This window comes from Ochotona princeps, chromosome 11 (genome assembly GCF_030435755.1).
Source record: "Ochotona princeps isolate mOchPri1 chromosome 11, mOchPri1.hap1, whole genome shotgun sequence".
NCBI lineage: Eukaryota > Metazoa > Chordata > Mammalia > Lagomorpha > Ochotonidae > Ochotona > Ochotona princeps.
The window spans coordinates 49503840-50080555 of record NC_080842.1 but is presented as its reverse complement, the minus strand read 5'-3'; the positions used below and the strand labels follow the sequence as shown (position 1 = coordinate 50080555).

The 576716-nt window shown below is 44.5% G+C and overlaps 13 protein-coding genes and 2 non-coding genes across 38 annotated transcripts; 7 read left to right on the top strand and 8 right to left on the bottom strand.

The window, feature by feature from the left end:
• Positions 1-4805: 4805 nt before the first annotated feature.
• Positions 4806-5746, bottom strand: LOC131481406 (uncharacterized). The gene is made up of 2 exons (XM_058670214.1): positions 5525-5746; positions 4806-5261 (listed from the first exon to the last, which is right to left on the bottom strand). The coding sequence occupies exons 1-2, from the start codon at positions 5738-5740 to the stop codon at positions 4806-4808; spliced, it is 672 nt and encodes a 223-aa protein (XP_058526197.1). The 5' UTR covers positions 5741-5746.
• Positions 5068-33943, top strand: KLF3 (KLF transcription factor 3). 4 transcript variants are annotated; one of them, XM_004579158.4, is made up of 6 exons: positions 5068-5148; positions 18920-19015; positions 25111-25597; positions 26547-26697; positions 31276-31436; positions 32757-33943. In XM_004579158.4, the coding sequence occupies exons 2-6, from the start codon at positions 18959-18961 to the stop codon at positions 32936-32938; spliced, it is 1038 nt and encodes a 345-aa protein (XP_004579215.1). In that variant the 5' UTR covers positions 5068-5148; positions 18920-18958; the 3' UTR covers positions 32939-33943. The 4 variants fall into 4 exon arrangements, with proteins under 4 accessions (XP_004579215.1, XP_058526196.1, XP_058526194.1 ...); XM_058670213.1 differs by lacking the exon at positions 5068-5148 and adding an exon at positions 13225-13243; XM_058670211.1 differs by lacking the exon at positions 5068-5148 and adding an exon at positions 13399-13774.
• On the bottom strand, positions 23025-23131 carry LOC118760097 (U6 spliceosomal RNA). Its single transcript, XR_004996573.2, has one exon. It is a non-coding gene; the product is annotated as a U6 spliceosomal RNA (small nuclear RNA).
• A 52781-nt stretch (positions 33944-86724) lies between the features above and the next one.
• On the bottom strand, positions 86725-96047 carry TLR10 (toll like receptor 10). The gene is made up of 2 exons (XM_004579157.2): positions 95775-96047; positions 86725-89985 (listed from the first exon to the last, which is right to left on the bottom strand). The coding sequence occupies exon 2, from the start codon at positions 89935-89937 to the stop codon at positions 87508-87510; it is 2430 nt and encodes an 809-aa protein (XP_004579214.2). The 5' UTR covers positions 89938-89985; positions 95775-96047; the 3' UTR covers positions 86725-87507.
• An 8517-nt stretch (positions 96048-104564) lies between these two features.
• TLR1 (toll like receptor 1) lies at positions 104565-137340 on the bottom strand. 8 transcript variants are annotated; one of them, XM_058670202.1, is made up of 5 exons: positions 137267-137325; positions 122660-122778; positions 109811-109910; positions 109091-109197; positions 104565-108024 (listed from the first exon to the last, which is right to left on the bottom strand). In XM_058670202.1, the coding sequence occupies exon 5, from the start codon at positions 107961-107963 to the stop codon at positions 105588-105590; it is 2376 nt and encodes a 791-aa protein (XP_058526185.1). In that variant the 5' UTR covers positions 107964-108024; positions 109091-109197; positions 109811-109910; positions 122660-122778; positions 137267-137325; the 3' UTR covers positions 104565-105587. The 8 variants fall into 8 exon arrangements, with proteins under 8 accessions (XP_058526185.1, XP_058526186.1, XP_058526187.1 ...); XM_058670203.1 differs by lacking the exon at positions 122660-122778 and having other exon boundaries at positions 137267-137334; XM_058670204.1 differs by lacking the exon at positions 109091-109197.
• On the bottom strand, positions 125198-137337 carry TLR6 (toll like receptor 6). 2 transcript variants are annotated; one of them, XM_058670199.1, is made up of 2 exons: positions 137267-137337; positions 125198-131050 (listed from the first exon to the last, which is right to left on the bottom strand). In XM_058670199.1, the coding sequence occupies exon 2, from the start codon at positions 130984-130986 to the stop codon at positions 128593-128595; it is 2394 nt and encodes a 797-aa protein (XP_058526182.1). In that variant the 5' UTR covers positions 130987-131050; positions 137267-137337; the 3' UTR covers positions 125198-128592. The 2 variants fall into 2 exon arrangements, with proteins under 2 accessions (XP_058526182.1, XP_058526184.1); XM_058670201.1 differs by having other exon boundaries at positions 125198-131070; positions 137267-137295.
• A 4960-nt stretch (positions 137341-142300) lies between the features above and the next one.
• On the top strand, positions 142301-203234 carry FAM114A1 (family with sequence similarity 114 member A1). 3 transcript variants are annotated; one of them, XM_058670197.1, is made up of 14 exons: positions 142301-142405; positions 151715-152070; positions 167387-167474; positions 174628-174741; positions 174865-174971; positions 178277-178411; positions 179816-179968; positions 184048-184171; positions 190781-190872; positions 194920-195078; positions 195941-196080; positions 198215-198287; positions 200537-200590; positions 202561-203234. In XM_058670197.1, exons 2-14 carry the CDS (start codon positions 151723-151725, stop codon positions 202654-202656), a joined length of 1683 nt encoding a protein of 560 aa, XP_058526180.1. In that variant the 5' UTR covers positions 142301-142405; positions 151715-151722; the 3' UTR covers positions 202657-203234. The 3 variants fall into 3 exon arrangements, with proteins under 3 accessions (XP_058526180.1, XP_058526181.1, XP_036352761.2); XM_058670198.1 differs by lacking the exon at positions 151715-152070 and having other exon boundaries at positions 142355-142405; XM_036496868.2 differs by lacking the exons at positions 142301-142405; positions 151715-152070; positions 167387-167474; positions 174628-174741 and having other exon boundaries at positions 174871-174933.
• Positions 203235-221142: 17908 nt separating this feature from the next.
• Positions 221143-251953, bottom strand: TMEM156 (transmembrane protein 156). Of its 6 annotated transcripts, none has more exons than XM_012931416.3 (7): positions 251829-251953; positions 240274-240543; positions 238261-238521; positions 235066-235182; positions 232844-232927; positions 223987-224092; positions 221143-221712 (listed from the first exon to the last, which is right to left on the bottom strand). In XM_012931416.3, coding segments are annotated over exons 1-7 (927 nt in total). In that variant the 5' UTR covers positions 251917-251953; the 3' UTR covers positions 221143-221711. The 6 variants fall into 6 exon arrangements, with proteins under 6 accessions (XP_012786870.2, XP_058526176.1, XP_058526179.1 ...); XM_058670193.1 differs by having other exon boundaries at positions 223994-224092; XM_058670196.1 differs by lacking the exon at positions 221143-221712 and adding an exon at positions 222962-223094 and having other exon boundaries at positions 223935-224092; positions 238261-238434.
• A 9331-nt stretch (positions 251954-261284) lies between these two features.
• On the top strand, positions 261285-330037 carry KLHL5 (kelch like family member 5). 4 transcript variants are annotated; one of them, XM_058670191.1, is made up of 12 exons: positions 261285-261540; positions 274146-274205; positions 297555-297737; positions 301248-301384; positions 301885-302081; positions 307291-307503; positions 312116-312302; positions 315193-315417; positions 318360-318522; positions 323324-323536; positions 326922-327093; positions 328855-330037. In XM_058670191.1, exons 3-12 carry the CDS (start codon positions 297595-297597, stop codon positions 328909-328911), a joined length of 1707 nt encoding a protein of 568 aa, XP_058526174.1. In that variant the 5' UTR covers positions 261285-261540; positions 274146-274205; positions 297555-297594; the 3' UTR covers positions 328912-330037. The 4 variants fall into 4 exon arrangements, with proteins under 4 accessions (XP_058526174.1, XP_058526172.1, XP_058526173.1 ...); XM_058670189.1 differs by lacking the exon at positions 274146-274205 and having other exon boundaries at positions 261411-261540; XM_058670190.1 differs by lacking the exons at positions 261285-261540; positions 274146-274205 and adding an exon at positions 274370-274458.
• Positions 299544-299648, top strand: LOC118760047 (U6 spliceosomal RNA). The gene has a single exon (XR_004996543.2). It is a non-coding gene; the product is annotated as a U6 spliceosomal RNA (small nuclear RNA).
• Positions 330038-361309: 31272 nt separating the features above from the next.
• WDR19 (WD repeat domain 19) lies at positions 361310-422485 on the top strand. The gene is made up of 36 exons (XM_004579323.3): positions 361310-361445; positions 364310-364401; positions 364669-364734; positions 368298-368423; positions 370405-370520; positions 375420-375535; positions 376563-376643; positions 378642-378754; positions 379028-379201; positions 382968-383038; positions 383705-383877; positions 383971-384085; positions 385125-385231; positions 385864-385986; positions 387965-388114; positions 389823-389970; positions 390084-390288; positions 392546-392705; positions 393281-393391; positions 395833-395942; positions 398386-398443; positions 402307-402447; positions 402527-402609; positions 403095-403178; positions 404530-404676; positions 404963-405087; positions 405736-405848; positions 407422-407490; positions 414185-414262; positions 415041-415137; positions 416708-416832; positions 417782-417863; positions 419375-419525; positions 421031-421154; positions 421700-421776; positions 422333-422485. Exons 1-36 carry the CDS (start codon positions 361440-361442, stop codon positions 422442-422444), a joined length of 4029 nt encoding a protein of 1342 aa, XP_004579380.3. The 5' UTR covers positions 361310-361439; the 3' UTR covers positions 422445-422485.
• Positions 422486-430818: 8333 nt separating this feature from the next.
• Positions 430819-503944, bottom strand: RFC1 (replication factor C subunit 1). 2 transcript variants are annotated; one of them, XM_058670188.1, is made up of 25 exons: positions 503834-503944; positions 490851-490979; positions 488183-488258; positions 485252-485374; positions 469254-469486; positions 467965-468042; positions 464559-464636; positions 462062-462149; positions 460696-460973; positions 457552-457659; positions 454023-454202; positions 452447-452551; positions 448800-449208; positions 446456-446565; positions 444960-445074; positions 443042-443133; positions 442751-442888; positions 442546-442641; positions 442315-442413; positions 440078-440232; positions 439840-439957; positions 436670-436815; positions 433851-434064; positions 431898-432089; positions 430819-430986 (listed from the first exon to the last, which is right to left on the bottom strand). In XM_058670188.1, exons 1-25 carry the CDS (start codon positions 503834-503836, stop codon positions 430903-430905), a joined length of 3447 nt encoding a protein of 1148 aa, XP_058526171.1. In that variant the 5' UTR covers positions 503837-503944; the 3' UTR covers positions 430819-430902. The 2 variants fall into 2 exon arrangements, with proteins under 2 accessions (XP_058526171.1, XP_058526170.1); XM_058670187.1 differs by lacking the exon at positions 503834-503944 and adding an exon at positions 502609-502719.
• Positions 503945-517134: 13190 nt separating this feature from the next.
• On the top strand, positions 517135-552845 carry KLB (klotho beta). The gene is made up of 5 exons (XM_012931389.3): positions 517135-517993; positions 537798-538308; positions 540164-540432; positions 548199-549342; positions 552441-552845. The coding sequence occupies exons 1-5, from the start codon at positions 517256-517258 to the stop codon at positions 552827-552829; spliced, it is 3051 nt and encodes a 1016-aa protein (XP_012786843.3). The 5' UTR covers positions 517135-517255; the 3' UTR covers positions 552830-552845.
• A 4737-nt stretch (positions 552846-557582) lies between these two features.
• On the bottom strand, positions 557583-560423 carry RPL9 (ribosomal protein L9). The gene is made up of 6 exons (XM_004579152.3): positions 560228-560423; positions 559704-559799; positions 559126-559258; positions 558087-558167; positions 557868-557975; positions 557583-557662 (listed from the first exon to the last, which is right to left on the bottom strand). The coding sequence occupies exons 1-5, from the start codon at positions 560387-560389 to the stop codon at positions 557869-557871; spliced, it is 579 nt and encodes a 192-aa protein (XP_004579209.1). The 5' UTR covers positions 560390-560423; the 3' UTR covers positions 557583-557662; position 557868.
• A 535-nt stretch (positions 560424-560958) lies between these two features.
• LIAS (lipoic acid synthetase) lies at positions 560959-576350 on the top strand. Of its 2 annotated transcripts, XM_004579151.3 has the most exons (11): positions 560959-561030; positions 562252-562424; positions 563310-563403; positions 564491-564571; positions 566358-566514; positions 566600-566657; positions 568975-569103; positions 571212-571357; positions 574050-574120; positions 574845-574956; positions 576013-576350. In XM_004579151.3, the coding sequence occupies exons 1-11, from the start codon at positions 560986-560988 to the stop codon at positions 576069-576071; spliced, it is 1125 nt and encodes a 374-aa protein (XP_004579208.1). In that variant the 5' UTR covers positions 560959-560985; the 3' UTR covers positions 576072-576350. The 2 variants fall into 2 exon arrangements, with proteins under 2 accessions (XP_004579208.1, XP_036352755.1); XM_036496862.2 differs by lacking the exons at positions 563310-563403; positions 566358-566514; positions 566600-566657.
• Positions 576351-576716: the final 366 nt, after the last annotated feature.

The window sequence follows — 576716 nt, the reverse complement described above, 5'->3', positions numbered from 1 at the left end:
CTCCTGGCTACTGATTTCACATCAGGTCAGCTCCAGCCTGACCATTGTGGCCACTTGGGAAGTGAACCAACAGATGGAAGATCTTTCTCTCTGTACCTCCTTCTCTCTAGATTTCTGCTTTTCCAATTAGAAAAAAAAATCTTTTTTTTTTAAAGGTTACTTCAGTTTTACTATCCTACCTATATTTCAAAATCCAACAGTTCAACTATTTTGTGCTATGTTCTTCGATTGCAGGGTCCTGCCTAGCACCATCCAGAAGCAGTTCCTATACTAGCAATGCCCACGCTTCTAGGCCACGGGGCAGATCATACAGTCAATGATCTTTATCAGAACTATTGGCCAACTGGTTCAACCTCAGCATTTCCTGGAAATCCTAAAGGGATGGATGGATGAGTGGACAGATGGATCTCTGGAAGGATGGATGAATATTATAGATAGAAACATTTACAGACGCTGCAAAACCCAGATCCTTCATAATGATTTAGTGACAGAATAACCTTGGCCTAGCTAGCATCTCCAATTTTACTTTAAACCATGCAACTTTGCTTTCCTTTGAGGCAATGTTCAAATTTGACAAGCATCTGACATTTTTCTGACTTTGTAACTCTATCATCAAATGAAAGGGAGAGAATTTACTGTGGAAGAAATAAAAATGTTCTAAAATGGAGTTGTGAAGGAAGAAGAAATATCAAAGTCTGTATTTGTATATCAGAGATTGTCTAAACAGGAACTGACTGTAAAAGCCTATCACAAAAGAGAGTGGAGATTCATGATGGCTTGTGCCCGGCAGGCCCTGGGTCAACATCAGCACAATGTGATTGTCTTGCCATAGTGTCCTTGTCATCCTTTAGTCAGCAAATATCTGTAGAATAACTTCTAGCTACCAGCCGTTGTTCTGGGCAGCTTTGGAAGAAGGAATTAATGAGACAAAGTCCCTAGGCTCATGAAGCCCACTTTCCAGGGAGGGAAAAAAAGTTGACCAACAAATTGAATAAAGTGATCGCAGTTAATGACTTGTCAAAAGCAGAAGGTAAAAGAGAACAGTAAGGGGGAGGAGCTGCCCTTCCCGTTAAGGAAGTCATCTTGGGCTGAAAACAAAATCATGAAAAACAACTGTGTGTACAGAAACCTGCAACCTGGTCGTTCCCTCATGGTGAGGAGATGGCTGCCACCGCTTCACACACCACATCCTCACACAACAACTTCCAAAGCACCTCTGAGGGTTTCCTGTCACAAGGAAGAAAAATATTTCCCATAAGCTCCCACTCTCACACTTCCCTTCAGGTTCTGGCTGGCCAGAACTACATCCCAAATCCACTCTTCAATTGGTCACTGGTATAAGAACCTTGTAATGACTGGCTGGGGCAACAATGGTTCTGTGGGGACCACGGCAAGGAATCTGACACCAGCAAGGACATGGACCAAACATGAGTCAGGATGTACTGGACACAGTGCTGGGCACTGCGTTAGCTTTAGGGAGAAAAACAAGACCTGGGCACCACAGAGGCCATCTCACTCCACGGCTTAAGAACAGGAGGGGAGGGCCTAGCACGGTGGCCTAGCGGCTAAAGTCCTCACCTTGAATGTGCTGGGATCCCATATGGCCGCCGGTTCTAATCCTGGCAGCCCCGCTTCCCATCCAGCTCCCTGCTTGTCGCCTGGGAAAGCAGTCAAGGATGGCCCAAAGCCTTGAGAACCTGCACCCGCGTGGGAGACCTGGAGGAAGTTCCTGGCCCTGGCTTCGGATCGGCATAGCATCAGTCATTGTGGCCACTTGGGGAGTGAATCATCGGACGGAAGATCTTCCTCTATGTCTCGCCTTCTCTCTGTATATCTAACTTTGCAATAAAAGTAAATAAATCTTTTAAAGAAAGAAAGAAAGAAAGAAAGAAAGAAAGAAAGAAAGAACAGTGAGGGGAAATGCCTTTCCTGTCCTCACAAAATCCTTGGATTTCTTAATGTCCAATTCATGGTCACCTGCCCCTCTTCCCATTTCCTGAAGTTAAAATGACTTTTTTCTCCATTCACAAAGTATACTTATTCATTTGACCAACATTCACTGCACTTCTGGGTCCTGGAAAGATGGTTTTGCTGAACATGCAAGATCCTTAGCCTTGTGTGGGTTCTATTATGATGCAGAGAAATAATGATAAGAGGTGAAATACGGGTATGACCACAGCACCAAGAAGGAACACTTCAATTCATCTAAAGGTGGGAGACGTGCTGAGAGATCTGTCTTGGAGAAAATGTCATTTAAGTGAAGAGGCAAAGGATGACTAAGATTTAATGAAATGAGAGTGGAAGGCAGGAGCGGGGAGAGACAGAAAAGAGGCTTTTGCACCTCAAAAAAAATGAGTATGTGCAAAAGGCCAGGGGCACAGAGCAGGCACAAAGCAGAGCAAGGCAGCAGTTCCCCTTACTGGAGCACAGGGTAGGAAGGGCAGACAGGCAGAGTTCAGTCAATGGCACAGGCAGAAAGGGGTGCAGAACTGTTATTATTATCCTAAGGGACTTCTTGTTCAACGAACCAACACATCAGGTCTGTGTCTCGGAACAGGCATTCTTTGTGCCTTGCCCACATCCAGAAATGTCACGTGCAACATGACCAACAACACATGGTGGGAACAGGCTGGGCTCAAGCGGTGGGTAGTGCCCAAGGCGGGCTGTGACCTGCCAGGGGAGGGATCCAAGATCGCATCAGGGAGCCCTGGTTGGATACCTGGAGGGACGGAGGCTCCCTTCACCGGCTTCGGAACCACCACCCTCAGGGCAGGGACACAGTGTGTTCATTAATTAATCTTTTATGGCCTCTCTCCCTCCCCACCCCCTATCAAAGCCACTCCCTCGTTATCTTGGACCACACTTCTCTCCAACAAACCTGGGTCATGTTCCTTTGGGTGCACACTCACATGAACAACCGTGGAAAACGAAGTTCCCACATTTCTGTGTCCCTGGCGTGAAACTCCTAGTTTCTGAGTCCCTAATACGCACCAGGCACTAACACACCTGCAACTCCAGCAGTCATCACAGCAGTTTTTCAGCTACTACAAATATAAAGCATCTAACTGTCCACTCCATGATGTCAGCAGCAGTGGGCAGCGAATTGCAGAGTTAAACGACAGGAATCCAACTTTGGTTTTTGTTTTTTTGTTTTTTTTTTTTTTTTGCACCTTTCATTCCCTAACAATAAGAAATTAAAAAAATATAAAAGGAAGCAACTCTTATACACACTCTCTACATTTCAAAGTAAACCAGTGTCAGGGCTGGCATGTTCCCCGCGTGGCCTTGTAGAGTCCGAAATTTCAGTCCCTGAAGTTAGCACGGACTAACTTTACGATATCGTGTAGTTCCCACGAAAGGTCTCGGAAAGACAGACACTCCACGTTTCCAGTAGTCCAGGCCTGGACGGGGCATCAAAGTGACAGTGGTGAACTTACGGGGCCCTTAAAACATCTTGAAGCAATAAGAAGTCAGAGAGCACAGCAAGGGCTCAGTTTCTTTTTTTTTTTTCCAACACTAAGGCAGGGCTAAAACAATCGAACCAATTTGTCCTTTGTTCTTTTTATTGCAATCTTTATGGCATGAAAACTACTTAAAAAGAAACTCAGAAAGGCATTCGGCTGCTGCACCAAGCTGGACAAAGTCCTCCGAATGGCTTGGTCGCCTGGGAAAGTGCGTGTCCGCCTGTCTGCCTCGCCTCACCTCGCGGCAAAGGCCGCCCAGCTTGCGGGCACCGGGGCCCAGGGACGCGACTCGGAGGGAAAGGTCGCGGGGCTGAGCCCTCGGCCTGGGCGGGAGGACCAGGGCCAACTTTGCCAAGTTTGCAGGCAGGCTGGGCGGAGCAACGGGTGCGGCCCGTGGGAGGTTTGCCTTAGTGCCCCCAGGCCAGTGGGTGGGAGTGGAGAGGGGGCACCTCCCCGGGGCACAAAGGAAGAGCGCGCCAATCGGGAGTCTGCGGACCCTGGAAACCCGGGGCCATTTTAGGCCGAAGTCCGTTCCCCCCTCCACACGCCACCGGCCTCCCTTTCCCAGGCGGCCGCCCCGCGCTCTCCCCAATGCTTCCTGTCCACCCGCTGCTGCTGCTCCTCCTCCTCCTCCTCCTCCTCCTCCGCTGCCGCTGCCGCCTTTGCTGGGTTTTTTCCCCCCTCGGAGTTGGCCCGGGAGCGGCCGCGTTGGCCTCGGGGCCCAGCCCTTCCCGCCGCGCCCGGGGGGCCGCCCTTCCCGCCGGAGCCGGCTGATTGATGGCCGCGGCCGCCTGGGCTCCCCCGCCTCAGCTCGCCCGCGAGCCCGGCTGTGTGTTTTGGAAGCGGCGCAGCGGGCAGCAGCCGTGTGACGCCCCGGAGCGGGCAGCGCCGCCCTTCCTTCCCCCCGGGCTCGGGCGGCGGCGCGGCGGCCCAGCCCGGGTGGGGCGGCGCGCAGGGGGGACGCCGGGCCGGGGGGCCGGAGGGCTGGAGGGCGGAGGCTCCGGGGCGTGGGCCTCCCCCCCTCCGCGCACGCCCAGCCCCACGGCCGCGCCGCGCCGCGCCTTGCGGGACAGGTTCGGCCGGCGGGGCGGCGCCCGGCTCCGGGGAATAATGAGTGTCTGTCAGGCCGTCCCCGGGTGACTGGGCGGGGCGGGGCGGGGGCGGCGCGGGAGGCGGGGGCGGCGGGGGAAGGGCGCAGGGCGGGGTGCGTGTTTGCGCGAGTGACTCGGCCGACCCCTCCGGCGGCTGCCTCCACCCAAGTGGGTGGGGACCCGCCCAGCCCGGGCGGCCGCGGTGGCTCCCTCTCCCCTCCCTGACCCTCCCACCCCCGGGTCCCAGCCTCTACTTACCCCGCCAGCCCCGGGAGGCTCGCAGAGAGCGAGCGGCGCCGGCGTCATGTGACTGCCCGGAGTTGGTGCCAGGAGCCAGAGGGGAGCCAGGAGCGGAGCCGCGCGGAGCCGGGGCCGAGCCGGAGCGCAGCGCAGAGCCCAACCGCGCCGCGCCCGCCTCACGCGCGTCCGTCCTCGTCCCCCCCGTCCCCGACCCCGACCCCGTCCCCCTCGGGCCGCCGCCAGCGCCTCGCGGCCTTCGAGCCCTGACACAGCTGCGCTCGCGGGGCTCCCAGGCAGCCCGGATCCGGGCCTTTCTCTCCGCTCGGCAAGCGCTCTGCACCGCGCCTCGCAAAGTAAGTCCCCCGGCCCTCACCTTGCCTTCTCGCCCCGACTCCTGCCGCCCTGTCTGCAGCTCCTCTGCCTTCGTTTGTTTCTTACGGTTGGGTGGGTAGCTGGGCGTTGGGGGCTGGAGTGGGGTGGGAAAATGGTCCGCAGGGGATGCGTTGGGGTGCAGCGCGGGGGGCGCCTGTGGGCTTAAGGAAAGTGCACCAGCAGCTTCTGGCAGCCGGGAGTGGGGGGCGGAGAGGAAGGTGAGGGGAGGAGGCCGCCCCTTGGCTCGCGGTGCGAAGTGCGGGATTGGGGGAGACCCGGTGCGGAGCCCCGAGGTGAGGGGCGAGCGAGGCCGGTGGCGCGCTCCGCAGCCGCGGCAGGACGCGGGCGGGGGCTCACCTGTGTGGTCCCCCTTGGCCTGCTCTCACCCGCTCGCCCCCCGAATCCCGGTGCCCTCCGCGTGTGGCAATCGTGTGGCGAGAAAGGTAGCTCGGAGGCCGTGCGCCGCTGCTCCTCCCCCTCCGCCCCCGCTGCCCGGGCCCCGCGTCCTTCCCCTCCCCGCCCCCCCCTCTCCGGCCGGGGCGCGCGGCCGCTTGCCCGCGGCGGAGCAAACATGAGCAGCCTTTCCCAAGGCCCTGTGGGAAGAAACTTGGGACTGCAGGCAATAGCATCCCATTCTCGGGGATGGAGCCAGGTCGCTGCTGCCGGGGTGGGGGGTGTGTGGATGCTCCGTGGCTGGGTGGGGGCCTCACCGCTGCCAGGGTTGGAGAGTTCTCCTGGGGGCAAGGGGAGAACCTGCCGCAGTGCCTGGAGCGAGGATTGCGGTTTGGCTAGAGGCAGAGAGCGCCTTGGGCGAGCGCCTGCAGCCAGAAGGATCTGAGCGGTGGGCGACAGAGCGTCTGCTCCAAGGCTCAGGACCCTTGGGCCTCACCTGAGGTTCCCCAGTGGCTTTCTTGGAGATGCAGATAAGACCTCGTTTCTTTGGTACTTAGCCGGCCAAAACCCTTTTCAGTGTCTTACGGGGATGTGCAGTGATACTAGAGGAGGAACTTGAGTGCGGCTGAATTTATAATAGGCTGAGTGCGAATTGCTCACTCTCTTGTATTTGATTAAAACAAACATTTTGCTCAATTTCTGAATTTTTTTTTACTAGCTGAATTTATTTGCCCATTAGTATAACCCAGGACGCTTTAAATATACTGATCATGTGTTCAAAAGTCTACTGCATGGGGGAAAAGTGTGAAGTACTATTCTGACGACACTTAGCCGGAGTGGCTCTAATTATTAAGCAAAATCGAGTGGACCAGTTGTTCATTATAGGTAACCCCACCCTGCAGCAATTTTGTGCTTTTCTAAGTGTTTTTATGCCTGGATTTGAGAAGCATTTTTATGAGAAATCCTTCTGGGTGATAATCTGTCTCACCATCGGGAAGACTTGTTTTTAAGGAAAGGAGCAACCTGATAGCATCCAAGATTTTGCAAGTTTTTGAATGGGCCACCAAGTGATTTCTGTGCCTGCAAGTATGAGATCTGCTACCTGACCTTAGTCAGCTGTCTGAGAGACAGCTGAAATAAGATAGTTGATGGATTTCAACTCCCTGAAAAACTGATTTCTCAGCTTCTGTAGTCTGTGGGGCTTGCTGTAGAACTTGAGAGTGAGAGAAAGCCAGCGCACTTCCTATTGGTGAGTTCTGTGGAGGACGCCCTGAAAGAAACACTTGGCTTGCATGGGGAGAGTGCAGCTCGCAGCGTGAGAATAACAAAGAGAAGTAGCTGCTCAGACCACAAAACCTGGTCGGATATCTAAAACAGCATGCCTTGGGAAGAAAGCTACTGTTTTCTCACCCTGCAAAGTGTCTAGATGGCTACAGGCAGGCACTGTGCAGAGTGGTGACTGTTGTTACCTTTATTGATGGAAGCCTGAGTTCAACAGTGCAGGTTGACAGGAAAGACGAGGTGGGTGGACCTGGACTGCCTTAGGGGTGTTCTGGAGGGGCATGTAGAATAACGGCCCCTCCAACCCCGGGTGCAGGTTCAAGTCTGGGAAGGTGGGTTTTGGTGGACATGCGTAGGACAGACAGCTGTGTTAACTGTGCATGTGAGCCAAGCAGTGCCAACGCTGGGTGATGGCACTTGTGCATTGGAGATGTGGTTCCGTGTCAGCTGGGCTAGCTCAGGGGCAGGCTGGAGACCTAATTGTAACCTGAGGTCTCGCCCACAGTACTTCCCTTTAGGATGCTGGCTGGCTGCAGGGGCATCCTTAACTTCTGGAATCCGGGATGGGACAGAGGGACAAAAGGATGCGAGAAGTGTGCAAGGGCTCTGCTGCCTGGATATGGTACAATCACATGTTCACTGGCTAGGTTGGTTGGATGTGGCAGCCCCTGTTTGTAAACAGGGCAGGTCCCTGTATAAAGCTGGTGTTATTATTCACACCCATAGAACAAACACCTCCACCCCCCTGTTGTTGTCTTAAAAAACTCCAGCTGCTCATGAATATAGGGTCAGGGAGGGCTGGCTAAATGTTTCTCTGTGCTTTCTCTCCAGCACGGCCAGCAGAGCTGTTTCCTGTTCTTTGTTTCAAGGCTGGGGTTTGCGTCATACATTCCAAGTGGCATATGTGTGCTCTTTCCTGTTTCAGGCTGTTTTCTGGTAGATCAGTAGCCCAGACCAGGCCGTGGTCCCTGCCCCTCAACTCCCGGATCCCCACCCAGGGAGTTATCATGTCTCTACACTCGGGATTGCCCAAGATGCTCCGGTTATGTCATCATGAGCAGTCAGTTAGCCTTTTTACATTCACCCTTTGGTCCACTACGTGGATAGGTGAATAAATACTCGTACCTTCCTTTCTCTCTGTCAGGTTGTGATTTTAAGGCATTTCTGTGCATAGTGGCCAGGAGATGGTAAGGAGGTGGTTTGGCTGAATCTTTGAGGAGGGTTGGCGGGATGCTGGCGTTGAGAGGAGGCATTTTGCCCTGAAGCTGTTGGTTTGGGATGAGAATGAACACCCTACAGGTCAGAAGGCCTGGCGCTCTGGAAAAGGAGGTCCAGCCTGGTCCCCTGGCACAGAGGATCCACATAGGCTTGGGCGTGCAGCCTTGCGGCTACGGCCGTACTACAAGTTCTGTTTATGTTTTGCAGAAGAAATCTTGAGAAAAAATGGCCGGGGAGAAGCAGAAGATATTTTTAGAAAATCCCGGTATTGTTTCTTTGAAAGGACAAAGATTTAAACATTCCGCTCATTTTTTTTTTCTTTTAAGGATAGAGATTTTACTCTATTAAAGTGATTTCCAAGCCATCTTTAAGAAAAAGCTCCAAGGGACAACCAGCCATAAGAAATTCATTTCATGATACTTTGCAAAATGTTTAACTTTGCACTTTAAAAACAGAAGGCAAATGCTTTTTTTTCCCTTTTGTTTTTTGGGGAAAAAAAAAACTTTCGACAAGTGTCTTTTGAAAACTTCTTAGAGTAAGATTTCCTTATCTTAGGCTCTACAGGAATTAGCTATAGTGTTCCCTGGGAGAATTAGCTCAGAGTTGCTGAGGGAGCAAATCAGGCTCCTCAAAGCCAAGGATGAAAAGTTCCTATCTCACCTTATTCTTTATGTGTCAAACGGAAGCATCAAACTGATAATAACAAAATTACAACGATCAACTCATTGATCATCTTCCTTGACAAAAGATGGGTTCTTTGGGAAGATTTTTGTCCTTTCCACTTTGGAACCGGCCACCGGACATATTGAAGCTAACTTGGAGGATGGGAGACCTTGAAGGCTGAAGTTCCTAAGCCAGGCCACTGAAGTACTGGTGCTGCTTGGTTATTTGCAGAGTTCGTAACAGTCAGTGTCTGTCTTGACTGTTGCCACTCTTCTCTCTCCTTTCTGTGGCAGGAGAGAAGTGGTTAAAAGAGATTAGGGTCTGTTAACATTCTATCAGAAAAAAAAAATCTACAGGTTCTTCAGTACTTAACTAAAATAGTCAAAAATGATGCTATTCAGCAATTTCTATCATTAAAATAGGATGAAAATTTTCCTCTTGTAAATCACCAGCCCTCATTTAATCCCATTGTATCTCCATTCCTCCATTAAGACACTGGCCCTCTTAATATTAACAACAAAACTTTTTTTTTTCTACAAAATAACAGTTTTCTTACACAGCATTTCTTCTGCCCAGTTGTGTCTAAGAAGAGAATAATAAATAAGAATAACCAAACCGTTTCCTTAAAGTACTAGGAATTACACTGTTCTCATGGCTGGTTCCTGGGGTGCTTTATTTGTCATTGGTTCTAGCTTTTTTGGGGAGAAAAAACCAAATCCCCAGCCTCCTACAGCAGCGACACCTGGCCTGCTGCTTTGTGGTGGATATGCTAGTGGAAATTCTTTTTGGAGTGAGTGGGGTGGGACGGGTTCTGTTGGTCTTCAGCTTTCTCGTTTTCCACCCCGCTCTGTGCTTCTCTCAGACCCTGCTTCTCATCTTAAGCAGTCTGACTGGAGCTCGAGACAGGAAACCAGACAGCAGTCTGCCCTGATAAGGGACAGCATTGTCTAAAGGAGGTAGCCCCGCTCGCCCTCCCTACCCCCCACAACTCCTTCCTTGAAATGTAGTAGTTATCAAAGAGGCACAGTGCTTTAGACACAGTTTCTGAACCAAGACCAGGCCTGTTCCTGCTTCCCCCCAGTGCGCGCGCACGCGCGCACACACACACACATACACACACTGTGAGCTGGTCCGATGCTGATCCTAGCATGTTACCATCTTCAGTGCAACCTTTAAAAAAATCACCTGTGTGCTTTGCATGTCTCGGTCACAGTATTGGTTCCAACTTCAGTGTATGTGCTACCTAAGAGAACACGGGCAGAGGATTGGTAATAAAGTTCTTGCAGTAGCATAACAAACTCTTGGAGGTTTTTGAAACTTACTCCATTGTATCAGTAGGCTGAATATATTACCATTTTCTTCAGTTCGTTATTGGGGGGGGCAACAAGCTCCAAGGCCATCTAGCCTACGTACTTGAGAGATGCTGGTTCTAGCTTAGGCTTGGAGTGGCGGCGGGGAGCTGGATGAGTGCCTGAAGAGCTCAGCTTCCTTTGGGACACATTCAGCGTGGCTGCCAATCTCTGGAAGGCTTGCTTGGGGATGCTGCCAGGGCTAGTCCTGGGCTAGTCTCAACGCAGATCAGTGGAAACTGGCCAGATGTAGACGGGAGAGATCAAGTGGATGTTGAGGTCAGTGTGTTGTACCCTGGAGAGCGACCTGCTCTCAGGGCCAGGTGCAGCCTTGGGCTCCCCCAGCCCCTGGGCCCTGGTGCTAGTCTCCCTACTGCTGCTGCTTGTTGCATGTAATCACCACAGGCCACTTCTGTATCTCCTCTCCCCTTTATTCCGAGGGTGGGGTGGGAGGGGGAGGGGACTTCCAGAGCTTCCTGCTCCCGACAGTCTCCATAGTAAGACCAACTTCCTGTTTCATTGGGTCTCCAAACAAAAATCACCACCCCCAACCCCGCCAGAGTTTTCCCATGTAGGATGGCATTTTCATAGATGTTTTTTCAGGCTGTAACCTCACGGAGCCCCCAGACAGGTTGTCTGTGTGGTATAGCCAGTCTTCAGTCAGGCCTTAACCCCTTGGGTTTATCAGTGCGTGTGAGAAGTGTAGTTTGACATGCATTCATTTATTCATCTCGCAAGTATTTATGGAACACCTACTCATTAGAGCTAATCTGAAATAATGTGCAATCATCATGTTGGGTTATGCCACAGGATGCAGTAGGTAGGTCTGCAGTAATCCAACCTGCAAAGCCGTTTGGAGGTTGTAAATGCCCACTAGAGTGTCCGTGTGACCCTGCCCAAGCACATGCTCCTGGTCAGGACCAAGGGACCGACCCCAGGAGGAGGCACAGCTTAAGTCTCTTCCCCAGCAGGGCAGAGTGAGCTCTGGGCCTGCAGGCAGCCCCCTCTGTCCTTGGCTGTGGCTCCAGGCAGCTCTGCACATTTGGGCACGTCATTTCACCCCTGCACCTCCATTTCCTCATTTCTAAACTGGGATGAGGACCTGACCCTTCCACCTTTGTACAGTTATTATGAGGATTTCCGTATTTACTTGGGTAAAGCTGCCAGTTTTTCTCGGCAGTTTTATGGACAAGTTGCAGGTGCACTGGCTGGGAGGGATAACAGCTTCATGGGGGGGACCTTCGGAGTGTGTCTTTTGATCTTGCGTCCAAGCCTGCACACCACGTGCCCCGGTGGGAGGAATTAAGATTGCCTCTGTGCTCAGGAGCCTAACCCCATGTTCCGTGGACCAGTCTGTTTGCTGCCATTGCTCTCCCTCCCGGTACTGTTGGTGCTGTGGTATTGACTTCAGCAAGGGGACACGGCTGAGTGGAGTGCCCAGGCCAGCTGCCTTGAAGTCTGGCTAAGCAGTCAAGTTCAGATCTTGGCTCTGCAGCTTAGCAGCTGTGTGGTCTGCAGTAGGCTACTGAACCTCTCTGTTGCAGTGTTCTCCAGAAGGCACTAGCTACCTCATAGGTGTGAAATGACACAGACTAGGTGAATACAGCACCCAGTACTGTCAGTGCTTGCAAGTGTCCTTTTCAGAAAACTTAGTAATGGCCCTGCATGCATGTGCACGCACACACACACACCCTCCCCTCTCCTCCCTCCTTCCTCCCCCCCCCCTTTTTTCTTATATTCATTTTTTAAACAGAGGCGAGACCTTGGCACTTGTTTGGAAGACCACGCAGGCTGGGCTGGGGGCACTAGTTTCTGCAAGGTCGTCACAGATAAGGTCTGAAGGACCTATGTGTGCCTGGCAAGGTTGACACTGGAGCGAAAACTTGACGTTTTGTGCCCTAGGTTTCCTTCTGGTGCCCCCAGGTCTTGTGGAAGGGCGAGGGAGAGGATGGGGCAGGGCAGGGCTGCAGGGGGCTCAGCACCGGTGTTGGAAGGGGGCCCCTGCACAAGGGAAGGGTGGGGTTATCTTGGTGCCCTTCATGTGCCCCCAGTCCTGGCGATGGGAAAGGGGGAAGACCCGGTGTGGCTAGGTAAGCAGAGGCAGCTGCCCCAGACCGGGGAGGGGCCCGAGCCACTCTTTGAAGAATTAGGAGGATTTAGATAAGCCGGAAGGGGAGGGGGGCATTCCACGGCTGGTTGCCCAGCATCAGGGCCAAAAATGAACAAAGGCACGGGGTGGGGAGGGGGCACGAGGTCGCCTGCAGGAAGGGCACTTGTTGGAGCTGGGGGCAGCTGCCCATCCAGGGAAGTGGGGACAGCGGTGGTGCGGGGAGGGGGGAGTGTGGGGGGTGGGCTGGGGAACCTGAGCCGCCCTGCAGGCCTGGGCATCCCCAGGACCAAGAGGTGAGAGAAGGGTGGGGTTGCAGGTGACAAGGGATGAGGAGGCTAGGGAGGGCCAAGCCCCAAGAAATGGGGGAGAGGCGGGAGGCGCTGGAGGGCCTGGCCCCTGTGGCAGGGAAGAAAAGAAGGTGAGGAGGTCTGCTAAGATGACCTCTGGGTTTCCATGGTGAAGGGCCGAAGGGAGGTGGGGACAGGGCAGCCTTTGAGAGGCGCTGGAGCCGGCAGGGGCTGAGGCCAGTGGGAATAGCAGGGGCTCAAAACGCCTCTGTTTCTTTTTGTTTACTTTTGAAGGGAGCAGGCAGCCTGAGCTCAGGGGTTTGTGGCGCTCATAGACTGGCCCCCATGCAGAAGGCTGAGGAACCCACCACCAGCCCAAGCCCATTCTGTCTGGTTATTTTTAAGGTTCTTGCCACCCCTGTTCAGGCCGGAATTTCCAGGAACTGGCTGCTGCCAGGAGCCAGGCGGGCCCTCCCAGCCTCCCACTCCCTCCAGGGTGGGGCCCCATGGGTGGAGAACCCCGAGGGCGGGAGGGAGGGCGGGCAGGCTGGAGGACGGGTGGAGCTGGGTGGGTCTCCAGCGATAGGGAGGGCACCGAGCGAGCAGCCAGAGGCGGGTGAGAAGCCGGTGGCCTTTCTGGAATTGATTATATAACGTTGGGGCCCAGGCACAGCCGTGGTAGGCAGGGCGGGTGCCCTCCAGTTTCTACCCGGTTGCTTGCCCGCCCTTCACGCTGCAACGCCAGATTGTCCAGGCACCTCAAGACGGGAAACAGGTGTGCAGCCCCACACCACCTGGGGCCAATGCTGGGGGGTGCTGCTGGCTGAGCCCTGAACTTCTTCAGGGTGCGATGGGGCTCAGCAGGTAGCACTGGATTGAAAGTGGACCTCAGCCTGCCCCAGCCTGGTGGGGCGGAGAGATTTCGCTGGGTTGTTACCTTTGCACCTGTCCTTATTTACATGCAAAATCAATTGCTTCACTCGGTCTTTCCGAAGTACAGGGTGTGGGCAGAATCTTATCTGAAGCCATGTCCTGTTTGGACAAGTTGGACTTGCCTTGGCCGCACTCCATGGGGTGGAGCAGATGGGTGGAGGCCGGAAAGTAAAACGGGGTGGCTTGTTCGCAGGGAGGGCGGAGTGTTTGCTCGCCTGCTCGGTCCATTTCATCCCAGGCAGAGTAACTCCTTGCCTGCTCTGCCCCTCACAAAAAACACTGCCCATGCCAAACTAGCAACTCTATGAGGGGCAAAGACTTGGCGATAGTCAGTGGACTTTTTTCCTTTTCCAGTCGGCCACCAAGGATTGAGGTAGGTGGGACTCGGTGGCATAGAGACACAGCTTCTCTTAAAGGAACCGGCGACTTAAAAATGCCCACTCAAGATCCAAGGCCTGTTCCCCACTGGCCTGTGGGTGGGGGAGGCAAGGGCACCGCAGGGAATCTTCCTGCATGCCTCCAGGAGCTTGGGAAGAATTTGGAGACTGGAGTGAAGAGAGAGTGTGTGTGTGTGCGCGCGCGTGTGTGGAGAGAGGAAGCCAAGCAGCCTTTGGGGCTGGCCACACACACACACACTTTCCCTGATTTCCTGTGCAGTGTATGTGTGTGGGGGGGCAGTAAGTGGCATGCCGCCTCTTTGAAGGATCCCAGCCCTTGGGGAGTTGCAGGAGTACTTGCTGGTGGGTGCTGGGGCCAGCCGGCTGTGGTCAACCTGGAGACTGAGGCTGCAGCCAGACTGGGGCTAGGCAACGGACCTTCTGAGGATCTGAGGCGGGGTGAGGTGCGGTTGGGGGTATAAAGGGAGCTGCGCCCTGCCCTGCCCTCCTGTCCTGGGACCCTCCCTGCTGTGGCGTGAGGGGTAGCCCCGCCAGGCTCCCCCGCCAGGCCCTGCTGGCTTCCCAAGTGCGCAGTCAATGATTCACCGAACCTTTAATAGGTAAACGTGCTGTTCTGCATTCTGACAGAAATCTGACCCCAATTTTGATGTCTGAGAAAAGTCGGGGTCCACTCTGGAGTCGCGACTGGAAGCTCTGTCTTCCTTCTTGAAAATTCAGATTAGGTGTGTGTGTTGGGGGGTATCCTTCCCAGCTACGTCACGTCGCGGTGGGGTTGCTGCTTCCAGTTGTGGGACGTTTTTTTGGCAATGGTGATGGTCCTCCTCTTTATGCCTGAAGCTCTTTGAGAGTGGAAGGTTGTTGGGGTTTGTTTTCAACAGTTTTGCTCCCCTCTCTCTCCTTTACTTAGTAGGCTTGTTATGGGATAGCTTAGTTTAGCATTCCTGCTGCACGGGTTAACTATCACCAGGATGGGAATGTTTAGGATTGGAAGTAGGAAGAACGAATACATCAGTGAAAGACCCACCTTTGGTGGCTGCTGTCCCCCACGCTGCCCACCCGGGAGGGTTGACAGAATCCCTGAGTCCGGTAAAAATTGGGCTTCAAGACCCTGAGTCGATGGACCAGCTCCGTTTGTGGTCAGCACCCTGGCCGACCATTCCTGCTTTCTTTGCGCCACCTACTGGTGTCGCTGAGGATTGCCACCAGGCCCTTGGAACAGAAACAGATGGGCTACAGTGTCCGGGAGTTTAACCTTGTAGAACATGTTGTCTGCACACTGAGTGTAAGGACCCTCCTTGTTCTGGTGCCTGAGTCGCTTCCACAGTTATAAGGAAGGCACTCTGCGGAAGACATTGCAGTTGTTTTTAACCTGAGTTCATGAACAGAGCGTCCATGGCAAGCATAGGCCGGGTGGGAAGATTGTGAGGCAATGAGCAACAGCCTACTTTATGTTCATGTATTTACTTCTCCTTCTAAATCTACCTCTTTGCCGTCTCAGCTTCTCTCTCGTCCTGGTTCTTATTAAAGGCTGTAATCCTAGAATTAATAAAACTGAGACGGGAAGGCACAGGTGTGTATGGGGCTGAGGCTGGCACACCCTCCCACACCCACTTCAGCCACTCCCAGGGATCTGGGGTGGATCTTTCTAGGCCTTTTTTTTTTTATTGCTTGTGCTTTGTTTTCATATCCCAGGACTGCCAGTAAAAGTATCATCCCTTAAAAATCGACCTGGGGGCTTCCAAACTAGTACCCCAGTGCTGTTGGTCTTGGGGGTTTTTGCAAAGACTTCCTTTTGTCTGAGAGTGTGGTGTTCTAATTCTGTTATTCTTCATTTGTTAGCTGAAATGCTTATTTTTTTGTTTGTTTTTAAGATTCATTTGAAAGACAGGACAATGGAAATTGGGTAATGGAGGAGAGAGAGAAAGCCATCTTCCATCTTGTCGATTCCCAGATGACCACAAGTCAGGAGCGAGGAACTCCAGCCCAGGCTCCAGGGTGGAGGCAGGGGCCCGAGCACCCGGCCGCCTTCCACTGCCTTCCCAGGGGCATGGGCAAGGAGCCTGCAGCCCAAGCGGAGTGGCTTGGGCTAGAACCAGCCATCCAATATGGGGTGCACCATAACGCTGGTCCCTGAAACACTCCTGTAATGAGAAAAATCCTTTGTCAACATTTGAATGACTTTGCGGTGCAGTTCTGAACAAATAAACAGCTTCACTAGTCTTTCTAAATCAAAACTAAGATTTTATTAGGCCTGGTTTTGACTGCACTTTGTCAGAGTTACGTACCTTGCAAAGCACCTATTTCCTTAAACTTAAGTAAATCACAAGAAAGAGAGAGAAAACAAAGCAATCTCTATAATGTCTGAACACAGAAAAAACACGGGTTCATGATCATTCACTTCTAAATGGCTTCAGAAGCTCTTACTGGATGTCAGCCGGAGCCACTGACGGCTGCACGAGCCCAGAGGCGCAGTGAGAATTTGAATGCAGCAATGTCTGCCTCTCCTTCTGACCGGCTTTCTCTCAGGAGGTACTTTTGCCCTTCCCTCTTCCAGCTCTGCTCACCTGGTCTCTTCCCAAATAAGCTTCTCTGTCTGCAACCGGAGGGGGAAGGGAAAAATTTGAACCCAAACCAGATCTGGAACCCATTATTTTAGTTGTTTATGCTGTGCTGGGAAGGGTGCAGAGTAGCCCAGGGTGCAAGTTGCTAGCCCGGCACTGAGGCTGCACACAGTTAGGAATGGCCGACTCCATATGGGGTCTGGGCAGAATGCAGGCAGCTGTTAGGGTTACACCCTGCTTTCTTGGTCTCAGCTTCCTTGTAGGGGTGAGTGAGGGGGTTGGCAGTCAAGGCCTGGCAGAGAGGCAAAGAGCAGGCATTGCTCTGGGGGGTTGTGTTGTGTGTACAGAAATGTATAGCCATATGTGGTGTGCATGCCTGTCCAAAGTAACCATTGTTGTTTTGCTCCGTTTTTAAGTCTTGATTCTTGGTCATCCTAAAACCTTGCCAAGTGGTAGGGGTAGAAGGGAGGATGTTGAGTCTCTTCTGACAGGTCTGTGAAGCTGGTGCCTTTATGGGAAAGCCTTTGCCACAAACTACTGCCTAGTGCAATGGATGCATCCCTCCAAGTGAGTTCAGTTTATAGAGCTGCAGGTGGAAGTAGGGAAGCAGGGTGTTGTTAGGAGGTGCTGCCCGTGAGGTGGCCAACCTCGCTTGGGTTAGGGTTGCTGACTGGCTGGCCTCACTGAAGGAAGCAGGGCATCTCACGTTCATGTCTATGGTCCACTGGGGAGCCTGGCACAACCTCACATGGGCTATGCAGCTGCTAGCCTGGTACCCCAGGACACAGAGGTGTTTTCAAGCCTCATTAGGCGATCGTGGCTTTTCCCCTGGCTGCTGGTGTGTGTCCTGACCCCACAGGAGGCTGAGCTACCTTCTCTGCAGTCTGTATGTATGCAGGTTGTAGCACACCCTATGATGCCAGCAGGTGTCATGTTGGGATGCTGATGGGATTCGTGGGTTGCCATGAGAGCTGGAAGGGGCAGTCTTCCACATTCAGCGAAGCGCACCAGGCACAGAGCACTCCTGCCAAGCTCTTGTGCACTCCTGTGAAGAGCAGGTGGCCTGCACAGAACAGGATGGCCAGGGTGGAGATGCGGGTATGGAGTTGGTTTTTTTTTTGAATCTTAGGAGGTTTATTCCAGCGGGGCAAGAACGGAGTGGAGGTGGTGGAGAGGGGAAGGGGAAGGGAGACCGGAAGGAGAAGAGAGCGGGTACGGAGTTTTAATAGTGAGGCACAGGAAGTGATGCTGATCCTGGGGCTTGGGTCGCTTTTGCTAGGAGAACTCACTGTAGGATTTCTTCGTTTGACTTCCTAAACCAGGGTGGTCGGTAAAGACCTACCCGGAACCAAAGCGCCGGGTACCCAAAGGCTAGCGAGCGCCTGAAGAAGGTTTCAGTGGCTTGGCTGGCTCTGTGCAGTATGGGTGAGCAGGCGGAATATTTGTGTAGACTCCAAGAGAAAATGGTCTGATAAAACAGAGCACCAGTGCAGAAGGACAAGACAGTGCTGACCTGGGCCTGTCCTGGACCTGGGCTGAGTTCTGACACGGAGCAACTGCTTTGGAAACCCGCCAGGATTCCTCACATGTATGAAGTGCTTGCAAAACAGTAAGAGAGGGCATGAGTGGCTCAAGACCTCAATAGGCGTATCTCAGAAGAAGAAACATAAAAAATTAATGCACAATTAGAAACAATTTGCCCATTTGAGGATTACACACTTGACCAAGTGTACTTTATTTTCTAAGTGCTAAGGTCCATTGCTGGTAGACATGTTTGGGAAACATTCTATTTTATTAGTGAAAATCATGGGCTGTCTATATCGGAAGGTGCGTCAAATGCTTTGGGAAAGAGTATAGGCTGCTCACCTAAGGATTCCACTTCAGGAGAAGTTATCCTAAAAGTTGATGAAGGGCGTGCAGGGAGAAATGAGGAGCCTACTGCTGCTTGTCCCTGGGGAAGTTTATAAGCATTCGAAGTGCCCAGGAAAAGGGGATGGGGGAACTAGTTAAGTAAACTGATCCTATTTGCTACCATGGTGTGCTAAGGTGGGCCAGGCTTACTGCGAAAGACGGATTTTCACCCCAAACCAAGCGACAGGGTCGCTTCTCAATAGCGTGGATGCTGTACTGCTGTTTAGAAAAAAACAGGCCTGGTGGGATACAAAACTAGGCAGGGGTGACGCGTGGTGCTGGGTTTTCTTTGGGCTGGACTCTTCAGTCCAGACCCAAGATGTGGCTCTTAAGCAGAGGCCTCAAACAGTCGAGCGGTTGCACTGCCCAAGGCCTGGCAGTCCCCAGCCTGCACCGTGCTCCAGGGGAGCCCCAGGGTCTGTGTATGGGTTGGCACATTGCATTCCCGGGGACTGCTGGGCTCTAGTCAAGTCCAGTTGTAATGCTATAAAATGGAATCGTTCATAGGTAAAGGAGATGAATTCCAGCCATCCCGCGGCAGGGCAGGAGAGAAGGGGGCATGGAGGGAGGTGAGGTGTGTTTTAGTTAGTGTGGTTTACATTTAAAGGAAGCTTGGGATTTAGGCAGACACTTCGTTTTGTTTTTCAGACCAAGCACCAGAGCACCCTAGAAGGTCTCACAAAAAGAATGCTCATGTTTGACCCGGTCCCTGTCAAGCAAGAGGCCATGGACCCTGTCTCGGTGGTAAGTCTTCCACATGATGATAACATGAATGTGGGGTGTGTGTATGTGTGTGCTGTGTTTTTCCTTCACATGATTCATGATTTGCCAGGCGTTGGTGAGGCCAACGCTTCCCAGTGTCCCTCCTAAGGAAGTGAGGTAAACACTCCCTGTTGTCGGGCATCCCCTCGTAAGTGGCACCTGTGGCTTCCTTCAGCCCAGGACCCAGGCACGCCCTGCAAGAGCCAGCCTAGTCCTCAACCCCAGATAAGTCAGGTCATAACCCCTAGGGAGGCCTAGGAAAAACTCTTTGGTCCTGTCGTAGGGGAAATACATTCAGAAGCGCATGAGGAGCTAGGACCAGATGAGGGACGACAGGGGAATCCAGCGAGGGAAAGGACTTGGTGTGGGTGGAATCTTGGAGGCGTCTGTGACTGCGTGGAGATCGAGTGTGTTGTCCTGGTCAGCACGCGCCCTTGGTCTCAGCCAGCTCTTCTGCTTGTAGACCCCTCCCTTGGGGGTTCTGTGCAAACAGCAAAGCGCCATGGTCACCCCAACAGTGCCTGGCTTGAATGCAGCAGACAAGTGAGCAAACAGCTTGAACGTGAGGAGGCCTGGCCTACCGAAAACTGGCTATCAAAGCTCCGTTCCCGTTCCATCTTGTTCCTTGCTTGCACAACCTTGGAACAAATACTCTCAAGGGGAAGAAGCCCTTGGCCTGGGCTGTGTATCTGATGGCACGCTTGCAAGCTGAGATCAGCCTGCCACAAGGGTTGTGCGCGCGTATGCCTGCCTGCCAACAGTGCTCATGCAAGACCCAGGGTCATGGCAGAGGTCATGCCAGGGGCCCCAGAACCAACTTGCCAAGGGCACTCCTAAGCCAGTGCTGTGTGCATCATAGAGTCAGTAATGAAAAAAACCAAGTCGGAGTGGCTTGGAGGAAACAGCACTGCCCTTCCAGCGTTTAGCTGGGTAACCAAATGTCTGCAAGAGCATCACCAGGCAGCGGAAATTTTCTTCATCAGAAAAGTAAAGTTACCTCTACTGTTAATTCAGAGCTGTCATTCCTCCCAGCTACTGCCTGGTCACGTTGAGGGAAAATTAAGGTATAAACTTTCTCCATTAACTATATCCCTGAATTATGAATGGGTTTTTTGGTCCCAGAGAATGTGATTAATTCTCTAAATGATGCAGAACCCTCCGGGATGCATTTCAGCATGCGGTATACCCCGAGCGCTTTTCATCAAGCGTGAAAATAGGACTCTGGAGCCTCATTGAAGCCCAGATGAAGACCCGCACTGCTTGATAATAATGAGGTTGGCTTGATGATAATGAAGTGTGGAGGGGTGCACTTAACTGGAAAAACGGGAACTAAAATGAACTGGAAGTAACTGTTAAACTGGCCACATTGGAGCTCGCATGAATATACGAAGCTAAAACACATAGACTCTCGTTTTGATGCTTAGTCTGCTCTCCTTCGTGCCCTGGTCTCCCATCGACGCATGGAGAATTAAGTCAGCTTCCAGAAGGATCAGGGCTCTCTGTTAGCTGAGATATTGGGGTAGGGTGCTGTGCTGTTTTCACCTTTGAAAAGCTTTTGTGTCCTTTCTGTGATCCCTGCACTTCATCTTTCCTGTCTCCATGGCGAGCGGGTGGGAACCTGTTAGTTTTTTCCAACAGTCTTTGACCCGAAAGTCAAAGGTTACACCAAGGCAGTGTGGGTATTGGGCGTGAGCATGTGTTTCTTAAATACCACGTGGCAGTAACGATGACCGGGGTCTCCTCCCTTCCCAGCATGGCAGCAGGGAGGAGCCACCTGCTTATTCGGTTCTGATTAGGCTTTAAGCCTGTGGCACAGCATCATGCTCACCAGCAAATGAACCCTCCTCCTCTCTGAGAGACCCTGCATTTTGAGGTTCGGGCTCGCTGCTTCCTGTCTGCCCAGCTCTGGTGAATTCAGCCCAAGCTGTTCCCTGAGCCGCCTTTGCAAATCCTTTTTTGTCTTTTTCATTTTTTTTTTAATACAAAATGTGCAGAAAGTACACTTGTGAAGAAATCATTTTTAGCCATTTCAATAAAGGTTGAAAATTTAAAGATTCAAGTCACTAGGTAAGAAAGAAAAATTGTTTTTTAAAAAAAAGGCACTGGGCGCAGTGGTATAGAAGGCCAATCCTCCGCATGCAGGCACTGTCATCCTGCTTAGGGCTGAGGACAGGCAGTGGAAGATGGCCCAAGGCCTGGGGCCCCGGAGGCCAAGAAGAAGCTCCTGGTGTTCCACTTTGGATCTGCTCAGCTCTGGCCGGTGCGGCCATTTGGGGAGTGAGCCAGCAGCTAGATCTTTGTAAAAATCTGCCTCTCAAATTTAACAAATAAATAAATCCTTTAAAACACACACACACACAGGAGCACCACATTTTTAAAGACATGCTTACTTCTAACTCTGTAAGATTACATGTTCCTCTGCTTTCTCTGTGACTTTTTCCAGGGCAGGCAGAAAGAGAACTGTCCCCTTGTGTTTGTGTTGGGGTGTGCCTTTGATTCACACGTGCACACGCGTGCCTGTGTGTGTGTGTGTGCACGTATGCACCACGCCCTTGGGACTGGAGGCCCCACCCTGAGGATCAAGATTCCTTGTACTCACCCCGCCACATATGCTTGCTCTTCCCCATGTTGATGAAGAGTGAAATAACCTTCATCCACATTTCAGTCTACAACACCCACAGAAACTGTCTTGTGATGGGCAGCTCACTGCAACACTTTCCTAATTAAGTAAGAAGCTTAGGGAAGGGCCCACTTGGATTTGTTTGAAGCTGTATTTGTAGCTTTAGGGAGGTCTGCCCCGTGCCCCTGGCATGAGGAAAGACTTTTCAGGAGTCTAAGGAGCAGTGTGTTGCCCGTGGGCCCATGGGTGGTAAAAGCTTGCCTAGAGAGAGAGAGAGAACAAATTCCCTTCAGGCATTCATCAAGTATTTATCAAGCACCTGTGCCAGGCCCTTGGCTCACATTCCAGCAGATGCGAGCCGAGGCGTGCGTGTCCCAGACCCACGGAAAGAACTCACTGTGGCAACAGATGGTTTGGCAAAGTATACCCTTCTCCCCACCCCTGGTGGAGCACTCCAAAAGGGGCAGACCCACGCCCATGCCTTCTGTTTGGACAGCTCCAGCCCAGGACACAGGGTCAGGGACATGTACTGGGGAAACTGGATGTCCTTCCGGGCCAGAGGTAGGTACAGTGTTTGCTTCATGCACACTTGCCTTTGGTTTGCACCAGGCTCAGCCACACCTGCTCACTGGAAGATAAGGATGGCCTGGGCCAGAGGGGAAGCAGCTGTTACAGGGTGTACCCCCTCAGACACACCCCTATCGAACCCTGCCTGTATGGGTCCTTCCCTATGGAAAGCCATAGGGTTGCAGGCTGATTGCAATAGCTTTAGTGCTCCACCCAGATAAAGAATCCAGTCCTCTAGAAGGTACTGGAAAAGATTCCTGTGAAAGCAGCCGATGAGCCTGTTGGAGGGAGCACGGTTCATCACTCCTTCAGAAGGTGATCCGACTGGAAGTGGTTAATGACACCCTTGGGAATGGCGGGGGGGGGGGAGTGGGTGTCTGTGTCCCAGATCGGGTCCCCTGTTTGACAGCAGATCCCCCTTGACTCTGAACTGCTGTGGCAGACAGAGCGGAGACCGGGACTGAATTTGCAATCTCCCAGGTTCTAAAGCTCTGCCCTGCTTGCGCCTGCCCCACAGGGAGAGAAGTCCAGCAGGGGCAGCAGTGCAACCCCGCCCGCGTCCTGCTTTCTGTTCAGCTGCCAGTATGTACTGACTTGAAAATCTAGGTCACAGGGAGGTCTTGGAAGACTGGGCTGAAATTAAGGGCGAAGCCGCACTGGGTCGGAAGAAATATTCCTGCCTTGCATTCCTGACGTTTTCTTTTCTTTTTTTGCTCGTCCCAGAGCTTTCCACTATTTTAAAGAATGATGTAAAGCATAGTGAACTTTAACATCAGGAGGCAAATTCTTCTCCATCTTTTTTTTTTAAGTATGAAAAGCTTCACAAATTTGCGTGTCATCCTTGCGCAGGGGCCATGCTAATCTTCTCTGTATCGTTCCAGTGTTAGTGTATGTGCTGCCGAAGCGAGCACCTTCTCCGTCTGTTAATCACTTCCTGAAACTCTCATTGTCCTTCACTTAGAACTTTCTTGTTAATGAAATTTATACCTCTTTTAGCAATGACTGTCTCAATATCAGTATTTTGTTATTATCATTGGAAGTGCAGGGGTACAGAGCTCTAAGGAGAGACAAAGATTTTTCCCCCACTAATTCACTTCGCAAATGGCTGCAAATGGTGAGAGGTGAGCCAACCCTAAGCCACGAGCCGGGAACTACTTCTGGGTCTCCCGTGGGGGCAGGTCACGAGGTTTTGGGCCATCCTCCATTGCTTTCCTAGGCCACAAGCAGGGAGCTGGATAGGAAGTGGAGCAGCCAGGACACAAACTAGCACCCACATGGGATGCCAGTACTTGTAACTGGAGAATTAGCCAATTGAGCCATCACACCAGGCCCTCAGTATTGATATTTAAAAACACGCACTGTTAATGTTGAAACATGACTCGGACCTCTTCTCTTGCGTTGTACTCAATGTACCTGGTTCTGAAAGTACAAAACGTGGTTGTTCCTTAATTCCTTCCTTGATGCTTCACTCAGAAGATTTTAAAATAAATAAATAATTGATGTATTTGTTGATCTGAGTAGGGTCAGTGAACCCACCCCTCCGCTCCCCGCCCCCCACCAACCTTTGGTCTTTCTGTTCCATGCCATGTCACTTAGAGCCTGGCAGTCCATAAAGCGGGCTGTGGGCCACCTGCTCCAGCCCCAGAGGAGCAGTTGATGGGCAGAGCAGAACCCATGACAAGGTGTCTGTCCGGCAAGAAAGGACTGCTGGGACAGCATGTTTGGCCCTGCGTTAAGCCCATTACAGGGGTTATCTCATCAAATCCAATTTTAATTTTCACCTCACACTCTCCTGCGGGGAACACTCGGTGCCACCTTGACAGTCTTCGCTCCATCCTCATGAGCATCTGCACTGTTTACTGATTTTCTTATCATCTTTTGTAGAACTAGATTTGCTTTAGCATATTTATTTTAAAGGCAACTTGGTTGCCACTAAAAAAAAATGAGCCCTTTCCTTACACATTCAGCTAAGCACATAACTGTGGAAGCACAGGGTGTCTGTGGTGTCCCACCATTAAGCATCTGAGCTCTCTCCCAGGTCCAGGCCCAGCAGCACTGGCCTGGGAGGTCAGGTGGCCTTGTGATGATCCGGATAAAGAGAAGGAGCAGGGGAGAGCACAGAGCTGAAGGGACAGCAGACCACGACTTGAGATAAAGACGGCTACATGAGTCAGAGCTGGACTGCTGACTCTTCTGACCTCAGGAGTCCTGGCCTGGGGACCAGACCTGCAGGGTTGCCAGCATGGCTGGTTCTCCTGCACCTGGAGCATAGTGTGGGGTGTCATTGGTGTGCCAGCCACTGCCACCCTTCAGTTATTCACACCTCATAATAGTGGCCGCAGAGGGGTCAAGGAGAGTGTGTGGGGGGGGGGGGGGGGGGGCTCAGAAATTACTAGTACATTTTTGCTATTGAATTGTAATGCTCCCAGGGGCAGGTTTTCTTGGTTGCACCCTGAGTGAGTGTTGCCTCCAAATCCTGGATGTGAAGACCGGGGACGTACTGATGCTCCGGAGGTGGCCTTGGGTACTAAGGTGTATCTCTAGGGTGACCGACCATCCCAGGTTGCAGCTAAGGAGCTCCCTGGAGTGGGAGACGTAGAGGGCTAACCCAGTAACCCAGGATGGCTGGACCCCTAGAAGGGTATTCAGAGAGCTGGTGGGGAAAATGCATTACAACAAAATTTGTATGCACCACAAGAAAATGAAATGTTCATTCCATGTTACCATGAGCTTTTTGAAGTTCCCTTATCTACTTAAATCTGAACTGCTTTTGAAGGCCCGTTTGATTGAAAGAGCCTTGTTGTGTGGCTTTTTGTCTTCATTTTGTGTTTCCAGTAAATATCCTTATTTGGCTGTTGACAAGTGTTGTTTATTTCTTCCTTCCCACTAGTCCTACCCGTCTAATTACATGGAGTCGATGAAGCCCAACAAGTATGGGGTCATTTACTCTACACCATTGCCTGATAAGTTCTTTCAGCCCCCAGAAGGCCTGTCGCATGGGATCCAGATGGAGCCGGTGGACCTCACGGTGAACAAGCGGAGCTCACCGCCTGCACCTGGGAACTCTCCGTCCTCCCTCAAGTTCCCGTCCTCGCACCGCAGAGCCTCACCCGGACTGAGCATGCCCTCCTCCAGCCCTCCCATGAAAAAATACTCACCGCCCTCCCCCGGCGTGCAGCCCTTCGGCGTGCCGCTGTCCATGCCGCCAGTGATGGCGGCTGCCCTCTCCCGGCACGGGATCCGGAGCCCAGGAATCCTGCCCGTCATCCAGCCTGTCGTGGTGCAGCCCGTCCCCTTCATGTACACGAGTCACCTCCAGCAGCCGCTCATGGTCTCCTTGTCGGAGGAGATGGAAAACTCCAACAGTAGCATGCAAGGTAAATTCCGACCTGCCTTCCCCTGCGCGCTGAACCACGCACTGCACCTGCCAGTGTACTGTGAGGAAACGCAGGAGCAAAGCTGCTGAACTCCTAAAAGGAAAAACTCGTCTGCCTCAGGCATTTCCTTTTTATTCAGTTGAAGTGTTGATATTGGAAGAGCTCCCGAACATCGGGCAGTCTGTCTGGTACCGTGAGATAATTACTTTCCCTATGTAATTTTACATCGACTTTGGCAGAGTAACAATCTTTATGTTTTGTCTTATGCAATGCCAGTGGGGTTCTAGGTACAGAAGGCATTTAATAAATACTTTTTGATCGTGGTAATAATTAAAAGCAGCTTTGTATACCAGCTAGTCCTAGACGAAGCCAGGGAGGAGAATCACTTTGGAGATGTTGCTGCGTGCTGGCACAAAAGTGATTAGATGGAACAGACTTTTCCTACCCTGCACCCCTTTTTTGTTGCTGTTACAAGTTTGCTAACTGTAAATCAGTGCTCACATACATCAGTACTGAGACTAGGAGCTGGGTGCAGGCAACTCTTAAAAAAGCTGAAATGGGGGCTCAGTACAGTAGCCCAGTAGCTAACATCCTTGCCTTGAACAGGCTGGGATCCCATAGGGTGCCGGTTCTAATCCCAGTGGCCCCACTTCCCATCCATCTCCCTGCTTGTGGCCTGGGAAAGCAGTCGAGGATGGCCCAAAGCCTTGGCACCCTGCACCCACGTGGGAGACCTGTAAGAGGCTCCGGCTCTTGACTTTGGATCGGCTCAGCTCTGGCCAATGTAACTTCTTGGGGAATAAATCAGTGGACAGAAGATCTTCCTCTCTGTCTCTCCTCCTTTCTGTATATCTAACTTTGCAATAAAAATAAATAATTTCTTTTAAAAAAAAAAGCTAACATGGATAGATGGTGCACAGACTGACTTTCCATTCTTCTCTTGTTTCAGTACCTGTAATTGAATCATATGAGAAGCCCATATTACAGAAAAAAATAAAAATAGAACCCGGGATCGAACCACAGAGGACAGATTATTATCCTGAAGAAATGTCACCCCCTTTAATGAACTCAGTGTCCCCCCCGCAAGCCTTGTTGCAAGAGTAAGTATACCTAGGTCACCCGGCATTTCTGCCGTGGCTAGCATGCATTTAGGGACCCAGCGTGGACCGTAATTTCCCATATGTGCTGTGCTGTGCGGGATCACTGACCAGCATGGGAGAAGCCCTCCAAGGACACTGTGCTCTCTGTCACACAGCCAGTGTTTATCATCACAAGTTGCACAGGGTTTCCCATCAGTTATTCACCCGCGATGCTGCCGCATCTTACTGCAGAAATATTTTTTTTCCCTTCCAGGCTATGTATAAGTAGTTTTCCCATCCCTACTAGAATCCTGGCGTAGATTGAATTTCATGTTCTAGATATTCCTCTGAAACTTGGGCCTTAACCTTTTCATCTGGACACATCTCATGTTCACAGCTGGCACTTCTAGTCAAGTATATGATTTTTACCACAGAGAATGTCTTTAATCAGAATTCACAGACCGACCACAAGCCCGAGAAAGAAACTCCAAAACAAGTTGTGTCAATAGCGGTGGCAACAGAAGCTGACCCTGGAGACGGAGAAGCTTGGTGTCAATACAGCTGTTTATTTTCTGCTCTTTTTCATCTCATGTGCTCCTAGAGTGTTCTGTCTCCTGTGCAGGGGCCTGCCGGTAGGGCGCTGCCTCTGTGCGGTTCATTTTAGGATCACTGGCCTGGTAGCATGTTGCCACATTGGGGTCCAGTCACATTGTAGGGTTGACCACTGTGGCCATCCCTGCCGTCTCCCAGTGGTAACACTGCAGGCCATCTTTATCGATGGTCACTGTTGGTGGGGGAGTAATTTTGGCTGTCGTGGTGCTTCAGCAGGGGACTCAGCAGCTTCCTGTCGCCACAGGTGCCTTCCCACGTCACCTTTATTCCGTCTTGAACAGACGTGCTGCCTGCCTTTCCAGCTGATCTTGCTCACCTCTCTGCCGCTCTGTGAGCCAATCAGAGTGAATTCTCTGGCTTTTGAGCCCTGTGTCCACTAGTGCCTTCCAGTATGTTCTTCTGGTCACAGCACAGATAGGTGCCTCTATCATGCGAACATTTGCTTTTTGCTGTGCCAAATCCTAATCATGTTCTTTCTTGATCGTCTTATACTCCCTGGTGGATGAAGAGGGTGAATTCTGTTTCCTAGCCACGTCAGCCGAGAGAGAGGGTCTGGGATGAGTTGATACGTTGGCCTCCACCACGAGACATGGCTTCATCCCCTCTTTGCCAAGTGTTTTCATAGGAAATCTTTCTTGGTTCTGTAAGAGACGTGTGGGAAGTTGTGCAGATAGAGAACCAGCGAGCCCAACGTCGGGCAGCGGGTCTCGAACCACACTGGCCTTGCTGCAGACCGCAGCTCCTTCTGCTGTCTTGCTGTAGGCTCCCGAACTGTGTGCAGACGCGGGAACAGCAGAGTGACTAAGCACAAGTGAGTGGCACATCATGTAGGCCGGAAGTCCTTTTGATGATGGTATCTCTGACAAGGTACCTGGCCACATGAGATGCTCTGCTCGTTGCTCCCGTCCACATAAGGAGAAGGACGCTGTCAGTTACAGGCAGACCCCTGCACAGGGAAGGGGCCGTTGGTGAAACGGGGAGCGTTCCAAAGCTGAGGGCAAAGTCAGCTTGAAACAGGAGGGTGCTGGAAGGCACTGCGATCCCTGCTGGAAGAAAGCACTTCGCTTTCTTGCCTGTTCCACGTGCTAATGATCTCAGCTCATGGTCTTTTAGTGATGAATGAGTGACGTGCTTATTTTCATCTTACCCGAGAATTGAGAATGCAGTCTGTGCCTCAGCCACAACTGGGACGTGGACACTTTACTTCTCCCACAGATGTGATTAAGTCATGTCTTGGAGTGGGCCCAGTAGCAGCCCACAGAGGAAACCTTGTAGCCAGCAGTCACGACGCCAGGCGCCACTGCGGTGAGGCAGCCCCAGGAATGTGTGCCTTCGCAAACCCTTCCCTTCGAGAAGCCAACTTCACAATACCGCTATAAAAGCCACGAGCTTGACCGTAGTTACTGCTCTACGATCTACTACTGTTTAGGGACACTCGTGGGGGTATCTGACCCCCTTCATTGCATCTTTTCTTTGCATGTGTGAAATGTGTGTTTTGAACAAAAGGCCAGAGGATCCATTTTCCCTCTTGAGTAGTGAAATGACAAATGGAAAGCCCACATAGTGTTGAGGTCCTACAGGCCCTAACTGAGCCAGGCTGCAGCATCAGGCCCCCTCTGAACATGGTTGCTTCTTCAGTTGGGTCCTAGCTGGAGTAGATATTTCCTGATTGGATTTTGGGTTGTCACCCCAAAAGCTTCTTGTGACATCAACACCTGGGATGAATTGCTCCAGATGGGTAAAGTCACTTCTGAATCTGAAAGCATTCACAGCTATTATTATTGCTCTCAAGGGATTTGCATACATGTCCCCTGGGAACCTCGAAAGAACTTGGTAAAAATTTTATCAATATCTCCATTTTACAGAGCGTAGGTGGTACTTGCCCAGAGTTAACAGAGATGATCCAGGCAGAACTGGTTTTTTTTTTCAATATTTATTTTATTTTCATTTGAAAGGCAAAATTACAGGGGAGTGGGCAGAGAGAGATCTTCCATCCCCTGGTTCACTTCCTAAATGTCTGCAGCTGAGCCTGGCTGAAACCAGGAGCCAAGAGCTTCATCTGGGTCTCCCGTGTGGGTGCAGGGACTCAGGGACCCATTGTCCTCTGCTTTCCCAGGCTGTTAGCAGGGAGCTGGATTGAAAGTGGGTAGGCAGGACTTGAACTGGCATCCTAAGCATTGCACATGAGATGCCAGCATTGCAGGCAGCAACTTACAACATTGCCCCTGCTCCAGGGCTGGAGATTAAGGTTGGATACCACAGCTTTGCAGTGTATCTTTATATCTGAAGTTAAACAGCTGGCAAAAGCAGCGGTTGATTAATGGGAGCTTTGCAACCTCATTAAAGCCAGCCCTGGAAGTTTCTGACATTGTCTGAGGCAGACACTCAGCATCCCCAAGGCCCAAGAGGTAGAATGTCTTTCCCAGCACTTTGTAAAGTTCCCTCAGTGACAATGGAACTTCTCCATTGGATGACATTCTGTTACAAATAAGCTGGGAGCTCTTCTCATTTAGTTGCAGAATTGAAGTGAATAGTTCAGCCTCAGAGTTTTTATGTTTGTCTGTAAACCTCTCTTGTCTCTGCTTTATCTAGGTATGAACTGAAGTCTTTTTCTTTTGTCTTTTTCTTCACTCAAGTTCACATTTGCTTTCCATGGATCCTACCCCAGCTGTTTTTAGCCTGTGTACGCCCCATGGGACGTCAGGGTGGGAAGATCAGAACAGTGCAGCTAGCAGCTTTCTTTGCCAGCATGACAAATGCCAGAAATAAGGCCACCAAGGCACAGCTTACACTATTTCCCTAGTTGATTTCAGAGCCTGCCTAGAAAGGTTACTGTCAAGGGGTCTGTGCTCCTAGGTTTACTATGACAAAAAATGAGTCCTGTTCAGAACTCTCCTGATTTCTGGCATCTCACCAGCTTGAGTGTTTGCTCTCATCGCTTTTGTCACTGAACTTGTATTTCTTTCCATATACGCTTGTATAAAAACTTCACTTCCTGTTAGGGACATCTTAGGAGCTGCAGGTGCAAACTGAAAAGAAACTTTTTCCCTGGAGGCCGGCCACGTGTGATTGTAATGTACCAGGTCTCTAGGAGCATGGCTGAGCTTTCTGATGGCTAACATTAACCAGCAGTTCCACCACCTTCCTTTCTGAAAAATTTGCTAGTAGGATGCTGAAGCAGGATTTGATTTCACATCCATCTGGAAAGGACATGCAAACTCAGGGATGTGAGAGAAGTCAGGAAGCTTGGGAGAAAAGGCAGGCTCCTTGGGGGACAGCTGGACCGCTTTGCAGCCATTGTGGGTGCTGGCCTTCCTCACCTGGCCATTGATGCCACACTGAAATTCTCCCTCCTGCATAATGGCAGTGGCCCTAATGTTTGCATCTGTGACGGCAACAGAGCCAGGTTTTAATAGAACCTCTCCCTGGCCTTCCACCCTGGTTGAGCATCAGATGTGTGTTGGCTGTCTTGACAGGCAAAATACCAGTTGATGTAAAGGGGGAAACATTTCCTATCTCTCTCGTCACCCCTGGGGAACCACAGTGCCTGTCAGGGCCATCTGTGAGAAGCTGGGATCAGTGTTGCCTGGCTCCGCAGGGCTCTGTGGGCAGGCAGGAGTGCCTGGCAGGAAGGAGCCTGTTCCAATGCCAGATGCTTCCAGCCAGCATTGCTCCCCAACCCTTCTTGCTGTCATTACTCATTTCCCTGTCTGTCTCCCCCTAGAGTATGAGCTCCCCGAGGGCAGGAACCCTGTTTTTATTCATCTTTGTGTGCCGGTGCCAAGCCCAGTGCCTGGCTCATGGTAGGTGCTTACTCAATGTTTGTCAGACGGATATAGCAGTGCTTCTTGGGTCAGTCAGCCATTTCTTTTGGTTTATTGTGTTGGGTTTTGTTTGTTTGTTTCTGCACAATGTTGTGGATGCTTTTAATAGCTGCAAAGGAAGAGCCTTCTCTCAACCTTTCATGTTTATCCTTGGATTTCACAGGAATCACCCTTCGGTCATAGTGCAGCCTGGCAAGAGACCTTTACCTGTGGAATCTCCAGACACACAGAGGAAGCGGAGGATACACAGATGTGATTATGACGGGTGCAACAAAGTGTACACAAAGAGCTCCCACTTGAAAGCCCACAGAAGGACACACACAGGTGTGGAAAACACCCCACCACCCTCAAAACCTAAGGAGGGGTGGGGAGAGGGTTCTGGCTCACATTTGGAGGTGACTGCCAAAAGCTCTCCTGTCACCTTGAAAGCCACCACAGTCACCTGCTTGTAAAGAATGAGGTCTCAGATGATGATGACCACCTTTGTAAGAAGTCAGAATAGACCCCGTGTAATCCCTTACTGTATTTACAGAGGGAATGTAGGACATGGAAGGCAAAAACATGGGGAAATGACTGGCAGTGTGGAAGTGGAGAGCTTCAGGGAGCCTCGGCCAGCAGGCAGAGGGCACTTGCCCCATGGAACGTCCAGACCGCAGTGCCCATACCATCCGTGCCCCTTTCGCCAGGGGCTCAGGGAAACTTGGGAGGGGCTTGTTAACCAACTTGGTACCTAAAATCTAAACACCAAGAAATATTTGAATGGCAGTTCAGATGCAGGAAAAAATGTCTCTGCATACATGTTGTGTGCAGCAAAGCATGTATTAATCCTGAATAGCACATCAAAATGCCAAGGAGTCTCGCAAGGTTTCTAGAGAACAGTGTATTAAACAGGAATTAATTTGTGATATCCATTATCACTAATTTAATAATATAATAGCTGTGTGTAATGGCCGGGAACAGCTATTTAATTTGTAAGCTTCTTCTCACTGCTGAGACCTGTCATTTTCCCAAAGAGCCTTCCGCCCCTCACCCATTAGAGATGCTTATCCTAAGATCCTAAGGGAAGAAGCTATTGAAACCTGGCCTCTGGCCAGGGAGGGGGTGAGGGACTGGGGATTATGATGTTTTTAATTAATTGTACTGTTAGTACCTCTGAATTAAAGCGTTATGGTTCATCATAATTGCTGTTAAATAAACAAGAAAACAGGACATTGAACTCGTTAGCAGCTATTTTGGTTGATAGAAGCCTCAGATTTTTTTTAAGCAACATAAAAAAGATACTCTCACAAACTTAGGTGTGATTTTGGAGCTTTGCAGGTGATGAAGCTCCCAGGCTAACTTAGAACTTGGACATGTACAGCTGAAACCAGTCACCTGTGCTTGTGGAGTACTAGTGGCCAAATGGCTTTTGTTGCCTTTACGCTTTGGAGTCTTTAGAGTCATCTCCTTTTTTTAAAAATAGCAGAGAGCCAGTTAAAGGTCAGGAGAATTCCTTGTGTCGGGTTCTTTGCCTCTTACTTGTGTTGTAATGGTCTGTAAAATGCTTTGGCATTGAGGGGCAAACAGGTGAACTTGTCTGGGCAGTAACAAAGGTTGCGTGTCTGCTCATGAACCTTGACCTGTGTCCCCCTGTCTCTTCTACAGGAGAAAAGCCCTACAAATGTACATGGGAAGGGTGCACGTGGAAGTTTGCTCGGTCTGATGAACTGACGAGACATTTCCGCAAACACACTGGCATCAAACCATTCCAGTGTCCAGACTGTGACCGCAGCTTCTCCCGTTCTGACCACCTGGCCCTCCACAGGAAGCGCCACATGCTGGTCTGAAGGCCTCTGCCTCCCACCACAGCCCCACGCCCACTCTCCTGGTTCTCTTCTGTCCTCCCTCCCATCGTCTAACTCATTTTTTACGTGTACATTTTAATTTGGATTCAGCTGGCCTGAATCTTTGAATTTGTATCATTCAAAACTTCCGTACGGTCAGTCGTAGATCCTCTCTAATGCTCCCTTCTCCTTACCACGGGTCAGACCTAAAGAATGTGAACACTTTTTTTTTTCCTGGGGATGCTAAGCAAACCCTTCTTACAGACACGTTTAATGTCATGAGAACAAGGGAACATGTAAACTAGCACATGCAGTTGTCAGTCTGTCCATGTATGCCTCAAAAGAATATCAAAGTAAATGTGTTAGAAACACAGTATGCAGCCTGATAATCCTTGCCGGAGACATCGCAGTCCTGCGCCCCTGTGTTCACACTGGAGGCCCCGGCCACGCCAAGAGGGGCGAGCCCCTGCACCAAGCAGCTACAGTGCAGCACGGTGTCAGAGCCAGTGGCAGTCAGCACTTCTGCGTCCTTCCCACAAATCCTACTGGTCGGCCTGGACTGACTGCTGCATCCAATCGAGTTCTTGGCCTGACTGTGCCTACAGCTCACATGGAGTGCTCTGCTACCGTGGGGAGATGGGCCAGAGCTGCTGACTTAGGTGGCTGACACAGTAGCAGATCAGGGGATGGATGCTGTGCTTCTATAGTGTGGAGTGGCAGAGGGTGGGGCACGAAGGAGGCAGGCGACAGTTCCTCCCCAGCATCGGGGTTATCAACCAGGTTTCCGCTCTTGCTGTGTGCGCTGCAGTCTGCGGCTTAGGTCCTTGCAGCGTCAGGTCTGCAGAGGTGAGCAGCAAAGCCAGGCTCCAGAGGTGTTGTCCGTGAAGCTGTCTCTGTTCCTGCCGTGGCCTCATGAATCAGGCAGCATGGGTAACGAGGCCTCTGCAGAGGTACTTGTTCAGTAATAGTGAAAAAACTTGGGGCTAAGCACACGGGTGGTCTTTTCTCTCCCTCCGCTACCCCACAAGCCCATAGCTAGTTTTCTGGGTTTGTTTTTTGGTTTTTGTTTGTTTTGTTCTGTTTCGAACAGGGGAATGTTAAGTGGTACTTGTAGTCCCATATCAAATTAATCACCTAGTTTGGCTGCAGTAACTCTGCTCTGTGAGCTGTGAGGTGCCAAATCGGCTGTCAGCTGTGGTTATGACACACATCCTAAGTAAGCATCTGCTCATGCTGCAACGATCCACTCCCTAAAGACCTGAGTATCTGTTTGCAAGTAGAACTCATTGTGAAGCACACACATATCTTTATTTTTGAAAGATAGAGAAAACCACAGTTCATGGATTTATATCTGTAGCTCAGAAAACTCCAACAATTCCCTGGTGGAGCTAGCAATTTCCAATTATTATCTAGTACACTGTCCAAAGAATAAACTGAAAGAAAAAATTAATGACTCGTGTTTATGTTAAGTGTGAATAGCACCATGATTTTGGGAAATTTTTCAAAAGCAGGCTTTTGAGCACCACAGTCTAAATGCCAATAAAACTAATTCATACATCTAGATGCCAGTGGTCCTAAATTTGAAGGAAGTGGGCGATGGTGGTCATACGTGGGTGTGTATAATGGCATGCCCCTTCATCCTCCGTAAAGGATGGAGGAGAAGAGAGAAGAATGGAATCCTGAAGACCCATCCCAACCATTACTCAGGATCCAACGCAGCCCTACGTGGGAGGAATGCATTGCTTCGTTCCAGACATCCATGAACGAGTGATTGTGGAGGCATGTGGCTTAGGAGGAGAGCTTACTTTGGCGCCGAGTTCATGAACATTTAGTCCCCAAGAGGTCTTATTCATCCACCATGGGTACCAGCTGAAAGGAAACAGTCGAGGAAGGCATAGGGATTTGTTATCGTGGCACTTGGGTTTGCTATTCTTTTTCTTTTTTTTCAGCACTGCAAAATTTGTTTAGAATATGAAAATATTGTAATTGGACCTTTTTTCTCCTTTTCTGCAATTATGACGTGAATTGAGGAATAAAATGGCTCTGGGAAAAGCAGGTATTGTCTGTATTGTAAATGCTTAGTCACGTTCCTGCCAAAATGTTCATTTCCTGAAATGGCTTTTCCACCACATAGTGGAGAATCCAGCTGGAACGCGAAGAACTCTTGTCTGGATAGAGAAGTCTAGTCTGTGTTCTAACTTGTAAGGAAGGGGAGAGGGGAACAAGAAAGGTTGATCTTTGAGTCTGCTTTGAGGCCAGGTCCAGTGAGTAGAAAGCTTCATGCTTCTCATGAGATATGATGTGTCTGTTGTGTGTATGCTAAGTATAAAATTTTGACCTTAAGTTTTTGCAAAAGAGCAAGGAAGACCCTGCAAAGACACTCTCACAAGCTTGCATATGGTAACAGTTCATGAACACAGATTTGTTTTAACTGAAATGAATGCAGTCCAGAGAGGCAGTTCTCTGTCCCCATGCTGGTCAATGTTTTAGTGACCAATTGGCCCTTAACAAATTTTCCTTATATCTCTTTGTGTTTTTGCTGTAGTAGTGGAGAAATTTAGTTTCATAGTCACTTTTAGTTATTTTGGAAGACCTCAACTACAAGATGAGATGCCCTTGTACATGTGGTTTTAATGGTGTACCATGTTCCTATCAATGATTATTTCTGTTGCAATATTTTAAATGATGAGGATAGTGTAAACGAGTTGATGTCACATAAATTGTATTTGTTAAGAGTTTTTGCAATTAAGTATCATCTTGAAGTTGGAAACAAGTACGAATTCATCAGATTATAGTGTTTCAAAATGTGAAGCAACAGCATAAATGGGCATTAACATTCTAAGTCATTTGGTTTGCAGAATATGTTAGCAGCATAGCTACATTGAGCTAAGGAGATGTTAAATACACAAAAGTTTCGAGAGCCTAGGAACAGAATTAAAGGGGAACTATATATATGTGTGTATATTTTATTAAACACCCATCTGCACTATCAGTATTGCACTAATGTGGAATTGGAAAGACTATTACTGACACTGTATATCTGCACATCATTCCTGATGTAGATTGTTTGAAAGACAATCTCAAAGATCTAAGACTTTGAAAGGATTTGGTATGAAAATATACAGTTGTCTTGAAGGAATTGCTGTCATACATGAAGTTACTCAGTTTTTATTCTCTTCTTGGTCAAGGTTAACATTTTCTAAATGATTGCAAATCCACTTAATACATTTGCAAAGCCATTTTACATGCATTAAAAAAGGGCTACAAAGATATGATTTTACAGATACTAGCACTTTTTTTTCCTATGTTATGTACTTAGTGTTAGAGGGTCAAAATAATCTTTCTGCTTAGCATCTCTTAAACCATACCTGCAAGTGTAGCAGGACTATTACATTTATAGTACTTTAATACTTGTATAAACTATGCAGAAATTTTTAATAAAGTGTAATATATTTTATAAGCTAATAAGACTGAATGGGTAAAGGTTTTTAGCATGCATTAGTATACTTGCAGATACTGAAACATTTTGGTAATCTTTCTTACTAAAGATGTGAATGTTTAATGTACCTTCTCTGTTTCTACTCTGTAGTCCAATGGGAATTCAGTAATGACATTTTGTCATGTCAAACTGTGAACATAAATTTGTACTGTACAGTCCTCATATACGATATACAGTATGCAATATATGTATTATATACTTGTTAATAAAACCATCAGAATATTAAGTATGATCATGTGGTTACTACGTATTCAGTGATCGCCAGGACCAACCAATAGACAGCAGCAGTGAAAGCCACTGCCTGAAACGTCAAGCCACACAGTCATTGTTAGTGTGGGGAAAGAAAAAAGATATCACTGAAATTAGTACAAGAGAGCAGAACTCAAAGCTCTGTCTCTGATTTTCTAGTAACAGCCAATCGGAATTCTAACCACAAACTATAAAACTCCAGGAACCCAGCATTCTCTGAGTGCATTCTTGAATGGTCATTGTTTATGGTCTCTGCTGCTGGGGTTTGAACAGCACCTAGTTCAGCAAAGTCTTACAGGCATTTAACCTCAGACTTCATGTCCAATGGGTTAGTGGTTGCTGGATGATCCACTTGTGTGGGAAGGCAAGCTTTTGGGGAGGTAGGTGGTTGGGTTGGATTAGGTTGCCTGTGTCCAAAACTGTCTTTCCTGCCAGAATGAGAACTCCGTGGCCAGCCTGGGACGTCCTCATCTCCACATGCAGAAAAGGTGTCCTAAAAGAGCAGCTGAGTAGGTCCATGACTCTGAGCTCTGCTTCTAGTTCTGGCTGCAACCCCTCTCAATCTTGCTTCAGCTGACCACCTCTGGAGGTTCTGGGCCTGACCTCAGTCCGTTTTCACATGCCCAACTTAAAGCCAGCCTTCTGATACTCGGCTCTCATCACATGATCGCTCCCCTGTCAACTCCTTTCCCGAGGTCCTTGTTGAACTGAACCTGGTTTTTACTGATTCTATCCCTTTAAAGTCTCATCCATTGTCAGTCATTGGCATGTTGTTCTTTGTCTTACACCCAACCTCAAGAACGATCAAACAGTTGGTTTGACCAAGCACATTTGACGGGTGCACAGGGCATTCCGGGTGAAATGCCCCCAGCTCCTTCTCTTGCTTTGTGCTTACTTTGGGTGAACTCCACTCCCCGTCTCCACAAAGATGCTCTCTCATTCATTCCTTCCTGGGTTTCATAACCTGGTGATTCCCTCAACATGAACAATCTGCTTTGTCACATTATCATCTGCCTCCTTTCCTCATGACATCCTTTTGCAGGTGCCTAGGTGTCCAAGCACACAGGCTGTTACACCGACTGGTCTGCATAAACCAGGGATACTAGGCCACAGCATCAAAGGCACAGGCTGAGACAGGGGAGGGGCTAAGCCAACTGGGTCAGAGCAACCACTGGCATGTGCATAATCTAGGGCTGAGAACAGGCCCAGCAGGGGAGATATGAGAGTAGACCCTTGCTGGGTTGGGGTTCCCACTGGTGAGTGTGGGGTCTGGAGTGGGGGCTGTGTTCTGGTCTGGATATGGATGCAATCTCCCTTGGCACAGGTGTGAACTGGGGCTAGGTAGGTGCACCAAGCCGGACTGGACTTCAGCACAATCTGGTGCTCATAAAAACTAGGGAAGATGTAGGATGGACTAGGCTAGGTCTCTGCCCCTGTTGAGCCAGTTGTGAGCTGTGTCTAGGTGTGGGCTGAAACATCCAACAGTAAGAACCAGAATGGGTTGAAGGCCAGTCCGGAAAGGCCACTGTTTCTGCTAGGACAGGAGGTGGACTAAGTAGGGCTGGCCCATGAACTCACTGGTATGCGCAAGATCTGGTATGGGGAGAGGTTCAGACTGAGGAGCTTGGAAAACTCCTCTGTTGGGACACAGTCCCTGCAGGTGAGTGAAAGAACCATGATAGGGAGCAGCCCAGACTAGGCCAGGGAAAGGTATTCACCGGCATACATTTGGCATAGGTCAGGGGCAGACCAGGCTGAACCAGTTCACATCACCCACTGGAGAATCCAAGCACCAGAACAGAATGTGGGTCGGGTCACATTCGGTCGCAACACATACCAGTACACATTATGGCTGGGATTGGATGCCTGCTGGGTTAGACTAGGCTGTAACCCTCGCTAGCGGGAGCTGGAATTGGGGGTGGGCCAGGCTGGACCAGGCTACAACACCCACTGGCAAAGGCCAAGGTGAGGTGGGCCTTAACAGATGTAGCCGCAGTGCCCAACCAGCGCACGTGAGAACCAGGGAGGGAGGGCGCAAAACCAGCAGGAGGACTGTGGAGGGCTCCCCTGCTGAACAGCCACTCCCACTGGAGAGCCTGAGTTGGGATGGGGGCAGACCAGACCAGACAACACCTGTGGGCCTCCTGTGAACTAGATCAGGGAAAAGCCAAGCTGGGATGACTGTTCCTACTGGTGCAAGCACAAATTAGAGTGGGTGAGGGTTGGTTGGGCTTTGCGGCAGCATCAGTTGGCAGAAGCTGGCACTAGGATCTAATTCTGTCAAGTTAAACTGCAGAACCACCTGGAGAGTGCATAATCCGGGAGTCGGAGTGGCCTCCTCTGTTGGGTTACCACTCCCACTGGAGAGCATGAAAACCAGGACTGGGGCAGGGGTGGCTAGACAGAGAGTGGCACCTGCCAGCATGTGTATGAGCTGGATAGTAGGGCTGGTTGGGTTGAACTAGGCTTCAATGCCCACTGACATGTATGAGAGCTAAATGGGATGTGGGACAGACTGAACAAGTCTGCGGTACATACTGGCAAGCATGGGAACCAGGGTAGGGGTCAGGCCTGGTAGGGGTTATAGGAGTCGCCTTACTAGGCTGCAACTCCCACTGGTTTGCGGGAGTAAGAAGTGGGCAGGATCGGGCTGGACTGCAACAACCATTGGTTCACGTGGAAGACAGGGCTGGAAACAGAACTGACCCAGCAGTTGCAACCACCAGCATATGCATAAATTGATTGGGCCGGTGAACTGTGCCAGACCCTGTACTGGCAAGCACAAACAAAAATCAGGTCTAGGATCACTTCAGATAAAGTTTCTTTGGGGATCCCTCCAACTGAACTGCTGATCTCAGAACCCCAACCGTGAGGAGACTATGTCAGCCAGTGGATTCTGAAGAGATTTCATTGTGCTTGGAACGGCAAGATTGGCAGCAATTTAGAACTGTTGAACTATCAAAACTGCTTGAGCAGGTCCCTCGGAGCATGCCCCACACCGGGGACCTGGAATGGGTGGGAGACTGGGTGGGGCTTCTCCCTTTATCTCTCCCCTTACCGCAGATACAGAAAAAATACATATTAATGTGGAAACAATGGTCTTACCCACTTTCCTATAGCCCTTGACCCTTTGTGCCCTAATCAACTATGTAAAGATTATCAAAATAAAAATATATATTAAAAATAAATAAATAAATAATAAAGCAGAGTTACAGAGAGAGAGAGATTTACTCACTTACTGGTTCCCTTCCCAGATGGCCACAGATGGTTTCACCAGACCAAAGCCAGGAGGTCTCCCCCATGGCCAGCAGGTGCCCCACTGTTTTTCCAGGCACATTATCAGGGAGCCGCATCAAGAGTGGAGTAACCAGGCCCCACGCAATAGCCTGGTGGCTAAAATCCTTGCTGTGCATCCACCAGGATCCCATACTGGCAGTGGTTCATAACCCAGCTGCTCCATTTCCCATCCAGTTCCCTACTTTCCATCCTGGGAAGGCAGTTGAGGACAGCCAAAAGCCTTGGGACCCTGCACCCACATGGGAGACCTGGCTCTTGGCTTCAAATTGACTCAACTCAGCTCAGCTCTGGTCATTGAGGCTACTTGGGGAGTAAACTAGGGAACAATAGATCTTTCTGTTTCTCCTTTTCTCTGTAAATCTGACTTTCTAATAAAATAAGAAATCTAATAAATAAATCTTTAAAAGAGATACATAGAAACAAAAGTTTTAAATAAATAAATATTTTTTTAAAAGGGTAGAGCAACCAGGACTTGAACCAGCACCCATATGGGATACTGGCACTGCAGGCAGCAGCTTAATCTGTTACGCCACAAATCCCATCCCATACTTTATATTTGCTAAGAAATTTCTGCCTATCTAACCTAATATCACAACTCTTTTATTTTGTTTTCCCTTTTTAGAAGCGTTATAGTTTCTGAGATTACTTGGTCAGTTTGGGGAATGTGGTTTAATGGAGAAGTTAGGTTCAATTGTATGTTCAGCTACACCAGCACCATGTATTGAAAATACTGTTATTGTGACCAGTGTTGCATCTACATTGGGAAAATTAATATCTCAGTAATTTTGTCTTCCAGTCCAAGAACATGGCCTATTACATCATTTGTTTAGGTTTTCTTTGATTTCTTTCATTGGCATCTAGTACTTTCCATGTACAGGAGGTCTTACATTTATTTAATTAGGTTTATACTTTTTACACTTTAAGATTTTGCTATTTGCATTGAGTCTGTGCCAGGGATTCACTTTAGCAGGCACAGAGGACAAATGACAAACTGGGGCTTTGGGTGAGATGAAGAGTTGGAACTAGGACCTTCTCCATAAATCCCAGGACATAAGCAAACACAAAACTCTTGTAGAACATCCTTAACCCATGACACAGAGGGCTTTCCCAGAGAAAGCCCTGCTTTGATCAAGTTCACAGGCTAAGCTAACAAAACACATAAAGAAACATTATGTGTGAGAGTCAGCCAACACTGAAAGGGTGCAACACCAGAATTCAAACAGTGCGATTGTCAGGCAACTATAAATCAGGCAGCTTCTTGGCAAAATGGGATTCATCAATGGCTTCACAAAAGGGCATGTGGTTCTAGTCACAGTAGGAATAAATGCATCCCAGGCCATTCCTCCTGCTAATCCCCACAAAAACAAAAGCAAGCATACAAAAAGCTTCTGGAGTAAAACATGGAAAGCTGCCTACATCAGTTTCTGGAAGGTGACTGAAAGGCGGTAGACCGGTCAAGGAAGAAACCAAAACAACAGTTAAGTTCCCAGGAGTTAATTCCACTCGTGGGTTTCCTGATCTGGAAGCACAGAACCAAAACACACACAAGCACACAAGTCAAATCCCACTCCCTTTCAGTAAGAGCAGGAAGAGGATGGCTCCGCAGCCTGGATCTTTCTGGACAACAGCAGCTACACACACGCAAGACCCGCAGAGTCCGCTGTTGCTTCCCTTCTCATGATTGGGTGGAGACAGCAGGTGGGCCCGGCGGACAATGCCCACCCAGCACTGTATCCCAAGGAGGAGACTTCTCCTCCCTTTCCAGTGAGAGAGCTGGGAGAGGGCAACTGGCAGAAGGAAGACATTTGTTGAAAGACTACAGGACTGAGTGAGCCAAGCAGAGCAGAACCCGCCCAGCAAGCTCTGAGAACCGTCCGCTGCGGAGTAACCACCCAGGTTGCAGAGTGGCCGCTTGGCAGCAACAGACCAAAAAAATACTGCGAAGGTTCCGAAATCCAATTACCATGCACACCACAGCCCCCAGAACCGGCCAGGGTATATGTGTTCTAAATCTTAATGGGTTGACTGCCGGTTAAAATACAAGCTTTGAACAGGAACGGGTCTCGTAACACAATGCTCAAAATCGCTAAGACACAATCCAAAGCTACTTGGCACAGTAAGAACCAGGAAAATCTCATCGTGCAGTGCAAAAGAAATCAGCAGACTCTATCAAACCCAATTCACAGGAATACTAGGACTATCTGACTAAAGTCGGAATCACAAAAAAATTATCCCAGGAGCCGTCATGACCACTCTTGGAACAAAGGGAAAGGAAAAATCCTGGCAAGAAATAGAAATATTAAATTTCAAAAATCAAAAGGAAATCTAAGAACTGAAAATTACAAAATGAAAATTAAAAATTCACTAAATATGGGGATCCAGTGCCATGGCATAGTGGGCTAAGCCTCAGATTCTGGTGCCAGCATCCAATATGGACACCTGTTCATATCCCAGCTACCCCACTTCTGATCCAGTCCCCTTCTTATGGCCTGGAAAAGCTGTAGAGAATGACTTGTGTCTTTGGACCCTTGCACGCATGGAAAAAACTCCTGGATCCTGGCTTCAGATTGGCTTAGCTCTGACTGTTGCAACCATTTGGGGAGTGAATCAGTGGATGGAAAACCTTTGTCTCTGTCTCTCCTTTGCTGTAATTCTACCTTTCAGATAAACTTTAAAAAAATAAAAAATTCCCTGGATGGGGCTCAATATCAAATTGAAGATTACAGCTCAAAGACCCAGTATACTTGAAAACAGACCCGTGTGGATTACACAGCCTGAAAGACAATAGATGGGATACAAGAACCTGTGGCACAGTAACGCCACAATGAGGCCATCGGCGCAGTGGAGCCCCAGGAAAGAAAAGAAATTGCAGGGCTGAGAAAATATTTGAGAAATATACTTGTTGAAATATAAAGATCTCCTACAGGATCAAGGTGCTTGGGAGACCCCTGAAGAATTAGCCCAGTCAGATGCGCCATTACCAGGCTGCTGAAAGCCAGTCCAAGGGAAGACAGTATGAGGTCGGACGTACCAGGAGTGAAGGGAGACGCTGAGTGGTCACATTAACCAGTGGGTAGAGAGTGAATACTAGAATTTTGATGTTTTCCATTGATTAAGACAGACAAGAATATCTTATTTTGCCAAAAATTGAAATAAAGCCTCTCTTTGACCCTCTTTGCAGTCTAGTTTCCCTCAGTCCTGTGGGAGACTACAGGACTATTGGGGGGTGGTCCCTATTAAAGCAGGTGCATGCAAGCTCTGTCTGCAAATGCATTTTCAGGGAACCTTGATGCAAGCCAACTAGACTAGTAGTGGAAAGAAATAACCCTCTTCTCCTCTTTTTAAAAGTTTAATTCTTTTTTTAAAATTGTGTTTATTTATTTTATGAGGCAGTTCCATAGTCTCTAGGTTCTCCCCTCTCCCCTTCCTCAGGTCCCTCCCCACACTCATTTACCCTGTATTATTACAATAGCGTAGTCCTTCAAAAAAGTTGTAAGTCCATCTTTCTGTTATTAAAGTGTGTCCTGACATTATGGGTATAGATAATGGCAGAAAGTCCAGCATCCTAGTGTCAAGATATGTTGAAGTTTCATTGGGAGTTCATCTTTGATTTGGAAGTTGATATGCGTTCTGTGTTGTATCTGTACATATTGATATGATAGTTCTCTATTACACAGTTCCTTTAGATGACTAAAAGTACGTGCGTGTTTACCTATATATCTGTAGATCTTGTATTTTGCATGAAGACTGCCTTATATCAGGGAAAACATACGATATTTGTCCTTTTGGGATTGGCTTATTTCAATGAGCATAATGGTATCTAGTTGGGACCATTTTGTTGCAAATGGTAGAATTTCATTCTTTTTAATGGCTGAGTAGTATTTCATAGGGTAGAAGTACCGCAGTTTCTTTATCCACTCCACTTTCAATAGTCATCAGGGTTCTTTCCATGTTTTTTCTATTGTAGATTGTGTTTAATTCACTTTTAACAGTCAATATGACTTGTAGAGACAATTCTAGGAATATAATGATATTCCCCTCCTCACCCATTCCTCCTTCCTTCCCATTCTGTTTTCTGTTCCCTTTCTCTCTTGTTAGATATAAAATATAAAATATATATATTTTATTGGAAAGGTATTTTTACAGAGAGAAGGAGAGACAGAGAGAAAGATCGTCCCCAAATGGCTGCAATATCCAGAGCTGAGCCAATTCGAAGCCAGGATCCAGGAGCTTCTTCCAGCTCTCCCATGCAAGTACATGGACCCAAGGACCTGGGTCATCCTCTGCTGCTTTCCCAGGCCACGAGCAGGGAGCTGGATGGGAAATGGAGCAGCTGGGACATGAACTGGCACCCATATGGGATCCTGGTGCTTCAGGGTGAAGGATTAGCCAGGTGGGTTCACACACCAGTTCCACTATGTTTTAATATTTGAGATAGTGTATTTTAAATTTACATTACAGTAAGACTTACTATTTCACCAAATAAGAAGCAAAAAGACCTAAATTTAATGGGAATATAGCCAGAAGCTAAGAACAATAATTGACTTTGAAAAAGACCATTTCCTTCATATCCAGTAAAATTTGAAGTAATCATGCTTCATTTATCCCTTCTCTTTAAGGTGAGCTTGCTGGTAGATGGTAGCTTTAAATGTGCATGCTCACATTTTATACTTTATTTTTTACTAGCACTGATTTCCAATTTTAGATATTTAAAAAACAGGATTTTCATTCGTATTCTTGCCTCAGATCCCACACAATTTGGAGGTGATATGCTCTTCCCCTTTTGTTCATATTGTATTTTACAGTTTCTGCTATAGAGGACCACAATTCATTTTATAATATCATCTTTTATCTAGCAAAATGATTAAGCTATTCAATTAACTCTTGCTTTTTTGCTTTGTCTGGTATGTTACTGGTTTCTTGTCGCTAATGATTTATTTATTTATTTATTTAAGATTGATTTCTTTTATATCTTTTTAAAAGTTTTTTTTTTTTTAATTGGAAAGTCAGGTTTATAGAGAGAAGGAGATACAAAGATAGCAAGAGCTTCCTTCTGCTGGTTCACTTCCCAAGTGACTATAAAACGGCCAGGGTTGAGGTGATCTGAAGCCAGGAGCTTCTTCTGGTCTCCCACATGGATGCATGATCCCAAGACTTTGAGCCATCCTCTACCGCTTTCCCAGGCCACAAGCAGGAAGCTGGATGGGAAGTGGAGCTGCTGGGACATGAACCAGTGCCATATGGGATTCTGGTGCGTGCTAGGCGAGGATTTAGCCACACACCAAGCCCACTGCAGCTGTTTTAATACTTGCCTCAGTTGCAGTAATGGCTTATTGGACCTTGTCTTCAACTCTCATGTTTCTGATGTTTGTCTCCTATGATATTGGCTGACCTCACTGGCTAATACTATGTTAAGTTTAGTAGCATAATTCCAGGATCTTCAGCTTACTGTGATCTATTGTGTCCAAAGCACCTCCAAAAAGAATGATGCTGTTTAGGATATTTTTTGGTATGCAAATCTTAGCTGAGGTAAGAGGGCCTTTTATTTTTTTCTTAGTTTTCTTGGAGGATGGAAAAGTTGATATAGCTAAGCATGGAACTTTAACATTCTTTTTCATTTAGATACACTTATATTTTCTTTCGTTGAGACTATAAATAAGATGACTGTGGTAGACCTTTAAATGTAGACCCATCCTTGCATTTCCTGTATAAATCTTGCTTGAGCATGGGATATATACATGTATACATTTTAGTACATTGTAAATTTGACTGTCTGATGTTTTGTTCAAGATTGCGTGTCTGTGAATGGAGTTTATGTTGCCAGGTCGATGTCTCGCTGGCTTCCCGAACTGTAAGGAAACAAGCAAAGAGCAACAAGGTGAGAAGTGGCAAAGGGGATTCTTTCAGAGCTTGCTTATGAAAGGAACCATCACAGGCGTTTTTTTAGGGATTCGAGGCAGACAGAGGAGTGGGGGAAGCTGGAGTGGGGAAAAAGGAAGGCTTCGGGGCTGGGGGCAGGAGAGGGGGGCCTGTTGATTTCGTGCAGCCAGAGGTGTCCCAGGGTATCGTTAGCTAGGTGGCCTGTGTAGCTTTCTCCGATTGGTGCCACATTGGGAGCAGGGTGACAGGTATCAGTGAAGCTGTCAAGTATTAGCCAAATCCTGTCTCTTGAATGGATTGCTGCAGGAATGGTTGCTTGATTTCCTGGGCTGTTTGCTAGAGCTAGCAGCCTGACATCCTGTAAGTGGGATTCGAAGATAACAGGTTGGTTTATTTCTCTGTGTTTCTTCAGATATAATTTGCTGTTTTGCTTAGAATGCTTCCCATTTTATTTTGAATTTTTATTGATTTATTTTTACTTCATTTGAAAGGCCCAGTGACACTGAGAGAGATTGAAATAGAGCTCTTCCACTCACTGTCCCTCCCTAAATGCCCACACACAGCCAAGGCTGGGGCAGGCTGAAGCCAGAAGCCTGGAGCCCAATCTAGGACTCCCACAGGGATGGCAGGAACCTAATGGCTTGCTCCATTATCTCCCAGTGCGCATTAGCAGGAAGTGAGTTGGGAAGTAGAGTAGACTGGATTAAAGCTCAGGTACTCTCATGTAGGATGCAGCGAACCCAAGCCTGGTCCTCACTGCTGAGCTCAACTCCTGGTCTGGCAGGTTGGTTCTCTAAGATGTTTGCTGGAGATTATAGATTACTGGCATGGGCTGGTTGGTGTAGATTGTGGGTCAAAGTTTTATTTCTATATGTGATCTAGCCCTTATCTGTTTACATACTCAGTCTCAACTGATTTGGGCAGCTTTTACCCTTTCTCAATTTTTTGAAACAGCTTATAGAAAAATAGAGATTCTTCCTTAAAAGTTTGGTAAATGCCCTCTGAAAACCTTCTGGATCAAATGCTGGGCCAAGAAGGTCGTGAGTTACGATTTATGGTTTTAAAGTAACTATTATTCTATTTAAGCATTGTTCTTCTTGCACCAATTATTGCCCTTTGTATTTTTCCAAAAATGTAATTAGTTCATCTCAGCTACGTTTATTTTGAAATCAATCACAACCGCATTTTAGAACTTTCAACCTGTCTTATCTGTCTTCCTTTTATTGTATATTTTGCTTTTTCATTATTTTTCTCTGTTCTTGATCAGTCTTGACAGGATTTATCTTCCAAATTTTTTCAAATACTCAAGGGTATCTGTGTGTGTGTGTGTGTTTTAATTAATCCGCTGGACTGCTTTGTGCTAAGGAGTCAGTTTCTAATTGCTTTACTATTTCTTCCCTTCTGCTTTAGGTTTGCATTGTTGCTTAATTAGTGTTTTAACTTCTGCATATAATTGCCTAACTCATCTGCTTCCCATCTCCCATGTTTTTGCTTTTTTGTTTTTTTTCCTTCAGTTATGGTTTGCTCTGACCCTCTGACCACTGGCAGGACATGGCACAGGGCAGTGACATCTGTGAGTGGGGGAAGGGTAAGAAGATGGGACTTGGGAAGTGACGGGACCGGATCATTATTGAGGAACAGCAGCAAAGCTGGGCTTGTCGCCTCACCTCAAGATGAAAGATGCATGTCTGAAGTAAGAAACAACCCTAACATCTGTCTGAGAAAGGTCAAGTCCAGGAGTTCGTCACTAGGAGCTCATCCACAAGGCTAAAAATGTATAAGCCATGTGGCAAACTTGTGATGGATTGGGCTGTATCAGAATTCATCTCTGTCAGCAAGCTGGCACTTGTACATGGACTAGCTAGCATAATAGAAATATTGCCAGGGTGTCCATACAAGAAGTGTATCACGAACACACCTTAATCAGGATCAATAGATCTCAAAGCAGTATTGAGTAGGAAGCAATATATTTTTTAAAGGCAGAGTTACACAGAGAAGGAGAAACAGAAAGAGAGAGATCTTCTATCCACTGGTTCACACTCCCCAAATGACCACAATGGTTGGAGCTGAGTCGATATGAAGCCAAGAGCTTCTTTTGGGTCTCCCACATGGATGCAGGGGCCCAAGGATTTGGACCAAACTCCACTGCTCTCCCAGGCCATAAGCAGGGAGCTGAATAAAAATAGAGCAGCCAAGACTCAAACTGGTGCCCATGTGGGATGCTAGCACCATAGATGGAAGCTTAGCTTACTACACCACAGCATCAGTGTCAGGAAGTGATGTTAGTGTTGCAAACCACTCAGGTAGATGAGGTACATATCACACATCTATATATAAAGCAAAATGACCTGATTGACAAGAATGAATGCATATTTGTTGTTGCAACTCAAACATGCGAAAGTGGGTGTCAGTGAGGTGATAGAAAGGGAATGAGGACTGAATAAGAACAGAGAAAAGACAGTGACAGACCAACACTCCAGCTCAGAGTCTAGGGTCATCATCAGTTGTCTAGTGGCTCACTGTTCTATGCAGAAAATAAAACTAGAAAATGTTTCTAAAAATGTCTAGCTGGTGAGAAAATACTTAAAAACATTTTTGGAAAAAATGAAATTTAGAGATAAGCTTATTTTGGCGTAGATCATTTTTGAAATCCATTCAAGTTTCTCCATCATAGGCATATTCCATGAACTTTTAGGTGGTCTCTTCAAAACTTTTTTGAACTATTCATCTATTATTTGAAAGACAGAAAGAGATGGGAGATCTCCCATTCTCCAGTTCCCTCCTTAACTGGCCACAGCCATGAGGTTGGCAGATAGGAACTCAAGAGCTTCACCCTGGGGCTGGCATCTGGGACTGGCCCTTAGGAAACTGGAGACCTGCTCCCAGTGTTCTGAGGATGGGGGTCGCTAGGATTTGGTCCAAATGGGAGTGTTCAGGTGGTTAAACCCATGTCATCGGTCTAGAAGCTCCTTTCCTCCAAAGGCTGATTTTCCATCTAAGGAAACAGGTCCCTGAGGCAGGCTTCTGTTGCAGAGGTCAAGGTGCCCACATCTCATATTGAAGCCCCCAGGTTCAGGTCTCACTCCTCCCTCCCTCCTTTCCAGTTGGCACCCTGGGTGGTAGCAAGGTGATGGCTCAAGCTCCTGGGTCCCTGCCACCCATGGGAGCGATCTGGATGGAGTTTCTGATTTGGGCCCAGGCCATTAAAGACATTTGGGGAATACACCAGTGGATATGACCGTTCTCTCTCTCCTTCTGCCTCCCAAGGTAAGCAACTTAAAAAAGGTAACTGTGTTCATATAAGAAATCATTTCTGCAGCCTAGAAGATGAGAGAGTAGATATTTACAACTGTGATCTTGAGACACCACTTGGAGAGTGAAATACCCACTAAATCATTTTCTCAAGAACAAGTCTTGGCGTTAAGTCTGTCTCCCTTTTTGATGCCTCCATGCCTCAATCTGCAGAGCTTGCTCTCCCATTCTGTCGCCTTCCATCAAGCACCTCCAGGGAGCAATTTCACTTCTCTGAGCTTCAGCTGTCTGTTCTGTAAAATGGAGCAGTGCATCCCAACAGTGGGGCTCTAAAGAGCCCATGAAATAGTGATTGTCGAGTGCGTGCTAGTGTAACATAGAACTCTGCTCAAGAAATTACCATGACTAGTTCCACTCCACTACCACCTGTGCCTTCAAAGTGAGCAGAGAGGATACGCAACTGAACAGAAAGAACTCATAGTTATTGTGGCTGCAGGAAAAGGATGTTTCCAAACACTGGGAGGAGGAGGATTGATTAAAATCTTTTAAAAAGTAACTTGATAGTGTTTATCAAAATTCAATATGCATATATTTAATTTCTAAGAACTTGTTGCAAATGGATCTAAATTGGCCTGAAGTGGGCAACAATGCCCAAGTTCTTTTTTTTTTTTTCCAAGTTCTTTTGAAAAAACTCTGTTGATGCCAGAGAATAAAGATGGGTGGCACAACCTTGATACCAAAGCCACAAACGTCAGCTAGATGTTTCTAATGAGCAAATTTACAAAGCTGACCCACCTTCCCTAGGGAGCAGATGCCAAATAAGCCATAACACACAATTGTATTTCTGTTTGTGATGAGTTGGTCAGTTGGCCCTCTGGGTTTCCTGTTACCTCACTCTGTCAATACCTCTGGAGAGGAGCGAAAAAACCTTTTCCTTCTGCTTTAGATTCTTGTCTGGAGTTCCCTAAAAAAAGAGATGAGCAAGAGAGAAACAAGCCGAAGTAGCTTAACACAGCATCACAGATACTTGGATGCGTGAGGTCAGGCGTGAATCATCCAAATAAGTGGCTAGACTTCAGGCTTTCAGCATCTTACACGACACAGGTGAACACAGTACAATGCACAGAAGTAAGGAAAAAGGATTGTGAGATTCTAGGGTTGTAGATTGTGGGAGAGTCAGTATGAAGAAGAAGGATGAAGGGAAGGCGGATGAGGTTTAGTCAGCCAAGTTTTGCTCCGTGGCATCCTCTGGCACCTTCTCGGTGCTGCTAAGGACCTCATATTGTTGGTGATTTGCTTCTGCACACATTTATATTGTGCTCTTAGGTGAACAGAAGGAGGGTAGGGTGCTTGTCTTGTATCTACTTCTAAAAACAACCTGTGCTCCAGTGGCATCATTGGGGCTGGCAGGTTCTGCAGATCTCTCACTTTCTTGTACTGCAGAGTCTGGAAAACTAAAAATCCCATCACCTAGCCTCTCTCGCAGCTGAGCTCCGGGGCAGGAACCATGTTCTGCCCCAAGCATGAGGGATGTGCTAGCCCCTTTCTCACTGAGAGAGGTCCCCTGCAGCATATGTTCAGGGCAAGGTCCTAACTGAACCCCAGATGTGTCCAGCTTCCACACCCAGTCAGGGTGACCAGTCGGACGGTCAAGAGGGGATGACCTGGTAGCATGTAGGGCCTGGAGAAGCAGAAGGGAGTTTGTGTTTCTTGCAAACAGCTCACTGCCAAGAGGAGAAAGAAAATCTCAGAACTGAGCATGCCCAGTGTTGCTGACAAACCTGTCAGGTTCAGCCACCTCCACTCTCTCCCAACCTCAGTGCAAAGTGAGAGGGAGAAAGAGGCCTGAGACCTCACCAAGGGGCTGGGGAGGGTTCCCCCAGCAGCAGTCAGCCACTGGCAGGAAGCCAAGCTCACAGGGCAAGGAGAACCATCTCAATCTCATTTACGTTCCAGTCTATTGTTATAACTCGATTGTTATCAAGACACAGTGTTTGTGTGCAATTTGTGCAGCTCAGAAAAGAACCAGAAATACATGAAAATAAGAGTCGGGTGACTTCCTCTGATGTGTAGGATGGAATAGCTTACAATAGCCTCTGCCAAGAAAAACTGGAAAAACAAGATACAATTAGGAAAAAAAAGTCTCAGCAGCAGCAGCCTTGTAAAAGCCTGCAGTTAATGCTTAGAAGGGGTGGGGACGAGATCTCCACCTTCCCCTGGGAGCTGCACCTGCTGCAGGAAGGTGCCCAGTCCACAGCAGCTCCCTTGCCCTTCAGCACAGCTGTCTCTTGGCATGCCCGGCACATTGTCACTAAATGTCAGTTTCATTGTGTTGTCTCCCCCACCGCCATTTAAAAATCTATTAATATAAAGAGAACAGATTTCATGTATCTTATTGATAAAATTCTATGAATTTCATTGTGGTTTTTTTTTAAAAAGATTTCTTTATCTTTATTGCAAAGTCAGATATACAGAGAGGAAGAGACAGAGAGCAAGATCTTCCATCTGATGATTCACTCCCCAGGTGACCGCCACAGCCGGTGCTGCGCCAATCCAAAGCCAGGAGCCAGGGACTTCCGCCAGGTCTCCCAATGCAGGTGCAGGGTCCCAAGGCTTTGAGCTATCCTTGACTGGTTTCCCAGGTCACAAGCAGGAAGCTGGAGAATTTCATTGTGTTTACCACCTGATTCTCGGTCTAGACTGTGAACTTGGCGTGGGCAAGCCAAGCCTGTACACTGTTGAGCTACAGTGTGGGGGCTACTCCACAGCAGGTGCTTGCTCAGAATTTGCTGGATTGTCCCCAACTGCAACAGGGAACACCTTTGGGATCCTTCCGGTTTCCTTGATTCCACAGTGCACCCATCCCCATGGCCCCTGTTCAGTAGGGGTCACACCCAGTCCTTTTGGGGCTTGAATTGCAACCTCATGGCCTGGCTGGAAGGCTTCCAGGTCTTGGAAGTGGGTGAGAAACCTTATCAAAGCCCTGGCCAACCTGCTAAGCACCCTGGGTCCTACTCTAACCGAAAGCGATGAGACTTTCATGGAAAAAGCAAAAGCCTCAGGCAGTTCTTGCTGGCTTTTTCAGGCCACCTGCCCTCAAAGCCCCACTTCAAAGGGCTCAAGCTCAGGCACATCCAAGCCTCGACACCCTCCCCCTGTGAACACCTATTAGAGACCACCACCCCTGGCCAAGCAAGCCCAGGCCCTGTGGAAACAGATTTGACTAGGAAAAAAAAAAAAAACACCACACAGTGTACCCATCTAAGTCCTTGGTGGCTGAGTCCTAGAAAAGTCTCTTCCAAGGCCACGTGGCAGCATTCTCAGAAACTCTGTTCTTCCCTAAAACAAAATGCTTCAGCTCAGAACCAGTGACAGTGATCTGCTGTCCCGATTCCGCTGCAGGAGGACCTCAAGGCCACGACCTTGACTCATCTGCATTGGCTTTTGGTCCTTTGATGTCCCCAAGCGGGAACTTTGATGTTTATCTGAGCCCCCTGAGACGGGCAGGCTCAGGGTTCTCATATGTGCATGGGGTCCACATTTGCTTAAGGTATCTCTCTCTCTCTTCCCCAGACAGCTGCATGACCCCAAGCTCTTCCAGGACTCAGCCCCAGGAGGACCCAGGTCCCCATTGGGCCTGAGAAAACTCCATCAGCATCTGCCTAGCTTGTGGCAAATTCATTCCTTAGGAACTATACTTGCCCTGTGCCCAGGGCTGTTGTAAGCACTTTAAATCCTAGTGGCTTAAGTAATCCTCCCAACTAACACCCTGGGGTAGGTATTCTATTCCCGCCTCCCACTCCACCCCCCAAAAAACTTGTAAGAGGCCTAAGGACAATGGCCACTTGTCACTGGTACCTCCTACAGCCAGCCACCCAGCCAGGTAGATGGCGGAGTATGGACATCTGGCCCTGGGACCCCTGCTCTCCCCACAGCAATAGCCAGTATATATATTTTTTTTAATTTATTTTTATTTACAGAGAGAAGGATCATCCATCTGTTGGTTCACTCCCCAAGTGATGCCTGAGCTGAGCTGAGCTGAGCTGAAGCCAGGAGCTTCTTCTGGGTCACCCACATGGGTGCAGGGTCCCAAGGACTTGAGCCATCCTCTGTTGCTTTCCCAGAATGTAACTAGAAAACTGGATGGGAAGTGGAACAGTCGGGACACGAACCAGTACCCAGATGGGATGCTGGCACTTGCAGGTAGAGGATTAGCCAATTGAACCATTGCACCGGCTAGTCTTCAGCAGCCAGTCTTCCAAACAGGCTCCCAAACTTCCGGTGACTGGTTTAGGCTTCTGGTCACTTGGGTCAAGGAGGACAGCACTCAACTCGGACAGGCCCTGCATGGCCATTTGCTCACACAGCAGGCCACGGGCATGGGCTTCGACCCCACAGCCGATCCTCAGAAGAATCCTAACACAGCAGCTATCAGCTGATCTGTAAATCCTTGTTTCCTGGCTGCATCGATTTGCCTTTGGTTGTTTTGAATATCCCCATCTTGGGGCTGGATTACGCCTGGAACTAGTCTCCTCAACTGCTTTCTTCCTACTTTCACAGGAAGGAACACTTTTCTGGAGTGTTTTTCCAGAACGTGCAGGTGAGTTTCCCCAGCTGTCACCTTAGAGACCCATGCCCTGTGTGTGTGTCTCGGGGGGGAAGCATCCTGCTTTATTGCTCAGATCATTTTACTTGCCTTTCAAAGATGAGCTGGTGACTGCAAATGCCTCTCCTGGCTGGTTTCCTTGTATTTTTAACAGGCCACATTCAATCTCAGGCAAGAGATGGGAACTGCAAGATTTCAGGAAAGACCCTCAAAAGAAAAAGACGAAAATGTGGGGAGTTGCAAACGAAGAATCTCCAAACCTTGTAGATACTCAATCTCAAGCAGGGGCATGGGAGCTGCTGCTGGCAAGCCCTGCCTCCCACCTAGTGCTACTGTGGTAGGCCCAGAAGGCGGCCCACGGCCTGCTGGGAAGGGACTAAGCACAGGTGAGCTGAGTTCAGTTGTGAGGTTCAATCAATGAAACAAGGTCCCAACAGCCACACTCAGAGCAGATGCGCTGTAGATAGTCCTACGGATGAAGCTGGTACAGGCCGACCATAAATCAGGTAGTGTGATCTTGAGTCCAGAGTTGGGGATTCAGAGGCAGAGAATCCTGAGGTCCACACGTTAGCTTTGCCGGCTTCTTTCAGGGTGCCCCGGGCCTCTTCCCAGGATCACATGAACTCACACGTGTGAAAGCCGCAGCAGGAACCGCTCATTCGCAGTCCAAGATAGGTAATTCTCTGGCTTTCTCATTTAATCCTCCTCTGCCCAGTCAAGGCAAATAGATGCTCCTCACTGCCCTTCTTCTGACAAAAGGAGAGGAACAAGGGAGCTAAGTGACGGTGCCCCCGACCCAGGTCCCAGAGCTGCCACTGGGCCCTGGGACTGCAAAGCAGAGGACTTGAGTCCCCACAGCTAGTCCATAGCAAAGCAGGAAGCGCCGGTAGCCCCGGCATTCATACCTGGGGCACCTGGCCCCACACTTTGCTACTCTGTTACATTCTCCAAGGCCTATCCCAGCAGCCACACCCAGAGTTCTCGCCACACCCTGAGCACCCGCCACCCAGAAGTTTTCACACACCCTGCCAGCTCCCGGAAGGTAAGCAGGCCACTGATGAAGGACGGCATTGTTGTGCCTGTTGCCTTGTCCTTGGCCCTGGAGGCCAGGGGAGGGAATGGGGTTGGGGGGTGGACACAGGTACTTTGGCTTATAAATGCCACAAATCAATAAATGCTAAACGTCAGAATGGAGGCCCTCTTGAACTGCTGAGCCGGTAAGTCCCAAGGACAAGCGGCAGGAAGCGGATTATGGGAGACACACACATAGTGCATAGCATGTTGTGGCTACGTGGAAGGGCAGAGCGGCTGGGACCAGACGGCATGGTGGAGGAGAGCAGGGAGTTGGCCAGTGTCATCCAGAGCAGCCGAAACTGTCCGGGTCCAGGAAGTAATCAGAGCAGTGGGGTAGCAGTGTGAGGTGCCTGGCTAGGAGGCAGCATTGTCACAACAGCTCAGATACCCACAGCATTCCCTGCATGCCAGACACCCCCCTACACACACACCCATCCCCACCCCTCTGCACAGGTGCCTATGCTTTGAATGCTCTCAACACCCCTTCACCCCTGCCCCCAGGGTGGATTTCACTATCTTCCTTTTGCAGGTGAGAAACGCTATTGCAGTGAGGTTAATAGCCCGCCCAGGGCTGCTCAGCCTGCAGGGGAGGCACCAGGACCAGAACCCAGGCCATCTTCTGCTCTCCTCTGGAGGTTGGCAGGGAGGCTAGCCCTGTGTCCCCTAGATTTGGTTTTTCAGTCGCCTGTCTTATGCCTAAAGCATTTACAGAAAGAAGATGACTTTTTCCCAACCACGGCAACAAAACAAATTCCAAAAGAGATCTCCTAAGCAATGGACACTCCTTTGGGTCCTGGAGGTGTGGATGGAGGTGTGGTTAGATCTTGTGCCTGGTCAGGGAGGTCCCACTCCCTGGTTTTAGGTGGCATCTTCCACTTGTGTGCTCATATGGATGAAGGGGTGAAGGCTGGAACTGTTGGCGCTTTCTTTCTAAGGGCAGTGATCTCATTTCCGAGGCCACCGCCACCTCCTGACCTAATTGCCCCCAGATGTGGCCCGCTCCTGGCCCCATCCCCATGAGGCTTAGGTTGTTAGCCCACAGGGGTGCCCCATGAGGGACTCCTCCCAGCTGCGGGGAGAATGTGTGGGATCCTGGAGAAATTCTTGTATTCTTGGGATTCTCCCATCAACTTGTTCCTGCTCCTATCCTGAGAAGCCCCCTTTCAGATGTCAGGCCCCTGCACCCAGACTTTTCTGTAGAGCTTTGGAAGGTTGGGTGCATGCTCCTGGAAAGAGGGAGAGACCCCATCCCAGCACCCACCTGTGATAGTGCCTGCACCTGACCAGCAGGTGTCTGCCACTGGGGCAGGTTGAACTTCTGCCTTTCAGGGATGCTCAGCTGAGTTGATTTCCTGCAGCACAAGTGACCAAATGCTCCTTAGTTGCAGAGGAGTAGGGCAGCAAGAACAGCATGGACCCCATCACCTTGCCGACCCTTTGAGGTTGCTCTGTGTAGGGACTCAGCTTTAGCAGTATGCTTTCTTGAAGCTGTTTTAAAAAATCCGTGGCCCCGAGGTCTTCACGGTCCCTCTGAGCCTGGAGTCTTGGTACTTGGCTGGGTGCCTATCAGTTGCCAATCACAGGTCCTTCAAGAAGGCCCAGAGACTAGGGCACAATTCCCTAATGATTTCCATGTATGAATTCATTCCTTTGGTCCACACAGCAGCAGGAGGAGTAGGCTTCAAAAGGCACATCGAGAACGGAGTTGAATGAGAATTTATTTTGGTGCAAAAAAATGTTGCGATCCAGGCACAGCTTTTCCACAGTGCATTTTTCACAAACTTTCTGAAGATTTCCCTTGCATGGATGACTTTTAAAGTCAATTTTCCATGAACATGAGGAAATACCTATGTCTTTCCCAGAAGGGTGGAAAGAATTTTTTAAGATTAGGGCTTCTCCTGCCAAGAGTCTGGAGTTCCAGCTCTCTCTGTGGTTCTGTGGGACCCTGGAAAATGTGATCTATGTGCGCCCCCTGCTGGAGGGGAGGACTCAGACAGATACTTAGGGCTTGAGTCCCTTCTTTCCCTCTCCTACCTGTCCTTCCAGGTCAGCAATGCATGAGAGCAGCACAGGAAAGGCAGCGTAGCTTAGGAAAAAGTGGACTGTGGAGTCAGGGTGCCTGGGTTCAAATCCTGACTGTTACTGCTGTGTGACTGATCACTGTACTCCTCTGTGTCTCGCCTTCCACACTGGTGAAGTTGGGATGCTGAGTCATCTTACAGCATGTTTATGAGAATGAAGTGGGCTCTCATCAGACGTGAGTGAGAACATGTCAGACAGTGCCTGGAACCTTAGGAATATGTGTGCCAGTGTACTTCAAGAAGTTTGTGGGAAATGGAATCAAAGATAAACTTACCTTGGGACAAAAACTTGAAATCCATACATTTTTTTTCTCATAGTATGCATTTTCCATGGGCCTCTTGAAGTTCCCCCCATGCATAGATTTCAATTTTTGCACCATATGTAAACTTGGATTTTAATTCCATATTCATGAACTTTTAAAAAATATACATTGGTTTGTTTTGAGAAACAGATTGAAAGAGAATTTTCGTCCATTGGCTCACTGTTCAGATATTCACATTAGCTCTGGCTGGAGCAGGCTGAAGCTGGGAGTCAGGAAGACAACCCACGGTCCAAGGCCTTGAGTCCTCACCTGCTGCCCTCCAGGTGTGTGCCGACAGAGAGCTGGACCTGGGAGCGCAGCAGGATCCAAACACAGACACTCCAATTCAAGACATGGGCATCACAGCCAGTGTCTTTCAAGTTTATTCTTATTTGTTTGAATGGCGGAGTGACAGAGCTCTTTCCTCTTCTGGTTCACTTCCCAAATGCCAGCAGCAGCTAGGGTCAGGTCAGAATAAGCCAAGGGTCTGGAAATTCTTCCCAGTTTCCCACCACCCGAGTTCCTTAGCCTACATCTGCTGCCTCTCGTGTACGTTAAAAGAAGCAGGAACAGAAGTGGAGGCTTCATTCTAGGCCCTGCAAGATGGAGCAGTAGCCCACTGCACAGCATCTGCTCAGAACAGCTGTCTTGACTGCTGTGCCAAAAGCCTGCCCTTCGGGAACTTTCTGAAGTCCCCAGGTATTCCTTTGATGATAGCTATTATACATGTCATCGTTTTCATCATTAGTAATAAAATCTCAGAGAAAGCTTACCTCCTTTCTCACCCTTGCACATCACTTTTATGGCCATCAGAAATTCTAATGATTTGAAGTCATGAATCTGTCCATCGCAGGGAGCAGCACTGGGGAGAGGACCCATTCCATTTTTAATGAATATCCCACTATGATTAGCTGTTAGTCATCCACATATGGGTATGTCTCAATGACAATCATTGTTATAGATTCCCGAGGATGGGGACAACTCGAAATGCTGTCCAATAATAAATCTTCTGCAAAATGATGAGAGAGAACAATTTCCACGTCAGCCAGGCACATCCCAAGCTTGCAGGATCTATTACCTCGCTCTACCAAAGCAAACTGTTTCAGACTGCCTTTTCATTGCTGTTTTTAGAGAAAATAAAGTATAACATCTGAGGTGACAACCAAGAATTCCAGCTGAGCAGTTCATCTCCTGGAAGGTTTGGAGACTATGCTTAGTAAGTGTGTTCACAGAATGCGTGTGTGTAAGTATACACAGTGTGTGGCTGTGTTTGTGTGCAAACCTGAATAGGTCTATATCTGTGTCAAGGTGTTTGGCATATACACGTATACTGTGGACACTTTCATATACGTGCTTGCATCCTGGAGGCCTGATGGATATTGCCGCCCTTCGAGGAGAACACTGGTTCGCAGGAGGTGTTGTGACGGCTGACGTGACTGAGCAGGGCAGGGCAGAGCAGGGAAAGTACTGGTGAAGAAGGTGCCTCAGGAAGGTCCCAAAAGATGGCGTTCAGGGTAGCTGCTGGCAGTTGAGGTAAGAATAGTCTTGCCATCATCCTCTGCCTGGAAAGAGATGGGTGGAATCTTTACCCGTGGAAAGGCTCTCCTGGCCCCCAAGGTGCTCTCTCAGTCTTTATAGGGCCAAGGACCACCTTCCCCCACCCTCTCCTTAGCCCTTGTCGCCATCCTCGGTGACTTCTCACTAAAACAAAAGCTCTGGGATGGATGTCACAGCACAGCATTAGGCCCCAAGGGGCTGTGGGTTCTGTGCTTGCTTCCCCAGCGTGGGGAGGGAGTGAGGGACCTCAATGGGAGGGCATAGAACTGGCCCCGCCCCCTCAATCTAGCCTGGGATCTCTCTTCCTCTCTCAGTTCCTGCCATTTGCAATGCCATCCACCAGGAGGCGACATGACCACGGAAACCCTCATCTCCAAAACTGAGTTAAATACACCTTTACTTTGTATGCATTTAGCCCTGGCTACTTGTTACCATCACCAAGAATGAACCAAGGCACACATATTTGAAATTATGGAACTTAGAACACAGTGAAAGATGTCTTATGGTTTATGCTCAAAAAAGGGAGTTATGCAAGTCCCCCAAGTTAAAATCAGATCCAAAAAAAAAAAAAAAAAACCAGATCTAGATTCTCTCAGTGTCAAAGCTGCTGGGATAGGTGAGTCCTATGATGTGCCAATGCATGCTAACACAGGAATCCTGCCTTCCTTTGACCAGCATCTTGTGAGCATTGCTGCTATTCACAAAGCTTAGAATTCCAGGTGGCATTGGTGGCCACTGGGCCGTGGTCATTATGTTAAACACTTTTGTATATATCCAGGGTCGTGTCAAGTGGGCGTTCGTCATGTGGTAGCTCACAGGAACACTGAGGGTGATGAATACAGTACCGACTCCAGATGGCTGGAGACCTCCCAGCTGTCACCACGTGACATGCTTATTTAGATTGTTCCCTGAAGAGCATCGGAGAGTGTACTGAGGAAATGAGCATCATCATCAAGAGGCAGTTACATGCCTCTGGATGTCAACTGATGTGTTCTGCGTAACTCTAAAGTTGGGGAAAATTGCTTTGAAATCCATAACATTTGTATAATAATGCAATCTTCAGGAAGATACTCATTGCATAAAGTGAACTTATCCTAATGATATCATGGCTTAATTACATGGACTCAAATATCCGATATATTCAGGAGCTTCATTTCCCATCATGATTTATAAATGCAACATTGGGTGTATATATTGGTTTCACGAGTTTGCTTGGTCATCATCAGTTATCTTTGCCTGTTGTGTGAGCCTGGGGCCTGGCTATGTATGGTGGACATCTAGTTCTAGGACAGAACAACAATCAGTGCACTCAGGTGGACCTGTTGGACCTGTTTCACCTCCCCATATTTTTAATTGACTTATTGTTATTGGAAAGGGCAGATTTACAGAGAGAAGAAGGAACAGAAAGATCTTCCATCCACTGGTTCACTTCCCAAGTGGTCTCAATGGCCAGAGCTGAGCCAATCCAAAAAGTCAGGAACCAGGAGCTTCTTCTGGCTCTCCCATTTAGCTACAGGGTCCCAAGGCCTCGGGCCATCCTATGCTACTTTCCCAGGCCACAAGCAGGGAGCTAGATGAGAAGTGGAACAGCTGGGACACAAGCCAGTACCCATATGGGATTCCAGCGTATGCAAGGTGAGGATTTAGCCGCCAAGAAATTGCTCCAGGCCTTCACTTCCCCATCTTTACTCACTAAACTTGAACAGCTAAATGCAAGAAAATGACATCCAGTGATATATACTACAGTTCATAAGCATCTGCTTTTTTTTTTTGTGGCTGGCACAATTCTTTTTTTTTTTTTTAAGATTTTATTATTATTGGAAAGCCGGATATACAAAGAGGAGGAGAGACAGAGAGGAAGATCTTCCGTCCGATGTTTTACTCCCCAAGTGAGCAGCAATGGGCCGGTACGCGCCGATCCGATGCCGGGAACCAGGAACCTTTTCCGGGTCTCCCACGCGGGTGCGGGCTCCCAAAACCTTGGGCCGTCCTCGACTGCTTTCCCAGGCCACAAGCAGGGAGCTGGATGGGAAGTGGAGCTGTCGGGATTAGAACCGGCACCCATATGGGATCCCGGGGCTTTCAAGGCGAGGACTTTAGCAGCCAGGCCACGCCACTGGGCCCGGCTGGCACAATTCTATGTACTTTGTGTACATTAGGTTATTCTGTTGGCCTAACAACCCATACACACAGACAAGGAGGAAACTGAAACACAGAAATGTTGGTTAATGTGTCCAAGGCATTCATTGGCATGTGCCAGAGATGGAAGTTCCAAGGGCTCTAGCTTCCTCCTGAACTCTTCCATGTGTTGAGTGGGGCCAGTGCATGCTCCGCTTGGGTTGAGCCACAGCACAGGTGTGGGTTCTAAGCAGAATGTGGCCCTCAGCACCCAGGGCAGGATGACCATGCTCCAGGGACAGTTGCTGCACATGCTTCATGTCTTGATCACCAACCTAGTAGGCGATCTCCATAGCAAGTGTCAGAAGTGGGTTTTATTGCCGTCATGATGACCTGTAAATATTATGGTGAATTTTAGAAATGGCTGCTCTAATTGGAGCCATTCATAGTATTTAAAGATACTAAAATATTCACGGTTTGCACAAATGAAATACAAGGGGCAGAAACTCTGGACTAAGTCCCAGAGGATAGCCTGTACAGCCATGATTTAGAAAATCCTAACTTCCTCTCAATATTAGCTTTTCATTGCTAACACGAAATGCCCGATGTGGTACAGTATTACAAAGAAAGAGACTTGTTTTGGCTCACCATCCTGGAGGGTGAACTCCAAGATCGGATGCCGACCCTGGAGGCTACAACTTTACCCACCATACTGGCCGTCAGAAATCATCCAGTACTTGCTTGCTCCTGTTTGCTTAATAAACATCTGTCTGTGTGGCAGAACCAGGGTCTGGCAACGTGGGTGTGAGGAAGGGAGTTGCCACCCCTCACTAACCATAAATCCCTTCTGGAATCACAGAAGAAACCCAGAGTTGCATTCTGGATTGACAACTCCAATGGCCATTCTCCAGAAGCAGAGCTGTCAACCACTTGTCAAGAGCAAGACCTTTTCTGCCCAGAAAGTGCCGAGGGGTAAGCATTTGGGACAGGAACGAAGGCACTCCTTGGGACACGCACATCCCACATCAGAATGCCTGCTTCCAGTTCCAGCTGCTCAGCTGCTAACCGACTTTCCCGTAGGTTAGCAGCTACAGCAGGCAACAAGTGATGACCCGTGTCCTTGGGTACCTGCCGCCCATGTAGGAGACTCGCGCTGGATTCCTAACTCCTGGTTTCAGCCCAGCCTGACCCCGGCTATTGCAAGCATTTGTGGAGAGAACCAGTGGGTGGAAGATCTAACTGTGTCTCTTTGATTTTCAAACAAAATGAAAATGATCTTTTTGCAAGCATCCTGGCATCAACCTTGGGTACAATGAGTAGCTCAAGCCAAAGTAGAAAGTGCAAGATTCTGGGAAATAATGGGCCATTTGTCCCAGATAAGCATGACTGCCTGTCTCAGCTGCCCTCGCCGCTCAGGGTCATGGTGTCAGGGATGGCCAATACCTTGAACTCAGGATCCCAGGAAACTGGACCATATCCAGCTGAGATGTTCTCAACAGGAAATGGGACCAAGTAGTTCTGACTCACAGGCTAGTTCCTGGGAATTGTTGATCTGTTCTGGAAGTCCACAGGCTGGCCCCAGGAAGCCTTTTTGTCTATCGACAGGGAGGGGACCTGCAATGCCTACGCTCTCCTCCTTCTTTCAGCATCTGGGACAGGGCCCAGATTTCTCCTGATATTTCCTGGTCTGCCCTCTTCTCCAGCTGCTTCTGACAAACAGTTCTAGTTCTAAATAAAAAAGATTTATTTATTTTTATTGGAAAGTCAGATATACAGAGAGGAGAGACAGAGAGGAAAGAGATCTTCCATCCGTTAATTCACTTCCCAAGTAGCTGCAATGGCTGGAGCTGAGCCAATCCAAAGCCAGGAGCCAGGAGCTTCTTCCAGGTCTCCCATACAGGTGCAGGGGCCCAAGGCTTTGGGCTGTCCTCGACTGCTTTCCCAGGCCACAAGCAGGGAGCTGGATGGCAAGTGGAGCAGCTGAGATACAAACCAGCACCTGTATGGGATCCCAGTGGATGCAAGGCGAGGATTTAGCCACTAGGCTACTGTGCTGCTCCCTCTAATTGGATTTTGGACGACATTCCTGAATTCTGGTTTTATGAGCGAATTCTGGGTAGAAGGATAAAGTCACCCCAATCTGTGTGACAGCAAACCCCTTAAATGATCACCTATAAACAAATAACACTTTTCTTCTTTCTCCCCAGGTGGTAATTGATAGTGAGCTTTGAAAGGAAACACAATTTTCCATTTAATAAATGCACTTGGTCATGATGCTTTGTATTTTTCTGTGCCTGGATGGAGTCAGCTTACGATGCTTTCATTAGGATATTTCATCTCTGTGTGTAAGTAGTGGGTGACAATCCTGTCTGTGATTTTGGGACCAGGCTTTCCTGATCTTTGAGAACAGCCTGACGATTCTTCCAGCCTTAGCAGTGTCCCAGAGTTTCTATGGAGTGAGTTTTATTTCTTATTGCCTATTGCTGTTTCTCTTCTTTGGGTCTGATTGGCAGGTTTCATTTCTAAGACTTTGATTCATCTAAACACTTGACATTACTTTCTGCAGTCATCTTTGACCTACTTGGCAAGTAAGGCAGATCTCCCTTCCCATTTTAGCTTGGTCATGGAGCCCTTCTCTGTTGCTCATGGTCCTCACTTCATTTTTTGTTATTTCTATCTTTTTGTTTTCCTAGGGAATGATTTACTATTCTATTCCTAAATCCTGGAAAAGGCTTATTGGATTTTAGAAGTTTTTGTTTTTCTGCTCTAAACATTTAATCTAGCTAGGACATTCATTAAACCAAAAAACCCTGTCAACATAACCCAAGTTAGCACCCCAGGAGATGTTTAAAGTCAAGACTTTGTTGAGTCAGAACTAAATCAATGCAGCTGGGCTTGTAGCACATCAATACATTCATTCAAAAGTCCTACTCAAAGTGACACTTTGAGTATAGGGCCTGGTGCAATAGCCTAGTGGCTAAATCCTCACCTTGCATCCACCAGGATCCCATATGAGTGCTGGTTCGTGTCCCAGCTGCTCCACTTCCCATCCAGCTCCCTTCTTGTGGCCTGGAAAAGCAGTTGGAGATGGCCCAAAGCCTTAGGACCCTGCACCTGTGTAGGAGACTCAGAAGAATCTCCTGGCTCCTGATTTCAGATTGGCTCAGCTCTGGCTACTTGGGGAACCAGTGGACAGATCTTTCTGTCACGCCTTCTCTCTATAAAATTTGACTTTCCAATAAATAAATAAATAATCTTTAAAAACACCATGTATAGTTTTTAAATTAAATTTAATTTTTCATGTTATTTATGTAGTTACTAAGAATGTAGGCCCATGAAGACCATTGAATAGGGTGGGGAGGGTCACAGTATGGAAAAAGGTGGGTGGGGCAAATAAATGCTTCCAATTTTCCTTCTCTTTTTTCTCCTGTATGAGGTGGGGTGGGAGGGAGGGGGAGGGGTCTGCTCCCAGCTGCCAGACTAAACCAGTCCCTGGGAATGGGAATGTCTACTTGATGTTATCTTAGAAACCCAATGTATAGAAGAATGTTCCGAGGGTATTGCTTGAGTAGTTCTGAGCTGTTGTCGGTTTCATTGCTCCAAGATTGAGAAAATCCTGCCAAGTTCCATTGGCTGGCAGAGTCCACCCTAGTGCACCACTCATGCACCTGGAAGGGAGGACATACCATCCCCTACATGGTCATCAACACCCTAGGAGGCCCAGTCCTGACATGTGCATTCTAGGCCTGGACCACAAATTCTATGGTTCTTCCTGTGGTTGGAATTTTGAGTCCAGTGACCTAGTCAGATATTCCCCCAAGAAATTTCACCTGGGGTAACCCCAGACCTGACTCTTGCACGTGCCAGCCAGTATAGGGTTTGGCTCAGTCCAGCACCCATATCAGCCTACATAGATATTGGTGATTATAGTGGCCTGGTCAGTTCCATTCCTAGCCCACATCCCATGCAAACTGATGCGTGTTTGACCCAGTCTAGCCCAGCATGCCACAGACCTGGTTCTTGTACACACCAGTGGGAGCCTAGTTAGGGTGACCGCCAGTAACTCCCATGAAGCCCACCCTCAGTCCTGCTTCCTGCTCATGCCAGTATGTGCAGCAGTCTAGTTCAGTCAGTGCCACATCCTAGTTGGACTCTCATATACACCTATGGGTGTTGCGGCTTGGCTCAGCTCACCCTACCCCATCAACCAGACCACACAGATGCCAGTTGATGCTGCTGCCTTGTCTAGTCTGGCCCACTCCCAGCCCTGGCTCTCATTCACACCAGCTGGAGCTGCAACCCAGCAGAGGGGTGCCCACAGTTTCCCTACTAAACCTAGTCCCAGATTTTGCACTTTTCAGGGAGTACTGCAATCCAATCTAACACAACTTGCACCCTGTCCTGGCATTTGCTAGCCTGGCCAATTGGCACTTACCCTAGCCCTTGCATGCACCAGTGAATGAAGTGACCCGGACTAGCTCAGGCCTCTCCCAAACCCAGTTCACATGCAGGGCTATGGTTGTTGCAGCCTTACCCAGGATCTGTTTGTAGCCCAGTCTGCCCCTAGTTCCAGCTCATGCAGGGAAGTGCTTCAACCTAGCCCAGCCCAGCCAGTCCCCAGTCCTTGCTTTAATGTAGTCTGGTAGATGTTACATTCCCAACCTGGCCTGGGCTGCACCCCATCCTGACTCTTGCATCTGCCTGTGGGTGTTGTAGACTAGCCCAGCCTAACCTGTTCCCAGGCCTGACCTATACATATGCCAATGGGTACTGTAGCCCAACCTGGACTGGACTGGCCCCAGCTTTAGTTCTCATGCTCACCAGCCTGAGCTGCATCTTAACAGGGGTGTTCCCCAAGCTCCCCTATTAGATCAGCTTCCAGTCGTAGATCTTATGCACAAGAGTGGAAGTTTGGCTCAGGCTGACTTGGCCCACCTCCAGTCCTGACCTTCACCGGTGGGTAATGTGGCCCTGCCCAATGGGCCCACACCCACTCCGGTTGTTACCGTTGGGTGCTACAGTCCAGCCCAGCCTGTCCCACACCCACTCTGGCTCTTGTGAGTGCCAGTAGGTGCTGTAGCCTAGCCTAGTCTGGCACATCCTCAGACCCAATCCACACACATGCCATGGGATGCTGTAGCCATGTTCAGCCCATTCTGCCCCATTCCCGGCTCTTGTGCTCACCAGTGGGAACCACAACACAGCAGGACTGTCCCCCTTAGCTCCACTACCAAGCCCATTCCCAGCCATAGAGCTTGCACATACTGCTGGTTGCTCCAACCTAGCCTGGCATGACCTGTTGCAGAGCACGAGAGAGATTAAGCCAGACAAGTCTAGGATGTATTAAGGAGTCTATTAATCAAGCTTGGTGATAATAGGACCCATTAGAAATCAACAAATGACAAATTCATATGCAATCCAGTCTGAATCGAAACCTGGAGAGGAACAAACGATCATTATCCTGAAGTTCATCTGGTAAACTGAAGACCTATGTCCCAACTTCCCCAGCAATATAAGTTATCCTAAAAGACATGCAGCAAAAACCTGGACACAGTTAACAAAGCTGCAAACATTCACCTTCCCCTGGCTTCTCTCCACGTTTCATTGTTGCTAGGCCTCACCTCTCCTGGAACTTTTGAAAGTACACACATTAGAAACATTAAGAATCTTAGCATTAACAGCTTTATTGTCCCACCTAAGCTGCGAACAGAGGGTGAGGAATACAGACACACAGGGGCCATGCTCAGGGGATACCTGTTCTTGGAGTCTGTCTGCAGCAAGCCAGAGAGCAAGCACATACTGGAAAGGCCAAGTGTCAGAGTGCTAGAGAGATAGAAGCATGTGACCAAGAGAGAGCGCCACCCCCTATCGTGGGTCTTTATGGGGGCTTGGGAAGGGAGTGGTTATGCAACAATGCAATGCCGCCCCCTCTCAGACTCCAGGTGATGATAATGGGTGAGCATCACAGGTGGGGAAGAAGGGACCACATAGGTGGGGAGGGAAGTGGCTTCCAAGCTTGTGATTCTGAACTAGCTGCCTAGGACCACAACAGACCTAACTGCTGTCTTGGCCTTTGCCATTGGATATTGCAGCCTGGCCCATGCTGGTGGGTGCTGCAGCCTACCTTACCCCGCCTACCCTCCCCCCCCGCCTCAGTGGGTGTGATTGCCTAGCCTGGCATGGTCTGCACCCAGTATTGGCTCGTGTGCTATGACTTGGTCCAGCCTTGCCCATCCACCCTCCAAGCCAGCCCATACTCCTGCCACCGGTAGAACAGCCTTGCTGGTGTGACCCACACCCATCCCTGCCTCTCATGCTCACCAGTAGGAACTAGCCCAGTAAGAGAGTTTCCTCAAGTTCCCTCTCCAGGCCCACTCCCAGACCTGGGTCTCACAATTGTCAGCAGGTGCCAGATCCCTACCTGGCATAGTCCACCCCCAACTCTTTGCTTTTGTGTGTGCTGGTAGATGTTGTGGCCTGGCCCACCCACACCCAGTTCTTGGGTGTGTCTGCAGGTGCTGTATCCTGCACGAGCCCAGCCTGATCCCAACCCAGTTCCCGTAAGTATTGGTGAGTTTCATTGTGCCTAGCTCAGCCCACCACTACCTCCAGCTTTTGAGCAAACCAGCGGGTATTACAGTTCCACAGAAGCAAGCCCACAAGTACTCCACAGAATCTGCCCTGAGACCCAGTTCTATCATGTGTCTGTTAGTGTCATGACCCAGCCTAGGGTGGTCTACTCCCCACCTCAGCACTCCTTGGTGGGTACTGTGGTCTAGCTCTGCCAGGCATGCCCCCCCCCACCAGCCCTAGGTGGTTGATACTAATTTGCACAGCTCAGGTCTCCCACTTGGGAGGGTGCATTGGTCTAACCCAGAAAGGTCCTCCAGTTTCCCTCATCCAAACAAACCAGTTTCAGCAAGTGCAGCAGCCTGGTTGGTGGAAGTCCCCCAGAAGTCATTCCTTACCTCTGACCTACTCCCTCAGTGGTCCTTCTTCCCACAAGCCCCATACCCTTTCCTTGAACAATCCACAGCCTCCATGCCCACAAGCACAGGTTTCCAAGTCAAGTCTTCTGGCAGTGTGATGTGCCGGCCTGAGGCCCTCTCAGCCTTCCAGGGGGCTACACACACTTGTGCACAAGTCCCTAGACCCTGTCTGCCATCCTACTGATGTGCCAGCATCTGCCCCCACATATCTTAAAAAAAAAAAAAAAGAATAGAATAAGTAGCTATGCTAGCACACTGGTAAAGTTACACAAATTTGGCATTAATGAGCCCCAGGATGCCCACCAAATATTAGCTGCTTTTCTCCCAGCAGTTTAACACTTACCCAGGTGTAAGACAAGCTAGGCATTTGCCTACATCTGGGGACCATGAAGTTTTGCCTGCATTTCCATCAGTCCCACCAAATGCCAGGGTTTTTTTTTTTTAATAATCCACAAAGAAAATGGAAAATAGGAAATGAAATATTTTAGAAACCAAAGAGAATGTGGACAGGTGGTGACTGGCTCAGCAGATTAAAGGAACTTAAATGAAGGCTGCTGAAGGTGGGGCAGCCTGGAAGCAGGCTGGCTGGAGTAGTTAAACCTCAGGCAAGCAGGAGGGGATGACTTTAAGGTGCCAGTGAAGCTTCAGTCGGGGAACCAGCTCCCTGTCTGTACAGGAAACCTGTAGATCCCTCCTGCCTCCAAACTCAGAAGGCCAGGGACTGACCCTCTAAAGAAAGCCAAATGGGGAGACTTGGGCAAAACACCCCCCAGAAGGCGGAGGGTTCCCTGGGGTCTGCATTCTGAACAGTGGACATTCTCCCCCGTGGCTTCACTCTGGTCTCAGGATGCTGACAATCAGACTTGTCGCTGAAATTAGAGATTTGTGAAAATTTATGAAATTAAGGGAAAAGGCTAGTAATGGGGGTTTTCCAGTGAAACAGCTTAGCAAGATCACCCTGTAAGAAGGCCCATCTCTTGACAAGCCTCCAGAGCCAGCACTGTGGTTCAACAGGCTAATCTGTCTTCAAGCATTGGCATCCCATAGGGTGCTAGTCTGTGTCCTGGCTCCTCCACTTCTCATCCAGCTCCCTGCTGGAAGGCAATGGCCTTGGAAGGCAACGAAAGATTGCCCAAGTCCTAAAGACCCTGCACCCATGTGGGAGACCCAGAGAAAACTGGCTGCTGGCTTTAGATTAAATCAGCTCTGGCCATTGTGGCCATTTGGAGAATAAACCAGCAGATGGAAGACCTTTCCCTCTCTCTTTCCTTCTCTTGTGAATCTACCTTTCAAATAAGAATAAATAAATCATTGACAAGCTCCCTATAGCCTAATGCCTTTATACATGTGCACATGCATGCATACACACACGTGCATGCACACACCGATTTTAGGTCACAGCTTCCAGCCAACTTGTAAGTGCCTTTAAATATGAGATGGGAACCAAGGATGACCAAATCCTTGAAAATACTTTCCAAAGAAAACAAATAAGGGCCCGGCGTGGTGGCCTAGTGGCTTAGTCTTCACCTTGAACGCACTGGGATCCAATATCAGTGCCAATTCTAACCTTGGCAGCCCCGCTTCCCATCCAGCTGCCTGCTTGTGACCTGGGAAAGCAGTCGAGGATGGCCCACAGCTTTGGAACCCTGCACCTGTGTGGGAAACCTGGAAGAAGTTCCTGGTTCCCAGCTTTGGATTGGCGCAGCACCAGCCATTGCAGCTGCTTGGGGAGTGAATCATCGGATGGAAGATCTTCCTCTCTGTCTCTCCTTCTCTCTGTATATCTGACTTTCCAATAAAAATAAAATAAATCTATTAAAAAAGAAAACAAATAAGACCAAATATGATTTTTAAAATTTTATTTTCTTTCATTTGAAAGGCAAAGTGACTGAAAACATAGACATCTTCTATCCATTGATTCACTCACCCAAATGTTCACAATAACCAGGGCTGGGCCAGACCAGGCTAGAACCATGAATTCTACCAAGGGTTCCATACCAGTGGTGCCGAGGCCCAAGTTCCTGAGCCTTCACCCACCACCTCTTTGGGTGCACATTGGCAGGAAGTTGGATTGGAAGTGCAGGCGTGAGTCCAACACTGGCATTCCAACATGGATGCAGGCGTCCACAGTGGTGTCGTCCCCACTGCATCACAATGCTTGCTCAGAGATTTTTAAAAAAGATTTATTTATTTGAAAGGCAGATTTACACAAAGGAGAAACACAGATAGAGGATCTTCTATTTGCTGGTTCACTCCCCCAAATAACTGAACTGAGTCAATCTGAAGCCAGGAGCCGGGAGTTTCATCTGCGTCTCTGATGTGGGTGTAGGGGCTCAAGGATTTGAGCTATCCTCTGCTGTTTTCCCAGGGCATAAGCAGGGAGCTGGATGGGAAGTGGAGCAGTCGGGACATAAACAAGTGCCCATATGGGATGCTGATGCTGCAACGCCAAGGATTAATCTTGTTGAAACAAGATTCTCTGTCCCGCCTTCTCTCTGTAAAGCCAATAAAAAAAAATATTTTTTTTTTTTAATGATAGTTTGGGAAAACAGAAACATAATTCAGAATTGGAAAAAATAATAAAATTTGAAGACTTGGCCAAGAATTTTAATATTTAACAAAGTAGGAGTTGGGGAGGCAAGAAAATGAATGATTGGAAGTATTCCAAAAATTAATCAAGGGGCAGGCCTTTGGTCTGGTGGGTAAGATGCAGGCATTGCATGTCAGGATACTGGGGTTCAAGCCCTGGCTCTGCTCTTAATTCTAGCTTCCTGATGTGTACCCTAAAAGATGGCTGATTACAGCTCCAATATGTGGGTTCCTGCCACCCCCATGGAGACCCAGCTGAATTCCTGGCTTCCGGGTTTGGTCTGGTGCAGCCCCAGCTGTTACAGCTGCTTGGAAGCAGCCAATGGGAAATTTTCTTTCTTCTTCTTCTTTTTCTTCTTCTTCTTCTTCTTGTTTCTCTTTCTCTCCATCAACTTCGAAAATAATTCAAGAGGTTTTCTCAGAACTAAATGGCTTGAGCTTTCATATCAAATGATTTCTCAGAATCACTTGCTTAATGTGTTTAAAAAGTGCCACACCACAGCACATCACCAGAAAACCTTATAATTCCAGAGAAGACTCTCAGTGCATTCAGAAAGGACATTGTTCCTAAAAGAAAACATCAGGTCTCTCAGCAGCTGCCTTGGAAGCTGGGAGAACCAGCCCTGCCAGCGTCTACAGCAGAACAATTTTCCATCTGAAATTCTACACCTAGCCCAATATTGTCATAGAGGGGGCTGGCAATCACTGTCTAAACATCCATGCTCTGCAAATGATTGGAAAATGTGCACTTACTCCAAAGGAATGTATAAATCAAGACAGGATTTCCCAAGACACAGGAAGGGGGCTCCCGCATGGAGAACAGGAAGGAATTTCAAGGGTGATGAACAGGAGATGTTACGGTGACAGCTGGGCGGCAGGCTCCAAGAGCAGCTGCTCCCAGTGGTGTGGGAGGAGGGACGGCTCCAGGGAGGTCAGCTTCCAAAACCAAGTTCACACTGCTGGAGCACATGGAGAGATTTGTACTTGTGGTGCTGGGTTTGGGAATGAGTCCAGTACAGGTACGTAGAGAACTAAGCAAACATTCATGAAAACATGCAGTGAAGGCAAGTGGTTAGAAAAAAGAAGAAAATGGCATCATAATAGTCAATGCAGCTCAGCTATAAACACTCATAGTGTTTATAAACAGCCTAAATAATGATCTTAAAAGTCTATGCTAGGAATACATTGACAAATGGTAGGAAGTGTGTGTGTGGGGGGGAGAGGAAGTACTGCAACAGAGTCAAGTCATATGGTTTTTGTTTAAGATTTATTTATTTTTATTAGAAAGGCATATTTACAGAGAGGAGAGATTACACACAAAGAGAGGTCTTCCATCTGTTGGTTGACTCACCAAATGGCCACAATAGCCGGAACTGAGCCAATCTGAAGCCAGGAGCCAGGAGCCAGGAGATTCTTTCAGGTCTCCCATGTGGGTACAAGATGCCAAAGACTTAGGCCATCCTCCACTGCTTTCCCAGGTGATAAGCAGGAAGTTGGACTGGAAGTGGCACAGCTGGGCCATGAACCAGTGCCCGTATGCGATGCCACTGCCACAGGTGGAGGATTAGCTTACTGTGCCATGGCGCTGGCCCCAAGTTATAATGTTTTTATATCTGAAAGACAACAACTAAAACTAGAAAATCAATCTAACAACAATGGTTCCAGGCAATGTTAAAAGTGCTTCTTTTGAATTACTTTCTTTAAATGTTCATGCTTACGCATCTCACAGATGAGAGTGTAAAAGTAGTGTAAGCACATAACTTAGAAATATGGAAACAGACCACAGGAGTAACACTGTAAGAAAGGGGCGTAGGGCAGGTAAATCCTTCTCTCTGTAAATCTGCCTTTCCAATAAAAATAACTAAACCTTTTTTTTAAAGGATGACTATCCCACTGATATATATTTGAAAAGCAGTTGCTAATAAACACTAGAGAGAAGAAAAACTAAGGAAGGTGAATATTTTTTTTTCAGTTACTAATTTCTTTTTTTTTTAATTCATTAATTACATTGTATTATGTGACACAGTTTCATAGGTACTTGGGTTCTCCCCACCCCTCCCCAAACCCTCCCACCATGGTGGATTCCTCCACCTTGTTGCATAACCACAGCTCAAGTTCAGTTGAGATTCCCCCATTGCAAGCATATACCAAACATAGAGTCCAGCATCTTATTGTCCAGTCAAGTTCAACGGCTTCTTAGGTATACCCTCTCTGGTCTGAAGACAGAGCCAGCAGAGTATCATCCCGATCAATTAAAAGCTCCAACATACCATCAGAAAAAATTTACATCATTATGGAATTAATTGACATAGTAATGAGTAACCAATATGTTAAAAGTAAATGCGAGTTCTTAACCACCTTCTGTGACCACCTCATTGACATTTCAATTTTAGTTTATACACAACATATAACATACATAACATAACATGTTATACATAACATCTTATCATCTTAAATTAAGGCAAACATGTGGTATTTAACCTTTTGGGATTGGCTCATTTCCCTTAGCATTATGGTTTCCAGTTTGGCCCATTTGGCCACAAAGAACTGCATTTTGTTTTTATTAATAGCTGAGTAGTATTCCATGGAGTAGATGAACCATAGCTTTCTTATCCAATCCTCTGCTGATGGGCATTTTGGTTGCTTCCATGTTTTTGCAATTACTGATTGTGCTGCTATGAACATAGGAGTGCATGTTGGTTTCTCATAAAACAAGTGTTCTGGGTATATTCCTAGGAGTGCTATTGCTGGATCATATGGTATGTTGATTTTGAGTTGTTTGAATGTTCTCCATACTGATTTCCATAGAGGCTGTACCAGCCTGCAGCCCCACCAGCAGTGGAGTAGGGTTCCCTTTTCCCCACAACCTCACCAACAAGTGTTGTTGGTGCTTTTATTCATGTGGGCCAGTCTTACTGGCGCTAGGTGGTACCTCATTGATGTTTTAATTTGGATTTCCCTTATTGCCAGGGAACTTGAGCATTTTTTCATATGTTTATTTGCCATTTGGGTTTGTTCCTTTGTGAAGTGTCTGCCCATTTCCCGTGCCCATTTCTTGAGTGGCTTTGTTTTGACATTTTGGTTGTTTTGTAGCTCTTTGTATGTTCTGGAGATTAGCCCTCTATCACCTATGTAGTGTGCAAAGATCTTCTCCCATTCTGTGGGTTGCTTTTTTACTTTGTTGATTATGTCCCTTGCTGTGCAGAAGCTTCTTAGTTTGATGAGGTCCCATTTGTTTATTCTTGTCTTGATTTCTATTGCTTTTGGTGTCCTTCTTAGGAAGTGAGGGCCTACCCCTAGATCTTGCATAGTATTTCCAACATTTTCTTCCAAAAGTTTGAAGGTTTCTGCATGTAGGTTTAGATCTGTTATCCAGTTAGATTTGATCTTAGTGTATGGTGAGAGATGTGGGTCTATCTTTTTGTTTCTGCAGGCTATTAACCAGTTGTCCCAACAGCATTTATTGAACAGACCTACCCATTTGCCTGGATTGTCGTTTGTCTTTTTGTCAAAGATTATTTGCTGTATTTGTGTGGGTTTCCTTCTGGTGTTTCTATTCTGCTCCACTGATCTTCCTCTCTATCTTTGTGCCAGTACCAGGCTGTTTTGATAACCACTGCCCTATAGTATGTCTAGAGGTCCAGAACTGTGATTCCCCCTGCTAACTTCCTGTTCTTCAGGATGGTTCTAGCTATCCGTGGTTTTTGTGTTTCCAGATGAACCTTTGGATCATTGTTTCCAGTTCCATGAAGAATGTTTTGGGAAATTTGATTGGGATTGCGTTGAATGTATATATTGCTTTTGGCAGTATAGACATTTTAATGATATTGATTTTACCTATCCAGGAGCATGGGATGTTACTCCATCTTGTGAGGTCTTGTTCAATTTCTTTTTTAAGTAGTTTGTAGTTTTCTAATCAGTTATTCAATGGGTGCAAAAAGTGTTGCTGTAATCTCATCCTAAAGCCTTCTGTTTAGTTCTGTGCTTTTTAAGGCTTGGGGTTGTTTGACTGTCACTCAAGGTGGAAACAAAGGACCCTTAAGTTGAGCCAGAAGTAAATCAGTGCCCAGGTGACCTGCAGAAAGCAGTTCTCCCAAGGCAAATGAACTCCCAAGGTACGGTGAGCATCCAGCTACAACACGAGGAGGCAGACCCAGCGATTCTGTCATCGACATTGCCACCTGTGACGGGGTTGGCGAGAGGAGACAGAGGGTCCACATCCCACATGGATTCAGTGGCGCTTTGAAACCAAAAACTGATTGCATTTTTTAGAGCAGCTTTAGATGCATAGCAAAATGGAGAGTAGAGGAAAAAAGAATCTACCAGAAGCTACAGAATTCCCATGGAATCTCTCACCACCTCGCTTCCCCCACCATCAGCATCCCATAGCAGAGCAGGGCTACGCTGCCATCTGCCACCCAAATCCTCATCGTTGACATGAACATTGCTGCTTCCTGTTGTATAGCATGTGGGTTTTAACCTCGTGGATCCGCTTTGGAGTACCATATCGCTTCCCTGTGTCATCTGCACCTCCTTCCCATCTAACCTCCACTCTCCATCCAAGGACTTCCTGGAGACCCACCTCCCCAATGAGGACCCAGCCCACTGCCCAGGAACCCACAGGGGCATAGCCTGTTCAGCCGCTGTTGGCTGGCTAAAGCTTGCCCACAACGTGATGCATGCTTTCAGGGGTAACTGGGCCAAGGGGCAGAGTGCGAGAGACATGAGCTAGCTGCTTTCTGTGATCTGACCTGGGGCGCAGAACATTCTGCAGCATTTTCCTTTCTCAGGCAACTTTTCAGTCTGCCCTGTGCCCACACTGAACTGACCAAAGTGACAGATGCCGACAGAGACCACCTAACGTCCATATCCCCTCCACCCACCTGCTTAAACCTCACAGAGAAGTCGGGACTCCCTGTTTGGAAACCATTGATCCCTGGAGAGCCAGGGGGATTCAGGTGACTCGCCCAGGGAGACCTAAAGCCCGGGCTGGGTTTTGCAGTCCTCTTCGGGCACCAGGAAGGAATCCAGGTGGAATCGCAGTCAAGCCTGAGTGGAGTTGGGGAGGCTTTACTGTGCACTGAAGTCCTCAATTAGCTTTGGGGCCAATCCTGAGAGAAACAGCAGCAGGTGTGCTCACTCCCTCCTGGCTGTTCCACCTCACTGCACGGAGGGGCACAACTCTCCTGACTCCCATGCACTGCTGTGGTCTCTCTTCTCCTCGGGGCTGCGGGAAAGGGATTGAGGCTGGATGAAAGGTGGACCCTTTGAATGCATTTTTAATGATCGTGGCCTGGTCACCTTCCAAAGACCCTGTGTGGTGAAGACTTTTGTTTTTCCACTGATTAACCTCATTCACTAGATGGTGAAAGAATCCCTCTTCTCTCAAAGACTTTCCCTTTCATTCTTATAATTCTCTCTTTTTTTTGCAGCTTTTTAAAATTTTTTTTATTTTTTAGACAGAAAGAAATGTGTGTAAAACTAGGCCCAAGTATATTGCATATTGTGGTTGCAAACACAAGGGCTGCTTGGAGCCTGAGCCCCTGGGATTGCTGGGTACAGCCTGAGGGGATCGCCCCAGTGGCCTCTTCCTGGGAAAAGGGGGGACATGAGTGGCCCTTTCAGTCTGCCCAGATCTGGGGGAGGGGAGATGGGAGGGGACAGGCCTGTAACGGAGACACTGTTGGGATTGGCCCAAGGCCTTGGCGCTCTCTGGGGCCAGGCCTGACTTGGCAAATACCAAAATGCATGAAATTCCTTACTCCTTTGGAAGTAGACCAGCCATCCCAAGGGCTGGGTGAATTCCATTCTCTTTGAGAAGGCTTCCTCACAGACATACACCCGCTGGACCACAGCAGCTTTCCTCCACTATTAACTGTGTGTCTGCCAGCCGACTTTAAGAATGTGGATAGCAGACTGTCACTGGTGTGGCAAAGCCAAGAAGAGACAAATTATCAGCAGGAATGAAAGGGCCTCGCAAGAGGAAGAGGCAACCCGAAGTCTCGGATATTGGTTTATCATGAGCAAAAACTCAAGTGTGGGATGCCTGGTACAGCTGGCCTCCGGAGTGGAACGCAGCAGCGCTATGTCCTCCTGCTGGCCCCTGGACGCAGAGCTTGGCAGGCAAGAGCTGGAAGGCACGAAGGAGGGCTGACCAAGGAGACTGTGTTCACATCCACTCCAGTCCATGCTTTCTGGGTTCCTGCTTCACTAAGGGGGGCAGTGGGCCCACCTTTAGACTCGTTCCTCTCAATACAGTCATTAATCTGTGTGACTGTGCGCAGGTGACCATGCAGCTCCTGAGTCTGCGGGTGATGCAGCTCCAGTTGAGTTCAAGCTGAACTCTGTGACTTGCTGCATTCGATGGAATGCGGGCTGACATACGCGACTGCTTAGAAAGGTTGGGGTGGGGGAGGAGTAGCACTGGCGTCGTGGCATGGCATGGCATGGCGAGCTGTCACCTGTGACTGCACAGTCCTATATGGGCACTGGTTTGTGTCCCAGTGGCTCCACTTCCAATCCAGTTCCCTGTTAACAACATGGGAAAAGCAGCTTGGGCCCCTGCAGGCACATGGGAGGCCTGGATAAAGCTCTTGGTCCTGGCTTTGGCCTCACCCAGCTCTCGGCTTCGCAGTCATCTGGAGAGCAAAGCAGCAGATGGAAGATTCTCTCTCTCTCTCTCTCTGTCTTCCTCTTCCTCCCTTCCTTTCTCTCCTCTTTGCAACCTTCTCTCCCTCTCCCTTTTTCTCTCCTTCTTTCTATAACTCTGACTTTCAAATAAATACATACATATTTTAAAATGTATAAACACTGAATTAAAATATTGTTTTAGTATGAAAAAGGTTGAAATCCATGCAATTTTCTCATAACATGGATTTTCCAAGAACATTTTAAGACCTCTCCTACATGAATTTCAACCTGTTTTTGAATCAAAAACAATCATTATCTTTTAACTTCATTTTACACAAAATTCTTGAAGCACCCTCTGACGGTATCCAAACACGCTTGTGTGATTTCTTTTGCCTGATACCATTTATCATGCTACAACATGCACTGGTTAGCCGCTGCCTATACATTTAAGAGACAGACCTCAGGCTGACCGGAAGTTTGCAGAGGGGTACTCTGGCTGACCAATAGCTTGTGAATAATAAAAAGAACTGCTACTTGTTGTAACCTCTACCACTTGGAGGAGTGTTGTTAATTCACCACAATTTCAGCAATAACTGCCAGGGGTGGTGATTCATGTCATGGATTCTTTTTAGTGAAGGGAGCAGCACGGTGGAGGTTTATAGAAGCCCTAAGGAGGTAGAGGCTTGGAAAAGAAACCAGGGTATGGCAGGGGTTTGGAGGGACACCACCAAGCGAGCAGGTGGGCCAGTAAGACCAGGGCATCGTTGCGGAGGTGATGATCAGCACCCAGATGCCACGAAGGGAACATGCCGCTGTCCCAGCAGGGACCACTCCCACCCGCCAAGCTGAGAGCACAGAGATCTTGGTGACTGTTTTCCAGACTTCCACTGGTGGGGGGGCGGAGAGGCGAAGATCTCTAAAGGAAATGATGCACTTTGACAAAAAGGGCGTGAAACTGGGCAGGCGGGAGGAAACAGGACGGCCAAGGTCCATGCTGACCACGCAGCTTTCTGGTTGCACTGTTTCGTCCTCCAGGGCCTGGAGAAGGCAGTGTCACCGGCTGCTGTGCCTCCCGGCCGGCTCGATCAACACACTTCCCACAGCAAATGCCATCTCGGTGCTCGGATGGGACTGAACAGCCCCAGCTCTCTGCAGACCTGTCTTGCTGTATCTGTGCAGGCGGCACCTGTCACGGCTTTCCTGGTGACTTAACCAAGGCACTGCTCCCCCGGGGAGGCACTGCTCCCCAGGGGAGGCTCAGCCTCTATATGTCCTCACCAGAGGTGTCCCTGAGGCCACCACACTCAGGTGTGACAGAGAACAGGAAAATGGATCTGCACAGGGCTGCCCCAGGGACATGACAGCAGCAGCTGGCATGCAGGTTGGTGGCAGATTTCCACTTGGAACCTGAGAAACCGTGGGATCAGGTAGCAGCTGGCCGTCGCTGATGCCATGGTGGGTTGAGGAGTAACTGTCGCAGAACTGTGTGGTCTTAGGAGGCACAGCCTCCTGGGTGCGTGGGTCTTGAAGGGCATGGGTAAGGGCCTGGCCACGTGCTCTGCTTCCATACAGAACAGTTTTCCAGCCAGAATCATAGCCACCAGCACCTGCTCTACAGTGGGTTTCCACACTTGTTATTTCCTAAAAGTCTCAGAAGGAAGAACAAGTTCACAGAGACCACACCAGGTAAGGTGTGTTCAGAACCGGAAGAGAATCATCCGCAAAACTGTTGAGATGTGCAATCCGCACCAGGGCGTCTAGCTTTTGAAATCAGAATCCTTTAAAAAGTTCCTTCATTTCCTCATTCATCTGATAGGCAGAGAAACAGACAGAAATGGAGAAACAGGTGTTCTATCCACTGATTCACTCCCCAGATGGCTGGAACACGGGGGTCTGGATGAGGGTGAGGCCAGGAGCTAGGAATTCTGTCCTACTCTCCCACGTAGGTGGCCGAGGTCCAGCTACTCAGGCCATCTTTTATTTCATGGGCTGAACTGGAAGCAGAGCAGCCAGTTTCCAAGCCAGCACGGAAAGCAGTGGCTTAATCTACTGTGCCACAACAGCCTCTGAGAGTAAGAATCTTTTAAACAGCTGGCAACAGACGCAAATGATCCAAAACCTACCCAAGTGAGGTTAAGGCTGGGTAGAAAACCAATCTCACATGCTTCAGGACCCTTCCCCAATATGTGCAGAAGCTATTGGGTTTAGTTCAATGCAAATTGTCAATCTACTATATTTACACAAATGTGGGAATGTTCAGAGTGACAGGAAACAGATATTATGGAAACGCTATTTGTGGGTTTAAAAATTGGTTTTCACAGGGCTGACACCATGGCTCAACTGGCTAATCCTCCACCTTGTGGCACCAAGCATCCCATGTGGGCATTAGTTCAAGTCCCAGCAGCTCTGTTCCACTTCTGGTCTAGCTCCCTGCTAATGGCTTGGGGATGCAGTGGAGGATGGCCCATAGTTTTGGGACTCTGCACCCACATGGGAGACCAAGAATAAGCTCTTGGCTCCCAGCTTCGGATCACCTCATCTCTGGCCATTGCAGCCATTTGGGGAATGAACCAGTCAATGGAAGACCCTCTATGTCCCTACAAATTTGTAAAACTCAACCTCAGCAAAACTCACTCGCAATAACTAGAGAAACCACGAGGTGTCGCTGTGCCCTCAACATTGTCCACAAAAGCCTCAGTTCCTTTTCAAAACCCAACAGTGCCACCTCAGCAGTTAACTGCGCAAGCCAGGCAGGATTTCATGGAAATGCAGTAAATCCGGGGAGGCGCCTGTAGTTCTGCGTGTCTCACAAGGTCTGGTGCGACGTCAGAGCTGTTGCCAGTTCTTAGCCAGAACACAGCTTTTCTGGCTTGGGACACGAGAATTAATGAGACTTCATTGCAGAAAAAGTCTAAGCCTGGGGCGGGTAGTGAAGGGCAGGCGGAAAAGAGAAACAAGAAACATGCAAAGAATAACCCGGAGGCAGTTTCAGCAGGGACCCCTGGGCCAGGCAGATTTGGATAACGGGAACCGAAGACGGCAGGCTCTTTCTCGAACATGAACGCTCCGCAGCTTCCGGTGGGGTCAAGCCTGGCTTTCTACTGCTAGAGCCCACAGGAGTGGGTTGGAAAGGGTCAAGCTTAAGTTTGAAGAAGTGCAGCTAACAGAAAGACACGCTTGGCTGCGGGTGTGCCTCCTGAGGTCTATTTTAACGCTGTGAGCTTCCGCTTTTGCCAGCCAGCAGGGCTTCTTAGGGGAGCAACTTTGTGAAGTGAAACAACCTTTAAGCCTGTGGGGGGTGTTTGACTTCTGCCAACCATGACCGTCCGGGAGGCGCCTTGGGCAAAGTCAGAAATCGCATGCGAGCGCCTGCTTCATTTCTTTTACCCTCAGTATTTTTTGCTTTTTTTTTATTTCTCATTTTTGTGAAAGATGGAGTTGGACAGGGGTCCCCTGCGTACTGATTCATTTCCCCAGCTGCCCACAATGGCCAGGGCCAAGAGCCAGGAGCTCCGTCCTGATCCCCCACGGGGTGGCAGGTACCACCTGCTACCTCCCACGGTGTGCATGAGCAGGGAGTGTCTGCTCGCTGATGCGGCACGCGGGCATCCTGAGCAATCTCTTCGCTGTCATGCCCCATGTCTACCCTGGTACTTCACCCTGATGTTACATTTGGTTTTGCCCTTTTCGTGATCCTCTTATGTCATGTTCCCCCCTGTTTATTCTTGGGCATAAATCTGAGTTGTGTTTTGTAAAAATATTTATTTGTTTCTTTTTGGTGGAAAGTCAGACTTACAGAGAAAAGGAGAAACAGAGATTCTCCATCCACTGGTTCACTCCCTAAGTGGCCGCCAGGGCCAGAGCTGAGCTGATCCAAAGCCAGGAGCCAGGAGCTGCTCCTGTGTCTCCTACACAGGTGCAGGGTCCCAAGGCCTTGGGCTGTCCTCTACTGCTTACTCAGGCCACAAGCAGGGAGCTGGAAGGGAAGTGGAGCAGCCAACATACGAACTGGGATCCTGGCACATGCAAGGTGAGGACTTCAGCCACTAGGCCATCACAGTGGGCCCAACAAATCTGAGTTTTAAGTCAGAACTTACAATTAAAATTCTGTAAAGCTGTTTTTTAAAGATTTATTTATTTTATTACAAAGTCAGATATACAGAGAGGAGGAGAGACAGAGAGGAAGATCTTCCGTCCGATGATTCACTCCCCAAGTGACCGCAACGGGCCGGTGCGTGCCAATCCGAAGCCAGGAACCTGGAACCTCTTCCGGGTCTCCCACGCAGGGCAGGGTCTCAAAGCATTGGGCTGTCCTCGACTGCTTTCCCAGGCCACAAGCAGGGAGCTGGATGGGAAGTGGAACTGCCGGGATTAGAACCGGCTCCCATATGGGATCCCGGTGCGTTCAAGGCGAGGACTTTAGCCGCTAGGCCATGCTGCCAGGCCCAAATTCTGTAAAGTTTTTAACAATTCAGTCTAAAGTGTATCCAGCTTCTGCTTTTGAAGGCTATGGGAAAATTGTCTCCAATTGTTCTCTGGGTCTCTCTCTGAGAGTTCACCCTCCCAGCCAGTCTGTGGGACATACCCTCATTTCCAGTTAGGTTAAACTATTCAACATGGTATCCTCATAAGACCCATCTGGAAAAAAAGGTCACTTTTCCTTGGGTTCGTGCCTCTTCTTCCGTGTGCATGGATTGGTGTGCACAGGTAGGGGGAGGTGGGAGTGTTGGGAGGTTGGAGAGCAGAGGTAGGGAGGAGCAAGTCCAGTGGAAGGGACCGGTATGGGGTGCTATGTCATACTTCTGTCTCCTAGATGGGCTTGCAGGGTGCTGAACAAGTGGATCTCATGAGAGACTGGGTGACACCAGAAGCCAGCCCTGCCTGGGCCTCTGTGGAATGCTGGGGCACTGTTGCACAGTTTGAAGAGGAGAGACACTGTACCTATTCTACAGGACACCCAATGTGGCTCCTCATCTCAGGGTTCCTGTGTTGGGGGTTATTGGGAGGAAGTGCCCTTCACTTGGGCAATGTCTCTGGAAGGCACCTGTTCCAGGCGTGTCAAAGGTGAGAGACACACAGAGGCTGCACCTGTGAGTGGGTGTGCCTGCAGCTGACAGTGTAGTGTTGAGCACTTCAGTGGCTCCTTGGACTCTGACAGGGATGCAGGGGGACCTTGACTAGATGCCCAGCTGCCCTACTGTAGCAGAGGGCAGTGAGAACAAGACTTGGAGTCACCCGTGTAGCTATGTGTGCCTTCTCCACAGCCTTGGCCAGCAAGGACTGGTGGTGCTTGCTTTATGTGCTTTAGAAATGGTGAGAATTGCTCTTATGCAACAAGACACTTCTATCCAGCAACAAGTGCTCTGCAGGAACAGGTATTTCCAAGGTGATGATTAATACCAGGATACCTCAAAGGTTTGTGCAGAAGTAGAGTTAAAAATATATGTATCTATTTTGATGCAAAAAAAATTGTTAAAGAGATTTATTTATTTGAAAGGCAGACTTTCAGAGAGAGCGCATGCATGCACTTCCATCTACTGGTTCACTTCCCCAAATGGCCACAACAGCCCAGGCTGAGAAAGCCAAAGCCAAGATTCTGGAATTCCATCTAGGTCTCTCACATGGGTGGCAGGTGCCCATGTACTTGGGCCATCTTCTGCTGATTTCCCAGGCTCCTTAGCAGGTAGCTGGATGGGAAGTAGAGCAGCTGGGACTCTAACCAGCATCCACATGGGATGCCAGAGTGGCAGTGATAGCTCAACCTTTCATTACACTGAGTCCTGATGCAAAAGGAACTGGGAAATCTACATAGTTTTTCTCTTAATATGTATTATCTGTAAACTCTCTGAAGATCCTTCACATAAAAGAAACCAAGAGTGAAGTTACCAGGCACTTGGGAGGAGGCAGGACGGAGCAGCCACAGTCATTGTGTAGTCACATGCCTCAGATCTCTGTCTCTCAGGCAGGAAGCGTTAACTTTATAGTTGGGTATCCTCTCTATTCAATGAGAATAATGACCCAATTAAAGGTCTATGAGAGTTAGCAGGTACAGCTCGGCATGGCCTTGGAACCGTGGCTGGCACATGTAACATCCAAGGGATCTGGGCACCTGCCCTTGTTATGCCCCAGGCCAGGACAGCAGTAGAAGCATCATGGTAATTGGGTCAGCTCTTGCCCAGAGAGCAAAAAGTCAAAAATGAAGGTGGCGAGGACCTGGTGGATCGTGGAATTTCCCTGGAGGTGTGAGTCCAGGAAGCAAGTGAAGGTTGGACTCCTAGAGCAAATCTGACCTTTTTTGGGTTCTCTCATCATTATTCTCAAGCTTCATTTCCTCCTAAGACCAGTGGTGTTCTTTGCCCTGAGAGACATTGCAAGTTCTTAAACTTAGAAAATCCACAGGTACCACTAAGGATTCAACTTCTTCCATGGGATGAACAGATCCTAATCAAGTGATGCTTTATCTTTAAAATGGTAGTTAATTTCATTTTATTTGAAAGGTAGTAAAAGAGATCTTTCACCAGCTGGCTCACTTCCAGAATGCCTGTAACAGCTGGGGCTGGGCCGGGCTGATCCTAGGAGCCTGGACACCCATGGGTGTTAGGGACCCTGATACCTGAGCCATCATTGCTGCCTCTCAGGGTGAGCATTAATGGGAGGCTGGATTAGAAGCAGAGGAGCCAGGAGTTAAACCAGACACTCCAGTATGAGATGACAGCATCCCAAGGGGCAGCTTAACCACTAACAATCGTTGAAATTAAAGAAAAAATTCATCTCATTTCAATTTTTAATAAAAACTGTGGGAGAAATTTCCAATACCCTTGACCTTCTGGCATTAGAACTTGCCAAATCCCACGCGGTGCATCTCAGCACTGAGTTCATCGCATCACCCATTAACACTGGAGAGAGAAACTGAACTACCTTCAGTGACTCGCTCTGAAACTGGAACAAGTCATGTACAGCTGAGAAAAAGGAAGCATTACATGCGCTGGCTCAAGAAGGCGGTAAAAGAAGGGGTCCGTAAGTTTGCAGAAGAGCGGGATGAAAAGATGATGCGTACCTGCTGTGAACTCTTAGGGAGTCCCTCCCCTAGTCTCCTTCTCAAGGCTGCCCTTAGGGTGTGTCTGTGTAAATTTTTTACAATGTCTATGTAAATTACTTGGATTTTTTAAAAAAGATTTATTTATTTTTACTTGAAAGATATCTTTCATCTTAGAGAGAGGTATCTTCCATCTCCTGGTTCACTCCTCTAGTGGCCGCAATGGCCAGAGCTGAGCCAATCTGAAGTCAGGAGCCAGGAACTTCTTCTGGGTCTCCCACATGGGTGCAGGGTCCCAAGGTTTTGGGCTGTCATCGACTGCTTTCCCAGACCACAAGCAGGGAGCTGCATGGCATGGAGCAGCCAGAACTCTTGTGTTAAAAGTGAGAGTCATCCCCAAACTGACATATCCATACGGTTCTGACGCTCAATCTGGGGTGATTTCCACACTACTTGGATCAGCAGGGGTGGTCTGCTTGCCAAACAGCTACCTGCCTCAAAGGGGGACCCTACCACCAGTGTCAGAAAGGACTCCAAAGGTGTGAACTCCATAGCTCCTTGGAGAGCTATCTTGTTGAGGTCAGGTCCACGGTCAAAGATCAGAAAGCACCTTGAAGGACAGAACTGAAGATAGGTGCCTGGATGGATCTGAGTCTGCACCAGTTTCAGGTTTCAGGTTCTGGTTTCAGGTCCTAACAAGGACTCAGAGAGTTAACGGTTATTGGGGGGAGGGGGATCCAAAGTGATGAGTGTTGGCCCGTGGCCAAGGCTGTGTTGACTCTGTACTGCCATTCTCTTGTAGGAAGTCTGGTACAATGAGAAAAGGGGTGGGGTAAAGGTGGGGAAGCCATATGTCTCATCTGTGAGGAGGTCATGTGATCCGCAGACTCTAAGAGGTTGAGGGCTGCCCAAAGGAGGTTGAGGAAACTCCCAATAAAACAAGAAGTGGTGACTCTGTGTGTGTGTGTGTGTGTGTGTGTGTGTGTGTGTGTAGGGATGGGAGTTAGGGGACAATAGGGCAGTGATGGCAGGGTCCAGAAAGTGCCAGCAAAAAGAAGGTGAAGATTGTCTTCCGAGGAGTAGAATCTATACTCTGGAGTTGTAGCAACAGGAAATGACACCGACACAGCCAGCCAACTCTTTGGTTCCGAGAATACATGGGGAACGTCCCCGTGCTGGCCACTGCTACAGGCAGAGATGAAGACAACTTGTATGAGCCAAACGGGCCAAAGTTCTGGAAGTACTTGTGTCCTTATCAGAGGGGTCAAGAAGAGAATAAAGAACGGGAACGGAAGTGTGATAGAATTCATGAGGCAGCCAACGTTAAGGACAAATGAAAAGCCAGGAAAGTGGTAAGGAGTGCCGCTATGTTCCCTCAGCGAATGATGTCAGAGCAAAGATCCAGAAAGCAATGGGAAGATGGCAGTGTCCTGGGGAAGATTGCAATGGGTTTAGACACTTTTCAGACACTTGAATCATCAGAATGCGTGTGCTCTGTTATTTACTTGAGCAGCCTGGACATTGCTGCCATGACATAAACTGGAGACATTGTTTCTTGTTGTACACAGGCACGCATGAGACTGACGTGTGGCATGGCACTGCCTAGGAGCCCCCACTCTGCCGTATTAACCCTGACGCCGAACAGTGCCACCTTCAGCTGTGCCTCTCTCTAGACCCCTGGTAGGCAGAGTACCCCCCAGCAGCTTCATGCCCCCTTGTCTGTGAATGCGTCCCAGCAGCTGGCTGTTGATCTCCATGCACAAGCAGAAGACTCTTGGTAAAGCATAGTCAGGTGCTCACATCCCGTTCAGGATTCACTTTCAGGCCCTCCCCCTTGATGGGCTGCTCAAGGAGTGCTATACAGGGCCAAGGGGCCAGTAGCACTGCACGCCAGGTGGGCAGGTGCGCTCAAGCTGAGATGCTCACTCAGGATTTACAACACCCCACGCAGCATCTGGCTCACTCCAGCAAACACCCTGAGCCACACACACACACACACGGTGGTCCGGCCCAGGAAAGGGCCTCACTGCTACAACTTCCTTGGGTTTCTCTTTCTGCCACACAGAGTACAGGCTCAGCAGGGAGCGGAGGAGGTGTGTTCAGCTTCAAGCTTCAGAGCTCTTGCCTCACCTCCAGCTCCACCACTGAGAGCGCAGCCCGGCTTCTGGTCAGATGCTAGGCCATCTCCCTTCTCTGTGAAGCTGGCCTGCTTTGCAGAATTAATTTGTTACTTTTTAAAAATGTATTTATTTTTACTAAAAGATTTACAGATTTCATACAAATTCCATCATCCATGCTGAGAGCCGTTGAGTCCCTACTAAGTTCCTTTAGCTAAATCAACATCGTCCCAGAAGCATTCATGCACACAGAGGAAGGGATTGCTGGTACCAGGGCAGTATGTCCTCGGCCTTGAGGGTTTTATAGTCTAGGAGGAAATGGACATTTCAAAAATGTACATTGATCTGGAGACAGAAATATCTGCAACCTGTCTGGGAGAATTGAGGAGCACCGAACTTAGAGGAAGATTATTTCCAGTAAGAATTGACATCTGGACCATGAACAAACCAAGGATGGAAAGGTATTGCAGGCCAGCACAATGCCAAGTGTAAGGTCCAGGGGTCTAAAAGAAGAATGAACATTCTGGAAACAACCAAGAGCTTGATTACACTCAGTGGCAGGCTGCAAAGAACCCTGAAGAGATGGGTGTTAGAACTCAAGGGACATAACATTTTGTTCCTTTATCCTATGGGTAAACCACAGCCTTTCATCCCTAACCAGGAAAGTGAAATGATGTTTGTTTTAGAAATATAATGTGGAAGTACTATTTTTCTTCTCATGACTCCTGAGACAAGAAGGGAACAGTGAAGCAAAATGAGTAGGATCTGTAGGATTTAAAAATCTTTATTGTATTTTGTACTTACATAAGAAATACAGATTAATTCTACACAGTTCTAACGTTGTGAAAACATATATTCCCTACAGATTAAATGTTCCATGTAAATGCCCCAGACTTCAACCATTCTTAACTCCACCACTGTACTGGTGTAGATTATTTTAAATGCAGCAGTTTCTCCTCACCAGCTACCCCATTCTTTTTAGTGGTGTGCAATATTTTATTGTACTAGTATATTGTAACTTATTGCATTGTCTGTTTTATGGATATTTGGAATGGTCTCAGTTTTTCATGATTATAATCCAAACCAAGATGAGCATCTTTTGGCACAATCATTTGCAAACCTGTGCAAGTGTTTGTGTAGGGCACCTTTTCAGAAATCCTTCTAGGAACTGACATCAAAGGAATAATTGTTTTTCATTTTAACATATTGCCAGGCTGCCATTACAAGGTCATAACAATTTCCATCTCAGCAGTGAGAAAGCATGTGGTCCTCAATTTCCCCTGGAGAGTGAGGTCTTTACAGACAATCTGTTCTTATCAGAGATATGGCAGAGCCTCGAGACTGTTCGTTCAACCCTGTGAATGTCTGTAGTTCATGCGTTTTTCTGGTGTACGATAAATTCACATTAATAATAGCTCGAAGGTTTGCCAAAATAAGCCTACATTTGTGCCTGCTCTTGGGCCACTCCAGGAGTGCTTTCTTTTCCATGTAAGTTCTCAGCTTATGGTACCTGGTGGGAATGCAGTACAATGGGACAACTTCCAGCAAGATAAAAATGAGATGTTCAGAGTTTTCGTGGAAGAACTCATGATGGGCGATCTCCTCGTAATGGCACCATTCATGTTGGACAAAGTTGGGAGACAAGACAAAGATGGACTTATAGCTTTTCTCAATGCAGTTCATGATATTTTCAGTCCTGCTCTTGATAGGGTCAAAGTTTCTCTCATAAGTGCAAATCAAGACAGAACCATCTTCTTTCTCTAGACTTGGAATCAATGCATTCTTTACCCAGAGAGAATCATGTTCACTATACGCAATGAATGCATGAAACTTGACAGTTCTCTTGGGCTCTTGAGCTGCTTCTGCAGCCCTGAGACGTATATGCACCCATTGGCCCAGCATCCTGAGATACCAGGGCAGGTCTAAGCGGAGACAGCTAAAGGCCACAGCTATGCCCAGCATTAGCACAATAATCACCAAGGTGACAATGAACAGAACCGTGTTGCAAGAGAATTCGGGAAGGTAAACATCCTTTAACTGAGTCCCCTTTAGATTCAAAGGGTATTCACAGATGTACAAATCTGACCATCCAACCACCATGCCCTCCGAATACTTTCCAAACTGAATGAAATCTCTTAAGTCACAAGTACACCAGAATGGATTTTTCCCCACATTTAGAGTCTTCACTTCCTGGCAGCTCTGCAAAAAATTCAGAGAAGGGCTGAAAAGTAAGTTCATTTCAATGTTCAGAACTGAGAGCTTTCTGAAGTGGCTGCACCCAGGGAGATCTGTTAGGAAATTAAATGCAATGTTTAGCTCTCGCAATGATTGCAGATGGGTCATGGCTTTAGGGATAGTCTGAATTTTGTTATTATTCAGCTCAAGGACTTGAATAGTTCTGGGCAGACATCTGAAAACAGAGTCAGCAAACTTGTTGAATGACAAGTTCATAGTAAGCAAGGTATCTGGCCATGAGCAGTTAGCATCGTTTTGATGTTGTAGTAGATTTTGACTCAGATCCAAGTGCATCACTGGTGTGAGGTTAACGAAATGACTCACTAAGGAAAGTGTCTCCAGTCTGTTCCCCTTCAGAATGAGAGTTTTCAAGGAAGGCAATAGGGTAGGTTTTTTAAACAGCTCATCTGTTAGGATGTTATTGGCAAAATTTAAATACTGGAATTGTGTAGGATAATTAGGAAAAAGAATGTGAGGCATTTGGGCGTCTGATATTGTGAGATTTTCTATACCCATTTTGGTGAAAAACAAGTAGATTCTCTCCTGTGGGATCTGAAAAATTCTGAAATGAACATGCTCCAGTTTTATAGCTTTCATGGTAGTATTTGAATAGTTGAAGTAATTATACTCAAAATTAAATTTACCTCCAAATGTCACATTTTTGATCTGGAAGTATTCCACCAAGGTATGCCAAACAAAGTGCAAGATATAGAAGAGGTCATTCCAGAGCAAACTAACTTTATTAAACAACAGAATAGATGTCTTAGAATTCTCCAAAATGAGACTGTGTTGAGGTTCATAATTTAAAAATTGACTTAGGCCATCTATATTTGTCATTTCCAGTATTTTTGAAGTCTTAAGTCCATCATACAAGAGCACCCAAAAATTTACATTCATTGGCAGAAAAATATGAAGTTTTGTTGTATTTAAGATAGGCAGGCTGCCTTCTTCATAATGGGAAAGAGTTTTCAATCCTAAGAAGACAGTATTGAGATGCAAGTGAGAAATTTTCTGGAAATCTGATTTTTGTATTTTGGCTCCGCTCAGGCCTAGGGTTTCCAAGTGTGACATATTACCAGTCACTTCACACACGGGCATGGTGTCGAAGTCATTGAAGGAGAGATCTAAATGTCTGAGACTGGCCAGTGAGTACCAAGTTACGACCTTCAGTCTGTTGTAAGACACATCTAAATATCTTAATTCTTTATTGAAATCAAAGATCTTGAGATCCAGCCGCTGGATGCTGTTATGGCACAGAATCAAATCTCTGAGTTTGGAGACAGAATGAAAGTCCGAACTCTGGAGTTCAAACAGCAGGTTGTAGGATAAATCCAGCGTGGTGGAGGCTGGGCTTAGGTTTGCAGGAACCCTTCTTAGAGACATGTTGGACAAGTTGGTTGTCAATTCTCTTCCTTCTGGCAGGGTTGGAGCCCAGCCCTTTATTGCCATCACACTAATACAAAGCAGGCAAACGCTTCTGAGAAGTTTCATTGTATTTCCAATGGCTTTCTCAAGTGAATGATGAAGATGAATTCAAATCTTTAGGGGGAAAAAGCACATAATGTTACATTTTTCATTTGTTAAATTAAATCCTGTAGGATTTAAATTTTTTTTTCCCACGCCAACATCTAAGTGAAGATTCACCAAGAGACTGGAAAGCGGTCCCGACCTATGTCAGATCTTTGACTTGGTCTAAGAGGACAGAGCCCTGTTCCCATTTGCAGAGGGAGGACCAGGGGCCATGACAAAAGTATTATGAAGAAATTATCCACGGATTGCAAAATATCTTGAATCAGAATAAATCCTTCATTTCATTTTCACAAACTTCTTAAAGTAACTTCTTGAAATGGATGTGAGAAGAGCCTCACTCCAAAATCAGTTTAGAAACTATGCTTTCTGATCAGATTCAGCACTTTCTCTAACATCTCCTTTTGATCTAGCACAAAGCTGTGAAGAAAATGGAAGTAATTTTTGTTATCACCAAATGTTATGGGCCCCTGAATTACTGGCATGGAGCCGTTCCTCAAATTTTGTATTTATGAACATAATCATGCCCAGAGCTAATGTCTTTCAGCGGCAACACTTACCATAGATAGACACAGTAGGTCCAAAGCAAGTCCTGCCCCTGGCTTCAGGTTGGTGTCCAAAGCAAGCTGGATCACTTCCAATTAATAACAGCAATGATAAAAGCAATTTCCATTTTTGGGTGGCTTTCAATGTGCTAATATTTAGACTACATTTTTGATCACACTACTCTATGAAGAAGTACTCTGAACTAGTACTTTGCCAGTGAAGAAACTCGTGGCTGCAGGATTCTCATGTTCTGAGACCAGAGTCAGGTGTAGAGGGATTGAGAACTCCAGTTTTCAAATATTCCTGATTCAAGATCTGGAGGAAGGAAGGGACATGTAACAGGGCGCTGCCATTGATGGCACGCACCACTTGTCAGGTTGACAGCGGACAGGGCATGGAAATGGAGTTTCCTGCACCCTACCTCCTCTCGCACCATTCAAGTTAACTGAAGGCATGAAAAGTGCACCCTGTGCCTCCTGCCTTCTGCACCATTCACAACAACTGACAGTGTGGAAATTATTCTGGAGGTTCCACACACCTGGCCCCTCCTGCCTGCTGTTGTGCTACGGTAGGTTAGTGAACTATAGGAAAACTTTGGGTTCTGGTAACTCCCTGCCTGCCTGAAGGCTTGTTTGTACTGCATGGCTGTCAATCTGATTGGAGATGTGAGCTTAAAAACCCCTGACTTTGGTGGCTTGGTGCATTGGCTCCTGGAGTGACAGCGTGAGCTACTGTCACCAAGCTTGGGAAATCAAGACTCCTCCTAACATCCTACACTTGGATCCAGTGTGATCTCGCTCTTGCACTCTGCAACAGGGCCCTTCCGATACTTTTCTGGGTGCTGGAGACACAGTAGTGATCAGGAGAGAGTTTTTGTTCTTGCACAGCTCAGCTTTTAGAGCAAGGGTAAGAAAAAGGGCTATGAACAGAGCTATAAAAGTTAGAGAGCAAATGATGATTAAGAACTTGAGATAACTGGAGAAAGAGGAGCAGAGAGATCGTGGAGAGTGATTGGTTGGTTGGTGTGTATAGGATGGTTGAGAAAGACCTCTGTGATGTCATGACCTGCAAGAGGAGAGCTGCTACAGGGACCCTGGGAGCAAAGTGCTTGCTGAATGGAAGCATCTTTTGGGGGAGAGAACAGAATTACAAGTTCAAAGAGCCTACACTTGGACTACGGGAGAGTGATCACAGGCAAAGTCAGACCTTGGAAGAACTTGGTGAATTTCCTGTGAGTACAGGAAGAAAGCAGTGGCTGATGCAGCACACAGGAGAATTAAGTTCTAGGGCATATTTTATAGACGCCTCAGTTTCTTGGGAGGGAATGACTAGAAGGGCACAAGACCAACAGAGAAGACCCTTAGGAGACGCTAGGGCAACAGCGGCAAGGAAGAAGGTTGTCAGGAGGTAGTGGCATCCAGGATCAGTGGTTAGATCTGACATCAAATTAGTAAACTCCTCAGCTCTCTTCCCACACCTGAAACTTTGATAGAACCAAAGAAAGATGAGTGCTAAATTACTGCTTCAGTTTTTCTGTTTGTCTGTGGCAATACATAGACTCTTGATCCCCTTAGAGTCTCTGTCATGGACACATAGGGACAGCCTAAGACACACTGGGCAGTGCAGGGTTCTGAAAGGGTGTGTGTGTGTGTGTGTGTGTGTGTGTGTGTGTGTGTGTGTGTGAGAGAGAGAGAGAGAGAGAGAGAGAGAGAGAGAGAGAGAGAGAGAAAGAAGGTGGGAGAGAAAGAGAGAGACACACAGAGAGAGACAGGCATGCAGGTACCAGGGTCAGCCAAACTGGCAGACTTAAAACAAGGCCAATTAGAGAACCTTCCTCACTTGCACCTGGGTTCCTTTTCTCTAGAACCTACCAAATGTGTTCGATTCTTTTTTTTTTTTTTTCTTGAAGTGAAGAAATTTGAGAAAACACAGGGTCATTTCCCCCAAATACCTTGTCTCAGTTCACTTTGCTTAACAACCCATAATGGCCTGGGTTAGACCACAAGCATGTACTTTTCCCAGCATTGGGTGCTAGCAAGTCCAGCCTTGGGGAGCTGACTCAGTTCTGGTGAGGGCTCAGGTCTGGATTTGCAGACAGTAGCCTTCCTGTATTGTCACAGGAAGGGTGAGACTGAGAGAGGTGAGGGAGGTTGACAGACCCAGAAAGAGGGTGCCTAAGTTTTTACGTGGTCATTAATGCCAATCAAGTGTACATGGTCTCTTATTCCTGTCCTTGCAAACAAACGTCCTCATAGTGTGTTTTGTGTGAATTCCCTTACACTGTATGCTGGAGAGTCCCTATTTTTAAAAATAGTAAGTGTTAAATATTAAAGGATGATATAATCCTTATCTTCCATAAACCAATATTCTGATAAGTTCAGACATCTTAGAAGAAAGAGAAAATTAATTTTAGTGAAGTTTGCACAATTACGTGATTTCCTAAAAAGAAATCAACTTCGAAAAACATGACTTCCAACAATTTCAGATACTTTCAGTAATGTATTTTTGGCCCTGATTTTAGTGACTTCTTGGAGTGATGAATATACTAAAAATATTTGGTAAATGTAAAACCTATAAAAAAACTGAATGTTCTACTTAACTTAGTTCCCCATGGATTTCCAAATTGTTATATATTGATGAATAGCTTTTGACACTTACTTCTAAATATTCCTAGTAAAAAAATAGTTTACAGCTGTTGCCTTGAGGAATATTTATTGCTCATATTATTGTGTCATATTAGCTAATATGTAACTGTAAATATTTTCTTTCCATTTCCTTAAAGCTACACATTCAGTTTCAGAAGACCTCAACATTAGTACTATTAGTTATGGAAAGTAACTTCTCATGAGTTTACCACTTCTTCTGAATGACTTATTCATAGTTGATCTTCTGTTTATGGGCTTACTATCTCCTCCTCTCCTCATGCCATGAAAGCCATCTGTCTTGGTCCTATCCATATCCCCTGCCCGTGGACTAGTGGCTGACATAAGAAAGTATATTCCTCTTGAGTGTATATGGGAAGGAATGAATGATGTCAACATTTTATACTCTAGAACAAGATACTCTTAATATGCTCTCCAAAAATGTGCTGAGTGCCTGATGTGAGTGAATATATAATATGGTACAGGGCATGATACTTTAAAAGATGAGTTTGGTGTTGGTGATCAGTAGACTTAAGTTTAAGTCCAGTGTTAACCAGTCATGGACTATGCAACTTGAATAATTTATCCCATCTCTAAAAGGTCCCTTTTTCCCCATCTGTAAGAATTGCCTGTACAGAACCATACTATAGAACACGGGCATCAAACACACAGTGCCATGTCTAAGATGTCAGACTTGATAAAGGAGCAGTCTTAGGGTTTAGGCCAGTGGGAGGCAATGAAGACATGGATTTTTAGGGGACACCAAGGAACTTAGTCATCAAAATAAATAACTTGTCAATGAGGCATTTTTCAAAAATCAAGATTATTGCAAAATCTGTCTTGAACCAAGATATCATAGGTAAGATTGGCATTACTGTTTTTTTTTTTTTCTTGCCTCGGGCTTCCCTATGGCTTAGCAGGACTCCTGTGCTTACAGTCAATAGGTTGACAAGGCTGTTATCAGCCACAGAGCACTTTAATTTACAGCCATTTTATGCTTGAAAGTGCCACAGCATCTGAGGGCAGTCCCCTGGGTTGAGACATCAGAGTTTCCATCTCTAGCCCACCTGCCCAATACCACAACCTTAACTGAAACTAGTGAGAGAGGAACTAACTCTTTTTGAACTTCTCTTAATAAGTTTTTAAAAGTCCTGTATTTCAGGTGAGGAATAGACTTTACTGCATTTCATTAAAACATTTTAAACAGGACATCAACTGTTGATGAGTGATATAGTCATTAAATAGTGTATTTTATTTACATTTTTACTTCTATTACAAACACTCAGAGCAGATAAAACCCAGAGAATGGCTTTCCTGAATAGATCATGATTGAAAAATCCAAGTCAAAACACCATAAAATAGCAACTGGTGATTTGCCAAAGAATACATACTTCATCATCCAATTGCTCTTCTCCCTCTGACACAAAAAAGTCAACATCTCCCTGAATGCTGAGTGATCTTTACAACATCAGAGTAAGAGTGACATTTTTGAGTGTTTGCCACAAGTGCAACTTGGAACTAAGTGCATTCTATTCATTGTCTTATTCAATTCTCCCCCAAATCCAACAACATGATTGCTTTAATTATTCCTATTTTACAATGGGGGGAGCTAAAGCTCAGAGGTTAAGTAAGTTTTAGACCCAAATCTGTGTGCTGTCTGCTCCCTTCCGGCTAATAGCTAAATCTACTTTGAAGCCATGTCCAGGCCTGACATGCAGTGTGACGTGTGATGGCCACGTTGAGTCCATTGGCCTGGCCAGCTGCGCTGGGGCCTCTCTCCCTTCCCTCCCATGTTCCTGTCTCCAAAGGGTTGTGCACCTGCTACAGGGCATTCTGCAAGGTGCCACAGAGCTAGAGAGATGTTGCTAATGTGTAAACATAGTATGAAAAGCGTTATGAGTTCGTGGGAATTGAAACTAACTCAAAGTATGCACAACCCAAATCAGCAGTTCAGTGTGGGTCTGTGAGCAAGTTCTTGTAGAAATCCAGTACCTGGACGCCAAGAACCAATCTCTGCACATCAATTATTTGGCTGGTTTTGACCACTCTGGACTTCTGAGCAGAAAACTGAGCCACAATTGTATTGGACAGCATCCATCAGGGCTGTCTCTAGTCTTAGCTACACAGAGCAATGCTGAACTTCGAACTCAGTAAAACAGTCATCAAGCACCCTTCAGACAGCCAAGCATCTCACCCAGCAGTTGATATTACTACATAATTATTTATGCATTAATTGTGCACAAACATTTTTATATTCATATGTCATGGGCAACTATCTTTTCTACTCATGTTGTTAATAGATATAACAGGCAAACAAAAGCCAGAGAAAATTCACTGTGCCTGGGGCTACCCTCTCTGGATGCACTAGCCAGGTTTAATCTGCACCCAGTCAAAGGAAAGCCAAACTCTTGGGCACCTGTGAAACAATTTCTCAGATATATCATCCCAAGGTTGCCAATTGTTCATGTGCAGACAAAATAATCAACACTGCAGATCTGAATCTTTACTTTTCTTCCATCTGTATTACCCCAAGTTCTCTCCTCTTCAGAAAAGACCCAGGCCACCCTTAGATCTTCCTTGAGCATGACAACAAGCAAAGTCAACTCGTCTTACCCCAGGCCTTGCCGATTTCAGTAGAGCTGCAGGTGTGTGGAGGATTCGTCGGCAGGGTCAGAAGTGGCTGCAGGAGTGGATGGAATCAAGCTTTCGGCGACGCTTAAGTCTCTTCCCCCTCTACTGCATGCTAGTGGCATTGCATGTAACATAAAGTAAGTGTCATTTTAGAGCACCTCGTTTTCAACTGTGGCACACAGAACACAACACTCAGCATTAGAGTTCAATGTCATTATCTGAGTCCACATGGGGAGAGCGGCTTAGTGACCACAAACACATGCTCTCCTTGCCTGGAGACCAGCACATGTACATTCTTTATAATGTAGGTAAGTGACAGTGTTTTCTTTATTTTTTTTTAATTGATTTGCCAAAAGTAAGTTGAATGAAAGAAAGGAGTTGGGCTGTGTGTCACTGATGAGTCTCAACCAAGCTTGTGTTGTTTCCCACGTGCAGGCAGTGTTGCACACAAGGGCCCACGAGCTGGTGGCTGGACCTCAACACCATCCATGTAGAACATACATTCATTCTACTTAACAGATAAGCGAGAGCAACAAACTTTCCCCAGATCTCCATCCAGCAGGAGATAAAGCCAAACTCCAAAACTCAGGCTGCCTGGTCCCAAGGCCACAGTTGTCTTCTTTCGTCCTGATGTCACAGGGTTTTTGCATCTTCCCTTCGCCTTTGCCTGGGAGACCCTAAACCCTTACGGACACCTGCACAGTCAGACGCCAAGGATGGAGTGTTCAGAGTCACAGCTGCTGACTGCTTGCCGTCAGGAAGGCTTCATGCCTTACAGGAAGTTAGGGAGCCATTGGTGCTCCTGCCGGCCTCACAGTGCCCTGGGGCAGCGGTTCCTCTGGCTGCCCAGTAGTTGCCCTGTTGCTCAGACCACCTTGCTGTGCCCTCCAAAGTGGGCAGGGCCACTTGCCACTGTGGCTATGACTTGGCTCCTCTTTAATTCTTCCTCAATCTGTTTCTTTTTCTGTACCCAGCCTCTCCCTTGTTGTTCCTGTTTCTCTTTGGTCTGGCATCCCTGGCTCTGTGTTGTGGCTTCTAGTCAGGGCTGAAGCAGCACATCCCAACAATACTTGCCCCAAGAGAGGAAACTGAGTAGATCTCCACCTCCCAATGGGACATGGGATGGCCTGCAAGCCTGCAGTTCCTTGGCTTGCCTTGTAGAGGGTGGAGGGCTCTCAGGCAGGCAGTCAGGCAAGCAGGAAATTGACAGAGGGAGGAGGTAGGTCCCTGAGGCTGCTTTCACTCTCATAGTCAGGAGAAATCAAAAAGAAAGAGTGAGAACAAGCACTTGGAGAAAATGAGGCTGGAGGGCAAATAACAGGAAGAAAAATGGAGACTATCAAACACAAAAGGTAGTAACAGAGTTTCAGGTAGGTATTACTAACAGGTACAAACCTTGTCAAAGAGTGGTTTAGCACTGATCTTGAGAGCTTACAGAGCTTAGACCTTAACAAACATCCCACAAGACAACCCAGCAGGAGGAATTCCTCCAGATTCCCTGTTCACATCCATGCCACACCCCGTTGTTCTGAATAACTTAAAAATTGGCACCCTGAGTGATGCATGCCAAGACGTTTTTCAATATATCCTATCTTGCCAAAGCCAGCTGACTGGCCAATTGACAAGAATTTTTGCTAGCCTGTTGTTCAAAAGCAATCAGTATTAGCAATCAAATATATTTATGTGTGTGTATATATATATATATATATATACACACACACATATATTTAAAATAAAGGTTTTGGGTACTCAGAACTCATCACTTTCTAATTATTTTACTACTTACTACTATGAAGCTCTTGGTGTTATTGATGTCTGTTACAGCTGTGGTGGAAACATATACAAACTGTTACTGCACTTCTGATTCCAAGTTCACCTGCTGAGACATCACATTCGTACCCAGAAATTTACCGTGGTGGAAGTATTTACACCATGACATTTGCAAACACTCTAAACTGATATATTTTGGTAGTATTCTGGACAAATGCAAAGTGTCAGTTTGTGATTTTTGTTTTAAGGTTTTGTTGTTGTGGAGTTCGACCTTGGGGCTTGGGTGGAGGAAGCTCCCTGCATGGTGGCTGCTGGGTGTACCTGAGTTAGGTCGGACTCGATGCTTGGGGCCCTAGTCCCAGTCACTGCTACCAAGCAGTGAGTGAGTCCAGGGCTTGCCTAGGCCCAAGAGTTTTCTTCCTTTGTGGTAAGTGCACTGTGAAGGTATCTCTGGGGAGCTCAGGTTGGTCCCTAGCTCTGCCCACCACTGCCATCTGCCCACTGGCTGCCTGGAGGCGAGCTCTGGGGTTTTGGGGGTGAGGAATTACTACTTAGGGACAACCATGGATAAGGCCACTGTAAGTGTAGGTGAAGAATTAATCTTGAAGGACTCCCAACTACAAGGCCACTGTACTTGCAGGTAAGTGTGGGCACTGAGATCTGGTGGTTTGGAGGGGAGAGACCTGGAAGATCTGTATGGGTCAGACTGATGCTCCAGCCCACATTGGAGTTCTGAATAAGGCTTGTTAGCATGGAACATTACTGATCATCACATGCCAGCCGGTCCATGCAAAAGCTAGGGTTGGGGACCTGTCTAGCATGGCTAGATCCCAGTACCTGACTGAATGTCGGAACAGGGACAGGCCACATTAGGCAAGGTCATGACACTAACCAGCACATGAAAGAACCAGGTCCAGTGGGGGGAGATTCTGTGGGGAACATGTGGGCACACCCTGTGGAAATATAAATCCCACTGGTTAGCTCAAGAGTTGGGGTGGGGATGGGCTGAGCCAGGTGTGACCATGGAACCTGCCATCATTGAGATTAGTCTGGGCAGATCCAGGCTGCTGCACCCACATGTGCATCCTAAAACAGGGTGTGGGGCAAGCCAGGCCATAATATTCACCAGCTCATACAAGCCCAAGATGGAGGGGCAGGTTATGCTAGGCAAGGGCCTGACACTCATTGGCATGCATCAGTTCTGGGTTTGGGAGTGGTCCTAGTGGGAGAACCTGGGAAACGCCCCTACTGCTGGTGAGCACATTGTCCAGGCCTGGGAGTAAGGTAATCTGGACAAGGTAACTCTAACCGTTGGCTAATATGCGGACTGGTTTTGGAAGGGGGCAGACTGGGCAGGGCTGCCGGAGTCCAGCTCCAGCCGAGAGTTCGGAGCTCGGGAAGGGTGCGTGGCGTCGGCGATAAAGAAAGACACAGACACTGACACTTGGTGCGTTCTTGCTATATGCTTTTTTCTCCAAAAGAAGCTGTCCTTTTTATTTGCTTAGACACATCACTAGCCTCTGCACAAACGTTTGATTTTTTATCTTTAACTTTAGAACTAAGACAGCATACACAGATGTTCAATTAATTTTTACTTCATGGTCAACCAGGTGCTCTTAAAGATAATTCTGTAAGTTACTATAATCAGTTTCTTTAAAGCAAACCATTATTCATTCTTCAGAAGTAGCCATTAGGTGACAGCTAGAACTCCAAGGCCGAGGCACAGATGGTTACCTACTAATCAGTAAAACATTCCTACCTACTACATTTTATTTTCACAACTTATCTATCATATAATGGGAAAGATACATCAAAAGAAAAAGAACATAAGGATCTAAGGCAAAAAGTTCCAAACGTTAAATCCCCCTACAACTGCAAACCCTACAACCCCATAAACAATCAAACAATAATCAAAAGTATATCTCTGTGATGTTAGTAGAATTGCCCTATATTTCCTCTAGTTAAAAAATTATAAAAACGGCTAAAACAACTGCATTTTCTATGCTCTAAAAATTGCAAGGACAGGCTAACCTTTAAGGTCACAGTAACTATATTTTTTTGCCATAGCAGTTTCCACTCATATTCCCATCAATTCTGTTAGTTTGTAAAATTCTTATTAAGCCATTTCCCAGAAGGCATGCTGTATGTCTGGGCCAGATTTCAGGACAATGGGTAGGTACACAACAAGGTGTCCAGAAATGGCATGGGTTTAATTGTACTCCTGTGCGCAGTCAAAGGCCCACTCACCAAGACATTATCAGTAACATTAACTCTCAAGCTCATATTACTTGCCAAAGCCATCTCACAGGGGCAAACAATGCCTCAATAGATTTCAGGATTCTTAGCGGGGTGCTTGAGTTTCCATGCAAAAAGGTGGTGAGACTGAATCAAGGTGGTCAGAGAGAAACAGCTGGAAGCCCCCCAGGGCCCTGCCAAGCAGGGGAGCTGTTCTCTTCACACCTTCGTGCCATCTACACCTACTGCACGGTCCCCTGCACAGGGCTGAGCAAACCTTAGCTTGCCAGGAAGTGCAGAAACCAGGCATGAGTTCAGGTCATGCCAGGCTAGGCTGTCATACCCACTGGTTTGCATAAGCCAGGGATAGGAGCAGACTGAGCAGGGCCAGGTTGCAACACCAGCCAGCAGAATCGGGACTGGGTCAGGCCAGACTATAGCATCCAAAGGCAAAGGTCAAGACAAGTGAGGAACTATGCCAAGCTGGGTCAGAGCAGTCACTGGATACACAAGATCTATGTCTGGGTACAGTCCTGGTTGGGGAGCTAAGGGGACACCCTGGCTGGGTTGTGGTTTCTACTGGTGAGTGCAAAGGCCAGAGTGGGGGCTGTGTTCTGGTCTGGATATGGCTGCAGTCTCCCTTGGCATAAGTGTGGACTGGGTCTTGGGTGTGCTGAAATGGGCTAGACTCCAGCACTCACTGGTGCCCATGAGAACCAGGGTAGGTGTAGGACAGGCTAGGCTAGGTCTTTTCCCCCGCTGATCCAGTTGTGAGCTGTGTCTAGGTGTGGACCAGGTTTGGTTGGGCTGTAACACCCAATAATAAAAACCAAAATGGGTTGAAAGCTGGTCAGGTAAGGCCACTGTTCCTACTAGGACAGAAGGTGGACTAAGTAGGGTTGGCCCATGGACCCACTAATGGGCATGAGATCAGGCATTGCGAGAGATTCTGATGGAGGAGCTTGGGAAACTCCTCTGTCAGGACACAGCCCCTGCAAGTAAGTGCAAGAACCATGACAGGGAGCAGGGCCAGGTTGCAGCACCAGCCAGCAGAGTTGCGACTGGGTCAGGCCAGACTATAGCATCCAAAGGCAAAGGTCATGACAAGGAAATGGTACCCACTGGCACGCATTTTGTGCAGGTTGGGGGCAAACCAGGCTGGGCCAATTCACATTACCAGCTGGTGATTCCAAGCACCAGAATAGAGTGTGGGTTGGGCCGGGTTCGGTCTCAACACAAGCCAGTTCACATGAGGGCCAGAACTGGGGGCCAGCTGGGCTGTGCTAGGCTGTAGTCGCAGCCAGTATGAGCTGGAATTGAGAGTAGGCTGGGCCCAGCCAGGCTACAGCACCCACTGACAAATGCTGAGGTGAGACGGGCCATGCCAGGCCACATCACCCAACCAGCACATGTGGGACCCAGAGGAGGGAAAGGGCAAAGCCGGTAGGGAAACTCTGTGGGGCTCCCATGCTGGACTACCACTCCCCCGGAGAGTACAAGTTGGAATAGCGACAGACAAGAATGGGCATGGCTACAACACATGTTGGCCTCATATGGGCTGGATCAGGGAAAGTCAGGTTGGATTGACTGTTCTTACTGTTGCATGTGTAAGCCAGAGTAGGTGTGGGTTGGTTGGGCTTTGCCCCAGCATCAGCTAGCAGATGCTGGAACTGGGGGCTAATTCTGTCAAGTTAAACTGTAGAACAACCTGGAGAATAAAAGATCCAGGAGTGGGAGTGGGCACAGTAGAGAAATAGTGGGCACCTCCTTCTTGAGTTACCACTCCCACTGATGCACATGAGAACCAGGACTGGGGCAGGCATGGCTAGACACACAGTAGCACCAATCAGCACGTGTGTGGGGGCTGGATAGTGGGGCTAGTTGGATTGAACTAGGCTTCAATGCCCATTGACATGTATGAAAGCTAGATGGGATGTGGGGCAGACTGGACCAGTCTGCTATACATACGGGTAAGCACGGAAATCTGCAGGAAGTGGGATTGGTGGGGGTTATTGCAGGTCGCTCTGACTAGGTTGCAGCTCCCACTGGTTTGCCATTTTTAGTTGTTCCATTTGTTGGTTCCTTTGCTTGTTTGTTTTCACAAAATTTTATGTAGCTAACTTTTGTCTCTATTCTAAAAAAAAGGGCCTTCTTAAAAAGCTCAGAACAGTCTAGAGTGGACATGGTCAATGACTCAGCTGCAGTTCCACACCTGTTGGTGTAAGATGATCAGAGTAGGAGCAGGTGAAGCCACGGCTTGGAATGCTCACATTCCACAGGAGAGTCAGTCAAGTCCCAGCCACTCTGCTGCTGATCCATCTTCATGCCAGTCCACCTGGAAGGCAGCAGATCATGGTTCAAGTGCTTGATTCCTACCACTCACCAAAGAGACCAAGGTGCAGTTCCTGCCTCCTTACTTTGGCCTGACTAGGTCCTGCGGCTGTAGGTATTTGGAGAATGTACTAGCAGATGGAAGACCTCTCTTTATTGCTCCTCTCATGTGTCACTCTACCTTTCAAACAAATAACTAAATCTTAAAAATCAATCAATCAATCAATCCATAAGATATTGTGCATGGCTTTGTGCCAGCTCAGTTCTATGCATATTGCATCTATGACCTCATCCAATTCTGTTAGCAACAGGATGAGGCAGGTGTTATTATTCTGCCTTGACATCCTGAATAATACAGCAGGGAAGTACGGAGCTACAAAGGTCAAGAGGAGGAGGAAGAGGCAGAATGCAGGCTGAGAGGCACCATGGTTGTGGGTCACTCCTGAGCTAAGCTCACTATGCCCATTGTACCACAGGTTGCTTAAAACTTATGAAAGAAGTGCCACTGTGATGCCCATTTGACAGGTCAGGAAAAAAAGGTTGAGAAATATTCAGGCATTCATCCCAGGGCCCTGAGCTACAGAGAAATGGAGCTAGGGTTGAATCCCAAAGCCCTGCTTTACCACCTTTTTTCTCCACTGGTCCACCTCCAATATGTTGGTTGTAAATTTTTCAAGCACACAAAAGAATAAAAACCAAAGCAAGCAGCACCCTCAGGCAAGCAGTCGTAACGCTTTCTTTTGCTTACTTTATCTGGACTTTTCATACATATGTGTGTGTGTGTGTGTGTATATATATATATATATATATATATGTGCTGGGGTTCATGCAGTACGTGTGGATGGCACAAAGGTGTGAAGAGAACAGTTCCCCTGCTTGGCAGGGCCCGGGGGAGCTTCCAGCTGTTTGGCAGGGCCCGGCGGATTTCTCTCTGACCACCTTGATGCAGTCTCACCACCTTTTTGCATGGAAACTCAAGCACCCCACTAAGAATTCTGTAATCTATTGAGGCATTGTTTGCCCCTGTGAGATGGCTTTTGCCACCAACATGAGCTTGAGAGTTAATGTTATTGATAATGTCTTGGTGAGTGGGCCTTTAACTGCGCACAGGAGTACAATTAAACCCATGCCATTTCTAGACACCTTATTGTGTATCTATCCATTGCCCTGAAATCGGGTCCAGACATATAGCATGCCTTCTGGGAAATGGCTTAAAAAGAATTTTACAAAGAATGGAAGTGATGGGAGTGAGAGCTGAAACTGCTACGGCAATAAACATAGTTATTGTTATCTCAAAGGCTAGCCTGTCTTTGCAATTTTTTGAGCATAGAAAATGTAACTGTTTTAGCCCCTTTTATAATTTTTAGCTAGAGGAATTAAGGATGCTTTTATTAAAGAAAAATGCTTTTGATTATTGTTTCATTATTTATGGTTTGTAGAGTCTATAGTTGTAGGGGGATTTAACATTTGAAACTTTTGTTTTTAGATTTTACATTTTTTCCCTTGTAACCTATTTTCCCATTAAATAATGGACAAATTGTAGAAATAGAAATATGGTAGGAATGTACTACTGATTAGCAGGTAATCACATGTGCCTTGGCCTTGGAGTCCTGGCTATCGCTCCATGGCTACTGTTGAAAAATGAATAATGGCTTGCTTTGAAGAATATGAATACAGTATTTTGCAGAATTATCTTCAGAATTACCTCCATCCCCAGTCCTCCCACCCCTCCTCAGAGCCTCTTAGACAAAGGCCCTCTGGACCGAGTTTTTCAGGAATGCCCATGCCACCTGCCCCTCCAAGTACCTCTGGTGTCGGACTCCAGTCAGTCCTGCACCAGGAGCTGGGGTTGGGGTGGGGCTGGGGACATCTTGCCTTGTTGGACAAGCCTTTCCTAGGGGCTTGATGTCACAAAAATCACTGGGCAAAACTGCTCAGCCAGAGAACAGAGCTGTTCTGCACCACTATGTGGGATCCTGTGTACTCTGCACTCCGCTTCCCCCGCCCCTGTGGCCTGGGCCATCCCAGGAGGAGGCACCCAAGAGAGACACCCTGAGTTGAACTGACCTAACACCCTTCTCCAGGAAAGCCCTGGGAGACCTGAGCCCGAGGGCCAGTGCAAATTGCTTAGCCCTGCAGTACAGTCGGAATGACCGAATGTCTGTACATGCCCCCTTAGTCTTGAAGTAAAAATAGAACAATTAGTTGCTTGTGCAGAAGCTTGTGAGGTACCTGAGTAAATAAAAAGGACAGTTTTTTCTTGAACTGTTGTGAGAACGCACCAAGTGTCAGTGTCTGTGTCTTTCTTTATCACCGACTCCACACACCCTTCCCGAGTTCCGAACTTGGCTGGAGCTGGACTCCGGCATATAAGTGTGTATACATATATACATATATGTATACATGTGTATATATGTATATACATATACACATACATGCACATAGCTGAACCCATATCATACATATAATTTCATATTCTCAACTTTTCATTTTATTAATATTGACTTTTACTATAGAACATCCCAGCAAGAAGGGAACTTAATTGTGGGGGGGTGGATGTGACATGAAAGAGCTAAGATTCTTGTCATGTCCAGTCATACACCTGGAGTGTCGGCAAGTTCTCCAGCTATGGAAATTTGAACTCAGAATTTCCCCTTGAACTCAGGTGGAACACACACCTGGTCAGAATGCTCCACAGGCAGACCATGAGACAAGTTATCAAATGCAACTATTTTATTTTTAAAAAGATCCCAGATACACCTGAGAAAGAATGAGTGAAGGAGAAAAAAATAGGAAAGCAGAAAAGAAATAGTAATTTATCAAGGCATTTCTACTGTAGACAACCAAAACTGTGTCCTATTAGGGAACTCAGTAGCAATGAAAAAGTATACTCCAGATTTATCTTAAAAGTGAGTGACAACATTGGGGTGTTAATTCAGTTCTCTTTCTGACACAGCTTTGAAGGTCATTCCCAAGGGCAGCTGTCACTCTCTGGCCCCTATGGTCAGCAAGAAAACCCTTTGGACATTGAATCTTTCTAATGGTAGCAATGAGCAACCTTCAGCGTGTAGAGGCAAAAACCAAGCGTAACAAAACAGTACCAACTGCAATAGAAATATGCAACACACCAGCTACCAGCATGAAAGTCACGGAGTTTCTAAGATGGACCCCAGCATCCAGGGTTACATCACTGAAGACAGACACAGGAAATTCTTGATTTCATGGTAAGTCAAGTGAACTTTGTGATAGCAAAGAAACAGGTGGATGCTCCCTAAGTTGGAAATGAATTATTTAGGTTGCAATGATATCATGTCATGAACTTTTATCACCACGTTCTTATCTGCATTGTAAACTCCAAATCGTGCTTGCCTATGCCGTGATACAAAATGAAGGCATGGGTGGAAATCTCAGAAACAGCAATGCCGACGAGAGTAATTATTCTTAATTTTGTGTGTGAGTCTATTGATCTGTTTCTTTTGTTTGCTCAGTCAACTTAACATTAATAACTGCTCTCAGGTTTGCCCAGAAAAAAACATGTTTTGTCTTCTCCTTTGGCCATTCCAAGTAGGTCCTCCGTGCCATGAGACTTTTGAGCTTGTGATAGCTGTTAGGTATGGAGTACTGTGGGATGGGTTCCAGCAAGATCAGAATTAAGTTACTGGTTCCATCATGGAAGAGATTGTGGTGGGCAAAGTAGAGTTCGTAGTGGCACCACTCACTCTGGACAAAGTGGGGAGACAAAACAAAGATGGACTTGTAACTCTTCTCAATGCAGTTTACGATGTTCTCCACAATGCTCTTGCCAGGAACAAAGTTTCTTTCATGAAGACAAAGTCGGAGACCTGCTTTTTCTAGGTTGGGTACTAACTCATTCTTCACCCAGGCAGAATCATGCCCACTGTACGAAATAAAAGCATGGAACTCAAGAGCTCTTTGGAGCTCCTCTAATGGGAAGTGCCTTGCTCTGTACCGGGCCTGGGTCCATTGACACACCATCCTCAGATACCAGGGCACATCCAAACGAATGCAAAAGAAAGTTACAGAAGCAACCACCAATAGCAAGGTGGCCCCAATGGTCGCCATCAGAAGAGCTGGGCTGCAGGATAATTCAGACAAGTGGAAGTCCCTGAGTAGGATTCCTTTATAGCCTTCTGGATAGGCACACTTGTATGAATCAGGCCAGCCTTCTACCACCTCACTCGACAGCTGGCCTAGGCTTTTGATGAAGTCTCTGAGCTCGCATGTACAGAGGAATGGATTGCTTCCTGCTTTGATGGACGTAATCTGCTGGCAGCTCTGGAAGAACTGAGCGGATGGGTGGGACACTGAATTATGTTCAATGATCAGCACGGAGAGGCTGCTGAAGGTGCCACATCCAGGAAGATCCACCAAGGAGTTGAAAGCTACGTTGAGCTCTTGCAAAGATTCCAGGTGGGTGATATCTTTGGGAATGGTTGTTAATCGGTTATTGTGCAGATCAAGTACCTTGACCTTGAGGGGCAAACATCTGAAAACAGAGTCAGTAAGTGCATTTGAAGACAAATTTAAAGTTAATAAACTTTCAGTCCAAGAGCAATCTCCTTCATGTTCATTATTTCTTAGTAAATTTTGGCTAGCATCCAATTGTTGTAGAGACTTCATCTTTTTGGTCATATGAATTAAACTTGCAAAATCTTTTAATTGATTCTTCTGTAAGTTAAATGTCTTTAATTCAGTTAAGTTTCCACAGTCTTCAAAAACCTTGTCTGTCAAGAGATTGTTGGAAAAATCCAAGTGCAAAAATGGGCTAATTTGGAGTGGACAGAGCATGTGGATCATATGTGTACCCGACACTGAGAGATGTTGGATATTCATATTTGACAGTATTTTGTAGATGCAATCTTGTCGAAGACTGAACACATAACTAACAAGTTGGTGTATAGACAAGGTCTTTATGGAAGTGTTAGAATAATTAAATTCTTCACAACTCGGCTGACTCCATAGTTTCACATTTGAAATGGAGAAGTACTGTATGTTCGAAGGCCAAACCAACTGCAGGATCCTTATAAAAGATGTCCAAGTCATTTCAATGTTGTTTAAGGTGAAATTTGATAATCTTGGATTCTTGTGAAGTTTTGACAAAACATTTGAGAAATTGGAATATCCATTGTCATCTGGCCCACAGTTGATGTTAGACAATTCTAAACTCACTGCCATGTTGACTGACACATCCAAAGCAAAGCAGAATTCCATTCTGGGGGGGAAAATAATATGCAGACTCTCTGTGTGAACGTCTCGAAGCACCTCAGGCTCTTCTTCCATATACTGGTCTTCCAAGACCAGCAAAACCTTACTGATATTCAAATGAGCAATTGGCTGCACACTAGATTTTTGTAACCGTGTTGCACTTAAGCCCAGAAATTTTAGCTGAGACATGTTGCCAAATTCTTTGCATATGGGCAGAGCATCAAATGGGTTAAATGAGAGGTCTAAGTACTGGAAGTTCACAATTGGGTGGCAAGAAATCTTCCGCAGCTCGTTGTGGGACATATCCAAGTGTTCCAGCTCCTGGTTGTATTTGAAAACACTAAAATCAAGATACTGGATTCTGTTATGAGAGATGATCAAAATCCTCAGCTTCGTAAGTGGCAGGACATTTGATGTCTGAAGCTCAGATAGAGAGTTTTGTGATATATCTAATACTGTGGTTTTCAGGGATAGATCTTTGGGGAAATGGAACAGGCCTGTTTTTGACCTGTTAACAAAAAATTCACTTCCATCAGATAACTGAATTCTGACCTCAATTAGTATGACAATGATGGCAAAATGGAAGATGCTTGAAATATTTTCAGTCATTTTGTAACACTAGACATTCCTAAAGGTGGTTGCTGTTCTTCAGAATATCTTGATGCAGGTCCTGGAAGGAAGAGGGAATACACGTTAAATGATGACATTAACTTAGGCATGGCTGAAAGACTACAATTTTGGGGTTATAAAACCTAAAGTCAGGGGAACAGTAGATAGATAGATAGATAGATAGATAGATAGATAGGTAAATTACGTAAATTTTGTCAAATAGCTTAATATAGATGATATAATGGGTTGAATAGCAGTCCCCCATACGATACATCTGTCTCCTACCTATGACCCAATCTCCAGAAAATGTGAACCTTATTATATTTAGAGAAAGGATCTTTTCAAGGATAAAGTTAATGATTGTTAATTACTATTTGGAAGAAGTTCAGTGTTATTTATTTTTATGTATTTATTTTCCTTTATTTGAAACAGAAACAAACAGAGTCAGGGAGATTGATCTCCCATTCATTGGTTTACTTTCAAATGCTTACAACATCTAGATCTGGGATGGTCTTAAATTAGGGGCTTGGAACTCAATTCAAGTCTCCCATCTGGAGGTGGCTAGTGGCAGGAACCCAAATATTCAAGCCATGACCTGCCGCCTCCCAGGTTGCGCATCAGCAGGAAGCTGAAATTGGAAGCGGAGCCAGGACTCAAGTCCAGGATCCCATCCCAAGGGCATCTTGATTGCTTCACCCATTACCCACCCCAAGGCTAAGGATCTTAAGATCCAAGATCAGAAGGAAGCTGGCCCCTGAATCTAATGGCAGGTGGGCCTATGAGAAGAAGGCAGAGGGATGTTTAGCAGAACAGATGAGAATAGAACAGAATCACAAAGGAGAAGGCCATGGAAGACAGATGCAGAGGTTGGAGAGAGAGCCCCAAGCCCAGCAATGCCAGGAGCGGCAGAAGCTGGAGGAAGCCCTGGGGAGACTGCAGCCCCAAGGAGACTGAGCTGCCCTCCCCTCTACATCTTGCTTTGCTACTTCTGGCCCTCAGAACGGTGACAAATGAATTTCTGCTATTTTAGCTATTTTATTGAGATTTGTGACAGCGGCCACAGGAAACCAATACAGAGGGTTCATGGAAACTCCGCTCGGCCCAACTCTCCCAAGATCATTTAGAACCTGGGCTTGGGGCTGGTGCTGCGGCTCATCAGGTTAATCTGGTCTGGGAACACCTCAGACAAAGTTACTTTTGGGATCTCCCCAATCAAACTGCCGGACTCGGAACCCTAACCATGAAAAGACAGAGGGCAGAACAAATCAATCAACCACATCAGCCATATGTTGGCAAACGGAGACTCTAAGATGGACTATGTCATGTCAATCAGTGAATTCTTCAGTGACCTCATCGTGCTTGGAGTGGTGAGATGGGCAGCAATTCATAACCGTTGAACGATCAAAACTACTTGAGCAAGGCCCTCGGAGCATGGCCCACATCTGGACCTAGGGTGGGTGGGAGACTGGGTTGGGTTTCTCTCTTAAAACCCCCTTTACCTCAGATACCTGAAGGAAACAATGTGTAAATAATAGTCTTAACCACCTTCCTGTAGCCCTTGAACCTTTTTTTACCCTAATTAACTATGTAGATTGCCAAAAATACAATAAAAAATGGAAAAAGTTTAAAAAAAGGAACCTCAAGCCTTTCCCAGCAACCCAGCTCTTCGAAGGAACTTACTCAGCACCCCTGGAACTGCCTCTGGCAAGCCAGCAGCAGCAGCAGAGCCTGGGGTCCCTGTCCTCACCCCTGCTGCATCTCAATGGACTCATTGCACCCATTTTGCAGAAATTTCCCTGGTCAGATAGACAAATCAATCTGGTTTCCAGAGCTTTCCTGGAACTTACCCCGTAGTAGAGGTGTCCCACCATGCCTTAGCCATCCTGACTTCTTATTTCTTCTATTAGAGAAGAGATCTTGTAGCTTTTCATTGGCATTCATAAAGAGCTGAGCAAGCCAAATGACCAGAGCTGAAAGTTCATATGAAAAGTACAGGTGGCTTCCTTATAACATTTATGAAGCTTAACTAAAAGATCCAGAAATTTCCCAATTCTTTCTCTCTTGTTTCCTGAAAGATATACAACGACCATATTAAAAGATTGAAGGCTTGTGTACCAACCGAAATTCTTAGGCACTTGGGGTGGGTGTTGACATGGTGGCTAGGACGCTGCTTGGGATGCCCCATCCCATATCAGAGTCTGACTTCTAGTTCTCCCTCCACTCCTGAGTCCAGCTTCCTGCTAATGTGCACCGTGGGAGGCAGCAGGTTCAGGTTCAAGTACTTGGGGTCTGGCTGTCCATGTGGGAGATCCAGATTGAGTTCTTGGCTCCTGGACTTGGTCTATCCCAGATCTGGCTATCATGGGGATTTGAAGAGTAAATCAGTGCTTGATGGATCTCTCTCTCTCTCTCTCTCTCTCTCTCTCTCTCTCTCTCTCTCCCTCCCTTTCAAATAAGTAAATTAACTGACTTCCAAAAAATGTCAGATATTGAAATCCTAATTCCCAATGTGATAGTCTTAGGAAGTGGGGCCTTGGGTTGGTGAGCAGAGAATGAGTTTAGAACCCTTAAGAGTGGAGTTATAAAAGGGACCTCAGCGCACTTGCTAACCTTCTTTCTGTCATGTGAGGATCCAATGAGAAGGTGCCAATCTAAACACAAAAACCCAACTGTGCCAGTCCCTCCCTGCCCTCCTCAACCTCCCTACCTCCCTGTACTCTCCATCCCTGCCGAGCTCAGCCTTTTGGCCTCTAGAACTGTGGGAAGACGATGTGTGCCTATGACGCTGTGTCATGCACCCCTAACTGATTAAAACAGTTGAGTGAAAATAATGTCTGGTTACTGCCTAGGCCAGTTGCCAAATGTCTCAAACCAGAACTCTTACAAGCTGGGTCCTAGTAAAAGTGGTTTGGGCTTAAGGCTCAAGCAGGGCTCCTTACTAACTTGTCCCCTTGAATCTGAGTCAGGAGCACTTCCCACCTCTGGCCAACCCCACAGCTGAAGGCAACAGTGGTCAGTGTTCTCAGGCCTGGTGTGTAGATGGACCAAGAAACAAGGACTGGACAGGGCCCTCTGTGCAAGGACGTGACTGCTCAGCACACAGAATACCCACCACAAGCAAAGGGAACATTTCCTTATTCCTTTAACAGTTGATCAGAAACCACCATGGAAGATTTAAATTGACAAAATTTCCTGTTTCCATGCATTGAATGAAAGCACAGCTTTGGTTTTATATGGAGCTAAATGAATTGACTTACATATCTTTATAGCTAGCTAAATTAATTGACTCAAATACCCAACTGCCATTTTGCCACTTCATTTAGTCACTAAAGTACTCAGTTTATGAAGCTGTTTTATTTCTGTAATCAAGCAATCAAAGCATTGCAGCATCAGTGATTTCAAGGTATTTACATAGTCTTTAAATTGTATGTACCAAACATGCTAGATCAATGGAAGCCAGGGTCAGGATTCCTTAAGACAAACAAGATTTTTGTTGTTGTTTTTTAAAATTTAACTTTTAGATTTACTTTTATTGTATTTGGAGGTCAAGACAAAGAGAAAGATCTTTCGTCCACTAGCTCACTCACCAAATGCCTGCAAGAGCAAAGGTTGGGCTGGTCTTCAAAGCCGGGGACCCTGAACTCAACCAAATGGGTGGCAAGGACTCAGGTGCTTGAGCTGGCCTCTGCAGGAAGCAGACTTAGGAGTGAAGTAGCTGGGACTTGAACCAGGTGCTCTGATAAAGGACAGCAGGCATCTCAAGTGGCAGCTTATCCTCTGTGCCACAAAGCCACATTGAAACAAAATATTTTTTTTATCTCAGTCACCATCACTAAGTCTCATCTGTACTGGAAACCTCAAAATCAGTTTATTGCCAAACAGATCATTATTTGCTAAATTAATAAGTAAAGGGGTGCTTTAATTTGACAGCCTATCATACCCAGGGGGTATTTGCCGATTTTTATGATCATGGTAAGCTTAGATTTACATTATTGGATACAATGAATCAATACATTTGAATTGTCTCTGAAAGTTTAGGAATATCAAATCGGGACTTGGGTCCCAAGGAATACTACACAGACAATCTAACACATTAAGTTCTGTTCTGCAAATACTTCATTCTTCCATGTGCCAGTCCAGCTACAGCTAGCTATTAACCACCGGTTGAAAGAAAGGATTGGAGCTAGTTCAGGAGCTTTTGGTTTTTTTTTTTTTTTTTTTTTTTTTGCATGGTTCCCTTTGTGGTTTTGTAAACTTGAGCCTTTTGTTGTAAAGAAACATTCACTTTCAAATCTTTTGATCAAATGGGGTGTTGCCTAGGAAACATTCTCAAACCTACAATTCCACCTGACTTCTAGCTCCCAGGACACTGTCAGTGGTCTGAGAACACAGATAAGATTAGCAGGAACACTCCACTTGCCTATAAAACAGAAATTGTACCATTTTGGGGAGAAATTGACTAACATCCTATATTACATCAATTTTCTTACTATAAGGATACTTGAAATAGCTACTTGATAAAGATACAGGGTTTGTTTTAGCTTACCGTGCTGGCCCAAGATTATCAAGAGGCTGTGTCTAGCTGTGATCTGGCTGGATGAGTTCAAAGTGACAAAAGGTATGCGTGTGTGTCTCTTCTTACAAAGCCCACTGTGTTCAGTCACAGTGTCCCACACTGACGACCCTATCTGATCACAATCACATCACCTAAAGGCTCCTCCTCTGGTCACATAAGCAAATTAAGTTTCCACCTACTTAGTAGCCCACAATGGGAATTAAATGTGAACTCGCAAACCCTTGGGGGAAACTCAAATCCAAATGATAGCACATTGTGCCTTCCTTAACCTTCTGATTGTGATGGGAACATGAAAGGGATGGGGAGGCAGGGTGAAGTGCAATGATCTCTGAAACCAACAACCAGCAGTTCTGTAAAAAAATAAAACAAAACAACAAAACACACCAGGATATACCTGAGACCCAAATACTCATCTCTCAACCTGAAAACATCCCTTGAAAGCAAAATCAGGAGCGAGCATCATTCAAGAAAATGTGCTTTCTCTGACTTGGGACTAGGATCGAATAGACAAGTGCTAGCTCAACAGTAACTACATATGAGAGACACAGCCTGCTTAGGAACATGTCTAAGCACTCAGTCAGAGACTTGGGATCCCGCTCCTGAAGAACTGACCATTATTTTCTTTTCCAGAGTAAAGTAAAACTTTGCTTACCAAGACAACCCGCCGTGGCTTCTGTTTGCTAGTCTGCAGAAAATTCAAGCACTTCCTTGAACATTTTTTAAATTGGTAATCCTAGTAAGTACCAGAGGGGAAAAAAGGGCTCTTTTCTGCCATCTACTGAATGTTACTGGAATGACATTACAGAGTTCAAATGTTTTTCTTCCTAGTCATACATAAACTAGGATCAGCAGGCTCCCTGATACGTGTGTACCAACGTGCAAGTGTGTTTTCATGCTGTATTTCAGGACTACTGTCTATACCTGCGGGATGAAGCAAGTGGTGCTAATGATCTGTAGATCATCACTGACTAGATTCAGAACACTTCTCATAGTCGTGCTGGCGAGACCTGGAGTGAGACCTGGAGTGCGGGTTTGACTGCTTTGTTCTCTGCCTCACCTTTTGATTGGTCTACTATTACAAGTGACGGATGACTGACAGCAGACAGAGGGAGGGGTCAAGACCCAAGTTTTGCTAAATACCTTCACAGGGAAGGCAGGCATCACGTGTGCTGGAGAGTGAATGTCAGCCACGCCTTTTTTGACATATTGCTTTGCAGAAGCAAAATCTGAATTTCTTATCCACTGATATTTTTAAACTTTCTTCAAAATCATGATTTTTGAAACAGCATGGAAAACACTACAGAGTGTTTCTTTGCTAGCTAAGGTCTAAGCTACTTCTGGATTGGTGGTTGCTGCAGGTTCAAGGAAGTTGTTCTGATGACTCTGCCTTTACCTATAGAACAACAAGAACAATAACAAGAAGAACAGGTAGCACACAGGTGGGCTGGACATTTGGCATAGCGGTGAAGATGTCCCTTGAGATACCCAGACCCCCATATCAGAGTGTCTGCAGTCCAGCTTCTGCTCCTGGTTCTAGTTTCCTGTTCATTGATATCCTGGGAGGCAGCAGGTACTGGTTCAAGTACTTGGGTCTCTGCCATCCATGTGGGAGACATGGAGGCTTCTGGTTTTAGCCAGGCCCGGCCATGATTATTGCAGATATTTGGAGAGTGAGTCAGTAAGTGGCTAGCTCTTTATCTCATCTATTTATATATCTGCCTGCCTTTCAAATAAAAATAAATCTTTAAAATTCTAAATGAATAGCATATAATAGGCAAATAAAGCTAAGAAATGCCAACACTCTGCCTCTCAACCATCCCCAGCATCCCCGTGGCATCCAATCGAAAACCCGACGTGCAGACTCGACTCTCTCCTTCCATTATTTCCTCCTATAATCAGCATCTCTGCCACACAGCAGTAGAGCCCAACTTTACTACCTTAAGAACCCTGGGATTCTTTCAAACATGATATTCCCTCTGTCTCCTCAACCTCAGAGTTTGTTAAAAAGGGGAACTACATCTTTCAATCATTTTCTGAAACTGTAAGGGAAATACCACCTGCCATGTCTGCCCTCAAACCCACCTCTGGAGAGGAGGGAGATCTGGGTCTGAACATCAAGCTGTGTGATCTCAGGTCCGGAGCGTGAGGCCCAGGGAAGGGAACAGCAAGCAAGGTGACTTGAGCTCTGAACCCTGCTGGGCTTCCCTTCAAGTTCACTCCACCACTCACAGTTGCCTGCTGTTTTCTTTCTCCCCCTCACCCAGTGAAAAACCACCAAACCACACACTTGTCATTGTGTATGCCTGCTATGGTTTGAATGTGATCTGTCTCCTAAGAGTAGCATCCTGGAAGCTTCGTCCCCAGTGTGACAGTGTTGAGGCGATGGCACCTTCAGAAAGGTGAGGCCTAGCAGAAGGTGATTAGGGCATTGGGGTACAACCCTCAGGAGGCTGGCTCTCATAAGAGGGAGTTGATGTGAAGCAAGGCCACCACATACATTGGGCTCCCTCTGTGTGCAACTCTCTGCCTTTCCATTTTTGCACCATCTTGTGAGAACCAAAAGACCTGCATCAAAGCCTGCACCGATGGGGCTGCCCATTCTTGGGCTTTCAGCCTCCAAATCGAAGTCAACCACTTCTCTGCACATGACCCAACCCTCTCAGAGATCCTGTTAAACACAACACATAATGGAAAACTGCAGCACCCGTGCAGGCTACATCCGTATGCCCTAAGAAAAACTTCAGTTCTCAGACACTGTGGCAGTGGCTGCTTTTTCTCCCCTAAAGAAAATATTTGTTTCATTTTTATTTGAAAGGCAAAGTTATAGAGAGAAGGCGAGACAGAAAGACCTTTCATCTTCCGGTTCGCTCCCCAAATGGTTGCATCAGTTGAAGCTGAGCCAGTCTGGAGCCAGGAGTCAGGAGCTTCTCCCAAGTCTCCTACATGTTTGCAGGGTCTAAGAGCCTGATCCATTCTCTGCTACCTTCCCAGGCGACAAGCAGGGAGCTGGATGGGAAGCAGAGCAGCTGGGACATGAACTGCATCCATACAGAATACCAGCATCACAAGTAGATGCTTAGTCTACTATGTATCACTTCTTTAAAAAAAAACTTTAATATTTTATCTAACAAATATGTCTAAAATATTGTTTTAATAGTCTATCAATACATTTATATGAAATTGTTATTGAGATAGTGCATATATTTTTCCATTCTGAATTTTCAAAATGCAATGTATATTTTTCATTTACAGCCCATTTCCTTCGAGATGCCCGTACTGCAACTGCCCAGTGGTCACCTGTAGCGTAAAGCAGGTCTGCATGGAGTCATCACAGCCATACAAAGAAGTGCACAAGTACAAACTCAAGTCCATTAACAGAGGCCCAAAGAGCTCATTAGACGGGAAGATTTCATATCTCATACTCTAGGAAACTCCATACTTCTCTCCACAATAGCCCCTTATCCTGTATCTAGGCATTCTTCCCAGGACCCAAGGCAGTACGCTTTATTGAAATATAATTCACATACTTAAAATTTCATCATTGAAAGTATACAATCCAATTATTTTAGGTATATTCACAGGGTTGTGCAGCTAACACCACAGTCAAGTCAGATCATCTTCACACTTTTAAAAAAGCACTGGGTCCCTTGTCTATACCCTCCATGCCTTTATGTGCCCCAACCACAGGCAGCTGAGGATACACTCTGTAGGTTAGATTTATTTTATTTTATTATTTTTTTTATCGGAAAGGCAGATACACAGAGAGAAGGAGATACAGGGAGAAAGATCTTCCATCCACTGCTTCACTTCACTCCCAGTGGCTGCAACAGCAGGAACTGAGCCAATCCGAAGGCAGGAGCCAGAAGCTTCTTCCAGATCTCCCATATGGGTGCAGGGTCCCAAGGCCTTGGGGTATCCTCTACTGCTTTTCCAGGCCACAGGCAGGGAGCTGGATTGGAAGTGAAGCAGCCGGGACACAAACCGGTGTGCATATGGGATGCCAGTGCTTAAAGGAGGAGGATTAGCTCATTGAGCCATTGACCCGGCCCATTTTTCCATTCTTGATAGAAGCTTTTTAAGTACAAGAATTTTTGAAGGTATGCAATTTGTCTCCTTTTTGTTTGTAAATTTGGTCTCATAACTAAGAAACTATTTTAAAAATCCAAAAATATAAAGATTTACACAAATATTTTTTTCTTCTGGAAGCTTCATAGTTCTAACTCATATAGGTTGTTGATATATTTTGAATTTATTTTTGCATACAGTATGAGGTAAAAACCAAAGAGTTTTTTGCCTGTAGGTACCCAATGATCCCAGCCCCATTTATTGAAAAGACAATTCTTTTCCCCACCACCGTTATAAACAGCCAATTGACCACTGTTGTCTGAATTGATCTGTGGACCTGGTTCTCCTCCATTGATTGCCTTGTCAATCATAAACCAGAGTCCATTGTCTTGATTCCTGTAGCTTGACAGTAATTTTTGACATCAGAAACTGTGTGCCTTCTAACTTTGTTCTTCTTTTTCAAGATTATGAAGAGACTTCTGGACCCTGCCTTTTCGTATGAGTTTTAGAATAAGTTCATCCACTTAAGCCAAAAAGCCAGCTGGCATTTCAGGGATCATGTTTATTCTACAGATCATAATATTAAGTGTTCCAGTACATGGGCATGGGATGTACTTTATTGATTCTAGTTTTCTTTAGGTTCTTTCAATACTCTTGTGCTTTCTTGAGTTTAGGTTTCACACATTAAAAAAAAAAATAGTTTATTTACTTGAAAGAGTTTCAGAGAGAGGGAGAGATGCAGAGAGGGAAAGCTTCCATCTGCTAGTTTATTTCCCAGTAGCTGGACCGGGGTCAGGCCAAAGCCAGGAGCTAGAAGCTTCTTCCAGGTCTCCTACATGGTGAGTCAGAGTCCAGGCATTTAGGTCACCTTCTGCTGCTTTTCCCAAGCCTTTATCAAGGGGCTGGATTGGAAGTAGAACAGCTGGGACATGGACCAGTACCCATATGGGATGCCAGTATTGCAGGTGTTGGTTTTATCCACTACTCTAAATCACTGATCCTGCGCTCCTTTTGATAAATTTGTTTCTAAATAGTTTTGATGCTATAAATGATATTTTCTAATTTTCCGTATTTGGCTTGTTCATTGGTGCTATATATGAATAGCCCAGTTTTAAAAGTTATTACATATCTTTCAACTTTACTTTCACTTTTATTTTTTGTTTCTTTTGGAAAGAGAGTGAGAGTCTCTCACCACTGGTTTTACTCTGAGAGCTGGGCCAAGCTGAAGCCAGCAGCCAGGGACTCCTTCTGGGTTTCCCACATAGGTGATAGGGACTCAAATATTTGAACAATCACCTGCTGTCTCCCAGGGTGTTTGTCAGAAAACTGGAGCAGAGTGGAGAGTCTTAACTGCTGCAGCCAAAACCTGTCTCCCAGGTTTTTAAAGTGGTATTATGGGCTTAATTTATAGGTTCCGCCTATAATTTATTTGTTAACATCTTTGTAAAAGGTGTATTTAATTAGTGATAGAGTGACAGAGAAGAAAGATCTTCCATGCACTGGTTCACTCCCCAGAGGGTTACAACAGCCAGAGGCTGAGCCAGATCAAAGCCAGCAGTCAAGAACTTTACCCGGGTCTCCCCTGTGGGTGGTAGAGATCCACACATCTGGTCCATCACCTGCTGCCTCCTAGGTTGCACATTAGCAGGAAGCCAGAACAGAGAGCACAGCTGGGACTTGAACCTGGACACTCGCTCATGAGATGTGGGCATTCCATCCAGCAGCCGTGCTGTAATGCCTGCCCTGCTATGTTGAGATTACAGCCCGCACTGGGATAGGTGGTGCTTTGGTGAAGTGATTTAGCCAAGAGGTTAGAGCCCTTGCAAATAGGATTAGTATGTTTCTAAAGGCAACCCCAGAGAGCTATCTCACTAGGCTCCTTTCTGCTGTATAAGGGAGGCTACAGTGCAAAGAAGAAGCAAACCCACTGGCACCCCGATCTCTAATCACCATCCTTTGATTGTGAGAAACAATTTTCTGTCTTCTAAAACCACCTGGTCTATAGGACTCAGTTATGGAGGCCTGGGTGACTAAGACTGGAGAATTGCTATGTATTTCATCTAAATAAGGTCATCTCACCTTTAGACAGCAGTGCTTTTAGCTCTTCTTTTCCCATGAGATTCCTAACTGCATCATTGCCCTGACTAGCACTCTCAACAAAACGTTGTCTGGAAGTGATGGGAGCAGACATTCTTGTCTGGTTCTTACTGTCACGGGGAAGGCTTTGGTTGATTAGTCATGGAGGACGATATTAACCCAGAGTTGCACACGGGGCTATCAGCTAAGAGAAGGTTCTTTCCTATGCTGGTTTGCTGGGTGTTTTTAACACGGAAGTAGAGAGTATCGTTTCTTAATCACCAAGGGAGAAAATAGATGTGGTGAGCATGGTGCTGCGGTTTGCAAGGTAACTCTCTTCCCTGCTTTCCCTACACCAGTCCCAAACTGCCAAATCCTCCCCTCTGCTTGATCTGACAGCTCCACCTGGAGCCCTGGAGAGCTTGTCAGGAACGAGAACAGATGTCACTTACACACTGACCTCTTGGTGAATTCTGCCTTACCGACCTCGAGTTTTTCAGCCAAGTTTCTCAAGTTACCACTGATGATGGGTCAGTACCTGAGTAAGCCCTGTGTTGGCTAAGAGCAGGTGTCTACAGTCACCTGCCTGCGGAGATGTTGCTCCTTCAGTTTCATAAACAAGTCCGCCAGCATTTTTGTTCTGAATTTTCTGGGATTGCCTTAGGATAAATTCCTGGAAAGAACGTGGGCATTTTGATGTTCTTGATGCATTTGGCCAACATGCTTCTCATGGGTCTGCTTTTATTTGCCTGCTCTCCCAGGGTGTGCTGTGTGTATTTCACACATGTTCGGCAGGATGCTGTGCCGCCGATCTGACTGTGTGGTAGATACCTCATTATCATTGCTATCTTTATTTTCTTTTATTATCAACATTGTTGAATTTTTTATGGTTATCTAAAATCTTCATCCCTGAAGCAAATTATCTGTACATGTGGTTTTGCCTATTTTTATATTTGGATTACATTTCCACCATTCTTTAAAAGATTTATTCATTCAAAAAATGAGAGATGGGAAGAGAGAAAGAGTTTCATCTGATACACTTTTCAACAGCCAGGTTTGAGACCAGGTAGAAGCCAGAAGCCATGAATCCTACCTAGAGCTCCCATTTAGGTATCAGGGATCCAAATACTTGATGCTTTATCTGCTGCTGTCCCAGGTTCACTAGCAGGGAGCTAGATTGAAAAGAGAGCAACTGGGTCTTGAAGCAGTATTCCAGCATGGGTTGCTGGCATTGCAAGTGGCTGCTTAACTCTCTGCGCTACAATACTGGCCCTGCCATTTAACTGTACATTCTCTTTTGTGCTCTGATGTGAACTCTATCAAACTTTTTGCAAACATCTTTCCCCCATTGATCACCTTTTCCTTGCATGATCTTTTAAAAAATTGTTTATTTGAAAAGCAGATTTTGGAAGAAAGGGAGAAGGAGAGACAGAGATCTTCCATCTGCTAGTTCACTCTCCAGTGGCTGTCATGGCGGGGGCTAGTTCAGGTAAGGAGCCAGGCACTTCATCCGGGTCTTCCACGTGGATGTCAGGGGTCCAAAGTTGAGCCTTATTCTACTTCTTTCTCAGAAGCATTCGAAGAGGCTTGGATTAGAAGTATAACAGTCAGACTCCAACAGATGCCCCTAGGGGATGTTGGCACTGCAGGCAGCTGCTGAGCCACAGCATCAGCACTTGTACACTGCCTTCTCTTAATCTGTCTCTCTTAATTCATTGTATGTCATAAGTATGTTTACATGTCTGTAAATATCCCTCTACAACTTGGTTATTATTGGCTGAATAATGTTCCACTTTATTTGGAATGTATCTTTTAAATATTAAAATTTACAATATATTCAACCAATTTTCTTTTGTCGGGCATTTAAATTATTTCAAATTGTCACTATCAGTAACAATTCTGCAATAAGCAATATTTTTGGCATGTTATGAATAGTTGTTTTCCTAGGCTATATATTCCATGAAGCAGACATTCTGAACCCATAGACACAAATCTGCACCACTTTCTCTATCTTTTCTCCTTTTACTACAAATGCTGTGTCTTTTTCTTTGATTATTTAATTCAAATCTAAGATAGATCTTTTTAGATTGCTCATCTATGGTGGAATTTAATAGCCCACTGATAATTTTGTTTTCCTTTGTCATCTGTTGGTCTTGATGATTATGTAGTCCTATGTTAGTTGGAACTTTTCCTATGACTTGGGTCTATGAGAAAGAACAAGAAAGCACTGTATACCCACATTCTGTTGAAAGCTGCCAACAGTCAAGGCAAGCACTTCCTCCAGGGCATTCTCAGAAGCAGCCAAACCCAGGCAGAGCCATTGTTACCATCACCCTACTCTGTATTTTCTAGTGACCCTATGTATGCTGAGGAGGGCCAGGTCTGATGTAAGCCTGCACCCTCTGGTTCCCATGGGAGAGCTGACAGCTGTCATTCCTAAGGCAAGTGAAGGGGACACCTGCAGAATCATCAGAGAGTGGGGAACAGGAGATGAATCTGTTGCCTCAACCAGAGCAGGATGCTGCTCTGATGCACAAATGTGCAGGCTAACCCTCCGACTGGGGTCTCTCTCTGAACTCTCTCAGAGAACATCACACAGGCACCCAGGAGGTCTGGAGGGACTGGTGTCTACTCACCTGGAGACACTTGTTGGAGTAAACCCTGCCAGAGGGGCAATAGAGCCCACGGGCTCATGTACCTAAGGAAGCACTGCCTCTCCATGCCAGCTTCCCTTCACCAACACTCAGAGATGACACAAAAAGCATTGCTTTCATTTCCATGACCCCACATAAAGGAGAATGGAGATCAAAAATAATCCAGAGCTGTGGGAAACAGACCAGCCCGCTGACCTGCATGCATCAATGACTGTGTTGAGATCCTGTTCTCCTGGACTTCCTGGCTATATTTAATTTATTATTTGAATAAGAAACAAATTTTTATGTAGATCAAGCCATTGAGGATTCCTTGTCTGCAGCTTAGCCTATAATGTCATCATCACAATTATAGGAAGGATATCTGTCTTCCTACCCTTATCCAGACTCTCCACATTGGAAAAGCCAGATCCATTAGGGACAGAGAGTCTTTGGGACCCACATCTCAATTGATCTCTGAGCCTTCACTGTGATGTGGAGAGAGGAACCAGCCTTAGATGGTGGTGGAGACTGAAAATATTTTCGAAGATTTATTTTACTTGTTTGAAAGGCAGAATTACAGAGAGAAATGAAGACACAGAAGGACAGAGTCCCACTAGGGTTGGGCCAAGTTGAAGCCAGAATCCAGGAACTTCTTCTAGGTATCCCACAAGGGCCAGAGGAACCTAAAGACTAAGGCTATCCTCCACTGCTTTCCCAGACCATTGGCAGGAAGCTGATCAGAAGTGGAACAGTTGGGACTTGAACCTGTGATCACAGAGGATGCTGGCACTGAGGATAGTGACTTAATTTGGTACACGACAATGCCAGCCCCAAGACTGAACAGTTGAAATGTTTTTACAGCCTTAATACCTCCAAAGGCCTGGAGAGGTAGGCAATCTGCTCAAGAAATATCACGGGATGAGGAGAGAATTTCATACCCTAGTTGATTGAAGAGCTAAAGACAAATAAAAATGACTTCCCATTAACTTGGCTATGTTGCAATTCTTCATGAACTGACTATTACCAGAAGGCCTCAGAAAGTCCCTGTGATTTTAGAAATCCCCCTACCCCTCTGGCTGCCTGTAGCTCATTCTTCTTCCTTTCTAAACAAATCGAGCTGCAGAAATACTTCCTCCTTTCCCAGTGCTGTTTCTGTGGGTTACTAATTCTCTTTATGACATACACACCCTCTATTGGTATCCCAGGCCTTCATCCCCGCCCCCACCCCGTCTCTATCCTGTTCTCTCACAGCTACCTGCTCTATTCTCTTACCTCTTTATCAGTGTACCCCAGCTTCTTTCCAACTCCTCCCTCTCCCTTAAGAGAGCTTTATTTGGCTGCCTCACCCAGTTGAGTGTCCAGGCCATCAGAGGTATCACACCCATTCAGGCAGTGGTGTCAATAGGATCCTCTACCCACTCCTCCAAAAATCACTTCCACTTGACATTTTTGAGAATGGAGTCTCCTGCAAATAGAATAAGAAGACATGCCAAGAAAAGATCTGGCTGGATTAAGAAGACTCCTGAATCCAATAAGGACATCCTTAGAAGAGACAAAAAAGGAGCCCAGCATGATGGCTCAGTGGCTAAATCCTTGCCTTGCATGCACCAGGATCCCATATTGATACTGGTTTGTGTCCCAGCTGCTCCACCTCTCATCCAGCTCCCTGCTTGTAGCCTAGAAAAGCAATAGAGGATGGCCTAAAGCTTTGGGTTCCTGCACCTGTGTGGAAGACCCTGGCTTCAGATCAGACTAGCTCCAGCTGTTGCAGCCACTGACTATCCAATAAGAATAAATAAAATCTTAGAGAAGAAACAAGAGAAAACACAGAGAAACAGAACAGAATGTGAGCATGGAAGTATAAACGAGACATCTATAAGGCAAGTGAAGCCGATGAAGGCCAGCACCTGCCTGAGGCAGGACAGAGGCATGCGCAGATCCTTAGAGCTTCTGGAAGGAACGAACTCTGCAGACAGCTTGATTTTTGAAATCTAGGCTCTTTTTAAAAAAAAAAAAATATTTATTTTTATTGAAAGGCAGATATACAGAGAGGAGCAGAGACAGAGAGGAAGATCTTCCGTCTGATGGTTCACTCCCCAAGTGACCGCAACGGTTGGAGCTGAGCCAATCCGAAGCCAGGAGCCAGGAGCTCTTCCTGGTCTCCCACACAGGTGCAGGGTCCCACGGCTTTGGGCCATCCTCAACTGCTTTCCCAGGCCACAGGCAGGAAGCTGGATGGGAAGCCGGGCTGCAGGGATTAGAACCGGCGTCCATATTGGATTCCAGGGCAAGCAAGGCGAGGACCTTAACCACTATGCTATTGCACCGGGCCCGAGGTCTAGGCTCTTGAACAGTAACAAATCCATTTCTATTGCTGGAAGCCACTCAGACAATGGTGATTTGTTTTAACAGCCCTAAAAATTAATCAATCATTCCAGCAAAGGTGCCAGTCTGATGCCACTTTTTGCTCATGGTAAGCCTTTTACTCCTAACCTGGTCCTCACTGTGCCCTCTCCTTCGCAGGGTCTTCCCAGCTGCAAGGCAACTTTCATGCTGCCTGAGACTGCCCAAAGACTTTTCACCAGGTATGGTCCTAGCATCCTGCCCTGTGACCCACCCAAGTCTGGCACCTCTTTCATTGGGTCTCAAGGAGAACATGACCCACTCCTCACGTGCTGCATTCCTAACCGCTAGGGTGATGGTGTAAGAACTTGACTAGGTCATGAGCATGTTTATGAATAGAACCAGTGTCCTTTAAAAACAGTCCCCGGAAACCTCCCTCCATCCCTTCTATGTCGGGACATCCTACAAAGATAGACTTCCTGTGTCCTCGCTGCTCTTCGATCTTGAATTTCCAGAAGAGTCATACGTTTCTCTTGTTGGTAAGACACTCGATTCACATCACTTCCTTAGAGAAGCCCAAACAAGTTGACACCTGTTCTTCATCAAAGCTCATCTTGGAGGACAGGCATTTGGCAGAGCAGTGGACACGCCACTTGGGACACCTGTGTGTCATGTTTTATCCCTGCCCAGCTCAGCTCCCAATTCCAGCTTCCTGCTACCATGTACGCTGGGAGGCAGCAGGTGATGAGCCAGGAACTTGAGTCTGTGTCACCCATGTGGGGGACCAGGGCTTAATTTCTGACTGTTAGCTTTATACCACCAGCTGGTGCTGTTCATGTTGGGACATGAACCACAAGATAGGATCTCTCTCTCTCTCTCTCTCTCTCTCACACACACACACACACACTAATTTTCTTTGCCTTTCAAATAAATATGATAAAAATGTAAGCTTTTTAAAAAGATCTCCTCTTTGCCATGTCCTTCTAGCCTGTCATCTTATTAAAGAATCTAATCTGCATTCTCATCACTGTACCAGTGACTGGGGGAAGACTGCTTTAGATGAGTGAGTAAGGGAGGCCCTCTGAAGAGCTGATGCTGGAGTAGGGAGGTGAAAGGTTAGAACAATCTATGCATGTGTATCAGAAAGATGCAGCTCAGTGGAGGGAGTGACCTGTGCCTGGTGCAGAAGTGAGATTGCTGCGGAATGTTCAGGGGGACTACCAGAAGGCAATTACAGCTGGAGAGTGGAGTTCAGGAGACACAAAAAGGAGCCTGATTAGTTCCAACAGCAAAGGGAGGCCATCATGGAGTTTGAAGCAGGGTCATTGTCTAATACAATTTACAGTTGAAAGCCACTCTGCCTTTTGGAGATTGCATCAGCCAAGAATGAAAGATGCAGACCAGGTGGAAGATTCCCTCAGTGGTACAGATGGGACACACAGGAGACTGTCAGTGTATGAAATAATGCCACAGACTGGGTAATTGATAGAGACAACTAACTTCATTTTTTGCAGTCTCAGAGGCTAAGACACCCAAGTTCAAGGGGCCCTTCATCTGGCAGGGGCCTTCATGCCTCATCCTCCCATATGGCCAAGACTTATTACACTTCCACATGAAGCTGTACAGATGGCTAGGACACACGGTCTTTAGCCGAGTTATCAGGTGCCCTGATAAAATTCAAGCCTCCTACTCGTAAGTAAGGGAAGAATGGGTATTGACAACAGCTAATAACCTCAGTCACAACACTTCTCAATTTATCTGCATAGTCATCTGTGTGGACTCAGTTGTGATCCCTTCAGATTCACGTTTAAGCCCTAAGCCTTAGAATTCCAGATTGTGACCATAGTTGGAGAGAGGCACTCTAATGCCATACAGTTAGAATGTCATAGTGATGGAGTCCTAATCCCATGTAACTGGGATCAGGGATGTGTATGCCCAGAGGAAAGGCCATGCAGGGACACAGTGTGAACCATGTGTATAAGGTGGCCACCAGCAAGCCAAGGGGAAAACACCTTGAGACCTTGAGCATGGACTTCCAGCCCCCAGGCTTGTGAGGGAATAAATGTCTCGTGTTGAAGTAGTCCAGTGTGTGGCATTATGTTATGGCAAACCTGGTGGACCAGGACCATCTATCACCTATCTCAATGCTAGTCATGGGCAAGCAAACTCACTCCGTTGGGATTACTCTCATACCAGTGGGTTGGTCCAAGCTGGAGAGATCAGAGAGGGAGAGAACATCTGAGCTGTTTATCGTTGATGCTTTCAAACTTTATTGTAAATCAGCTGGATCCCTGCTTTTAGACTGTGCAAGAGAGATCCCTATATCCTGTGAATAAAAAAGTCCCCATACTCTAGCTGGTATTTGCTGCTCACAATCAGAAGAACTTGACCACAAAGAGAGAATCCCTGGAGAACCAATGCCTTTAGCTAAAACAACAGTGGAATCTCTAATGACCCAACTTGGATCTCTCTGAAATGTGTTCTTGCATGTGTGACCCAACTGTAGGCTTTGTTTAATTCTCTTTTAAAAATATTAAAGTTCTATCTTTTCAATTTGTGCAAGATTCTGTAGGCAATATTACGACACTGTTTTAAAGTTATGTGATCAATTTAAATTTATGTCACTATTTTTTGGGTGTTTATTTTTTGGGATAGTTATTGTTTTAGTTTAAGAAACCATTCAACAGAGGCTGTAGAACAATTTACTGTTTAGGAGAGGGCCTAGGAAAACACAGGTGCTCACTCTCATAGAGAAGAAGGAAGGGCTATCGTAGCCAGAAGTGACTGATAGTGAAAATTCAGGCGTGTTCCCGTACAATTAGCAATTACAAAACTGCCCTATTGAATAAACTAAGTCCAGGAAGAAAGGCCTTTATTTTGCCCCTCTCACCACTGCCTTCCAGCCAAGTTCCATTTCATCTCCTTCCTCACCCCAAGTCTTAGGTAGCACCCACAGATATCCATGTATATCTCATTTTAGCTATTGTATGGCTGTATCAGAATGAAAATTTAAGAACAATTTCACACCCTATTCAAAATTCCGGCTTGCTCCACCCAGTTCAGGCCTTTCCTGCAGGAAAGAGCAGGGAGGGAACAGGCTCCATTTCTTCACTTCCTCTGTCTTCTGTATCTGCTGGGTGACATCAGGCCTCCACGAAGTGAAGGAAGCAAATCTCCCTGTGGTTTTGACATTTAGGGAAGGCAGAAAGGCCCTCATGCTTTTGTGCCCTGTTAAGGCAGAACCCAAATCCTGGCTATTCCATAGTATGCATTTGTGGGTGACTGGGAGGCCTTGAGTGCACCTCCCTTTCTCCCCGCTACCCACCCCGCCATCGCACAGTTTCTTGATGCAAATGGCACATTACCTCCAGTTGCAATATCCTTCCAATAAGCTTCCTTGAACCACTCCCCTGAGCCTAGAGTCCTGACAGCCATGGTTCCCTTACACTAATGGCCGGCTCTCAGCTCAAACCCAGCTACCGTTCCCATGGCCAACACTGCCGCAGGAAATTCAGGTACTTTTGTCATGCCATGAATGGAAAGGCAGCTTGCAGCCACAGAATCTGCTTTCTCATTCAGCCATTGTGGACAGCTGTCCAACCAATCTCTCCCCTTTGAACTTTCCAGGTAGGAAGAACTGTCTGTTCATTCAAGAGACACTTATGAAGCACCTGTATTTGCCAAGCACTGTTTACTGGTGCTTATGCTACAATGGGCACCTACTCCCCAACTTCAGGGGACATTCATCAAAGTGTTCCAAGAGCTCTTACATCACCACCCACATCTGCTGGACCCTACCTGGGCATTCCCATTACTACACAGCTTCCAGTCTGGGAGTGGGGCACTAGAAGGAATCCAAAGCAACCTCCCCATGGTCTGAAGCTCCACTCACTGCATTTCTAAGCTGCCCTGAGGACATAGTTTTCCAGAGCTGAGTAATACTGATAGTGACTGGTTTCTTTCTTCTCTTCCACTGAGTCCAGTCCAGCTTGCCCAGTATCTCTGAAATGTTGGCAGCATTTATTGCTTTTTGTCAGCTTTGAGACTTTAACTAAAATTCTAAGACCACAAAAGTCACATTAAATATGCCATACCATATGTATGTGGCTCTGGGTTTCCTTGGCAAGCAGACACATCTATGTCTTTCACCTTATCATCAATTAAGGCTGTCCCTTTCTTTATATACGGTTGACCCTCCATGTCTGTAGTTTCCACATTCATGGATTTAACCCAACTACAGAGTGGAAATATTTGGGGAGAAAATTGTGTCTGTATTGCTTATGTATAGATTTTTCTCTCGTCATTATTCCCTGAGCAATACAGCATAACAATTATATATGTAGCATTTATTATAGGGCTACTAGGGTGTGATAAGTAATTTAGGGATGATTGATAGTTTACTGGGTGATGTGCATATGTTACATGCAAATATTATGCCATTTTACATAATGGACTTCAACCTTTCCAGAATTTGGCATTTTGGGGGTCTTGAAACAAGTTCGTCATGAGTATCTAGGGAATGGCTCTACATAAATCATTATACCGCGGGGCCTCACTGGTTAATTACGTATTTGTGTGGCAAGTCAAATATTAAATAAAGTACCTTACATATGTTTTTAAAATACCTTTTTATATTTAGTAACTGGTATAATTTATTTCACAAACCCTAGTAATGAACAGAATGACAAAGGTTACCCTGAGACTAAGGAGAACCCCCCATTGAGGATCCCAATAACTAATTTGAACTGTAATAATCAATGAGACTGGTTTCTCGGTGCCACCCTCACCCCAGCTCAGCTGATCAAGACTTTCACTAAAGATGTGCTGGAGGCATGGGGATAGTGGAAGACACCTCCAGGCAGCAGCAAAATCACAGTGGTCATCAGAGTCCCAAGTGAATGAGAGTTTCCAAAGTCAGACTACCTGGCTTTGTTTTTTAAGTTCTCACATCACTGCTTTGGTTGACAGTGACCAACATTAAGTTTGGATTGAAAGTAGCTCGAATGTTAGCCCAAAAAAGTCCACGCTTGCTCTTCTCTTCAGGCCACTCCAAATAAGTTCGCTGGGTCATGAGGGCCCTCAACTTATGAAACTTGCTGGGAAGGCTATTCTGTGGGATGGGTTCCAGCAAGATCAGAATTAAGTTATTGGCTCCTTCATGGAAGAGATTGTGGTGGGCAAAGTAGAGTTCGTAGTGGCACCACTCACTCTGGACAAAGTGGGGAGACAAAACAAAGATGGACTTGTAACTCTTCTCAATGCAGTTTACGATGTTCTCCACAATGCTCTTGCCAGGAACAAAGTTTCTCTCATGAAGACAAAGTCGGAGACCTGCATTTTCTAGGTTGGGTACTAACTCACTCTTCACCCAGGCAGAATCATGTTCACTGTACGAAATAAAAGCATGGAACTCGAGAGCTCTTTGGAGCTCCTCTAATGGAATGCTCCTGTTCCTACGCCGGGCCTGGGTCCATTGACACACCATCCTCAGATACCAGGGCACATCCAAGTGAATGCAGAAGAAGGTCAAGGAAACAGCCAACACTAGCAAGGTGGCCCCAATGGTCGCCATCAGAAGAGCTGGGCTGCAGGATAATTCAGACAAGTGGAAGTCCTTGAGTAGGATTCCTTTATAGCCTTCTGGGTAGGCACACTTGTATGAATCAGGCCAGCCCTCTACCACCTCACTCGACAGCTGGCCTAGGCTTTTGATGAAGTCTCTGAGCTCGCATGTACAGAGGAATGGATTGCTTCCTGCTTTGATGGACGTAATCTGCTGGCAGCTCTGGAAGAACTGAGCGGATGGGTGGGACACTGAATTATGTTCAATGATCAGCACGGAGAGGCTGCTGAAGGTGCCACATCCAGGAAGATCCACCAAGGAGTTGAAAGCCATGTTGAGCTCTTGCAAAGCTTCTAGCTTCATGATGTGTGCAGGAATGCTCTTTATCTTGTTATTGTGCAGATCAAGTACCTTGACCTTGAGGGGCAAACATCTAAAAACAGAGTCAGTAAGTGCATTTGAAGACAAATTTAACACCTGTATACTCCCAGCCCAAGTGCAATTGCCCTCATGTCTGTCAGAACCCAAAGAATTCCTGCTAACATCCAGTGTCTCCAGGGATGGCATATCCTTGGTCATGCGGCCTACTTTGGAAAGATCTTTCAGTCCATTCTTTTGTAAGATGAGTGTCTGCAATCTAACTAAAGTGGAACATTTTTGGAAAATGCTATCTGTAAAAACATTCTGGGTAAAGTTCAAAAACTGAAAAGTGCTTGGTGCCTGAGGACAAAGCATGTGTACAAAGGGGGTATCCGATATGGTCAACATCCTGATATTCATCTCTGAAAACACCATATATAATGCTGTCTGTGAAAAAATGAAAACTTGGTTGGTAACATGTTCTATTTTCAAAGCTTTCAATGCCGTCTCAGAATAAGTAAAGTGTTCTTTGCCAATTCTTTCAACTATTGTCAAGTTGTAAATATTGAGATATTCCACAGGTTTGGGCCAAAGGAATTGGAAAACTCTAACCAAGCATTTCCAGGTTGTTTCCATGTGGTGCAGGGTAAAATTCATTAAGGCTGGCCCTCTGGTGAGTTGTGATAAAAATATAATCAAAATTTGACAGTTCTTATCGTTTAATTTAATATTAGTGAGTTGTAAGCACTCTAAAGTATTAACTGATATTTTCATTTGGACAGAGAATGAACTATCTGGGCGAAAAACCAGGTGGAGCTTTTTCGTATTCAGAATTGGAAGGCTGTCTGTCTCATTTGCTTTCCCATAATAGCGTCTCAAATCCAGAAGGATGTGATTTAGGTACAAGTGAGCAATTGGCAGCAGAACTAATTGTGGTAGCTTCACAGCACTGAATCCCAAGAAATGCAGTTGTGTCAAGTTGCCAAATTCTTGACAGATGGGTGGGACATCGAAGTCATTGAAAGAGAGGTCCAGATGCTTGAAATTCACAACAGAATGACACGTCAGATTGCGTAACTGGTTGTAAGATAAATCCAGATATTCCAAGTCCTCGTTGAACTTGAAGACACTGAAATCCACTTGCTGGAGCCGGTTATGGGAAAGTGTCAACATCCTCAGTGCTGACAGAAAGCGGATGTCCGAGACCTGGAGCTCAGAGATGTTGTTCTGAGATACATCTAAGACTCTGGTTTTTAGTGGCAGGTCTTTGGGAACATGAGTCAGACCCTTTTTGGACATGTCTACTGCAAAGTCACTTTCATCAGAGAACCGAATTGTGCTTCCAACTATTAAGGTCATGATGTAAACAAAATGGAAGTTTCCAACAGGTTCGTTGTCTGGGGTCATGATGTAGTGGCTATCCTGAAGGGCTGCTGCTGTTCCTCAGAGGATCTTCATGGGGGAACAAATTCTGGAAATATAATACGCAGTCTTGAGAAGAATAAGAATTGTATGATTACTCTCTCAAACCTCCATTTACCAAACATAAATACCAATGGTTTCTTCATTCACTATTATAGTTGTAAATTGATAGATTTTTTTTTTTTTCTTTCCACAGTGAGGAAGCCTGCTACTGCCAGGAAAGGCCATCTAGATCCTACTCTGAAAGACTCGGGGTTGAGTGTTCTGCCTGCCAGGCCCTGAGGATCCCCTCTGGACTTGTTTTGTTTCACACACATCTCTGATCTTTCTCAGGGATGGAGCAGCCTCCTGGAGTTTGTGAAAAACAAGGAAATGCAAAAGTGCTAGCTGCAGCCACTTGGGGCCTGAATTAACAGATGTGTTGACCAGAAGACAAACCAAAAAGCCAGGGAAGGAAGAGGCAAAGAAAGGAGGTACACAGGAGAAAATGGGCTTTTGGAAAGTTCCAGGTATACCAGAGAATGGAGGTATCCGCTTCCATGCCCAGAATGGAAGAACATGCTTGGAGAAGACCTGAAAAAAATCCTAACCTTGCCTCTCTGCCCGACAGTGAGGCTCCATACAAGCAGAAAGTGAACAGTCTAGATAAGCAATGAAGAAATGCTCCAACACAGGGCCAACCTGCAAAGATTGCAGATGTTGTCTTTTTTTGAATGTTGTATTTGGTTTTGCTTTTGCTCCAGGTGTAAATGAAAACTCACATCACTAGCTGACTACTATACAAACAGAGAACTCAACGACTCCATATGAAAGAGCATAGTCTTTTTTAAAAAATACTTCAGAAAGTCACCACACTACAACCCACAATGCACTCTGGAGAGGAGCAAAATCTGATGTTTACAGTTACCTCAGTATAATGCTCAGAATGGATTTTTAAAAAGCTATTAGATATGCAATGAAACAATGTATTTTACTGGAAGTATAAGAAATGTAATAAAGTCTGACAACTGACACTCCCCAACATTAAGACTTAAAGCTACTGTTATTAGAGCAATGGGAATTTGGCAAAAGAATGAACAGATCAATGGATTAGAATAGAGAGCTCAAAAACAGATTGGTCTAAATATGGTCAACCAAGTTTTGACAAAGGAACAAAGGCAATTCATACTTTTAGGTATTTACCCAAATGAATTCAGGACTTACTGCCACCTAAAAACCCGCATGTGGATGTATACAGCAACTTCATTCATTACTGCCCCCAAACTAGAACCAACAGGATATCCTTGAACACATTTATACAATTAAATATGCAACAATAAAAAGAAATGAGCTTTCAAGCCATGAAGAGATATGGAAGAAATGTCGGTATGTATTTCCAAGAAAACAATCTGAAAATACCACCTTCTGTGCAAATGCAATTATAGACCAGTCTGAAAAGACAAAGCTTAGGAGCCAGTGAAATGCTGAGTGGTTGCCAAGGGAAGGATGGGGAGAGGGTGGAGTGTGAGGAGGACAGGGTATTTTTGTGGGCAGTGGAAGTTCAGTATAACACTTTGATGATGCAGATGTACCATTACACACTTGGCCAAATGCATAGATCCTACCCCAAAACCCTAACATAAAGCACGGCCTTAGTTAATAAAAGTCTTACATCAATGTGGTTCAACAACTACAACAAAAACAACAATGCCAGATATTACAATAGAACTATGCATGATAGAACAGCATGTATTCAAACTGTCTAGACCATTTGCTCAAGTTTTCCAGAAACTTCAGTGTACTCTGAAAAAAATTCCACTAATTCTTGAAAAAAAAATTTATCAACATGGCCTCAGCAAAAGCACATTTAACTTACTGGACCAAGATTTCAGATCAACTGTCTTAAAAGTTAACTATATGTGGAGCTTGGCGGCATGGCCTAGTGGCTAAGGTCCTTGCCTTGATCCCATATGGGTGCTAGTTCTAATCCCGGCAGCTCCACTTCCTCTCTGTCTCTCCTCCTCTCAGTGTATCTGACTTCGTAATAAGAATAAAATAAATCTTTTAAAAAAAAAGTTAACTATATGACCATGGTCCCTTTTAATTGTACTACTAAAGCTGGTGGGGCTGCAGATTGGTACAGCCTCTATGGAAATCAGTATGGAGAATATTCAAACAACTCAAAATCGACATACCGTATGACCCAGCTATAGCACTCCTAGGAATATATCCAAAAAACTTGTTTTACGAGAAACCAACATGCACCCCTATGTTCATAGCAGCACAATCAGTAATTGCAAAAACATGGAAACAACCAAAATGCCCATCAGCAGAGGATTGGATAAGAAAGCTATGGTTCATCTACTCTATGGAATACTACTCAGCTATTAAAAAAACAAAATGCAGTTCTTTGTGGCCAAATGGGCCAAACTGGAAACCATAATGCTAAGGGAAATGAACCAATCCCAAAAGGTTAGATACCACATGTTTGCCTTAATTTAAGATGATATGATGTTAAGCATAACATGTTATGTTATGGATATTATGTCATATGTAGTAAATAAACTAAAATTGAACTGTGAAGGGGGGGTCACAGAAAGTGGTTAAGAAATCGCATTTATTTTTAACATGTTGACTGCTCAATACTATGTCAATTAATTCCATAACGATGTTAATTGTTGCAGATGGTATATTAGTGCTTTTATTTGACTGGGATGATACTCTGCTGTCTCTGCCCTCAGACCAGAGAGGGCCTACCCAATAAGTAGTTGGACTTGACTGGACTATAAGATGTTGGACTCTATGCTTGGCATATACTTGCAAAGAGGGAATTTCAACTGAACTTGAACTATGGTTATGCAACAAGGTGGAGGAACCCACCATGGGGGGATGGTGGGGGGATAATCCCAGATTCTATGTAATTACAACACAATGTAATTAATGAATAAATTTAATAACAAAAAAAGACATTATCAATTCTCTTTTCAAGAGACAATTCTTCTATCCTACCTCTCAAACAACCCTCCTGTTAGACCAGCCAAATCGGTCATTTAAATTTGTACAAGGAGGAACATTTGGCCTAGTAGTTAAGACTTAGATTAAAACCAGCCAAGTATATGTGCCATTGCCATGGTCTGAAAGAATGTGGAGCCCCAGTTTGTGCATGGAAGTCTAATCACAAACGTGATGTTACTCTAGGTCATAGGGTCCCTGGAAGGTGACTTGGTCATAGGGCAGAAGGGGAGAATACATGGGCTCCAGCTTACATGTATGTAACTCTCCCGGTTACAGTTTCCTGCTGACGCATACCCAGAGAGGTGGAAGACGATGATTCAAGTAGTTAGGTAAAACTTGGGAGACTCAGGTTGTATTACAGGTTCCTGGCTTCGGCTTAGCCCAGCCGCAGCTGTTGTGGTCACTGAAGAATGAACCAGCAGATAAAGGTATTCTCTCTCCCTCTCTTCTTTTTTGACCCCACAACCAGTCCCCAGGATTCATGAAGCATTTACTTAAATTGGTCATTAGGTCAGACACATTTTCAAATAAATATCCCAAAACATAAATTGTAAAAGTCGTATTCCTAGTTGCAAAAGCAACTTTCTAAACCACTTTTTTTGAAATGTTCTAAAGGACTTCTGGGTCAAGAACATTGTATTTTCAAATACGAACATTAAAAATTATAAGAACAAAAAAATTATGAGAACCAAGAAGGGTGAGGTGATATGCTCAAAGCTATTTGTTCTGCTCTAAATCCCTAAGATGACCAAAAATATAAAAATGAAACACTAAAGATTTATGTACACAAACACACAGAAGAGGGGAGTTCTTCAAAAAGCTCAGACAATATACATGATGAAAACACTATTCATTGATTTCAAAAAAAATTGTTAAAATTTAATTTTTTTTATTGGAAAATCAGATACACAGAGAGGAGGAGAGGCAGAGGGACGATCCTCTGTCTGTTGGTCCACTCTCCAAGTGGCACAATGACCGGAGCTGAGCTGACTCGAAGCCTTGCACCCTCCATGTGGGTGCAGTGTCCCAAGTCTTTGGGCCGTTCTCGACTGCTTTCCCCGGGCCACAAGCAGGGAGCTGGATGGGAAGTGGGGCCACCAGGATTAGAACCGGTGCCCACATGGGATCCCAGTGCGTGCAAGGAGAGGACCCCAGCCACTAGGCTAACACACCGGGCCCGGATTTCAAAAATTTTTGCACCAAAAAACTGACCTCTTTTTCCATTTTTCCATGAACTTTTAGAAGTACCTTGCAAAAAAAAACTTGTGAATTGCTAGCAGATACAGACCAGGAAACTTTATTAGCATGTCACCAGGAGATGACGCACATAACTCCTTTAAAAAAAAAAGAAAAGAAAGTAACATGTGACAAGTGCTAAACCAGTGTTACAAATTCCCATACATTTAACTGAGAAAGAACGAGAAAAAGATGACAAAGAAAAAATGGAATACACCAAAGAGGAAGAAATGAATCCATGAGTTAGTTTTCTTTCCTATCACAAATACTAGCTGTTTTAGATCTTCCTGGAGGACATGACATTAGTTTCCACTTTCATGCAATTCCAAAGACATTCATAACTTTCAAGAAAAAAAACCACAAAATCATTTTGCAAAATTTTCAAAGAAACATTACCTCATTCTTATGTAATGGTTAGTGTTTCCTTGCCATCCTTTAAAGAAGTGCTTTACTCACGAAGACTTCTTAAGAAGGAAAAATAAGGTCTTCAAGCACGAAAAGTGGGTGCTTGACCAAAACAAGTCCCTGGTATGGCAATGCCTCAAAGACAGTGTGGTGCCATCTGCTGGCCCTTCCTGCAATTACTCCAGCATAGAAATTTCTCTTTTGCACCACATAAGCAAAGCAAAGCAGGAGGGTCAGCAGGTTTTTCTGGGTTAGAAACGAAACCAGGAATCAAATATGTCCATACCTGTGAGCAAATAGCTCAGGAAAATTTCAATGCCAAGAAAAACATTATTCTAAGGCAATATTTATTCAACTCTCCTTAAATCCTTTTTCTGTTATCACCAGGGTTTTTTTCAAAACATTTATTTATTTTACTGAAAAGACAGATTTGCAGAGAAGGCAAGACAAAAAGAAAGATCTTCCATCTGCCGGTTCACTCCCCAAATGGCTTCGACAGCTGGAGCTGAGCCAATCTGGAGCCAGGAGCCAGGAGCTCTATCCAGGTCTCCCGTGCAGGTACAGAGTCCAAAGGCCATCCATTACTGCTTTCCCAGGCCATAAGCAGGAAGCTGTATGGGAAGTGGAGCAGCTGGGACATGAACCAGCGCCCATATGGGATGCCACCACTTAGAGGTGGAGGATTAGCCAGTTGGGCCAATGTGCTGGCCTAACATCACCATATTTAATATCTCCAAAATAACTGCAGCTACCACCACCATCAAGTAATTGTTAAGCATTCCTTTAGTTGGATGAGATACTTTGAAAACAAGCTCAAGTCCATTTTTTTTTTCTTTTTGAGAGAGACAGATAGTATGAGAGCAGGATCCCATTCACTGTTTTACTCCCCCAATGCTCACAACAGCTGGGACTGGGCCAGGCAGAAGCCAGGAGCTGAGAATTTAATCTAGATCTACTAAGTGGATTCCAACTCCCTAAGCCATCATCACTACATTAGGAGGAAGCTAGAGACAGGAACCAGAGCTGGGAATCAAATGCAGAGAGCCTGATGTGGCACACAGCCATCTGAACCAGTGTCCCAGCAGGCAGACCAGAAGCCCGCCTCAATACAAGTGTTTTGTTGGTGGTGGTGGTGGTACTGATTTTGTTTCTAAATCCATTTTTCAAGGCAAGTTTAGCAGTTGATACCTGCTTTAGCAGTTGATACCTGTTTCCCCACAATCTGATCAATATTCAGTATTATCAGATGTTTTAATTTTTAATTCTGAAACACTAAACAACATTGAGATCCTGCAAGACTAATTCAAAAGTGACCTTCCCAAAGACCATTTCGAAGCATTTAGAATGATATCGACAGGGGTTGACCTAAAAAGATGTCAGGTTAACCAAGGTAGTTCTGTAACCAGAAGACCCTGTTCCCCAGGCTTGTCGCTTAACTGTGGTTCTAACGAAGAATTGCAACACGAACCATGCAATCATTCCCACACCCACTGTCTCCCACTGCCGCATCTTTACAGGAAATGAGTGAGAACCCTGTAAGTTGGCAAATGAGAAAGAAGCATCCACGTAAGAACCACTTCTGCTTTCAAGAGTGGGAAGGTCAGCTTTCATCCTCCTCATCCTTACTCACCAAACCCATGCGGAAGTCTTGGCGGGAGCATGTGGACACAAGAGACAGGTGGAGAGCAGAAGGTGTCCGTGCCTCTGGGAAACCAGCTGTGAGGATCAGGCAGAAGACAAAGGGGCTCCGTGGGGACCTCGAGCAGCACTGGGCTAAAGTCCTCGGAAGATATGCACACGCACACTTGCATCACTGAAGATATGGTCACGTGGCCTGTGTTTCATTAGGGTACTGCAGAATCCTCTTAGGGTATTGTGCAACCAAGGAGTCCATTTTTGAGGCCCCCACATGTCTGACAGACGACCTTAAGAGGAAAACAAAAACCACAGACATAGATCATATGACAGGAACCACGGCAGTGAAACAAAACAGTACTCAGCGGGGGAGGGAGGGAGGGAGGGAGGGCACAATGACTCAATTAGCCAATCGTTCCCCTGTAAGTGCCAGGATCCCCTATGGGTGCAGGTTCATGTCCCAGCTGTTCCACTTCCTATCCAGCTCCCTACTTGCGCAAAAGAGGATGGTCCAAAGCCTTGGGACAATACACTCATGTGGGAGACCTGGGAGAAACTCCTGACTCCTGGCTTCGGATTGGCTCAGCTCCAGCTGTTGTAGCTATTTGGGGAGTGAACCAGTGAATTTTAAGATTTTTCTCTCTGTTTCTCCTCTTTGTAGATCTGCCTTCCCAATACAAATAATAATAAGAAGAAAACAGTACTGGGTTGAACTCCTGGGGACACTCAGTAACTATGTGGTTTTGGGTAAGCTGTTAAACCTCCCTGAGACTCCATTTACCCATCCATAAATTAAGAATACTTGTGATTTTTAGGGAAGCTCATGAATATAACATACCTGAGACAGGGAGTGACACAGAAGTCCTAATAATAAGGAGGTGAGAATTCTAGGCAAGCTATGTATTTCTGTATGGTGAAGTGCAAAGATTTCAAGCAATTCTACTAAGTAGAGAAGAGCAAGGTGAAGGAGCAAGTATTTGACTTGGAATGGCTGCATTCCATATCAGATTACTGGGGTTTAAGTCCCAGCTCCACTTCCAATTCCAGCTCCCTGCTAGTGTACACCCTAGGAGGCAGCAGGTGGATGGCTCAGGAACTGGAGTCCCTGCCATCCACATGGAATTCTGGATTGGACTCTGGGCTCCTGGCTTCTGCCTTGCCCAGCCCCGGGTGGTGTAGTCATTTGAGGAGTGCACTAGCTAATGGGTAACATCAATTTTTTCTCTTTTTCTCTGCCTTTCAAATAAATGAAAATGAATTCTATATATATATATCACAGGTGGCAAGATGCAGAGCAGAACAGATGCCATCATTTGCATAAAATCTGCCACTATTTCACAGGGGTTACTTCTTATCAGGCATTGTTCTGAGTACTTGGCAAGTTTTAACTCAGGTAAACCCCCTGACAGGTGCTGCAAGATGAGTACTATCCTTGTCTGTGTATATCCCTGGACAGGAGCTATTCGGTAACTGCCCTGCTGGGCAGAGGTGGGGCTGGGACTGGAACCCAGCCAGTCTGGCTGTGGTGTCTGTGTGTGCAAATCTGATAGCACATTGCTTTATGAGACACACAGAGAGAAGCAGCCCTTTGAAAACAGGTGGCCATTGAGGTTTGGTGGTCACTGGGATCACCAGGAGCCAGAGACAGCACAGTTTTGCTTACATCGTGACTTGTACTTTCAGCCTCCAAAGCTGTGCTACTGGTTTCAGTCACACATACAAAGAACATATCTTCTCCTTAAACGATATCGAAGAGGGGCCAGCGCTGTGGTGCAGTACGCTAAGCCTCCACCTGTGGTGTCAGCATCCCATATGGGCACTTTTTCATGTCCCAGCTGCCCTGCTTCCAAGCTAGTTCCCTGCTTATGGCCTGGGAAAGAAGCAGAGAAGGATCCAAATTCTTGGACCCCTGCATCTGCGTAGGAAACCTAGAGTCTTGACTTTGGTCTGGCCAAGTTCCAGCCATTGTGACCATGTGGGGAGTGAATCAGTAGATGAAAGATCTCTCTGTGTGTCTCTCCTCTCTGTGTAACTTTGCCTTTCAAAGGAAAACAAGTAAGTAAAACAAACCTTTAACAAACTTACCTGTGAACAGAACTGAGATAGAGATTTTTGGTCTCCATTTTACATCTTTTTATCCTGTCTGCCTTTTGTACCAGGCACACGTGTAACCTTAATTTTTTTAAAATACTGCCACAAGTGCATAGGTAAAAACAGAATAGCAAATATGCTGCTCCAACGTAGACACCAACAAAACTTTTTTGTTGATTTTTACTCTTAAAACTGCCTTTACTTTCTCCCTCTAAAAATAAGCAAACATTAGTGCCTGCTGGCAACTTTGAAATGAGTTGTACAAAAGTTAATAATACCATAAAAAGATTGATGAATGTATATTTTCATCTCTTTGAAAGGCAAAGTGACAGAAAGAGATGCAGAGAGAATCTTGCATCTGCTGGTTCATTTCCCCAAATGGCCACATCAGCCAGGGCTGTGCCAGGCTGAAACCAGGAGCCAGGAATTCTATCTTGACCTCCCTCCTGGGTGGCAGGTGCAAGCATTCGAGCATCTCCCAATGACTTCCCTGGACTGTTAGTAGGGAACTGGAAAGGAAACAGAGGTTTCAGGACACAAATTTCATATTAAACATTGACATGAACACTAAAACATTCTTCTACATGAATTTAATAATAAAGACAGGACACTGACTGGGAGGAGGTTTTTGTAACATACATAACCCTGGAGGAATGTGAGATGGACAAAAATGGAAACTTCTGGTAGCACTGGCTATGGATCAGGATGTGAAAAAATAGCTCAAACACACTTCCATGGATTCAGCTTTACCTGGCCTGGGAGGGGCCAAGTGGGAGTACTCTGCAAAGTTCTTCAAAGGATTCTAGCCCAGCCCACGGAGGTTTAGGACCTGTACCCTCTCCTGCGCACAGTGCCCCCTAGTTAAACCTAGGTGTCATTATATTTTTCTCCTAAGAATAAGTTCATGCTTATTATTTTTTATCCTCCACTTTTCTATTTAAACACTCCATAATTATTTAAATAGATCTTTAAAAACTTAAATTGTATCAAAGTATATAAAGGTGAAGCCTGTTAGCCCTGCCTGGAGGCAGTTACATTTATTTCATAGGACATGATTTGTAGTTGGTAAACAAAACAAAGCAAAAGAGCCTTGTTATTAGGATTGCTTGGTTGATGTTGTTTATTGGCTAGGTGTGATTTAGGTCAAAGGATAAAGGAGAACAATCCATTCAAAGGGAGACTACCTTACTGGGCTGCTGCCACCTCCCGGGGCAGGGAAGGAGGTGTAACAGCAGTGCTTGCTGTGTGTCTGCAGACAGGTGCAAAAGTCCCCAGCAGGGCTGCCTCTGCTGATGGCATAGCAAAAGCACCTGTTACACCCGGACTATGACCCAATAGCACTCACACAACCAGAGGGCCTGGTACAGGCGCCTCTCTATTTTAGGGGTAAAAAAAAAAATCCAGGCACAGAAGCCGAATGTTAGGATTGTCCAATCTTGGCATGATACAACGAGGTCGATGGCCAGGGACAGCACTTTCCACTCTCCCTCACATTAAGTGACTTTTCCCCCCAGACTTTCTATCTGTATAAAAAGAACAAATATGGATTTGCTTAATTGTTTTTACATTTAATATGGAAAAGATGGGGGGGTAGAAATGATCTGTTTGTCCATCAGAAGGAAAATGCTTGAGAAAGTCTGATACGGAGTTCCCACAGGATATAACGCAGCTGTGGTACAAACAGGTTACGCTGACAACTGTGATACCAGCATCCCCTACGGGTGTCAGCTGGAGTCCCAGTTGCTCCACTTCCAACCCAGCTCTCTGCGAATACTCCTGGGAAGGCAGTGGGATATGAACCAAGTGCCTGAGCTGCAACCACCCATGAGGGAGACACAGATGGAGTTCCCAGCTCCTGGCCATTTGGGGAGTGAACTAGCAGGTGGAACATTTCTCTCTCTCTCTCTCCTCTCCTCTCCTCTCCCCTCTAACTCTGCCTTTCAAATAAATAAACACACACACATAATGCAAATCTTAGAAGTGTGACTTGGATTGAAACATGGTCACCAGGATGGATTACAAAAAATAGGAGAAAATGGACAAAATATGTCATTATCTTGTCAATTATATAAAAAGTTCTCCTGACACTGTTTAGGTATGTATGGGTTAATCTAAGTCAGGAAAACTACAACAGGATCCACATACTATTTTAAAATGGTAGTGAGACTGAGGGGCAGAAAACAAAGCTACCCTGTGTCTAAATTGTTTTAATTTATAGTTAGTAAAAGAAGAGTGTGTGAAAGATGAGACAGCCGACCTCGGAGATTTGGCTTAGAATCATAGTTTTTAAATAGTATTTTCCATGACTGTTTTATACACACGCACACACTCACATACAGGAATAGCACACCTCAGACAGCCACTTCAAGCTTCCCCTTTCCAGCTTCATACTTAGTCCTATGTTGAGGGACACACACAGCTTCCTTCCGGGCCAACACACACCGTCAGCGGCGCCGCAGGTTCCACCGGGCACTCCACCAACCCCTGCCTGCTGGACAACTCCGGCTGCTTCCGGCTGTCCCGGGCACCAACTACGGTAAACAGCCTGGTCCACACACACTGGCCCCACTGACTGTGGCCTCAGGCTCCCGCGGCAGACGTGGCGTTCCTAGCCAAGGCTAATGCCTCTGAGTTGTGAGCCACCATCCCCAGCCAGCCCCTCCACGAATTGTTCCATCGCTGCTGCTTTTTGGCATCCCCCTCACAAGCCCACCGACCGGCTGAGGATCAGACGCTCTGTAGACTGTCCTGGCTCTTGGAGAGGAAGGAAAGGCATCGACGAACCTCGAATCCTGCCGGGGGCCTGGCTGGCCCCGCTGGCCCCGCTGGCCCGGAGCCGGGAACCAGCAGTCATGGCCTAGGGCCCGTCCGGCTCCGGCCAGAGGGCTTGAGGCGTGGCCCCGCCCACCATCGGCCCCGCCCCTGCCGCCCTCGGCCCCGCCCCGCCCCGGCCGCCCTCGGGCCGCGTCCCCGCAGGCCCTGCCGACGTGGCGGGGCGGGACCCACCGGCCGCTCCCGCGCGCACTCGGCCGCCGGCGGAGCGGTAAGAGCCGGGCTTCCCTCTCCCCTTCCCCCGGGCTGGCTGGCGGGCGCTGCCGCAGCGGGGTGGTCGGGAGAGCCCTCGGCGGCCCCGGGTGCCGAGCCGCTGCCTTCCCCAACATACACCCCTCCGGAGTCCCGCTCCCTGCCCGGAGCCGGCAGCCCTCCTCAGGCGGCGCGCGCCGGGAGGAGCCGGCGTCGTCGGGGCGAAGGTCCGGGGCGGCGCGGCCGAGGGCCTGCGAGGGTGCGGGCGTGTGAGTGTGTGTGTGTGAGTGTGTGTCGCTCCGGGTCCACGCTCATGCACACACCCACACGCCCGCACGCCGGGGCTGCCTCCCTCGGTCGCCGGGGACCCCCACAAAGCATCCAGTCCAGACACCAGGCAAGTGTGGAAAAGTTTCAGCCGGCTCTTCCGCTCCTTAGCCCTCCTCCACCCCCGTGTCTCGGGGCCAGGTCCGAGGTGGGCTGTGGGCTCCCAGTGGCGAGACACCCCCATTCTAACAGCTCAGGCCTTAACCTCGCCTCCTCCCAGACTGGCACCCCCTCTCTCCCTGTCAGCCCCATGCGGGTCCCTCGCCCCGCCCCAGCCCCCTCCATCCCAATCCTCTGGTCTTCTCGCCTGGAATTTGGGAGTTATGTCTAGCCGTCCCCATAAGGCTGCCTTTCTCCTGTCAGAGACCCTCCGGTCCCGGCACTTGGTCCTCAGCACTGGGAAGGTTTCAGACAGGTGGCTTCTTAAACCGCTTTCCTGGGAAGTGGGAAGACCTCAGCCAGGCAGAGGGAACCGACTCACCTCAGAGACCCGCATGCCCCCCTTTCCTCCCAGGGGCCCCGTTTTGCTCCCGCACCCTCTGCCTTCCACCCACCCTCAGCCGAGCCACGGAACTGATGCGCTTGGAAGTTGTGAAGGAACCGGAGGGGCGGAATTTTGAGGCAAAAGTGAGCCAGTGCGACAGGAATGTGAGGATGGGAGGGGGCTTTCGGGCGTCTTGGGGATTCAGACCATATAACTAGACACTGATTTATCAGACCAGAGCATATAGCACCCGTTGTTTCTGTCTCATCCGTATAGCAAATACAGTCAGTCGCATTCGGTTCAGGCAAGACTCGGAGGTGAGAAACTGAGTTGGGAGCTTGTGGGAGGTTACTGGGGGTTGCAGGCCCGCAGGAAGCTGTGTCAAAGAAGCACTAACTTCTCAAGGCAGTAGTGGAAGACCAACAGGAGCAGTTACTGCTTGGGAAGACCTAGGGGCAGGTGAAGGAAAATTACAGAGTCGGAATTGACTGCACGGTTCATGGAAGGCATAGAAGTCGGACGACCGTGGGGCGTGGGGTTGTGGAACTTTCTGCATTGTGAGAGCAGGGCTGCTGAGCTGCTGAGGGATGTTGAGAACGGTGACAGAGAAGGGGTGAAGGATCTACGTGTGGGTGAAGGTGTTTGCGCCTAGAGGTGTTTAAACAAGAGAGTGAACAGGTGTGTGTTTCCTAAGGCGTCTGGCAGAGCTTGAGGTGGGAGTGTGTGGGGAGGCCGAGCTCAGCAACCCGACAGCTCCAGCACCGACAAAAAAAACTCTCCCTGGAGGCTGATCCCAGATCCTCCATTTGGCCAGCACGTTTTTTCAAACTGAAAGCTAGCTGGACTCACACAGCATATCCTGTTACCAAGTTTTTATTTTGCCAAGTGAGGCCATTAAGAAAAAAATCTGCTCTCACCACAGTTCTCATACAATGAAAAATGTTTTCATCCTGAGAAAAGCTGGAAGACTGCACTTGGGAGATGAAGGCAGTGCCGCCTGTTGAGTCGATTCAGATTTATGGAAAACTTGCAACCTTGTTCCGGTACTTCTCTGTCCTTTAAAGGATGGGTCCCAGGCCTGCCAGCGGGGCATGGAAACAAGGGTGGGATCCCCGTATTCACCCTTCCCTGATGGAGGAGGAGGTGAGAATGAGTGAGGTGTTGGCCCCTCAGGGGGCACCATGGGACCAGGGTCTTCCCACTTCAGGCTGCCATTCCTAGCCCACCTCATCACTGCTTCTTGTAGCCTCTTGTCCCAGCCACAGACACGTCCATCCTGAAGACCCAGGCTGCAGTCCTAATGCTGGGTGTTGACACCTGCTTTTTTCCCATCACACCTGCGTAGCTGTAGCAAAGCTACCTACACCAGTCCCCTGGCCTGAGGCCGGTCTGGTTCCACTCCCGTGTCCGTTTTGGATGTGGTATTTTGCATCCCTTTGTGTGATTTGTGTGATTCCTCAGATGGTTCCCTTCTCCACGGCAGAGCTTCTGTCTTCCGTTTTCCACCTACCGTGGGAGCTGGTTGATGTCGCTGCTCCAGTACCTTGCATAGCATTGCACACATTTTAGGTGGTAAATGAATTCACTCATGAAAAACTAACTTATCCCTAGCCTGCAAAGGCTGCCTTTGGTGCTGCCCTTCCTCTCGTCTGAGTTCCCTGTCAGTGTAGCCTTCTTACCGTCTTAGCCCCAGCATGTAACAGCAGTGCCCAGCATTCCATTGGTGAGGCTGTGCTGTTTCTGGCTGCTGGAGAACACCCAAGCAGAGATGGGGGGGCTGCCCAGGAATCCACTTGGGTTTCACAAGCCCATGCTGAAACAGCTGGGTGCTGACAACACACAGTTTCTGATGGTTTCAGGCCAAAGCTCACAGGCTTAACACCGTCACAACCGCCCCACCTGTAACAGCATCCAGAGTCGACAAATGTTCATAAGAACAGCAAACAGGAGTCTTGTTTTGTGTGTGTGTGTGTTTTTCATTTTGATTTAGAGAAGAATAAACCTTTGCCAGTCCACCCAATTGGATAATTAAATGCATTTGTAATTAGGTAATTCAATTAAATATTCCAAATACAGATTAGAGAGACAACTAGAAGTTGAAATAGGGCTGATCTTGTGACATTTATTATGTTTATTTTTTTAAGATGCATTTACTTATTTTGAAAGTTGAGTTAGAGAGAGAGGTCATCCATCTGCTGGTTCATTCCTCAGATAATCACAATGGCCAGTGCTAGGCCAGGTTGAAGACAGGAGCCAGGAGCTTCATCCGGGTCTCCCACACGAGTGGCAAGAAGCCCAAACACTTGGACCATCTACACCATTGTTACCAATGCTGTTAGCAAGGAGCAGGATTAGAAGTGGAGCAGCCAGGACACCAGCACTCATAAGGGATGCCAGAGTGGCTGGTGGCAACCCAACCCACTGCAGAATGCCACCATGCCGGCCCCATTTATTATCTAAACAGATGTTAAAATCTGGCCTTTCTGAAGTGTGCAAACTGTCTGTAAATGTATTGTTTTAGGAACATCAGCCTACATGACAGCCGATTTAGGAGTGTTTCAGATGCGGTGGTTCCTGTGCCCATAGAAGGCAGAACCATTGTAGAGAATTTCTGGTGCCCCCACATGTTGACCCTGGAGGTGAAGTCTGAGAGAACAGCCTGGCAGTCAGAGTCAGGGAGCCCTGAAGTTTCCCCCAACAACCTCCTGAGGTGGGCCATGCCCATGAAGCTGATGGAATGTTTTTTTTTTTTAAAGATTTATTCATTTTATTACAGCCAGATATACACAGAGGAGGAGAGACAGAGAGGAAGATCTTCCATCCGATGTTTCACTCCCCAAGTGAGCCGCAATGGGCCGATGCTGCACCAATCCGAAGCCGGGAACCTGGAACCTCTTCCGGGTCTCCCACGCGGGTGCAGTGTCCCAATGCATTGGGCCGTCCTCAACTGCTTTCCCAGGCCACAAGCAGGGAGCTGGATGGGAAGTGGAGCTGCCGGGATTAGAACCGGCGCCCATATGGGATCCCGGGGCTTTCAAGGCGAGGACTTTAACTGCTAGGCCACGCCGCCGGGCCCGAAGCTGATGGAATGTTGCCATGTGCCCACATGCATGTCTGCAACCAGGTTGAGGCTTAATTAGATAGCCTGTAATTGCAGGCAGGATGCGAGTTCCTCCCTTGCTACCTCTCGCTTCTCTCTTCTGGAGCCAGGACTCAGCTTCCCTCCTCATTTGGGCTTTGGGTTCTACACTTGGTTAAAGGTATAGCAGCACGGCTCAATGTCACATTCTGCCCAGGTCATAAAAGGGCATCTGGTGCCTGTGGGTTATTTCCCATTTGGCCGGTGAAAAATGACTTCTCATGTGCCTTATGCTAGTTAGCATTCCTGGACAGAAAGGACAGTCATCAAGCCCACTAAATAGGTGGAAGTTCCTGGAAAAGCAGGAAAGACTCCTGGAGCATATTTTTTCCCTAATAGGATACTTCAGATGTTAGTTAACCGCTGCTGATAGATGTAACTTGAAACTAGTATGTGGTCATGTAATGTATGTCACATTATGACTGTAACAGCACATTTAGGACAGAAACATTAGCATCAGAGTGTCTATAATGATTTTATTCGCCCATGAGTGCTTATTATATCCAAGTTTATTCCCACACTCTTGCTGATAGAAAAGTGAATAATTTGAACCCTCTTAATAATCCAAGTAAGGATTTTCTGATGCCATTACAAAGATGTAAGAGCTTCAACTATGTCTGTGATTAGCTACCAATGAAAACCAAATGAGAATGAAGATGATGCCAAAACATCATTTATTTATGGGGTTATTCCCCTTTTTGTCATGTTCCTAGGATGCGAGAGAGGATTAAGATTATATATATATGTGTGTGTGTGTGTGTGTGTCTTCCTGTTTTGAGAGCCAGATGGAGAACCATGCCCTGGTTCACTTCCCAAATGCCTGCCTGTAGGCTGGTGGCAGAGCCTGGGCCAGGGCCAGGGCCAAAACCAGGAACACAATCCAGTCCACCCAGGTACAAGGCAGGAACCTAAGTTCTTGAATCATCACCACTGCCTCCCAGGGTGTGAAAGTGCAGGAAGCTGGCATCTAAGCACCCCAGTATGGAACGTGGGCATCCTAACCACTAGGCTCAGCAGCTGCCCCAGGATAGGGTTGGCTAACACTGAGGTGTCCTCAGGCAGGGACATTCACACAATGTTCTAAGCCAGTAGTCAGCAGGCATATTCTGTAACAGGACACAGAGTATATGTTGTAGGTTTTGTGATCTCACGGGCTATATAGTTTCTGTAGCACTATCCATCTTTGCTGTTGTAGTGCTGGGGAAGCCACAAGGATGTGTCTTTTCCAAGCAAAGCTTGTTTTGTAAAACAGGAGATAAGATTTGGCCAACAGACTAGTTTGCTACCCGCTGTCCAGATTTTCACCAAACTTCATACACTCCAGACTGTTCAAGGACTCCCCTCCCTGTTTATTCCACTTTCCTCCTACAAAGCACAGCAAACCCTTTTGGTGTACAAGACCTTGGGTCTGTTTTTTTTTTAAGATTTGTTTATTTTTATGGGAAAGGCAGAGCAGATTTACAGAGAGGAGAGACAAAGATCTTCCATCCACTGGTTCACTCCCCAGGTGGTCATATGGCCAGAGCTGAACTGATCCAAAGCCAGGAGCCAGGAATTTCTTCCGGGTCTGGCACGCACGTGCAGGATCCCAAGGTTTTGGGCTATCCTCTACTGCTTTCCGAGGCCACAAACAGGGAGCTGGATAGGAAGTGGAGCAGCCGGGACATGAATCAGCACCCATATGGGATCCAGCTCTTGCAAGGTGAGGATTTAGTCATTGAGCCATGTGCCAGGTGTCTTGGGTCATTCTTGACTGTGTCCACCAGGCTTTGACAGCCTGTGGCCAGCCATGAATATCATAGACTGAATTCATCTGCCAGACAGAAGTATGCATTCTTGGCCTTTCCCCTTGTACATTTATTAGCAGAATGTCACTACTAACTCCATCTAATGGGTATTTTATGTAAGAAGAAGTCTTCAAAGTCCATTAACTAGAAACAACTGGAAGACATTATAGAAATGTACAGTCATGGGACCTGTTTTGATAGCCTAGTGGCTAAATCCTTGCCATGCATGAGCCAGGATCCCATATGGGCACTGGTTTGTGTCCTGGCTGCTCCATTTCCCACCCAGTTCCCTGCTTGTGGCCTGGAAGAGCAGTGGAGGGTAACCCAAAGCATTGGAACTCTACACCCACATGGGAGACCCAGAATAAGTTTCTGGCTCCAGATCAGCACAACTGTGGCTGTTGCGGCCTCTTGGGGAGTGAACCAGTAGATGAAAGATCTTCAGTTTCTCCTGTCTGTGTATCTCTGCCTTTCCAATAAAAATAAATTAATTTTTAAAAAAAGAAGAAAAGAAATGTAGAGTCATTTGGAACCAGTTGTAGAACTCAGTATTTCCACTCAAATTCTAGTATAACTCCTCAGGTAAATTTGTTGAACCATACACTCTGTATAAGAAACCAGGTTACATGCATGTAAGTATGAAAGCTGGAAAGACCCTCTTTTTCCTAGAATTTGCAGTTTGATAGGGAAAAAAGTTGGGCATCTGTGATGAAACGGGATTGCAGATGTTTGTGGTTACACACACAGAAAGGGGGTTCAAAAGAAAATTTACATACATCCTATCTCTCTTTGGGAAGAACAAAGAGGAGAGAAAATTTGTTTTCACTGGATCTTAAATATGTAAAGAAACAACATCCGGAGCCCACAGCCACCTAAAGCCTGACTGTGGCTGGGGCATTATACAGGCACACTTCGCAGGTGTCCCATTTCAGATCTTCAGAGGGGACAGTGGGAAATAAGCCTAGTGGATAAGAGCTCTGAGGTCACCAAGGCACGTGACACCACCTCAGTAGTCATGACCAGGAGAGCGATGCAGTGAGACCGACAGAGTGAAGGGCAGGACAAGGGCAAGAGCTATGGTGGGGAGCTGGACACTGAGCCTTACTGAGCACCTGGCAGAGAGGGTGGAAGTCAAGGAAAGGACATGGATTCCGAATACAAAGCCACTAGGATGTGGCAGTTGACAATGTAAAAAGAGCCAGGTGGCACTGCAGACAGGGCTTTCTTGTGGTTGGATCTCAAAGTTGGACACAGGTTCAAATGTCAGATCTTCCGTTGATTAAAGAATGACCTTTGACCCTCCCTTTGTCTGTAAAGTGGAACTCATCATCTCAAACTCTTGGGATGTGATAAATTTAGGATATTTTAAATGTTTTTGTTAATTTGAAAGGAGTGGAGAAAGAGAGCTCTCCATCTATTGGTTCACTTCCCCAAATGCCTGCAACAGCCAAACTAGGGCAGGCCAGATCCAGAAGCAGAGAACTCAGTCCAGACCTTCCATGGGAGTTAGAAGGACCCACGTGTCTGGACTGTCACCTGCCTCCTTCTCAGGTGCACACCAGCAGGAAGCTGAAATGGCAGAGCTGGGACTGCAGCCCAAGTGCTCTGATGAATGCAGCGATTTTCCACTGTACCAAATATGCATCCCTAATTTTTGTTTTTCATTGACACATAGTATTTGCATATAGTCATGGGGTGCAGTATGACTATTTGATGCTTGTAGACAACATGTAATGTTCAAGTCAGGGCAGTTGTTGGCATTCCTGGCTCCTCTTGTTTTTCAACTGTACGTCTTTGAAACCTTCAGATTCCTCTAGTTAATCTTAAATATATAAGATATTGTTGTAGACTACAAATACCTACATGTGCTATAGAATATTAGAATTAATACCTCTCATCTAACTGTTGATGGGTGAGTTTGGTCAGTAACAGATCTGAAGTTGTAAACCTGGATTGTTAGGAAATTGAGGTGCCATTAAAAGAAATGCAGAAGTCAAGAAAGGATCTGGTATTGAGATTAGGACAACAGGTTTCCTTGGAGACAAGACTCAGTGTCCAGCTGGCCATTGTAACTACTGGAGGGAAAAGTTACTTCATTCCAAGTGTTACTGAGGAATCCTTCAAATGCCATGAGGCTCACCTACTAAACACTCACTCTCCTCAAGTGTATAGGTCACAGTGGGTTTGGGTGTATTTCCAGACCTGTACAGCCATCACTTTCATCCTATCTTAGAACATTCCCATCACCTCCAAAAGAAACATCAGACCTATTAGCAGTCATCCCCAGGTCCCTAACTGCAGCCCCTGCACACACTGCTTTCTGTCACTGTGAATGGAGGCAGGTGTTTGAAAGCCACCGAAGGGCTTGGTGGCGTGGCCTGGTGGCTAAGGTTCTCGCCCTGATCCCATGTGGCCGCTGGTTCTAATCCCGGCAGCTCCACTTCCTCTCTGTCTCTCCTCCTCTCAGTATATCTGACTTTGTAATAAAAATAAAATAAATCTTTAAAAAAAAAAAAAAAAGAAAGCCACCGAAGTGGTGGGTGACGATTGAGATAGGAGTGAGACTCTCCAAGAAAGAGCAGATGGCCAGACAACCTTGGTCATGAATGCCTGCCCCACAGCATGGCTGTAAGTTACCTGCCCTGTCACATACTGTAACTAAGCAGCAGCCTGAGAGCTGGCCAGCTGGTACACACTGAGCTCAATAGACATGCCCACCAATGTGCCTGAGACCCTGTTCCCTGTGTGGTGAGGACATGGTGTCTGCAGTGAAGTCTGCGCGGGCTGTCATGTGGAGCCAGTCTTCTCAGTTCTGTGCTACCCAGTAAAGCCCCAGGTGCCTATGAACATTTAAATAGGACTAAAAATTTACTTTAGTTGCACTAGCCACAATCAAATGCTCAGTAGCCACAGGCAGATGAAGTAAATACTTTAGTAAATGCAGACAGTAGTTTTAGTTCCCACGTGTGTATCCCTTCCTGCCACAGAAGAGACCCGGCTCAGTTCAAGCATGCTGCTGCTGTGACAAGCATGACAACTGCAGTGGCTCCGTCATGGTCGTTCACTCACAGTCCCAGAGGCTGTGAGGTCATGGTTCCTTTCTAGGGGTTAAAAGTCAAGGTGTTGGCTGTGCTGCGTCCCTCTGGAGTCTCCAAGGGGAGTAGTTGCCTTGCCTTTCTCAATGTCCAGTCACCTGCTGAATCCCTTCTTCCTCCCGGGGGTGAACTGCTCCAGTCTCTGCTTTTGCCCATCTTCACTTCACACCTTTTCCTCTCTGTGGTCACCCTCTGTGATGACATTTAGGGTTCACCCGGAGACGCTAAATGACTGCCTCATCCCAAAGCTCTTAACTCAGTCACACCTGCAGAGTTCCTTTGCCATGTCAGGCAGTGTTCACAGGTGCTGGCAAGTAGGCCGCCACTCTTTCAAGGGCCTGTCTTTGCCACCCGCAGCCCAGGGTTCCATCTTACTAGCAGAACAGATCTGCCCCTACTCCCCTCCTGCCGGATGTAATTGAATTGTTCTTGTATTTGAGTGAAACGTGAGCAATTCAGATGAAAGCCTGAAGTGCATGTGTGATTGTATTGCCAGATACTAAGATGGCTGACATGGCCGGTGACAGCGGAGCCGCTGGAGACCCAAGAGAAATTCCCGAGCTGCCTGATGGCGATTCTTTCCCTGAGGATGGCAAAGTGCCCTGCGATTCAGCTACGGTTTTGCATGAGCCAATGCCAGCTGACCCTGGAGGGGCCACATGTGAGAATACAGCCATGCAGGATGCAGAGGCCACGACCGCTGGGCCCCTGGAGCAACTCGTGGACACCAAGACCAAGGAGCCCCCCATCCATGAAGATGGGACCGATAACACACTTGCTGAGTGCATCGATTCCGTCAGCCTGGAGGCCGACCCTGGATCTGAAATACCCCTGAAAGAACAGAGTGACTTGGTAGGAGCAGGTCATGTGACTCCTCTCATCCTAAACTCTTTCCAGTATCTGCTGTTTCCGTTTTCTGTGGCAAATAATGCAATTGTTAGTTTTATCTGAGCTCAGAGTTCTGGTCCTGTCCCAGGGGCTGAGTCTGGGGCTGCCCCTTCCTGCTGCAGAGTCCCTAGGGCAGCCTGGGACATCATTTGGTGAGAGACAGGGAAAGCCCCGCTTTTGTTTTTATTTCTTTACAAGATTTATTTATATTAAAAGGCAGCATTGCATAGAGAGAAGGAGAGACAGGGAAGGTGGAGAGAAACAAAAAGAGAAATCTTCGCTCTGCTGGTTCACCCCCTAAATGCCCACAACAGGTCAACACTGGGCTGGACAAAGTTAGAAGCCTGAAACTCAAGCCCCGTCTCCCACACAGGTGGGAGGAGCCCACATACTTGAGCCATCATCACTGCTTCTCCAGGTGTGTCTTAGCAGGATCAGAACCAGAGCTGGGGCTGGATTTGGGAACTCTGTTACAGGTGAGCAGCATCTTAGCACTGCAGCAGGCACTCACCCCCCAGGGCGCGCTAAGTGCTGCTCCCTCGCTGCCTGCACCTGTCTCTCTGGACATAGTGCAGTGTGTTTCCCCACTGGACCCTGGGGAGCCATCCGGGTGGGATGCTCCTGGTCCCTCTCTTCTCCATTAGGTAGACACAGTGGGGTAGGAACAGCATGGAAGGAGACACTGCTGTCCCTCCCATCCTGTCTGGGTTGGACTGTCTGCCCTCCAGAATGATGATGCAGAGGAGGAAGCAGGTCTGCCCTCAGCCAGGCCCTGCCCTGTTGACCCTACAATGGCTGCCACATGTTGTGGCCCCCAGGGTGACTCTGCCACACCCAGCACTAGGGAGAAGAATCAGGGAAGCCAGTCCAGGGAGCTCATCCTCCAGCCTGTCATTAGTGCTGCTGGTTTGTGAGCAAACTCTGCCTTCATATTGTCTACTACACCACATCCTCCTGCCTGGCACGCTCTGCTCATCACAGTCAGGTTCCCCTTCCCTTCCTGCAGGGGTCTATTCCAGGGTGACAGGGGCTCGAGATATGGGATGTTCCCTTCACTGGGGATGCTGTGGCAGAGGCAGGACAGTCGTTCAGAGGGTTCGATGGAGGACATCCAGGCTGCGGCTGGTCACTTGGATCAGGTGGGCACATGGCCACAGGATTTTGCCTGTGAGTTCCTAGAGCTCTTGACAGAAGCCATGGACTCCCTGAAGGATGAGCCCATCTAGACCACAGGGAATCAGCTCTTGCCCACACAGCCACCAGGGGACCTCATTTACCACCACATGGTGGTGTCTCCAGATGTGTATGTTGTGCAGTGCTCGGCTCAGAGTAAGCATAAATATCTCAAACCCTGATCATTCCTTGTTGTTGCATTGAAAATTCTCTTGTAGCTTAAAAAAAATAGATTTAGCATGTTATTGTTACCTAAATCATCCTACCATGTGCTAGGACACCAGAACTTCTTCCATCTACCTGTAACTTTGGACCTCTTCATCAACCTCTCCTCCCTCTCTCCTTCCCCCTGCTCTGTTCAGGTGCAGGACTTGTCTTTCTCCGTCTGAATCATTCCACTTACCATCACGACTTCCATGTTTCTGTGAATGACAAGATTTCGTCCCTCCTTAGGGCCATGTAGTGCTACACCATGTACATGTACCATCTGCTCATCGAAGGATGGATACGAAGGTGACTCCGTGCTCGGCCAGTGTGAATGGTGCTGCAGTAAGCATGGCAGTTCATATGTCCCTGAGAGATTGATTTCATTTCCTTTCGCTAGATGTTCATTAATGGAAATCTTGGATCATATGGCAGATCCATTTTTTTAAATTTTTTAAGAAACCTTCCTGCTGTTTTTTCACAACGGTTATACTAATTTACATTCACATCCTCACCCACAGTACCTAAAGGTTCCCTTTTCTCCACATCCTCACCAGCCTTTTTTTAAAAAATCTTTTGTCTTTTTGAAAGTAGCCATTCTAATGAAGGTAAAATAGATACTGTTGTTTTCACTTGCATTTCCCTGATTACTGTTGATGGTAAGCATTTTGTCGTGTCCCTGTTGGCCCTTTCTGTGTATGCCTTGGACACACTTCTAAGTTTGTCGTCCGTATTATCCTTAGCAGATTTGTTTCTTGCTGTTGAATTCCTTACCTATCTATTCAGTTACTTAACACCTTGGAAGATATTATCAAACATTTCCTCTCTTTGTTCTTTTGATCTTTGGTTATTTGTGTGTGTGTCATGTTGTGTGTGTAAGAGCGTTATCACTTGATGAAAGCCTATCTGTTTCCTGTGCCTCTGAGGCCTGGTCCATAAAATCATCATCCATTCCAGTTTCCTGAAGCATTTCTCTCTAAGTGTTCTTTTATTTATTTATTTATTTATTATTTTTATTGGAAAGTCAGATTTATATAGAGAAGGAGAGACAGGTCTTCCAATCACTGGTTCACTCCCCAAGTGGCTGCAACAGCCAGAGCTGAACCAGTCTGAAGCCAGAATCCTGGAGCTTCTTCCAGGTCTCCCACATGGGTGCAGGGTCCCAAGACTTGAGACCACGCCCAACTGCCTACCAGGCCACAAGCAAGGTGTTGGATGGAAAGTGGAGCAGCTGGGGCTAAGAACTGGCACCCATATGGGATCCCGGCGCATGCACGGCGAGGACCCTAGCCACTAGACTACCACACCAGGTCCCTAAGTGTTCTTTTAATAGCTTTGTAGTTCCTGGCTCATGTTTAGATCTTTATTCTGAGTTGATTTTTGTATATAGTGATAGAGCTGTAGTTTCATTCTTCTGTATGGGAATATCTAAATTTCTAACATGCTTATTAAAAACATTGCAGCTTTCTCCAATGTATATTCCCACCATCTTTGTCAAAGATCGAGTTGTAGATGTGTGGGTGAATTTCTAGGCTCTCTTTTCAGCAGATTCTCTGTATTCTGATACTTTCTTTGCATTTGTTGGCATGGCTGCCTGTGAATTTAAAACACTCCTGTTAGCATAGCCTGCAGAGCAAGTCTAGTGACAACAGGCTCCCACCTCCACCTGTGTGGGAATTTCTCCATCTGTCACCCATATTTACAGGACTGCTTTGCTGGGTACAGTATTCTCTGTTGTTTTGTTTTGTTTCCTTCAGTATTAGAAAGTCTGCTCCCACTCTCTCCTGGCCTGTAAGTCTGAAGTCAAGTGAAAGTGAATTGGGACACGCTTAGGTACCACTTGTTTAGTTTCTCTTGCATCTTTGCGAATGCTCTCCTTATCTTTAACCTTGGAGAAGTCAATAGTCTTGGGGCAGACTTGGTTGAGCCAAATCTGACTGGTGACATCTGATTTTCTTGTATCTGGATAATTGTGTCTTCCTTGAGGTTTGGGATGTTTTCTGTTATTTATCTCTTTGAACATGCTTGCCACCTCCTTGTTCCACTCTAGGACCTCTCCAGCCCCAGTAACTTGGATAATGTCCCACAGTTCCCCTAAGTTTTCTCCATCATCATCTTTTTTTTTTTCTGTGTATTTTCAAATAACCTATCTTCGAGTTGACTAATTGTTTGCGTTTGTTCTATTCTGCTATTGATGCCTTTGGTTACTTTTTTTAATTTGAGAGTCGGGTTGGAGTGGGAGGGGATGGGAGACAGGCAGAGTCTGTCTGGATCCATCCTCAGATACACATGAATGCAGTCACATGAGTCACTGCTGCTGTCTCCTGGGTCTGCGCTGGCAGGAGCCCTACAAGTAGTCACATCCAGACCTTCCAGGGTGGGACACAGGCCTCTCCACTGCCAGGTTCAATGCCTGCTGCCCTTTGGATTTTTGACTTCACTTGGTGTACTTTTCAGTTCAAGACTTTGATTTGTTTTAAATTGCTTTCTTCTGTATTCTGAGTGTCTCAGAGTCATTAATTGTGTCTCTTGGTTTTCATTTATCTGTTTTGTCTGAATCGGACATCTAAGCATCTGCATGTGTTAGTTACTGGCTGATCAGTTTCTTACACCTTATTTTGTTTGTTAGCTAAGGTCAGAGTGCACTGAAATTTTTGCCACTGTTGGCATTCGACATCTTCACACTGTTGTCTTTGTAAGCAGTCCATTTGAATTTTCTCTGAGCCTGTGGACACTTCCACTACATAAGCACTAGATGGGGCCCTAAGTCAAGTCAGCTGTTGTGGCATGGCTATTCCAACACCAGAGAGCGCCCCAGCCTGGAAGTGTCCCAGATCTGTAGTTGGTGTATTTGGAGTGAACTGCTAAAGGTTTGCTCTTTGAGCACTGGCCTGGACCTTTGGGCTGGATCTGGAGCTGATTTCACTGTGACTCCACAGGAAATGTCTGTACTGGCTCTCCCAACCTACTTCCTGGCAGCTGGAGTCTTGCTCTACTGTTAGCCGGAGGTAGGAGGGCAGCGTAATGGCAAAGGAGGATCTAGGATCAGTCTACAGGCACTGCCCTAGGGGCGGGAGTGGGGAGAGTGGCAGGTCTGTGCTAGGTTCTAAGACTGAGGTCTGGACTTCTGCCTTCCCCAGGTGGGCAACCAAGATACTGCTTGGATGTAGGGCAGGATGGCTTGACAGCTGTTTGCCCCTCACCATCTTTGTGTCTTTCCTTTGGTGTTTCACTCTGGCTTCTTCAGATTCTATGAAGGCGGCTCATGCAAAAGCAGCAATTCAAATATGTGTTGTGTGCAGAGATCACTAGAGTGTCTTACTCAGTCATCACCTTGCCCTGGCTCTGCCTCCTAAGGGGCTTTTGAAAATCATGATTGCCAGGGCCCAATGCCAAGGATTCTCATTTGGGCTTGAGCATCAGCAGCCTTTAGAAGTACCCCAAGGAGAGGACCCAGCAGGGTAGCATGGTGGCTAAAGTCCTAGCCTTGTACTCCAGGGATCCCACATGGGCGCCAGTTCTAATCCTGGCTGCTCCATTTCCCTTCCACTTCCCTGCTCGTGGCCTGGGAAAGCAATAAAGGATGGTCCAGAGCCTTGGGACCCTGCACCTGCACAGGAGACCTGGAAGATGTTCCTGGCTCCTAGCTTTGGATTGGCTCAGCTGCAACCATTGCAGCTACTTGGGGGTTGAACCATCAGATGGAAGATCTTTGTCTCTCCTACATTCTGTAAATCTGACTTTAAAAATTGGGAAAACAAATTCCTTGGTTCTGTGGCCATTATGGCACATTTACATACACATATTTAAAAAAAAGAAAGGAAAAGAAACTACAGCCACACCAACCCTAAAATATTCAGGCAGTAGCCTCAGGCCTGGCCATTGTCATGCTGTTGGCTTAGAGGTGCGTGGTGATATTATGTGATTAAGTGATCCACCTCAAATAGGGATGTGGCAGACTAAGACTCTGGGCAAGGTTTCCCAGCTCCAGAACTACTTTTAAGACTTTTAAAAAATTTTTTGCTGGAAAAGATGGATGTACTGAGGAGACAGAGTAGGGCTTCGAAATGGATGCAGGTCCCACGGCTTTGGTCCATCCTCTACTGCTGTCCCAGGCCACAGGCAGGGTGTTGAATGGGAAGTGGAATAGCCTTGACACAAACTGGTGCCCATATAGGATGCTGGTGCTTGAAAGCAGAGGATTAGCCAATTGAGCCATCATGCTGGCCCCTTGAAAAATCTGTTTTGCCTCCACATTGTCTTTGTACTGTAAGGAGCTTTGGCTCCCAATTTTTAAGATAAGTGCTCCTGTTGTAAAGTATCTCACTCCAGGAAAAAATATATATACATATACATATATAAAAATATATATGTGTATATATTGCTAAGGCATACCATTCCGACTTGAGATGACTTACATAAACTGTACAAGACCCACTGATTCAAAGCCATATGCTGTTGGTAGATTTTAGGATCCAATTTCAGACTTGTAATAATTAGGATGGTTAATAAAAACAGTACATTTTAAAAAATATGTTCTTAACACATCTGCCTTCTGAAGTTTTTGAGTAAATTAAATGAATCTTGTTTTGAAATCACCTTGTGAGCATTAATCCATCCACAACCCCTCTCAGATGTTGAGTGTTCTAGTGGGTAGTTAAAGTCCCTTTCTGTAATTCACTATGCTAATTATAGGAAAGCCTCAAGTGTTCATAGAACCACTGATAATAGCATCACTAACATAAAAATTGCCACCTGAGGCCAGCTTTTCTGATTTGAGGCCAGCTGACTACCCTGCGCTGTGCCTACCTTATTAGAATGCTGGCAGCCCTTGGATTGTGGCTGGAGCTAAGAAACACTCATAATAGCACCACATGCACCAAGAAACATTCTCCACAAATGCCACAGGCACACCGTGGGCATAGAATACTCTGCAGTTGTCTAGGTGGTTAAGCCCAATAATAAAGACTAAAATGAGAGAGCCTATGGCTTTGATGGTAGGAAGCTACCGTGACCTTGATGGCAAGGGTATCAAGGAGCTGTGGCCGCAAGTGTTTTGTTTTGCGGTGGTGGGTAGAGGGGTACAGAGGGGGCTGGGTGCAGGAGGTGGAGAAGAAAGGCAGGAAGCAGAAACCAAAAAAGTTGGAAGGAAAAGTTTTGTCTTTGACTTAGTCTATTTTCCATGGCTGTGACAAAACACCCAAGGATGGACAGCAACTTAAAAAAAAAAAAAAAAAAAAGGACATTTAAGTGAGCTCGTTGTTTGTGACGCCCAGAGCCCAGACAGCAGGGCGCAAGCTCTGGTGAGGGGTGCCCTCATTGTGGTTCATCGTGGTGTGTGTGAGAGGATGAGCTCACACAGCCTAACAGGAAGCCTAAGAGCTGCGTTTTGTTTTGTAGCCCTGGGAAGTGAAGGTCGGGTTCCTTCCAGGACAACACCTTCCACAAAGACCTCTTGCAGGTCCCTTACCTTCTTACATTGCCACACTGGCACCAAGCCTCTAACTTTCTAGGGATACATTAAATTCTATCCAAGCCATGGCACACCGTAGTTTGATCTTCATTTGTTGGTTTTAAGGTGGAGAGGTTGTGTGCCTAATCAAGTGCAGGATGTAGCCAACAGAGGGATAGCCAGCCTGCCCGTGCAGCTGGATGCAATTGGTGACAATGGTAATGGAGAGAAAGGCTTCGTTGCCATTCCAACAGAGAGATGGGAGTAACTGTGAGTCGGAGTGTCGTGAGGTTTGTGATTAGATGGGTTTTTGGGGTGGTCAGCATGTAAGCTGTGTTCCAAAGGGTCTGCTCAGACAATTAGTTTCAATAGTTAATGTTGGTTTTGTTAAGATCTCAAGTTAACAGTCAGCTCTTTCCTGGGCTTTATATCCCACTCACAAATCTTAATTTATTTCAAAGTTTAGCAGAACTCAGCAGTCACATGTTTGACTGATGTTTGATCCTTTGAATCAATTCAAGCATATTCAAATATTTTAAGCTGCCTTTAAACATGTAATATATCCCATTTCCTTTTTAAGTGTCTCATTTATCTGCTTTTATAAAATCTTTCTGATTCCTTAATGATTTTTATACAACTAGTTAACTGCCTTTATAGAGTGGTCTTAAAAAGCCTCTTAAATCATAACTTAGAATGATTCCAGCTTGAAATTAGTATTCTGATAGTTCAGTTACTCATCATTTTAAATTGGTTTTCAGAAATCATCATGCTCAGAGATCAAACTCCTTCACTATTAGTGTTAGGTTTGAAATGCAGATAAAGTTCTTTTGCGCAGCCAGTTTCCTGCAGCCAAGTCCTCTTTTTACCATTGGTTTACCATGAGTCAAAATATCAGGCACCATGAGGTATTAGGAGGTCCTTTATTCCAGCAGGGTAGGAACGGGAGCAGGGGTGAAGGGGGAGAAAACTGGAAGGGACACGTCTCCTGCCATGCTGGCAGGAAGGGTGGCTGCCAGAGCAGGGAATGGGGCAAGAAGCAGCATGGGGTGGGGGAGAGCCAGGTAAAAAGGGAAGAGGAAGGAGAAGGGAAGGGGGCACACGTGGAGGCTCATTTATACAACCAGGTGAGCCCAAGTTGTGGGGAGCCTGGGGAATTGATTGGGAGGAGGGGCTGTGGGTAGGCCCCAATGAACTGGTGATTGAGATTATCTGAGCTACAGGTAGGAGGGTGGGGACCAGGGGGAGGGACTGGAGAGATGGAGTGTGGGGTTCTCAGGTAAGACGCCTTGAGATTACATCTCATTAGTGGATAACCTCAAAGGTTCTGTTTTCACAAGCGGTGGGAAAGGGAAGCGGGAAGCTGCACCAGGTCCAAGATGGGATGTTCACATCACTCTTCACAATTAGTAGGACAGAAAAAATGCAAGTATACATTAAAATATTAATAACATGACTTTGATACTTTAAACTTTTCTATATTTAATTTTTTGAACTTCTCAGACTTGCATGATGCATCCTTACCAGCGAAGAAAACTACTTGATAATAACTGAGGCTATTTTCAACCAGATATTTTGACAGAGCTGTAGGCATCCAGAGCAGTTGACATCCTCCTGTCATGCCGAATCTGATTTTAGAGGTGCTGTTTCGTGAGTCGCACAACAAGGACTTGGTTTTATGGCTCCTGTCACCTACATTCCTAAGTGCAGTTCATACACAGGGCCTGATTCTCGGACTACACAAGGAGATCTTGGATCTTTAAGAGGTACATGTAGTTTCCATCTAAATGTTTAAAAACCTTTAAATTTGAGAGAGTTCTGAGATTTGCAGATATTTTTGTTTTTAGAACTTTGGTTTTTGTTTTTGTTTTTGTTTTTAAGGACAAATTTATTTGAGAAGTAGAGCGAGAGGGGAAGAGAAAACAGACAAAAATCATCCAATGGTTCGTTGCCCAGTTACCCACAATACCTGGGGTAGACCAGGCTGACGCCAGGAGCTCTGGACTTGATCTGGGATCACCTGGGAGTGGTGAAGATCCAATTCTTCAGCGACCATGTCCCAGAATACACATTATCAGAAAGCTCAAACTCAGATAGTCAGATATGGACTGTAAGTGTTCCAGTGACACAGCGATTGCTGTGCCAAAGGCCTGTACCTGTAGGATTTTTTCTAATAATACCTTTGAACTTGATAGCCCAAAAATAAAATGCATTATCTATTTAATGATAATGGCCTTTGACTGGGATACTAGATGAGGATGTGTTTTTTCTGAAGAACATTGAAGTTGATAGAATCAAGCATTCTTTCATGTACCTAGGACAACACAGTGGTTACAAATGTTTAAATGATCTCCAGTTGGGTTGGATCTCCTGGCCTTGAGCAAGCCAAGTCTGACTTGTCTCACAATATGCCTCATTCTTCTGAGAGTTTATGAAGAGGGGCAAGAAGTTGAGAGAGTTCTCATCTGATTACTTTTTCTGTGAATTAGGATATGAATTCTGTTAAGAGGCATGGAGGATATATGGAGAGAAGGTGAGAAAAGAGCTGTAAAATAGCTAAATTTTAAAATGAGTGATCTAGATTGATGTATGCTGCCTTTTTTGAAGTCTCCTAAGTATGTGACATTAAGGCCATTTAAAATGAAGATAATGTGCCTACTGAAGTGTGTTTGTAATTTTTACTTAACCTTTAGTTAATGTTTTTATATTAAATGTGTGCTTTAAGATATTTGAGTGTTTGCCTTCAATAACACATTCTTGGTAGCTGATCAAAAAGTCACAACTCAGTGTCAAATGATTTTATTAATAAAGCAATTGGAGGAGTCACTTATTATACATCAGAAGGCTCTAAACTCATTTAACATTTATTTCCATTTGCTAGTCAATTACCAGCTGTCAGAACACATTAAATATTGTAAATTCGAGTCAGGAGCTGTCACTCCTAAGTGTATTAACTCTTCCTAATCATAGATAGTGATTTGTCCTGTGAAAGGGTGATATTAATCACTTCTATCTGTCTTCCTGGTGTTACAAAATTGCCATTGGGTTCCATTGCTGAAGTGAAGAAAATCAATGTAGACACCAAAAATGAGAGCAGACAGTCAGGAGTCATGAATCTTTCCATAACAAGCTTGTCATCGTTTCCAGATGGAGGAAAAAAAATGACAATTTCCAGCATGTTTCATTTCTTAGTCTCGAAAATGAAATTTCTTATTATTAGTCAACACTTATTTAGTACCAGTATTTATTTTGTATCTTGTACCACAACTCCATGTGAATGATTTTTTTAATCTTTTTTTAAATTTTTTTTTACATTTTATTATTATTATTATCATTTTATGATACAGTTCCATAGGCTCCTGGCATTTCCCTTATCCCCTCCCCAATTCTCTTCCCCACCTAGTTCCTCTATATCATTATTAAAATACAGTTCTTCATACACAGTCATATGTCCATCATTGTGGGCATGGGCAATGACAGAGAGTCCAGCATCCTATTGTCAAGATATAGTGAACAGTTTCATTGTTAGTCCATCCTTGTCTGGAAGTAGAAATGCATACTACATTGTATCCTCACATCTGGATGTTAGTCTCCATTACACAGCTACTATAAATCCCCTTAAATGAAAAGTCATAATACAAAATCAACAATAGAAAGAAAAATAGAAATTTACAATGCCCTGAAGTTAAATGACATGTTACTAGATATGATAGTCTCTATTACACAGCTATATAAATCCCCTTAAGTGAAAAGCCACAAAACAAAACCAACATCAGGTAGAAAAAAGAAATTAACAACACCATGGAGTTAAATAACATGCTACTAAATGACTAACATGTAGCTGAAGAAATGAAAATCAAGAACCTGCTTTAAGAAAATGATGCTACTGTTATGATCTACAAGTCACTGAATGATTTACTCAGAAGAAAGTGTTTTAAAGAGATGAAACTAACAGAAAACAACAAAACCCATGTGATATAGTTTCCGCTGATTTTTGTTGGTGATGTGTGTCTCTTCTAGACAATAAATAGATGTTGTTTTGTTTTTTAATCCAATCTGCTAATCTATGATGTTTGATTGAGCTTAAGCCATTTACATTCAGAGTTTAATATGTATGGATGATATTTTGGTCCTGTCATTTTAGGAATGGGTTGTTCGTTGGTTTAGTCTTCTGTTGTCATTTTACTGGGATATTCTTCCCATTTGCCTTTGGTTTCGGTAGGTGCTATTCCTCTTCTCTGTCAAGAGAACATCTTGAAGTACCATTTGTAGGACAGGTTTGGAAGAGGCAAATTCTTTTAGCTTTTCTTTACTGTGGAAGAATTTTATTTCATTTTCAAACACAAAAGAAAACTTTGCTGGATGTGTTATCCTAGGCTGACAATTTTTTTCTTTTAGAATCTGGAATATGTCAGGTCCATTCTCTTCTTGCCTGTAGAGTTTCCTGTGAGAGATCTCCTGTGAGTTTAATTGGCATTCCTTTATATGTCAATTGATTTTTTTTCACGTGCACATTTAAAGATCTTTTTCTTATGTTCAGTTGAAGAGAGCTTGATAATCATGTGTCTTGGTGAAGATCGCTTTTGATCAAGCCTGTTGGGAGTTCTGTGCCTCTCCTGGATGTTGTTTCCCAATTCTTTCTCTAGATTAGGAAAAATTTCCTTTATTATTTCATTAAATATATTTGCAAACTCAGCTTCCCTTTCTGCACCTTCTGGGACTCCCATAACTCATATTTGGCCTCTTAATAGTGTCTTTCAATTCTTGAATACTTTTTTTGGCCTGATCCAGCTCTGCTTCCAGCTTTTGTTTGCTTCCCCCTGATGACAGGAAATATCTTCCAATTCTGAGATTCTTTCTTTTGCCTTCTTCATTCTATTTTGGAGACTCTCCATTGTACTTTTAATTTGCTCTACTATGTTCTTAATTTCTGATATATCAGCCTTGATTTGCTTTATTGCTTCCTTAAATTCTTTGAACTCTTGTATGTGCTTCTCATTGTTGATCAGAAGCTTTAAAATGAGTTTTACGGGGCCTGGCAGCGTGGCCTAGCGGCTAAAGTCCTCGCCTTGAAAGCCCCAGGATCCCATATGGGCGTCGGTTCTAATCCCGGCAGCTCCACTTCCCATCCAGCTCCCTGCTTGTGGCCTAGGAAAGCAGTTGAGGACAGCCCAATGCATTGGGACCCTGCACCCGCGTGGGAGACCTGGAAGAGGTTCCAGGTTCCCGGCTTCGGATTGGCGCATACCGGCCCGTTGTGGCTCACTTGGGGAGTGAATCATCGGACGGAAGATCTTCCTCTCTGTCTTTCCTCCTCTGTGTATATCTGGCTGTAATAAAATGAATAAATCTTTAAAAAAAAATGAGTTTTATGAATTCGCTGTGCCCCATTTTCTCAATGTCTTTCTCAGTTAGCTCTGAGTTTGGCATAAGTTTTTGCTCCTTTGCAGGGGAATTTTCGGTAATATTCATTATGCCTTTGTCTCTTCTTTTGCTCTTGGTCATTGCACTTCTGGTTAGCAGAGTCTTCTCCTTGGGGCAGGTTTCTAAGCTGTCTCACCCATAGCTCTACAATGCGATTTTACTTATTGCAGTTGGTACACAACTCTTTGCTTGCAGCCACTTGTGCCACAACCTCCAGCGAGTTCCAGGTCTGGGTTCTTATGTTAAATTTCCACCATGGTCTCCACAGCCCCAACTCCTGGCTCACCACTCTCCATCTCCTGTGATACCCTGCTGAGGCTGCACGGTTGTCTGTACAACCTTTCTCCCACTTCTGGTTGGAGCAGGTCCCAGGATTAGAGAGACATCAAGTGTCCTATATAGTTAGGTTGTTGGTGGTGCTGATCTTGCCGGAACCTGTTGGACGTTAGGTCTGGGTGCCACACGGACCTATTTTGACCCGTACGATGCCACAGTTGGTATTATTTTCCTGCAGGACCATTGCAATCCACTGAACTCAGTGAGTTCTCATGAGATCAGCACATGCGCAGTTCACTATTGTCCCCTGCAGTCCTAAAGAGTTTGCCACAGTGTACAAAATGGCGCCTGATGTACCACTACTAGAGTTCTTGATCTGCTGGTTGTCAGGTCTGAGGGCTACCCAGACCTGTCTTGGGTGGAACCTGTAGAATGCCACGTGGCTGCAGTTCACTGAGTCAGAAATGAGTTCACTCCCAGCTCAGCGTATGCTCAGTTCTTTCCCTTGCCTTTACCTCCTTACACAAAATGGCGCCCAGTTCGGCTCACTGCTACCCTGTTCTCGCACTGTCCATTTGGGATCTGCTGCTCTGTCTCTGCTCCTGGTCAAATCAAACGGACCAGCAGGACGGACAGTTCTTTGTCTGGCTTTACCTCCCAAGCTCCCAGTGAAAGTCCCTTCCCACCTGGTTGCTAGTGGAGTTCCAGCTGCTGGTGGAGTTGAGATCGCCACTGTTTGCTGAATGCTGCTGGAGTATCAGTCATTGCAACACCACACTGTTGTGTCCATTGTTTTCCTGTGTCTGTCAGTCTCCAGGTACCCCTCTGCCGTTGTTCTGTCCTCTTCTATTTCCTGGAATATGTCCTCTCTGCTTCATCCTGATTAAATGTTTTTCTGTCCGTTTAAACGTGTCCTTACCCTATCTTGATTCCCCTTATTTTTTAAATCTTTACAGTAACCCTGTGAAGTTATTCATTCTAAAATCCTTGCATTACAGTATCTCATATTTTATAATGAAGAAACAGACTTGAGTTGCTAGAAATGACAAAACAAAGTCAAACCCAGATGATTTACTTCTAGGCTTTGTCTCTTGACTGTGCACTAATGTTTGGTATTTGTTATTTAATTGGTGAATCAGGAGTGCATTTGGATGCAAGTGACTAGAATCCAATATATTGTAGTTTACAGAGTAGCTTTTTCCCCCTCTTACCGAATAAAAAGCATGAAGGGGGCAATCACTCATGCTGGTTTAATTGTTCAGGAATGCCAGGACAAGTGACCTTGATTCATTGGCCCAATGACAGCCAAAATGATTTCTTCAGTTTCAAGTGTCATGCTCACTTTCAAGTCAGAAAAAAGGGAGAATTGGCTCTAGCCATAGCTGCTTAATTTATCATGAAAGTGACAACTTTCCTGTTTATTCTTATATATCTCATTGATCAAAAAGTCTCGCATGGGCACCCTTATCTCCAGGGGTGGAAGGAAGTTAAGAGTGATTGTGGGCCATCCTTGAGTCAAAAATAATAGGATCTACAAGCTCTGTAGAAATTTTTCACTTCCTCTCTAACTTGCCTCCCCTCCTTCCTGTCTTCCCTCCCATCCTTCTCCCCCAGTTTTTGTTCAGTGAAAATGCTATGCTTCTTCAGAGTTGACGTCTAATGTATTTGTTCTTGCTTTGGTTTTAATTCCAGAGAGTCAGACAGGGCTGTGGTTCTGCTAACTGAGCCAGCAGGCTCATTGGTTGCAAGTAACGGAAACAAATGTACATGCAATTGAGAAAATGAATGATTATCTGTACTTTATGCAACAGGGGTTAAGCATTTTTTGCATTCCAGATACTCTTCTAGGGTCTGGGATAGATCAGTAAACAAAACACCTTTAAAAAAAGAGTGAGCCAGATTATATAGAAATCTTATAGGGCCTTTGTGGGAGGGGGGTGGAAACCAGGGGCTGGGAAGCTCTCTGGGATACAACACTTCTGGTGATCATGCCTTCTTCATTCTCTTCACTCTGGGCTGCTAAATTCTCAGAGGATTGGTGCTTGGAATATCTTTACTTCATGTAGCCTGACTTTTCTATTCAAGCCACAGCTTCTCAATTCTGATGTCAAAAACCCAGGCACAAGGATTGCCATCTACCAAGGCAAGGGACAGCCTACCACTTGGGAGAGAGATATAGTTTATGGGGGCCATTGCTAGTGGAATGGACACTCACATCAGTGGGGTCCCCACTGTGGAGCTTTCCCTGACTGCTCCTACTTTGCCTACCAGCCATGCCAAAGCATCACGTGCCATTGTTCAAATTTGACAGCTAACCCTATCTTGAAAGCTGCGTTTGTCTAGCACTGTGCAAGCTGCCCAGGTCAAGGTTGTATCCTGTATTTTCAGACTACTCTTGTGTGCTCTGTTGTCTGTATCTCCCAATTTACCCAGCTCTGTACATGTAGCTCCCATCCCTGTCATACGGAAAATGGAGAGCCTTCAGGCTCCAGTAGTGTTGAACTCCGCTTCTCAAGCCGTTCCATCAGAGGCCAAGAACACCACGCATCAATTTGGTTCCAAATATGCATTGCAGTGTGGGTCAAGATACACACCTAGGACTCTTGTAAACCCCAAGTCCTTGAGATGTGTTTGCTGGTGATTCCTTTTGCTTTTCTAGCCTTCTCTTTTTTTCAAACCCTTGGGGGAAGGAGATGGTTTCCCTTTTAGGGAGAAACTGGATTACTGACCTGTAGCCCCTATGTTTCTCCACAGGCCGTGGACTCCACTCCACAGGGAGGAGGCTGGGCAGGCTGGGGCTCCTGGGGAAAATCTCTGCTCTCGTCCGCCTCCGCCACAGTAGGTAAGCTATACATGTCACCCTGGAGATTTGACATCTACTGCACCAAACACTGAGTTTAATGTCAGCCCACAAGCAAACTGATTTTGGCGCTTGCTGTTCTAAGCACTTCTTGTATGCTAATACATGCAGTCTTCAAAATCATCCTTCAGGGAAATCTGTTATTTTCTCCATGCGACACATAAGCAACTAAACCGCAGAGGCTGAGACTTTGTATAAGTCAGCAGTGTCAGGGTTGGGATTTGGTGAACTCAAAGTCAACTGAGAGACCCCGTCACCTTGGCCAGCTAACAGAACCTAGTGACAGGAGTGAAGTCCCCATGACTTTACACTCCTGCTCAAAGGCCCTAGGGTCTCTTGGGGACAAGAATCTTTGGTCTGTCTCACTGCTACCTGCTTCTTTCTGAAATCCCCATCTGTCACACCACCAATTCCAGAAGCTTAGTATTTTCACAGCTTTGGCTGTAGGTTGGGATTTTGAAAGGGGAACTTGGAAGTCCTAGCTGCTCCACTTCATATCCAGTTCCCTACTCTGTGCCTTGGGAAAGCCATGGAGCATAGCCTAAGTGCTTGGGCTCCTGCCCTCTATATGGGAGACTCGGATAGAGTTCCTGGCTCCAGGCATTGCAGCCATTTGGGGAGTGAACCAGTAGATGGAAGAGGTCTCTCTCTCTCCTCCTCTCTCTCACTTTGCCTTTCTAGTACGTAAAAAAAAAAAAAAAGAAGTCATGCCTTATATAATACTGACTGAAATTGTAAACATGTATAACTGGAAATGAGATAGGCTTTTGATGAAACTGATACAATACTAAATCATGTGGCACGAGTGGAGTCAAAATAAGAGGCTGCCAGCTTGGGATCACAGGTACTGCAAACCTGGAGAGATGGCAGAGCTGAGCCCACAGCCCGAACTGGGCAGCAGCTTTAACCTGCTATGGTCAAGGGGTTGCCGAGGTTAGGACACTGCTGGGGACACTGACTTTCCAAGGCAGAGTGCCCAAATCTGTGTCCCAGCTCTGCTCCCAGTTCCAGCTTCTGGCTACTGTGCACCCTGGCAGACAGTGGTGATGGCACGAGTGTTTGGATCATAGCCACCCACGTGAGAGACCTGAGCTGAATTCCAGTTCAGCTTCAGCCTGGGCCAGTCCCAATCCCAGCTATTGAACACATTAGAAGGATGTGCCTACAGAAGGAAAAGCTTTCTAGCTCTCTCGCTTGCTGACTCTCCTTTCTTTTTTATTTTATTTTATTTTATTTTATTTTTTTTAATTATTTATTATTTTACTTCATTAATTACATTGTATTATGTGACACAGTTACATAGGTACTTGGGTTTTCCCCACCCCTCCCCAAACCCTCCCACCATGGTGGATTCCTCCACCTTGTTGCATAACCACAGCTCAAGTTCAGTTGAGATTCCCCCATTGCAAGCGTATACCAAACATAGAGTCCAGCATCTTATTGTCCAGTCAAGTTCAACGGCTTCTTAGGTATACCCTCTCTGGTCTGAAGACGGAGCCAGCAGAGTATCATCCCAGTCAATTGAAAGCTCCAACATACCATCAGCAAAAATTTACATCATTATGGAATTAATTGACATAGTAATGAGTAACCAATATGTTAAAAGTAAATGCGAGTTCCCAGCCACCTTCTGTGACCACCTCACCTACACTTCAATTTTAGTTTATACACAACATATAACATTCATAACATAATATGTTATACATAACATCATATCATCTTAAATTAAGGCAAACATGTGGTATTTAACCTTTTGGGATTGGCTCATTTCCCTTAGCATTATGGTTGACTCTCCTTTCAAATAAAACTCTTTTAAACTTTGTCCAAAGTGGTGGTGCCTTTATGGCCCGTGTCTCTTTGGGAGCTGCTGCTATCTCTTCAGGACTACCAGGTGAGCCAGGCATGCCTTCAGTCACGTGCAGACACTGTGACCGACCCTGGGGACTCAGCTGCAGTGACAGTCTGTTATTACCAGGCAAGGAGCCATGTTAGGAAGCAGCACTGATAGCAATAGATGCGTACTTGGAAGTGTACAAATTACCTGTGGAGACTAAAGAAAGAAAATAGCTCCATGGTCAGTTGTAATCGATTTCCACTCAGAAACCTGCTTACCCCCACCCCAGATAATTCAGTTTGCAGACAGGAGTGCAAAACATGTGGCCCCCAACAAACTGCTGAGCTGTTGCCAGTGGATTGGTAGAAATAGGAACGAGTGTTTCTCACAGTTGAGAAAAGTGCATCCACAACTGGGAGAAAACTGTTGGCATTTGGCAGGTGAGTGATTGGTGACAAGACACTTCTGGAAGGTGGTACTCTCTTGGAATGAGCACTGTAGCCTGAGTCCTAGGACTGGACCCAAGTCCTTTTACCTGGGATCAAAAGGGACTGCCCCCTGCTAGCTGAACCATGCACTTAAGTTCTCTGAGACTTGGGTTCTTCATTTGGAAAAGTGTGGGTAGGAAAGTTTAAGCAACTCTGGGGTCCCTTTCAACTTCATGAACGGGATAAGGCCCTGGGATAATTCCATACATTGTGACTATAACAAAGAACAAGAATATATGTAAGTACAGCCAGAGCTGAGCTGATCCAAAGCCAGGAGCCACGAGCTTCTTCTGGGTCTCCCTCACGAGTGCAGGGTCCCAAGACTTTGGGCCGTCCTGCACTGCTTTCTCATGCCACAAGCAGAGGGCTGGATGGGAAGCAAAGCAGCCAGGACTAGAACCAGCACCCAAATGGGATCCTGGCACATGCTATGATGTGATCATTCTCAAGGAACATTACTGTAAAAGGTAATAGGCTTGGGGTTTGTGAACAGCCCTTTAGTCTCTGAGTCAGGTGCATGGGTTAGTGAGTTTTGCTGGGCTACTAGACCAAGGACAGCTCTTGTCAATGTTAAACCTAACGAGAAAGTGAGTATCTGATTACAGAATGGACAGCAGCCATCCTGACGGAGGGAGGAGGCACTGCACCATCATTTGCTTTAGTTGAGTCTGACAGTATCAACAATCTACTGTTCTAAACCAGCACTATGCAATGCTGTGTGATGTCTTGCTAGAAGAATCTGAAATGTGCTCAGTATTTTTATTTTATCTGATTGCTCTAAAATGCACCCAAACAAGACTGCAAATTGGTAAAGTTTCCAGAAGAGTAATTATCTGTCAATAAAGAACTGAAAATGTGATCCGGCAACTCAGTAGGATACTGTGCAACCACAGACAAGAGTGAGGTGGAGGAGAGTCCTATTCTGACACTCAGGAGACAGACGAGGGCAGAGGTTTGTGTGCTGGAGTTTCGCTGGAATTTTCTTAGAGTAGAGCCTTGCAAGAGCTCAGATTGGGAAGTGGACCCAGGTCATAGCCCAAGTTCATACACAGTGTGGTTGCAGCAGAGGTTCCATCCTGTCCTGTGGGGGAGCTTTGGGGCTTCAGATGGCTCATTAAGATGCCCCCCATTAATGTACAGATCATAAGCTCCTGCCTTGACCAGCCACTGTAATACAATCTGGGAGGAGCCACCTCCCTTCTGCCACAAGCACTTCAGAGGAAGATGTTTAAGAGACAGTATCGGGCCCGGTGGCCTGGCCTAGTGGCTAAAGTCCTCACCTTGAAAGCCCCAGGATCCCATATGGGCGCCGGTTCTAATCCCGGCAGCTCCACTTCCCATCCAGCTCCCTGCTTGTGGCCTGGGAAAGCAGTTGAGGACGGCCCAATGCATTGGGACCCTGCACCCGCGTGGGAGACCCGGAAGAGGTTCCAGGTTCCCGGCTTCGGATTGGCGCTCATTGGCCCGTTGAGGCTCACTTGGGGAGTGAATCATCGGACGGAAGATCTTCCTCTCTGTCTCTCCTCCTCTGTGTATATCTGGCTGTAATAAAATGAATAAATCTTTTTAAAAAAAAAAAAAGAGACAGTATCACCAGCAGGAAAAATGAACAGTGTGATGCTGAGCAGTGCACACCATCCCTGCCTGTGCAGTCCAAGTGGGAAAAGTGACCCTTAACCAGCTTCAAATGGCACAAAACAACAACAACAACAACAAAAAAACACCTTAGTGTAGCAGGGAGGACACAGTGGATTGTAGAGACATGGGGACTGTTGGAATCCTACCACTGTCACTGTCTTTGGGACTTTGGCCAAGTGATTTTGTCCCACTGAATCTCAGTTTTCTTGGTTGTAAAATGGGTCTTAGAATATCCTCACCCACGGTGACTAAAACCATTGAGATGATTTCCTATGCTGAACATATTTTATCCAGTACCTGGGTTATAGTCAGTCCTGAGTAAATGTTGGCCGAAACAGAGGTTTCACATGTGGCTCCTTGGTGGTCACCCTGGGGGAGGGGCAGGTGTACCAAGTCCTCCTTTGAGAAAATATATAGCAGCAGAGAGTAGCTCTCCAGCGTTACATAGCTAATAGATAATGGAGCCAGAATTCCTCCACAAGACCCCTGACTCCTAAGCTTAGAGTATTATCTGCTAGAGTATAGTATAGGTAATAAATGAAATGCTGGACAATCAGTTAACATCTTTAAAAATTATATAGTGAGATTGCATTTATGCAATATTCATTATCATCTTTATTCACCTTCTTTTATTGCAGTAAGTCAAGGAGTACAGGATAATCCATTTTTTGAATCATGGGATTTAGAGGGGTTTCTGGTTTTTAGGGCACTTAAAATATAAATACACCAATCTGTGAACTATACCCTATGGTGTTATTTGGACATGTTTTTTTTTTAACCCAGTTGGTGTCTCTGGAAGTAAATCAATCCACTGAGAGGTTACAGCAATCTCATAGCATTATTTTCTTGTTCTGGGCACTAGATGTCACACTAAGTAAAATTTTTGGAAGTTAACTCTTCAAAGTAGGGTGTGGCACAATATCTAAACCTCAAGCAATGAAAAATCACAGCTTGTATGTAAATATGAAGCTTCACTTTATATTACTAGTAGCATGTAGTATAAAGACATACTTTTGCTTGCAAAAATTTCAGAAAAAAACTTGTTATCTAGAAAATCGAGTTGGAGTAGCAGCCTATTGTCATGCTGTTCAGCAAACACACTGCTTATCTGCACATGAAAATGGTATTTTCCTCCAGAAACAAAGTGATTTGTCTACAGGAAACTTGTATATGTATCTTTATGGTCATGTGTATTTTGACTTGGTGAGAGACAAAGAGAACCAGGCAGGGCCTTGTCCTGCAGTTCTGGTCAAGGTTAAAGAGATAGTGAAGACCAAGTTTATTCAGCCCTGATGTGGTCTGAGGGAGGGGTGTGGAGTTGTCATCTTTCTTGCTTGGCTTGAGCGAAGAACATGGAACAGATGGTGCCTCCCAGCCAAAATGAGCTGTGTAAGCTGAGATTTGGATGCTCATGATTTCCTTTTGGAATAACAAGTTTGTTTTCATGATGATAGGAAGAGGGACTCGGTGTGTAGAATTAGATAGTTATAACAAGCAGCTTAAATGCATCACTGAAACTTCAGTAAGTACTCGTTGAAATGCCTTAATTCACTGGAAGCCAGAGAGAATTAGCTCAATCTTAGTTTTAGCAGTTACAGTACATCCTTGTTTGGGGAGGAACTGAATCGTGAGTTTGAATGATGTCTGAGGATCTGTTCATGAATATAGACACATATTTTTATGTGTAATTAGAATTGTAAATCATATCTCTAAGTTTTAGGGTTTTTAAGACAGTGAATGACAGGTAGTTTCCATTGGATTATAATTAATCCTGTATTTAGTAATGTTTGTGCCTTGTTTGCTCTGATAAACAAAATTCCAACAGATAATGATGGGCTCTTTGGGTCTGGGATTCATTCATGACTTCCTCTGATTCAGGAGATGGGCCTTTGGTCATCCTAACAGTGCCCTCTAAGGGCAGGCAGCATGTGCAGCTCCCAGCCCCTGCTGGGACTCAGGATGGTCCTACCACTCGTGCACATTGTAGCGTCTCAGGTCCCTGAACATAAGGGACCTTGGGGTTGCTGTAATGACAGGAGTCAGTAGGCTATTGATTCCTTCATTGGATTTGGGAACTTGGAAGTGCTAGGGTTCATCATGAGGACCTGAAAGTGGGTGGGGGGTAGCTCTGCAGAATAAAATGTAGGGGAGGCCATTTCTCTATCAAGCCAAGAGTTTTCCATATGGGTCAGCAGTGCATTCAGCAACTGGTTTTGAACTCTCTCTGGGCCAGGCTCTGGGGACTGTAACTGCTGTTCCTGTGCGGGTGGAGCAAAGAAACCACTGCCCCATGGCTTGCTTTGGACCAAGACTGCTGAAGCCAGCTTATCAATGGCCTGGTTCTCTCCATGGACTTGTCTGTTGATTTAGGGACGTTAGCTCCAGGCTCTTTGGAGTGACTAACATTTGGAAGGGTCCTGTTGAAGCTCAGATGATTCCCATTCAGCAAATACTGAGAGAGTGACTGCAAGGTATGAGGCCATCCAGGAATCAAAACACAAAGGGCCCCAGCTCTGCAGGGGACAGGAGACAGGTACGCTGTGCAGAGATAGGCTGTCTATGGTGGGATCCCAGGCTGGGAGCCGGACAAGGCTAAGAAGCACCTGGGAAGGGCGGGTGTTTGGAGCAGCAGTTGTGATGTTCACATCCGTGTCAGAGAGCCTGAGTTCGAGCTCCTAGCTCTGCTCCTGATTCTAGGCTTTCCACGCATTTGTATCTTGGGAGGCAGCAGAGGATGGCTCCAGTCACTGGGTCTGTCACCCACACAGGAGACCTGGATGGAGTTCCCAGCTCCCAGCTTTAACCTGGCCCAGCCCACGCCTGGCCATTGAATGCATTTGGGCAATGATGCAACTGATGGGAACATTCTTGCTTGTATGCTCTCACTTGTAAATAGATTTTAAAAAATCTGGGAGCACTTATGTACACTGACAGATCTCATTTGCTCATCACAACCAGTGAGGAAAGTGAGTCACAAGTATCTTCTCCAAGGTCACTCAGCAGGCAGTGGTGGGTGACCACATCTGAGGGACTCCAGTACCTTGACTATGGACCCCTGGCTGTCCATCAGGGTGCGCACCTGCCACCTCAGACCGCTTTCCAAGAGGAGCCAGAGGACTTTGCAGAGCATGAGGATTCCAGCATGTGTCTGTAGCCTCTTTCTGTTCTCTGACAGGTCATGGATTGACAGCAGTCAAGGAGAAAGCAGGCGCCACCCTCCGGATTCATCCTGTCAACTCTGGATCTTCTGAAGGGGCCCAGTCCACTCCTGATAACGGGGTCCCTGAAAGTGAGTTATTCCTTTCCTTTGGTTGTCCTTGTCCTCGGGCTTGATGGTGCCATGTGCACATAGAGCATGCTTTCACATTCGGATCAGCAGCAGCAGGAAAGCTAACAATTGTGTTCTGTTTAGCTACAGATGCAGCCGCAGATCCAGGCCCCACAGGAAGCCCACCCACGACTCCTTCATCAGGGTCACGGGGCATGCTGTCAACCCTCACCAATGTGGTGCAAAACACAGTGAGTCGTAGCTGCTTCCTCTGTCGCCCCCCCCCCCAAGTCCCCAGCACTTGCTTCTGATGTTTCTATTTACAGTGACCTAGATACATCAGAGAGAAGAGGGCTTTGCTTGTAACACTGGATTATGGTTTTTGTTGTGTTTTCTGCTGCAGAACAGGTGTAACCTTGGAGCCTGAATAACAAGGGCAGCATGAGCTACATGTGATGTAGAAGAGAAGGAAGCTGCTTAAAAGGAATATTTTCCAGTCTGATTTAACCATGTCCTGCCCAAGCACTGTAGTGACAGCCTCTGGCCAGGCAGAGAGAAAACACTGGAGTCCGACTAGGAGAGCTGTGTTTTCTAGCTGCTCTAACCCTTACTCTGAATAATTACAATACCACTCACATAAAAGATGAGCAGTAATGGAATCAGGAATAGCAGCCCCTGATACATCTCTAGAGTGTGCCTTGGGACAGGCAATTAAAGTGCCTCTTGGGACACCCACATCCCAGATCAGGGTGTCTGGTTCAAGTCCCAGCTCCTCTGCTTCCTGTGAAAGTACACACTGGGGGCAGCAGGTGATGGCCCGAGGACTGCTAAGCACAGGGGAAATCCAGGTGAAGCCCCAGACTCCTACCTTCAGCTTCGCTCAGTCCTGGCTGTCATTGGCATTTGAGGAGAAAATGGGCAGTTGAACAGTGTCTGCCTTGCAAATAAAATGCAAAGAAATAGAAAGTAGTTCTAGATAATAAAGGTAACTAGATTGGGCTCAGTGCAGTAGCCTAGCGGCTAATGTCCACACCTTATAAGTGCCGGGATCACATATGGGCGCCAGTTCTAATCCCAGCAGCCCTACTTCCCATCCAACTCCCTGCTTGTGGCCTTGTAAAGCAGTCAAGGATGGCCCAAAGTCTTGGGACCCTGTGCCTGAAAGGGAGACCTGAAAGAAGCTCCTGGCTCCTGATTTCAGATAGACTCAGCTCTGGCAATTGCAGTTATGTGGGGAGTGAGTCAATGGATGGAAGATCTTTCTCTGTCTTTCCTCCTCTCTGTATATCTGACTTTCCAAAAAAAACAAATGATAACTAGATAGCGTTCTTCCCTTATCCTCACCTCATAATTCCCACTGTCCTCTTCTCCTTTCCTTGTAGAACTCCACGTGTATGCCTTCAGGCTCCTGCCTCCATCTTAAAGGAGTCTTATCATTGGCAGCAAGACACCAAGGGTGTTGTTTAGTGGGTAGACCCCAGTTGGCAGAAGGCAGCCACCTTGTTTTCGGGACCAGCAAGAAAATGGGGATTTTTCTATCCTGTAGAACCAACCTGCTGGTTGCTCGAAACTGTCTTGTTTACCTATTCATTGCAAAATTGGCCAGGAGCCAAGAACTCAGCCCAGGTCTCGCACACAGGCATGCACGTGGCAGGGACTCAAGGACTTGAACACTCCCAGCATGCACATTAGCAGGAAGCTGGACCTGGAAACGGAGCAGGGACTCCAGCCTGGTTGCTCTGATGGGGGATCGGGACATCCTAAGAAGAAGCTTAACTATCCAGCGCACCAAATGCCTGCCCCTTGCGTGATTGCTTTCTGAACTGCTCACCTAAGCATCTATTCTTAGGCATTGCAGGTTTTGCTTTGCCCCTTTCTGAACTTGCTGGTTCAGATTTCCACCCAACCCTTCATGATTTTTTTTTATCACTTTCGGTAATTAAGCCATTCAATCTAGAGTGTATCTCATAGCCTGGATTTTTGCTGATTCCATAATTTGGTACACCTCAGCAAGTAATTCACTTTTCTACGTATGACTCACACCTCACCAATGCTTTCATTCATTTAACAGAATAACGTTAATTCCTACCATGGCCCAGGAGCTGTGTGAGGGGTTGGCATGGGCTGGCAAGCAAGGGGCACATGGCTGTGGCAGGCAGGGGCAGCTCAGCACTTGGTGCTACAAGGAAAGGGGTTGTGGACAGAGGAGGCTGTTTTACACAGACTTACACATCTGGGCATGCCAGGAAGAGAAAATGTGCTTGTCTCCTTGCCGCTCAAGAATCTCTATCCAATCTCTATCCAAGGAGCAGTAAATGGGCTTTCGGGGCCCCATCTCAGTACCTGTCCAGCAGCCGTTGGGGCTGGAGGGCGCTCTTGCAACACCTGTGGCACAGGAGGCCAGTTGATGATCTCCAGAATACCCTGAGTCTGCCTGCAGCATCCTTGCCTTCCACTCTGAGCCTTTTAGACCTCCACCACCCCTCCCCAAAACCCCCAGGTCCTTCCTTCTCCCTTTTTTCCTCTTCTGGGTGACCCATGGCAACAAATCAAGTCCAGTGAAAGCACATCATATAGAGATCCCATGCTCCTCCCAGAGCGTTGCATCATGCAGTCTGTGTTATGATTATTGATCGGCCCCCAAATCTAAACACAAAGGCCGTGTCTGGGATGGAAATGACAGATGGAGCAAATACATTCCATGACACTGAATAGTTCTGTGAGTGTGATATTTATGAAGATTGGAAAGTGCAGGTAAAATGCACTGTAATTTATATTACCTCTATAAAATAGAGGGAAAGCATAAGGTGTGCATATTGTAATTACAGTTGTGTGGTCAGATTTGTACAGAAAACGTTGCAAAGAATTATACATGGTTTGGTTTGCCAGAGCAGCTGATGTAAGCCACAGTGGCTGTAAGTTTGGGTTTTTTTGTTGTTGACTCTTGACAAAGGGATTTTTTTTTAGGGGAATAAATGTAAAGCAGGGGAATGTTTAAAGCCAGAAGTACATGGCAGTCCCCCTGACCAAAATCATGAATATACTAATTATTGGCAATTTTTGCTGGTTTCTGAAAGGATTCAGGAGTCGTCTCAAATAGCCCCAGGGCTCTGTACTCCCAGGGCCTGAGATTAAAGAATCCCCTAAATTGCCAAGAGTATTTGACATTTTAATAGGTTGCTCTAAATAACTCTGTTACGTGAGTTAAATTTTTCCAGACCAGCAACTGGGTCACCTGCTCACTCAGCATCTTAAGTACATAGAAATGAAACCGGTAAAAGGCACCCCCCCTTTGCCATGGCTTTTATTCCCTAGACATTGCTTTTTTTAAAAATTACATTGTAATGCCCTATACATTACATAGCATATGCTTTTCCAAGGGAAAGAAAATAGGATTAAATAGATGATAAATCTGATGAGAGGAAAAGAAAAAAAACCCTGTACCTTTATATTGATTTTAATATTTAAAGAACATGCCAGTTATCTAGGAGTTGCTGTTGGCTGCCAAACAGAAAAAGGACAAAAATCTCATCTCTTGCAATCATTTCCCTGGCAGGGTAAGAGCGTCCTGACCGGTGGCCTTGATGCCTTAGAATTCATCGGCAAGAAGACCATGCATGTCCTCGCTGAGAGCGACCCTGGCTTTAAGAGGACCAAGACCCTCATGGAGAGAACCGTTTCCTTGTCTCAGGTTGGGTCATGTGCCTTGGCAAGGTTGTCTTTGGGTGTGGTAAAGGGTCCTGTAAAGCACAGGATTTATATTCACACTGCACCAGAGTGGAGAGTGACCATTGAGGAAGGAATGCCGCCAAAGGCCAGCTGCTTTGGGCTCCCTGGTCTTGTGTGTGCCAGGCATAGGAGGGAGATGTGCAGGCTCACTCTCGCTACCCCCATCCTAATAGGCAATAACCTTGAACCCAGACAAGCACGCCAACCCAGTGACTCAGAACAGTATGGGAGAGGGAGGACCTGTGCAGAGAGTGATGCAGGGCTGAGGCCAAGTCTGTTTGGGTTCCAGACTTCCTGCTGGAGTGAATGCGGGCCTTGCAATGAGAGGCGGCAGCTGGGAAAGCATCCAGGCCCAAGGCACCTGAAGGGTAAAACCAAAGTTCTGAAGATCAGACCAAGAGTGTGAGCTTAATTACTCTGAGGAACTGGTGCTAAACATATTCTGAGTTTGTATTTATTGATTTTGGGGAGGGGGAAATTATTGAAGTTCTCTATACATATGTGTATATGTAGACACATATACAATGCTTAAGTTAAGATTGCAGACAGGGGCCAGCACAGTGGCATGGCGAGTTAATCTTCTGCCTGTGGTTCTGGCATCCTCTGTGGATATCAGTTCGTGTCCTGGCAGCTCCACTTCTGATCCAGCTCCCTGCTAATTGCCTGAGAAGGCAGCAGAGGATGACTCAAGTCCTTGGGCTCCAGCACCCACATGGGAGACCCAGAAGAAATTTCTGGTTTCTACCTTCAGACCAGCTCAGCTCTGGTCATGGTAGCTGGCCACTGGAGAGTGAACTGGTGAATGGAAGATCTTGCTTCCTCTCTGTCCTCTGTAATTCTGTCAAGTAAAATAATGTAACAAGTAATATCAGGCCAGCTTACTTCTGTTTTGAATTCTGAGTAGATATAAAATTTGTGGTTAAGCCTATCACAAGAAATTGAATTTTCCAGTGTACTTGAAGCTTGCTCTCTATAGAACATGGGGACGTTGTAGAAAACAGGAATGTTAATCACATACATGGAAAACATTTTGCCGGAAGCCAGTGTTAGGCTTTTGTTGTATACTGCTTCACAGACTTAGTCCCATGTGTGACATTTTTACTTTGGTTCTGCATAGTATGTAGTGACATGCCAAGATCACATTAAAATGATCAGTAGCACCACTGGAAAACCATTTCTTAGAAATTCTGAGATCATTGAAGCATCCCCTTCCAAAGGACAAGCTTCAGTCCTGCTGCCTGCCCGGTAACCTAGACAGCAAGCGGGGCTCCTTGCATGTTGTGAGCAAATATGATACCTGCCCCAGGACATGGGCAGTAAGAGGGTCTCTTCGCGTGTCATGCACAGACATGGTTTGTTTCCACAGATGCTGAGGGAGGCCAAGGAGAAGGAAAAGCAGAGACTGGCACAGCAGCTCACGGTTGAGAGGACCGCCCACTACGGGATGCTGTTTGATGAGTATCAAGGTCTGTCACATCTGGAAGCCCTGGAGATCCTGTCCAATGAGAGTGAAAGCAAGGTGCGTCTGCAGCGGTCATGTGAAAAAGCACGTTGCATTATGCATCTGTCAAACAGGAAAGCAGTTGCAGGAAGCCATGAAAAGATCTCGTTGTTAGCATGCTGCGGGCCCCCTCCTCCTGTGTTTTGGTCCCACTTGTGATGCCTTTGTAATCCAGAAGAGATTATCTCTGACCAGGAAGCCCTCCGCCATGCCAGGTTATCACATCGTATGTTCCCATTTGTGTTTATGTCCTTTTTGATTGCTCTTGAGCCCTCAGTGAGAGCCATGTAGTCAAAACTGGTCAAGGATAATTTTCAAAACAAACCTAATCATGTCTCTCTTTCGGCTACAAAATGAGCACCTCTTAAAGGGTTTATTTCACTTCTTCACTGGGGAGGGAGCCGGGCAGATGCTAGAACCAGTGAGGAGGAAAAGCCAGAGAAGCAGCAGTGTACGTGGAGTAAAGGAGTGCTGATTGCACATGCAGCACACAGATCCACTTTCTCCATGGCAGGGGAGGGTGCCCCTCAGCTGAACACAAGGGGGCTACATCTATACACAAGAATGATCCAGGGACAGGTGTGAGCTTAAAGGTAAAGACACCAATTAAGATGCCCACATCCCACACCTGAATCCTTGGGCTGCAGTCGGGGCGCTCTCTGGCTTCTTCCCCTGATGTTCTGCTAACAGGGACCTTGTAGGCGGCAACAGTGCCTCCAGGAATGGAGTTCCTGCCTCCCACGGGGGAGGCCTGGAGAACATTCTCAGTTCCCAACTTTGGCCTCGCCCAACCTGTGATTATGGACATCTGAGAAGTGATGGAGTAGATGGGAACTCTCAGTCTCTGAAATTAATTAACTTTTTAATTAATTAAAATTCATGACCTACCAGCAGTCAGCAATTTTGTAAATACAAAATTGTTCTCCTAGACTGAGAATTAGGTAATCCAGTAAGAGTGAGCTCTACAAAGTGCAACTTCCCACCAAAACACATGTTTTCCCTTACTGGGGTTGGGTTTGACGTCAAACGCCACTTGATGGTAGCTGGATGGCACATTGTTGACTCTTCTGTCCCCATGCTGGGCAGTGGAAGGAACCACAGCTCCCAGACAGCCCCACATAGGCATTCACTTCAGAAACAACCCACATGGTGCAGTTTGCCCTTACTGCTCTGTGATGCCCGCTAGGCTGGATATAGTCAATGCATTTTTTATTTAGATGACTTGTAGCTTCCCGTGAGTCTATCAGGGGAACCCCACACCAAGGAACAGTCATACTGTCATAATCCCACACATCAGGTTTCCACTCAGAAGTTACACATCCATCTAATATCTACACCAGCCTCCAAGCTGTCCTCTTGCCTCCAGCTCTTTCACCTCAAGGTGAACCCGTGAAGTTGCACCCACACCCTCTGCAAACAGCCCCCTGGTAACTACCTGTTGGGCATGGGCACACAAGTGCAACTGGCTTGTTCCCACCCTAGGAAGTACACCCCAGTGAAGGGGACCACGCCAACTGTGGAAAGGAAGCTTCAGTAGCCTGAAAAGTTTTGTCAGAGGGCAAGTGTACTCTGATGGGTACTACTGTGGGATTCCTGTGGTGTTGCCTGTGTCCCAGACTAAAGGCACCATTGGGTTTTGCCATCCTCCAGGGCTTTACATCTTCTGAACCACATTTGCATAAGGATAGACATTATAGAGGGAGTACACCCATTTTCAGCACTCTTGTCCAGAAATGATACACAGTATCTCTACTGACATTCTGTCAGCTGAAGCTCAGGTCCAGGGATGGAAATAGAATTATTATTATTGGTATTGGCTTAGGTTGACTCTAAGATGTCACCAGCCATTCACCCTTTTAAAGAAAAACTCACCATTTTCATTGCCATGCTACTCAGCAGCTACAAATAATAAACAGAAACTTAAAAATGACACCACATGTTCCTATAAGGCAGACTGTGTGCCCTCAACTGCTGGCCAATACTTAGCACAGTGCCAAACATAGAACCAGTAGTATCTAACATCCCATGAATGGTTTTTGAGGGCCATGTAGTAGTTTATCATTGAAGTAATGATTCAGTGCCCATAGCCTTGGGGCAGTGAAATGAGCTAGGATGAAGAAACATAAGTGAGGGCTGAAATGAGGATTCTGGGAATACCAGGGTGAGGAGGAGAGGCCAGAAGCCATCAGGCAGGGTGCATTTGCTCCCAGCTGCTGAACTCTCCAGCTAATGGGTGGGTTAATGAGTTCTGTGATGACAATTTCCTGCCCGGCTTCCTTGCAGAGCCTCTGCACCCATTACATTATAAAGCAGTGGTATCCATTAACTACGATTTAAAAAATGATGGCCTGGCATCCTGAGTGCCCTCTCTCTCAGTTGTCCCAGCATGCTCATCTCTTGCCATCATGAATATATAAACATTCCCAAGATGCCTGGGACTCCTCTGCCCACTGCCCCTCCAGAGCTAAGACCTGTACAATGGAAATAAAACCCTCCTACTTCACAGCCATCTTCCCTTTCTGATGTGGTATGGTGCTCTGCCCTAGGCCATCTAGAAATCCAAATTGATCTCCAGAGGCTGCCTGCACAGCTCTACAGTTATTTCGTTGTAACTGTTACTTAGTTTTTGAGAGGGAAAGAGAAAGCAATATTGAGAGAGGGAAGAACTCCCTTCCACTGATTTATTTCTGCAAATGTCTGCAATATCCAGAGGTGAGCCAGGCCAAAGCCAGGAGTTGAGAACTTAATCCAGGTTTCCCATGTAGGTGTAGGGACTGCAGTACTTGGTTTTATCCCTGCTGGCCTCCCAGGGGGTGAATTAGCCAGGGTCAAGAGCTGGAGCTACTTTTGGGCATCTTAACTGCTAGGCAAAATGCCAGCCCCCAGCTTGTGAACACAGGACAGTTTTAAGGTAGAGTTCTGAAGACAGTAGGGATGATATCATCCAAGCATTGCCTCCTCTGTGAAGTCTCCCCTGCTTACCCTCTTGCCTCCTCCAGGCGGCAAAGCCCCTCCCTGGTGCCCTGTCTGTACCCTCCACCCACATCAGTCATGACCGTTACTGACTGACACTTCCTCAAGCCGTAAGAGAAGACACAGATATGACATTAGGTATTTCTGTTGGCTTACCTGTGGACACACCTGTTATGTATATTGATTATGTCATGCATTATTTATTGAGTACTGCTACAAGTATTTTCAACACATTATTTCATTTAATTCTTTAAGTGACCCTGTAAGATAGATACAATTAGTTTCCACTTTACAGATAAAGATGCTGAGCAGATATTAAATGTGTTACCCAAGGTCGCATAATTAATAGGTGAGGAGCCCAGTGTGTTTTAGCTGCAATGACAGAAGAGCTGCCACCGCCTTTTCCTTAGCATCCACTGTGTGCAGTGGGCTCCATATTCATGATCTCATTTACCATATAAAGGAATACAAGGAAGTGTGGGTCTTGCTATAAAAGAATGAGAAGACTGAGGCCCCGTGCAAGTTTACCTTGTGGGTTCCTGGGGAGGATATGCGACCTGAACAAATGGGGGGACAGTGCTCTTTTTGGCAGCTGACAAAGTTTATTTCCAGGGTCTCAGTTTTTATACATTTCATGAAACAATGGTTCAGACATAAATCAGAATTAGATCATATCTAAGAACACAGAGACAACAAAGAAGCTAACAAGGCGACTTAGTCAAAGAGTTATTGAAACAGGGATGAGATAACACTGTCCATCCTTGATTGACTAGACAGAGCACAGATGTCCACCTATCTTCAAGGGGAGCACGGAAGCACATCCAAGGACTCACTGGGGGCAAGAGGCCTTCCACCCTCTCTTTGCTGGAGCCTCTTCTCAACAGGGTCCCACAGGCCCCCACTGTCCCAGCTTTCCTACAGGCTGTATTCTGACACCACAGAGCTCTGGGAGATCACCCCAAGCTGCACAGTTGGTAAGCAGTAAAGCCAGCATCCAGCCCAGCATCCCCTGCCATGCTCTAAGTCACCTCAGTCAGTTCTGGGAAAATCATGCACAGCTGTATGTCAGTGTCATTCAGAAGAAGGAAAGATGACAGTTGTGTCTACCTATTTCTTTTTTTCAGGTTCAGTCATTTTTAGCATCACTGGATGGAGAGAAGCTGGAAGTACAAAAAAATGACCTCATTTGCATTAAAGACATTTTTGCAGCCAAAGACTTAGAGAACGAAGAGGCTCCAGAAGAACCAGGTAAAGGCCAATTACAACTTGGCAAAAAGCATCTGCTGGAGCTCCCCTCAGGGAGGACTGCTAGCAGGAGACATGGCTCTTTGGACAGGCTAGAGTTAACTGAATTCAGGTACTCCAGGCCTGCAGAACCCCTGTGTACCTGCTGTATGACAGGCAGCAATTCAGGCTGATTTATGACCCTCTCTCACTGGGCAGGCACTTTTATTGTTTCTCTGCCATCCAGGCACATCTCAGACATGCAATCCATGAGTGTGGTTGGATGAACAAGCACGCTGTACACAGTGTGTTCTTGTGACCACAATGTGCTGCAGCTTCCAGTTCTTATTCTATGTGGAGTTGTTTGAATTCATGGATATTGGTGGTGGGCAAGCCTTGCAAGGGATATCGTGGCATAATTTTCTCCTAGAGTCAGAGTCAGGGAATCTTGGAAAGTCATCCACACCCACCTAAACTGTGCTAACTGAAACAACCCCCATTTTCCATCCAGGCACCAGAACATGACTTTCCAGTGTTGGTTATCACTGAGGTGACCCAAGTGCACTTTCCCCTGATCCTCCAGCCCCGTAGTCTTAAAACAAAAGAGACTGCAGGACCTATTTTCTGAAAAGGAAGGCATCCTTAGCAGGGTCAGGGGAATTTCCTGATAATTGAATAGGCTCACTGATTCCTTCAAGTTATCTGTTCAGGAGTGGCCGTGGCCTCCCAGAGTGGTGTTACTGAGGTGGCAGTTCCTTTAAAAGGTGGGCCTCATGCCAAGTAATTAGATAATCAGGAGTCCTGCTCTCAGAAGGGATGAAAGCTGGGGCCCTCAGAGTGGCTGCAGCTCAGGAGAGTGGATGGTGGCCCCTTCTCTTTCTTTCCCATTTCTCTGCCATCCTGTGATGCAGCTATGAGGCCCTCACAGAGACTGAACTGAACTCAGTGGAGCTCTGTACTCTTGGACTTGCAGCCTCCAAATCTGTGAGCTCAGTAAACCGAATTTTGCCAAGTCTCCAGACTCATAGTATAGACGCAAAGCAGAGTGAAGCCCTCACTGTGCACAGGGAGAGTGGTTTCTCACCAACGTTGTAGCCAAGCACCATGTGGCAGTTGTTTAGTGGACTACACTACAGCCCGGGCAGCCAGATACAAGGCCAGGGCCATGGGAGAGGTCCCATTGCAAACTCTGGGGCTACTTTCGTGCTGAATGGCTTTTCTGAAACTCAGGATCTTCCCCCACAATCAACCCCAGGATGGCTATGGTGAGGTCAGGTTAGATGCTGTGCAGAATAGGGATTGCACTGCTTGGCCCGCAGAAGGACCAAGGAAGTGCCAGGAAGCCAGTGAAGTTGCAGTAGAATTGCAGCTGTTACGTGTGATTCTCCTTGTTGCTGTTATGTGTCAGCGTAGAGTGATAGTGCATTGCTGCCCTTCTATTAAAGCTCTGACACCACGCCCAGGGCAAAATCAGTGAGTACACTCAGCAGTTGTCAGCCTAAGGACATCTTATTTGCATCAAAATACAAGAATGATTACACCGAAGCATTGGAATGAAGGTAGATGGCTCACTTTTCCCAGGGCAGCACAGGGCATCATATGGCAAGAGATGGTGTGTGTCTGTGTGCACACACACGTGCTCTCATCTATCTGGTCTCACCCTCTTTCAGTCAAGCCACTAGGATTCCACCATTGGCATTATGTAAATATAATCACTATCCAAAGTAATTTCATTAGATTCCCACACTCTTAATTCTTCACAGTGGGGATTCAATTCCAATGCATGAAGCCCTAGGAAAGAAACACTCAGGCCATATCCGAAGCAGGGCGCATGTAGGCCAGGGTCCAACAGAGTCGCCAGGAGTGGAAGTAGTGTTTTTGAACATTTTGTGTGTTTCTACAACAGTCACACGGGTGACAACCTTGTCTCTTGATCTCTGATGAAGAAACAGCACTGGACTGCCAGCCAATGAGGCATCTGGCCTTGTAGACTCAGCCCAGGATGGACTGTCAGAGGCTCCTTTCCCAGACTGAGAGCCTAGGGGAGCAGGTTGTTCCTCTCTGTTTTGCATGTGGATCTGAAATGTGGAAGGTGGGGAGAAAGAAATGAATAGATAGAGATCCTCTGTTCACTGGTTTGGTCTCCAAATGGCTGTCATGGCCAGGGCCATGCTGTGCTGAAACCAGGAGCCTGGAACTCCATCCAGAGTCTCCTACGTAGGTGGTAGGAGCCATCTTCTGCTGCTTTCTTGCAGGTATCAGTAGGGAACTGCACCAAATTAAGAGCAGAGCAGCCAGGACTGGAACAGGCACTTGTGTGGGATGGCAGCTTAACCCAATTGGACTGCAGTGCTCAGGGCTCATGATGCCTCTGATGGAGCCTGGCCCTGCTGTCAGGGGGGTGTCACTCAGAAAGAATGAACAAACATCCTCATTGCTCCTAGCACCAGGGAGCATGCTGCTGTCAGTGCTTCTTTCAACAATGTTGTATCCTCAGGTGGTGCTGTTCCTTGGAGAAGAAATTTGCTGCCATTCTGTTAACAAGAAAATGTTACTCCTTTGATGTGGCCCAGCCTCAGTGTAGAGCTGCTATAAATTGAGATTTTGGAGTCTGACACACAGAAGTGCAAGTGCGGAACAGCGTGCTTGAAGAAACAATAGATTCATCTCTGCTTGAGTAGCAAAATCCTGTTATCTACCATCATACATTCATTTTCCCAAAGGGTATCTCTAGATCATCATAGCACTATTAATTCTTCATTAACTTAATTTAATAAATAGATGTTAATCAGACACCTAACGAAGAACTGGGAGGACAAAATAGAGGCATTGTCATTGGATCAGTCCAATTAGGATGCGTTGTTACCACTCCAGGCAGGCCGGGGGATTTCCCAACAAGCTCGCAGGACAAATCTTCCTAGTGGAGAACAGAATCCAGGAGAAAATTCTGGGAGAAACCACAACACTTTTTTCCAACTTCTTTCTTATAAGCACTTGTATTTCCAAAAGGCTCTTGAACAACTAAATAATTTATTAGGTAATCTCAGAAAATGTAATCAACTGCCATTTTTAGATAAGTCTAATATTGAGATCCTTCATGTTTTCTAATGATTTGCATGTTTGTCTTGCCAGCAGAGTGCAATTTTATCACACTGCCCAGTATCTCTAACTTGATTTATCACGATGGCGGAGAGATTTTTTTTTTTTTTTTAAAAAGCCATTTTCTCTTGTGATTGTCTTGGGGGAGAACAGACCAGGCATGGTAGTCACAGGTGTTCTTTTTTGCAACCTTCTGGCATCTGGGTTTTTTTTTTTAATCTACTTCCACTTTCCTTGGGATTTTGTTTCCTAAAAGTGGCTGCAGTGTGCTTCGTAGAATTTGTGCGTATTTCAAAGCCAGGGGTTCCCAAGGGCCTACTGTCCATGTCTGAAGGTGGTGTGAGCATGAATCATTCGTGTCCAAGGCACCTCTGTGTTTGAAGCCCTCCTTAGGCCATGCATAGGCAGGGCCTTGGTCCTTCCACTCACTCTGGAGAGGACATGGGCAGGGCTTGTTGTCCTCATTTGCAAAGGAGGAAGTGGAAGCTATGGGAGAATTGCATGTGTAGATGCCGTCCCCCTCCTGCACAGAGCCCTGGGTGCAGGAGCTGGGGCAGAACCCATACCTCCCAAGTGTGGCTCCAAGACTCTTTCTGACCAAACCACTGCCTCACTCAGAGTAAGAAGTGTCAGGGAGCTGGGGGATGAGGCCCATGGGTGCTGCTCAGCTATGTCCCACCTAGCAAGGTTGGGTCCAAGACCTCTGTGGTTGGATCCAAGACACTGTCTCTTGTGGCAAGTGCATTCTCTTTCATGAAGGCTGTATTCAGATATCACTTCCTTCAGAAAGCCCTCCTGACACACCGTTGAGAACTGAATTCGTTTCCAGAGAAGCCCCCTCAACTTCCTCGGATTAAAATGATCGGCTTCTTGCAAATTCATCATGGCCAAGACAGATGCACAACCCAGCTCGCGGGGCTCTGCAACAGCCTCAGTGGCTTCCTGGCTGTGACCAGCCATGCTGCCTGCTGCACTCGACTCTCACTGTGCTGCCACCCAAGGGCTCTTCCTGTGGCCTTGTGGCTCATTGCTGTCCTCCCCCAGGTCATCACTCCCATGTCACCTTCTCACCTTCCCTCGCATTTCAGTCCATTCGCCTGCCATAATGAACTTCCAGACACTGTCTGACTTAAAAACCACAGAAACTCATTCCTCACAGCTCTGGAGGCTGAGAAGTACTACATCAAAGTGCCAGCAGATACCGTGTCTTGTCTAGATGTTGCTGCTGTCTTATTCATGAACTTGACTCTGTGGCTATGTCCTCACAGGGTGAACACACTTTTTGATGAACACACAGATCCACCCTTATGCTCTACTGCCCCCAAATCCCTACCAACACTTAGAGGTTAAAGTTTTTATGTATTTATGTATTTATTTATTTATTTATTTATTTATTTATTTAAAAGGCATAACTACAGAGAGATGGGGAGAGAGACAAAGAGATCTTCTATTGCTGGTTTATTACAGATGACCACAACAGACAGGTCTGGGCCAGGCTAACACCAGAAGGTAGAACTCTAATCAGATCTCGCGTGTAGATGGCAGCAGCCCAAGCACTCCACCCTGCTCTCTCAGGTGCAGTAGCAGAGAGCTGTCAGAAGAGGAGGCACCAGGTCTCTAGCCAGTGTTCACATGGGATGCCCACATTGCAGGCAAAGACGCACTTTGGTTTCAGCACACAGCACCTTCAAGTGAAGATCCCTAAATCCAAGGTGCTTCATCTCTCCTCTTTGGTTTGTATTTCTCCATGAAATTTATCACGTGGCACAGATGTTTTATAAATCTGCTTTTTAAAAATTATTATTGATTGCCTTCCTAAGAATACATGACTCACAAGCTGGAATCAACTGATCTAAGCCACATGTTTTGAGCAGAGACCAACAGGCTGGCCTGGCTGTAGCAGCGGGAATGGCTGCTTGACCATTTGTCTGTTGTGTGAAAGCAGCGTGAATGAGCTGGTGTATTCCTCACTCAGCTTAGTCCCCTAGGAAGCTGCTGCCCTTACATCTGGCATAAGTGGAGGCTATTGTGAGTTTGTCATTGGGCAGACGCAAGATGCTTGCACCCTCTCCAAACCTGGCAGTATGCCCATTGTGGATTCTGTTCTCTAGCATTTACCTGTGTGAAACCTTAAAAATGGGACTGTGTCAGGGCCTGGCATGATGGCTCAATTGGCTAATCCTTCCTCAGCAAGCATCAGGATTCGGTATGGGTGCTAGTTTGTGTCCTGGCTGTTCTGTTTCCCAACCAGCTCTCTGCGCGTGACCTGGGAAAACAGTAGGGAATGGCCCAAAGAATTGGGACCCTGCACTTACGTAGGAGATCAGGAGGGAGCTCCTGGATCCTGGCTTCAGATTGGCTCAGATCTGGATCAGCTCCACTCCAGGCATTGCAGCCATTGGGGAGTGAACCAGTGGATGGATGATCTTTTCTTTCTGACTCTCTTTCTCTCTATGAGTATGTCTTTCCAATAAAAATAAATGAATAAATCAGCCTGGCACGGTAGCCTGGCAGCTAAAGTCCTCACCTTGCAAGTGCCAGTATCCCATATGGGTGCAGATTCTAATCCCGGCGCCCTGCTTCCCATTCAGCTCCCTGCTTGTGGCCTAGGAAAGCAGTTGAGGACGCCCCAAAGCCTTGAGACACTACCCATGTGGGAGACCAGGAAGAGGAGGCTCCTGGTTCCTGGCTTCAGATCAGCTCAACTCTGGCTGTTGTGGCCACTTGGCGAGTGAATCAGCTGACGGAAGGTCTTCCTCTCTGTCTTCTTCTCTGTATATCTGACTTTCCAATAAAAATAAATCTTTAAAAGAGATGAATAAATCTCAGGAAAAAAATTGAACTGCGTCACAGACATGAGAGAAACGTGATCAGAGATGCCCACCAAATAACACTAAGCTGATTTTTGTTTTATGCTAAACTGTGTTTGGGAGAATATTTCTCACACAATAAATTCATTATAGTTTGTTGGGTCCTTTATTCATTAGTAGATTTCCCACAAATATTCCTGTTAATGCCAGTGAGTGAGATTCCCACTGTTCTGTTCAAGAGCAACAGAGCCGGTGTATCACCTGGGACAGCTCCCATTGTGAAGGGAAGATGGTAGGGGGATGTATGTCTCAGAGATGCGTCCTGCTCATTCGCACTAGGGCTCCCCCAGAACATTGGGAGTTGTGCTGAACTGGTCCTCACCTGAAGGGTCTAGTACACCCCAGGCATCTCTTCATTCATTTGTTCATTCTGTCATTCTCTTAACAAATCATTGTTCTCTCTTAACAAATCATTGTCAACCACCTATTGCTTGGAACCAGTCAAAGAAAGGCATTTCCTGCCCTTCCCCCATCCCCTTGCACCTGTAACCTTTACCCTCCTCACCTGTAACCTTCTCTGGGGCTGACCCAACTGAGCTGCCAGCAGCCAGGCCTGCTGCCTCCCTGCCATGGTCACAGTCAGGACAGGAGCATCCCTGGTCTGCCCATGGCTGGAGAGTGAAAGTGGATCTCACTTCTGACGTCCCATATGCTCCATTTCTAGGTGCAGAAGAAAAGGGAGAAGAATTTGCCAGAATGCTCACAGAGCTCCTTTTTGAATTACACGTGGCAGCCACACCTGACAAACTCAATAAGGTGAGTACATGCAGTTCTGAGAGTGTGTGCGTGCACATGTGTGTACATGTGCCTGCATGCCATGTTCAAGGGTCCCATTGTAAAATCCCCCAGAGCCACCTGAAATAGAAAAGTTGAGCCCCGTGTGCACAGTGAAGGGGAAGAAGTTGGTCGTTAACATTCTGGGGGCTTTGTGATGTCATGAGATGGGAGAACATGCTCACCCGGGACCTGAGACACACATTTGTGTTGCTTTGCAGTTAATTACCTGGTGTACTTGAGCCCCTTACCCCCTGCAGGTCAGGCAGCAGAGTAGTGAGCAGCTTCAAGACAGGGAAGAGGAGGATGGGGAAACTGCAGGGTGTGTTCCTGTTGCAGCCCTGCCCCCACTAAGGAGCAGCTCCAGAGCCAGGCAGCATGAGGCCCACCAGCTAGCTGGCTGAACCCCATGACCTCTGCCACCTGCAGTGCCTCTGCTGCAGGTCTACTAGCGCCTGCTAATCACTCCACAGTGTTTCATTACTGTGAGGTGATGTGTCTTGAGAAGCCACCGACCATTAACTACTGAAAACCCTGTGGCATTTTCCCATTCCTCCCTCCCGCCCCCACTTCCATCTCCCTTTGCCCTCACTGCTTTCTAGAACACTGGTGTACCTAGACCCTCACTTATCAATGTGGACAAGGAAAGGGCAGAATGAGACAGTGAGGTGGTGGTATGAATAATTTCTTTATCTCTTACAAGGGTCACTGATTCTGGCATGTCAGTGACTTGAACACAGTGGGAAATTATCTCATTCATCTTCCTGCAGCACCTGCCACCACTGCTTATGGAGGGGGTGGGCAGTGGGACCCCAAGGTTGCATGGGCTTGTTTACCTGGTCAGGATAAATCTTTGTTCCTAAAGGGACTGTTATGTTGGTTTTTCTCTTCCCCAAATCTGTTTGCCAATAGCTTGGCATTCTGTACTCTGATGTGTTAAATTTTGATGCCCATACTTTAAGGGGAGAAAGCATGGCAGCATAACCACAGAAGACACCATTCCTTGGGCCAACAGCTTAAACTGTTGTGATAAAATTGGACAAACCTGCTTCTTCTACATTTAGGAAAAAAAAATAGCAGGAGATAGGCAAAATGGTTTCTGCTGCTTTAGCTTAGCCATGACTTGCAAGGCCATGGATTGCTTAAACAGCGCTCATATAGAGTTAAACTCAGTCACAGGGCAGGTGGCCAGCCAGTTGGTTAAGTTTGCCCTGTCCCACAGTGGGAAATGCCAGGATGCCACCTTCTTGCCAGCACAGACCCCCGGAGGCATCAATGATGGCACAAGTGATTGGGTTCCTGCCGGATGCAGCACCCAACTCTGGCCACTGCAGGCATTTGGGGACTAAACCAGTGAATGGGACTGTGCTCTTTCCCTGTCCCTTTGCCTCTCAAATACATACACTAATAAAATTGGTGTTTTAACCCCACCACAGAGCAGCTGCAAGTCTTTCCAGAACTTTCCTCTCACCTCTGTGATGTTAAAAGACTTCTGTGAGGCCAGAGATCAGAGCCATCTCATCTCCCCAGCTTACTGTGTGATTAGGCTTATGAAACAGTATGAGCTTCCAGGGGCCCATCAGACAAAATTGCTTTAGCCATGGCCCTGGCTAAATTTCCAACCTGTGTAGAAAAAAAGGGCTGTTATTCTTTGATAGTGGGTCATGAAAAGTGAGAAATATACTACAGAATTTCCAGTGTGACTATCGCTTTTGTTATCCCAATACCATTTTTAAGTGCTTCTTTAAAAGTGCTAGAGCAGGCATTTGGCTTAGCGGTTGAGACATCACTTGGGATACCCATGTTGCATAGCAGAGGAACCTAGATTCAAGCCCTTGCTGTGTTTCCAATTCCCGCTTCCTGCTAATGGGTACCCTGCGGGGAAGCCAGTGATGACTCAAGTAGTTGGGTCCCCTGGCACTCACCTGGGAGACCTGAATGCCCAGTGTTAGCCTGCCAGTCCTCTGTCGTTGACATTTCAGGGAATGAGGTAGCACCTGAGAGCTCTGTAAGAGGCTGTCTCTCTGCCACACAAGCAAATCAGATTTTTGAGTTGTGTTGTGTTTATTTATTTATTTATTTATTTATTTTTACTGAAAGGCAGATTTGGACCCGGCGCCGTGGTCTAGCGCCTAAAGTCCTTGCCTTGAACGCGCTGAAATCCCATATGGACACTGGTTCTAATCCTGGCAGCTCTACTTCCCATCCAGCTCTCTGCTTGTGGCCTGGAAAAACAGCCGAGGACGGCCCAAAGTCTTGGGACCCTGTACCTGTGTGGGAGACCTGGAGGAGGTTCCTGGTTCCTGGCTTCAGATCAGCGTAGCACTGGCCGTTGCGGTCACTTGGGGAGTGAATCATCGGATGGAAGATCTTCCTATCTGTATATCTGACTTTGTAATGAAAATAAAATAAATCTTAAAAAAAGAAAAAAAGAAAAAGGCAGATTTACACAGAGGAGGAGATACAGAAAGATCTTCCATCCGCTAGTTCACTCCCCAAGTGGCTACAACAGCTAGAGCTGAGCTGATCCAAAGCCAGGAACCAGCAGCTTCTTCTGGGTCTCCCACATGGATGCAGGGCCCCAAGGCTTTGGGCCATCCTCTACTGCTTTCCCAGGCCACAAACAGGGAGCTGGATGAGAAGTGGAACAGCCAGGACATGAACTGGCAGCCATATGGGATCCCAGCACATGCAAGGCAAGGATTTAGCCACTAGGCCATCGTACCAGGCCCTCAAGTAAATTAGATTGTTAAAGATTTATTTATTTATGTTGAAAGAGTTACACAGAGAGAGGGAGAAACAGACAGAGGGTGTGATTTGTTTTCCATTCACTAGTTTACTGCCCAGATCTCCACAGTGGCTGACATTGAACCAGGCCAAAGCCAGAGCCAGTATCCACTGGGTCTCCCATGTGAGTTTCAGGTGACCAAGTGCTTGGGCCACCTTCTGTTGCTTTTCCCAGGCCATTAGCAGGGAGCTGAATTGGAAATGGAGTAGCCAGGAAATGAACTGGCACCGTATGGGATGTCAGCATTGCAAGTGGAAGCTTTTCCCACTTCATCACACCACTAGTCCCAATAATGTTTTGGCGTCTGCAGCCTCTGCTGTGTTCTCACCAGACATTTTTTCTCTTCTGTCCCCTTTCATACTTTATTTGTTTACCAGAAAACAATGATATGGCTGTCTTTTAAGAAGATAAAGGAAGGCCCCATTACTTTTTAAAAATAATTATTTTCGGGGCCCTGCGCTGTGGCCTAGTGGCTAAAGTCCTCGCCTTGAAAGCGCCAGGATCCCATATGGGTGCCGGTTCTAATCCCGGCAGCTCCACTTCCCATCCAGCTCCCTGCTTGTGGCCTGGGAAAGCAGTCGAGGACGGCCCAATGCTTTGGGACTCTGCACCCGTGTGAGAGACCTGGAGGAGGTTCCTGGTTCCCGGCTTCAGGATCGGCGCAGCACCGGCCGTTGCGCTCACTTGGGGAGTGAATCATTGGATGGAAGATCTTCCTCTCTATCTCTCCTCCTCTCTGTATATCTGACTTTGTCATAAAAATAAATAAATCTTTTTAAAAAATAATTATTTTCATCTACTTGAAAGGCAGAACGAGAGGGAGAGAAAGAAGAAAATCTTGCACTTATTGTTTTACGCTCCAAATGCCTGTAACAGCCAGAGCTGGGCCAGGGTAGAGAAGCCAGGAGGCTGGAACTCCATCCCAGTCTCCAGCTTGAGTGGCAGGACCCAAATGCTTAGGTTACCATCTGCCACCTCCCAGGAAGTGTGAGCAGAAGGCTGGATTGGAAGCAGAGATGCAAAGAGTTGGGCAAGCACTCTCGTAGGGGATGTTGGTGTTCCACACAACAGCTTCATGTGTTGTGCCATAACCCCCACCCCCACCCTAACCCCCATTCCTTTTTGAACATACAGGGACCCATTCTAGACACAAAGAGCACCTTAAGTCTAGTTGTGGGGTGGGGATCCCTTGGGTTGCCTGTTTACATGGTAAGTACATTTTTGATTGGGCACCTCTGTAGGCCATGAAGAAAGCTCATGACTGGGTGGAGGAGGAACAGACCATGGTGTCAGTAGATGTGGCCCAGGAGTCAGAGCAGGAAATGAAGAAGGAAGACAAGGAGGAGAAGTCCGGAAGCTCTCAGGAGAAACAGAAAGAGAAGAGAACCAAAACCATAGAGGTGAGTCTGTTCTAGATTGTTCCGTTTATCTAAGTGAGAAGATAACGTTTTCCTTTCCATTTGTATCCTGTGCAACATTATAGAAATATACATAGGAATCAAATAAACATAAAATTTCTGTGTGCCAATATCATTCCTGGCTTTGCATAGGTTTTTTTGGTTTTGGTTTTGGGGTTTTTTTTTTTTTTTTTTTTTTTTTTTTTGCTTTCCTCCATAGCCTTACCATTATAATTTCAAGAGGAAAAGATCTTTAACACCTTTATCAACTGACCTTTTCAATAAAACTGTTATATGTAAATGTGTTCATATAAAATGTCTTTATGCCTCATAGCTGATGGAGTAAATGATGAAAACTTTCTTTTAAAAAAATTCATTGCTGTGCTAGTAGTTTATAGTTCAATAAATTTCTATGTGCATAATTTAAATCTTGTCAATGTTCAGAAAAGGAGTGTGAAGGGCGGGTATTTGACCTAGTAGTTTTCTAAAATATCTCTTAGATACCCAAGTCCTGAGTTGGAGTTTCTGGGTTTGAGTTCTGGATCTCATTCTCAATTCCAGCCTCCTGCTAATATGCACTCATATTAAGGTACATGGCTTAAGTACTTGGAAGTGATGGCTTAAGTACTTGGAAGTGGTCTTGCCCTATCCCTGTGAACCCAGCAGCACTTCATTTCATGGCAACATTCCACTTAGGGAAATCTGAAGTGTACCAGTCACCTCCAGGGAAACCTTGTCCTATCATGGTTGATGTCATGGTTGATGGTTGTTTAGGAGTCTTGTATCATTTTTTGTGTGTCACAAAGCTTTAAAAAAATAACGTTGGTTCAGCAAATGATTTCTTACTTGTACTTATTTATTCCAGGAAGTATACATGTTATCCATTGAAAGTCTGGCAGAAGTTACTGCACGCTGCATTGAGCAGCTTCATAAAGTAGCAGAATTAATTCTTCATGGACAAGAAGAAGAAAAATCAGCTCAGGAGCAAGCTAAAGTTCTGATAAAGTAACTCTTCCTTTATCATTTGAATTTCTATTTTTCCAATTCAGATGTGTGTGTGTGTGTGTGTGTGTGTGCCACTCAGCTATTACACATGCATATATACCCTCAACAAATAACAGTTCAGGTTTCCAGGTAACTCATTCATTTGTTCTTTAGTCACCTTAAGCAATGAAGACTCCCTTAAGAAATGCATTAAGTTAACAAGCAGTTAAGAAGACATCCTAGGAATTATTTATGAAGAAATTTAAGGGAAGAGACACTGAATCACTTAGAGCTAAGAAATGTTTATTTTAGTAGGTTGAAATCTTGGAAGCAGAGAACTTGGAGCATAATTATCATTTCAATACAAGGCTGTAACTTCTCCGCTAGCTTGGCAAGCGTGACCCAGCAGACTGCCCTGTACCTAAGGACTTTGAGCATGTAGACATACTCTGACCTCAGGGGTACATAGAAGGTCTCTAATGCAGGCCGGTTCACAGAGGACGGTGTGTGTGCTGTAGTAAGTTACCTATCATGTCTTCAATGAATGGTAGCTATTTTGTTAGCTTGTTGAATGAAATAAAAATGTGTGTGAACCAAAAAAAGCACCCTGAAAATAGGTGGGGACAAACGTGCTTCCTGGTACTATTATTCCCTTTGCCAGCTAACCGGTCTGCTTACTTCTGCATTGGCATTGTAGGCTGGGGAGCAGATTTTTAGTTGGAAGATCTTCCAAAAAAGTCAGTATCAGTATGTTTGGGGACATTTACTTCATTTTGTAACACTTTGTCTTGACTAGATTTTTTTTATCTAAACATGTAAAAATCGAAGAGGTTATAAGAAATACATACTTCCCACTATTCCTATAAGGAGTATGTGTTTACATCAGTGTAGAAAAGGAGAAAAAAAGGACAGAGTAGGAAAAACATAAAATTTTGAGAATAGCATTTCAGTACTGTTTTACCTTTGCAGTACTGATTTGGAAGGGAAGGGCTGAAGTTCAGAAGTTCCCCAGGACTGACAGGACCCTACCTTTAGCTCCTCTCTGGTTCCCAGCCCTGATGATGCCAGGATTACCAAGCTGCAGCAAGCCCTTGTGTTTCTGCATTGTAAATTCTGTTCCACTCACCTGCCCTAGGTGCAGAGTAACTCTGAGCTGTCTCCGGTCTGGCTGTTAATCCTTTCCGCAGACAAGTTGTGGGTGGTTGAGTGGATTTAGCTCATCAGATCTGTACAAAGGAGTTAGATAGGGCATATGTTTGGTAAAACTTACCTCTGCTGACCTCACTAGATCTTTTTACATATAATATTCTTAATGGGTTATTGTTTTATAAGAGCATTTTAATCACTATTTATAGAAGTCACATAAAATTACCATTATGAGAAAGCAGAATACTCACATTGTTAGGAAATTAGATTTTTAGATTTGCTCTTCATTTCTGTCATCATTGTAATTTAGGATGACATTGTTTTGGTTTAATATTCATGTTCATGTTGCATTATTTTCTTGGAGTAAAGTCCTAGATATGGGTTAACTAAAGTAAACTTGGAATTTTGAGATGTCTTAAAAAATATTCTCCAGGATCTTTGAGACATCTAATAAAAATATGATCAAAAAATTAAGAGATATCAGAGTTCTAATCCCACCTCTACTATTTATTGCTGCATGTCCAAAGCAGGCTAGTTAATAACTTCCTTAAAGTTTCTTTGTTTCTATAAAATGAGTGCAGTAATATAACCTGTAAGGTCTTTATGAGGATTAAATGTAACTAAGCACACAGAAGTATCTAACCTAGGGCCTTGGCAAATGTTTATTATTATTTTACAATGACCAAAAGACTGGGGACCAGCCACCTGTCAAGGATTTGCACCCTCTGTCAATGCTGAGCTCAAACCTCATATTTTTGCATGTAGTTCTGAAAAGATGTCAGGGGATTCTGCTTTCCTGAAGGCTGGAGAGAGGCCCAGGTTTAGATTGCGCTGACTGAATCCTGGAACATTGTTGAGGAGAGCCATGGGAGTGCACGTTTCTGTAGCATGCCTGCTCACTGCATCCTGTTCTTTGTCCTGTGCTTTGAAATGAAATACTGAATGCAGACAGTAAAATATTGTACATCACTGCAAACCTGCAAGCCTCTTTTTTTCCATCTCATTTCAGGTTAACTACTGCAATGTGCAAAGAAGTGACCTCTTTATCAAAGAAGTTTACCAATTCCTTAACCACTGTTGGGGTAAGATTACAGTCTTGGTTCCCTGTGTCACCTGGTTTAAGGAAGGTGGGGACAGCGGGGGTAGCATGGAAAAGTACAGGATGCAGCAGCCTTCCTGACAGCTCCAATACCATGATGAGTGCCAAGGTCAGGCCAGTCAGGCCAGGGCCCCCTCTCTCACGACCAGCAGTATGGGGCTGTCCTCTAATGGGTTCCAGCACGAGTCTGCCATCTCAGACGTATAGCATGGCATGTGAGTGTTTGAACCTCTATGAGTTCTGTTGTCTTTGTTTTTAAAAAGCAGTTGTCAAGCAAAAGTTCTCATCATTTAATGTCAGCAATGTATCTGACTCAGGCATCTCTATTGGGGCAGCTAGGGCTGGAAGGAAGATTGGGACTCTGTGGTTCTGATGAAGTCTCAGGTGGTGGCAGAAGGGTAACTCTCCTGATCCAGAGTCCACTTTTTATGGAGCAAGACTTCAGCAACTGGGTGCGCACTTGACAGGGAGACTTCAGAAGGTTCATGGAAAAAGGCGTGCTATAAAAAAAGCCATGCGTAGATTCCAAAATAATTTTTGCACCAAAAGAAACATGCCTTTTGAAATTCCTTTTCTCCATCAGACTTTTTGTTTCTTTTGTTTGAAAGGCAGAGAGACCTTCCCTCTATTGGTTCACTCCCCAGAATGCCTACAGAAGCCACATCGGGGCCACCAGGAGCCAAGAGCCCAGAACTCAGTCCAGGTCTCTTCATGTGTAGGTGACAAGGACCCTAGTCCCGCAGTATCAGGAAGCTGGATTAGAAGCAGTGCAAACCGGACTTACGTCCCCCCTGGTGTGGGATGCCGGCATCTCAGACCGAGATGTAACCACTACACCCAGTATTTACCCTGCACGGACTTGTTGAAGTCCTCTTGCATGCATAACATCAGGAACACACACATTACCTGGTAAAAGACAAAGCCTGCAATGCTATCTGCCAGCAGCGCTACACAGGAGATCTTGTGCTGATCTTGTCCTCTGGTAAAGTATTGACATCAAGGCCCCTTTTCTGTTCTCAGAAACAGTCATTACTCATAGCTTGAAGTTAATGAGTGTGTATCGCTCTCCAGACTCTGTTTAAATTGCTACACATCTCATTGATTCTGAAAACCAATGTCATTTTATTGCCTGCATTTTGATTATATTCTATAGGTTTATTGATAATCAAATAAACACGAAAGCAAATACCATAGTGGATTTTCCTGTTACTTATTAAAATGACTGTGTTTTTAAAAAAGTTTTTCCCAAGACTCCATTACGGTTTCACCAGTACAACAGCACTCCTCCCCCTCCTTCTTTCCCCTCCCCCCACCCCCAGCAGAGTCATGGCAATGAAAGTGGGCTGCTCTGGAATGATATGTCTAATGTAAATGCTTCTTTCTTTTTTTTTTCTTTTCTTTTTTTTTTTTTTTTAACCACAGACTCTTCTAGGTTTAACAGGGGAAACCAGCCTGTTAAAATTGCCCTCTTTTCCCCAGGCCCTTAAATGGGTCATTGTCCAAGAGTAGGGTCCACATTGTACGTAGAGAGATGGTTGATTGATAAACCAATAGCAGACACAAGGATAACGATACTGATACCAGCTCCCACTTCTTGACCAGCTACTTTATGCCACTGGGATTAGAACCAGCACCCATATGGGATCCCGCGCTTGCAAAGCAAGGTAGCTTCTAGGCTACCACACCGGGCACAGAGAGAATTTTTAACGTTACTAGTCCCTACCCAGACCAGGGTAGGGACTAGGGTAAGAGTGAAGGACTTAGCTCACTTGCAAAATTTGAAGGGGTCCAAAAAAAGAAAGAATAAAAAGCAGAAAGCTAGCGATGCTTTTAACACAATACTTTTAAAAATAAAATTGCAGAACTATCATGATAAAATATTAACATTTTAAGAATGTAAGAGTCCAACTGTATGTGCTTGGTAAAATTCAGCATCACTCACCTCCCTCTACTGTCAGGTCTGAGTCTGAGCTCCTAGCTGTGTGACCTTTCACAAGTCGCTTGGTGTTCCTCTTCACTGTGTTTTCATCTTCAAATTGGAGTTGTCACAGTCCCTACCTTTGTGAGGTGACGTGGGTGACACACCAGGTGGGACGCCTGGTTTCCAGTAAGCTTGCCACTTCTCTCCACCCTCTCTGAGAGACACCTCCTCACAGTCGATGCATTTACTCCAAAGTGGATGCCTTGGCAAATGTGCATCTAATCTGTCGATTTCCTCCTGTTGACCCACAGAGCGACAAGAAGGCCGAGGTCCTGAACCCCATGATCAATAGTGTCTTGTTGGAGGTAAGTGGTTCCCAGAGAGAGAGAGAGAGAAAAAAAGGGGGCCTGGAATCAAGACAGATGTTAGCACTACTTGTTTTCTGCCTTTCTCGCAGGCCGTCTGTGTTATTTCTATTCTAAAGCCCATCGCCAACATTCTATTTTCTTTGTAAGCACATTTGTGCAGCTCAACCAGCTGTAAACCTACCAGTGAGGCAACAGGGCCTAATTTTCAGGAATTCCTAAAAGGAAACACTAAGCTCGCACATTAGTTCTGTTGCCATTGCCTCCCCATGGAAGCAGATGTCCACCTCTGAGTCTGACCTTTAGCACTGCGAGGATCCACCATGATGAGGCAGTGCTGCTCAGTCGTGATTTTCGGAAAGCAGGGCATGGCATGGTGGGTAAGGGAACCCTTGGTTTGGCTGGGCCTATGCTTCAGGCTGGCAGCCAGGGCAAGTGGGAAGTGTCATGCTTGCTTGCTCAGTGATAGGGACTAGGGTCCTGTGACCATTCACCAAGGATGCAGCGGCATCCCTCACACAGGTAGGACACTGCCTCAGTACGATTGCAGCTGTGCCACAAAGAATGATATAAGACAGAAGAAAGAGGCTTGGGAAGATAGGCTTCTCATTCATTTGTCACACACTGGTATTTGAGCTGGAGTTAGCATCTCCCATGAGGGATCACACTAAGAAATTGGCATATCGACATCCCGCCCCAAGCACCCAGCTCCTGCCACAAGACGTCAATAAGCCAAGTTGACCATGAGAATGTAAATATAGCAGTTTCTTGCTTTTTGAAGTGGCTGTCAGGGACAGAGTCTAAACTTCAGGTGGGATACTGATATATTTATAGCGATGTTTTTGGGAATTGTGCCTTCCTGTTAAGAACAATTACCAAGCTACAGAAACAGCAAAGTGGTGACACCAAGGATGATTGTTTAGGATGGAACCACACTGGTGTGGAGTTGACCAGAGGACAGTAACTGTAGTAGCCGGTCCTGCAGGGACAGACCCAGCGGTTAGATTATACTGAGAAATTTGTCCCCAGCCACCCATGAGGCAAGAGCAGCTAAATTTACCTTGTTAGTCATAACAAAGATAAGCATATGTTTCTTTATTTTTCCTGTGGGAAGTGGTTTTCTGTTTTAGTTGAAAAGGCAGAGAGGTCTTCCATCCACTGGTTCACTCCCCAAATGGCCACAGTGGCCAGAGCTGAGCAGATCTGAAGCCAAGAACCAGAAGCTTTTTTCTGGGTCTCCCATGTGGGCACAGGGTCCCATGGGTTTGGGCCTTCCTTCACTGCCTTCCCACGCCATAAGCAGGGAACTGAATTGGTAGTAGAGCAGCCAGGGCACAAACCAGCATCCATATGGGATGGTGGTGCCTCAAGTGAAGGACTAGCTTGCTAATCCACAACAGCAGCCTCAGGTTGCCTAACATTTAAGTAGGTTCCCAATAGTGTTTGTGAGGCCACTGCAGAACCTGACTAGGAGCAAATATCTAAACCAAGAAACTAACAGGCAAGGAGGTGCGGGGGGAGGTGACCATGTTCAAGGAGTTTCCATGAATCATTGCACAAGAATCTCTCTGGTTAGCTTTGTGTGTATTATCGTCGTTCATTTGTCTGTAGGTGAGGATGATCTGCCTGCCTTCCTACTGTGCTTTTTGTGTCATTTCAGTGCAGTAGAGCTGATCTGGGGAAAGGAGAGGTAACACTGACATACTGGGTCACAAATATGCACACACGGATCTACCTCCAACTCCATGGGAATGGCTGGCCACTTTGGAGTGTGTTTCTCTATTAGTATAGATGGAGAGTTGGCCACATGCCATCCAAAAGGCTGGATTGGCATTCACTTGAAGTACCAACATTTCAAGCACAGGAGATCCGATACTGCAGGATTTGCGAGGGAGTATTGTCAGGTGGGAGAGCCTGGCAAGCCTAAACTTGGAAAATAACCCTGCGGTTTCTTGTCTCCCTACCCCCAGGGCTGCAACAGCACCACGTACATCCAGGATGCCTTCCAGCTGCTGCTGCCGGTCCTGCAAGTGTCCCACCTCCAGACCAGCTGTACGCAGGCATAGCTGGGACCTTGCCAGAGCCCAGCTGAGGAGAGGAAATGGTAGGCCACATTGCCTCCCTGTGTGTGCCATCTAAGGGAGAGATGCTCTGCATCCCAGCCACAGAAGGCCAAGTGAGGACACTACAAGCAGCTCTGCGCAGACGGGAGCGAGAGGACCAGGATAAGGAGCATCATCGTCTCTTAGTGCCTATGGTGGTTGACCAGTAATTGTGTTTTCTTGATGTTAATTTAAACCTATGTGGTTTACATGGACATTTTTTAAATCTGATATTCGTTCACAGACATTCCTATCCATTTTCCTAGTCAAGCATGCTCTATCTGGAAATTGATGGGCATACTTGAGATTTCTAGAATTCTTTAAATTTCTGCATTTCCATGTCCCATTCTTACGGTATGAGAAATTAAGTCTAATACTGAACTTTGTCTTGTTACCCAAATGCCATGGGCAAAAATAACACTACTTACAGATTTTATCTCTTATGGCGAAAGAGGAGCCAAAATATCTATAGTCATTTCTTGCTGTAAGAAGCATTTATTGAGTACCTACTGTATGCTCACAATAAAGAAACATGATTTTGAGGCAGGCGTCTTGGCATAACAGGCTAAGCAATTGCTTTATACAATTGCATCCCATATTAGAGTGCTTATTTGAGTCCTAGTGACTCAATTTCCTATCCAGTTCTCTATTAATTTGCCTGGAAAGCAGCAGAAGATGGTACTTGAGTCCCTGCCACCCTGATGGAGTGCCTGGCTCCTGACTTCAGTCTGGTGCAGCCATAGACGTTGTGGCCATTTGGGGAATGACCCAGTAGACGGAAGATCTTTCTGTCTGTCTCGTTCCCTGTAACTCTCAAATAAATACATCTTTTTATTAAAAAGAAAGATGGTTTCACCCCAGTAAAGACAGATTTCTGAAGAATGCTTTACAAAACCAATTGGTCCTTCCAATCCTTTAAATATACTTTATATAAAGTCTCACCTTCCACCTTTTTATGCCAGCTTTTAAATATGAGGTGAAGATATGCATGAATGGGGAGACTTAGTTTCAGATTGATCTCTCATGGTCGTAAGCACATGATGGCAAGTGACGAAGCTTGGAAGGATTCACCAAGAGCGCTCAGGGTGCTTCAGCGCGGGGACTGCAGGTATGTGATGACAAATCTGCACGGCTTGTGATCGCTGATGGCAGAGGCCATCGTTGCCTCTGCCATGTGGCTTGACCGGCTGGCACAGTGAGTCGCGGGAGGCTGTGCAGGTATTCCAGCCACTTTCAGGAGTGCCTCCTCCCCAGCTCCCACAGTCTTTGCAGGCTTCTGTGGATGCCCCACTGTTACAAGCCTACAGACACTGTGGCATGAAGGCTTGCCTGGTGTTCCATCTCAAGGGCAAATGATGTCTGTGGTTTTGCAAGGGTATATATTTCTCACTCACTTTGGTTTTATTCTCCTGCAAAGCCAACTTTCTTTGCTGCATTCAGGCATAAGTAGGGATATTTTAACACCAGGCACCTTCTTGTCAGCATGTCATTTGTGTGCCTCCTAGAACAAATAGGAAGCCTTGAAACAGTTTATAATCCGGAAAGAGAAGATGGTCAGAGGATTCAATTAATGATTTATGTGGGTCTCCTTTTTTAATTGTCTGAAATGTTTCTGTTGTTAAGACTGAAGAATGGTTAGCTGATAAGAATTTTATAAAAATTTTATTCACATATTTTAGACTTTTCATAGAGTAAAAAGGAAGAATGTACATTTTGGATTTAGTCATATCCTTTTTTTTTAGTATCAAGTGGATTTAAATGTAAACTTACAGAAGAGAAACAAATATTTTCAAAGGGACTAGGTCCCTGTGTTCCACATTAATTCCTACTGCATCCATCTCATGCATATGGCAGATTTTTAAACTGTGAAACAAGATGAGAGAAATAGTCCCCAAGAAAAGTAGTTGGCAGTATTCCTAACTGCGTTGACCTTTGAGTGAGAAAGAGAATGAAAATTGCCAGGAAGAGACCCAGGGCGGAAGGTGATGCTTGGGCCCTCCATCATGTGCGAGTGACTTTCTGTCTGAGAGAAGAATAATTTAAAATATGCCTGCCCTGCAGGGGTTTGGACTGCTGGAAGGATTTTCACCACTTTTAAATGCTTCTTTGCTTTGGAACGTGGCACAGCCAAGGACCAGATCTAGGCAGGTGTCAGTCAGGGACTGAGTGGTTTAGCAGGCTGACCTCAGAAGTTTTGTATTCCTTCAGTAAATCCTTTCCATAGATTGGGATCATTTCCCTTTCCGCAATTACCTTGAACAGGCAATCCAGCTTTTTCCTTACATCAAGTGCAAAGTAAGTTCAACCCTGAATAATGAATACAGTCCTGTGCTTGTGCCTTATTAAATAAAAAGCATCAAAAGCAGCTTTCAAATTCAAAGCAGATTGTATTCCAGAAAAATTGCTTTTGGGTGTTGATACATGCAGATCTAAAAGACAAAATGAAGTCCAACATCTTAAAGCACAGGCAGACCTAAGCTGAACTATTCTCTCCCACTGAGAACGGGCGTTCTCTATTTCCTCCCAATCTCACGCTGGGCTGCACACCCAACTCAGAGGTAAATGAATGGTGGGAGTCTAGAGTCCATCGCAGCAGAGAGCGAAGACACATAGCTATCCCAGCAGTACCTGCTGAGGAACTGTGGACCTCGGTTGCTGGACTCAGGGGTGATGAGGTAGCAGCAACCCTGGGCGGGCTGCAGGAGTATGCTAAATTTGCTGTGGGGCTGGACACACCGGAACCAGAGTGCTCCTTGGACTTTGTGGAGATGTGCTGTCTGGAGGTTCTCCCATGTCTGCAAAGTCACCTGCGCAAGCTGAATGTGCTGCTCTTACTAACAGAGGCAGGCAGAGTCCCCTCAGGGCCATGTTAGAAATCCACAACACCCCAGAGAAGTAGTTTAACAAAACTTGTAAGGAATGCTTCATGATTTTCCTTTCTTTAGGAGTGTGTGTGTGTGTGTGTGTGTGTGTGTGTGTGTGTGTACTGGGCACATGAAACTGATCCTAATACATGCCTTCAAATAAAAGCAGCTATTCTTGGGGTCAAGCCATTTTCTTTTGTCATGTCAAAAGCGCCCTTTGATCTGGCTGTTGTGTGTGTCCTACATTCTGATAGGCACAGGATTTCACTTGGAGTCAAAAAGCCCTGTGTTTGAAAGGCACATCAGAGGAGAGAGCCTGTGAAAAATCCCTCTGAGAGCTGCAGTTTTGCTGTGGCTTTTTTGTTGATTAGAATGTGTAATTCCCCAGGAGTGGATTCAGGGCGGCCATTCTGAACATATAAAGGAAAGCAATGATGTGGTTAACCCAGGGTCTTCTGTTTTCTACACTTGGCATCCCTGGGGCAGCTTCACGCTCCTGCATCTCCTGTATTCTCCGTCTGCCAGCCTGTCCACAGGGCTGTCTGCTCCCCAGCCAAGCTCTGGCAAGGCAAATTTCCATTGCTTTTTTCTTTTATTTTCTTTTGCTAGACCCTGACACTTACCTGAGTTACTCTAACCTCTGCACACTGTACCATTAGCAATGATTAGTGTTGGCACGCCTGCCAATTCTAGTGTGTTGGGCCCTCCTGGCCCGGGAGCAGAAGCTGATTAGGGAGGGCCAGAATTTTATGTGAGATTTCAACTATGTTTAGCTTAATCTGAATCAGCCAGGATTTTTTCCCCTCTGCATGAGCTGTCAGCCAAAAAGCAGTAGGATTATGGTAGCCTGTGGCCACTGTGAACTCACCTGGCTGGCCTGTCTCGCCCAGTCATTGCAGAGGCACTCTGTCATGCAGAAGAATAACATAGATGTTTTTTAAGTGCCTTCCCCAGCTCCAGTAAGGTGAAGTGATTCAGAGAGGTCTGTGTGCCTACCCTGGATTTCGTCACGGGCTCGGAAGCTGCCATTTGGAAGCAAAAGCCAGGATCAAAGCCAAGGCCAGATGGAGGAAACCTTGGCAGAAAACAGTCGAGTTTCTGCCCTTCGGTCCCTGCCCCCTCCATCTTTCTTCTTGGATTTTTTTTTTTTTTTGGATAGTCACTAAGGGCCTGTCTTCCAAAATCAGCTTTTAGCATCTTGACCCTCTTTTCCATATCTCTTGTTCCTCTCTCTTTCTGTATGCCTGTACTCTCCTTTCCCTACCCATCAGAAAACCATCCACTCCAAAGCCTACATTCCTAGTCTTTGGTATGCATTCACTCCATGCTGGATTTGAGGCTGAGAGTTTTATAAGCATTATCTCATTAAATCTCCAGAGCCACCAGATGAGGTAGAAACAGCCACCCCTGCACAGGTGAGAACTTGGAGACCCAGAGAAGTTGAGTAGCTTCTGTGGACCTCGCAGTGACACGGTGGGGAAACAGCCCAGATTCAAACCCAGACCAGGTTCACTTGCCAGCATTTTTGAACCTTGATGCAGAGCCTCCCAGCAAGAGAAATGATACTTGGCCTTTTGAGAGGCAGCTGAGTGCTCACATTTCTGCAGGTGGCTCTCTTGAAACAGCGAGGTTGATCTGTGGCTGAGAGCTGTGGTTATCAGTTGGGCTACTTCCCTAACAGGAAAACCTCAGGAACAAAGAGCCACACGAGACATACCCATGAGGTGTTTTGACCCCTCAGTTGTTCTCACCATAGGCCTCTGGCATCTCACAGACATCTACGTCAAGCAGCTCCCCATCAGCAGGACCACATCCTGACTCACAAGTATCTGATGTCACCAAAACGTCTCCTGTCCTCTTAACTTCCCGGCTTTCATGCCAAAAAAACCTGTCTGCCAATCACCAGTGTTGCTGAGGATCCTGTGCCATGTGCTCCCTCTGCCCACCCTGCCTTGAAGACAGCAGAGTAGTCTGGGTGGCCCAGAATCCCAGGGTGCAGTCCCAAGTTCCCGGAGAGACCACACTGACTCATGCTGATTGACCCTGAACGTGGTGCTGACCCCAGTTAACATCCAGGAAACGATGATGGCAGTGTGACAATGACAACATGCAGATTGATTTTGTATGCTTCAAACACCTGTACAAGCACCTATCTCTCCTTTAATCTGCCATCCCAACTTTGTGAGCTATCTTACTCTTGTTATTGAACCAATTGTACGGATGAGAATAAGAGCAAACATTGAACAGTGATTATACAACTCCTATTTAGAGGTGCCAGGAGCTCAACCCCAGCGCCACATAATGCTAGATGAACAAGATGATTCATTGGCCTGGACCTGAATTCTTTTCTTTGTCTAATCCCTGCGGCTTTGCTCCATGAATCTGCCTGTCCAAGGGCTTCCTGCACCTTTCCTGCCGGAGGGTTTGTGGAGCCTGCACACCTAGTTCTCTGTCACATGAGAAGCCTCCTGAGTGCATGGACCCATTTCTCTGCCAGACAAAAATCATTTGGTTCCACAGGGTCTCAGTCAGGGCTGCTTGCCTTCCCATGCCCCCGCCCCCTTCTCCCTCCCTCCTGCTCCTTTCTTTGTCAGCTGTTTTTCTCCCTGCATTTATTTATCTCTCTCTCTCTCTCTTTCTGACATATCATTCTTTGTATATCACCATCTTGCCCTGGGGTGCGAGTTTCTTGACAACAGGGATTTCTGGGTTGTGTTCATTACCATATTCCTAGCACCCAAAGCAGTGGTTGGCACCTGGGAGGCACACAGGGACTGGTAATCAAAGAAAGAAACACATCCAAGTCTTTTTGTTGTTGTTGTTTAAAGATTTATTCATTTTATTACAAAGTCAGATATACAGAGAGGAGGAGAGACAGAGAGGAAGATCTTCCGTCCAATGATTCACTCCCCAAGTGAGCCGCAACGGGCTGGTGCGCGCCGATCCGAAGCCGGGAACCAGGAACCTCTTCCGGGTCTCCCACACGGGTGCAGGGTCCCAATGCATTGGACCATCCTCGACTGCTTTCCCAGGCCACAAGCAGGGAGCTGGATGGGAAGTGGAGCTGCCAGGATTAGAACCGGCGCCCATATGGGATCCTGGCGCGTTCAAGGCGAGGACTTTAGCCGTTAGGCCACACCGCCTGGCCCAACACATCCAAGTCTTAAGTATACGGTTTGTAGATGTGGAGTGAGACACTGGAAGTAGCCGTGTTGCGGGGTAAGCAGTGTTGGGGAAATGTCTGCTCAAGGCATGAAGTAGTAACTGTGAAAGGAACTAGGCCCATTTTATGGGTTTTGGTGGTGTTTCATATATGTGACTTGACGGCTTAGAAATACATGAACACATTTTCCCCCTTCAAATGAATGGAATTTATTAATTTTTAAAAATTTATCCGTTTTGGGCCCAGCACCACTAATGCATTAGGATCCCATGTGGGTGCCAATTTGTAATCCAACTGCTCCATTTCCCTTCCAGCTCCCTGTTTGTGGCCTGGGGAAGCATTAGGGGATGGCCCAAAGCCTTGGGACCCTGCACCTGGGTGGGAGACCCAAAAGAAGCTCCTGGCTCCTGGCTTTGGATCAGCTCAGTTCTTGTTGCAGCCACTTGGGAATTAAATTAGTGGCTGACTTCATTTGTGTCTCCTCTCTGTCAATCTGGCTTTCCAGTAAAAATGAATAAATCCTTTTTAAAAACATACTTACCTGTTTTTATTGGAAAGCCAGATTGACAGAGAGGAGAGACAGAGATCTTCCATCTCCTGGTTCACTTCCCAAATGGCCACAATGGTTGGAGCTAAGCTGACCCAAAGCCAGGAGCTTCTTCCAGGTTTCTCACATGGGTTCAGGTCCCAAGGCTTTGGGCCATCCTCTACTGCTTTCCCAGGTCACAAGCAGGGAGCTGGATGGGAAGTGAAACAGTTGGGACAGGAACCAGCACCCATATGGGATCCCGGGCATGCAAGGTGAGGATTTAGTCACTAAGCTATTGCACCAGACCCAATATTTCAATTTTTATAATGAAAATGTTAATGGATGACTTAGATAACTTCCACTTGTAAAAAATCAAAATAAGAAGCAAAAGAAATTGTTCCTGATCAGGGAGGTCAGAGAGAGAGCCCTTCCTAAAACAGAAACAGATTTTTTTCCCTAAGAAGAATCCAAAGTGCCAGTGAGAACATCCAAATGGCATCCACATCCCTCCCAGTTGTCATGAGAACGTCGAGGACTCTACAGATCTCCCCTTCATTTTCTCAGATTAGCCCACACCCAGTAGTCTTTCTCATCACCTCATCTTCCTGTTAAACCTGGACAGCTCTAGGCTGCACAGTGACTGCAGAAGCCATTTTAGAAATTTCTGGAAGGAAATACCATGCAAATGAATGAGTCTGTGATTTGGAGTTATTAACTTGATGCCCAGATGCATTCATATTTGCAAGAGGCAGTTTGCAATCTGCTCGTCTTGACAAATGTAGCACATGAGGGTATTTTAATGCCTGCATCTGCAATTCCTGTCCCTCCCTCTCCAAATTTACAGTGAAACTGTAGACACAAAGAATGGGTCAGCCTTGAGTGCTTCGTGGTCTCTGCTCTGCTCTTACAGCTTCATTTCGCTGAGAGAAGTCTCTGGAGATAATGAACTTGAATCCTAATGACCTTCCTAAACTACAGAATAGATTTGCAATTTACTTGGCATGGCCCAAGCCATTGGGTGACTGTAGCGAGTTGTTCAAACAGGCTGGCCATTTGGGGCCACCCTGTGCCTTTGAAAGCATTTTCCTTGATGATTTTGTGACGGATCAGCTCTGTCTTTCCCTAACAGAGTGAACCCGTCCATCCATAACAGCAAAAGACGTGTTTCCAGCCTGGGCTGTTTTACTGCCTCGTCAAAGCTGTGATAGATGACTCAGGGCGCTTGGTTTACTCGGCAGCCCCCTGGGACCACTATATGGCCTTTTAGGAAAGATACAGGAGTTACAAGCCAAAGCCTGGATTCCATGTGCCAATCTTACTTTTACAATAACATGGTTTCCGGCAATAAACGCAGAGTAAAGACTCAGCCTTACTGCAGAGAAGTCATATGCAAAATAGCAAGTTGTCTTGCTGAACCATGGCCAGCCTGCCACTCAGCCAGGCTTCTCCATCTGGGTTCACTGCTAAGGCAGCAGTTGGCCAGTCACTACTGGGCCATCAATACCAAATGGGAATACTCTACATCAAAGGGTCTGAAATGAGTAGGCTGGGAACATGAAAGGCTCATTGATTTTTAAAAGCAGGCATAATGTCCACTGTGTATTGCATCCGAATGTTGCCTTTTTGTTTTTTCCAAGGCTATCAGATTTTTTTTCTCCATTCTGGAGCTGAAACTGGCGCAAACCACAAGATAAAATAAGAGGGAACATCTATTGATTTTCATGAACCTCTGCTCGTCATTCATTTAATCACTTCTCCATCCATATATCCATTCAGTCAATGCACAGACATTTATTACAACCATGGTGCACACGCCTACATTCACTTTCCACTTTTTTCATCCAAAATCATCTATCAGTCTGAATACATCCTCTGCTGGATATATTTTTTACTTCTTCACTTACCCACCCATGTGCGGAGAGTGTCCAGGTTGCTGCTTGGAGCCCGTATGTCACTCCTGAATTCAGCTTTAGTGTCAACTTCCAGCTTCTCTGCATCAGCATTTGGTGTTGCACTTCACTTAGTTGAAACGTGCAGTTTGAGTTCATCACCATTCCCCTTCCTCCTGTGTTCTCTTAGTTGGATGCTTAGTGTCCCCACTGCCTTCAGAAATCCAGCTGTCACCTAGCCTAGTGGGTGCTTTCCTTCAGCCTCAGCAACACCTGCTCATTCCCCAAGGGTATTGACTCCTCCTGTTTTGAATGTCTTCCCTGTATACTTACTCCATTTTGACTACTTTCATCACATACTTTCTGTGAACCAGTGTTGTAGACCCCCTACCTGGTCCCAGAGCAGGTGTCATTTCCCCTTTAATCTATCTCTGACGGTAGTATCAGCATAGGCTCTCTGAGAGTGCAAATCTGGTGATTCCCTTTACCAAAGCCTTCCTGGTGTGCAGATGTGATAAAGTTGTAGGTTACCTGCATCTCCTAGCAAAGTGTCCAGGCTCCTCCACTTCCAGTCCAGCTTCCTGCTTATACACATCCTGGGAGGTAACAGGGGAAGGCACAAGTACTTCAGTCTCTGCTAGCCACATAAGAGATAGATGAAGTTCCTGCTTCCTGGCTTCAGCCTGGCCCAACCCAGCTGTTGCAGGCATTCAGGAGTAAGCAAATAGTTGAGAGAAACTCTCTGCGGTCATTTTCCCCCACCTGCATTTCAAATAAATAAAAACAAAAACCCTTCTGGCTCACCCCAGCATTTAAGAGGAGAAGGTGCTAGCAAACAAAGCCTCTTAGACTCTGGTTCCTGCCTTGCCTTTCCAGGCATCCACCTCAACTCCTCCCACAAGACTTAAGTCCGAAGCCCTCAGAAACCCTTGCAGGTTACCTGCTGCTCTTGTTCCCTCTCACCTCCATGGGCCACGGGACGGCAGTTTGATCAGAGCCCGTGAGGGACCATTGGATTGGAAGAGTCAGCAGAATAGATGCCATTGACCAGCACATTCCTGAGATTGTGATAGCATCATTGGCACAAATGAAATTGTGCTTTCCTGGCATTTGTCTTGGGCTGAAGGCTTTAAATCATCCTCTACCTCAGAAGAGTAAATACAATTCACTATGTCCTCTAGTATCTCCATAGTCTACCTTGATGTTGGAAGAATGGGTATTTAGGAAAAATAAGAAAACAGGAAGGCATTTTCTGGAAGGTATATTTGCTTAACCATTAACAAACCTATTTTTCCTTAACTCTAAGGACTTCCAAAGACCTTTCGCTTCCAATTATGCACTGGAGGAGCTCTCAAGAAGGTGGATTTCAGGGAGAGCTTGGGTCCAGGCTGAGCCTGGGATCTCTGGTTGTGGAGCTCGGATTCACAGCTGCTTCTCATGTGTCCTCGGACTGAATCTGGCTTTTCTGTGTTCTCCACAAGTGTGGTGTCTTAATTTGTCTTTCAGCTGTGCAGTAACAGTTAAGCCTGCCTGCTTCATCTTTATTGGTTAAGCAGTCACAAGCTCAAATTACGCCGTATAAAATATATTGCAATAGAGCACAGTGTTGTCCATTTTCCCCTGCCGAATTCTGACACTCCAAATCTTAACAAAGCCCCACCCCTCTATTAATTACCTTTTTTACTTCTTTTTTAAATTATTATTATTATTTTATGATACAGTTTCATAGCCCCTGGGATTTCCCTTATTCCCTCCCCAAGTCTCCTCTCTGCTCACTGAGTTCCCTTATATTATTACAATAATATAGTTCTTCATACATAGTCATATGTCCATCATTGTGGGCATGGACAATGGCAGAATCCAGCATCCTATTGTCAAGTTATACTTAACAGTTTCATTGGGAGTCTATTTTTGATCTGGAAAGAAATGTGAGGATACAGTGCAGTATGCATCTTTCTTTCCAGATCAAAAATAGTCTCCTGGCTTCAGATTGGCTCAGCTCCAGCCGTTGCAGCCACTTGGGGAGTGAACCATTGGACAGAAGATCTTCCTCTCTGTCTCTCCTCTCTGTATATCCACCTTTCCAATTAAAAATGAATAAATAAATAAATAATGATGCTATTGTATAATCTAAGAGTCAGTGAAGAATTTAATGGAAAAGAAAGTATTTTGAAGAGATAAAACTAAAAAAAATCAAAATCCATGAGATATAGTTTCTGCTGATGTTTGTTGGTGAGATATGTCTCCTGTAGGTAACAAATAGATGGGTTTTGGTTTTTTTTTTAATCCAGTCTATAAATCTATGACATTTGATCGGTGAGTTTAAGCCATTTACATTCAGGGTTAATATAAAAAGGTGGTAATTTGATCCTGTTGTTTAGCAATGGGTTGTTATTTGATTTAGTCTTCTGTTGTTATTTTACTGGGATGTTTTTCATATTTGCCTTTGGTTTTAGTGGGTGCTATTCTTCTCTGTCAAAAGAACATCTTTATCATTTGTAGGGCAGATTTAGAAAAGACATACTCTTTTTATTGTTTTAATTTGTCTTTACTGCAAAAGAATTATATTTCATTTTCAAACACAAAGGAAAGCGTTGCTGGATACATTATCCTGGGCCAACAAGTTTTTTCTTTTAGAATCTGGAATATGTCACTCCATTCTCTTCTGGCCTGTAGAGTTTCCTGTGAGAGGTATTATATGCTTCTCATTGCTGATAAAAATATAAAGAAGCTTTATAACAAGTGTTTTGAATTCCGTATCCCCCATTTTCTCAATGTCTTCCTCAGTTAACTCTGAGGTTGGCAAAGACTTTTGCTCCTTTGCAGAGGCACCTTCAGTAATATTCATTGTGCCTTTGTCTCTTCTTTTGCTCTTGGTCACTGTACTTCTGGTTAGCAGAGTCTTCTCCTTGGGGCAGGTTTCTAAGCTGTGTCACCCACAGGTCTACAGTTTGATTTTACTTATTGCAGTTGGTACATGGCTCTTTGTTTGCAGTCACTTGTGCCACTCTCTCCAGCGAGTTCCAGGTCTGGGTTCTTATGTTAGACTTCCACCATGGTCTCTGTAGCTACAGCTCCTGACTTACCAGTCTCCACCTCCTGTAATTCCATCCTGAGGCTGCACTGTTGTCTGTACGACCTTTCTCACACTTCTGGTTGGAGCAGGTCCCAGGATTAGGGAGACACCAAGTGTCCTAGATCGCTAGGTTGTTGGTGGTACTGATCTTGCTGGAACCCGTTGGCCGTTAGGTCTGAGGGCCGCATGGACCTATTTTGACCTGTACAGTGCCAAAGTCGGCATTATTTTCTCTGTGGGACTAGTGCAATCCACGGAACTCAGTGAATTCTCGCCAAACTCAGGGCATGTGCAGCTCACTGTTATCTCTGCAGTCTTAAAGCCTTTGTGCCACACTGTATAAAATGGCACCTGATGTGCCACTTCTAGAGTTCTTAATCTAGCTGTCAGGTCTGAGAGCTACCCGGACCTATCTTGGGTGGAATCTGTAGGTTGCCACATAGTTGCATCCAGAAATTAGTTCACTCCCAGCTCAATACATGTGCAGTACTGTCCATAACCCTTGCCTCCTTAAACAAAATGGTGCCTAATTTGGCTCTAAGAAGTGGACTGGGTTGTGAAATCCACCCTGTTCCCACACCACCCTCTCTGGGATCTGCTACTCTGTCTCTGTTCTTGTTCAAATAAAATAGACCAGCAGGATGGGCAGCTCTTTGTCTGGGTTCACCTCCTCAGCTGATGAATGCCCCTTCCCACTTTGTTGCTGGTGGAGTACCAGGTTGCCAGTGCAGTTCAGATCACTGCTTGCTGAATGCCCTAGGGCATGGGTCACTGCAACACCACACCATTGTGTCCGCTGCTTTCCCATATCTGTCAGTCTTCAGGTACCCCTTTGCTGTCGTCTGTCCTCTCCTATTTCCTGGAATGTGTCCTCTCTGCTTCACACTGGCTAATATTTCTCCGTTTGTTTAAATGTGTCTTTACCCTATTCTGTTGTCTTGATTCTCCCTCACCATTAATTACTGCAGTGACCTGGGAACGGAGAACATAGTTATTGTATTTGCAAAGAATATATTCCTGTGCTCTGTCAGAAAGCCTACATGTAAAGAACATGCAGACCTTGACTGAGGGCCCCCTTTTCTATTCATCACTGCCCAAACACGTTTGTATTTATTCCTTTCACCCTAACTAACTTACCTCACATTTCATGCTGCTCAGAATATGTCTCCTCCTCCAGAAAGTCTTTCTCACCTCTGTCTTCTGACCTGTTTTAGGTTCCCCTGAGTTCCCTCCATTCATTCGATGGACACATATTGGGTAATTTCTAAATCAGGAGACTAATTTAGTGTTGAGCTTCAGAGCTAGACACAACTAGTTGATTGACGAGTTCAGCCCTGGCCTCCCCTTCTGCAGACCACACTGTGATCATCTGAGTTGCTTTGTCTGGTATCAGAACAAGCATGGCATATGGTGGGAGTCATACTGCCAAAGATGAATCAATAAAAGACCTGCACAGCAGCAATATGCTAGCAATCAGTAGCAAACCCATCTATTACATTCGTCTGTAATGAACTTCAATTGCATTTCACTGGAAAAACTGCTAATGAACTACATCTGGGTGCTGGGATGGAGGGGGCTCCACACAGTTACTCTAACACGTCAGCCTGGATCAGGACAGAAAGAAAAACTCATGGCACTCGTCTGCTTGGGATGCAAATGGTTGGGATGTCAACCCAGGTCCCCAGGGCCGAGCAACCCTCTCTTACCTCGCATTCTGTTGCATCCCAGCAGGAGAGTGTCTGGAATACAGTCTGTGTTTTCTAACTCTGATAAACTTTCAGGCTCTAAAAGACAGTGTTGAAAGAGATCTCCTCTCTCAGTCTAGGTAGAAAAGTCCCTACTAAGAACTGTGTTGGTGTGAGCCCAGCATTGGGTTAGCTGCAATAGTGTAAACCTTTGGTAATGGACGTTTTCCTACTGACTTTCTCACCCTGAAGACTGAGATGAGGAACTCAATCCTGGCGTGGAATGCAATTGCTAAGCACTGTTGTGTTGTTTTGCTATGGGGCAGCTTCCTCATGAGAAATTAACTCAGAAAACTCAATGTTGCTGCTTTGCAAAAAGGAGAGGGCAAACAAATAGACATCCTGCCTCTCTGGGGCATATTTCAGGCAGAAAAAATGTGTTTGGAACTCAGTGAGAGGAAATGGGGCTCGTTTCTAAGCTAGTCTTGTCGTCATTCTGTGGCTTTGCATTGTAATTCATGCTTCTCACCACTGGACATCTTGAGATGTGTTAAAACAATTTTTTGCAAACTAAGTTAACCCTTGATTTGTTGGCCCTGTTGATGATCCTGCAGAGCAAAAGGCCTTATTCTGTGTAGTTCTCCTCCCGATCACCAAATTGAAGTTCTGTGGGATGGCTTGTGACACAGGTAGCGACCGAAGCGTTTGTTGTGCATGGCAGCTTGTAACAGGGCATTGTCTATAAGCAGAGTGAACACACTGCTGGACTCAGCTCAGGCCCTGCAAGGCTGTGTGACCCTCAGCCTGTTCCTGTAGTCTGTCTTTGCCTTCATTTCTCTAACAGGAGGTCGTGATTACAAATAATGACCTCTTAGGCTGGGGAAGAGGAAATGAATGAATGAAGTCTTCAGAGAGCTGGGCAGACAGACCATCAAGTCCACAGTTGTCTTTCTGTGGTATGTAGAGACAGGGCCTGGCCTTGGAGCTCCCACCTAGCAGGGTGCACTTGGACATTGTAAAAACGAAATCACTTTTAGAACTCTAGCCCGGATGTCTCCCTAAAACAAACCACTTCCTTTGCCATCATGAATTTCATGGGAAAGAGTAAATATTTACAGAAAGCTGGAAAGTAGCAAGGCTCCATATAAGGGTAAGAATGGAGGCCTCTTGTGCCAGAGGCCACATTCCCGGAAGATCTGTCTCTGACAGCAAATGTTTCAGTGATACCAAAGCAGATTGTCGGGTTTGGGGTCATGAGAAATGAGTATTTTTAAGTCCCTTCCCTCTAGTAAATATTGTGGCTCCACCTTCAGAAAATGAAAGGCTGTGCCTTTACACTAAAAAAGGGTTGAAAGAAAGAGAGAAAAAAGAAAGAAAAGCAGCCTGCAGTACCCCATGGGAGTGACAGCCTGTCTTTCCTCTGAGTTCTGTGGCTCATGAACCCTGGGATGTTACTGGATGCCACCCTTGACCTCTGAGTTGAATGGGATAATTCATAAGAGTTCTTACAGCTCAGACATCAAATGGCTTCAAAAGATAAAACAGAAGTACTGCATCAGCAGGCAGCAGAACTACAAAAAAACCTAGGCAAGGAAGGAACTTTCTGCAGAAAGATCCCTGAGGAGGAAAGGGCGGGTCACAAAATCAAAGCAAAAGCTGGAGAACCTGGCTCAGGCCCCCGGATGCTTGGGAGGTCTGGGGGCTTCTAGAGCCGGGTGGGAAGAGGAGCTATAAACAGAATCAAATCCACTCCACTACTAGAGTGAATCAACTCCCTTTTGGCTTCCTTCCACCTTCACTGCACCAGAGTTGGAGGGAGAGCAGAACTGGTCTAGCCCTTCTTACCTTGCTACCATTTGTGTGGTAGGCAAGAAAGGTTAGTTTACAGTCCACCAAGATGTTGTTCAACAGGTAATGGAGCATTCCCTAAAAGGCCAACAGAAGGGGTCATGAAAGAAAGACTTCGACGCTGCACAGCTCTTCACTGCGAAGACAGGGGTGGAATTGCCTGGTTACAGGAGCAATGCAAGGCTGCGGCCACCTCAGCAACTCCCCTCGGACCTGTGCATCAGGGTCATCAGTCACACAGCTACCTCACACTCCCCAAACAGAGCCTTGGTGGTGCCCTGCTCAGGCATGCCCTCCATGTGCCCTGTTCTCGGGCCTGCCCTCCTTGTGCCCTGTTCTCAGGCGTGCCCTCTGTGTGCCCTGCTGTATGGTGTGCCTTCCATGTGCTCTGTTCTCAGGCATGCCCTCTGTGTGCCCTGCTGTCTGGTGTGCCCTCCGTGAGCTTTGCTCTCGGGTTTGTCCTCCATATGCCCTGCTCTCGGGCATGCCTTCCATGTGCCCTGCTCTCAGGCATGCCTTCCATGTGCCCTGCTCTTGGGCATGCCTTCCATGTGCCCTGCTCTTGGGCATGCCCATAGGGTGCCCTGTTCTCAGGACATGGACTGGCACCCATATTGGATGCTGACACTTTAAGGGGAATGATTAGCCAATTAAGCTGGGCCCAACCTGCATTTTAATTAGATATTTCTATGAACCTTTTTTAGTGAGCTATGTTAGTCCTGAGATCTTAGGCAAAGTAATGAGTTTCTCTTGGGTTCTGCTTTCCCATAGAGGGTGACACCTGTGTCACAGAATTGTTGTGAGGAGGACACATGGGACGAGTGCCTGGTGTGTGGTGCAGATTCAGTAACTAGTTCTTCATTCAAGAAGAACCTGCTGTGAGGCTCAGTATGGTGGCTCAGTGGCTAAAATCTTCTCCTGGCATGTGCCAGAATCTCATATAAGCGCTGGTTCATGTCCTGGGTGCTCCACTTCCCATCCAGCTCCCTGCTTGTGACCTGGGAAAACAGTTGAGGACGGCCCAAAGGCTTGGGACCTTGCACCTGCGTAGGAGACCTGGGAGAGACTCCTGACTCCTTGCTTTGGATCAGGTCAGCTCTGACTGACCGTTGTGGCCACTTGGGGAGTGAACCAGCAGTGAGATCTTTCTCTCTGTATCTCCTTCTCTCTGCAAATCTGCCTTTCCAACAAAAGTAAAACAGAAATCTTAAAAAAAAAACCCGTCTATGAACCAAACATCAAATTACCACAGGGAGCACAACAAGGCAGATTCCTACTCTCCTGCAGGTGCCAAGGTGGAGATGGGAGCCAGTCATTGATTAACAACCATGAAGTAATTGTAAATGATACGTGGGGATAAGGCCATGAGGTGGAGAAAACATGTGTGAGAGGTTTGATGATTCTGAGAGATAAGAGAAATTTCCTTCAAGACCCTGCCCAAAAGCTGTTGTCTCCAGAATCTTCTCTGGTCCCCAGCCCCACCCCAATTAGAAATGATTCCGTTGGTTTAGGGATTCTCAGCAGAAAGTGCGCATCCTGTGAATGACACTTCTCTTGGCCTATGGCATCCAGTATTTTAGTGAGTGCCACATATATCTTGCCTTATGAGCAGAGTGGACCATCTTACCTCTTCATGTGCTTCACAGTGTCTGTCAAACTCTGTTGTTTTAATAAATAAGTGAAATTAACTCCCTGAAAGCTGTCACAACTTACCAGAACTTGCAGCTTAATTTATGCTTGTTGTAAGTCAAGTTCCCATTGATTTCCAAGTCATTTGTCAGAATACAGTAGGTGATGTGTAGGAAAACAATAATTTGGCTTCCCAGAGATTGTATAATATCCGTACTTCATGAGTGTAACAGCCCTAAACTGCTAAAAACCCTAAGACCTCAGGCTGACTCAGCTGTTCATTAGGGATACCCAGACAAGAAAAAGTGACACTATTAGAATTCCATTTGCCAAATCCTCAGTCCCCTGCATTTTGCAATTAAAATCTCAGTCTCTGATCTGGAAAGAAAAAAAATGGAGAAAGAAAATCCTGTGTACTGGAGCATTTGTTCCTCCATTTCTATCAATTTTGTTATGTGGGGAAAGAAGAATGTCTTCTTTCTTTCCTTATTTATTTATTTATTTATTTATTTTCATCTTGACAGAGAGAGAGAGGATCTGCCACGTGCTGTTTCACCCCCCAAATCCAGGAGCTCAGAACTCAGCTTCAGTCTCTCACATGGGCAGTTAGGACCCGAGTACCCGGAGCACTACTTGCTGCTTCCCAGGATGAGTAGCAGCAGGAAGCAGAAATCGAAAGCAAAGCCAGGACTCAAAACCAGGCTCTCCACAAGTGGATGTGAGAGCCCCAGGCAACATCTTCATGGTGGCACTGCATGCCTGCTCACTCTGCCACTCTTCTAAATTCATGGCTGAAGCCTCCACAGCAAAAGATTTGCCAGAGAATTGCATACTCCCTTATTTACATAGTCTACGCCCTCTCTAAGGAAATGGAGACCTGAAGAAACAAACCTGGGTGTTTGTGGCAGGTGGGAGAAAGAAAGGAGAAATGCGATTAGGCAACAAGGGTATGTTGTCTCGGTAGACGGGAAAACCAAGTAAGTCCTGCTTGTTCAGATTCTTCCCAGGGTCCCCAAGTCTTTGGTAATAAGGACACTCCTCTCCTCCAGGTTTAGGGAAGGCACCTGCCACCCAAGGGTTCCCTAAGCTGCCTCGCAGGAAGATCAAAAAAAGGTTGTGTCACCTGCTTCAGGGGAGAAATATGGCAGGGAGGAGCTGAGTGACCCCCTCCTTCTGCCACCTCTTCACATTGCTTCGGCTCACAGTGTTGCAAATGGGCCTGGCACTGGGGCTGGCCGTTAAGAAGCCCACGTCCCCTATTAGAGTGTCTCAATTTGACAGCAGGTTCTAGCTTCTGACTCCAGCTTCCGGCTAATGCACACCCTGGGAGGCAGCCAGGATGGCTCAAGTAGTTGGACCCCTTCCCCAGCTCCCCACCCCCAGTTGGAGAGACCTGGATTGAGTTCCTGGCTTCTGGTTTTGGCCAATTTCAGCCCCAATTTTTGCAAACATTAAGGGAATGAACTAATAGATGAAAGATGCCTCTTTTTCTCTCAAGTAAGTAAACAAAAATGTTAAAGATCTTTTCAAATGGGTTATATTTTGAGGGAGCATCTTCTGAACTTTGCCCCTTGACAAAGCCTCATCCTGCAGGTAAACTCTGGAGATCTACTTGGTAACAACGTTAGTGAAGTTCCACCTTAACTCTGGGAAGGTATTTTCATATTTTTTCACATTAACATCTACGCTGTTATCCAGATGTGCTTGTAATTAATAGCCATAATTATTTTTGGCATCAGTGATGGTGATAACAAATACAAAAACCAATTGACTTTGAAGAAGTCTTTTGCTGTTAGACTTAAATATTTTAATTCTTTTTATTTCGGCTTGTTTGATTTTTTAAAAACATCCTGGTACCCAGAAAAGGAGAGATTTACACAAGCAAACAAAAAACCAACACACAACACAGGCCTTCATCCATAATTTATGAAAATAGAAACAATCCATCTGTATAGAAAAAAATAAGTCAGCACATGATCCAATGAGGCAACAAGTTTCCACGCTTGACTCTGTGGTTGGCTGAAAACCAGGGGTCTTTTCTAAGCTGTTCGGTGATGGGTCAAGACCAGAGGATGCGTCCCTTGCTGTTTCCCTGTGTTTCATCAGCTTGTTTTCCATGACTCACAGCAGCTTCTTGAAAAAAAAAAAAAAATGCTCCTTCCCTCAATCTCCTGGGGCAAATAAAGGCTCTGCACTTGCTGTCATCCGCCAACCAGCGTTCCTACTGCCTGCCTTGTGCCTCCTCGGCTGGACTGGGACATTTACCTGTCTGCTTAGCCCAAAGGAAAACTATGACTCTTCTCCGCCAGGGTTTAGTCCAGAACGTCTGAGAGGATTCTGAAGATTTAGAAAACAAATACAATTCACACAAAAATTTTGCAAAAGATTACCTGAACTAGAATTGGCATAAAGCAACTTTAGAACTGACTTTAGAATGTTAAAACTATGTCATGGGGCTAATACTGTGGTGTGGTAGGTTAAACCACTGTCTTAACCTACTATAATACTGGCATCCCATATGGGTGCTGGTTCAAGTCATGGCTGCTTACTTTTTTTAACGCTTATTTATTTTTATTTGACCGGAAGATTTACAGAGAGAAGGAGAGACAGAAAGATCTTCCATTGGCTGATTCACTCCCTAAATGGCTACAACAGCTTAGGGCTGAGCCAATCTGAAGCCAGGAGCTAGGAGGGAGCTTCCTCTGGGTCTCCCCCATGGGTACGGGAGCCCAAGCTTTCAGGCCATGCTCCACTGCTTTCCTAGGCCACAGGCAGAGAGCTAGATCAGAACTGAAGCAGCTGGAAAATGAACTGGCACCCATATGGGATGCCAGTGCTTGCCTGTGGAGGATTAGCCTGAAGAGCTGCCATGCCAGCCCCAGCTGCTTTACTTTCAATCCGACCCCCTGCTGATAGGCCTAGGAAAGCAGCAGAGGATGACCCAAGTGTGTGGGCCCCTGCATGTACAATATGGGAGATCCAAAAGAAGCTCTTGGCTTCAATCTGGCCCTGTTTATTATGGCCATTTGGAGAGTGAACTAGCAGATGGAAGATACAGATATTTCTCTTTCTCCCTTTCTTTCTGTAAATCTGCCTCTCAACAACAACAACAAATAATAATAAATAAATAAATCTTTTTTTTTTTAAAAAATCCTCTATGCCATATAAAATAAGCTGTTATATGGAAACACTAAGAACCTGCCCCTCGCCCGAGTCACTGGCACAGGGCCCTTTGCCATGCTACGTCATGCCTTGGCATTCCCAGCAGAGCCCTAAGAAGACAGTGTGGTTAGAGAGAAACTGCCCTGCCTGGAAGCTAGGAAACCACAGGAGGCCTGGCTCATGTTCTGCATCTGCTCAATGAAAGCATGGTTGTTCATGCAAATTTCTCTCAGCTGTCACGTTTCATGATCCTATAAAAGAGACACAGAAGTCTACATTCTAGCTCCCTCAACAGATACTTAACAATTCTAAATGTGAGGCATCATGCCTTCCAACGAGGGGTCCCTCTCTTTATGCCCATCTGGCCCCCCAGGAACACCTTTAACTTGTTATTTGTCCTTCTTTATTGGTCTTGGGGTTCTGCTGCTCTGATTCCTCTATGGAGCACACTGCTGCTATTTGTATCAGTGCGTAAAATAATGTACACTAACCTAGGTGATTGAATGTTTAAAAAATTAGGGAAGTTGTTTATTTCAGTAATTTGGAGTGACTCAGTTCTGTTTACAGATCTGATTCTCCATTTGTCATGTTCTGACTAAATTATACTTCAGTCCCAGTGTAACAACTGAAGAGGTTAGAAGACAATGATTATATTTCCTTTTTAAAGACTTATTTATTTCTATTTGAAAAGCAGAGTTACAGAGAGGAAAGAGAGAGAGAGAGAGAGAGACAGACAGACAGAATCTTTCATCCATTGGTCTACTCCCCAAGTGGCTGCAAAGGCCGGAGCTGAGCCTATGTGGAGCCAGGAGCTTCCTCCAGGTCTCCCATGTGGGTGCAGGGGTCCAAGAACTTGAGTCATCCTCTGCTGCATATCCAGGCCAAAAGCAGAAAGCTGGATTGGAAGTGTAGTAGCCGAGATTCGAACCTGCAGCCTTGTAGGATGCTAAAGCTTTGGCTTACTATGCCATGGCACCTGCACCAAGAATGATTACATTTCATCTCATCTGATTCATACATCAAGCTCCTCACATTCTTCTCCCTTATGCGGAAAGAAGTGTAGTTTTTTGAGGGGTTTGGGTCATATAGCCCAGACATAAAGTTGCCCAGGAGCCCGTGGATCTGACTCCCAGCTTTAGCTCCTGATTGCAGCTTCCCGTCCTTCTAGAACCTGGCAACTAGTGGTGCCGGTGCCAGTCACTGGGTTCCTGCCACCTGCATGGGAGATCTGGATTGGCATCTCAGCTCCTGGCTCCCAGGGAGTGGAACAGTTGGTGAGAGCTTTCAGTTACTGTATCTCTCTCTCTCTCTCAATCCATCTAATAAGGTATTATCAACACTAAAGAGAAATACAGTTTGGTATAAACTGTACCTCCTTAAATCTATACATGTTACACGTGTTTGCAAGGAGTGAAGTCAGATAGTCAGAAAAGTTGAATCGCCACTCACCACGGACAGTTAAGGTCTTCCCGATGCGCTGTGGTAGCAACTTCCAGCTCTGGTATTGAGGGAAGTGTTTCCCTGACCTGAACCGAGCACCGGCCCTGCGTGGTCTCTGTGGTAGAAGGAGAGCTGTGTTAGTGTTTACTCAACAGCAATGCAGACAGAAACACAGGACAGCCTAATGTAATCAGCCTGGTATGAACCATGCCCATACTGAAATGATTTGAACAATTGCATTTTTTTATTCCTAAAAATTTGTTATTTTTATTTTGAAATGCAGATTTTACACAGTGAGATGGAGAGACAAAAAGAGAGGTCTTCTGTCCACTGGTTCACTCCCTAAATGGCAGCAAAAGCCAGAGCTGAGCTGATCCAAAGCCAGGAGCCAGGAGCTTCTTCTGGGTATCCCACATGAGTGTAGGGCCCCAAGGCTTTGGGCCATCTCCTACTGCTTTCCCAGGCCACAGGCAGGGAGCTGGATGGGAAGTGGAGCAGCTGGGATACACACTGGTGCCCATATGGGATCCTGGTGCTTGCAAGGCGATGATTAGTCAGTTAAGCCATTGCACCGGGACCACCTTCATCCAAAGTGGCTAAATCTTCGTTTTGCATCTTCCAAGATCCCATATGGGCACTGTTCTTATTCCAGCTGCTCCGGTTTCCATCCAGCTCCCTGCTTGTGGCCTGGGAAGGCACTGAAGGATAACCCAAAGCTTTGGGACCCACCACCCACGTTGGAGACCCAGAAGAAGGTCCTGGCTCCTGGCTTCAGATTGGCTCAGCTCTTGCCTTTGTGGCCATTTGACAAGTGAACTAGCAGATGGAAGGTCTTTCTGTCTCTTTTTCTGTCTGTAAATATGCCTTTCCAATAAAAAGAAATAAATCTTTTAAAAAATACCAAAAGAATCTATACATGAGACTATACAATTATCAAAGGTATTGAATGATCCATTGAATTGGGAAGTCAAATGGCTCATCATTTGCTTACTCATTCAGCTGGAGGATGTTTTATAGCATAATCCAACCATAATTTATGGTAGGAAGCGATTGATTACCTGTCAGGATGATGGTTGGGCTGCCACAACTCTCCAGTGGCACATTGTCTTCCATTTCTCCTGCTACCCAAAGTCATGTAACTTACATGCTGATAGCAAAACCTCTAAAATATTGATAAAATGGTAAAAGGTAGGATATATGTCATTTTAATGCCCTCAGAATAGCTACAACAAGTGGAATTTTTTTTATAGTTCTTCTTCGGGAAATAGAGTTTCTTTCAAATGCTATTAATTCAACAACATCTGTGAAGGCCACAGCAGCCATCAGAAATATTTGAAAACATCACAGAAGTCTTCTCATGAATTTGTCAAATTCCTGAACCCAATATTTCTTTGACATTTTTTTTTTCAGGGATCTCAGAAGCATCTTAAAAATTTAAAAGACTTTTGGTGTGAATTTTGACCTGATTGATTCTAGTGAACAAAATGGATTTTCAGCAGTAGAAACTTTGATTAAAAAATAAAACTTCATGCCTCGTGTTCCCAAAGTCCCATCGTACTGACCCTGACAACATCCTAGCTGCCCTTCACGCGTCCTTTTTTTTTCATTTTGTGAAAGATTGCTGCCACTTTTCAAAGGCACTTTGTATCTGTGGCGTCTGGCATCTAGCCTTGATTCATTTTTCCAAGATAGCTTTTGATTCCCACCGAGCCACAGAAACTGGCAGGTGTTTGCGTTGCTTCCTTCTTGATGATTCTCCTGTCACATGTGAGGTGTGGTTTCTATCACAAGGGCATCTGGGAACCTTTCTTACCCTTGCCAGCCTTTTTCAGCTGCGAAGGGAATATGCTGCATCAATTTTTTTAATATTCTTATCTCTCAAACTATTTGTTCAGCTCTGTTTGACTTGGTTATTAAATTGGAAAGTCAAAAACAGCTGAAATCAAAACCAGGAAGAATAGGCAGTATTAGGCAATCATGTAATAAGTATCCCCCAGGGCCTTCCACTTCGCCAATAGTGCAGTTATCCAATTTTGCTGGATATAAGAAATATAATACTGTCCTCTCAGACTTATGATCAGAACACAGTCATTTTCCAAAAACGATTCCCAGGGTCAGTGTTGTAGCATAGTAAGTAAAGCTGCTGCCTGGAACACTGGCATTCCATATGGGCGTGAGTTTGTGTCCTGACTGCTCCACTTTTTTTTTTTTTAAGATACATTTTATTTGACCTAGATCCCTGTTAATGGCCTGGGAAGAGCAGTGGAAAATGGTCCAAGTCCTTGGACACCTGCTACCTAAGTAGGAAACCCAGAGAAAGCTTCTGGCCCAGTCCTGGCTACTAGGGCCGTGTTCTGAATGACCCAGTAGATGCTAGATCTCTGTCTCTGTGTTCAGTCACGCTCTTTCTGTAACTCCAACTTCCAAAGAAATCAATAAATCTTCAAAGAGAAAAACAATTATTCCCATGCCAAAATCCTGATAAATGTTGAAAATGTCGCATGAAACGAGCCAACTACTCCTAAAGTCCCAAGCTCTGTGGCGAACGAATGAATTTTCAAATCAAGCAACACGGGGACTGCTGTGATTTCCCACATGGTTCTAAGAAAAGAGAGAGTGTGTGTTTGCTGTCAGGATTGTTTTGACAAGGAAACAGGTTAAGAGAGGGTAAGTGATCAAGCCACGTCTTGAAGTTCATCAGGCTTCCTCTTGTATAATACAAACCTTGTGGTAGAGGATGTGCAGCAATCTGCAAGCACTCAAAACCAGCAATGAACAAACTGCGAATCAATGACTCACATTCTGATTACACTGCTGCAATTAAGGCTAAATGTTCTCAGAGATCTTGGGGGCTTGGATTTGGCCAATAATCAACACAGGGCCCATGCTATGAAAGAACTGTCAGAGTCTGTATTGCTCTCTATTATCTCACTCCTGGTAAACTAGGACATTGATTGGCTGGCCTTCAGGGTTTATGCACCTGCTGTGAGTTGCATTACACAATGCATTATTTCTGATTTCTGATGTGCTGTCCCTGTGGGAGGCACAGTCCACTGGACAGGGTTATGTGAGTCACCTGTGGATCCAAGTGACCCATCCTGGTTGGCCCCTGGCCTCACCCACACGTTCCCTTCAAAGATTCCACAGTGAGTGCCGGCCAGCCCCTGCACTCCTGCAATCACAACCTTGTGGCTTTGGCAAAGCTGGCGTGGCTGCCCTGAGGCTAAACAGAGAGAGAGGAGCAATTGGGATAAAGGTGTGTTTGATTCCCCTTAAAGGAAGAGGCAGCACCACCAAAGGCAAATGGAATATTTTTCCCAGGGCCTTTGGTTGTTGGGGGGAAGGGGACTGTGGGGCTCATCTGGGTGCCCAGCAGGGCAAGGCTCGGTGGAATGATGCCCCCTCTGTTCTTCCCTCTTCTTTAAATGTTGGGAGCTTTAGCCATCGTGGCTGATCATGCTGACAATGGCAATGAACCTCTACTCTGTAACCCACAAAGGACTCGGTTTCCTTGCAAGAGCTTCTCCAAACCTGAGAGCACTCAGATTAATCTGCAGGGCTCCAGGGCCACAAGAGCTGCTGACATGTTCAGCTGGCCCGTTGAGTCTTACTCGTTTCTGTCTAACCTGGCTTTAGAAGCAAATTTCTGTCCTGGCTGTCTCTTCTCATTGCTGCGGGAATGCGGAAAGCAAACATCACTAGCACATCTCCTAGATACGTGAGAACCTTGGCACTTCTCTGCAGGCCCGAGATAGCTGGTAGCCTTTAAGGGCTCACGGAACACAGGTTGGCAGCTTAAAATAGATTTCTGTTATTCACGGCGCCAGCTCCCCTGCACGTACCCAGTTCCATCTGTTCATATTCACGGAGGTCCACAGGCAACTCTGCAGCTCCAGATCTGGCCAATGTGAAAATCAAATGAGGATAGGAGACAAGTGACTGCAAGATTATCTAGCATTAATGACTAAGAAAAGGGAAAAAAAAAAAAGCATGCATGACCGGCACTTAGTGACATGGTGAGCCATGAGTTCGTGCCAATCACACTGCAGGAAATAAACCAAAAATGAGCCAGATGACTGGATAATCATTTTCCTTTTGTTGATTTGCATAGGCATTATCCAAAGCTAGAGGGCAGGGAAGTTTACCAGGCATTATTTGAACACAGTCACTCCAGAGTCCTGTTTCCTTGGCCAGCACTTACTGCGTACCTTACCCTATACTCAGGTGTGAGGGCAGGTACTGCAAAATATTCATGAAATATGAAGTCAAAAGATGAGCTTGTTTTGTTGCAAAAAAAAAAAAATTGAAGTTGATGCCTGTGAAGGGCCTTGAAGCAGTTCGTGGAAATTGTGTATTATGAAAAAATTCACTAAAATACTCTTTAATGGCACTTTTCCATGAGTGTTTTGAAGTGCTCTCAAATATACACTAGGCTCTGATCTGGGGGTAGAGGGGCAAGTATTGTCAGATAATGTCCTTGACCTCAAGCTTACTGGCTGGTGGCCAAGACAGCAATCAAATCATAATTCAAAAATATCAGAAGTCCTTTATCTAAAGCTGATATTTCATCATGTTTATAATTTTCTAATAGCCATGATAGCTGCTGCTGCTGCCGAGAGAGACTGTTGGTGTTTCAAGGATGTGTACTAAGGCGGATGGCCCCGGTCCTGGAGGGAGTGTTAGTTCAGCCAAGTTCAGAAGGCCAGGGTGCAGCTATCTAGCCCAAGTCAGTGTGAGAGGAGGGCCTGTGAAGGGATAGCAAGGGAACAGGGCAGTTCTGGGAAGGACGAAAAAGCTCACTGTGCTTGTCTCTCATCTCCACTTCTTCCAGACCTGGTACAGACGGCTGTCACGTAAAGGAGGTCCACGAATGGGCAGAGTGCATCATCCTATCCCACCCAAATCTGCTTTGCATACGGGCAAATTTTCCTGCAAGTCCACTTCTGCATTTTGATCTCCTCTGTAGCCAAGCAGATGGCTGTAACCTTTCCTGCTTTAGGAACCAAATCTGTGTTTGGAGAGTCATAAACATCACAATTAAGCAAGTAAAAAATTTTCATGTTATCTTGCTTGGTTGCAAAACATCTGGCACCAGTAATGTGTCTTTCCTTCAGCAGGAAATTGAAACCTGCCTGGTCTTTATTATGCTGATGATAAATATGTTACACATTGTAATTTTATACTGCCATTACTTTTATTTGGGGGGGGTAATAGAAATGACTGAGTCAGCCACTTATTTTTTTGACATTCAGTAATTTTCTTTCACAATAAAATCACACCTCCTTTGCTTTACGCTCCCTCAGAATCTGCCTACCTTCACTGCGAACATTTCAACATAGGTGGAAATGTTTCTTTGCAGCAACACATGTTGTCTCATGTAAACAGCTACAGTTTTATGTAGAGAACATATTTCAGCTTCTAGCATCTGATGTGAAAGAGCAAGGAGACATGATTTTTGACTTGAGCCAGTGGAACCCCAGTCCATTTTTTCCTGTAAGTGATATGCTACATTAGACAGAACCGAATTTGAGTCTGCTGGGAGCCAGCTGTGGACCTGTTACTTAAACTCTGTGACTTCAGTTCTCCCATGAGGAAAAATAATTATAATAATAATAATAAAGTGTTTATGAAACAAGAAAGATGCATGCATACAGAAGATGCTTAAGGAGACACTAGCTTCCTTGGTGCTGAGGCAACCATGGGCAGAATCTCCTAAGGAAGAGTGCCAGGATGACAGGGCTGTGCCATGGTGTGTGCTGCTGAATCACCAATGCTTGGCATAAGGGGAGGCCCACAATCAGGGCTTAATAATTGGATATGTAAAGATTAAGAATGACAAGGTCTTGGAGAATTTACTACTTTTCATGGACACAGAAGGGAGCCACAAAATGACCTTTCACCAACCCATGCATCAGAAGTGAATGGAAGCTTCAATACTGCAAACCTGATTTATAGGTATTGATTCATTGGCTGTATCTAGTCTGTGACATCTCAGAGCTAATCTCAAGTATGTAATAAGTCAGAGGGGCAGACATTTCCTCTCTCGGCTCCCTGGTATAGCAGACCAACCTTATGGCTTATACTTGGTCTGTTACATGTTCTTGCCTGGGGTGCTCCATCCTGCCCAAAATGGCAACTTTGGTTGTAGGAGCCCAGTGGTAGCCTGCATAGATGAGAGAGAGGAGTGGCTCTGGCAGGGACATTCTTACCAGACTATTTCCACAGTGCGACTTGGACTGTGCTCTTGGCTCCCTAACTCTTGTAGCTTGTCCTCTCTTCAGAATCCCTAAGGTGCCCATTACTTCTATGGGTGTCTACTGGCTTCCCATTAAATTTTCTTTCTGCAGTCAGCCAAGTTGGTTTCAATTTCAAGTCCTATTCCACTCGTGCCATTTGCCACCATAGTCAACCCATGAAACATTGTCTATAGGGATACAATTAAAGGTTACTTTTGAAAGTTCTCAAAATCGGTTCTTCAAAATGGCCAACAGTTTTCTTGGTTCTTTAATCCTTAGCAGATTCATAAAGTGTGTTCTCTGTCCTTCAATGAAGGGAAATTCTGTTCTCTCTAACCACTCTGTTTCCTCATTTGTTTTTACCTTTTCTAGTCCCTAGAATTCATTTCTTGTTAGTCCACTGTTTTTACTCTTACACCCTTTCTGGTTTAGGGTTGGTGAAGTTCAATAACCTTTGATCAGGTAGGAACTGAATACCAGATGTCACATCGGGGACAAAGATATAAAATGAACAAGACACAGTCATCCCCTGTGTGAGTAGTTTCACAGTTCAGTAGGATGTAAAATAGTTACTGCCAAGATAGGTAACACAAACCATCATGTTTATCAAAGCGAAGATGGAAACAATAGGGGCATAGAATATATTGGGATTTGATTCTGTATGACACCTCTCTTGCAGAATGAATAAACATCTTTTGCAGGGCAGCAGCTTAGCTGTGCGTGTGTGTGTGTGTGTGTGTGTGTGTGAGAGAGAGAGAGAGAGAGAGAGTGAAAGAGAGAGAGAGAACGTATTTTAGAATACATGAGCAAGTGGAGAGACTCAGGAATGCTCAGCTAGTGTCAGTGACAAGCTGGATGTTGAATGTAACACAGACTCACAGCTTCTTTGAACAGCATTTCTTCTCACTCATGTTCCTGCATTTCTAGGGAACCACGGTGGCACATTTTTTAAATTCTCACCACTGCCTATAATCCATCATTACAAAGAGCAGCCTTCCAAACAGCACTCAGGGGAAACATTATTTCCTCTCCGTTTCTCTCCCATAAAGAGCAACTAAGAATGGAGAGAGAAAGAATTGCATTTCGATTAAAGGAATACAAGGAAGGGAGAATCTGCTTCTTTCCTTTTTGAGATAATAAGCCTCACAAGAATCTTGGATTTTTTTAAAAGGCCATCACCCTAAGCTTTACATTAGTGTGAATACCTGGCAATAAAGCCAGAGGATTTTCAGTGAGTACTATTAAAGAGAAAGATGGCTGAGACAGGTTTCCTAGGGGAGGTTGGACTTGTGGTTAGCTAGCACTTAAAATTTGTGATTCCTCCAATTTATGGTTGACAGGGGAACCATTAACTTCTCAGACAAGACTGCAATGCTCAAAATTACAACTCAAAAACAAATGACCAAGAAGCCTAAGGCAACCAAAAAACCCAGCAGAACTGGTTTAAAATAATTCTGTCCTATACACAAGCAGGGGTAAAGATAGAGAAAAAAAAAACTATGTTCTCCAATTAAGGTAGTTTTTTCATTTGAAAAAAAATGCCTCTTTTGTTATTTAAACAAAATTTTTATTGATCATATATTTCCATCAGCTCACCCCGTGTGTAATTGCTATCTAATGATTATTTAGCCAATGCTTATTAGGATCCCTGGCTTAATTTGTAATGTGACTGCCAAGATCAAGTGGAAAGCTTGAATTTTTTATCATATTTAAGCTCTTTAGGTTAGTCTAATTCTTCTCCTAGCTAGGGATCTGAGTAGCTGCTAATTTAAGGAGTTCACAACACCCTCAGTCACACAGTGTCTAATAAACACTGGGCTAAGGTCCCTGCAGCTGCAGGTGCAGCTGTTGTGGGGGGTCTGAGTGCTTGTGTGGTTTCCTTTTATTTTTGCAAACTTTATGTGCCAGATTTGGAGCTTCCTTACACACCTCTCACCAAAGAAGGGGCCTCTTCCCCAGCTGCAGACACAGGACTTCACTAATTTTTCCCCTAATTTTGTGACTTTCATCAAGTCAAGGACAGTTTTTCCCTTTGAGGGAGATGAGGGCTTTGCCGCATCACATTTTCCCTCTCTTCCTTTTCCAATGTGACTTGACAGCTTGAATACAAAAGGAGGCTAGGCCATTAGAAAGAGAGGAGACCACAGCCTGTGAGGCTGCTCTAATTAGAATCCCCCTGTTCCATGCCTGCTTCCAACAGCGGACAGGGGGCTTTTTAATTGGGGCTATTAGAAGTTCTTTTTTGCACAATGACACCCTCCCTGAAGTGAAGGCTCCCAGGAAAGAGCCCTGCCCACTCTGCAATTACTCCTTGCAGTTCTGAGGAATAATGGTATCTTGTCTCATTTTAAAATAAATCTGAGGCTTCTTCCCCCTCTTCTTCTCTCCCCTGCCTACTCAGATGAACTGCTTCTTGCCAATTAAGCAAACTTTCCATTATTTGAAGAAGCAGTTTTGATCACAACTGTCCTCTGATAATAAGACATATAAAGCAGGGGTGCATTTGCCTGTGGCTCTTTTATTCCACAGACAAGGCTCATTTGCATGAGCTTGGATTCTGAAGCAGGAGTTTCCTCTGTGGTGGGATGGCACGGTTTTGGCATTCCCTGCTAGCATGCCCCAGGACTCACCTGAAATAACCCGTACATTCAGTACTCTCAGTTTCTCAGAATCTCTTTCCCTTAAGAGAGCAGATGCAGGCTTGTACTTATGACCTGTTCCAAGAAAAGAAACTAAATATTTAGATGATAAATAAGCACATGCTTGACATATATTCCCCAAGTTGATTCCGAGGACGACCAAGGAGAATGGGCCTCTCATTCACAATGGGACCCGGGCCAGCAGGACACAGAGAGCTCTCGGTGGGAAGTTATTTTTCACTCTATAGGTCCATCTCCAAACAAAGGCTTCTCCACTGTCCAAATGCCATCAAGCCATCTCTGCTAATAAATGGCACCAGCTCTAACATGCATTATAAATACAGACATGGTACATGGGATATTTAATGTGTACTTAATATTTAATCTCCAAAGTGATGTGACATTTCTTATTACTTTATATGCTTAGATTTGCAAGATCTGAAGGCCACTAAATCTGTCACTTGGGTAGATACTCATAAGAATGTAATGTGACTCCTTGCTACTGCCCTTGTTCTAGACATTTTCCCCATCTTGTACCTACCTGTCTTTCCAAATACATATTCGTAGAAATGGACAAGAGAGCACATAATTATGTTCTATTTGAAAATAGCATTTATTTAAAATGAAACCATTTTTAAAGTTACATGAAAGGCTTAGTTCTGATATCTTCCATGCTATATAGCTGTGGAAAACACTCTGAGTCACGAGTTTTTGTTTTGTTTTTTCATCTCTAAAATGACAATATATTTGTGCACTCTGAGTACCTAATAGAAACAGTTATTCTACAAATACACAGCATGGTTGAGATTACTAAGCCCTGCTCTAGTGTCGTGATTACTAAAGTGCCAGTGGCAATTTTGGTATAAAACGACTCCCAAAAATATCAGCCACAAATAGTGAAAAGAATGACTGGCACCTTTTCTCAGAATGAGAGGCATTCACAGTTGTACCTACCGACATGATGGGCACATCCTTGCCTCTTGAAGAACAGAAGAGCTTTGGGACCTAATACAAACACCATAGTGCTACTAGTCCTTCTTGAAAACTAGCTATACATGCGGGACTACATTGAACTTCTTAAGTAATCCCTTTCATTCACTCCTTCTCTCAATTTTGCATCATGATGGAGGAAATTTCCTTGCTCTACAGAGAACAACTGGGTTCAGCTAAAATCAATAACTGCTCAGTACGTGATAACTAGTAAGTGATAGTACAAGAACTCTAAGTACAGCTGACTTCAAAGTCTATTCTTTTACACACATTTTATACCATCTCTAAGGGACTATTTATAAACTGCCCACCAGGCCTACTATCCAGCCAGTGTGTATATGGGCACTCATCCATACAGTCAATATATGAATGGCTAGAGAGCAGTAGCACCATGCCAGTAGTCACAACCCATCCTGAAAGGCAGGTTACTTATCTTATGAGTTGCTAAATTTTTAAAAATATTTATTTTATTTTTATTGGAAAGTCAGATTCACAAAGAGAAAGAGAGACAGACAGAAAGATCTTGAATCCTCTGGTTCATTCCCTAAATAGCCTCAATAGCTGGAGCTGAGCTGATCCAAAGCCAGGAGCCAGGAGGAGCCTCTTCTGAGTCTCCCATATGGGTGCAGGGTCCCAAGGCTTTGGGCCGTCCTCCACCACTTTCCCAGGCCACAAGCAGGAAACTGGAAGAGAAGTGGAACAGCCGGGACATGAACCAGCACCCATATGGGATCCAGCACGTACAAAGCAACAATATCGCAGTGTCCTAACTTCCAACTAAACCTTTGACACTGGCCCATCCAGAATTTACTGATACCTCCACACTTATTCATGAAGGGCTCAGCTTGCTTTCCCTACCTGAGCCACGCTGTTCAAGGTCGCTGACTCTGACATGCTCTGTCTCCAACACTGGCTCTCCTGCTCTCTGCCTTCACTTTCACTAAGCCCTGGTTCAGCCTCGAGCCCCCTGACCCCTTCCTAGTTACTCAGTCTTTCTCCCTCTCATATTCACTTGTCCCAGGAGGAAAGTATTTCATAACATTCCTTGAATGCTGGTGTTGTGTCTTAAAAAAGTTTTTACTCTTTGGATTACCTAAAATTGCCTCTGAAAGACAATAGGTGCATAATAATGAAAAAAAAGAAATTCAGTCCATATGCAAAATTAAGAGTTCCTCGGCACTGAATGGATTATCCAAATTATAGACTTAGTACTCACTACTTACTCTGCCACTTCTGTACTCGGTGGCCTTCCCGTATTTTGTTTGTAAGAAGGATGATCAAAGCCACAAAAACTAGCAGGACTAAAGCATACCAAATAATCTTCATGGAGCAAATGGTATCTGTAAAAAACAAATTATGAAAGAGATAAAGTGAAACACGATGGTATAGCTGAGTTCCACATATCCTGCCTTGAACTGAAAAACTGCATGTAAACTCATTACTGTCATGGTTACTAACTCTCCTGGCTTCTTTCTTGTTGTATTAATCAGGAGAGCCAAAGAAACAAGCAGAACCAAGTGACTTCCAGGGATCCATATAGTTCCAAAATTCTGAATTCTCTAGGTTATATGTACTTGTTTTATCATCATTGCTGTCACTAGGTTAAGAGACCACAACAGCAGAATTCTAGAAACAGAGCCATTTGCTGTTGACACGTTTGGTCGTCAGTCAAGCAACCCAAAAATATGTCCTCAGATGCACAAAGATGCAGTGAGCACAAAGAGAATGGGGTAGAGCGGGACAGGCAAGCATTGACAAAGGACTATACCGAGGAAAACAAATGGCCAGGGCAGGTGACTGCTCAGACTCTCTTTCCACAGAGTGATGGTCCAGTGGCTTTCATGCGAACAAGGAAAACATGCAGTTGCCCTGGCCTATGCTTAACAAGGATTCAAGGGTGAGTTGCTATGTTCAGATGACAGTGAGACAGTCAGATGACAGATAGAAAGGAAGGTCACCATTCAGCATTAGCAAAGCATGGTCTCCCATGGCCTCATGAAGACCTGGTAGCCAGTAGCAGACCTGGGAACGGCGGACTTCAACAAGGGAGACTTCAGCATTTTCAAGACACAGTGTTGTCTGATTTTCTAAGCTACCCTGCAAACCCTTTTCTTTGCGTATAAAACATAGCTAGTACTTCCTCAGCTTAGCAGGGTGAATGAATAGTTTATTTTTATGATCATCCTTGGATGACTACCTGAGCCTTGTAGTCCAGGCATTCCTTTCACAGGGCTCCTGATGCATGTTACTTAGATATTCAACACTGACTTAAACTGGAGGCTTTTTCCATGATCAAACCATGGAAAAAGATCCATGTATTCATCAAACTTTAGTTGCAACAGCAGAGTGCACCTGCCTGGGATTAACAGCCAATGCATCCAACAAAACCCATCATAACATCCATGACACTATGTCCACTTGCAGGAAGCAGAGGAAAAAAAAAAAACCAGACAGAAATCTGAAAAAATATATATATCTAAAGGAACTGTTTACATTGTTGTTTCAGAATAAATGTATCAGATTGTACTAAATTTAGTCCCTCCCCACCACCCATGGAGTAGAGCTCCTAAGGAAATCAGGGCCCAGTGAGATGACTCAATTGGCTAATCCTACCCTTGCAAGAAACAGAATCCTATATGGACACCAGTTTGTGTTCTGGCTGCTCCTCTTCCCATCATGCTCTCTGCTTGTGGCCTGAGAAACCAGTAGAGGATGGCCCAAAGCCTTGGGATCCTGCCCCTGTGTGGGAGACCTGGAAGAAGTTCTGGGTTCCTAGCTTCAGTTTGGCTCAACTCCAGCCATTGCAGCCACTTAGGGAGTTAACCAGCAGATGGAAGATCTTTCTGTCCCTCCTTTTCTCTGTAAATCTGCCTTCCCAATAAAAATAAATAAAATCATTTTAAAAAGAGAAAGATTAAAATGATCTTTGCACAGCAGAGCAAAATATGAATAAATCTTTCATTTTCTACACATTGGGAAAATGAAAAGTACTTTTGCTCCAGAATACAAGAGTATATATTTATTACTGTCAGCATTCTCATTGTTGACTCCCCAGAAAGCTGTTAGCTATCACTTCACTGTAAATCTGTATGGATACTTTCCATGAACACAAAAATAAATTCTTTTAAAATCAAAATCATAGAATCATTTTTACTTTGCATTTTAGAAAAACATAAAAAGCAATGGATTCACCAACAGATACTGGAATAAAGAGAAGCATTTTAATATCTAGAATCCAAACCTTTTGATCTTCCAGACCTCACTCTCCTCTAGGCCATCTTTCCAGAATCCACGGTCCCACGCTACTCCTGACCTGGACAGAACTGATTCCGTTGATCAGATCTGTCCAGCTTTTCTTCTCATTTCTTCCCCAAACACATAAACCTTGAAAAATTCTGAAGCCACAGAGTCCATGGAGCCCTCAGCAAACTCACTCAAAAAGGAATTTTTTTGAAGTCTTATTTTAGCCTTGAAGACTGCAAAGACTTATTTGTGTTTGCTTTAAGGTAAACTTATCATTTCAAATGTAATTCTTCATAAACTAATGAAATCTTTAGGAATGTACTCTAAAGCCATCTGAAAGGCTTCTGTGTCGATACCCACAGGCAGAGCATCTAACTCTCCCTCTGCACCTGTAGCACAGAACGTACTTACGTGTTTACATGTGGTATCTCCATGTTCTGTACAGTTTTATGGTCATCTAACTCTTCTTCCCCTGTGCCTGGAACACTGCCTGGCATATATAACAAGCACTCATTCAATGAAGTATTATAAAATGTTCCCCAGAGATGCTAATGGGCCTACTAGGGACAGGTTATTTAGTAGAAACAAGTGACTAGGAGGCCTAATCAGCCGTAATGGAAATTATGATTTTTGTAAGGTTAATCTTTCAGTCCCTACTTGTTCCTCCGAGTTATTCAATGACCCTAAATGCCCACTGGGTACTTCCCGCCATCTTTGTGGCATTAAATAAAAAATCCCATTTCATCCAAGCCTGGTTCTCAATTCTGAGAGGGCAGGTTAAACTCATGCAAGCCAACACTGCAATAGCACAGTATGCACAGCATGCACAGGATATCCACATTTTAAAAGAAACCCATTCCTTGGTACACCCAGATGACATGATATGACTTCAAGCAACAACTATGGACCTGACTAGAAGTTATTGAACCCAGAGGGTTTTCTAGTGCCCTTCCAGTCATAATCCACACTGGCCTTCTCTGTCTCAAATTTTGGCTTAGCCCTGTCAAATCATGTTTTGTGAGAAAAATGAACAGTTGAAAAAGCTAACACTCTTTTAGATCATATTATTTCATCAATACATTCTCAACTACTTTCAGCTAAAGTACAGCTCTTACGTCATTTTGTGGATCTATAGTTGATTTGTCCTATTCCCTCCAATTTCCGTGAAAACTCACAATTTGTGTCCATTTCTAGGTACAAGGAAAGGTGTGTGCAGTTATTCATAGATTCCGTAATTCCGCAAGTGTGATGTACAGGCTTCTGCTTGGCTGGGTCTTGCTTCGCGGCTGTTGACCTTCTAGTGCGCATTTTCAGATTGCAGGTAGTGTTCTTTTGCTCCCAGTAGTCAACTGTAGGAGCCGCAGTAAAATTGAAATGTTGACAAGGGGAATGAAAATCAGCGTCTTTCGTTTCCACTGATCCTGTCATGGTAAGAACTGAAAAGAAATTGTGGTATTTATGAATGGTGACACATAATTAGAAACTATATGCAATTTTAACTATACTTCCTCCTTCATTTGCATGAAAGTAGAAACAAGTGGGCTGCACTAAGAATAATTACTCAAATGACTGGCTATATTTTTTACAGTTTATGTAAACCAGCCCTCATTCTTGACCTGACGTTAACTATTCGGAATAGCCCAAATAAGGTAGCAACCTGAGTACCCATTAGCAGTTAAATGGATAAAGAAAATGCGAACTGTACACACACACAGAAGAATATTCTTTACAGCAATTGTGACAACGCAGTGGAACCTGGAGGACATTAGGGTGAGTGAAATAAGTCAGTCACAGAAAGACAAATACCCCAGGGTCCCACTTATCTGAGATATGTAAAGTAGTCAAAAGTAAGACTGTCAGAAACAGAGAGTAGAAGGTTGAGGGCCGGCTCTGGGGAGTGGGAAATGGAAAGTTGCCTTGAATGGATGTAGTTTCAGTTACATGAAATGAGTAAGTGGAAAGTTCAGCCAGACAACTTTGCGCCTGTAGGGTACTATTGTAGTGTACAGTTGCAATATGGAAGAGGGTGGATCTCATGTAACATGTTCTTACGTGTAATCATAACAACAAGAGGGCTCATAGAAAACTCCAGAGACTACATAGATGCTCACCTGCCTCTTGCAGCCCCAGCTCCGTCGCTGTCTAACTCCAACAGCGCAAACCCCCAGAGCCAGAAGTGCCCCGCTACGCCCTTTGTGAATTTCTGACTCACAAAGAAAAGAACCAGTAAAAATCAGCTTGTGGCTGGGACAACTTGAAAATGCAGTTTGCACTTTTCAAGCAGGCTGAGGAGACCATTTGTTAGTCACCATTCCTTCAATCATTTCTTAGTTCTCTACCAACATAAAGACAAAAGCCCCTTTTGCTTGTTAATGAATTCAATTCAGAATCCTTGGAATCATCACAGCATTGCTGGAGGAAAAACTTCATCTGAGTTGATACTAGGGAACCTTGTTCCTTACAGTTAAAGAATGGGAAAAACTACCAATGGCTCCCGACTAGGAGACAATCCAATCTTGCTGAACACAAGCAATAATGTTAATGTCTGGGCTTCAGGCCACCAGCAGATATTGTAACAGTGAATGAATTATTTCATTTCTCAATGACACAATTTGATTCAATTAAACGAAGTAATATAAATGGATCTCATAATACATGCAATTCCAGTTAAGCACTGTGGATACTATGTAGTGATCCTTTCATTTGCTCACCCAGCCAAGAAATACTCATTGAGTGCCTACTGAGTAATATGTGAGGTATCATGTGCTAAAAGCTGGGAATGCAGGAGTGAACCAAGACAAAGATCCAGCCCTCAGGATGCTCACTGGTAAGACGACATACGTCAGGTAGGAATAAGGATAAAGGCACTAACGGTTCAATGACTCCACAGTAAACCCAGGTTTGGTATTACTATGAAAGACTGGGGGTTGACTTCGCAGTTCTTAAATTAATTTTTTAATTGACTCCTTTAATGAAGACATGCTAAAGAGCCTTTTAATGATCCAATATGTGTGAATCTCCATGCAATTCTGATGGTTTAATAGTCTGTTTTCATTAAATCAAAATAAACCAAAATAACCAATAAATTTCCTGTCCAAAGAAATGCCACAGAGTGTTCCAGAGACTATATCGTTACTTTAACAGAGCAAGCTAATCTATATTATGCTTTATTTTCATTTGTTGTTTACCTTTTGATGTTTCTTCCTGAGAAATAGAACCCACATTTCCTTTAGGTTCACAAACCAAACACAAAGAGCACATTTGGAATTGGCTTGTGATATCTTGGCAAGTCCTGGTGACGTTTTCAAAATCGGAGTGGTTTAGAAAGATTTCCAAAATAATCTGAGCTTCTTTTACTGGTTTCAAAAAAGTCATGAAAGACAAATTGAAGGAGGGGAGTGAATGGGTCAAATTGGGTTTTAAACAAAGTTTCAGACAGGATAGCTCCAAAATTCTTCCTGTAAAAATGAAAGAAAGAAATTCTTTACTGCAAAATGTTGAATATTGGGCATTCCAATAAATACATGATAAGCTCCCAGCTTTCCTTAGGTAGAACAGTCCATTGTAGCTTATCAGTGAGAAGCATTTCTTTGAATATAAATGAACAAAATCTCTCCAAGTAAGTGTTTCAACATTCCCTGTTAATCTTCAGAGAGCAGATGTGCTTATAAAAGCAGTGTTGGAACCCTAGAACTTCACTGTTCTGTATTCTGGGAAAACTCTAACAAAGGAACTTCTTGAAAATTCATCTGTTCCAAAAGAGAAACTGAAGGCAATTTCCTGGAGTTGAACAGGAGCTGGAAAACACAGGAGGTTTCTCTGTATTATTTTCCTAGAGCCTACATAACAAAGTATCACAATATCAGTGGCTTGAAATGAGAGAAGCGCATCCCCTTCCCAACCCCTCCCGCTCCTGGTCCTGGAGGGCTGAAGACTAACCTCAGTGTCAAAAGATCTAAAGTCAGGCTGTTCCTGCTCTCCTGCTGCCTCTGAAGGCTCTTGGGAAGAGTCCATTTCTGGCCCTTCGTCCACCCTCTGGAGGCTGGGGACAGTCCCATGTCAGTGGCTGAGTCACTACAATCCTAGTCTCCAGGTTGCACTTTCTCCTCTGTCGCTGTTTTCTACTCTTCTGTCTGGGTCAAGTCTTCTCGTTTGCTTTCTTTCTCAACTTTTTATTAATTTAAAGAAAACAGATTGCATGTGTTACATAGATACAATTCTAAGATGATAACCACACTTCCCTCCCTCCTCTCTCCATACCCCTTTCCTTCCATTCTTTCGTTCTTCCCCTTTTATTATTGCAATAATTTAATTTCAGTTTTCTTTATACTGTCAGGCTTAATTTCCAGTAACTGTAAAGTTAATCAAATAAACAGTAGAAAGACTACTATTCCACAGAATTCTAGGCAAGGGCTAAAAATAATAAAAGCTATCAGTTTCATTCTTATGCCCTGGGTTTTTTTTTTTTTTTTTTTTTTTTTTATATTCTGTATTAACTACTCCATATCAGAAAAAAAAATTCTTGTCTTTTGGGCACTGGCTTGTTTTACTATACATAATGGTCTCCAACTGCATCCAGTTTGTTGCAAAAGACAGAATTTCATTCATTTTTTTTATCTCCTTTCTCTCTCTTACAAGCACATTTGTGTTGGAATTTTGGGCCCATCAGGATAATCCCCCCCCCCTTCAATCTATCAAAACAGGTTTCCTTATAGATGACACTTATGGCTTCCAAGTACCAGCACCTATCATCTTTGATGGCAATTATTTAGCCTACCAAAATCTTTAAAGATGAAATTGAACAAGATGATACCATAATTTAAATTTTTGTCTGAAGGTAAACATCTGATTGGGAAATGTAATAGAAGGACACTGAATTCAGAAATGAAAGACCAAGACTATATGTTGTGAGCCAAACGATTGCAAAATATATTTAATTGCCATAAGCTGTGTTTGCCAACAGCAAAATAGAGGTAACTTTGGATTGTGCAAAGTTCATGGAGTTACAGCAACGTTAAGTGGCATTTCATCACCTATAAAAATAATTTGGACTTTGGGATAAATATATGTATATTACTTAAAATGCAAACCCATTTCTCAAAAACAATTTTTAAATCCCTCATTTAGGACAGGATTAGCTGTGATTTAGTTCATATTAATAATCTAACTCAATGTGTAACACCGGGAATCCCCTTTTAGCTATCATAACCCAATAAGGTCTTTCTGAAATTCTCAGTCTCCAAGTCACTTGTTTGCGTGAGGAAATGATGACAGCATCAAAGTCATCTTTAAAAGCTTCTTTACCATCTCTCAGATAACCAGAGGGGTTACAAAACATTCTTAAGATTTCTAAATAATACAGAAGTCAATGAAAAAAAATTACTTCATTTTGTGTGGAATGATTATTTCTTTCAATTTTTTAAAGATTTATTTATTTTTATTGCAAAGTTAGATATATATAGAGAGAGGAGGAGAGACAGAGAGGAAGATCTTCCATCTGATAATTCACTCCCTAAGTGACCGCAGCAGCCAGAACTGTGCCAATCGAAAGCCAGGAGCCAGGAGCTCTTCCAGGTCTCCCATGCATGTACAGGGTCCCAAGGCTTTGGGCCATCCTCGACTGCTTTCCCAGGCCACAGGCAGGGAGCTGGATGGGAAGTGGAGCTGCCGGAATTAAAGTCAGTGCCCATATGGGATCCCAGTGCATGCAAGGTGAGGACTTAGCTGCTAGGCTACTGCACTGGGCCCAGAATGATTATTTCGAGTCCTACATCTGGTTCAAACTTAAAAGAAAATCAGGCTAGTAATTTAGATCAATGCAATTGTTAAAATTTGTGGAGTCTGTTTAAGTAGTCATTTCATAAATGTTTGATTACCCATGTTTTTTATTATTTAATAAATGAAAGTGCCACTTACTATCCCATTACATTTTAAATTATTTCTATAATAATTCATGCTTAATTTCCAACCCTAAAAGATGTCATACTGTAGTTAGTACAAAGATATTTTGCGGGGCAGAGGAGGAACTTTTACTCAAATATATTTATTATTTGTTAATATGTTTGTAAGGAAAGTTGTAATCAAATGATAACTGTAATAGAAAATAGTGTCTTCCATAATAATGGCAAAGTAAGGAAATGAAACACCATTGATGGATCTCTAGAAACTATAGCTTTCCTAATATTACTAAAATACATGAAAAACTTATTTCTTGCCACCTTTCCATTTTCTTCCCTGGGACTTTCTATGTTATAAAATTTTCAACTTCTTGAATTTCTATTACTCTGATATCACCTAGAAGGGAGATGGAGAAATTTTACTGTCAATATTGCAACCTTCTTATGCAAGCAGAGAGCAAGAGGGCTTTCTAAAATGGATGATACCGTCTTGATATTTGGGGACTAGGTCATTTTTTGTTGGCTTTTAAGCCTTAGTTTTAAGTAATTCAAATGGAAAGGAAATGGAGGACATATCCTTCCCTGGTACAATTTCAAAAAATAAATAATTCTACTCAATCATTTTTTTTATAATCAGGTAGGCTATATCCTCATCTCCACAAACAAGAATTGGTGAATTTGACTACAGTTATTAATATTGCCAGGAGTTAGACATCTGCCTTGTCACTCAGAGAGATGAAAATGTATTTCAGAATTAACTCCAGGGCTCTTGACTGCAGCCTCTCAGAGGAAACATGCAGGATACTAACTAGTGTTAGGGAAAATAGATGACAGTACAGGAAAGCTGCATCCAGTCTATTTTCCTTCTTAACTCTTTAATAACACTGTATCCCACATAAGTGATACAGAAGGTATAATGGCAATGAAATCAAGCGAAGTCAACAAATTCCCACGCACCTAGCAGCCAGATAAGAAACAAGATATGACCAACATCTTTGGATGGGGATCCCTTCCTACTCCTAAACCATCGCATGTCTTCTTTTGCAAAATGCCTATTTAATTCTTTTGTTCATTTTTTAAGCAATATGAGTCCCTACTTATTAAGGTGAGTTCCTGAACATATTTAGGATAGCATCCCCCTTATGAGATAGATGATTTGGAAATGTCTTCCGCCCTTTCTTAGGTTGTCTCTTTGCTGATTATTACCTCCACTATATAGAAGCTTTTGGGTTTCATAAATCTATCTGTCTGTTTTGCTTTTGCTGCCTGTGCTTTTGGGGTCACATCTGAAAAAATCGTTGCCAGAACTGTCAAGAATATTTTTTCCTATGTTTTGTTCTAGTGGCTTCACATTTTCAGGTCTTACCATTCAAGTCTTAATCCATTTATACTTGATAAGGCTCTCATTTCATTCTTCCATGTTTACTCACACTTTTTGATGCCACTTTGTATTCATCAAAACAAACTAAAGATTTATTTTATACTTTGTATTTTGTAATTTCAACATCTGAATTCTCGAAAGATTTTCTTCTACCTTTTTGTTTGTTTTTGCAGGGTCTACTTTATTGAATGTACAATTGTTTTGTGGTATCTCTATTAGCAAGTGTTCTTGGAATCATTTGGAATTATGGCAAGTGCAGCTTGAAGGCATTTGTCTTTGCTGGGAGTTGTATGGCATTATTAATCCAAAGCCACTTCAATTAATTTACTGGATTGGGCTTTTCACATCTCACAAGTAATGACCTTCCATATTTCAATTATGGCCATCTGAATCTGCAGCTCAGCGATGACTCACTCTCTCATTATAGACACAAGTGCGGAGACACATGTTTGCTCCTAGCCAGACAGGTTTTTTTTTTTTTTTCCTGGAGAACTGTTTTCTGCAAGATGTTATTCCTTAGTAACTCCGCTTCAGGCTCCGCCCTCTGTCCTCTCACAATGCAGCTGAAATTCCAGGCCACCAGAGACTGATAGGCGCTTCCCAAGAGAGCCATTGTGTTCTTCCTTTCTTATCCATCAGGATTTACAGCTTCTAGTCAATTCCAATCTCAAGTAAATTTTCTTATTTCCTTAACAGCTCAACAATGTATTTTTAGAGTCCTTAAGATGTTTCTATCTCACATTTTTAAGATATTTTGGGCCAGGGAGCACTTTTCTGATTGTAGTCACCGAACACTTGAGAAATTATTGACCTTTAAAAGTAAGGGAGGACTGGGTTCGGTAGTGTGGCCTAGTGGCTAAGGTCCTCGCCTTGATCCCATATGGCCGCTGGTTCTAATCCCGGCAGCTCCACTTTCTCTCTATCTCTCCTCCTCTCAGTATATCTGACTTTGTAATAAAAATAAAATAAATCTTTAAAAAAAAAAAAAAAAGTAAGGGAGGACTTTTAAGAAGACCTTACTTGTTGGACAGAAAATCAAAGCCAATCTAGGTCAGGTCATAGTTCCAAAAACCCAAGGTTATTCCTCTGCTAATGAGCTTTTGAGGAACTTTGTAAGACACATGGATTATTTAATCTAAGTTTAATTGTTTCAGTGTATTAAGTATAAACTGGAGAAAAATAAGAAATATCTTGATACTCAAAACATTGCTACAATGACTTCGGAGGAGCATTTGGCAGTGAATTATAAAATTAACATACCCAGGGCCCAACACAGGAACCTAGTGGCTACAGTCTTTGCCTTACACGCACTGGGATCCAATATGGGCGCCAGTTCTAATCCCAACAGTCCCACTTCCCATCCAGCTCCCTTCCTGTAGCCTGAAAAAGTAGTTGAGGATGGCCCAAAACCTTGGAACCCTGAACCTGCTTGGGAGACCAGGAAGAAGTTCCTGGCTCCTGGCCTCAGATTGAAGAACCTAGGTGTTTTCTGCCTTTTGTAATTCCTGCCCTAATGGCTTGGCTGGGGCCTGTGTGAACTCCAGGCCTGATAGTCTACATGACACCCGGCAGGACACCTGGCAGGTCACATAGGCAGACCACTCCTCAGGAAGGAGGTACCTGGTGTTAGATAAGATCCACCACCCTATAGCTCATCGATTTGTACTTTTTGAAAGTTGCTTGCTTCAAACCCACCAATAGAAGCCTGCTAAATCATGACTGTATAATTAATAGCCTGAAATGTATAAGAACTAGGGGGCACGGGCTCTCTCTCTCTCTCTCTCTCTCTCTCTCTCTCTCTCTCTCTCTGGCTCGCGCTTCCTTCTCTTTTTGTCCTCCCTGAGCAGCCTCGGCTGTGGCTGCCCCTCCCCCAGCCCAGCCATGCTGGGAGACCTAGGCTAACCTGAATAAACCACCTTTATGCCTTAGCACCGACTTCAGACTTGATGATTATCTGGGGATTTCAAAATCCGGCACAACAGGATCAGCACAGCTCCGGCTGTGGCGGCTGCTTGGCGAGTGACTCAACAGAGGGAAGATCTTCCTCTCCGTATATCTGACTTTCCAATGAAAATAAATTTTTCTATTTAAATAGAAAAGTTGACATACCCAGTATAATGTGCTGAATGTTTATGTTTCCCTAATGTTCACATGTTGAAACCTAATTGTGGGGCGAGTCTGGTTGGATGGTTGATCGGCCACCTGGGATGCTCGCATCCTGTATCGGAGTGTCTGGGTGTGAGTTCTGGCTCCACTTTCACTTTTGTTTTCTGCTAATGCACATCCTGGTAGCAGTAAATGGTGACTCGGTTACTTGAGTTCTTGCCACTCTTGGGGAATACCTAGACTGAGTTCTGGGCTTCTGGCTTTGGTCTAGTTGTGGCAAACATTTTGGGAGTGAACCATCAGATGCAAAATCAATCTCTGTGTGTGTTTATGCAGGTGTTTATGTGTGCACACGCACATGTGTGGATGTGTGTGTCTCCATCTCTGTCTTTCAAATAACATATAAAACTAGAAACTTTAATCCTGAGTATTTCAAGAATATTCTACCTTGAGAAACATGATTCACAATGAATAAGTTGTTTAATACATTGAAGTAGGTAATCTGGTTTAAAAAAAATTTAGTATAGTGTCTGACATCTGGTACATGTAAATAGGAGTGATTTTTAAAAACTTTTTTAAGGTTCTTTTTTTTAACTGGAGAGTCAAGATTTATAGAGAGAGGGCAGACATAGAGAAAGATCCTCTGTCCAATGGCTCACTCCCCAAATGGCTGCATTGGCCGGAGCTGAGCCAATCCAAAGCCCGGAGTCAGGAGCTTCTTCTGGGTCTCCCACATGGGTACAGGGTCCCAAGGCTTTGGATTATCCTTTACTGCTTTCCCAGGCCACAAGCAGGGAGCAGGATTGGATTTGGAGTAGCCAGATACAAACCAGCACACTTATGGGATCCTGACGCTCAGTAGGTGAGGATTTAGCTAATGAGCCATTGCACTGTTCCCATTAGAAGTATTTCGTTGAAAAAATTAAAAAAAAAATCAAGACTATATCCCAAAGCCTATTACTGATTATGTTTTTATGAAGAACAAATAAGAAGAATATAAGGAGTTCATTTTTGAGAGCCCAGGAACACTTTTAGGAAATTAGCTGCAGTAGTCTTAGGTATGTTAGTCTTTCTGATAAATACACAAACAAATTTCAGAGTTTGTCCCATAAGATATAAAGTTCCTCTGTCCTTTCAATTTTGTGATGTAAGGTAATACCATTCCCACCAGAAAGTGTGAACTGACGGGAGAAATGTAAACCAGGAAACAAACACAGGGAGCAGGAGTTGGGTTCTTAAAAGCGATAAGTAGCAAGTAGCAACAGCCAGATAAGGTGTTTTCCTCCATTCTGTTCCTGGCCCAAGTCACCACAAAACATTGCAGATACATTACAGTGAGTTATGTAAGTCACTGCTTACAGGAGTTTTTGAGATATTGACATGGGAACATTTTCATTGAAAATCAGTATCATTTTCATTGAAAATCAGTTATCATTTGCTTTTCTTAGAAAAGCTGCTTGGGCAGTGGTTGCAGCTCAGGCAGTTAGGAGTTTCAAAACAGAGAAGGATGCTTCCCCCGTAACAGCTCTGAAAACTGTGGGTATGTGCACAACAAATTCTCTTCCATCCTTACTTCAGTAAATGCAGGAGGCACTGAGGTGTTTGTCAGTCAATCCTCCCCTTGACTGAAAACTCCTGCAGTCTGCCCCTAGCATGGTTTTAATAAGGAAATAAAAGTTCGTTGGGGTTACATGAGGGTCAACCACATCTCTCTTGGAAATGCTCTAAGTCCAACCAAAGCAGGTTGTTTGGCAGCAAACTTGTGCCTTAATTACAGAATTACTGTAGCCATTCCATTCCCCATTGCATTCCCATTTACTAACATGTAATATGAGTACATCCAACCACAGTGTGAACAGCTTTCAAATAAACTGGAAGGTTCTAAAACACTGCTGCAGAATAGGCTGACCCCGCCACCACCACTGCTCCACCCTCCTCACGGCATGCCTGAGGCAAATCTACTAAGGCTCAAACAATGGCTTGCCCGGAGTCATGGTAATCACAGAACTTTCCTGCTCGGATTATTCACAGACTCAGATACACTCCTGATGAAAGAGGCTCCAACATGGGCTCTATTTTTAATTGAGGAACTTTCGAGAGTTGTTTATTTTGATATTGAATCTACTAACACTTGCAAAAACATTATTCCTCAAGAGTCTTTTAAAATGCATTTGATGTGTTAGTGAGGCTGTCAGTGAATAATTTATAACTAAAAATTGTTTATAATGTTTCTCCTAGAAATTAAAATACAGAGCTGACACCTAGGAATAGTGGGCTAAGCTTCCACCTGCAGCACCAGTATCCCATATGGGAGCTGACTGGTGTCCCAACTGCTCTACTTTCAGTCTAGCTTTCTCGTTATGGCCTGGGAAGGCAGAAAAGGATCACTAAGTCTTTGGACCCTTGTATCCATGTGGAAGTCCTAGAAGAAGCTCCTGGCTCTGGGCTTTGGATCAGTTCTGTTCCAGTCACTGAGCTCATTTGGGGAGTGAACGAGCAGACGAAAGCTCTCTCTAGATAAATCTGCCTTTCCAATAAATCTTGGTAAGATTTGTTTTATTTTTATTGGAAAGGCAGATTTACAGAGAGGAAAAACCTTCTGTCTGCTGGTTCCCTCCCTGTGAGGCTGCTACGGCTGGAGTTAAGCTAATCCCAAACCAGCAGCCCAGAGCTTCCTCCAGGTCTCCCACATGGGTGCAGGGTCCGAAGGCTTTGGGCCGTCCTCCATTGCTTTCCCAGGCTGTAAGCAGGCAGCTAGAAAAGAAGCAGAGCAGTGGGGCACGAACCGGCACCCAGATTTAGCCACTGAGTCATTGTGCAAGGCCCCAGAATAAATTGTTTTTAAAAAAGAATTTAAAGGGCTTGGCAGTGTGGCCTAGTGGCTAAGGTCCTCGCCTTGATCCTATATGGCCGCTGGTTCTAATCCCAGCAGCTCCACTTCCTCTCTATCTCTCCTCCTCTCAGTATATCTGACTTTGTAATAAAAATAAAATAAATCTTTAAAAAAAAAAAAGGAATTTAAAGTGCATAAAACATTGAAAAAATGTTTTGGGAAAACCCCACAGTAGCTGATAGGTAAGACTAGACAGGGACTTTCAAGGATAATATTTTCACCTCTAGAACACTCATAGCTTATTCTAAATAATTTCACCAGGTACTTTATTTTATGAAGTACACCATTTGACAATTCAGTACATTTTATAGGCCAAGCAGAAGTATGATTATAAAGTAATAAAAAGTTGGAACAGTAATATTCAATTCTCTTTTGTCTCACTACGAAGGGCTACATTATATAAGGCTATCCGAATATATTCTGGGTGTCCCATAAATTACTTTAAAATATAAAGCATTACATCATGTGTGTATTAAACATTTTGCCCAATGTTTGACCTTTTGCTTTCTGCAGAGTTCCTCCTACCACTAAATGACATCACAAAAAGGCAGTGATTTTTTTTTTTTTAATTTGAAAAGCAAAAAGAAATATAGGGAGAGAACTTCCATGCTCAGGCTGCTTCAGTGGCCACAGCCTGGGCAGCAGCCAAACCAGGTCTCCTACTTAGGCAGCAGGAACCCAATTCTTGATCATCATTTGCTGCCTCTCCTGTTACAAACCACAGCTAGGGTCAAACTCAGCATTCTCATACAAAATGCAGCCATTTTAACTCCCCATATTAAACACCTGCTCCAACACAGTTGGCATAGAGTAGCATTGCTCTGAGACAAAATTTCCCAGTAAACACCTCTCCAAGAAGAGCTGAAAGGGCTCTCTGCTGATTATAGATGAAGGATGAAAAAACAGCTGCTTTAAGTTTGAGGTGGCAAAAGTGGTACTTAGAAACTGATTTAATTAGCTATGCAACCAAGAGAACAAATATCAGTGGAGATGATGGTCGATTATTGTCAAGACAAAGAAAAACCCGAATTACTGTTAGGCCAATGGAGTTTGCCCACAGTGGATCTTACAGCAGCTCTTTCATCTACTCATAAATTCAAGCAGCCTCAAAGGGGCTTTGTGCTTACCACTGACCCGAAGACTGTGCTGTAGCTTAGACAAAAGACTAAGAGAACAAATTCATCTGCCCAAAAAAGGAACCCACACTCTTGTTGCCAACAATTCTGAAAAAATACTACCAATAATTAGTAAATGCTTTCTTACCTCATGCATGGGCTGAGTCCTGGTTTTTATTATAGTCAACCTGATTTTTTTATAGGTACTTGGTAAATATCTAGGGCCTTGGAAAACTATAAAATAAGCTTGTTCTCAGTCCATAAGGGTAAAAATTGGATTATCTTTATTATAACTCCTCTCTTTAAAGTACATTTTGACTCAGTGAAATCATGCATGAGAAATATATGCATGGCCATTTAATCTAAGCAATGTAATACCAGAAAACCAAAAGAAATTTGAAGCTTTTAATTATTTACAAAGTTGTAGTCAGAGGGCTTATTAACAAAAACATTTTTATCTGGTTGCCTTCCATTATGTACCAGTATATGCAGCATTCAATAATAATTGCAACAGGTCATCAGATATAATTCACCAATATGTTTTTGCCTGGCTACTTACCATTACATATGTGCAATAATAAATAATCATTGCAGCAAATTGCTAAATGTAAATTTTTCTGTGATTCTAATTAATTCATATAAAAGCTATTTAATGTCAGGAAGCATTTAAGAAATAAACATTTTCTTCTCATTAAATGCTAAGGAGTACAACTATCATTCAAGCATTCACTTTAACACATTTTTAAATCTTTGGTTAACGTATAAGAATAGTTTAATCTCTAGCACATCATCCAATCTAAGTTTCAATGATCATGTAACAATTCTGTGAAATGTTCACACAATTGATTTTGTTGCAATTCTCTCTAGTTCCAAATGCTCGCCGTGTCTGCTTAAATTTGTACCCATACTAGTTATCTTTTGAAAATCTCTAAATATTCTTATTTTTCAAAGAGCAACACTTGTTTGCATGAAATTGTTACAGTGGAGAGAATACAGGCATTTCAACTTAACTGTCACTTTCTTTATTAAATAATTTCAGAATATAAAAGCATACTTAAACCTGTTTTGAAAGAAAGTGTTTCAAAGAGTAAAATCATGTGATGGGATTTTAGAGTCCTCGGCTCCGCGGATTTTAAATTTTTCTTCTCATACTTATGTGGGCCACGTAACTTAAGTACTAGGAATAAAGCATTTGTGCCAAGTAACTGCTAAAATTAAATCTCATTTTATTAGCTTTTCAAACATAGGATGTCGCCCTATTCAACACTTATCAGGAAGATCTTTTTTTTCAAACACTAGCTGTAATTAAAAATTGAAAAAAAGGAGGGTTACTCTGCAATTATACACTCACCTTTTGGGGTCTTGAAATGTTCCGGCAAGGTTAAAATGAATGTGATCACAATTGCCACACATAATTTAAGGAAGGCTGTTTTTGTCATGTCTCCTCACATGACTCCCGTGTGGCTCCATCCAGCACATTATGGTAGGTCACTTCCTGCTTTGAGTTTCATCTCTGCGGCACTTGAAGTTAATACAATTCACCTCATACTCACTTCCTTTTGAGTAAGACTTTAAAAAAAAAAAAAGAGGTCTTGAATTGAGACTTCTCCATTTTCAGCGACTTTGCATTCAGAAAATGACCCTTTAGCAAACACTTTCACACTGTCCTCTACACAGGAACGCTACCTGACAATGTCAAGAAGTTACTAAAAAAGGGTCCTGTCTTCTCAGAGGGGGTGAAGCCCTGACACCATATTTACCATATTTACCAGAGTGTGAGAGTCAACACAAAGCCACAGTACCCTCAGCAGAAGTACGACAGAGCAGGCCAGTCATGCCCAGGTTGCATGGGTATTATTTATCCCTTTACTTATTGAATGAGGGCTGATGCCTTCTGAGGGCCATGGCTGGGCTGTTTTGGGAGCTCACAATAACACTAGCTCTGAAAGACAGGAAACACCACAAAATGAAAGGACAAGCTGAGGACTCATGCAGAACTTTGGTTGTGTTTGCTCGTGTACAAGCAAGAGAATGCAGTTCATTCATTTGACACGATATACACTGAGATTATTGCTACGTGGTTGTGTGAGTAGGTGCCGAACAAGCTCATTTATAAGTAAACTCATGCCGATTTCTTGGTATTTATACTGTATTGTAGTAAAATGTTTGAAAAAAAATCTACTAGGCCCAGTGCAATGGCTCAATGGCTAAATCCTCACCTTGCCTGCACCAAGATCCCATACGGGCGCTGTTGTGTCCCAGCTGCTCCACTTCCCATCCAGCTCCCTGCTTGTGGCCTGGGAAAGCAATCAAGGATGGCCCAAAGCCTTGGGACCCTGCACCTGCGTGGGAGACATAGAAGTTGCTGGCTCCTGGTTTCAGATTGGCTTAGCTCCTGCCATTGTGGACATTGAGGAAATGAACCAGCGAATGGAAGATCTTTCTTTTCTCTCTGTTGATCCTTCTTCTCGTAAACGTGATCTGCCTTTCCAATAAAAATAAATAAATCTTTTAAAAACAAAAGATATTTATTATGATAATCTCAGTGAAATAGAATACTTTTTAATGTAAATAGTAGAGGAAATTCATTATGGTAGGGGAAAGCATATTTACAATCAAATGTTTTTGCTTAGACAATCCAGCTATCTAGAGTTACCATTGTTCTTGTTTTTTAATGTACTGACAACCTCCTATAGCTTTCTTCCTGGTCCCTCCTTCCTGTCTCCTTACATCCCATCTGGTTCCAACTGCCCCAGTTCCTGTTCCCACTCGCCCAACCCTGGACTTGATGGAACAGTGGGGTGGAGGGGAGAGGGAGAGAATGTTTTGTGAGTATGATTTAGCTGGCTTTCCTTCTGATTGGATGCAGCCCTTTGTTATGCAGATGAGAATCATGGGTTAGGAAATCTTGGGTCCTGAGTTTAAGGACATTAAAGTGGGAGTAGGACTCCAAACCAGTGTTTTCTGCTAAGAATGACACCCAGGATCATTGAAGGGAGGGTGGACATGGAAGCTGCGCCTGCCCTGAGAATGGAAAGACAAGTCAAGTGGAGATGAGGGAGAGAGGGGTTACCCCTTCATTTTCCCTCATCTGGCAGGATTCACAAAGTGGTTACAGTTGACTATGATTGTGTTCTCCAGATGTTCTGACTCTTTGTTATGAATACTAACATTTCAACCCTAATTTTTCCAATGGGCACAATATTTAACAATACAGTATTTACTTGATAGAACAGCATTCTGTCAATTTAATTTTTGGATCGGTTTTCTTTTAAGCTTTGTGTATTTTAAATTTCTTTAAAGAACAATTCAATTAATTCTACTTTTTTCCAATTTGGTTTTGATTTTTATTGGATTTTATTTTTTTGCGCCCGTTCATGTCTATGTGAACTATTTAACAATACAGTGATTCATTTATTCTTGTGTCCACATCAAATTTTGTTGATTTGTATTTTCTCTGTGGTAGTATTTCTTCCAGAACTCTGCATGTGTTTCCACACAGGTGTGTGTATGCACACACACACACACACACACACACACACACTGCACCTTGCAACTCTAACATATTCTTGCCCATTGGAAGAGCAAACATGTCTTTCAGCTTCTTGATTCTTGGGCCATCCGTCTTTGATGGCCTCCTGTGCTGTGTCCCCAGTTTCTCTGGGGAGTTCCAGATGGTAGACATCAGGAGAGCAATCCAAGCATCCACATCCCAGGCCCCAGCCTGGCCGCTCTTTGGACTTAAGGAATCAGGATCTCATAAGCAGCTGGTCACCCACTTGCTGGGCATCATCTGTCATCTCTGATTAGCAAATCATGAAACAATTAGGATGTGCTCCTGGAGATATGGTGGGATGAAAATGCCTCTGAGATAAACAAAAGGTATGCTGGCCCTTGATTTAATTAACGTTTAATTTTGAAGATAAAATGGAAGCAACAGAAAAGCTGGAAGCAAGCCTGGGGTCAGCAAGCACCAAGTAGGATGTTAGAAACTTTATCTGACAATGTTGTTTGTTGCAGTTGTAGCAAATGTTGCTATAGCAAATGTGAGTGTGTAGCTCTCTCAGAATGTGCCTATTTCCTTGAGGAATTGTGGGAAGCCATTGGGGCTTCTAGAACTCGAGAAGTGGGTGAGGTCTCCTTGTGCTGGGCCTCCTCTATTGATGCACTGCTTCTTCCACAACTTCTGGTACCTGTCCCTTTACCTTCAAGTCACCCAAACTTGGAAATGACACAGGTCTTTCCTGAGTGCCTGCCATGTTCAGTGGCCAACTGTTGTATGGCTGACAATCCCTTTTAACCTTATTCCCACAATGTCATTTTAAATGTCTTATATAACACCACCATGCAAACATGCAACTGTGTGAGTCTGATTATAGAATAGATGTACTGAGATGAGGAGCATATACAGACCCTGGAAGTTCTTTATTCATGTAGCCAATTGTTTCCAGACCATGTGTGTCTGCATACACTCTCCCAAACACACGTTGAGGGCCTCCATGTATCACCAAACTCCAACACTGAACATTGCAGTTTTTCAATCTTTGCCTGTTTGAAAGGGAAAATTTTTAAATTTATTTTGTATTTCTTGGATTGCTACTAGGTGCAAACATTTTTCATATTTTTGTAGCAATTTTAACTTCTTTGAATTATTCATGTCTGTTATTAGTGGCATTCATATCTTTCTGTGAACTGCATTGTACATGGTGCAATCACTTTTCCTGAGGGGTCATTTGCTTTGGCATTTTGCTGGGGTGTGGTTTTTCATCCTCTGACTATTTCATAACAGATAAAATATGGTGGACTATGAGCCTAGAAGCTTTCTGCTGAGAAACAGTTCTTCCTCATTGTACTTATAATATTATATATCTTGTTGAGTAGAAGTTCTTTTACTCTTAAATTCAAATGTTCCTTGCAGCTCAATTTTGGCTGCCTGGGATACACACTCACAAACATCACAAAACTCACTTTCTCCCAAAGGATGGGGCATCCAACCCTCTAATGAATTGTTAAAGTGGGTAACAATGATAACTGCCTGCATTTCAAGAATTATGCTTTACAACTTTCAAAGCACCTTTATAAAAACTAGATTATAAAAGTGGAATTCATAAATAGCCAGTATATAGTAGGTATATTTACCTACTATATGCTTCTTCCTCCTACCTAAATGAAGGAGTAAATGATTAATAAATCAAAACACTAGAGGCTGTTTCTGTTGCGTTGGTGTTCACTTTCCCAAATCTTCTATTTCATGTTTGAGACCTAGTTTCTCAAAATACTTTAATGTAGTTATACTTCCCATCAAAACTGAAAGCCTTAAATAATTGTACAGTGTGTGCCAGATACATATTTATTTTAGATTTCTTTGAACATATTTATTTAAGGGGCAGAAACAGAGAATTTTCATTTGCTGTTTTATTTCACAAACAGCTGCAGCAGCTGGGACAGGGCCAAGGAATTCAATCCAGGTCTCCCACACGAGTGGCAGGAACTCAACTACAGAATCACCACAGCTACTTAAGCTCAGCGGGAACAGCAAGTTGGTATCCAGAGCTAGAGCTGGAAATTGATCCCAGGTAAATCAATATAGGACTCATGACTCCCAGCGAGCATCTTAACTCCACACGCTAGACACATATCCTTTAAAATAAACAAAGGTGTTATCCCAAGGAGCTGCTCTACCATAAAAACAAGAGCACTTGACTTGTAAAAGACAATAAGTAACAACTTTAAAAGCTTGACTTAAGAAGGCAACTTCTATGGGCCAGCTTTGGCCCAGCAGGTTAGGACAGCTGCCTGGATTGGCGTCCCAGCTCTGCTTTGAGTTTCAGCTTCCTGCTAGTGCACGCTTTGGAATGCTACAGGTGATGGCTCAAGTACATAATCTCCTGAGGGAGACCTGGACTGAGTTCTCAAGCCCTGGCATGGGCCTGGCCCAGCCCTGTTTATTGCAAGCACTTGGAAGAGTGAACCAGTGGATGTTTTTTCCAATCCAGCTCCCTGCATATGCACCTGGGAAAATAATAGAAGTTCTTGGACCCCTGTCACTCTTGTGGGTGACCCAGAAGAAGCTCCTGGCTCCCAACTGGCCTAACTTGAACTGTTGTGGCCATTTAGGGAATAGACCAGTGGATGGAAGATGTGTGTGTGTGTGTGTGTGTGTGTGTGTGACTCTGTAACTCTGCATTTCAAGTAAATAAGTAGACCTTTGGGGAAAAAAAAAAGCCTGCATTCTGTACTGTGTTACAACGCCATTCAGGCTAGAGAAAAGGCACTTACAAAATAGTGATGATAATGTTGTGGGGTACACATCCTTGGCTGGATTTATTCAAAGTTCTTGTTTCAGCGTGAAAGAAGAATTCAAGACAGAGATACACACGGAGGTTCCGGGAGAGCAGGGTTTGTCTGAAGTGGTGATGCACGCTCAGGCATGAAATCAGTAGCCACTCTGCACATTCTAGTGGGAGCACATTAGAATGAGAGACAACAATCAAGTAAACAATGAAAATAAATTTGTTTTCAGTTAATGGTGAATGTTCTGGAAAAAATATGCACCAGGAGCTGGTGTTGCAGTACAACAAGTTAAGCCTCTGCTTGGGATGCCCACCTGCGGACACCCCTGCCTCAGATCAAGCTGCCTGCTGATGCACCCAAGAGGCAGCAGGTGATGACTCACACACTTTGGGTCCCTGACACCCACCTGGGGAACCCACACAGAGCTCCTGGACCCTGGTTTCAGCCTGGCACAGTCCTAACTATTGTGGGCATCTGGGGAGTGAATCAAGCATTTGGAGGATCTCTTTATTTCTCTTTCTCACTCTGTCTTCGCAAATAAATAAATCTTTAAAAAAAGATATCAAACAGAGTGGGTATCAGTGAGCTGTGCTAACATATACTGGTTTAAATAAACATGTTAATGAAGGCCTTGTTTGATTCTGTTTATAGATCTTTTGGGAAAACAGACAATCCTACAGGGACAGGAAACAGATAATTGGTTGCCCAAGGCAGGAGCTAAGGGGGAAGGGACTGATGATGAAGATGCCCAGGGCAGTCTTCAGCCGTGATGGGCATGCCCTGTATCTTGAATGTAGTGGGGATGATATGTGTTGGTCAAAATTGGTCAAAATTCTAGAGCTCTCCACAGAGAGTCTGGCTTTTTTCATTCTCTGTAAACCGCAGCTCACCCTCCTCCTCTTCCTCTCCACCCACAGATTCTTTCCTGTTTTGGAAAGGCAGATTCTTAAGAAAGGGATTACAGTGTTGCTTCTGAGGCTGGCCGCTTGAACTTAACAGAAGAGAAAGTCAGAGGGAACCTTGAGAGAAGACAGGCAGAAGATGACAGACAGGCCCCAGGTGGGGCACCCAGTAGGTCAGCCTTCCTGCAGCCAGGTGGAGACAGCCAGGCTTCCCTGGGGAACCATCCATCAGACAACCAGAGGGGCTCAGCATGGTTCATCAGTTCGCTGAACCGAGCGACTGTCTGCGCATTGCTAAATCTGGGCTTGACCTGCCAGTGCTGTGTTTGGCAGTGCTCAGGAGCCAGCAGAGTTCACCCAGGCATGCACGCTGGGTCTCCTGAGATGTGGTCAGCTCTCCCAGGTGCTTAGCTCACACATGACTGTGTTGATAACACCTGCCTGCCCCCCAATCTCCTGAGGCTGCCCCGAGACAGCAGACTGTGCAGGAAGGAATCTACTGAGGCCACACTTGGCTACATGTCTCTCTTGACCTAAAACTCTCCTTCCAGAAGCATGATCCAACCATCCTTATAGAACTCAATTCTAATGAGGCTATTTTTACATGAGGCTGTTCATGTCAACATATGGATATCAGAAATACTGCCCAAAGAATTCCTAAATCCTCTAAGTGAAGATACAGATTTTGAACACATACACATAGACCATGCATAAACACAGCTTATCTTATAATCCTTTCTACTCATACACTCAGGAATCAGAGTAGAAAATGAAGGTCAAATCATGTCCTTATTAAAGACATCTACACACAAGGTTCTGCTTACTCGCTATGAGGACTACACTGTAGCCATTCATTGAATAGGGGCAGAAAAGAGAGCAATTCAGGTATGACGAGAGAAGTTGACAATTTAAAACTTCACACAGTTCTTGATCCTGGTTGGACGCGACACAGGAACCTTCGGCATGAAGATGTGGATACAGGGGAAGCAAGATCCAGCGTTATGCTTCGGTTCCATGAAGCATGCGTGGCTGAGTGGCAATGGAATTGGATAAAAAGAATCTGAACTCACAGAAACAGGCTGACGTGGAAAACCCAGCAAGGCCTGCATGTCACTTCAGATTCTTCTTGGCTTGTCTTTCTCCTGGGTCTAAGAAGGAATCCAGCTAATTGAGCCATCGCCACTGTCTCCCAGGACATGCATTAATAGGGAGCTGGAATCAAGAGGGAAGCTAATCCAGGCTCTCCACTAAAATACCTAAAATAGCATTTTTTTAAAAAGACTTATTTTATTTTTGTTGGAAAGGTGGTTTACAGAGAGAAGGAGACAAAGATCATCCATCTACTGGTTCACTCTGCAAGTGGCCACAAGGGCCGATCCAAAAGCCAGGAGTCAAGTGCTTCTTCGTGATATGCCGTGGGGATGTAGGGTCCCAAGGCTTTGGACCATCCTCTACTAACTTCCCAGACCACAAGCAGGGTGCTGGATGGGAAGTGGGGCCACCGGGACATGAACCAGCATCCATATGGGATCCTGGTGTTTGTAAGGTGAGGATTTAGCCACTGAGCCATTGTGCTAGGCCTTCAAATAGCATCTTAACTGTTATTGCAAACACCTGCCCATCAAATTCAAATTTTAAATAGAATAAATTGAGGTTGTTTCTTTTTTAAGATTTATTTAACTTTTATTTGAAAGAGTTACAAATAGGAGAGACAATGAAAAAAGATCTCACTTCCAGTGGTTCACCAGCTAAGTCAATCAAAAGCCAGGAGTCAGGAGCTTGTTTCAGGTCTCCCATGTGAGTGCAGCAGTCCAAGTACTTGAACCGTCTTTCGCTGCTTTCCCAGGCCTTTAGCAGAGAGCTGGAGTGGAAGTGGAGCAGCCAGGACACAAACAGGTGTCCATATGGGAATACCAGCACCTCAGACAGAGGCAAAGCCTACTGTACCATGGCAGCAGCCCCATTAGGCTTTATTGCTATGTCTAAGTCACACATCTCATATACTGTATGAAAGGCCTTTGGCCATTACAAAAAGAGGATTACAAGGTACATCTCTTGTGGGTAGCCATCCACTGACTTGAAAAATACTTATCTGCTATGTGACAGTCATGGTATATGAATAGACACTGAACTAAATTAAACAAAGATCTGTTACTGTGCATCTTACATTCCAGTAGGAGAGAGGCCAACAAACAGATATGAGTTAAAAAAGACTTGTGGAGAGAAGGGGTGGATGTTTGCCCTAAAGGTTCAGCCACCACTTGGGATGCACACATCCTGTATCCGAGTGCCTGGGTTCAAATCCTGGCTGCGCTCCCAATTCCTGCTTCCTGCTAACATACATCCTGGGAGGCAGTGGTAATGGTTCAGAGGTTGGGTCCCTGTCACCCCTGCGGAAGACCTGGACTGACATGCTGGTTCCCACCTCAGCCTGGCTGTTGTAGTCATCCTGGAGACCTCTCCTGGATGATTCTCTGCCTCTCACAGGAAAAAAAGTTGTGAAACATTTGTGGACAATGGAATGAAAAAAGTAAGTGTATTTTGGTTCCAGTGTTTGGAAAGCTATGTAACTGCTGGCTTCAAAAAGCTCACGGATTATGAACACGCTGCATGGATGTCAACATTTTGATACCAAAATAAATTTAATTCTAGTCATCTAGGAACGTTTAGCACTGCCTCTGCACATGTTCTCAGTGGTGCTAAGGGGTGAGAGGTGAGGAGATGGTGAGCATGGCAGGTCGAGACAGGAAAGAGGAAAAGTGGCACCCACAAGAGGAGAGAGCCAGCTGTGTGAATCGCTGAGGACCTGGCAGACAGCAGGCCATGGGCAAGTCTCACAAACAAGTGCTTTGAGATCCATGTGTTGGCAGAAGGTGCCAGGTGTAGGGGAACCGTGTGAACATCAATGGTGGGAGCTGAGGCTGGCAGCCAGGGCCCAGGTCACAAAGGGTGCTTGCCAGAGAAACTGAATAAATATTCTGCATTTTGAGATTTAGTGTCCCACCAAGGGACAGCAGTAAGCATGGTCGCAATGTCGAGGATCTTAACTGCGGGTGGCAGTTACCAGATCCTTGCAAGGACAGACAACTGCCGGTGAGTTGACCCAAACCGCTCTTAGCGCAACGCAGGCCGGCTGTCCGCATCATCCTCCAGCCCTGCAGAGGGAACTTCTCCCTCAACTTCCACCACCAGGAAGTCAAGTCCCCTTGTCCTAGCCGCCAGGAGCCAAAGGAACCTTTGGAATTCTGTCGGGGCCAACCTCGCCCCGCCTCCTCTAGGCCAGATCCCGTCCCGACTGACGTCCTGCTCCCTTCCCCCAACGCGCTCCCCTCGGCCCGACTGCCCCCGTTCCCCTCCCCATCCCACGGCTCCTGCCGACGGCGCGCGCCGAACTGAGGGGAAAAGAAATCGCCAACCAGGAGACTGCGGCGGCGGCGAGGCGGGGGCGGGGCCTGGGGATCGGGGGCGGAGTCCCGGAGGCTTGGGGCGGGGCCTGGAGGTAGGGGCGGAATCCAGGCGACCTGGGGCGGGGCCTGGAGATCGGGGGCGGGGTTCCTCCGGCCGTGGGAGGGGCTTGCAGCCGGTCGCACCGCGCCGGGACTGACTGACAGGCGAGGCGGCCCCCTCTCGCCCCCTCTGGCCCGTCGGCCGGTTCGCCCGCCGAGTTGGATACCTCGGCCTGGCGCAGCCTGACGGAAGGGAAGAGGTTCTCTCCGGGCCGGCCGGCGCCGGGGCTGAGGCCGCCGGGAAGGGGTTGGGGGCGCGCGGGGGGCCGCGCATCCCTCCCCGCGGCCCGCCGGCCCCCGCCCGCCGGGCCGCCCCGCCCCGCCCCACCGTGAGCCGCGGCTGCTGGCCCAGCCCGACGCGGTAAGTGCGACCGGCTCCCCCGGCGTCGGGGCGCGCCGAGGCCCGCGCTCCGCCCTCACACGCCCCGAGCGCGCCGGCGCCGACTCCCGGCCCTCGGGGCGGAGGCCACCTGGTCCCGGCCCGGCGGGTCCCGGGTTCGAACTCCGAGCCCCCGCGGCCCGCGCCGCTGGCGAGTTGCTGGAAGTTGTGGAGGCGGATGGCGCTGCTGTCCTGGACACACCATTTCGGGCTGACCCCTTCCCCCCCACCCTTCGTAGCCTGCAGGCTGTGAGACCCCTCAAGTTATTAACTTCCTAGGCTGACGTTTAGCCTCGTACGCCCGAGTGTGGGGGACAAGGAAGGGTCCCAGGGTGAGAGCCGGCGGCGTGCCCGGTGGAACTTGGCATTGTAGGCGTGCATTTCCAGAATGCTAACTCAGAAGAAGCCGGCCGGAAGTGGCTTCTGTCCGAATGTAGAGCGGGACTGGAGTCTTTGTTTCAATCGTTTCATTTGATGTTTTTAAAAATATATTCCCGAGTAGCCGATACATCCACAGACTTCAAAAGGGCCCTCTCCCCACCCTGTCCAGCACCCCATCGTGTTTTTTATCTCCCTTTTCCAGGGCGATGTGTATACCAGAGCTGCTCTTTTTGAAAGATCTGGTTGTTGAGTGATCAGCTGTTCCTGGTACCCGGCATCTTCTAATGTCTTTCCTGGGAGACAGCTTAATTGGTGTTTCTGGTTACTGGACCGCTAATGATGACTTTCTGTTGCATTTTCAGAGCTTAATAGGTTTGACTGTTAGGAATTTCACCGGCTCTGCTGGGTTACCGTTGACTTAATGTGAATGTTTCCGCCAACAAGCAGATACACGGACTTTTTTAGAGGAGGGAGTGGGGGGGGAGAAATCGGTGTGAACTTGTGGAAAAGGATTTTGAATATTCAGCAGATAGTTCCACAGATATCTAGAAGCAAGTTAGTTTCCGTGTGTTGTCATGGGATTTAGACAAACTGCATTTTTTAAAATGTGATAAATGGATTATGAAGTCCAGGGGAGAAGCCTGTGGTGTCCTGTGCATGCTCTAGGGCTCTGGATCAGAGATGAGTCACAGTTTTGAGTTTGGGCTTCCTAGGAACCAAGAGGGGAAAAAAGAGAGGAACAAAGCAAGTTTCAGTATGTTTATAATTCCAAGATTCCAAATCAGGTCTGCCTAAGCCAGGTGTTTGCTAGTAATGAGGTCTGGCAGGATCGTTTTCTCATAGGCCCTAATAAAAAGGGAGATGGTAGGGAATAGTTGAAAACATTATTTTTAATCCTGCAGAAAATAGGGACTTTTGTACCATGCATTTCGATAAAGACAGTAATAAAACTCTTCAGTTCTTTCAGGACTTCACTGGATCAATTGAGAACATTTAGAATGATCTAGAACAACATTTTCCAGATCGTGTCCCAAGGAATGAGATGGAAACAGTCTCTTGAAATAGCATGCTGAGCCCAAAGCTGGTAGCTGAGTGAGAAAAGTTTGAATAATTTTTTTAAAAAACTACAGATTGAGGTTTATAATGGTAGGGTTCGGTTTGTCCTACTGAGGGACATAGTTGGTGAACTTTCCCAAATTTGTTGGACTGTGGAACACAGTTTAACAACTACTGAACCTCCAGAAATGACTGCCTTTCTTGCAGGCAGTTCTTTGTATTACTTACAATGGATGTTTACTAGGAATTACAGAATGAAAAAAAAAAAGAATTCTACACTAATTAGTAAAGAGGAAACTGAAAATCATCTAAAAAGTCCTGGTTTTCATATGTTGTATAACAAAAAGAAGTAGTTAGTTCCCCCTTGAATTCTGTCTTCATGGTTCTTCTGCCAGTTACCATTGGATAAAAAGACCTCTATGTCATTTCCCCCTTCTGTGCTTCCAAAGGGTGGCTATGGAACAGACAAGGTTGAGGCAAGAAGCATTTCAACGGTGACTATAATGATTTATCCGTGAGTGTAAATATAGGATTGACATTTTCTTTGATCATAAGCTATTGTTACTAATAAGTTGAGTAATTATGTTTACTAATAATTTACTACTAAATCCTAAATTCCGTAGTCATAGGAGACTAGAACACAGAGTCCACAGTAGGAACCACGAAGGATCTGAAGGCTGGAAATGTGGGATTGTGCTGCTCCTGTGCAGGTTGTTTCCAGAGATTTAATGAGCCCCTCTGAACCTGTTTCCTTGTTTGTACAGACTAATGGCAATGCATAGTTCTTTCGTGGAATAAATATTGAGACTTTGTTAGGTCCTGGGAAGTTAAGAGTGCAAATGAAGTCGTATATCAAGAATCGTTTACTGGCTACACCTGCGGCTACACGTGTCCTATGCCTGGGTACAGAGGGCAAGAGTTTGAAGGGCAAGGAATAAATAATACCTTATCCAAGTGCATTTAGTTGCCGAGTTTCAGGGCGCAAGTGTTGAGAGCTGAGAAATTAGTCCCCAGTTTATTTGAATCCATTCAGTTCCTGTGTTTGGGTGATACAAAAGCATCTCCAAATGATGCCTTACCACATACAAGGTTGCCATTTTGAGAGTAACAGGAGGGTCCAAGCGATTCAAGGGTTTGCTGAGTATGTGAGGTGGGACAGGCTACATTCTGGCAACAGGAGACTCTCATATACCAGTGGTTTAAAACAGGAAAGGTTTCTTTCTGGCTGCCCACGCAGGGTCACCCTTGGAGTCCTGTCCTAGTGGTCATTGGAAGGCTGACTTGTCAGAGTCTCCATCTTGGCACACGCAGGGAAAGGATGCAGTGAGCTGTGCACTGGTTCTTCAGGGCTGTCCTGGGGCAGTCGCAATGGTGACTTCCATGCTACCTCACAAACAACTCGGGACTGCAGCCAACTTGAAGGAGAGGGGAAGTGAAGCTCCCTCATGTGCCCGAAGAAGAAAACTGGCAGTCTGTGCAGTGAGCCCCCCAAATGGGCTTCATAGTGTTGTGGTCTGCATGAATTGCATCCAAGTTCTTCTTCCCAGTGTTCCCCTCAGCAAAAAGAAAACAGCCTTTCTTTGTGTATGTGTGTGTTTAAACAGAATTATGCTAATGAGAATTGTAAAGATCCTTTGCTAATTTCAAATGGAATGTTTTCTAAAACCCCACAGTAAGATGAACTATTTTGGCCCAGTGAATTTCATCGTTTTAGAATTGTCCATTCAGGAAACACTTATTAAGTGTGTAAAAGGCATAATGTGTGTCTGGTGAGAATAGAAAGATGGTTGGGAGGTTTACAATTCCAAAAGAAAATAGCTTGAATTGAATTTTCTCTTTTTTAAAAAAGATTGATTTAGTTTTATTTGAAAGGCAGATTTTACAGAGGAGAGGCAAAGAGAGAGGTCTTCCATCCTCAAGTTTACTCTTCAGATGGCCACAGCAGCTGGAGCTGAGCCGATCTAAAGCCAGGAACCTCACTTGGGTCTTGCACATGGGTGCCAAGGCCCAAGGAATTGAGCCATCCTTCATTGCTTTCCTAGGCCATAAGCAGGGATCTGGATTGGAAATGGAGCAGCCAGGGCTCAAACCAGGGCCCATATGGGTTGCCAGCACCAGAGGTGGAGGGTAGGCTTGTCATGCCACTGTGCTGGACCCAAGTTCTCTCTCTCTTTATCTTTATGGCAACATTAGCAGGGTTTTTAAAAAGGGATTTACATATTTATTTGAAAGGCAAAGAGAAAGGGAGACAGCAACAACAAGCAAATCAGAGAGAGAGGTTGAGAGAAAGAGAGCTTCCATCCACCTGTTTACTCCCCAAATGATCACAACTGCCAGAGCTGATACAGGCTGAAGCCAGGAGCCTAGAACTCTGTCTGGGCTTCTGATGTGTGCTAGGAGCCCAAGTCATTGATCTGTATTCTTTCTTTCCCAGGCACATTAGCAGGGAACTGGATAAGCCTGGACTGGATATGGGATGCCGGTGTTGCCAACTGTAGTATAACCCACTGTGCTACAATCTTGGCCCCTAGTAGGATTTTTTTACTGTGATTAAAACCTGATTCATTCGCTATGTGTGTCTCTCTTAACACACATACACACACAGATACTTCAAAAGGTTAGTAAAAAAATTAAAATATAATGTTCATTTTGGTGCAGAAAAAATTCAGAACTCATGCACAATTTAAAAGATAAAATTTTAAAAGATAAAAATTGCATTTCCATGCGCTTTAAAAAAGATTTATTCATCTATTTGAAAGGCAGAGTGGTAAAGATTGGGGGGAAGGACAGAGAGATACTCCACCTGCTGACACACTCCCCAAAAGCCCACAGCATCTGGGATTGGGCCCAGCAGAAGCCAGGAGCCTGTAACACTGTCTGGGCCTCCTGAGGCGGGTGGCAAGGACCCAAGCACTTGGGTCATCACTTGCCGTCTTACAGGGTGCATTGGCAGAGCGGCAGGAACTGAAGCCCACGCTCTGACAAGGGGTTGCAAGTATCCCAAGCAGCTGCTTACCGTGCTGCACCACACTGTCTATCCCTTCCATAAACTTCTTGAAGACTTCTGATGTATATGTAGTGCTCCACTGTCCTCCTACCCCACCCCAACCCTCTGCTTTGTTTAGCCTTAAGGATTTTTTTTTTCATGACAAGTTACTCAGAATTGCTTCAGCTAGTGTAAGCCAAAAGAATGTTTTATTAGACAAGGAATAAAGCTTTTTGCCGCAGTTCAAAGAAGTTTAGCTGTGCCGTGGAGACAGCTGGCATCAGTAACAGCAAGTTGGGAGCTATGGTTACTTTCTCTCACGGTCTATATAATTTCTTGCCAGTTTCTCTCTTTGTACATATACTTCATCTGTTTTTCTCCCTGCTGAGTAAATTTGCTGTATTTAGCTTTGACATAGGCTTTCAAGTTCATGACACTTGAAAACAACCAGGAGCTTTCAGCAGTATAAGAGCAGACATGAAATTTCTGTTAACCACATTTGGCTAACCACTGTCGGAATGTGAAAATAATGGAATTGGCCAAAGTGTAAGAAGTTAGAGTAATTGGCAGCCTTACGGTGAGAAGGAGGCTGTTCTAATAGTTTGCAATGAAAGAAACCTGAAGTTAAAGAAACCTGAGATGCCTTCAGAGGGAAGGAAGTTTTACACAATTAACACCAGCTTGCAAGTTCTAGTAGTTCCAACTGCTAAGATCATCAGGATAGTAAAAGAGCACTGGAGCTGACTTGTATTTGCTGTATTTCCTCTCCCTGCATGTTTGCAAGTGCCATCTCCATTGGAATCCCTTAGTCTGTCCCTTCCTTTTCACCCAAGTTTACAGATCACTGCTGAATTGTCTTCGAACCAACCTCTCCCTCTGCTTCTCCTCCAGACTGATTATGTAGGAAAAAGGGTACACTGAATAGACTCCCTTGCTCCGCCCTTTTATACCAGCCAAGCTAAATATTTTGTATCTGTTTTTACTGTTTATTTGAAAGAGAGAGAAAGAGGGAGAGACAAAGGAATCTTCCAACTTCTGGTTAGCTCCCCAGATGACCACAGTGACCAAAGCTGGGTCAGGCTGAAGCCAGAAGCTTCATCTGGGTCCCCCACATGGGTGGCATGGGTGGCAGGAGACCAATCACTGAGGCCATCTTGTGCCACTTTTCCCAGCCATTGGCAGGGAGGAGAGCAGTGCTCTGGTGGGGAGCCCGCGTCACAGGCGGCTGTTTTACCTGTTCTCCCACAGTGCTTTAATATGCTGTTGTCATATCTTTCCAATATCTTGATCTGTGCTTATTCTCAATACTTTTCCCCCCATTTTCTATGTGTACTTAGCTTCTTTAGCAAAGATCCTGCTCTGGTTTGAATAGGATATGGCTCTTGGATTTATGCATGGGTTTAATCCCTGAAGGTTCAAATTAGTGGTACGAGGAGGGTAAAATTTAATCCTATGATGGTGCTCAGGAGGTGGATCTGGTGAGAGGTCCTTTGGTTATTGGAAGCCCTTGTAGGCAGTTCTCTCCAGCTAGGTTATAAGATAAACCTGAATGGAGTGCATCTGTCCTGTTGCTTCTTGGCCTGTCCCATGATTCTCTCCTTCCTAAAAACTGCTCAGCCCATCATCCTGCCTCACCAAGCTTCCACGCCACTGGGGCCTGCATGAAGCTGGACTGTGGGCCTCTGAAACAGTGAACCAAAGTAGACCTGGTTGCTCTGAAAGGCTAATTCAGTTCCCTTGCATTCTCCCCCCGCCTTAAGGTTTATATACTTGAAAACAAGAGTTACAGAAAAAGGAAGAGACAGAGATCTTCCATTCACTGGTTCACTCCTCAAATAGCTGAAACAGCTAGGGCTGGGCCAGGTGGAAGCCAGGAGCCTGAGTTCCATCCAGCTCTCCCATGTGGTGCTGTGGTGTGAGGGGGAAGCTCCTACCTGTGATGCCAGCATCTCATGCACACTGGTTCCAGTCACACTGGAACCTCTTCTGATCCCACTGCTCTATGCTCCATTTCTGATCCAACTCCCTGCTAATCTGCCTGGGAAAGCGGTAGGGACAGTGCAAGTGCTTGGGCCTTTGCATCCACGTGCGAGACCTGGAAGAAGCTCCTAGTTTCAGATCAGCGCAGCTCTGGCCATTGTAGCCACTGGGGAGTGAACTAGTGCATGGAAGCGCTCTCTCTCTCTCCTGTAACTTTGCCTTTGAAATAATAATAATAATAAACCCAAAAAGCAAAAAACGCTCACACTGTTATTATCCACAATGGCTTTCATTTGGAAAGTATTTAGTAATAATTGTTTTGCTTAGTTTTAAGTCTAATGCTAAATTATGACGCAGTTCGGGAGGAGAGGTAAGCTGAAAATGTAGGTAGTAACCACTAGATCAGTAAAAATCCTGGATTTTATACTTAAAATCATAATTTTGATCATCTTGAAGATAAAAACAAGAAATAAAAGTTTAAAATAGAACAACGTAGTCAAGAATTGCATTTCAGAAGGTTGTTTTGATGGTAGTGTGGACAGTAGATAAGAGGATTTAGGCTCACAGTTGACACCTTCATTTCAGCTTAATATATGCCAGTCTTTGTGGGAAATATTTCTCTGACAAGTGGAAAGAAGGAATACTCGGTTTGAGGCTCTCCGATGCTCACAGGTTCAGCAAGGTCCCTTAACAGTTGTTCCCCTAACCCTGTTTGCCATCGCCTCCCCCAGTGAAGGCTGGGAGGACTGTGCTGAAGGACCTTCTAAGGAAAATGGGTGTGATCAAATGTATGATTAGCACTAAAATTCTTGATTTGACTAGTTTCCACTGAGCTGCAGATGAATTAACATGCCCCATTTTGCCTTTACCTGGAATTCAGTTACGGAACAGTTTATTGATGGCTTTCTTTTTAAAGCCTGGTTTTAGGGCAATGCCAAGTTTTTTTAATAACTGGTTTAATTACCATTTGTAGTGATTAACCATTTCCAGTTATAAGCAGCCTAGGGTGATCCGCATTTTCTCTTCCCTTAGCTTTCTCTGTCCTTCAGGATGTTTCTCTTCCCAACTTAACACTGCTCTAGTTTAAGTGTATAATTTACAAACTGGTCCTGCAACAGAGTCAGGCTTCTCTGAGATTGGCTTATTGCAAGAACCCAGGCTGCTCTGTGTCCACAGAGCGCTGATGACTTCCCACCCCAACCCTGTCAAGCTACGTGGAAGACAGAAGCACTTTTGGATTTGGTTCAGGTCCATAAAAGACCAAATTATGGTTATCCAGATTGTTACTTTTTATGACCCATAATTCAGTTGGGTGTCTCACCAAATATAATGGACCAGCCAAGATTTCACAGTGCTTTCCCATCATCTGGGTGGTATTTCAGTTTTCATACTGGCGCTGCAGCAGATACATATTCTAAGGTGCACGTAGCATTGAAACTGTGTGTGCGTGTGTGTGACCAGTCATCCAGCCAGAGACTGTTTCAAAAGCCAATCGTTGGTTATAATCATGTGCTAGTCATTATGATATCAACTATAACTTTTACAGATGAGCTTGTACAATCTGTTTAACTCATTTTTAGAATGTTCATTGCTTGAGTACCAGATATTGGTATACATCTTTTAGAAATGGAAATATACTTTTAATAAGTAACTTTGGGTCAGTACTTGCTCTGTAAGGAAGAGTGGCAGAAGCTGAAAGGAAACTGAGTAGGGAGACGTCTTGTGAAGCCCTTGTGTTTGAATAAGGATCGTTTTGGCAGTTGATTGCATTTATCATATTCTGTTGTAAAAGGAAGTTTTCTCCAAGTATACTGTATTTATGTCAGGATCTTAATGGCTTTACTTTGGTCACATCTTAGTGGCAACAAATGTGTCTGTGCTGTGCTGCTCTCCTAGGCCTCTCACCTTGCACAAGTCAGCTGTCCTGAGTTGATGTCCTCATTTGTGCAGTATAAATAACAGCTACTCACCTGCCTCTCAGACAGGTTGTGAGTAGCACGTAGAAGTATTTTGAAAGCAAGGGGCAGTGAGGTATACTGTAAGTATATAGTCTTTAGCATTGGTCCTGGATTCAAATTAAACGCTGGTACTCATCAAATGTAGGTGCCGGGCCCGGTGGCTTGGCCTAGTGGCTAAAGTCCTCGCCTTGAAAGCCCCGGGATCCCATATGGGCACCGGTTCTAATCCCGGCAGCTCCACTTCCCATCCAGCTCCCTGCTTGTGGCCTGGGAAAGCAGTTGAGGACGGCCCAATGCATTGGGACCCTGCACCCGCGTGGGAGACCTGGAAGAGGTTCCTGGTTCCTGGCTCCTGGCTTCGGATCGGCGCACCAGCCCGTTGCGCCTCACTTGGGGAGTGAAACATTGGATGGAAGATCTTCCTCTCTGTCTCTCCTCCTCTCTGTATATCCGGCTTTCCAAAAATAATAAAATCTTAAAAAAAAAAAAAAAATGTAGGTGCCGAGGCAAGTCACTTAACCTCATTTCACACCAGCATTCTCATCCACAGGTGGGGAGAATAATCTCTTCTCCAGGCTTTTCTCCCGACCACTCAAATTGTAACTCAATGTTAAAGTATTTACATGTTATCCTGTGCACTTAGGCATTTAAGAAGCTGCTGTTAGAAATCCAGACCCTTACTCAAGACTTAGACATGCTGTTTATACAATCCCTATCCTGGTGAAAACGGAAGATCCAGGAGCTGAAATGACTTGCCCAGATTCCACAGCTGCTGATGAGTGGCTTAGCTATTGATTGCTTCTTCCTGATCCCATCATTTAGGAGTCCTTTAATAGGTGACGAGGTGGGATGCTGACAACAGAGGACCTCTCAGCCAGCTTCCTCTGAACTCTCGTGTAGCTTTAGCCTGATGTACAATATTTCCTCCATGAATTGTACTTAATGGTCCCCAAGGCCAGCTGCATGCTCATGGTTAAGTAGGTTGCTCCGTGGCTGCTCATGTTGGTGCTTGCCTGATGAGTACTTTCCAAAAGTTGGCTGTGTTTATTCATAAACCTGTCTTAACAGTTTTATCTTGCAATAATTATAAAACATTAGTGGGGCCAGTGTTGTGTTGTCATGGTCTTAGCTTCTGTTTATGATGCCTATTCTCCCACGTCAGAGTGACATTTGAAGCCCAGCTGCTCAGCTTCTGATCCAGGTCCTGGTAATGTGCCTGAGATAGCAATTGGTAATGCCGAGGTATTTGTGTCCCTGCCACCCATCTGGGAGAATCGGATGGAATTCCTGCCTCCTGATCTCCTCCTGGCCCGGCCCTGGCCATTGCAGACATTTGAGGAGTGAGCCAGCAGGCAGAAGAACATTTCTGTCTCTCTCCCTCTCTGTCATGCTGCTTTCAAATAAATTTTTAAAATTAATGCACATGTAAATTGCTTGTAAAAAGAATTCTTTCTATGAAACGTCAGATGCTTTGGGATATTAGTATGAGTTTCTAAAAAATTGATGTGGAATCAGAAAGGCTAGTTGACTGTGAAAGTCTAGTGGGGGAAGGGAGAGGGTCCCACACTGTAGTGTGTGAGTAAAGCCACCACCAACAGTGCCAGCATCCCATATGGTCACTGGTTTGAGTCCTGGATGCTCCACTTCCAGTCCAGCCCTGCTGATGTGCCTAGCAAAGCAACAGAAGAGAGCTCCAAAGCTTGGGCCTCTGCACACACATGGGAGACCCAGATGAAGCTCCTGGCTTTGCTCTGGCCTAGCTCCAGCTGTGGTAGCCATTTGGAGAGTGAACCAGCATATGGAAATTTGTTTCTCTTTCTCTGTGTAAATAATCCTGCCTTTGAAATCAGTCTGTTTTTGGAAATGATTGTGGAAGACTCATCAAAGCCTAAAACAATGGCTGCCAGGAACTAGTAACAGCTCTGTACTCCTCAGGCCATTTGTAGTAAGGAATAGAGGAGTTGTACCACAGTGTGAGTGAACCACCCCACTGAGCACAGCAGCTCAGCTGGTTTGTGTTGCCTTTATAAGACGTTATCCTAGAAGAAAGCAGTGCTTCACTGACAGCCTGGCACCACTTTTCCCAGTAGTGGACAGACCAGTGGTCTAATGGATTCTGTGTGCTTTTTCTCATTCTCATTCTATTAATAGAAACTCTAAGTGGAAATCATACATGATGAATCATTATGAGCATGGCTTCGGCAAGATAGAGGACCCAAACTCAGTCAGAGACTTACATCAAATTCATGACATTAACCTCATGGGAAGGATTTATGAATAAGTGTGCATTTATGTGTTCCAGTTAAAATAACATTGTTCAGGGTATATAAGTATCATTATAGGGGCTGTGCACTGTTCCCAGGCCTCCAGATTGGCTGGAAGTATATCTTTGATTTCAGGAGCTATTGAAGCTCCCCCTGCTATCTTAGGTTATCATTCACATAACTAGTATGTCCTTGTGATGCTCCATTGCAATTTTTTAAATGTCAATAATGTAAGTGCCTTAAAAGCTGTAGTCCTTGCCATAATTTGACATTGCCAATCCAAAGGAGATAGTGATAATAAATAAGTAGTTTTGATAAAATTTATTGAGCTATTTGAGCAAGTAGTTTAGATTTTGTAGGATCATGTGGGTAAATGGACATAACGTACTTTTTTATTCTTTGTTATTTATTTTTATTGGAAAGGTAGATTTATAGAGAGGAGAAACAGAAAGATCTTTCTCCTGCTGGTTCACTCACCAGATGGCTGCAACAGCCAGAGCTGAGTTGATCCAAAGCCAGGAGCCTCTTCTGAGTCTCCCATACAGATACAGGGTCCCAAGGATTTGGGCCATCCTCCACTGCTTTCCCAGGCCACAAGCAGGGAATTTGATGGGAAGTAGAGCATCTACTGGCATCTATACGGGATCCCACCATAAGCAGGTGGGAGATTAGCCAATTGAACCACTGCACTGGACCCCAAGATTCATTTATTTTACATGAAAAAGTAAGAGAGAGAGATCTTTTATCCACTGGTTCACTCCCTAAATGGCCGTAATGGCTGGAGCTGAACCAATTTAAAGGCAAGAGCTTCTTCTGGAACTTCCATATGGGCTCAGGTGTTTGAGCCATCTTCCACCATTTTCTCAAGCCATAAGCAAGAAGCTGTATGGGAAGTGGAGAAGCTGGTATATGAACCAGCATTCATATGGGATGTGGTGCTATAGACGGAGGATTTACTTGCTATGCTACCACGTTGGCCCTAACATAATGTACTTTAAAGATTAAAACATACTCATGGTTTTTTTTGCCTTCATTTATGGATATATATCAGTGTTTTTAATTGGGGAAAACAAAGCAATAGAATCTATTAGATGGCTTTTATTCTAGAATCATACTTCAGTTTTCAGTATAGTGTCTGTCCATTTTTGGTAGCTTGTGATCAACTATTATATTTACAAAGGTAATCTTTGAGCTTGTTGGAGCTGAATTTAAATTTGTTACTTAGAATATGTTTACTGATTAAGTCAGATTATTTCCCAATTTTTTTGGTAAGATTTATTTTATTCTTATTGGAAAGGCAGATCCAAGAGAGAAGGAGATATATAGAGAAAGATCTTCCATCCACTGGTTCACTCACTAAGTGACCACAATGGCCAGAACTGAGCCAGTCTGAAGCTAGGAACTTCTTCTGGGTCCCCTAAGCAGATGCAGGGTCCCAGGGCCGTGGGTGATCTTCCACTGCCCTCCTATTCCAAGTAGGGAGCTGCATGGGAAGTGGAACAACTGGGACATAAACTGTTGTCTGCATGGGATCCTGGCATGTGCAAGACAAGGATTTTAGCCACTAAGTCATTGCCACAGCCCTATTCCCCAGTTTTTAACAACATGAAAGATTTAACACTGCTGGAGGCCTTAATTTCAAAGTGTATTCTTAGTCTTTTTAATTACAAAAGAAATTTTGATGTGTTTGTTGTAACTAGTGACAAGAATGCAAAGATAACCAGTGCTAACAACCTGGAGTTCGTCTGTCAATACTGTTCTGATTTCTGAAGTCGAATTTTTGATATCATAGATTACTTTGAAATGTAAACTACATAACAATTATTGGCCAGCATTCCTAAGCCATTCGATTGTTAAATATGATTAAAACCAAACTTGGCCAAAATAGAATCAACCTGTCTGAAACTATGTACTTCCTTCCTTAGTTGTGTTAACCCTGCCATTTTTCTTCCCGTCACCTAGGTTGGAAAATGCTGTTCTCTGTGATGTCTTCCTGTCTACTTGCCACAGTTTTCCTCTGAGGTTTGTGTCCAATATTTTTAACATCAGTTTTCCTTTCAGATCTCCTTATAACCCAATTTAAATTGTACCTTTTCCACACAGTTTTCCCCCAATACTGTCTTGCCTCACAAAATCCTTTTTCATCACTGCCCTGTTCATACCACTGAATCCTTAGGAACCTCCTCTTCACCCACCTGAAGGATACACTTGTTGATCATTCAGTAAGAGTTTCCCTCAAGACCTTCTGCTGGATTTTAAGGTGGCTGAAGTCAAGGTCTGTGCCATTACTTTCTTTGGTTGTGTTGTGATTTAAATTCAGTAAGCCTTTGAATACCATGCATTGTATAAGTTGTTAAGGACATGGCATTCCCTTTCCTGATGGATACGTTCAACATGTACTGAATTTACATAAATACAAATTTTTATTGCATTAATAGTGTTTGCCTTCTGTGAAGTGGAAGAAGAGGTGCAGAAAATCTGGTATATCTCTGACATTAAAGTTAAGGTGAAGTAAAAGCAAATCTCTTTTCTAGCGTAGGTAAATAACCCATATGCTCTTCTATCATATGTTTTTAAATGTTAAGAGGAGCTTATATGTTAGTGGAATTATACTAGTGTTCAGATTTTTAAAATAAGCCAAATTATGAATGTTTGATATGCAGTATATCCTATACACTTAAAACTGTAGGAGTGGACCCATAATGATCACTCGTATAAACTAGATGTCAGATAGCTGTGCTTTAAATTGTCACGAGGGCCAAGTGTTTAGTTTGGCAGGCCAGCCAAGTCCCATGTTGGAATACCTGGGTTAGATTTCACTTCTGCTCCTGATTCCAGCTTCCAGCTTCCTCTAGTGGGGACCTTGAGAAGCAGTGTGAAGAGTCAGTTGGATTGCTGCTACCCATGTGGGATACATGGATTGAGTTTACTGTTGCCTGCTTGACATCCTCGTCCCGCAGGCCCTTTCTTGGCTTTTGGGGAATAAACCAGCAGATGGACGGCTTCTTTGTCCTCTCTTAGTTACATTAAGTGAACTCATCTACACTCTGTCCTAAATCATTCCTGTGTTGCTATCTCAATACTGCATAATATCAATTTTAAAATCATAGACTAAAACTTGAATAGACTTGAAGTAGAAATGGCAGGTAGGTTCCTTAATTATTCTTGAAAAAATATATTCATAATTGACTTAGATTATACTATCTTAAATAATGCATGAATTTTGTATCTCAAGTTTAAAGTTGAGCAAGGTTATTCAAATAAAAGAAGTAAAAAATGCAAATTTATAATCAGTTTGAAGACATTTTGTCAGTTTGTGCAGACATCTGCTTTGTAGATATTGGGCTTCAAAGTGATAGAATTTTATACCTTAAGAATTAGTTAGGGGTCCGGCACAGTAGCCTGGTGGCTGAAGTCTTCACCTTCCGCATGCCAGGATCCTATATGGGTATCGATTCTGGTCCCGCAGCCCCACTTCCCATTCAGCTCCCTGCTTGTGGTCTGGGAAAGCAATGGAGGATGCCCAAAGCCTTGGGACTCTGTACCCGTGTGGGAGACCCGGAGGAAGCTCTTGGCTCCTGCCTTCGAAACAGCTCAGCTCCAGTCACTGAGGCCACTTGGGGAGTGAATTATCGGGTGGAAGATCATCTTCTCTGTCTCTCCTTCTATGTATATCTGACTTTCCAATAAAAATAAATAACTCTTTTTTTAAAAAAAGAATGAGTGAGAAAAAAATCAGAGCAAAATACTGAAAAGATTTTATCATCAGAGGTAAATGTTTCTCTAATTTTTTTAAAAAAATCACATTCTTTATTACTGTATGCACTGTAAGTGTATATTCTTTGTATTGTTCTTATAATTGTTGGATTCATTCAGTCATTGGAGAAATGTTTGAGCACCTGCGGTATGCAAAGAGCTGAGGCTCCAGTGATGAACGCCAGCGAAGCTCTGGTCAAGCTTACTCTACAGTGAGGACAAAGACAGGGACAGTGGAGCTGTGATGGTGGTACCTGCTCTGAAAGAAGTGAAGAAGGCCAGGAGAAGAGGAAATGATGAGCAGTCTCACCTGCATAGTCAGGGAGGAGCATTTTGATAATTGAACAATGTAGTTTGTGTTAAATGAGAGGCAGGCAGAAATCTCTCATCCACTGGTTCACGTCCCAGATGCCCACAGCTGCTGGAACACAGTCCAGGTCTTGCACGTGGTGGCAAGCAAACAATCCCGTGAGCCATTGCTGCCTCCCAGGGTTTGCACTGGTGAAAAGCCAGTGTCAGAGGCAGAAGCTGGTACTGAACCCAGGCACTCCATTTGGGACACAGGTATCTTATTTTTTTTTTCAAGATTTATTTATTTTTATTGGAAAGGCAAATACACAGAAAGAAGGAGAGACAGAGAGGAAGATCTTCCATCTGCTGATTCACTTCCCAAGTTGCCGCAATGGCCGGAACTGAGCTGATCTGAAGCCAGAAGCCAAAAGCCAGAAGCCAGGAGCTTCTTCCGGGTCTCCCATGCCAGTGCAGGGTCCCAAGGCTTTGGGCCATCCTCAACTGCTTTCCCAGGCCACAAGCAGGGAGCTGGATGGGAAGCCGGGGTGCCAGGATTAGAACCGGTGCCCATATGGGACCCCAGTGTGTGCAAGGTGAGGACTTTTGTCACTAGGTCACCGCACCAGGCCCAGGACACAGGTGTCTTAACCACTAGTCTAAACACTCATTTCCTGTTGTTGTAATTTTTAGTATGTGTTGATCTTTTATAATAAGTACTTCCTAGGCAATTATTTATACCTGTATAAATTTTTAAGTACAACAGTTTGTTGTTGGGCCAAAGTTGATGGAACATGAGAAAGAGTGGTTGAATTAATGGGGGAATTCTGGGACATAAGACACTTCAACACTTAGATTTACTATATATTTTTCATAAAGAAAATATAAATATTAAAAACTCCTATAAATCAGATGATAGACAATAGGAAAAATATTTCATAGAGGAGAGCCAAGTGACTAGTAAATACAAAAAACTACTCAACTGCATTGGTAATCAATGAACTCTGAGGGAAAACCAAGTGGGATACAGCTGCACTGCCAGCAGAATGACTAATACTAAAGATGCCAGTGTTCGTTAGTTGTGGGGTGACTAGAATTCTCATGTTCTGCCCGTAGGACTGTAAATTGTTAGCAACCACGGAGGAACATATGACCTGGTGGTTTTATTTCTATTCCATGTCCAAGCAGACACACACACTCACACACACATACCACAAACACATGTCCAAGATTGTAGTCACATTTTTTTTGTAAGTGTCAAATAGAAACAACCTAAATGTCATTCAGTAGAATGGTTTTGGTCATTAGATAGTTATAAGTGGAATACTGTATGTCTGTGAAGTCCCTATCAGTTGCCATAGAAAATAAGAGGTTCATTTCAAAACAGTGATTAACAGAATACATCAGGAAGTTTTGAAGCAGATAAAACTAATCACTGCTGAGGGCAGTGGTTGCCTTTGGGCAAGCACGGGAGGCTGACTCTTTGAATGCTTTCTATAATCGCCCAGGTTCTGAACCTGGATGGAGAGTGGATGGTTCAGTTCATATTCTGGCAATTCATTGAGACCACCACACTTTACTGTTGTATGTTAAATTCTAATTTTGAAATGTTTTTTAGAGGAATAGGTACTAGTTCTTATCAGTCTGAAAAAATATTCAGGCAACAACAAGAGAGTTAGTGTCTCCAATAAACAAACCATCTTGGTGATAAGGAACAGACAAATGCTCAAGAGAGAAATCTGCAAAGGGCCTAGCACAATGGCCGAGTGACTAAATCCTTGTCTTGCAAGCACTAGGATCCCATATGGGTGCCTGTTGCTATCCCGGATGCTCCACTTCCCATCCAGCTCCCTGCTTGTGGCCTAGGAAAGCAGGAGTGGGTGGTCCTTCAAAGCCTTGGGACCCTGCACCCATACAGGAGACCCAGAGGAAGCTCCTGGCTCCTAGCTTCGGATCAACGTAGCTCCGGCCGTTGCAGCCACTAGGAGAGTGAACCAGCAGATTGAAGATATTTCTGTCTCTATTCCTCTGTAAATCTGCTTTCCTAAATAAATAAACAAGTCTTTAAAAAATAAAGGAAAAGAAGAGATTGGCAAAGAATATAGGTAGCTCAGAAAGCAAGAAGTCAAAATGGCCCGTAAACCGATAAAAATAGGTTCAAGGCCAGTAGTTAAAAATCATTATTATTATGTTTAGAAGAAGAATTATACTAATTGCCAGTTGTAGGATCTATGAAAATAGAAGGGAAAGGTCACTCATTTTACTTGTGAAAATGTGTCTGATGAATGTTAAACCATTGACTGAAAACACAAACCTTAAAAAAGGAACTCCATTTTTGGGAATAAATCCAAGATAAAGCCTCAAAGGGTGTTTATTTCAGCATTATTTTAATAGCAAAAAACTCAAGCTAGACATTAGCCCAATATTCCTATTACCAGGGAAATAGGTTATTTTACAATTTATAATAATAGGTTATTTTACAATTATGAAATAGATTTATATATATATATAATTAAGTGACAAAAGCAAAATGTCAAAAAGATGTGCAGTGTGATCTCTTAATAGTAAAACTCCTGTGAATGTGTGTACACAAGTTTGTATCTAATGCAAGTGGGATAAGGCATGAAATGATATACCCAGAGCCTTCCGCTTTGATTACTGAAGATAGCAAGTGGATGAGGGCTGACAAGATGATCGCATTGAGAAGTCCTTTCAGGGTAAAAGGGTGTGTGTGTGTGTGTGTGACCAAACCCATGACCATGATACTGATGGTTAAAATGCTTCTATTTGGGACTTTGCCTAACAAAAATCCTGGTTTCCCTTTAAAATCAGAGCCTGTTGCAGTGACTGAATTACCTGTATGGTTAGTTTACTCAGAAGAGCTATTCCATTAGAGATTTGTGTTCAACATGTTTCTTACAATGGTGAAAATGGTCTTTGTTCTCATGGCAATATGGTATGGTTTTTGGTTTTTTTTTTGAAAGATTTATTATTATTGGAAAGCCGGATATACAGAGAGGAGGAGAGACAGAGAGGAAGATCTTCCATCCGATGATTCACTCCCCAAGTGAGCTCGATGCCCGCCGATCCGAAGCCGGGAACCAGGAACCTCTTCTGGGTCTCTCACGCGGGTGCAGGGTCCCAAAGCCTTGGGCCGTCCTCGACTGCTTTCCCAGGCCACAAGCAGAGAGCTGGATGGGAAGTGGAGCTGCCGGGATTAGAACCGGTGCCCATATGGGATCCCGGGGCGTTCAAGGCGAGGACTTTAGCCACTAGGCCACAGCGCAGGGCCCAATATGGTATGGTTTAACACTTTAACATTCACTTCTCCTTAAGTCTTTGAGCTTCTTGTGGAGAATTATGTTGACGTCTGTCTCAGTGGCAATTACCAAAGGCCAGTGTTAGGTTCAGTTCCAATCAGTCAAACAGCAAAAACAATTACAATCTCTCCTAGCTGTTTGAGTTGGCACTTGATGTAATTAGAATCCCTGGTAAGTGCTCTCACATTGATTGTGTGAATCCAATTTCAAGTTTTATTTATATAAAATTATATTGCAATTTTTCTTCTGTGAAATATTTATCCTTTCTTTAAGACTGTAAATTTAAGATGATATAAAAGCAAGCCCTGTTAGTGCTTAGCTGACTGTGTGATGCCTAGTACTTATAAAAACTTGGTGAACACATGATTCAAGAGGATGATGGTAAGATCATTATGGACTAGTACAGTGATGTGATTTTCATCCTGTGACCACAGCCTGCAGATAACAAGATGTTTACCATGACTTGGTCCTGCCTCCTCGTTGCCTAAAGCGAGCTCTTGTTGTCCCAAGTACTAGAAGTGTACCCCCTGGGGAGAGGACAGTTGCTGCTGCTACCCTGGATGAGAACAACAAGGCAGGAGTGGTGGTTGAGTGGTTTTAGGGGTGATAATAGCTGACTTAAACCTTAAAGGAGGAGTCTCATTTTAAAGCAAGGGAAAACAGGTGTCAGAAAGCATTACAAAAGAGGCAGCAGCATATTGTAGACCACTCTGACAGATGAGCCTGTATGTCTGTGCTGGAAAAACCCTGGAGAGATAGAGTTGGTAGAGTGGAGCTGGACGGGTGTTTGGTCATGGGAGGAGGTCTGACCAGGGAGAGAGAGAGAGGTGTCATTTCATTCTCTAATGCACCCTGCATACCACTGCCAAATGAATTTGCTAGAACATTGCCCTGTTCAGCAGTCCTCTTAATAACACCTGTAGTTAGTGCTTGAGACATTTTATTTCAGCGTATTCACCTAACTTTCTCTCAAGTTGACTGACTCCTTAAAATTGATTAGATATGGTTGACTTGCTGATCACACTGCGATTTTTATCCATCCTCAGAGGTATACTGCATGTTTTTGTTAATATCTTATAGAAATCTGTTGTCAGTCTACCTAAGCAACTTCTTTTCCACATTCTGGTATCTTTTTTCTTTATGGTATTTGCCACAGTATTTGGCATGGAATTGCACATGGTTTTTCTTGTTTCTCTTTCTTGTTCTCAGGATTAATTTTTTTCTCCCAAAGAGCTCTGTGAAGTTAAAATATAAATAGCTTTGGTGGGTTCTTTTTTTTTTTTTTTTTTGATCCACCAATATAAGCACTGCCTTTTGTGTGAAATTATTTGCCAGATTCTGCATTTGTAGATAACATTTTAATGTTGTAGCATTATAATATTTATTTTAATTCACCCCAATATTTTTTATTTTAGCATCAGCATTTTGAGTTTTAGAGGCCAAAAACTATATAAATGAAGCCCTCACAATGCCTTGCTCACAGTAACTGCCTTGCATATTAAAATATGATTTGTATTTGCCTTATCCTGTCATCACCTTACCGTGATCAGATCATTTGTTTCGCTAACAACTGGGGCACCATTAGGGTGCTCGTGTACTCCAAAGATGGTGCTGTCCCAGCCTTTGTGGCCTTCTTAAGTCCTACTTTTCATTTTCCAGGAAGTGTCCTGGAAATTTGGATATTGTATGTAGCCCAGTCCCAATTATAAAATAAAACTGGCTTCATTCAGGTTATTTATTCATAAAGAGCAAAGTACTGTCATGTGTTTATCCTTTGTAGTTTTTAAACTTTTTCTTTTCTATCCAAATGCAGCCTTTCCTCGGGCCGCCCTCTCCAGTAGCTGCGTGCTTCTCTGGGGAGGGCGGAGGCTGAAGGCAGCGGTCTGCAGCCACACCTCTGCACTTCCTTCTCCTTCCCCCGCCCAGAAATCACAGCTGAAAAATCACTCTGTCACATCTAGCTAAGAAAAAAAAATGATTTTTGAAAACTTATTTTGTGCTAGTTCATTTAGGAACTTAGTTTAAAAATGGAAATATTTCAGTTGAAAACTGATTTTTAAGTACAAAGGAAAATGCTCCAAAATACATTTCCAGCTTCAGCAATAAAAGAGTTAACGCACTCAGCTGTGGAGACTGTGCTACGGCACGGGGACGTAGTGCTTTAGTGCTTTCTGTCTCCTTGGTGGTTTAAGAAGGGGGTGGTGTTCTGCATTTGAAAGGCCTTTAATGAATGCTGTCAGTGTTTGGGAGAGCTACTGGTCCGAGTGGGAAAGGAGAGCAGGCGAAGTGGTCTGGCTGCTTCAGGATAGGTGGACGAGAGTTTGCTCCGATTGAACGGAATGTTCCACCGTGTTTCATCTTGACTCATCGTCCTTTGTTCTTTATAATGTGATACACTGGCATAAAAGTGAATGTAGATATATATGTACGCATTTGAATGTGATATATTTTCCTTTAAATCTGTTTGTGTACAGCAGGGCATATACTTCTCTTGTCTTGATTGGATGCACAGATCTGTGTGCAGTGCTTTTTGCCCGTTGCCTAGACGATCACTTGGTTTCTCTGAGGATGTCTGGTTCTCGTAAAGAGTTTGATGTGAAACAGATTTTGAAAATCAGATGGAGGTGGTTTGGCCATCAAGCATCATCTCCTCATTCTACAGTTGACAGCCAGCAGGGCGAATTTTGGAATCGAGGCCAGACTGGAGCAAGCGGTGGGAGAAAGTTTTTAGATCCGTGTAGCCTGCAATTGCCTTTGGCTTCAATTGGTTACCGAAGGTCCAGCCAACTGGATTTTCAGAATTCACCTTCTTGGCCAATGGCATCCACCTCTGAAGTCCCTGCAATTGAGTTTACAACAGAAGATTGTGGCGGTGCACACTGGCTGGATAGACCAGAAGTGGATGATGGCACTAGTGAAGAAGAAAATGAATCTGATTCCAGTTCATGCAGGTTGATTATTTTCTTATTGTTAGAATGGGCTGTGGGTGTAGGTGTATATTGTCTATAATGTTTTACAATAATTCAGTATTTAAAATTCATTTCTATATATGTATATGTGCAATCTATATACATACACATATATACCACCTTGATATGAACAGGTGATGCTTTTGCTAGGATTTTTTTTAGAAGAAGCTCTAGTATTTTGTAATGTTGTACAGATAACAAATAGCATTCATTTTGAGATATGTTGTGTTCCAAATATAGATTGGCTCTGTTTTGAAAATACATAGTGGCAATGTTATGTGTCATTGCTTAATTGTTTGCTTCATTCATGTACCTTCTGTGTTCACAGCAGAACTATAGAAGACATTCCCATAGTATAAATTTTTACATGGCATTTAGTGTAAACAGTATCACCTTTTTTTAAATTGAATGAAAAGGAAAGGTTTTACAAAAAGATGTACCTTGTAGTTGCCAGCATTTTGGACACCATTGTAGTTATCAGTAATATATTATTTTATGGTCACTTCTTTGTCCTGTCCATGTTTCAGCTCCCCCAGACTAACAGAGAAAACTAAGTGACTTGTCTCAAGATGACAGCTGCTAATTCCTGTTACCTTCACATTCACTAAAATTTGTGGTATTTGAGTAATGAAGGACTTTCTTTCAGGGGACTTTTAGTGAACATAGAGGGGCTAAATGTGGTCAGCTGATGAAAGGGGGCAAGAAGGGGAAGTGAGTTGAAAATGATTTTTCAAATAGTAATTTAAAAAGAATGTATCCACGTCATTGGAATTTGGTTTTGTTTTTGAAATAGGTTCTTTAATTAATCGGTTTAAGGTACTGTAACATGATACAACAAAGTACAGCGAGAAAGTCACCTTACTCATTTTCTCTCAGAAATGTTTCTAAATATTCTTAGCACAAATATCATTTGTCTAGTTGGATTATTTATTGAAATTTCCTTCAAGTTCTGATAAGATTTGTAATTTACAAGTTTGTTATCACTGATGTAGGTATCATAAGAGATTGAGGCAAAATAAATTCACATGTTCAACTCTCTTTGACTTGGGGATATTTTTCACCTTTTCTTCTAATCTCTAGAACATGGAATTCTGAGCTGTTGTGGTGTTGGAATGAGAAAAAATATAGACCAGCCATCTGTAATCATTTGTGTAATGAAGAGAGGGAAATATCTTTACATAGGTAAATTATGTATCTGATTAAAAAATGTTAAGTGGTTCATGCTGTGGCATTGTCTTAAGGGAATAAAAGGCACTAATATTTTAATATAGAGATAAGCAGAATTAATATACTTTGATTGTTTTGTGGGTTTTCTTGAGACTTGTTGCCATGAAAAAAATACTTCAATATTAATTCAATTTTAATTTTTTGATTACTTTTAAAAGAGCTGTCTATATGGTAAATGGTTTATCATTTTTGTGGGAAATGGAAGAATAATCATTATTCCATTTGAAAATCAATATAATTCAGAATACTTTAAAAAGATTGAAGAAGCAGAACATTCCTTTATTACCCAGAACAGGCTATAATACTCTTCACTTGTTCTTAGCCAAAGGCCGAGAAGCAATAAGCTATAATACTCTTAGAATGTGTTTAATGCCAGAGGAGAATATAAAGTGAGTATAAACTGTATATGTGAGTATATGATCTTAGAAAGACTACATATACATTGGTCACTGTGCTTCCTTAGAACAAAAGTAGTTTGCATACTTAATGATTACTGAATGTATGCATACTGGAATATCTTAGTGGAGCACTCATTAGGAAGGAAAGCAGTTTTCTTTTCCTGATGCAAAGATTTTTAATGTGCGTTATTATATAATATAAAATTGAAAGTTTCATTGGTAGGAGATACAAAGCATTTTGAAAATCTAGGGATAATTGTTTCAAAAATGTTAAATAGGAAAATTAGAGGTTGATCAAAGAAGAAAGTTCAGAAAGCTAATATATTGAAAGACCAAGTTTTCTTTCAGAAATAAAACATACTGGAGAAAATGTGTTCTGTGTTTTTTTTTTTTTTTTTTTGCATGAGAATTGATGTCAAAGCAAAAAAAATTCTAGATTTTAGAAATACCCTTTTACTATTTCATTTTTGAGAATACTTATTTTTTTCTTTTCTTTTCTTTTTTTTTTTAAAGATTTATTATTATTGGAAAGCCGGATATACAGAGAGGAGGAGAGACAGAGAGGAAGATCTTCTGTCCGATGATTCACTCCCCAAGTGAGCCGCAACGGGCCGGTGCGCGCCAATCTGATGCCGGGAACCAGGAACCTCTTCCAGGTCTCCCACACGGGTGCAGGGTCCCAAAGCCTTGGGCCGTCCTCGACTGCTTTCCCAGGCCACAAGCAGGGAGCTGGATGGGAAGTGGAGCTGCCAGGATTAGAACCGGTGCCCATATGGGATCCCGGGGCGTTCAAGGCGAGGACTTAAGCCGCTAGGCTACGCCGCCAGGCCTGAATACTTATTTTTTTCAATATTAAAGACATTTAATTCTGATCTCTCCTTTCAGACTCGTTTGACCTCTGACTTGTGGATACTCTCTGCCCTTGGCCTTGTGACTAAGTGAGCAGTCCAGCTTCTGTAGTGGATGGCCATACTTTTGTGAACAAATCAAAGCTTTTTGCTCGTAATGCAAGAGAAGTTATACTGACATTTATCACACTTTTGCATACAGTTCGGAAGCCGTTTTTGTCTTGAATAATATTGCCAAATAATTATACATAGTAAACATTTAGGATAAATGTGAAATTAAATATGGGCTAAAACATAGACCAATTTCTGTTTAAACAGTCATAGTGACAGAGATCATGGAATGTAAATTTTTGAGTTACTAGGAAAAGAAAAGACAGCTAGGTGTTTCTGCATATTCAGAATCACAACAGCTACAGTTCTGAACTATCCAGAGCAAGAGTTAAGACGTTGACAGTTGTGCTCACTTCTGTACACATACATTAAATTGAAGAGAGGTTGGTAATTGACTATCAGTTCTGTTCTATCCAGGAGAAATGTCTGCCTGTACTTTAGAATTCTAGATAGTTATGCTGTTATTGCTCTAAAAAATTCACAAGTTCATTGCCTTTCAACTTTGATCTTAGGTCTGTAATCTTTCACCCTTGCTCCACAGGAGTTTTCTAAGTTACTACTTTGCTGTTAGAATGTAAGTCTTTGTTTTCTACCCATGAGGAATTTGGGGTCCTAAGTAACAGTTGTCACCTTGGATTTGAGCATTAGATTTGTAAGACTCTAATTCGTGATAAAATTTTAACAAGACAAGCAGGGTTTCGTATGGTAGACTACCGTAAGACAATGGTATAAACTCAATGGATTCTTCATGTTATTTAATCCACCATGAAATTATGCAGTTTTTAAAAGATTTATTTGAAAGGCATAGTTACAAAGAAAGAGTCAGAGGTCTCTTCCATCTGCTGGTTCACTCCTCAGGAGCTTCATCTTGATCTCCTATGTGGATGCAGGAGCCTGAATTCTTGGGCCACACACTGCTGCTTTCCAAGGTACATTAGCAGGGAGCTAGACTAGAAGTGGAGCAGCCAGGACTCCAGCAGGTGCTTTTGTGGGATGCCAGCACTGGAAAGCAGTGACTTAACTCACTGTGACAGAGTGCTGGCCCTGGAATTTTTGACATTTTTAATTGGAAGAAATTCATTATTTAAAAAAATGTTTTACAGAGTTGAATATTTGATTTTTTTTTTTAGCCAGTTTGCCTGGAATGTTACTATTGTACTTTACATCTCCCCAAAGACTTACTTTCTGGGGGCTTCCTAAGGCACTATTCCAAGGACTTTAACATATTAACTCATTTATTCCTCACTAATTTTTGAGTGAAATTGGCTGCTATTGTCAAGCTCAGCCCAGTTCTAGTTTTACAGATGAGGCACAGAAAATCTAAGTAACTTGCTTAGGGTAATTAAAATGCTTGCAATTTAAAAAATAAACTTTTTATGGTATTAATGTATGGAAAAATTGCAAACATAGTAGAGTGAATTCCTCTATACTTCACACCCATTTTTTTCTGTTTATATCTTATGTTAATGTGGTACATTGGTTATTGCTAACCAACAAGTTGAAGACCATACTTCATTTCTTTCCTAATGTTCTGTCTCTATCCAGGTCCTGTCTAGGATATCCTAGCATATTAAGTCATCATGTCACCTCTAGGGTCCTCTAGGTTAGACTAGTTTGTAAGATTTCCTTTGTTTGTGATTTTGGCAATGAGAGGAGTACTGGTCAGATGTTTTGTAAAAATTTCTCATTCATTTGGGATCTTTATGACTTTTTTCTTATGAGTAGATTGGGGTTATGGGTTTGGGCAGAGAAATATCACAAATAAATTAGTTTGCATCACATCATATCAAGGGCACATCCGACTTGTCACTGTTGATACTGACTTTGATTGCTTGAATGTAGCAGCATTTTGAACGCAAGCATCTCAGGTATAATTTCATAGTCGTTAATCATGCCTGTATATGTAGTAGGCAGTTCTGTGACTAATTTAATCAGATTCAAGCTTGGATTAACATGTAGGAATTACTAATTTTAACTAGTTTGACCTTCTCTCCCCAATTAATTCTCTTCTCCTGGGACTTGACAGTGCCAATGATAGATACAGGTGTAAGCTGTGACCAGCCATAGTCTTTATCCATGACGTTGGTTTGCTTGCTCCTCTACATTTCAGCTGCAGTTATTTTCAGCTCTTCTAGTTCATGGTCAGTGGATTTGCTGCTCTTGGTCTCATCCTGAAGGCATTTAGGTCTTATCAACCCAAAAGGAATTAGCCCTGAGAAAGATAATAGAAAGAAGCTATCTTTGTCTTGTCTCCTCTGCTTCTCATTATTTAGTTCAGTCTACTTGTTGTCATTCCATTTTAAATTGAAATCCTCTATTTCCACATTAAAATTTTTGTTTAAAGTTCAACTCAAAGGTGCTTTTTTCTGGAAGTATCTGTTGCACTTCTGAGTATGTGCCCATGTCAGATCCTGCACTCTGGAGAGTCTGCTATGAGCTCTGCATCCTTGCCTCAGAAAATGCAGCTGGGACTCAAGCTGGTGCCCATATAGGATGCCAGTGCTGCAGGCAGAGGCTTAGTGTGCTACACCATGGTGCCAGCACCAATTGTGCATTCTTTAGGGAATTTGATTTGTATTTGTATTCTCCAAGTCATTTTATGAGTATTTTTATTATTTTGATTTTCATCAGTATTAAATGAACTTGCTTATTGATCCTTTCCTTTCATACAGGTTGTTAGTTAAGCTGGTTTTTCATTTCTCTTTTTTTTAAGATTTATTTATTTTTGTTGAAAAGTCAGATTTACAGATATGAGAGACCAAGATCTTCCATCCACTGGTTCACTCCCCAAGTGGCCACAACGGCCAGAGCTGAGCCAATCCAAAGCCAGGAGCCAGAAGCTTCTTCCGGGTCTCCCATGCGGGTGCAGGGTCCCAAGGCTTTAAAGAACCATGCTCTACTGCATTCCCAGACCACAAGCAGAGAGCTGGAGGGAAGTGGAGCAGCTGGGACATGAACTGATATCCATATGGGATCCCTGTGCATACAGGGCAAGGACTTTTAGCCTCTGGGGTATCATGTCAGACCCAGCTAATTTGGTTCTTATGAGCAGCATTTATGCCTGTTTATTATAGATATTCTGATAACCTCAGCTCCTCCTTACCTGTCTCAGTCTAAGACACAGGGAAGTGAAGCAATGGAAGAACATCTTTCTCTCTCCTTTTCTCTTGTTTTTGTAACTCTGCCTTTCAAATAAATAAATCTTTTTTAAAAATGGCAGAGATGGCTTCTGTTGTCCCAAGAAAGAATCCTGGATAGGTAAAAAGAGTTACATCTGCAAAAACAGCTTTTGTGTCATTAAACATTCTGTATCTTTTAAAATTCTGTATGCTTCCTATCTCATCCTAATTTTTTGTTAGCTTTTCAAAGACTAGTCCACATTGATCACTACCTTCTTTGTATTCCAGCAGCAATTTACATTTCAACTGGAGATGCCCAAGATGATTGGAGTAACGGTTGTAGATAGAAGTGTGTGTGTACACATATTCTGTAAGTGTACAGTGATATCTGTGTATCCTTTATAACCCAGTAATTATCTGGGAACATGCTTAAAAAGATATGTAGGGCCTGGCACGATAGTGTAGTGGTTAAAGTCCTTGCCTTGAACATGCTGGGGGTCCCATTTGAGCACCAGTTCTAATCCGGCAGCTCCACTTCCCATCCAGCTCCCTGCTTGTGGCCTGGGAAAGCAGTTGAGGATGGCCCAAAGCCTTGGGACCTTGCACCCGCGTGGGAGACCTGGAAGAGCTCCTGGTTCCCGGCTTCAGATCGGCGCAGCACCGGCCATTGGGGTCACTTGGGGAGTGAATCATCAGATGGAGGATCTTCCTCTGTGTCTCTGCTCCTCTCTGTACATTTGCCTTTCCAATAAAATGAATAAATCTTTTTAAGAAAGGGTATGTAGTAAAAGTTTTAGAGACTGATAACATTTAGTAAGTGATTGACTTTTTCATTTTGTTTGTGGTGTTGAGTTTTTATCCAGGATTCAGGCAGAGTCATGATGCAATAATTGTGCATTGCAAAGGCATGAGTTCTGATTGCCACCAGCAGCAATTCCTTGGAAGTGAGCTCAATAGGTGCTTTAGAATTTTCAAGAATTTTTTTTCCCTCTAATCAAAGTCACCAACAGTATATTTCCAGTGAAGTAATTTCTTTGGATTTTTATTTACTTGAGAGGCAGAGAGTGTGCAAGTGAGCATGCTCCTATTCACTTCCCAAATGCCTACAGGAGCTGAGGAAATGCGTTCCAGGTCCCCCACATGGGTAGCCGGACCCCCTCACCATCCCTGTCTTCCAGGGTCCTGTTAGTAAGAATGTAGACTCTGGAGCTGGAGCCAGGAGTTGAGCCCAGGTATGCTAAGGTGAAGTGTGGGCATCTTAATTGACATCTTTATCACCAGGTCAAATGCCCACCTCTGGTTCCTAAATCCTCTTTTGAATACTACTCCGTTGAAAAATTCTTGTGCAAATTCTGGTGCTAAAAGTAGAAGAAATCCAAGGAGTTGAAAATCAAAAAGTATGTTGGTCATGGTGCATATTGCATGCATGTGTAAGCACATGTGTGGAATCTGGGGGATTAAAAGCATGAGTTATGGCTATCCAGGTTTTTTCCAACTTGGGGTACCTGACTCTGAATTCCAAGAGTCTTTACTATAGAGATGTAGCTCTCTTAACAGCCCTGCAGTTTCCAACTGGTGCAGTGCTGCCTATTAGGAAATACTTTGTAAATAGTGAATTGATTCTGTTTGACACTTGCCTCCTTCCTAGGTTCAGGCACTTTTCCAATTTATAAATTCATTGCTTTCTGCAGAAAGAGGCACCTGCTCAGAATTAAACATTTCCCTCTATCCTAGGAAGATTCAGCAGTGTACCGTTCATTACAGTGATAGTCTGCTGTGAAAAACTAGTGTAACCTCATATAATTATTTGAAATAGGATTTATCATCTTTATAGTATCAGATGAGCAAAACTAAGCTTAGATGTTAAGTGTATTTCCTCTGTTACCACGTTGAAACAATAGAAATGAGGAAATTGATTTTAAATGTTCCAGAAATGGCCTATTCCCAGGTGTTTGTATTGTGAGCTTGGGATATCTGTTGAGTTTGCTAAAATCCATTTTTAATAAGAGGAGTGAAATTCAGCTGTCAAAATTAACAATGCTAGATTTTTTTTCAGACAACCAATCAAGCTGGCATTGTGGAATACAGTACTGGCATTCCACATAAGTAGTTTCATGTTCTGGCTACTCCACTTCCAATCCAGCTCCCTGCAAATGGCTTTGGAAAAGCAGCAAAAGATGGCCCAAATACTTGGGCCCCTGCTGCTCCCTGAACAGAGCTCCTGGATCTTGGCAATTGTAGCCATCCAGGGATGAAAAGGGGGGTGCATGAACCAGTGGATAGAAGGTCTCTCTCTTGGTCCTGTCTCCCTGTTTCTCTGTAACTGTTGACTGTCAAGTAAATAATTTTTTTAAAAGACGGCTAAACATTATGTAAAGAAAAAAGGCAACTAAGATCACAGACTGACCACTGAGGAGTGGAGCTCTACTGATGTTAACCTCGATTGCACACACTCTGTGCTGGGGCTGTGCATGCATTATTTCAGTTCCTAATCCTACCACAAGGAATCTCTAAAAGTAGAATACTACATGTTCCTTATTCTAATTTTGTTGTTGAGGAAGATAATTCTTAAAGAAACTCAGCAACTAGATGCATAACAGAACTGTAGACCTCTGGACCAGTACTGTGTAGTATGACTTTGTGCACTGAGGGGAATGCTCTGCTGCTCCATACAGTTGGGTAGTCAGTAGGCCCAGAAGCCTGCCAGACATTTGAAATACAACCAGTCCAACTGAAAAACTGAAATTTTAACTCCACTTAAAATAACCCACAAGGCTTGTGTCTACTAAATGGGATCCACAGCTCTAGAACCTTCCTAAAATACTTTTTTTTTTTAAAGATTTATTCATTTTATTACAAAGTCAGATATACAGAGAGGAGGAGAGACAGAGAGGAAGATCTTCCGTCCGATGATTCACTCCCCAAGTGAGCCACAACGGGCCGATGTGCGGATCCGAAGCCAGGAACCAGGAACCTCTTCCAGGTCTCCCACACGGGTGCTGGGTCCCAAAGCCTTGGGCCGTCCTCGACTGCTTTCCCAGGCCACAAGCAGGGAGCTGGATGGGAAGTGGAGCTGCCGGGATTAGAACCGGTGCCCATATGGGATTCCGGGGCGTTCAAGGCGAGGACTTAAGCTGCTAGGCCACACCGCCGGGCCCCCCTAAAATACTCTTAATCACTGACCAAAAACCCTCTAAACTGAAGCACGGAAAAGGAATACAAGCAGTATGAAGGATTAGCAAAACCACACAGGTCCTACCATGTGGTATGTCTTCTGCTTTCCCAGGCCTTTAGCAGGGAGCTGAGTCAGATGTGGAGCATACTGGATACTGCATTGCAGGCTGTGGATCCGAACTCTTCTTCTCAACGCCTAACTAAGGGAAGTCACACAAAAGCGGACTTTGGTATAAGATCCTTAATTCAAATGCCTCTTTTTTTCTTATTGACTTATATTATCATTCTCCATTTCATACCTTTAGGAGAGAGGAACCATATTTTTTTTCTGCCTAGGGTCATTTGGAAATTTATCCTATTATTCATAGGCCATGCAAAATTATCAACTCAAATAGCCTGGTGTAGATTTACTGAATTTCCAGTCCTGCCTGTGGTTGCATTAGTACAGCCAGACCTAATGATTTCATGGGTCTATGTGGCCTGCAGGCTGGACATTGCCCACTCCTGTTGTACTCACTGCTTTAGTGGAAAAGTAAACAGAAACCCCCATTCTATAGTGGATTACTTGACCATCTCTGAATGCCTGCTAATTCCACTGTGTACCTAGCTCCTTCAGTGTCCTGGGTTGGTAACTTCTGCTGTATTGGGCCTGTAAAATTTTTTATTCTGTAAAATAAGGGAGTTAACTATATTAAATGATTGAATAGGTTCCTCCTGATGTAAAAATCCCATATATAATTATATAAATGCCTAAAGTCTTACAACTGTATGGCTGTAGCATAACTTATTTTGTTAAAATTGCATGTGTGGAGTCACAGATGTCTTAAAGGCAAGAGAATGGACATTTGGCCTAGTGGTTAAGATGTGGGTTAAGGTCTGTGTCTAACATCAGAGAACCTGCATTCAAGGTCTTACTCCAGCTTCCAATTTCAGCTTTCCATTAATGTGAATCCCAGGAGGCAGCAAGTACTGGTTTCCATAATTGGATTCCTGCTACCCACATGAGAAACCTGGATTGAATTCTGTGTTTCTAGCTTTAGCCCCAACATAGGCTTGGCAACTGTGTTTATTTAGGGAGTAAACAGTAGATGGGAGCTCTGTGTCTGTAAAATTAAGAAGTGTTAAAAAGATGTGCAGTACTCATCTTTTCCATGGGATCCAAATCCAAGCCTACACTTACATTGTTATTATTCATTTAGCGCAGTGGAAGTTGTTGCTATAAGCAAAAGTCTCAGCGAAGTTTTGTTTTGAAATACTATGTTCACGTAATTTGTGAGAGCTTGAAATACTATGTTCACGTAATTTGTGAGAGCCTTTGAATACTTGAAAGCAAATGAATTTTTTTCTTTTTTGATGTCGAAATGTTCTGTCATGTACACATAACATGTTTTCTGTATACAGTCATCAGTTGATGGATGTTGAAGTTGATGCTGTGTCTTTGCTACTGCGTAGGGTGCAGTAAACAAGATAGTACAGATTGCTTTTTTTTTTTATTATTTAACTTCATTAATTACATTGTATTATGTGACACAGTTACATAGATACTTGGGTTGTCCCACCCCTCCCCAAACCCTCCCACCATGGTGGATTCCTCCACCTTGTTGCCTAACCACAGCTCAAGTTCAGTTGAGATTCCCCCATTGCAAGCATATACCAAACATAGAGTCCAGCATCTTATTGTCCAGTCAAGTTCAACGGCTTCTTAGGTATACCCTCTCTGGTCTGAAGACAGAGCTAGCAGAGTATTATCCCAGTCAATTGAAAGCTCCAACATACCATCAGCAAAAATTTACATCATTATGGAATTAATTGACATAATAATGAGTAACCAATATGTTAAAAGTAAATGCGAGTTCCTAGCCACCTTCTGTGACCACCTCACCTATACTTCAATTTAGTTTATACACAACATATAACATTCAAAACATAACATGTTATACATAACATCATATCATCTTAAATTAAGGCAAACATGTGGTATTTAACCTTTTGGGATTGGCTCATTTCCCTTAGCATTACTTTTTAAAGTGTTGTTTCTGTATTTGAAGGGCAGAGTGGGGGCATAGAGAAATCTACCATCTGCTGGCTCACTCTCCAAATAGTCACAACAGCCAGAGCTGGGCTAGGCTGAAGCCAGGAGTAAGGAGCTCTATCTCAGTCTTCCACATGAATACAGGGACCCAAGCACATGTATGGTCTTCTGGCTTTTCTGGCAGGGAGCTCAATTGGAAGTGAAACACCTGAGACGTGAAACAGCACCTATATAGAATGCCTGTATCTCAGGAAGTGGCATAACCCATTATGCCACAACTCTAGCCCAGGTATCTATTGAATTTGCTGATTTCATTTCCTTTGGATTTATTCCAAAAAGTAGGATAGTTGAGTCATGTGGTAGAATCATTATGTTTGAAAGACAGAGTGAGAGGGAGAGACAGAAAGAGGATGAGAGACCCTGTTGGTAGGTTCACTTGCCAAATGGCCATGCCTAGGTCTGGACCAAGCTAAGGTCAGCAGCCTGCTATCCCTCATGGGTGGCAAGGACTCTATCACTTGGACTGTTTGCTGCTGCTTTTCTAAGTACATTATAGGGAGCTGGATTGCAAATGGAGCAGTTGAGACTTGAACTGGTGTACTCCACTGTCAGATGCCCGTGCTGCATGTGGCAGCTTAAACCTCTGTGTCAGTACCTGCCCCAGCAAATCTGTTATTGGTTTGTTGTTTGAGGAGTCTCCATACTGTTTTTCATATTGTACTAGTATTTAGGGTTCTCTTTTCTCCCACAACCTTGCAAGCATTTATTATTTTTTGACTTTTAAGTAAAAGTCATCCTAACTAGTGCAAAAAATCATTGTGAGTTTTAGTTACATTCTCTGATGGCTAGTGATCTTGACCATTTTTTAATATATATTTGCCATTTGTATCTCTTTTGAAAAAAAAGTCTGTTCATGTTGTTTGCACATTTCTTACTTGAATTTTTTGTTGAATTTCTTGAGCTCCTTACGTATAATTTGAAAATATTTTCTCCCATTCTGTCAGTTGTCTCTTCACTTTGTTAATTGCTTCCCTTGCTGTGCAGAAGCTTCTTAGTTTTATATCATCCCAGTTGTCTATTTTTTCTTTTATTGCCTGTGTTTCGGGGTTTTATCTAGAAAGTCACTGACTAGACCAATGTTTCAGAGTTTTTCTCCTATGTTCCCCTTTAACAATTGACAGTTCAGGTCCTGCATTTAGATCTTTGATCCATTTTGACTTGATTTCGGTGTAAAATATAAGGGTATTTCTGATTTTTGTATATGGAAATCCATTTTCCCAACAGCATTTATTGAAGATACTATTGTTTCTGCAAGGAATTTTTTAGCACATTTGTCAAAGATTAGTTAGTTGTAGATGAGTACATTTATTTCTGGGGTTTCTATTCTATTCCACTGGCCCTCGTGTCTATTTTTATGCCAGTACCATGCTCTTCTGATTATAATAACCCTGTGGTTTATCTTAAAATTTGGCGTTGTGATGCCTCTGACTTTGTTCTAATTGTTCACAAGTGCTTTGGCTATTCAGACTCTTCTGTGGTTCTGTATGAATTTTAACATTGTTTTGTCTAATTCTGTGAAGACATTTGCAATAAAAATCTATGTAGCTGAGTATCGGCATGCTAAATGAAATAAGCCGGACACCAATCCTGTGTTTTCTCTCATTGTGGAGATTGGTATATAAAAAGAGTATTAAAAATGTGTTGATGTCATATTATTTGGTATACTGGGGAATGTGTTGTCTTCAGTGAATTATGCCCTCTACATAATGCCATTTTTTCTTTATGATCCTTGTCAGGAATCTCACATTGTATCATATTAATACTCCTATTCTCAAGAAAAATAGTATGTATGTGTATGTATATAGTACTTGCAAATGAAGAGAATCTGAGAAATCTAGAAAATGTTATAAAAAAGTGGATGAAGGAACTTGAAATGTTATTTTAGAAGTATAAATTTTTTGATAATTTTTATAAAGGTAAAAAGCTATTTTACGTTTATGCTGATTTTGAAAACAAATTTTCCATGAAGTTTTGTAAGCTCCTGTTCACTTAGCATATTTTAAGGAAATGCAGTTTACATAGATTTGAAACAAAGTATCCACAGTATTTTGAACTGTTTTTCATGTGCTGATTTTTATGTGTTTCTTGACTGTCCTGTACACCAGTGGTTTCAGATTGTGAAACCTGATAGGATCACTGCAATGTCTTTTTTTATTATTATTAATTATTTTGCATTATGTGACAGTTTCATAGGCTCTGGGAATCCCCCCACCCCTCCCCACGCTCCTCCCCCTGGTAGATTCCTCCACCTTGATGCAGTATTACAGTTCAAATTCAATTAAGATTCTTTCCTTGCAAACGTATACCAAGCATAGAGTCCAGCTACTTATTGTCCAGATGGGTTGAACAGTTTCTTGGGGAGACCATTTCTGGTCCGAAGTTAGAGCTGGTAGAATATCATCCCAGTCAATTAAGACTCCCAATGTCTTTTGAAGACTGGTACAGTGTGTAGGGGTTGGTTTTTGGTGCAGCACATTAAACTGCTGTTTGAATGCTAATTGCTCTGCAGTTTTAAAAAATTCTTTATTTGAAAGAGTTACACAGAAAGAGGGAGAGAGATCTTACATCTGCTGGTTCACTCTCCAAATGGCTGCAATGGCTGGGGCTGGGCCACACTGAAGCCAGGAGCTTCATCCCAGTTTCCCACATGGGTCCAGGAGCATTTTATATAGTGGTCAGGATACCACTTGGGATGCCTGCATGCTATACCTGCTGTACCAGAGTGCCTGAATTTGAGCCCAGCTGTGCTTCTCATTCCATCTTCCTCCTGCTTCCATGTACCCTGAGAGACAGCAGGTGACACACCCACATGGGAGTCAGATCTTCATCTGTTGGTTGGCTGTCCAAATGCCTGCAGCAGCCAGGCCTGGGCCAGACTAACACCAGGAGCCCAAAACTAAAGCCCTATCTCCTACATGAGTGACAACCCAGTTACTTGAACCATCACTTGCTACCACCCATTAGCAGGAAGCTGGGATCAGAAGCAGAGCTGGGGCTCAGACCCAGGTGCTCTGATGAGGAAGGCGTGCATTTCAAGTGGTGTCGGAACCACTGCACCAAAAAAGGCCTGCTTTGTGACTCACAAGGCACTAGTCTCCTTGGCTTCGGTTCTGGTTACTTCTTTTGATAAGATTATTAAGGAGTTATTTTAAAAGATTCTCTTAAGATGTGATAAGATTTGATTCAGCAAAGCATTTGTCAGAATCATAATAGTCTTAAAAGAAGATCAGATAAAAAATGAGAATAAATTATGTCACATTCATTGGTTTTTGCAGTTAAATTTCTCAGTTGGTGGATGTTGATTCCTTGGTTTGGGTGTTTTGGAGAGAACAGGTGTGGGACAGGGCGGAATGTGGACTCAGAACATTACTACTAATTCCAACCGTAGGTCTTCTTCACCATTTCTATTGGAAAACCAGATGAAAACAGAAAGGCCCATCCTCGTCAGATTATGATTTGGAAAGTTCAGATAATGTCTCCAGACACTTAGATTAGGTCATCAGTTTGCTTTAACCTGTAACAAATTATAGTTTACTTAGAGTTTTGAGCGCTGGCCAGAGAACCACAAGATGGCTTCTAATACTGCTTTTATGATAGTATCTTCTGTAAATGAACTATGGAGCCTAGCTTGTTTTTAAGTAAAGGATGATTTGAATTTGTACTTCCAAAATATTTTAATTGCGTGTCTGTCTTCAAAAATGAAAAATAACTGTCTTTTATACTCTTCAAGCTATTAGCGCAGGCCATGGCCATTAATATGTAGGCAGAGTGGCTCTTTCTCAGCAGAGACCTTGGGTTTAACTAGAGATGAGACTTACCATGCAGGCGCTACGAAGAATACATGTAGCTATTAACTAGCAGATGTCACATTTACTCCCAATGTCTCTAAGACACCCATGACTGGAGCTCTTCTTGATTTTAAAGACAAATGATACGTGATGGTACGGTAATACTGGTATAATAGCACTGATTTCTTTTTTATTGCACTGGAAGGTTTTAGAAGAACTTACAGGAATGATATTTGTACTGTGATCATGATAATTAAAGTGTATGCTTGCTTGCTTTTTAGGACTTCCAATAGCAGTCAGACATTGTCATCCTGTCATACTATGGAGCCATGCTCATCAGATGAATTTTTCCAAGCCCTTAATCATGCTGAGCAAACATTTAAAAAAATGGAAAACTATTTGAGACATAAACAGTTGTGTGATGTCATTTTAGTTGCTGGCGATCGCAGAATTCCAGCTCACAGGTAACTCTTTTCCAATTTTCTCTCTGTATGAGTTTGTTTTGAAGTAACCTACTCCAGTTAACCAACACGCCTTGGGGAAGGATCTGTGTCATGGAACCTGCACAGACTCTGCCTAAGAAACGGTTATACTGCAGATGATCCTAAAAGACATTGTTCCTGTGAAGAGCAAAACCAAAGCTCACTAACGACAACTGTTGCTTGATAAAGATTCAGCTACTGTCAGCAGCTTTGGGCAGCATTCTTCCTAATAATACTTTCAATCAGTTCAAAGGAAATTAGACTTTATTGGCATTTAGAAGTTAGTAAGCTGTAGAGTGCAGTAACAGAAAGTCTTCAGAGTTTTCAAACAGCCACAGCTATCCTAGCTTCTGTTTGCTGGTCCCCAAGAGATATGAAAAACAGTGCTAGGGGAAAAAAGCCTTTAGTGCAAATGATGTACTTCTTAAGAAAAGGGAACGAGCTGTTCAATAAAGAGTCATTCATTTTTCTTTTGACAATTCTATATTCAGTTATTTTTGTTAGTTACAATGACCCCAAATATATTTTTATATATAAATTTATATTTCTGTATTATATATTAACATATAATAATGCATAATATATTAATATATAATATGTATTATATATCTATATAAATACTCTTCAAAACAAAAATTCTCCAAATTAAAAAAAATCATTAGGAAGAGTGGACTTGGTATTCTAGTTTTCAATAACTCAGCATTTATTTACTGAACTACTGCTGTATTCTGTGACAAAGAGCCCATGTTCTGAGCATGGGTTTTTTGGAAAAGATCATATGATTAGCAGCATCTCAAATTCTGTAGTTTCAAAACTAAATTCGTGACCTTATCTGCCATGCTTGGGTGAACCTTCTCATTTACATTTTCATGCAAGGCGTTCCTGGCCCATCTTCCAGTATCCCAGCATCCCTTGCTTCCCACACAGCTGCCCAGAAAGATCCTTTAAAATGGAACTCAGAGCCAGTCATTCCTCTGGGTGCAGTTGTGATCGACTCCTGTCCCCGAGGAAGGCCACAGCACAGGCAGTGTTTTATACAGCACAACCATCTCCGCTGTCAGTACTGCCTCCTGTCCTGGCTCATTCTGTAGGAACCGCATCAACTGCCTTGCAGCTCTTGTGTGTGGCAGGCATGCTGGTCCTGTCTTGGAACTTCAGCATTGGCTCTTCCCAAACACATGCATGGCTAAATCCTGCCCTTGGTGTCACCTTCCAGAGACCAGCTTTTTACATTTACCATCCTTTCCCTATTTACCTTTAGTCCACTTTTCCCCCATAGCCATCATCATCATCACCTCTTAATATATAGAGAAGTTATTTCTACATCTCCTTGTCTGTCTCCCTTGCCTTGAAAATGCAAGACCCCATGGGAGAATGGATCTGTTGTCTGTATTGTACACTGATGTATGCAAGTGTTTAAAACAGTATCTAGTACATACAAGTGTTAGCCACATTACCAGTACTTGTTTTTGTTTAATACGAATAAATGTCAGTTTCTTTGAAGACCTACAGCTTCAGTAGGTGAATAAAAATGGAAACAAAGATTCATTTAATACTTTACAGGTAGTGAGAAATGTTGCAGTCTGACCATGCATCGAGGAACTGTTAGCACATAGATAGTGCTGGCAGGGGTCTGCATTGCCACAGCACTGTGGAGAGCAATTTGGCAAACCTTAGAACTCAGTAATGCACTCCTGGGGAGGGAAGAGAATGGGATGAAGGTGGGCTGCAGAGGAAGCTTCAACCATTAACTATGTCATGGTTTTGATTCTAAGAAATGAGTAAAATGTGCTCACTTCGGCAGCACATACACTAACACTGGAACGATAGCGAAAAGGTTAGCATGGTTCCTGCGCAAGGATGACATGCAAATTTGAAACACTCCATATTTTTAAGTATCAGTGTGTGACTAAATCTGTACTGTGAAATACATGAAATTTGTTCATCCTATATAAATAAAATAATGTAATGAATAAGTTCTGATAGGACAGTTTGCACATAGGTCTTACTTCTCTGATATTAAAATGTAAAATGCACCGTGTAAGATGACTTAAAGAATACATTGTGTTAAACACAAAATGCAAAGGTGAAATGGCCTGTGCCAGTAGGGAATGCAGCACCCAACCAGCACACCTCCCACTGGTTTAGGTGAGGGACGAGTGTGTGATGGGCAGAGCCGGGAAGGGCTGCAATACTCATTGGTTCCAATGGAGGTCGGGGCTCAGAACAGAACCAACTCAGGGGTTACAACCACCAGCTGATCGGAGTGATGGACGGTGGCGGGCACTGTGCTTACTAGTACATGTAGGAGCCTGGACTGGGAACACCTCAAAGTTTCTTTGGGGATTCCCCTGAACAAAATGGAGGAATCAAAACATTAACCAAGAAAAGATGGAAGATGGAAGATCAATCAACCACCTCGGCTATATGTTGGCAGCGAAATACTGGACAAGGGGAAACTCTAAGATGGACTATGTCAATCAGTGGACTCTGCACCAGCCTCATCGTACCTGGATTGTTGCTGATGATATGTTGGAGCTTCTAATTGATCGGGGTGATGCTCTGCTGGCTCTGCCTTCAAACCTGAGAGGGCGTCCCTAAGAGGCCGTTGAACTTGACTTGACAGTGGGATGCTGGACTCTATGTATGGTGTGTGCTTGTAATGAGGGAATCCCAACAGAACTTGAGCTGTGGTTATGCATCAAGGTGAAGGAATCCACCATGGGGGAAGGGTTTGGGGTGAAGGGGGGAGAATCCCAGTACCTATGAAATTGTGTCATGTAATACAATGTAATTAATGAATAAATGAGTAGAGAGAAAAACAAAGAATACATCGTGTTTAGCACAGATAAAATTGATTAAATATTCTAATTTCCTTTCAATGTTTTAAATAAGTTTCTCTTGGGAAAAAAAAAGAAATGAGTAAAGTAAGTGGGCTTATGAGAATACCCTGAAGTCATTATCAAGTGAAATAATACATATTTCAGAGAAAAAAGTTTATTTGTTTAAGACTGTCAAATCTTGATGGACATGGCTAATAACAAAATAGTTTTAGTGTTATATAAGCAACATAAAATTGTAAAAATTGAAAATAGCATGCTAAAATAATTTTCAAAGTCACCCATAATTTCATTGCTTCTACAATTATTTTTAAAATATAATTTATTATTATAAAACTGATAAATGAAAAATAACCTTTACAGTCCCCCCTTCTATTTTTTGTAGTCATTTTAACACTTGTTTTCTGGATATTATACAGCAGTAGTTGAGTAGTGAACAGGCAAAATCACTTACCTCAGCAAAAAGGCTTCAGATGATCATTTATTATTCAAAGGAAAGAAGTAGAGCATAAAGCAATTTGTCAAATGTAAAATGCATTTCTCAGTACCATGCAGTTTCTTTGAGTAACAAATAAAAACAGAAAAGGCACTTATTAATGAAGATGAACTTTCATATGGTTGTTGATTGTTTTCCCCTCTCATGTGTTCTCAGATTGGTGCTGTCCTCTGTCTCAGATTATTTTGCTGCCATGTTTACTAATGATGTCAGAGAAGCAAGACAGGAAGAAATAAAAATGGAAGGTGTAGAACCGAATTCATTATGGTCCTTGATTCAGTATGCATACACAGGTAAAAAGTCTGAAAATGAAGAAGAACCCCTCAGATTTAAGTCCCACAATTAGATTTCAGATTTCTGCTTTTTATAAAGTATGCCACAGGTAACAGTTAACTATGTTGTTATTATCACTGCTGGTGATAGCCATAATGGTTAAAATCTCTGTTTTAGAATCTTCAGACAGTTAATCCAGTTATAAATTCTGTTATAAATGTTAATAAGTATATGTATCATGTAATGTCAAATTTGTACATTTGAAATCTAAGGGTTATAAGTAATAAGTGTAAGTTATTTAACGTATTTATGTAAAAATGTTATAAAGAAGCCATTAGTGTTTAAGAGCAGTTACAAAAAGCTTATTTATTTAGTACTTTTTTTCCCTCTAAAATGTCTTAAGGCAAGGTCTGTAAAACATGTAATGAGCCCATAATTAGAAATGTTACTAATATAAAATATTTTATAGAATAAGGCTAATGCAGTTCCATAGCTAATGGAATTTCCTTTTCTCATTAAGGCCGCCTTGAATTAAAAGAAGATAATATCGAGTGCCTGTTATCTACAGCTTGCCTTCTGCAGCTGTCACAGGTAGTGGAAGCATGCTGTAAGTTTTTAATGAAGCAGCTTCACCCATCCAACTGTCTTGGAATCCGTTCTTTTGCTGATGCCCAGGGTTGTACAGACTTGCATAAAGTGGCTCACAATTACACTATGGTAAGTATTTTATGAAGAGCCTCTCTACCTTGTTCTTTTATGTTTGAAGACTTTTCTACACGTGGCTGTTTTCATATGTTTCTTCCTTGTGTCTTTAGCTTCAACTTCATAGTCTAGTGTGTCATATTTGTTTGTTTTTTTGAAAACAAGATTTTTTTTTGAAAGCCAAATTTACAGAGATAAGGAGAGACAGAGAGATCTCCCATCCACTGCTCCACTTCCGGAATGACTACAATGGCCAGAACTGAGCTGATGCAAAGCCAGGAACCAGGAGCATCTTTCAGGTCTCCCACCTTTCAAGCTTCCAAGGCCTCAGGCCGTCCTCTACTGCTTTCCCAGGCCACAAGTAGGGAGCTGAATGAGAAGTGGAGCAGCCGGGACACGAACCAGCAATCCTGGCATATGAAGGGCAAGGATTTAGCCACTGAGCCTTTGTGCTGGACCCATGTCCAGCTGGGTCCCTTTTCTCTCTCTTTAATTAATTTATTTGAAAGGCAGAGTTACAGAGACACTCTGTAACTTCCCAGTTGGGCACAGCCTGCAAGGGCTGGGCTAGGCTGAAGGCAGGTGCTTTATCCAGGTCTCCTTACCTGCATGCATGGGCCCGAATATTTCCTCTGCTTTCCCAGATGCATTAGCAGGCAGCCAGATCCTAAGTGAATCAGTTAGGACACAACTGGCACCCATCTGGGATGCCAGCCCTGCAGGTACTGGCCTTACCCACTCTAGTCCCACTGAGCAGTGTTTGAAGACTGTTTCTGTACATGTCATAATGAAGCCAATCCAACTTCCAAGAGAAGAATGAACATTTACCTACATGCATACAGTTATCTATAATACTTATTTTATCTACATTTAGAAGGAGTTTCCTCCTCCATCTTCCATGCATCTGCAGCTTTAGAAAAAAGTGCTTTGGAAATCCTTCATCAGATAAAGAGATCTGGAGAGAAAAAAAAAAGTATAGTAATAGGCATTTGCCGGCTATTGGGAAGGTTAAGGGTTAACACCACCCACTTCAGAAACTTGATGTGAGGATTAAATTAGTTAATAGAAGGTCAACAGTCAAAACAGTGACTGGCACATCACATATCTGACCCAGTCAACAAATGACATCACATCTTCAACACAGCAAGGTGTGAGGAAACAAAATGATTCACATAAAATTGCAACCTGTATCATTGTTTTCTTCCTTGTGGTGTACTATTAGCAGAATATTTCCTTTTTTATGCTCATCTCAGGACTTCAAGTGGAAAAAAAAATAAAGAGTTTTTGCATTAGGAAAATAGTATATAGGCCTAGCAAGGTATCAAGGTAACATTTTTTTTTTAAAGATTTATTTTATTTTTATTACAAAGTCAGATACACTGAGAGGAGGAGAGATAGAGAGGAAGTGGAGCTGCTGGGATTAGAACGGCCATATGGGATCAAGGTGAGGACCTTAGCCACTAGGCCACACTGCTGAGCCCATCAAGGTAACATTTGATAAGTCAAGTCCTTTGAAGAAAATGTATCCCTCACTCTATCTTGGTAGATTTCTCATTTTAAGTTTACTCTGCAGTTTTGGAGTAGTATGAACATGAATAAACCAAAGCCAGACTGTTTTTCATAAGATAATTTAAGTAGTAGTGGTTTCCTAGGAAGGAGTTTGATTCATGTGAAAACATTTGTATGCATTTAGGTCACTCCTGTTGTTTACAGCAGAGACATGATTGCTGCTTTAAAGCTTATATATAAATTAAATTTAAATTAGCTGAATGTTTTTTAAAGCTATTTTCATAGGCAATTAGTTTTGGTAGATTTTTTTTTCTCTCAAGGTCATTATTTAACATTGCTTAGTTTCAACAGAGACATGAAATTGGATTCTAATAACAATAAGTAATTTGGAGGCAGATTGTCTGATTTGAATTGTTGCCATGGAAACCAAATGAAAATTTATAGAAAAATGCAATCTTCAATTTAAATCAAGTCTTTAGTAATTTTATTTGCTTAAAAGCTATTCCAAAGAGAGAAAGGGCACTTTGCGAGCAGGTTGGGTAGCATGCTAGTCACTTGTATCAGAAAATGCGTTTAAAAGAGCAAGGAAGCTTCATACCTGGCCAGTGCATCCTTGCAGTAAATGATGCATGTGTTGGACATGGTCCCCAGTCCTTCGCAAGTAAAGGACTATGAGGCAAGCATAAGGAGTTGCTTCTTAGGCCCTGGAATCTAGAAACTTTGGTTCTCCTTCTAACAGCCACCAAGAACCTGGAGCAAATCACTTGAAAATTGCTGTTATAGTGATTAAATGTCACTAAAGATTTTTGAAACACACATAGGCATTGAATTTCAAAATGTAAAAAAAAAAAAGTTAAGGAAAAACATTGAAAACATTGAAAAAACATTGCTGAAATAGCTGCTTCAACCCAAGTTAAAACTTTTCAGAAGCCCTTTGTGCTGAAGTCAGTATTGTGAATTATTAAAAACTTGATTTTTAAGCTATATAAATTATACTAGAATGGCATGAACACTGTTTTAAAATAGATACACCAGGAAATAATTCATCACACAAATGTTTATATAATGGACCTTTCCTCACTAATGTAATTCAATGAATACCACTTGAAAGTATGGCACCAAATAAGTGATATATAATTATGCTGAGTCTACTGTCAATACCTTTTACATTTTCTTCAGAATCTCACTTAACACTCTGTAACATGTCTTGTCCCTGAAATTTGTAACACTTCTTAATAATCCATTGAATTACGGTTGGTTTGCAGGTAAAGCTACTGCCTGCAATCCTAGCATCCCATCTGCTTGCTACTTCTACTCTCAGCTGCTTCACTTATCATCCAGCTACCTGCTAATGTGCCTGGGAAAACAGCAGAGAAAATCTACGTACTTAGTCTCTGTACCCACTTCTTCAGGAGACCTGGAAGAAGCTCCTGGATCTAGTCACCCAGCTCTGACCATTGCTGCCATTTAGGGAGTGAACCAACAGATCTAAAATTGATCTCTCTCTCTCTCTCTCTCTCTCTCTCTCTCCATGTGTGTGTAACTCTTTCAAGTAAATTATTACAAAATAATAATAATAATCCAGGGGCTGGCATCATTGTATGGCAGTCTAATGCTTCCTGCAGTGCCGGCATCCCATAAGTGCATTGGTTCAAGTCCAGGCTGTTCCGTTTCTGATCCAGCTCCCTGTTTGTGGCCTGGGAAAGCAGCAAAGAAAGGCCTAAGTGCTTGGGCCCCTGCACCCACATGGGAGACCTAGGAGAAGCTCCTGGCTCCTGGCTTTGGATTGACACAGCTCTGGCCATTGCAGCCGCTTAGAGAGTGAACCAACGAATGGAGAATCTCTGTCTCTCCTTTCTCTGCCTTCCTAATGAAAATAAATAAATCTTTTTAAAAAAATTAATCGAGTTACAAGGCCCTCTAATTTGACTTTTAGGCTATTTCCTATTTGTTTATGATTATATATAATAATGTAAGGAAGCACTTTAAGGTATTCAGCTTTGTCTTCTGCTTACAGATTTTTTTTTAAGGATTAAGCTTCAAATGCAATAACTAAGCTGAGAATTCAGCATTTTTATAGCTCTTGCTTATTATTCATTACCAAGCCACTTTATAACATCATTGTACAATCAAGTAGAACAGTTTGCTTGAAGCTGTTTCAACATTGAGGGTTATTAAAATATGTTTCTGAAAATGACAGTCATCTAATATGGACTCATTTGGGCATCCTTTAACAAATTGTGAATTGAAGTAATTGGATTTAGTTAATTATTGATGAATGGTTTTCCTGTTAATATTTCTGTGGAAAAGAGTGTCAACCCAAGATGTATTTTAGATCAGTATTTCACTTGGGTTACCACAGGTTATGCAGGAAATAAAACCTCATTTTACTATACAGAAGAGAGTTATTGATGATCTTCATCTGTTGCTCTCATTTGTGTGTGTGTGTGTGTGTGTGTGTGTACTCATGTAGCTCTAATTTAAATTGCCTTGCCATTTTACTAAAACTGTGTGTAACAGATTAGGAAGTATATAAAAAACATTAAGAGATAATAGCCTAGCATTTGCATTTATGCTTACAATTATGATTAAGACTTGGTAAGTTTCCCTTCTCTCTAGATTACTTTGCATAATACCCTATAAAGATCATTCCCATTTACAGAGGGCTTGATTGGAGAGTGAGGCTGGCCCCAGTCATCCTCAGTCTACTGTTGTCCTCCAATACCTTCTGGGTCAGCACTTTTGTTTTGGTTCTTTTTCCTATCTTCATAGGAAAGACCAACAGAGCTTTGTGTGTAAAGCAGATGAGAAGCAGTAAGCATCTTCAAAACAGCCCTAAAATCCTGAGTTGTTTTAATAGCGCAAAAATAGTCTCGCAGGCCAGTGTGGTTTCAGGATGACCCTGAGAGTCAGTCTTCTTCTGGCAAACTGAGACAGCAGGGAGTCCCTTTCTGGGTAAGAGAAGTAACTTCAGGCTGCTAGGCATTTGGCTCCACTGTTGGCCAAATTCTCCAGCAACCACAAGTCCACACTGACTTTTGGTGTTACTGGTTATATATTTCAGTGTCTGGTTCATTTTTTCTTTCTTCAAAATATTTGCTAAAACTATAATATTCCAATTTAGACAAAGCAATACCCTGGGGTGTGTGTGTGTGTGTGTGTGTGTGTGTGTTGTCCTGGTCTTTGTGTGTGTGTTTTAGGATTGGTTGATTTGAAAGGCAGAGCAGAGTCAGACTGAGAGGGGTTCTTCCATCTGTGTTACTTTATTCCTCCTAGAGCCCTAATAGCCAAGCCTGGGCCAGGCTGAAGCTAGAAGCCAGGAACTCCCTCCTTGTGCCCCACAAGAGTGATACGGATCCAAGCAGTTGAACCATCTTCCACTGTCCTTCCAGGCAAATTAGGGAGCTAGATCAGAAACTGAGCAGCCGCAAGCTGAATTGGCACTCATAGGAAAGATCAGCTCGGGGAACAGTGGCACAACCATTGCACCTCAATCCTGACCCCATCCAGGTCCATTTTAATAATACAGCACCTTAATTCTACTTATATATATTTAACAACTTAATTGCTCTTAAATGTTTGTTTTCTCTGTTATTTTTTCACAGTAAGCGGTAATATACTAGCAGATAAATGTTGGTTTTGCGTCTAACACAAAAACATTTTTTTTTAATTAAGCCGTAATGGAACAATGTGGTTTGCCATTTTTGCCCCATAGGAGCATTTCATGGAAGTAATCAGAAACCAGGAATTTGTGTTATTGCCAGCCAGTGAAATTGCCAAGCTCCTGGCCAGTGATGACATGAACATTCCTAACGAAGAGACCATCCTAAACGCACTTCTTACCTGGGTCCGCCACGACTTGGAGCAGAGACGAAAAGATCTCAGTAAACTTCTGGCTTATATTAGGCTACCTCTTCTTGCACCACAGGTAATTAATAAGGATTGTTTATAGATTTTTTTTTTCCATCTGGAGTAGCCAATAAAGAAGTTTTATGTAAATGAAAGGCACATTGGACTTTAGGAATCTGAAAATGTAGAGTACTTGTCCCATGTTTATTACATATTCTCTAAATACTGGATTCTGGTGATACATGAATTATTAAGACATGATAATAGCTCCAGCTGTGACATTTAAGACTGTGACCTGGCATAGTCACATGCCTCAGTTTGTCCAGTAGAGATAAAATCCTTTCTGAATATTTACAGGTTTTTTATGAGGATCAGAACATGCTCTGTGAAACAGAATGTGCAATACACAATAACACCGTCCACATTCTGTAAGAATTAGGAGGTGTCTGTAAGTGCATTCAAGGCAGTCAGTTCTAACATGTTCACATGCATGACTTCCCCTTTTTACAATTTTCATTGCAATATTCAAAAACTCATCTTGAAAAATTCTTGGCTGACTACCTTAGGCCTTGAATGGAGAATATGAGGCCTTGAAAGCAGAGAGAGATTGAATTGTTACTGTTCAAGGTCAGACTTTGTTTCCCTTTTTTTTCCTTTATAACCTAAAGTGCCATAAATATTATTTGTGCTTGTCCAGAGGATAATGTATTATTTCCTGCCATTGTAAGTGAAAGTTACAGTTTGCTGTCTGCCTTGCAGAGACAAAAATCAATATTGATGCTTTGTAAGACTTGAATACTGTAGGAATATCTAGGAATGAAACTGAATGAATTATACTTAGGTAAAATAATACAATAAAATGTTTATCTTAAAATTATGGAGGCTAGTTTTTAGCTGGTTAGCAGAATTTTTTCTTTTCTAGATGAAAATAAAAGATCATATTTTAAAAAGAATCTGTGCAGTTAAATATGCTGACAAGTTACCTGAATTCTTCAGTTTTCAGTATTTATACCACATTTGCACGACTATTGTAGATTTCAAAAAAAAAAATTCCTGTTGTCCAGGACACTAGTGAGAATGCTAGCTGTGAGTTCCTCTAGTTAAAAGACATATTGGAGATCATTTAGCCCAACACCTGTTGTACAAATGAAATAACAGACCAAAAAAACAAAACCATATGTTCAGAATTACAAAGTGATTGCATAAATTCCTGTTCTTCTGCCTCATGCTTTTAATTGTCTTTGGTACTTAGCTAACATCATGGAGCTAATGAGAGGCAGAGGGAACACTTGAACCCTTTTCTGTGCCTTTCCACTAACCCAGTCTGCCTCTTGAATGGACATCCTGTGTGTAACATCAGTGGGTAATGGGAGGGATTCAGGTGGAGGGAGAAACAGGTTTAAAACAGTGATTACAGTATAATTCAGTGAAAGCTGTGATAGATGAACAGGACCTAAATGAAAATAATAGCAGTAGTGCATCCAAATTCGTGGTGGAAAAGCAGAGAGAACTTGCTGAGGTGTTTCCTGATCTGCATTTTGTGTTGGCTACCCAAAAGAGAGAGCATGCTATTCAGGAAGGAGAGTAGATTGTACCTTGTTAGGGAACCAGGAGAAACTTCGATATGTTCTGGAATCTGAAGATGTTTTCTGTGGCTAGAGTGCAGAAATGAAAGGGAACAATGTCAACAGGTGAGGTTTGAGGTAATGGACCAGGTCATCAGCAGCATGTGCTCAGGCCTAGGAGTTTAGGCTTGATCCCAAAAGTAAGAAGGAAACATGGAAATAAATTTTAACAAGAAAAAGGCATAATTAAAAGTCCATTTTGGAAATATCACTTTATGTACCTTGCAGAAAATAGATCACAGAGGTCAAAAGTAGAAACCCGTTAGAGGAAAAAAAAAAAAAAAAAGAAAGAAACCCATTACAAACACTATTGGGGGCTTGGCAGCGTGGCCTAGTGGCTAAGGTCCTCGCTTTGATCCCATATGGCTGCTGGTTCTAATCCCGGCAGTTCCACTTCCTCTCTATCTCTCCTCCTCTCAGTATATCTGACTTTGTAATAAAAATAAAATAAATCTTAAAAAAAAAAAAAACCACTATTGGAATTCAAACAAATGGAACTCCATCCCAAATGACAACTTTCCTAAGGTGCCAAACTTCCTGATTTAATCAAATTTAAACCTGAACAGAAATATGAGGATATTTCTATATAAATAACTTAAAAGATTTTGAGACCTAAGGGCTAGCGTGATGGCCTTCTGGCTAAGTCCTTGCCTTGCAACCGCCAGGATCCCATATGGGCACCAGTTTGTGTCCCAGCTGCTCCACTTCCCATCCAACCCCCTGTTTGTGGCCTGGAAAAGCAGTGGAGGACGGCCCAGGTCCTTATGCCCTTTCCCTTGTAGGAGATCTGGAAGAAGCTCTTGGCTCCTAGCTGCATATTAACACAGCTCGTCATTAGTTTGCTAGGAAATCTATTTTATTGTAAATTGTACTTTCAATTAAATCTCCTGAAACTTAATTTTCTATAGTTTTTTTGTATTTGTTTTTATTTAAAAGAACTAAGGCAGTTATATATAATAGAATATAAACATCAACATTAATATAAATGAGTCCACTCAGTGCATAACCACTGATTTATTTCTTAGGTATAACTATACTTTGTGAATATAGAAAAATATGGAATAATTAATACCGGAATCTATACTCTGGCATATGTTATGAAACTTATGTTTTAATTGACTTTTTTGCCTTTGGTATGGATTGCTTGATTTCTAGCACTAACACTTGTTTAAATATTCATTTGTTTTCATGTACTTGAAAAGCAGAGACAGAAACGTAGAAGTGGGTGGAGAGAGGGAGATCACCTGTCTGCTGGGTCACAACTCATATCCACCAGAGCCTCAGGGCTGGGCCAGGCCAAAGCCAGACCCCAGAATTCCATCTGAGTCTTTCATATAGGTGGCAGAGCTTAGGCACTAGAGTTATCTGCTACCTCTCAAAGACTATGGGGAAGGTGTCTAGCGCCCTAGTTAAGACACTGCTTGGAATGCCTACATTCCCTATCAGGCACTTGGGCTGGAGTCCCAGCTCCACTCCCCTTTCTGCTTCCTGCTATTGGGCACTGTGAGAAGTAGTAGGTGATGGGTCAAGTGGTTGATGAGAGTTTTTAGCTGTTTGGCATTTAAGGAGTACACCAATGGATGGAAGATTTCTTTCTCTACCTGCAAATAAAAAATCAAGTAACTAATTTAATAAAAGAAAAAGCTAGAACATACCTTTACAGGAAAACTTGGAGAAATTTTTTCAAGATACTGATGAGTTAAAAATGCAGTGAAGCATATAGCTAAACAAATAGTAAAGGGAGAAAACATATACATGGATCAATGTTGTGACAGCAGGTTCTGGCATCCCGTATATGCACTGGTTAAAACCCTAGCTGCTGCACTTCCAATCCAGCATTTTGCTAATGCACCTGGAAGAGTAATGGAAGATAGCCCAAGTATTTGGATCCCTGACACCCATGTGAGACACCAGATGGACTTCTGGGCTCCTAGCCATAGCCTGCCCCAGCCCTGGCTATTGTAGCAGTATTGAGAGTGAACCAGCAGATGGATGATTTTTCTGTCTCTTACTCTCTAATTCTGCCTTTCAAATAAATAAGATAAATCTTTAGAGTGAAGCCATTTTATATTAAATGCATATATAAGTACTAGAAATATATCAACAGAAGATTACATAAGGATAAAGAAAGTCTGTAAGAATCACATTAAGTTGTTTATAAGGCACGAAAGGATTACAGGATGATGGTAAACCAAACATAAAAGGCAAAAAAGGCTTTCACTTTTCTTTTTTTAAATATTTATTTTTATGTGAAAGGCAGATTTTACAGAGAAAGAAGGAGAGAGAGAAAATGTCATCTATCTACTGGTTCACTGCACAAATGGTCACAACAGCTAATGCTGAGCTAATTTGAAAGCAGGAGCCAGATGTCCCCTCCACCGCAGGTGTCCCGTACAGGTGCAGGATCCCAGGGACTTGGGTCTTCTCTGCTGCCTTCCCATGCCACAGAGAGTTGGGTCAGAAGTGGAGCAGCCAGGGCTTCATCTGGTGTCCAAATGGGATCCCAGCGCCACCATGCCAGCCCCAAAGATTTCATTTTAACGAGGTTGGGTATAATCATACATGTGCGCTTAATGTAAAATTATATAGGGCTCAGGGACATATTTGAAATTTTAATTTTTTTAGATTAATCTTCCTTCCTAGTTTTTTTGCCCCTTAAGGAATTGCTAAGTTTTGCTTTTACTGTTTATGCATTCCTTTGTGAAGTCAAATAAATACAGTCTGGTTATTTGTACTAACATTTATAACTATTTTCCAATCAAAATGATTTCCAGTTCAAAAAGTGAAATGATCTAGACAATCCTAGAAAAGGAGTAAAGAGCTAATAAGCACAATATTTCAATCACTCAGAGATAAACACTACTAAGATTATAGAGTATACCAGCTATATTCCCCAGCTTTTGTTTTTCCAAAGAAATTTAACTGATAAATTTTGAAAAAAAAATGAATATTTTAATTTTGTCCAAACATGAATGTTCTTAAAATGAGAAACTGCTTTTGATAACCTTTTTTCTTTTAGCCTATTTCCTCAGTTATTCATTGTACAAACTCAGTTTCCTTTTCTAGTTTCTGGCAGATATGGAAAATAATGCACTTTTTCGTGATGACATAGAATGTCAGAAACTCATTATGGAAGCAATGAAGTATCATTTACTGCCAGAGAGACGGCCCATGTTACAAAGCCCTCGGACAAAACCCAGAAAGTCGACTGTTGGTACTTTATTTGCACTTGGAGGAATGGATTCAACAAAAGGTAATGAAAAATCTTTTCTTTTTGGAGGCTAATAAAAAAGACATTTTATAAGTAACATATACAGCTCTTTGGAGAAATGACTGATTGCAAGAAAAGTATGAGAATTCTAGAACATTCCCTGATTCCAGAAAATACGGAAGTGCTCCAAAACTAACAGATTCGGGTGAAGAGGCTCAAAAATCACCTTGTAAGGGTTACCAAAGTCCACACCTGCCTGGGGTCACCTGAGCCTCAAAATAAAAAAACACTAGTGGGAGAGTACAACCTCGTAAATCGGTAAGTGTCCATGTGGGAGAAGGGAATTCCTGGAATGTCAACTAATGATGGTGGAAAGAGAGATGGAACTGTGAAAATGACCATTTGGCAACCACTATAATGCTTCCGGATCCCGTTGAGAATCACTAGTGGATGTTGAGGCTAAGGGAGAACATGATATTTTGTCTGAGCACGTTCCAGTCACCTTCTTCTCAGTTACAAAGGATAAAACAATCTTCTCAGGGGAGAAACCTGGCACGCAGCACCCTAACCAAATCAGAGGTGACACTGCCAGGCATGAGGCTAAGCAGCACGCAGTGCCTCTGATAAAGTAAGTCGAGAGGCGGTTGGCTGCACTTCTGCCCTATTCTTGCCAAAGGGGTGTAACCTGGATTAAATCATGAGGGAAAAAACAAATCTAAGTTGAAAGACGTACCAAATACCTTGTCTGTCTGTAGCATTCAAAATTCCAGTGTCATGAAATACAAGAAGATTCAGGAATTGTTCCAGCTTACAAGAGATTGAAGAGACATGACAGCTGTTGTAAGGCATCAAGTGGATTTTCTTTTCTTTAAAGGACAAAATTAAGACAATGAAAAATTCAAATAAGGTCTGTAGATTATAGTTTTTGCTAATAGTAAAAATAGTAACAGTGAACACCACACAATAGTCATATAAATATTAGTTTCCAGGTTTTAGTTGTTGTTTCATGGTTTCACAATAGAATTTCTTATTTTGGAAAGACACACTGAAGTATGAGTATGTATGTTAGTGTTGGGGGAATTTGGTTATCATTTCTGTAACAGTTACATAACACATAATGTATGCAAATGTGTACATATACACATAGAAAGCAAATATGATACATAAGTACTTGACAGTTCTTTGTACTATCCTTTTCACAGTTCTTAACACTAGTAGAAATAGTAGCAATGAACAATGAATACCATACATAACACCCTCTGGGTACTACTAATTCCTGAGTGTTAACCTCTCAGCCTAGGTCCGTCTCCCCTCCCTCTGAATTTGTATTACTTCCCCTCTTCCGTCCTCTGACTACACTTCTAACTGGCCACCTCTCTCTGATCTTGGCTCATGCTGCCTGTTCACTCAGTCTTTTTGTTCCACTTGCTTTGGCCTGCTTATTCATCTAATGTACCAAACACTTTATCCCACATCAGTCATAATGTATTGAGTGTTTCCTCTTACTGTGAGGCCTTGCAGGAATAATTCACTCAGCTCTCCCATCAATGTCAGTTCACCAAAAACCCTTCTGTGGCCATTGAACAACATCTTGTTCACCACTTTCAAACCTGTTTCCACCTTTTCTGTTGTCTTACTCTGTTACATTTCTCCATTGTACCCTGTATTTGTTGATGGTCTTTTTATCTCTTACCCTTAAGTAGGCATCAGGAAGCATGCAGTTTGTTTAGCACAGCAATGTATTCCCAAAGCCTAGAACAGTGCCTTGCATCATGCTGGCATCAGAAAGCATTTGTTAAATGAATGAAGGCTGTCTTCTGACATCTCTGAAGGTACTTTTGTGACTAAGGCTGTTGGTACATTAATCACATCTAAAGGTTTCTCCTGTGTGGCAACTTTAAGGCATATAAAATTCTGAGTCTAATTAAAAGTGTCATATCATTACTTCACTTTTAGGTTCGTGGAAGCAAAGACTATAAGATCAATCTATGTTTTATCTCATGTAACAGTGCTGCCTTGTTGTGCTTACATTCTGGTATTTGAGGGGATCTCCACAAATTTTATGGGAAAACTATACATAGATTTTAGGGTTTTTTCTTTTTTTGGCACCAAAATAAGCTTGGTTCACTTTCCCATGAACTTTTTGAAGTATCCTTCTAGGCTTCCTTACTGGTAAGTATATAAATATATATCATAACTGGTTATAGAGATGGTACATGTATATGAATGTTTTTAGAAAACTTTCCATAGTCTAGTTAATCTGCAAATACTAATTCTTTACTATGTGTCTGGAACTGACATTCATCTCTGTAGTCATCACTAGCTATTGTTCTTCCCCTATACGTTTCATCTCTTTCGAGGCTGTAACTATTATCTCAGTCTGTATACTGTCTCAATTTTATTCTCATACCCATATTTCCAACTTGCATAAAGCATCTGATGTTCAGCTGTCACTTGAAACTTTGTACAGCCAAAGCTCTTCTGACCATGTCTCTAGGCGTGAGAGTTTGAAGTCCTAATTCAGTGTTTTTCAGTGAGTATCAACTGTGACTCATTTAGGCAAGTGAGTATTGGAAGGTTTTTGAGAAATGGGCACGGGTTATACACGCAGCTCCTGCTTCTTAATACATGATTTAATTCTAAGTGGAAAAATCCAATTGAGTAGCATTAGGCCAGTTCTGGGCCCCAAACTTCCTGCTAGAAAGAGGACTAACACCTGTCTTCCAGTTTTCTGAGCAATGATAATCTGCCTGCCTTCCATAGTCACACACACAGAGGAAAACTCCCTGTGCATGGAATTCTGGTGTTAAGTGCCCACAGTAGATAATACTGAAGTGTTTCTCAGTACTCAGACAATCATACTTTTATAACCATAATTTCCTAAAATAGTCAATCATGGGATGTTTATTTACTTTATTTCTCTATTATTAAGGAGCAACAAGCATTGAAAAGTATGATCTCAGAACAAACATGTGGACTCCTGTGGCGAACATGAATGGGAGGAGGCTACAGTTTGGTGTTGCAGTGTTGGAGGACAAACTGTATGTGGTTGGAGGGAGAGACGGACTGAAGACCCTGAATACCGTAGAGTGCTACAACCCCAAGACCAAAACCTGGAGCGTGATGCCACCTATGTCCACACACAGACATGGCCTGGGTAAGTAGAACCACGCAGATCCATTCTTACTAGCCTGTCTTACTAGGATCCATGGCGTTTTTCCATTCTGTACCAGGAAGACAACAGCTGAGCCAGCAATGCTTAGTCACCAAGCATTCCATCACTACTTACCATCTGGGAAGTACATGAAGGGAAAGCAAGCATAGCCAAAACTGGCATCAACCAGTGCAGGCAAAAATATGCTCCTTAGATAGGAGTTCAGTGTAGCACAATGTAGCACAATGATGTGTTCTATGTTGATAGTTAATACTAACTCTAATTAAGATGGTTATTATTCCATCTTCAGAATTGCTGTTTTTCATAAATACCCCCTGTTTTTTAAGCAGAAATGAGTAAAAGAAAAAGAGATAGCACAGAGAAGGCAAATGTAGACTTTGCATACTTTGATTTAATCATTCGCTGAGCAGGCACTGCCCAGCAGGCACTGTTGCCATTCTCTGTTCTGTGGGTAGATAAGGATGAGGAATGCACTGTCTTTGCCCTCAAGGAACTGATGGCTTATTCTGAGATGCAGGGAAAGGAATTTGGGGACTTTTCTCAGTGAAACAGGACAAAGTACTGTGTGAGGAGTGAAGGAAGTAGAAGTAAAATCAGAGTTTGAAACACATTTGTATCACCCAGTTTTTGCTGCATGACAAACCACTCCAAAGCTTGGAGGTTATCATAACTCTTAGCTCATGGACTTCTGCATTAGATAAGAGGCTTTTCTGAGCTGCTGTGGATGCCCATTGCTGCTTTCTTGAGTCTGGGGTGTGCTGGCCTGATCCATGCTGGCTTCATTTGTCTAAGTGAGAGCAGGTTGTCCTGAGTTATAGAGGCGTTAGGCCACTTGCCTCTAATCAGTCAGCAGGCTCGCCAGGTTTGCTTTACTCAGTCACGTGGCTTCAGAAGCAACGAGATGCCTGGCCTAAAGCACAGACTTTCAAGCTTCTGTTTGTAGGACATTCACTGATATCTGGCCAAAACAAATAACATGAGCATGCCCAGACACAGATTGAAGAAACCTTGCCAAAAGGCATGAATTTAAACAGGGAAGAAACTGTGGTCATATGATCAGTTTATCAGTTTGAAAAAGGTTTACGATATTAGCTATAAAGAATTGAATATGTCATCATAAAAAATGACTTAAAGGTAGGTGAGCAGCAGTAAATGCACAGGTGAATTTAGCAGTTTGCATTATACTGTGTACGACTACTGAGCACCGATGTAGAGACTGACCAAAAAGCCAGGAACCAGTAATGAAGCTGTCTAAGCATGAACACTGACATAGCAGTAGGTACAGCAGGAGAGCAGAGATTCTGCTAATTGTAATCAGGTTTCAATGAAAGAGGATATTAAGTGGGTTTTTATTATTTTTATTTCTTGTTTGTTTTTGTTGTGTGTGTGTGTGTTTTCTTACAAAAAAAGTAGGGATAGGGTTAAGATGGCAAATTTACATGATAGAAAATAAACTTATAAAATCAGCTGTTACTTAAGAAACTCATACATAGGATCTGTACAAAGGGTTTAAAAAAGGCTTCTGATAAAATTTCTTATCAAAGCCATTGTATAAGGGGTTAGATTAGATGGAACCTTTAAGTTTTCCTCCAGCCTTTTAATTACATATTATGAATATAAATACAGTATATACTATGAAGCTAGCAATGTATGTTGATATATGTGTACAGACATAAAATCTCCAACAGCCAAAAGGGGTGGAGCTTGATGTATACTCTAACGAATGGGTAGAATTATGTTGTCTTGGATCATGCATGAGTGGCGCACATTTTTAATTTTGCCACAATTTTGAAAATTAAATTTCATATTACAAAGGTTTTCTTCCCAAGTAATATATTTTAAATTAAAAATAAGTACAGTAACTTTTGGTTTAAAATGCAAAGTTAACCAAGCAATAATATACATATTTGGTTTTCTCATGGCCGTTCTTAATGGATAGGAAGTGGGATTGAAATAGCACCGTAGGGCCCAGCTCAATAGCCTCATGACTAAAGTCCTTGCCTTGCATGCACCAAGATCCTGTGTGGGTGCCGTTTGTGTGCCAGTGACTCCGCTTCCTGTCCAGCTCCCTGCTTGTGGCCTTGAAAAGCAGTTGAGGGTGACCCCAAGGTCTTGGGACTCTGTGCCCATATGGGAGACCCGGAGAAGACTGCTGGCTCCTGGCTTTGGATTAGCGCAGCTCTGGCCATTACAGCCACTTGGAGAATGAACCAGTGGACAGAAGATTTTTCTCTTTATATCTCCTCTTGTAGATCTGACTTTCCAATCAAAATAAGTATTTTTTTAAAAAAAGTAATAGCACTATAGTCTGATCTTATAAGTTTTAGAAGGATGTATTGATATACAACAGTAGAAAGTTCTTTTTAAGATTGTGCCAGATGCATGCACTGCCACTGTTTAAAACATTTTTGAATCATTTGGATATATTATATTTGAAAAAGTATTTTTATTCATTTCTCTTAATTCAAGTATGTGAGATTTTACTGTTTTGATTTCATGCCTAAATCTATCAGTATGATTCATCACCAGGGAACTGAGCCAAATTCATTTGTTATTCAACAAGTATCTGTTGAGTTTCTGCAAATTGCCACCTACTCAAAGAGAACATTACAGATAGGGCTGTACCTTCATAGTCAAGAAATCAGCATAAAATCTGCTTTAGGTGTTGATGAATGTGAATAACAAAAACAGTGGCTCAGGATGAGTAGGTGGAGTGCATTAGATACGCTTTCTGCTAGGGCCTTGGAGCATGAACTCCGTAGTTAGGAAGTGAGACGTGGAGCTATGTGGGGAAGTGAGGGTGCAGGAGAGGGGGCAGCATGCCCTGGGGGTCTGTGCTACACTTGGTGCATTTGAGCTTTGGCAGAGTGTGACTGGACTGAGCAGCAGCTCTTGAGTCATTCCTTCTTTCCCGTTTTCTGCAGGTGTGGCTGTGTTGGAAGGTCCCATGTATGCAGTAGGAGGGCATGATGGCTGGAGCTATTTGAATACAGTGGAAAGATGGGACCCTCAGGCTCGCCAGTGGAATTTTGTTGCCACTATGTCTACCCCCAGGAGCACAGTAGGAGTGGCAGTGCTGAGTGGAAAGTAAGAAAGCATTTTTTTTTTAATTCCTTTTGAAAAGCAATGCATCAAATTGTATTAAGTTATATGTGTTCTGGCTTAATTGTACACATACAAAAATGGTTGAAGAATGGATCAAAGAAACTTTTACAAAAGTAGTCTATTCATAATAGTTCTAAATATAAATAGCATTAAGTTAGGCTATTGTTCCAGTGTGCAGATATCATTATCATTTTGAGTGAAGAAATTTTATTTACTGAGTATCAGATTAACAGTAAAAGTATGGTGATTTTATGGCTTTAAAAGTATCCGGGGAAGGGGGAGGGTGGTACAGCCATTACCATGCCTGCTAGGATGCCTGTGTTCCATGTCAAAGTACCTGGGTTTGAGTCCCTGGCTTTACTCACCGAGCTTCCTACTTAAGCATTCCCCGGGAAGCAACAGGTGATGGCTCCCACGTGGCGGGCCTGGATTAAGTTCCTGGCTCATGTGAGCAATTGGAGTCAACCAGTGGATGGGAATTGGTTTTTTTTCTTTTAGAAGTAGTATTTCATCTCTCTCAATGTTTTCCTAAAGTTTTCTATATTTTCTGAGTTATCTTTACTTCCCTTTCTTTTCTTGGCAAACTGGTAAAAGGTAGAAAGGATTTGGAACGCGGTGTCTTCTAGCCTCTTTGTGGTTCTAAGTCTGTAGATTCAGAACCACTACAGCAAGCCCAGGTTACTCTGGGACTTAAAGAATGTACCTCTTCAGCACTTTGTTCTTCCATAAAGTGAAGTCTTTTGTAGCTGTTGCTTGTTGCATACCTTTTGCTCACATAAAATGCATTATCATTTCCAGAATAAGGAAGGAATCATCATAGATTAAAACAGACTCCTGATTGCTGAAATTATTACTGATTGTGAGAAAAACATTAATTTGAAATAATATTTTATGACCCAAGATCTTAATTTATCAGTGCCTATTCATTAGGCTGTCATTTCTGTTATTTTCTCAGCACTGTTGCAAGTGATGAGACAGAAGAAAACCATTCCAGATATGGTTCTGCTGTCTGCATCCCTCTTGTTATTTGTTTCAGCTGAAGAAGTAAAACCCATATTCATTACCAGGCAACTTTCCTGATAGAAGGGTCAGCCACTGAAAAACCCAAATACGATCATCCAAGTTTGGGCCCTTTGGTTTACACTTCGGAATTGATTCCTAGCACTGTTTGCTGGGTCTGTTTCTGAGCGCTGACACCCAGGAGATGACAAACAGTAGCTCCCGCACTCAAACAGGTTTCCAGACCTGCTCCAGCAGCTCACAGCCAGGCCTGACTGCTGGGCCTGGAAGAGCCTGCTGTAAGCCAAAGCATCAGAGTTGTTCCGTCTTGTCCTCTAATGAGAAGTATATGTCTTTCACTTCCCTGAAGAATAATTAATTGAATGTAATTTTGAGACAGCCTGATGAGATTAGAAGCTAAGGATCGATAATCTAGTAAGAAATTTATGAAAAGAGAATAGAAGTTACAGAATCCAGAAAAGATATAAATTATCTTGTTAGTTAAGAACAACTTGCAGCTATTTGGGAAAAAAATTATGCTTCTACTTGCTACTGTTTTATGATTTAGAAAAAGGTCACTTCCCTGTGCCTTAAGGTTAGTTTTTGTTTTCGCCTATAAACTGAAAAACCAAGATGAACTACTGTTTTTTTTTTATTTTGACTTACTGTACGATGTTTCCTGGAGCAAAATATGTTTTATAGGAATGAATATTTTCTGTTTTATGAGTTACATTCTCTGTCTCAAAATGTTCAAAGTATTAAACATTTTCATTCTACCGTATTTCATAAAAAGCATTTTTATTTAGACTTGTAGTTGCTTCATCTAGCTTAAAGCCAGTGCCTGAAAAATATTGCTTATAGTAGAATTTCTCTTTTAAAAAAAAATCTTAATAAAAGCCTCAATGCTTAAGGCAAATGGAAATTCAGTTTTATTCCAAACCTGTTTTAAATTTGTTGTAAATGCAAGTTGATAATACTACTTGTTAAAATCGGTGTAGAAGCAGCAGCCCATTTTAAAGAATACCCAGCTTTTTCCAGCAATGCCTCAATGGTCCAGTATGAAGATGACCCCAATTCACAGAGCAGACACTGACACTGTAATAGCTGCTTTAGCTATGAGAGCAATCTCATTGGACTCCCAGAAGACTTCACTTAAATGCTGAAATAGCTTGAGTAGCAGCTTTTTTTTCTCTAAGCTGAATCTCAAACACCATCAGCCAAGTACTGCCATTCTTGATCATAATTTGAAAAGTCAGGCAGAACCTAAATTCGTATTTTATATAGTTCAGTCCTATCACAAGTTGACATGATATTTCTGGTTTTACTGTCATAAATACTGACATGGGGAAGAGAAAGGAGCCCTGAGTTTTAGCATTTAATTGAGCCAGGTAGTATTTTTGGAAAACTAAAAATATTTTTAAACTTTGAATTTTAAGTGAAGAAGTCAAGAGCTTCTTCTAGGTCTCCCACATGGGTGCAGGGTCCCAAGGCTTTAGGCCATCCTCTACTGCTTTCCCAGACTATAAGCAGGGAACTGAATGGGAAGTGGAGCATCTGGGATTTGAACTGGTGCCATTATGGGATCCCAGCACATGCAAGATAAGGCCGTTAGCCACTTAGGCCACCACGCCGGGACCCTTTTTCCTTATTAATAATCTTGTGTAGTAGGGCTTACATAGGATAAGATTCAGTTAGAGGCTTAATGATTGATTGCGTTCAAAGCTAGAAAGTGGTGGAACCACAGTTCAAACCCAAGCAGTTTGGTTTCAGAATTCATGCTACGGGTCACTGTGTTGTACCCTTTTCCACAGTGAGGATCTGTGGATCTACATGTGTATGTGCCTGTGTACTGGAGTGGATTATTTCAGATTATTAATACTGCTAATTGTTGAAGCCTTCTCATGCTCTGTAATCCATACTCAGGAGATTAGTATTAGCTTCCGATGAAAATAGTCGAACAGAAAAAAATTGTAACATCAGTTTCAAATAAACTTCTATTTCTAAATGATGGATATAGTCTAAGTTTAGAATAAGATATTGCCACAACTATATAATGCTATTAAAGATATGGCCATCATAGTCTGGGTGACACAGTGGCATACTATAATTGTGAAACATATTGTTATAGTATGTATACTTACCCAAATATAAATTTGAGTTTAAATAGTCAAATATTAAATAGTTCAAATATTATTTCTTGAGAAAGATTAAAAATCTTTAAATATTGACAGATTTGTAACTTCAAAATATGTGACCTTTTATAAGCAATTGGTTTACTCTTTAAAAAACAGTATACGGGCCCGGTGGCCTGGCCTAGCGGCTAAAGTCCTCGTCTTGAAAGCTCCGGGATCCCATATGGGCGCCGGTTCTAATCCCGGCAGCTCCACTTCCCATCCAGCTCCCTGCTTGTGGCCTGAGAAAGCAGTTGAGGATGGCCCAAGGCTTTGGGACCCTGCACCCGCGTGGGAGACCCGGAAGAGGTTCCTGGTTCCCGGCATCGGATTGGCGCGCACCAGCCCATTGCGGCTCACTTGGGGAGTGAATCATCGGACGGAAGATCTTCCTCTCTGTCTCTCCTCCTCTCTGTATATCTGACTTTGTAATAAAATAAATAAATCTTTAAAAAAAACAGTATACATAAAAGCTTTCTAATTAAAAAGATTTTGTACTTAGATTATGTTCAAATATTTACATTTGCAAATATTAAGTTCAGACTAGAATATGACTTTAAATTGGTGCAATTCATTGATTTTTAATTAAACTGATCTAGACATTTAAATCATTCATGTATTTATTTTAGACAACATGCTTTCTGCAGAAATTTTCATTAACAAAGGATCATTGTATACCTGTCGTAAACATTTATATGCCATAGTTTCATGCCCTGCCTCCATTTCTCTGTGTCAGTTACCTCCCTGATGCCTGTTGACTATAGAGCTGTGTGTCTTTGCTTTTCCTTGGACCACCCCGATCAAGTCTAAATTTCCACAAGCCCATTTCTTGTAGCTGACTTCTCATTGCATGATGGTGATGACAATGAAGTGAATACATGTAAAGTGACTCACCTGGGAAACTGTTTAGAGAAGATCAGCTTTTTTTCCTTTAAAATATAACCAAATGATATATTAGTTCTTTAAGAACAAAAGAAGAGCTTGGTCTATTTATACCTAATGTTTTAGCTATTCTAAGATCCACATTTTAACGTCTCTGAAACTGCATCTCACACTCAGTGGTGATGTGTGAACCAGATGGCAGCTGTGAGGTGGTTGCCATTGTGTTTGTGTGCCATTATCTTCTTTTTCAGTCAAACTCAGAGTAATACGGGATCTATATATGTGCCATTAATCGTTAACATATCTCCTTATTTATTTATTTGAAAGGTGGGGGGGGGAGGAACAGAGAAAGAGAAAGAGAGAGTCTCCCATCCCTGGTTCACTCCCCATTTGGGTCAGGCTGAACGAGGAAGCCAGTCTGGGTCTTCCAAGTGGACGGCAGAGACCAAGCTACTTGAGCATGGCCTGCTGCCTTCCAGGGTGTGCATAAGCAGGAAGCTGGAACTGGCAGTGCAGTCAGGACAACCCAGGCACTCCTACGTGGCAGTGGGCATCCAGTCAGCGCCTTAATCTATTGCAAGCTATGTGCCCCTTTTATTTTTTGATGGCATATAAATTGGCAGTGCATCTTCTAATTGATGGCAAGTTCAATTCATTGAATCCCCACAGAATAGCCTTTGTCTGAAGCAAAACACTCTTATTTAGCATTTCATTTGGGTTTTTTTTTTCAGACTTTACGCAGTTGGTGGTCGTGATGGAAGTTCTTGTCTCAAATCGGTAGAATGTTTTGATCCTCACACTAATAAATGGACACCGTGTGCACAAATGTCCAAAAGGAGAGGGGGTGTAGGAGTGACCACCTGGAACGGACTACTGTATGCCATCGGAGGACACGACGCTCCCGCATCCAACTTGACTTCCAGGCTCTCAGACTGTGTGGAGAGGTAATTTCCTGTGAAGGAAAACTAGGAACAAATGAAATGTTTACGATTCTGATTCTTCCAGGCAAGCACGTAACATCCACCACACACGAGACCCTTGTCTGGGGCTCTGGATGGCTTTGCTTGGCTGCCGGTTCTTTATTTTCAAGACTGTGAATGTTTCCTTACACTCTTGCCTGGCCTTGAGGGTTCAACCAGTACATCTGTCAGTGGTTCACAGAGAGGGACTCCCTCATAACTGACCTTCTCTTGCTGGTTTGGGAAATCTTCAGCCTCTGTTTTTGACCATTTAACCATAGTTAGCTCAGCAAGGATTTAGTTGAGGTCCTTTGAGCTCCCTGAAGCTAGATAACCACATTTTCCCCCAAATTTGCAAAATTTCCAGCTGTTATTTCATTGACTAGATTTTCTTTGCCTTTTCATTTCTTCTAGAAAGTGCATGAATGTTTGCATGCTTAATGGCATCCCAAGTCTTGAAGCCTCCTTCATATTCATGAATTCTTTAATCTAGGTTATTTCATATGTCCTTTTTTTACATGCTCAATAGGCTGTCGGATGTTACTTTTTAAATTTCAAGTATTTTAGCACCAAGATTTCTAGTTAGTTATTTTTGATGATCTGTATCTATCTCTGCTGAATTTCTCATTCATATCATGAATATCCCTGCCAATATCATTGAATTGTCTGTATTAAATTGTATTTCATTGTTTTCTTAAAATTATTCTTTCAAATTCTCTGTTGGCAGTTTGTTGAGCTCCGTTTCTTGGGGGCCTGTTGCTAGAGTTCTTATGTCCCTTTGGGGCCATCACAGTGACTTGTTTTATTTTTTTAAAGATTTCTTTTTATTGGAAAGGCATATATACTGAGAGAAGGAGACAGAAACATCTTCCACCTGCTGGTTCACTCCCCAAGTGGCCGCAGTGGCCAGAGCTGAGCTGATCCAAAACCAGGAACCAGGAGCTGCTTCTTGGTCTCCCAAGGCTTTGGGGCATCCTTGACTCCTTTCCCAGGCCACAAGCAGGGAACTGGATGGGAAGTGGAGCAGCCAGGAAATGAATCAGCGCTCGTGTGGGATCAATCCCCATCCTGGCACGTGCAAGGAGAGGACTTTAACCACTAGGTTATCATCTAAGCCAGTGGCTTTTTTTCATACTACTTGTGCCTTTCTGCTTGTGTTTGTGCATCTGCTGGGTCAGTTAATTCTAATTTTACCCAGTGGTTTTTGTAGTACAGACGATCTGCTGGTGATATGTCTAGGATGCTGATTGGATGTGCTGTGCTGGCTGTGGCCATGGGTAGGTCCGTTAGTGTAGTGCTGTGTAGCTTCTTTAGCTGTCGTTAGCACAGCTCATGTCTGCAGGTGTCCTCATGACCTATCAGGCCCCAGACTTGAGGGACTGCACCATCAGGCAGGCAGCAGCTCTCTCAGAGCTGGGGCAGGTTCACTGGCATCCACTGGTGGTGAATGGTGCTTTGCTGCAGGTAGGGGGCTCCTAGAGTTGTTGCAGATTGGTTGAGTGTGGAGCCACCAGTGTAGGCCTAGGTAGATGCAGTACAGTATACCTGGAGGCAAGTGGGGTGCTTGTCAGTAATGTGAAAAACATCCAGGTAACTTTACAGGGCCTCCAGGGGCCAACCTGCACTGCAAATTCTGACATGTTGCTTCCTGGAGGCAACAACAATGCAAGCACCTGCTGGTTACACCCTAAGTGGGCTGAGCTTCTCCGAGAACAGGCTCCCCACTGCTCCTTAGGGCCACAGGAGAATGGGCATGGCTGCCCTGATGCTTCCCAGGAACTCAGCAGGTGAGCCACTCTGTTAAAGCAGCTCTGCCCACCTGCTTCCTGGGCTTTGAGACCAATGCACTCAAGGCTGATTGGCTGCTCTCCAAAGCCAGAAGTGCACAGGTGGGGTCACACAGCTACTTCTGGAGCAGCAGGAGGGCAAGAGGGGATGCCCAGCTGGTTTCCGGGGCCTCTGCTAGCCAGGCATGTGCCATGCTGCCGTGCTCTTCCTACAGCTGTAGGTGGGTTACTTCTGGATGGGAACATCAGCTTTGCAGGACCCTAAGCAGGCACAGTCCCCAGATTGCTCTGTGTACCAAGAGTCTAGGGGAGGGTACACCCAGGGTGGCCTGGCTCCTTTCTCCTAGGCAGTGAAGTAGTGTGGTAGCCCAGCGGCTCCCTAAAGTAAGCACAGAGCCTGAGATGTTCCCAGCCTTCTGTAGTAGTAAATGCCCCGGTGTCTGCAGTGTGAGTGGGGACTGCCTGGAATCTCCTATTTATCCAAATTCTGCTAAAGTCTCTCTTGGGTCAGGGTTAAGCTTCAGAGAGAGCACAGGTGTGCTCAGTTTCTTTCTTGAGAAGACCATCCTGTACCTCCTGGCATGGCAGTGTCCAGTCCTGTGTTCACCGCCCTGCAGGGCTTTCGGCTGGCCTGTACTATGAGCTGGGAACAGGGGTGCTGGAGGCAGTGCCATGGCCATCTGGCTCCTGCAGCCCCAGAGGCTCAGTGTAGGGGCCCTGGAGCTCTGTCCAGGACCGGGGTGCAAGGCCTGCACTTCCTTTACTCTCCTGCTCCCAAGTGGGAGACATCTCTCTCCACACTGTTGTGGCTGAGTTGGGCAAGGAGATGCGCCCAACTGTTTCCTCAGGGCCTCTTCAGTGCATTTTATTGTACTAAAACCAAGCACTCTGGGCTCTGGCTTCCTAGCTCTTGTAAAAGCAGATTGGCACATGAATAGTTTTATCCAGATAAGCCTGTCTGGGCTCTGTGGGGGAGATGGTAAGAGATTCTTACTCACCTGCCTTCTTCATACTGTTGTAGGATTTTGAATTTTAAACAGGATTGGGAAGTTCATGGGTAATCATACAGCAGATAAGATTTTTTTCATTTGTCTACCTATATATTTTTTGTACTTTAGTATTAGCACTGGGGAAACTTTTGGGGACTGGCTTACTTGACTAATCATGGTGCTTTCCATTTGCATCCATTTAGTTGAAAGGGGTAAGATTTCATTCTTTTTGGGGGCTGAGTAGTATTCCACGGTGTATGTGTACCACTTTTTTTTTTTTACCCAGCCATCTGTTGATGGGCATCTGGGTTGCTTCCATTTCTTAGCTATATATTGAGCTGCATAGGGAATCTAAAGCCTTCAAGTAGTTCTCAGCAGTCACATGAATGCTTTTTAAGTGATAAACGTCACCAAATGAACCTCTCATACCAGAGGTTAAAATCTTTTAGGAAGATACTAATGTTTCTCTAAAGTTCGCTTTAACATTATATACATAGCAGATAATGGAAGGGTAGATGAGAAGAACAAAACTTATTTACATAAAACATCTGGTGACTAATGTCATCTCTAGTCAGTGCTGACCTTTTCTTTCAGATATGACCCCAAAACGGACATGTGGACTGCGGTGGCCTCGATGAGCATCAGTAGAGACGCGGTGGGGGTCTGCCTCCTCGGCGACAAGCTCTATGCTGTCGGAGGGTACGACGGACAGAGCTACCTGAACACGGTAGAGGCCTACGATCCCCAGACAAATGAGTGGACCCAGGTAGGGCATTTCATTTCTCATCATTACACTCATTCTCTTCGTGTTAAAACAATTTGTCTGATAAAACAAACCCTGTCCACTATCAAATCATCATAAATATGGCAGTCACTTTCTCATTAAATCTGAGAAAACAAGAGGCACCATTAATTTTATAATAGCATTAAAATCCATGGCCCAGCTGGTACCCTAGTGACTAAAGTCCTTGCCTTGCATGCACAGGAATCCCATATGGACGCTGGTTTGTATCCCAGCTGCTCCACTTTCCATCAAGCTCCCTGCTTGAGGCCTAGAAAGGCAGTCAAGGACAGCCCAAATCCTCAGGTCCCTGCAGCCACGTGGGAAATCTGGAGGAGGCTCCTGGCTCCTGGCTTCAGATCAGCTCAGTTCCAGCCATTGTGGCACTTGGGTAGTAAATCAATAGATGGAAGATCTCTGTGTATTTCCTTCTCTCTGTAAATGACTTTCCAATTAAATTAAAATTTTAAATATATATATGTGTGTGTGTGTGTGTGTGTGTGTATAACTAAAATCCAAAATTACCTTTGAGTTGTAGGTTAATATTCCGAACAATCCACTGATTTGCTACCATTTGATAACGAAATGTTCTAGCATCGGAACGGGTCACAGGAGGGGTATAGCAAAGAGGGGAGATTGAGGTAGATACTGAAATCATCATAGAAATCTTCAACAACTAAGCTGTGCATGCGCAGTTAATGCTGGATACTCTAGCCACTGACATTTTGTAGATGATTAGATTTCTGGTCCTAAGCTGATCAAGACAGCAGCCCTGAGCCATATTAAAAAGTGAAAGTGATGACCTAGCCAGCTTATCAAAAACAACTCTATGTCTACTTACGGGAGGATCTAGCTCTTACATGAATGGTCATGTGAGATCTTTGCTTCTATTATCGACAAGAATAGAATCAGGACTTTTGAACTTATACTCTCCAACCCAATATGTGGACATAGAGACATTCAATAGCTGTTTCATTAACACAAGGGTTTATACACACACACGTGCACAAAAATGGTAATTATTGTGAAGGAAACAGCTTTTGAGAATTCCCACTATCATAGAACTTAACTTCTTAAGTAGGTAAGATCTATAAGTAACTAAAATATAAGGCAGTGGTATTAAGTGTCCTATTATACAGGCATTGAGTGATATTGGAAATCAGTGATAAAGCAAAATGGTTGTAGGGAAAGCTTTGGGGAGAAAAAAGTAGCATTCAGATTCAGCCTTAGTGAATTGATCTAATTGAATACCATAATATCCAAAATGTTTCCTTGTTCTGGCTAATGGACAAGGGGACATGTTTGCAGCTCCCACCATAGGGAAAGCTGAGATGGTACCTAGCATTTACTTACTCTGCTGAGAAGTGGGAGGAGGAGGTTTTCAGCCATGCACTCAGCAAAGTGAAGTCACCAGTTGCTGTGCAGTTTGTTGTTGTGAGGGATCTGAGGCAACACAGCTGTTCCAGAGGATGCTTGATCACACTGGATGCTCTCTCCATCTTGGCCACAAACTGCTGTAAGTGTGCATCATTTTGGCCAGAATATGTAGTCTAATTCCTGAGGTATTAAAGAAAGAAAGACAAGTATGCTACATACACCACAGTACTCAGACTTGAAACTTTGATGTGGGGCAGGCACCAGCCTGCATCTCTGCCAACAAGTGGAGACCATTTCTAACTCTCACCAGCTGCTGGAGTAGGAATGGCGTTTTTACTATGATCTGACACATAACTCTTTGTCTTTTAGGTTGCTCCCCTGTGCCTAGGAAGAGCTGGGGCTTGCGTGGTGACCGTAAAATTATGATTCAATGCTCCATTTTCTAAGTGAGGAGATCTTCTTCCTTTGTTAACTTAGTACCTTTTTAGTAAACATGCAGTGCCACATTCCTGGGCACCAAGTGCCTGCTGTCCAAGTGAAGATGTTAAGACAAGGTTGGAAGGAGTGCACGGACCACAACTAAATGTCTTCCTTTCTCAGTAAATCAAAGCCACAGCTGGTGGATCTTGAACATATGTTCCTGATATAAAATATGAGGACCATTCTTCTGCTCCAGAACTTAACCCTGTGCTAACTGGGAGTTGTTTGTTCATAATCAAGTGCATTTTACTCACATAGCCAGATTCTTTTTATTATAGTGCAGATATACCAGGTAAAACTTCTAAGAGATCACTTTGTAAGTTTATCATCCATGAATCACAGCAATTGGTTTGTTTAACCCACAACCACCATTTTAATGACACACTAAAGATTAAACTGTTTTTGTTTTGGAAAGGTACATTGTATATGCTTTGGTTATGGAATGCATTTATAAAATTCTTAGTCCAGTGAATCAGGTATAACGTAAAAAGTAAAAAAGCATGACCAAAAACATCACATGGTGTTTGGGATCAATCTAAATATTCATTCCTTTACATACGGATGCACCAAGAACTATTTATTCTTAAATTAAAAAATGATATTTCACATTAAATATATGCAAACTTATGTAGAGAAAATGTTAGGTACCTTTTAATGTTCTTTTACCTAATTACTATTTAATTATATGAATTTGTTTTCTGTCATAAAGAAAGTTTTGATTTTGTCTTTTGATATTGAAAAAATTATCGGGCTATTCTTACGTTCTTTATTCTGTCATCGCCTACTGTGCCTCATTTAGGTGTGGCCATGGTCAGTAATCCATTGTGCTTCCTTGTAATCAAACTGTTTTGAGGGGAATGGACTAACAATGTTTAAAAAAAATCAGTTGAAAATGTTTGTTATCCATAATTTTGTACATTTGTAAACTCTTAATTGCTTATGTGAATGTTAATACTCTTTGTGAGTTGTGTACAAAAAATGCACTGGGCAGTAACATTTTGTGATAAATCCTGTAAGGTATGAGTCACTAACTTATATCTTAAAGAATACAATCTAAATTCCCATCTTTTAATGTTGTGGTAGTGTGGTTTATATATTATAGAGACAGGATAGTCTTTATTTTACATACTTCAAAACTGAAAATTCTAAAAAGTTGATTTTTGAATGTACATGAGATGTTTCTGCATTAGTTAGTGGTTTCTAACTAAAAAGACAAATCCTGCTGCCATTTTACTGATGTGCTCCCTAAGAAAAGAATGGTGACAGTGATTTGTCATATTCCATATATTCCTCATTAGGCATTCAGTTATTTTCCTAACAAGAGAGCAGGAGTAGAATGTATGTATTTGTGAGAAAACAAAGATAAAGAAGTGTGTAAGAAAGCAAGTTTCCTTAGTGGAAACTGCAGTGTGTCATCCCCTCCTTGAAGGCCCACAGTGGAGATGTACTCCTGTGAAAATCTAGAACGGCTTTTCTTTTTCAACAACCTTGCTTTCCTCTGCAGGATTTTCTACTCGGATAAGGGCCTGTGTCGGGCCACAGCTGGACCTGCTTTCCTGGAATCTTGTAAGCTTCCTTCACCGTAACAGATCCCTGAGAGGAGCTCCCAGCTGGGAAGGGCCGTAGTCCAAGAGCAGGTGTCCCAGGGGTCTGGCATCTAATGAGGGTGGGGGCAGTCCGTATGAACTGCAGGGAGAGTAGCAGCACAGTCAGGCAAGAACCACGGTAGTGTGGTTTCCTAGAGCTGGCTTGGTTTGCCCATGGGGCTCAACTGTGGCAACCTGATACAATCCAGTCACTTCCCAAGAAGCCTGACTTCAGACATCACAACTGCATTCAGTTTCTCTGCCTTCCACACATTAGCCTAGGACTTTGGGTTTCAACATCTGCAGGAGTTAGGGAGGCATTATTAAAAAGACCCACTTATGTTTTAAGTGATGGGCATTCGCCAAGACTTTGATTCCTTTCCTAGTCCAGGTTGCTGTAAATCTGAAGAAAAATGTGGTGCTTCTCTTTGCCATCTGCATTCCTGCCTTCACTTTACTATTGGATTGTCCACCAAGATGTCCAGATGATATGTTAACCCCAGCTAATGGCCGCTTATAAGAAAGAATATTTGTTCATTACTCAATGCTTATTATGAACCAGGAACCAAGGTAGGAGTTTTTTTTTTTCTTGGATGCATCATTGCACTGAATTCTCACAACCACCTTATAGGATGTGTTCTGTTCATGGTTGCTCATTTGTGGTACAAACTCTGGCATATAGAGGGGTGGAGTGCAAGGTTCTATCCAGCAAGGTGGTGGTGGGGCAGGGAAGCACGTGCAGGCAGGCTGACTCAGGCTCTACACTCAATACTGCCAACTCTTGTTAGGCAAGAAAAAGGCAGCATTTTATGTGAGGAATCATAGTTTTGTAAAAAGAAGATGAGACGGTTGATGTGTTAAATGCAACAATTGCTAGCAGTCATGCCATCAAAAGTTTGGTTCCTTAGTATTTGGAGGAAAATCGTTTAAGTCTCTTATGGAATTTTATACACATTTCACTTTAGAAAACTAAATGCAATAAAATATGCCATGCAGTTCCAGTTTTATAAATATTAAATTGCCTAGTGTTTGATAGCTAAATAAATTTATTCATCAAAACTAAGACATTGGTTAATATAGGTGTACAAAACACAAATAACAAAACCAACTTGAGAAGAAATGAAATGTGAACAAGCCTATAATAAGAGATTGGATTAGTAATCAAAAACATCATAACAAGGAAATCTAGGACAAGATGGATCAACTAAATTCTGTCACATAGAGAACTGATACCAACCCTTCTCATATGCTTCCAGAATAGAAGACAACTTTATAACTCATTCTTAAGGTCAGAATTATCTTGATAGCAAAGCCAGAAAGAAAACTATAGGCCAATATCCATTATAAATTCAGCTGTAGAAAACACAACAAAATACCAGCAGGAAAAATCCAACAGCATATTAAAATAATCATTACTATACAGCATGAATAAGTTAAATGTATCACAGGAATACAGATGGTTCAACATACAAAATCAATGCAATAAATAACATCAGCAGAATGAATGAAAGAAACAACATGATCATCTCACTTGATAAGAAAAATTGTCACAAAATCCAACCAAAAAGTTCTAGCCAAACCAGTCAGGCTAAGGGGTGGGAGGAGAATGAGAAAGAATCCCGATTAGAAATAAAGGAGACATCTCCATCTGCATACAACATGAACCTATTAAGAATTCTAAATAATCCTGAGGCTGGCACAACGATGTACTGAACTAAGCCTCCACCTGCAGCACCAGCATCCCATATGGACACCTGTTTGTGTCCCAACTGCTCCACTTCTGATCCAGTTCCCTGCTATTCTGCCCAGGAAGGCAGCAGAGGATGGCCCAAGTCCTTGTGCCCCTGCACCCATGTGGGATATGCAGACAAAGTTCCAGGCTCCTGGCTTTGGATTGGCCCAGCTCTGGCTATTGTGGCCATTTAGGTAATGATGGAAAATCTCTCTGCTATAAACAAATACATAAACCTTTAAAAAAAATTCAGCCACATTTCAGAATGTAAAATCAGCACACAAAGCTTTATTTCTACATACCAGCAATGAAAAATGTGAGAAACAAATTAAGAAAATCTGTGCCTGGCTCAGTAGCCTAGTGGATAAGGTGCTCACCTTGCATGCTCTGGGATCCCATATGGGCACTGGTTCTAATCCCAGCAGCCCCACTTCCCTTCCAGCTCCCTGCTTGTGGCCTGGAAAAGCAGTAGAGGACAGCCCAAAGCTTTGGGACCCTGTACCCGTGCGGGAGATCCAGAAGAGGCTCCTGCTACAGGCTTCAGATTGGCTCAGCTCTGGCTGTTGCAGAGCTCTGAATCTGCCTTTCCAATAAAAATAATCTTTTAAAAAAATTTTAAAAAGAAATTAAGAAAATTCAATTTACATGAAAAAATTCTTAGGAATACATTTAACCAAGGAGATACTTAAAAATACAAAAATTGTTGGGAGAAATTCAAGAACACCTAAAGAAATGGATGATCATATGTTCAAATGCTGGCATATTTACGGTTAAGATGACATTAATCAACCCAACAGCTTTTATTTGAAAAATTGGAAAGTTTTAATTCTTAAATTCACATGGAATCGCAAAGAACCCCAAAGTGCCAAAACAGTCTTGAACATGAACAAAGTTGGAACCCTAACACTTTCCAGTTTCAACAAAAACTACACTAAGTAAGGTGTAAAAGTAAGCATGTTGACAAAATATCATAAAGAATAGAAATAAGCCATGGCCAACTAATTTTCAACAAGGAAACCAAGACCATTTAATGAAGCAAGAATTGTGTCTTCAACCAGTGGCACTAAGACAACTGGATAAGAATGGAACTGGACCCTGACTTTATTCCATATACACAAAGCAGTTCGGAGGAAACCACAGATAATTGAAAGAGCTAAAACCATGAAACTAAGGATAAAATAGCCATGCATCTTCATGACCTTAAAACTGGCAACTATCTCTTAGATATGACACCAAAAACACGAGCAACAAAAGGAAAAGTAGAGAAATCAGACTTCACCAAAATTAAAGGCATTAGGTCATTAAAAAGACATGATGAACAAAGCAAAAATGCAGCTGTAAGCTCTTCATCACTGTAATGAAATGCCTGAGAATATAACTTAGGGAAGGAAAAATGTTTAGCTAGTTTTGGAGGGTGAAGTTCAAGACTGGGCAGCTCCATTGGTCTGGCATCCAATGAGGGTAATGGATCGCAATGGTAGATCTCGCATAAAGGAAAAAGCACATGGCAAGCTAGGAAGCAAAGAGGCTGGTCCCAACTCCAGGACTGGTAACAGTTCTCTTTAGAGAATTACTTTCTGAACAAACACCCCCAATGACCTAAAGAGCTCCCATTAGACCCATCTCCAAACATCAGGTTTGGACTCAGCCTGTACCATGAACTACAAGAATTAAGTTCCTCCATGATTTCAAAAGCCAAGTCATATCACAGCAAAACTACAAAATGAAAAAAACATAAATCTTATATTTGCTAAGGGCTGGTATGCAGCATACATAAGAACCTACTGTCTTCTGAGCTGGTGCAGTAGCCTAGTGGCTACAGTGCTTGCCTTGCATGGACAGGGATCCCATATGAGTGCTGGTTTGTGTCCTGGCTGCCCCACTTCCCTTCCGGCTCCATGCTTGTGACCTGGAAGAGCAATCAAGGACAGCCCAAAGCCTTGGGGCCCTGCACCCATGTGGGAGACCTGGAAGAAGCTCTTGGCTTTGGAACAGCTCAGCTCTGGCCAGGCCATTGTGGTCATTTGCGGAGTGAACCAGCAGACAGAAGATCTTTCTCTCTGTCCTTATCTCTGTAAAATCTGACTTTCTAATAAAAATAGATAAATCTTTTTTTAAGATTTATTTATTTTTTTATTACAAAGTCAGATATAACAGAGAGGAAGATCTTCCATCCGATGATTCACTCCGAAATGAGCGCAGCAGCTGGTACTGCGCCGATCCAAAGCCAGGAGCCAGGAACCTCTTCCGGGTCTCCCATGTGGGTGCAGGGTCCAAAGCTTTGGGCTGTCCTCAACTGCTTTCCCAGGCCACAAGCAGGGAGCTGGATGGGAAGTGGAGTTGCTGGGATTAGAACCGGTGCCCATATGGGATCCCAGTGCGTTCAAGGCCAGGACTTTAGCTGCTAGGCCACGCCGCCGGGTCCGATAAATCTTTTTTTTTCAAAATAACTCTATCTTCAATAATGAAGTCAGCTGTATTTCAAAGTGGGTAAAAAACTTACAGAGCTGTGTCTCCAGTGCAGAGATGCAAATGACCCAGAGTGCACGGAAAGATGACATCAGTCATGCAAAACAGGGGTAACCAATGTGAAACACCACATCACACCCACCAGAATGAGGATAGTTTAACGCAAAGTCTAGGTCAGAGAGGATGTAAAGAAACTGGTGCCTTCATTTCTTGGTCTGGGAATGTAAAATGGTGCACCTGCTATATAAAACCATTTGGCAATACCTCAGTAACTGAAACACAGAATGCCATATGGCCAGCAATTCTACTGATTATACATTGAAGCTGAAAATCCGTATTACATTAAAAAAATTCACATGAATATTCAGAGCAGCATTCGTCACAATAGCCAAAAGCAAAACCCACACAAATGTCCATCAGCTGATGAACAAGATAACCAGAGTACAGTATAGAATAAAAGGGGACTTATTAGGCCATCAAGAGAATGACGCACCGGCACATTCTATGGCATCCATGAGCCTTGAACACTACACGTTGAGAGAAACCAAACACAATTATTGTGTGACCTCACTTATATGAAATATAAAAGATCGGCAAATGCACAGAGACCAGAAGCAGATAAAAGGTTGTTCAAGGCCGAGAGGAAGGGGGGATAGGAAGTGAGTGTCCCTCCTTTGAGTGATAATGGTGTTCTGGAACTAGGTATTAGTGATGACTGCACCACGTGACAAAGCCACTCAGTGTCACTAACAATGAATTCTAGATATATTTTATCACGATTTTTAAAAAGTTGTGTTATATACATTATAAATAATCTAAAAGTTGTAACACAAAGGCATGATTCACTTAATGGTTAGGATGACTGGCTGTATCCTGTATTACAGTACCTAGGTTTGATTCCAGCTTCCTGCCAGTTTCAAACCCTAGGGACAGCAGTGGTGTCTCCTGCAGTCGCAGTCGGGCCCGTCACCCGTGTGGGAGACCTGCCGTGAGGACTCCCTGCTCCCAGCTTTGCTGCAGCCCCGCCCCAGCTCTTGGTGGGCACCTGGGGAATGAACCCGTGAGTGGGAGCTCGCTCACCTGTGTGTCACTGCTTCTCAATAAATAAATAAATGTCCTGTGTCACAAGGATAAAAACTGGATTTCTGTGCATCCCAAGAGAATTCTGCAGTGTCATTTGCTAATGCATGGATTTGTTTAGAATCTCACTGCAAGGCTCTGCAGAATCCAAGTGTAAGAGTGAGAGACAAGCAACAAACATCAGGGGGCAGCTGGATTGGGAGTAGCCCACCCCACCCCCAGTGCCTGGCACAGGACAGGCATTCCACAAGTGTTTGCCCCAAGGTGAGATAGATAGCTCTTCATAAACTCTACATAAAAAATATTTGGAATTGTTAATAGTACCTTAACTGACTCAGAAACAAACATTCAAGAAAATGACATGTCCAGATGATGCATTCTCATGGATAGTTTTATAATACCTCACTTTTTTTAACTAGAGGAGAAAAAGTCAAATAACAAAAAATGAATGCCCTGCTTCAATATCACCATCCTCCTGGGTCTCGGGAGCCATCTGTCAATGCATGAGAATACGGTAAGTCCTCCCTCACTGCCTCTGTCCTCACCCCAGGGGGATAGGAGAGGATGTGTATGTATTTTATGATTTCTGGGTCTGGACAACCCAGTGATACCTTGTGATGGTCTTAAGTCCTCCTTGGCAGAGGTCCTAACATCATGGCTACATTTTATAGCCACCCTGTTTCCCCCTGAGGCCAGGCTGATCATCTCTTTGGGGCTAATAAAGGGAATCAGAGAAAGCCAAGCCAGGGAAAGGTGACAAAGGGGTGCCCTGGACTCTTGCCCAGCCTATTGCTGGTTCCATCTGATTATGCTTTCTGAACAAGAAATACTTGTGTCTATTGAGGGATTTGTAGATAGTTTTATAATAGGATTATGCAGTTAAAAACTACTAACAGGTTGAGCAGGCATGTGACATCTCTAACCACTGATTACAGCTGCAAGAGTTTAAACACACATGATTGCTTAATAATTATTTTTAAAGCTGAATTCTCAAAAAAGGTCTACAGTCATTTTTGAAGACAGTAAAAAACAAATCTACTTGACATTAAGAATGCAACTAAATCTGCAAAGTAGTTTTCTTTAGAGTTGCTCATTTGTATAGATCTGTCTGTTTTGCATGCCAAACCGGCAGTGCAAAAAAGACACGGTGGCAGCAGGTAGGCGATTTTGCAGGGAGAATGCGGTCCTTACTTCATGGCTGCTAGAGCAGCAAGGTTAGACAGAAGCTGTCCGTCAAAGAGCTGCCTGGGCAGCGACAAGAATAGCTGTGCCACGGGAGCACTTCAGAGACTGCACAGGATAACAAAGTTGGGCAAAAGCTGACCTACTTACTGTCTGAGTCAGTGTGAGCGACTCCGAAGCCAGGCTGCTGAGAAGGACCGGTGGGGGGTGCAGTGGGGAGGCACACCACAAAGACAAAAAGGATCCCTTCAGCCACAGCAGAACAGGAGGGAGATGAGCTTGTACACCGCCGGGCCCATGGGCCGGGGAGATGAGGAGGTAGTGGCAGTTCCCTAGGGCACACCCTGGGGCGTAGTGCACAGTCCCAGCAGTGCCTGGCACTTTATCTACTGTGACACTTTGACGCAGTAAGCCGCCACTAATTACACGTGAATTAGTCTTGGCATCTGAGGGGGAAGCACCATGGGTGAGGAGGGTGTGGTGTCTGAAGCAGAACAAAACTCACTCCTGGGCCTAGCGCCGTGGCCTAGCACCTGAAGTCCTCGCCTTGAAAGCCCCGGGATCCCATGTGGGTACCGGTTCTAATCCTGGTAGCTCCGCTTCCCATCCAGCTCCCTGCTTGAGGCCTGGGAAAGCAGTTGAGGATGGCCCAAAGCCTTGGGACTCTGCACCCTTTGTGGGAGACCTGGAAGAAGTTCCTGGCTCCTGGCTTCGGATCGGCACAGCACTGGCCCGTTGCGGCTCACTTGGGGAGTGAATCATCGGACGGAAGATCTTCCTCTCTGTCTCTCCTCTCTGTATATCTGCCTTTCCAATAAAAATCAAATGAATATTTTAAAAAAAAATACTCACTCCTGAGGTTTCCAGGGTCACTGGTAAAGGTGGGGGTGCAGGAAGAATGTTGACATGCAATGTGTCAGGAAGGATGTGAGAGTTGCCAATCACATGTCATATAACTTACTTTCATTGTTAAGTAAATGTGTCATTTCTTGTTTCAAATTAAGGATGCCAATCATCTCTTCTACTGAACATGACTCCAAAAATATGGAGACACTGCAGGTGGGCTTAACCATCGCCTCCCAGCAACGCCACCTGCAGGCAAGTCTGTGTTATTGGCCCAGTTCACTGGCACTGACTTTCACATCTTAGCTAAATGGATCAATTGTGGTAAAATACACTAAGTAGCTTATTTCCTCTGCTCCCAGGAATAAGAGGGGCCTCATAAGGTTCTTGGGGGGGAAACAATTTAAAAAACAACATGAAGGATCTGACACAGTAGCCTATCAGCTAAAGTCCTCGCCTTGCACATGCCAGGATCCCATATGGGCACTAACTCTAATCCTGGCAGCCCCGCTTTCCATCCAGCTCCCTGCTTGTGGCCTGGGAAAGCAGTTGAGGACGGCCCAAAGCCAGACCCTGTTACACAACTTCTAGAAAGTCACTGCACCCGCTTCCACAACCTGATTGCTGGGGTCCTTTCTTACTATGAGCTCAGTTCATCAATGATGACACTTTATCAGCCCCAGTGGGAACCCAGCCCACTGCCTGACCAGTTTGTGCACTAACTTTCATCATGGTGTCATGACAGAGTCTCCCCATTCCAGCTGGGAATGTCAATACTGCACTGAGCCCAGGTGATTCCTGTGCACTGTAAATAAGCAGCCACAATGTGGCCTCCTCCCACATGCTGGCTTCTGCCCCCCTCTGACCTGACTTCGCAGCTCCTGCAAATCAAAGCCCTGAGGTTACTCCAGCAGCTAACTTCAAGCACTCTGAAGCACTTTTAGAAGAGCCACTTACTCAATTGTGAGGTTACAAATCAGTCTGACCTGCTCAAGTTCCCTGAGGACTACAACTAGCTACTCTCTTAGTTTCACGAAGCATAAGCAAGATGTGCAATTGTCTTGAAACAATATACCCTTTAGGTAATGTTTCCAGTTATGTGGAATTTTTCCCAAACTACATCCAATCAGTGAGGCTGAAAAATAATAAAATAATAATGAATGAAATAATTTTTAAAATGGCTGTGGGGACCCAGCGCAATACCCTAGTGGCTAAAGTTCTCGCCTTGAACGCACCGGGATCCCATATGGGCGCTGGTTCTAATCCTGGCGGCCCTGCTTCCCATCCAGCTCCCTGCTTGTGGCCTGGGAAAGCAGTCGAAGACAACCCAAAGCCTTGGGACCCTGCACCTGTGTGGGAGACCTGGATGAAGAAACCTGGCTCCTGGCTTCAGATCAGCTCGGCTCTGGCCATTGAGGCTGCTTAGGGAATGAATCAATGGACAGAAGATCTTCCTCTCTGTATATCTGACTTTGCAATAAAAATAAATTTAAAAAATTTAAAAAATGGCTGTGGAAGAAATGGAATGTTTTTCTCCCATGTTGCCATAGTCTAAAATGCAGAGTAACTTTTAAAGAACATGCAAGTTTCTGTTGCTGAAGGGTATGACACAGATTAGTCATTAAGGCATCCTACTTAAAGCAACCGGTGATTCCCAACAGAAGAAAAATGCTTTCTTTAAAGCATTGAAGAATGCACAAAATATCAGGAGGCCGAGGCCTAAAACTGAAAGGAAAGGAGAAACATAGGATGAAGAGCAAAGCACTACCACTTTCTTGGTCAGAAGACACCTTGTTAATCTTTCATGGCGTACAGCCGAGATGTGACATCCTAGGACAAACCCCAGATGGAGAGGGCCTGACTCTCTACAGCTGGGACTCTCAGTGCTGCACTTGCCAGGGTAAGCACGGGTGTGGGCCTCTGGTGCATGGCTGAAGATGCCACGGACGTGGGATGCCCATTATCCCATATCAAAAAGCTGGGTTCAAGTTCCAGTTCCACTTCTTATTTGGTTTCCTGCCAAAGCATAACCAAGAAGAATCGATTAGTGTGCTGGGCTCCTGCTCTCAGCTCGTCCCAGCCCTGGCTGTTGTAGGTGCTTGAGCAGTGAGTCAGCAATGGAAGAGCCTCTGTCTTTCAACCAAGTAAAAATAAACAAATTTAAATATTTTTCAAATGGGTTGAGAAGAAGCCAAAAGAGCACCTTCCTTATTCCCCACGATGAAACTAAAAACTAATAAAAATAACATAAAATAAAAGTCTCAGGATGCCAAAGAGGTGACCACATGGTACAAGGAAGATCTCTATAAAGTTGTCCCCCAAGGGTTGGCATTGTGGCACAGATTAAGTCCTGTTTAGGATGCTGGCATCTCACTCCAGAGCATCGGCTTCTCATCCAGCTCCCCAGGGCTGCCAAAACAGGAACTGATGGTCCAGCTGCTTGAGACCATCTGCCACCCATATAGAGTTCCTGAGTTTGGGGTTTGGTCTGGCCCAGCCCTGGCTATGTGCACTTTGGAAATGAACCAGCAGATGGGAATTTCTGTCTACTTAAAACAATAAGCACATAAGTAAATAATTTTTAAAAGTGTATCTCATAAGATAGTGGAATGGTGATTACTGGGGTCAGGGAAGGGGAAGAGATATTGATCAAAAGATATAGGCTATGTCATTGCAGTTAGATAGGAGAATGATTTTCTTTAAATCTAGAATTGACTGGGGCATGTGGGTAGGGAAAGATGCCAGGTTAGCAGGGAGGGAAACTGGGAATGACTACTAATGGTTATGGAGTTTCCAGATCGGCTGTGGCGATGGAGGCACACACCTATAAATGTACTAAAAACCACCGGATTGTACACTTTGAATGTGTAAATTGTGGGTTATGTGAATTATACTTTAAAAAAACCCTGTTTTTTTTTTTTTTAAAAAAAACAGCATATTGCAAAAAAGACAGTTAATAAACATGAGTAGAACTTCTAATAGCAAGAAGGTAACTGAACACAGAGAGCCTGGGAGTACATGACTGAGAAGTAAAGCTTTGAACTCCAGGGATCAGGGGCCACCCCATCTCTGAGGAAGTCTTCCTTGGGCCTCAGGGCAATCAGGAGACTCTTAACTGCTGAGGCATCTCCATGAAATTTAATTCAAAGTTTGTGTTCCATGAAACTCGGTCATTTTTAAACTTCAGTGTGGGGAGGCTGACCCAGCCTGATCTTGTGGCAGACACCGTGCTAAGCATTTCACACCCAGGCTAATTCACTTCATCTTTACAACTGCCCTATAAGGCAGACACAACCATGGCCACTCAATGATGTAGAATCTAGCTGGGATCTCTACAATCCAAGATACTTCAAAAAAAATTTTTGTATGATTGTAGCATGGAGGTGCACCCTGACTGCCCAGAGTGGCACAGTGACAGATGTCCTTGTCACATCTGTGCTATATATGCAGGTCCTACTTTCAGTGGGTAAAACCAGGCTTGGGAATTCTGCTGATTACATGCAATAATAGCCATCCACACAGAGATCCTTAGCAAGTGCCTGAGGGAGGCCATGCGAGCAAGGAAGGCAGATTTAATGATGTGAGTGCAAAGAAGGACCACTGCTGTCAGTAGTGCAGAGCAGAGATGCTGAACTGATATTGGAGGAGGCAGCATTAGTTGGAAGTCATAAATCCATTACTAGAAGTTGCATATAACTTAAGAGCGGCCAAAGCTTCAAAATTCTAGGAAGAATGAATAGATGAGGAAGACGATTCTGATGCTAAGATGCATCGTTGAGGGACCAATCGGGAGACAGAGCCACCAAGCAATCTGAACAGGGAAAATTTAATGTAATCATCTGTGGGGCCAGGACGGGGTCCAACAGGCTGACTGATCCTTCGCCTGCAGCACTGGCATCCCATAGGGTGCCGGTTTGTGTCCTGGCTGCTCCACTGTCCATCTAGCTCCCTGTATATGGCCTGGGAAAGCAGCAGAGGATGGCTCAAGTCCTTGGACCCCTGTTTGCATGTGGGAAACCTAGAAGCAACTCCTCACTTATGGCTTCAGTTCAGCTCGGCTCTGGCAACTAGCCATCTGGGGAATGAGTCAGCAGATGGAAGATCTCTCTGTGTCTCTCCTTATCTCACTGTAAAATCTGCCTCTTCAGTAAAATAAATAAATAGGTTGGTTTTTTTTAAATCACTTGCTATGACTCATAAGTGCTGGTTAACCAGGGTTTAACTGTTGACTCTGCCATGCTTGAGCCACTAAGCAGAGTGGGTACTGTTTAGGGGATGCTGACAGAGATCACCAATGAGATAGAGATCAAGATTTTACGAAGCACGGAAAGCAGTGTGAGTGGCCCATGTGGGTCAACTCCTCTAAGTTCTTGATTCCCACAAGAACAACGCAGAGAATTCCAGGCAGGGAGTTCACTGGGCGTAGGGAGTTTACTGGGTGTAGGGAATCCACTGCATTAATATACTAAATGCAAAATAATTCTGCTCTTTGTCCTCATGACCTCCCCCTGCAATCACAGCCCAGAGAGGCCGGCCAGGGGCCAGCAGTGGCCAGGAATGAGGAAAAATGGGGTAGTCTGCTTCTGCTCTTCCTCCCGCCATGTCTCCAGCACCCTCTACTGATGAAACTGTGCATGATGCCAATTGACCACGGAGTAAAGAGACCATATCCATGTCCACAGAGCAGGAAACGAAGATTGGATGTAGGGGTAAGATGCAATAAATTGAAAAGTACATACGCAGGACACGTCAAAAAATTTGTGGAAAATGTAAATTATTATTTGAACTCTTTGAGATTGTATTTGGAAAACAGAAATGAAGATAAAGACAATATTTTTTTTTAAGATTTTATTATTATTGGAAAGCCGGATATACAGAGAGGAGGAGAGACAGAGAGAAAGATCTTCCATCCGATGTTTCACTCCCCAAGTGAGCCACAACGGGCCGATACGCGCCAATCCGATGCCGGGACCAGGAACCTCTTCCGGGTCTCCCACGCGGGTGCAGGGTCCCAAAGCTTTGGGCCGTCCTCAACTGCTTTCCCAGGCCATAAGCAGGGAGCTGGATGGGAAGTGGAGCTGCCGGGATTAGAACCGGCGCCCATATGGGATCCCGGGGCTTTCAAGGCGAGGACTTTAGCCGCTAGGCCACACCACCGGGCCCGATGAAGACAATATTCTATTGCCACGTTCATTCCCCCAAATGTTTCCAACTGCCGTCACTGAAGCAGGTCAAAGCCAAGGGACCAGAACTCATCCTGGGTCTCGCAGGAGGATGGTAAGGACCCGTGCACCTGAGCCATCACCTTCTGTTTCCCAAGGTGCACATGAGCAGGACGCTGGAAGCAACAGCAGAGCCAGGACTCAAACCCAGGCACCCCCATGTGGATGCCTGTGTCCCCAGGAGCCCTTTAACTGCTGCCCAAATGCCTGCCCCAACATGATCTTTTAATTTACTTTTCTATGCACTTTTTGAAGTACCCTTTTAATGATCAACAGTAGCAGGCATAGGTGAATGAAAAAAGGATCTGAAAATAGAAGCAGGGAAACTTAATCCCCAGCTTAATGTGTGTGTGTGTGTGTGTGTGTGTGTGTGTGTGTGTGTTTCCCAGCATGTCCTGGGAACTAAATTACAAAACTAAACAAAGCGGCTCCTACCTGTCCTGGGGTCTTTAAGGAGCTCACAGCAGGCAGGACACAGACACTAACTGCAAAGACCCGTCTAAAGCAGTCCCCTGCAACCATGAACTCCCTTACTACAAAATGGGGGAAAGAACAGTAACATAGAAACAGGGAATGCCTTAGAAGAAAATAAGTTCTAAATGAACTAGGTTCTGAGGCATCAGGAGAATTCAAAGGAAGAAGTATGATACATAAAATAAGAAAAATTAGATTTCCTTCAGTCAGCACATCCCAAATAGTATGTTAAAATTTATATGCGGCCAGCATCATGGAATAGGGAGTAAAGCTATCACGATGCTGGCATCACGTATGGGTACCAGGTCATGTCTCAGCTGCTCCACTTCCAATCCAATGCCCTGCCAATGGCTGGGAAAGCAGCGGAAGATGGCTGTGGCACTTGAACTCATGCCAGACATGTGGGAGACTTGGGTGGAACTCCTGGCTCTTGGCTGGGCAGCCAAGGGGCTACCTTATAACCCTTCCCAACATCTCAGCAGAATCCAAAAATCTCTGAACTGTACTCTGGCTCCTGGGGCCAGGCTGGTGAAGTCCAATGCTGGAAAAATCTAGGAGTCCCCTTCCATTGGCCAGTTTCTGCAGGGTCTTGGGACCTGCCCTGGTGCAAAGTGGAGGCCTGTGGCTGCAGGTGCCTGCATCCCAGCTCGCATCACCTGTGGCTGGTAGCGACAACCTTCATCTGTGAGTCCACCTCAGCAGCAGAGAGCCATAGCCGTGTGGACTCTGGTCCCTGTACTACAGTGGTCTTGGCAGGCTGTGGGTTAGCACTGCAAAAGTGCCGGCGACAAAACTAGGCCTTCTGCAGCCACATGAAGTTTGTAGGAATGTAATTTTTGTTGGAAAGTCAGATATACAGAGAGGAGAAAAGACAGAGAAAATCGTCCACCCATTGATTCACTCCCCAAACAGCCATACTGGCTGGAGCTGCTCTGATCTGAAGCCAAGAGCCAGGAGCCTCTCCCTGGTCTGCCTGCAGGTGCAGGGTCCCAAGGCTTTGGGTCATCCTTGATTGCTTTTCCAGACAACAATCAGGGAGCTGGATGGGAAGCGAGGCCACCGGGATTAGAACCAGCACCCACATGGGACCCCAGTGCCTGCAAGGTGAGGACTTTAGCCACTAGGCTGGCTACCACACTGGGACTGGAAATGTGCTCTTTTAGACACTTGCCCAATTCATTTTGAACAATGCACCAATAACAGATTTAGGTTACACAGGAGCTAGGAGAATGTTGTAACACTGCACCAGCAAATACTCCACCAGCGGACCCACAGCAAACCCCAACTTGGGGTGTCCTCTAGGGCTGAAATAGTACAGGTTCCACACATTGCACAGGCTCAAAGAAGCAGACAGCTTAGAGTTTCTGGAAGAACGACTATAAGGCCAGATCATATAATTAATCCCTTAATGCACAGATGTCACATGCCAAGAAGTGTCCAGGACTTTCAGCAAATCACGACTTCATCTAGTGCCAAAAACCACCAGGTACTAAATTTTTTCAATACTCGAAGAAGAATCAAGAGAACCTATTTTTAAAAATGCAGTGAACTTGAAGAGAGCACAGAGAAACAATTTAATAATCGCAGGGACTTGACAGAGATGAAAGCAATTTTTAACAATCAAACAGAAGCATTTCAGCTCAAAAGTCACACTAAGCAAAAATTAAAATGCAACACAAGACATCAATGACTAGACTGAACAAAAGTTTCAGTGGGCTCAGAGACCAGGTATCTGAAAGTATACTGAGGAGAAAGGGAGCCAGAGTACTGAAGGAAAATGACAGGAACTTTAGGACAGCAAGGAAATAGCGACTATCTGAATACTGGGGACCCTTGAGAATGCTAAAGGCATGGAAAGCATATTTGAAGAGATGACAAGAGGAGACTCCCCAAACCTAAAGAAAGACACAACTATGCAGGAACGGGGGGTCAGAGGTCATCAATCAGATTCATCTCAGCCAAGTCCACCCCAAGGTGTTCTATGCTCAAGCTCTCCAAGACTGAAGGTAAAGGGAGGACCCTGGAGGCTGCAAAGAAAAAAAAAAAAACAACACATCCCAGTTGCTCCAGGTGCCCTGACCACCCTTCCACACCCGGAGAGGGGAGGATGGGCTTTCACAGTCCGGAAGGAAAGAACAGAAACCAACCGGACAAAAATCAGAAAACAAAGTTAAACAAAAGAACCCTACTATCCAGGAACACTGCTATATCCAGCAAAATTATCCATTAGATCTGAAAAAGAAAGAGACATTCCCAAATAAAAGCTGACCTATCTTATAAGAAATGGTACATGAAGAATTCTTCACACTGAAAAGAGGAGACACTTAGATAAAATATCAGAAGGTAGAAAATTTGTTGGTAAGAGTAAGTATACAAATTCGGAATGCTCTAATATTCCAAACACAGCACATGAACCATTCATATATTTAGCACGCAGACTGAAAATCAAAATCACTAAATATGATAACCACAGTAAGAGGCAGGCAATATGGGAAAAGGCAAAATAGACATCAAATACGTGAAATGTAGAGAAGAATGGAACATCAAAGGAGTAATGAAGTCTTATTAGTATTCCTTTACTCTTAAGATTTTCAAAATTATATATATGTTAAAATATTTATTTAATTACTTATTTGAAAGGCAGAGAAACAGAGGGAGGAAGGTTTTTTTTTATTCCACTGGTTCATTCCCCAAATGATTGCAACAGCCAACCCAGAGCTAAACTCAACTCAGGCACCAGAACTCTTTCTTGGTCTTCCCTTAGGTGGGCCCCTACCTTCACAGGCACCTTAGCAGGAAGCTGGGCCCAAAGCAGAGTGCTTGGGACTTGAAATGGCACTCTGCTATGTGATGCCTCCTACATGGGAGACCTGGATGGAGGCCTTGGCTGCTGGCTTTGACCTAGCCCAGCCCTGGCTATGGTAGACCTTTTAGGAATGAAACAGATAATGAAAGATCTCTCTCTCTGTGTCTTCTGTCATTTTTTCCATTAAAATAAAATAAATATTTCAAAAATATCATTTTTTACAGAACAAGAAAAAATGCTAGTAAAATTTGTAAGGAGCCACAAAATACCTCCTTCAGCCAAAGGAATATTCAGCAAAAAGAACAAGGTAGGTGGCATTATACCATCTGACTTTAAAAGTACAAAGCTTCAGTAATTAACACAGCGTGGTGTTGGCCTAAACACAGACACAGACCAACGGAACAGAACAGAGAAGCTAGGAGCAAACAGGCATCTGCAGCCAACTGATCTTTGACTAAGAACATGTACTGCAAAAGGGACAGCTCCTTCAGTAGATGATGATGGGAGAAGTGGGCACCCACGTCAGAAGAATGAAGACTGTGTCTCACTGCACACAAAAATCAACTCAAAATGCACTCAAGATCTAAATTTTTTAAATTGAAAGTAGGATAAGTGCCTAAGACACGGAAACAGGCGAAGATTTTTTTTGGATCTGACCCCAAAAGAATAAGAAAGAAAAGGAGAAATAGAAAAATTGAATTTTATAGAAACTGTAAAGAGCTTCTTCCCAGCAGAGAAACCAATCCACAGCATGAAAAGACAGCCCACAGAATGGGAAAACATATTTACAAATCATATACTTCAAAAGGGTTTAATAACAAGCAAATACGGTATTATGTATGGTTTTATATATATAACCATACATATACATATTATATATATACATACATATATGTATATATGTATTATATGTATATGTATATATACATATATGTATATATGTATATATACATATATGTATATATGTTTTATATATATAACCATACATATACATATTATATATATACATACATATATGTATATATATGTATTATATGTATATGTATGGTTATATACAGATGATGGGAGAAGTGGACACCCACGTGCAGAAGAATGAAGACTGTAACTGAAAAATTCAACAGCAAAAAGTATTCAATTAAAAAATGGACTATTGGGCCCAGCGCAATAACTCGGTGGCTAAATCCTCAGCTTGCTCTCATCAGGATCCCATATGGGCGCCAGTTTGTGTCCCAACTGCTCCACTTCCCATCCAGTTCCCTGCCTGTGGCCTGGGAAGGCAGTTGAGGATGGCCCAAAGCCTTAGGACCCTGCACCCATGTGGGAGAGGGACCCAGAAGAAGCTCCTGACTCCTGGCTTCAGATCGGCTCAGCTCTGGCCACTGCAGCCACTTAGGGAGTGAACCAGCAGACAAGAGATCTGTCTCTCTGTAGCTCCTTCCCTCTGTAAATCTGCCTTTCCAATAAAATAAATAAATCCTTGGGAAAAAATTAAGCAGATCTAAACAGAAATTTCTCAAAACAGACATACACAAGGTCAACAGGTACAACTAAAGAATGTTCAGCCTTACGAATCATCAGGAAACAGCCAACAAAATTGCAAGGAGACTGTCACCTCGCTGCAGTTACACTGTAAGAAAATACAAATGCTGCCAAAGATACACATAAAGGGGATTTCTTATACACTGTTAATAACGATGCAGATGAGTAACAGTATGAAGAGACATCTGCATTCCTGCTTTTGCTGCAGCAGTGTTCCCAGTAACTAAGGAATAGAAACAATCTAAGTGTCCACCAAATAATGAAGAAAGTGAGGCATGTGCAGGCAACTGAATTACTCCTCCGCCATCTGCAACCGTGAGGATGGATCTGGAGGTCACTGTGCTAAGTGAAATAGGCCAAGCACAGAAGGCAAGCACCCCACGATCTCACACTGCTGTCACACAAGTCAACAGAACAATGACAGCGATCAGAGGCTTGGAGAATAGGGGGGTGGGGAAGGGTGTTAAATGACAATAAGAGTTAGAAGCAAGAAGTTCCTGTGCTTTACTGCACAGTAGGGTGAGTATCAGTAATGTTAACATACTATATATTTATCTATTTAAAAAACTAGAAGAGGGGCTGGTGTCATGCCATAGGGGGATTAAACTATAGATGCAGTGCTGGTTCAAGTCTCAGATACTCCACTGGCAATCCAGCTCTCTGCTAATGTGCTGGGACAGCAACAGAAGATGGCCCAAGTCGTGTGGGTTATGTGGGAGTCCCAGTTGGAGTTCCAGGCTCCTGGCTTCAGCCTGGCCCAGCCCAGGTTGTTGAGACCATTTGAGGAATCAACCAATGAAAAAAAAAGGGCTCTGTCTATTGCAAATAAATACATAAGTATATATTTTTTAAATGACAGGAGGATTTTGGATGTTTTCACCATAAAGAAATACGAAATGTCTGAAGACAGACACATATCCTGAATGGATATCATGTAATGTACACATGCATCCAAACATCACATGGTATCTCATGAAGTATACAGTTTCTATGCCAATTACAATTTTTTTAAAATTATTTATTATTTAACTTCAGTAATTACATTGTATTGCATTTTAAATTTTTTAAAGATTTTTTTTTTTTGGAAAGTCAGATTTACACAGAGAAGGAGAAACAGAGAAAGATCTTCCATCCACTGCAACAGCCACAGATAAGTCTATCCAAATCCAACATCCAGAAGTTTTCTCCAGGTCTCCCATGCGGGTACAGGGTCCAAAGGCTTTGGGGCTATCGTCCACCACTTTCCCAGGCCACCAGGAGGAAGTTGGACAGCAAGTAGAGCAGCCGGAATATGAACTGGCACCCATATGGGCTCCTGGCACATGCAAAGCGAGGACTCTAGTCAGTAGGCTATTTCACCAGGCTCTAGTTAAAATTTTTTAGAATAATGATGTGTAAAAGATTTGAAGGTAGTTCACAAAAAGGATTATCAAAATAGCCAACAAAAATACACAGAGGTGCTGTGAGGAGTTAGTCTAGTAACCAAGAAGGTTAACATACCCACATCCCCCACTGCCTGCCTTTCACACCCAGCTCTGACTCCCGACTCCAGCTTCCTGGTAACACCCATTCTAGGAGTGTGTCTAGGAGTGTGCTGTCCAGGAGCCAGCACTGATGGCTCAAGTGGTTACATTCCTGGCCTCCATGTGGCATGTGTTTTTGCCGCTTGAATTGAGTTCTCAGCTACTGGCTTTGGTTCAGCCCTGCCCAGGTTGCTGTATGCGTTTTGGGTGTAAAGCGGTGGGTGGAGCTCTCTCTGTTGGTCTCAGAAATAAATAACTTTAAATATGTAAAAGTGTCCCACACCATTAGTCATCAGATAAACCCAAGGTGAACCTGTAACATGGCACTGAAAATCACGCTAAAGCAGATAGAATTTTAAACAACTGACAACACTAACTGTAAGGATAAAGCAGGTAGCAGATATTAATTTTTTAAAAAGCAGTTCAGTAGGCTGAATTAATATGAGCACTTAATAAAAGATGGGGCCTAATGTGGTGGCTCAGTGGCTAAATTCTCGCCTTGCACACACCAGGATCCCAAATGGGCACCAGTTCATGTCCCAGCTGCTCCACTCCCCATCCAACTCCCTGCTTGTAGCCTGGGAAGGCAGTCGAGGATGTCCCAAAGCCTTGGGACCCTGCACCCATGTGGGAGACCCACGGCAGGCTCCTGGCTTCGAATCAGCTCAGCTCTGGCCATGGCAGCCGCTTGGGGAGTGTGCCAGCAGATGGAAGATCTGCCTCAGCTTCTCTCTGCAAATCTGATATTCTAATAAAAATAAATAAATCTTAAAAAAAATCTGCAAATGAGTTATCTATATCCCCATGCTTATTGCAACTCAATTAACAATAGTTAAGGTATGATACCAATCCAGATGTCCATCAACGGATGACTGGATAAAAATAAATGTGGGGGCCTGGCGTCATAGCGTTGAAGCTAAAGTCCTCACCTTGAACATGCTGGGATCCCTTATGGGCGCTGGTTCTAATCCTGGCAGCCCCACTTCCTATCCAGCTCCCTGCCTGTGGCCTGGGAAAGCAGTTGAGGATGGCCCAAAGCCTTGGGACTCTCTCTGTCTCACCTCCTCTCTGTATATCTGCCTTTTCAATAGAAATAAATAAATATTATGTGGCATATATACACCATGAAATACTACTCAGCCATAAAAAGAATGAAATTCTATCTTTTGCAACAAAATGATTCAGCTGGAAGCCATTATGTTTAGTGAAATAATCCAGTCTAGAGAGACAAATACATTTTCTCAATAAATAGCAATTAATATGCAATATGTTTAAACATAGGAATTAAATAGCCATCTTGTGATATGATTGACATTTTTAGCCTTTGTTTATACTCCTGTGGAACTGTGATCATCATACTTTTTATTTGTTCAATATTATAGTTAGTGGTGCCAGCAGTAGAAATCTTGGTGTCACTCGATGTCAGAAAATTGAAGATCTCTTTCTTCAGATATGAATTTGTACATGAATGTTTGCAGCAGCTTTACTCATAATATCCCAACATTGGAAATCCACCAAATGGCCTGCAATTTGTGAATGGTTAAACAAGCCTTGGTATACCCATACCATGGAATACTACACAGCAATGAAAAAGGAACAAACTCATGACACACACAATAACCTGAATGAATCTGATGGAAATTTTAAGAAAAAAAGGGCAATCCAATCGAGACACATATGGTGTATTCTGCTAAACATCCAAAAAATGTCACAATCACAGAGCCAAGAACACATGAGTGGTAGCAGAAGGGTAAGGACAGTTGGAGAGGCAGATGAATGTGGTTGGCTTTAAAAGAATCAGCGCAGTCCGGCAATGAGCAGACCCTGACTGTGGTGATAGATACCCAAGGCTATGAAAGGGGCACAACAGCATGAAGACACACACACACGAGATACAAGGACACCAGTGGAGTCTAGCAGAGTCAATTTCTTACTTTTGCTGTGATCCTCCAGTTGTCTATGATGTTAACATTGTATGAAACTAGATCAGGATACGCAGGAACTTCAGCACATTTCTTTGCAACCTCCTATAAATAGAACTTTAAAAAATTTAAAGTTCTATGCACAAACATTAAATCTTCACATTGAATGGATAAATTTAAAAAAAAATACCCCACCCAGCAGAGAAACAGATGAGGGGGTGACAGCTGTTCAGTATGCGTGGCAGTGTGCCATGGCCACAGGGCAGCATTTCCTCAGCAGAGTGCATTTTGGGCATAGTACCCAGAAAGATAAATATGTGTTCTGTTGACAGGGCCAGTCTAAGGTTGGAGGGACCTAGTACAACGGGAGTGGGCTATGGCCAGGCTCAGCTCTGTTGCAGGTCCAGCATCCTTCTAAGGGTAAGAGTATGAGCTACAAGGCATCTCAGAGCAGGTGCAGGAGCCTCGGAGTGCTCAACTCTGTGAAGTCTGACTCTGTCTCTGTCACGGAGCGTGGCAGCACGCCAGTCTCATTATTCACTCACTGTGTTTCTTTCAGAAGATGCCTGCTTGCCAACAGCTTCTTCCTGAGTGCCCAACACATCCTGATGCCTGGCATTTTACATACCTTAACAGTTTCTTTATATAGTCTCTGATTTTTTTTTTAGGAAAAATACATGCTTCACCTTCTGTATGTCTCCTTCTCTCTGTAAAATCTGCCTTTCGAATAAAAAATAAGTATTTTAAAAAAGAATACACATTTCTGATACGTGTTCAAAAACTTGAAGTCTGTAGTGCTTGTGGCAACTACACATCTCTCAGCTGGTACAATGAATTTTTCTATTCTATCCTCTTATTTCTTTAATTTCTTCAATTTCTTCCCCTCCCACTTGCACACTTTCCCCACTGTGCCTTTAGAGAGGGTAGACCTTCCATTTAGTGGTCCTGGAGGACAGGCCCAGAAAGTTCAAAGTCACTGATGTGAGTTACTGAGAGGGAGAGCACCTCTGGCACCTGCAGGTTCTCCACTGAGACTGAACACAAACAACACTACAGTGGACTCCTAGGTGAGTCACAGCTTCCTCCTAAGGCTTTTTATTATTATTGTTATTATTATTAATTAGTATTATTGTTTAAAAAGTTACTTGAAGGAGAGAGAATAAGGGACAAAGATAGGTCTTCCACTCCCTGGTTCACTCCCCAGATGACTGCAGTGGCCCAGGCCAAAGCCGGGAGCCTCCTCCAGGTCTCTCACCTGGGTAGTAGGGCATCAAGCACCTGGGTCATGTTCCATTGCTTTTCCCAGGCACATCAGCATGGAGCTGGAAGGGTAGTGGAGAAGCTAAGACCTGAACCAGGGTCACAATACCGGGCCCCACTATTTGTAAGACCAAGAAAAAACTTGGATCACATAATTAGGTAGATTCTAATGGTTTTCTTACATACTTTAATTTTCAGAAAACTAGTTTTTTTGTCAAGAAAATTACAGAAAATAAAGATTTGATGTTTGCACATAAATTAAAATATTAAAAATACCATTCATCTTTAATATTGATATGAAAAGGAAAGTTATCATAGAGAGAGAGACCTTCCATCTGCTGGTTCACTGCCCAAATGCCTGCAACAGCCAGGGCTAGGCCAGGCTGCAGCCAGGAACCAGAACTCCAGCCTGGTCTCCCATGTGGGTAGCGGGGACCTAAGTGATCATCTGCGACCTCCCAGGTGCATTAGCAGGGAGCTGGATCAGAAGCAGAGGTGGAGGCAGGACTCACCCCAAACACTAGGTGGGGTTTGTGGGTATATCTCGGGCAGTGGTTTAACCCTTGGTACTACAATGCCCACCGTGTAACACAAAATGAAATTTAAAGTGACTGACTCACTAGCACTTAGTACTTTCATAATGTGTGACCAACTTGATCAAGTTCCAAAATACTTCCATCACCCTAGTCATCAAGCAGTTACGCTGCACTCTCTTCCCATCCTCGACAGCCCTTGAAAGTCACCCGTCTGCAAGGCATTTCAACAGGCCCATCTATTCTGAATACGTCACACAAAAACATCATACGACAGGAGACTATATGTGTTGGGCTTCCTTCATTTAGCATGTTGTCAAGACATGCTATAACATGGATCACTACTTCTCTCACTTTAATGGCTGAACAATACTCCATTATGTATTTAAACTGTAATTTCCCCCCTCATGCTCATCTGGGTCATTTCCATCATTTGACTGCTGTGAATAGTACTGCATGTACCTGTTGGGTAGGGTTTTTTTGTTTTGTGTTTTGAATGTCTGTATTCAGTCCTTTGGGGCATATATTTATGAACAGAATTACTGGGTCATATGGTAATTTTCTGCTTAACTTTTTGAGGAGGTGCCAAACTGGTTTCCATAGCAACAGAGCCTTTTTTTTTTTTGCATTACTGTGCATAGGTGGTATTTCATTTTGTTTTGTTTAAAAATATATGAAATTTCAGAAATGGAACAGGGTTTCTAGCTGATTTCTTCCATTTGACACATTCTAGAATGAATCAGTGGTTCTTCACTCTGGCTGTACAATACAGGAAAGAAAAAAAGGAGGAGGAAATAGGCTTCAACTAGACAAATTGTATTCACTCCTAACAGGTGCATGTGGAGCCCAAACCTTGTCAAGTGACCCCCAGGTCATTGTGACACCAGCCAGACTGAGAGCTAGGACTGTAAAAGAACTCAGAGAAGTAATGCAAACATTTTCTTCTCCTAGGATTAGCAAGCAATTAACTGCTGTATATTCAGAACTAATTTTAATTTTAAATCTCCTTGGTTATTTGATTTATATACTTGCATCTGCACTTAGAATCATGCCTGACACAAAAGTGGAGAAAATCAGTGGCTTCATAATGAATATCCAAGTCCTTGGGCCCCTGAACCCACGTGGGAGACATGAAGGAATCTCCTGGATCTTGGCTTTCCTCTGGCCATTTGGGGAGCGAACCAGCAGATGGAAGATACCTCTCTCTTTTTATAGCTCTCTCTTTGTAACTCTTTCGAAAATTCTTAAGAAAAAAATTTTATTTTAACATATTTGAAAGACAGATGGCAGAGAAAGACAAAACTGAGATTTCCTATTCACTGAGAGATACTCCCTAAGTGCTTGCAGTAGCCACGGTGGGGCACAGAGGAAGCTAAAACCCCATCACTCAATCTGGGTCCCCCACAAGGGTGACAGGAGTCCACCCGTCTGAGCCTTCATGGCTGCCTCGCAGCGCACAAGCTAGGCAGAACCTGGAAATAGGAGAACAGAGACTTTGGCCTGGCTCTGCGATCCTGGACGTGAGGATCCCATGTGGCATTTTAACTGACTCTCCAAACACCCAACTCCAGGTTTGCTTATTTTAAGTCAAACAAACTCCAACCGTATTTTTACAGTTAAGGGTGAAAAAACAAAACTATATTCTGACTTGTGGACACATCCAGGATGCGTGCAGCAGCACAGCCACTTCCCAGCTGCCATGCTGACTTGTTGGTCCTACGGCGGGGAGAACGTGAGAGGAAAATGGAAGGCATGATGCTTCATTCAGATGAATCTGATCTTTAGCTTAATTTCCACATTTATGGAAGGAAGGATTCTGTGTCCTTGCATGAACCCTCCCCACTCCCATACATGATAAACAAGGAACACACCTATAGAGCAGAAAGACCACAACATATTTGCATTCAGGTTGAGTGTGGAAACAGCCATCTCCCAGGACATCCAAAGACTTCATTAGAAGAAGGTTCTTGTGTTGTTCAGACACATTGCTGGATAAAGACCAAGGAAAGAAATTATTTAAAAGAATGCAACTGTCCAAAAATATTTAACATATGTGCTTGCAATATTTTACTGGAAATAAAAGCATCTTTTTAGAAAGTGGTAATATCCATGAAATAGCTTTTTTAAAAAAAGGACAAATAATGACCTTTTCCCAAATCAAACTTTTTTCCTGACCTTTGGGGAAGAATCTCACTCAGGGCCGTGACTGCCAACGACTACAGGCCAACAACTCACCTTGTCAGAATCTGGTTGTCCCTGAAATGTAATTTCCAACTTACCCCATGGCTCCCCCTTGATACAGCCAACTCCAGACTTAACTGACATCTCAGACTCTCCGTTTTACATCCCCTAAGAACTCACCCACACAACCACGTGTGGCTTCCCTGCTCACTAACCATGCAGGGATAGCTGCCTGAAGAATAAGACCTCTGATCTCTATGTATGGCATGATGCAGGGTCTGACATGCAAAAGTTGAAAAGCTATTTATTGACTGAAAACCATTCTACCTCCTATTCAAATCGATCTGTCATACACTAAAACTGTTGGTCAGCTGCAGGAATCCACAGCCCTCCCAAACTCAGAAATACTCACTACAGTAGATGCTTGGCATGACTAACCCCAGGGTCTTTTGTGAACCCTCACACTCAAGAACCCGTCAACATTTGTGCAATTTTCTAGCTGGTGATACTGAGTCATAATTCCATTCCAACATAGATGTGGTTTTTTTTCCACTTGAGAACTATTCATGACAGAGAACCACTTAACTCACTTCATAGGACCTGCTAGAGGCTCAACAGGCTGATCCTCCACCTGCAGTGCCAGCATCCCATTTGGACACCAGTTTGTGTCCCTGCTACACCACTTCCAGTCCAGCTCCCTGCTTATAGATTGGGGGAACAAGAAAGAATGGTCCAAGTCCTTGGGCCCTGCATCCATCCAGGAAACCTGGATAAAGTTCCTAGCTGCTGCCTTTGGATGGGCTTAGCTCTGGCCATTGTGGCCATGTGGGAAGTTGATTCAGCAGATGAAAGGTTTCTCTCTGTTCTCTGTAAATCGATCATTCAAATGAAAAAAAATTTTTAAATCACTTACAAAAGCATATGGTAACAGGTGCAATAAAGCAAACTTCAAGGAGTTGTAAAACAGAAAACTAAGCTCACTCACTAGTTAAGAGATTTGACCACACACATAACTGACAAAGTTTATGATGCAAATGCTAAGCTCAGCAAAATCACAAACTGTCTATTCCACAGCTGCAAACAGCTGAAACTGCAAATGTTAGAGCTATAATTGCTAGAGGAATTGATTTTCTTACATGTTAAAAAAAAATGCACTATGCACAATGTTTTCAAAATTCTTTGTTAAAAGTAAACCTGCACTTTTTACTCTTTATGTTCAAAATGAATCTTCAGGGCCAGTGCAGTGGCTCAAAAGACTAATACTCTACCAGCAAGGGCCAGCATCCCATATGGGCATCAGTTCACAACCCGGCTGCTCCAATTCCCTGGCTCCTGGCTTCAGAACAATTCAGCTCTGGCCATTGTTGTCACCAGGGGAGTGAATTAACAGCTGGAAGATATTTCTCTGTAAATTTGCCTTTCCAATAAAAATAAATCTTTTAAAAAATTATTTTAGAGAGAGAAGAAGAGACAGAAAAGATCTTCTAGCTGCTGCTTCACTCCCTAAATTGCCACAAAGGCCGGAGCTGAGCCAATCCGAAGCCAGGAACCAAGAGTTTCTTCTGGGTCTCCCACACAGGTGCAGGGCCCCAAGGCTTTGGGCCATCCTCTACTTCTTTCCCAGGACACAAGTAGGAAGCTGGATGAGAGTACAGCAGCCAGGACACAAACCAGCACACGTATGAGACCCCAGCAGTTTCAAGGTGACAATTTAGCCTCTGAGCTATCTCACCAGGTGCAAAAATAAATAAATATTTAGGAAAACAAACAAACCTGATTCTTCTCAAGTCTTTCTATGTGGTAACTTTATGATTGGTTTTTAAGAAATTTTCAAGGAAAAACTTTGGTTTCAATATTTCAGAATGAATGCTTTGGCACATCTTGAGTGTGCAGCTTAAGACAAATTATTGATACTGATTGGCTTAAGAATTAAAACTGCATAATGCAGATGGTGATTTCCTTAACATTAGCACTAGTTACATTGTGCTCTGCTTCTGATCTCTGTGGGCATTTATGATGGATCAAAAACAACAACAACAAAAAACTATGAGAGGCAAAATATACTCCCTCTCTTCTCGAATTTGAGGTTGGCCCGTGAATGAAGCAAGAGCATGTCAGAAGCAGCATCACACCAGTGGACACTTTCTAATGTTCCCTCTCGTAACAAACTCTTGAAAGGCTCTCTCTTTCAAGTTGCAGCTGCCTCGTTCTAAGCAGTCCACAGAGTCGATGTCTCCTCTAAACGAAAGCTTCTCCGCGATTCTCCTTCCCAAGCATCCGACAGAAGCACCTTTGATGTCCACATCTCCATCAGTCATGCTTCCCAAGCACTTTGACTGTTAAGTGCCTCCGAGTTATCCCAGCCTTTATCTAGTCCCCAGTTCCAAAGCCATTTCCAATTTTTTTAGGCATCTGTTATGGCAGCACCCCACTACCTGGTATCAAAATCTCAATTAATTAGGGCTCCTATAACAAATCACAGACACTTCTTGATGTACAACAGTATTAACATTCTGACAAACCTAAGTTGAATTCTTTTTTATGATTTATCTATTTTTACTTAAAAAAGCTATGGACAAAGAGAGGTTTTCCATCTAGTAGTTCACTCCCCAAATGGCCAAAATGGTCAGAGCTGGCCAGTTCCAAAGCCAGAAGCCTCTTCCAGGACTTCCACGTGGGTGCAGAGGCCCAGGGACCGGGGCTATCTCCTTCTGCCTTCCCAGGCCAGTAACAGGGAGCTGAATTAACAGGGAGTGAAGTAGCCAGGACTCAAACTAGTGCCCATATAGGATTGGTGCTGCAGGCAGAGGTATAGCCTGCAACATCATGACACCAAATCCCACTAAAAGCATTTTTGGGCCAGTGAAGTGGAATGGCAAGCTAATTCTCTGCCTGTAGTATCAGCATTCCACATGGGCACCACAGATCAAGTCCCAGCTACTCCTCTTCCAATTCAGCTCCCTGTTAATGGCCTGGGAAGGCAGCAAAGAATGGCCCAAATACTTGGGTCCCTGCACCCACGTGGGAGACCAGAAGAAGCTCCTGGCCCCTGGCTTCAGATCAGTCCAGTGACAGCCACTGAGGCCATCTGGGGGAGGGGGTGAACCAGCAGATGGAAGATCTCTATCTCTCCTCCTCTCTCTGTAACTCTGCCTTTCAAACAAAAATAAAATAAACCTTAAAAAAGAAAATGTTTGGGCCTGGCATGATAGTTGAATGCACTGGGATCCCATATGGGCGCCGATTCTTATCCCAGCAGCCCTGCTTCCCATCCAGCTCCCTGCTTGTGGCTTGACAAGGCAGTCGAGGACAGCCCAAAGCCTTGGGATCCTGCACCCACGTGTGGGAGACCTAGAATAGGCTCCTGGCTCCTGGCTTCAGATTGGCTCAGTTCCAGCCGTTGCAGCCACTTGGGGAGTGAATCATCGGACGGAAGATCTTCCTCTCTCTCCTCCTCTCTGTATATCCGCCTTTCCAATAAAAATAAGTAAATCTTAAAAAAAAAAAAAAGAAAATGCTTTTAATGTACTGCACATTATAGTTCAACCTAGCCTACCTTAGATCTGTTTGGAACACTTACATTTCCCTACGGTTGGACAAAATCATCAAAGTCTAATTTATGATAAAGTCTTGGATATCTCATATAATTTATTGAATACCTGTGTCCAAAGATGCTAGCAACTGCGGGGTATCTGTGGTGTAGACTTGTGATCTCATGGCCGGCCAAGAGCTGCCTCTCACAGCCACCACCCCACATCGCAAGGAGCATCACTGCACACAGCAGTAGTCCTGGAACAGCTGAACACCACGGACACCTCGGTCCATTCACCTCACCATCAACACAGAATGTCATAGGACAAGCCGTCATCAACTGGGCACTGACCACAGCTTGCAACAGCCAATGTAGGAACAGAAACTGTTTACACAGTTCTAGAGGCCCCAAGTCTAGCTTGAAAGCCTTGGCAAGTCATGGGCCCTTCTGAAACACACAGGGAGACCGTTTCCTGGCCTCACAAGCTCCTGCTGTGGTCATCGGTTGGCAGTGTCCCTTGCATTACAGCCTCAGCACCCCATCCCTGCCTCTGTGGATACCTAACACGCTCCTTGTCGCCTGTGCCACCTTCCCAAGGAGAATCAGCCACAGTGGATTAAAGCCCCCCATCTCGTTTCGATTTAATTGCATCTTTTTTTAAAAAGGTTGATTTATTTTTATTGGAAAGTCAGATCTACAGAGAGAAGCAGAGACAGAGAGGAAGATCTTCCATCCGATGGTTCACTACCCAAGCGGCTGCAACAGCTGGAGCTGCACTGATCCGAAGCCAGGAACCTGGAACCTCCTCTGGGTCTCCCATGCAGGTGCAGGGTCCCAAGGCTTTGGGCCGTCCTCTTCTGCTCTCCCAGGTCACAGGCAGGGAGCTGGAAGGGAAGTGGGGCTGCCGAGATTAGAACTGGCACCCATATGGGATCCTGGTACTTGCAAGGCAAAGACTTTCACCACTAGGCTACCGCAACGGGCCCTAACTCTATCTTTAAAGATCCTATTTCCAAATAAGGCAACACCCCAAAACATCAGGAGTTAAGAGTTTCACTTTTTTTTTAAATACAAGGAACCAAATGTTATACCTAACATTCACAAAATCAAAATTCAGTCTTTGAAAAGATATCAAATGTGACAAGTATTCAGTTACACTGATCAGGGAAACCAAGAAAAACTTTTTCGAAAGACTAAAATAGGGAACAAAATAGAGGATCTCACCATCAATCTCATAAACTGTTTTTTAAAATGTAAGGGTACAATCAGATACCAACAAACCAGATCAGTGAAACAAAGTGGGTACGTGATTAAGGCACAGAGTTACCAACTGGCTAAGGAAGAAATACAAAATTGGAATAGGTCTAAGAAAAAGGGAATTGCTAACTGAAGTATCTTCCCATGGGAGAAAAAAAAAAGCTCTAAATGCCTAAATATTTCCAAATAAGATGATTGTATTCAATTTCTCGCTCTAACTGTAACTTCTTGTTCTGAAACATTGTAATAGTTTTTTTTTTTCTAACATTTTGGACCTCAGGAATGTCTCCCCATCCATGGCTTTTAAAACTCCACATCTCCCTGATTTTCACTTTTCTGCCCTAATTTTCTCTATATGAGTTTCTCTCTAAACCTAAAAATCTTTTTGTTTCCAATATTACCTAAGTGGACAATCTACTTTTCTTTTTTCCTTTCACCCTAGTAAAGTCATTTCCATCTCATTGAACAGGCCTCACACCTGAAGTTCAGCATCTGAAGCTACAAAGCCACCTCCAGCAGAGAGGAGTCTTCAATTACAGTGCCTTTGCAGTAAAAATTGAGGAACCCAACCCACCCTTAAACCGCAGTGCAAAGGCACAGCCCCTACTGAAGCCTCAGTCAACAGCCACACTAACCGCTTTAAATCACGGCTTAACCTCCTCTAGGCTTGTCAGATTCCACCTGTTAGCAACACAAACACAAGCAAAAGGTGGATTGTTTCAACAGTTGCAGACACTTGGGGCAAAGGGGAACTTCGATTGTAAAACAATGGAGCAAAACAACACACCACGGTATTTGGGGATCTGCCAGAGTCCAACGCTAACGGGGAATGACTTTTGACCGGCCAGTTCAGCTGAAATTGAGAAACGCACACTTTGAAAGAAACTACTTGTCACACCTCTTGTCTGGCTCAAAAACACGCAGGATCTGTACGAACAGCATTTGGCGCAAGGGCCCATTCCTGCTTCCCGTGAACACTCCGTATCTTTTCATAAACTTCATGCCACCCCTTCGGGTCCCGAACCCTTTTCAGCTACTCTCAAGTCAAAATGCACGCAGACGCCTGTCAAGCCTGAGAGCCCGCCTCCGCGCAGGGCTTCAGCCAATCAGGGTCCGGCAGATACGGTCACGCCCACAAGACCTCGTGACACACGGCAGCGCTCCGTCGACGTCACGTGACTAAAGTCCCCGCCTCCCGCCCGCCTTGGCTCGGCCCTCGGTGATTGGTCGCTGCTCGCGCGGTCTCCTGGGTGACGGGAACGCGGTAGCTGTATAGGAGGAGCCGGGGTGCGCCTGCGCACTAAGGAGACCGCGCGGCCGCTAGAGCTCTGAGATGAAGGTAAATAACTTACACAACCTTGGAGGGTGGGGAGTCGCGACCGCTGACCCGTTCGCGCCGTTCGGAAGACAGGGTCTGGGCCGCCTTCCCTCCTCCAGAGTGCGAGAGGAGCAGGGAAAGAACGGGGTCACCAGGAGAGGAGAAGGCGGGTGGCGGGTGGCGAAGTTGAAGGAAGGAGAGGAACAGAGGAAACGAGAGGGAGGCCTCCCAGAAGAGGAGAAGCCGGGAGGCGGGAGACCCGCTGCCCGGGGCTCCCGGCGGGAGGGACGGGTTGTGTGGGCGCGTGTGGAGGCTGGCGGTGGAGCTGACCCCATCCCGGGGCGCGAGCTGCCTCAGGTGTGGAGGGTGACAGCGGAAGAATGGACGGGTCTGCTGTGACTGGTGCAGCCTACAGGTCGCCTGGCAGCCAGTGTACCTCCTTATTCACAGCAGTCGGCCCCCTCAGGTGTGAGTTCCCGGCCATGACCCGCCCCCCTCGGTCACTGGCTACCGCTTGTTCGCCTTTCCTTTTCTGGCAAACAAAGGTCGTGGATTATTGTAGGCATCCTAATGCGTCCCCCTGGTTGTCCGTGTGGAAATTGGAAATGATAAACGAGAAATCGTCGCTTGCTCTTCCAGTGCTTTTCATGGATGTAGGGAATCTTGGAAGGGAGGAGGTATTTTCACTCTCGTTTTTCCAGGCGGAGACTCCTGTGCTTGAGGCAATTGAAGCAAGTCGCTTGTAAACCCCGTAGTTAACGCACGAAGCGTGGTTCACCAGCCAGGCGCAGGTGTGCCCTGGAGGTCATGAAATCAACATCTCCTTTAAATTGGAAGGGGTTCTTAAGCATTGTTGTCAGAAAGCTGCAAAAGAAAGATACCTTAAAATATTCTCTTTGGGGGGCACGGTAGCCTAGTGGCTCAAGTCCTCGCCTTGCATGCGCGGGGATCTTAAATGGGCGCAGGTTCCCATCCCTGCTGCTTCACTTCCCATCCATCTTTCTGATTGTGGCCTGGGAAAGTAGTCAAGGACAGCCCAAAGCCTTGGGACCCTGCACCCACATGGGAGACCCGGAAGAAGCTCCTGGCTTCGGATCAACTCAGCTCTGGCCCTTGTGGCCACTTGGGGAGTGAACCAGTGGGTGGAAGATCTTTGTCTCTCCTCTGTAAATCTGACTTGCCAATAGAAATAAAATCCTTTTTTTCCCGCCTGGCTTTTTTCCCCTCCTGGCTTCATGCTCTACACACCTGTTCCCACTTGTGACCTCAGCTGCCTCTGCTTCCAATATTGTTACAGCATGCTTGTTTTCAAAAGGTGCAAATTTGATGTTAGCGTATTAGGCTGCTTGACCTATGCTTAATTTTGAGCATTGAAGGGCTCTTCAATGCATCACATGGTTGGGCCTTCTGTAATTATAGCTAAATTTCATATGCCTAGCTGTGAGCATGGTTATCTGTGATTTAATGCTAGGACTGGCTTCCATGTGAACTCCATTTAGAGTCCCAACTGTTCTGCTTCCAATTCAGCCTCCTAATCTCCCGAGAAAGCAGAAGTTGGTTCAGTGCTGGGCCCCACTTGCTTTCTCACAGCCCCCAAATCCTCAGGATTCCAGGTTCTAGACACTTGGGGTGTGAACTGGGAATGGAGGAACTCGTTCTCTGTCAATACTGCCTTTCTAATAAAAATAACCTAATATTAAAATTAAATTTTTATTTAATAATTTTTTCATTTGAGTTCATGTTCCTACATATTCTATTTAGCAGTATCTGATATGCTGTGAAGCAATGTAGTTTCGTATTCTTAGTCGCCTGTTTTGAAATAAACAGGTATATATTTCCTTATCCAGAATATTTAATGTTACTATTTCAACATAGTAACACATGTAGTGACATGTCCATATAGAATGACATAGTTGGGATTTTTCTCATAGCTTTGCAGATCTGGTTATGTTGTGTGTTTTCAGCACATCTATATTTGGATTACCCATGTAGTAAGTCCTCAGTAGCCACATGTGGCTTGTGGCTCCCATATTGATCATGACAGCTCTAGACTATAAATGAAGAAAGATTTTCTTAAAAAAAGAAAATGCTTGCGACTCACGTTGAATGCTTCGTGGTGATGTAAGGGGGAGATCATTTTGAAGGAATATAGATCTTTGGTATTTCTAACACGGTTAATATTTTTTCGATTTAATCCCCAACAACCATGCCATGAGTAACTATATTTACTTTAATCATGAATGTATTAATAAAATATATATTTTAGTATGTATTTTTAGAAATTGTATATATTTTGTACATTATATATAGTATATATTAAAGCGTGTATATTTTAGTGTACACTAATGGCGTTAAAAAGCCAAGTTTTATTTAAAGGATTTATTTCTGTTGGAAAGGCAGATTTACAGAGAAGGACATACAGAGAGAAAACTCTTATGTCTGCTGATTCATTCCAAAATTGGCTGCAACAGCCAGAGCTGAGCTGATCCAAAGCCAGGAGCTTCCTCCAAGTCTCCCACTCAGGTACAGGATCCCAAGTCTTTAAGCCATCCTGTACTGCTTTCCCAGGCCACAAGCAGGGAGCTGGATGGGAAGTGGAGCAGCTGGGACATGAACCGGTGTCCATACAGAATCCTGGTGGCAGTGCATGCAAGGCAAGAATTTAGCCACTGGACCGAAAAGCCAAGTTTTATGACCAAGGGTTCCCTGTATCTTGAACTCTGTCTGTACAATACTCACCAGTCTGTTGGTTAGTTCTGTTTTATTGTGGATGTCTTTAGGGTAAACTTTGACTTTAGTCTTTGTCATTCTGATTCATGGTCATTTTCTGACCAACCCTTGTTTGTATGTGTTTTGAAAATATGAAAATTGTGCTTATTTTATAGCGTGTTTTCTCACTACAAGAAAAGGCTTGGCTTGGCACACCAATACAATTTACCTGGCAAAAAGCATCAGGGAACTACCTTGCAGTATCTGGGTAAGAAGCCATTGAGCATTTGTGGTGAAAGTTGGATGCTCTCTTCCCTTCAGCAGTTCTTGGGTGATGCTTGTGTGATGAAAAAGCAATTGTCTTCATTTCCATGAACAGTTCATAGAATTTACCCACATAACTCTTTGGATAGAAATAATGAAATGATCATGACAGAACATGTGTGAGAACATGGAGATAATTTGGCACCTTTGTGATTCATATATGTAGATTAAATAAAAAATATTTACATGCTTCTATTGTAATTGCTTTTAGAGCTGATCATATTGTGAAAATCTTCGATCGCCATGGTCAAAAAAGAAGTGAAATTAACTTACCCGGGTGAGTACAGAAGTTAAAACTATCATCAGGTACAAGTTTATCATTCTCAAAGTGGTGTTTAATGCCACGAGTGGTTAATGAAATATGGAGACATAGCATATGAGTTAGAGTTTATATACATCCATCCATATAGTCATGGGAAAACGTTAAGGCAGGATTGTAAACCACTCCACACGGAAGAGTTCTTACATAATTGTGAGCAGTGTCCAGTGTGGGAAAAGGCAGAGGTGGGGAAAGCCTGTGTAGGTTGAGTATCCCTTTATCTAAAATTTATCCTTTATCTAAAGGATCACTAGTGCTTCAGATTTGGGAATGTTTGAACTTCACCAATTCATCCTGCTCCAAATATTCAGAATTGAAAACTTGGGAGTATTTCTTGTTTTTGGAGCAGGGATCCAAAATATATGTCCACTATGTTTTTCCTGTCTAAAGACACACTTGGAAAATAGATTCTTGCCATGTACTTCTTAAAGGATTAACTCATTACCCATTTTTACGAATCATTTTTCTGCAATCAGAACATGCAGAAAACAGGATAAGGTATTGAAAAAAATTTTTAATTATTTTTATTGGATAACCAGATATACAGAGAGGAGGAGAGACAGAAAGGAAGATCTTGCATCTGATGATTCACTCACCAAGTGACCACAACCACCAGAGCTGAGCTGATCCGAAGCCAGGAGCTTCCAGGTCTCCCACGCGGATGCAGGATCCCAAGGCCTTGGGCTGTCCTCTGCTGCTTTTCCAGGCCACAGGCAGGGAGCTGGATGGGAAGTGGAGCAGCAGGGATTAGAACCGGCACCCATATGGGATCCTGGTGTGTGCAAGGCAAGGACTATAGCCACTAGGCTACTGCACTGGGCCCATAATTACTTCTGTAATAAGAGCACTCAGTAAAGAACTTCCCTGAGTACATTGGGTTTCCTTTTTGCATGCTCTCACTGACATCGATTTTGGCTGCATAATGACCTCATTTCCTCTGAATTCTTTTGCTGCAATCATATAGTTGAATTTACTTACACAGGGTCTCTAAATAAGATTCTATATTTGACAGATGATTGCGTCAGTGATCTGGAAGCTTTCCTCTCCCGTGCTCCTCACATGTCTGTGTACATCAAAGACAACTAAGCCCAAAACACAGGGCTGGCGTTGTGGCGTGGTGGGTTTAGCCACTGCCTACGATGCTGACATCCTCTGTGGGCACTTGTTCCCATCCCAGCTGTACCTGTTTGGGCCCAGTTCCCTACTAACAGCCTGCTAAAGGAAGTGGTGGAAGATGGCCCAAATGTTTGGTCCCCTGCCGCTCAGGTGGGAGACCCCGGTGAAGCTCCTGGCGCCCTCATGGTCATTAGAGCCATCTGGGTAGTTAAACAGCTGATGGAAGATCTCTTTTCTCCTCTCCCCTTCTCCTCTCCCACTCTCTTCTCTGTAACTCTTTCAAATAAATAAGTAAATTTAAAACAAATCCCAAAACCTTGTTAACAGTTTGAGGAGTGAAACAGCTGATGGAAGATCTCTCGCTTGCTCGCTCGCTCACTATCTCTCCCGACTCTCTTCCTCTCTCCTCCCTCTCACTTTCTCTCCTTCTCCCCCTCTGCCTCTCCCAACTCTTTCCCTCTCCCCACCTCTCCCTCCCTCTCTCCTCTCTCTCCTTTGCCCGCCTTTCTTTATATCCTCCATCCCTCGCTCCTCTCCCATACCCTCTCTGTAACACTAAATTTCAAATAAGTAAATAAATCTCTCTCTCTTTTTAAAATGTTTGTTTTATTTTCCTTGGAAAGTTGAGTTACGGAGGGAGAGGAAGAGATCTTCCATCTGCTGTTCCAGTGCACAAAGGGCTGCAACAGTCAGAGCCGGAGCAGGCCCAAGCCGGGAGCCAGGAGCTGCTTCTAGTGCTCCCACGTGGGTGCAGGGACCCAAGATGTTGAACCATCCTCTGCTGCCTTCCCAGGCCATAAATGGGGAACTGGATTGGGAATTAGAGCAACCTGGTCATAAACCTGTGCCAGCCAATACAGAATTAACTTGTTTACGACACCAGCCCCAATAAGTAAATTTGTTTATTAAAAAAATCCAAAACATATTATAACAGTTTGAAGAATAAAATAATTTTCACCTGTCTTAAGTATAAATCAGGATAGCTTGGCCAGTGTTCCCAAGATCAGTGTCAAAATGAAGAATACCATTAGGGAAGAAAATATATATTTTTAAGAATTTGGGAATTTTTTAAATTTATAAATTCTGTTCGTTTTGGGATAGTCTTAAATGGCTCAGTTCATATTAAGTAGAGAATTTCCTGTTTCTATGTGTAATGTAACCTTAAGTTATTCTTCTTTATGACAATTTAAAATGAAGATAACGTCATAGCATTTCAGGATTCAGGCTTTCTATTGTTGGCAATTCTCCAGCTAGCCATTCCAAATCTATGTAATACCAGTTTAACTAGATTTAAGTTCATTTCTTTTCAATACCTTATTTTTTTTCCTATGAATCTGAAATAAGCTTTAAAAATGAATTATAAAAACAACTGTTAATTTTAGGTCATTTTGATTACATTTTAAGTCATTTGTAGTTGTGCTTGGTGAGTTTGTCTTGCCAAAATGTTAGGTTCCTTATAGGATTCAAGAAAGCTTGATAACTTACTAGATATGATGAAATTTAAAACAATAAATGAAAATGAAACTTAAAATGTAACTTAATTTTTTTTCAAAGATTGGGGTTTTTTTTTTTTTAGTTAGACATTCAGAGAGAAGGAGAGACAGAAGATCTTCCATCTGATGAGTCATTCCCCGAGTGAGTGCAACGGCCGGTGCTGCGCCAATCCGAAGCCAGGAGCCAGGAGCTTCCTCCAGGTCGTCCACGTGGGTGCAGGGTCCCAAGACTTCCTTGACTGCTTTCCCAGGCCACTAGCAGGGAGCTGGATGGGAAGTGGAGCTGCCAGGATTAGAACCGGCGCCCATATGGGATCCTGGCGCTCACAAGGCAAGGACTTTAGCCACTAGGCTGCTGTGCTGGGCCCAAGTTAATTTTTAAATTCCCTTTATAACAACTTGCAGTTGAAGTTAGCATATCTAAGAGTAATAGTGGGTTAGATTTCTCATTGGGAAGAATTTAGAGCCTACTCAAAATAGATCAAATTGTCCTTTCATAGACAGAAGTCACAAATATATAAGTGTTTTAAGTTTCTTCACCCTACATTACAAAAATGGGTAGTGGGCCTGGCCCAATAGCCTAGTGTCTAAATCCTTACCTTGCATCCACTGGGATCCTGTATGGGTGCTGGTTTATATCCCAGTTGCAACTCTTCCCTTCCAGCTCCCTGCTTGTGGCCTGTGAAAGCAGTAGAAGATGGCCCAGAGCCTTGGGGCCGTGTATCCATGTGGGAGACCTAGAGCTCCTGGCTCTAGATCAGCTCAGCTCTAGCTGTTGCAGCCAGTAGGGGAGTGAACCAGTGGCCGGAAGATCTTTCTGTCTCTCCTTTTCTGTTAAATCTGAATTTCCAATTAAAAAAGAAATGTTTTTTTTACAACGGGTAGTGATACTTTGCCTTCTTTTTTAAAAAGGAATTGTGTTGCTATGGATTGGGATAAAGAGGGAGATGTCTTAGCCGTGATTGCAGAGAAATCTAGCTGCATTTACCTATGGGACGCCAACACAGAGAAAACCAGCCAGCTGGACAGTGCCATGAGGTGAGCAGAACTGTTTTATTTTCAAAATCTTCTCTTAGAAGCATGGTTACTTGTAGGTTTGATACTAAGAATAATTACTGCTTTCATTGTAATGAGGTACTGATGAGTTGTTATCAAAGAAAAAAACTCATTTCTAGTATTATATATAATGCTTCCTCAATCAATTACAATAAACTTGTTATAATTGCAATATAGAGATACCTTCTAAGAAAGTTGTTTTTAGTGGAATATACTAAGAAGGACAAAGATGAGACACAGTCTGGGAGAATCTGGTAATGAAATTGACTGCAGGGATGGCTGGATCTGGGAGTTTTGATGTTGTGGTCTAAGCTGGGTTTCAGATCTCCTTTTTGCTGTGTGGCGTCATGTTATGTTTGATTCTCATGTTAGCTGCTGGCTTCAGTCATTCTCTATAGCCTGTCATGCCAGAGAAGAAAATAAAAGCATGGCCCTTCACAGAGTTCCTTCAGTTCTTACATGGCCTCTGAGTGAAGGGGGCAGGGCCATGGAGCTGACAGCCCTACGAGTGAAGGACAGGGCAGCTTTCAAGCGAAAAGAATCCTGGGTCCAGACCTGGCGTGGTATTCTAATGGCTAGAGTCCTCACCTTGTGCACACGGGAATCCCATGTGGGCACTGGTTCTAATCCCAGCAGCCCTGCTTCCCATCCAGCTCCTTGCCTGTGGCCTGGGAAAGCAGTCGAGGATGGCCCAAAACCTTGAGAACCTGCACCAACATGGTAGACCTGGGAGAAGCTCCTGGCTCCTGGCTTCGGATCGGCTCAGCTCTGGCTATTGTGGTCACTTGGGGAGTGAATCATCAGATGGAAGATCTCCCTCTCTGTCTTTCCTTTCTGTATATCTGACTTTGCAATAAAAATAAATAAATCTTTAAAAATTAGGGGCCAACCAAATTAACCATAGGTGTCTACCAAAATGGAAACCATACTAGCTTATGGAAGAGAAAAAAATGGGTCCCATTTTAAACTAAAACTTTGCATGTGACCTTGGCCAAGCCTCAACTCCTCCATCTCTCAAAAATGAAAATACCATCAATACCTGCCTCATGACTTCAGGTGGTCTGCAGGCAGGCAGGGAAACAGCACCCCCTAAGAGATCAGACCACGTGTCTCCTGCTTATTTCCTGAGAAATGACTAAACCCAGAGGAAGCAAGGGGGCCGAGCAGAAGGAGAGCAGGCATAAGCTCCGTGAGGAGTCCTTGCCCCTCCAGGGCCACTCTGGAGGGATGTGGAGTTAAAGATGCCTTTTCTTATTTGGCAGGCAGAGTTAGGGTGACAGAGACACAGCTCTGCATCTGCTGGTTCACTCTACTATGAACTATGAAATGGTTGCAGCAGTTGTTACTGGTACAGTGGAAGCCGTGAGCCTGGAACTCCATCCAAGTCTCCCACGTGGGTGCAGGGGCACAAGGACTCAGGCCACCTACCGCTGCCTTCCCAGGTGCATTAGCCAGGAGCTGGTTGAGAAGCAGAGGAGCTGGGACTCGAATCCATGCTCTTACGGGATGCTGACATTGTGGAGAGCAGTTTAACCCACTGTACCACAACGCTGCCTGCCTGAACTTGGCCTTTTTAATAGAATTGGGAGTAGACATCTGGCTGACACCTTCATTTCATACTCGGGTGTCTAGAGTCCTGGTTCCACTTCTGATCCCACCTCTTGCTGGTGTGCACCCCAGGAGGCAGCAGTGGTAGTTCTAGTAGTCGGGTCGCTGTCACCCACATAGGAGACCCAAGTGAGTTCTAGGTCCTGGCTCAGCCTGGTCCAGCCTGACCGTTGCCGGCGTTTGAGGAGTGAACAAGTAGATGCAAGATCTATCTATCTATCCCTCCTTCACTCTAAGAAATATAAATAAAAATGTAAAAATGTAAGTAGTAATTGAATTTATTGATGAAGTACTTTTTAACATGACTGTAATTCTGACTGTGAAATGTCCAGTAATTTCTATCTTAATGTTACAGGGATCAAATGTCTTCCCTTCTTTGGTCAAAAATTGGAAGTTTCCTGGCTGTTGGAACTCATAAAGGAAATTTGCTTATTTATAATCGTCAGACATCTCGAAAGATTCCTGTCCTTGGTAGGTTATAGTTGAAAACACCACTGAGTATGTGAGATGTTTTGTCTCAGTGTAGATTCTGCTGCCTCAGATTTTCCTGACATTGTGAGGGGAGTTTTGGGTCCTTAAGTTCCCCTGGTCCAGTCTTACATCTCACTAAGCAAGATGACTGTCACTGCTCCCTGTAAATTTCTCAGGATGCATGGTGGAGATTGGATTAAGGCCAGCCTGTTTCAGAGTATCAGAACATCACCGGCCTGATGGTATTCTGCTTTCTCACCCAGATTTGACTTTGAAAGCTTGTTTTAACTACTTCCTTGGTTCATTTCAGTCCACGTAATAGGTGGAGTAAAACATTGGATGGCTGCTTGAGCAAGAGTGTCCAGATTCTTAATTCTGAGAGTTCCAGGCCATTGAGGTCTGGCTGTGGACTGGACTCCGTTGGCCTCGGGCTGTGTAGCTAGAGGAGAGCTGGGTTGATTCCTGATTTGGCCTTCTTGGTTTTGTACTCTTAGAGTCCCCCAGGATCTAGTCACTTGGTATGTTCTCTGAATACTCAATTTAAAATTCAGTTAGTGTGACATTGTGCTAATGAATGTTGCAACTGATAGGCTTAATTACATCCAGGTGGCCAGAAAAAAGAACACTACATGAATTTCAAAAATGTGTTGCAGAATAAACTTCTCTTTTAATTCTGTTTCCCCACAAGCTTTTGGAAGTACTCTCACATAACTTACTGCTAACAAAGGAATTTGACTCTGGAAATGGTGATGGTAGAGAATGTTTGAGAAAGTGCCTTTCTGTTAAGGGCACATCACTATTTCAGATTATTTTCACATATATATACCCCTTTAATATTAACTTATAGTGTTACTTCTAAGCAATAATGTCATTAATGTATCTGGAAAATTAAGCAAACATTTTCAAGTTGCTGGTAATCCAGTATTAGCAATGAAGACCGTCTGACTTTGGGAGGCATATTCTGTTCCCCTTTGGTCTACCAGGGATCCCTTTTGGAAGCCTCAGAATTTTGGCATTTGAGGTGTAAGACGTCATTTGAAAGAACATGATTATTTCTCTATTGGACATTTGTCATATATCTGTGATTTTATATGTGAGTTTTGTATTTAATGGGAACGTTGTATCCGCTTACATCCTTATTAACTGTCAAATGGATCTGAACAGATTCAGATTAATTACATACCTGAGGTCCTTTAGTTAAAGATATCAGATTTGGTTGTATTTGAGGCTCTGCTTTATTAGGTTTTAGCTTTCCTAAAATCAGGGCATCGCACTTCTGATCAAATCTGATAATTGCATGATATTCACTAATGTAGCTATAATTATATAATTAATGACCATACTAATATATTTATTTTGTAATTCAGTTGTATCAACTGTTAATATTAGTTAAAGGAATACATGTAAAATGCTTAGAACACTGTTGTATGTAAGTAGACATACAGTTTGTGTTAACCATTACTACTGATGTTAAAAATTAACCGGAATTCTGAGCATGGAAAGTATGAAATCTATGGAAAAAGAAACTATTTGACTTTTAGCTATAGCAAGAGGTTTGTCTTAGCATATTTCTCTGTCTCTGCATGGTTCCTTACCCCTTCCTAGCGCCCACGTCTGTAGATACCCAGGTACAGTGTGTCCCCTTAGTCCCTTTTCTGCTAGTTGACCAAATCTTTCCCAGAAATGAGTCAGAGGCAGACATCTGGCGGACTGTCCCATACTGCCACACATGGAAGAGGGAGCAGCCCCGACCAGCCATATTCATGGGTTTTTAAGTAACAGTTATCCAATCAACTAAGAGAACAATGGTATATGATAGGAATCATTCAGCCAACCAAGCTTATATCAGTGCACAATACAAGTTTATCCAATCAACTGTAGTGGCATGGAACACAGATACCCAATCAGTCCATTCAATCAACCAGGCTTACATCAGTGCACAATACAAATTATCCAGTCAAATGTAGTAGCGTGGAACACAGTTACCTAATTGGTTTATGCATTGTGCATTCTAAACTATCCCATTAGTAAGAGCCACTTCCTACCAAGTAGCGAATAACAGAACCAGGCACAGGTCTTTCCATGTACAGAAACCAAAGCCAGATCTCATCCCAAAATGAGATACTGCCTAGTGATACACATTCTTATTTCCCTCACTCCAACCATTTAGGACTTTCCAAGAACCCAAGGTTATGGCAAAGGTCAGATTATGGGCACTTCCAAGAAATGTTTCAGAAGACACAGCCTTACCATTAGCACTTTTTGTTGTCTGACTGTCATCTGTGATCTATAATCCTCTGTACCTTCAGTCTCTTTTCTAAATGTTCCCTTTACTTTTGTGTTCTGCTTTCCTGATTGGAAATACTGTCTATCTATATCCTACAAGTCCCCAGCTTTGGGCCCAGTACAGTAGCCTAGTGGCTGAATCCTTGCCTTGCATCTACTGGGATCCCATGTGGATGCCAGTTCATATCTGGCTGCTCTACTTCCCATCCAGCTCCCTGCTTGTGGCCTGGAAAGGAGTAAAGGACAGGCCAAAGCCTTGGGACCCTGCACCCACATGGGAGACACAAAAAAACTCCTGGCTTTTAAGTGGCTCAGCTCCAGCTATTGCAGCCACTTGGGGAGTCAAGCAGCCAACAGAAGATCTTTGTCTCTCCTTCCTTCTGCACATCTGCCAATCTAATAAAAAAAAAATCAAATAAATATTAAAAAGAGACTGAAAAGAACTTCCAAATCTATAAGCCTTCCTAATCATTGGCTTCTATATCCAGTAACTCAGCATCATCGGTGGACTGATTCATATTTGAAATCTTTTAAGCCATCTTGACCCACAACTTTGCTCACCATTAGTGACATTCTATCATTCAAAACCTTAAGGCCAAACTTTAGTATCGTCCTTGACTCCACACGTCGTCCATGTCTGATTTGTCTGAGTATTTTGTAGGTTGTACCTCCAAATATGTCCAGAGTCCATCCTGTGACACCACCTCTGCCACCATCGTGGTGTGAGTAGCTTTCCAACTGCTTTCTGGTTTGTCCTTTAACTGGTCTCCTTGCTTCAGATCTTGCCTGCCTGTAGAATACAGTTGGTTCTCTGTAACCTTAGCTTCTCCATCCTTGAGTTCAATCAACTGTAGATTGAAAAATTTCTGGAAAAAGGTTGCATCTGTACTGAACATTTTTGGCCTTTTTTTCCTTATTCCATAAGCAGTACAGTATAAAAACTGTTTACTTAGCACATGCATTTCACTAGGTTTATAAGAAACCTAGAGATGATTTCATGTTTGCCAGGAGGATTTCATTGGTTACCTGCAAATATGCCATTTGGTATGGTGGACTTGGGCGTTTGAGAGCATCCCCAATGGACACAAGGGATATCTATTCTCAGCCGTGTGCTCAGAACGCCTCATAGGATTCTTTTTGTTTTGTTTTTAAAATTTTATTTTATTTGTTTGAAAGGCAGAGTTACAAAGAGGGAGGCATAGGTCTCCCATCTGCTGGTTCACTCCCCAAAAGGCTACAACAGCTGGAGCTAGTCCAGGCCAAAGCTAGACACTTCTTCCAGGTCTCTCACATGAATAAAGGGGCCCCGCACTTGGATCATCTTCCGCTGCTTTCCCAGATACTCTAGCAGGGAGCTGGATGGGAAGTGGAGCAGCCAAGACTCAAACCAGAGTAAATATGGGATGCCAGTACAGCAGGTGATCTCTTAACCCGCCACCCCATAGTGCTGGTTCAGGCTCTTCTCAGCCAGGATGAAAGCTGGCGTCCTTACACAGGCTAGCCTGACCCTCCCGGGTGTGGCCCTGCAGCCTCTCAGCTTCAGCCCATCTTTGGTCCTTACTCTGCACAGATTCTCAGCTATCCTGTCCTCATTGTTGAACCGCTCACACTCCCCGCAAACTCAGCATCAAGGTGTTCTCACTGAGCTTCTACACATCTGCTCTCTGCACAGATACTATCTAAGGTTCTTTAGGGAGTATGAACAATAAAAAGAACAGAGCCTCTGCTCTCAGGAACAGCTAAAATAACCAACATGTAGCACTTCCAGTGTGTGGCCTGGCACTATTTTTAAGTACTGTAATCCATTCGATCCTCAGCCCTATGAGATAAATTGTATATTAAACCTGATTTCTGGATGAGGTGATTAAGGAATAGAAAGGCTAGGTATTACATAGTTTTGCAGGTAGTAGTAGAGCAGCCAAGGATCACAGCTGGGGGATCTGATATCAGATTCTCCTTCATAGACTTAAACTGGGGTCCTCACAGACACCCACAGTGTCAAGCATGAGATTTCTCCCCAAAGAAGAAGTTGTTGCACTGACTGGAATGTGCCATGAAAAGCTTTCCTGCTACTTGGTAGTTCTGTAGTAGTACTCCTTACTTGAGTACTTGGTTTCTTAACACAGGTCTCACTAGGGTACATTCCTAGTTGCACTTCAGTGTTATCATGACTAATTATGTCTTTTATTTATATATGAGTAATCAAGGCTGTGAATGGTACATCTGCTTTTGTGAAAGGTTTTCCACAGCCTGAAGCTGAATGTAAGATCATTTCACTGCTTTGGAGTTTATTCTGTTAAGATGGTATCATTACAGGATTAGGCAAATGATAAACAAAACACGTTGAGGAACAGAATATCTCTGTCACATCCTGTGTCTATGTGAGATATAAAAAATGGCAAGTGATACTGCCCTCCCATCTCATTGTTGTGCTATGCAACTTGGTGATAGTGTTTTAAATAAGTTGCTTAGGCAATAACTGCTTAGACTGCCTGAGATCCTTATCTCTCTAATCCCATCGTCTATTGCCTAAATTGTCACATTAGTTTCAGAGATTTTTTTCCCCTTGTTTTTGAGAAGTACATATTATCTATTCATACATCTCTCTTTCAGGAAAACACATGAAGAAGATAACCTGTGGCTGTTGGAATGAGGATAATCTGCTTGCTTTAGGTGGCGAAGATAGAGTGATTACAATTAGTAATCAGGAAGGTGACACAATAAGACAGGTAATGCAGTGACATCTGTTAAGGTATTCAGATTTCCCCCCAGTAGTTTGCCTATAACTAATCGAAGTTTTTTTTAATGTCTTGTTTTTATACAATAACTTCATATTTTCAATGTCAGGTCCTTTTTCTTTATATACTGTATTAAAAAATTTTTAAGATGAATGTGTTATCCAAATATATATCCTCCTTGGTTTGTTTCTCTTGCTGTTAACACAGATTATCACTTCTGTGATTATGATCAGGCAATGTATTTATGAAGTAAGTTATTTTACATAAAGTTGTGCCTGCGTATCGGATGAAGGACAGAACAGTATGGCTGTCTACATGGACTGGAACCTGTTTTTACATAATGCCCCGTACAGTTGTATGTCCAAGTCTTACATGTCTGTTAACATTTTTAAAAATTGTTCACGTCCTTTTTATATTCATGAAAGTCATTTAAGAATGTTTTGTGATGTCTGATTATATTTCGATTTGCTGATTTCTGCTCTTGATGCACAGAACAAAGTGTTGGACTGGGAGCTCATTCTCGGCGGTGTTTATCAGGGCCGGTCGTTTGCAGCCTTGAAAGAGGCCACAGCCAATCCACTTCAAGGATGAATCCTTTCATTTCCTATATTAATCTCTCCCTTACTGCATAAATTTGAACACCAGACTATGATGAATCTAGGAGAGCAGATCTTTGATAGCAAAATATTGAAATGGAATATTTTTTCTTTTGTCTGAACCAACCTCAGGCCAGAAAAAATGGATTCCCTCCCTGTCTGGTTTGCCATCTGCCCCAGATAGCCACACCATCCGTGCTTGCTGCTGGTTCCTTGGGAGTCTCCCTTTCCTTCTTTCGTACTTATCTGTCCATTATAATAGGATATTTTGTTTAATCAAGAATTTCTAGGTATCTGTGGTTGTAGAATTTTCAGGTGTTTTAGTCCAATGTTAGTCGTAACTGAAAACAAGTTACCTGTCTTAATATTCCCCACGAATTTGTCTGTTGGATCTGTTCATGGTGGTATTTTTGCCCCTGTAGACAACAGTGAGATTTGAGCCTAGTGATATGAAGTTTTCCACGGTGAAGACTGGTGAGCGAGCCCCTGCTGCTGGCAACATGGTAAGAATTCTAAATCACTTCCAAAGCACTTGAATCGTCTTGCAGAATAGGCCTTAGCTGTCCCTTGATGGCAGTGCAGCAACTGAGTCAGGACTCCCTGTGGACCCTAAGATCTGTGGGTACTCGAATCGCTTACACAGGTCAGTGAAATATTTGCATATAACCTGTGCAGGTCCTCTTGTACACTTAAATCACCTCTTAAAGTACTCCAAACACCCAGTACAATATAATTTCTGTAGAAATAATTGCTATACCATATTTTTTTGGAATAATGACAAGGGAAAAAGATATGTTCAGTTCACTCTTATATATTTTCTCAGCAGTTGGTTGAATCCAAAGGTGTCGACCCCACAGTATAGAGACCTGAGTATATTTCCTTTTTCTTGGATGGTTAAAATAGTGCAAAATAAATTATGTCTGTCGCTTGTTAGATCAAAATAGGACTCAGGATCTGCAGCCTAAAAGTTGTGCTGACCACTGCTGACTCCCTGATATCCCAGCAAGTGAGGACAAAATGCTGGTAGTCGGGATTGTTCTTTTCATTCCTGTGGTGGCAAAAACCGTGGGCTATCTTTCAAGATAGAAGTATTGATTTCTGTGTGACTTCTTAATTTTCACTCCATCAGGTACAATGAACAGATCTGAAAGTTTTTTCTTTCTTTAAATATTTGTTTATGTGTTCATTCAAGAAGCAAAGTTAACAGAGTTAGACATAGAATAAAGAGATCTCCTGTGCACTGATTCACTCCCCAAATGACCACAGGAGCCAGACACCAGGAACTGCATCTGGGTCTCCCACAGGAGTGGCAGGATGCCAGACCCTCAGCCATTTTCCACTGCTGCTTAGCAGAAAGCTGGATGGGAAGCAGAGCGGCCAGCTGTCGACCCAGTGCTTCAGCGTGGGATGCTCAGGTCCCTAGCAGCAGCTTAACCTCCTGAACCACAACCCCAGTCCCAGGTTTAGTTCTCTTAATACTTGGGCGCATTGTCTATGCCCCGTTTTAGCATCCTGAAATGCAGAGGCTTTCAGAATCAGTATGAACTTAATAGGATAGCATTTTTTTAAAGCCACTATTGAATAAATACTGACTTTAGTAACATCTTAGCATCAAAGAAATATATCCAAATATGATTGTTAATGAGCCCAGATGAGTAACTTTTTTCCACCGTTTACTGGGAATGACAGTTCAACACTGACTTGCATAGATAGCACAGCATCTCTGGGTTAGCCATATTGAACCATGTGTGAGGGAAACAGTGACAATATAAAAAGCCAAGTTGGGGGCTGGCAGGGTTATCCTCCGCCCTGTGGCGCCAGTGTCCCATATAGGCTCTGGTTCTTGTTCTGGCTGCTCCACTTCTGATCCAGCTCTCTGCTTCTGTCCTGGGAAAGCAGTGGGGAATGGCTCAAGTCCTCAAGCCTCTGCACCCATATAAGAGATGTGGAAGAAGCTCCTGGCTCCCAACTTTAGATTGGCTTAGCTCTAGTTGTTGCAGCCATTTGGGAAATGAACCAGCGAATGAAAGACTTTCTTTATCTCTCCTTCTCTCTGTAAAAATATGCCTTTCAAATAAAAATAAGTATGTATTTATATATATTTTTAAAGCCAGGTTGGACTGGCCTCAGGGGTGTGTTCCTTTAGTCCCACTTGGCTCAACAGCAGAATGGCTGAAGACTTCATTCTGAACGTGAATGCAGTTACAGGGGCACCGTGTCAGACTTCATGTGCAAACCTGAATTGCGCAAAACTATAGTGAAAGGAATAGAGTTTAAAAGATTATTCCAAAAAGATATTTTCGTCTGTTTCCAAGGGCATATTGACGACTATCAGAATATATAATTGTGTGTTTGTCACATTAGCATATCTATTATAGTATTTAGCATACCTAAATTTGGCTTGTTGTTATAAATTAGATTCAGCTGTTTGAATTTGCTTATTGGTCTTTTCCTGAAGTACTGAGTAACTCATTTCACAATTCCCTAATCTTTTCTGGCAGATAAGTGTGGTTGTTGGCAAGAAAGCTTTGTTTCTTTATAATCTGAATGAACCAGATGGCTCAGTAGATCTGGAATTTCAGCAGCGCTATGGCAACATTGTCTGCTATAGCTGGTAGGTACAAAAGCTGGCTGTAGAAAGCCATCCACATATTCTTCTTTACTCACTTCTTTTTGCCCATAATAATGCAATGAAATGTATGATGCTTCCTGGATTACAATCCATGATTTAGGCATTAAACTACCTAACATGGTCCAATGCTTAATAGACCCTTGAGAAATAAATTTAATTCTGTAATTCCTTAATGTTTAAGCTGCTTGTTAGTTACCATACTGCCGATGACAGTTCATTTACTTCTTCACTGTAGTATTGTCTCTTTTGCTGTAGGTATGGTGATGGTTACATCATGATTGGCTTTTCACTTGGCGTGTTATTGGTTGTGTCTGCTCATATTCAGGAGATGGGTCAGGAGATATTTCAGATTTGTGACCATAAAGATAATCTAACTAGCATTGCAATATCACCAACTCTTAACAAAGCTGCTACCTGTGGTGACAACTGGTAAGTTATATTGACATATGTTTAGAAAAATGTACAGAGAAAAGAAAATGAATAAGATTTTGGCATTTTATATGATAATACTCTCTCGTCCACATGTTTCAAATTGAAACATTTCTAAGACTCCTCTACACTTCAGTGCCTTTAGGAAAAACATGAAATGGAATGTGCTTGAAGATCATTCTTAAAAATCAAATAGTTCTAAGTTACATGGTCTTGCTTATTTAGGAGTGTGGGTGGCCTTAAATCTGCAAGTATGGACACCAGAGCACAGAGAGAGCCCTCAAAGAAGCCCTTAAGTTCTGGTTCAAGTTGTAGAAAAAGAACACCGAATGCTCTGAAGCAGTTGGGGACATACTCTGATTTTCTTTTTTCTTCTTTCATGGTTCTTTCATGCCTCAGCCACCATGCAGTCTCACCAGGTCAGTGGCAGCAAAGGCAATGGAAGCAAAGACCCATGGGTGTCTAAACTCAGGTGGTGGGTATCCCTACTCTCCGATTAGAGAAGCTGAGGTCTCAAGAAAGAGGCAGAACCCCTGTTGGCTATTTTTCTCTCTGTTTTCTTCCACTGCATAGCCACCTGGGCCTGTGAAGTATAGGGAGTACAAGGTAACTGGAGCCCCAGCATTCCTGGAGGAGCAGGGAGGGCAAACTATGGAGAATCATCAGTGCCAGGTTGAGCACAGAAAGGAATAAACTCAGGAAAGTGAGTTAGTAAAGATAGTATGAGCTTGTGAGTGTGGATCTTATCCTAGACATATCCCAAAGACTTTGAGAATGGAATTAATGGTTTGTAGACTGAGTCCTGTTAACCACTGAGTGGGCCAAACAAACCACATATGGAGACCACTCCAAAGTCTTTGAAAAGGGAACTGACAGCGAAGCCAAAACCCATGGAAGTCTGCTTGAAACTTATGAGCTGACCCCAACCAAGTTGATTGCCTCCTAAAGCAAAAATACTAACCTTATCCATGGGAATCAAATTAGGCACAGAGTCTCATGACAACAATATTCAAAAGCTCGAAGATATAATCCAACATTGCTTGGCATATGAAGGATCAGGAAAATTTCAACCAGGAAAGGGTGATCGATAGTCACCAATATCAAAATAATACAGAGAGCAGTAATGCTTGAAATTGTCTCAAGAGGTGAGGGCTAATACTGCTGAAACAAATGGAAAAATAGCTCAGAAAAGAAAAAACCATGACAAAATGTGAATTTTAGAACTGAACAATAAAGTAACTATAGAAGTCTTACTAGCAAATGAAGAGCTCAGTGGAGCCTTGAAGGTAGACCTTGAAGCTAGATCAATAGAAAATATCTGTTAGTAATAAAGATAAAATAAACTCATTCTCAGATGGAGAATGAAGAGATTTTTTTTTTTTACCCAAAGACATGATCTAAAAGAATTGCTGAAGGAAATCTTTAGATGGAAGAGAACCGAGGTCAGAAAAAAATTGGAAATGTTGTTAATAAAGGAGGAGCTCCCACGCAATGGCCTAGTGGCTAAATCTTCGTCTTGCATCCACTGGGATCCCAACTGGATACTAGTTCATGTCCCGGCTACTCTGCTTCCCATCCAGCTCCCTACTTGTGGCCTGGAGAAGCAGTAGAGGGTGGCCTAAAGCCTTGAGACCCTGCACCGGCATAGGAGACCCAGAAGAGGCTCCTGGTTCCTGGTTTCAGATGGGCTCAGCTCCGGCTGTTGTGGCCACTTGGGTAGTGACCAGTGGATGGAAGATCTTTCTTTTTCCTCCTTTCTGTAAATTTGCCTCTCCAATAAAAATAAATATATCTTTACAAAAGTAAAAATAAAGAAGGAACAATAGAATACCTGGGTAAATATAAGAGGCTGCTTTTTCATTTTTGTAATCTTTGGTGATTAAAAGCAAAAATGTACATAAAATGTACAATGACGTACAGAAGGCCTTCAGTGATAGACTTTCTAAGGTCACTGTAATTAAAAGGAGATGGTAAAGGTCTTATACTTGACAGATTTCTACACTCTAAGATGATAAAATACTGATTTTATGTAGACTGAGAAAAATTAAATATATTGAAATTTAAAGCATTAAAAATGCTACATATACATTTATATGTGTACATATTTACCCAATAAATAAATTAAGGTAAAATACTAAAAAATGTTCAAATAATCCAAACAAAGGGGAAATCAGGAGCAAAAGACAGGAATCAACCAGAAAAAATATACCAGTGGGCCTCAACTCAAACATGCCAGTAACCGCATTAAATGCAGATGTGATGTTGAGAACAGTCGCAACACAGTGAGCGTTTCAAAGATTGCTTCTGGCTATTTTAGGACCTGTGTCTTTCCATGCACATTTTAGAATAAGTTTGGCTGTGTTCACAGAGTCATCCTGCTGTGATTTTTGATAGGAATTTTGGTCAATCCAGGGAGAACTGAGATTTCTGCTGTGTTGAACCCTCCAATCAGTAAATGATGTCTTTACATTTGGGTCTGACTCAATTTCTTTCGTCATTAGCTTTCTGTAATTTTCAGTGCAAATTTTGTACACATTTGGACATAAAACTGAGCATTTTATTTTGAGTGACGAAGTGACACTGTTTTATGTTTATGTTCATTGTTAGTATATGGAAATGTGAACTGCATTGGGTTCTGTAACTGTCTCTAAATAAAAAGCTAAAAACAGTGAAGGAAGAAATGTAAAGGGACAACACTGGAAGGGAAGAGGAGGACTGCCATTAGGTCCGCGTCCTGGATTAGGCCACCTCGCTGTATTCATCTACTCATTCTTCTAATAACCTTGGGTGGTTTTATGGCCCCACTTAATCATAACTTTCCACCTAAGGCATCTGATGGCGAATGAATGCCCTTTCTATCATACCTTGTTTCCTTTCCTGAGAAAAGACTGAGGACCAGGGAGAGGGGAACACATGGTAATGAGCAGCCTGTCATTTTACAATACGATGAAAACCACTCCAGAGCAGGCTCTCCTATTCAACACTTCAGGACAGTGGTAACCCTCTTGTTTCTGAAAGTATTGATCAGAGGACTAAGCTTGGCACAACTTTCCCTCCCATACCACCCTCAAATGTAAAAAATAGGTATAATTCCACATGTTTGCCTTAATTTAAGATGATATGATGTTATGTATAACATGTTATGTATGTTATATGTTGTGTATAAACTAAAATTGAAATGTCAGTGAGGTGGTCACAGAAGGTGGTTAAGAACTTGCATTTACTTTTAACTTATTGGTTACTCATTACTATGTCAATTAATTCCATAATGATGTAAATTTTTGCTGATGGTATGTTGGAGCTTTTAATTGATCGGGATGATACTCTGCTGGCTCTGTCTTCAGACCAGAGAGGGTATACCTAAGAAGCCGTTGAACTTGACTGGACAATAAGATGCTGGACTCTATGTTTGGTATATGCTTGCAATGGGGGAATCTCAACTGAACTTGAACTGTGGTTATGCAACAAGGTGGAGGAATCCACCATGGTGGGAGGGTTTGGGGATGGGTGGGGAGAATCCAAGTACCTATGAAACTGTGTCACATAATACAATGTAATTAATTAATTTAAAATAATAAATAAATAAATAAATAAATAGGTATAATTAAATGGGTACAATCATGTATTTTCTTTCTAACCCAGAGAATCCGAAGCAGGAGACCACCAACCTGTTCCATAGCTTTTAATATTATTAATATTAAGTATTAAAAGAATTTTATATAAAGCTTGTATCTTATCTCAAATGGACTTTTTAAATGTTTTTCAGCATTAAAATCCATGACTTGGCAGAACTGAAGGACATGTATGCTATAATCAACCTGGATGATGAAAATAAAGGTATTGGTTTTTCTGAAGCAGTTCAGCATTTTTTTATTCAATTCCAGAGATAATATTGTGCTTCTCATTGTATGGTTTGCATTTATTGTAGGAAGAATAAAATGAGCACTTTTTGTCTTTTGCTAATCATATTAAATTGACCACAAGAATCTAAGTTCACTCTGTTTTTGTTCTGTTTTTAACTAATTTGAAAGGTAGTAACTTAAAACTCCATCTGGGTCTCCCACATGGGATGGGGGGCAGGTGCCCAAATTTGGGCCATCTGCTGCCTTCCCAGGTGCTTTAGTATGAAGCTGGGTCAGAAGTGGGGTAGCCCAAACTCAATCCAGGCATTCTGTTCATGGGATGTAGATCCTAAAAGCTTAACCACCACATTACAAGGCCAGTCCTGTCCACTTTTATCCAGAGACTTACAGTGAGTTTTACCCAAACTCAAGTTGTAAAATATAAATCCTTATATTCCTTCCCTTTGAGCAATATCACATAAGTCCATGCTGATACTCCTATACCGATGCATGATCCTTTTCCTAGTCTTAACTACTTAAACTAGTAAAGAAAGCATTTGATGGCTTATATTCTTCTGGTAACTTAAATGAAAATGCTTGCTTGATTGCCTGCAACGGTGTCATGTGCTTGAATAACCATTTGTTCTGTCACTCTTTGCAGGGTTGGGTACCTTGTCTTGGACAGACGACGGCCAGTTGTTGGCCTTGTCTACCCAGAGGGGCTCCCTCCATGTTTTCCTGACCAAGCTTCCCATCCTTGGGGATGCCTGCAGCACAAGGATCGCCTATCTCACCTCCCTCCTGGAGGTCACCATCGCCAACCCTGTGGAAGGAGTATGACAAATGGTGTTGTTTTTCTTTTATTAATTGATGAAGTTAGAACAGTTTCAGCAGGGGACTTACTGTTGTTGCTCTTCCATGTCACAGGAGCCTGCAGTCACAGTTTCTGTCGATGTGGAACCCAACTTTATAGCTGTGGGTCTTTATCATCTCGCGGTAGGAATGAATAACCGTGCCTGGTTTTATGTCCTCGGAGAGAACGGCAAGTTCAAATCCCATGGTTGTGCTCTTAACTTTCATATAGTTTCTGCTGTTATTTAGAGAGCGTTGAAAGTTTTCTTTTCAGGCCCAGCAGTTAACTCATTGCTGCTCAGATTCTCCTTTATAGCACAAATGGTTTTACTAATCCGCTAAGAATGTGTGCAGTTTTTAAGGAAAGTTCTATTCCTTAAGAATGTGTTTGTCCACTTGAAAGAACAACAGAGAAACTAGTCCTGTGGGTCAGTCCCCAAACTCCTCCAACAGGCAGGACTGAGCCAGACCAAAGCCAGTAGCCGGAGTGTCAGGGACATAAGCTCCTGAGGCATCCTCATCTGCCACCTCTGGGGATGCGTTAGTGAAGAGCTGGGTCACAAGGGCAGTTGTTGGGCCCAGGGCGGTACCCTGGTGGCTGAAGTCCTCACCTTGGCATGCACCAGGATCCCATGGGGGTGCTGGTTCGTATCCCAGCTGCTCCACTTCCCGCCCAGCTCCCTGTTTGTGGCCTGGGAAACTAGCAGTGCAGCTGCCAGCACTCTTCCTGTCCCTGCGTTACATGTGGACCATCATGGAATTCCTAAAGGCAGATTTACATGCCAACTCAAGTTTTCTTGAAAATGGCTAAAATAAGATGTTAAGTTCAGGATAGGAATAGGATTGCCAAGGTGCAACACCTAAAATTATTCATGGGGCAGTCATTTGGTGCCACAGGAGTGCCTGGCCTTGAGTCCTGGGCTTGCTTCTGGCCAGCCTCCTGTTAGTGCACACCCGGGAGGGAGCAGTGAAGATTCAAACTGGGTTACGGTCCCTTGGCTTTGGCCTGGCCCAGCCCCACTAGCTCAGGCATTTGAGGAGTGAACTAGCAAAGAAAAAATCTGCTTCTGCCGCCCCCGCCGCGCCCACCAAATCCCCCTCTTCCTTTGCCTCTCTGCATGTGTGTTTCCCTTTGCCTTCCAAATAAACAATAAAAATTCTTAAAATTATTTGTAAATATTTCTGTTTTACCTATATTTTAACATGTGATTTTTAAAAACTTATTGCAGCTGTTAAAAAATTAAAGGACATGGAATATCTAGGAACAGTAGCCAGCATTTGCCTTCATTCTGACTACGCTGCTGCACTTTTTGAAGGCAAAGTCCAGTTGCATTTGGTATGTAGCATTTTGAACACAGTCTACTATCTTAGTATTCAGAGCTTTGCCAGGGAAGCCAAGCGTATACAGATTAGCAAGAAAGCCCGTGGGTGAGGGCTAAACAAAAACGACTCCCCTTTTGCATGAGACATTCCACTGACTTCCTAGATCTCTTCCCCAGAAACATGATGAATATCACAGTCCTACTCACAACAATGCTTAGTAAAAACAACCCGGTTGGTACATGGCATCTGGGAAGACCACCATTGCTCTGGACATCCTGGGATGCACTGACTCATGTTTGGGCATGGCATTCTTTGGGATCCCTCACTATACCTATTGAATTGGGGGCAAAAGATACTGGCACCTGTGAAGAGGGGGCTACTAAACCAGGGTATCTCGCACAGTGACTTCTTGGCTCTTGGCCTGTGGAGAGCCAACCAGAGTGCTGCGGGGCCAGCCGCACACTGTTCCCACAGAGGTGGCACACGCAGTGCTGCCTGCTGGCAGGCCAGGGCCTCTGTCTGGTGTCTTGGCCTGTGCTAGTCTTGTGAATACCGAACTTCAGGAAAAGATCCCTTTTCCCAGAGGTTTTCCACCAGGTTGACTCAGCTGAATCCATGACCCACTCGTAACTCTCTCCATTTTAGATAGAAAGTGAAATTGCGGATGCCCAAGAGGAGCGGGAGACTCGGCTGTTCCCCGCGGTGGATGACAAGTGCCGGATTTTATGTCATGCCTTAACTGGTGACTTCCTCATCTATGGCACCGATGTATGTATTATCTTCTGTTATACAGGATGAGAGAAATTTCTAGTTCTTGGCTTTATGGTCCTTTTTCTGCTTCTTTTTTTTTTTTTCTTTCGCTATACTGAATCCAATGTGGCATAGTTCAGTTATCTGTGATTAATGGCAGTATATTCTTAGGTAAAAAACATAGGTGATGTGATTGTTAGTGTCAGTGCCTTTGTGGTGTTCAGCATAGCTGATGGCAGAGGGAAAAAGACAGGTGTGAGATCTGGCAAATCTGGGCTCTGATACTAGTTCTGTTCCCTGTGAGTTGTGTCTTAAGTCGCACTGAGCCTCACATTTTCCTCTGAGTGCTTTGTAGATTGTCCTTGATGCTGGACGTAGTCACCTCATTCAACTACAGCTCTCCAGACCCTGCATTTAGTAGACATTCAGTAAATATTAAATGAGTATCTAAGGTCTTACTTCATTCTGTTGGTCCTGTGAACATTCAGTATCCATGTCTTTGAATCCTACATTAGTCATGTGGACACCAAACATAATTGCAGTCATAGTATTTTGATTCTCTAAGCAGTTCCTACAATTTTTTCCAAGGATCTCATTTAAGAAGGCATGGCCTGGGCCCGACGTAATAGAGTAGTGACTAAATCCTTGCCTTGCAAACGCTAAGGTCCCGTGTGGGATCCTGACCCGGCTGCTCCACTTCACATCCAGCTCCCTACTTGCAGCCTGGGAGGAGTGGAAGATGGCCCAAAGCCTTGGGACCCTGCATCCGTGTGGGAGACCTGGAAGAAGCTCCTGGCTCCTGGCTTTGGATCAGTTCAGCTCTAGCTGTTGCGATCATTAAGGGAGTGAATTAGTGGACGAAAGATGTTTATCTTTGTCTCTCCTTTTTCTGTAAGTCTACCTTTCCAGCTGAAAATAAATAGATCTTAAAGAAAATTACCACAATTGGAAAATATTTACCATTTCAAAGTTTTCTATTTATTCACATAAAAGCAATTTTTTTCCCAATTTCATAAATGGATTGAAAAGGAATATACAATAAATGAGTATGCAGTACACAACCTTGTGGGATGACCTCATTTTCTACTTAGCATACTTCTCTGGAGATTCATCCAGGTTCTGTGTATCAGTTTTTGTTTGATCTGTTGAAGGATGTCTGGGTTGACTGCTCATTGGAGTTTCTTCTGAGGTGACACGGTATTTTTAAATCAGTGTGATCCATTGTCATACAACCCTGTGGATATACTAAAACCATGATTTGAAGAGTGGGTTACATGGTGTATATAGCAGTTAAACTGTTCATTAAAAGCTAAAGAGGTGCAGGGAGTTAGAATCAGAACATGCGTCCATTTGGTATGGCCATGACTATTTCTATCTTCTCTGTTTTGTTCCGTTGATTGATTTGTCTGTACTCCTCCCCCCACCAGTGTGGCTGAGTTTTGATTCCTGTACCTATTTGTAGACGCCTTCAAATTGGATAGATTAATTTTTACTTTGTGGTCAAAACTGCTTCCCCTCCTCCAAGTCTTTCACCATTCTATATAAAGTGTCACGTGATCTTCTCTATATCTACCAGAAATGTTCCTGGGATTTTTATTGGGATGATGATGAATGTGTATGTCAGATGGAGAGCATTAACTTGTTTGTTGTCCTGAGGCTTCCAATCCATGAACACAGTATGCCTCTCCAATTAATTAATTGAATTAATTTGATTTCTTTTATTAATGTAGTTTTCAGCATACCAATTTTGGTAAATTTATACCCAAATATCTCTCTTTTTTGGTGATTGTAAATGCTATTGTATTTTTAATTTTGGTGTCTAAATGTTCATTGCTGTTATTTAAGTCTTTATAAATATATGTATATCAGATATTATTCCTTCATAAGAAGGAATTTTCTCTTAAAATTAGGATATATGCTTAAATTCTGAAAAATTCAGTATTTTCTTGGCCATCTCTTATATTTCTGTGGCTGAATTTTGTTTTGTTTTCTTTAGACTGGTGTCATTCAGTATTTCTACATTGAAGACTGGCAGTTTGTTAATGATTATCGGCATCCTGTGGGTGTGAAAAAGATTTTTCCTGACCCAAATGGGACCAGATTAGTTTTCATTGATGAAAATAGTGATGGATTTGTCTACTGTCCAGTAAGTCTAGAAAAATTTTCCAGTGAGTTTTGAAAAACTATCTCATATAACATTTTGTCTTAAATGGTGTCAAACATTTATAATACTTCGCCATCATCTTTACAATATGCTTGTGCTTTATTTTTCATGACTGTATCAAGAAAAATTTCTATTAATTTGCAGTTTCCATAGTGTCAGTCCCAGAGGGGTTTTTATTTTATTTTATTTTAAATTTATTTGTTTATTTGGAAATCAGAGTTACACAGAAAGAGGAAGAGCCAGAGAAACCTATCCGGTGGCTTCCGCCCCAAGTGGCCACAGTGGCTGGGGCTGGGTCAGCCCAAAGCTAGGAATCTGGAACTTTGCCCATTCTTCCCACGTGGGTGCTGGAGCCCAGGCACTGGGCCAGTCCTCTGCTGCTGCTGCAGGCGTATTAGTGTAAAAGGGGAAAACATCCCTAAACCAGTTGATACTATTTGTCTTCCTCCTTCTACAGTCTTTTTTCTTGATGATTTCTGTTAAAGAAGCTTTCACTGTATTTGATGTCCAGTTTTTCTATCTTAAAGGGAGACAGTTTGAGTACTTACTTTACAGAGATATTGATGAACATTAAATGGGATGTTATGTGGAAGCTTTTTGCACAGTGTTTGCTACAAAATAAGTGCTCAATAAGATGGTTGCCTTTTTAAAGAAATTCTGAGCCAGTCCAGTGGTGCTGGACCATTCATCTCAGCAAACCAGGAGTCAGTAAAACACAGTAGCTGAAACCCAGACTCCAGAGCAGGGCTCCCGGGCTGCTTGGCTATGGAGATAGTTCTCTGGGAGAAATTTCTCTGTGCCTTGGTTTTTTCTTCTCTAAAATGGAAATAATAATATAGTGCCTGTCTTGTAGAGGCTGAGGTCAAATAAGTGAGGGAATATCCATAGATTAAGCACATTATACTGCTTAGTGTCTATGTGTGGATGTTACAGTAGTGACTACTGTATTAGTACAGCTTGATAGTGTTATCTGCTATTTTCAGGAATTTTTCATTATTTTCATAACAAAACACAATAGAAAGGCGGCCAGTATTTCTCAGTTCTCTACTTGGGATGGATATATATATATGTCCATATATATATGTATGAACTTAGGCAGATAGATATATTATATATATATATGTAGAAATTTTTATATATGTATAGATATATGTATATATAAAATATCTATACATATATATAATCTATCTGCCTAAGTTCATAGGAATTACAAGAATTGATTTTTAAATTACTTTACTATAATAGTACAGTCGTAATCGTTGGAACGTAGAGAGAAGTTTGTTGAAATAAAACATCCCAGTGTGGTTTACTTTGATTAAAAATCAAGATAAACTACTTTCTGTTTCTTAATACTAAGTATTAAAACTTCTTTACACGTGTGTTCATAGTTTGTGTCATTTTGAGTAGCTTCAACATTTGCTTTTCATTTGAAACTATTTTTGTGTAGACTTGTAGCTGTTCCCTATAAAGCTGTTGCATTTTTAGATCAGCTGTTTGATTTGGGATTTTGTTCAGCCAGTCCTAGTCGAAGGGGAAAGGAACTTCCCTTCTCATAGGAGTGACTTTAGGCTGAAGATGGGTTGGTGAAGTAGGCCCGTGGTACCTGCCAAGCAGCTCTTCTAAGACAAAAAAAAAATAATAATAATTCCAGTTCAGACACAGGAGCAAATCTATAAATCCTGTTTTATAGGTTAATGATGCTACCTATGAGATTCCAGATTTTTCACCAACCATTAAAGGTGTTCTTTGGGAAAACTGGCCAATGGATAAGGGTGTATTTATTGCTTACGATGATGATAAGGTGTACACTTACGTCTTTCACAAGGATACCATACAAGGTACTTGCTTGTTCTTTTGTCCATTTGTTGGTAAATGAAATTAAAGCATTCCTTCCTGTTGTTTGTGTTAAGTGATTAGCTTTCAGCATTAAGATGTGTGCTTTGTAATCCAGGATCCAAGGTTATTTTGGCTGGTGGCACCAAAGTCCCCTTCTCTCATAAACCTTTGCTGTTGTATAATGGAGAGCTGACCTGCCAGACACAAAGTGGAAAAATAAACAACATCTACCTTAGCACCCACAGCTTCCTTGAAGGTTTAAAAGATGTGGGGCCTAATGAACTGAGACAAATGCTGGCACAGGCTCTAATGCTCAAAAGGTAGGGCTTTAAACATTGCTGCTAGAACTTCTCCTAGTCCTTAGCCTGCTGATTTCTCAGGGCTTGTAAGAGCTGAGTGTATATCAATTCCATAGGAACTACTGCTGTCAATCATCATCAAGGGCACTTGGTCTAGGTGAAGTTGCTCAGAACCGACACCCGGGTGATTGTGAAACCCTAGCCTAATTATTCCAGCAGTATTAAGTGTGGTTTTTGCCTTCCTCAACACATCCTGTTCTGCTTTTCTTCTCTGGCCTCTTAGAGCCCTGAGAATTCTTCTGAGTTCTCTCTTAAATGCTGTATTTATTCTTCCTCCGTGAATTCCCTCAGCCCAACATGCCTTTTATACCATCCATAGGGGGACTGATTCCAAAATCTGTGTTTTTTCATCTTGTTTGTTGTTTTTAAAGATTATATTTATTTGAAAGTCAGATTTTTATAGAAAGAGAAAGAAAGAGGTTTTCCATCTGCCAGTTCAGCTCCCAAATGGCCACAATGGTCAGAGCTGAGCTGAGGCAGGGAGCCAGGAGCTTCCTCCCCATCTCCCTCGTGGATGTGCAGGGGCTCAACTTGAGCCATCCTCTGTTTTTTCCTCAGGCCATAAACAGGGAGCTGGATCAGAAGTGGAACAGCCGGGTCATGAACAAGTGCCCGAATGGGGTACTGGAGGATTAGCCTGATAAACCTACCATTCCAGTCCTCAAAATCTGTGCTTTTAACTTAAGTCTGTGTTTCCAACTGCGCCCCAGAAGCCTGTGACACCTCAGATTTGCCCTCTGTAAAGATGGACTTGCTGATGTCTGCAGTTCCTATTTCTGACCAGTCAGCCATGCATACACACTCACACAGTCCTCTTCCTCTCTTCCCCGCCTTAACTCAGGCCCTCCCTGGAAATAACATCTGCATAACCACTTCCTCCTATCCTAACTGCTTGCTTTGGCTGAATCTCCTGTACACAGATGGAAGCTGGATTCTCCTCCTACTCTCCTGAGGATCCTTCCCATCGCCTCCAGCAAGAAACACCAACCCCAGCTCTCCCTACTGCCCTTCTCCGCCCTGCTCCACTGTCTGCTGCTGTATTTTCCCATAACTGTTTGGCTGGCACGTTCCCCTTCCTCTTCGTGGAAGGACCTTTCCTGTCCCCAAAGACTCATGGCTCCTCATCCTGTGACCTTCCACCACAGTCTGTCCTGCCCCGGAAGGTCTCCCTCACTTCCCCAGCACCTTAGGCCTTCCCTGTCGGGGGTTCTTCTGATGTGTGACGTGGGGCTGGGGAGCAGTGTAGAGTGAGCACTTGCTGCCATGTGACTTGGGTAGTCTGTTACAGTCTCTAACCGTCATTTTCCTCATCAGTAAAGGAAGAAGTAACAGTAACACCCAATGCATAGGGTTATTAGGTCATCCAGTTAAAGAATTTATGCACAACACCTGGGACAAAGCTAGCCAGTAGTCAGTTCCCTCTGTCACGCTGTGTCACAGTCATTTGTTTACTTGCCTGTATCTTCCACCTTCTCCAATTATGACTGTCTTAAGGATACTGTTTGGTGTTTGCGTCTCAGTTCTAAGCGTAGTTCCTGGTACATCCTAAGTGTTCAGCAAATGTGTGTGGGGTAGAGGAATGGAAGAGTGAATAGACGGTGGGTAGATGAAAGGACTGATGTCATCAATGCACAAATCTAGAATTACCATCAAAAATTTAATTAGCATGGATGTCCACGTGTTAGAGACTGACAATCAATTATAGACCAAAGGTCACTGCTTCAGGCATCACAGGCTGCAGGGTTTGTCACAGCCACTGAAGCTGGCTATGGTAATGGAAAAGCAGCTACTGCCCGCGGTGTATTCACTTCGCATCCTGTTTACAAGGCAGCTGACTGGATTAGGCTGATCTCCTTTGTAAACTTCTGAGTTTATGGGAATAGAGTAGTATTTTTATTAGACCAAAAACAAGAACAAAAGTAATGTTCATGTATTTGTGAAATAAGTAAATAGAGTTAGCTGTTTGTTAACTGGGGATTACTAGTTAAAGAGAATGAATTCAAATTAATAAAAGAAATTCAAGAAGAAGGCATTCAACTACACAACAAAGTAAGAGAGCTTATATGTAACTTTTTACTACTTGTAAATGACAATTTATGTAGGTTAAGGAATGTCTTGCAAACTTTCCCCGAGAGATGTTAAAGTTGTATGTAATCTGAAATTTGCCTAGTAGGTGACAGGTACGATGTCTTAGTAAGTCTGTGTCCTCAAACCCCAGGTTTTCTGATGCCTGGGACATTTGCAAGATTCTGAATAATCGTGACGCCTGGAGTGAGTTGGCCAGTGCCTGTCTACTTCACATGGAAGTGGAGTTTGCAATTCGTGTTTATCGAACCATAGGAAATGTCGGCTTAGTCATGTCCTTGGAACAAATTAAGGTAAACTGAAGTTTATGAAAATGATCAGAGTAAAATTTCAATCCTATTTATTCAAATATGTTAAATTTCCACAGTTAATCTCACCTAAGCCATAGCAAACAGCTGAATGGATAGGACATTACCACTTCTACTAAGTAATGTCTTAAAAATAAATTTAAGGGCCCGGCGGCGTGGCCTAGCGGTTAAGGTCCTCACCTTGAATGCACCGGGATCCCATATGGGCGCCGGTTCTAATCCCGGCAGCTCCACTTCCCATCCAGCTACCTGCTTGTGGCCTGGGAAAGCAGTTGAGGACGGCCCAGTGCATTGGGACCCTGCACCCACATCGGAGACCTGGAGGAGTTTCCCGGTTCCCGGCATCGGATCGGCACAGCACCGGCCCGTTGCGGCTCACTTGGGGAGTGAATCATCGGACGGAGGATCTTCCTCTCTGTCTCTCCTCCTCTCTGTATATCTGACTTTGTAATAAAAATAATAAATCTTTACAAAAATAAATAAAATAAATTAAAAAATATATATACAAAGTGAAGGAAGCGCCCTTGCATTCTCCTCATCAAAGCTGCTTTATTTTGTAGGGAATAGAGGATCACAACCTTCTGGCAGGACACCTCTGCATGTTCACTAATGATTTCAACCAGGCCCAGGACCTGTATCTGGCATCCAGCTGTCCCATCGCTGCCTTGGAGGTATGGCAGCAAATCGCCTGATAGGCCAGACGTGCCCTGGAGGGTCTGGCCCGTGGTGGGTTCATGCCTCTCCCCCAAAGCTCAGATGTCTCTGGTTCACCTCTGAAAACTCCTGAATACTGGATCTCTTCCAAAATGTTTTCCTTCTCCATTCTGGAGAGAGAGATGTGACAGGGTGTTACCACATTACCAAATTATTTAACTTTATTTTTAAAGATTTATTATTATTTTTTTTTTATCTTGAAAGCCAGATCCTTGCAGAGAGATCTTCCATCTGCTGGTTCATTCCCCAAATGACCACAACGGCCAGAGCTGAGCTGTTCCAAAGCTGGGAGCCAGGAGCTTCACCCAGGCCTCCCGTGTGGGTGCCAGGCCCCCCATATGGGTGCCAGGCCCAAAGCCTTGAACCATGCTGCACTGCTTTTCCAGGGCCTAAGCAGAGAATTGGATAGGAAATGGAGCAGCTGGGACATGAACCAGCACCCATATGATATGCCAGCACTTGCAGGTGAAGGAGTAGCTGGCTATACCGCCATGCTAGGCTCTGACATTGCCAAAACATTTAAAGTCCAGAAATATCCAAAAAAGCTAGATAGTAAAGCCCACAAAAATGTGAAGTAAAATCCCTAACATTGTTGAGTATTCACATATTCCGACAATTTTCTAAGTATTTGACATTCATTGACTCATTAAACTCTCAACTATGTCTTAAGGAATAATACTACGATTTTTTTTCTACTTCCCAAATAGGTAAACTGAAGCACTTTTACTCGTTACATGAAATTCTGTTGTGTGTGTTAAGAGGTAGCCTAAGAAATAGTTCTGCAGGGAGAACATGTAGGATGAGGACCAGAACCTCCTTCATGGCCAGGCGAGAAGATGTAGCCAGATAGGCCAACAGTTGAGAGCATCCCCTTCAGAGTTGGATGCATCTGGGTTCACACCAGCTCTCCATAACCTTGGATAAGCCTGTGAGCCTCACCCTAGAGCCCACTTCTTCAGAGTAGAAGAGATAACAGTGTCTAACTCCAAGGCAATTGTAAAGATTAAAAAGTGAGGCACAGGGACAGACATCCAGCGTAGCAGGTAAGATGCATGTCAAATGTCCATGTCCCATGACAGAGTGCCCAGGTTCGAGTCCAGGCTCCGGCTCCTGACTCCAGCTTCCTGTTCATGCAAAGCCTGGGAGTCAGTGGTGAAGGCTCAAGGGCTGGGGTTCCTGCTGCTGACCCATGTGGGAGGAACGGATGGGGTGATAGCATCATCACTGATGCTTGCCCCATGGCTATTGCGGGCATTTAGCAAGTAAATCAGAAGGTGGGAGATCGCAGTCTGTCTGTCAAAACTAAAAAAGTAAGTCAAACAAAAGTGGGAGTTAGATCTTCTTAGCAAAGCATCTGACCAAAAGTAAAGTAATAAAAGTAGCAACTATCACTAATTCCACCTCAAATCAACATTTCTGCAACTATAAAGAAGAGACTGCTTTGAGAACATTCGGTGTAAGTCTCACAACTTGGGTTTTACAACTTGTACAGCAGATTTTCACTTTAAATGGTTAAAGTAACATTTAAGAATAATTGAGGTCATTTTTTAATGTTATCTGAGCTCCTGAGGGTGCTGTGGGAAAGTTTCTAGGACTTGCAGTGTACTACTAGCTGAAGCAGGAATGACATGTTGAGTGAGGGCAAAAACATGTTCTAGCTCCTCTGGGTTGACCTGCGGACTCTTGCTAACCAAGGATGTGCACTAACAGCCCTGGGGCCCAGGAGACTAGCCATGTAATGGTGTCCAGAACTAGCCCCTCTGCCTCAGTTTGTGGCTCTTGGACATGGGTACTAGAATATCTCATTGCAAAAGAATACTCATGAAAAGTAAATAACGCTTTAGGACTTACTTGGCAGAGGACAAGCACTTAAAAACATGAACTGTTATTAATCCCTTACAAACCACAAATAAAGGGAGAAGTGAAGTTTATGGGCTAATCTTTCTCGGCTAAATTTTTCTTGAGATCAGTGCCAGGCACTGATAGCAGTCCCCAGGAGTGAAGGAGAAAAAGACTTTGCATTTTCCGTCTTCTGCCATCTGTGCTGTAGTGCAGCCTCCAATTTTCTCATGCAGGGACATCAATGCCTAAAGTGAAATGTCTCCAAGCTTTGTAAATTGATCATAACCCGCACCCCCCCAAAAGGAGTTGTTGGGATTCATTTTGGTTTAGCGTCTTCCTGCTCATTAGAGTAAGAATTTGCTTGACAGAATGGAGTTCTGGAGGAGTGTGAACTAAGCATAGTAGCCAGAATTAAGCCCCTTCGAGCTCTGTCCCTCCTGTAGTAACAGGGCATCCTTGTAAATATCAAGTTTCATTATTTCAATCAAAAGCTTTTGTAAAATATGGTAACTTTGGGGAAAAAACAAAATTTCAAAGACTGCTTTCTTCTTAACAGATGAGAAGAGATTTACAGCATTGGGACAGTGCCTTGCAACTGGCAAAGCGTCTGGCCCCAGACCAAATTCCATTTATATCGAAAGAATATGCTATTCAGCTGGAATTCACGTGAGTCCTGGTCTCCATCAGCAGCTACTTACTGCCCAATCTCAGTTCCAAATTGCAGTTAATTACAAGGTCTTTAAGAATCACTTTTTAGGGAGAAAGAAAAATGTGTTAATTATACATCAGAGAGTGTTTTATGTGCCATCTAATGATGTTACTATCACACATTTATCCGTTTTCATTTTTGAGGCTCAAAATCTGAGTTTCGGTTTCAGGCTTTTTCTACATTGAGAGTCGGATTGTGGTTTTGGATCAGTCAGCCACAGGGGCCACCCTGCCGTCCGTAACCCATTTTCATGATGCACCCCTTTTAATACTGAGGATTTGTAATGTGGTGTCAAGGCAGGCTACAAAATATTGAAGCTTGGACTATGTGTTCTCCCATTTGTATTGCTAAAATGGACAACTTGAAACTAAGTCATTTATAAAGAGAAGAGGTTTCTCATGGTTCTAGAGACAGACCTGAGATGCAGGCATCACCTCTAGGTCAAGGCCTTCCTGGCCATGGCCACGTGGTGGGAAGCTGAGGGACGAGGGCTGCCAAGTGCTGCCTTCGAGTCACCTCCGTCAGGCTCCACCTCATAATGCTGGTCTGTTGGTGACCGAGTTTCAACCTGTGTATTTAAGGGGAGCACAAATGTCCAAAAAATAGCAGTCTTCTTTGGTTTGCTTAAAATCACAGGGTTGGTGTTTTTTGGGTTTTGGTTTTCCTTTTTAAATGGAATCACAATGATACAGGAGCACATTGAGCGGCCAGCCAGGAAGTTCTAGGAGGAGCTCGGTGTGGTAACTGTGATGCCTGGGTAAGCCTCACAGGTCTCACCTGCCCTTAACATTCCATCATCTAGACTGAGAAACCAAGACGTCTTCTGTTGCTCTCAATTAGTAGGCCATCTTGCTTATCCTGTCTTAATTGAAAGACTATATGCTTGTATTTCAGTGCTATATAAATGTATAATTTTACAAGCGTTCAGCATCCAGTTTTAAGTTCGCACTCACCTGTGGTTACTGCTGCCAGTGCAAATACGGGCAGAGACCAAAAGGAAATAATCTACTTGCAAATGTCAGTTGACACATGTGTATACAATAACTGTATCACAACTGGATGACTTAGCTCCTGCTGCGTCTGGCTTCCTGTCCAGACCACTCTGCAATCCCTCCCTCGGGCCTGCACTCCCACCAGGATGCTGTAGCACAGCCCAGAATGCCCTTGGCAGCAGCCAAATCAATGGGGCTGCCCAGTCTTGGCCTCTTAGGCTCCCAGACTTCAGATTTTTCACTATCACGACAGAAGAGACTAATACAGCAAACAAATTAAGAGTTGTTGATCACCTGAACAACTTTGCTTCCCCCAAATTCCTTGTCCCCTCAGTAGATGGCTGAGTAACTGACGGTTTTAGTCAGCCTTGCTTTACTGCAACAAACACCTGAGAGGAGCTTCTTAGGAAGGGAGATGTGTGCCAGCTCACTGTTCAGGAAGCCCTTCCCTGAAGGTTGGGCAAAGATCTCCATTAGCCTGGGATCTACTGGGGCTGACGGAGCCAGGAAAACAGAGAAGGAGCAGCTAGGCCCAGGTTGGCCCTTAGAACCAACCCCAATGTGAGCATGGCTTTCTGAAGACCCCCCCAGTTACCCACTGATCTACTTCCTACACGCCTTGTTTCCGATAAGTCTCCACCTTTATGCTGCCACCCACCACTGTCCAGCCATTAACTGCTAACATCCACCCAAGGCTTAAATGTCTGCATGTATTGCAGGCACCAAATCCCATTCAACACTCACCTCAACTAATAAAGTAAAGCCACAGTCAGTCTTAAAAGATGCCATCTTCAGAGCTGATGAACTATTGAGGAGACAGTTTCTCAGAGGAAGATGAACCACAAACAACTCATTCTGTCTTAAATAACAAAAAGAAATTGAGATAATAAAAATGTCTTCTAGCTGGGTAGTTCTGTATTGGCTGGGGTCATGGCAATGGAGAGTTACTTGTATGGGTTATGACACTTTCTGTTGGTAAAACCAGCAAGACCAGGGGCCCTTCTTACTGTAATCCTCAGATATGGATAATAACCCAGATTATCTCAATACCAGCACACATACTTGTTATAAATTTGGGGCCATGGGGAAAAAGTACTGGTTGACATGGTCACTTGATTGTTACTTAGTGCCCCAAAGGAAATAATTAATGAAAGTAACCCATACATTTAAGACAGCTTCCCCACCAAATGCCTAGTGCATCACACAGTAAATACCTTAGCATAATCCTTAGCATTATCTGTTTGGATGTTTTCAAACTCATTAAATAATGAGGGGCCCTATTGTGAAAAAAATTATATTGCTTATGTGTTGTATGTCATCTTTTTGAGCTTAAACCCAGCATCTCTTAAATTGATTATCTTAAATCTTACATATGTAAAGTACTTAAATATTAACATTCTTCTTCCAGGGGTGATTATGTAAATGCTTTGGCACATTATGAGAAAGGAATAACAGGCGATAACAAGGTAACCTTGAATCAGACATGCATCATTATCTCTGCGTCTGTTTTCAGCTTCATTTTAACAATCCTGGTCTTGTTTGCTCATACAAGAATTGATTCATTATCTAGCAGGTGGGCCCTTTTTGCAGTTTATTAGCAACTTTATACAAAGTACAAGCAGAATCTTAATGTTTGATTTCCATTTGTGGAAACATGAGACTAAATGTAAGTTTATTTTAATACAAAAAATTTTGAAATCAGACCTTTTTTTTTTTAAGATTTATTATTATTGGAAAGCTGGATATACAGAGAGGAGGAGAGACAGAGAGCAAGATCTTCCATCTGAGGTTTCACTCCCCAAGTGAGCCGCAACGGGCCGGTGCACACTGATCCGATGCCGGGAACCTGGAACCTCTTCCAGGTCTCTCACGTGGGTGCAGTGTCCCAATGCATTGGGCCGTCCTCAACTGCTTTCCCAGGCCACAAGCAGGGAGCTGGATGGGAAGTGAAGCAGCCGGGATTAGAACCGGCGCCCATATGGGATCCTGGCCATTCAAGGCGAGGACTTTAGCCGCTAGGCCACACCACCAGGCCCAATCATACCTTTTTTAATAAGCATTTTCCATGAACTCTTTGGAGATACCTATGGCTAAATCATTTTAATACTGTATTTTAAAAAAGATTTATTTATTTTAAAATAATTTAAACTCTTAAAATTGAAGATGATAGTGCTTTTACTCATCTGAAAAAGATTTTCCCTTTCATCCTAAATGTGAACTTCTAAGATCGGAAGTGAAATTTGTAACACTTCCCATTTATATATGTACAAGTCCCTAAGGGAGTGGATGAAAATAATATGGTTCATCTAAGCAGTGGAGTGCTCGACGCTGTTACAGACTAAAACAGATCCACACGTATTAACGTGGGAAGCCCAGGGCTGCCCTGCACACTTGTAGGTGCTTTGCTGATCCTTGCTCATTGAGTAGAAATGGAGTTTTGTTACATGCGTATGTTATATGCCAACTGTGATTGCCCAAGATCTTTTGATTTTTTTTAAAGATTGGTTTATCTGAAAGAGTTAGCCTTCTCTCTCTCTCTCTCTCTTTCTCTCTCTCTCACACACACACACACACTCACACACACCCTCCCATCCACCCAGCTTCATCTGCTCTTCACTTCCCAGAGTTAGGCCAGAGCCAGGAGCTGCCTCTGGGTCTCTCACTTCAGTGCAGGGTCCCAAGTACTTGAGACTTTTTTTCTGCTTTTGCCAGGCCATTTGCAGGGAGCTGCACTGGGAACAGAGCCGCTGGAACTTGACCCAGACTTCATGTGGAATGCTGGCATTCCAGGTGGCAGCTTAACCCATTTTACCACTACTCCAGCCCCAATCATTTGATCTGTTAAAACGTTTCAGTAACCACTTTGAAAATGAATTATCAGTTGTCAAAGTTCATTTTTACCATTTTATTTCTTGTACTATTGCCTCTTTTTCACATTTTTAAAGTTTCTTTGAAAGGCAGAGGAAACAAGGAGAGGCAGATAGGCAGAGATCTTCCACCTGCTGGTTCATGTCCGCCTCTCAACAGCCTGGATCTCAGAGAGGAGCTTGAGCCTGGGAAGTGTGTCCCACTGGGCTGCCCGTTCCCTCAGCCCAGGGGTTCAGCTCAAAAAGTTCAGTTCTATAGTACATGGAGGTTTTTAAGTTATTCAATGTCTTATGAAGGTTGAAAATCTTTATTTTCTGTCTAAATCTAGATTCCTTGTTAAGGAAGTAACATAAATGCATTATATGCAGTGTTTTTTTTTTTAATCACCAGAATATGTTAACCTGAAAGGTGAGGGTCTGGCACTCTTTCACCCAGCCCACTTGTTGGTAACCACTTCTTGGATTTCACACGTTTTCATCCAGAACCTGTAGTCAGCATACAGCCATGTCTGTGCTGTTCGGGCTGTGAATTCCCGTTCAATGTGAAGTCATTAATTCCCAGTCACTCAGGACATTTCACCTGCATATCCAGTGTGTACAAAGCAATATCTTGTTCTCTTTGTGACCTTTCCAAATTAATACGTATGAGCCTCTTTATATTGTTTAACATCTTCTAATTGTGTCTGCATAGACTGTAACTTTTTATTCATTTTCTTATTAAAATTGTGAAGGTTTTTTTTTTTTTTCCAGTATCAAAAATATTGCAAGGGCCGGGTGTTTGGCACAGCCATTAGGATAATACCTCACCCGTTGCCTAAATTTGAGTCCTGTCTATCCCACTTCCATTCTGGGTCCCTGCTGCCACACCTGGAAGATAGCAAATGATGACTCATGTACGGGGGTCGGACTACCCATGTGGGTGACCCGGCTAGAGGTCCTGGCTGCTGGCTGTAGTCTGGCCCAGCCCCAGCTGTGACAGGCATTTGAGGAAAGACAGTCTCTCTCTCTCTCTCTGCCTATTAAATAAATAAAACATTAAGATTATTGCAAACACTGCCTAGAATATACCTACCCTAGCTCTAGCTACCCAAGATACATTTTTGAAAGAAATATCTTTTTAAAGGAAGTTCACAAAGAGAAGAAGGCACAGAGGGGGAAAGATCCATTCACTGGTTCACTCCCCAAGTGGCTGGAGCTGGGCTGATGCAAAACCAGGAGCCCAGAGCTGCTCCCACGTGGACACAGGGGCCCGAGGAACGAAGCCACCCTCATGCTTTCTCAGGCCATCAGCAGAGACTTGGCTTGGAAACCAAGCAGCTGTGACACCATATAGGATGCTGGTGCTTAAGGTGGAGGATTAACCTGTTGCGCTGCCGTGCCAGCTCCAGAAGTGAGATTCCTAGACATCATGTGCACTAGTGCCCCTGTATTTTCAACAATACTGAATGTTAATCATTTTATCCTGCTAATATGATTAGGAAAAAATTACATTTTACATTTGATTTTTAGTGAAGTTCAGCATCTTTTTATTTACTCATTGGCCTCATGTATTTTGCTCTGCATTTTCTTTGGCTATGTGTGTGTCAGTTCATCCTCTGTATGTGCTGTCGAACACAGCAGCCACCTGCCACATGTGGGTCTACTTGAATAAGGGGTGAGCATTTAGCATGGCAGTTAAGATGCCATTTGGAATGCACATTTCCAGTCGGGGGACCTGGGTTCCTTATCCAGTTCCTGTTCCCTGCCTGGGAACAGCGGACAGTAGCTGAAATGGCTGGATCCCAGCACCCATGAGGGAGGCCTAGATTGTGTTCTGGCTCTTGCTTACTACTGCAGCTATTAGGGAATCATCCAGAAAATAAGAGATTTCTTTCGGTCTCAAATAAATAAATTTTTAAATGAAACGTCAACCCCTCAGTTTCACTGTGGTTTCAAATGCCCGAGTAGCCCCACTGATGACAGCCACCATGCCAGACAAGGCATGCATATGGCTTTAGATAGCATGAATTCTGACCCTCTTTTCCACTGGAATAGATAAGTGATTTGAAAAAAAAATTTTGGTTGCTTTCATTATCTTTAATGATTTATTTCTAAATGAAGTTTTTATATTTAATCAAGCTTGGAAGAAAACTCTTCAGTTTGACAAATAATTTTCCTCCTATTTTTTGTAGTATTTATGTAGTATTTATAACCAGTATATCCCTTCTTACATAAAATTTTATTTGAGGGATAATAAAAATGTGATCTAAAGCAGAAAAGGATATCGATCTTTTCAAAGGGATAGACTCACTTTGCAATAGCTGCTTTGTATTATAAGGAAATGATTGAATGTTAGTTCAAACTCACGTGACTTACCTGGAAATATAAATGAAAGGAAGCTTCAGCTCATTTTAGATGTAAGTTCATGATTCCGGCAGAAATGTGACATGTTCCGTGAGAGTCTGGTTTGCTGATGTCGGCAGGAGCATGATGCAGTGTGCCTGGCTGGGGTGGCCCAGATGTCCATCCGCATGGGAGACATCCGTCGCGGGGTCAACCAAGCCCTCACGCATCCCAGTCGTATCCTGAAGAGAGACTGCGGCGCCATATTGGAGAGTATGAAGGTATTTTCACCCTCTAAGAATATGCCTGCGGTCCTAAACATTACCAGAGTGTTATTCTAACAATCCTGCATTGTGTTAGCAATTTTCAGAAGCAGCCCAACTGTATGAGAAAGGTCTCTACTATGACAAAGCTGCATCTGTTTACATCCGCTGTAAGAACTGGTAAGAGCTGGCCCCAGTGTGTTTAGGAGTCGATTTGGAAATGGTGGTCCCCAGGGTCCCCCTATCATTTCCTTGCCTTTCTTCCTGCCCAGGCATTCTGTCTCCTCATCTCGGTCTGCCCTTCATGTCTTTTTATTTTTCTTCTTAACCTACATGACTTTATATCAACAGTTCTTCTTCCCAAAGAACAACACATCCTTCTGTAGGTTTGGTTTGGGAAAATCTCTAACCAGGAAAGTGACTGGTGGGGAAGGGGAGAAAATCCAAAAATCTTATCCCAAAAGAGTGAAGGGACCCGCTTCAGTCCTTGTCCCCTGAAGAGGTGGCGGTAGAGGATGAGCAGTTCCATCCACTTTCACCTGTGGGGTGGAAGCTTCGGGAAGCTCGCCGTAGCTCCTGGGTGAGGCCTGAGCCCCGCCATGTGGCTATGGGAGGTTTTCCTTGGCGTGAACGCAGGCTGAGCACATTCTGACTCTCCTTGCCAGGGTCAAAGTCGGCGAGCTTCTGCCTCACGTCTCCTCTCCCAAGATCCACCTGCAGTACGCCAAGGCCAAGGAAGCCGATGGAAGGTTCGTGCAACTTGTCCAGTGCATACACATAGAAAGCCATGTCAGTTTTGTAAATTAACTCCTGGTGCTTTCAATGCTCTACGAAAGGCAAAAGAGAAACACAAAACATGTTTAGATACAACAATGAAGTGGAATAGTCATTTGGTTAAGAAGGACAACTGAAGGATGCAGAGGGAAAGAGGAGGCAGGAAGTGTGAGTTCTGCCCCGTTGCTGCATGGTTAAGTCCCAAAGCAGCATTAAACACGGCCGGGGATAGCTGCTTACCTGCAGTGTAGCTGTCTCCTTCAACTTTATAGGAGAAACTCAGACACTAAACAGAAAGTGGACTTAAAGACAAGAAGACAAGTCCCACAGGAAGAAATACAAAATTGTGTTTTGTATAAACCTGTAGAAGTTTTACTTAATGATATCACATCAAAATGATCTGTCTTATTTGGAAAGATTTATTTTGAACTAATATTGTCACATCCTTATTAGGGGTAGCTGACTAAAGTATAACTTTCTGTGTCAGAACTTGGAAATATCTACTGTGGAACTTTTAAAAGTTAGTACTCTAGCTTTTTAGGAAAGGCATGTTTGATAACAGTTAAATTCTGAAAGGTCTTATTGGAGCTCTCACAGCTGGAGAGTCAGTTGTTTGCAAACACAAATCCTGAGCCCCACCTAGTGGTCAATCTAGGGATTTTGTTGGTCGCCATCAACCTGTATCTGTAATTATGAAAAGTCTGTATTTTCTGTTTTCTGGGATAATTGTATTTGACTACTAGAATATTCTCATTCAGGTAGAAAATAAAATGTAGAGAATTATGTATCCTTGGTTGGGATAAGAAAATACTGTACAATATTGATGTTGTAATGTTGACTGACAAACCCCACCTCCACCCCAAAAAAAACGTTTTAGTGGGATGGTGCTTCTTATTTTTTTCTGTTGAAGAAACATAAACAACTACCGTTAATAAAACAGAACGTTCACTGATGTTTCTTACCCCAAAGTGACAGTGTTCTGAAAGCTATGGGGTGGGGATTTGGCACGGTGATTGTTTAGACCCTCAACCTTTTGTGCATTTCATATTGAAGTGCCAGGTTCAAGTCCTGGCCCCTCTCCTCCTCCCAGCTCTCTGCCGACACATCCTGGGAGGAGCAGTGATGGGCTGAAGTCGTTGGCTTCTCGCCACCCATGTGGAAAACCTGGATTGCATTCCCAGCTCCTGGTTTTGACCAAGCCCAGCGCAGCTCTGGGCAGTGAGAACTAGTGAGAATGAAACAGCTCTCTCTGTGGCTCTGTCCCTCCATCTCTCTCTAATAAAATAAGGTATATTTTAAAGCATCACAAGGCAGTGTTTCTTGCAGATACAAAGAAGCTGTTGTGGCTTATGAAAACGCCAAGCAGTGGGACAGCGTGATTCGCATCTACCTGGATCACCTCAACAACCCCGAAAAGGCCGTCAGTGTGGTCAGAGACACACAGTCTCTGGATGGAGCCAAAATGGTTGCCAGGTAACGGGGGCCGCCGTCCTTTCCTAGTTCCAGAAACTAAGCCTGAATCCCTTACCTCTGCACATCACGCAGGTAAATCCAAAAGCAATATTTGTCCTTCTGAATTGTTTGACTAGATTTGGGTGTCTGAGATCAGAGGCTGGCTGGTGTGGTCGGCCTGAGCGGATGCCTTTCAAGAATAAACATTATCTAGCGGAGATGCACTCTGTCTGGTTTTGAACAGCATGTTTAACTCTGCAGCTCACGGGCGTGTTTTGCATGAGTCACTTGAAGTTCTCTGTTTCAGGTTTTTTCTCCGGCTAGGTGACTACGGGTCTGCCATCCAGTTCCTTGTCATGTCCAAGTGCAGCAGTGAGGCCTTCACCCTGGCTCAGCAACACAACAAGATGGAAATCTACGCAGACATCATTGGTAAATGTCACTGTTTCCCCTGCTTCTTCTTAGGGGACCTTCATCTCATCTCTACATGGTAGGGGCCCTGAAATCTAACAAGGAACCTCCATGTAGCTGTGTGGGTGTGTGTCTCACCAGGAGCATGTCAGAAAAAGGACTGTTTGTAAGCCTGACCCCAAGAGCAGCACAGTGCAGAGCTGAAGCAGTGTTGGCTGGCCGCCTGAGCACCATCTGCCCGGCCTGACAGAGGTCCCCGGGCTGTGGGTGAGGAGGGAGATGGGGTGCCACGTGGTGTCGGGGTTCACTTTGCTGCTGAATGTTCCCAGCTCAAGACAAACCCCAACCGAGGGAAGAAGCCACAGTGGTTCCTGTCGTTTCAGGAAATGAGGTTGAGACCCTTTCATGATCAGAGCCCCAAAATGGTAATGGGAACCCCTGGGTCCTCCCCAAGGCAGGCCTTAGGGTTTCCTCTCCTGCTTCCCATTTAGAAGGAAAAGAAGCCAGGACATTAGGATAAATCGTCGCTAGTAAGAACTTCAGTGCTTCCCACTAAGAGTTTTGAATCACCTATTTTCAGACTACCTGTTTTGAGGTCTTGTTTTTAGGTTATCCATGAAAGATAAACAAGTTTTTGCTGAAGCGTCTGACTCTGCACTTGCCCTGCAGGTTCTGAAAGCACCACAAACGAAGACTATCAAAGCATCGCCTTGTACTTCGAAGGGGAGAAAAAGCATTTGCAGGCTGGAAAATTCTTCTTGCTGTGTGGCCAATATTCACGAGTGAGTGCTTGCTAAGAACGCATGCCCCGCCCCACGGGAAGGAGGAACTGAAGTGTCAGGGCGCTCCCGACCCGAGCTGGGCAGAGCTGGGCGACCTCAGAGCCGACCTTGGGTCTTGCTCCCCCATGTGCCATCAGGCTTCCTCTGTTCCTGCTTCGTGACCGCCACAACTCGGCCCAGGCCCAGGCCGCCGTCCTTCCAGTCAGCACCGCAATCTCCCATTTTCTGTTTCTTTCTGGATTTCTCTGTAATTCACCCACCATTTCGTTCCCCAAAGAGGAGCAGCTCTCCTTGTGGGCGAGCCCCTGTGCCTAAGGCAGGGCGAATGGTGTCCAGACATCATGAGTGAAGCTGTGAGGCAGAACGCTACCCTTGTTGATCACGTGACAGGACAGGGACTTCCGGATGGCACCCTCCTGGTGTGAAGTGCCATCTGCTGCTCACCTCTGTCAGAACTGCTGCCAGTCCAGAGTGTGGGCATCAGAGAAATGGGCTTTAGGATGTTGGCCCGGGTGTCTCACTGGTCGAGGAAGGCATTCCTGGATGTGAATTCAGCCTGCAGGCCACTGAGTCGTTGTTTCTGACCTCTTAGATACCCGCAGGCTCCTTAGCTGGCATGCAGGATTATTTGACCAGCCAACCAGAACGTCCCAATCTGGCATCCAGGGGGATTTACATGGGAAAACCCGCTGCTACCCTCTCACTGGCAGGTCTTTATCCAGCCTTATTCTCCATCCAGGGTCCTCTTGGCTCCCGTCACCACCTGCCCCACACCTACCCATCCTCAAGGCCTCTGTTGTCTCTGATATCTCCATAGTCAGCCTCACGCATAGGTTTCTCGGAGCACCTATAAACCAGCCGGCCACACTGCCCGTTATCTTTTGGGGCCCCCTGGGCCACAGGCCATAGGAGGCCCATGAAATCATCTGGTCTGGCCTTGCTAAGGTAACTTCAGGCAGGACTCCAAATGCAGCAAATGTATAAGCAGGCTAATTTTTCAAGTTGATGATTTTGGATATTATAAATATCCAGGTGGCCCTCGTGAGACAGAAGGCTCCTTACCATTGCTTTCTGACTGTGTGTGACTTCACAGGCGTGATGATGTGGTAGCCTGGCTTGGGTACTTCATGCTGTCACATCTCACAGATTCCCCCATTAGGGCATGCACTGAACAAGCAGAAGGACCACACCGCCCCCTCCTGGATGCACAGGGTCTTGCACAGTCTAACCCACACTGGAGCAAGTTGTCAGTGTGTATTTCTGAAAGAACGAATGCAAAGAATTAAATCTCCCTACTTTCGAAATCAGAACTGGACTTCTTCAGAGGGTTAACTGGGGTTATGCCGGTTTTTTTTTTAACTGTACCCAGATTTTAAAGTACAGATGGAAAAAACAGATTAAAAATAAAGAAAAATAAAAACTACAGATAGAAAACCCAGCACTGTATACGCCCCTGGTTGAGATGAAGATATTTTAATAAAGTCTAATGACTGTGTGTGTATGCAAGTTTTATTCTTCCCAGTGTGGAAGGAGCTTGGAAATTTTTCAATGCTGTATAATTCTCATTTTTCAGGCGCTTAAACACTTCCTGAAATGTCCGAGCTCAGAAGATAATGTGGCTATAGAAATGGCCATTGAAACTGTAAGTAACCCCCATAACGTTTTTTCAAGAATGTCAGTATGTTTTAATTTTAAGAAATTTCCAAATTTATGTAGAAGTCAACCGAACAGTATAACCAATCCCTTAATACTGCCTTCAGCAGCTGTCATCATGTCCTGTCCTGCCCACATTCCTCCCAGCCTCTCTCCCTGAGTTCATTTAAAGCCCATCTTGACCGTGACATTGTCTTGCTTGTGGCTGTGGTAGCTGTGTCCGGAGCTTTGGGTTTCCTTCTGGGCGTACCTTGCCTGCTGTGAAGTTCACAAATTACAGGTATACAACTTCATGAAGTTTCTCATATTTGAGGATACTTCTGAAAGCATGTGGGAGATAAGAATTAAAGATAAATTCATTTTAGTACAAAAAGACTTTGGAAATCCATCCATATTTTTTTCATAGAATGCAAGTTCTGTGATCTTTCGGACTAACCCTCACGTGTCTGCTTGTGTAGTCCCTGCCCAGATCAAGACGCAGGACGTTGCTAGCTCTCCACAAGGCTCCCTCATGTCGCCTCCCGGTCACTGTCCCCTGCCAGGGTAACCAGGATTCTGGCTTCTATCCTTGTCGAGGGGTTCTGTCTCTCCCTCGTGTGGACGGAACCGTGCTTATGTACTCGGTGTGTCCAGTTCCTTTCAGTCAGCATGTGCCTGGGAGGCCATCTGTGTTGTTTTCTGTAGCAGTAATCCACTCTTACTCATCACCGTGTTCTGTGATGCAACTGTGCCGCAATTTATTTGCCCCTGACAGTTAATGAATTTCTCCAGTTTGAATATATTGTGACTAAAGCTGCCTTAAGACTGTTAATGTCAGCCTATATAAGCACCTGTTTTTTACCAAATTATGTGTCAATTCTAATCCTACACATATTTTTAGCGTTAGTAGATACTATCATTTTTCTCATGTTGGCATACCAGTTTACACTCTACTATCCATAAAACATACTTTTAGTCACTTCCTGTCTTTGCCAATACTTAGTCTACCGCATTGTATGTATCCGGATAGATGGGTAGTGGTATCTCCTGATTTTCACTCACTTTTATTTCCTAATGGTTGATGATTCTTTGTACCTTTTCATATGTTTATTAACCATGTGAGCATCCTCTTTTTAGGAAGTTCTCTTCAGTTTTGTTGTTGTTGTTATTTTGTATTCTGCATTGTACTGTCTCGTCTTAAATTCTTGCTGGGTTGCTGAATTTGATGATATGTCCTGGCTACTAGCCTTTCCATTGCATACTGTATTGTGAAACCCTCAAGGTGCGGCTTGCTGTTTTTTTCTCTGGTGGTGCTTTAATGAGCAGAAGTTCTGAAGTATTGCACCAGAACCAATTCACTTATCTTTCACATGGGGCCTTTTCATCTCACTGCTTTCCCTCTTTATCATATTTTCAAAGTCCACTTAAGCTGTAGTACAGATCAGGACTTGTTAGCATCTGATGGCACTCCGCCAGGGTCCCGTCCTCGATGCCTAGTTAACCCTGATCACCTCCCAAAGGTCTCATCTCCAAACACCATTACAGAAGCATCGTGGCTTCAACATGTAGATGCAGGGCAGTAGGCAGCCACCACTGTTCGCGTCACAGCTGTCCAAATGTTGTCCAAATGTTGTCCAAATGTTGCCTCTCATCTTCTGGCATTAAGATTGGTCACGTGGGGTGTCGTCAGCCGAATCATGAGATTTCCTGCCATCTTTCACCTACCGATTTCAGCACCCTTCCATAACAGTTTCCTAGATCCATTAGTTCATTAAAATTTGGGCAATGGTTGTCATCTATATTTCTTCTATATAGCTAGGATTCTTTTTCTTAAATATTTATCTATTTGGGGTCCAGCACGGTAGCCTAGTGGTTAAAGTCCTCGCCTTGCATGCATCGGGATCCCATATGGGCACTGGTTTTAATCCCGGCAGCACCACTTCCCATCCAGCTCCCTGCTTGTGCCTGGGAAAGCAGTCGAAAACGGCCCAAAGCCATGGGACCCTGCACCCACGTGGGAGACCCGGAAGAGGCTCCAGGCTCCAGGCTCCTGGCTTTGGATCGGCTCAGCTCCAGCTGTTGCAGCTACTTGGGGAGTGATTCAACAGAAGATCTTCCTCTGTCTCTCTTCCTCTTGCATATATCTGCCTTTCCAATAAAAATAAATAAATCTCTAAAAGCATATCGGTCTACTTGAAAGGCAGAAGGACAGGAAGAGAGAGTGAGAGAGACAGACGTTCTGTCCCCGCTGACTCCCCAGATGCCCGCTACAGCCAGGGCTGGGCTAGAACTCCATCAGCTCTCCCGTGTGGGTGGCAGCAACTCAAGCACTTGGGCCTCATCCTCTGCCTTCCCAGCCTCATTAACAGGAAACTGGATGAGAAGTAGAATAGCTGGGATACAGAGCAGGCTTCTGATAGATGGTGTACGCGACTAAAGCAGCAGCCCAGCCCCTTGCAGTACCTGCCTCATCGTTACACTACCCAGACCAACTGCTTGCCCCGTCAGCTCTGGTTATCCTAAGATAATGGAAAGGTCAGCTAAATGCTTGGTTTGTTCCTTGTGTTTCTAATTTTTTTTTTTTTTTTTAAAGATTTATTTTATTTTTATTACAAAGTCAGATATACTGAGAGGAGGAGAGACAGAGAGGAAGTGGAGCTGCCGGGATTAGAACCAGCAGCCATATGGGATCAAGGCGAGGACCTTAGCCACTAGGCCACGCTGCCAAGCCCCTGTGTTTCTAATTTTTAAAAGAATGATTTGGATTCTAGTGTCTTCCAAAGGTTGCTAACAAGGCACTTTTCTTTTAAATATGGTGCAAACGCATGGATTCTTAGCAAGTGGGATGTGCAGTGAAGCACCGTGTGACTTTCGTGCCCTGGCTCGGGCCTGACGTCCTACAGATTCCATTGCTTGCCCCAGATCCGGCATCAGCCACCGCCTGAGGAGTTCTCCATTTTTGGAGAAAATGTTACTTAGACACGACAGTTTGTGTGTGAGCAATGTTCACTGTTACTGGAATGATCACTGTTTCTGAGCCTTTCCAAAAAGAATGTTGACATTTTTATTGTGACTTAGAAATTAACCTTGATTTTCCAATTTTAATTCCACAATCTTAATTCCACAATGGAATTAACTAATGATAGGTATTTTTCACAGTCCACAAAGACTGTTATAAAAATTGTCTTATTCTCCATGTTTTGTTTCTTTAAGATTTATGTATTTTACTTGGAAAGTCAGAGTTATGGTTCTCTCCTTCTGAGCAAAAAGGGACTGAATTGTATCTGGTCCCAAATTCACAGATCTAGACGGGCTCTCATTCCCGAACGGTTGTTCCTGGTGACATTTCCTCCCCTTAGAGTGCTGTCAGAACCCAAAGCCCATTGACTGCTGGAGCTAAGCTCTTCACATGTAGAGCTGTCAGAACCCAAAGCCCACTGACTGCTGGAGCTAAGCTCTTCACATGTAGAGCTGTCAGAACCCAAAGCCCATTGACTGCTGGAGCTAAGCTCTTCACATGTAGAGCTGTCAGAACCAGAAGCCCACTGACTGCTGGAGCTAAGCTCTTCACATGTAGAGCTGTCAGAACCCAAAGCCCACTGACTGCTGGAGCTAAGCTCTTCACATGTAGAGCTGTCAGAACCCAAAGCCCACTGACTGCTGGAGCTAAGCTCTTCACATGTAGAGCTGTCAGAACCCAAAGCCCACTGACTGCTGGAGCTAAGCTCTTCACATGTAGAGCTGTCAGAACCCAAAGCCCACTGACTGCTGGAGCTAAGCTCTTCACATGTAGAGCTGTCAGAACCCAAAGCCCACTGACTGCTGGAGCTAACCTCTTCACATGTAGAGCTGTCAGAACCCGAAGCCCACTGACTGCTGGAGCTAACCTCTTCACATGTAGAGCTGTCAGAACCCAAAGCCCATTGACTGCTGGAGCTAACCTCTTCACATGTAGAGCTGTCAGAACCCAAAGCCCATTGACTGCTGGAGCTAACCTCTTCACATGTAGAGCTGTCAGAACCAGAAGCCCACTGACTGCTGGAGCTAAGCTCTTCACATGTAGAGCTGTCAGAACCCTGAAGCCCACTGACTGCTGGAGCTAAGCTCTTCACATGTAGAGCTGTCAGAACCCGAAGCCCACTGACTGCTGGAGCTAACCTCTTCACATGTAGAGCTGTCAGAACCCGAAGCCCACTGACTGCTGGAGCTAACCTCTTCACATGTAGAGCTGTCAGAACCCTGAAGCCCACTGACTGCTGGAGCTAAGCTCTTCACATGTAGAGCTGTCAGAACCCGAAGCCCACTGACTGCTGGAGCTAACCTCTTCACATGTAGAGCTGTCAGAACCCTGAAGCCCACTGACTGCTGGAGCTAAGCTCTTCACATGTAGAGCTGTCAGAACCCGAAGCCCACTGACTGCTGGAGCTAACCTCTTCACATGTAGAGCTGCTCTAGGTCAAGGACCTAACCTTTTTATACAAGGAGCACCAAGTGCGCTGCAGGCACCCAGTGGTTTTGTTTGTTTATTTTAAAGAGCTATTTTTATTGCAAAGTCAGATATATAGAGAAGGAGAGACAGAGGAAGATCTTCCGACCAATGGTTCACTCCCCAAGCGGCCACAATAGCCTGTGTTGCACCAATCCAAAGCCAGAAGCCAGGAACTTCCTCCAGAGCTCTCACGCAGGTGCAGGGTCCCAAGGCTTTGGGCCGTCCTCGACTGCCTTTCCAGGCCACAAGCAGGGAGCTGGATGGGAAGCGGGGCTGCTGGGATTAGAACCAGCGCCCATATGGGATCCCGGTGCGTTCAAGGCAAGGACCTTAGCCAGTAGGCCATGGCGCCGGGCCCCATCCATGCCTTTCTATCATGGGATTTCTCTCTTTAAAAAGTCTCCTTGTTTATAACTTGTATTTTCTCAACGTCTGTGCGCTCTTTCACCTGCTGATTCTCCACCCTTAATTACTTGAGAACATCTTCAAAACAGACATTCTCCCCCTCCTTCACCCTGAAGTGTCTTCCTGGTGAGCATAGGGGCAGCAAGTCCTACACTTGATCTTAGCCAAAAGGCCAAGCAGCGATGGGGCAGCAAGTCCTAAGCCAGAGTGACCTTTGGGACATTGTGGGTGCAGGTCACAAAGATGTGTTGAGGTCATCTTTAGCATCCCTCCACCTGCTCTGCCTTTCCCACCCCATCAACTTCCTCTAAAAGCTCCCTGCAGATTCCTTGCCCAGTAAAGAAGTCCCTTCTCGGTCTCCAAGCTACTCCATGTTATAGGGACAATTGACACTGTTGTATTGCATCTCTCTTGAAGCCGGGACACTTGGGAACACGGCTCAGGTCTCCTGCTACTTCTCAAGGGCCTCAGTCCCCCTTCAATGGCTCCTCTGCCCTTGGGGTCACTGTTCCCTGACATTCTTGCTAAGCACATCTATTACGTGCTAGCTCAGCTCACCCTAGTGGCAGCGGCTATTGTTGCTGGTAATAAAAATCATAATGACTTGCTGAGTGCTGACTCCACTGGTAGCTGTGCCAGATTTTCCATGGAACTTCCTTAGACTGAACAGTTCTCATTGCTTCTCTGAAAAGTCAGACTTCACCAGGCATCCCATTTTTTTTTATTTGCTATGTCTGGCCACACTACCTACTTAGCCTCCCAGCTAAACCCCTCAGTTAACCTTACCTAGTCTTCACAACAGTGCATGAGTTAGCTGTGGTTGATAACCTTGTCAAGTCCCAGGAGTGACCTTCCCAAGGTCACATGGGGAGCAGATGGTAGCACTGACATCTGCCCTCTAGCCCTTGCTTTCAACCATCGCTCTAACAAGCTCTGTCTGCTGTGTCAGTCCTGGGTCCCTTCCTGACCACAGTGGCGAGAGTGGGAACAACACAGACTGGTGAAAGCTTAGCATTCCTACAGCAGCGGCACCCACAGGCCACACACTATGCTTAAATCCCTGCAGCCAAGCGCCTCCCCACCCTGCAGGGTCAGTCATCGCCACTGCCCTGGTGTCTGCTGATCTGTTCCCTGCTCTGCTGCACATGTAACTTGTAGACCTTACTGATTTTTCTTTAAAGGCTTGTTTGTTTATTTAAAAGACAGAGTGACAGGGAGAAGGCAGAGAGAAAGAGGTCTTTCATCCACTGGTTCATTCCCCAGAGGGATGTGACAGCCAGGGCCAGGCCAGGCCAAGGCCAGGAAGTCCATCCAGATTTCTCATGTGGTGCTTTTCTAGGTGCATCAGCAGGGTGCTGGGTCAGAAGTGGAGCAGCTGAGACCAGCATAGTGACGCAGCAAGCTAACCCAGTGCCTTATGATGCCAGCATCCCTCATGGGTGTCGGTTCCTGTCCCAGCTGCTCCACTTCTGATACAGCTCTCAGCTTGTGGCCTGGGAAAGAGTGCCTTTCCCCAGGGAACTCTGCCGGGGAGGGCGTGAGACAGGAAGTGGCTTGAGGCCCTCATCTTTGGAAAGTTCTGACTGAAACAAGGCTGAGATGTGTACTGCATGTGTGTGTGTGCTATGGGTTTTGACTGACGGAGACTACAAATGAAGATGCTGAGCCTGTAGCATATTCCTAGTGTGTTACATAAATACTTAGATTTCTTTTTTACTGTTTGCTTAACAGACCTCCGTTGGGCTTCTCCCCGTCTCCCTGCAAGGTACAATATGGCTGAATTTTCTGGTGCTTTCCTCCTATTAAACAGGTCAGCCGGGCCAAGGAGGAGCTGCTGACGCGGCAGCTGATAGACCACCTGATGGGGGAGAGCGACGGCATGCCGAAGGTACGGCAGGGGCTGCTCCCCCAGGCCGCAGGGCACAGCCAGGGTTCCAGCTGCCCGCCATCACGGCCGCCTCTCTCAAAGGAGCCACAGCGCTCCAGACAGACCCTGCTTCCTGGAGAAGCTCGCATAGCCTGTCTCTAAGCAGAGGCCACCCCCTGTGAAACAGCCAGGCGCGTGCAGATGCCGGTCTTCCCCAGCCACCATTTGTTTCTCCAGCGGGAGCATTTTGCTTTAGGAAGTAAGGAAACGCTGACTGAGGAGTGACTTAGTACTTGTTTGAAGGAAAGTAGCGGCAGACCATCACAGCCAGAGAGGACTGGCTGGAGTTAGCTAGGTCCACTTGCCTTGACCTTGGCCTGGCGCAGTCCTCCTCCTATCGGTGCTCATTGATTCTGATCGTCTGGGAAACCAGAATCAAATGTATGACACTACGGAGTTGGGACAGGGGGAAAAACTGAGGCCTCAGAAAACAATGTGCAGAGGTATGAATGCTTTGCAACTTTGCTAAGTTGGCAGGTGGTTTGTAGTGTCTGTGCATGTGAGGGAGACTCTGGGAACCCAGACGTCAAAGCCAGATCTCAGAGGTCCAAATCCTGGCTCGGCCCGCCTGCAACTGTGCTCGTTTCTCTGAAATGAGAAAAGTAATGGTGCCTTCTCCCTGGGGTGGGTGTGAGGCTTCCAGTCAGTATCAATGTCCAGTGGCTGCGGAAGGCCAGCTTTGTGGGTGACACCATCCTTGCCACCAACAGTGATGTTTCTCTCATGCCGTGTGTGCCAGGATGCCAAGTACCTGTTCCGCTTGTACATGGCCATGAAGCAGTACCAGGAAGCCGCCCGCACCGCCATCATCATCGCCCGGGAGGAGCAGTCCGCAGGTGGGCCTGCATGTTTGCCTTCCTCCCCCGGGAGAGGCAGTGGGAGCGAGCCTTTGTCCGCCTGAGGAAGAGGAGCGAGTTTCTAATCTAGATATGCTTGACTCCCAAGAGACTGGGGCAAGGACAGCTTCCTGGTCTTAGTTAGAATTCCATGTTACAGGGGTGTAGGGACCAGCCCATTCCTACTGCTCTAACCTCTGACCTCCCCCACCCCAGCATCCCCCTGCAGGCTGTTAGCACTTTCTTCTCACTCTGAATTCGCAATATGAGATGGGGGCAGCTGGCAGAGAATGGAGCGTGTTCTTGCAGAGCGGGCTCTTACAGTGCGTGGGAGCCAAGTACAGGATGGCTCCATTCACCCACATGTCTGTACATGACCCCCGAGTAAGGGAATCCACCAGGAATCGCTGGATGCTGCAAGCCAATGCGCTCTCAGGCATTCCTCCAAACGGGCACAGCTTTGGGAAATGCTGTTACAGAAGTCCTCACTTCATCTGGCTCGGTGTTAGTGTCAGACCCACTGTGTGTCAGAAGCATGCTAGGAGATGGGGTACGGAGACAGAAGGCCACCATCCTGCCCGCCAGAGTTCCTGACTTCATGGGAGACCAGGGCACTTCAGAGCTCTCAGGGAGGACGACAGGTGCTGGAGGAGGAAGCGGCTTCCCAAGCAGGTGGCAGGTCAGGGTGCGAGGGTTCAGGAGAGCTGGAGGATGGAGAGCCGAGAAGCCAACATGGGCTCTAGCCATCCTGTACTTGGAAGGAGAGCCGGAGACAGGGCGACGGGGAGCTGGGAGAAGGCAGGAGGGCCGGGGCCAGCTGGGGCTGAGGAGAGCCTTGGGTCCTGCGCTTGGGAACTTGCCCTTGATGCCACGTTTCTGGTTTCAGTGGGGTGAGGAAAGACCCAGAGGCGCGGACTCAGGGTGAGAACACTTTTTTTTTTTTTAAAGATTTATTTACTTATTTTAATTGGAAAGTCAGATATACAGAGAGGAGGAGAAACAGAGGAAGATCTTCCATCCGATGGTTCACTCTCCAAGCGGCCGCAGTGGCTGGAGCTGAGCCAATTCGAAGCCAGAAGCCAGGAGCTTCTTCCAGGTCTCCCACATGGGTGCAGGGTCCCAAGGCTTTGGGCCATCCTCGACTGCCTTCCTAGGCCACAGGCAGGGAGCTGGATGAGAAGTGGAGCTGCTGGGGCTAGAACTGGCGCCCATATGCGATCCCGGTGCACTCAAGGCGAGGACTTTAACCACTACGCTATCGCGTCAGGCCCAAGAATATTCTTGATATTGGGATAAAGGGCACAGGAAAGGGGCTTGAAGCATTGGCCCCAAGCAGGAGGAAGAGGCGGAATTTAGGAGTCAATGTTGATGTGACTGTGGGGCCAGGTGGCAGGTCTAGGAGGACATTGCCATGCTTTCCTGCCTGGACATTAAAGTCAACAGGGACGGGATAAACTGCTAGGTCGCTTGGTAGAACCAGTGGTTAGGGTGTTGCCAACCCCAGGGCTCACAAGGCCCACTTGCAGGATGAGGGCTTCGCAGTGACGTCACTTTCCCACCTTCTCCCAAGGAAACTACCGGAACGCACACGACGTCCTCTTCAGTATGTACGCCGAGCTGAAGGCGCAGAAGATCAAAATCCCTGCCGAGATGGCCACCAACCTCATGATTCTGCACAGCTACATCCTGGTGAAGGTGAGGCTCCCGGGGCATGTCCCGGCCACCCCCTGCTCGCTGGGAGTCACTGGCAGGTTCCAGGCCAGCAGGAGGCCGAGGAGTGAGGCCGGCAGGGCAGGCCTGGGCCTGAGGGCCAAACGGAGGCCCCCTGTTGAGGATGTGTTGTCTCTGAGGCCAGAGAGAGATCTGCTTAAGACGGTGTTTATCCTGGATTTGTGACTTGATAAGTTCTAAATTAGAGGCACCTCTAAAATTGCACTGTCTTTAATATTATTTAATTTATATCTTCTATAAAAGAGATGCATAGAAAATAGATTTTAGGAAAGTATAATAAATTCATTCTTTAGTGCCCAGGTAAAATGAATACCTTATTTTCTACACAGCTATAAATGCATATGTGTATATCTTCCAATTTTTTTTTTTTTTACCAAATTGGGATTAAGATTATATTTGTCTGTATGTTTTCTTAATAATTCTCAATAGAATCAAAACAGATCATGCAATTGCATAACATCAATACTTGTATAGGTAATTTTCATAAATGTTACACATGAATATATACACGCACATACACATCCTTATGAATATTTGCAAAGGACAGACTCTGACTTAAGTATTTCTCAACATTTTCCCCTTGGGTAAAAACACCTTTTCCCATATTAATGCTAAACTGGTTTTCTACTTAACTCTGAGGGTCCCTAGCCTAAGTCCATAGCGAAGTGGCATGAATAACGTAGAGCAGGGGCCGCAGCCACAGAGCCCGGCAGCAGCTGTGGCGGGAGGGAAGTAACATGTCCCCAGGGGGTCAGCCACGAGAGGCCATGAGACCCTCGAGAGGATCCTGCTGTAGGCCTTGATCAAGGAGTTGTTTATTTGCAGGGTACAAAGCATGAATAGGGATTAGTCAAAGTCTGGAATGAAATCGAAGAATCAGTTGAAGAGGAATGAAATCTTGGATTTGTTTCAGATTCACGTGAAAACCGGAGATCACATGAAAGTGGCTCGCATGCTCATCCGAGTGGCCAACAACATCAGCAAGTTCCCATCACGTACGTAGTCTGTGCCAAGCACATGCCACCCGCCTCTCTCCCCGGCCACGCTCTAAGAGATCTGTACCCAGTAACCTGGCCAGCCCCTCTACATAAGCCATTCAGTCTTCCCTGCCACGCCCCATGCAGTGGCCTCCAGGGTCAAGGCCACTCCAGGTTTACCGATTGGCTACAAGGAGGATTCCCAAAGCTCAGGACATAGCAATGCTACAGGTCAATGAGAGCGGGGTCAGTGCAGGAAAAGGTGTGAGTGTTGAGGTCTGTAGAGAACCGCACACAGTCGCTGGCTTCCCGAAGTCCCCCACAGCAGCATCACATGGGACACACACACTTCCTCCAGGGTCTCCATGAGCCTCAGCAGATTTCACTGAGGGCTGAGCATACAGACACCCCCTCAGGCCTGGACCAGGAGGGTCACTGTGAAACCCCACGTGTGCCCAGAGCCACTCACCAGCATGTCCATGACCACAACCTTCCCAAATCCCAGCTCCCAGGTACAAGCTGCAGGCTGGACGTGCCAGGCCTTCGGGAGGATGGCTGTCTCCAGCTGGCCCATGTGGCTACTTCCATGCAGGCAGTGTCCCTGCTACTGTCTCCCTGGGTCACACTTAGCAAACTGGGGCTGGGGGCAGAAGCCATTGCCCAGGATCAGGCTGTGGGCCGAGAGTTCTGACTCAGTGTCTTCAGCCACAGTGGGATGCCACCTGACAAGGGCCCCTCACTCAGATGTCATGGGAGCCATCGCAGAGGAATCAGTTCCGTCCCCACCCTGACATGGGCAGCCAGCTCTTTTCCTAAGAGGCCAAGATGCTCTGTGTCCTCCGCCTCGTGGGCCAGATGGCCCCTGCTGCAAGGCTGCGTTCCACTTGGTTTTTGCATATAGAAATCTGAACCTCTTATAATTTTAACATGTTATCAGATATTCCTTTTAAAAACTTTTTCAGCCACTTAAAATGAAAAAGACCTTAGTTCCCAGTCCATGCAAAAAATCAGGGGCCAGGCTTGGCTGCCTGATCACAACTTGTCAGTCTCTATACTCTGTCACTATAGGAAAATGACTTTCATATACCCAGAGCCCTGCCCAAGAGGCCAGTGGCCAGGCCAGCCCCTCTAGTGGCTGCTGCTGCCGCTGCGGCCTTCCCATCAGCAGCCTGGCAGCTAGCGGGGGTTTTTTGGGAGGTGGCCATGTGCTTGGGGGTCTGACCTCATGAAGTGTCAGGAGGCTGCCGAGGAATCCATGTCTTTGGTCCTGTCAGCTGCAGCTCAGCCGTGTGGGAGGCAGCTTGTAGGGTGTAGACACAGGAGTTAGTGTAGGCAGCAAGTCCCCGTGGCAGAGGGCAGCCTACGGTGTCCCCTGGGAAAGCCTGGCCATCAACAGATAGCCTGGCTGCCCTGCTCAAACAGATCCTTAGCCCATGGCCCTGTTTTCCACCTGGTCCCAGGCCCACAACACTGGGGACAACGTCACCAGTGATGGGGACAGTGTGCACTCTGCCATCTCCGTGTTGCAGATATTGTGCCAATTCTGACGTCCACGGTGATCAAGTGCCACCGGGCGGGCCTGAGGAACTCGGCATTCAGCTTTGCGGCTATGCTCATGAGGCCCGAGTACCGCAACAAGATTGACGTGAAATACAAGAAGAAGATTGAGGCAATGGTCAGGTAGGCAGGGCCGGCCAGGGCCACCATGCTGTTCAGTGAACTGCTGCGGGGCAGGCACCCTGAGAGCGCGGCTGGAGGCGGGGGGGGGTGTTCAGCCACCAGCAGCAAACCCCTAACAGTGGCTCCCACAGGCAGGGATTTCCAGAAGTCAGTCCAGCACTGGTGCTCCCGTGTCCTGCTGCCCCTACACACACATCCCTTCTGGCTCTGCTGTCCAGATGACAACTCCTCGTGGTTAGAAAAACAGCTGCTGCACTCCCATGCATTGCATCGCACCCCCATGAAAGGACAGATGGCCTTTGCCTGGTTTGTCAGGACAGCACTGCCCCTAGGACGTCCACCCCCTTTGGCTGCTTGCCACAGTGCACAGTGGATACCAAGTCCTGTGGCCAAGGGTGGCAGCTGCTGCTCTGCACAGAGGGGGAGGAATCAGTTGAGTGTTTGCATGAGAAGCAGCTCAGTGCCAGCAGAGGTCACCCCCAAATCCTGGGTGGCTCCAAACATGACACTTGTCTCACTGCAGAAAGCGGTGAAGGAACAGTAACCAGTGTGTTAGTTTGGAGTTATCCCTTGTTCACAAGGGGTGGCATGTGGGGTACCTCCTGGTCAGTTCCATGAGGGGATTCAGACCTTAGCCAAGGAACTGCTGGCACTGGTAAAACGGCAAGGGGAAGCCAACGCTTCCTGGACCCAGGACTCTGAGCTGGATAAGAAGGCACAGAAAGTTCTTGGGAGAATCTGAGAGACCCTGAAGGGCTCCCTCTGCCTGCCATCATCCCTGAGTGTGGCAGTCGGGGCTGGGAGCTCAACCTAGTGCTCCCACATGGGTAGCAGAAGCCCAGTAGTCTAGTTCCCTGCCAGCTGCAGACTGCGGAAGGCAGCAGTGATGGCTCGTCAGGCGCTGGGGTTGCCATCCAGCCCCAGGCCCTTGTCCTCACAGGCTAAATGCGTGCTCCCCGCACCCAGTCAGCCCAGCAAACCTGCTAGCATGGACAGTGAGGTGGGAAGAGACGGGAACTAGAAAATCCCACTGACCCTGAGGGCTCAGGCCCACGTGGCTTAGGGAAGAGATCTCGCCACTTGCCCAATGGTCCAAGCTGGGACCTCCTGACTTCACGTATGGCTGTTTTCATCAACTACAGTCTGTTGGACAGCACTGCATGACCCTTCCCACTTCAGTTACACAAAAAGGAAAGGTAAGAAAAACGCCAAGCTCTGCCCTCCGACAGCACAGGGAGACAGGCCCACCCTGAAGTTCCCACCACCTGTGCAGTGAATTCCTGCTCCCACGACACTGCAGGTAGACCCTGAACACGTGTCTCAAGTACTCTCCTCCCTGGAGCCAGGACAGGGGCTGGTGGAAAGCCAGTCCCTCGGATCTGAGTCCCTCGGATCTTTTGAGAGTCTGTGCAGAAGTAGGTGAGCTTGCTACATGTGCCAAATATGTTTTCTTACCATGCCTGAGGCAATAAAGTGTTTTAATGACATGCACTTCCTGCCCGCAGGCGACCCGACACATCTGAGACGGAGGAGGCCGTGACCCCATGCCCTTTCTGTGAATTTCCTCTCCCAGAGTGTGAGCTCCTCTGTCCTGGTTGTAAAAATAACATCCCATATTGCATTGCGACTGTAAGTTTTTGATAATTTCCTTTTTTGCTGGATATATGCCTACAGGGCCTTCACGTATGAGATGATCTTATTTGCAGAGTCTCTGCCTCATTAAGCACATAACTGTGACCAAGTGAAAGCACAGTCCTCCAAGGGAAGGCGCTGCAGGGCAGTGGGCAGGCGTGGGGAGCCGAGTCCTGGGCTCACATGGGATTTTTTTCTGCCTCTTAGCAAGGCAGAGCAACCGTACCAGGGGTGCAACTCGGTTCCCAAGTAGCAGTGCCTGCCTAGACACAGCAACACATGGTGACCGGCTTGAGCCCCTGCAACCACACCTGGCAAGCTGCAGCACTTAGCCAGTGCTGCTTGTTAGCCACTGGACTAGCAGAGGTTTGGTTTTTAAGGAGATGCAGCAATGAGGTCCTCTCAATCCATTACCTACCTGTGAGAGAGCCACCACTGCCCCAGTTAGAGGTCTTTCAGCTGTACTTTGAGCTGCTGTGATGAATACAGGTGAGAGGGTTCAAAATAAAGATGATTTTCAGTTGTAATTGTACTGTTTCCAGGGTCGACACATGTTGAAAGATGACTGGACGGTGTGCCCACACTGTGACTTCCCTGCCCTGTACTCAGAATTTAAGATGTAAGTGCATGACCTTTGATTCGCCCAGATTCATCCAAAAATGGGCCTTTTATTCTACAGTCTCCCTGTCTGCTCATGTTTCTAACGATGCCTAAGGCCCCAAGTCGCCTTCCAGAACCACCTTCCTGACTGTTGGTAGAGTTTTTTGTTTTTCAAAGGCTGATTTACTTGAAAGGCAAGGTTATGGGGTAAGGGATGGAGTGGAGTGGGGTGATGGAAAATCCACAAATAAATCTTCCATCTGTTGGCTCACTCCCCAGATGGTCCCAACAGCCAGAGCCAGATGCTTTGTCCAGGTTTTCCACATGGATACAGGGCCCTAAGGACTTGGGCCATCTTCTGCTACTTCGCCATTCACAGTAGCAGAGAACTGGATGGGAAACGGAGCAGCTGGTACTTGAACCCGCACATTATGCTACAATGCCAGCCCCTAAGATACTTAATTCTTAAGTTGCACAGTGAACATGTGTTAAGAGATACAGCTAAAAAAGTTTTTCACATTAAGTTGACCCAAAACTGAACATTCAATTCATTCTCCATTTTCTTCCCCAAACAGCATGTTAAATACTGAAAACACATGCCCGATGTGCTCAGAGAGGTTAAATGCTACTCAGCTGAAAAAATTTTCAGACTGTACCCAGTACCTGTACACAGAGGTGGAGCCGTGAACAGCCTGCAGGTAAGAGCCAGCTCAGCCACCTGCCTCCCAGGACACCAGGGCCCACAGAGCACACTCGGCTTCATGGCCGAGTGCCTCTGACCTCTTGTTCTCATACCACACAGGCAGGCAAGGAAATGCACTCTCCAGCTGGGAAAGACCCTGCTAGAAACTGGAGATTTTTACTTAAGAAGTGGGAATACTTTGCGACACAGCATCTCAAACCTAACCTGGTTAAAATACAATCCTATGTCTTCCCCACTCACTTACACAGTCTACCCTCCTGCAGTAAATGGTAGATGAGCAAATGGCCAGCTGGCCAGGAAAGAAACCCTTGGTGTCACCTTGATTCATCTCCCCCTAAGAGCTCGCAGCAAGTCCTGTCAATCTACCTCCAGTTATCTGGTTCCCCTCCTAAAACTGCCAATGGCTTTTTGTCCCAAAGCTGCATGTGAGCTGGCCCCAGCCTCCCTCATCTCAGGCAGATCTACCTAGTGCTGCGGCCCCAGTGGGCCCATCCACGATTCATTTTCTATCTGACAGCCCCATCAGCAGCGCTCAAGGGTTCCTTCTCTCCACATATGTGCCAACTGCCTGCCTGCCTTTGAGTGTAGCCATCCCAGCACATGGGAAGTGCTAACTCCTGTGGGCCTGAATAGGCCTTTCTCTAAGGACTTCTGAGGTTGAGCTGACAGCATGCACACCACTTGGAAGACTTGAGTACATCAGGCACCCCACCCACTTCTTAACCGGGTTGTCTTTTTGTTGAACTGCAAGTTCTTTATGTATGCTAAATACACTTGATCTGATGTTTGCAAATACTTGAGGCACAGAAGTGTTTTTGATGAAATCTGTTTTCTCCTTCGGTTGCTTGTGCTTCTGGTGTTTTTATCTGAAAATAATCATGGCTTGACACGCTATCAGGAGGACTATGGGAATGTTATACTTCTCACTAGTACCTTAGGTCTTTAGCTCATTTAGCATTTGTGTATGGTGTGAGAAAGGGGTCCAACTTCTTTCTTTTGTATGCAGAGTACGGTTTTCCCACTGGCACTGGGTTGTCATTTTGCATTGTTAAATTCCTTTTCTCTAGATACCAATTCTGATATTTGGTACTTAAATTTTTTTCCTACTCTGACCTTTCTGATTGGTATTTTTGAAGGGACTATTCTTTGGTGAATTAGAATGATCAGTTTTTAAATTGTTTATTGCTTTCTGTGGACTAGCTTGGAAAAACGTTTACCAATCCCCAAGCCAAGTATATTTTTCTGTTTCTTCTAGATAGTCTACATCTGTAATCCATCTTGAATGTGGGTTCAGGGTTTCTTCGCTCAAATGGAGATCCAATCGAACATCCACTTGTTGAAATCCTTTCCTTTTCCACTGCACGCCTTGGGGGCTGCAGAAAATCGGCTGTGCCTAAAGTGGGTTTGTTCCTGCGGCCTCTCCCGTTTGCTCCCAATCCACATTATCTTGATGAATGTGCTGTGTGAGTCAGGAATTAACCCAACTTTGTCATTGTTTTTCAAGACTGTTTTGGTGACTTTCTCTTTTAAAGGTTTGTTTTTATTTGCAAGATACACAGAGAGGAAGATTCTCGTCACTGATTCACTCCCCAAGTGGCCACAGTGGCCAGAGCTGAGCCGATCCGAAGCCAGGAGCTTCTTCTGGATCTCCCATGCAGGTGCTGGGTCCCAAGGCCACAGGCAGGGAGCTGGATGGCAAGTAGAGTTGCCAGGATTAGAACTAGCACCCACATGGGATTCTAGCACGTACAAGGCAAGGACTTTAGCTGCTAGGCTACTGTGCTGAGCCCTTGGCAACTCTTAATTCTTTGCAATTCTATAAAAATTCTTAGAGAAGCAGCTTGTTGAATTCTCAAACTAGGTGGAAATTATTCTGTAACAGATTATCATGAATTTAGCATTACGCAGCAGCATATGGTTATTACCTTGCAGCGCCTGGCTCAGCAGCCAGGGCCTGGCCTAGCTGGGCCTGCTGCCTTCCCCCAATGCTGCAGTCACCTTGTTGACTAGAGCCACAGTCTCATCGGGGCTCAAGCTTCTCTCCCACGTTCATCACGGGTGGAATCCTGTTCATATCTGAAAACAATCCCTTCATCTTCGCCACAAAATAAAATATGGAGATCACATTATGTTCCCATAGGCACTGTCCAATTGCATATGTGCACAGTGGAGGTGAACATCCCAGGGCTCTGCTAAGACTTCTTCTGATTTTCTGCATGAGAAAATACTTCTTCCTTCCTAACCTTGACGGTTTTTATTTCTTCTCATCTCATGAGCTAGGCTCCCTTGTCTAGTCAACACTATTGTTTCCACTCCTGGAAGAAGGCATTCCAGTCAGTCACCCCTTGAGATCCACAGGGGATTGGTTCCAGGATCACACTATTCCTGGGGATGCACAAATCTTATAAACTTACACCTGTAATAGTTATATGGTACCTACACTGTTGAGGAAATGATGGCCAGAGTCTGCATGTGCTGGACACACACAGTATCTTTTTGTCTGTACTTGGTGGACTCCATGGACAAACAGGCTCCCCGTAATTCACCGCTGTGTTGTCTGTGACAGGGTTTCCATGAAGGCCTTTGACTCATTTCAGAAGCTGCCCTCTATTCCTGCTTTGCTCGGGGGCGATTTAGCAAATAGTTTTCTGCTTCATGTCATTAGGATAAATATGCTGCTTTTTGACTATTAAAATCAAGTTTTGTTTTTAGGGATAAACTTATTTGATCATGACATAGGTATCACTTTGAAGCATTTCTGCCTCTCTTACACCATTGAGTATATTATTTTCACACTTATAAAGGATATTTAAATATAATTGTATAGTAATTTACAATTTGATTAAGCTTACCTTATTATTTGTCTTATCTGCTCTTGTTCTCTGTTCTTCTGTTTGGTTAATCAGTTGATTCAACTATTGCCTTTTTACCTATATTTACACATCACATTAACATCCTGTTTCACATACAGGTAACAAATTCAACAATGGAAAACTGGAGTTTTTAATCTATGCAGTTTTTTGATAATAAACATTTTTCATACATCGTTTAATGGCACCCAGCACAGTAACCTAGCAGCTAAAGTCCTCACCTTGCACGCACTGGGATCCCATATGGGCACCGGTTCTAATCCTGGCAGCTCCACTTCCCATCCAGCTCCCTGCTTGTGGCCTGGGAAAGCAGTCGAGGACGGCCCAAGACCTTGGGACCCAGCACCCATGTGGGAGACCAAGAAGAGTCTCTGAGCTCCTGGCTTTAGATCAGCTCAGCTCCAGCCATTGCAGCTGCATGGGGAGTGAATCAGTGGACAGAAGAGGTGCTCTGTATATCTGACTTTCCAATGGAAGGAAAAAAGAATGGACCCCAAGATCTTTTTGCAGGGGTGTTTTGGCTCAGTCAGCTAAGCTACCAGTTACCATGCTGGCGTCTCATACGGGCACTCCAGTTTGAGTCCTGGCTGCTCCATTTCTGATCCAGTTCTCTGCTACCAAGCCTGGGAAAGCAGCAGAGAATGGCCCAAGGGATGGCCCCCCTGCTACCCTTGGGGGAGACCCAAACGGAGCTTCTGGCCCAGCCCTAGCTGTTACAGCCATTTAGGGAGTACACCAGCAGATTAAAGATTTCTCTGTAATTATGCCTTTCAAATAAATAAATTTTAAAAAAATTTTAATTTGAAGCCCAATGTGATATCCTAGTGGCTGTGGTCCTTCCTTTGCATGCACCAGGATCCCATAGGGGCACCAGTTCCTATCCCAGCTGCTCCACTCTCCTTCCAGCTCCCTCTTTGTGTCCTGGGAGAGCAGTAGAGGACAGTCCAAAGCCCTTGGGGCCCTGCACCTGTGCAGGAGACCCAGAAGCTCATATCTTCAGATTGGCTCAGCTCCAGCCATTGCGACCACTTGGGGAGTGAACCAGCAAACAGTATCTTTGTCTCTCCTTCTCTCTGTAAATCTTCCTTTCCAATAAAAATAAATCTTTAAAGATTTGGTTTTTGTTGTTTTTAATTGGAAAGCCGGACTTAGAGACAGAGACCTTCCATCAGCTGGTTCACTTCCCAGATGGCCACAATGACCAAAGCTGGACCAGCACAAAGCCAGGAGCATTTCCTGGGTCTCCTCTGCAAGTGCAGTGGCCTGTACACTTTGGCCATCTGCTGCTGCTTTCCCAGACCATGAAAAGGGATCTTGACCAGAAAAGCGAATGGGACACACCCCAGCACTTATACGGGATGCCTGTGTCACAGGTAGACTTAATCTGCCATAACCACAGCACCACCCCAAAAAGTCTTTTAAAAATATTTTAGCAGCAGGAACAATTCCATTTTCCATGAACTCATAAAGACTTATTTCACAGGGAGACACAGATTTTCCATTTATTGGCCTACTCCCCAAATGGTGAAACGAGCTGGGCTGATCCTGGAACCAGGAGCTTTCTGGTCTCCCATGTGGGCACAAGGGCCCAAGGACTTGCGCCATTCTCCACTGTGTTCCCAGGCACATTATCAGGGAGCCAGACTGGAAGTGAAGCAGTCAGAACCCAAGCTGGCACCTGCCTGAATGCCAGCACTGCAGGCGCCTCAGTGAGCTTTCTGAAGCACCCTCATGCATAACAGAAAACCTGTAACTGTGCAGTCAGCTAGTGCCTGTAATGTCCACCTCACATAGATAGTCAAGCTTTGGCTTGAGTCCCACCTGCTCCATCCAGTTCCCTGCCACCCATGTGAGAGACCAAGATGGAATTTCTGGTTCCAAGCTTTAGCCTGCTCCAGCCCAAGCTGTTGCAACCATTTGAGGAGTGAACCAGCAGATAAATCTCCTATCTCTCCTTTTATTTCTCTTACTCTTTCCCAATAAATAAAATCTTAGAAAAAAAAACAAACCTGGGTACACAATATCACTGTTCTTTAGTTGTAAGAAAAATATAGCTATATACTTACTCACACATTTGCTATTTCTATATCATTATTTTCCCTTTTTTTTTTTTTAAGTAAGATATACTTCCTTCCTTGGGAGTGTCCCTATCCAGTGGCTCACTCCCCACGTGCCCACAATGCTCAGGGCTCTCCCAGGGCTCACCCAGCACTGGCACCGCTTGCCTCCAGGAGTCCACATCAGCAAGGAGCTGGAGCTAGTTACCCAGGGTGTCTCTGATGGGAAGCAGGTCCTTCCCACTGCAAAGTCCAGGCTCAACAGCCTGCCCAAGGCTGGTCCTGAAACCCAGAACAGGGCAGGCTGTGGATGCCTAACGGAAATGCTGCTTGCTGTTCTGCCTGGAGGCTTTGGCACCGAAAGGCAGTCACTACCAGCCAGCCTCTAAAGGCCCACACCTCATGTCTCCTTTCCAGATCCCGTGGCTCTGAGAAGACAGCCTTTGCCCCACAGGGGCCCGTGAGTTCACCCCTCGTGAGCTTAGGAGATGCTCCTTCCTGGACACGGGTGGGACTGACTGCTCCAAATCGGCACACTCCACCTGCAGGCCACAGACGACGTACAACCTGGCCGTTAGCTGCGCTCTGTGTGTCCCCTCTGCAGTCCTGCATATTCTAGCATCTGCACTGTTACCAGGAAACTACCATAGAAATGTAAATACTCAGCTTTTTGATAGCTTTCGTATTTCTGAAATACTTCCTTTAAAATAAAATTTATTACTGGATTTTGCAGTGTTTCCTTGCATTTAGAGGAAAACATTGAAACACAGCAAGAAGCTGGTACAGATGTTGCAAAGGTTAAAAAAAAAGTCTGGAATGTGGAGTTTATACAAATCATCAAAGTAAGATCAAGCTTTGAAAGAATGAAGGCTAAACCATGAAAGTTCCTCTGAAGACATACGTTACCTGGCACTTTCCCCTACCTCAGATCACACACGTCCCCTCTCAAACCTTTCCTTCCACAGCACGCAATTTCTTCCCACCCACAGTAACAGCAACAAAGCCCAAGCGGCAGACAGAGATGTGTAGACAAGGCTGGGCCCGAATCACAGGGCGTGAGCTTACGCTACAGCAGCCTGACCACTGCAAGGGTACCTGTGAGCCCAGGTCAGTGTGCAGAGTGCCAGCATCCCGCCCCCATGAGGCCTTCAGCCCCGTACTGCCAGCCTGAGTGGCAACGTAGGCCTCACTGACACGTTACTAGCCTCAAAACCACCCACAATCCCCGCTTCTCCCTACATCATGGGAGAAGGCTAACAAGAACCGCAGACCCCACATTCCCACGGGAGAGAACCCCACATTTCGTTTGTTACACACCATAATTTTCACTGATAGGCATCACCTCACTAAAAACTTAAATACCAATCTTAGTACACAACATGCCCGTCTTCCACATACTGGACAGCTTCTCACTATTTACAGCACAACACTCAGAAGCCAGCCTTACAAACAGAAAACCTGGGGCTCACAGTTCAAGACGGGGCGGACCCACACAGGCACTGCTAGGGGGCATGCTCAAGGGGAAAGCTCTGACCAGGCTCAGCCCCTCGCTGAGAGGGAGTGGGTGTGTCCACATCTTACCTCACCGGCATCTGACCCCATCACTGTCCAGGGGTCTCACCTTGCTAACACCCTCTTTGCACCTCAGGGGGGTCTCCAACCCAGCATCCAGACCACAGTGGTTCGCAACTGTTAAGCCATAACAGTTAGTCACAGCTGTCACAGTCCACAGCTGTAACAAGTTGTGAAGATGTCACACACATGCTTGCTCCAAGACTGCCAAGATTTACCAACAGGAAGGTTAACGTTGTCTCTGTAGCTAACACAGCAGTGAGATCATGAGGTCACAGGGGGTCTCAAAAGGACACAGTTTTATGCTGCAAAGATGGTGTGCAGCATTGGGTTGCTCCAAAAGGCCTTCCCGGTGGCACCAAGCAAGGGTGAGCCACAATACAGACCACGTAGTTCCACATCTCTGCCACCACGCACCCCAGCCCCCCATTCACTCACCTCACGGTCACAGGAACTTCAAGAGCAGTCAGATCTGAGCTGTCAGCGTTGAAGAATACATCCCCAATCTCTAATTCCAAAAGAAATGCACCTCACACAAACTGTGCCGGTCTGCGTTTATGGCACCGAGAATTACAATCACAGCCAGCAAGGACAGAGCTGCTCCCCCTGCTGGAGAGACATGACTCACACACCCAAAGCACAAAGAAGAAATGCACGAGCCAGCCCAGCCCACATCACTGAAGTAGAAAAGTCAGAAGCTGGGCTTGAAAAAAGAGAGGAACATGGCTGAGGAAGCAAAAGCTTATGGTGATTTTATTTCAATAATGAATTACTCTCCATGAAAGACATTTTTATACACTTAACTGTCTCAAGAACTTACGGTCTCATCTCGCAAACAAGCCTACCAGTTTGTTAAAGGCAGGGTCGACTACCCTTATTTTATAGTTCTTGTGGCCCAGAGGTGACACATCTGAGCATTCACTGACAAGATTCAGAAACAGCTTGACTCCCGGCTTCCAGGCCACAGCCTCAAGGCCACTCCGCAAATCTGTCACAGGGACACTCTGAGGTTCCGACGGTTTGTGGAATCACAGAACAGAAATGGCGCTCCTGAGGACAAATGTGTCCAAAGCCAGTGTTCGTTCCGTCTCCCGGCAGAGGGAGCCTACGATCCTGACTCACCTTGAACCCCATCGCCCAGCAGGCCGCTCCTCCCTCCAGGAACAGCTGAGAGCCTCTCCGGGAAGTCCCCACCACTGCCCGGGACAGGCAGCACCCACACAGGAAGTCCGGAGCTCTGACTTTAAGCCAAATTATGTTTCACACAGCTGGCTGGGAAGGACCATGGTAAGCTTGCTTATCCAATCATTTGCAAATTAACAAGTAATATACCAATGTAATACTTTGCTGTACAAAAGGACAATCTTCAGAATTTGTACATGGATCATGTGGAACAATTTTATTCCTAACTTACGCTTTGTAAGATACTTGACAATGTACAAAGAACACCCCAGTTCTGGGTGGTGACTGTTTTTGTACGATGATGATTTATTTACAAAATTTCCCCCGCATAATAAGAATTATATTTCTCTGTTTAAAAAAATCAGCATTGGTCCTATCAAGGCCATTAGGATAAAGTCTTCAGTCTACAAAATATGCTTTGGTAGCACTGCTCCCAAGCTTACTATTGTTAACTAAAATCTGACTTCAAAGTCCACACGCAGCTTCTAGTTCTAATCAATGTGCAGCCGTATGACTGACGGGGAGAGCGGAGGACCAGGCAGTCCCAGAGACCTCTATGAGAGGTGTACGTGAGTCCACTAGATGCACCCTAGCTGTACCGTCCTTTACCACGGGACTACCAGGTCATCCCATTATGCTAAAACGTGGTTCCCTTGGAAAAGAAAAGCCTTTTTCTGGAAAATAAACACTTTCTCTAGACCAGCAATACTGGTCAGAAGGGTGAATAAAAAAGTGGCTGTTGAGTAGTTAAAAAAAAAGTTTCATTTCCTTGAATTTTTTCCTTTTCCTTTTCTGGATTCCTTATCTTTTTCTGGTTTTGAAGACTTTGCAGATTTTGTTTTTTTCTGTTGAGGGAGAAAAGAAGCATAAAATAGTTAAAGCTGTGTTATTAATAAATGAAACAACTTCGCTCCTACAGTGATCCAGTCTCTTCACTGCACCTCAATTATTCTGGAACAGAGGTTACACCCCTCAGTATCTGATTAGTTACCGGGGTGAGCTTGATTCGAAGAAACAACTGTACTTGTCACAGCCTTCCAAGGCCATCAGTAAAACTGTGAGGATAGTCAGAACCCGGAACCCACACAGCTCCCTCAGGCTGCTTCTGGCTCCCGAACCCAGGTACACTGAAAAAGCACTAAGCAAAGGATCTTTACCAAAAAAGGAGTAGTGTTTACATGAAAAATTTCCTTTTCCTTCCTGATTCATGCATTTGTTTGGTGAAGGACAAGAGAAGGAGGGAGAGAAGATGACAACGGCTCCTATCCCCCCGCACAGGCACCGCCCCCAGCTCTGCACACACAGAACAAGTGAGGGGCACGAAGCCACACCCACAGCAGAGGCCTGCTGGGAACACCAGGCTGCCAATGTGACTGATGGCAACCTGTCCCAGCAGGTGTGGAACACATTCTGCTCTGAGAAATGGCTGCAGGCAGCTCAGTGGCTACAGAACGCCAGCGGCAAGAAGGGGAAGCTGCTTGGTTCCAGCTGTTCTTCCGGAAGATGCTGTGGCAGTGGCGAGCACAGGAATGGTGCTTTCCCGAGCACCAGACGGCCTGTCCTGCTGCCGCCACTGCATGGAGAAGCTGAGTGCTTATAAAAATGAAATCTATCCCTGCTCCACCCACAGCCCTGAGCAACAACAACACACGGAAGCAATTTCCACTTTCTCACCTGCTTACTAAATAGTCCCTTTACTCACAGAGCAAGTTAAACGCAGGATCACAAACCATTCCTGTGAGGCTCTAAACCCTACCTTGATCATCGCATCCGTTTCTATGGCATCTTGGTCCTTCTCATCGAACTGGGAGTCCTCTTCAGGCACGTCCTCGCTGTACTCGGAATCCAGGGATGCGCCCAGGCTGTGGCGCGACGCCCTGACGGCCTGAAGGGAGTATGGAGTGAGGTGGGCCTCCTTATTGTATGCTCTCGTGAAGGCAGCTTTCACCTGCAGAAGAGGGACAGGCAGAAGCTAAGGGCCAGGCAGCCACAGTGTACCTGAAAGCCTAAAGCCTCTGAAAGACGTCAGAGCACCAGCAGCTTTGCAAAACATGCACACATATTCAGATAAAATGTAAATAATGAGGCCAGTGCTGTGGCATAGCAAGTAAAGCCACCGCCTTATGGCACCAGCATCCCATACTGGCACCTGCTTCTGTTCTGACTGTTCCATTTCTGATCCAGCTCCCTGCTAATGTGGCTGAGAAGACAACTGAGAATGGCCCAAGTATTTGGGCCCTGCACCTGCATGGGAGACAAGCCAGTAGCTCCTGGCGTCAGCCTGACCCAGCTCCCACTGTTGCAGCCATGTGGGGAGTCAGTCAACAGATGGAAGGTTCTCCTCTCTCGCTGCCCCTCCCATCCTTTCCCTCTGCAACTCTGCCTTCCAAGCAAATAAATAATCTTATAAATGTTTAAAAATAAAAATTTGTGCATTTTTCTATGGAGAAGTTCAATATTTTTCTTTTTTTAAAGATTTCTTTATTTTTATTGGAAAGGCAGGTATACAGAGAGAGAAAAGACAGAAAGATCTTTCATCTACTGGTTCACTCACCAAGTGGCCACAACGGCCGGAGCTGAACCAGTACGAAGCTAGGAGCCAGGAGCCTCTTCCAGGTCTCCCACAGAGGTGCAGAGTCCCAAGCGTTTGGGCCGTCCTCGACTGCTTTCCCAGGCCACAAACAGGGAGCTGGATGGGAAGCGGGCTCCTGGGATACGAACCAGCGCCCATATGGGATCCCAGTGCGTGCAAATCCCATGGGACTTTAGCCACTAGACTACTGCACTGGGCCGCAATATTTTTCATAATTTCCTTAATAGAACCCTTTACTTAAAAAAAAAGAAAATTAAGCATCAGCATGTGGGAACTTTAAACAAGCAAAAAATTTACTTATAATCATATTTTTACCTACTAAATATCCTCCACATTTCTAATAAAAATAATAAGATAATCAATGAATCAATAAATCCCAGAAAACCTCTTAACAGGGTACCGTGAATTACCACAGAATACGTATGATGCCTTTACCTTAACCATTGTAGTTACTCCAAGATACTAACTTTAAAAGCCTTAACTTCCTAATTCCACAATTAATCCATAAATCCCAACAATGGATGTGTATTGTGGGAATTTACAAATAGCCATGAAGGCAGGTGAGCAGTCTAGCAGCACAGGTCAGCTGCAGAACATATATCTTTGAAAGCAGTATTAGGTAAAGACAGACAAGAGTGAGTCACAGCAAAGCATACAACCATGAGGTCACAGTGGTTCTCTGAACTCACTAAAGAGGGGATGATCCAGCTGGAATAACCACTAATATCCACATTCCAGAACGGAGGGGGAAAAACAACCCTGTTTAAAGTCCTCAGCCAGTATATGCATTACCAGCACTTATTCCCACTTTCCCAGCCTGCTCTTCTACTTTGAGCACAGACTCATCTCTATCTGCCCCACCCTCCACCCTGGATTTATTCCTGCCCTCCACTAAGCATAAAGCAAAAATATAAAATACAAACTGTGAAATCAAATCCGGAAGTCGATTCTTACTCTTGTACTCAAATGGTATCTTCAGCATGCATAGGCTATGGGATGCAACATTTAAGGGGTAAAGTGACCTTTAGGAAAAGCATCTAGAACATCTCTGAAATACTGGTGGTACAAACCTGGCAATGACAGCGTGACAAAGAATCAGCAGGTGACACAATTTACCTTGGGATCCAATTTGGAAAAGGAACTGGGTTTGCCACCCCAGCTGCCGATTTCCATGATGCTCTCAAAGTCTTCCTTCATCAAGTAATACGCGTCCATAAGTGCAACAACATCCTGGACCCCTTCTACCCCTTGTGAGATCAAGGGCTGTACAAGTGCATCCCGTAGGTGTGACAGGTAATCCATGTTTACAGTCCTCTTGCTGGAATAAGTTCTGAAACCCAAGCATACCATGTACGTGTCAACACTGAGCAGCTAACTGGGCCAAGTTTGACCTAACTGTAACAATGCTCAGTGGGACACCTTCTGTGTAAGAGTTGGAACAAGGAAAGCCTAGCATTCCAGTATGTTCAAAGGACTTTTCACTTACCTGGATTAGTGGCTGAAAAAGAAATGGGATTCTACTTCCATATTACAGGCAACAGGGTTTGTCCCTGCCTGTATTTATGACGGCCACAGATCACGCACTCCAAGGTACATGTCATTAAACACATCCAAGGCAGCGAGGCCAGCGCCTCAAACACCCCTGCCACTTCCTGGGCAGGGTGTATAACACCCTCTGCTCTCCGATTACCACACATAAATTACCCATGAATGCGCCACACACATCTCTTAACACTGTTCCGCTGAAATGTTAAGCTTTAGTAGTAAAGTTTTGCCAAAATTTTAAAATTTAAAAATTACACAGAACCTTGCTATAGAATCAAAGAGTGACCCAGACTGGCCAGAGTTAGGGAGACAGTGTCTGGCCTACTGAGAATTAAAATGTGAAAATAAAATCAGTAACTCTTTGTCTCCTACGTGCATCACAGACAGAAAAGTGACTGAAAGAAGTATTTCAAGGACACCACTCTAATAAATCTTTCCAACCCAGGTGTCTTCATCTTCAAACCAAGAAACTTTATTCATGTATATGTATATGTATATGTGTACTTACTGTATTTTTTTTTTTTCAGACAGACACACAGAGAGACAGATTAAAAATAAAGAGGTCCTACCCACTGGTTTGCTGCCCATAGACCTACCACAGCCAGGGCTGGGCTGGGAGCCAGGCACTCAATGCAGGTCTCCCGTGCAGGCGGCAGGGACCCAAGTACCCAAGCGCTGCCCACTGCCTCCCGGGAGGCACATTAACAGGACACCAGTCAGGAGGTGGAAGCAGGCACCCAAGCCCACCACCTGAATCCGGGACATGGGTATGCTCAGCCACGCAGCCGATGACTGTCCCTTCCCAAGCCGCAAGGCCAGCCAGCAGCGAGCACCTTCTGCTCGCTCTGACATTACTGCTTCCTATTTTATAAACAGCCTTAAGGTCGCCTGGACCTGCAGCGCTAATCCAGGATAACCTTTCCATCTCAATCTGACATTTCTATGTGTTGTTTTAAGCCCTTCTGTTTCTGATCATTTGTTACACCAGCAACGGAAAATCAATAAAAGGGAGGCAAAGACTCAAGTGACAGGGGTCAGTAAGAGGAAACTTGACAGGAAGTCATATGGAAAGGATGTTAAGAAAGCAATTGTGGCAATTCAGCTGTAGCCAAAAGTTAAGATTGGCTCTGGGAACTACAATATTAATATTCCTTCCCAGGACCAGAAAGCACAATAAAATTGCTGATGTCGTTTCTGTGGTTAAAAATTAATCCTTGGGTGTGGGCACCGTGGCACAGCAAGTTAAGCTGCCACGTGGGGTGCCCACATTCCCTCGGGGACACATGCTTGAGCCGTGGCTGCTCTGCTTCCAGTACAGCTCTCTGTTAACGTGACTGGGAGGCAGTGGATGATGACACAAGTACTTGTGTTCCTGCCATCCACATGGGAGACTCGGATGGAATTTTTGGCTTCTGACTTCAGCTTGGTCCTGCTTAGGTTTTATAGCCATTTGGGGATTGAATCGGCGATTGGAGGCTATCGCTTGGCTTGTCTTCTTCCTTTCAACTAAATAAGTCTTTAAAATAAAACTTAAAAAATTAAGAATCCCTAGAGTACACCTGATTTGTAGTTGTATATAAGCATAAAATTGCAAACAAGTACTTTTTAACTTCCTTAAATTTTTCCAAGTACATTACCTTTTCATTACCTGTGCGGCCTCCTCCTGCTGCAGGTAAACTGTATTTCCTATCCCAAATGACAAGCTTACCACTAAGACAGGTAAAAACTAGATTATTTCTTCATTTTTTTCTTCAAAAACTATTTGAATGGCAGAGTTAGAGAGATGGGTGGGGAAAGGGAGAGACACACAGTGAGGTATTTTCCATGCTGGTTCACATGCAAACAGCTGCCAAAGCCAGGAGCAGCTGCGGGTGTACCTCACAGCTGAAGGAGCCCAGCACCCGGGTCACCCTCTGCTCCTTCTCCAGGTGCATCAGCCAGGGCTGGGACTGCTGCCCATGAGGACGCCAGCACCACAGGCTTTACTGTGTCCCCGCACTGGCCCCATGGGTTCATTTCTTTAAACAAAGCTGAATTATTCTATTTCTGCGAAGTTGCTCCCACTAAAAATAGCTATAATCACAATAACAACAAATAAGAACATTCCCTCAGAATTCCATGACTTTAAAAGTTTGTCTTAATCCTATAAATAGTTATGACCATGTCCTGGCTTTACTCTCCAAAGTATCCTTTTAAATGATAAAGCAGGTGTTACATGCTTACAGATGATAAAACATGAGCCCACAAAATTTAAGGACCATTTAGCTAGCTAGCTAGCAATAAATTAAAATTAAAATATAAATCTTTTGGACTCCTGTCATCCCCACTGAAGAATGGTTAAATATACCACATTCCAATAAATCTTCAAGAAACGTGGACGGCCTGCTCACCTGAGACTCATATGCAGGGCCAGGTCCTGAACGATGCGATCATGCTTGCCTGTAGATGAGTATTTGCCCAGCCAGCTTGGAAAGGTGGGAAACTGAGTCATGTACCCTCTCATCAATTCTCCAGGAAGAACACTGGCATAAATAGCCTGGAAAAAAATCAATTACAGTACAGCACAGGTGTCCAGTACCAAGTTACCTCCTTAGCCGCCTGCTGTCCTCCCCCCCCAAGTCTTCGGAAAATGCTGCCCTGACACCTCCGGAGAGGCTGCCAGAGCCCATCCCTGTCTGAGCCGCTGGCACACACACCTCCCCCTCAGAAAACTACCACTGCAGCCAAGCCTGCAGGGAGGCTGTACCAACTGAGCCTCGACTCACTCGGCCCCACACACCGGTTGTTCCAGAATGCCAATGGCACAGCCAAGAATTAGCTCCAGGAGAAAGTGACCATCTCCAACATAAGCAATTGATCGCAAGGGATGTTAACATGTGAAAGGCCTAACAACTAGAAAATCAATTAAATTACCAATTGAGAGAAAAAAATCTTTCAGTATCATCTATATCCAAAATTTTCACTTTTCTAAAGGCTGGAAGGAGACTGTGTGTTTCACATCCTGCTTTAGTCTGGTAGTAGTCTCTAATAAGCATTTCTTCATGTCATGTAACATTTGTAGTTCCTTTTAGAAGCAGAATACCCGCTCACTGGTTTACTCTGCAAATGCCTGCAACAGCCAGGGCTAGACCCTGCTGCCGTGAGGAGCTGGACACTCCGTCCACTCCTCCCGTGTAGGCCGCAAGGCTTCAACTCCAAAGCCATCGCTTGCCGCCAGCCAGGGCCTGCAAGGGCAGGGAGTTCGCAGCTCAGAGCTGAAGCTCACACCTCAACTCTGACCAGGATGCTTGCATCCCAACCATGAGGGCCCAAATCCCACCCCCTCCAAATCTTACACATAATTGTAAAGGTTACATAATATTTCATAAACACCATTGACCCATAATTCACTGTTCTCATGTCTGACTTGGAGACTTTTCATTTTTTGCTATCAGAACTAATGCTTTAGGGAGTATTTTCATGCATCTGTTTTTCCTATAAATTATTTAAATATGTTTTTAAAACTTAAAAAAATAAATAGGGCCTATAGCCTAGTGGCTAAAATCCTTGCCTTGCATGTGCCGGGATCCCATAAGGGCACCAGTGTGTCCTGGCTACTCTATTTCTCATCCAGCTTCCGGCCTGTGGCCTGGGAAAGCAGTGGAGGATGGCCCATCAGCTCTACAAGTTTATGTTTTTTTGTTTTCAAGCAGTGTGCGGGCAGAATTAGAAGGAGGTAGGCCAGGCCTTTAGGGAGCTCGTTGCTAATCCACAGGTCGATGATGTGGTACCAATAAGAACAAATATCACTCAACAATGAATCTGCTGGTGGAGAGCATAACCAGGTGCACATGCAGCCTACGGCAGTCCTTCGGAACCTGCAAGAGGACACCTGGTACCACGACAGAGGACAGAGGACAGAACAAATCAATCAACCCCCCCAGCCATGTGTTGGCAGTGAAAATCTGGGCAAACAGAAAATCTAAGGTGGGCGGTGTCAATCAGTAGATTCTGAAGCGACCTCATCATGCTTGGAATGGTGAGATTGGCAGCAATTCATAACTGATGAACTATCAAAAACACTTGAGCAAGACTCTGCGCATGCCCCCAAATCGGGGGCCTGGGATGGGTGGGAGACTGGGTGAGGCTTCTCCCTCAATATACCCCTTTACCTCAGATACATGAAGGAAACAATATGGAAATAATAGTCTCACTCACTTTCCTGTAGCCCTTGACCCTTTGTGCCCTAATTAACTATGTAAAGATTGCCGAAAATAAAGGAAAAAAAAAATGAATCTGCTGGTTCACTTTCCAATGCCTAGTACAACCAGAGGTGCGCCAGGTCAACTCTAGGAGCCTGAAACTAACCTGGGGCTCCTACATGGGCCCCAGGGAACTAGACACTTGAGTCCTCACTACTACCTCCTGGGCTGAATAGCAGGAAGCTGTAACCAGAAGCAGAGCTGGGACTCAAACACAAGTACTGCAAGGTAAGACTTGGGCATGCCAAGCAGTGTCTTAAGCACTGTACCACATATTTGCCTGCCCCAATTCTGTTTTGAGTTAAACACTTCATCCTACATACAATTCCCAATACAAAGGCACCTCCATGGTTAGGAGGGGGAATATCAGAAGCTTTGGTCTACCCTGGCTGCCATCTCTCCAAGGAGGAGGTATTCACTGCCCATCTGGGAGAGCCAAGAATGACACAAAAGAAGTAGTTCTCAAGATAAACACTGACAATGAAAAAGTTCTATTCATCTTAGTCATAGCCTAAATCTAACCTTCCTATTTTCTTATGTCCGTTTATGTAAACACATGAATAAAACATTAAAAAGTCTAGAGGCCAGTGTTGTGGTGCAGCCCATTAAGCTGCCTACTAGCATCCTAAATGGGTGCTGGTTCAAGTCCCAGCTGCTCCACTTCCAAGCCAACTCCCCACTAGCACACCTGGGAAAGCAGCAGAATGGCACACATTTGGGGGCTCCTGACACCCAGGTGGAAGACCTCGATCTTGGCTTTGGACTGACCCAGCTCTAGCTGTTATGGTAACATGGGCTGTGAACTAGCAGATGAAAAATCTCTGTCTCTCCCACCACTGTCACTTTCCAGATTTATTTATTTGACAAGCAAAAAGGAGAGAGAGTAATATCTCCCTTCTACTGGTTCAGTTCCCAGAAGACCACACTGGCCGGGGCAGGGCAAGCCCAAAGCCAGGAACTCCACACTCTCCCACATGGGTGAAGAGCCCAATTACCTGGGGCAGCATCCGGTGCTTTCCCAGGCACATTAGCAGGAACAAAGCCTGGAAAAGGAGCAGCTGAACTTGAACTGGCAGTCACATGGGATGGTGACCTCGCCAGGAGAACCTTAATCCACCATGGCACAATGCCAGCATCATCAGTTCCAGCGTTCTAAACAAGCAGTGATGACTCAGTGTTTTCATTTGAATATGATTCTACTTTTGTCACTAGAGCCATCGTGTTAATCTGATGATTCAAACCTTTATAGGAGCCAAGGTCTGATTAAAAAAGTGTTTTCTTTAGCAGAATCTGCACTCTGAGGACAGTGCTGTACTCACCTGTGTGGGCAGAAGGTTCCAGTTCTGTTTGCTCCGGATCTGACTGTCCACCAAGTCCCCGTCACATATGCTATCAGCTGCCCGGCTTAACAGCATCAAGTGCTTTTTCATGTCTCCCCTGCAGGAGAGAAGCAGTCTGTAATCCCACTATCACAGCCCACGGCCCTCTCTCCAGCACTTGGCCTGCACAATGATGGGACAACACTAAGCCTACTGCTTTCCAGCTCTGAACACTCACCCTGCAGCTACAGGCTTCACATGTACATAATTCTCCTGGACAAAGAGGGGGGCAATGGAATAATCATGGAAAAAGAGATCGGATTTGTCCGCTAGTGACATGTGTGCAGTCTCCTCTCCGGCTGCAAACACTTTCCGGGCAACATCAAACGGGCCCTAGAAAAGAAGATAAATGCACCTGTTAGAGGGTCCCAAACCCACAGCATTTTCCACATTGTTTGCTGGCGAGGATGGAGAAGAGCCAGAGAGCGCCCACTGCTGGTGAGACAGCAAAATGGTGCTGCCACTCAGAGGACGGTGCGGCAGTTTCCTGCACAAGTGGACATACACTTCCCACCCAAATGTGCTGAAAATTATGTCCACTCAACATCCGGCACACAGCTCTACTAGTGTCGTAAGTAGGAAGCAAATCAAGGCGTCCTCCAGTAGGTAAAGTGAGCCACAGGCAGACGATGGAATCTTAGTCGTTACAGTAATAACAAGAACTACTAGGTCATGAGGAGACGTGGAGGAAGCATGCCTGAAGGGTGATGAGACAGCCTGAGCGGGGTATACATGGTACGAGTCTAACTATATGACATCTGGGGAAGGGCACACTGGGAAATCAGGGAAAAAACTACTGTCTGTCCCAGGCTGCAGGACAGGAGGCATGGACGGGTTTCTTTTCTAGGATGGATTGACTGATTTGAAAGGCAGGGTGATAAAGACAGGGGCTACACAAATCTGTCATCAACAGTTCACTCCCCAAATGCCCACAACAGCCAGGGGGGGACCCTACCAGGGTCTCCGATGCAGGTGAGCAGAACCCAGACATTTAGCAATGTTCACTTGCCTGCTAGCAGCATTAGCAGGAAGGCAGGACATGAACCCACTCCGATATGGTGTACAGGTGTTCCAGATGGCAGCCGAAGCCACTGTACCACAATGCACACCCCACACAGAACTTTTTTCTAAAAGGTTTATTCTTATTGGAAAGTCATATATACACGAGAGAAAGAGAGACAGAGAGGAAGATCTTTCGACCAATGATTCACTCCCCAAGTGACTGCAATGGCTGAAGCTGAGCTGATCCAAAGGCAGGAGCCAGGAGCCTCTTCCAGGTCTCCCACACCTGTGCAGGGTCCCAAGGCTTTGGGCCTTCTTCGACTGCTTTCCCAGGCCACAAGCAGGGAGCTGGATGGGAAGTGGGGCTGCTGGGATTAGAACCTGCGCCCATATGGGATCCTAGCATGTGCAAGGTGGGGATTTTAGCTGCTAGGCTATAGCGCCAGGCCAAAGGATTTTTATGGTAGTGAAATTGCTTAGTGTCATACTATAATGGTAGAAACATGTCAAAACCCGTAAAACGCTTAATATTAAGTGAACTCTTAAGATAAACTACGGGTCCTTAGTAACAGTGACCATTCAACACATGTCTACCAGTTGTAACAAAAGCACTACTCTGATGCTGCATGCTGACAGTGGCTGTGCACATGGGAGTGGGGCATGGGCAGGGCCAGAGGGAATCTCTGTAACTGCTTCTAAACTATGTGAACAAAAACCTGCCCTAAAAATGTTTAAGTACATTGGGGCTGGTACTGCTTGTAGCAAGATAAGCTGCCACCTGTTACAATACCATTTCATACGGGGATCAGTTGGGAGTCCCAACTGGTCCACTTCTGATCCAGACCCCTGCTAGTGCACCTAGAAAGCAGCTGAAAATGGCCAAGCCCTAGCATCTACGACCATTTAGGAAGTGAACCAGCAAATGAAGCCTCTTTAATCTCCTCCTCTCTCTGTAGTCCTGCCTTTCAAACAAATACATATTTTTAAAGTATATTAATTTCTTAAAATATACAGACAAAATTAAGCATGCTTCATCATTGTTCTAACAAATTCTCAGTAACCAGGTAAAATGAACAGGCCTCTGGTTTCAGAGAGGTGGTGAAACCTAACCATCTGAAACAGATGCTTCTGAACAAGGAAGAACTACTCCAAACTCCAGAGACTCATGAGGCACTCTGGAAAGCCATGCCATAACTGCGGAAAGATACATAGGAGGTAAAACTTCAGCATGCAGAACAGATGCTGATAATCCAAAAGGAAAAATTCATTTGAATCAGAAATATCAGTAAACCATCTTATAAATATCCATAGGTACTACACATGTACCAAAGAACTTTATTAACTGTTCTTAGTAAGTTAATTAGCTGCAAAACAAGTGCTTTGGCTTGGGAAAGACACGAAATTTATTTTTACCAGTTTAATATCTTTTTTGGCCCTATGAGAATCAGCCTTGGCCTGGTCGTAGGTGAGGGCCTTACTTCGTGCACACCACATACTCAGATTGTGCAAAACCTAAAACACCAGAAATAAGACAATGTCAGGACAAGAAAACACGGCCACTCCCCTTGGCATCATGGCTGAGGCATTGGTTCCAAAGAATCAACAAGTCATCCAACGGGGTCATGGAACACAGATTGAATTTACCTGTCTGATATCCTGATTGGCTCCTAAAATTATTTCATTCATAGCCGGAGGGGGTATCTTTAAGCCTTCTTTAAATGCAATAGACATCATAGCACCCTGAAATTGACAATCGAGAGAACCAACCAGAAATTTCATCAGGTATCTTAAAATGGATCTTGAAATAAAAAGAACAGTTTCCTTGGGGAGGAAAACTCAATCATCATACCTTAATTTGTTCAACTCGAGGTCTTTGAAAACGAAGATCAAAACAATAATGAACCAGAGAGCGAATCTTGGGATGATTTCTATCGTTGCACATACAAATGATGGGAATTTTAGTGTGTTTTATCAGGCCAATTAATTCCTAAAAGGCAAATTTACAACAAAAATTTATTTAAAAGAATAACAAACACCACACAATGTATTTTAGGTTCGTAATCTTGCCTCAGCCACCTATATCAGGACGGTATTAAGTGCTGCCAGAAGTCTGGCACTCAAGGCATGGTGCCTTGCTGACCTGAATTCCGCCCCGGTCCTCATTGCCCGCCATGCCGTCCACTTCGTCCATGATGAGAGCATGTTTTGTGCTTCCGGAAGGGGATGCTCCACCTGACCCAGGGTGAGAAGCAGTGGGACAGGTCAGAAACAGTTTAGAAAATAACAATGTCTAAAAACTGCTACTTCACTGAAAATTCTAGAACGTAACAAATGTCAAAGGAGTATGCAGGAAAAGAATCTTTCTTCTCCTTGACCCCCATGCCTAATTTCTCTGCCCAGAGGCAGATGTCAGTCTCTTTAAATGTGCTTTAAAAATACCACATTAAAAACTGTGGGACCAGTGCTGTGGCATAGCTGGGTAAGCAGCCACTTGGTATGCCAAGATCCCACATCGGAGTGCTGGTACAAACTGTTCCACTTCCAATCCAGCATCCTGCTAATGTGCCTGGAAACGCAATGGAAGATGGCCCATCCAAATGTGTGGGGTCCTGCACCCAGGTGGGAGACCTGGTGGTGCTGGTATCACAGGCCATGGCTTTTACCAGCTACGCCACAGCGCTGACCCATAACACGACTTTCAGATATCACTTTACATTCCCACAAGCCATGTACAGAAGCAACATTTCCCGAGAAATTTCTTTTGCATAAAGATTTTCTACTACTGAAAGCAGCAAGAATTCAAGTGCACGTACAGCCACTACAGACTCTGAGCATGTGCTGTGCAGTCCTTAACTGGGGTATTTTACTTTTCAGTGATCTCTGCTCATAAAGAAGCACGGACTACAGTCTGAAACACAGAGGCACTGGGCCCGGCGGCGCGGCCTAGGCAGTAAAGTCCTCGCCTTGAATTCCCCGGGATCCTATATGGGCGCCGGTTCTAATCCCAGAAGCTCCACTTCCCATCCAGCTCCCTGCTTATGGCCTGGGAAAGCAGTTGAAGACGGCCCAATGCATTGCGACCCTGCACCCGCGTGGGAGACCTGGAAGAAGTTCCTGGTTCCCGGCTTCAGATTGGTGCAGTACCGGCCGCTGTGCTCACTTGGGGAGTGAATCATCGAATGGAAGATCTTCCTCTCTGTCTCTCCTCCTCTCTGTATATCTGACTTTGTAATAAAAATAAATAAATCTTTAAAAAAAAAAGCAGCAGCAGCACAGAGGCACTTCCACATTGTGCCTTCCATTTTTCTTCTTAGGTCATCTTTCACCTTCTTCAAGGCCTTTCAAATGAACTTCCCCTTTTACCTGTGGCTTACTCTTATGCCCAAACACAATGAACTACATCTTGACCTACATACATTACTATCTTATTCCTCATTCTGTGTCAGTTTTTTCTTTCCTTCTTCAAAAGATTCACTTGCAAATCCTTAGACACTAAGTGCAAGATGCATAAATATAACCACATATTCATTTTCATCACATTTTTACAATCTTTCAGACTCAAAAAAGGGTTAATGACTGTGGTATACAAGTTACATAAAAGAGGCATGGGCATTTGGGGAAGAATTAGGGGCACTGCTTGGGATACCCACACTCCATTTGGGAGTGCTTGTGTTCAAGTCCTTGCTTGGCTCCCAATGCCAGCTTCCAGTTAAGGTGCATCCTTGGAAGCAAGGTACCTGAGGTCCTTGACCCCTCACCCCCTCCCAACATGGGAGACCCAGACTGAATTCCAGTCTCTAAACATCAGCCATGCCCAGCCCCAGCTACTGTAGGCATGTGAGGAGGAACCAGCAGATGAGGTCAATCTCTCCCCCAATCTGCCTTTCAATTAAATTGTTTCTAAGAAAAACTACATTAAAGGCCTTATTCTTTTGTTAGCCCCAGTATTTAGCAAAGTGCCTGCCAAATAGTAGTGTTAGCATTGGCTACTAAACAGTGCAATGAAATGGTTTTTCTTACATAACAACATCAACAGAACAATTAAAAATATCACATACTGGAATAAAAGCCCTTGATGCTAGTGTTGTTCAGGGACTCGGCAACAATCGCCTTCAGACTGTTCTTACTTCGAGTGTCACTTGCATTTAGCTCCACGTAGCTATATCCCAATTCCTGGTTAAAATATTGGCAACTATTACATTACAATGCAAATTAGTTCCCCTTGCTCAAAAACTGCCCGGTTAAGAAATAAAATACAAAAAAAAAAAAATCATATAAAGAATTATGGGTAAAATACAAAACACGATACTAAGAGATAAAGATGCCTAACATTAGACACTTTAAATATATCACAGACATACACACGGCAAAGAAACATAAACATACACACGTGGCTTTAAAAATCCTAGCTAGTAAATCACTCATATGGAACAGTGTCTATGAATATGTAAGTTTCTTCAGTTTACTTCTTGAATCTTAAAAAAGTCAATGTAATTATCACATTAACTCAATAAAGAACTCACCTATTTTAAGATACTAAAAAGTAAATTTTGTCTCTTCAAACTACCCCAATATACAATTTTCTTCTCAAACCAGGAATATTCAAGTTATCCTGATTCATTCACCAAAACAGATCAGCTTACAAAATTCCTTGACTCTCAAAAAAAAAAAAGCAAAGATAATAATAGAATCAGATATATAATTGTAGAACTAGGAAAAAACATTGCTTTGCTTTTTTAAAAAAGTTTGTTAAAAATACATTATAATTTACATCTAATTTTCCAGTCTAGCCCATGTGACTCAGACTATAAAAGAAACCACTATGTATGCAGTGGAGTAGTGGGAAATCCAACAGTTCAGAATGCCTTACGCTATCATGCTGATTGCCATTACGTAAACTCTGACAAAGAGCCAGCAGTAATACAGCAAAGTGCTCAGAACACTGAATGGCTCACTAGCTTCCCCTTACCCGCAGTGTCACTTTCCAAGGTTTTGGTTAAATTTGTGGTCAACCATGCTCCAAAACATGACATGGAAAACTGCACAGCATCCCGAGTAGTGTGAGGAAACCTTGTTCTGCTCTCAATGCCACCAAGCACATGAATCACCCCTTTGTCCCGCACATCCGTGCTCTATACGCTACCTGCCGAGTCGTCACTTGGTAGCAGTCTGTTCCAACATCACAGAGCAAGCAACCCTTATGTTACTTAATAGTGGCCCCAGGTAGTGATGGCACCAGGATAGATGAAACCCAGTGCTCTGTGGCAACGTCACAGGATGTAAAGGAAAAAGTGCACATACACGCAGACACACACTTCCATACTGATCTCGGCTTCAGGCATCTGTTAGGGCTCATTGCACATAATGGGAAAGCTATTAGATTTTAACAATCAGGACCTTAAAAGGGATGAAAATCACACCCATCACCGGCAAATTTTAAAGGTTTCTTCTCAGAAAAGTCTGTATATAGCACATTCAAATTCTCACCAACACACGCACTCATACACCTACATGCATTTATTGCCTGCACACAGCTTCAGGACACAGCACTCACCTGACACACCAGAGAAGCTGTGGTGGTTTTGCCAACACCAGGGGGGCCTGAGAGCAACGCTGCTTTAAAACTGGAGCCATCATCTTTACCAGCAAATTTACCAAACTTTGCTGCAAGGAAAACAGAAGTGTGAAGTGTGAACCGGAATCACTATCAAGAGTCCAAACGGCAGCAATGGTCACAACTTGACTCCAAGATTAGTCCTCCAATCTCATCCTAAATTTGCAGAATGTTCTCTACGAATCATAGACAAGAGTTTCCTGAGTGCTTAATGAAATTCTTCTCCTTACCTCACCTCGACCCAAAATTAAACAAACAAACAAAAAAACACTTTAAAAATCTGATCTGAAACCGTAATTAGCGAGTTGGAAAGGGAGAGAGAGGGGATGGATGAATTTCTTTTCTAGAAAAGCACAAGCCAAGGAGTACACTGGGCTAAGGAGCATGCTGCCTGATCCTGCCTTCACCTCTGGGAGTGCTTCTACCAAGACTTAACCCGTCTCCTCCCTTGTAAAATGAGGATCCCAACAGGGAAATAGCCAGTAGGGGTGCCCTGAGGACAACGTGCTGAGGACACACTCACTGGCATCCTCAGTAAATATTAACAAGCACATGGTGCGATGTGTTAAGAAATGATAACGGCTTTCCACACCACAGGGCCAGTTCAGGTTTTGGCTGCTGTGCTTCCAGTTCATCTACCTGCTAATGTGCCTGGGAAGGCTAAAGAGATGATCCAGAATGTGGGTCTTTCCCACTCACACCAGAGACAAAGTGGAGTTCCAGGCTCCTGGCTTCAGCTCAGCCCCACTCTGGCATTTTCAGCCATCTAGGTGAACCAGTAAATGGAAGATTCTCTGCTTCTCTGTTTCTATCTCTACTTCTTTCGCCATTTCTCTGACATTCAAATAAGTGAAATATGTTTAAAAATGTATCAATGGGGTCAGCCCCATGGCATAGGGGTGCTGGTTCTAGTCCCAGATGCTCCACTTCCAATCCAGCTCCATGCTAACAGATTGGGAAAGCAGCAGAGAGCCCAAAGCCTTGGACTCCTGCACCTACTTGGGAGACCTGGAAAACCTCTAGCAACCATCTTCAGACTGGCCCAGCTCTGGCCATTGCAGCCACTTGGAGACTAAAGCAGTAAATCAAAGATCTGTCTTTCCCTCTCTATAACTCTGACAAAGTAAAATTAGATAAATCTTTAAAATGTGTGTGTGTGTGTCAACAAACATAATGACTATAAGAAAGAATAATAAATTGAAAATGTTGTGTCTGCAACTACTTCACATGGCTCAGAGCAGAACACCTGCTCTCTGATCACGTGTGTGTCAGGCACAAGAAGGGTGCCCTGCCACCAACTCAATAACTGAGAGCCCTGGTCAAACTGACCGCACACAGCCCTCAGGAAAGGGATGACAGCTCTTCTGGAGATTTAAACTCTTTTCCAGACACTTGAAACACAACTCCCACCTCCCTTTAAGGTAGACTTGATGTGGCTTAAGAAATGAAGACAGGGATTCAAGTCTAACTGAACCCTGTACCATACAATTACAGGACCTGTTATCAATAAATGGGCAGTGTCTGCAGCATCAAGCAACCCTTTCCTCCCCTCCCCAGACATTAATAACCAGGCCAGGGACACAGAGGAGATTCGCTTGCCTTCTCACTCCTGGCACATAATACCCCCCAGCTGAGCTGCAGCTTTTAAGGAAACACTAACATTCGCAAGCTGAATCCTCAGGTTCAAAACTACTTTGGGCACTAAATAGTCTGCCTTTTCACAGCCATGGTAAACAAGCATCGAAACTTCTGTAGAACCAAAGGCCTATCAAACTGGCCAAGAGCAAACCAGAGGAGCTAGTGGTCTTTTAGGTGGCCTTGAATACTGGCACATCCTTGCCAGTACTCACTCACTCTCAGAAGTCCTGCTCTGACCTGTCTTCAAAGCACATGTCACGGACTTCCTTTCCCTACTCCCTCAACCCCCAATACCCAATCTTCCCTTCCTCTAGCTGCATCCTAGCTGAGCTCCCAGTTATAGTTAAGCTCTTGCTCCAAGGACATGAATTCACATGCTCACTGCTGTGCACACACCTCCTTCTCCACAGCACCCAGTACTTAATCCCGAGACAGTAACTGGCATAATATTTAATGGGCCCGAATGCCCCCACCCTTCACAGCGTTTTGTTCACAACACACCTGGCTCAGAGAATGCTCTTAATAAATGCTTACTGGCAGATGAAATGAACCAATATTAAATTTTTGCACATGTGTGCAACTAAGCAGTTATATATTCATACACTCACAAACACACACACACAAATGGATTAAGCTGCACAATCACCATTTTTTTTCTCTTCAGGAGAACTCTTGTGCCAGTTTCGGAGCCAGCGGAGGAGTTTGTTGGCACAGCTCTGGTCACCTTGCTGCCCGATTATGGTCCTGAGTGAGGTTGGCTTATACTTATCGACCCAGAGCAAATGATCCAGTTTGCCTTCCCGACTGCCGTCGGCCCCAGTCCCGGTGCTGCTGTCCTCGGGGAGCTCCTCAGCCACCTGCTCCTGGAAGTCCAGGCTTCTATGCAACACACTTGTTTCCCCTGCTTCCTTGTTGGGTGATTCCAGAGAGCTGCCCTTCTGGGGAGTCAGCCTGCTCTTCTTGGATTCTGACTCCTTCCGAGTTGGACTGCTTTTTCTTTTCCCTTGGCTATTTTTTCGAGGTGTTCTCTCCAATTTGGACTTTTCTCTCTTCATCTTAAAAAGCAAAAAGGTGAGGCAAAATGGAATGAGACAAAATGTCTATCCCAGCATACTGAGACAGTTAAGCGAGCTGCCCAATCAGGTTTGGTCTTTCCACAACAGACACTGCAGGGTGTGGCAATCACCATCTTTCAAACTTCATAAAGTTTATTTAAAATGACAGCAAATTTTTTTTCTAGGTAGGAAATTTTAGTTTGAAAAAGCAGACTAAAGGGCTAAGAAGAGATTGTTTCAAAGTTCCTTGACTATTTAAAACTCAGTATCTCCGGGCCGGGCAGCGTGGCCTAGTGGCTAAAGTCCTCGCCTTGAGAGCCCCGGGATCCCATATGGGCGCCGGTTCTAATCCTGACAGCTCCACTTCCCATCCAGCTCCCTGCTTGTGGCCTGGGAAAGCAGTCGAGGACGGCCCAATGCACTGGGACCCTGCACCCGCGTGGGAGACCTGGAAGAAGTTCCTGGTTCCCGGCATCGGATCGGCGCACACTGGCCCGTTGCCGCTCACTTGGGGAGTGAATCATCAGATGGAAGATCTTCCTCTCTGTCTCTCCTCCTCTCTATATATCTGACTTTGTAATAAAATAAATAAATCTTTTTAAAAAAAAAAGTCAGCATCTCCAAAAAACTTGTATACAAATACTCATGGTACATTATCTTGCATATTAAAGACCAAAAATGGAAGCAACCCCAAAGTCCACTGACTGACGAACAGAAAAACAAAAGGTGGTATCTACCCCACACAAGAGGATATCATTCACTCATTAAAAATGATGCCTACTGGGCCCAGCGTGGTGGCCTAGCGGCTAAAGTCCTCGCCTTGAACGTGCCCCGGGATCCCATATGGGTGCCAGTTCTAATCCCAGAAGCTCTACTTCCCATCCAGCTCCCTGCTTGTGGCCTGGGAAAGCAGTCGAGGACAGCACAAACGCTTGGGACCCTGCACCCACGTGGGAGACCCTGAGGAGGTTCCTGGCTCCTGGCTTTGGATCGGCACAGCACCGGCTGTTGTGCTCGCTTGGGGAGTGAATCATCGGACGGAAGATCTTCCTCTCTGTCTCTCCTCTCTCTGTATATCTGACTTTGTAATAAAAATAAAATAAATCTTTAACAAAAAATGATGCCCACTACAACATGGGTGAACCTTTACAACATGCAAAGTCAAAGCAGCCAGATGGAAGGACACGCTGCCTGATTCCATTTACATACAACGTCCAAAACAGACAAATGCGCAGAGGTGGAAAGCAGAGGACTGCCTGACAGAAAACAGCAGTTTCTTTTCTGGATGATGCAGATTCAGAAATCAGGTAGGAGGAACAGCTGCATGTTCTTGTGAATATACTAAAAATCATGGGCTTTCATAATTTAGAAAGGTGAATCTTACAGAATACAAGTAATACCTCAACTTTGCAAGTCAATGTCCCTGTAGCAATGGCTGCTACAATTCATCTATGAATACTTTAATAGAAACCATACATTAGCACAGTCTTAAAAGTGTCTACTGGGCCCAAAGCGATAGCTAGGGGCTAATTTCTCTCCTTACACTTGCCAGGATCCCGTATTGGTATGGTTCGCATCCCAGCTGCTCCACTCCCCATCCAGCTCCCTGCTTGTGGCCTGGGAAAGCAGTGGAGGTCGGCCCAAAGCCTTGGGACCCTGTACCCACGTGGAGGACCTAAAAGAGGCTTCTGGATCCTGGCTTTGGATCACCTCAGTTCTGGCCAATGAGGTCACTTGGGGGGTGAACCAACAGATAGAAGATCTTTCTGTATCTCCTTCTTTCTGTATGTGTGTCTTTCCAATAAAAATACATAACTCTTTAAAAAAAATCTTTCAAGACAGTTCTCAATTTCAAGGAGGCACTTCAGTTTACTAGTAGAGAAACCCAGCAGATACACAACACCATGTGCAGAGGGCATGATATACTGAGAAGGACACAGCATCACTTCTGTGGTATTCTCACCAAAATCGAACACCCTCAATAAACTCACGGGAAAACCAACAACAGATCCACACTGAGAGACAGGCTACGGAACCAGCCAGTACTCATCAACAGCGTTAAGGTCATAGAAAACCAAGACTGAAGACAGTGGAGGAGACAAACACGCTCAGCGCAGTGTGGAACCCTGGACCAGAAAAACGTCAACAGGGGGAAATAAATAACACATAGTCTAACAATTCCTGTTACAACTGGACTATTATTACATAACCAAATCTTTCTCCAGATTTTTCCTAACTGACGTAAACTACCTGCACCTCTTACTTCCTGGGTGGCAGAGTTAGACATATGAATCTTGGGATGCTGACTCTCTTTTGAGTCCTGCATCTGAAAACAACAGATATACGATGGGAATGAATGAGGCTATTACTGGAAGAAACAGCGACAAAAGACGAAAGTGTCCTGAAAGCACTGTAGTCCTGGATCTAGTGGTCCCTGGAGCACAAAAACCCCTCCTACAATTGAGCTGTGTGAGCCAATATATTTTCCTTTTGGGCTAAAACTAATGCAAGCTTTTTCTGTCACAACTGAAAAAGTTTGAAATACTGCTAATTAAAAATGAATTTATCAGGGCCAGTGTTGTGGTATAGTAAATTAAATGGCCCCTGTAATGCCAGCATCCTATATGGATATGAGTTCGAGACCCAACTGCTCTATTTCCTACTCATCTCCATTCTTATAGCCCAGAAAAACAGTGGAGGATGGTCTAAGTGTTTGGGCCTCAGCACCCATGTCGGCTGAAGCAGCCCCAGGTTTCTGGTTTCAGCCAGGCATAGCCCCAACCACAGTGGCCATTTGGGGAGTAAATCAGCAGATGGAAGATCTCTTTGTGTCCCTCCTTTTCTCTAACTCTATCTTGCAAATAAATATACAAAAATTTTTAAAATTATCTATCATGCTGATACCTACAATACATCCTTTAAAGAACTCCTAAGCAATAACCTTTGCATAAAGTCAGTGAAAGAATACAGATGACTGGTTTAGTAAATAACAAATATATGGGAATCCACTGTCTCCTCCAACTCTCTCTCCACATTCCTTTGACAAGGAAAAGGCATATATCAAACAACGTATCATGAAGCAGAGGCCTTCATCCCTAGAAGACATGTAAAATTAGTTCACAGTGATAGAATGGCATGTTCATCTTTTAGCCAACTGGCTAAATCCAAAGTATGACTGTGTGAAATAGGGAAGTTTCTTTACAGGAACTTAATTAAACCAATTTCATTTTTCACAAACCTCAGCTTCAACTGCTATTTCATACTTGGACTTCTTCCCTGGCATATTTCGAATCAGATCCAATAGGCCATCTTCATCAATAATTTTTGTCCCTAAGGCTGCTGCCTGTTGAACAAAAAAAATGCAAATCATCAAAACTACAAATGATCCATTCCTTTCAATAGAAAAAAAAGAACAAGCCACATTCACTGAACAGAAGCATTATTAAAATGACAGACACGTTCCCTGGGAGTGGCAGATGGGCCACTGAAGTATCACATCTCTACTTCTCTGGATGGCTTCATCTTTCCTCCGCTGAAAGGACAAAGCCACTAACCAGGGCCTAAATTCAGCTCTTCACACCCCTCCCACGCTTGACTCCCCCCCGGCACCACTCCACTGTGTCTGCTTCCAGCGATGATGGACTAGGACTGGTGTGAGACCATCAGAAAGATATTGATTCTCCCAATCACCCTTCAGCCCTGAATGCCAGGTAACAGCTCCAGTCAATGAGGTGGACTTCCTCAAGACATACTGCTGAAAAAAACTCCTGGGCTGCCAGTCATGGCTATTATGACACCCTGCCACTGCTCTCTCTCTCCTGCCTGAGTGCCGACTTGAATGCCTAGAGCTCCAGCTAATAGGCAACCACAAGACCATGTGAGAGCCCAGACTCAGCATACTAAAGGTGACAGAGGCGACAGCAGGAACTCGCCTGGCTTGGCTTCATTATTGAGCTGTGGACCATCCCCAGCACGGGAATTTGCTGGATGAGGAAAATAAAGCAGCTGTTAGTTTAAACCAAGATGATTTGGGTATTCTATTACTTGGAGTTAGAATCCTACCTGATACACTTGTCTCTTTCCCTAAGAGTATTGCTATGGTTTGGGTTTAGTTTGATGTTGGGAACTTGCTCCTTCTGGGTGGAGGTTCTAGAAGGCAGCCTGTGGCCTTTTGGGGCCCAGTGCACGAGATCCTTTGGTCAACAGGGCCCTCCCTGCTCTCCCTCAAAGCGGTGATGGGCTGGCTCTCGGGCCCTTGGTGAGGTCTCACCAGCACAGGTAGTTCCAGAAGCCTGCGCCTGGCCCAAACCAGCATCCCACTCTCGAATGTGATCGTCCCTGCTGTGTGCATACGGAGAGCGACCACAGAGCTCGCAGTGGTGCCTCACTGTTTGGACTTCCAGCACCCAAACCTCTCAACTAAGTAAACCTCTCCTCAGGCCACTCACCTCAGGTCTTCTGTTATAGAAATAAAACACGGACTGAGACAAACTCCCAATGTAAAACAAATGCAGATGGGTATGCCATGGCACATATAGGAATACCTAAGACTAAAAGAACACTGTATTTGTTTCATCATCATAAAAAGAATTCAACTAGAAGACACTAAGCAAGTCAGGGACTGTGCTTCAGTTAGAAAATCAAACTCCTGACGTCTGAGGCAAGAACACTTCCGTAGAAAAGAAAAACACTGTTTTTTTTACTTCATTTGGTGAATGGGAGGTGGGGGGGAGGGAGTTTTATCCCAAACGGCCACACCACCAGGCTGCAGAGACAAGCGAGCACAGCCCACGCGGAGAACACGAGGAACCCACCTTGTCGCTCTTGGACTGCCCGCTGTCACGACCCATGACGAGGTAGTTGGTTTTCTTGCTGACGTTTCCTGTCACTTTCCCTCCGTAACGCTCAATCAGAGATTTGGCTTCATCCCGTTCAATGGACTCCAGCACTCCTGTGATTACAAACGTCAGCCCTTCCAAGCAATTGTCAGCTCCCTGAAAATCAAATTGTTCACAGAGAGGAAATGACACAGAGGCTTTTCAAGGACAAATCTGGCATCAAAATGCCAGTAAGTTGATTCTTCTCTTGTGACATCATGAATAACTTCAGTATGAAAAAACTGCTGGAAATTTACAGCAAGGACCTGAAAACAAACCCTCAAAGACTTTCATGCAGCTAACACTGAGTTTACTTAGCAATGGAAAACATATCCACTAGAGATAACAAAGCTTAGTAAAATTACTCATACACTTTCTGTTATGCTTTTTTATTGATATTACTAATTTGCATAACTAATTTTACTACAGAAATCCCTACTGTTTCTAAATAGGGAAAGTTTTGGATATGAAAAGCTATAAATAAGCTTGAGTACTTGTCCTCTGTGCTGATGACAAACCTAACAATCTGCCAGCAACCTAACACAAGATCAAACCTAGAAAAAGTAACTCAGATAATACAAGAGACACTGCAAAGACAGTCAGATGAGGAATATTCTGAACCCTAACCGTAACTATGCATAACTTCAGAGAAATTACAGTCAATAAATAAAATGAGAATTATGTATGACATTCCAGATTATCATTCTTTGACTAAAGAACTGAAATCAACTGATTTAAAAGAGGCTTGAAAACAGCAAAATAATACTCAAAGGCTATCTCAATATACGTTCAATCTTCCTCTATTCAGGAAAAGAATTTTTCTTGCAAGAGAAAAAGAAATACCATGAATCTGCGAAAACAGTTTGACTAACAACATCTCAAGGTCCCTTCAAGTCATCGCCTCTAACACCACAAACATTTAGATCCTCCTGGAAAATTCCACATGTAAGTCGCTAGGTCCCCACACCTCAATCATCCATCACCTCCCAAAGTCTCCCCCACTGTGGCTCTCAGCCTCATCTAGCCAAACTCGGGACTTCTAGCAGCCCCAGCAAACCCTTCCATGTCACAGCAGCTCCACAGCCCCATTCCAGCAGGGGCAAACATCCAACACTACCAGCCTCTTCTCCAACATCATCTCCTCAGCTCTGCCCTCCGGACCCTGGTCCTTCGAGGGCCACTGCTTCCTCCACTCCCACTCACCAGCTACACCATCCTCACCCTCTCATTACGAGCAGAGCTAATAACCTCCCTATGTAGCCACGCACATCAAGCAACAAGAAAGTTAAATGCACATGGATCTCCCCAGAATTCTCCTCCTGCATTTGATTATGCTTCTCTTTCTACTATTAACTTCAATCTTTCCATTTGTGCTGAGATCTGTCTCATGAGCAAAAATCTTCTTTTAAATATCTACTATTGGGCATGGCATCGTAGTCTAGCAGCTAAATTCCTCACCTTGCACGCACCAGGAACCCAAAGCCTTGGGATCCTGCACCTGCGTGGGAGACCCGGAAGAGGCTCCAGGCTCCTGGCTTCGGATAAGCTCAGCTTCGACTGCTGGCGACCACTTTGGGAGTAAATCAGCGGACGGAAGATCTTTTGTCTCTCCTTTGCCCTATAATTCTGACTTTCCAATAAAAAATAAATTAAAAAAAAAAACTACTATCTTATTATGCATTTTCCCCCTAAATCTCATCTTCCATGTCTAGATAAAATTCTCTCCTCTTCACAATCAAACTTACCAAAAATAGTATCTACCTACACTGTCTCCATTTTATCTCTGCACACGATTCAACCCACTTCCATTAGGCTCATTCTCCACCATTTTGTTAAGACTGCTGCTGCCAAGGTCACAAGGGGCCACTGCTCACAGTTCTAAGCACAACAGACAAGTCATGGTGACCTCTTTCCTAAGATCTCCACAACATGACACACCTCCCCACTCAGTCAGGATAACCAATACAGTCCCCCTGCTCTACTTCCCAAACACCAGCTTTATCAGCTTTTTCTCCTTCTCTGTGGCTACTGTCTCTCCGTGGCCCTTTGGCTTGTGTCATCACCTCAAGGGGGAGCTGCCAGATGGTACTGACTCCTTCAAGAATTATCCAAGTGTGTGGGACCCGAGCTGCAGTCTGTTCAGCAGCCGTGAGGCACCTCACACACCTTGCCTGAAGCACAGCATGGCCAACAATGAACTCGCCAGCTCCCAGGACGGGCTCTCCCGCCTACCGCATCAGCCTTCACTCGGGTGCAAAGATAACCCCCTCCCCTCACCCACCTTGCCCATCGCCAACCATCACCAGGTCCTGAAGGGTTAAGGCCTCCAATGAAATCACTTCACTTTTCAGCACTTGCCCTTGACACAAGTTCCTACCCTTGCTCACAGCTCTACGAATCCACCTGCATGCCTGTCCCTGCCACTGCCCTCCACGCTCAACAGGCAGAGGCGACAGCTCTAAAATGCAGATCTATTCATGTTATTCTCCCCTGTTGAAGCTCCTTTTCTTAGGCAGGTCCCTCAACATGCAGGCTCATTGCCACCTTCAGTCACCCTTATCTCCTGGTCACCATGCCCCAACAGTATCACTTTCTCCCAGTGCCTCAAACACAACAGCCACACTCCTTCCCACCTCATGGACGTGACACACTATGGCCCCTCTGCCCACATCATTGTGTCTTTACCACAGAAACCCCCTTTAGCTCTTCTAGGTTCCTTGTAAGTGTCACTTACTCCGCCTGCTCACCAACAGCCAGAAGCTTCTGCTGCCCTAAAGCCATCTTAGGCTTTCTTCTCAAGGTTCATGTGACAATTTCAACTGTTTCCTTCCTTAAACTCTAAGTTCCATCAAGCACCTAGGTGAGCAGAACAGCCTTAGGCTTCTCACACTATATTCTGAAAGTGCAGCCCCTCCAGGGTGACTTGTTATTTAAAGGAAAACTTTTTCAAGATTCAGGCAGTAGAGCCCGAAGCGGTGGCCTAGTAGCTAAATCCTCGCCTTGCACACACCAGGATCCATATGGGCGCTGGTTCATGTCCTGGCTGCTCCACTTCCTTCCAGCTCCCTGCTTGTGAACTGGTAAAGCAGTGGAGGACGGCCCAAAGCCTTGGGACCCTGCACCCACATGGGAGACCCAGAAGAGGCTCCTGGCTCCTAGCTTCAAGATCGGCTCAGTTACAGCCATTGTGGTCATCACTTGGGGAGTGAATCAGTGAAAGAAGATCTTTCTCTGTCTCTCCTCTCTGTAAATCTGAATTTCTAATTAAAAAAAAAAAAAAAAAGAAAGAAAGAAAAGAAAAGAAAGGAATCAAGCATTGGCTTAGAATGTGAATAAACACCCCAAACTCCAGGAGCCAATGGGCGAGGCTTCCCTCATTGATCTGTATTAATTTCCTGCCACTGAGCACAGAACAGGTACCCACAGGACAGGCCCTTGCACCACAGCAGGCTCCCGGCACTCTTACCTTGGGGATCTCCTTGGAGCCCAGGGCTTTGGGACCTTCCCGATTTAAGTAGCTTCGATAAGCTTGATAGTTAGTGCGTTTCTTTTCAGAATCTTCAGGACTTAAAGACTTTTGGAAAAGAAGATTAGAAAAGGTTACACAAAATGTACACAAATCTTAACAATTTTATACGTATCTAGAAATTAAAAAGTCATTAACGATCACGTACTCCTCCTTACGTATGCCTGACTTACACGGATTTCATCCGATCTTCTCAAAACTGTCCACTCCCTAAAGACACATTCCCCAGAACAGGTTAAGGGCAAAAGATTAGGGCCAGCTCAAAGCAAAGAACTAGGGAAAAGGTTTTCTTCCAGACACTTCTATGAATCTTCAATTCTATTCCATGATCTATCCATATTTTTAAAGAATAAATGTTTCCTCAAGGGCATCTGATCATACAAGATTTCCCAAGTTTGTCCTATGAGCTTGCTGCTCCTAAACGCCCCCTTATCCCTAGGCAGTGGGACACACACAAGCTCCAGGTACACAGGCAGCTGCAACAGGGTCAGTCGGCTCTGGGCACACACACAGCCCTGCCACTACGCCCTGCTAGATTTTCTCTCTCCTTGAATCTGGCTCCTCTTGTTCCCATCCCAGGGTATCTCTGATACATCCCATATCCAAGTATCTGATTCAGACAGATGGAATATGGCCAGAATAGTCAGACTGGCAGAAGAGGGGTTCAAGAGAATTCTGATTTAAATGGACTGGAAACCATTTTGCTGAGTGAAATCAACCAAACACAGAAAGACAAATACTATAAGCTTTCTCTCATACGTGAAAGCTAATATTTATCTATAATGTAATTGTGATTTAAGAATCACTGCAAGAGTCTGTTGCTTTTCTACTTCCTATCTTAGCTTATTTTTAACTTGCAAGCAAGCCCAAATATCTTTTAGGAATAAACAAAACCCTGCTGCTTTAAAATAAACGGTTAACCAAAACAGTTAAGCTAGTTTGGCTATGAGTTAACCAAGCCACTATGGAAAGCTAAATGGCTCCACCCCTGGCCTGTAACAATGTAATCCACACAGCACAGTACGTCCATGCTGGGTGATGAGCTAATCCAAATACAGCTGTTCAGACCCCAGGCCCTCGGAGACCACATCTTAAGGAAGAAAGTTTCACAAGAGAGCCTAATTCATTTTTCTATAGGGAAAAAAAAATCTCAATTATAAATTATTCGCAAACTCTGAAGCACACCCACTGATGAAGTTGAAGTTATCTAAGATCAACTGAATTCATGAAATAAGCTCCACTGTCACCAAATCCACTTAAGTTCTCTGAGCTATTCCTATTCCAACTTTGAAAACTACAGTGGAAAATAATGGCATCATTTAAAAATTCCCTCATTTCATAAAAATAGGCAGCCTTTGTAAACTAAATATGCTTACTGGGCCAGAAGAAAAGCATTTGTCCACCAAGTAAGTATTTAGTGAAGAAAAATCTGAGACCAAAAAGTTAATTGTCCCTTTAAGCATATTTATGATCACTGTCCACAAACAAAACATTTTGAATCATCAGCATTTCATGGTTCTGCACTAAAAACTAATGGTGATGAGCAGTTAAAATAGACAATATTTGCCTCTAATGCTAAGTGCCTAAGAGGCAAGAACAAATAGTGGCTTCTCATTACAAATCTAATATGGTTCCAAACTAAAGACTGGCAGATGGAAGAAATCACTAGCTTCCCAAATATATCTGAAAACAAAATTTCCATAAAGCATTCATTATTTCATTTTTTTCTGTGAAAAACAGTTTCAGCATTACAACACTGTTAAGAGCAAAAAGGTGTAAATTCAGGACAAATTTCAGTAACAATTATTTTAATAACAACAGCTGCTAACTTTTATAGCATTTATGTCACAGGCTGTTTTATGTACTCTTTACAATAACCTTGTGAAATACTTGACTTTAGTATTTTTGGTTTTCTGAAGACTTATTTATGTGAAAGGCAGAGCTAAAGACAGAGAGAGAGAGAGAGAGAGAGAGAGAGAGAGAGAGTCAGTCTTCTACTTGCTGGTTCTCTCCTTAGATGGCCACAGCAGCTGGGATGAGCCAGACAGATACACATGGAGAATATGGCAGCTCACTGGGTACCATAGCACAAGAAAGAAAACAGAACAAATTGGACAACTATCCCAGCCAAACTATGACAGCAAATATGTGGGTGAACTGTGTCAGCTAACGCACACTGGAAGAATTTCCTCATCCATGGAATCAACAGCATTGCAGAACTATCACAACCACCTAGGCAGAACCCTTGGAGTGTGTGCCACATCGGGACCTTGGGTTGATACCGGGTGGCCTTCCTCATCCCTGGGTGCTGAGGTGGTCACGGGGCTGGATGTGGCTTCTCCCCTTATCTCCCCCTTCCTCCCAGAAACAGGAAGAAGAGAAAATTCAGAAACAATGATCATACCCACTTTTCCCTAACCCTGGATCCTTCCTACCCTGATCAACAATGTAACAACACCTAAAATTAAAAAAAAAAAACACTGCACCAGAATATGGCCCAAGATGGGGCCCCTGCCACCCACACAGAAGACCTGAAAGAAGTTCCTGACTCCTGGCTTCAGCCTGGCCATTGAGGCCATTTGGGGAGTCAACCAGCAGATGACAGATCTCTCTGTAACTTTGTCTTTCAAACATATAATTAAAAAAAAAAAAAAGGTACTGCTACAATGACTTAGAAAATTAGAAATAAAACCTGAGTGGCTAGCATTGTGGTATAATGCCCATCCCACATCAGAGTGCCAGTTCAATGCCCCACTCCTCTACTTCCAATCCAGCTTCCTACTAATGCACCGAAGAAGGCAGTGGAAGATGGTTAAGTACTTGGGCCCTTGTCATTCATATAGAAGAGCAGGATGGAGTTCTTGGCTCCAGGCTTTGAACTGGCTTACTCCTGGTTGTGACCATTTGGGGAGTCACCCAGGAGACAAACAGCATCTCTCCCTCCTTCCTCCTTCTTGCCTTTCCTCCCTCCTTCATACCATCTTTCAAACAAAGACATCAACTTTTTTAAAAAGTAAAAATGATCAAAATCACATAAACACAAATTCACAGTCCTAAAATAAATACATATTATAAAATGCCTACCTCTTTCTTAGCTGGAGAACTTTTGGCTTTCTTAGGAGTTTTGGTCTCTCCTTTCACTTCAACAGCATTCTCTTTTCTTTTTGAGGCCAGAGGCTGTGTTTCCTTACTGCAACTCTGCTCTCTCATTTTCATCGCGGACAGCTTAGCACTGGCCTTCGGGGAAGAGGACACCTCTGCTCGGAGGGCTGCGGACTTGGGAGGCCGCAGGGCTTCCTCTGGCCCACCGCACTTTGTCTGCTTCTTAGGACTGCAGCTGTTTCTTCCATCTGAAAATTGTTCTGTTTTTACCAAGAAAAAAAGAAAGGATATGACTGCTATTTTTGGAAAAGGATAAAAACTAGTCTTTCATTTTTCAGTACAGTAATCTTAGTGCATGATAGGATATGATGATTTGAAAACATTTGCTTTTAGTTCTTTATACATTTTTTTTAATGAAACATTTGTAGGCTATTTCCTTGCCTTGCCAGTTCAAATTAAGAGACTGGTCTAGATGTTCTCATATAAACTCATCTTTTGATATAGCCTAAGCTAAATCAAATGATTTGTACATTCCAAACACTTATTCTGAAATTCGTACACTGAAAACATACTGACTAGAATACGTCACATAAAAATCCTGTTTTGGGCTAACACTTACACCTGGCAGTTAAGATCCCCACTTCCTACACTGGAGAACCTGGGTTCAATTTCTGCCACTGGCTCCTGACTCAACCATCCTGTTAAAGCAGGCCCTGGGAGCAAGTGGCGAAGGCTCCAGTAACTGGGTCCCTGCCAAATATAAGGGAGACCTGAATAGAGTTCCTAGCTCCCAGTTTCAAATGTCAGCCCAGCCCTAACCACTGCAAGCATCTGGGGAGTGAGAGAGCAGAGGGGAGTGCCTTCCTCTAAAGGTAAAGACAATAATCCATAACAAAATGAGAACCCAAACTCCTGAGCTGTCAAGACCAGGAGATAACATAGCCACAAACTGACTTGTAAGATTAAAGCCATCCATACTGGCCAACTGTAAAATATCAGAAACAATACATAAAACCTACAATCGGTAGGAGTTCGTCCAATAACCTGGTCCAAAATAAGTCAATTTTATTGAATTATCTCTTCTGAGAGAAGCTCAAAACATACAGCTCTTCATCCTCACATACTGAATTTCCACAATTTGCCCTAAATCCAAAAGTAACAAGAAGCTAAGAGCTATAATACATCTCTCAAAATAGTTCCTATCCAAATAGTTTTTCAAAGAACATACTCTAATGGCTATGACATGACGTCTAACAATGTAATTATTGTACAGAATGCTTCAACAAGGTTATCGTGATTTTTCTTCAGTACAAAGAAATGCTCAATCTTGATTTTGTGCTAAGATTACCTTTCTGAGGATGGTTATGTTTTTCTGCTTTACTTAAATTGGTCTGAACAGATGAAAACATTTCTCCCTCGTCTGTGTCCTTTTGAACCTAAACAAATTTTTAAAATGTCAAACATGACTAATAAAAGAAAAACTATTACCATAAAAATCTGTTGCTAAATCAAAGTTTTAAGATTGCCTTCTATCAAGTAGGACAATTATGATCATCTGTCATGCATTCACCCAGGGAATTTCCAGGACAAACATATGTGTCTTATTACACTCTTTACAGATGAACAAATAGGTAAAAGGGTATAAACATAAATTTATAAAAAGTATCCCAAGAGCCGGAGCTGTGGTGCAGTGGGTAAAGCCAACACCTGCGATATTGGCATCCCATATGGGTGCTGGTTTCAATCCCAGCTGTTACGCTTCCAATTCAGCTCCCTGCCAATACTCCTGGGAAAGCAGATGACTGTCCAAGTACTTGGGCCTTTGGCACCCACACGGGAGACCAGGATGAAACTTCTAACTCCCAGTTTGAATATGGCCCAAGATTGGCCATTGAAACCATTTGGGTAGTGAACCAGCAGATGAAAGATCAATTCCTCTCTCTCTCTCTCTCTCTAATTCTGCCTTTCAAATAAATTATTCAAAATGGTCCCAATTCATCCTATCACACAAATTTGGAGACATTAACTCTGTTTCTTTTATCTCAATTTTCAATCTGCTAGCGTTAAGCAATAAAAAACAAAAATCTCCAAAGATTTAAATGAAAACAAACTAAAGCTAAAAAGAGAAACAAGACAGTACTCTTTCCAAAATGGAAAAATAATATTCCCCGCATGGTTTCCTGAGAAGTGCCTCTCCTAGAGAGGTCAAGGGGAGGCGTCAGAGCTGCTGCGAAGACATCAATGGATGCCTCTGTCCCACACCTTAGTGCCTGGCTCGGGAACTGACTCTGTGCTTTTAGTCAAAGCACTGCCAAGGGGCAACCATGGAGGCTCCGGCTCTGGAGCCCTGTGAGAGCCCTGGCTTGAGTTCTGGGATCCCAGTTTCTGTCTAGACCATCCCCAGCTCTTGCAGGCATTTGGTAGGGGACAGGAGTCTACAGAGAGAAGACCTCTCTTCATCTCTTTCTCTGTCCTTCAAATAAATATTTAAACAATCAAACAAAAACAGAAGATACAAATTGAAACGCAGGCCACAATTTTTACAATAATTACAATTTGGAGGCCACCGTTGTGGTACAGCATGTTAAGCCACTAGCCTATGATGCCAGCATCCCATATGGTTAGCAATTCTAGCACTGGCTGCTCTGCATTTATATATCTTTTTTTTTTTTTTTTTTTCTTTTGGAAAGGCAGATATACAGAGAGAAGGAGAGACAGAGAGAAAGATTTTCCATCCACTGGTTCACTCCCCAAGTGACTGCAATGGCCAGAACTGAACCAATGCAAAATCAGGAACCAGGCGCTTCCTCTGAGTCTCCCACACAGGTGCAGGGTCCCAAGGCTTCAGGCCATCCTTTATTTCTTTTCCAGGCCACAAAATGGAGCTGAATGGGATGTGGAACAGTCAGGATACCAACCAACATCCATATGGGATCCCAGGGTGTGCAAGGCAAGGATTTAGCCACTAGGCTATCCTGTCAGGCCCAGGTGCTCTGCTTCTGATCCAGTTCCCTGCTAATACATTTGGGAAGACAGCAGAAAACAGCTCAAATGCTTGGGCCCCACCACCCACGTAGGAGACCCAGCTGGAGTTCCTGGCTCCTGGCTCCTGGCTTTGGCCTAGCATAGCCCTGGCCATTTCATTTAGGGAGTGAACCAAAGGATGAAAGATCTCTCTCTCTCTTTCCCATATTTCTTTCAAATAAAGAAATTTCTTTTAAAAAATATTGAGTTATAATTTGATTATCTTTAGATGGAATAATTTTTTTCAAACAATAAAGTCCCATCACTCCCTACTGTCTCATAACTGCCTGCTCATACAGTATCTAAATTGACAGTTTCAATGTTTAAGGGAAGTGAAACCTTTTAAAGTAGGAACTGATACTGACAATTATATTAACAGAATGTGATTCTTCAGCAAGAAAGCTAATTTATCGGAGTCCAAAACTCTGCTCATTATTATTAGAGATCACTCTAATAACATAGCTCTTAAAGTTAGCTTCCTGAAAAGACAGCAATTACTCAATTCGTATCCACAAGAATTTTTCTGAGTGCCATTTTCCAAACAAGCACATACGCATTGCCGTGACTCCAAGTGAGGGCCAGAGCTAGTTCATTCTTTCCTGAAGAAAGAATCTGCTTCCTTTGATTTTGTCAGCTTTCAGACAGAAAGAATTAAGTTTCTTAGTGAGTCATTTAAGATCATTTTCAGAAATTAAAATAACGTAGCTTCTTTCTGGGAGTTACTCGTGGTGACATTTCCAGAGACTGGACAACACAGGTAGGGAGAAAGACATGAATTTGTATGATACTCTCAGAGTGTGAACAGCCCAACAAAGTGCCACCTTTTTGACTCTGGGTTCTTCATCCAACATGGCTAACGTTCTGGCAAATTCTTCATCTTCGTGCAATTGCCTCTCCAGCTGTAAAAAGTGTCAACACAATGAGTTGCTTTTGTTCCTTATGTAAATAAAAAGTCTTTAAATTCCAGGTTCAAATACTTAGGGGAACATGGAAAAACATTTCCCAGAAAATAATCATAACATTTTCCCACTTAACAGTCAAGTAAATATCACAGTGAAATTTCACTGAGCCAAATTACATTTTAAACTATACGTACATTTCTAACCTTCCAGGCATGATATAGAAATGCAGCATTTTTAAATTGCATTTCTTATAAAATATGAAGTCGAGTTTTCTTTAATGGTCCTGATAAGATTCAACTACTTCTATATATTTTAAACTCTAGAATATCTCTGAAACGAACTGCAGCCGAGCAGGGTAACTGACTGGAAGGCACAAAAGCACACAGACAGCAGTTTCAGATGTAGTCTGGGGAGCCTGGAAGGTGACACTTGGGCTGCAGGACATCGTCCTAAGCCTGTGAAGGATGAGAACACCTTCCTTTTCTGATTTCCACACAGCACCCAGCTCGCCTGAGCTCCCTACTTCCCTACCACGTCTTCTTGGGCTCCTTGCAGGACCTTAAACCTCCTGGTCTCCAAACATCAGTAACATCCTAGAGCTCATCCTCAAACCCTTGTCTCCTTTTTCTTTTTTCCCCCTTGATCTCATCCTGTTAAAATGCCATTAAATGTCATTGAAGCGCCAGCATTCCCAAACGCATGCCTTCAGCTTGCACCTCTCCCTGGAGTGCCACACTCCTCCTTCCAGCCACGTACTCTGCACCTCCACCAGGAAGCCTATCAGACATCTCAAAGTTAACAAGCCAAAAGCTGAACTCTTCATTTTCTGTATCAAATTGTTTCTGCTACCTATATTCCAATCTTACATTTGCCCAGTCACTCAAGCCTCCTTATATACAGCCTATCAACAACTTGAAGGCTGCACTTCCAAAATGATTTTAGATGAGACCTCTTCTCACCTCCCAATCTGGGACCACCCAACATATTTTCTCACCTGCCCTGCAGCCTCAACACTGGTCAGCTGTACGCTTTTGCCCATCAAGGTTCAACAGCACCACAGACATCAGAATAATTTTCTTCAATCATCTAGTCATGCTACTTCTCTATTCAAAACTCTAATCACTCGCCGTCTCACAGAAACTAAAATTCAAATTTCATTTCACCAATGCACAGTCCTTTGAGCAGGTATCAAAGATCTAGAGGATTTGCCGTTGGCCATTTCTCCAGAACTATCTCCTACCGCTCTCCTTCTCTATCACTCACACTCATCTCTGGCCCCCAGAAAGCAAATTTTCACCTTGAGCTGATTTTACCTACTGCTCCTCCAGGGTCTGGCACTATGGCTCACTGGGTCACTCTATCTTGTGCCCCAGAATCACCTCCTAAGAGGAACTTTCTAACACCTCCACATAAAATTAATCACTCGTTACCCCACATATCACTCCTAAACCACCTTTCAACCTCTCTTCATAAAGCTTAGTATAATCACCTTTCTATTTTCTTTCTAACTGTAGTGTCGCCACCACCCAGCAGCAGTGACACTAAAACGACGAGGCATACTCTGAGAGTCTGGGAAAAGCCGGAATCGTAACCGGACCCCTTACTGCCAAAAGCGGCTGCGTTTAAAACCGTCTCTCCTTAGGCCCGGCGGTGTGGCCTAGCGGCTAAAGTCCTCACCTTGAAAGCCCCGGCCGGGATCCCATATGGGCACCGGTTCTAATCCAGGCAGCTCCACTTCCCGTCCAGCTCCCTGCTTGTGGCCTGGGAAAGCAGTTGAGGATGGCCCAGAGCTTTGGGACCCTGCACCCGTGTGGGAGAACCGGAAGAGGTTCCAGGTTCCCAGCATCGGATTGGCGCGCACCGGCCCGTTGCGGCTCACTTGGGGAGTGAAACATCGGAAGGAAGATCTTCCTATCTGTCTCTCCTCCTCTCTGTATATCCGGCTTTCCAATAAAAATAAAATCTTTAAAAAAAAAAAAAAAAAAACCTTCTCTCCGCTGCTCCTGTCCCCATTGGTCTAAGCCTTCCTTCCCGCTTCTCCTCTCCAGCACCCTTCCTCCCATATTTCTTCCCGTACTTTCTGCTCCATTTCCCCATTTTTGTCCCCGTCTGTCTGTACTGCTTTTACTGCTTCTGTCTATATCCTTCTTTGGCGCTTTTCCTCCCCATACGCCTTCTAAACCCTTCTTCCCCGCTCTGCTGCCCCGTTCTTCCCATTTATTCTGTCGTTCTTTCCCCAGTCTTTCTCGTCGTGGCCCCCCCAGTCTTTCTCGTCGTGGGTCGTCCTTCTGTCCATCAGTCCCTCCCCCGTTGTCCCAGTCCATCCGTCTATCGTCATCCCCTGCCGTCCCGCCTAGCTTTTACCGGCTACTTTTATATAGTTCCCCACCAATCACTTCTCCCCGTGGGTCCACTTGGCGCTACGTGATAGGCCAGTAATCACATCGAGAGCATTAGCCTACCCCTGTGACTTCCTGTTTACCTGCTGGCGAGACCAACTCCGCCTCCTGGCCTTGGGCCAGCCGCCATCTTGCAACGGTCCCTCCTATTCCTGGAGTGACTTCAGCACCCCGCTCCCCACACTGCAGTATACTTAACACCTACAGCTGTGCTAGGTACTTGAATAAATATGCAGGTTTACAACATGAGGAAGAGCCCTGAAGTGGAGCCATCAGTATACAAGTGGTAACTAAAACCGTAACAATGGGTGAGACTGTTCAAGGTGAAAAAAAATACAAGCAAATTAAATTTCTTTAAACATACATTCAATAAATTCTAAAAATAAATCTAAGTAAAAAATTATCCCTGAATCTCATCATTTATCTTATGTGAAACTCAGATTCTTACATATTTTAACAACTTGCTTGCCTTTAACTTCCAATGAGGCTCAATTATAAACTACACCAGGGACCTGGCACAGTGGCCTAGCAGCTAAAGTCCTCACTTTCAATGCCCCGGGATCCCATATGGATGCCGGTTCTAATCTTGGTGGTGCCACTTCCTATCCAGCTCCCAGCTTGTGGCCTGGGAAAGCAGTCCAGGATGGCCCAAAGCCTTGGGACCCTGCACTTGCATGGGAGACCCGAAAGAGCTCCTGGCCCCTGGCTTCAGATCGGTGCAGCACCGGCCATTGCTGTCATTTGGGGAGTGAATCATCGGACGGAAGGTATTTCTCTTTGTCTCTCTCCTCTCTACATATCTATCTGACTTTGCAATAAAAATAAATAAATCTTAAAAAAAAAAAACTACACCAGGACAATTCTGTTGTTAACCCAGTTTGACTCAATATCAAGCATTTAATGCTACTCAAACAAATTGTCCATACCTCCGCATCTTCATCGAGTTGCAATTGCCTGGCAATGGCTTCATCATTTAATCTGGAATCATCTGTGTTTTGTGAAGGCTGTATTTCATAGAAAATCAAGCAAGAGCACCATAAACCTTCAGTTAAAAAAATAAGGCACTTTTTCTTGATTAAAGCTGACTGAATATACCAGTGGACAATAAACATTTTCATTAATACACAATGCACATCAGTCATTAAATCAAACTTATGGCTACTATGTGACCCGATGTTCTAAGGAGTTAATATCCTAGAGATAGATGGTCCTATCTTCTATTGATATGTCACGAGAAGTATAGAACACACACATACACACACACACACACACACACCCGTAGATTAATGTCTTGGTTTGATAAGTAGTACAGAACACTGGCAAACTATGTAAGAGTGATAACACTGTCCTATGGAAGCACTGAGATCAAGCACGCCCCTTGCAGCATGCTTTATCTAACTCAGGAGATTACTCTCACTATAATTTATCTGAATGCTTCCTGAAAGACCAGAAAAATATGGATCAAATATCAGCCAAACAAGAAAAGGTCAGAGAAATGGCTTAGATATACTCTACGTAAGAGATACACATGCGGGCCCGGCGGCGTGGCCTAGCGGCTAAAGTCCTCACCTTGAGCGCCCCAGGATCCCATATGGGCGCCGGTTCTGATCCCGGCAGCTCCACTTCCCATCCAGCTCCCTGCTTGTGGCCTGGGAAAGCAGTTGAGGACAGCCCAATGCATTGGGACCCTGCACCCGCGTGGGAGACCCGGAGGAGGTTCCTGGTTCCCAGCATCAGATCGGCGTGCACCGGCCCGTGGCGGCTCACTTGGGGAGTGAATCATCGGAAGGAAGATCTTCCTCTCTGTCTCTCCTCTCTGTATATCTGACTTCGTAATAAAATGAATAAATCTTTAAAAAAAAAAAAGAGATACACATGCAATCTTATTTGGGAACATTATTATTGTCTAATTTTGTCTGCTGAGGTCAACAGTAAAATAAGTTTGTATTCTGAAAATTCAATTTAAATCCTAAGAATTATCATCTTTTTCTTAGCAGTTTGAATGATGTTTTCCCATTTCTAAGTATAAATAACTAAATGTGTAATACTCTAATTTCCTTATTTTTTTAATCAAGGCAACAAAGCTTAACCATAATCACAGGAAAAGCATTTTCATCTAATAAAACATTTTTATAAAATCCTAATTTCTGCCATTATTAGTAACAGTGAATGAGTACAAATCCTGAACATTCTCGACTTTATATAAAACGCTTACTTCTTTTTTTTTGCTCGCCACCATCTTCTTATCTGATCTCTGGACACTTCCAGTCCCAAAATAATCAAGCACTGATGTGGGAGTCAGCTTGATGGGCGACAGAGGCTTGTTTTTGGTCTTGGCGTTCTCTTCATTCTTTTTCAGGTTGGATGACCCAAGGTAACTGTGTGTAGCTCTTCCATTCTCTTTAGACTTGGAGCCTGCCTTCTTACACACAAAGTCATCATCTTCATCTTAGGTGGAAAACAAATTTTTATATCATTAATTACTTAAAACGATTCTCCCATTTTAAAAGAAGCATTCAAGAGTTTGTTTGGAGTTGATAATAACATTTTTAAAACGATTCTTCCATTTTAAAAGAAGCATTTAAGAGTGTGTTTGGAGTTGATAATAACATTTTTACTTCCTATCTCCCAAGCTCAGTAATCGGGTCATAATCCCAAACACCATAATCCAAATGTGGAAATTCTGAAATCCCTGTATTCTAAAATCCTGGAAACATAATGTTGGAAAAAAAAAATTTTTTAACTCTTCAAAAGATTTTACACATTTAAAAAAGATTTCAGAGTTATATACACTCAGGCCATCTAACACAAAAAGTGTATAGTAGCATAATTCTGTAAGCATCATAAACACTCAGATATGCAAATGACAGTCACAAAGGTATGACAATTGTAACAAATGAATAATATTCATAAATAAGTAGGGCATGGTTGGTGTTGTGATATAGCAGTTGGTGCCACCCAGGATGCCAGCACCCATATGGGTGCCAGTTTGAAAACCAACTGTTCCACTTCTTAAAATCCACCTGGGAAAGCAGCAGACAATGGCCCAAGTACTTGGGAGTCTGCCAGCACACAGAAGACCCTAAAGAAGCTTTAGACTCCTGGCTTCAGCCTGGTATAACCTCAGCTGTTATGGCTATGTGGGCAATGAAACGGCTCATGGAAGCTCTATCTCCTCCCCTCTTTCTCTATAATTCTTTCAATAAATACAAAATAAATCTTTTTAAAATTTTATTTATAATATTTATATTATTTATTTTTAATAAAATGTATGAGAGAATCAAGATGGCAGAATAGAGTAAGGACACGTTTAGACAAATGGAAAAACATTCAATCAGGATGAAGCAGAGAGGACATATTTCAGGTTGTAGGAAAGGACAGAACAACAGCAGAGGGGTACCTGCAGACTGACCGACACAGGAAAGCAGTGGACACAACAGTGTGGTGTTACAGAGACTGATACTCCAGCACGGCGATCTGAACTCCACCAGCAACCAGGTGAGAAGGGACTTTCACTGGGAGCTTGGGAGGTGAACTCAGACAAAGAACTGTCCGTTCTGCTGGTCCATTTGATTTGACCAGGAGCAGAGACAGAGCAGCAGATCTCAGACGGGCAGTACGAGAACAGAGTGGGTTTCACAGCCCAGTCAGCCCCCTAGAGCTGAACTGGGCGCCATTTTGTGTAAGGAGGAAAGGGCAAGGGAGAGGACGGAGCATGCGCTGAGCTGGGAGTGAGCTCATTTCTGTCTTGGTAAGCTGCAGCAACGTGGCATTCTACGGGTTCCACCCAGGGCAGGTCTGGGATAGCCCTCGGATCTGACGGCTAGCAAATCAAGAACCTTAGTGGTTGTACATCAGGCGCCATTTTGGGCACTCTGGCAATAGCTTTGGGACTGCAGGGGACAATAGTGAACTGCGCATGTGCTGATCTCGCGAGAACTTGCTGAGGTCCGTGAATGCACTGGTCCCACAGGAAAATAATACCAACTGTGGCATCGTACCGGCCAAAATAGGTCCGTGTGGCACCCAGACCTAACGTCCAACAGGTTCCGACAAGATCAGCACCACCAACAACCTAATTATATAGGACACCTGGTGTCTCTCTAATCCTGGGACCTGCTCCAACTGAAAGTGGGAGAAAGGTTGCAGAGACAACGGTGAAGCCTCAGCACGGTATCACAGGAGGTGGAGAATGGTGAGCCAAGAGCTGGGGCTGTGGAGACCACGGTGGAAATCTAACATAAGAACCCAGACCTGGAACTCACTGGAGGTTGTAGCACAAGTGGCTGCAAGCAAAAAGGTGTGTACCAACTGCAATAAGTAAAATCGCATTGTAGACCTGTGAGTGACACAGCTTAGAAACCTACCCCAAGGAGAAGACTCTGCTAACCAGAAGTACAATGATCAAGAGCAAAAGAAGAGACAAAGGCACAATGAATATTCCTGAAAACTCCCCTGCACGGGAGCAAAACCCTATGCCAACCTCAGAGTTAACTGAGGAAGACATCGAGAAAATGGGGCACACAGAATCCATAAGACTCATTTTAAAGATTCTGATTAACAATGAGAAGCTCATGCAAGAGTTCAAAGAATTTAAGGAAGCAATAGAGCAAATCAAGGCTGGTAAATCAGAAATTAAGAACACAGTGGAGCAAATTAAGAGTACAGTGGAGAGTCTCCAAAACAGAATGAAGCAAGCAGAAGAAAGAATCTCAGAATTGGAAGGTGTTTCCTGTCATCAGGGGGAAGCAAACAAAAAGCTGGAAGCAGAGCTGGATCAGGCCAAAAAAAGTATTCAAGAATTGAAAGACACTATTAAGAGGCCAAATATAAGAGTTATGGGAGTCCCAGAAGGTGCAGAAAGAGAAGCTGAGTTTGCAAATGTATTTAATGAAATAATAAAGGAAAACTTCCCTAATCTAGAGAAAGAATTGGGAAACAAGTTCCACGAAGGGCACAGAACTCCCAACAGGCTTGATCAAAAACGATCTTCACCACGACATATGATCTTCAAGCTCTCTTCAATTGAACATAAGGAAAAAATCCTTAAATGTGCACGTGAAAAAAATCAATTGACATATAAAGGAAAGCCAATTAAGCTCACAGGAGATCTCTCACAGGAAACTCTACAGGCAAAAAGAGAATGGAGTGACATATTCCAGATTCTAAAAGAAAAAAATTGTCGGCCCAGGATAACATATCCAGCAAAGCTTTCTTTCGTCTTTGAAAATGAAATAAAATTCTTCCACAGTAAAGAAAAGCTAAAGGAATTTGCCTCTTCCAAACCTGCCCTACAAGGGATACTTAAAGATGTTCTCTTCACAGAGAAGAGGAATAGCACCTACCCAAACCAAAGGCAAATGCGAAGAACATCCCAGGAAAATGACAACAGAAGACTAAACCAATGAACAACCCATTCCTAAAACGACAGGACCAAAGTACCACCCATGTATATTAAACTCTGAATGTAAATGGCTTAAGCTCAATCAAACGTCACAGATTAGTACACTGGATTAAAAATCAAAACCCATCTTCTTATTGTCTGGAGGAGACTCACTTCAACAAAGATCAGCGGAAACTATATCACATGGGTTTTGTTGTTTTCTGTCAGTTTCATCTCTTCAAAAACACTTCCTTCTGATTAAATCATTCAATGACTCGTAGATCATGCAGTGGCATAATTTTCTTCAAGAAGGTTCTTGATTTTCATTTCTTCAGCTACACATTAGTCATTTAATAACATGTTATTTAACTTCTTGATGTTGTTAATTTCTTTTTTCTCCCAGATGTTGATTTTGTTTTGTGGCTCTTCATTTAAGGGGATGTATAGTAGCTGTGTAATGGAAACTGTCATATCTAGTAACATGTCATTTAACTACAGGCATTGTAAATTTCTATTTTTCTTTTCATTGTTGATTTTGTATCACGACTTTTCATTTAAGGGAATGTACAGCAGTTGTGTAATGGAGACTGTCATATCTAGTAACATGTTATTTAACTTCATGGCATTGTCAATTTCTATTTTTCTTTCTATTGTTGATTTTGAATCATGACTTTTCACTTAAGGGGATGTATGGTAGCTGTGAAATGGAGACTAACATTCAGATGTGAGGATGTAGTGTGGCATGCATTTCTACTTTCAGACAAAGATGGACTTACAATGAAACTGTTCACTATATCTTGACAATAGGATTCTGGACTCTCTGCCATTGTCTGCGCCCGCAATGATGGACATATGACTGAGTATGAAGAACTTTATGTTAGTAATGATATAGCAGAACTGGGGAGGAGGGAACAGGAGAGGGGATAAGGGAATATGAAACTGTATTATAAAATAATAACAATAATTAAAAATGTATTTAAAAATGAAAAAAAATAAAATGTATTCAATCTTATAAAAAGGAATAGGGCAAAAAGCAAATAGTCTATCGCTGACATTGGTAACTGTGTACATGCAGATCTGGAACTATGGTCACATGAAATGCTATACTGGGCAGCATTAAGTCTTCTGACAAGCTTAAATCACATAAACCACAACAAAGGGTCAGTATAATGGCACAGTATGTAAAGCCAACACCTGCAAAGCCATGATCTCATCCAGCTGCTCCACTGCTGATCCAGCTCTGTGCTCATGTGTCTGGGAAAAGTGGAAGACGACCGAAGTACTTGGGCCCCTGTCATCCAACTGGGAGACCAATAGAGTTCCACCTCTGGCCTCAAGCTGGCCCAGTTCCAGCCACCACTGCAGCCAATTGGGGAGTGAACCACAGACAGAAGACCTCTCCCTCTGGCTCCCCCACTCTCTATCAAATAAATAAACATAATTCATTAAGAAAGAAAATGCATTACTGTTGCATATGCAGTCACCTAAAGAGCCAAGATCTCGAGAAATTTTATCTTTCACAAATGCAGATGTAATGAGGACATCTCTTGATCTACTGGGGAGGTTTGAATATTTTTACATAGTCACATAACACACACAACTTCGCAGTAATACACTTCAGCTGAACAAGATGTGCAAGTAAGTCCATTAAAAGATCAGGACCCACCAAAAGTCTTCACACAATTTCTAGCTCCACCATCAGAAGGTGTAGTGTACAGATTACAGAAACTGACACATGTCACAATTATGTGTAATCCCTAACAGCTGGCTGACTTTCATGACCATTAACTGTATTTTGAAGTCTTACATTGCTACACACAGCCACTTTGTTTTCTTTCAAGGCCTAGCTCTCCCTGGAGATCATGTTCACTTTACTTTCCACACGGCACTGTGCTTTCTGAAATTGTTCCATGATTAGATATAACTCAACATGAGAAGTGCCCATTGAATTTTCCAGGCTCTGTGTCATGCTTCAACGCTGTTTGTTGCATGCTGAACTCCATCCCAGACACAATTCTATACAGATCACAAATCTCCATATCATTGTGTGCATGTCTTCCTATCCTTGCAGGCATTAACGATTTTTGCTTCTTCAGGCAAATGAGGCTTTAATCCATTCTAACCTCCTGGAATTTCACCAGCTAGAAGGAATGCTGTTGAAGACAAATAATACATTCTTTCTCACTGAATCAGTCTTTTCACTCCTTGGGTAATATCTTCCAGAGTTAGCTACATTCATTGTAGGAGACAGAACGTGTAAGGCTCCACTTTAAGTGCTGGCACTGCTATGGGCATAGCATGGTCTCGCCTTCTGCTGAAACCCAAAAGTAAACTTTTGGCTCTTGTTTTTGTATAGTTCAGCCCTAGAATGTGCCACTGTAGAAGCTATCTGCAAGCAGCCTATGCCCTGCAGCAGTGGTCAGCACCCAGGCTTAAGCTTCTCCGGAAACAGTTAGCACAGACTTAGCTTAGCCGTGCAGAACATAAGCGGCATTCCCTCAAATTAGAAGCTCAATGCATTCCATCTCTAGAAAACCTACAGGTTTTCCCTCAAAAAACAATGCCTTCACTCCACGAAAAGCACAGCCAAAACAAAGAGCCCAAGATGACACAAGTCTCCTTTGTGGCGAATCCTGGTGCAGGATTCAAGGCTAAATTTACTAACGTTCCCATTCCTAAACTATCCTTAAAGAAAATCCCAGCTGGAGTCACACTATCATCCTAGCAGTTCAACTGGGCAACCGTGACATGTGGATTCCTGTTTTCGTCAATGAAGAACTGGTCTTGTTGGAAAGTGCCGAGGATGTGCTTACCTGCTGCACAGCCCCTGTCATAAAAGAGCTCTGTTCTCCTAGTCTGTCTTTTACTGATTCGGTGTATTTCTTAGGGCTAGAAGTGTTTTGTTTAATTTTTTTTGTGTGTGGAGATGTTTTCCCGCAAGTTTTGGTTCACAACGTTATCAACGTTATCAATACCAGGATCACCATGTTTCATTACTTCTACCTTTGGGGTCTTTGGTGGGAACATTTCGATGAAGCAGCAATTCGTCGATGTTGTCCCCATCCTTCTGCCCCCCAGGACCTCCACACACACAGCCTGCCCACAATCTCACAGAGCTCATGCACCGGTGAACATCTCATCACTGATGCGATCCGAGTGACTAATCCTGCCAGGAGCCGGAATGGGGACAATGGCAGCAGGAGCACAGCAGAGCGTGTATGACACAGAGCATGTACAACGCAAAGCAGTACTCAGGGAAAGGCAAGTGGGCAGGAGAGCAAACACATTTGTAAACCTAAGTTTTCATCGTTTCCAGACCCTATGGCCAATCACTTCCACACTTTTTGCCCACTATATAATTTCCGCCCCGCTCCCCGCCCCAGCAACTGCAGTTTTGTGATTTCCAATCTCAGCATTTCAACATTCCAAAGGACCTCCAAGTAGTCATGCATATATTTATTAGATAACTCTACAATGTCAACCACAACCAACTAGACCAAGTGGGCACTTGATTAAGGTGGTATCAACTCCACCCCAGATCAACTTCCTGTACTGCCTGATGCATGTAAACCAAGGTACTAATGGCTTGCTCCTATGTTCACTGACATCCGTGACCTCCCATTATACTCCCTGCCTTGATTACACTAAGCAAGGTTTTATTCTTAACCTAGAAGCATAGATTTTACCAAAAGCATTAATGTACTTATCTTCAACCATATTTAACCTACCTTCAAGCGTAAATTAAAACTCCACACATAAATCTTACCAATGCACATCAAAGCCTTGCTACTTCACAGATTCTGCTTCAACTGTGCTAACATGGGTCCTCACATATCTGCTCTCCCTCCCTAACACATCTTTGCTGCCCCTTTGCCAAACATGGAAAAAAATCAGATTCACAGCTCTGCAAAGTCAAAGCAACATCACCCCCACTCCATTCCAGGAAACAACCATGGCAGTCACCCAGAACAGTGCTAGGGGACCACTGAGAAACAATCTGAAACTCCTTTCGTTTCTCTAAAATAATAACATAATGAATTATGATATGACAAAAACCCAAATAATTCTTTAAAGTTGACAGTTGGTCTTTTTTAGACCCAGTTAAGCTACAGCATAACCAAACCAGTAGCAAATAACAAATTATTCTATTTAGTAAGTTAATAAAAATTTTGCAAGATACCTTTGAAGGAAAAAAAACAGTAACATCACTTACACCTTGTTTAATAAAAAAGGAATAGCAAGGATGGATTAAGGGTAGCAGCAAAGGGAGTAGGGAAAGCAATGAAGTTTTACAATGTGAGAAAAAAACATAACCTAAGTATGTATTAATATGTTCAACCATGTAATGGAATTCTAAGCATCAATTAAAAATTATAATGTATATGCACACTGCTATACCCATATTTATGAAGTAACATAATAGAATGTTTAAGGACATATATTTGGATACATAGCAAATTCACAACGTAAACAAAAAGAATTTAAAAACACTGGCAATTTTTATCCGGTTAAAGCATTCCAAATGAGCTTTACACTTCTCTCTCTTATGAACTGGGCCTAATATTTTACAGTAACTATGCCCGGGAAAATCTGCAACCTCTTGGCTTTCAGAGCAGGGATTTCCTTTCTCCCCACCTCTGTCTGTGTTACTCCTGATCTCTTAGTACACATACTTCATTTTCCACTAACTAATACTCAGCCTAGGCTTACTGACTTCCAAAACTGAACAATGTTATCTCAAAATGAACCCCTTGTTCTTTAGTGGACAGCATGTACTCTTCAGGAAATATTTTAACATAGTTAATCAAAATACCTTCCTGTGAATTTCACCTATTTTCCTTAACCTATCCTGTGAACAAGAAAGGAAGTTTACTTCCCCAGATTCAGCACATGAAGACTGCCTTCAATGCTTCCTTAGGGCCTCCTTGCTATTTAAACCACAACCGTTTTCAATCAAGATTCATGTTACTGATGAAATTAAATCTGTTAAAAAGCTGAATGTCCAGTAGAGTTCCTAGTCCTAGTACTGACATTTCAGTGACAAAGTAACACTCTCTGCTGGAAACAACACAGAACCAGAAGTAACAAAACCAAATTTTTTTATTTTAACTAATTATTGGGGTTTCACTGTCTTCCTCTGAAAAATGTTGAATCAGAGAAAGGTCTTCTGGGGTTTTTCCCTACAATTCTGTGATGCTACAGACAGCGCTTTGGGTTGTTTTACTACATACTCAACAGTGAAGAAAATGCAACGAGTTTACAACAATACAAACACTAATGAGAAAACCTAAACCTGGATGACTTCACCAGGAAGGAATCTGACAGAATTTATCTACAATCTTTTTTTTATGATTTATTTATTCTTATTGGAAAGGCAGATTTAGAGAGAAAGAGAGGCAGAAAGATCTTCTATCTGCTGATTCACTCCCCAAGTGGCTGCAACCGCCAGAGATGAGCTGATCCAAAGCCAGGAGCTTCTTCCAGGTCTCCCACATGGATGTAGGGTAACAAGGCGTTAGGACATCTTCTACTGCTTTCCCAGGCCACAAGCAGGGAGCCAGATGAGAAGTGGAACAGCCAGCATATGCACGGGCAGCCATATGGGATTCAGGCACAGGCAAGGTGAGGATTTAATCACTAGGCTATCATGCCAGGCCCTCTATCTAGAATCTTGAAGAAGTCCATGTCCTTCAACACAGTAAACCCTTGGGATGGGCCAGCCCAACATCACAGTGGTTAAGGTCCTCATTTTGCACGCGCCGAGATCCCATATGGGTGCCGGTTCTAATCCCGGCAGCTCCTCTTCAGATTGGCTCAGCTCCAGCCGTTATGGCCGCTTGGGGAGTGAACCATCCGATGGAAGATCTTCCTCTCTGTCTCCTCTCCTCTCTGTATATTCACCTTTCCAATAAGAATAAATAAATTAAAAAAATCCTTGGGATGCTGCCAAATATTTAGATGCAAATATACTCATCACACTTACTGCAAAAAGGAGAAGTATAGGGAAGGTTTCTATTCATACAAATTGTTGTCAAGTCATATGCAGTCATTAGAAATTGAGGCCAAATTTCAAGGTTCAAAAGCAATGGTGAGGCACTGGCATCTAGTCTCGCAGTTAAGGTGCCAGTGAGGATGACCGTGTCCCATATCAGAGTGCCTGATTTGTCTGTGTGCCGGTTCCAGCTCCCACTTCTGGCTTCCTGCTCACCTAAACACTGGGCGGCAGGCAGCAAGTGATGGTCTTAATAGTGGGGTTTGTGCCAGCAACATGGGAAACCTGGATGGGGCTCTTAACTCCTTACAAGCAACAAGCATATCTGAAAACAGCCCATCCTCTTGCCTTGATGAAACCACAGAAACTGAAGAACAAGCATCACTCCTGACTATTTTGACTTTTGAACTCGTTGTCTTACAGCTGCTTGACATTTCAAAAGTTACATCAATGTATTATGGAGAAAGAGGGCACAACAGGTCAAACAATGCAACCACTGCTTGCAAAAGGTACGACCACTTCCTAGGTGCTGCTGCAGCCATCCTCACGTAATATTCTACAATCCTACACAATGCATACACACGAACCTTTCTATATAATTGCAGGGTTTGTTGTTGTTTTCTTTTTAACCTCTTTTGTTTTGTAATAAGCCTAAATTTGCTTCTACCTGGCCAGAAGCCAAAGGCAAACTGTTATCCTCTCCCCAGGAACTTGTAATAAAATACTGATGAATAAAGCGAAGTCAAGTTTCTGAGAACCAGCTGTAAATCACAGGTAATTGAATACTCAATTTCCTTACAGGATATCTGTCTCATTATAAAAACACTATTTGTCTTTATTTATACACAGCATAAGCTAAAATGTGCTAACAATCACCAAGTAAACTGTCATTATCCAACCCACAGCAGAGGAATTGTCTGGGCAAGAACACTGGGTTGCCACATTGGGTTAGATATGTTCATTTATTTAGGTTAACCAATGATACAGAAAAAAACCCAATGTGCAGGTCCATATAAAATACAACTACAGGGCCCGGCGGCGTGGCCTAGCAGTTAAAGTCCTCGCCTTGAAAGCCCTGGGATCCCATATGGGCGCCGGTTCTAATCCCGGCAGCCCCGCTTCCCATCCAGCTCCCTGCTTGTGGCCTGGGAAAGCAGTTGAGGACGGCCCAATGCATTGGGACACTGCACCCGCGTGGGAGACCCGGAGGAGGTTCCAGGTTCCCGGCTTCGGATCGGCGCGCATCGGCCCGTTGCGGCTCACTTGGGGAGTGAAACATCGGACGGAAGATCTTCCTCTCTGTCTCTCCTCTGTATATATCTGGCTGTAATAAAATGAATAAATCTTTAAAAAAACAAAAAAATACAACTACAAGCCAGGAGGGAAAGATGGTCTAATTCTGGAGTTCACGCTTCTAAGATTTTGGTTTTGTTTTCATAGAAAGAAATGCAATAGGAAGAACATAACATCCCTGTTTTAAACCTGAAAACTGGGTAACAATGTGCTAACTTCATAGTGGTAATACGCCTACTGCTTTAGTGGTGCTCTGACCCTTAAAATAGACGGGAGGATCCCTACTGCAGGAGTAGAAGCAGAAAGCAGAGCTCCCCTTCTGTGTTTCCACAATACAGATGGAATACAGTCCCAAAAAGAATGTCACTTGACCTCAAGAAATACTATTCTTTTTTTTTTAACATGTATTTGTTTTTATTGGAAAGGCAGATCAGATTTACAGAGAAAAAAAGAGATAGATCTTCCGCCCATCAGTTTATTCCACAAGTGGCTGCAATGGCTGGAGCTGAGTCTATCGGAAGCCAGGAGCCAGAAGCTTTCTCTGGGTCTCCCATATGGGTGCAGAGTCCCAAGGCTTTGGGCCATTTTCTACTGAATTCCCAGACCACAAGCAGGGAGCTGGATGGACAGCGGAGTAGCCAGGACACATGGGATCCCAACACTTGCAAGGTGAAATTTTAACCACTGAGCCATTGCACCAGCCCCTCCACTTTTCAAATTATTTCTCTATCTGCCCAAAAGGCATAGCCAAAGAGCTTTCAATCAGTGGCTCACTACTCAAAATGCCACAGCAGCTGGGACTGGGCCCAATTTGGAACTTAATCCAAGTCTCTGACAAGAAGCCAACTATACCAGCCATCAGTACTGTCCCCAGCTCTGCATTAACATGAAGCTGAAACCGAGAACAAATATCAGAAATAAAGGCAAAGTACTCCGCAATGGGACACTGGCATCTTAACTACCAGGCTAAATATTCACATGCCACTATTCGCCTTTAAGTATTATGCTTCACTGTGAATTGCCCATTCATTATTAAACACGTTACGACGAAAGTATAAATAAGTATGGTCACATCAATAATTCAATAAGAAAAAATAAGAGAACAAGAAAAGTGAACACTTACTTATATGCAGAAGTTTAAAGTTTAAAAGAATGAAATAGGTTATTTCTATATATTGGAAGAAAAAGTACGCCCCATATGATGGCTCAGAGACTAAAATCCTCACCTTAAACTTGCCAGGATCCCATATGGTGCCAGTTTGTATCCCAGCTGCTCCACTTCCAATCCAGCTCCCTGATTGTTGCCTGGGAAAGCAGCAGAGGACGGCCCAAAGCCTTGGGATCCTACATACACATGGGAGACCCGGAAGAAGCTCCTGGCTCCTGCCTCAGCTCCAGATGTTGTTGGTCATTTGAGGAATAAACCAATGGATAGGGATCTTTCTCGCTGTCTCTCCTCCTCTCTGTATATTTGCCTTTCCAATAAAAATAAATTTTAAAAAGTAAAACAGGGAGAGACTGAATTTGCAATTTGCAAACATTTTACAATAAAATTTTGTATACAGAGACATATATATATGTTTAAACAGCTATCTAAGGAAAAAGGGCTAAGTGAAGGAATTATTTATTTATTTATTTCGGTAAAACAATATTAATCAGGGGCTGGTGCTGTGGCGTAGCCGATAAGGCCCAGACTGTGGTGCCAGCATCTCTCACAGGTACCAGTTTAAAATCCAGTTGCGGGCCCGGCGGCGTGGCCTGGCGGCTAAAGTCCTCGCCTTGGGCGCCCCGGGATCCCATATGGTCGCCGGTTCTAATCCAGGCAGCTCCACTTCCCATCCAGCTCCCTGCTTGTGGCCTGGGAAAGCAGTTGAGGACGGCCCAATGCATTGGGACCCTGCACCCGCGTGGGAGACCCAGAAGAGGTTCCAGGTTCCTGGCATCGGATCGGCGCACACTGGCCCGTTTTGGCTCACTTGGGGAGGGAATCATCAGACGGAAGATCTTCCTCTCTGTCTCTCCTCCTCTGTGTATATCTGGCTGTAATAAAATGAATAAATCTTTAAAAAAAAAAAAAAGATCCAGTTGCTCCACTTGTGATCCAGCTCCCACTAATCCCCCGGGAAAGCATTGAGGATGGCCAAAGTGGGCAGCTGCTGCATCCACGCAGGACACCTAGGAGAAGCTAGAGTCACCTAGAAGCTGACCCATCCTGGCCCAGTCTTGGCTGCTGGGGCCATTTAGGGAGAGAACCAGCAGATGCAAGATTGACTTTCTCCCTCCCTCTCTAAGATTTAGAAAGTTCTTCCATCTGCTGTTTCATTCCCCAAGGAGTCACAATGGCCAGAGCTGAGCTGACCTGAAGCCAAGGAGCCTTCTCTGGGTCTCCCACGTGGGTACAGGATCCCAAAGCTTTGAGACATCCTCTACTGCTTTCCCAGGGTACAAGCAGGAAGCTGGAAAGGAAGTGGAGCATCCAGGAAATGAACTGGTGCCCATATGGGACCCCAGGCGTGCAAAGCGAGTTCTTTAGCTACCAGGCTACCGCACCAGGCCCTGTGTATCTTTTAAATCTTTTTAAAAATATAGTCATCTAAATACTTAATCCAGCCTCAACTTTTTACATTCAACCCGTATGCAAAAAATCAGTATACAAAAACATCTTGATTTTTGAACAAATATATACTCAAAGAAATGCAGTTCAACTTCTATCTCAATCACTCTAGGCTTCCCTGAAAACACCCTAGAAAAACTCCCAAACAGAGCCTTTACCTATCTATTCTTCTGATACACAAAACCATGTCTCTAAAAACACATACACACCCCTTGGTAGCAATTTTTGCTACTATTTTTAAAATTAATATATTTATTTGGAGGGCAGAGTTATAGGGTGAGGGTTAATGGGGCAGAGAGAGAGAATATCTTCCACCTGATGGTTCACTCCGAAGACAGCCACAATAGGCAAGCCTGCGCCAGGTCAAAGCCAGGAGCCCAGAACTTCCTCCAGGTCCCCGTGTAGGTGCAGGGGTCCAGGAACCTGGACGATCCTCTGCTGCTTTCTCAGGTACACTTTCTGCTACTATTTTCTCAACTCACAGACTTATATCCTTTTTCCCTCTCACTTAGCACTCCCCCAAAAAAACTAACTTGCAGAGTACTAATTGCCTCTGGAATTATGCTCAGTTAACATTACCGGTCATAAATATGTCAGCCAGTGGAGTCTGCAGAGATCGCATCACGATTGGAGTGGTAAGATCAGCAGAAATGCAGAACTGTCAAACTATCACAACCACTTGAGCAGGACCCTGAGACCATGCCCCACATCAGGGCATGGGATGGGTGGGAGGCTGAGTGTAGCTTCTCCCTTTATCTCTCCCCTTCCCCTCAAATACAGGAAGCAAAGAAGAGAATGTAAAAGCAATGGTCTCACCCACTTTCCTCTAGCCCTTGACCCTCTTGCACTCTAATCAAATATGTAAAACTTATCAAAAATAAAATGTATACAATTTAAAAGTTAAAAATAAATGTATTTATGCAGTACAAATATTTGAGTTTTTCCAACCCAGAACATGTTACTAGTCAATGGTTAGCTATTAAGATATTTATAAGCAATTTTTTCTTTATTCTATAACTAAACAAATTAAACAAAAAAGCCCAAAGGCAAGCTACCACTGTCAAAACAAAGAAACATGGAAGCTTACTCAAACCTTTCTAAAGCCTATGTTCACTCCACTCACGTTCTGTGTTTCAGCATTTTTAGCAACTTCATTAATAAAGAGCTCACGCAGCCTATGACATTCACCTGCCAACCGTCTAGTTCTATTTGGTCTGTTTGGATGTCTACTAGTACGTGTCAGGCATTGGGTATGGCCATTTCATACACACCACAGACTCATTCCTGTTATGGTCTCTTCTAGGAATGCTAGAATCAAAATTACGTCATTAATTCCTCCAAGTTTTCCTCCTCAGACAACAATATTAACTTAGGGATTCCGCACATAAAAGAACCCTCTCTGAGACACATCCACACTATAAAATCATTGACACATACCTTACTCTTTGATCACTCTTTAAGCTAAAGCAGGAAAAAAAAAAAAAAAAACATAAAGGAGAGGCATTTGACGCAGCTGTTAACTGTGCATGCCTCACACCAGAATAGCTGGGTTCCACGCCTTGCCGTGGCTCTGGCCTCCAGCTTCCTTCATGCTTTCCTTGCAAGACAGCAGACAACTCAAGCATGTGGACTCCTGCCCCAACACGGGAAACTGAGACCAAGCTCCTACCAACATACAGCATTTGATGAATGAACCGGCAGATTGGAGCCTGCTTGCTCACACATGTTCTCTCCCACCTTCTCTGTTTTTTGTCTGCCTTCTGTTCCTGGCTCTTTGGCTCTCTAAAAAATTAGTAAATAAATTTCTAAAAGAGAAAAAAACTTAAGCATAAAATAATCTTTAACAAAAAAAAAAAAAAGGAATGTGCCCAGTGCAATGGCTAATTCCCTGCTTCGCAAGTGCTGGGGTCCCATATGGGTACTGGTTAGTGTCCTGGCTATTCCACTCCCCGTCCAGCTCCCTGCTTATGGCCTGAGAAAGCTGTAAAGGATGACCCTAAACCTTGGGACCCTGTACCCACATGGGAGACGCAGAAGAAGCTTCTGGCCCCTGGGCTTCAGCTCAGCTAAGTCCCATCCACTGTGGCCATTTGGGAAGTGCAACAGCAAATGGAAAATCTTCACTATCTCTCCTTCTCTCTATTAATAGGCTTAATAAAAATAGTTAATTTTTTTAAAAGTCAAATGGAAAATCTTTACTATCACCACAGAATAGAATTCACATCAATCTGTGCTAAATTATGAATCACAAAAACAATACACACTAATAGATTCAACATGAAAGATAAAAAACTTACAGCCAAAAGTAATTAAAATGACCTAGTAATGTTTTAATATACGATTTTTTTTTAAAGATTTATTTATTTTATTACAGCCAGATGTACACAGAGGAGGAGAGACAGAGAGGAAGATCTTCCGTCCGATGATTCACTCCCCAAGGGAGCCGCAACGGGCCGATGCTATGCGCCGATCCGAAGCCGGGAACCTGGAACCTCTTCCAGGTCTCCCACGCGGGTGCAGGCATTGGGCCGTCCTCAACTGCTTTCCCAGGCCACAAGCAGGGAGCTGGATGGGAAGTGGAGCTGCCTGGATTAGAACCAGCGCCCATATGGGATCCCGGGGCTTTCAAGGCGAGGACTTTAACTGCTAGGCCACGCCGCCGGGCTCTTAATATACAATTTAAAATAAGGTTGGATGTATATCATTCAGTATAGAGCACTTAAAAAATTCCAAAGGCTAATTCTCCTGTAACTGGCTCTAAACCCACGCAAGATGCCGAAGGTGATTAGAGCATTCTGCTCAACACGTGTTCAACAAAAAAAGCAACAGAAACTCAGTGAGAAAGAGGTACATTTAGCAAACAGCTCAAGAACTAAGCACATATTCTAAAACTTTACAAACCCTAAACACACGAGCATTCAGCAACCTTACCTGTTTCTGAAATGTAGGTGACAGGATCCTGCCGTAAAGTTTTACTGGGTTTAGGAGACAACGGCAATTTTTCTGATTGCTTCTTGGCATTTTTTATCTGAACTGTCTCCTCTGATTCTGAATCTGTATGTAAGAGGAAAATAAGACTTTGAAAAAAAAAATCACAATGCATATTTTTTTCAAATAGTCACTGTGAATCAACGCGATTCAGTGCTTTTGTGTATCTTCCCAGATTCCTTTCCCCCAAGCTTTGTGTTGCTGCTTTAACAAGGCATTACTATCCCGTGGCTTGAAACAACACAAACACATTATCTTTTAGTCCTAGAGGTCTGGAGGTCCAGGAAGGGTTCCAGGCTAACATCGAGCTGTCAGCAAGGCTCTGTTCCTTTCTGGACACTCCAGGAAAGAATCCACTTCGGGCCTCTGTCAGTTTCTCTTAGTCATCAGCATGGCTGAGTTCACGGTCCCCAACTGCAAAGCAGTGTCAAGTGGAGTCCTTCTAAACACCACCATCACTCAGATTCTCGGAGCTTTCTCCACATAAATCTCTCTCAAACTCTTCTTCCTCCTGTTCCTTATGACTTCAATGAGCCCACCCGAACAATCCAGAAAAAATGCACATGGTTAAGATCATCTGATTTGGGCCGGCGGTGTGGCCTAGCGGCTAAAGTCCTCGCCTTGAACTTGCCCCGGGATCCCATATGGGTGCTGGTTCTAATCCTGGCAGCTCCACTTCCCATCCAACTCCCTGCTTGTGGCCTGGGAAAGCAGTCAAGGACAGCCCAAAGCTTTGAGACCTTGCACCCACGTGGGAGACCCGGAAGAAATTCCTGGTTCCCGGCATCGGATTGGCATACAACCGGCAGTTGCGGCTCACTTGGGGAGTGAATCATCGGACGGAAGATCTTCCTCTCTGTCTCTCCTCCTCTCTGTATATCTGACTTTGTAATTAAAAAAATAAATCTTAAAAAAAAGATCATCTGATGTAACCACCTTAATGCTGCCTGTCACTTTTACTTCTGTTTGCAATATAAGCTAACCTTTTCATAGGTTCAAATAAATAGGTGTGGAACTCCTCAGGAACCAATCCCTATTCCCAAGATCGTTCAAATATAAATCAGGAGAAAACGTAGAGTACCTGGCGTGGTACCCAGTAGAAAATCGATGTTTCATAAACTTGAGTTTACGTCCTCTGATTCATGCATTTATAAGTTCTGTCTTATACTGTTTAAACAAGTAAATTTTCAGTTTTCCAAAATAAAAGCTAACATCTGGGGAACAGGACACAAATCTTTCAAAAGCCCTTGTATTAAGCAGTAAAAGACAGAGAAATAACACCCAAGCACTTTCACAACTGAATCACAGACTTTGCCATTCCTGTCAAAACCTTGACAGTCTTAAAATCCTTCCTTAACCCTCAGTTTTTTTTTTTTTAAAAGATTTATTCAGTTTATTACAGCCAGATGTACACAGAGGAGGAGAGACAGAGAGGAAGACCCTCCGTCCGATGATTCACTCCCCAAGGGAGCCAAAACGGGCTGATGCGCGCCGATCCGAAGCTGGGAACCTGGAACCTCTTCTGGGTCTCCCACGCGGGTGCAGGGTCCCAATGCATTGGGCCGTCCTCAACTGCTTTCCCAGGCCACAAGCAGGGAGCTGGATGGGAAGTGGAGCTGCCTGGATTAGAACCAGCGCCCATATGGGATCCCGGGGCTTTCAAGGCGAGGACTTTAGCCGCTAGGCCACGCCCCCGGGCCCCTTAACCCTCAGTTTTAATGCTAAGGCTTCACACAGAACACAAATTAAAATGGCGGGTGGGTGTCAGGCAAGCTGTTAAGAAGCCAGCTAAGATGTCCATGTAATGGTCCCGCAATCTGGACATCTAGTGGACAACCAACTCCCATATCCAAGTGCCTGGATAGCTTGCTGCTGGTGTACACGCTGGATGGAGGCAGTGGGGAACGAATCAAGAGTCAGGGCCCTGCCACTCATGTGAGAGACCTGGATGGAATGTCTGATTCAAACTTTGGTGCTGGTGTGGCACTGCTGTAGGCATCTGGGGAGTAAACTAGGGGACAGAAGCTCTCTATCCGCCTACTTCCCAAACTAAAGATAATAATAAACAACTTTTTTAAAGACACCCCATACCTCATGCTGCAGTACCTAGGTTTGATACCCAACCAAAACTTCTGACTCCAGCTTCCTGCGAATGCAGATCTGGCAGGCAGCAGTGAAGGTCTGTTGACTGCATTCTTGAAACCCACTTGACAGCCCTAAATTAGGTTTCAATTCCCAGCTTACACCTCCAGCCTGGCACAAGGCCAGCATGAACATGTGGGAACAGAACAGGTGCATAAAACTATTCTTTCTTTCTCTTCTCTGTCTCTCAAAAAAATTATTTTGAGATTTATTTATTTCTTGAAAGTCAATTTTACAAAGAGAAGGAGAGAAAAATCTTCCATCCACTGGCTCACTCCCCAAGTGGCCACAACAGCGAGAGCTGTGCCAATCTGAAGCCAGGAGCCAGGACTTCATCCGGGTCTCCCGCACTGGAGCCAGGGTACAAAGGATTTGGGCCATCCTCCACTGCTTTCCCAGGCCACAAGCAGGGACCTGGATGGGAGGTGGAGCAGCCGGGACACGAACAGCACCCCTATGAGATCCTGGCACATGCAAGGCAAGGATTTAGCCAATAGGCCATCATGTCAGGCCCTAATAAACTTTTAATACAATAACATGCTTAGCTTAAGTTCTGCAGTTAAAAAAAAAAAAAAGCAGTTTTAAATTTTACCTGAGCATATAACAGTGCTCTGTTCACAGCACGTGTTAACATCACTACAGCTGTATGCCTCAGAACTTCAGGTTTAGAAAGCAGTATCCTATGCAGTGTTTTAATTTTAAGACTATAAAGGTCCTCAGAAAAAATATTACCTGAATCATAGATGATCCTCTTTTTCTTGTTTGAGTGCTTTGGTTTGGAGTCATCATCCTTGTAAGAGCTATTTACCTGTAAACATCATTGCACAATTAGAACACAAAGAAGTCCACAGAACTTACTGCCTTTTTTCTCGTTAGATTTGGATTCAGTCGGGAACATTTAGTCACCATTAGCACCCTCCTGCCACACAATCTTTTACAGAGGTTTTTAGTGGGGCTGATATTGCGGCATGATGGCTTAAGCCACCACTTGCGATGCAGCATTACACAGAAATGCCAGTTCAAGAGCTAGCTGCTCCATTATCAACCAACTCTCCCTGCTAATGGCCTGACAAAAACAGACGGTCCAAGTACTCGGGACCCTGCCAACCACAGCAGACACCCTGACGAAGCTCCTGGCTCCCAGCTGCAGCTTGACCAGGTCCTGGCCATCACAGCCATCTCAATCTCTTTACCTCTATCTGTAGGCCTGACGTTCACACAAGTACGCATTAAAAACAAAACAAAAACCTAATGATATTTGCCTTGCTAGGTTCTGGACTTTCTGGGGACCTGTTTTCTCTCTTTTAAGGTCCTTCCTGTATTTATTCCACCACTGTATTTTGGAAGCACTTAACAGGTATACACTTAGAGATTTTGCTTCAGAATCACGTACAGTCTCCTATTTGATTTAGATGATACTCAGACCCTGGATTTTGGATTTGCTGCCACAATAAGTTAAGACTTTTGGGGACTACTAGAATATAATCAATGTATTCTGAACACAAGAATGACATACATTTTGGATGACCATGGATGGAATGCTGTGAACTGAATATTGACACTCTGCAAACTGAGGAAGCCCTAGCCCCAGGTGTGGCTGCATTTGGAGATGAGACCTCTAAATAAGTATTTAAGACAAGATGGGTCTGGGTTCACCTCAGACAAAGTTTCTTTATGGATCCCCTCAATCAAACTGCTGGACTCAGATCCCTAACCATGAAAAGACAGAGGACAGAACAAATCAATCAACTACCCCAGCCATACGCTGGCAGTGAAAAACAGGGCAAACGGAGACTCTAAGATGGACTATGTCAACCAGTGGATCATGCAGCAATTTCTCCGTGCTTGGAATGGTGAGACTGGAAGCAATTCATAACTGTTGAACTATCAAAACTACTTGAGCAAGACCCTCGGAGCATGCCCCACATCGGAAACCTGGGATGGGTGGGAGACTGGGTGGGGCTTCTTCCTTTCCCTCCCCCTTTACCCCAGATACAAAAAAAAAATGTGGGGGCCCAGAGCAATAGCATAGTGGTTAAAGTCCTCGCCTTGAACGTGCCAGGAACCCATATGGTCGCCAGTTCTAATCCCAGCAGCCCTGCTTCCCATCCAGCTCCCTGCTTGTGGCCTGGGAAAGCAGTCGAGGACGACCCAAAGCCTTGGGAACCTGCACCTGTGTGGGAAACCCGGAGGAGCTCCTGGCTCCTAGTTTCGGACTGGCTCAACTCCAGCCGTCAAGCTCACTTGGGGAGTAAATCATCGCACAGAAGATCTTCCTCTCTGTCTCTTCTCTCTGTATATCCGCCTTTCAATAAAAATAAATCTTTAAAATGTGGAAATGATAGTCTTACCCACTTTCCTGTAGCCCGTGAACCTTTGTGCCCTAATTAACTGTGTAAAGATTGTCAAAAATATAATTTAAAAAATGGAAAAAAAAAAAAAAAAAAAGACCAGGTGAAGTCCTAACAACTGAGCCCTAACCCAGAGGGACTAGCATCTCTCTAAGAAAAGACGTGCACCAGAGTACTCCATCTTCACCCTGTCTTCCCACCCACACGCACCAGGGAAACAGCAAGGCAGCTGTATTCATAAGCCAGGATAAGGAGCGCTCAGCTCCACAAGAGACAGACCAGCCTGGACAATGCACTTTCAGCCGCCAGAACTACAGGAACACAAATTTACACTTAGTCTACACTTTTATTTATGGCAGCCCAGAATGACTAAAATAAGACCCAAAGACTAGAGAGAAATGATCATTTGTGGAGATCAATCCTGATGTACCATAGATGTTAGGATGAGCAGGCAAGAATTATTAAGCATCTGGGCCCAGCAGCGTGGCCTAGCGGCTAAAGTCCTCGCCTTGAAGGCCCTGGGATCCCATATGGGTGTCGGTTCTAATCCTGGCAGCTCCACTTCCCATCCAGCTCCCTGCTTGTGGCCTGGGAAAGCAGTTGAGGACGGCCCAAGGCTTTGGAACACTGCACCCGCGTGGGAGACCCGGAAGAAGTTCCTGGTTCCCGGCTTCGGATCAGCGCGCACCGGCCCATTGCGGCTCACTTGGGGAGTGAAACATCGGGCGGAAGATCTTCCTCTCTGTCTCTCCTCCTCTCTGTATATCTGACTTTGTAATAAACTGAATAAATCTTTAAAAAAAAAAGAATTATTAAGCATCTACTAGAAACACACTCAAGAAAATCAAAGAAATACATACTTGCAAAAGGAATCAAATGGAAATTCTAAGAAAGAATATATAAAATTAGGAAAAGCAGTAGCCTCAATATGTTTCTTTTTCTTCTGCAAAATGGGCAGAAATATGTACTTACTCAACAGTCCTAACATTTCAAGTTCCGGAAAACCAAGTTCATCTTTCATGATGTAAAATTGTACTCGGAAAACTAACCTTGATTTCCCTTTTTCCTTTCTTTGTTTTCAACGATTCCTCAGTGGACTTGGTTTTCTCATTCTTCTTTCCCGTCTCATTTACTTGTTTCTTCCCACTTGGTATAACTCCAAAGAATTTCCGGATGTCCTAAAGCAAATAAAAGGAGACCCATAAGCACACACTAACTACATAGACTCTAACTTCAATAACATAAGAAGACAGGCTTAGCTTCCTGTTGATATACACCCAGGAAACAGCAAGCAATAAATTAAGTACTTGGTTCCTATCACACCTGTGAGGAAACCCTGGCTTTGGCTCCTGGCTCCTGGCTCAGCTCTGCCCCAGCTGTCACATGCATTTGGAGAGTCAACCGGTTTATGTAAGATCTTTCAAAAAAAATACAATCATACTTTTAAGAAATAATTTCAAAACTGGCCAAAAACAGTACAACAAAGAAGCAAGGAAATGTTTGCTAACAATATCCCAATTCTGAAAGAACAGGCAGTACAGATTGATCAGTCATGCGCACACACCCACTTCCCATCAGTCCAGGCCCAGCTGGGGAGAAAACAAAGAGCTGAAGAACATGACCCGTATCCAGGGGACTTACACTGCTTTAGGAAGGAATGACTTCCACAACTCTTGTCATCTGAGTAACTAAGAATCCTGAAACCATTTTTTCATGGTTTTGCCAAATTCGGAAGAAACAACCTGATACTATCTTCATTTCCTACTGCTATAACAAAACAACTGAGGGAGCAGGTGTTTGGCAAAGCAACTAAGCCACTTCGTGGGATGCCTGAATTCCATCAGAATGCCTGGGTTCAATTCTGGCACGGTTCTCAACTCCAGCTTCCTGCCAACTCATTCCCTGGGAAGCAGGACACAGCAGCTCAAATGACTGAGTCCATGCAAATTTCCTGGAAAGTATCAACTGAATTCTGAGTGACCAGCTTCGACCAGTACAGCTCTAGCTACTGCAGGCATGTTGGGAGTAAACCAGCAGGTAGGAAATAACCTGTCTTTGTTTTTCAAGTAAAATAATCAATTATGTAAATGTGAGATTTGCTCTCTCTCGGACTGGCAAAATTGACAGCATTTCAGAATTATCCAAACCACCTGGTCAAAACTCTCAGAACATGCACTACATTGGAACTCTGGGTTGACACTGGGTGGTGGCTCCCCATCCCTGGGTCCTGGGACATTTGGGAGGCTGGGTGTGGGTCCTCCTTTATCTCTCCTTTTCCCCTGAAACAAGAAGAAATAAAGAATTTGGAAAAAAAAAACATTGTGTAAATGCATGTGGCTGAGTACTTTATAGAAAAAAAAAGAGAAAAAAAAAATCCCATCCAGACCAGGATGGCCCCGCTGGTCCAGCCTTCATGGAGGGCTCCTTAGCTCTGCCAAAGGGCAGACAGCACATCAGGATGGGAGCCCCTGCAAGGGCAGAAACCACACAGCACCACAGGAAGCCAGCTGCTGGAGCAGCCAGTCTTGCTCACATACAACAATCCCCTCTCAGAATTACTTGGAGACCCATAAGAACTACTCAACCTTCTTAGCCCCCCATTAGGCTCCATGTCTTCAAGGACTCACCACCCCACATCAACACACTGAGAGCCAAGCTTCCAACACGGAGCACAGCCAGGTCACTTCCAAACCATGGCAGATGCTACAATACACACTGTCAATTGTTCTTCCCTGCAACAGACTATAGGAGTCAAATGAATCATACTGAACTATTTAAAGTATCATTTACAATTAAAATCACACATTTTTCTTATCCTTAACATGTGTTTCCCCTACTTGAACAGAATTTAGTTTTGAAGAAACTCTAGAGAAAAAAGGAATAGACCTTACAATCAAAAGGTCTTGGTTTGAATCTGCGCTAAGTAGCTTTCTACCTGCAAGGCCCCAGACAAGTGACTTGATCTGTTTTCCTATCAAGAAAGCCAGATGTATCATTTTCCTTCTTCTCATTTTTACTGTTTTAACCTTGAATTCTTTTGTTTATTTGCTTTCATTTGAAAGGCAGTTTTACAGAGAGAGGAGAAATGCAGACACTTACAGAGAGAGACAGACAGACAGACAGAGAGAAATGAGAGAGAACTTCTACCTACTGGTTCACTCTCCACATGACCACAACTGGCAGAGCTGGGTTCACAGCCAGAAGCCAGCACCAGGACCAGGACCGGGACTCTCCTCCAGGTCTCCCACCTGGGTGCAGAGGCCCAAAGACTTGAGCCATTCTCTGCTACCTTCCTAGGGAAGCAGGGAGCTGGATCAGAAGTGAAACAGTTGGGGCTTGAACCAGCAGCCATGTGGGATGTCAGTGCCACAGCTTAGTCCGCTACGCATTGCGCCGGCCCCTATGACCTCGAACTGTCCAATCCACCTCTCTTTATTGTGTGACGGAAATGACTACAAAGTTATTTGTAAGGGCTAGCTGTGGCGTAGCCAGTAAAGCCACTACCCGCAACACTTGCATCCTGCATGGGCAACAGTTCTCATCCTGGTTGTTGTATCTCCAGTCCAGCTCCCTGGTCATGGCTTGGGAAACTGGTGGGAGGCCTGGAAGAGCACCTGGCTCCTGCCTGACCCAGTTCCAGCTATTAGACATCTACAGAGAGAACCAGCAGATGGAAGATACCTTTCCCTCTCTCTCTCTCATCTCTGTAATTCTGACTTCCAAATAATGTAAAAAGTGACTTGGAAAGTATAAATAACCTAGTAATTAATTCCAAAATCCCAGCAGTACATATTATACTTACAGTCTCAAAAATTACAAACTAGATTGTAAAACATCACACACACACACAAACACACACACACACCCTTTTGTGACTAACCCAATAAACAAAGCAGATCAACAGGTACCTAGATATGCTAAATTAAACAAAAAAGGGTAAAAGGTTTCTTGGTGTTATTTCCTCTTGGCAATCTCCCAGCTACGGAAGTTACAACACACTAATTTCACATCTAAAAACCACTCCTCACAGAACGCACACCTCAGCCGTAAAACTGAGACATCTGTGTCGAAGAGAAAAGAGCAGGACCAAAAGGAACAACACAGCCTTCCCGATGATTTGCAAAGAATGGGGTTGGAGGCTGACAGCGCTGTTTCGTCTTCTGGAGGAAATGAGAGCTTCGTAGCAACGTTTCTCTTCTGAAATTACTCAGTGAGTCTTCTAGCAACAGTGACTGCTTAAACACACACGCACTGAAAAACAGGAGGCATGTGCCTGCCACAGAAACACCGTTCACAGGTTAACGACCCAGTGAAGGCAGGCGTAGGTTTCCAAGCCACAGTGGGAGAGAAGAGAAAACAAAACGCACTCCAACTGTTGGGAATGGTTAGCTCCTTCGTTCCTTTCTGCACAAACACCTGCACGGCCCCTCAGCGCTAGCACTGCTAGGCTGTCCGCTCACATTTCCTTTCTCTTTATCCGACCCTTCTCCCTCACCCTCCTCACCCTCTCACAGCAGCACTGTAACAGTTAAAGAACACACACAGTCCGCTCTCACGCGGGGACACCAAAAGCCTCAAGTTTTAGGACTTTGTTGGCATGGAAGCCAGGCGACTCCCACCTTTTTTCGACTGTATCTAGTGCGAGCAGCTGTCATGCACACAAACTCGTATTAGGCAAAGGTCAGAAGTTGGACCTTCATTCATAGAGCGTGACTTCACTTTCGTCTTCCCGTTAACATCCCCCATCAAGTACTCCACAGCTTCAAAGATTTCATGAGATGCAGAAGAACAAGCCAAGCAGCTAATCTCAGGCCCAAAAATGCAGCCAAACATGCCCCTTGCTCACACAGAATAATTCCTGCTAAACAAAGGGACTGAAAACTAACATTTTAAGACACTTTTATTATTTTGGCAAAGGGAAGGACTTCTGAGCAGAACAAGATTTGATGCCATAAAAACAGATTTGACCAAATAAAAATAAAAGATGCAGAAGTTAAAATACAAGCCACCAACTTAAAAAGAAACATATGCATTGCATGAAAGTTACTACAAATCAACAAAAAATTTCCCAATAGAAAGATTAGTAAAATCACTAGTAGACAAATAAAAAGACATTCAAATGCCAACCAACATGTCTTTTTTTTTTTAATCTTTATTTATTTTTTACTGGAAAGGCAGAATTACAGAGAGGAGGAAAGATTTTCCATCTTCTGATTCACACTCCAAGTGGCCACAACCACCAGAGCTAAGCCGACCCAAAGCAAGGAGCCAGGAGCTTCTTCCGGGTCTCCCATGAAGGTGTGGGAACCCAAGGACTTTGACCATCTTCAGCTGTTTTCCCAGCAGGGATCTGAATGGGAAGTGGAGCATCTGGGTCACAAATGGGTACCCATACAGAAACCTGCACTAGCAGACAGAGGATTAGCCAACTGAGCCATCATCCCAGCCCCTAAATGCTTAAATTGTAGACTGCTGACAAAAGAAAACCTGCCAGCACCTTTCGAGAGGATAATCCAGCAACATCTGTCAAAATTTCCAATGTGCAGATCCTCTGTCTCATCCTTTCCATCCGACTGGTCAAAGGGAGGTCAGCATCATCCAGGAAAACAGCAAAGGACAGCTCACATCCTCCAGGCCCCTGCACCTGCATGGGACACCCGCAAAGAAGCTCCTGACTTCAGCTCAGCTCCAGCCACCGCAGCCATCTGGGGCATGAGCCAGCATATACAAGACCACTCGCACACTCGCTCACTGCCTCTCTCCCCCCTATCTGTAGATCTGCCTTTCAAATAAAATTAGAGATTGTGTACTAAAATAATATTTAATTGAGACTGCTTGTTATGACTTTACCTAAAAGGTTTTTATCAATTAAGAAGGCATAAAATTAACACTATTACTTAGGAGTTAAATTATTAAAGCTAATTTTTTTTTGGACAATCTTTACATAGTTAATTAGGGTTAAAAAGGTTCAAGGGCTATAGGAAAGTGGGTGAGACTATTATAAAGCTAATTTTCTATAACTGATGTTATTCTTACGTTCGTCTGGCTAAGGGAAAAAAACACTTTCACTTTGACAGGATACTTCCTCTTTAAAATTTGTTTTCAAGCAAATTAATTTTTTTAAAAAATCAGAAATGCTTCTACATATATAATCAATATTACTGATATAATCAGGTCTACTACAGGGCAAGAACTTCTCAGACAAGCACACAAGCTAATGAAGTGTGGTCTGAAAAATCTTTGCAACAATGTTAACAGGTTCCAACACTGAAGAATTGTAAGGGGCTACAGTAACTTGCTTCATGCCATCACTCATTCATCACTCATGATACCAGCCGAGAACTACTCATGGCGCTAGGAATAAACACAACCGGCAAAGGTCTTTGTTCTCACAAAGCCTTCCTTCTACTCCCTGCTCTTAATGTCATTGAAAAACTAAGCAGAGCACAAGAAATAAAGAACAGACTAAATGAAGCACAGCGAGGGGACAGAAGCAGGGACTAGAAATGGCTCCTTTGCCCAGTCTATATCTGCGGTCTGCACAGCTGAGGAACAGAGCCCGTGATGGCAAAATGACCCATTTCCACTGGCAGCTGGTCTGGGCCCCATGATAGCCTAGTGGCTAAATCCTCGCCTTGCATACTCCAGGATCCCATATGGGCCCCAGTTCATGTCCTGGCTGCTCCACTTCCCATCCAGCTCCCTGCTTGTGGCCTGGGAGAGCAGCAGAGGATGGCTCAAAGCCTTGGCACCCACCATCTGGGTGGGATACTCAGAAGAAGCTTCTGGTCCTGGCTTCAGATCAGCTCAGCTCTGGCCATGGCAGGCACTTGGAGAGTGAACCAGCTGACAGAAGATGTTTCTGTCTCTCCTTCACTCTGTATATCTGCCTTTCCAATAAAAATAAATATCTTTTTAAAAAATGCATTAAAAAAAGTACTGAAGCAGTATTTTCTATCAGTGAATATTACTGCTGTCTCAATGAAACATTATATCACAGAAGTTTTCAGTTCAGTATATCACAGAAGCTTAATCCACACATATAAAGCAACCCACAAAACTGAACAGAAAACAGAAACAGCTGCCTACTTTGGTTTTAAAGAGAAGTTCTTGGTTCGCAGCTGCAGCACTGGACCAGCAGAGGCACCTGAGACTACTGCTGCACTGAGGCTCCATCTCCATGCTCACCCGTTCTCCGAGGCGGGACAACCAACTGCGATTTCTGCCCATCCAGAAGTCAACTGTCTTAACAACAAACTTCTGAGTCAAAAATTCTAATGTGAGCCATTTGAGTGACGCAGAAATTAAACTTAAGGCAGTAAGAAACCTATAGTATAAGAAACAGTGTAGTCTCTAGGAAACATTAAATATTTTAATAGCTTAAGTACAAAGTCATGCAAAAAAAGGGTCAGAGAAGATGTCTGCACACAACTGTCACCTTCTGGTTGATTTTATTGTAAGTTAAAATTCTTTTGTACTGATTCGCTCATTAAATATTTATGGAAGTGCGCCATTTGCACCATATAGTAAGTAATTTCCAACCCTTGTAGGCCCTACTCTTGCACATTATTAGGCAAGCAAAGAAAGGTTTTAACAAGTTGCCCACTGCACATGAAAACATACCAAACTGGAGCTGATGCAGTAGCATGGTATACTAATCCTCCACCTACGGCATCCCATATTTGGCGCCAATTTGTGCCCCGGCTGCTCCACATGAAATCCAGCTCCAAGCTTATGGCCAGGGAAAGCAGCAGAGGATGGCTCAAATTCTTGGGCTCCTGTACCCACATGGCAGACCCAGAGAAAGTGCCTGGCTCCTTGCTTCAGCTCAGCTCAATTCAGCTCCAGCCACTGTTGGATAGTGAACCAGTAGAAAGAAGATATTCTTTCTCTTTCTCTCTGTAAACCTGCCTTTCAAATAAAAATAACTTTGAAAAAAGCCACACTGAGTCAAAGAAACAAGCAAATGATTTTTCATGCTAGGAATTTTATTTATTTATTTGAAGCTCAGAGTCACAGGTAGAGCTCCCCCTTTGCAAGGCTCACTCCCCAAATGGCCAGGACAAAGCCAGCAGCTAGCAGCTCACTGGGTCTCCCACATGAGTGACAGAGGTCCAAACATCTGGGCCATCTTCCACTGCTTTTCCCAGGCCTTTAGTAGACAGCTAAATGGAAGTGCAGCAGCCAGAACTCAAAACGGTAACATGTGGGATGCTGGCTCTTCAGGTGGAAGCCTAAAGCACTATGCCACAGTATCAGCCCCTTTTCTATAACTTGAAAAGGTGCCTACACAAAGGTACAAAATTATAGTTTTGGGTTGCATTTTATTACTGCAGCATATCAGTACTCAAACTAGTGCCCATATGAGATATCAGTATTGCAAGGCAGCAGCTTAATCCTCTATGCCACAAAGCCGAGTCAAAAGAAATTTCCATACTTCTGTGGATCTGTTAACAAGGCCCAAGCCCTGAGCTCCTATATGCATGTGGGAGAGCTGGAATAAACTCCTGGCTTCAGCCTGGTCCAGCCCCAGCAGTTACCAGCTGCAGTCATTTAGGGAGCAAACTCACTCTTCTCTCTCTATTTCTCTCTCTCTCTCTCTCTCTCTCTCTCTCTCTCTCTCTCTCTCCCCTCTCTCTCTCCTTCCCTCTCAAAAAAATAATGCTTTCAGGAAAAAAAAAAGGTTATAACCCTCCCCCCAAAAAGACTTCTTCCACTGTCACATTATTGAGAAAAGCTGGCTATCAGGCATCTGAGTACAATTTTAACATACATATGCCAAGACTTTGTACCAAAATTTTTCCAATACTCAAAAAGTTATCAAAAAGTTAAAGCTGGTGACCTGTGCCAACAAGTTCAAAATTTCTTTCAATTGTCAGGGCAGGCACTGTGCCACAGCAGATTCAGCCATGGTGTGGATACTCACATCCTACATGTGTGCCTGGTTTGAGCCTTATTACCCCACTTCCTATCAAGCTTCCTACTAACGCATCCTGGGAAGCAGCAGGTGGCAGCTCAGCGGCCAGGACACCAGGCTGAATCCTGGCTTAAGCCTGGCCTACCTGCGGCTACTACAGCTGTTTAGGGAATAAACCCTCAAATGAAAGATCTCTCTTGCCCTCTGGTGTTTCGCTTTTCAAATAGTCAAAAATAGATAAAGCAAACATTTTTTTAAAGATAAACAAAAATTATTTTTGAAATAAAACCTCCTACATCCACAAAAAAATGAGCGGTCATAATGACGTAAAATACCTGGGCTGCAGCAGACCTGGCTCAGGTGAGTCCCTGCTGCCATAGGGGGCTCCTGGCTTCAGCCTGGTCCACTTCCAACTGCTATAGGCACCTGGGGAGTGAACCAGTGATTGGGAGATTTCTCTCCCTCTCGTCTCCCCTATCTCTGTGCCTCTGACTTTCAAATAAACAACCTTTTAAAAAATCACACATGCAAAAAAAGCAAAACGACATACCTAAAATATACCACGCCACACTGGTAGCAGCACAGAAAGACAATTTTTAAGTATTTACTTAAAATTATATTAAGGCCTGGGGGACAATATTATGGTACAACAGGTTAAGTCACCTCATCCCATACTGGATTTCTGGTTTAAGCCTATGCTGTCCTGGCTCCAACCCAGCTCCCAGTTAATGCTAGGAAAGCAGCAGAAAATAACCCAAGTACTTGGACCTCTGCCTACTATGGAAAAGCAGGGAGGCGAAGATTCCAAATGGTGCTCACATAGGATGCTGGCATACCAGGTGGCTGTTTAGCTCTCTGTAATACAGTGTCTGTTTAACTCTCTGTAACACAATGTCAGCCCTACTAAATAAATTTAAAAACAAAGATTAGGGGACAGAATTGTGATATAGTAGGTAAAGGCACCGCCTATAATACTAACATCCCATGTGGATGCTGGCTCATGTCCCAGCTGCTCCACTTTTGACCCAGCTTTCTGCTAAATGTGCCTTGGAAAAAGCAGCAAGATGGCCCAAATGTTTGGGTCTTAGCACCTAAGTAAGACACCCAGATAAAACTCTTGTCTTCAGCCTGGCCCAGCCCTGGCCACTGCAGCTATGTGGTGAGTGAAACCAGTAGCGAGAAGGTATCTCTGTCTCTCTGTAACCCTTTCTAATATATTCATCTTCTTAAAAAATACTAATAAAATACTGCCAAAGTATGAACAGAGAGCAAGCTGGAGGGGGCTCTTTTCCTAAGATGAGAGAAAAGATATGTATTCTTGGCACTTGTATTTAACTTTGCAAAATGTGTAGCAAAAAGTTTTAGTTAAGGGGCCAGTGTGGTAACATAATAGGTTAATCTTCTGCCTGCAGCACCAGCATCTCACACAGGTTGCTCCACTTCCAATCCAGCTCCCTGCTAGTGGCCTGGGAAAGCAATAGAAGATGACCCTGTACCCACATGGGAGACTGGCCATTATGGCAATGTAGGAAGAAACCAGAGGATGAGGATAGAGATAGATAGATATATATATATATATATATATATGTGTGTGTGTGTGTCTAACTCTGATTTTCAAGTAAAAAAAGTAAATCTTTAAAAAAAATATGAAGCTTTAGTTAAGAAAATTAAAAATTTAACAAAAAATAAAACTATTTTATAGATTAACTCTTACATGTAAAAAATCTGAAGGAGTCCACTAAAAAGCTACTCCAACAGGGCACAGTGCTGTTCGTAGGGGAGCATTTTACACAGGAAACTGGTGAGAAGTATGGCACATGCAGCAGGGCAATAAAGTCCCTCAAATTATAATGTGTTTAGACTGGCAGGACAGTTGTTCAAAAGGCTATCTCTTGGGGCAGGTGCAGTCACTCAACAGGCTAGTCTTCCTCCTGTAAGGGCCAGCATCCCATATGTGCCCTGGTTCGTGTCCCAGCTGCTCCACTTGCCATCCAGCTCCTTGTTTGTGGCCTGGGAAAGCAGCAGAGGATGGCCTAAGTCCTGGGGACTCTGCACCCACTTTTGAGACCCCGGAAGAAACTCCTAGCTCCTGGCTTTGGATCAGATCGGCTCTGGCTGTTGTAGTCATCTGAGGTGTGAACCAGTGGGCAGATCTTTCCGTATCCTCTTTTCTGTAAATCTGCCTTCCTGATCAAATAAGTAAAACTTTAGGGCCCGGCGGCGTGGCCTAGCGGCTAAAGTCCTCGCCTTGAAAGCCCCGGGATCCCATATGGGCGCCGGTTCTAATCCCGGCAGCTCCACTTCCCATCCAGCTCCCTGCTTGTGGCCTGGGAAAGCAGTTGAGGACGGCCCAATGCATTGGGACACTGCACCCGCGTGGGAGACCCGGAGGAGGTTCCAGGTTCCCGGCTTCGGATCGGCGCGCATCGGCCCGTTGCGGCTCACTTGGGGAGTGAATCATCGGACGGAAGATCTTCCTCTCTGTCTCTCCTCTGTATATATCTGGCTGTAATAAAATGAATAAAATCTTTAAAAAAAAAAAAAAAAACTTTAAAGAAAGAAAAAGGCTGACTCTTTAGTATAGATTAACACAATCTTAGGCACGCTTCCAGTAACTATATCAGGAACTTCACTATAACTTACTGAGAATGCGCATTTCTCAGGTTTTGACATTCTGCGCAAATATCACAGCAATTCAAACTGTTTACATGGCTTTTTAATTCCTTTTGTTTTTATTTCTACTCCTTTAATAGCTAATGTATTCTTTACTCTTTTTTTTTTTTATTTGAAAGGCAGCGAGAAAGAGATGGAGATAGAGTGTCTATTAGTTGGTTCACACTCTAAATACCTACAACTGTTGGGGCTGGGCCAGGCTGAAGCCAGGTTCTGGCAATTCTAGCCATTTGGGGAGTGAAACTCTGGAAGATTGATCTCTCTCTCTTCATAACTCTGACTACCCAAGTGAAATAAATAAGTCTTTCAAAAAAAATTTCACAGAGGAAAATGTCTCCCTTGTTCCCCTCTCAAACACACATGTCCCACTTCTGGAGGTGACAGACGCTGGCGGCGCGTGCTTTGTGGCACTTTCAAGACGGGGGCCAGGTTTCATCACTGGTGCATATCACAGCGATCACTTTCCTCAGGTTTCTAACAGCTGCAGTGTACTCCACTGTGTGGATACACCATTTTATTCCTTTCTGGATAACTCTGCACTGGAAACAATTTGAAAAACGGCATGCAGTTCCCAGGGAGACAGCTGTTCGTCTTTCATCTACCGTTGGGCTCCAAAAAACAGGTGAATCCCCTAAGACAGTGTGCAGCTATCCACGGGTACTCCTCTGGGTAAAGAATTTGCATGCCACTCACCACATTCATCAAAGGAACTGTGACCCAGACATTTAACAATCACTGTCCTATAACAAACCCCGGACACAGGTGTTTAAACAAAAATCTTGTTGAATAGAATTTCAGTTGAGATATTTGCTAATTTTTGCACTTGAGACTGCAGGGCTAAATTAAATATCAATTTAATTTAATTTAACTTTGAACCTTCACTGGTTCCCAAATAGTGAAAGTGAGCCATTTTACCTGATTTTTTTTGCAGATTCTTTGTGTACTCCAGAAAGCAGAAAGAACTAAAAATAATAGTATCTGACAGGCTGAAAGTTGAAAATTCACGCTATTGCTCACCTTCATTGCCAACCATGTTCCTCCAAGCCTATGTAACTATCCAAACAATCCTTTAAGGTTACAATCATTTACCTTTCCTTTGCCGTTAAGAAAACAGGCTTAAAGAGATCACAGGTGAGCCATTTACCTGCCCAGGCCTACGTAACTATTAAATTATCATACAACAGTAATAGATACTATTAAATCCAAGCATCACCCACCTCCTCTTCCCTTTCAGGATGCCACATCTCACCAATTTGAACTCGGAAACAGGCCAGCGACCATTTTACAGACAGTACAGCGCCTATCAGAAACACCTAGGCTCGGAGCATAACCGTCAAACTCGGTAAAGTAAAAAAAAAAAAAAAAGTGCCTCTAACAGCTGTAAATCCTATTGGTGGGCGCTGGAATTGTATGCAAAGCAACCGACTCACATCAACCGGAACTCCACGGACAGGTTGTGTACGTCATCATTATTTGACCATTTTCTGAGAATACAAAAAGCTGCAAAGTTTCCCACTCATTTCCCCCTCCAGAATGCTGCCATTCAGACAGGTCGGAAAACAAAACGATAGTTGGCTACTGACTTCTGGCTTAATGGAGCATCACGTCTTTCAAATTATTTAAAAAAAAAAAAAAAACACCTCGAACAGCTTATTCATTGCCACCTTCTCATCAATGTCTGATCTGCCAGCTGCATAACGATTTCACTGTCACGGTGTTCGGCCGCCTATAAGCAATAACGCACTGAGGCCGTGGGAGTCCTCACAGGATCTCTCAGCAGCAGATAAGGGATGACAGCTGTCAAACAGATCACCTGACTCGCCTCCTTGGGAATTTGTTTTCTGGTAAACCCACCGCGGGAACCCTCTGCCTATCCTGGGAACCCCTGTAAATAAAATATCTTCTTTACCACGCCCTCGAGTCTCCAAAAGACTGAACTGGGGAAAAAGACGTCCCCCTTCCCGGGTCGGAGGGAGAGGGAATCTCTGATCAACAAGGCCGGACACAACTGATTCCTAAGAAACATTGTTGCAGCCTCCAGGCTCGTGACCCAAAGCTTGAAATCAGTTCCTGAGGGAAGACGCAGGCTTAGGTGCGGGGCGACGCTCAACAGGAATAAAACTTTTCAGCTGCGCTCCCAACACACCACTATGACTTCTTCCTGCCTCCCTTCCTCCAGAAGGAGAGGGGGATGGGGGAACAGGGACGTGCCGCGTTGCATCCAACTCCCGAGCGCCAGCTCTCCCGGCTGCAGCCCGCGGGCTGGGCCAAGTCGTTCGCCCCGCGACCGGGGTTGGGGGGACCCCCTGCTTGCACCTCGGGAGCCACTCACCGCCGGCCTCCCCCACTCTGCATACCACGAATGCCTCCTCCACGCTCGGCCTGCAAAGCCCTCCCCCCTCCAAGCCTGCAGGCCGCACGACTTCCCCTCAAGGCGCTCACCATCGCCACCCCAGGGCTGAGGCGCCGGCGGGCGGGTGGGCGGGCGGGCCGGCGGGGGAATCCGTTATCGAGACTCGGGATCCATGCGCGCCAACAACTTCTCCCGCGAAGTGCAAGGAGCGGCAGGCAGCTGCGCGCGGAGATGACGTCAGGCGGCGCGCCTCCCCCGCCTCGTCGGCTCCGCCCGGAGGCGGGAGGTGCGACGTGGGCCCAGGTGCCGCCCCGGAGGTCGGGGGGCCCGGGAAGGGGAGACTCCTTCGCGGGGTACTTCGGGACTGCGGAGGAGGGGTGTCGTGTCCGGGGCGCCCACGTGGTGCCTCACGAATTGGCTTCTTCGGAAGGCGGGGTACCGGGGTCCCTCCCTGTGACACGTGTGGCGTAGCGGGGGGCGGATACCGCCTTACAGGAGCTTTCCAAAAGTTTTGACCTACCCTCATCTGCATTTTTTTAATGTTTAACCCACTTGATTCGCCTTCTGTGCTGATAACAGGAAACCCGCAGTGGGAAAGACGCTGGCTAAAGGGCCATCTTTATATAATTAGTACACATCTAGCTTCTGGACGAGCGTAAATTGGACCCAAACAAGTTAGGAAACTTCGGTCCTTGCCGTCTGGCCTTCCTAATTCCCAAACCTGAGTCCCACAGCTACAAGCCCTCAACAGAGCGGGCTTGAGGTTCAAGCCCCCCCCCTCCGCTACTCCAGTTCCGATCTCATGCACCTACTTAACACTCCCTTCTAATGCGCCCGGAAAAGCGGCCCCTGGTGGCCCAGGTAGTAGGGCCGCAGGCAGCCTCGTGGAGACCGTGTGCTCCTGACTGGGGGTGGCTTAGCGCCCAGTGACCCAGTGGATGGACGATGGGCCTCTGTCTTTCCTTTCCCTCCTTTAAATAAATCTCTAAAACAAAACAGGATGAGGCCCAGGCACCTGAATTGTGGCGTGAAATGCTGCATTTGCATACAACTTTAAGAGTATGAAGGGTTTAGGGAAAAAACAGGATCTCCAGCCGCGACCTCCTGGACGTTGCCCTGGGTGCTGTCAGTATGACTACCAGCAAAGCCTTGTAGAACTCAACGAGGCTGAGCATCAGGAGTGCCCATTGTGGTCAAGACCAGCATGCAGCTCTGCTCTGTCACTTCATTTCCACCATGACACCCACACTCTGACGCAGGAACCGCGCCTCACGGCAGGGGGCCCCCTGACACCAGTTTGCTAAAAATCTGGCCCCACCGGGTGCCAGCTCTGAGACCCTAGGCAAGATCCTGTGCCTCGGTTTCCCCAACCATAAAATCAGGAAAGCCACAGTACTTTCGTAGGACTTGCTACGAAAGTGCTTCAGGCACACAAGCAGGTGGTAACTGCTTTGTTTGTAAGCTGGCAGTTATGACCATTAGTATCCACGCTAGATGTTCTAAAGAACAAAAACAGACTTATCTACTCCACAGTTTTGCCTAGTGCAGTGTTTGGTTCAGCGAAGGTGAGGCATTAGATGCTTTGCAAAAATCAATACAAACCATGGAGTCCACGTCCCAGCAAAATGCACATACCTGACATACTACACAAAAGCTTGGGGGGGGGGGCTTGAAGTTGTAGGGTATTTGAGGCCATTTCCAAAGTTCGTTGTGCTGTCAATAAATGAGGAAATAAAGACACCTATAAAAAGTTTGCATACCTTTTATATTTTATCTGTATATACATACATGAGTGTGTGTTTATGTATGTATATTAGCACTCTGAAGTCCCCCCTTGGATTTAACAAGATTTTAGTAGGAAACCTGTGACTTTCGGGAAGATATTTAACTGAACTTGTTGGATTGTTTTTCTAGAAGAGTATCCACTTATTTACTTGAAACTGCTCTATGTCAGGAATTGCACACAGCTGCATCCACTTTCACGTTCTTCCTCTGAGCCTGGACTGGCCTGTGGCTGACATAAGATGAGGGAAGGGAGGCTATGCCAGTTCCAGACCTAGGCTGTGAGGCCAGCCACTGTTACCAAGCAAAGCAGGGGAGGACCAGCCGAGAAGTCTGCCTCACAATCCAGGCATGGAAACGAAGCCATCGTGCACTCCCATCCCAGTGTAAGCAGAATGTCATTCCATGACTTTAGTCAATACCTCAGAAAGCAGAAAAATCACCTACCTGGTCGGAATCTGTCTGAACTGATCCATATTAGCATGAGAATAGGAATTACTGCTCTTTCCAAGGACAAAGCATTGGATGTTGTGGCTACTCCACGCCTCTTCCAGCTCCCTGCTGCTGGCCTGAGAAAGTAGCAGAATATGGCCCCAGTCCTTGGGACCCTGCAAAGGCATGGGAGACCAGCAAATGAAAGATCTTTCTTTCTGTCTCTCTGTAAATCTGATCTGCCTTTCCAATAGGAAGGAAAAAAAAAAAAACCTGACACTTAAGGAACAACCAAAAATCACTCAATTTTATGATAAGGGCTCAGTTAACAAGTGCACATAATGTAAGAGAGCGGGGTGGGAAGTTGTCAGCAATGAGCATATAAAATCATGACCCTAGCAAGCAGTTTTGATTTTGCCCCAGGTGTAATGAGAAGGCCTTGCAAGATTCTAAACTGAGGGATTGCTGTGATCTCCTCATTGCTGATAATTTCTATTTTACATGCAAAAAAAAAATTGCTGTTGTTTTGTGTCAAACTATGATACCCATTTGTTTTCCACATTAGAGAAATCTTTTAGGAGCAGGAAAAAATATTTCAAAATACTGCTTTTTTTTTTTTAATTGGTAGGAGAGCAGCAGTCTCTTATTGAGTTAGTTTTGATATAAATAGCTCCATCTGGATTTTAACCTTTCCTTGGCACTATCTGTGACAGTGCCTAGTTTGAATTTGTTCCAGGCCAAAAACTGAACAATGACCAGCATGGGTGCACTCTCCATTTCTGTAGCCTTTCTTTGGCAATAAGAACAAAATTATGACAGGTTGCAATTATTTTCCTACGTTAGTGTTGATTGAAAACCTGCCCCTCCAGGGCACTAGGACACATCTAGAATACAACAAACCAGGGCTGCTCATTTCCAGACAATTTTTCAGAGAAGCATGAACAGATCACTTATTACTGATATAAAACATGACCTAATTACGATTCTTTACATTAAACCTTAAAAATGTTCAGGCCTGGCATAATAGTGGTGGCTTAAGTCCTTGCCTTGCATGTGCCAGGATCCCATATGAGCACCAGTTTGTATTCCGATTGCTCTACTTCCCATCCAGCTCCCTGTTTTTGGCCTGGGAGACAGCAGAAGATGGCCCAAGGACTTGGGAACCTGCACCTGCGTGGGAGACCTGGAAGAAGCCCCTGGTTCCTGGCTCCCAGCCTCGGATCAGCTCAGCTCTAGCTGCTGCAGCCACTTGGGGAGTGAACCAGTGGATAGAACTTTCTTCTCTCTCCTTCTCTCTGTAAATCTGACTTTCCAGTAAAAATAAATAAATAAATAAATCCTTTTGAAAAATGCCTAGGCCATAAGTGTTTCCTTTTGCTCCTCACTTAGAGGCTTAGCTTTTCCAAGAACAAATAGTTCTCTCGCTAGCTGATGGATAAACAAGACTGATAATTGATTTGCAGAGACAAGTAAGTAAAGGGAAATACAGAAATCAGATAAACACTACGGTTTCCAGAATAAAGGACCTTTAATCCAAAGCCTAAACTACTTCTTAACAATGTTTTTTTTCTTTTTTCCTTTCAATAATGATTGGGAACCTAACAGAAACAAGACACTTTCTTAAGGGGCGTATTAATGTTTTGTATCTGATTACATCAGACTCCTTGGCCTTGCCTTAATCCTCAAAAGAAAGGACTGCAGGAAAAATTTTAACTTGGCCAACAAAGCCAATTTTGTGAAAGCCCGATCTAATTCCCTCCCCCTCAGGAGTATATCACTGATGAAAAAAATAGCTGACATTCCATGAAGTGTTTTTTATCCTACGAGGTAGAATATTGACGTTGGCATTTTTTTACCTGCATGACTAGTTGGGTAGTGCTTGTAATAAGTAGTTTTCTTTTCCATATTATGTAAAGGAAGATGGAAGATAAACGGTTGTCCTCCTGGATAAATAGTCGCTGTATATTAGGTAGAAAGTCAGTAAGCTGACTTTGGGTCCTCCTTTAAGATCTAATTACTACTGTGTGTAAGCGGAAAACAATCAAAATGATCAGAATGAATTCTCCTGTTATTACTTCTGTCTTAGTTAACTTACCTAGATGACAGGTGAAATTGTTGGAGTATATATGAAATCTTTTTCAGAAGCATAATGGTCACATTGTCTTTCACTAGACTTAAAAGTCAACAGAAATCAATAGAATTTTCACTGTTCAACAGCAAGTGTGACCTTCTATGCTCCTGATAAATATTGGTAGGTACTATTTTACTGGGATTTATTGAAACATTCTCCTTATGGAAAGAAGACAGCTAGTCAGCCCGTCCCCTTTTGTGTGTGTGTGTGTATGTGATGATTGTAGTTTCAAAACAATGCATTATGTGTAAGCTATCGTTGCTCACTATCATAGTAGACATATTCTAATGGAGAAAATTCAGCACTAAGTTGGCTGATTATCTGAATTCTGGGTTACTGTCCAGCTAATTTTATTAATATGATCCTACTTGAATAATCTCAGTTGATATAAACTAACTTGCTGATTTTCCTATCCTACAAATACTAGAAAGTTTCTGCCAAGTAAATTAGTACTCATGCAGGTGAAAAATAACATTTATACTTTTTTTTTAAAGATTTATTTATTTTTGTTACAAAGTCAGATACACAGAGAGGAAGATCTTCCGTCCGATGATTCATTCCCCAAGTGAGCACAACGGCCGGTGCTGTGCTGATCCGAAGCCAGGAACCAGGAACTTCTTCCCCAAAGCATTGGGCCGTCAGTGACTGCTCTCCCAGGCCACAAGCAGGGAGCTGGATGGGAAGTGGAGCTGCCGGGATTAGAACCAGCACCCATATGGGATCCCACGGCGTTCAAGGCGAGGACTTTAGCCGCTAGGCCACTGCGCGGGGCCCAACATTTACACTTAAAATAATGCATTGAAAAAAACATTACTGCTGATTGTTTGCATGCACACTTATTACACATATAACATTTCAAATAGTGCACTGATTCTCTATGATTTCAGTGGCATTTTCAAGGGTGCATGTAGACAAAGGTACAGGAATCCCAGGAGCATTTTGTAGTGATGGCAGAATTTATGACTAGGATGATCTTTTTCTCTAAATCCGGCTAGTCAAACCAATTCTAGAAATTTCATGATTATTGTTTCATAAAAATAATGCGAGGCATAGTAAATAAAAGAAGCTACTAATCATTGCTTGGGAATTGCTGTTTCAGTAAGAAAAATTACGTACTTAAAAATCATATACCCTTAGGATACTTGAGAACCTAAACTTCTGTGATAAGCTGTGACAAAGTTCCTCATTCACATTTCCACAATGTTTACAATAAAAATATTTTTTAATTTCCACGAAAATCTCATGGCTCATCCTTCAACATGAAGTTTAAATAAAATTAAATAGAACTGAAAATGATCATTGCTATTTATACAAAGTAGTGTATATTGGAAATTAAGAAAATCTTGCACATGAACTTAGTACACACAAAAAAATACATAAACAATATTTTTAGTATATGCCATTTAAATGGTTAGTTGTTGTGAAGAGAGCTAATGTGTTTTAGGGCAAATAAAATCAAGTGCTGTAGACCATCCATCTTTTATTTATCTTTTACGTATTTGAAAGGCAAAGCAGGCAGGTGGCGGGGATCCTCCATCTGTTGAATCATTCCCTAAATAACCACAATATCCAGGACTGGCCAGGCCCAAGCCAGGAGTCCAGAACTCCATCTAGGTCTCCCATGTGAATGGTAGGAACCCAAGCACTCAAGCCATCATCTGCTGCCTCCTAAATGGCATGAAGCAAGAATTTTAATTGGGGTCCCATGATGATGGCCTAGTGAATAAATGTTTGCCTCGCATACGCCAGAATCCCATATGGGTGCTGGTTCGTGTCCTGGCTGCTCCACTTCCCATCCAGCTCCTACTTAAGGCCTGGGAAGGCAGTAAAGAGTGGCCAGCCTAAAGCCTTGGAACACTACACACACATGACAGACCCAGAAGAATCTCCTGGCTTTGGATCAGCTCAGCTCTGACCACTGCAGCTATTTGGGGAGTGCACCAGCAGATGGAAGATCTTTCTCTCTGTCTCTCCTCCTCTCTGTATCTGTCTTCCCAATAAAAAAATAAAATAAATCTTTTTTAAAAAAAGTTGAATTGGAAGCAGAGTAGTTGGGACTTGAACCTGACACTCTGACGTGGTATGCAGGTGTTCCAAGTAGTGGCTTAAGTTATGCCACAATGCCTGCCTCTCCACATTTTAAAGTATGTGTGTTACAGTGGGTCTTTTGCCTTTATATAAACATTTTTATTAGCTCTAGGATGGTGGCAAGCATTAAAATTGATAAAGTATCTATAGTTTATTGCTAATTCCTGGGATCCTTTAGCCTTTTTTTTTTTTTAGAAAAATATTAATTTATCTATTTGAAAGTTAGAGAATTTTTCAAATGCTGGTTCAGTTCTAATATGGCTGCAATAGCCAGTGTTAGACCAGGCCAAAGGCAGGAGCCTCATGTTTCTTCCAGATGTCTTCCATGGGTACCAGGGTTCAAACACTTGAAACATCTTTTGCTGCTTTCCTAGGCGCATTAGCCAGGAATGGAAGTAGAACAAGTCGGAGTGAGAAACATTGCTCATGTGGGACACAGTTGTCATAGGCAGCAGCTTTACCTGTTGCGCCACAACAGCAGCACCCCCAAACGTTTTTTAAGAAAATATTTATTGTGTTTAACACTAAGATTTATAAAATTTTTTAAAAAGATTTTTTATAAAATTTAACATTACTAATCCAGGATACTTCCAAAAGGTTCATAGAAAACAAAATTTAACATTTTCGTTTTAGTGGGAAAAAATTAAATCCCTGCTTACTTGTAACTAAACTCAGCATTTTAACTGACTTTCATCTCTTTTCTTTCATCGATTTACAATGAGTGCCAGGACTGAAGATCAGAATTGTATAAGAGGACAATTAAAAGTTAATTCATAATTTTCTCTTTTTACTTTATTGTTTTTATTGGAAAGGTAGATTTACAAAGAGCAGGAAATACAGAAAGACCTTCTAGTCTCTGGTTCATTCCCCAACTGGTCTCAATGGCCAGAGCTGAGCCGATCTAAAATCAGGAGCCAGGAGTTTCTTCTGGGTCTTCCAAGCCAGTGCGTTTCTGGGCCACAGGCAGGGAGCTGGATGGGAAGTGGAGCAGCCAGGACATGAACCAGCACCCATATGGAATCCTAGCACCTAAAGGGGGAGGATTAGCCAATTGAGCCACTGCACTGGGCATAATTCACTATTTTCAACAAATCAGTCAGATAAATATTTTTCTTAGAGATGTCTCTGATTTAGGTCACTACAAGTTCCCCATCAACGATCCCCATACTATAAATTTTGTATATTATTGAAACACAACTATTAATATTTTTGTTGGAGTCAAAAGTTCTAAACATTACAAGTGAACTGATGATTATTATCAACAGAAATCTTTAAATGAGCAACATACTTAATCTAAAAGAAATGGGAGTACTTGACAATTATAGATAACTTTTAAATATGATGCACTATCGTAATTGCCCCATCTGTTAAATGTTGACTATGCCATGGTTACCTACTCTACGAAGTCATACATGTTATTGTTTTTTATTTGCTATGTAAACATTCTATCCCCTTTCTATTCTAGAAATTCACTGAGGTGGGGAGAGGGGACTAAGAATCTTTTATTCCACTTGAGCAGCCAAATAGTGCATTGCCCATGGAGCAGATGTTCTCCCTTCCCTTCCTGGTCACAAGTAACCATGACCCTGATGTTTGTTATTAAGAATTCCATTCCTGGGGGCTCGGCGGCGTGGCCTAGCACCTAAAGTCCTCGCCTTGAAAGCCCCGGGATCCCATATGGGCGCTGGTTCTAATCCCGACAGCTCCACTTCCCATCCAGCTCCCTGCTTGTGGCCTGGGAAAGCAGTTGAGGACGGCCCAATGCATTGGGACACTGCACCCGCGTGGGAGACCCAGAAGAGGTTCCAGGTTCCCGGCTTCGGATCGGCGCGCATTGGCCCGTTGCCGCTCACTTGGGGAGTGAAACATCGTACGGAAGATCTTCCTCTCTGTTTCTCCTCCTCTGTGTATATCTGGCTGTAATAAAATGAAGAAATCTTTAAAAAAAAAAAAAAAAAAAAAAAAGAATTCCATTCCTGGGCCCAGCGCAATGGCTCAACAGCTAAAATCCTTGCCTTGCATGGTCCAAGATACCATATGGGCACCAGTTCATGTCCTGGCTGCTCCACTTCCCATCCATCTCCCTGCATGTCATGGAGAAAAAAATGTTTTTGTTCTTACAGAGGACTTGGTATTTAACTCACAGGATGTGGGGTGGTGGAGGGGAGACAGAAGCCAAATAAGTGAACCAATACATCATGACTATGCTTTTGGCATTAAGGTCACACACACTTGGAGACAGCACCCACTGCTGCCACTGTCACCGTCACCACCAGTGCCACAGAGTCCCCTCACTCATGAGCCTGGAGATCTTCCAAGGAACATGGAAGTGGCTCCTAAGTACACCCATTGTCACCAGAGGCAGGCTGTGAGTGTCTACCACCTCAGGAAGTGCACCTCTGCCCACCCCTCAGAAGGTTATGACCCCTCCCCAAGGCTACAGTTCTCCACACAGATACATGAGTGAGCAGGGGAAAAAATATATATATGTATATGCATATATTTGTGTGTGTATGTGTGTGTGTGGCCCAGAGGCAGGCTAATCCTCTGTCTGCAGCACTGGCATCCCATAAGGTGGTGATTTGAGTTTCAGCTGCTCCATTTCTGCTCCAGCTCCCTGCTAAACCTGGAAAAGCAGTGGAGGATGGCTCAGATCCTTGGACTCCTGTACTCATGAAGGAGACCCAGTAGAAGCCCCAGACTCCCAGCTTTGCACCAGTTCAACTCTGTCCATGGCAGCCACTTAAGGAGTGGGGAAAAGATTCTCTCTCTCTCTCTCTCTCTTTCTCTGATTCTTTCAAATAAACAACTCATTTTAAAAATTATTTATTTGAAATGTAGCATGACAGGGACAGGGAGAGACAGAGAAAAAGAGATAAGCCATCCACTGACTTGTTGCCTAGATGGCTGCAACTGCTAGGGCAGGTGAAAGCTGAAACCAAGAACCAGGGATGCTATCTAGGTCTCCCATATGGGTGTCAGGAGTCCAAGCACTTGGAACATTCTCCTCTGCCTTTTTAGGCACATTTGCAGGTTGGTGGGTTGGGAGCAGAGAAGGTGGGACTCAAATTGGTCCTCCAATATGGAATACTGGGTAGCAGGCAACTACTTAACCTACTGTATCATGCTAACTCCATCAAACAACTTTTAAAATATTAATAAACTCCTTCCAAAATTAATTTACTTGTTTGTGAGTGTTCCTGTCCATTGGTTGACTCACCAAAGGCCTACGAGAGATAGGGCTGAGTGAGGCAGGGCTGAAGTCAGGGCCAGGAACTCAATCCAGGTCTCCTACTTGAGTAGCAGGAATCCATTGCTTGGACTATCACCGCTGCCTCCCAGGGTCTATGCCAGGAGGAAGCTGGGGTCAGGAGCAGGAATGGGGCAGTGAACTCAGTCCAGTGTAGGATGTGAACATTTTAACCAGTGTTTTAATCACTAGACTAAGTGTTCACACCGGTCAACTGTGCAAAGTACCCACATTCTTCCCTCACACACTCCCATTTTCCATAGTTTTAGATTTCCATCAACATGGTAGATTTGTTATGGTTGACAAGCCAATATTAATTCTTCATTGTTAATTGACGTTTGAATTAGGGCTCACTCCTTGTGTTGCCTGTTGTACAGATTTGGAGAAATATATAATCATACATATGCATACACATACACACCATCTTTTTATGTAATTCGTTCTTTCTTTTTGCTTTCTTCTAGTTCTCTTTGGTGATACAGAGAGAGAGACGGAGGAGGGACAAAGAAAGACTCTTTCATCTGCTGTTTCACTCTCCATGGACTGCTATGCCCAGAGCTGAGCTGGTCCAAAGCCAGGAGCCTGGAATTTCCAGGTCTTCACATGGGGGCAGGGACCTAAGGCCTTTCCACCAACCTCCACTGCTTTCCCAGGCCGTAAGCAGAGAGCTGGTTTAGCAGTGGAGCAGCCAGGACAGGAACCTGTGCCCCTATGGAATGTCAGCCCTGCAGATAGAATATTAGCTTGCTATGCCATGATGCCAGTTCCAACCTGTGTCTTAACTACTAGGCAAAAATGCCCATCCCTATATATTTTTAAACTGTGCTATAACATATACCATGAAATTTACCTACCTAACCACTTCTGTGAATACATATTTTTAAATTAAATATATTTTAAATTTTATCATCAGAAACAGTAAATTACTTGTGCCACTCCCTTCATTCAGTGAACAATTATTAAGCATTTACTCTGATAAGCAATGATAAAAATCTCGAGAAGAGATATTCTCCATAATCCTGGGGTTGTTAGCCTCCTCCTCAACTGGAAACAAACAACTCCAGGGTTACATGGTAAATGGAGTGATAGAGCAAGGCATAAAATACTACAGGCGCATTCAGTCACCAGAATGTACCTGAGTGACCACCACGTGCCAAGAACTGTGCTAGGTCCCAGAAATTGAATCACAAATCATTCAATATCCATAATCACGGTGTCTGTTTTGTTCTTTAAGAGAAAAATTTGGGTCAAATGGAGGATCCAACTTTCCTGCAATTTATTGCATAGTCACAAAGCAAATATGGGCTGCCATGAGAATACAGAAAAGAATCACTTAAATCTTGTCCCGTTGAGGAGTCCGACTTCCCAGAGGAGGCAGCAGATTTTAAGAAGCAAGCATGAGCTAGCTGAAGGGAGGAACACACAGTGTGCAGAGGTGGATGAGTGAGAAGGCTGCAGAGAGCTGACTGAACGCCACTGCTTGGAGACGGCGGCAGGTGCAGTGGTCAGATGGCATCTGGGATGCCTGCATCCTAGATCAGAGTGCCCTTGGTCAAGGGCTGGCTCAAACAGCAGCTTCCTGCGAATGCACACAAGAGGAGGCAGCACGTAACGACTCAAAATCTCAGGTCCATGCCAACTGATTTTTTAAAAATTAATTAATTTTTTTATTTAAAGAATTTTTTTTTATTGGAAAGGTCGATATAGAGAGGAGAAGAGACAGAAAGATCCTCCTTCCGCTGTTTCACTTCCCAAATGGCCACAACAGCTGGAGTTGAGCCAATCTGAAGCCAGGAGCTTCTTTTGGTTCTCACATGCATGTGCAGGATCCCAAGAGTTCGACCCATCCTGTACAGCTTCCCCAGGCCACAAGCAGGGAGCTGGATGGGAAGAGGACCAGCTGAGACACAAACCAGTGTCCATATGGGATCCTGGTGCTTGCAAGATGAGGACTTAGCCATTGAGCCATCGTGCCGGGCCCCATCTTCTGCCACTTATTTGGCAGGACCTGTGTGGCATTGTGGGCTCCTCGTTTCACCCTGATCAGTCCTTGCTGTTGCATTTGTGAAGAGTCACCCTGGTTGGAAAATCCCACTCTTTGTATTTCAAATGAATCCTTTTTTTAAAAAGAGTTGTTTATTTTTTTTTATTGGATCATCAAATATACAGAGAAGAGGAGGAGAGACAGAGAAGATCTTCTGTCCACTGATTCACTCCCTTAAGTGGCCACAATGACCAGAGCTGAGCCAACCCGAAGCCAGGAGCCCAGAGCCTCGTCTGAGTCTCCCATGCAGGTGCAAGGTCCCAAGGCTTTGGACCATCCCCAACTGCTTTCCCAGGCCACAAACAGGGAGCTGGATGGGAAGTAGGGCCGCCAGGATTGGAACCGGCGCCCATTTGGGATCCCAGGGCATGCAAGGGGAGGACTTTATCCACTGAATCCTTGTTAAAAAGTGCTTTGTTATATAGTTGAAGAGACAGATATTGCCTGTCACCAGCTGATGAGAAATGAAGCTTAAAATGCAGGTCTCAAAGTAAAGTGTCTTTTATGCTGTCATGCTGCATTTTGGCATCACTTCCTGAATAATAGTTCCCTTACACATAAAAAGAAGAGTAATGTTTATTGAGCACTCGATTGTGTCCAGTAAGTGCCTTAGATGCAGTAACTTCTTCAGTCTTCGCTGCACATACTGTTGTTAACATTCATCCTTGTTATAATGTTGTATGTTCCTTACAAACTAGGAAACTGATGTACAGAAAAGTAGGTAACTTGGCTGGTGTCCACAGTTCCATTGAATCTCTGGCAATCTGGCTGCACAGGCCAAGCTATCAATTGCGCCGCCTCTTGTTAATACATGATATTTCAAATATTAGAAACATGAAACTTTCAAAGGCCATTCGAAGGCTATAAATTCCTACAATGTTTGTTTCTGTTTATTCTTAGCCCCGACTTGTGATTCTTTATGGTCTAGTAGCTGAAGCTACTCAATTACTCTTTATCTTCTTTTCCGGGTGCTTCTTTTCCTTCTTCCTACTTTATTTTTTAACTAACACTTATTAATTCTTCAGTGGACATTCATAATAATGTTGAATTAAAATTCTGGATTTGAGGATCTGAGTGAAAAGTACGTTGAATTTTAAGTAAAGTTGGAAAATAATGAGTTTCCATTCAGGAGGTGCACTCTCTTTCTCGCGCCAAGCCTTCTTTCAAACCTACATAGACGTGCTAAATAGCTTTCTTAACCTATGGAACATTTATTAAAAGTCATCTTAGGCATATCATAATTTGATAGAAACGTTTTGTCTTGTCCTGTCTTCTAATGATTATGAGTACGAAGGAACATTATTTATTCAACTGTTCTCCCTAGCAGGTGGGATCATAAAACCAACTCTCCAAAACTAAAAAAATAGATAAAACAAGTGTATGCCTTCTTTAGTGATGTTGAAAACATTCGGGGGGTGAGAGGGAGGTACAGGGATAATATGCCTTTTTCACTGCTCCTGTATTTTTCAGTCCGTATTCAGAATATTGTCACCCATGCATTTTCGCCTGCTTCCCCCCCCCCCCCCCCCAATAAGGACAGAGCGCGAAACGTGTTGGTGGCTGCGCTAGGGCCACCTCCCTTCCAGTTACGTTGCTCTCCCTGACCCATCCCGCGGCTCCTAGTTCAAGCTAATCATTGACAGAGCTCTCAGAATCACAAGCTTCTCCCGCAGCCTTGATAAGACGGCCGGCGGGACAGCGAGCGGCTGCGCGCGGCGAGCTCTCCGGGGAATGAATGGGTCTCCCTCTGCAGCGAGGAGAGACGCACACGCTGCGGGGTAACCATGTCCTGCGGGCGCCTGCGGGGCTCAGTCCTGTTGTCACTCCTCATCCTGCTGCGAGCCACTGCTGGCCTCTCGGGTGACGACGGGAGAGCTGTCTGGTCCAAGAATCCCTCTTTGAGTCCGGTGAATGAAAGCCAGCTGTTTCTCTATGACACGTTCCCTGAAAACTTTTTCTGGGGTGTGGGGACCGGCGCGTTTCAGGTGGAGGGGAGTTGCCAGGAGGATGCAAAAGGACCCTCTATATGGGACCGGTTCGTCGCCACCCACCTGAACGTCAGTGGCGTCAATGGTTCCACTGACAGCTGCCTTTTCCTAGAGAAAGACTTAGGGGCGCTGGACTTCTTAGGAGTCTCTTTTTACCAATTTTCCATTTCCTGGCCAAGGCTCTTCCCGGATGGTACGGTGGCAGCGGCCAACGCCAAAGGTCTGCAGTACTATAACGCCCTCCTGGACGCCTTGGTGCTTCGAAACATTGAACCCGTGGTGACCCTCTACCATTGGGACCTGCCCTGGACACTGCAAGAAAAGTATGGGGGGTGGAAAAACGATACCGTGGTAGAACTCTTCAATGACTATGCCACATACTGCTTCCAGACGTTTGGGGACCGCGTCAAGTACTGGATTACCATCCACAACCCCTATCTGGTGGCTTGGCATGGATATGGGACAGGTATGCACGCTCCGGGAGAGAAGGGGAATGTGGCAGCTGTCTACGCTGTGGGACACAATCTGATTAAGGTACTGTACAGCTGTCTTCTTACTGTAGCTTCGGTGGCCCGGGGGTTCAGTGCCAAACAGCCGCCCAATCATGCTGGCCATCACATCCAATGCACCTGATTTAGACTCCTGCCCAAGTGCTGGTCTCAAATTTCATATTCAAAACATCATCATTTAAAAACCATCTTCTTTATCTAGGCGGTTAGGACCATTAAATGGGTTTCCTCCAAAGTGGAGCTATTTTTAGACTTGCATTTAGACTACATTAGATTGTGACAGTTAGGAAGCTTTTCTGACAACACACAAATCATCCCAATATTACTACAGAGATAATCATTTCAAATACCTGTTATTCACGTTGCTATTCCTGGTGTGATGTATTTATATAATACAAAAAAATTTTAGCCAACTGGTGCATGCTAAATACACAAAGTGTAACAAATATACTTTCTATTGGGTTTTATTTGTGTTGCATGGTAGAAAAGAGGAAATTAATTGTAATTTAAGTGTTGTGTGCTCTGCTAAGTGTTTTTAAGGTACTATATTTTAGATGCTATCATTTATGTTGGACAATGTTAAACTTATCAAAAATCATGCAAATGTAAGCAAAATAATAGCTATTTGTTGAGTGCTTATTAGGTATAACAGACACCAGTAGGTGTTATACTAGAATTGTCACATTTGATCCTCATGACATGCTTATGAAATAGGTGCTATGGATTATTCTAAAAAGAGGAGGCAGTGAGATTAAAGAATTTGCCTATGGTTACATAGTAAAATACAGCTGCTTTGAATATGGGCTTTAGCAATGACAGCATAATTAAACCTTCTCTTTATTAAGAATGTTTTCCTAAAAAGCTATCTCTAAGAACTTTCAACAGATTTAGCCTCTCGTTGATGCTAACATCTGGAATCAGATTTAGCGTCCTGAATCCAGTGGTTTACTTTAGAAAAATAAATTACTCTCAAAATACCTGTTCCATCTTGAAATTAAAAAAAAAAAACCTAAGACGATCTCAAAATGTGCTGGGGGAAGTGCCTTAATTTTTAACAATCAAATCTTAACTACTGAGAAACAGGAAAAAATGTACAGAAGTAGAAAACCACTCTGTGGCTAAATTGGGACAAAAGTATCTGCTAACTCTTCTGCTTTTTGGAACTTTCTGGATCTTCTAGCTGTACATAATGCTGTTTTCAGTCACATCTACCCTTGTGGGAAACAGACTGCATTATGATTTCAAGGTCATTTGCATATATCCAAATATAGTGGTAAATTTATTAATAAGTAGGTATACTGTGTTGTAACAAACTGAGACCTTAAAGTGAAAAGTTCTAGCTACATAATAACTATCAAGATTATGCTTATGCGTTAGAAAAAGTATTCCTTTTTCTAGTTCTTTTAGTTATTAAAGCAATTTGTATTTCAGCAAATCTAAAAACATCAGCTTATACAATAGAATACAAAGTGAAAAACTTAGTCCTTTCTGTCCAGCTGACAATCATACACAGAAACCACTGTTAACCCTTCTTCAAGTTTATTAGACACTTACAGGCATGTATTCACCTTTGTATACAGAAAGATATTCTAACCTATCAAAAAGCTTTGGCCACCTGAAAAAAGGTCAACAAGTGGAATTTTCCTGTTTTAGTGATTAAAGTAAAGACTAAAACGCAGCATACTGATAAAGAGCAATGGGAAAAGTTTTCCTTCAGGCTGAGATAAACTCTGCCTTTAACACACAATTCGTTTCTGATAGTGAGATGTATTTCATTGTTTTCAACTGATTCTTTTTTTGTTTTGTTTTAAGTAACTGTCCCCCCCACATTTATTCCATTGCCCAAAGCACCAGCCTACATCAATGGCGTAAGGGGCTCCCCAAATCAGCCAGAACCTGAGCCACACTGTGTGGCCCAGGATCCTCTGGCACCAAGAGTAATCTTGCAATGGTTTGGGAACCTGAGGTGAACTAGTTTTCCCCACATGTCCCCTTCCTGTCCCTATTTTAAGTAGAAAATGTTCACGTGATAGTTCATGTTGCAATGAAGTATTTCTTTCTTATGCCCCCGTGACCCAGAAAAAAGTATTCTTTAAAAGGGTTAGTTTTCAGTAAAAAAAAAAAAAAAAAAAAAAAAAAAAAAGGATTTAATGAGTTTAATAAGCCTAATATAAAACTGAACACATGAATGGTTGGTTACTAACTACATTACACCTTAATTCTCAGATGTTGATATTATATTGTGGATGTTGGGATCCTCTGAGTTCTAGAATGATCCTGAGATTCCATCTCCATTTGGAACTTTCTGGTAGGGAGGAAATCTGAATGGTCTAGATCCCCCCAACACTCACCTGGAATTGAGGTGGCACCTTGCTGCAAACATAGACCTCAGGATTTAAAAAAAATTCCCATAATCATAACTACTCATAAGTAGATGCTCTACTCTTGACTTATTAACAGTGTTTGGTATAAGATAGGATGAATTTTTGAGTTTGGCCATCTTTAAGCCTGGTTATCACCACTGTAAAATTATCTATCGAACAGGTCAAAGTTGGCCAGACCACTGATTACCCCATCTAACAGAGTGATTTTTTTGGTAATATAAATCACGTTGTTTCCCTGCATAAAAGCCTTTGGCAGCTCTCCAAAGGTTTAGGGATGAAGTACTGATTTTTAACCACGATTTTTAAGTCCCAACCCTAGCCTTGTATGAGAGCTTCTTCCTGGCCAGTTTTTCACCAAATTCTTTCCTGGTAGTGCCTTGCCTTTACTCCTCCCTCCCTACTCAGCCTGTACCAACTGGCTTTATCCAGTTAAAATGTTCTTCTTTTTTTTTTACCCGCCCAATGTCCTTCAAGATTCACTTCTAGTTGTAGCCACTGGCTCTAAGCTATTCTTAAAAAAAAAAAAAGATTAATTTTTATTGGAAAGGTAGATTTACAGAGAGAAGGAGAGACAGATTTTCTAGCTTCTGTTTCACTCCCCAAATGGCAGCAACAGCCAAAGCTGAGCTGATCTGAAGTCAGGAACATGGAGCTTCTTCCAGATCTCCCATGCAGCTGCAGGGGTCAGGGCTTTGGGTCATCCTCCTCTGCTTTCCCAGGACACGAACCAGCACCTATGAGACCCCAGTGCTTGGAGGTGGAGGATTAGCCAATTGAGGTGCTACTTTCCCCAAGTTTTTCTTAATTTGCTCCTCCTGAAGGTCCCCAAAGGATGGGTTTCTTTCTACCCTAGCACTCAATTATCACAGATATCTTTCTGTCTCTCCAAATACACTCAGAGTTCTTGGAGAGAGACAATTTCTTCTTTGTCTTTGTGTTCCCAGCACCTAGCACCTAGCACAGAATATTTGGTTATGTGCTAGGTACACATGTTGGGTGAACGAATAGTTTCCTCCTTCTTAAAAGTCATCATCAAAAATTGATCTTGGGCCCGGCGGCGTAGCCTAGCGGCTGAAGTCCTCGCCTTCAACACCCCGGGATCCCATATGGGCGCCGGTTCTGGTCCCGCAGCCCCACTTCCCGTCCAGCTCCCTGCTTGTGGCCTGGGAAAGCGGTGGAGGACGGCCCAATGCTTTGGGACCCTGCACCCGCGTGGGAGACCCGGAGGAGGTTCCAGGTTCCCGGCATTGGATCGGCGCGCATTGGCCCGTTGCGGCTCACTTGGGGAGTGAATCATCGGATGGAAGATCTTTCTCTCTGTCTCTCCTCCTCTCTGTATATCTGACTTTGTAACAAAATAAATAAATCTTTAAAAAAAAAATTGATCTTAAGTTCCACCTTATTACGTCATTGCCTTCTGGCTAATTCTTTTTGTATTGCCAATAGCAATCTAGTGGTGTATTAGTCAGGATCTTTTGGGTTGCAAGTGACAGAAATCTAATTCAAGTTGGTGGAAGCAAAGAGCAATTTCCCGATTCAATAACTGGGCCAAAGGGATGAATGGACTCAGTATCTGGGACACCCTCATTTGCCTTTTGTATTGGTCTTACATGTCCATTGCTGCTGGTGGGGGGCTGTCATTCTCTCCTTTGTAACTGGAATAATTTCTTTCTCTCAAACAAGTTTTCCAAGTCCCAGGACAGATTTGGTCTTATAGAGTTACCATCTTATTCCTATCTTATTGCAAAGCTGCAAGGGTTCTGATGAGAAAAGGCAATGATAGCATCTGTTTTCATTCAAATTCTAAATCAATAAGTAGACATCATAATGTAAATATGTGGATGAAATGGCTCTAGAGACACACTCGGTTTATTTTATTTTATTTTATTGTTTTAAAGATTTATTTATTCTATTACAAAGTCAGATATACAGAGAGGAGAGACAGAGAGGAAGATCTTCCATCTGATGATTCACTCCCCAAGTGAGCCGCAATGGCCGGTGCACGCCAATCCGAAGCCAGGAGCCAGGAACCTCTTCCAGGTCTCCCACGTGGGTGCAGGGTCTCAAAGCATTGGGCCGTCCTTGACTGCTTTCCCAGGCCACAAGCAGGGAGCTGGATGGGAAGTGGAGCTGCCGGGATTAGAACCGGCACCCATATGGGATCCCGGGGCGTTCAAGGCGAGGACTTTAGCCGCTAGGCCACGCCGCCGGGCCCTATTTTATTTTTTTTTAAAGACAGATTTCCATTTTTTTAATGTTTTAAGTGGATTTTATTATTGGCTTGCATGGTAAGTTTATGCATTTAGGTACAGATTGTATCACATACATAGTTTCCCAATGTTCTACATTGTGGCTTGGTTTTTTTTTCTTTTTTTTTTAATTGATTACATTGCATTATGTGACACAGTTTTATAGGCACTGGAATTCCCCTCACCCCTCCCCAAACACCCCCATGGTGAATTCCTCCACCTTATTGCATTACCACAGTTCAAATTCAGTTGAGATTCTTTCATGGCAACATCTACCAAGCATAAAGTCCAGCATCTTATTGTCCAGATAAGTTCAATGGTTTCTTGGGGAGACCATCTCTGGTCTGAAGGTAGAGCCGGCAGAGTATCATCTTGATTAATTAAAAGCCCCGACATTACATCAGTAACAATTTATAACGTTATGGAATTAGTTGACATGGTTGAGTAACCAATATGTTAAAAGAGAAAAAAAAAAAAGAATGCAAGTTCTGAACCACATCCTGTGACTTCTACACTGACATTTCAATTATTAGTTTATATACAACCGGGTTCTATACACCTTAAAATGGCTATAGATTACTATTCAGCTGTCTCATATCTATTTTAATTTTAGTACTTAGCAATTTATAGCGTTGAAGCATGATTTTGCTGAACCTGGCTGTTTTTCGGGTTGTCTAACTCTATAATGCTAACAAGACATATGTCAACAGTTTAGGTGAACAGTTTTAGGAGGGGTGTGCAGAGAAATCTTTAATACCCCAGTCAAGAGTAACTAATCTTTGGAGACACACTCGGTTTATTACTCCTTTTTTTTAAAATATTTATTTTATTTTTATTGGAAAGGCGGATTTATAGAGAGGAGAAGAGACAGAAAAAAAGATCTTCTGTCCACTGATTCCTTCCCCACGTGGCCCCGACAGCTGGAATTGAGCTGATCTGAAGCCAGGAGCTTCTTTTAGGTCTCCCACCAGGTGCAGGATCCCAAGGCTTTGGGTTGTCCTCAACTGCTTTCCCAAGCCACAAACAGGGAGCCAGATGGGAAACAGGACTGCCAGGATATGAACTGTTGCTCATGTGGGATTGTGGCGCATGCAAGGCGAAGACTTAAGTCACTAGGCTACCACACCAGGGCCTTATTACTCCTTCTAAATAGTGATAGCTTCTAGGATAGGAGCTTTAAAATGCCATATCCTGGCTACATAAGACAAGGGTTTCTCATCCTTGGCACTATTAACATTGACAGTTGAAACCAGACCAGATTTTGTAAGCAGGGAGCTGCCCTGTGCTTTGTGGGATGATTAGCGGCATCACTGAACTCTGCCCACTAGTACCTCCCCACCACGGCCATATTTTCATTTCCCAGCCCCATATACTAATGCTTGCTTCCAGAATTCTGACATTCAAAACTGTTTCCACACACTGCCTCATGCTCCCTAACAGTCTAAATCTCTCCCTCTTCCCCTACCTTTGAGAACCACTGACATACACCTGTAAGAGACAACTGGCATTGTATCCAATTTTAACTTGTATTTTCTCAACTATTAAATTTATATGTACATAAAAAAAAAAAGAGAGAGAGAGACAACTGGCAGGCCCGGTGCTGTGGCCTGGCAGCTGAAGTCCTCGCCTTGAATGCGCCAGGATCCCATATGGACGCCAGTTCTAATCCTAGCAGCTCCACTTCCCATCCAGCTCCCTGCTTGTGGCCTGGGAAGGCAGTCGAGGACAGCCCAGGGCTTTGGAACCCTGAACCCACATGGGAGACCCAGAAGAACTTTTGGCTCCTGGCTTTGGATCGGCACAGCACTGGCCGTTGCGGTCACTTGGGGAGTGAATCATTGAACAGAAGATCCTCCTCTCTATATATCTGACTTTGTAATAAAATAAATAAATCTTTAAAAAAAAAAATAAAAGAGAGACAACTGGCTACCAGCATGAAGCACAAATGGCTTAGGACACAGAAATATAACCAGTAGGAAGGGCATAAAACAGATAAGGGGTCTATAAAACTGCCTTCAGGAGATTTCCACCAGATATATAAACCACATAGTCAAATCAATATAGTTTGTTAAAATAGATTTACATGTTTTACTTGACAGTCATAATTACTGAGAGAGAGAGGGAGAGACAGAAAAAGAGTTCTTGCATTCACTGCTTCACTCCTCAAATAGCTGCTAGGGTCAGAACTGAGCTGGTCTGAAGTCAGAAGCCAGGAGCTTATTCCAGATCTCCAACTTGGGTATAAGGGCCCAAAAATTTGAGCCATCCTCCTGTACTTTCCCAATCCATAAGCAGGATGCTGGATTGGAAGTGGAGCAGCGTGGACACAAACCAGCGCCCAGATGGGATCCTGGTATCACAGACAGAAGATTAGCCTGATACACCACCACACCAACCCCAGGCTATTTTGTTTTCAGAGAAGAAATAATGCTAAAAAAAAATGCTGAAAAGAAAATGAGGCATTTGGTACAGAGGTTAAGCCACTGCTTAAGACACTCACATTCCATATCAAATCTCAGATCCTGTTTCCAATCCAGCTGCTGGCTAATGTATATCCTGGGAGGTGGCGGGTGATGACATCAATGAGCTTGTCCCTGTCACTGATGTGGGAGACCTAGCTGCAGCTTGGTCAAGCTCTGGCTGATGCAGATATTTGTGGAGTAAATGAGTGGATAAGAAAATCTCTGTGCATCTGTCTCTGCCTCCTTGCCTTTCAGATTTAGAAAAATAAAAGTTTTATTAATTACCTAAAGAGTAAATAAATATTCATCAACATAATTCCAACTGCCTTGACTTTTCATCTGTTGGAAGTAATGACTGTCTTACTGGCTTTGTTTGTGAAATACTTGAAAGAGTTGCCCTAAACACTTCTCTCATGTTAACAATTAATGATTTGTGAAGAAAACATTAAGCTTACTTTTAAAAACCTTGTCTCAACCTGAGAAAGCAGCAAACAATAGCCTTAAGTACTGAGCCCTGTCATCCCAGTGGGAGACAGGATAGAGTTCCCGGCCCAGCTCCAGCAGAGGCAGCATGAAAGATCTCTGTCTCTTCCCCTCTCTGCAAGTCTTTCAAATAAATGTATAAATACTTAAAATGTTAATCATTTTTTGGAGAAAAATTCAAAAATTCAAGCAATATGTTACATAAGTAATTTTTGCCCACTTTGGATGGCAAAAATTTGAGTTTTGTGGATCACATTATGCTGTTAGTTCTGGCCTTGTAGTTTGTTGGCATATTTAAGGACTATATGTATTACTACGCTTTGCTCAGTTTTTTAAAAATATTTTTAAAAGGAAATTCAATATTCTACTACAAATGAGGACTCAGTAGTTTTAATATCCTTAAAAATAAACACTAAAATCTCATCTTTGTGCCACCTTGTGCTATCTTTGCACTCATAATGTAGTTGGTGCATCAGGCTTGAAACACTGCGCACATGTGAATGCGACTCAGCTTTTGGGTGTACATCGAATACCAAAGTCAAACATAGCAGGTCATTATGAATATGTCATAAAACACTGTTTCTTCCATACTTGAAATAACTCAAGTAATGTGCATGATTCTTTAGAAAGGGAAATTCTAATGTATTATGGACATTTAAGATATTCATAATTTGGTCAAGGAATATTTTCAATTTAACTGAACTTTACCATACAATCCATAATGGATCTGTAGAAAATAAAGTAGAGGTCACCCACTTTCTTGGCTGCCGCACGCAAATGGTGAAATGATCTTTGAAACCTCTCGGGGGATCAGGAGGTTGCTTCATCACCCAGGAGGAGGCTCTCAGGGCAAGCAAGGTTGGGAAATGTCTTAAGGTCAAGGCCTCACCAACTTGCTCCTGGATCCTGCGATAAGAGCATATTTATTCCTTCAGAAACTTTGTCAACATCTTTGGACCTTGTATCTTCAGAGAAGCTCACACAATGCTGGATTTATGTGATAGGCTTGATAAATAATTGGTTATTTTTCTGTATAAAAAATTATCTTGGACCAGCATGGTTAAGCTGTTGCATGACACACTGACATCCCATAGGGGTGCCTGTTCAAGCCCCGACTGCTCCACTTACTAGCTAGCTCCTTGTTAATGTGCCTGGGAAGGCAGACACTGGCCTACATACTTGGGCACCTGCTATTCAAATTGGAGACAAGCGTGTGGCTCAGCATATCACTGCAGTCATCTGGGGGGTGAACTAATGAAAAAAAGATGTATCTCTCTCTCACTATAACTGCCTTTCAAAGTAAAATATATAAATCACAAAATATATTTAACATATACATAAAATAAATGAATCTTAACATATATTACCTACTTTGTCCCAGAAATAACATCAAAAAATTTTTTTAAAGTTTATTTTCATTTTACTTGAAAGGAAAAGAGACAGACGGGGATCCTGCATCCATTGGTTCACTCCCTGGATGCCTGTAATACCCAGGGCTGGGGTAGACTGAAGTCAAAAACAGAGAAATCCTGGTCTCCAACATTAGCTTCACTTTCGTCCTCCTAGGGAACACAGTAGCAGCAAGCTATAAGTGGAAGTAGAGCTGGAGCTTGAACCCAGACACTCCTGTATGGGTGCAAGCGGCATTAACTGATGTACCAAGCATTGGTCCCAACAAAGTCTTTATGACAGCAGTAAAATACAAGCAGATTGCAGACAGATGTTCTGTCTCCCTCTCTACCTGCTTCTGAGGCGAAAACACTATGTGCTCTTTTTAATTTTTAAAAAAGATTTATTTTTATTGGAAAGTCAGATATACAGAGAAGAGGAGAGACAGAGAGGAAGATTTTCCATCCACAGGTTCACTCCCCAAGTGGCTGTAATAGCCGGAGCTGAGCTGATCTGACACCATGAGCCAGGAGCTTCTTTTAGGTCTCCCACATAGGTGCAGGATCCCAGGGATTTGGACCATCTTCTACTACTTTCCAGGCCAAAAACAGGAAGCTGGATGGGATGTGGAGCAGCTGGGACACAAAGCAGTGCTCATATGGGATTCCAGTGTAGGAAAGGTGAGGTTTAACCACTGAGCTATTGTGCTAGGCTAAAAAAGAAATTTCTTAAAACTCTCTTGTTAAAATAGATTTGCAAGAGATTAGCCTGTCAATTTTCTGTAATGTAACATACCAAAGTGCCTGTAAGCATCTTGGTTAAAGCAACAGCCATGCTTTGCTGGTAATAAAGGGCAGGAGAAAGAGAGCTGCAAGAACAAGCACCTGTCAGTTTCCATCGTCTTCTCCCTCCCCTAAGTCCTCCCCTCCATTTTAAAAGGAAAGGACAAAGGATGATCTTAATTTTTAACACAAAGTAAAGGATTCAGATAATGATAAAATTTTTTTGCATTCTTAGTGTTATTACGATGAATGTGTTACTGCATTACCTACTATAAAATCAAAAATGTACCAGATATCTACTAGTAATTATTCAGCAAACTGTGCCAGGTAGCTATCCTTAAAGCTAGCTTACAATTGATAAAACAGAAGCCCAGAGAAGTTTGCCCAAGGGGACATAGCTGATGAGTGGCCATTTTCAAACCTCATCTGAGTGCTCGCTAGTGAGTTCGAATCCCATGCATCAACTCCCTAGCTCCAATGGAAAAGAACACCTTGGAATAGCAAGACCCGTGTGGGTCACTTGTGTTGGTGCTGACTCAGCAGCTATCTGTCTTCATCTGTTCACAGATGAAATAGCCTACATTTTATCTGTCTACAAAATCTGAGAGCAATTTGTCTCAATTCATATATGCAAAATACGATTCTCCTTCATCCCCATAAAGTTAACATACTTGTAACAAAGGTATCAATGTGACATTAGGGTGGTGAAAAAGTGTGTCCAACATCTTCCTGTATTAATAAATGCCAGTCTCCCATGAGGCTCTAATGAAAGTACAGTAAGGACTAGATTATCATTACTTATGGGCAGTAGCAATCACAGTGGTAAGAGGGACACTGACATTCTCAAATGCTTACAAGCAATCAATGCTTATGGGTGATTGGTTTGCAGGTTCCATCACAAGATCTTATTACAAAAGGTACAAATAATTAGGAGGTACAATAAGATAGACTATACGTAGGGGGATGCATAGTGGAAGCGTGGCGGAAATATGTACGTTCATAGGTGGAAACACAGAGAGAGGTATGTCCCAGTGCATACAGTGCAGGGATGGACTCACAGTGAAACAGCTGAAAATCTCCAACACTGTTGGGAGACACCACAGGGGCAGCATGATGGACTTGTGAAAACTCAGGCAAGACACCCATTGTGAGACTGGAAGGGAGAACGGTGAGGAGGGGAGGGAGTTTGAGGAGGGGGAAAGGAGACCCAGTGACTATTAAACTGTGGCATAAAATACGTTTTTAGAAAGAGCTTAAAAATTCTCCATTTGTGTTCATTATTTAAATTTGTATTTTCTTGAGTGTTGCATTGCAATTATATGAAATCGTATACATGTTTCCTTAATAATATCAAGTTTAAGAACATTAGTGAACACAATTATTCATTTAATTAGCCAAACCTTAGTATTTACCTTATGATTCCTACTTAATTCCATCAGGACCTGAGATACGCCTAAGGAAAAAAAAAGAAGAGGATATATGGGCCTGGATGTAATGGCTCAATTGGCTAATCATCCTCTTGCAAGCACAAGAATCCAATGTGGGTGCCAGTTCGTGTCCTGGCTGCTCCACTTCCCATCCAGTTCCCTACTTGTAACCTGGGAAAGCAGCAGAGGATGGCCCAAGCCCTGGGATGCTGTACCCACATGGAAGACCCAGAAGAAGCTCCTCGCTCCTGGCTCCTGGCTTCAAAGTGGCCTTAGCTCTAGGCATTGTAGACATTTTTGGAGTAAACCAGGAGTTGGCAAATCTTTCTCTCTGTAAATCTGTCTTTAAAAATATTAAAAAAAAAAAAAAAGAGGATATACTGACCAGGTGCGGCTGAACTACATGATGGAAACTGCTGGTGGCAAACACTGAAGGCAGTGTCTAATCAGAATGGCATTGCCAATGATGAGTCACGTGGAAAGCCTATTTATAGACTATAATTGGCATTCTAAAATCTTCAAGAGAGCAGTGTTTACCTTTTCTAACCACTGCACAAAAAAGTTATACTGAGTGAATGATTAACAAGGGTTTAAATAAATATAATTATAAATGCTCATAGAATAATATTCTGATCCTATTTAAACAGCTTGATTTGATGGGAAGACTCTCATGCAGGGAAAATTACATCCAAACTGTTGATCAGAAACTACTGTCAGGAATGGAAACGGTGTTAGAAATGTTGGAACTACGAACTTTGGGAAAGCTTATATTCATTTACGGTATAGAAGAGGTCATTACATTGATAAAGTCATATAGTGAAAACTTTGTATTTACAGAAGAAAATATGTAACTGAAAGTACTGGACATTAATAACCATTCTGTTGCTGAGATGTGGTAGGATTGCTGAGTCTAGATCAGAAAGTTCCAACTTATTGGCCGATAAAGAGTGAATCACAGAATTCAAGCCATTGTTTTTAGTTCCTGAGGGTTCTTGTTGCTTGAGCTTGGTGCTGTCCTGCCCCAGATCATGAGACTGAGTCTTAAAGAAAGGGTTGGAGTTGACTCTACAGGTCTTTCTTATTCATCGAGTGTGTATTGTACGCCTCCTCCTTTTACTGTGTTTTGAACATCAACTTTTTTTTTAAGATTTATTGTATTTTTATTGGAAAGTCAGATATACAAAGAGGAAGATCTTCTGTCTGTTGATTCACTCCCCAAGCATCCTCAATGGCTGGAGCTGAGCTGATCTGAAGACAGGAGTCCAGAGCCTCCTCAGGGTACCCACACGGGTACAGGGTCCCAAGGCTTTGGGCCATCCTTGACTACTTTCCCAGGCCACAAGCAGGGAGCTGGATGGGAAGCAGGGCTGCTGGGATTAAAACTGGCACCCATATGAGATCCCGGTGGGTTCAAGGCGAGGACTTTAGCAGCTAGGCTACTGTGCCAGGCCCGAACATCAACATTTATTGAGAAAGAGAGAAGGAAAAAAAAACCACCTTTAACACAAAATGGAATGCAAATAACAATTTTATAGTCAAGTTCCTATTTTTTTTCCTTTGAGACTTCTAATATTGGGAGAAAACAGTGATCACATAGAGCAAGTGAATGTGTTGCCAGAAATTCTCTTTTGACCAATTCTCTTTACAAAATCACACACAATACATCTTTATTGCAAAACACTCAAGCAATACAGAAAGACATGTTCTAGAAATGACTAATAGGCCAAGTCCCTGTAGGACTTCATTCTAATTCTGGCATTGCCACTGGGACCTTGAGGGAAGTTTCAGCTTCTTTATCTATAATGGAAATGTTCGTCTCATTGGACAGAATGACCTCCCAGGTCCATCTTCAACCTGTCATGGATGGGCAGGAGCACAGAGTGTGGAGTAATACAGCTTGGGTATGATTCCCTTCCTGAAAACTGTACATGTTCCCTAAGCTCTCTGTCCCCTAGCTACCTTACCCCTAAAGTGGTGATGATAATATGACCAATATGGCAGGATTGGGCTGAGGGTAAAATGAGACAGTTCACGTGCAGGACCAACAACCCTGCGCTAGGCTCAGGTTAGTTCTTACCACCATTTAGAGCATTACTTCTCTATGGGCCTAACTCCCTGGGTTCGATTCCCAACTCCAGCTCATGACCTCCAGCTTCCTGTTAGAGGGACCCCCAGAGGCAGTGGTGGCTGCTCAAATGATTAGATCCCTGCCACTCATTTGGAAAATGAGCTCTTGGCTTCCAGGCCCAGACTTTGCAGGTGTCTAGGGGTGTGACTCAATGGAGGGGAGCTCTTCTGGCAAACGGATACATTCATAGCCCAGGGGTAGATCAGCATTTCCTGGGCCTGAAACTTAGAAAAGTTGGAGATCTTCTTTAAGGAGCACCATACAAAATTTTGGACAAATAACATTTATAATGAGATAAATGTCACAAAAATGACTGCACACCTTGAAATTCTGATTCCTTTATTCCTAAGGCCTTTTTAGTGGATTACCAGAAATGCATACCTAGCAATGCTTGCAACTGCACCCTGGGCTTCCCAGGCTGTCCAAACCATATCAACAGGCACCTGGGAGAGTGTAGGGCCCTGGAGCTTAAGCTCCACTGCCTTGGCTTTAAGCCCTGAAAGGTATCGGTCTTGATTTTATTTCTATGGAATGGGCAGGTGGCTCCTATATTGGCCACTCTCCACTCTTTATTCCTGAATCCTGGGAGAAGGCATCCAGTCACCAACCCGGGCATTTCAGCTTAGTATGTTCCTTCTGCATGAAAAAAATAACAGCCAGGATTGCTGCTGCAAATGTAGTAACAACATAAAGGTCAAAACATCATTCCCTCTCCAGAGTTGTCGCCAGGCAAGAACTTGGGTCAGGCACCTGTTTACCAATATTGATTTATTCGAACCTCCAGTCTACTATGGGGAGACCCACAGCTGTTTTGTTTAATTTAATTACAAGCTTTATTCCCGAGCTTTATTTCTTTTTATTGGCAAGTTTAGATTCTGGCTTAGCCATTAACTTAATTCAGTAATATTATAAATGAAATTAGAATTCTATACCTAACAGACTCTTGTTTCAAAAGAATACTTTAGAGTTTGGCTTTTACATGATTCTTGTAGGGAAATCTTGAAACAGTACAAATTGAGGGGGGGAAATATGTGGCTTATTAGAATAATTTGAAAATTTAATGATTGAAAATGGGAGAAAAATTCGTTAAAATGGAATTACCAAGTTCAGAGAACACATGGACATTGGACTACTAACAATAGGATGGGTAAATATTTTCTTTAAACAAGGAGGTAGCTTTTGTTAATATTTAAATTCTCTAAGAATAATGGAGGTAAAGTCATTTGCAAAGAAGCAATAACAGGAATACGTTTTAAGGAGGCAATAGTTACACGTGTTGTAGCAATCGCATACCTTAAGTACTGAATAAATATTTGTGGAATGTGAGATGATTGAATCAATGCGAACTAATCTGAAAGAGCAGTGTTAGTAATTAGCATCAAACTTGAATATGAAAGAATTGCTGTGTGGATGAAACAGGAATCAAGCTGCAATCAATCCCGATCCAAAATCACTAGGAATACAAATCAATCACCTGCAAATAATCCGTAGCCATGACTGGAGCAGGCAGGGCTAGGCAGCTACCTGCCAAGCACTCCTCATTTCCACACAGGCTTGTCCCCTCATCTTCACAGCAAGTGAAATCATTTTCCACGTTCTCTTTCAAAGCACTTTGATTGACAAGTGGGCAGTTTTCACAGAATTATCACAGCGAAAAGAGAAGATGTGTTGCAATATACATCTCTACTCCCAAATAAAAAGATTCCCAAATGAAACTCTTAAAAATATACCTGGACAATAGGATACTAACCTACCTACCATTGTCTATACCTACAATGTCATGATACACTTAATAGCAGAATGTTGAACTTGTGAGTGTTGCTGAAGGACAATGTCATTGTAATAATAAGGGAGAAAACAATGGGGAGGGGAGATAGAGAGAGAAGAATCCTTTTGCTTATGGAACCATATCATGAAAAAGAATAAGAAGAAAATGCATATGTTGAGAAAAAAACTATGCATGGATTTCAAAGGCTTTTTTTGCACCAAAATAAACTTGTGGTTTAATTAGTCTATTCTGCCACCTGCTTTTTGTAGTACACTGGGGCTTGTATTCCCTCCTTCAATCTTCACAATTGTTCCCAGGTCTCTTTTTCAGCTCAGTATAATGATGGGGGGAACTGAAGCCCCAGAGAGGAAGATGATTTGTCCAAGGTCATAAAGCCAATTAGTGAAAAGCCAATGTCAGATCAGAACCACTAACTCCAACTTCCAAAGCCAGCCTCCTTCTCTTCTAGGACCACGTGCTGAGTAGCTCTTGTAGGTCATTCTCCAAGGCCATGAATCTGCCAATAGAACTGTGGATTTCCAAGAACACACCATAGCACAGTGTGGAAAACCACCTGGGGATATTTAAAACAACATAGTCCATTCCTGGGATTAACAAAAAAAAGGAAGCAATTCAAATAAATTTCAAATTACTGATCCAAAGTTAGTTATTGCAACATCGTTTATCACAGGAGAAAGAAAAAAGAAAAAAGAAGTCAATTTCTATCAAAAGAGAAATGATTAAATAAGTCCTAGTTCACCAAATTGGTGCCTTTATGCTACTTTAATACATAGCATGAAGAGTCAACTTTACAGTTCACGTGAAGGTATTATGTGGCTACAGCATTGGCCAGTTTGGACATCTAACTTTTATTTTCAAGCTTGATTTATTTTTATGACAAAAGCAGATTTTACGGAGAGGAGCAACAGATGGAAAGATCTTCCATCCATTAGTTCACTCCCTAGATGGCCATAATGACTGGGGCTCAGATTATCCAAAGCCAAGGAGCCTCTTCTAGGTCTCCCATGTGGGTACAGGGTCCCAAGGACTAGAGCTGTCTTCTGCTATTTTCCTACACCCTAAGCAGAGAGCTAGTTCGGAAGTGGACCAGTCAGGACATGAACTGTTGCCCCTATGGGATGCCGGAGCTTGAATGTGGAGGATTAACCTGTTGATCTAGGCACCGTCCCCTTTGAAATCTGTTAACATTAGTTGGTGGTCATCAAATACCCACATAAACTGCACTAGGTTGGCCCACATATTTTCAATCCATCCTTCCCACTGGCACCCCTTCATGTGTTTCTAACCTCTAACCCAGTCTTCACCCTGTTTTGAAAGTTGTTCCTGCTGGGGCTTGGCGGCCTGGCCTGGTGGCTAAGGTCCTCGCCTTGATCCTGTATGGCCGCTGGTTCTAATCCTGGCAGCTCCACTTCCTCTCTGTCTCTCCTCCTCTCAGTATATCTGACTTTGTAATAAAAATAAAATAAATCTTTGAAAAAAGAAAGAAAAAAAAAAAAAAAAAAGAAAGTTGTGCCTGCTATCTTATTTGTTTGCTATCAAGCCCCAGAATTTATCTGGGTCTGGACTTCCAAGGGCATCAAAGGGAGCCATGTTAGGCTGGAGGGGGCAGGGATGTAAAGAGAATGGGATGTTAGGCCCCCAGTGTCTCTCAATGACATGGAGCCCTGATAGCTGGCTAAAGAGAAAAAAAAAACAGCTCACTCCCCGCCTTGAGCTACTGAATCTAAAGAACAAAGGTTGAAGCTCCCTGAAATCAATCATTCCAAAGGTAGGTGGCCTTGTACAAGATAGACAGTAACCTTGGAAAACAGGAGAATGGCTGTTGTGTAAGGTGGCCGGGTTCAGGGTTGCATTGCCTCACCAAGCCCCCTTTTGAGTTTTGCCACCAGACATCCAGCATGAGCCTGTGACCATGAAACACCCGTGGATAGCCCTGATTCACCGAGACTGATGTCAAGCTCACTCTCCTAGAACAAAATATTTTACCTTGTCACCTGCAAAGGGGATTGAGTTATAGCCATAAGCCCTGTGCGGGAAGCCTCCTACCCCCACACCCCCCATTCTCTACGTGAGCCTGGAGAGGTGTTCTTCAGCTCAGAGCAAAGATAACCCTGGATACCTTGATAGCCTAGGCAAACAGCAGCAAAGGTCAAAGAGACACCACGGAACATGAAGGTCACCTTGGCCTGTGACAACACCCGCCTGTGTGGACTCAGAAAATTGGCTCGGGAGGTACTGTTGCAAAGATACATGCCTGTTGTCTTTTTAAAGATGTACTATTTTGTATCCCAGTGCTGATGTAAACAAGATCGTATCAAAGTCTGGATTTTCTCCCATAGGCAATAGAACACCCATTCTAGCATGTGGGGCTAGTTAACCCCCGTTAGCACAGTCATTCCATCTCACTCTCCCTTTTGTGTCTAATGGCGTGGCCTTTGCAAAACTGTTAGTCAGTGGCTCAGAATCTCACAACCGCTCAGTACTTCCTGGTTCCCACACATCCAAGGCACCCGGCAGTCCTCAGAGAGGTACCCATCGCTATGCCTTCTATAGGTCAAAAGCACAAAGGCTCCCAAGGGATAAAAACACTCCCACAATAAATCCAAAAATGTCCCCCAAACCCTACCTTGAATCCCAGGCCTGCATGATTGCTTTTGGTTTGAATCAGAAGAAAAAAAAGTTCTTATCGAAACCATTTGAACAAAACCCCCAGAACATGTTCCACATCGGGGACCCTGGGATGACATCGGGTGGCCACTCCCCACCCCTGGGTGCTGGGGTGGTTGGGAGGCTGAGGATGGTTCTCCCCTTGTCTTCCCCCAGATATAGGAAGAATATGAGGAGGGTGTGAAAATAGTGGTCTCACACGCTTTCCGCTAGTCCTCAACCCTTCCCAACCTGATCAACTGTGTAAACATCATCAAAAACAAAATTTTAAATAATAATAATAATAAAAATAAAACAAAAAAGTTCTTAGGACTTCCCATTGAAATTCTAGTTCTAGAAAAATCCCAGAATGAGTCACTGAGAGCACTGGAAGGCACAGTCAGCCTGAGGGTTTCCCATCACTCCTTTCTGCCATTGTACTCTCTGGTTGGAGGGAGAGGCCCCAGCCAGAGCACTCTTTTGTTGATCCCTGAGAATATGTGGGTGCTTAGGGACTCCAGAACCTTCCAGGGAAAAAAAAAAGCATGTAAGGACAGATGGATAAAGGTAAGGCCTCCAGGAAAAGCCTGCAGGGAAGGAGCTTTTCTTGCAGAAGCCGGGCAGCACGTTTTTAGGATCCTCATCGCCAGTCAATGCCCACTTGCCCCACCAAAGTAGGATTCATGGGGTGGTTTTTGGTGTCCATAAGCTCTCTCAGGTATGAAGTCATTGCATTACTTTTCATCTATGGAAAAGCACTTTCAGATGGTGCATTCTGACGGAGAAAGTTTCCAGGGTGAGCCAAAGGAAATCTGAGACATAAAGCTGGAAGCAAACCCTGATGGCTCAGGATAATTAGGGTTTGGGCATGTATTGCAGAACTACTCAAAATGAGGAGGGATTAAGAGACCTGGGGGCAAGAGACAAGCAAGTTCAATGCCAGGGAAGGGTGAGCAAGCCATGTAACAAAGCCATGATTGCCTGCCACCGAGAAGTGACCCTGGCCTAGAACTTGTTCATGGGAGTCCTGCTTTGCCTAGCACTGTATCTACTGACTCTGGTATTATTTAATGCCTTTACTTGATGCAGCTTTTTCATATGGGTCTCTTTCTGACTTTTCCCAATAAGGAACTTCCTGCGGGCAAGTTTCAGGGTCACATATTTCTGTTTCTCGGGGTGGAGCAAGCCAAGCCTTGAGTAAGTACTGAGCAAGTGCTAGTTAAATAGACTGGAAACCAATTAAGACGTTGTGTTTTAGGCTAGTTGAAATGCAGACACTGGGAAGAATCACAACATGCATGCGTTGGCACTACCTCCTATGTGCCCTTGTCCATGTGATGTATTTCGCGTGTACATGAGCTCCAAATCTGACAACAACCTGACAAAGGATGCTATTAATATTACTAACCTCATTCTGCAGCTGAAAATGTCAAGAGACTTCAGAGAAGTGTGTGTTTTGTGTAAGGCCACACAGTAAGTACTTGACCTTCAAGACCAATTGTGCTGACCTTAAATTCCCATTTTGGGGCCGTGCCTGCCACCCTTTTCAAATCATTGTTAATAAGGTTTGTTTGGCATTGTCTGGGAGCCCAGCACTGCTCTGAACTGTTTCAATGTGTTAATTTACACAACCCTCACAGCCACCCTAAGGAGGTGTGGGCTCTATTATCCATTTACTGCATCTGGAGCCTACATTATCTTGGACTTTGGGGTGAGGATCAGAGAGATTCTGCAGAACAGTGAAACATCACTGCTCTATGTCCTTTCACGTGGAGGAGGAAATCCTCTAATCCACCTGCTATCTTGCTGCACCCTGCCCCAGGAGAGCTCAGGAAGGCAGCCGGCAGAGAAGTCCATGTCCGGCCTAGGGCCTTATGTCAGTCGCCCAGCAATCAACTAGAAGAAATCTGACTTTGGAAGAGGGGGGAGGGCAACTCAGACAGCAGCCTTTGCAGTCAACAGGGTTCTTGGGCAGCTTGCCCCTGCATCACCTGCTCCATTAATTTTGCCCACAAAAAGATCTTCTACCTGCTACATTACAACCTTTGTAAGGACAATACAGGCTCATAACATACTTTTTTTCTTATTAGGCTCACGCAAAAGTTTGGCACAACTACAACAAGCATTTCCGCCCACATCAGAAGGGTTGGTTATCCATCACGTTGGGATCCCACTGGATTGAGCCCAACAGATCAGAAAACGTCATGGATATTCTGAAGTGCCAGCAATCCATGGTCTCTGTGCTGGGATGGTTTGCCAGCCCGATCCATGGGAACGGTGACTACCCAGAGATCATGAAAAGGAAGTTGCTGTCCATTCTACCTGTTTTTTCAGAAGCAGAGAAGAACGAGGTGAGAAGAACGGCAGATTTCTTTGCCTTTTCCTTTGGGCCCAACAACTTCAAGCCCTTAAACACCATGGCTAAAATGGGGCAGAATGTGTCACTCAACTTAAGACAAGTGCTGAACTGGATTAAACTGGAATATGACAACCCTCGGATCTTAATCACTGAGAATGGCTGGTTCACAGACAGTTACGTGAAGACAGAAGACACTACGGCCATGTACATGATGAAGAATTTCCTCAACCAGGTTCTTCAAGGTTGGTGGCACTTTAGCTCAAGGTTTTTGACATTTTGAACATTTGTCTTTTAGGATACTTAGTCTTCTTATTAATAGATGATTATCATTGCTGGGTCTTGTTGGCAATTCTTGGTAGAAAGAATATTTTAATGTTACTTTGATGTATTTCATAAAATAAAGACTTAAAAAAATAATTAGGGCTTGGCACAATGGTTCAATGGCTAACCCTCCACCCCTCAAGTGCCAGGATCCAATATGGACTCCCATTCGTGTCCTGGCTGCTCCACTTCCCATCCAGCTCCCTGCTTTTGACCTGGGAAAGTAGTGGAGGATGGCCCAAAGCCTTCGGACCCTGAACCCACATAGGTGACCCAAAAGAACCCCCTGGCTCCGGATCAGCTTAGCTCCAGCCTTTGTAGCCATTTGGGGAGTGAACTCATGGGTGAAAAATCTTTCTCTCTGTATCTCCTTCTCTCTGTAGGTCTGCCTTTCCAAAAAATATAAAAACAATCTTAAAAAAAATAAATACTGGAGAACAAAATATTTTAGGCTATATATAAGTGATCCTTAATTGGCAAACAGATGCTATTTCTTTTTATATGAAAAACACAGTACTGACAAGAGTTTTTCTCTTTAAAGATTTATTTGTTTTTACTGGAAAGTCAGATCTATAGACAGGAGAAAAGACAGACAGCAAGATCATCCATCCACTGATTCACTTCCCAAGCGGCTGACGGCTGGAGCTGAGTCAATCTGAAGCCAGTAATCTGGATCTCCAAGGCGGGTGCAGGGTCCCAAGGCAGCTATCCTTGTCTGCTTTGCCAGGCCACAAGCAGGGAGCTGGATAGGTGTGGAGCAGCCGGGATACGAACTGGCACCCATATGGGATCCCAGTGCATGTGCAAGGCAAGGACTTTAGCCACTAGGATTTTTTATATATATATTTTCTATTTATTTTTGTTGGGAAGTCAGATACACAGAGAGGAAGATAGACAGAGGGGAAGATCTTTCGTCTGATGATTTACTCCTCAAGTGGTCACAACAGCCGGAGCTGAGTCAATCTGAAGCCTCACTGGGTCTCTCACATGGGTCAGGGTCCCAAGGACTTGGGCCATCCTCCACTGCTTTCCCAGGTCACAAGCAGGGAGCTGGATGGAAAGTGGGGCAGCCAGGACACAACCTGGTGCCTATATGGGATGCTGGTGGCATATATACGGATGGGGTATTAACCTGTTGAGCCTTGCGCCAGCCTCTGATCCTGATATTCAACTACGAGCATTTTAGCCTGGGGATAGTCTTTAGAGCACCTGCTTTCCAATCCTTTCTGTTAATGAGGAAACTGAGGCAAAGAAACCTGCAAGACTCTGTGCCCCTGGTCCTTTAAGCCAGGCACTCCTTGTTCTCTTGCATCACTTCGCATCGTTTGCCTCGTTGCACCCGTATTCACTCATGTTAATGTGTGTGTGTGTGTGTGTGTGAGTGTAGGATCATTTCCCAGAATAGATACTCTGTCCACAAACTGGATTCACTCCAAACTTGAAATGAGAACTTTTTGGTCTGGAGCAGACAACTGTATGGGTCCCAAAGGATTTGGAAAATTAGCATGCCCTGTGACACCAATTTGCCTACTAGGTCTCTGGGACACATGCTTATTTGATCCTCTCACTGTGGCAATCACTTCTTGGGAGCAGAGTTGAGTTGGCGGGGCGGGGGGGGCATGTATTATTCTGGTTGAAAAGAATTGCATTCTTCTTTTTGATGTAGTACATAGGCCACCCAATTAAGGAAAACAAGTTGGTTTTGCAATATGCAATCCCCCTGGCCTGAGCTGGCACTGGGGCTTCTGAGCATGTCTGTTTCCTTTCTCTGCACAGCAATCAGGCTAGATGACATCCCAGTGTTTGGCTATACGGCCTGGTCTCTCCTGGATGGCTTTGAGTGGCAGGACGCTTACAACAGCCGCCGCGGCCTGTTCTATGTGGATTTCCACAGTGAACAAAAGGAAAGAAAACCCAAGTCCTCAGCCCACTACTACAAACAGATCATTCAAGAAAATGGGTTCACTTCCAAAGAGTCCACCCCCGACATGCAGGGTCAGTTCCCCTGTGACTTCTCCTGGGGTATCACGGAGGCAGTTCTGAAGGTAAGTGGCTGCTTCCAAGGGCAGTCCTCAGTGGGGCAAAGTGCACATAGTGTTTTAACTTCATTTCTCTTAGTGAAGGTGAAGTGAGGCAATATCACAGGCCATGGTTATCCTGAGCAAGAAGGATGGGGGTGGTGGGTTATGGATGCTTGCTGGTAGCCCCAGGGTAGGGGGCCGCCCTCATCCTTGGTGCCGCAGAAGAAGCGGAGACAAAGAGACAGAGCTCAAGGAGCAAGGTCTAGAAAATCTACCGGCCATTACTGTGAGGCATTTGTGCGTTGTGCCAGCATCCTAGGAAGAAAACTGGCTTATGGTTTTCGTTTTTGCCAATAGCACTTAAAAAAGAATTTATTTGAAAGTCAGAATTACACAAAGACAGGGAGGAGGAGGTGGAGGGAGACAGAGATTGTTCCATCCACTGGGTCATTCCCTAAATAGCCCAGCCACAAGCCAAGAGCTTCTCCTGGCTCTGCCATGTGGGCAGAGGATGCACAGTCCTTGAGCCATCTTCCACCGCTTTCCCAGGAGTATTAGCAGGGAGCTGGATCGGAAGTGGAGGAGCTAGACTTGAACCAGTGCCCATATGGGATTCCAGTACCACAGGCAGTGAGTTTACCTGCTATGCCACAGCACGTGCCCCTGCAATTACAATTCTTTCACAACCTTTAAGTGCCTGGTAGACTCAGGTAATTTGCTTTTAGGCTGGTATGTTCCAATGGAGCCGACCCGTTAGTGGCAGTCCTTAGGCTGCCAGATGGACAAGTGATGTCTCTAGAAAAACAATTGCCTTAAGGTTCCTATGTGAACCCTGCTGCTGGAATGCAGGTGCAGTCACTCGCCTTCCACATAAAACTCCCAATTGATGGTTAAGGGAAACTGAGGTAAGGAGGTAGGGAGGTAGGGGAGGCCACGTGATTTTCCCAGGGGTGCTGGGTCAGTCTCTGGACACCGTCCTGTGGGAGTTGACATCATCACTGTCGCCTAAGCTGGAAGCTTACAGAAAGACAAATAGCCATAGCACGGATGGGGCCAGAGAAAACAGTCCAAACCATGAACGTGTCAAGTTCACTGGTTGGGATACTCAACATCTATGGATATGTAAGCAAGATTTTAGGAAGGGTGCCGAGGGGAAAGGAAGGCAGATGGAGTGGCATGAGCCCAGTGACTCAGATCCAGCACGGGCCCCTCCAGAGTCACCCAGTTCCAACTGCTACCTCCAAGAGGCAGAGACAAGCATCTCTTTCCTAACATTTCTAATGTGTTTATAATTTGGTTTGCTTTTTTTATTTTTAGGATTTATTTATTTCTATTGGAAAGGCAATCTACAGAGAGAGGAGGAGACAGAGAGAAACATCTTCTGTCCGCTGATTCACTCCCCAAATGACCGCAATACCCGGACCTGAGCTGATCCAAAGCCAGGAGCCAGGAGCTTCTTCCGGGTCTCCCATGTGGGTGCAGGGTCCCAAGGCCACAAGCAGTTCTTGACTGCTTTCCAGGCCACAAGCAGGGAGCTTGATGGGAAGTGGAGCAGTCAGGACACAATCCGGCATCCATGAGGGATCCCTGGTGCTAGGCGAGGATTTAACCACTAAACTGTGCTGGGCAGAGAAACAGCTCTTGCAGTCATTGGTTCATTCCTCCCTCAGGTGGCCTCAACAGCCAGCACTGGGCCAGGCTGAAGCCAGGAGCCAGAAGCTTTTTCCCGGTCTTCGATGTGAGTGGCAGGGACCTGCCAATTGCTTGAGCTATCTTTCACTGCTTTCTCAGATGTATTAGCAGGGAGCCGGATCAGATGTGGAGCAGCCAGGATACCAACTGGTACTCATATGGAATGGCACCATCGTAGGAGGTAATTAAAATTGCTATGCCACAATGTGGTCCTGTATATTTTTTCAAAAATTCAGACTTAAAGAGACATGAAAATTCTTTCTCCATCTTTATGGGAGAAACCTGCATGTTCAGGTTTCCGTGAGGACGCCAGGTTCCAGGGTGACTAGCTGCGCCAATCACTGATTACTTGAGAAGGGAAGCGCTGTGGCCAAACACGTCTGGGTTTGTATGTTGACCCTGGTGCCCAGGAGGTGTTATTGCCTTTGAATGAACCAGACTGCAAATGGAGAGAAATGATTTGCCAAGCAAAGGCAGGGTGGATTATGCAAAATCCACCAAAGGGAGTAGGACTAGTATGTGTAGGCAGAAAACTAGTTGCCCTCTCTAGGGAAATGAGTAAAATGAAAGTCACCTTTCAGGAGTATTGCCATGCCTGTCCCCCACCAGCGCCCTTCTTATTTTCCTCAGTCCCCTTAGCATTCATTGCTTCCCCAAAACTTTCTTTCTTTTTAAAGATTACTTTTTCTTGGAAAGTCAGATTTACAGAGAAGGAGAAGCAGAAAGATCCTTCGTCCGTTGATTCATCCATTGATTGTCTCGTTATCTGAAGCCTCCTTCAATTCAATACAACCCTCTGTACCCTTGGCACTGCTTTAATTTGAAGAGTCCAGGCTAGTGAACTGTAGAATACTTCATTGTTCTGCAGTGCTCTGATGGTTTCTTTATTAGATTCCCTGGCCATTTCTGGAAAGGATTTGACATCAATGAAACGTGCATTTTTCCGTGTATGACATCAGGAGGTGCATGAGGTCAATTTATCTCATTACTGAAGATGTGGACCTTGTCCAAGTAGTATCATCAAATTCCATGGCAATGGTGGCATTTGCATGTTCTCTTAAGCATTTCCGTCTTGCCCTACCATTTCCATTTTTAATTGAGAAGCTGCTGAAACTTGGAAACCATTATATACATCATGTTGCCCAACACTTCACTCAATGGTTTTAGCATTCCTTCACGATCCTTGCTTTAAAATTAAAGATCACAAGGTGAAGACATTTCTATTCACAGTATTCCTTTGATGTTTAGTGGGCAAATTCTTTCAAGCTGTTTTCTAATTCATTATTTCCATTGTGACGACACTCGTTTTGATCTCCAAACTGTTTCCTAGTTAGTCAGTGGGTCTCCTTTAAGCTGCTCCAATGTCTTTTTGACATTCACCTCCTTATTTGATGGCACTAGAGGCCCCAACATCAAAAACAGGCAGGTGTGTTCAGCACTGTGCCACTTGAGACACCCACTTCTCTTACCAGAAACTTTGGGTTTGATTCCTGGCTCCACTCAACTGCTGGCTTCAGGCCAGCCTGGTGCAGGCCTTTTCTGCCTGCAGGGGGACTGGCAGTGTGGTAGAGCGGGGTTGAAGTGCTGTCTGCAATGCCAGCATCCCATATAGGCACAGGTTTGAGTCCTGGCTGCTCCATTTCCCATCCAGCTTCCTCTTAATGCACCTGAGAAAACAGCAGCAGACGGTCCAAGGCCTTGTGCCCCTGCACCCATGCTGGAAACCTGGAAGAAGCTCTTGGCTCCTAACACCTGTTTGGCTCATCCCTGGTCACTGTGTCATCTGAAAGTAACCAGGCAGATGGAGACCTTCTCTATCTCTCCTTCTCTCTTTATAACTCTGCCTTTCAAACAAATAAATTTTAAAATAGCTTCCTATACCAGGAGAAAACCTAATTAAGGAAAAACTACCTCTCCTCTTCATAAGAGGAAAAAAAATTTGTCCCACCCACCTTCCTCCATACCTCAATCCTCCCCACCCTTATTGGAGCCCCACATAGGCATTCCTCTCAACTATGAAAAAATGTTTAAAATAAAATTTAAAAAATTAAATTAAGGTCTTGGTGCAATGGCTCAATTGGCTAGTCCTCGCCTTGCACATGATGGGATCCCATATGGGTGCTTGTTCATGTCCCAGATGCTCTACTTCCCATTCAGCATCCTGCTTGTGGCTTGGGAAAGCAGCAGAGGACGTGTGAAAGACTTTAAACCCTGGACCCATGTGGAAGACCCAGAAGAAATTCCTGGCTTCTGGTTTCAGAGTAACTCAGCTCCAGCCGTTGTGGCCATTTGAGGTGTGAACCAGCAGATGGAAAACATTCTGTCTCTCTTTTCTGTAAATGTGCCTTTCTTCTTCTTCTTCTTCTTCTTCTTTTTTAATTTAATTTAATTTTACTTTTTTTATATCATTTTATGACATAGTTTCATAGGCTCTGGGATTCCCCCAGGCCTTCCCCAAACCCTCACCCCATATTGAATTCCTCCATATTGTTACAGTAGTACAGTTTATATCCAGTCATGATTCCTTCATTGCGGGCATGGACCGTGTGGAGAGTCAAGCACCTTATTGTCCAGACAAATTCAACAGAAAGAAACATGGGAATTAACAACATCATGAAGTTAATTAACATGGTATTGAGTGACCGATATGTTAGAAAATGCAAGTTCTTAACCACATCCTGTAACTACTTCCTTGGCATCTCAATTTTAGTATATATACTCAATCGGTTGCTGTAAAGTTTTTCTCCCAAGCTAACATGTTTTTTAGTTTAACCTAAATCAGAGTGGCACAAGGAACAGTGGAAGATCAACATTAACATCCATCATATATATAACAGCTGAGTACAAACTTAACATCAAAGTTTCTATGCAGTTACATCTTGTTTAGCATTAACAATCATAAACTGATAACGTTTTTTGGGGAGAATCTTAAGCCACAATTTAAACTTTGCAGTATATAGTGATTAAGCATGGTTTTACAGAACTTTGCATTTTAACATTTGAAGAATAAAAAAGTTTTAGGCAGGTGAGCAAGGAAATCCCCAACAACCTAGTGAGTGAGGAAGAATTTAACTCTACATCCTACCTAGTAAAGTCCAGGAGAAGCAAATAGGGAGCCTGACCAGTAAGTACAGGCTGAGCTTAAATCTGCCTTTCAAAGAAAAATAAATAAATCTCCTGAAATACCAATTTAAATTTAAAAAGAAAAACTAAAGGGGCTGTCGCCATTGCACAAAAGGTTAATCGTCCACCTTCAAGTGCCAGGATCCCATATGGGTACCAGTTTGTGCTCCAGCTGCTTCACTTACCATCCAGCTCCCTGCTTGTGGCCTGGAAAAGCAGTACAGAATGGCTCAAGTCCTTGGGTCCTTGTATCCGTAAGGGAGACCCAGAAGAAGCTTCTAGCTCCTGGCTTCAGATCAGCTCAGCTCCGGAAGTTGCAGACATTGGGGGAATGAACCACTGGATAGATCTTTCTCTGTCTCTTCCTTCTCTCTGTAAATCTGCCTTTCAAATAAAAAATATATCTTTCTTAAAGAAAAAAATTTGACTATATAAGGGTTTAAAAAGAACAAAAAATACTGTCCCAGAATCGCTTCCTTTCTTTCCATGTCCCAGACTTGGAAAAAATCATTTCTCCAAGAATAACACAGGGTTCTTGTGGTGGGAAGCAGTCACTTCCCATCCAGCTCCCTGCTAATGGCCTAGGAAAAGCAGGAGATGGTCAGGTGTTCGGTCCCCTGATACCCATGTGGGAGACTGGATGAAGCTCCTGACTTCAGCCTGGCCCATGCAAACACCTGCAAGGAAGTGAGTGTATGGAGTTTTCTCTGTGTGTCTCTCTGTAGCTCTGATTTTTTTCCAATGTATAGTTTCTTCTTCTAGAAGAAAAAGGAAAGAAAAACATTCTGGGAGCTAGAGTTGGGTTTGAAATCTACCAATTTAAACTAGATCTTTTAGATATTCACACCCATGTTCTATCTAAAAAGAATGCTTTCTCAAGATTTTGTTTTAAAGTAAAATTTTCATTTGCTCTTGTCTGTTTCATGCAATACTGACTTTAGTGAGCACCCCTCAATACCCCAATGCTCTGAGCCTTCAGAACATTGAAACTGTTTGCCTGGGCTAGGAGGATTTTGCTCAGTTAACTACCTTCCATCTCACATGACCCATGTTCTCCCAGTTTAATGTTCTACATGGTTGGCTGGCAGATGGCAAGTGGGTAGTGATATGGTTTTGTAATTAGCCTATGAAAGATGACACATAGGAAAGCAATTAGAGGGAAAATATTTACCAAAGGTTAATTTTTTTTCTTGGTACATTTGAATTCAGCTATGAGGAGCAAACGTGCTTTAAAAACAAGCATGAGGCCTGATGTGGTAGCCTAGTGGCTAAAGTCCTTGCCTTGCAGGCACCAGGATCCCATATGGGCACTGGTTCATATCCCAGCTGTTCCACTTCCCTTCCAGCTCCCTGTTTGTGGCCTGGGAAAGCAGTTGAGGATGGCTCAAAGCCTTGGGGTCCTGCACGAGCATGGGAGACCCAGAAGAGGATCCTGGTTCCTGGCTTTGGATTGGCTCAGCTCCAGCTGTTCCAGCCACATGGTAGGGAGTGAACCAGCAGATGGAAGATCTTTCTGTCTCTCCTTCTCTCTGTAAATTTGACTTTCCAGTGACAATAAATAAATCTTAAAAAAAAAAAGCATGGAACTGTTCCCTTTCCTTATTAATCTTGAATTTGGAAATGTTTTCTCTTCAAGTCTTTATTTTAGTGTAGATTCAAGAATCTGGCAGGCATGGCAACCAGGAAAAATGGGGCTCAAGTCAGAGCACTTCATGTTTGTATCAGTTTCTTTCTTTCTTTCTTTCTTTCCTTCCTTCCCTCCTTTTTTCTTTTTTTCTAGTCTTAACGCTTCAAGATTTATTTACTTTTATTGGAAAGTCAGATTTACAGAGAAGGAAAGACAGAGAGAAAAGGTCTTCCATCCACTGGTTCACTCCACAAGTGGCTGTAACAGCCAGAGCTGATCTGAAGTCAGGAGCCAGGAGCTTCTTCCACTTCTCCCGTGCTGGTGCAGGGTCCCAAGCAAGGCTTTGGGGCATCCTGTATTGCTCTCCCAGGCCACAAGCACGGTGCTGAATGGGAAGTGGAGCAGCTGGGACATGAACCAGCACCTATATGGGATCCTGGCACCTGCAAGGCAAGGACTTTAATCTTTAGGCTACCACATCTGGTCCTGTATGAGTGCTTTCGAGACACACAGCACTAACCCAGGCCCAGCGTCCTCACCCCACACCTGTGAGGTGGCCAAACCGGTTCCATCATGACCCAGTTCCCAAGCACGAGTCTTTCCCCGTAGTGGCTCCAGCAGTCAGCCTGGGGAATTTCTGGGTCTACTAGAGTGTTCTTTCCACTTCTGCCCCCTGGTCCTTGCATGGACACAGTGTTCAGGATTCTACTGGATGGATATGTTCTGCCAGGTGCACAAATTGCTGGGGGTGGTGTTGGGGTGAGGGAGTAGTCACATCAGATGCAACTGCAGTACAACTGCAGCTTCCCAAATAGGAGCGGGAGAAGCGCATTCCCGGTGGCGAGGGGTCACTGCCTATGCAGTACCACCAGCCTTTCAGACATTGGGACTGGGCTCAAGCAGCCTCCCCCAAGCCCAAGTTCCCATCTCAGTCCTCCTCAGCTGGTATTTTTCACATTCCCTCAATTTGATGGCAGGATTTAGAATACCCGTGTCGTAACTGCTTTTAATGGACAGCACCAGGACAACTTCCTGGTGTAACTGAGCAGGGGCAGGTGAGACCCCTGTGGGAGCAGGAGAGTTTGCATCTCCAGCCAACTGGAAAATAGCTTCTGTGGGTGTTTTCCAAGCCAAGCCCTGGGTGTGGTTCCTTCCCTGTGGTTTCTGGTCTCCCTGGGAGATCCCTGGGCAGGGAGGGAGGACAATGGCCCAGGCATTTGCCAGGACATCAACAGGACAGCTGTTATGAAGGATATCCGCCTCATTTCCTCTCACACTCGTTAGCTCGCAGCCCCTCGCAGCCAGCGTACTCATGCTTGACCTGTCCCCTCTTGTATCCCTTCCACAGCCTGAGTCGGTGGCTTCCTCCCCGCAGTTCAGCGATCCTCACCTGTACGTGTGGAACGCCACCGGCAACCGGTTGCTGCACCGGGTGGAAGGGGTGAAGCTGAAAACACGGCCGGCTCAGTGCACTGACTTCCTCTCCATCAAAAAACAACTCGAAATGCTGGCTAGGATGAAAGTCACTCACTACCGCTTTGCTCTTGACTGGGCCTCTGTGCTGCCCACGGGCAACCTGGCCGAGGCGAACCGACAAGCCCTGCGCTACTACAGATGTGTGGTCACCGAGGGGCTCAAGCTCAACATCTCCGCCATGGTCACGCTGTACTACCCAACCCATGCCCACCTGGGTCTGCCAGCACCTCTGCAGCACCGCGGGGGCTGGCTGCACCCGTCCACGGCCCAGGCTTTCCGGGACTACGCGGGGCTGTGCTTTCAGGAACTGGGGGACCTGGTGAAGCTCTGGATCACCATCAACGAGCCCAACCGGCTGAGTGACATCTACAACCGCACCAGTAACGACACCTACCAGGCCGCCCACCACCTGCTGATCGCGCACGCGCTCGCGTGGCACCTGTACGACCGCCAGTACCGGCCGTCGCAGCGCGGGGCGCTGTCCCTGTCCCTGCACTCGGACTGGGCAGAGCCGGCCAACCCCTACAGTGCCTCGCACCGGCAGGCTGCTGAGCGCTTCTTGCAGTTCGAGATCGGGTGGTTCGCCGAGCCGCTCTTCAAGTCGGGCGACTACCCGGCGGCCATGAGGGAGTACCTTGCGGCCAAGAATCGGCTGGGGCTCTCCAGCTCGGCGCTGCCCCGCTTCAGCGACGCCGAGCAGCGGCTGGTCCGCGGCTCCGCCGACTTCTACGCCCTCAACCACTTCACCACCAGGTTCGTGATGCACGAACAGCAGAGCGGCAGCCGCTACGACTCGGACCGGGATGTGCAGTTCCTGCAGGACATCACCCGCCTGGCCTCGCCCAGTCGCCTGGCCGTCATGCCATGGGGCCAGCGCAAGCTGCTCCGGTGGATCCGCAGCAACTACGGAGACCTGGATGTCTACATCACAGCCAACGGTATCGACGACCAGGCTCTGCAGAACGACCAGCTCCGCCAGTACTACCTGGAGAAGCACGTTCAGGAGGCTCTGAAAGGTGGGTGAGCCGGAGTGGGGTATGGTCCCCCGGGCTGATTCCACAAAAGCTCGGAGGGAGGAGGTTCTATAGGAATGGGCTCAAATGAGTGGCTCCCAAGGGCTAAAATCAGATCTCGTCCTGAGAACTAGCCTTCCCATTGGATTTCTGAAACACCTATTTTACTAGCTGCACAGCTCAAGCACTGTCAAATCTTTCAGGATCATCTCCTTCCAGTGTGTGCTTACTACGTGTTTGTAAATACAATTAGGGATCATGGTATCACAGTTTTTCTTAAAAACCATTCGAGAGCACAGACCTAGCAAGCTCCAATCTGTTGGTTCATTCCTCAGATGAGCCTGGCAGCTGGCTCCAAACCAGGAGCTGGGAACCCAACCCGGGTCTCCCAGGTGGATGTCAGAGGCCGCCACTGAGCTGTGGCAACTGCCACCTAAAGTACGAAGGTGGGGCAGCAACCTGTGGTAGATACAGCAACGCCAACAGCAGGCTTGCTGGCCTTCACCACTTGGTCAAATTTGCACCCTCTCTTCCAATTTATGTATTTAAAAAAAAAGATTTATCTATTTTCATTGATAAGTCAGGTAGATATACAAAGAGGAGAGGCAGAGAGGAAGATCTCCCCTCTGTTGATTCACTCCCCAAGTGGCCGCAGTGGCCAGTGCTGAGCTAATCCAAAGCTGGGAGAAGGATCCTTTTTCAGGTCTCCCACACGGGTGCAGGATCCCAAGGCTTTGGGTCATTTTCGACTGCTTTCCCAGGCCACAGCAGGGAGCTGGATGGGAAGTGGAGCTGCCGGGATTAGAACTGGCGCGTTCAAGGAGAGGACCTTAACTGCTACGCCATACGCTGGGCCCAGCAATCTATCATTTTTGAATTCTTTAGGATGGACTGCCAGTGTGTAATTATTAGGTCTAATGTTACAAACTGCAACCTATCATCTCAACACTCTACCCAGTATTTTTTTCTGAAATTTATTTTTTCTGAATTTTAAATGTTGATGCTAGAGCCAGGAGTTTCTTCACTTATTTGACAAATATTTATCTATTTAAAGATTTATTTGAAAGAGTTAGAATATCCGGCTCACTGCCCAAACAGCCACAATGGCCAGGGACGGGCCAGGTCAAAGCCAGGAGCCAGTAACCAACCTTGGCAGAAACCATTCTACTCATGGGACCACTTTTGGACAAAATAAATCCTCATAAACCTGATTTTCGTAACACAAAAATGAACAAATAAGGTGCGCACCAGAGGTAAAAAGTTCTATAAAGACAACAAAACAGGGAGAAGGTGTGTTTGTGGGGGTGGGGATGATACAGGGGTTACAACTCTAAACTGAGGAGATGTGGAGGTGCCAAAAGGTCTAGCGAGGCCCCAGGGCAAGTCAGTGCAGTCTGAGCGTAGGAGAGGCAACAGCAAATGCAAAGCTCCTAGCCTGGGGCCAGGTCTGTATAACCAGGAATGAGGTCCAAACACATGCAGCCTAGTAAGGGTTGGACTTTTTTTAAAGATTTATTTTATTGGAAAAGCAGATTTGTAGAGACCGAAAGATCTTTCATCTGCTGGTTCACTCCCCACGTGCTAGCAATGGCAAGAGCTAAGTCAATCTGCAGCTGGGACCCAGGATCTTTTTCCGGGTCTCCCACATGGGTGCAGGGTCCCAATGCTTTGGGCCATCCTTTTTTGCTTTCCTAGGCCATAAACAGGGAGTTGGATCAGAAATGGAGCAGCCAGGACACAAACTGGTGCCCATTTGGGATGCTGCCGTTGCCAAGGCAGAGTAATTGCAGCCAACTGAGCCATTGTGCCAGTCCCTAAAAATCTTTAAAAACAAAAATCGTGGGCCCAGCACAGTGGCCTAGCAGCTAAAGTCCTTGCTTGTGCCAGGATCCCATATAGATGCCAGTTTGTATTCCGGTGGTCCAGCTTCCCAGCTTGTAGTCTGGGAAAGCAGTCGAGAACGACCCAAAGCCTTGGGATCCTGCACTCATGTGGGAGACCTGAAGAAGATCCAGGATCCTGGCCCTGACTGGCACAGCTCTGGCTGCTGTGGTCGCTTAGGGAGTGAATCATTGGACATAAGATATTCCTGTCTTAGTGCCCAGCGCAGCATCCTAGTGGCTAAAGTCCTCTCTTTTCATGTGTAGGAATCCCGTATGGGCACTAGTTCTAATCCCTGCAGCCAGTTCCCTGCCTGCAGTCTGAGAAGGCCGTCGAGGACGGTCCAGGGCTTTGGGATGCTGCACCTGTGTGGGAAACCTGGAGGAAGCTCCTGGCTCCTGGCTTCAGATTGGCACAACTTCCATTGCAGCCACCTGGGAAGCGAATCAGTGGACGAACCATCTTCCTCTCTGTATATCTGACTTTCCAACAATAATAAAAAATTATCTTCCTGTCTCTCCTCTACATCTGACTTTCCAATAGAAAAGAGTGGCAGAAACTGTAGTATCTTACATGCACATAACTTAGTAGTGAGGGAGTTACTATATGAGAAAAAGGGTAGGGAGTTTGTGATGTCCTTGAGCCAACATGAGAAAATCAACTCTGTGGGCAAATGGAGGAGTCAGCCTGTCAGCTGCATGTCCAGGTCACCCATTCTAGCAGAACAGGAGGCAGACAGGAATGCAGATACTAGGAAGTGGGGAGATGTGTCTGTGAGACACGAAGTTCTCCAGTGGCCAAAATCTTCCAGTGAATTAGGCAATGTCATCATCTCAAAGCAAAGATGACAGAAGTTTAAGCCTGAGGAGGGAGGAAAGGTTTGAGAACAGCCCACCATTATAAATAGGTTATCAGGTCACACCAACTATCCGTAACACACAATTGTTTGCTGCTTGTGACCCTCTGAACAAAAGTGACAAGCACTTTTATCCTCGTGGTTCAACTTCATGAATTTTTTTTTTCTATTCTGGATTACTTATGGAGTCTAGTTTTACTTCAAATTTATTTCAAACCTTATCACACATTCCCTCTTCCTTACCCAGCTCATGAATCATAACTTAAATCAGCATGAGTCTAACCTGTTTCCAAGGCAGCTCAATTCCTCAAGGATCTGTACAGCTCACTTGTTATTCACCGTGTTCATTTCTGCTACTTTCCAGCATACCTGATTGACAAAGTCAAAATCAAAGGCTATTATGCATTCAAACTGACTGAAGAAAAATCCAAGCCCAGATTTGGGTTCTTCACATCCGATTTCAAAGCCAAGTCCTCCATAGAGGTCTACAACAAGCTCATCGCCAGCAGCGGCTTCCCTGAGGAGAACAGTCCTCCTGGGTGCGACCAGATGCCAAGGCACGCCGAGTGCACGCTCTGCTTCTTCCTCCTGCAGAAGAAGCCGCTGATATTCTTCAGCTGTTGCTTCTTCTCCACCCTGGTTCTGCTGCTGTCAATCACCATGTTTCACAGATGGAAGAGACGAAAATTATGGAAAAGAAAGGACTTGCAACACATACCATTAAAAACAGGCCACAAGAGAGTTCTTAGCTAGAGTGATCTTATTTCTCTCTGCAAAGAGTTTAGCAATTCACTCCAGTCCCGAATGCCAGTAACACAGACGTAACTGTGGAGTACAAAGTTTGACGTAACTGTGCTAAACAAGGTAATAACAATCAAAATTCCTGCCATGTGGCTGAATGAATTTTCCCTTAGATGCCAACATCAGTGAATTTGGTTCTTGGTTCTAAATGAGGCTTCACCCTGCTACCAAGCTATGTATCTGGCACATTGCTTTATCTAATTTCGTGAGCAGTTTTCCATCTTTTTCTCTATATATCAATAATTATAATGGTAAAAGTTCTTTTTTAAAAGTGACTTTTGTTAGACTCCCCAGATCCCCATTGGACGATCAATGATTTTGTCACCTGTAGCAGCAAGGTGCTTTTCCCTTTAGGTCCTGGTGGCTCTCAAAAGCATCTTAGGGTTAGTAGTACTAATGTACAGCCAGCCACAGAATAGACTCCTCACTACATAAATCCCTTAGGTTTTTCTCAATAAAGATTATCAAGCATTTATAAAGCATCTCATTGTGATCTTTTCACTAGATCTCTTAGTATGACTTCCATTGCCCACGTTTTGGAAAGATCACAGGACCCAGATTTGAGGACACAAACCTCACAGTACAGCAGCTTCCCCCTTTGACAAACAGGCATTCCTTAACATTTTTGCCAAGATTTAGCATTTAGTACCCCTATCTGGAGTTTCCCTTTCTATGGCTTACCTGAAACAGCTGATTATGCTTCAAGAATATTAAATAAAAAACTTCAAAAGACCCAAATTTTAAATTGTGCATTACAGATTGTGTGTGGAAACCCTTTTATTCACTTCATGCTTTCTAGGATACCCACGCTCTGTAAGCTACCTATTAGTCACCTGATGGTCCCCTGGGCTCTTCAACTGTTATCACTGTGCCTGTGTTCAAATAACCCTCATCCCGATGTACAAGACTAGGGGTGTATAGGAAGCAACAAGCTCAAATACAGATGAACAGATCCCATCTTACCTACTTTTTGGACTGATATTTAAATAACCACAATGTGGCCAACCGCCTTTCCTCTTCAAGCCTGGCAAGCAAGACTGCTGCCTGCGACGCCTGCATCCCATATGGATGATAGCTCATTTCCTGGCTACTCCTTTCCTGATCCAGCTGCTTTAGGAACAGCAGTGGAGGCACCCAAATGGGAGACCTAAATAGAGCGCCTGGCTTCAGGCTGCCTATTGCAGCCACTTTGAGAATCAAGGAGTGGAAGATTTCTCTGTTTTTTCGGATTATGAAAAATAAAAGTAACTGGAAAGGCAGATTTACAGAGAGGAGACAGAAAGATCTTTCATCTGCTATTTCACTCCCTAAATGGCCAAGCGTATCCAAATCCAGGAGCTTTTTCTGGGTCTCCCATGTGCATGCAGGATAACATGGCTACCTATTACTTCCCCAGGCCATATGCAAGGAGCTGGATGGAAAATGGAGCAGTTAGGACATGAACTGGTGCCCATATGGGATCCTGGAACTTGATGGAGCAATTGTGCCAGGCCCTCAAACAAATCAGTCTTGGGAAAACTTTTTAGCTCAATAACGTTCAGTAGGAAACTACCTTAAATCAAGGTAGTTGTGGTTGCATGACAGATCTATTTGGTAATATCTTTAAAAAAAAGATTATCTTTATTGGAAAGTCAGATATACAGAGCAGACAGAGATGATCTTCCATTGGCTGATTCACTCCTCACGTGGCCACAACTGCTGGACCTGAGTTGTTTGTCTCCCATACAGGTGTAGGGTCCCAAAGCTTTGGACCCCAAGCAGGGAGCTGGATAGGAAGTGGGGCCACCGGGACATGAACCACTGCTCAAATAGGATCCTGGGACATGCAAGACAAGGACTTCAGCCGCTAGGCTACTATGCAGGGCCCTGGTAATACCATTTTTAAAGAAAAACTGGTAGGACAGGAACTGACTCCCATATGGGACGCGAGCTCCATAGGGTAGATCAGTCCAGAATGCCACAGCACAGGCCCTGGTAGTACCATTTTTTAAAAAAATTGATTACATTGCATTATGTGACAGTTTTATAGGCACTGGGATTCCCCCCCCAGCCCTCCCCCCATGGTGGATTCCTCCACCTTGTTGCATTACCACAGTTCAAATTCAGTTGAGATTCTTTCATTGCAAGCATTTCCTGGTAGTACCATTTTAAATAAATTACCTAAAAGGCAGTTAGACACCTGCCAGTTTACCCCCCAAATGGCAGTCAACGGCTGGAGCTGAGGCAACCTGAAGCCAGGAGCTTCCAGGTCTCCCAGGTGGGTGCAGGGGTCCAATGATGTCACGCACCATTCGATGCTTACTGCTTTCCCAAGCAGTAAGCAAGGAGCAGCATGAAGTGGAGCAGCTAGTACTACTATGGGGTACCTTAGGGAGGAGCCTCATGTACTCCTCATAGCACTGCTCCCTGCAGGTCTGTTACAAGCCAAATTTAATATGCCAGTAATTCAGTCTGTCTGACGAATTAGCCAACTGCAGTATGTGATGGGTAAACGTGCTATGTGGATAGACTGGGTGCTTTTCATGGTTGCAAAAGGCTACAGTTCATTCTGTTTTATTAATTCTGTAGAACAAAGACTATCCTTGAAAACAACCACTTGACCCTGCATTTTCTGTTGTGCAGATTTGACTTATAAACTCTAGTGAAAATTCGTTGCTATCATTAGGACTTTAACCTCCTTAATTTGCATCTTAAAAAGCATGCCTGGGCCCAGCGTGATAGCAGTGGTTAAAGTCCTCACCTTAAATGCCCCGGGATCCCACATGGGCACTGGTTCTAATCCCAGCAGCCCTGCTTCCCATCCAGCTTCCTGCTTGTGGCCTAGGAAGGCAGTAGAGGATGTCCCAAAGCTTTGAGACCCTGCACCTACGTGGAAGACCTGGGAGGCTCCTGGCTTCAGACTGGCTCAGCTCCGGTCGTTACGGTCACTTAGGGAGTGAACCATCAGACGGAAGATCTTCCTCTCTGTATATCCACCTTTCCAATAAAAATAAATCTTAAAAAAAAAAAGGCATGTCTATATATTGAGCCTAATATTAAAGCCTCTTTTCAAACCTGCAGCAAATTCCGCAAGAGTGAAACTTACATCTTCTACTTAATCCAGCTCAGTATCTATTGGTAAAACATAATATTCAGGTTTATCATAAACTCACTTGAGAACTACTAATTTGCCCTCAATAGGCAAGCCTCTATGTGAAGGTATAGACTGTAACCCATTCTTTACTAACACATCTGACATGTTAGTACCTCACATTCGGAGCTTCTGGAAAATGAGGAGAGAATATTATGACTAAACTTAGTACTGATCAGTCACCCAACAACATGCGCAGTTAAGGACTGTAAATGTTAACAGGCGTGGTCCTGGAACTAGCCTCAGACTTGGCACTACTCCTTTCCTGAAGCTACAGGACAACTGGGTCAAGCCCATTTGTACTCGTAAGCTGGGACAACAACCCACATATACCGGAAACACAACCAAGAAATCTCCCAGAGGAAAGCAGCAAGGAGGCATCACCCCAAGTCTAAATGTCATCACTCTAGCTCTAAGTTTCTTGGGAAGGACATACCCTGGGTCCACTTTTCTTCAAAACTCGGGTCTACTAGAGTTCCTAGCAATGTGGGCACCATTCACCATGGAAAGATACTCGCTGTTTTTACATACTTGCAATATATCATCATCAATGAAGGTCACATTCTAGAAAAAAAAACATCAACACTCGACACAGGTGGTCATAAACACTAGCTCATGTTATGGACAGAACCAAGTGAAGCTGAGGTAAGATAACATTTCTTGTTGGGTGAACAGGTTTCACTCTATAGTTAGCCTTATGCATCTGGTTGTACATCCATGTGTTCAACTACGATAAAAGTTCCAAAAACTGAAATGTCACCAAGTACTGAGCTGAACCCATGCAAATGAAATGTATGCTTCATTTAAAAGGAAACGTACAAAGGTACCCTTGGATTTTGCTATCCATTCTAAATACTGAAGGGTTAAGAGTAAACTTGAAGGTACGCCAGTCAGCCATAGCTTAGCTAAATGAGAACTGGGGAAGTTTGGTTAGTGTATGAATCAGCAAAATGTGGGCCCAGTGCAATGGCTCAAATGCTAAATGTTCACCTTGCAAGTGACAGCTCATGTTTTGGCTGCCCCACTTCTCTTCCAGCTCCCTGCTTAAAACCTGGGCAGGCAGCAGAGGGCTTGGCACCCTGCACCCACATGGGGGAACTGGAAGAAGCTCCTCCTGGCTTTGGATCAGCTCAGTTCTGGCTGTCACGGCCATTTGGGGAGTGAACCACTGGATGGAAGATCTTTCTCCTGCTCTCTGGAAATCTGATCTGCCTTTTTAATAAATCTTCGAATTACTGTACTGCTCATAATAGCAAACATCAACCCTACTGCAACTGAAGATTTAATCCTTAGTATCATATCCGGTTGTGTACCCTGACTACCAAGTTCCATAAAACTTGCTGCTTCAGAATCCCATGCTGGGATCACACAGCGTGCTGTGATGCAGTTCGGCTTGGAAGGACTAGTGGCTCTACTCCCTAACAGCTGTATGCTTACAGGTCCTCTTATCTACAGCCAACACCCTTGCTAATCCGTTTAGCACCCAATTTCAACTATCTTTTCCAAGGAAAGTCTCCACTTAATTATTTTCTTCTTGCCAAGTGGTTAAAAAAAAGACAACCAGCCTGTGGAAGCATTGTATCAACACATCTTTTATTGCATTAATAAAATGACATAAGAAACAATCCAGGATCCTTACTTCAACAGCTGAGCAACTGTAAAGAAAAATGGTAATATGCGTAAATCTCTTGCCCACATAAATCCCATTCCAAACAATCTAACCCTGATTTTGTTTTAGTCAACTGTGAGCCCAGTAAAATATAGTGGATTTTTATTCTGCCGCATTCACTGTGTTCCAAAATGCAACTCCCCTCTGCTACTCCAATTCACACCCAGAACCCCACCAGAGCAGTGACCTACCTTACTCATCAGCCTGCTGAACTGTTCCTTTTTCAGAGACATAGATACCATCCAAAAATTTCCTGATATCCTTATTTTTAACTGTGGTTGCCTGCTGAATCAAAGCAGCTGAAAGAGTGGGGAAAAAAAACCAAAACATTCTAAATTATTCAAATAAAAATACCACAAATAAAATTACAACACTTCACAGATCTACTTACACAAAGCAAATGTACAAACCTGAATTTGAAACAAGTTCGATATCATTTCCTTCCAGGACTAATTCATCTTTCTGGGCTTGAGACACTGAACAAGCAACACCTAAAAGGCAGAAGGGGCATGTGCTAGTGTCAACACAACACCAGATCACTCAATTTGGGAAATCATCTTTGTGGAGATTTTGGCTATATGTTATAATCTAATCTTTACAGTTGATTCAATCAGTCACAGAGCAGCCAGGTATTCAGTGATTTAGCAAAACTTTCAAATCCTGTGACTTCTGACAAATTACATCTATTGCTTAAAGTTGTGCTCCAACGAAGGGGATCTCAGGAAATGCTGCAGCAGTACCACTGCCACTCCAATAGAAAAAGTTCAGACTAAGTTTTTTTTTTAATTCATTTATTGGAAAAACACAAAGATCTTTCAACTCTGAATTTGCTCCCCAACAGTCATCCAACCCGAGCTGAGCCCAGGCTTGCCACTGCCACCATCCTATCTGGGTTTGTGTCCTATCTATTCCACTTGCAGTCCACAGGCTGCTGATTGTCTCCAAGTGTTACGGGGTGGCTCAAGTACTCCCACCCTTGTGGTGGACCCAGATGAAACTCCTGGTTCCTGACAGCCCTGGCTGGTACAGCCAACTGGTGAGTGCAACAGAAGGCGGTCAATCTTCCCTTCTCTGCACCTCCAACAACCAAAACTAGGTGGCAAGGACTTCACCATTCCTGCCTCTAGTGTATCTGCAGAAAGCTGCACCCCAGTAGCTAATCAGCACTCCAAACTGGGGTATGTGATGCCAGTGTTTACGGGGTGAGGCTGACGTAGGCACCCTAGAAGGCAGCAGATGCAGGCTTGAGTACTCGGGTCCCTGAGGCCAAGCCGAGTCCCATCCAACAGTAGCTATTAAGGGCACTTGGGCAGCTGGTGCACAGATCTGCCTCTCTACTTTTCAAGTAGAAAAAGGCTTTTTAAAAAGATTCCATTTCGCATCTATTACTCTGCAAATTAATACAAAGTACAATCCTTCAGGAATTGAAACGGGCATTGAAACACATACCTGGCCTCATCCGAACCCTTCGGATGTACTTTTCACCCAGGAAGTTCCGGATTTCCACCAGAGATCCGTTCTCCTGAATTACCACGTTGATGGGGAAGTGAGCATACACCGACCTCATCTTGTACCGGAAGCCCTAACAAACCAAACAAGCTTTTGTCAACAGAGACACCTCAAGGAAATCTGACACAGTGGCGTTACAAGCCCACTTCCGTTTGTCCTCGCTAGGCCCAGTGACTGAGGTCTTTTTACCAGACTTCAGCATGCTGCATCAGGTCAACCAACTAGAAGGCCTGGGATTCAAGGTCAAGCAAGCCATGCAGGCAGCCCAGCTTTCCAGGGAGCCTGGCTGGGAGGCAGGGCCTCAGGTGCTGCAGCTCTAGCTCATTTTCTATTAAGATGGTGTGAAAGCAGACGTTCTGAAAACTACCCTTCGGATGTCCTACTCAGATTGAGCACATTGTCTTTCAAGAGCCCAGAAATGCCCACTTGGGCACACATGCATCATCCATGCCCAGAGCAGACACCGCAATCCCTCCTCACCCTCCACTTAGCCCCCATGGGCCCATACGGTCGCTTACCAGTGTAACTCCCTTGATCATGTTCTGGACGTGACTACAGATGGTGCGAACAGTGGCCAGTTCCTTGCGATTGCCCCACCATTTGTCAACTCGGAGCTGCACAGGATGTAAGAGCATTTCAGCCTTCCACCCCGCCAGGCACAAGCACAGCCCATTGATCCACACCCAATTATTCCACAAACTCCAACCATACCTGTCAACCTTCAACCCTTCAACCACAGTGGGACACACTTTCACACAGGAATGACAACTCCAAAGTTGGAACCGAACTCGGGGAACACCTCCATCATGTGGTTCCAGAGATTCTGACACAATTCCACCATAATAATCCTATTAAGCCTAATATCTAGTGCGAACACCCAGCACCGGCATTATGCAAATAGATAACCCACCGCACTCACAATGTGGTTTCCTAACTTCTAATGTCGATTTTAAAGCAGGAACACTAAACCTCCATTAGGGGCATCTAAAAGTCCTCCCAAACTCGTAAGATCACGACCTTCCACGACAAGCGGCCCACTCACCCTCTTCTTCTTCTTTCCCAGGAGGCTGAGTTCCACATTTATGTGATTGAAGTCCCTTCGCAAGGTTCCTCTGGGCCCCTTCACAATCACCGTGCGCCCTTTCAGACTGATGTCGACATTTTCTGGAATGTCGACAGTCTGATTGCTGAGAATGGTCTTCATTCTGCAACATAACCACTGGCGGTGAGAAGGCAGGCGCGGGGCCCGAGGTCAAAAATCCCGGGCAGCACACGGAAAGACCCAGCGAGGCCTCCCCGCCAGCCGCACAGCGCGCGCTAAGACGCCGGGCGGCAACTCCCCGTTCCACCCGGGCGGCGCCATGCTAGGAAGCAGAGGGAGCGGGAGGGGGGAGGACTAAAAGCTTAGAACAGGACTCGCGGCCGGCGCCACCAGGTCCATAGCGCGCTGGCCGCACTGAGGGACGTACGGCTCGCGAGGTCCGAACGTCGGACCCGCGCCGCCAGCCTCCACAGAGCCGATGGCCGCAGATTTCCAAGCCCCACGGGCGACAGTCACATCCTCACCTCGCAGTAGATGCGGCAAAGAGAGAACGTATTTCGTCATCACGCTTTTGTATTCCGTAAGGGCGTTGCGTATGGCGTCATTACTGAGCGACTCGTGGAGGCGAGAACAGCCAATCCCGGAGCCGCTTACGTTGTCCCGGCGCAGGATTTCGTCATCAGCCGGGAGACGTGTTGTTGCCCGTCCTTTCCCGTGTTGTTGTGGATTCCCTCGGTCCTGTCAAGGCTGGGAAGGGAATGTCTCTACGCTGCGGAGACGCCGCCCGCACCCTGGGGCCCCGGGTGAGCGGTGCGGGGCGAGCAAGGGGCGGGTGTCGCGTGTAGGGTTCCCTTCCCTTCAGAGCGCCCCGTAATAAAAGCCCGCGCTCGTTGATGCACGACTGACATTACTGGAGACTTTTCCAAGTAATCCCTTACGGAATGCTCCCTACACTCACGTGAAGTAGATTGTCTGAAAGCCTCTCTGGGCCGGCACCTAGGGCTTTTTTGTTTTTTTAAGATTTACTTTTTATTTTTTTATTGCAAAGTCAGATACACACAGGGGGAGGAGAGACAGAGAGGAAGATCTTCCGTCCGTTGATTCACTCCCCAAGTGAACAACGGCCGGTGCTGAACTGATCCGAAGCCATGAGCCTCTTCTGGATCTCCCATATGGGTGCAGGGTCCCAAGGCTTTGGGCCATCCTTGACTGCTTTCCCAGGCAATAAGCAGGGAGCTGCGTGGGAAGTGGAGCAGGTGGAACCCAGCGGTTGCAGGGCGAGGACCTTAGCATTATGCTACCACGCCGGGGCCCCCCAGAGCTTTTTAATTAATTGATTAATTTTCTGCGTGGAGTGGTTTGTGCCCTGTGTTTATTGGCCACCCCCTCCCCACCATGTATCGGACACACTGTGGCTGTTAGGAAGACGTGCACGTCTGTCCCCTGGAACTGCAGGCACCCTGACGGTCCCTTACTGCGTGTTGAAATCACGGACTCGCGTTTTTGTTTGTTTGTGTTTTGCGCTGTGTTGGGTATCCTCTGCTGTGTACAACCGTTCAGATGTGGAAGCCATTTCAGACTGAGTGAATCACAGGCCTTGAAAACGTCAGGTTGGGGGTCCCGTCTATCAGTTCCCTGGAACCTCTATATTTTAACCTTTTAGGTTTTATGCAGAACCTAAAGACAGGTTTATTCCTTTTCCCTAGCCCTGCTTCAAGCCAGGGATACAAAGTTACCCTCTGTTCCTGCCTTTGAAATTAGCCGCAAGACAAAGCAGTGATTGTTAAGGGAAGTATGTGAAATGTGAGGTGTTGGACTCCTCCAGATATTCCATAATGCCACAGAGAGTTATTTCCGATAGATATGTCATCTTCTGTCTTAGATTCTAGGCCATCGAAGCGCCCCAGGAGTTTGACACAGTTTTCTGATTTTACCTTCTTCCTCTTTTCTGAATTGTAAGTACTTCTTAAACCCGATTGATCGAGAACCCGTCAAATGAGTGTCACAATGAACTTTTTCTTCAGGTTTTTGGAAGATGTTTATACAGCCCTGTCAGAGCATTAAGTTCCCTGCCAGATAAAAAGAAGGCATTTCTGCAGAACGGACCAGACCTTCAAGATTTCCTATCTGGCGATCTCGCAGATAAGAGCACCTGGGATGAATATAAAGGGAACTTGAAACGCCAGAAAGGAGAGCGGTAACTGAATTCATTCTAGTGTTCCACTGCTTCCTCGCGCACTGGTGTTCGGCTATAAACAAGCTCTGCAGTATCTTTGTAATTTCAGGTTAACCACATGTAGATGAGATCTTGACAAAGAAGACCTGAACATAGAACAGATGACTGAGTTTCGTGACTGAACTCTTTCTGAACTCTCTCTGTGGGCTGTCATGAATTTTCTTTAGCTTTCCTGGGTCTACTCACCTGCTGGTGCCACCTCCCTGTTTCCAGCATCAACTCTCTTGAGAGAAGGGAAGATTCACACTTTGCTACTGATGCATTAGACCTTGATTAGCTTTAACTTGTGATTGGCTGGTGATTGAACTTCTGCTCCTCCTGGTTCCCCCACGCCCTGGGGATGCCTTGCCTCACTTTAGAAGAAGGTGGCGGGCAGTCCATGGAGAGGGCAGACACTTTGTCCAGCAGCGTCTAGACCCCAAATCAGGGGAAGTCAGCTCTGCTCCAAATAGTAGTTTTTTCCCATATAGTAACAGCATGAAATGCAGGCTGTGGCAGAGCGTGCACAGTGGGAGCTCTCCTGGCTCTGGATGCAGGTGGGACCTCTTGGCAGCCTTGTTCATGGGGGGAGACATATTCAAAACCTTTCCCATTCTGTGGCGAGGATGATGTAGCCCCGTGTCTTTGCGAAAAGATAGACTGTGAAACTCTCTTGTTGGTGTTTGCTAGAATTGTCTGAGGGAGTCTAAATTTGACTTTTTCTTCTTAGTTCTATGATGGAAATTAGAAGAACGACTACAGAAATATGGGAAAAGTTTAACTGGGCATTGTGATGGAGCAGAATGACTTGAGAGGTGAGTGCTTGGCTGCAGATCTGCTGACAGAATCACGTTTGCCTTGCTTTAGGTTGAGACTGCCTCCGTGGCTGAAGACAGAGATCCCCATGGGGAAAAACTACAACAAACTAAAAAATACACTGCGAAACTTAAACCTGCATACTGTAAGTAGCAGCTGTCCCTTTTTGTGAAAGCTGTATTGTTTCTACATATTTTTAACTTAAAAATAATAAGAATGTAAATTACAGCAGAGAAAGTAAAGGTGTTAAGTGAACATTACCATCAGTAAAGACTTTTCCTAGGAACATGGGGAACAAGCTTTTTGTTTGTTTTATATTATTTGTATTTGTTGGGAAAAGTACAAAATTATACAGTTAAAATGAGAATGTGATGTACATAACCGCAAATATCGATGTCCCCACTTCAGATGTTGAGTATATATCTCTATATTTTTTTCATGTAGTTTTCTATTTTCTGGTTGGCATTCTTAAGTCATATATATATGTATATTTTAATCTGAAAGGCAGAGTTACAGAGATGGAGGAGAGACAGAGAGCTCTTCCAGCCCTAGGCTTGCTCCTCTATTGGCCTCAACAGCTGGAGCTAGGAGGGTCCATAGCCAGGAGCTGAGGTTTTTCTGGATCTGTCACGTGGGTGCAAAGACCTAAGTATTTTTGCCAACTTGCTCTGCATTCCTAGGCATATTAACCGGGAGCTGGATTGGAAGTGGAGTAGCCAAGACTCAAATTTACTCCTATGTGGGGTGCCAGCACTGCAGGTGGCAGCTTTAACCTCTATGCCACAGCATCAGCCCCAAATTGTGTGTTTATTAAAACAGGTTGTCAGCATGGGCAGCTTAAACTGTGTAATCAAGGAGTGGGCATTGGGGCGCAGCAGGTTGGGCCCCTTCTTCAGACATCCACATCCCATATCGGAGTGTGCTGTTGAAGCCGCAGTTTCTCCTTCCCCCCCAGGTAGTGTGCTCCTGGGAGAGAGCAGGAGTTGGCTCAGGTGCCTGGACTCAGGTGACTGAGCCCCACACACCGGAGACCTCGATGGAGCCTTGGGCTCCCGGCTTCAGCCTCACCCAGTCCTGCCGTTGCGGGTATTTGGGGAGTATTTAGGTATTTGATGCTCTCTCTCTATTGCCCTGCTTTCTCGAATAGAACATTTTTTCTGGGTGTGTAATTGCTGACTGTTCAGTGCTGGGTGCTTCCAGCCTGCTTGTGTTCTGTTCGCTTCCACCCACAGGTGTGTGAGGAGGCCCGGTGTCCCAACATCGGAGAGTGCTGGGGAGGGGGCGAGTATGCCACAGCCACAGCCACAATCATGGTGAGGCCAGCCGAGACCTCAGAGTCTTGGTCTGGAAACGGGGAGGGAATATTCTTATCTTTCTCTTAAAAATGCGTCTTAGGGGTCTCTGATTAGAGATTACATTTCACATAAAAGTTTATGAAAAAGAATGAAGAAGCTGGACCTGGGAAGGAGGTGGGGCTTGAATTGTTGCCCATATGGAATGCCGGCAGTGCAGGCTGCAACTTAACCTGTTATACTACAGGGCTCGCTCGTTAAGAATACCTTTAAACCTTGCTGTGTACCCAGGTAACTGTGCGTTCGAATCTCATTTTTATTATCTTTAAATTTTGTTTGTTTAAAAGAGAGATAAGACAGACAAAGCTTGCCCCCACTGATTCACTCCCTAAATGCTTCAACACCAGGAGCCAGGAGCTGGGAACTTAAGGTCCATCACTCACTGCCTCGCAGCATGCAAATTAGTAGGAAGCCAGAACTGGAAGCGGATCCAGGCCCTGAACCCAGGCCCTCTAAGGAATGTGGCTTTGTCAAATGGTACCTTAGCCACTGTACTAAAACCACCAACCAGGATCCCATTGTTACATTTTCATGTCCTTTCCCGTTCCTCCCCCTTTCCTCTTCTAACATTACTATGATGTTTATAAAGAGAGAGATTTATTTCAAAGAGAGATGGGAGGAGAGAGAGATACAGAGAAAGAGAGAGAGATCTTCCATCTACCAATTCACTGAAATGGCTATAATGGGGCCCCTACGCAATGGCCTAGTGGCTAAATCCTCACCTTGCATGCGCTGGGATCCCATTTGGCACTGGTTCATATCCTGGCTGCTCCACTTCCCATGCAGCTCCCTGGTTGTGGCCTAGGAAAGCAGTCAAGGATGACCCAAAGCCTTGGGATCCTGCACCTGTGTGGGAGACCCAGTAGAAGCTCCTGACTCCTGGCTTCGGATTGGCTCAGTTCTGACCATTGTGGCTACTTGGGGAGTGAACCAGCAGATGGAAGATCTCTGTCTTTCCTTCTCTTTGTATATTTGCCTTTCCAATAAAAACAAATAAATAAAGGAATCTGAAGAAAAAATCTGCAACTCAGAACGTGTTTCGGATGGCTGCCTGGAAAAAAAAAGTAAACGAAAAAGAAAGAAATATTTTTGAAGCCAGGAAACTGGAACATCTTTCAGGTTTCCTGAATGGGTGCAAGGGCCTGAGTACTTGGCTCATCTTCTAGCTCAAGAACATCAATGGCAAGCTGGATGGGAGGCGGGACTTGAACTGGAACCCATATGAGAAACTGACACTGTACGCATCAGCTTAATGTGCTGCACCACAGCTTCAGCCCCAACACTATATTCTTGCTTCCTTCCTTTACAATTTACTTATTTTGATTTAAAAGGCAGATTTACAGAGTGAACGATCTTCCATCCACTGGTTCACTCCTCAAATGGCCATAGTGGCCAGAGCTGAGCCAGTCCAAACCCAGAAGCCAGGAGCTTTTTTGGGTCTCCCACATGGGTACAGGGTCCCAAAGCTTTGGGCCATCCTCTGCAGCCTTCCAAGGTTATCAGCAGGGATGGGAAGTGGAGCAGCTGGGACGCGAACTGGAATCCATATTGGAGGATTAGCCAATAAGCCACTGCACACTGCCCCACACTATTCTCAATTCTGAGTTGATTGTTACTCTTTTTCTACTTTTATCATATACACTCATTCTCAGTTGTGTGCATTCTTCGCAGCCTGCTGTAATCTTTCAAAATATTATGTTGGTGAAGATGATCTACTTGGCTGAAATTGTTAACCTCTCTGTTCCAGCTAATGGGTGACACATGTACCAGAGGTTGCAGGTTTTGTTCTGTCAAGACTGCCAGAAATCCCCCTCCGCTGGATGCCAGCGAGCCCTACAACACTGCCAAGGCCATCGCAGAGTGGGGCCTCGATTACGTCGTTCTGACCTCAGTGGACCGAGATGGTTAGTACGACCTTCCGGCCTCCACCGGAAACTGGCTTGGGAAAAATTGTCAAGTAGCCTTGAGTGCAGATCTGTTTCTTTCTAGATATGCCTGACGGCGGGGCTGAACACATTGCCAAGACTGTGTCCTACATTAAAGAAAGGTACTTGTTTTTGCCTTTGTGCCTCACATGGGGACCTTTTTGGGTTCCTGTACATTCAGTTTTGTATCTGAGGTGTTGCCAGTGATTTCCAGTGGCCTGCGGGAAATCACACACTCCCCCTGCAGGAACAGTGTATATGCCAGTACAGGTCAGTATTTCTGCAGAAGACTCTAGGGATTCTGTGGCGCGAGCCTGTCTTCGGCCTGTTAGTTCTTTGAACCCTGCTGTGCTTTGTACTGAAGTATTAGTTTCAACTTTGAGTCATTTTCTTTGAGAAGTTGAAAATCTCAGTCTTATTAGTATTGAATTTTTTTAAAGATTTATTTATTTTATTAGAAAGTCAGATATACAGAGAGGAGAGACAGAGAGGAAGATCTTCCGTCCGATACTTCACTCCCCAAGTGAGCCGCAACGGCCGGTGTGCGCCGATCCGAAGCCGGGAACCTGGAACCTCCTCCAGATCTCCCACGCGGGCGCAGGGTCCCAAAGCCTTGGGCCGTCCTCAACTGCCTTCCCAGGCCACAAGCAGGGAGCTGGATGGGAAGTGGAGCTGCCTGGATTAGAACCGGCGCCCATATGGGATCCTGGGGCATCCAAGGCGAGGACCTCAGCTGCTAGGCCATGCCGCCGGGCCCTAGAAAGTCAGATTTACAGAGAGAAGGAAAGATAGAAAGATCTTCTATCTGCTGGTTCACTCCCCAAGTGGCCGCAACAGCCAAAGCTGAGCCAGTCCAAAGCCAGGAGCTTCTTCCAGGCCTCCCATGCTGGTGCCAGGGTCCCAAGGCTTTGTGCCGTCCTTGACTGCTTTCCAAGGCCACAAGCAGGGGGCTGGATGAGAAGTGGGGCTGCCAGGATACAAACCAGCACACATATGGGATCCCAGCACATGCAGGGCAAGGATTTAACTACTAGGCTACTGCGCCGGGCCTGTTAGTTTTGAGTTTTAAGAAATCCTCATCCAAAAATGATCAGGAAGAGATAAGCTCCAACATTACTCAGATTTATAAGTTCTGTTACAAATTTCCCAACCATATGTATATGCCGTTGAAATTTTCCCCATAATCCACATCTTTGTTAATATCTGTATCCCTTAAATTTAAAAAAGAGCCATGCTAAACTTGCCACAACCCAGTGCAGGTCTGATATCTAGCACACTTATTAAATGTCTCCCTAAGTGATTCCCAAATTTACTTTGTTGTTTTAATAGGGTGTTTGAAGATGGAATTTGCCTGCAGCCCCCTAAATTTATTTCAGTGGGCACTAAGGCGTCACACTTTGTAGTCAGACACTGGCTTACCTGATAATGTGCTTGTCCACATCTGCTGTGGAGGCGAGGGCCTGCCAGGCCGTCTCTCTGTTTTCTTCCAGGAGCTGTAGGTGCTTTGCCCTGGGTCTGGGAACAGATGTTTCAGCTGTCCCAGTCCAGTGAGTTTCTGAGGGAAGGACTGTGTGACCTAGTTCATGCGATACTGTCTCAACTGGGGGAGACGGAGACAGTATGGCTAGGCAGATTCATGTTTAGCTTGTACTTCATTGATGCGAAGCCCATGACTCAACAATCCTGGATCCTGGTTCTTGTGAAATCTCTGCTCAAAGGAAGGGAAGAGGGGGCACTACCTAATGAATCATAAAAGATACCTAAGCTGAAACAAATAATACCAAATAATACTTGCATTCACCTTTGAAATGTCCCAATTTTAATTTTTTTGTATTAATGTTTTATTAATCTTTCAATTCTTTTTAATACTTTTTAAAAACATACTCAAACTCTGGATAGTCTGAAAATTTGTCTTGATTATTTACATGGAGATACATGTGGGTTTGTTTTTTTTTTTCAAGGTTTATTTTGTTTATTTGAAAGGCGGAGAGACAGATCTACGTACAGGTTTATTCCTGAAAAGGCCGCAGTGATGGAGCTGGGCTAGTCCAACGCCAGGAGCCTGGAGCTTCTCCTGGGTGTCGTGCCTGGGTACAAGGGCCAAGCACTTGGGCCCTCTTCTGCTGCTTTCCCAGGTGCACTAGCAGGGAGCTGGATGGGAAATGTACAAGCTGGGATTTGAACCGATGTCCATACGGATGCCCACCTTACAGACAGTGGCTTCACCGGTTACTCCATAGCACCAGTACTGCGGATGTGTTTTATATCTTGTTCATATCATTTGGTGTTCTGGGATTTTGTTTTGATTGCTACCTTTTGATACAGTAGTTCATGCGCGGACATTTGTATATTCATGATTTCTGGGGAAGTCCTAACAGTACTGAGTTACCACGGATTCTGAAAGGTCTACAGTTTGATAGTTGTCTTCTTCCTTCCTAGGAATCCCAAGATCCTCGTGGAATGTCTCACCCCTGATTTCCGCGGAGATCTGAAAGCGATAGAGAAAGTTGCTCTGTCAGGATTGGACGTGTATGCACATAACGTAGAAACAGTTCCGGAATTACAGAGGTGACTGTGGTACAGAGCAAACTGGGAACTTAGGAGGCGTGGAAGATGCTATGAGTTCTCTATACATTCCTTGTATGTTTCTGTTTCCCCTAGTGGCAAGCATGGCAGTTGACTTTTACCAAGTGAATTCTTCCTTTTTAAATAAACCCCAAATGAATATGGGAAAGTCAGGAAGTTAGCCGATGAAACACCTCTCAGGGTTCCCCCACTCATATCACTTTTTCACACTGTGCTGTTTTTATTTCTGGATGTAGGTAAATATAGACACTAAGGCATGAGTAGTAACTGATGTTGTTAAGTTAGTATGTGTCTGTGTGGGGATTTAAACTACTTATTTACATTGTCATTTCAAAGGTACAGACACATACACAGAGCTTTTCTGTTACCCAGGTACCTGGAACACTGGGGCTCATCCAGGCCCAAGCTGGGAAGCAGATTCTTGGGAAGGGGTGCCTCCTGTGTGGGAAATGGGGACCCATGTAGCTGGCCATGGTGTGCTGCCTGCACACAAGCAGGAAGCTCATATCAGAAGCAGAGCTGGTGGCTGAACCCAGACGCTCTGCAAGGGAATCGCGGAGTCCCCAGCAGTATGTTCTGTGTCTCTCTCTTCTTAAGATTGATTTGTTTGGAAGGCAGAGTTACAGAGAGAGAGAAGGAGGGGATACAGAGATCTCCCGTCTGCTGGTTTACTCCCCAAATGGCTATAAGAGCCATGGCTGGGCCAGACTGAAGCCAGGGCCAAACCACTGGTGCCATCTTTGGCTTTTTTTCCAGGCCATTAACAGGGAGCTGGCCAGGAAGTGGAATAGGTGGGACAGGAGCGTCTGCCCATACGGATGGGCAGTGTGTGAGGCAGTGGCTTAAAGCACTACACCAGAAGGCTGGCAGCACCAAGCAGTGTCCTCCCTGCTGAGCCTCGTGCCGACCCCGCTCTGCACACGGTGAAGCACACAGGAGATTCTTCTGAAGGGAATAGTGGTGCACAGGTGTTGCTCACTGCATTTTAAAATATTTTTTTATTGACACTTTTTCTTTACGCTGCCTAATAACGTTAATAGTTATATGTACTTAAGGACTATAGTTCCTCATGTTGAATATATTCAAGTTTCAGAAAAAAATATTTTACGCTTAAGGCAAGATAACATTGTTCCTTTCCCTTAACTCTGGTAAAGTATTTAGCAGTGATTTTGTTTGATTCTGCACATTATTCTGTCATAGAACCTCAAGAAGTTAACAGTAAACAAGCAGTATTTCCATGAAGTCATAAACCTGCAGGAGCATAGCTTAAATGCAGTAGTGAGATGCTTTAAAACAATAAGGGTTGGTTGCTTGTTTCTAAATTAATGTATGTGCTGCTTTTGTTTCTTGTGGCCTAATGTCAGATTAAAGCAATCTGATCAGTTAGGAAAAATAGAGCTGCATTTGAATTCAAATGAGTGCTACATTAACATCAGCAGCTTCCTCGCCTTTGGCCTGTTGCTATTTAAGCCGTGGTGGTTTGGCCATCATTGAAGGTCCAGCGTGGAGCCTGCGCCGTGATGTCACCAGCAGTGGGTGCAAGTTTCCCTGGTTTCACTTAAGAAACATTATCCTTTCCAGTGAAAATTCCAGAAGCATGCATTTCTTTACCCAAGCAAAGACAGTGTTATGTACTTGCCAGCAGAGGGCAGCTTAGTCTTAGGAAAGAATGGAATGTGAAAGTTTGAGCTCCCTGAACTGTGGGTGCAGATGGTTTTTCTCTTTGTCTAGTGTTGAATTGTCTACCTTCCATTCTTTCCCCCTTCTTTGCCTTCCACTCACAATCATTCATTTCTAGTCACAGCATTCTGGTTTCTTTGCATAAACCTGAAATGACTTTTTCCTTTCCTGTTTTCTTAGCTCTAAGCTTGTGAGAGCTTAAAAATGAGAGAAGCAGGGAGCCCCCTAGGGCCTTCTTTCCTCCCCTTCATCTGCAGCCTGGTGTCTGTGCACCAGAGCCGCCACGGAGCCATGTGGTATAACTTCTTGGCTGCGATGGGCTTTTCTGGTCTTTCAGGTGGTTTGCGTAACTGTGTTCTTGGTCCAACTTGTAATTACTCCTGCTGACTGCAGCCCTGCTGTTTTCCCAGGAAAGTTCGAGATCCGAGGGCGAATTTCGACCAGTCCCTACGTGTCCTGAAACATGCCAAGGAGGTTCAGCCTGATGTTATTTCTAAAACATCTATAATGTTGGGTTTAGGCGAGAGTGATGAGCAAGTGTATGCGACCATGAAAGGTAAAGAAATTGCGAAACAACGTCTTTTCCATTTGCTTCAGCAGGCCCATGAAATCATGTGATCTGGCCCTTCCAGGCAACTACAGGCGGGACCTGAAATGTAGTAACTCTACAGCAGCCTAATCTGAACGTTGATAATTTTCTGTGGCCTGTGAATGAAGCCATAAATATGCAAATGGTCCATGGCCAGATAAAGGCTCGCAGCCCTGTTGTAGAGTTCCAACAGGAGGCTCCTGGCAAGCCCCCGATGCACTTGCCCTCTGTGGGCTCAGGGCCCGTGCCCCTGAGCACGGTGTGTGGCTCTGCATGGCAGTGGAAACAAGGAAAGGAAGTGTGTGTTCTTAGAACTGCACAGGGTGGCACACATGAAGGAAATCCGTGTCCCACTCACTCCCCACCCAGTGAAATGTATCTTCCTGCATCTTCTTCTTTCTGCCCCTGGACAGCTTTTGAGACCCAGATGCTGGGGATGCATAAATAATTAGCACCAGTCCAGGCCTCTGAGGAGGACTAGCTTGTAACCTTGACACATGACCTGGTGCGTCTTTTAATTTGCCTGAATCTTAATCGCACAAGCCCCCTGCTTTGTGATTCTTGCACTTCTGTAACCGTTTAAATGTAAAAGTTTTTTTTTTTACATGGGAGTCTTTGGCCTACTTGGAGTTACATAAGGTCTTCTGGAGATTCATGGAAAATACAGATTATAAAGTGACTCTGTATGTTTCTTCAAGGTTTTAACCAGTTGTTATTTGACTTATTTGAAGAGCTCAGTCCCTCATCTGTTGGTTTATTGTCAGAATAGCCACAGCACCTGAGGCTGATCCAGGGGCCAGGAACTGGTTGTGGGTGTTCCACGTGACTGGCAGGGATCCAGTCCCTTGACCCTCACTGGCTGCCTCCTGGGGCTTCTGGGATCAGGACCAGCGCCTCGTTCAAACCCAGCACTCCATTATCGGATGCAGATTTCCCGTGATGGCTGCTGAAGTGCTATGCCAAATGCTGTCCTGTGGATTTATCTTTTATTTTTTCCGTTAACTCTTTTGAGATACCACTGTGATTTAGTAACTCAGAAAGTGTTAAGCCCAAATAGTAATTAAAAATGGCTCTTTATGCAATCAATGTATTTAGTTTACTATTAGATTCTGATAGGTCAGAGGTCAAGTCCCATCTTGCTGGAGTCCAGCTCCAGCCGAGAGTTCGGAGCTCGGGAAGGGTGCGTGGAGTCGGCGATAAAGAAAGACACAGACACTGACGCTTGGTGCGTTCTCACAACAGCCCAAGAAAAAGCTGTCCTTTTTATTTACTCAAAACCTCACAAGCTTCTGCACAAGCAACTAATTATTCTATTTTTACTTCAAGACTAAGGGGGCATGTACAGACATTTGGTCACTCTGCCCGCACTTCAAGGCTAAGCAGGTGTCCCCAGAGATAATTCTTTAAAACACTGTATTCATATTCTTCAAAGCAAGCCATTATTCATTCTTCAACAGTAGCCATGGAGCGGCAGCCAGGACTCCAAGGCCAAGGCACATGCGATTACCTGCTAATCAGTAGTACATTCCTACCACATTTCTATTTCTACAACTTGCCCATTATTCAATGGGAAAATAGTTTACAAGGGAAAAAATATAAATCTAAAAACAAAAATTACAAATATTAAATCCCTCTACAACTATAGACCCTGCAACCCCATAAATAAAACAATAATCAAAAACATTTTTCTTTAATAAAAGCATCCTCAATTCCTCTAGCTAAAAATTATAAAAGCGGCTAAAACAGCTACATTTTCTATGCTCCAAAAAATTGCAAAAACAGGCTAGCCTATAAAATAACAATAACTATACTTATTGCCATAGCAATTTCAGCTCTCACTCCCATCACTTGCATTCCCATGGGTCCACTGGGTGCTACCTGACTGGCCAGGCCCTGGAAAGGAGGCAGATCCGCCTCACCTGTGACCTCCTGTCTTTCTGCTGCCTCCTGGCCTTGAACCAGTCATTATTTTAGGGCAGGGCACTCGTGCAGTGCTCCCAACACCATCTCCCTGGAGCCTGCCCTGCTTAAGGAGTATAAGCCAAATTCAGCATGTGTGGTCTGTAACATGGGTGTTTTCAGGCTTCGTACTGCTCCCCATTCCCGTCACCTTTTGTGCCTAGCCAGCTGCTGTGTGAGTGTGTGTCCCATGGCAGGAGACATTTTTGTGCTTGTCTCTGTCAGCCCACATGCTTGTATTAGTCTTCCTTTTTCAGGCCTTCCACAGTCCCTGACACATATGTATTTGTGAACGACTATGTGTAGACATAGCCCAGCTTGAGGATTACAGATTAGCATAAACTTCACACTGTTCCAAAATGTTCCTCAGGGAACATTATATTTACATCCATAGTTTTTCTTCATTTCAGAGAGTTCCCATCTGCTGGTTCATTCCCTGAATGTCGTAAACAGCTAGGGCTGGCAGTGGGCCCAAGTGGGTGGCAGGAACTGTTACTTGAGCCCTCACTGCTGCCCCCTAGGGTGTGCATTAGCAGGGAGAGGGAGTCAGGAGTTGGAAGCGGGAATCAAACCCAAGCCCCCCAGGTGGCACAAGTGTATCTTACTTTCATCATACTGCTAGGCCAGACTTCCACGCTAAATCTATGTTTTAACTTTATAAAAATGCCTGCTCATGGAATTTGTGTTTTTTTCCGCCTAGCGCTCCGTGAAGCAGATGTGGACTGTTTAACTTTAGGGCAATATATGCAGCCAACAAAGCGTCACCTTAAGGTACTCTTATCTTGAATTGATAAATACTTCTGTGTAATTTGAATTAAATCATCATTGCCCATAGGTGCATTCGGAAACTGTAGGCTTTTTCATATAATGTTTCGTGTATATTTGTAAGTCCCAGTTTCTATTTACAGAGACCAGCTACTCTTGGGCTTCTTGGCTGTCCTCCCCTCCCCCCATTGTACAACTGAAGTTAACCCATAGAAAAAGCAGGAGGAAGTTGGAAAATTGTGCTCATTCACACTTGGTGATTGGTGGACTTGTCTTGGAGTTACAGGAGAGGCAGAGGGGAAGTTAGGAAACCAGCATTTCTGTTTCTGTAACTGATATTCATCTATTCCTCCAGGAAACTGGTGTTGAGAGGCTACTCTGCCAGTCACAGTGCTAAGGGGGGGATGTTAGATGCGTGAGCGTTCTGACTTCAGAACCCACAGAACCAGTTCTTGATCAGGCCTGGTAATCAATGAAGGAAAGGCGCAATCTCATTGGCTCCCTCCATCCTCTGAATAGTATACACCATTCCCTCTCCCACCTTCTGATGGACTGGCCAGCTAGTAACCAGTAGAGACCTGGTCAGTGAGGAGGGAGAAGAAAGCCTGGCAGAGGGGTCCTGCCTAGGGGAGGAAGGGAAAGCCGTTGTGAGTACATAAATAGTGGCTATCAAATCAGAATTAATTAGGGTAATCCTGATATTTTACCTGATGGAATTATTTCTGTCTAGGTTGAAGAATATGTTACTCCTGAAAAGTTCAAATACTGGGAAAAAGTAGGAAATGAACTTGGGTTTCATTACACTGCAAGTGGCCCCTTGGTGCGTTCTTCATACAAAGCAGGTGAGTTACAGCGCAGGAGGTGCTCTCATGGAGGCCATTAACTTCCCGCAGCAAGTTCTGCCCCAGAGCACCGGCCCTCCTGGGCAGACCCTCATAGCCGTGGCTGTCTCAGGCTGGGTGTGTCCGGCACATCTTTAGGAGCTTTGCTCCATATGGCTCCTATTGTCACGTTGAGGGAAGGCTTCTCCTCAACCTCATTGTTCAGTAAACCAGCTCCCTCTGCTTCCATAACTCAACAGCTGTGTAAAAGCAGAAGCTTTCAGCTTATTGTATTTTGGGTGGATTTAGTTGTAGTGTATTCTGAGATGACAAAGCATGTCAGGAGTATAAGATGGCTTTCTGAAAGATGTCTGTTGTTTGAAAATGATGGCGCCCGCAGCCTCGGGCCTCCCAGTTCCGGATCCAGGTAAGCACTGAGAGGAACTCGGTAGCGTGCTCCTTGGCCTGCCAGTCTCTGCATTTTTACCCTCAGAAGCAACAAAAAAGAATTCACCATATCATATCATTTCTCCTGGTACAAGTTTTTAGTGGTTTCAGTTTTTACATGCAATTTTTCGCTTTGGGAATTTTACTTATTTTAATCAGTATTTTTTTTTTCAAGATTTATTTTATTTAGTTGAAAGGCAATTATACAGAGAGGGAGAGAGAAAAAGAGGTGTGTGTGTTGGGGTTGGGGATGTTGTCTTCCTTCTGTTGGCTCATTTCCCAAACGCCCTCAATGGCTGGAGCCGGGCTGGTCCAAAGCCGGGATCCAGGAGCTTTCTTCTTGGTTTTCCACATGAATGCAGGGGCTCAAGCAGTTGGGTTATCTTCTGCTGCTTTCCCGGTTACATTATTAGGGAACTGGATTGGAAGTGGAGCAGCCAGGACTTGAACCAGGGCCTGCATGTGGTTCCAGTGTTATAAGTGACAGCCCAGCTGACTATGCCACAACACAACCTCCAACCATTCATTTTAGAGAAAAGAGAAATGTCAGTAAAATTATGTCTTGCTAGAAGGAAACACAGATGTATTGCAGAGTCTCCTGATAATTTTCTTTTCCTTGTTCCTAAATAGGTGAATTTTTCCTGAAAAATTTAGTGGCTAAAAGGAAACAAAACCCTTCTAAACTGTAAAGAAGACTTTCAGGATCACAAAAATTAAAAAAAAAAAAAATTGCTTCCAGTTGGTACCAGTTATGGAGCCAGAATGCCTAGCCTTCAGTGGATGGACTTCAGTTTTTTGTTTTACAAAAAATATCAGTAAGCCGTATTTATTTCGTTATAGTAATTCATTTGACTTTTTAGCCTATCTTTGTCCTAATAAGCTCTCACTTGCTGTGATTTAATTATAAAGCATTTTAAGAATTTTGCTATTAGGTTAATGTGGAAATACATGAAAAACTTCCTGAAGGATTTTCCAGCCACTGGTTTATACCTCACCATCATCTACTATAAACACAACGTCCTCTGTGCTAAGCTGGTGAAACAAGCGACACGGAGGAGCCTGTGACATTATCGGAATAACTGGAAAAAGGTTTAGAATTTTGAACGTTGATTCTTGGAGTGGGTGAAGCTGCTGCGACCCTGCCAGGGAGCTCCCCACGGAGCCTCGTCAGCGCTTCGGGACGCCGAGCCGGGCCGCGGACGGCGGCAGCAGGCCGAGCCTTTAGGCAGCAGCTTCCGAAATCCACGCCATCTCGCACATTTATTCTTTTTCTGCCTCACACTACTCTGCTGAAGTGTATTATATGGTAGGAATAACTGAAAAAAGGCATTTCT

Bases quoted from the DNA above. Each gene is read 5' to 3' on its own strand.
- LOC131481406 (XM_058670214.1), bottom strand. From the start codon at position 5,740: ATGTTTGCTCCGCCGCGGGCAAGCGGCCGCGCGCCCCGGCCGGAGAGG. The intron at 5,262-5,524 runs GTGAGCCCCCGC...ACCCCACTCCAG, and splicing joins GGCCAAGGGGGACCACACAG to CCCCCAACGCCCAGCTACCC.
- KLF3 (XM_058670211.1), top strand. From the start codon at position 13,706: ATGAGGGGCAAAGACTTGGCGATAGTCAGTGGACTTTTTTCCTTTTCC. The intron at 19,016-25,110 runs GTAAGTCTTCCA...CCTTCCCACTAG, and splicing joins CCATGGACCCTGTCTCGGTG to TCCTACCCGTCTAATTACAT. The intron at 25,598-26,546 runs GTAAATTCCGAC...CTCTTGTTTCAG, and splicing joins CTCCAACAGTAGCATGCAAG to TACCTGTAATTGAATCATAT.
- TLR10 (XM_004579157.2), bottom strand. From the start codon at position 89,937: ATGAAACTTCTCAGAAGCGTTTGCCTGCTTTGTATTAGTGTGATGGCA.
- TLR1 (XM_058670206.1), bottom strand. From the start codon at position 107,963: ATGACTGAAAATATTTCAAGCATCTTCCATTTTGCCATCATTGTCATA.
- TLR6 (XM_058670199.1), bottom strand. From the start codon at position 130,986: ATGACCCCAGACAACGAACCTGTTGGAAACTTCCATTTTGTTTACATC.
- FAM114A1 (XM_058670197.1), top strand. From the start codon at position 151,723: ATGGCTGACATGGCCGGTGACAGCGGAGCCGCTGGAGACCCAAGAGAA. The intron at 174,742-174,864 runs GTGAGTTATTCC...TGTTCTGTTTAG, and splicing joins TGATAACGGGGTCCCTGAAA to CTACAGATGCAGCCGCAGAT. The intron at 200,591-202,560 runs GTAAGTGGTTCC...CCCTACCCCCAG, and splicing joins TCAATAGTGTCTTGTTGGAG to GGCTGCAACAGCACCACGTA.
- TMEM156 (XM_058670192.1), bottom strand. From the start codon at position 251,916: ATGACAAAAACAGCCTTCCTTAAATTATGTGTGGCAATTGTGATCACA. The intron at 240,544-251,828 runs GTGAGTGTATAA...TCATTTTTACAG, and splicing joins ACATTTCAAGACCCCAAAAG to GAAGAATTTTGGAGCTATCC. The intron at 232,928-235,065 runs GTAAGTAGTGAG...TTCTTGGAACAG, and splicing joins CCGAGTACAGAAGTGGCAGA to GTCATAAGTACAAGCCTGCA.
- KLHL5 (XM_004579153.4), top strand. From the start codon at position 282,116: ATGTCTGGTTCTCGTAAAGAGTTTGATGTGAAACAGATTTTGAAAATC. The intron at 307,504-312,115 runs GTAATTAATAAG...TTCCTTTTCTAG, and splicing joins TACCTCTTCTTGCACCACAG to TTTCTGGCAGATATGGAAAA. The intron at 312,303-315,192 runs GTAATGAAAAAT...TCTATTATTAAG, and splicing joins AGGAATGGATTCAACAAAAG to GAGCAACAAGCATTGAAAAG.
- WDR19 (XM_004579323.3), top strand. The intron at 390,289-392,545 runs GTAGGGCTTTAA...CTCAAACCCCAG, and splicing joins CAGGCTCTAATGCTCAAAAG to GTTTTCTGATGCCTGGGACA. The intron at 416,833-417,781 runs GTGAGGCTCCCG...GATTTGTTTCAG, and splicing joins ACAGCTACATCCTGGTGAAG to ATTCACGTGAAAACCGGAGA.
- RFC1 (XM_058670187.1), bottom strand. From the start codon at position 502,635: ATGTGGCATCCTGAAAGGGAAGAGGAG. The intron at 485,375-488,182 runs GTAATATTTTTT...TCTTACATACAG, and splicing joins GAGGATCATCTATGATTCAG to ATTCAGAATCAGAGGAGACA. The intron at 454,203-457,551 runs GTAAGAGTGCCG...TTTGATTTTCAG, and splicing joins GCTCCAAGGAGATCCCCAAG to GGAGCTGACAATTGCTTGGA.
- KLB (XM_012931389.3), top strand. From the start codon at position 517,256: ATGTCCTGCGGGCGCCTGCGGGGCTCAGTCCTGTTGTCACTCCTCATC. The intron at 517,994-537,797 runs GTACTGTACAGC...TTTTCTTATTAG, and splicing joins TGGGACACAATCTGATTAAG to GCTCACGCAAAAGTTTGGCA. The intron at 540,433-548,198 runs GTAAGTGGCTGC...TCCCTTCCACAG, and splicing joins TCACGGAGGCAGTTCTGAAG to CCTGAGTCGGTGGCTTCCTC.
- RPL9 (XM_004579152.3), bottom strand. From the start codon at position 560,389: ATGAAGACCATTCTCAGCAATCAGACTGTCGACATTCCAGAAAATGTC. The intron at 558,168-559,125 runs GTATGTGTTTCA...TCTGCCTTTTAG, and splicing joins AAGGGTTCGGATGAGGCCAG to GTGTTGCTTGTTCAGTGTCT. The intron at 557,976-558,086 runs GTTTGTACATTT...CCACTCTTTCAG, and splicing joins CGAACTTGTTTCAAATTCAG to CTGCTTTGATTCAGCAGGCA.
- LIAS (XM_004579151.3), top strand. From the start codon at position 560,986: ATGTCTCTACGCTGCGGAGACGCCGCCCGCACCCTGGGGCCCCGG. The intron at 566,658-568,974 runs GTACTTGTTTTT...CTTCCTTCCTAG, and splicing joins GTGTCCTACATTAAAGAAAG to GAATCCCAAGATCCTCGTGG. The intron at 574,957-576,012 runs GTGAGTTACAGC...GTTCCTAAATAG, and splicing joins GCGTTCTTCATACAAAGCAG to GTGAATTTTTCCTGAAAAAT.